This window comes from Phacochoerus africanus, chromosome 7, assembly GCF_016906955.1.
Source record: "Phacochoerus africanus isolate WHEZ1 chromosome 7, ROS_Pafr_v1, whole genome shotgun sequence".
In the NCBI taxonomy this organism is placed as follows: Eukaryota; Metazoa; Chordata; class Mammalia; order Artiodactyla; family Suidae; genus Phacochoerus; species Phacochoerus africanus.
The window spans coordinates 57,355,809-57,932,524 of NC_062550.1; the positions used below are offsets into that span (position 1 = coordinate 57,355,809).

At 39.2% G+C, this 576,716-nt stretch overlaps 2 protein-coding genes and 2 pseudogenes across 12 annotated transcripts; all 4 read right to left on the reverse strand.

Moving 5' to 3' along the window:
- Nucleotides 1-26,225: 26,225 nt before the first annotated feature.
- On the reverse strand, nt 26,226-98,691 carry AEBP2 (AE binding protein 2). 2 transcript variants are annotated; one of them, XM_047787452.1, is made up of 9 exons: nt 97,861-98,687; nt 75,682-75,889; nt 66,584-66,691; nt 45,658-45,844; nt 41,191-41,315; nt 33,420-33,487; nt 31,250-31,363; nt 28,372-28,398; nt 26,226-27,803 (listed from the first exon to the last, which is right to left on the reverse strand). In XM_047787452.1, the coding sequence occupies exons 1-9, from the start codon at nt 98,520-98,522 to the stop codon at nt 27,758-27,760; spliced, it is 1,545 nt and encodes a 514-aa protein (XP_047643408.1). In that variant the 5' UTR covers nt 98,523-98,687; the 3' UTR covers nt 26,226-27,757. The 2 variants fall into 2 exon arrangements, 1 of the variants encoding a protein (XP_047643408.1); XR_007135868.1 differs by lacking the exons at nt 26,226-27,803; nt 28,372-28,398; nt 41,191-41,315 and having other exon boundaries at nt 31,323-31,363; nt 97,861-98,691.
- Nucleotides 98,692-166,430: 67,739 nt separating this feature from the next.
- On the reverse strand, nt 166,431-420,416 carry PLEKHA5 (pleckstrin homology domain containing A5). 10 transcript variants are annotated; one of them, XM_047787462.1, is made up of 30 exons: nt 420,222-420,415; nt 419,993-420,072; nt 417,602-417,659; nt 263,440-263,523; nt 262,596-262,716; nt 259,306-259,410; nt 257,113-257,185; nt 248,559-248,659; nt 244,559-244,674; nt 239,783-240,250; nt 234,967-235,432; nt 231,144-231,227; nt 228,263-228,382; nt 227,402-227,455; nt 207,821-207,901; nt 203,270-203,332; nt 200,672-200,752; nt 200,389-200,538; nt 188,057-188,158; nt 186,225-186,336; nt 184,802-184,848; nt 183,841-184,029; nt 182,652-182,769; nt 180,492-180,610; nt 175,144-175,353; nt 173,846-173,980; nt 173,250-173,374; nt 171,305-171,453; nt 169,585-169,690; nt 166,431-167,313 (listed from the first exon to the last, which is right to left on the reverse strand). In XM_047787462.1, exons 1-29 carry the CDS (start codon nt 420,311-420,313, stop codon nt 169,596-169,598), a joined length of 3,798 nt encoding a protein of 1,265 aa, XP_047643418.1. In that variant the 5' UTR covers nt 420,314-420,415; the 3' UTR covers nt 166,431-167,313; nt 169,585-169,595. The 10 variants fall into 10 exon arrangements, with proteins under 10 accessions (XP_047643418.1, XP_047643409.1, XP_047643410.1 ...); XM_047787453.1 differs by lacking the exon at nt 207,821-207,901; XM_047787454.1 differs by lacking the exons at nt 169,585-169,690; nt 207,821-207,901 and having other exon boundaries at nt 420,222-420,416.
- Nucleotides 420,417-483,813: 63,397 nt separating this feature from the next.
- LOC125130409 (ubiquitin-conjugating enzyme E2 S-like) lies at nt 483,814-489,707 on the reverse strand (annotated as a pseudogene).
- A 623-nt stretch (nt 489,708-490,330) lies between these two features.
- On the reverse strand, nt 490,331-490,690 carry LOC125131781 (MORF4 family-associated protein 1-like; annotated as a pseudogene).
- Between the last annotated feature and the right edge of the window lie 86,026 nt (nt 490,691-576,716).

A 576,716-nucleotide genomic window follows, 5' to 3' on the forward strand; every position in this document is an offset into this window, starting at 1 on the left:
TCCAGTGAATGTGATCATATTTAGAACAAAACCCAAAGTACTTTCCGATGGCCTATGAGACCCTATGCTAGAAGTTCGCAAACAATGGTCAATGTGCAAAGTCTGGTCCACTACCAGAACTTCTTTCATTCTGTTCTGCTGTTTTAGTTTTTTGGCCTCACCCATGGCATGTGGAAGTTCCAAGGCCAGGGGTCAAACCAGCACTTCAGCTGTAAACAGAGCCACAGCAGTGACAATGCTGGATCCCTAACCTGATGAGCCACCAGGGAACTCCGCCTCCTGTTCCTGCCCCTAGGTCTGTGTAACAAATACGGCTGCTTTCCTGCTACCACAGCAGGGGCCATAAAGCCCCAAAGTAAAAATGACAAAGATCTTAAAGCCCCTCCCCAAATAAAAATTTACTGTTTTTATGAACAAAAAGTTTGCCTATTGCTGTCCTTCACAGGTGCCTTCCATCTCCCCTCACCTGCCAGGCTCCAGCCACACAGACTAGCTTTCTGTTCAGCAAGAGGCCAGACCTCCTCCCACCTCAGGCCTTTGCAGGGAAATATCTGCCCAGGATACCTCCTCCCACAGCCCCACCACCTCCCTACTCCACGTCAGTCAGGTCTCTCTGCTCAGAGTGACCACCTCAGAGGGCACTGCCTTGGCTGTGCTGACTGAAATCACACCCTCCCTTTCTCTAGTATCTCACTCTGCTTTGTCTTTCTTCATGGCCAACTTCATGTATCTGTTTATTGTCTCAGCCCCGACCTCCCCATTAGGACACGGGTGCCATAAGGACAGGGCATTTTGTTGTGTTCATTCCTGTATCCCCAGAACACTGCACACAGCAGACATTCAACAAGCACAGAATTAATGAATTTTCTCCATCCTCACTTGATCCTTCCTTCCTAATCATTTGACTCCTCCCTATCCTTTGAGCTCCTCCATTTTTAACGGAATGTGGCAGAGGACAAATAAAACTAGAAAATCATAAAAAAAAGGAATACTGGAGTTGCTGTAGTGGCTCAGTGATAACAAACCCAACATCCTTGAGGACTTGGGTTCGATCCCTGGCCTTGCTCAGTGGGTTAAGGATCCAGTGTTGCCATGAGCTGTGGTATAGGTCGCAGATGGGATTTGGATCTGGCGTTGCTGTGGCTTATGGTGTAGGCTGGAGGCTATGGCTCTGATTCAACCCTTAGCCTGGGAACTTCCATATGCTGCAGGTGTGGCCCTAAAAAAAGACAAAAGAAAGAGAAAGTAATACTATAATTTTTGTCTGAGAATGCTTAATGTAAGATGATATAAATTACACAACATATAGTCTGAAAATGCAATCCTGATCTTTGTGTATGCTTCACTCTCAAAGTAATGAAGCCAGGGCGATGGATGAATCAACAGCAGATTACTATTTATTTCTAATGATTTACACTTCTGGTTTCTGCTCTGGCATGTAAGGAGCTTGGAAGTCATTGTTGTGTCCTAACTAGTAAAAAGCTCAATTGTACATCAACAGCTCTTCTTAGATCCATCAGAGAATTGAGGTCACAGGGCAAATCACTGGCCCAAAAACTGGAGAGACAAGCAGATACAGAGAATCACAACTCAACGGAGCAGAAACCTCCATGGACCAGCAATGGGGTTAGAAAACCCAAACTGTAACTAGCAAAGTGCTGGAGGCTCAGTGTGGAAAGTGTGAGAGTTAAAAACTCAGTTTTTAAGACCCAGTTTTAAGGGCCCCCAATACACTTTTGTGAGTTTTACTTCCAGGAGTCCTACCAGATTCTCACACAGAAGATAGAGAAAAGCCCTCTTCTGCTTTTTGGCAGGAGGGAAAAGTAGTCATTTTGAAATATAGTTATTCCTCGGTATCTGCAAAGGATTGGTTCCTGGACCCCAAAAGATACCCAGATCCACGGGTATCTGTGGCGCAGTGGTTAACGAATCCGACTAGGAACCATGAGGTTGCGGGTTCGATCCCTGCCCTTGCTCAGTGGGTTAACGATCCGGCGTTGCCGTGAGCTGTGGTGTAGGTCGCAGACTCGGCTCGGATCCCGCATTGCTGTGGCTCTGGCGTAGGCCAGCAGCTGCAGCTCCAATTAGACCCCTAGCCTGGGAACCTCCATACACCACAGAAGCTGCCCAAGAAATGCCAAAAAGACAAAAAAATAATAATAATAAAATAAAATGACATATAGTATCTGCATGTAACTACACATACTCTCCTGTACACTTTAAATCATTTCTAGATTACTTCTACTACCCATACAATATAAAACTATATAAAGAGCTGCAAATAAAATGCAAATACTGTGTAAATAGCTGTCAGAGTGTGGCAAATTCAAGCTTTGCTTCTTGGAACTTTCTGGAATTTCCTTTTCCCCAATATTTTCGATCCATGGTTCGTTGAATCCAAAGATGCAGAACTGTGAATTCAGAGACCAACTGTACCCCCACAACATTTTGCAGCTCTCAAGAAGGCCTGCCCTCAAAAGAAACTATTTCACCAGAGCCTAACCCTACTGGAGCTTTAGCAATGCCTAACTGACGGAGAATCTTCCAGGTGGGAGAGGGCAATACTCAACTCCAGCCTCCTCCAGCTGCCCTGCACCGCCTCAGGAGGGGAAAAGACTGAGAAACACTCCTGAAAGTCACAGCCCAGGGGCACAGGCTCACCTAATCAGAACACTGGTTCTAGGTATTTTCCTATCTTCATCACACAATTTTGTCACGGTTTCACCATACAACTAATTGGCCATCAGGCAATTTTGCAGTAAAAGACAAATAACTTCTTGACAGTTTTGTTTCAATGCCACAAAAGATAAAATAACAGATTGACAGATTGGTTTAACAGTTTGGTTTCAACGGGTGAACAGTCTGATTTTGCATCTTTATTAATAAAAGTACTCCCATTTTTATATAAATCTTGGGCCTCAATGGTCTACAGTGACAAGTACATGTGGAGGTCTTAAAACAGTGGTTAACAAATGTATAACAACCTGATAGAAAACAGTGATAAGAAAACTTACCAGAAATGTGAAACAGGAGACTGTAAAGCTAGATTGCACACTATACTAGAAAGTAACTAATTGGTTTGCAAACACTCAGGAAAGCACTGTCTCCCTCCTGCCTGTCAAAATCAAACAACCTGTCAAGCTATGACTAATAATTCACAAGACTCTTTGAGAGCATTCATTATCAATTCTTTAGCTAATCTGCATGTAACAAAACACCTTGTTCTCTACCAGCATCTTTACCAAATTTCTCTAACATTTATCAGTATTGGAAGTTGGAGGCAGAGTTCCTGCTGTGGCACCACGGAATCAGCAGCATCTCTGGAGCACTGGGACACAGGTTTGATCCCTGGCCCAGCACAGCGGGTAAGGGCCCGGTGCTGCCACTGCTGCAGCTCAATGGGAACACCACATGCCGCAGGGCAGCCAAAAAAGAAAAAAGTTGGAGGCAAAAGAAGAATCATGCTCCTCCTATACCCCAGGAAAGAAATACTAGGTGCCTGACAAGTTTAAGTTTCCTGGAAATAGTGCAAGTTTTTTGCTATGTGATAGGGAAGAACATGACATGGACGGAATTTTGGTAATTGGCACAGAATCATTTCTTCCTCCAAGATGTACCCAAATAGAGCTATAAGCATGAATCTATGCACATTTTTAATATATTCAATTTTTTGTATTTATTTTTCACAATAAAATCTTTAAAAATTTGTTATTAATTTTTTATCTTCTTCTTTTTTTTTTGCTTTTTAGGGCCACACCCACGGCATATGGAGGCTCCCAGGCTAGAGGTTGAATCAGAGGCACAGCTGCTGGCCTATGCCACAGCCATAGCAATGCAGCATCCGAGCCATGTCTGCAACCTACACCACAGTTCATGGCAATGCCGGATCCTTAACCCACTGAGCAAGGCCAGGGATCTAACTCACCACCTCATGGTTCCTAGTCAGATTCATTTCCACTGCACCACAACGGGAACTCCTCGTTGTGTCCTTTTTAATTTTCCTCTTCTATTTTCATTATCTTATCTTTTATGGCATAACTGCCTTACGACCAATTCGTTATGTGGTAAAACTGCCTGTGATGAAGCTGCTTGCCGTAAAATACTGAATATGCATACAGGACTAAAGAACGCCTCCTCTCCCTCACACCTCTCCATCACATCACAAAAAGCTGCAGTTCTTTTTACTAGGTGGAGCCCATCCAGCTTTCAACAAACAAGTACATGGACACTGAAAGGCAAAAAGCAACTCTTAAAGAGACAGAGCAGGGAGTTCCCCTCGTGGCTCAGCGGAAATGAATCTGATTAGTAGCCACGAGGATGCAGGCTCAATCCCTGACCTTGCTCAGTGGGTTAAGGACTGGAATTACCCTGAACTATGGTCTCAGTCGCAGACGCAGCTTGGATCCCGCACTGCTGTGGCTGTGGTGCAGGCCAGCAGCTGTAGCTCCAAATCGACCCATAGGCTGGGAACGCCCACATGCCATGGGTGTGGCCCTAAAAAGACAAAATAAAGAGACAGAGCAAGCATCAGAACCAGACTCAGATACAGCAGGCATTCGGAACTATCAGGCTGGGAATTTTTACCAATTTAGATTAATATGCTAAGAGAATAAGTTATCAATGCACTAATGAAAAAAGTAGACAGCATTCAAGGAGATAATAATACAAGCAGAGATAGACATGAAAAGAATCAGAAAGAAATGCCAGAAATAAAAAACACAGTAACAGAAATGAAGTGAGGATGGGTGTGTTCAGGAAAGCACCTGTGAGGCTGGGGGATTTATCAATAAAAACTTCCCAAACTGAAAAACAAAGACAAAAAAAAAAAAAAAAAAAAAAAACAGAAACAGAAACAATATCCAAGAACTGTGGGACAACTACAAAATGTGTAACACTCATGTATTGGGAATATCAGAGGACGAGAGAGAAAGAGCCAGAAGAAATATTTGAAACAATAAATACTTAAGAATTTCCCAAAATTAACATCAGAGAGCAAACCACAGATAGAGGAAGCTCAGAGAACAAGCAGGATAAATGCCCCTAAAATCTATACCTAGGCATATTCAAACTAAAGAAAATCAAAGATAAAGAAACAAATCTTGGGAGCTCCAGCTGTGGTGAAACAAGATCAGTGGCCTGGCACAGTAGGTTAAATGTTGCCACAGTTGCAGCTTAGATTGAGACTGCAACTTGGATCTGATACTGGGCCCAGGAGCACCATGTGCCAAGGGGCAGCCAAAAATGGGGGGAAAAAAAAGAAAAAGAAAAAAAATCTTTAAAGAAGCCACAAAGATAAAACGGGCAATATATTGTGCTCTGAACTTCTTTACATCCCACTGTAAAAGAAAACCCATAATGGTACAATCGGAGCAACATCCAACACAGAGCTAAGGACGCTTACTCCAGCCCCCTTACCTCACCCAAAGCAAGTCTGAATTTATTCAATAGATAATATTATCATTTGATTAAGAACTATAAGAAAATATACTAACTTACCCAGTAATTAATTCTATTATTTTCAAATCTCGGAAAATTACTTTTCAGTAAAATGTAAACACCTTTGAAAATTATGATTTATTCCTTTTCTTGTCTTCTCCTTTCTAGACAGTAAGGCAGAACAGCAGCCTTTAGTCCTCTCATCACCACTCCACCAGGCCCAGATTCTCACTAACTACCAGGCACAGGGACCAACAAGCCTAACCATTAGTTCCCTTCCTGAAACCTTAAGTTTCCTATCCATCTTTCACTCACCTCACACAGGCTGTTTCACAATATGGCACATGGAGATTCCTCTGGCCTAAACTACTCAAATTTTCCCTCTATTCTCCAGCACTCAGTCCCCAGTAATTTTTTTTTTTTTTTTCAGCCACATCTGCAGCATATGGAAGTTCCTAGGCTGGGCGTCAAATCAGAGCTGTAGCTGCTAGCCAATACCACAGACACAGCAACGCCAAATCCAAGATCCCATCTTCGACCTACGCCACAGCTTGCGGCAACACCAGATCCTTAACCCACTGAGTGAGGCCAAGGATCCAACCAACATCCTCATGGATACTAGTCGGGTTCTTAACCTGCTGAGCCACAATGGGAATCTCCCAGGTAATCAAAAGGTAGCTCTTGAACTCTCTTCTGAGGGGAGACTGCCCTGATGTCCAGGCTGGCCAAAGGCTCCCTGTGCTTCCATGATCCTCCAGGCATACCTCCAATATGGACCCTGACACTGCAAAAAAAAATTAGGTTTATGTCACCATAATCTTTTCCCTATTCCCAAGTCTGGAAAGTACCAACAGAACACCTTAATTTTTCTTTTTTTTTCTTTTCTTTTTTTTGTTGTTTTAGGGCTGCACACATGGCATATTAAAGGTTCTCAGGCTAGGGGTTGAATCGGAGCTTTGGCTGTCCACCTACACCACAGCTACAGCAGCTCAGGATCTGAGCCACGTCTGTGACCTACACTGCAGCTCACAGTAACAGTGGATACTTAACCCACTGAGAAAGGTCAGGGATCGAACCCACATCCTCATGGATACTAGTCAGTTGCATTAACTGCTGAGCCATAACAGGAACTCCAGAACATCTTAATTTTTTTTTTTTTTTTTTGCCTCCCTGAACCAGGAATCAAACCTGAGCCACAGCAATGACAATGCTGAATCCTTACCTGCTAGGCCACCAGGGAATTCCTAAAGAACACCTTATTTGTTTTTATTCAAAGTACCACGTATAGGTTGGGCACTAAATATTTACACAATCGAACTAAACTTTTTGTCTTTTTTGCACATGCTATTTCCTCTGACAAGTTTCACCTCGTCCTTCTACGCCACATTTGAAAGTCACTTCCTCTGGGGTATTACTCACAAATTCCCCAAGAGATTTCTTCAAATACTATGTGATCCTGTAAACATCACTTAACCTCTGCACCTGTTTCCTCCCCCAGAAAAGGAATAATCCCAGCTTCACCAAGTTACTATGTGGATTAAATGAGTTAGTGTATATAAAACACTCAGAACAGACTCTGGCACTTAGTGTCTGAGAAATGTTCACTATTCCTATTATTTCAAGTGATAATGTTAATGCCCACTTATCCCACATTATTGCAGAAAAGATTTAAGGTGAATCATTTAAATTGGTGCTTGCTACACAGAATATGAAGGATAAGCAGTTGTCTTTCTGTTCCTAAATTTTTTAAATCACAAGCAACTCTCAAACCATTGACTATTCTTTACCATTTGGTATTTGATAAACCTATCCAAAATTATGTGTTTCTTCTAGGCCTTACGTCCTGCTGCTCACAGCTTGGTGAAAAAGGGCCCAGGGTCCTGCTCTTGCTCAAGCCCAGACTCAAAAGGGACTTTTTGAACTCTTCACTGGAGATGAAATGATAAATTCACCTTTATGAACATGTAACAACTTAGTCTAGACTTCAAAATGTGTAAACTGCATTCACAATCTTCTGCTCTCAATGATTCCCACCACACAGTCCTGTTTCATGACACCCTTACTTGGATGTCTAACAAGCAGCCCAAATATAAACCATTCAAAGCTTCATTCACCCCTCCCCAACCACCTTCTCCACACTGCGGTCTTTCTTACCACTGCTGGGATGGCAGTTCTACCCTGCTAGGTCACACCTAAAAATCCAGAGTCATTTTTTTTTTTTGTCTTTTTGCCATTTCTTGGGCCGCTCCCAAGGCATACGGAGGTTCCCAGGCTAGGGGTCGAATCAGAGCTGTAGCTGCCAGCCTACACCAGAGCCACAGCAACGTGGGATCCGAGCCGCGTCTGTGACCTACACCACAGCTCACGGCAACGCCGGATCATTAACCCACTGAGCAAGGGCAGGGATCGAACCTGCAACCTCATGGTTCCTAGTCAGATTAACCACTGCGCCACGACGAGAACTCCCAGAGTCATTCTTGACACTCGTAGCCCATACAAACTCTCACCAAATCTATCTGCAAATGAATACCCAAGTTCCAACTTTTTACCACCATCCATTCCAGTTCCAGGGGCTGCTAATTTTAACAGCCTTTTAACCACTTTCCTGCCTCTGCCTTTGCTCCTGTCAATTCTTCAAACAGCCATGAGAGTGATCCTTTAAAAACATAACTTGGATCGTAAATTCTCTCTGCTCAAAGCCCTCCAATAGTTTCCCATCTCCTCAAAGATAAAGTCATCAACTCCAGCTTCACAACACACCAAGTTTGATAAAACACAGGCTCCAAGAAGCTGGAGTTTTTTCTTTTTTGGCCATGCCTGTGGCAAGTGGAAGTTCCCAGTCCAGGAATGTTCCCAGTCCACAGCAATGAAAACATCTAACACTTAACTGCTAGCCAACCAGGGAACTCCTGGAATTATTCTTACAATATTTTATTCAAAGCAGCATCACCTGTACCTGGGATCATGCTGGGACAGTGTTAAAAACCTAATACATACTGGAATAATTGCTCTTGCCTCAAGGGTTTTTATACTTGCTGTTCTGTGCCAGAAATGCTCTTTCCTCAGACACCTGCATGACTTACCACTCAGCTTCTTCAGGGCTTTGCTCAAATGTCACCTTATCAATAAGGGCTTACCAACTAGCCAACTTAACCAGCATCACAAATTCTCTATCCAAATTTTTTTCTTCATAGAATTTACACCACACAACCCACTAAATATTATACTCATTTGCACACTGCCTTTCATCTCCCATCCACATACTTTTCAGTCCTATGAGATCAAGAATGTTTTATTTTGTTCAATGCTGAATTCCCAACATCTACAGTAATGTCTTGCAGATGCTCTTTTCCTAGTATGACAGCCAGCGTTCTTTGCTAGAAGTATTTGTTTTCACATCTCAGTATAAATACCTCAAGACCTCCATCTTAAGCCACACAACTACCTTAGAAACAGATACAAGTTATGAAATTGATTAAACGTTTAAAAGAAAACCAACTGCCTTAAATGTCTTTAATGCTGCCTAATTACATCCCAGAACCAGAGGTCTATTGTATTTATTTAGTATTTAGTAAATCTTTTTTTTAATTTTATGATTTTTATTTTTCCATTAGTTGGTTTACAGTGTTCTGTCAATTTCTACTGTACAGCAGAGTGACCCAGTCATACATATATACATACATTCTTTTTCTCATTATCCTCCATCATGTTCCATCACAAGTGAATGGATATAGTTCCCTGTGCTATACAGCAGGATCTCATTGCTTATCCACTTAAAAAAGTAATAGTTTGCATAGTATTTAGTAAATCTTAAATAATCACCTGAATTCAGAAGAATTTATATAATTTTTAGTGTCCTCAATGCCTACTTAATATACACACAGACAAAAATATAGGAAGAAAGGCTTAATCTTACTAGATAAGAAAAGTAAATATTCATTTATGGTATTTATTGACCCATTCAAAATTATTATGATGAAAGAAACCAGACAAAGAGTTCCTGTTGTGGCGCAGTGGTTAATGAATCCAACCAGGAACCATGAGGTTGCGGGTTCAATCCTTGGCCTTGCTCAGTGGGTTAAGGATCCAGCGTTGCCGTGAGCTGTGGTGTAGGTCACAGACGCAGCTCAGATCCTGCATTGCCGTGGCTCTGGCGTAGGCCGGTGGCTGCGGCTCTGATTCGATTCTTAGCCTGGGAACCTACACATGCCACCCGAAGCAGCCCTAGAAAAGGGGAAAAAAAAAAAAAAAAAGATGAAAGAAACCAGACACAAGAGTATGTGTAGATCCCATTTATATAAAATTTTAGAAAATGCTTAATCAATCTACATTAAGAAAGAATATATAGGAGTTCCCGTTGTGGCTCAGCGGTAACAAACCAGATGGGTAACCATGAGGATGTGGGTTTGATCCCTGGCCTCACTCAATGGGTTAAGGATAGGGCATTGCCATGAGTTGTGGTGTAGGTTGCAGACGTGGCTCAGATCTGGAGTTGCTGTGGCTGTGGCGTAGGCCGGCAGCTGTAGCTCCAATTCAACCCCTAGCCTGGAAACTTCCATATGCCACAGGTGCAGCACTAAAAAGGAAAAAAAATATGAGAGAGAGAGAATATAAATCAGATCAGTGGGCTGGGGCTAGTCCTGGAAGGAAGGACAATTGCAAACAAGCATGAGGAAACTTATGGGTGGTGATGGAAATGATCTGTATCTTGATTGGGTTGGTGATTTCACGGTTATGAGCACCTGTCAAAACTCATCTAGGAGTTCCCTCTGTGGTGCAGTGGGTTAATGATCAGGTTTGTCCCTATGGCATTGCCAGTTTGATTCCTGGCCCAGAGCAGTGGGTTAAGGATCCAGCACTGCCACAACTCTGGCAGAGGCTGCAGATGGGGCTTGGATTCGATCCCTGGCCTAGGAACTTCCGTATGCTGTGAGTGTTCCAGTAGTGGCTCAGCAGAAACGAATCTGACTAGGAACCATGAGGTTCCAGGCTCAATCCCTGGCCTCGCTTAGTGGGTTAAGATTCAGCGTTGCCATCAGCCGTGGTGTAGGTCACAAACACGGCTCAGATCCCGTGTTGCTGTGGCGTAGGCATAGACAGGCAACTGTAGCTCCAATTCAACCCCTAGCCTGGGAACCTCCATATGCCATCAGTGCAGCCCTTAAAAAAAAAAAAAAAGATTAAGATTATACTCTTCAAACCATGCACATTGAAAACAATGACTACATGTCGCCTCATTTTAACCTCACAACAATCATTTTAACCTCAAATCCTATCAGGTAAGTGATAATAATATGCAATTTTACAAATGAAAAAAATAATATGCTATTTTACAGAGAGTTTAGGTATAACTTCCCCCAAACCAAACCAAAGTCAGTTTTCAATTAACCAAGAATTAAATCCAGGCAATCCATACTCTTACCCTACTTTTCCACTTTAAATTGACTAAAATTTGGAGTTCCCATCGTGGCTCAGCGGTTAACAAATTCAACTAGGAATCATGAGGTTGCAGATTCCATCGCTGGCCTTGCTCAGTGGGTTAAAGATCTGGCGTTGCTGTGAGCTGTGGTGTAGGTTGCAGACGCAGCTCGGATTCCGAGTTGCTGTGGCTCTGGCGTAGTTGGCCGGGAGCTACAACTCCGATTGGACCCCTAGCCTGGGAACTTCCATATGCCACAGGAGGGGCCCTAGAAAAGGCAAAAAGACCAAAAAATAAATATATAAATTGACTAAAATTTAAAGATTAGTAGTATTTAAGTATTGGTGCAGTAGCAGGGAGAAAAGCATTCACATCAAGTTGATGGGAATTTATGCTGACACTACATTCTTAATTTAGCAATACCAAAACTTGTAATAGGTACAACTCATAAACTAAGTCACACAGTAGTCCCTTACAGGAAACTACAGTATAGAAATATCTCTCCAAGTATATTTGCTATATCTGACAAAACATCTGTAAGCAATTTCAGTGTCAACAAATAGCGATGGTTAAATGATTTGTGGTACATCACACCTGACCATGAAAAAAGAAAGATCTATAATGGATGTCTCGAGAAGCCAAACCCTAGAATTAGGCATATAATAATTTATATAGCACAAAAGAAAATCTTTTAAAGAATTCAACAAAATATCAATCTGGAGACTAGGAAAGTGTGGTCAGTTGAAAGTAATCCTATTACCCTATGTTCTGTACTATTAACTTCTCTTCTCAATTTTAATAACACAAAAACTAAAATATTTTTTAAATACTACTACTGATGTTCAAGACAATTTTTTTTTTTTCTAAATTTTATGGCTGCAGTAACACAATGTGGAAGTTCCCAGGCTAGGGGTTGAATCCAAACCACAACTGCGGCAATGCTGGATCCTTTAACCTACTGCACTAGGCCAGGGAGCAAACTCGAGCCTCTGCAGCAATTTGAGCTGCTGCAGTCAGGTTCTTAACCCACTGTGCCATGGCGGGAACTCCTTAAGACATATTTTGAATGAACTGTTGATTATTGTGAATTACATTTAAAAAGGAAATTGAGGCGTTCCCGTCGTGGCGCAGTGGTTAACGAATCCGACTAGGAACCATGAGGTTGCGGGTTCGATCCCTGCCCTTGCTCAGTGGGTTAACGATCCGGCGTTGCCCTGAGCTGTGGTGTAGGTTGCAGACGCGGCTCGGATCCCACGTTGCTGTGGCTCTGGCGTAGGCCAGTGGCTACAGCTCCTATTCGACCCCTAGCCTGGGAACCTCCATATGCCGCGGGAGCGGCCCAAAGAAATAGCAAAAAGACAAAAAATAAAATAAAAAGGAAATTGAGTATTTTGGGTGATTTAGGGGAAAACATATAGAGGAGAGCTACAAAGAAAAATAAGCCCTCTTAATTTCTACAAAGAATGATATTTATGACACTGCAATTAAAGACACACAAGGGGAATTCCCCAGTGGCCTATCAGATAAGGACTCAGCATTGTCACTGCTGTGGCTCGTGTTCAATCCTTGGCCCAGGAACTTCTGCAAGCTGTGGTTACGATCTAAATAAATAAATAAATAAGACAATGAAGATACACAAGTATTAAGAAGATAACCAATTAAGCTTTCTTAATTTATGAAATTCAAGACATACGCTGGGAGTGATGTCAACATCCCAGTGGCACGAGACACCCCCTTTCAATCTACAACCAGTAAAACAGCCATAACAATGGAGGTTCCCCTGCTTATTACACCAAGACACTGGAGCATTCTATTAATCTGTACATCTAAATACCGATGGATGACAACACAAAGAGGAAGGAGAACTAGGGAAACAGGAGAGGTGGTGCCTGTGATCTCAACACGCCAGGCTGCAGCCTCTGACCTCAAAACACAGTAGCAGCAGGGGAGGCAGTGCACACAACCCCAGCATCCCACCTATATAGCAATACCTATGGCTATATACAGTGAGCCTGGCAGCAGTAGCAGCAGGGCCTAGACCCCAAACTTCCAGCTATGGAGACACCTGTGACCCTGGTTCCCCATCACCTACAGCAGTGTCACCTAACAACCCCAGATGCAGCAGAGGCACCCATGACCCTGGCTTCCCCCCACACCCTTCCTGTGGTGGCAGAGCCAGGTAACCCTGGACATGGCAGAGGCACCTGCCATCCTGGTGCCCCAGGCAACAACACCAGCAACAGCAGTGATAAGTGAGAGCAGCAAGTTACCAGTGATCTGAAAGCACAAGCAGCAACAATGAGGGGTCCAGGTGACAACTCTAGCAGAGGCAGTGGAGGGTGAAAGTGTTGATTCTCAAATATAACCAGAGGCAGCTCAGGTTCAGGAAACCAAAAATTTGTGCTATAGCACCACCTATTGGAAAACAGAAGAAAGGCCTCCAACTACTCACCTGTTCAATTGTTAGAATCAAGTGAAAAAAAGCTTTACCTGAATTATTACTTCAAATGCACTGGAAGAGGAAAAATTCATGAAGCACCAGGAAATACCATGGTAACAGATATCACAAAAAGAAAATGACAATTCTCTAAATATTAAAGTCAGAGAATATTACAATCTAATTAATAGAGAATTCAAAATAGTTGCCATAAAGAAACACAATGAGCCACGAAAAATTCAGGAAAAAGTTATTTCAAAGAGCTTAGGAATAAAACCAATGAACAGAAAGACTACTTTATCAAACAGTTTGAAACTATAAAAAAGAACCAAATTCTATAACTAAAGAACTCAATAAATGAGATGAAGAACACACTAAAAACATCGGAAACAGTGCAGACAATATGGAAGAGAGAATTAGTGAGCCTGAAGACAGAAATCTAGAAATGATACTGGTATAAAAGGAGACTAGATCTAAAAAAAAGAAGAAATTCTAAAATAACTATCATACTCTATTAAAAAGAGCAATATAATAAAAGATATCCAGGAGGAGTTCCCGTCGCAGCGCAGTGATTGACTAGGAACCATGAGGTTGCGGATTCGATCCCTGGCCTTGCTCATGGGTTGAGGATCTGGTGTTGCCATAGCTGTGGTGTGGGTCGCAGACTCGGGTTGGATCCCGCGTTGCTGTGGCTCTGGCATAGGCCAGCGGCTACAGCTCCAATTCGACCTCTAGCCTGGGAACCTCCATATGCCAGGGGGGCGGCCCTAGAAAAGGCAAAAAGACAAAAAATTAAATTAAATTAAATTAAATTAAATTGAAAAAAAAAAAAGATATCCCAGAGAAGAGAGTTTATTTAAGGAAATAATAGCTGAGAACTTCACAAACCTGGAGAAGAAACCGGATATACAAGTTCACAAACCTAAGAGAATACCTAATTATCTCAACACAAAAAGACCTTCTCCCAGAAACATCATATTAAAACTGTCAAAAGTCAATGATGAAGAATGAATTTTAAAGACAAGGGGGAAAAAAAGACAGTACAGAGAAACCCCCCATTAAGGTATCAGTAGACATCTCAGTGGGAACTCTACAGGACAGGAGAAAGTGGAATGACATAGTTAAAATATTGAAAAATAAAAAATGTCAGCCAAGAATACTCTACCCAGCAAAGTTATACTTCAAATATAAAGAAGAAATAAAGGATATCCCAGAAAAAAAAAAAAAACTGAGGGAATTCATGATCACTAGGTGTACATTAAAATAAATGTTGGAAGGAGTCCATCCTTCTGAAATGAAAAAGTAAAAGTAAATAGAACTTTAAGATAATACACAGAATTACGAAAAAAAAATGTGTAACTCTATATTAGAATAGGTCATTAAACACTTAATTACATACAACATAAAAGTTAAAGAGGAAAAAGCAGTAAAAATAACGAAAGCTACCCCAATGTGGTAATGAATTTACAGATTCAAAAGGGATAATCTGGAACCACCAAAACATTGTTGAGAAGGAAAAGAACAGAGTCACATAGGTAAACGAAGATGCCATCAGCAGGAAAAGAACTACTCTATCCATGAGACATTTTATACAAACCTCATGGTAACCATAAAACGTAATTCTAGATCACAGACATGAAACACAACAAAAGGCGAAACTAAGTGAAACATCAAAGAAAACCACCAAACTAAAATGGCAAACACCCAAAAAAAGAAACAATGGAGATATAGAGCAACCAGAAAATAAAAGATAAAATGGCAGTACTAAGTCCTCACTTATCAATAATCACCCTAAATGTAAACAGACTGAATTAATCAATGAAAATGACAAAGGGTAGTTGGCCAGACTTAAAAAACAAGACCTAACTGTATGCTGCCTCCAGGAGACTCAGCTCTAAAAACAAACATAGGCTCAAAGTGAAAGTATGGAAGATGATACCTCAAGCAAATGATAGACAAAAGAAAGCAGGTGTAGCCATACTTACATCAGATAAAACAGCCTTCATGCCTAAAAGAGGTAATGAGTGGCAAAGATGCACATCATATAATGATAAAAAGAACAAATCAGAAGGTATGAGTTATATGTACACCTAACATAGGAGCACCAAAATACATAAAGCAATTATTAACAGACCTAAAAGGAGAAACTGATGGCAATACAATAATAACAGGGGACTTTAACATCAATGGATAGATCATCCAGAAAGGAAGTCAACAAGGGCTTAAGTGAAACATTACATCACTTTGACTTAATATATAAACATTCCAGGAGTTCCTCTCTTGGCTCAGCAGAAACAAATCTGACTAACACCCATGAGGACACAGGTTTGATCTCTGGCCTCACTCAGTGGGTTAAGGATCCAGTGTTGCTGTGAGCTGTGATGTAGGCTGCAGATGTGGCTTGGATATCGCATTGCTCTGGCTCCAGCATAGGCCAGCAGCTACATCACCATCGGACCCCTAGCCTAGGAACCTCCATATGCCATAGGCGTGGCCCTAAAAAGTCAAAAAGACCAAAAAGAAAAAAAAGAAAAGCTGGAAAATTCAGAAATATGTGGAGACTTAACAACAAGCTACTGAACAACTATTGAGTGAACAAATAAGAGATCTTTTTACACCTGAAAACAAATGAAAATACAACATACCAAATCTATGGGATGCAGCAAAAGCAGTACTAAGAGGGAAATTCATGGCAATACAGGCCTGCCTCAAGAAACAAGAAAAATCTCAAATAAATAACCTAACCCTGGGAGTTTCCTGGTGGCTCAATGGGATAAGGATTGGGTGTTGTCACTGCTGTGGCACAGGTCTAAGAACTTCTTCAAGCTGCAGGAGTGGCCAAACAAAAAAAAACAAAACAAAAAACCTAACCCTACAACTAAAGGAACTAGGAAAAGAACGAAGTTCAAAGTCAGCAGAAAGAAGAAAATAAAGATTAGAGCAGAAATAAGTGAAAGAGACTAACAATGATACAAAAGAGATCAATAAAACCAAGAGCTGGGTTTTTTTCTCTCTCTTTTTTCTTTTCACAGCTGCACCTGCAACATATGAAGTTCCCAGGCTAGGAGTTGAGTTGGAGCTGCAGCTGCAGGCCTATGCCACAGCCACAGCAACACCAGATCTAAGCCACATCTGTGACTTAACGCTGCAGCCTGCAGATATATCAGATCCTTAACCCACTGAGCAAGACCAGGACACATCCTCACAGATGTGTTGGGTTCTTAATCCACTGAGCCACAATGGGAACTCCAAGAGCTGTTTTTTTGAAGAGAAACAAAATTGACAAACCTTTAAATAGACCCGCAAAGAAAAAAAAGAGGGTTCTGATAAACTCATAAACAAAAAGGAGAAATCTTAACAGACATAATGGAAATACAAAGGATTATAAAATACTATGGAAACTATATGTCAAAAAATGGACAACCTGGAGGAAATGGATAAATTCTTAGAATCATACAACCTTCTAAGAACGAGTCATGAAGAAAAAGAAAATTTGAATAGACCAATCACTAGCAGAGAGACTGAAAAAGTAATCAAAAACCTCCCAAAAAACAAGTCTAGGGCCAGAAACTTCACCAGTGAATTCTACCAAACATTCAAAGAAAACCTAATATCTATCCTTCTCAAACTCTTCCAAAAAACTGAAGATGAGGGAATGATTCCAAACTCATTTTACAAGCCCAACACTACCTTGATACCAAATCTAGACAAGGAGAACACGAAAAAAAGAAAATTATAGGGAATATCACTGATGAGCATAGATGCAAAGTCCTCAAAAAATACTAGCAAACCGACCACCACAGTAATTAGAAAAATCATACATCACGATTGAGTAGGATTTATTCTAGGGATGCAGGTGGTTCAACATCTGCAAATCAATGATATACCAGAGTAGCCAAATCAAAGATAAAGATCATATGCTTGTCTCAACAGATGCAGAAAAAGTATTTGAAACGATTCAGTTCCCATTTACGGAAAAAATTCTCAATAAAATGGGTACAGAAAGAACACACTTCACCATTATAAAGACCATATATGAAAAACCCATGGCTAACAACATACTCAACAGTGAAACACTGAAAGCATTCCAAGATCAGAAACAAAACAAGGATGCCTACTTGCACTATTCTTACATTCAGCATAGTATTGGAAGTCTTAACCAGAGCTACTAAGCAGTAAAAACAAATAAAAGGCATCCAAAATGGAAAGAGGTAAAATTGCCACTATTTGTGGGTGACAGGATATATTCATAGAAATCCCTAAAGACTCCACCAATAAACTACTTTAAGAACCTGTTGTGTTTCCATACACTAACAATAAACTAGCAAAAAGAGAAATTAAGAAAAAAAATTCAATTTATTTGTTTAGGCTGCATCTGGGGCATGCATAAGTTCCCAGGCTAGGGATCAAACGTGGGCCATAGTAGTGACAACACTGGACCTTTAACCTGCCACACTACCAGGGCATTCCAACAATCCTATTTATAATCACAACAAAAACAATAAAATACCTAGGAATGTATTTAACCAAAGAGGTGAAAGAACTGTATACCAAAAACTCTAAGACACTCTGAATGAAACTGAAGACACAAATAAGTGGAAAGGTATTCTGTGCTCATGAATCAGAATTAACATTATTAAAATATCAGTCCATATTACTTAAAGCAATCTACAGATTTGGTGCAGTCCCTATCAAAACTATAAGGACATTTTTCACAGCAATGGAACAAAACCTCCTAAAACTAAGAACCACAAAAGACTCCAAACAGACAAAGTAATCATGAAGTAAAATAAAAATCTGGATGTATCACACTCCCTGATTTCAAATTAATACTGAAAAGCTATGGTAATCAAAACAGCATGGTATTGCAACAACAACAAAAAAAAACCTAACACAGAGACCAATGAAACAAAATTCAAAACCTAGAAATAAATCCACACATATGTGAACAATTAATGTACGACAAAGGAGCAAAGTACATACAACAGAGAAAGGATAGGCTTTCTCTTCAATAAATTGCACTGAGAAAACTGGACAGCCACATACAAAAAGAATGAAACTAGACAACCATCCTACATCATACACAAAGATCAATTTGAAATGAATTAGACTTAAATAAAGCCATAAAACTCCTAGAAGAAAAAATACAGTATTCTCTTTAATACAGGTTTTAGCAAAACTTTTCTGATACATCTCAAGCAAGGGAAACCTAGGCAAAAACAAATGGGATTACATCAAACTAAAGGTCTTTTGCACAACAAAGGAAATCATCAACGAAATGAAAAGATAATCTACCAAATAAGAGAAAATACTTGCAAATCATATATCCACTAATGGGTTACTATATAATATTCAAAACATATGAACTCATAGGAGTTCCCATCATGGCGCAGCACTAATGATGCTGACTAGTATCCAGCTCTGCATTAATGATGCTGACTAGTATCCATGAGAATTCGGGTTCCATACCTGGCCTCAATCAGTAGGTTAAGGATCGGGCATTGCCATGAGCTGTGGTGTAGGTCACAGACGTGGCTCAGATCCCGCATTTCTGTGGCTGTGGTGTAGGCCAGCAGCAGCTCCAATTTGACCCTTAGCCTGGGAACTTCTATATGCATATACGTAACTTCCATGTGCAGCCCTAAACACACACATGCACACACACACACACAAAAGAACTCCTAAAACTCAACAACAACCTGATTTAAAAATAGAGCAGCTGAGTAGACAGCTAGGCAAATCAAAACCACAATGATATCTCACATCCATTTAGAATGGCTACTATTAAAAAAGTAAGAAATATGACTTCCACAAACAACGAAAGTTCAGAAAGAGAAATTAGGGAAGCAATCCCATTTACCATTGCATCCAAAAGAATAAAATACCTAGGAGTAAACTGACCTAAAGAGACAAAAGACCTGTACTCTAAAAACTCTAAGACACTGATGAAAGAAATCAAAGATGACAAATAGATGGAAAGACACACCATGCTCTTGGATTGGAAGAGTCAATATTACCAAAATGACTACACTACCCAAGGCAATCTACAGATTCAATGCAATCCCTATCAAATTACAAAGGTCATTTGTCACAGAACTCAAACAAAATTACTTCAAAGTTTGTTTAGAAGCACAAAAGACCCAGAGAGCCAACGACATCCTGAAAAAGAAAAATGGAGTTGGCAGAATCAGGGTCCTTGACTTAAGACTATACTACAAAGCTACAGTCATCAAAACCATGTGGTACTGGCACAAAGACAGAAATATAGATCAGTGGAACAGGATGGAAAGCCCAGAATTCAACCCATGCACCTACAGCAACTAATCTATGACAAAGGAGGCAGGAATATACAATGGAGAAAACACAGCTTGTTCAGTAAGTGGTGCTGGGAAAACTGGACAGCCACATGAAAAAGAATGAAATTAGAACACTTCCTAACACCATACACAAAAATTAACTCAAAATGGATTAAAGACCTAGATATTAAGACTGGATACCACAAAAATTCCTAGAGGAAAACATTGGCCAAACACTCTCCAACATCAACGACAGCAACACCTCAGATCCACCTCTTAGAGTAATGATAAAAACAAAAATAAACAAATGGGACCTCATTAAACTTAAGTTTCTGCACAGCAAAGGAAACCCTAAACAAAATGAAAAGACAACCCACAGAATGGAAGAAAATCTTTGCAAATGAATCAACTGACAAGGGATTAACCTCCTAGTACACTGTTGGTGGGATTGTAAATTGGTGCAACCACTGTGGAAAACAGTATGGAGATGCCTCAGAAAACTAAAAATAGAACTACCATTTGATCCAGCAATCCCACTCCTGGGCATCTACCCAGAGAACACCACGACTCAAAATGATACATGTACTCCATTGTTCTTTGCAGCACTATTTGCAATAGCCAAGATATGGAATTAACCTAAATGTCCATCGACAAAGGAGTGGATCAAGAAGTGGTACATATAAACAAAGGGATATTACTCAGCCATTAAAAGGAAAGAAGTAACGGCATTTTTAGCAACATGGATGGACCTAGAAATTATCATGCCAAGCGAAGTCAGTCAGACAACGAGACACCATCAAATGCTTTCACTGACATGTGGAATCTGAAAAAACGACAGAATGAACTTCTTTGCAGAACAGACACTGACTCACAGACTTGAAAAACTTATGGTTTCCAAAGGAGACAGTTCAGGGGGTGGGGGATGCACTGGGGTTGTGGGATGGAAACCCTATAAAATTGGACTGTGATGATCATTGTACAACTATAAATGTGATAAACTCATTGAGTAATAAAAAAAATAATAAAAAAGAAATAGGACTTCCCACTGTGGGTAGGTGGGTTAAGAACCCAACTTGAGCAGCTCAGGTTGCAATGGACATGCAGGTTCCACTGCCAGTGGGCACAGTGAGTTAAAGGATCTGGCACTGTCACAGATGCAGCATAGGTCTCAGCTGTGGCTCAGATTCAATCACTGACCTAGGAACTTCCATATGCTGCAGGAATGGCCACAAAAAAAATTTTTAAAGGTAAGAAATAACAACTGCTGGAGATAGTGTGGAGAAAAGGAAACAGTTGTACACTACTGGGGGGAAGGTACAATGGCCCTGCCACTACAGAAAACAGTATGCAGACTTGCGATGTCTCAAAAAATTAAAAACAGAACTACTATATGACCCAGCTACTCCACCTGTACTTATTCAATGAAAACTCAGAAAGATATATGTACCCCCTATGCTCATAGCAGCATCACTTACAATATTCAAGACATGGAACCAATCGAAGTGCTCAGTGACAAATGAATGGATAAAGATGTGGTGTATGGGTACACACGCACGCACACACAAGGGAATACTACTCAGCCATGAAATAAAGGATAAAATCTTGCCATTTGAAAAAATATGGATGGGAGTTCCCGTCGTGGCGCAGTGGTTAACGAATCCGACTAGGAACCATGAGGCTGTGGGTTCCATCCCTGGCCTTGTTCAGTGGGTTAAGGATCCAGCATTGCCATGAGCTGTGGTGTAGATTGCAGACGTGGATCAGATCCCGCCTTGCTGTTGCTCTGGCATAGGCCGGCAGCTACAGCTCATATTAGACCTCTAGCCTGAGAACCTGCATATGCCACGGGAGCGGCTCAAGAAATGGCAAAAAGACCAAAAAAAAAAAAAAAGAAAGAAAGAAAGAAAAAGAAAAAATATGGATGGACCTTGAGGATATCATGCTAAGTGAAATAAGTCATAGAAAAACAAATACTGTATGATTTCACAGTGTGTAGAATGTAAAAATAAATGAACCAAACCTGAACAAAAACAGAAAAGGCAATGACAGTTACCAGAGAGGAAGAGGGGTAGGAGGGAGAGCAAAATCGGTAGAGGGTCAAGTGTGTGGTGATGGGTGGAAACTAAACTTCTGAGGGTGAGCACACTTGTAGTGTATACAGCAATCAAAATATTTTACAAACCAATGTTACAATTAAAAAAAGACACAAGTTGGGAATCTTCTGACTCACTTTTCTACAATGCTCAATGGTGTTTACACTAAAATACTTGCACTGGGCCCAGCTCTCAAGAGGAAATTCTCAAAATGCTCACATCTTACAATCTATTGTAAGATACAATACTCATACTCATACCCCAGCCACATACTCACCCCTAAAAAACTTCCCTCAAACATGTAACAACCCTATGTGAGACTTACTGAGCATCGAAGCATAAATGTTTCTGAAACGGTTTTAATAGAAACATATATATCCTTGGCAATTTCATAATAAATTTGTAAGAACTGTAAAACATAGGTTTTTTCCTTAGCACAATCTTTTAGATAAAGAGGCAAAAATGTCCTTTGAGTGACAAGGTTCTGAGATGAAAACTTTAACATAAGGATATCAAATACTTACTCCTTCAAAATAGTGTTAACTACGTAAAAATATTACTCACATCATAAATATAATTGAGGTCTTATTATTTTAAAAATGGACTGAACTGGGAATTATATCTAATCACTTGTGATGGAGCATGACGGAGGATAATGTGAGAAAAAGAATGTGTATATGTACGTGTGAGTGTGTAATGAGGTCACTTTGCTATACAGTAAAAAATTGACAGAACACTGTAAACCACTGTAACGGAAAAAATAAGTCATTAAAAAAATGGACTGAATCACTTTGCTGTACACCAGAAACTAACATATTATATAAATCAACTATACATCATTAAAAGTGCTCTACAAAAAACATGATTGATGACATTTTTAACAAAATTAATAATGATTACATTGCCACCGATCATGCAAAAATATAACATCAGTAATTCTTTCCATTGAGAATGTTTTGTCTTTTTAGGGCCACACCGGAGGCGTATGGATGTTCCCAGGCTAGGGGTGGAAACAGCCGGAGCCACCGGCCTACACCACAGCAATGCCATGTCCAAGCCTCACCTTCAATCTATACCACAGCTCCCACAACACCACATCCTTAACCCACTAAGGCCAGGGCTGGATACTGTGTCCTCATGACACGAATCAGATTCATTTCAACTGAGCCACGATGGGAACTCTCATTGAGAATGTTTAGACAAAGTACAGTTCCCATAGTTCCCACTGTGGTGCAACAGGATTGGGGCATCTCTTAAGTGCTGGGATGAAAGTTTGATCCCTGGCCCAGCACGTTAGGGAGCCACTGCTGCCACAGCTGTAGTACCAGTCACAATTGTGGCTTGCATCTGATCCCTGGCCTAGGTACTCCATATGCCACCGAGGTGGCCAAAAAAGGAAAAAAGCACAGTTCCCTTTACAGGTTCATATATGAAATAACATTATCACAGAGTGTGGTTTAAGCCAGGATATCTTTCTATAAGTATCTGCCTATATTACTCATTCAACAAACATTTCAGAGACTATTTCTGTACCAAACGTAATTCTAGGGATTGGCTATGGCAGAAACACCAAAAACTTTGTAATGGTATTACAATGTACACTTATTTCCTCTCTCACACTGTGAAAAGTAGTCTGGTATAGTAGAAAGAATACTGACCTAGAAAATAATAAGATTTCAATTACTGCTCTAATTACTTACAAATGCTTTTTAATTTTCAGAGTAATAGAAGCATGTGCTATATCATGCAAATCTGATTCAAATGAACTGGATGATGTAAACATTTAAATTTGTTCTTAATTTAAATTAAGAATACAGCATTTTGGAGTTCCCGTCGTGGCGCAGTGGTTAACGAATCCGACTAGGAACCATGAGGTTGCGGGTTCGGTCCCTGCCCTTGCTCAGTGGGTTAAGGATCCGGCGTTGCCATGAGCTGTGGTGTAGGTTGCAGACGCGGCTCGGATCCCGAGTTGCTGTGGCTCTGGCGTAGGCCGGTGGCTACAGCTCCGATTGGACCCCTAGCCTGGGAACCTCCATATGCCGTGGGAACGGCCCAAGAAATAGCAACAACAACAACAACAACAACAACCAAAAAAAGACAAAAAAAAATCATAAAAAAAAAAAGAATACAGCATTTTGTTACATTTTTAAGGCTAGTAATGTTTGAACAATTGGAAATGACAAAACACTAACCTTAAAAAAAAAAAATTCCCTGGTGGCTTAGTAGGTTAAGGATCCAGCATTGTCACTGCTGTGGCTCGGGTAGGTGCTGCAGCATAGTTTCAATCCCTGGCCCCAGGATTTCTGCATACTGCATGAATGTAGCCAAAAAAAAAAAAAAAAAAAAACCCAAAAAACCCAAAAATAGTAAGTAAAAAGCCCTACTCTGGAGTTTCCATGGCTCAATGGTTTAAGAACCTGACTAGTATCCTTGAAGATGGGGCTTCAATCCCTGGCCTCGTTCAGTGGACTAAGGATCTGGAGTTGCCGTAAGCTGTGCTGTAGGGAACCTCCATATGCTGCAGGTGTGACTCTAAAAAGCAGAAAATAAACAAAAACCTCTTTAGGCCTTTTTTTTTAGGCCTGCACCTGCGACATATGGAGGTTCCCAGGCTAGGGGTCAAATCGGAGCTACAGCTGCTGGCCTACACCACAGCCACAGCAATGCAGGATCTGATCCCAAGTCTGTGACCTACACCACAGCTCATGGCAACACCAGATCCTTAACCCACTGAGCAAGGCCAGGGATCAAACCCACAACCTCACGGTTCCTAGTCAGATTCGTTTCCACTGCGCCACGACGGGAACTCTGAAGAATACTTTTCAATGAAAGCCCCAATATGCCACATCTCACCAAAAAACCCTCAAAACATTCAAATGACATAAATTAACTCCCTTTTTCATGAAGACTATATTAGCATCTCCCTGTACGTATGTAACCCTATGCTTTGCTATACAGATAAATATATCGATTTTTCATTTTGAGAATCCACCTAAGAATTTCTCTTTGTCTTTTAGAGAACTTATGTAGAGGCACTAAAGAATTAAAAACAAAAAAAAAAAAAAGGTTGTGACCATATAGAAAGCCGCACTAATCATTTAAGTTTTTTGCCCTGCCCATGACATGCAGAAGTTCTGGGGCCAGGCATTCAACCCTCGCCACAGCAGTGACAACACTGGATCCTTACTCACTGAGCCACAAGGGAACTCCCCCATAAACTATTTTTAAAACTTCAACCATATTTTCCCATTTTTATATTTTACATAAATATCTAACACTTCTATTAATGAGAATATATTAAAAAGAATTCAAACGGCAAACAATAAAAGATTTCTTAATAACTGTGGCAAATTCTATCCTTTTAAGACTACTTGCATATTTAAAACATTTTATTAAGGTGTGAAAGGGAAAAAAGTTTCACAAAAGTTTACTGACATGATTATCAATGCTCTTTCAATGACAGTAATACAAATCTTAAAATATGCATGAAGAGACGATTACTGTCCATCTTAATTTCCTTTCATATGAAATTCAGAGGTAATGTGTGTCCACTTTAGGGAAGATTTATATATGAAAAAGTTTATTAGAAAAATAAACAACTTTAAATTTTACAATATTTTCCACTTCCAAGATTCTTCTAGATAGAGCAGATGTGCCTTATGGTTTAAACATGATCTGATTTACAAAATCTCTTTTAGTTCTATTTAGTAAAACAAAATACAAAAACACAAATGGTGAAATGTTAATAACTATCAAGAAATTCAATGTAAAGTTTTTTAAAAAAAACATTTGTTGCATGTACCTAATAATGGCAATATTTACTCTAACATATACTAAACAACTTCACTGAAACTTGTATGTGCTGGCTTATTACCAAAATAACACTGTCATGTTAAAAAAAGAGTTGTGCAGTCTAGGTTTATTTTTCCAAAAACGTTATCAACTAGGGATTGGCAAATTTTTCCTTAAAAGGTCAGATGGTAAGTATTTTAGGCAATAAATATTGCAGGCAATAAAGTGTCACTATTCAACTATCCATTACAAGGGAAAGCAGTCACAGGTAAATGAACTGGTATGCTCGTGGGCTGCAGTTTGCCTGCTGCTTAAAAACAATGGATTCTGAATTATTTCAGGTGCCATATTACAAGCATGTCATATGGTAGGATGAACAACAGGGGTAGGAAGAATATAGATGGATAGTGATCACCAGATGAAACATTACAAATTAAAATTTTCACACTTACTTCCCAATCATAATTGCATATGTGCGTATGTGTGTACATTAAGTAATAAAACTACTTCATCTTAATTCCACAGTATTTTTGGTGGCAAAAAGTATCAGAACAAAGTTAGCTAAGCAGCAAGAGCATCATGAATGACTGGGTACTCAGAGGCTAATCAATAACCATGAAATTTGGTTTTGATATCTAAGTATTTCTACAGAATGAGAAAACTAATTTATTTGCTGTGCTCCTGAAGAAAATATCAGATATAAATTTCAGATGTCGTTTTAAAATTGCATTGAATTGTTACAATTTGGAAGCTAAGTGTGATTTGCTTTGTTTTATTAGAAAAAATACTCAGGCAAGGTCTACAATCATCCGTCAATTAAGAATGACTTACAAGAACATGAGGCAATAAAATAAAAAATACAGGTACAAACTATATATCTGGAACACTTCTATTTGGCAGTTTTATAACAAATCAAATCTTAAAAGAACAAAGGAGATTGCAGATTACTTCGTAGATACAGAATAAAGCAACTGATGAAGTGCTTAAGCAAAAGAAAACAAAAAATAGTAAGAAAACACACTGCTTTTCTTTTCTTTTTAAAAATAAAATCACATTTGCTACAGATCATATGAATATACCCTTATTAAACAACCATTCCAGAATGTCTCATAGTAGCAGTGCTTTTATTTGCACTTCATTTAATTTTATATGACTCATTTCATGTACATAGCTCTTTACCCCATTGTTAACGAATAAAGTCTCCCATAATTTTTATTATTTTTTTAATTTTTTAAAGTAAATGAGAAATGATTTATGTGTCATGGAACCTTTCCCATTTTGGAACCAAAGGCTTATTAATTCTATATTTTTGTCTATTCTCTTTAAAAAATTTTAATGTAAAAACTGCTGGTTTTTATATCACTGTAGTAAAGTGAAAACTCCTCAATCAGGAGTATTTTCTGCAGTTTGACTGCATATAACCACATACTTTACAATATGTCCTTCCAACAGTAAGGAAATAATTGATTTCACGGTCACTGTCAGAAATGAGTGCCATAATTCTATTATGGGTATAGGTCCTCCCTCAAAGACTTTCTGGAAGGATGTTCAATGTGTTTTGTTCTTATAGATATTAACAGTAGTACATAGTCCCTTAAGTCTGCAAAAGACATTTATTGTTAAAGAAGGTGCTTTATTAACAATTCCTCTGGCAGCACTAGTGAATTACAATATCCTTCAATATTATTTCTACCCATAATATATACATTTAACTTCCATGCCTCTAGAAAAACATCTACAGAACATTTCATAATATAAAAATATATTACAAATCTGCTGAATTATTTACAGGCAATGTTCTATTATCTCTATGCAACATTTGTTTGATACAATACTAACAAGTTACACATATTTCCATTTCTGTAAGTTAAAAAAAATCCATATGGCTTCTTGCTCACCAAGCAAGAAAGTGATTTTATTTTGCTTTTCAAAACCAACTTTGGTGCATAAAGGATTCAGTTTGAAGATACTTTAAAAAAAAATACAATTTTTCTTTCCTTAAGAAAAATAACTCATAAACCAAATGCTTTCCTCAGGAAAAAAAAAAAAAATCAGAGGCTTATTTAGGTTAAAATTAAAATACGAGGACTACTCAAGTAATTTGAAATATAGGTTTTTCAAAAACCGTTAACAGATTAGTTATATAGGTAAATATTAACATACTGTACTCCATGAGAAAACCCTAGTCCTGAAAAGGGAGCCACCAGACATACTGCAACACTCTTTAACAGAAATTTTCAGCCCTAATTCGATAGACGAATTTTTAGTTGATTGCAAATGTCGTTCACTGTTTGCTTAAATACAAATTGAACACTTTTCTTATCAGAGTTCTGCAAAAGAACACAAATGGCAACCAATCACATCTATTTATCATAATTGAAAGGTAAATTATGTCTTGATAATTTTCATTGTCTAAATATTTCCTAATACGACTTCAAATCAATAGACACTGTCAAGACAAATATCCTTACAGTGCTTTTGGTATTTGTAAGGGCACATGTTGTAATTGTTTTTCTTTCCAATATAAACTACTGTAATCACTAAAGGGTTTTATATTTAAAAAAAAAAAAAAAAAAAGCAGCTTAAAGCAGCAAGCATGCAAAGCCTTTAAGAAGCTGTTCCACTAAGTTGCCAGAAGAGTGTTTGCTCAGTCTCCCACAGTACCATTCCATGAAAATGTGGATATACAGTAATATATTAATATATTCCACAGAAGAGCCTACTTCATTCACAGAATGTTTACACTAAGCATAAATATTATTCTAAATACTGGATTTAAGAGAAAAAAAAAGGAAAGGGGTTGATTCTAATGTGCAACTTTTACTAAACCCATTGTCAGTGACTAAGACTGCAGGTGTCCCCGCTTGTTTGCTTTTTATGTATTTATTTATTTTTTACCTCTTCAACCTCTTCTGCGGCATTGTTCTAGAAAAAGAGAAAAAGGAATATTCTTTTATTCAACTGAATGAAGAACACATTTAAGTGCTTCAAAAATACAAATGTTTAAGAAATAGGCAATCACTGATCATCATTAAAACCCATTTTTAAAGCATTCACATGAATATAAATTTAGTTACATAATATTTATCACTTTTTAATAAATTTTTATATAGATCATGTATTTATAAAAAAAAGAATCTCATGATTAAAACATATTTTAACCAACTAGTACTTTTAAACTAATGTTAAAATCTCAAATAATTCAGTTTTTTACTCTTATTTTGAAGTTAATACATTTATGGAAGGTTTGCCATGCTTTCATCCTGAGATGTGCAAAAGCCACAAGTTATTTCTCTTGAAAACAAGTTAGAAGAATTGCTTTTTCCCCTCTGAATTTCACAAGTTTTCCCAATCAAAATCCAGGCATTGTTAAAATGTTACACCATGGCAAATGGAGGGGGTTCCATGACTCTGTACCACTTTAGGGTAGACTCGATTCTAACTCCTGGAATAGTAGAAGCATGAAAGTTTAGACTCAAGATTAAATGTTAAGATGGGGTGCAGGGAGATTTACAGCTAAAGAAAATTAACTCCACAAAAGTACCTACTATGCCTTAAGAACATCTTCATTACCCAAGAAATCAGTAAGAATTACAGAATTACACTGAGAACAGGCAATGCAATTTCTTTCTTTCTTTTTTTTTTTTTTTTTTGTCTTTTGTTGTTGCTATTTCTTGGGCCGCTCCCTCGGCATATGGAGGTTCCCAGGCTAGGGGTTGAATCGGAGCCGTAGCCACCGGCCTACGCCAGAGCCACAGCAACGCGGGATCCGAGCCGCGTCTGCAACCTACACCACAGCTCACGGCAACGCCGGATCGTTAACCCACTCACTGAGCAAGGGCAGGGACCGAACCCGCAACCTCATGGTTCCTAGTCGGATTCGTTAACCACTGCGCCACGACGGGAACTCCAGGCAATGCAATTTCTATGTACTTCTGGACATCAGTTCTGAGGCTGAAATTTTTTTTTTTTTTTTGGGCGGGAGGTTGTTGCTTTCCATAATATTCAAATGCTTTCTATATAGCACAAGGATAGCAAAAATAAGCTGATTCTGTGAAAAAGGAAAACCTTTAGAGACTGGGAAGTAGAAATGCAGAGAAAAAACACAAGTTAATCTTATAATTAAGATTCATGCCCTTTTGTCAACTCACTGCCTAAGGGATGTTTACTACCAGTCCTAATAGCAGGGTGGCTCTCCCAAATCACCACTCTTTTGGAATGCTAATTTTAATTACTCCCTTCAAAGAATAAGCAGAAATAAGCAGAAACACTGGTACCCTAAATTAGGTACCAGTAAATCAATATTCAATTATTTTTCTTTATAAAGAGAAAACTACATCATAACCTTTCTCATTGGCAGGGGGAAGAACATGCCAGCAGCTTGATACAGGATCACAGTTCCAAGACCAGGGGTTGAACCCAGGCCTCAGGGTGAAAGCACCAAGTCCTAACCACTAGACCTTGAGGGAACTCCCAACTTTCTCATATTTTTGGCAATGGATGTTCCTCAGTCTTCTTTGAGGTCATTTCACTGTTCTCTCTGCTAATTCACTTCTTGATAACCTAGCTCATGCTACAAAAAAAAAACATGTTTTCATTATATTTAGTACCTTCGCCAAAAGATCTTTAAAAATTTGGGGTAGAGAAAACTGAAGTCTCAATGCTTCCACATGGCAAGGCTAATTATGTTAGAATTTCATTCTCAGATGTCTCAAATGACAGGCATTCCATCATGCTGAGTAACATTCCAAAAAGTTGAATCATGGAATGAACAGAACCTTCAAAGTATTAAAATCGTTTCAAAATCTGGCATAAGAAACAGTATCTTTATGATAGCTAAAATTCACGTTTGGGATTATCAATTATGTTATCTTATTCAATCCATTCCTATACAAAATATACATTAAACTAGAATTCTTTTTAAAATATACAAAGTTCACACATTAAGAATGCCTTTTAAGGATTTTCACTTTCTTTTTTGGCCACACCCATGGCACATGGAAGTTTCTAGGCTAGGGCTCGAACCTGAGCCACTGTAGTAATCAGTGCCACAGCAGTGATAATGCCAGATCCTTAATCTGCTGAGCCACAAGGGAACTCTTTCACATTTTAAAATCACCCTCCTATATGTCATTTGGACAGAGGGAGTCATATGCTAGTTGTGTAACCTTGGGCAAGCTGTTCAACATCTTCCCCAGATTCCACTCTGTAGAAAAGACACAGGAATACCTACTTCATAGGACTGCTGTGAGGATGAAGTACATGTAAAGCACCTAGCACAATGACTCAGCACACAGCCAGAAATGCTGGACTCTCCTACCCCCCCATACCTTCACATGCACGCACACTAAAACAAAGGTCAGATCAGAACATAGTTAGAAATGTGAACTAACAAGTAATAATTCAACCATTAATGGTATTGAGGGCACATGCAATATATTCCCAGGTCTATATGTCTGATATTACAAAAAGAATTACATACTTAAAATAAATGGCACTTACTTTCAAAATTACCATGTATATCACAATCTAAGCTACTTAAGGTAAAGCTGGGATTAACCTGGCATTTAAACTTTACCGAAATATTACCTTCCTAGAGTTGAGTCTACAATTTCTAAATTATTGTGGTCTAATTTCCACATACAAAGCTTCAAAGAGCAAATGCTTGCTACTAAAATTTAGTACTTAAAAATAAGTCCTAACTTTGCATTCAAAATTTAAGGAGATTAAAGATTACAATTCAAAGAGTAGAACATTAAATCAAGAATTAAATTACCTGTATATGTTTGGGTCCAAAAGCAAGGCAGTATCTTTGGGAAGCTTTGATAAATGAACTACTTTAGTTTTTAATTGATGTCGTTCACTTTCATTCACCCACACGTCAGGCAAACTATGAATTAAAAAAATTAGGCAAACTATGAATTAAAAAAATGAGTCATATACGAAATAACATTAATTTGAAATTTACCCTTCACTTTACCAAGGCTTTTCTGCTGGCCTGACTAGGTCACCTAGGTTAACAAGCTTCTCAGATGCCAAGGAATCTGAGTGATCTAAGCAGTGGGACACAGAGGCTCAGCCAAAAAAAAAAAACGGCAAGGTAAAATTTTAGGCATAAATCTGGAAATGAATTAAGAATTTCTGATGGATCAGCCACATCAAACTTAGAAATAAATGTAAGAACACAGTGCCTATATTTTAGCTCGCCAAGTGAAATTACACCTGAGCTTGACTTAATGGAAATCTGACACCTAGTTTCTTTTGAAGAAATAAGAAGTAAAAATCCCACCAAATTAAATTTGACTTTTAAGAAATGGAGTTCCCTGGTGGCTCAGTACGTTAAGGATCCAGAGATTTCACTGCTATGACATGTGATAGGAAACTCAAATAAAAGCATTTTGATATTTGAATTGATCGATTTCCAAAATACTAAGACTACAGACATTTGAATAAAGTATTTTTTTTAAGGAACTGTTCATAACCTTAATATAAAAAGAGTTCTTACAAATCAGTATGAAACAAGTGAACTCTATCATTAGGGAAAAAGGAACAGGGGAGACAAAAGACACAAATGATTAATTCACCAAAAATGTGAAGAGTTTAACAATTATCTTACTCATAATCAAGAAAAGCACAATGTAAGAATGCCAAGAACCAGTGTTGACAATAAGCCAGAGAAATAAGCTAATGTAGTAGGTAATTAGGAGCTGGGACAAACTTTCAGGAAGGCAATGCCCATCAAAACTCGTAACATTCTGCATAGTTTGTAAAAAAGTAATTTTACAGTAGAGAAAAACGGGTACCTTTAATGTTCAAAGGTCACTGCTTCTCAGCCTTTCAGCTAAGATCAAACATAATGTTCAGAGCTCATTTAATAACTTTTATGGAGTTCCTGCTGTGGCACAATAGGATCAGCAGCATCTCTGCAGTACTAGGACGCAGGTTTGATCCCTGGCCCAGCATAGTAGGTTAAGGATACAGCAATGCTGCAATTGTGCCACAGATCACAGATGCAACAGGTCACAGATGCAGCTCAGATCTGATCCCTAGCATTCCATATGCCAAAATAAATAAATAAATAAGAAAATAAATAAGAAAAGTATATAGGAGTGCCCATTGTGGCTCAGCAGGTTACAAACCCAACTAGTGTCCATGAGGATGTAGGTTTAATCCCTGGCCTTGCTCAATGGGCTAAGAACCCAGTGTTGCTGTGAGCTGTGGTGTAGGCCCCAGACATGGCTTGGATCCTACGTTGCTATGGTTGCAGTGTAGGCCGGCAGCTGTGGCTCTGATTCCCTAGCCTGGGAACCTCCATGTGCTGCGGGTGCAGCCGTGAGAACTAAAAAAAAGTCTGTTAACAACTTATATTAAAAATTATTTCTAATGTGGTACATATGCACAATGGAATATTACTCAGCCATTAAAAGGAAAGAAATACCAGCATTTTTAGCAACACGGATGGACCTAGAAATTATCATGCTAAGTGAAGTCAGCCATACAATGAGACACCAACATCAAATGCTTTCACTGACATGTGGAATCTAAAAAAAGGACAGACTGAACTTCTTTGCAGAACAGATGCTGACTCACAGACACTGAAAAACTTATGGTCTCTAGAGGAGACAGTTCAGGGGATGGGGGGATGTGCTTGCCCTGTGGGATGGGAATCCTGTGAAATTAGATTGCTATGATCATTATACAACTACAGATGTGATAAATTCATTTGAGTAATAAAAAAGAGAGAGAAAAAAAATTATTCAAAAGCTCAGTTTTAAAGCTATACCTTGAGCCAGATTATTTAATGCTGACAGCTTCAGAACGTTTTATTATTTCATTTCTGTCATTTTTATTTGAGTCTAATAATTTAAGTTATTTTTCAGTATAAGATTTTAATAAAAAAAAATAAGACATTAGCGTATTAATTATGTAGTATTCCAAACACTTACATGTCTTCAGGCATCCAATGAAGCAAAAGTTTTATCTTTCCAGAATCCTCTTTTCTCTTAGCTATTACCTAGTAACGATATAAAAGAAATCATAAAAATGGTTTGTAAAACATCATTTTAATATGATTTAAAAAACACTATGGTCCTGATCAAAAACTTTTAGGTGTACATGTAATGTACTAGATATTACCACCACAACATCTTGTTCTGCCCTGGTTTGTAGCAATTTCACTTTTCATCATATATTTTCACCAAAGAAAAGAGAAAAATGGAATTGAGGAAGTTTTGTACAGGCAAATATTAAAACCAAATAACTGTTGCTAAGAGACTGAAAATACTATTTAAAAATGAGATTGAAAATACTATTTATTTTACTCTCTACCATTTTAAGTCTATAGTTCAGCCAGATTGCCAACCAAGAATCCATATTGCCTGGAATACTCTTAAAGAGGAAATGAATAGTGAAGAAAAAATAATGCTGGAAAGGGAGTCTCCTTTTAACGACCAGATTAGGTATCTGATGTTTGCTTAGGATTTTTTTGGCTTGGGATTTTAAATGAAATGTTAGCCAATCAGTGTTTAGATCTGATTTTAAGGAATCTAAGTTAAACTCCCTAATAATCTTTGGAGTTTTTCTGAGAAAAGGAGAAGTAATGCAACATGAACTTATTAAAATACATTTTAAGCCTTTAAAAAAAAAATGTGGATCACCAGAACACAAAGACCCATGTAAGTATAGGAAAAACAATATGCTCGTCATTCATTACCAGATTCTGAAAACTCATGATTTTTTATTTTTATTTTTTCCATTATAGCTGGTTTATAGTGCTGTCTGAAAACTCATGTTTTTTTTTTTTTAAGAAAAGGGACCAAAATGGTAAAAAATAGCACGTCATACAAAAATAAAATACTTTCTAGCCCCACTGTTCATTTTTTTTTTTTTTTTGTCTTTTTAGCTATTTCTTGGGCCGCTCCCTCGGCATACGGAGGTTCCCAGGCTAGGGGTCGAATCGGAGCTGTAGCCACCGGCCTACGCCAGAGCCACAGCAACGCGGGATCCGAGCCGCGTCTGCAACCTACACCACAGCTCACGGCAACGCCGGATCGTTAACCCACTGAGCAAGGGCAGGGACCGAACCCGCAACCTCATGGTTCCTAGTCGGATTCGTTAACCACTGCGCCATGACGGGAACTCCCAAGCCCCACTGTTTAAAAATGAGGTCATACTACACATAGCACAGGGAACTATATTCAATCTCTTGGGATGGAACATGATGGAAAATAGTACAAAAAAAAGAATGTATATACATGTATGACTGGATCACTTTCCTGTACAGCAGAAATTGACACAACACTAATTAAAAAAAAAAAAACACAACACTATACCTGTTCTCAAATTCTACACTTGGTAATGGGATTAATTAAAAAGCTCAAAGACAGATCTAAAAATGATAAAACAAAATACCTCTACAAAGAAATAACATAAAAATAATGCAAAGCAACCAAACACAAGACAACTGACTGGTAACTAGGATTCTGCTGACCTCTTCTGGAGAAGGTGCAAAAGAAAATATTTTAATTAAAGAATTAAGACAAAACAGGCAAACTTCACAGCACAGTATTTCACATATCTATTTTTCTGCAATATTTCTCACTATAATATAATAATAAATATAATTTACTTCCTATACAAGTTAATTTGACAACTAGGAAACTTAGTACTGACTGCTAACAGAAGTGATTTTAACACAAACTGCTTACATCACAAACCTTTCTGGTCATGGAGCTCTGGAGAACCTCCTCACCCAGCTCTTCTACTTTCTACTGCTTCCAAGGAAGGCCTTTTCCCCTTATGGATGTTTCTTCCTTCCAATTCCTCCAGATTATACTACACCTCTGTGACTTTTCCTCAATCAAAGTAGCTCTGCTTCCCCAATGTCACTTGGGGATGCAAATCACCCAATCTTTGGTTCTTTAACTTTATGACAAACATAGATACCAATCATGTTCTTAAATATTCTCAGATTTTTTCTAAAGCTAGAAAACTTACTTTCATCTTCACAGACTATTTTAATTCTGAGTAATTAAAAATTTTTCTTCCAGACTCCTAACATCATCACATTTTAATTTTATTGTTACTGTTGTTGTCGTTGGCCGTACCCACGACATGAAGAAGTTCCTGGGCCAGGGATTGAACCCTTGCCACACCAGTGACCCAAGCGACAGCATTGACAGCTGGATCCTTAAGCCACTAAGGCACCAGGGAGCTCCCACATTTTTTTAATGATCTTACTCTTCCCATTGTTAATCTAAGAATTTCATCACAAGGAGCTGCTCTAATGAAAGCATGTGTAAGCAGATGCCTCACTGATTTTGTTTTTTCACTTTTGCTTTTTAAGGCCGGACCTGCAGCATATGGAAGTTCCCAGGCTAGGGGTTAAATCAGAGCTACAGCTGCCGGCCTACGCCACAGCCACAGCAATGCAGGATCCAAACCATGTCTGAGACCTACACCACAGCTCACAGCAACGCCAGATCATTAACCCACTGAGCGAGGCCAGGGATCAAACCTGCATCCTCATGGATCCTAGTCACGGTTCGTTAACTGCTGAGCCACAAAGGGAACTCCTGATGCTTCCTTTTTTAAACACAACCTTATTTATTGTCATCACCTCTACTGCCTAATACCTAGAGATACTTGTTCATTACTAGACCATTATTTCATCTGATTTATAGCCCTTTAAATTGTTAAATGTTGATGAGCCCCAAACCTCAGTCCTTCGATTTCTTCTATTTTCTATTTAATATTTACTTCCTATGTGATCGCATCCAGTATGCTATCTTTTAATATGCCAGAAAGGTCCATACTCTTATCTGTAACCATAGCCCTCCTCTGAGCTCAAACTCTTACATCAATCTGCCTACACAGAAGCCACAACATGTTCCACAGAAAGTGCTGAAATCACAGCTCCTGATACCCCCCAACCTACTCACAGCTTCTATTAAATGGCAACTCCATCCTTTTGGCTAGTTACTCAAGCCAAAGACACTAGAGCCATCCTTTCCTCTTGTTATCACATACCCACAATTCTCATCAATACTGCTTTCAAAAGATAGCCAGAATCTAAATCTCCTTAGTATCTCCACTACAACCATTCTGGTCTTTATTCACCTGAGATACACTGAAAAGCCTGATTCCCTCTCCCCCTCATCCTGATCTATTCTCAATACAGAAGCCAAAGTGAGCACATTAAAACCTGCATGAGAGGAAAGAGATTAGTCAGGGCAGAGGGTAGAGGCAGAGATGAAATACAAAGCTACACCAGAAAAGTTCTGAGTGACAGGAACATTCTTTATCTTGTGATAGTTTTATAGGTAAGCACAACTGTCAAAACTCACAGAATTGTATACTTGAAATGGACATAGGTTATTATACCTCAACACAAATTATTATTTTAAAAAATCATTACTAGAGCATAACTACTCAAACTCCTCCAATAGCTTCCTGATACACACAGTCTAAAAAGCTAAGGTTTCAGTCCAAGAAGATTCTTCCTGTTACTTCCGACAATTCCTATGCTTTCTGCTCACTCATTTCCTCCATCCACACTGGCCTCCTCACTGTTTTTCAAACATATTTGGTGTATTCCCACTTCAGGATTTTATGCTTTATTTTCCCTCTGGCTATGATGCTCATTCTCCCTTCATTTAGTTTTAAATTTTAACAAATTTCTCTTGTTTATCATGTTTCTTCCACTGTAGTATAGGCATGTTTTTTTGCTTTGTTTTGTTTCAGCCTCTTTTGTTCACTACTGTATCACTAGTATCTGGCACATGTAGAAGCTCAGTATTTAACGGAATGAACTGATTAGTCTTAATGCTACATTCTGGGTCTGGTGACCACATCTTACTGATCTTTAAAAAAAAAAGAACCAATTACAACAGAAAACAAACTTATGGTTACCAAGGGGGAGAAGGAGGGGAAGAGGAACAAACTGAAATTACGCAATTAACAGATAAAAACTACCATACAAAAAAAAGATAAGAAACAAGGATATACTGTACAGCACAGGTAATTATACTCAATATCTTATAATAACCTATGATGTAATATAATCACTTTGCTGTATACCTAAAACTAATACAACACTGTGAATCAAATATACTTCCATTTTTAAAAATACTCGTAGATAAAAAAATTAAATAATTTTGTATTTGACATGCTTTACTCAGTAAGATACTTAAAACAAATTATCATGAAATTTTTTTATTACTACAATCAATCCTCAGTGTATTTCAACTTATAGTGATTAAAATTTTCTATATCCTTGGAGTTCCAGTCGTGGCGCAATGGAAACAAGTCCAACCGAGAACCATGAGGTTGCAGGTTCAATCCCTGGCCTTGCTCAGTGGGTTACAGATCTGGCGTTGCTGTGGCTGTGGTGTAGGCCAGCAGCTGTAACTCCCATTTGACCCCTAGCCATTCTGGGAATCTCCATATCCCGTGGTGCAACCCCAAAAAGACAAAGAGAACAAAAAAAGAAAAAAAATTATATATCCTATAAACAATTATATAAATGTAAATTTGGATAACAAATGTTATATTTCAACTTAAAAAATACTCAATACTGATACCAACATTAGCCACAAGGGGGTCAGGTGTCAGAAGCAGAAAGGAGACCACACTAAAAATCCATACAAAATGAAAAGTAGGAGAACTATGACTCAGATAAAGGAACAAGAGAAAAACCCAGAAAAACAGCTTAGTTATCTGGAGATTTACCAAACTCCATGAAAAAGATTTTAGACTAATATAGTAAAGATAATAAATACACTTGGAAATAAACTGGAGGCAAAGATTGATAAAGTACAAGAAACACTGAGATTTAAGTATTAAGCAAGGAGAGATGCAAAATACAATAACTGAAATAAAAAATTCACTTGAAGCAAGCAACAGTAGAATACAGGAGGCACAAGAAGGAATAAGCGAGGTGGAGGACAGACAAGTGGAAATCACTGACATGGAACAGAAAAGAGGGAAAAAAAACTGAGAAGAAATGAAGACAGTGGAAGAGAACTCTGAGAAAACTTTAAATGCACCAACATCCATATTATAGGGGTGTCCAAAGGAGAAGAAACAGAGAAAGGGACAGAGAAAATATGTGAAGAGATAAGAACCAAAAACTTCCCTAACATGAGGAAGCAATCACTCACTCAAATCCAGGAGGCACAAGTACCACCTCACATGAGCCAGCACAGACATCATTAAAAAGTCTACAAACAATAGGAGTTCCTGATGTGGCTCAGCAGTTTACAAACCCGACTAGTATCCATGAGGATTCAGGTTGGATCCTGACCCGCTCAGTGGGTTAAGGATCTGGCATTGCCGTGAGCTGTGGAGTAGGCCAACAGCTGTAGCTCCAATTTGACCCCTAGCCTGGGAGCTTCCTTATGCCATGGGTGCAACCCTATACAAAAAAAAAAAAAAACACAGAAAAAGAAGAAGAAAATTTGGTTTAGGTGAGGCCAATAAATGCTGAAGAGGGTGTAGAGAAAGGGGAACCCTCTTACACTGTTTGTGGGAATGTAAACTAGGGCAACCACAGAGGTTCCTCAGAAAACTAAACATAGAACTACCATATATATGATCCAGCAATCCCACTCCTGGGGATATATCCGGACAAAACTTTCACCCTAAAGATGCACCTCAGAGTTCCCTTTGTGGTTCAGTGGCAACGAACTTGACTAGTACCCATGAGGACAGAGGTTCAATCCCTGGCCTTGCTCAGTGGTTTAAGGATCTGGCATTGCTGTGAGCTGTGGTGTAAGGCCAGCAGTTACAGCTCCGATTCAACCCCTAACCTGGGAACTTCCATATGCCACAGGTGCAACCCTAAAAAGATAAATATACACAGAGCCCTATGTTCACTGCAGCAATATTCACAATAGCGAAGACATGGAAACAACCCAAATGACCATCATCAGATGAATGGATTAAGAAGATGCGGTTCATACACAAAACAGAGTACTACACAACTATGAAAAAGAACAAAACCGTGTTCCTGTCGTGGCTGAGCAGTAACAAACCCATCTATTATCCATGAGGACGCAGGTTCAATCCCTGACCTATCTCAGTGTGTTAAGGATCTGGTATTACTATAAGCTGTGGTGTAGGTTGAAGATGTGGCTCTGATCCCGAGTTGCTGTGGCTGGGGTGAAGGCCAGCAGCTGCAGCTCCGACTGGACCCCTAGCCTGGGAAGTTCCATATGCCATAGATGCGGCCCCAAAAAGACAAAAAAAAGGTGTTTTTAATTTAAAAAAAGAACAAAATAATGACATTTGCAGCAACATGGTTGCAATGAGAGATTCTCATATGAAGCAAAGTCAGTCAGAGAGATAAAGACAAATACCATGTGATATCACTTATATGTGGAATCTAAAAAAGGACACAAATCAACTTGTTTGCAGAATAAAAAAAGACTCACGAACTCTGAAAAACTTATGTTTACCAAAGGGGACAGGTTGCAGGGAGAAAGATGGACTGGGGATTTGGGATTGCCATATGCACACTGAGGTATAGATGGAAGGACTGGCCAGTGGGGACCTGCTATATAAACAAAGAGAACTCTACCCAATGTTCTGTGATGATCTATGTGGAAAAAGAATCTGAAAGAAAATGTATGTATGCATATATATAAATGAATCATTCAACTGTACAGCAGAAAATACCACAATCTTATAAATGAACTATAGTTAATGAAATTTTTAAAAATGAAAAAAACTAAAATAATGCCATTTGCAGCAACATGAGTGCAAATACAGATTCTCATACTAAGTGAAGTTAGAAAGAGAAAGACAAATACCATATGATACCACTCACATGTAGAATCTAAAATAGGGCACAAATGAACCTATCTACAAAACAGAAACAGACACAAAGATATACAGAGAACAGATTGTGGTTGCCAAGGGAGAGTGGGGAGGGAGAGGGATGGACTGGGAGTTTGGGGTTGGTAGATGCAAACTATTACATTTAGAATGGATTGGGAGTTCCCGTCGTGGCTCAGTGGTTAAGGAATCCGACTAGGAACCATGAGGTTTTGGGTTCGACCCCTGGCCTTGCTCAGTGAGTTAAGGATCCAGAGTTGCCTTGAGCTGTGGTGTGGGTCACAGCTGTGGTGTAGGTCGCAGACGCAGTTCGGATCCCGCGCTGCTGTGGCTCTGGCATAGGCCAGGCGGCTACAGCTCCAAATGGACCTCTAGCCTGGGAACCTCCATATGCCACAAGAGCAGCCCAAGAAATGGCAAAAAAGACAAAAAAAAATAAAATTAAATTAAAAAAATAGAATGGATAATCAACAAGGCTCTACTGTACGGCACAGGGAACTATATCCAATCTCCTGCGATTAACCATGATGGAAAAGAACATAAAAAAGAATGCATATATATGTACGATGGAGTCACTTTACAATACAGTAGAAATTGGCACATTATAAATCAGCTATACTTTAATAAAAATTTTAATAATAAAATGACATAGATGATAAAGTAATAAAGAGGTCTAATGTTCTAATTTTACACATAATGAAACCAGAGGTAAGAAAAGATACCTAGTTTACTTCCAGTCAGTGTCTGATCTTCAGATGCCTAATAGTCCAAATGCCACCCCACTACTCCTAAATAGCTCAAATTAAAGGCTAAAAATTTCAACTTGATCATTAAAATGTTAAATTGTGGGAAATATTTGGGGAAAAAAAATCAAATACTTACAGTACTATGAAAAACAACACTGTGTCCCTTCCCTAAACTTTCTATATGAGCTGAGAGGTTAAAGCATATGGCTCGATGTCTTATCGCATCCAGTGTTTGTGCATCGAAGAAATCATGTGGCCGTGCTAAAAGTCAATACAAAAGAGGTAAATGTTTAGAAAAATATGACAGTCTGCCAAACAGCCATATTAATAGTTCATTTTCCATAAAAATGTGTGATAAGTAAAAAAGGCTTGCCTGTTGAACAAGTATCAATTTACTGTTTTTTTTCCAAATGTACACAATATTTCATTATTTATTTATGTATTCATTTATTTTTTATCTTTTTAGGGTCTCACCCATGGCATATGGATGTTCCCAGGCTAGGGGTCCAATCGGCCCTATGCCTATACCACAGCCACAGCAACATCAGATCCAAGCTGTGGCTGCAACCTACACCACAGCTCACAGCAACGCCAGATCCTTAACCCACTGAGTAAGGCCAGGGATTGAACCTGCATCTCATGGATGCTGGTCAGATTCATTTCTGCTGAGCTACGACGGGAACTCTGTTTTTTTTTCTTTTCTCTTCTTTTTCTTTTCATTTGGGCTGCCCCACAGGGTATGGAATTCCTGGGCCAGGAATCACAACCGAGCTGCAGTCAAGACCTAAGCCGCAGCTGCTGCAATGCCGGATCCTTAACCCACTGTGCCAGGCCAGGGACCAAACCCGCATCCCAGCACTCCAAAGACGCCACTGAGCCAATCTGTTGCACCACCGCAGGAGCTCCTCAATCTAGTGTTTAAATCCAAGATTTTTTTTGCTTTCTAAACATATCATCTGGCTGACAAGATTAGGATGTACAAAAGCAGAACTCCCAGCTAATGAGCAAATGTGGGTTAATTTCGCCCCTTGGTATGTGAGGTTCTAACCACTGACTGCATGATTCTACATTTCAGCTACTACCTTTTTCACATAATTTTACATTTTATTCCGGCATCTCTTTCTGAGTACCAGTCCTACATTTTCAACAATCTGATAAACATCTCCATTAGTGCACTATTGAGATCTCATTCACCTAGGCCAAACATACAAAATACACCTCAAGAATAATATACATTAATACGTAATCAAAAATTGTCCAGGGAGTTCCCATCATGGCTCAGTGGTTACTTAACAAACCAACTAGTATCCAATGTTCAATCCCTGGCCTTGCTCAGGGAATTAAGGATCTGGCATTGTCGTTGAGCTGTGGTGTACATCACAGATGCAGCTCAGATCCTGCACTGCTGTGGCTGTGACACAGGCTGGCAGCTACAGATTGGATTCAACCCCTAGCCTGGGAACCTCCATATGCCGTGGGTACAGACCTAAAAAAAAGACCCAAAATTTTTTTTTTCCAAATTTGACAAGTGGTAATATTATTTTTTTTTGACAAGCATGTTCTTGATTCTAAATAACCTTCTAACAACCTAAGAAAACCATAAATACACTTTTGAATGCCAATGAGTCTGCCAAAATTTTTCTAACTCCAAATTCCACCAACTGTCAGCCATGACTTTGGGCAACGTGCTTTACTTATTAGCCTGTTTCCTTATTTGTGAAATGGAAATACAACAGCTATAGGTTATGAGTGAGTAAAATAAATGCATATGAAAAATGCCTTAAGTCATAGTGTAGTTTACATTAATAAGGTTATGCCATTGTTTAAAATAAGAAATTCAGGGAATTCCTGTTGTGGCACAGCAGAAATGAATCCTACTAGTATCCAGGAGGATGAGAGTTCAATTCCTGGCCTCGATCCGTCCAGTGGGTCGGGAATCCCTCATTGCTGTGGCTCTGGTGTAGGCTGGGAGCTGTAGTTTCAATTCAATCCCTAGCCTGGAACTTCCATATGTCACAGGTGTGGTCCTAAAAAGCAAAAAAATAAATAAAAATAAAAAATAAGAAATTCACAAACCAAGAGTAAGCAACCTTTCATTGTGATCAGTAACAAAGTTATACACTGAAGATTTGATAAAAATATTTTAATTTCTATTTTCATCCCACTAGTAGTATTATAAATTGTATTGTTTTTATTCCTAATAAAGGAAAATAAATTTAGTATTTTATAATTATGGAGCTAATACATGTACTATTTTCAAGATCATCTGTAATTAAATTTTATTGACAATAAAAGAAACAGCTTGATTTGCTGGTACAGCATATTCTGAGTTACATGTATGCTGACTTATCATACTATTCTGACTACTATATGTAGTGGAGTGAATTTACCTCCACTATTCATGGAGCTCTCAGTACATCTATACAAATATACCAGTTAGCACACTCAACCTTGGTATTTTTTTTTCTCATTAGATCTTTCCTCAAAAGGAAATAAGCAAAACACCAGCTAGTAATAAATTAACAGAACCCACAAGACTAACAACGTAACAACAAGGGAGTATCAGTAAGGAAAAAAAAAAAAATGACATTTATGGGAGAGAAAAACTCATGAGAAACAAATCCCCTTACTATTTGATCTGTTGCTAATGAGGAAAAAAAGGTGTACTTTCTCCATACTCCCAAATATGCTTTCTCCTGAAAAGGATAAGCACTCAGAGAACGTAACAATAACTCACCCCTCTATATCATTCAAATCTACTACTCCTCACTCACAAAGAAGTCATCACTTGAATTAAATTCAGACTAATAAAAGAGACCCTCAAATTTCAGATTGTATGCATTCAGACCTTAACCTCATGTTATGTCCATATCAAGAATACTGAACTAGGGGGAGTTCCCAAAGTGGCTCAGCAGAAACAAATCTTAAGAATCCATGAGGACACAGATTCGATCCCTGGCCTTGCTCAGGTTAAGAATCATGATCTGTGGTGTAGGTCACAAATTCGGCTTGGATATGGCATTGCTGCGGCTGTGGTATAGGCCAGGAGCTACAGCTCTGATTTGAACGCTATCCTGGGAACCTCCATATGCCCCGGGTATGGCCCTAAAAAGACAAAAAAAAAGAAGAATACTTAACTAGGGAGTTTAGTTGTGGCTCAGTGGAAACAAACCCAACTAGTATCCATTAGGATGCACGTTCGATCCTCATGGGTCAGTGTGTTAAGGATCCAGCATTGACATAAGCTGCAGTGTAGGTCACAGATGTGGCTCAGATCCAGTGCTGCTGTGGCTGTGGTGTAGGCCAGGAGCTGTAGCTCTGATGTGACCCCTAGCCTAGAACTTCTATATGCCACGGATGTGGCCCTAAAAAAGACAAAAAAGGGGGAAAAAAGGATACTGAACTAGAACAGTCTCCAAAGTGGCGTGGGTCATGATCCATTAAGGTAGGGAAGAAAATAAAATCAAGTTCTGTTTTTCCTGTTTTCATATTGAGGTTTTTCAGTATTTCTTCTTGGTAATTAATAATATTCATTAGCAGGGCTAGGTGTATACACTATATTAATACACAAGTTAGGGTTGGATACTCAATCATTTAAGTTAATAAGCTATATAATCAAAACCCTTTGAAAACCATAAAAATAGAGACTCCTATTTTTCTGTGGCTCAAACGTATACAATAATCTAATAATGTTCTCTCCTAAATGCTGAGGATACAGCTCACAGTCTGGTAATTAAGCACATAACCACTGTATACATGCGTCACATCAGACTGTTAAGCACTGAGACACAAACTATACACAGTCTTGCTATTCACATATACCACTTTGGAGCAGATACGTTACTTCACTTTTACTTGAATTTTAACATGTTCAAATTTTATAAAAATTTGGGGGAGTTCCCTGGTGGTCTAGTGGTTAGGATTCAGTACTTTCACAGCTGCAGTTCAATTACCGGTCTGGGAACTGAGATCCCCCATCAAGCCACTACATGACTATGGCCAAAAATACATACATACATACATACATTCCCATTATTTTTTCTTTTACTAAGTAAAATCTTGATGGACACAACAACAGTCTCTTAATTCAAACTGTCTTAATTTAGAAAAGAATCGAAGTAGCCCTCAAAAAATCTAATTCTATACAGAGCTTGTATTCTAAAGTCACATATACTTACATTCCCTTAGCTACTACAGTTAAGACATATACCACTGAATTCTCACACTGATGGACCAAGATCCTACTGTTCATTACTAGTAACAAAAATAGATAAGCAGGGAGTTCCCGTTGTGGCTCAGGGGTAAAGAACCCAACTAGTAACCATAAGGATGAGAATTCGATCCCTAGCCTTGCTCAGTGGGTTAAGGGTCCAGCATTGCCATGAGCTGTGGTGTAGGTCGCAAACGCGGCTCAGATCTAGCGTTGCTATGGCCATCAACCCAGCCTAGGACCTTCCACAAGCCGAGGCTGCAGCCCTAAAATAAAAAAAATAAAATAAAAATAGATAAGCAGAGTTCAAGAATGGTAAAAACTGAATGAGCGAAAGCCCAAGATATAAACAACAGCCATCTAATACATAATGATTTTCAGTGAAACACTTACGTAATGAGCGTCGTCTTTTGTTCTTTAATTTCCTCCTTTTGTTCATTCCAGCTTTAGAAGGAGATTCTTCTTTGGCCTTTGGCTGGCTAGAAACTTTTGAGGAGTTCTGCTGACTGAAGTGTGTGGGTACATGGCGAGCTAGCCCTCCCTGAGAAGCAAAGCTGGCATTGCAGCCACCAACAACACACTAAATAAAAATAAAAAAGAATTGTCAGGGATTCTGTATAGGACACAAGTATAAATACAAATGAGTAAATATTTTGTATTATCAGAAATAAATACATAGTGTATTATCAGTAACACTACAGAACTAATTCCAGAAAGAATCTGAGGGACTGGAGCAACCTTTTCATTTTGTAAGTTGGACAAAATAACTCACATTAAGCAGTGGCAGACTAGAAATTTTCATGACTCCCCAACTTACTGCTTTTCCCACTATATGCGAGACAAAATAGTGGGCTCTTCTTTCCAGAAAAATATAAGAGGAGCAATAAGCTGTTTTTAGATCAAAAAATTATGTAATCAAACAATTACCTGGATTCCTGGATTTTTAAAGTCATTTTTATCTTAGGACATATGCTACTTTAAAACCTTCAGCAAGCTCCCTACTGTTGGCTATTGTAATAGATAGGAAAGAAATACAATAATACTGATTTTTAAACTATTGGGTCTAGTCTCAGAAAACTTATGTTCAGGTTTAATCTTATGGAACCCTCTATAAGTTCTATTAAATACAGTCTCTTCAGCCTTGTGTACTGGCAAGATTGAGAAAACAGAAGGTTTAACTTAACTATGAAAGTCAACTGTCAGATCTGCTATTTCAACAACGGGTGCAAAATGTTTGGATATCACTAAAATCACAATGCTCAAATGAGTCACAATACAAGTCTGCGTCTAGTTAGATCTTAGGAAAATAATATTTGCAGATCTTCCAACAAATGACTGTTACTAATTAAAACCAACACTATTTTCCAAAATGATCCCCAAACAGCAAAATCCAGCACTGGATTGCTAGTGGCTTTTCAATTAGTAACTTATCCAAGTTGCTTAGTTCCTGGCTTGACAACCTAACTCCAGGCATGCATATCTGTCATATCTGCCTGCCACCAAATAAATCAATCACATTATTCCCAGGTGGTTTAACTTAATCATATTTTTCTTGATTATACCACACAAAAAAGTCCATATGCTTCCAGTCTCTTTATTTCAATCTAGGTACCTCCACTATTTCAAACTTCTAAAAAAAAACACAATACAACCCTCTGTTAGTAGAGACCATGGCTTTATTCATAAAGTCTAAGTCTGCCCATGTGAAAGAGAGCTCATCCTCCTTCCTTCAAGGACATGCTCATACTTTCAGAGTATTACTAGACAGCTTATCCCAACTCATAAATGTTTCTAAAATCAATACTGCCTGAAAACATTTCACAGCAAGATCCTTATACAGTGCTATTAGTATTATTCTCCTTATTTCACTATTCAAAAGACATGTCATGGACTGTATTCAGCATTACTAACAAAAATCTTTACCCATTCTAAGGTGCACATTAAGTGAGAGGGAGAGGAATAACTCAAGATCTTAGTTCATAGACTTAACTATTCTATGTCCAATATTACACTAAATGCTAAAAGTGTAAGGATGAATAAGATACAGTTCTGGCCCTGAAAGAGCTTACATATGATCAGCAAGATATGCATGGAAAGGAACAACTTCAAAGCCCTATAGTCAGGGATAAGGCACAGAGTGCTATGGGAACCTTGAAAAGCAGCAATAAGTCCTAACCAGTGCTTATAATTCATTTAATTCTTACAACAACCCTATCAATAGTGTGGTCCTCAGCCTACATCAAGAATGTTCAGCTACAGATTCTGATCATGAGACGTTTAACATCTAAGTGCACAATTCAGTGGCATTTGGCATATTCACAATACTATATAACAACATAAGAGGTTATACGAGGAAGTTCCACATCCCTGCCCAGACTTGCTATTTTCTGTTTATTTTATTAAAGCCATCCTCATGAGTATGAAGTGCTATTTCACTGTAGTTTTTATTTATACTTCCTTAGCAACCATTTTAAATTTAAATTTAAAACCTGATAAACAATTTATCTGCTGAAAAACTTTTAAATATGTTTGGAATAATCTGAGTCTGTGAGTCTACTTCTCCAACTGCAAATTTTGTGAAATCTAAATAAAGATGACAATGAGGGAGGGGGGAGAGTTATGAATTTGCAATTACCATATATACACTACTATGTATAATATAGACAAACAACAAGGGCCTACTGTATAGCACAGGAAACTATATTCAATGTCTTGTAATAACCTATAATAGAAAAGGATCTGAAAAAGAATATATATATTATATATATTTATATATATATATACAAATACATATGTGACTCTCTTCGCTGTATACCTGAGGCTAACACAATATTATAAATTAACTATACATCAATTTTTTAAAGGTTAAAAAATAAAATAAATACAGATGATGCAGTTAGCACCTGAATTAAGAGTGAAAAGCAAAGTTACCTTAATGGGTTATTGTTTCACTGTATACATTTTAGCCATTAAGACATGTGTAGCTACTGAGCACTCAAAAAATACGGCTGGTTCAAACTGGAAAATGTTAAGTATAAAATACACACCAAATTTGGAAGATTTAGCATCAAAAAAAAAGCAAAACATCATTCTGTATATTGATTAGATGGTGAAATAACATAATGTGTTAAGTCAAATTATTATTTAAATTATTTCCACTTGCTTCAATTATTTTAACGTAGCACTGGAAAATTTTAAATGACAAATTTGGTTCACACACATTTCTATGATACAGTATACCACAGACTAAACCATGCAATACATATTTTTTCTTACTTCTCAGTTTTAGAAAATATCAGCCCTGTATTTCCTAATACCTATTCTAAATACTTTAAAGCATCTTTTGTGGGCCATGTGCCAGATAATTCAGGGAATACAAAATAAGTAAGACAGTCTTTGCCCCTGGATTCCCAGTTTGATACTGGTTATTCAAGTATGTTGAGAAACTCCAGTTCAAATTTTAGAACTGCTACTACAATTAAGGCAGCAATGCCAGTAACAGTTCGGATCCAAGTTCCCAGGTTTAAATACAGAGTTTGTGATATGAATCCATCCAGGATTATCCATAATTACAAAGGTCCCAGGAGGCTAACAGATTCATTACTGTCCTGTTCCTTCAAAACTGTAAAGAATATGCCCTGGCAATACACAAAACTGAGAAAGTAAATATTACAAGTTTATTTTAATCAGCAAGGATTCAATGCTCAGGAAGCAAAATCAATAATGAGAATTCGAACAGAAAATTGTTTTTATCTTTGATTTTATCAATCAAGAACAAAAAACAAATCTAAAAAAGAAAAAACAGAAAAAGTACAATGAGAATTTAGAATGAGTGAAAAGAGTACCTTTAATGAGAAGAAATACAATAGGATCAAACACATTTCACTACAACACAAATTCTACCACTCTAATAGAGAAAATAATTTCAAGCATCATCTAATAAACGGCCCACTCATTTAGTGTCTTTCAGAGAAAACAAGGTGAGAGACATATATCTGTTGCCTCAAATGGTACCTTCCCTTCTCTTAACATTTTGTGGTACTGAGTAATTTTCATGTTCAGGTATTCAATGTTTAACCCACACACACAACAATGACCACTGAACACATGGCGTTATGGTAGAAAAATAACAAACCTGTTGAAAAATTGTTTCAGCAATCAAGGAAAAAACTGGTTGTTGGACATGGAGCATTTTAAATGTTCTATCTCCCAAATCTACTGAAACATTCAATATGTCAGCCACCGTTACAGTCAAGTAGCTGTTCTAAAATTTGAAACATGGAATTACAGTTTTTACAAAGAGATTTGTCATAATGAAGCGATACTAAGACAGTCTTTGCTAATTGAAAGATTGTCTTAATCATAGTAATATTCCTGTAAGGTGCTATGAAAATCCACAAAGGGCTACTGAAACATGGAGCAAAAAACAAGTTTCACCGAAGACAAGGCAGTATTTATTAGCAATCTAAAGGAAACAAAAATTTCAGGAAACGTTGGATTCTTCGTTTTGACAAATGTACCACAATAATATGAGATGATAACATCAGGGGAAACAAACGGGGTGAAAGCACATGGGTACTCTCTGTACTATCTTTGCAACTCTTCTGTCAATCTAAAATTTTTCCAAAACAAAAAGCTTTTAAGAGTCTCGGGCAGAAAGCACAGCCTATACAAAACCACAATGAGGACAAGTGTGATCTACATGAGATCTACAAGCAGTCCAGTATGACTGGCTGGCACACAATTTCCTATGAAAGTATAGTAAGGAAATGAATGAGAATACAGAAGCAGGTAAATAAATATCAGATATGAAGACCTTATTTATGCATTATGCTAAGAAATATGAATTTTTTCCCTTTTAAGGACGCACCTGAGGTATATGGAAGTTCCCAGGCCAGGGGTGAATCTGAGCTGCAGCTGCCAGCCTATGCCACAGCAAACAACAAACATTGGATCAGAGCCACATCTGAGACCTATACTGCAGCTTGTGGCAATGCTGTATCCTTAACCCACTGAGTAAGGCCAAGGATCGAACCTGCATCTTCACAGACACTATGTTGAGTTCTTAACCTGGTGAGTCACAACAGGAATGCCAGAAATATGGATTTTAATTTGGAGAGGAGTTACCAAGGATTTCAAATAGCAATAACTAATTGAACCAGAGAAGATGAACTGGGAATAAAAAAGTAGAGTGAGAAGCAGTAATATAATATTCAAAATAACACTGAGAGGCAAGCAAATCAATAGGAACTGCTAATGCATTTAGAGGGAGTATAAGAGAAGTTAAGAGAAGAATCAAAAATAACACAAGGCTCTTAAAGTCAGGATAAGTGGATGGAGGATCTTACTATTTACTGAGTCTAAAATAGAACTATGTTTGGAATGGAAAACCAAAATTTTGTGCAAAGTAAATTCAAAATGCTCTATCAGACTTGCAAGCTGAATACTCTGTTCTGGAATCCAAGAGAGAAAGGACTAGAGATAAACAGAGTAATCAAATTATATATGGTATTTAAAAGCAAAGGACTAAATAAGAACAGCTAGGGTGAGAATTTGTGAGAAAAGAAAGTACTGTCCAACACTTAGGGAGTCAGGCAGAACATAGCCAGAGGCCAACAAAGCAGACTGCGAAGGAACAGCCAAGGAGTTTAAGGGGATGAAAAACAGGCAAGTGTGGTATCAAGGAAGCCCAGAGAAGAAAGTATTTACTTCTATTTACATTGTATGTATCTGTACCATACATAAGTAGAAATGTGCTGGCATACATTGGCAGATTGGCAAAGATAAAACAGAACAACAAGCTTCAGGAAGGTTGCTGAAAAACGACACTATGTTATACACTGATGGTTAGAATATAAATTGGCATGTTTTTCAAAAGGGGGAATTCTTTTTTTTCTTTTGGCCGCCACAGAGAATATAGAGTTCCCATGCCAGTTATCAGATTCCATTAGAACTGCAGTTGCAACCTAAGCCCTGTGGGCAACGCAGAATCTTTTAACCCACTGTGCTAGGCTGGGGATCAAACCAGGGTCCTGGTGCCTCAGAGATGTGCCAAACCCATGGCGCCTCAGCGGGAACTCCTGAAGGGGAATCCAACAATACTTTTCAAAAGAAAACCTAGACATACCTTGTGACCTCGCAAAATAGCTTCTAGGGACTTATATTAGCTCACAAAAATAGTTTATAAAAATGTGTTGACTGGAGTTCCCATGTGGCTCAGCAGAAATGAATCTGACTAGTACCCATGAGGATGCAGGTTCAATCCCTGGCCTCGCTCAGTAGGTTAAGGATCCTGCATTGCTGTGAACTGTGGTATAGGTTGCAGACATGGCTCAGATCTGGCGTTGTTGTGGCTGTGGTGTTGGCCAGCAGCTACAGCTCCAATTCATCCCCTAGCCTGGGAACCTCCATATGGCATGGGTGCAGCCCTAAAAGAAAAAAGAAAAAAAAATGTGTTCATTGATTATATTATGAAAAATATCTATCAAGGAATAGCAAATAAAATATGGTAAACTATCACATCAAATATTATATAATCACTAAAGTTAAGTTTGTTGACATGAAATGATATCTAATGCAGAACCAAAAGGGTAGGCTACATGTAGGTGCAAAATAATTCCATTTCTTTACTTTGTACATATGTATTAAGAATTCACATATATATATATATATATAATATACATATTTGAATATATATATTCAAACCGTCACTGCAGTCAGTGGCTCAGGTTGCTGCTGTGGCTTGGGTTTGATCCCTGCATGCAGCAGGTGTGGCCCTCCTCCCCACACATTCAAATATGTATTAGAGAATAGATAATGGTTTTCAACAGATGTTAGCTTATAGTTACACAGTCGTCTTCAGCTTTTCAAAAGCAAATTTTTTAATATGAAGCAAGCATTACTTTTATAACATACTCATCTCCATCTGACAGAGTGGAGGAAAAAGAGACTAACAGGAATTAAAAAGTTTCGATGGCTGTGAACTTCCAAGGTTTGTCATAGTCAGGCAACTCTTTCTTTCCCTGTTCTCTATCTCTTCTTTATTCAGGCTTCATTCTAAAGAACCACTAACTTTAAATGTTTTCGGTAAAGACAGTGTGCATGTTTTGAAACTCAACATCAAAATTATTTTTATCAATTATCCTACACACAAACTATCCAACTATATATATAGAGCAACTACACTAATATTAAGATGTGAATAAAACCAAACTCTTTGGTAAATGCTTGAAGCATATAGTAAGTATAATAGAAAAGACAAAAAGTATAATGCACACTCCTCAAAAGAATCAAATTCCAGAGTAATGGATAATAAGAGATAATAACAGTATTGCAAAGAAAACATACAGTATATACACTATACATTGCACAGGAGCCATTCTGCACTATGACTTAGTGAGCCACACTGGACCACAAGTACACAGCCCCTGGATTCATACTGCCTCTGAAGTCCTCAATCTGCCACTAACTGCTCATTATCTTAGAAAACATTTAATCTCTTTTATCTTCGTTTCCTCGTCTACAAAATGAAAGCAACAAGAGTAACTAAATCAAGAACTGTAAAGATTAAATTAGTTAAAATACAGAATGCAATAAAACATGTACATAATGTGGATGGCACAAAGTAGCATTATTTAAGCCTTTGCCAATCATGATTATTTCTGACCCCCTACTTCACTTTCATTCACTATACAACAAACACTAGAACAGTCAACACGATAAACTTGCAATCAACTGCTTTCACACTTAATTTCTAGACATTCCAAGCTCATTAGGCAGAAATATTTTAGTATTTTCAAATTTTGCCACCACAAAATATCAGTACGTATATGAAACTATATGCTATTCCCCAGTATACTCATTCTTTTTGCTTCTTTCTTTGAAAGGCATGTATTTCTGAATTAGTGGTGATAGTTGCATAACTGTTACTACATTAAAAATTACACATTCTAAGTTTTATGATACATAAATTATATTATACACACACACAGCTGAAATCATCTTCCCATCACTGTAAGACAAAAAACTTAGCTGCTTTTTTTTTTTCTTTTTGCCTTTTCTAGGGCCGCTCCCACGGCATATGGAGACTCCCAGGCTAGGGGTCCAACCAGAGCCATAGCCACCGGCCTACGCCAGAGCCACAGCAACGCAGGATCCGAGCCACAGCTCACGGCAACGCCGGATCCTTAACCCACTGAGCAAGGCCCAAACCCGAAACCTCATGGTTCCTAGTCGGATTTGTTAACCACTGCGCCACAATGGGAACTTCGACAAAACCTAGCTTTTATTTAATATCCTTCTCATCTTCAAATACTGAAGCCTGGCAAAGATTTTTTTTTAAACAGAATACAAAAAGCACTAAACCATTAGAAAAAAGTTGATTTCACTAAAACTAAAAACTACTCTTCAAAAGATCCCATTAGGAAAGGTGAAAGGATAACCAAAGACAAGAGTGGAAGAAGGTATTTGCACACACATATCTGACAAAGGACTTATTAGAATTTCGTATGTATTTTAGTTATAAGACAAATCATTCGATTAACAGTAGAAAAGGGCTTAAATAGGCGCTTCACCCAAAACAGGAAATTCAAGTGCCAAAAGCCCATGAAAATGTGATCAAGATATCATTACTCACCAGGGGAAAATTAAAGCCACAATGGGCTACCATTAATATACACCAGAATGGCTAAAAATATAAAGAATGCAAATACCAAAACACAGAGCAACTAAAACTCTCATTCACAGCTGGTGGGAATATAAAATTGTATGATCACTTTGGTAAAGTTTACAGTTTCTAAAGCTAATTATGCCCTATGCTACATAAAATTCAATAACTCCACTCCTAAGTATACAACCAAGAGAAACGAGTACATCTATGCAACTGGAAGACAGGTAGGAGTGTGTGTTTAAGACAGTTTGACTAATAACAGCCAAAGACTGGAAAGAACCAAAGTGCCCATCAGTATGAGAATGGATAAACTATGCTTTACTGTACACTGGATACTACACAGCAATTTTTTTTTAAATGACTGGTACATAAAACAAGAAGGGCAAGTATCATTCACTGCTATTTGGTTGAGTGAAAAAAGCAAAACACTGAAGTTCATACACCTAAGCCAGGATGATAGAAATCATAATCTGCCCCTGGGGAAGGAGCAAAGAATGCAAGGATAGACTGGAAAAGGACATAGAAATTCTGTTTTATCGGAGTTCCCGTTATGGCACAGGGGAAACAAATCGGCCTAGGAACCATGAGGTTGCAGGTTCGATCTCTGGCCGTGCTCAGTGGGTTAAAGATCCGGCATTGACGTGAGCTGTGGTGTATGTAGGTCACAGACTCGGCTCAGATCCTGAGTTGCTGTGGCTCTGGCATAGGCTGGCAGCTGTAGCTTCGATTGCACCCCTAGCCTGGGAACCTCCATATGCCACTGGTGTGGCCCTCAAAAAACCAAAAAAAAAAAAAAAAAGAAAGAAGTTTTGTTTTATTGAAAATATTCTTCAATGTAGTGGTGGTTACACAGGTGCATCCAAACACATGAAACAAAACTTTAAACTGTTGAACACTTACATGTACTTTAAATACTTTACATGTTACAACTAAAAAATTTATTTTCAAAGAGACTGGCCACAAGTATCATCACCTCATCGCCTCCTGTCTATACTATCAACTCCCACTCACCTACAGCTCCTTCCCAGCCCCATTAATTGGCCACTAAGCTATGTTTCCAGAGAACCTTTTGAAGGTCACAATTAGCACATACAACATTTCATTACTTAACTTTAGATCTGTATAAATCTAAAGAATATAAGCTCCCTGAAGGGCAGAGGTCTGCCTTTCACACTCACCTTCCCTCCCAAATGCCTAGCACATAGCCATGCACTGCAAATAGCAAGCAGCATTTCCTTGATTCTTTTTTTTTTTTGTCCTTTGTCCTTTTTCCTTGATTCAAATGATTCTTATTACTTAGGAATTCTATATGAATTCTCTATGACCTAAAGAACAATGCCTCACTAAATCATACCCCTTAACTTTTGTCTAAAAACATTTCTTTCCCAAACTCCAAAGGGAATATTCTACAGTTTCTAAAAAGAGTTGTAAGGGAGTTCTCATCGTGGTGCAGCAGAAACGAATCCAACTAGGAACCATGAAGTTTCGGGTTTGATCCCTGGCCTCACTCAGTGGGTTAAGGATCTGGCATTGCCGTGAGCTGTCGTGTAGGTCACAGACATGTCTCAGATCTGGCATTGATGTGGCTCTGGCATAGGCCAGCAGCTGTAGCTCCGATTGTACCCCTAGCCTGGGAACCTCCATATGCTGCGGGTGTGGCCCTGAAAAGCCAAAAGGCAAAAAAAAAGAGAGAGAGATGTAGGGGAGAAAAAAATCCATTTGCATGGGCTTTGAAATTAACCAGAACATCATAATCAACCAGCAACAGAACTGCTGCCTTAATCAAAACTTTATGGAAATGGCACACAATGAGAAAGTAAATTATTCATGGGCATTTCTATTGTGGCTCAATGAGTTAAGAATCTGACTAGTATCCATGAGGATGTGGGATTGATCCCTGGCCTTGTTCAAGGGGTTAAGAACTGGCATTGCTGTGAGCTGCAGTATAGGCTGCAGACGCAGCTCGAATCTGGCATTGCTGTGGCTGTGGCACAAGCCAGCAGCTGAAGCTCCTATTTGACCCCTAGCCCAGGAACTTCCCTATGCCACAGGTGCACCCATAAAAAGCAATTTACAAAAAAAAAGTAAATTACTCTTTTACTTTAACATCAATAATCTCTTATATTTATTAGCTGTATACTGTACAACTCTATGAGGTTAACTGTTTTTACCAGCTACATATTAGACAGAAAGTTTAAAAAGCTGTCCCAGGTTACATACTTCAGGGCCAGGAACTATAGATGACTCCAGGAAAGGCTAAGATGCTGAAGTTATAAGACCCATATGCCAACAGAAAGTTCAATGAAACTATTTTATTTTACATATTTTTTTAAGAAAATTATTCTTTTTCTTTTTTCCTTTTTTTATTGGAGTATAGCTGCTCTACAATGTTTTATTAGTTTCAGATATATACAGCAAAATGATTTTTTTTTTTTTTTAGGGCCACATTTGCAGCATATGGAAGTTCCCAGGCTAGCAGTCAAATCAGAGCTGCAGCTGCAAGTCTACACCAGAGCCACGGCAACTCAGGATCCAAGCCACATCTGCAACCTAAACCACAGCTCCGCAGCTCACAGTGATGCTGAATCATGAAACCACTGAGTGAGGCCAGAGATCGAATCCACATCCTCATGGACACCAGTCAGATTCTTAACACACTGAACCACAACAGAACTCCACAAAGTGATTGTTACACATATATATTTGTTCATTCTTTTTCACATTCTTTTCAAGAGATTTTTAAAAGAACAAAGAAAAAAAAAATCCAAATCCAAATTGTTAAGCATAGGAAAAGATACCAACCCTGGTAATAAAGAAAAGGCAAATTAAAACTACATTATGGAGTTCCTGTCATGGCTTAGTGGTTAACGACCCTAACTAGTATCCTGAGGATGCGGGTTTGATCCCTGGCCTCGCTCAGTAGGTTAAAGATCCAGCATTGTCGTGAGCTACCGTGTAGGTTGCAGCCATGGCTCGGATACCACATTGCTATGGCTGTGGTGTAGGCTGGCAGCTGTAGCTCCAATTTGACACCTAGACTGGGAACCCTCCATATGCTTGTAGGTGTGGCCCTAAAAAGACAAAATACAAAAAAAAAAAAAAAAGTTAGGATCCAATTTCTCATCTGTTATATTGGCAAAAAAACAAAAAGAGTCTGACAATACCCTCTTAGCAAAGCTGTTTAGAAGGCAAACTCTCTAACATTGCTGATGAGGGCACAACCTCTAGAGATAGTAGTTCGGCAATATTTATTAAAATCACCAATCCTTATATACCCTGTGAATGAACCACTTACATCATTTGGAGAATTTTTCCTACATATAAAATTACACATGAACAAAATCACATTATGTTCAAACATTATCACTGCAACACTATTTGCAACAGCAAAAAACATGTGTTGGAGTTCCCGTTGTGGCTCAGGGGTTAACGCATCCGACTAGGAACCATGAGATTGCGGGTTCAATCCCTGGCTTTGCTCAGTGGGTTAAGGATCCACTGTTGCCATGAGCTGTGGTGTAGGTTGCAGGCGCGGCTTGGATCCCGAGTTGCTGTGGCCCTGGTGTAGGCCAGCGGCTACAGCTCTGATTTGACCCCTAGCCTGGGAACCTCCATATGCCGCAGGAGCGGCCCAAGAAATGGCAAAAAAGACCAAAAAAAAAAAAAAAACCCATGTGTCTACATGAGTTTGGTCAAAATAAAATGCTAGAGACACAATGGAATACTATGAAACTGTTAAAAAACAAAAAGGAGATTATTCTCTGTGTGCAGATATGAAAAGATTCCCTAGTACAAAATATGTTACAAAAGCAAGGTACATGTACATGCAATAAAGATGTTAATGATGGGGGGAGCTTGGTATAGGACATAGCAGAAGTCTGTAATCTTTGTACTTTTTCTGTAACTCTATAAATGCTCTCTAACAGAAAGCTTATAAAGAAATAAGATATTGACAGTTTATAGTTTATTAGATTTTGCACAAGAAAGTAAGGAGAATACTACTACATATGTACCTGAATTCACTAAAAACTAATAACAATGGTTACATATTCAGGGGAGAGAAAATAAGGAACAAGAAAGGCAACAAGTTTTTCTTTTTTGGAGTTCCCGTAGTGATACAGTAGAAACAATCTGACTAGGAACCATGAGGTTGTGTTCCATCCTCGCTCAGTGAGTTAATAAGGATCCAGCATTGCCGTGAGCTGCGGTGTCAGTCAGATGCAGCTTGGATCTGGCATTGCTGTGGCTGTGGCGTAGGCTGGCAGCTATAGCTCCAATTAGACCCCTAGCCTGGGAACCTCCATATGCTGAGAGTGCGGCCCTAAAAAGAAAAAAAAAAAAAAGAAAGAAAGGGAACAAGATTTTTTACCATAAATTTTTTCTTTGTAATTTTTGACTTGTTAATGATTATCTTTTCAAAAAAGTAATTTTAGGAGTTCCCATCGTGGCACAGTGGTTAACGAATCCAACTAGGAACCATGAGATTGCGGGTTCGATCAATAGCCTTGCTCAGTGAGTTAAGGATCCGGCGTTGCCATGAGCTGTGGTGAAGATCGCAGACGCAGCTCAGATCTTGCGTTGCCGTGGCTCTGGGATAGGCTGGCGGCTGCAGCTCCGTATCAATCCCTAGGGAGCCTCCATATGCCGAAGGAGCGGCCCTAGAAAAGGAAAAAAAAAAAGTAATTTTATAAGAATTATCTCCTTCTCTAATGAAACCCAAAGGAAATTTAAAGCACCATATTTATATACCAGCAGATACTGTTTACGATTATTAAACTTCATTAAATACAAACTTTCAACTTCTATGTTATATGCTTTCCATAGTCACAAACCAAAATATTTTAAATTTTAATGAGGATAAAAGGAAAAAAAGGGAGTTCTTGCTGTGGCACAGTGGGTTAAGAATCCAAATGCAGGAGTTCCCATTGTGGCGCAGTGGTTAACGAATATGACTAGGAACCATGAGGTTGCGGGTTCGATCCCTGCCCTTGCTCAGTGGGTTGACGATCCGGCGTTGCCGTGAGCTGTGGTGTAGGTTGCAGACGCGGCTCGGATCCTGCGTTGCTGTGGCTCTGGCGTAGGCCGGTGGCTACAGCTCCGATTAGACCCCTAGCCTGGGAACCTCCATATGCCGCGGAAGCGGCCCAAAGAAATAGCAAAAAGACAAAAAAAAAAGAAAAAAAAAAAGATGGCAGAGTATAAGGACTGGAACTCACCCTCTCTCGTGGAAACAACAAATTTATAACCAACTGCTGAATATCCTTCAACAAAATAGACTGGAAACTATCAAAAAAGCTATCTTACTCCAAAACACAAAGAAGAGGCCACATCAAGACAGTAGGAATGATTACACTACATGAGCAACCCTATATCCACTGGGTGGAAGGCCCACAGACCAGAAAGTAACCATATCACAGAGACTCACCCATAGGAGTGAGAGTTCCCCATGTCAGGTTCCCACACCTGGGGATCTGGCACTGGGAGGAGCCCCCAGAGCATTTGTGTTGAGGGCTAGTAGGGCTTATGTGCAGGAGCTCCATGGGACTGGGGGAACAGACTATACTCTTGAAAAGCACACACAGGCTTTCATGTGCCCTGGGTCCCAAGGTAAAGCAGAAACTCCATAGGAATCTGGATTAGACTTGCCTACAGTTCTTGGAGGATCTCCTGGGGGAAGGACACTGCAGGCAAAGGCCTCAGGAATAATCATCAGCATGAACTTCCCTGGAAGTGGTCATTTTGGAAAAATCTGGTCCCACCCATCAGGGCTGAGAAGCTCCAGGTCAAACAAATCTAGTGAGCACACAACCTCATCATCAGCAAACAATCTGTCTGAAGACCCCCCCACACTGCCTCACATCACACTCAGAAAGACCCACACAACAGAGGGATAAGAATCAGCTCCACCTACCAGTGGGCAGGCACCAGTCCCTTCCATCAGGAAGCATGAAGCAAGCCCCTGTACTAACTTCAGCCACAAGGAGAGCAGACATCAGAAGCAAGAGAGGCTACATCCCTATAGTCTGCAAAAAGGAGACCACACTAAAAATCTATACAAAATGAAAAAGAACCCCCCCCCCCGAAAAAAAAAAAACAGCTTAGTGATCTGGAGATTACCAACCTCCATGTAAAAGACTTTAATGACAGTAAAGATGTAGTAAAGAGGATTCAAGATCCTGGAAAGAGACTGGAGGCAAAGACTGATAAATTGTAAGAAACATGAACAAAGAAATAGAAGAATTAAAGATTAAGCAAGCAAAGATGCAAAATACATAAGTGAAATAAAAAACTCACTAGAAGGAACCAATAGCAGAATACAGGAGGCAGAGGAAGAAATAAGCAAGGTGGAAGACTGGCAGAAATTACTGACATAGAACAGAAAAGAGAAAAAATATTGAAAAGAAATGAAGACAGTCTAAGAGAACTCTGGGACAACAGTAAACGCACCAACACCTGTATTATAGGGATGCCAGAAGGAGATGAGAGAAAGGGCCAGAGAAAATATCTGCAGAGATAAGAGCTAAAAACCTCTCTAACATGGGGAAGGAATTGCTCACTCAAATCCAGGAAGCACAAGTACCATACAAAATAAACTCAAGGAGGAACACTCCAAGACACATACATATTAATCAAACTGACCAACATTAAAGGCAAAGAGAAAATACTGAAAACAGCTAGGGAAGGAGTTCCCGTCATAGCTCAGTGGTTAGCAAACTCGACTAGCATCCATAAGGACATGAGTTCAATCCCTGGCCTCACTCAGTGGGTTAAGGATCCGGCATTGCCCTGAGCTGTGGTGTAGGTCACAGACGCAGCTCAGATCCTGAGGTGCTGTGGCTGTGGCGTAGGCTGGTGGCTACAGCTATGATTTGACCCCCAGCCTGGGAACCTCCACATGCTGCAGATGAGGTGGTAAAAAAAAGACAAAAAGAAAACAGCTAGGGGAAAGAAACAAACAACATACAAAGGAACCCCAATAAGGTTGTCAGCTGATTTTTCAGCAGAAACTCTGAAGGTCAGGAGGGAGCAGCACAATATACTTACAGCAATGACAGGAAAAAACCTCCAACCAAGATTACTCTACCTAGTAATGCTCTCATTCAGATTTGAGGAGAAATCAAAACCTTTTACAGACAAGCAAAAGCTAAGAGAATTCAGCAACACTAAATCAGCTTTACAACCAATACTAAAGGAACTTCTTCAGGTGGAAAAGAAAAGGCCACAACTAGAAACAGAAATATTACAAATGACAAGGCTCAACAGTAAAGGTATACATATAGTAAAGGTAGGAAATAATCCACATACAAATATGCTACCACAACCAGAAATCATGAGGAGGGTACAAATGCAGACACAGGAGATTTACCTGCAATTAAGAGACCATCAACTTAAAACAATCTTGCATATATATATATATATAGAGAGAGAGAGAGAGAGAGAGAGAGACTCATATCAAAATTTCATGGTTAACTACAAATCAAAAATCTACAACAGATACACACACAAAAAAAAGAAACAGCTATCCAAACACAACCCTAAAGATAGTCATCAAACCACAAGACAAGAGAACAAAAGAAGGGAAGATTAAAGACCAACAGAAACAAATCCAAAACAATTAATAAAATGGCAATAAGAACATACATAGCAATAATCACCATAAATGTAAATATATTAAATGCCCCAAAGAAAAGACAAGGACTGGCTGAATGGATACAAAAACCAAGACCCATATATATATATATATATATGCTGTGTTCCCGAGACCCACTTCAGTTCTAGGGACACATACATACTCAAAGTGAGGGCGTTCCCATTGTGGTGCAGCAGAAACGAATTGACTAGTATCCATGAAGACACAAGGTCTATCCCTGGCCTTAGTGCGTTAAGGATCTAACGTTGCCATGAGCTGCAGTGTACATCACAGATGCGGCTCAGATCCCACATTGCTGTGGCTGTTGCATAGGTCGGCAGATGCAGCTCCAATTTGATTGCTAGCTTGTGAACTTCCATATGCTGCAAGTGCAGCCCTAAAGAGCAAAAAAAAAAAAAAAACAACCAAATTGAAAGTGAGAGGATGGAAGAAAATATTCACTGCAAATGGGAATCAAAAGAAAGCTGGAGTAGCAATAATCAAATCAGACAAAACAGACCTTAAAATAAGGAATATTATAAGGACAAAGAACATTACACAATGATCAAAGGATCAATCCAAGAAGATATAACAATTGTAAATATATATGCACCCAACTTAGGATCACTTCAAAATATAAAGCAATTGCTAACAACCTTAAAAGGAGAAACTGAGAATAACGTGATAATAGCGGGGGACTTTAACACCTCACTTACAGCAATGGACAGATCATCCAGACAGAAAGTCAACACAGGCCTTAAGTGATGCATTAAACCAGACGGACTTAACAGATATTCATAGAACATTCCAACCAAAAGCAGCATTCTTCTCAAGTGCACAGAGAACATTCTCTGAGGCAGATCACATTCTGGGCCATAACAAATCGAGCCTCAGTAAATTTAAGAAAGTTGAAATCATCTAACAAGCCCCTTTTCCAACCACAAAGCTCTATGACTGGAAATTAACGACCAGAAAAAAAGTACAGAAGACACAAACATACGGAGACTAAACAACATGCTACCAAACCACCAATGGATCACTGAAGAAAGCAAAAAATACCTAGAAGCAAATGACAACAAAGACAAAACAATCCAAAACCTATGGGATGCAGCAAAAGCAGTTCTAAGAGGGAAGTTCATAGCAATACAAGCCTACCTCAGGAAACAAGAAAAAGCTCTAATAAGCAAGCAAACTTTACACCTAAAGCAACTAGAGAGACAAGAACAGACAAAACTCAAAGTTAGCAGAAGGAAAGAAATCATAAAGATCAAAGCAGAAACAAATGCAGAAACGAGGAAAATAGGAAAGATCAATGAAACTTAAGGATGGTTCTTAGAAAAGATGAAAAAAATTGATAAATCCTTAATCAGATTCACCAAGAAAGAAGCAGCCTCAAATCAATAAAATTAGAAATGAAAAAGGAGAAGTTACAACAGACATTACAGAAAGACAAGGGATCCTAAGAGACTAATATAAGCAAGTGTATCCCCAAAAACAATCTAGAAAAAATGGACAAATTCTTAGAAATTCTAAGACTAAACCAGGATGAAATAGAAAAGATAAATGGACCAATCACAAGTACTGAAATAGACTAAACTGAAATAGAAAAGATAAATGGACCAATCACAAGTACTGAAATAGACTAAGACTAAACCAGGATGAAATAGAAAAGATAAATGGACCAATCACAAGTACTGAAATAGAAATTGTGATTAAAAGAGCTTCCAACAAAAAAACAGCATAAGACCAGATGGCTTCACAGGCAAATTCTTTCAAACATTTAGAGGAGAGTTAACACCCACCCTTCTGAAACTATTCCAAAAAATTGCAGAGGAAGGAACATTCCTAACTCATTCTACGAGGCCACCCTAATACCAAACACCCTAATACCACCCTAATACCAAAACCACACAAAGATACCACCAAAAAAATCTGATGAAAACAGATGCAAAAATTCTCAACAAAATACTAGCAATGCATTAAAAGGAACGTACACCATGATCAAATGGGATTTATCCCAGGGCTGCAAGGATTTTTCATTATGTCTAATTGATCAGCATGATACACTAAACAAACTGAAGAATAAAAACCATATGATCCTCTCAGCAGAGGCAGAAAAAAGCTTTTGACAAAATCCAACATCCCTCCAGATAAAACCCTCCAGAAAGTGGTCACAGAGCAAACCTACCTGAACACGATAAAGGTAGTATATGACAAACCCACAGTTAAGGTCATTCTCAGTGGCAAAAAGCTGAAAGAATTCCTGCTAAGATCAGGAACAAGACAAGGATGTCTGCTCTCGCCACTTCTATTCAACACAGTTTTGGAAGTCCTAGCCATGGCAATCAGAGAAGAAAAAGAAATAAAAGGAATCCAAATTGGAAAGGAGGAAGTAAAACTATCACTGTTCGCAGATAACATGATACTATACCTAGAAAATCATAAAGACACTACCAGAAAACTGTTAGAGCTCATCAATGAATTTGGTAAAGCTGCAAGATTACAAAAGATTTTGCTTTTGTCTTTTTAGGCCACACCCATGGTATATGGAGGTTCCCAGGCTAGGGGTCGAATCAGAGGTGTACCGCTGGCCTAAGCCTCAGCCACAGAAACACCAGACCCAAGCCATGTCTGCAACCTACACCACAGTTCACAGCAACACTGGGTTCTTAACCCACTGAGTGAGGCCAAGGATCAAACCTGTGTCCTCATGGATGCTAGTCAGATTCATCTCCCTGAACCACAGTGGAACTCCAAAATACAAAATTAATACACAGAAATTGACTGCATTTCTATATATACAAACAATGAAAGATCAGAAAGAGAAATTAGGGAATCAATCCCATTTACCATAACATAAAAAGAATAAAATACCTAAGAATAAACCTACCTGTACTCTGAATAAGACCTGTACTCTGAAAAGTATAAGACACTGATGAAAGAAATCAAAGATGACACAAATAGATGGAAAGCCATGTCATGATCTTGGATTGGAAGAATCAATATTGCCAAAATGACTGTACTACCCAGGGCAATCTACAGATTCAATGCAATCCCTATCAAATTATCAATGGCATGTTTCAGAGAACTAGAGCAAAATACTTTAAAATTTGTTTGGAAGCACAAAAGACCCAGAATAGCCAAAGCAATCCTGAGAAAGAAAAATGGAGCTGGAGGAATCAGGCTCCCTGACTTCAGACTATACTACAAAGCTACAATCATCAAAATAGTATAGTACTGGCATAAAAACAAATATAGATCAATGGAACTTGATAGCTCAGAATTAAACCCACACACTTACAGTCCCTCATGACAAATGAGGCAAGTAAATACAATGGAGGGCACTCGCACTGTGGCGCAGCAGAAATAACTCCTACTAGTAACCATAAGGATGTAGGTTGGATCCCTGGCCTTGCTCATCATGCCAGGGATCTGCCATTGCCATAAGCTGTGGTATAGGTCACAGATAAGGCTCAGATCCCATGTTGCTGTGGCGTAGGCCAGCAGATGTAGCTCTGATTCTACCCCTAGCCTGGAAACTTTCAAATGCCACAGATGCAGCCCTAAAAAGCAAAAGAAAAAAAAGAAAGAAATTGCAATGGAGAAAAGAAGTCCCTTCAATAAGTGGTGCTAGGAAAACTGGACAGCCACATGGAAAAGAATGAAATTAGAACACTTCCTAACACCATACACAAAAATAAATTCAAAATGGATTAAAGACCTAGATATAAGACCAGATAGTGGAAAACATAGGCCAAACACTCTCCAACATAAACCAGCCATAGCTTCTCAGATCCATCACCCAGAGTAATGACAATAAAAATAAAAATAAACAAAGGGAACCTAATTAAACTTAAAAGTTTTTGCCCAGCAAAGGAAATCCTAAACAAAACAAAAAGACAACCCACAGAATGGGAGAAAATCTTTGCAAGTAAGTAACTGACAAGGGATGCGTCTTCAAAATATATAAACACCTCCTATAGCTCAATATCAAAAAACAAAAAAACAAACGATCCCATCAAAAAATGGGGAGAAGATCTGAACAGACAATTCTCCAGAGAAGATATACAGATGGCCAAAAAACACAGGAAAACATGTTCAACATCACTCATTATTAGAGAAATGCAAATCAAAACTACTATGAGGTACCACCTTACCTCAGCCAGAATGGCCATCATCAAAAAGTCTACAAACAATAAATTCTGGAGAGGGTGTCAAGAAAAGGGAACCCTCTTACACTGTTGTTGGGGATGTAAATTAGTGCAACTGCTATAGAGAACAGCATGGAGATACCTCAAAAAACTGAAAACAGAATTACTATATGATCCAGCAATCCCACTCCTGGCATCCATCTGGGAAAAAGCCAAGATTCAAAAAGATACATGTACCCCAGTGTTCACTGCAGCACGTATACCCAAGACATGGAAGGAACCTAAATGTTCATCAACAGAGGCGTAGATAAAGAAGATGTGGTACATATACACAATGGAATATTACTCAACATAAAAAGGAATGAAATAACGGCATATTTAGCAATATGGATGGACCTAGAAATTATCATGCTAAATGAAGTTAGTGAAATTGAGAGACAAACATCATATGCTATCATTTACATGTGAAATCTAAAAAAAAGATACAATGAACTTATTTGCAGAACAGAAACAGACTCACAGACTTTTAAAAACTTATGGTTACCAAACAAGACAGGTTGGTGGGGGTGGGGGTGCAGTGGGGGTTTGGGATGGAAATATTGTAAAATTAGGTTGTGATGACAATTGTACAACTATAATAAAATTCATAGAATTTTTTAAAAATGTTTCGAACGGTCAAAGTATGCCCATTAAGATACATATACTGGCTTCACCCAAGGCATGTGAAAGTTCCCTGGCCAGGGATGAAACCCACACCACAGCAGTGACCCAGACCACTGCAGTGACAACACCAGGTCCTTAACCCACTGTGCCACAAGGGAAACTCCAACAAACTTATCAACTTTACTGAAAAAACTCACATATACTTACCTTAAAAGGTTTGTCTCCACTGTGTGTCAGCATATGCCTCTGTAACCAGCTCTGACTGGTTGATGGAGTGTTATATACTTTACAACCTTTCCATAAGCAAACAAACACCTGTTAAAAGAAAAACCATAATTATTATCATCACTTATTTCAACAAGGACTTTCATCCCTTGTAAATTCAAATAAACATGGTGCAAGTCTTCAATTGACAAAAAGAGACATTTAATGTATTAGCCAATCAAAATGCTTAATATTGTTAAACCTTCTAAACTTCCAACACGAGAGGCATAGTTTTAACCCTTACTCCTTAAAGCTGCTGTCCATTTCATCAAGGGAAGCAATACACCAACCCAAAAGTGCCATTCAGAAGGACATACACAATATTAACAATACATCATTAGGAACTAGAACCATGGACCATTATTTACATTTTTCTTTTTACTGCATGAAGGAACAAGCATGCATTAATTATAGATATCCAGGGGAAAAAAAAGGTATAAAGAAAGAAGAACAATAAATCAAAATAGTCAACTGGTAGATACTGACAGTTTCATCTTCAAAGAATGAGTATTACAGACAACTAATCTGACAAAGGAAGCAAGAATATACACTGGAGAAAAGACAGCCTCTTCAATAAATGGTGCTGGGAAAACTGGATGGCTAAATGTAAAAGAATGAAATTGGAACACTTCCTAACACCATACACAAAAATAAACTCAAACTGGATTAAAGACCTAAATATAAGACCACATACTATAAAACCCCTAGAGAAAAACACAGGCCAAACACTCTCCAACATAAACATCCACCTCCTAGAGAAATAACAAAAACAAAAATAAACAAGGGATGAATATTGTAACGCTTCTGCTCTTGATTTTCTATTTTCAACTGCATGCTAATACTACCTACTTTTATATTACTCTACCTATTAAAAATGATTCTTCATCCAATTACCTTGATGATGAGGAAAAGTATAATACAAAATGTTAAAATTAATATAGTTGCAAAAGCAATGGGCATGAACTACTTTATCACCGTAATAGATCTACATTCTTGGGTTCAGGCAACTGAGTACGACTGGGTTTGGAAAAAAACAATCCAACAACTAACAACACAATCTTTACCAGCTTCCTACTAGTGAGATATCAACTTTTTAACCGATTATATTTTTATCAAACTGGAACATCAAAAAATGCTCCCCAACATCAGTAGAAGAAACATGAATCTACTGTAATCATTATCTTGACAGAACCACCTAAAGGCTCTGTTCTTTTCTAAGGTCAGAACAATTAAAAAGAGAGCTGCACTTTGAAGAGTGTAATGTACTATATACAGAAAAGAATGAAAATACACAGAGAACTGAGGAAACAATCATTAAACAGTTGAGAATAAAAAAGTCTAGAAAAACAATCTAAAATAACAGATCAATTTTACTCAAATCCACTTTACAAGACAGCACTAACTACTGCTGTCTAGCATGGCTTCTTAAAGAATGTTATTGTACATCCTGATTCCACAATGGATTTGCTGGTTTCTTTTAGTTAAACAGACGTAACACTTCATAATATTTCCTCCTTGGTATTTAAAATTCCTGCCCCCGGTACATGTTTATAAAATAACTTCTGAAGCTCTCAGAATTAAAAGCTACTTTTAATTAATTAATTTATTTTTTGGCCATGCCCATGGCACACAGAAGTTCCCAGGCCAGGGATCAAACACACACCACAGGTGTAACCAAAGCCACAGCACTGACAACACAGGATCCTTAACTCACTGCAACACAAGGAAACTCCAAAAGCTACTTTTTAAATCAATCTAGACGATGAAAAAAAGTCTTTAAAGCTACACCTATATGCTGTGAAGATTAATTCAACATTTGACAATCACATGTAGATAATCAGTGCTATGTATCAATTTCCACTTGCCTATAATTACTCTCAAGAGTCTTAAATTTTTCAATCCAAGAAATAAATAGATTGGTCTAAAATGCTCTCACAAGTCATACAAGAAACAGGTATGCCTTTAAACAAGTTATTTGGGAACAAAATTAATATTATTTATGGAAAATAATCTAACAGTGAAAAATTCTAAGTCTTAAGTAATAATCCCTGTGCTGAGTTACTCTCAAAGAAACAATCAGATAAATACTCAAATACTGTCCATATCGGTATCAACCACCTCATTTGAGAAAAACAACCTGACTTCTAATTCTTTTTCCTATAAATAAACATGAATACGGAGGCAATGGCAAACCTTGTAATTCCATCAGAGAATGGCTTCAACTGTTGAGTGGGTAAGGTCTATTCTAGATGGAATAATGTCTAGTAACACTATTAGGGCAGCAAAACCTTCAGGTTCCAAGAAAAAACATAACCTTCAACCAAGTGAACTGTACAGGAAATTAAATACAAAGAGATCATGGAATTTCTCGTCATGGCGCAGGGGAAACGAGTCTGAGTAGGAACCATGAGGTCGCGGTTTCAATCCCAGGCCTCACTCAGTGGGTTAAGGATCTGGCGTTGTGGTGAGCTGTGGTGTAGGTCACAGATGCAGCTCAAATCCTGCGTTGCTATTGGCTGTGGTGTAGGCCAGCAGCTGTAGCTCTGATTCGACCCCAGCCTGGGAACCTCCATAAGCTGCAGGTGGGGCCCTAAAAAGCAAAAAAAATAAAAAATATGAAGTGTAAAGAGATAAAAAGTTAACTAGGTTTAGTTATTTTTCAGGTGAAATATTTGAAAAATACTTCAGAGGGGAAGAGCATTAAACATGCACAATAGTCCTGAAACACAAAATGAGCACTAAAAATCCACATCAAGCATTCATTAAAAAAAAAAAAAAAAAACCTGTTTTAATCTAAATTTCCTTTCCCAAATATATTAGGAAGACCCTTTGATAAAAGAGGTAGTCCAAAACTGAAAAAGGGTCTTTCTTCAAACCTGAGACTTTTTAGATACACATTATATAAGAAACATTCTGGACTCTATTTTCAGAAACTTCCTCATTATAAAAATTAAGGCTGAAAACCAAGCACCATAGGAATTCAACCCAAGTTATGAAAGGAATTATTCAAGAATAACATCTGAAAAAAAAAAGGAGTTCCCGTTGTGGTACAGCGGAAACGAATCCGACTAGAAACCATGAGGTTTCGGGTTCAATCCCTAGCCTTGCTCAGTGGGTTAAGGATCTGGTGTTTCCGTGAGCTGTGGTGTAGGCTGCAGACGTGGCTCAGATCCCACACTGTTGTGGCTGTGGTGTAGGCCTGCAGCTGTAGCTCTGATTCAACCCCTAGACCCCTAGCCTGGGAACCTCCATATGCCACAGGTATGGCCCTAAAAAGCAAAAAAAAAAAAAAAAAAGACCAGTCACAGGTCCGATATACCATCTTAAAGTGAATCAGGATCTAGTTATGTTAAATAGAATACTGAGGCACAGAGGTTCAAAGTAGTCTTTCATGATAAATGAGATTAGTTACATTAGATTCTATTAGATGCAACAAATACAACAAAAGTATAACCAGCCCTTTCATACTTCGAAGCTACGTAATCTTGAAAGAATCACTTAACTAAATCCCTCTTTCCTTTTACATCAAATAGATGATATGAGCACACACCTGATATAACTCCAAAACACAATGAGAATAGAATATAAGATGCTATTTTTCTCTCAGAAGGGCTAGTTAACACAGGGAGTTCCCATCGTGGCTCAGTGATTAACAAACCCAACTAGTATCCATGAGGATGCGGGTTCAACCCTGGCCTCGCTCAGCGGGTTAAGGATTCCAAGTTGCCATGAGCTGTCGTGTAGGTAGCAGACACAGCTCAGATTCTGAGTCACTGTGGCTCTGGCGCAGGCCGTCGGCTACAGCTCCCATTGGACCCCTAGCCAGGGAACATCCATATGCAGCGAGTTATGGCCCTAAAAAGATAAAAAACCAAAAAAAAAAAAGACTAGTTAACACAAAAACTGGGTGTAATATTAGACACTGAAGGTCCCTTCTCAAAAATAACTGCCACAAAATTTTTCTGCCAGACTTTACAAGAAAAAAATAGCAACTTCAGATTTATAATGCCCTAACTTAAAAGATATAGAGGTCTAAAATTTCAGGTTCAGGCTTTCTGTTGAGAACGCCTCTAGAAAACGTCACTTACTGTCAGAATAGGTCAGCTTTACTTTCAGGGATCTCCTCCAAAAGGCCCAAAATGAAGATGGATGGCACAAACCTAGGAACCAAGGGTAATCTTACTCTGGTCCATTTTTCTGAACCAGTGTATTTATCTGAATGTATGCATGGCCTGTATCTATGAGGGTTTGTGTGACAGTACAAGATAAAGACAAATGCACTTACACCTATCTGGTCACTAACATCTCACACGTGACGTGCAGAAATGAATCCATCAAAAATTTTTTTCTCTGCTTTTTAGGGCCATACCTGTGGCATATGGTAGTTCCCAGGCTAGGAGTCCAATTGGAGCTGCAGCTGCCAGCCTATGCCACAGCAAATCTGAGCTGAATCTGTGACCTACATACACCCTAACTCACGGCAACGCCAGATCCTTAACCTACTGAGCCGGGCCAGGGACTGAACCCGAATCCTCGTGGATACTAGTCAGGTTCGTTACCACTTAGCCATGACAGGAACTCTGAATCCACCGAAATTTTAAATACATTGTAAAACCCACTACAAAAATAATACAGTGCAACCTGACAAAGTCTAAGCATGCATCAGGAAAATCCAATTATTAGTAAACTAAAATCAGTTAAATATACTCTAAATATAGAGCCAGTAAGCAATATAATTTACATGCTCAAAGGGGCTACAAAAAAAGCCTACTTTTACTACAGGATTTCTTCTGCAATAAAATGACACAAAGATTTTATGTTAAATAAAAGTTATACAGGAGTTCCCGTCGTGGTGCAGTGGTTAACGAATCCGACTAGGAACCATGAGGTTGCGGGTTCGGTCCCTGGCCTTGCTCAGTGGGTTAACGATCCGGCGTTGCCGTGAGCTGTGGTGTAGGTTGCAGACGCGGCTCGGATCCTGCGTTGCTGTGGCTCTGGCGTAGGCTGGCGGCCACAGCTCCGATTAGACCCCCAGCCTGGGAACCTCCATATGCCCCGGGAGCAGCCCAAGAAATAGCAAAAAGACAAAAAAAAAAAAAAGTTATACAATCTAAAATCAGGAAGGGGTTGAATGGATGATCTCATGGTTCCTTTTAAGCTCTTAAGGGAAAATTAGCTCAGTTTTTTCACAAAATGTGAACATACATTAGAGAAACAACATATTTTCTGTATCTAATATTTTGTTTCAAATCAGTCTGCTCTTTCAAGATCTAAAATGAAGGCTATAATTCTGTATCTTATACTGTTTAGCCACATTAAATGTATTAACATTTTCAGAGTTCCCATTGTGGCGCAGAGGAAACAAATCTGACTAGGAACCACAAGGTTTCGGGTTCGATCCCTGGCCTTGCTCAGTGGGTTAAGGATCCAGGGTTACCGTGAGGTGTGTGTAGGTCACAGATGCAGCTCAGATCTGGCATTGCTGTGGCTCTGGTGTAGGCCAGCAGCAACAGCTCCGATTCGACCCCTAGCCTGGGAATCTCCATATGCCATGGGTGCTGTCTTCAAAAGACAAAAAAAAAAAAAAAAAATTAACATTTTCAAGTTCCTCTGTTAAAAGATATGTAATAAACAGAGGACAAAATATTCAATAAAACGCTCAAAATACAAGAATAAAATATTTCTCATGGGGGATGGGATGGATGGACTGGGGGTCCAGGACTGGCATAGGCACACTGAGGTATATGGAACGATTGGCCAATGGGGACCTAGTATATAGCACAGAAAACTCCATTCAGTATTCTGTGATAATCTATGTGGGAAAAGAATGAGACAGGATGAGTATGTGTATACATACGACTGGGTCACTTCATTGTACAGCAGAAATTATCACAGCCTTTTAAATTTACTATACTTCAGTAAAACAAAATTTATTTCTCACTTATTGCAAGTGATATGACCAATTTCATGTTATGTTCAGGAGATATCAGACTGGCAATCAAAACTCAAAATGACCTCCTACAATTAATTCCACCTCCTAGCTGCATTCCAATTTAACAATTGCATTCCAATTAACAATCTATAAATAACATTTTATATAACATAAAGGTAATTCCTTCAAGTCCTCAAATAATAATATCCTATCATTCCCAACCCACCCTTAAGATCTCCCTCTGGCCCTCTCCCCTCCAACACACCAAAGAACATAAACAAAAGTAAACTTAATAGGAGTTCCGGTCATGGCCCAGCAGAAATGAAACCAAATAGAAACTATGAGGTTGCAGGTTCAATCCCTGGCCTCGCTCAGTGGGTTAAGTATCTGGCATTGCCGTGAGCTGTGGTGTGGGTTGCAGACGCAGCTTGGATCCTGTGTTGCTGTGACAGTGGTGCAGGCCAGCAGCTGTAGCTCCAATTTGACCCCTGGCCTGGGACTCTCCATATGCCAAGGGTGCAGCCCTAAAAAGCAAAAAGAAAAAAAAAAGTAAACTTAATAAAATGGCATGTATCAAATCATGTCTGCATCAAGAAACATAAACAGACTTCTTTCTGGCAACTGTTTTTAAAGTGAAAAATAGTTAAGACAGAAAAAAACATTAACATTAAAAAACATTAACACTGAAATCCTAGAAGATGATGCTCCTCGCTTAAGACTTGCGTGTACACTGAGAGAACACAGGGGTTGAAATGTGATTAGTAAATAGCTCAGTCTAGGTTTTGAAATATAGTCATCCATGGAATGTCCCTAAGAATACAGTTCTATTCTACTTAACCAAAAAAAAGGTTAAATTTTCTTGCTTGATTTTATTTTTTGAATAGAAGAAAGTACTCACATGATTCTTTTTTTGAAAGGTACATTCATAAAACTGTGTTTAAATGGTTAAACTTTTAATATAGAATTAAGTATCCATCCACTTTGATAGATGAAAAGGTCAGGAAAACCTAACCTCCATTTGACTTCAGCCTCCACCTATAATTAAAGTCTATATGACAATGACAACATAAATAGCTTTAAGTAGGGTAAAGCTGCCTAGTTCTGTACATGTGGGCATAGTGATTACAGGATACATTCAGTAACTCCATTTTTTCTACAAATCTGTAAAAGGCTGAAAACATTCTCATAAGGCTTTGTGCCAACTCGACTTGTAGATCAAGACTTAGAAATGTGAACTCTCCTATATCTACTAAGAGATCACCTACGTAGCTTGGGATCCTATATGCAGTTGCTAAGTAAAGTGACTAAAAAGCATCCTGCCATGGCTCAAAAGACAACCTCAGTAACATATACCAAATGATACCAAACACTGGCTCACAAAAGGTAACTCTGTAATGACTAAAAAACAACTCCAAAAGTTCCCATTGTGGCTCTGCAGTAACAAACCCAAGTACCTATGAGTATCCTTGCTGGTTCAATTCCTGGCCTCACTCAGTGGGGTGAGGATCCAGCGTTGCCATGAGCTGCAGTGTAGGTCGCAGACATGGCTCAGATCTGGGATTGCTGTGGCAGACAACTATAGCTCCAATTCAACCCCAAGCCTGGGAACTTCCATGTGCCAAGGTTGAGGCCCTAAGAGGAAAAAAAAAAAAAAGAATCAACTCGGTTAAGACAGTTCCACTAGAGGGAGTCCCGTTGTGGCTCAGGGGATTAAGAATCTAACTAGTACCCATAGGGTTGTGGGTTCGATCCCTGGCCTCTCTTAGCAGGTTAAAAGATCCAGTGTTGCCGTGAGCTGTGGGTAGGTCACAGGCACAGCTCGGATGTGGCATTGCTGTGGCTGTGGTGCAGGCTGGCAGCTGCAGCTCCAACTGGACCCCTAGCCTGCTGTAGGTACAGCCATAGAAAATCAAAAAAAAAAAGAAAAGATAGTTCCACTAGAAATGTGATACATGTGATACATAAAAACAGTTACCAAAGTAGTTTAACCATTGAGCTGGGTCATGCAGCGAAAATATCATACGATGAGCACAGTTCGTCAATACACCCTCTAGTGTCTACCCAAACCCCATATATATTAAACCTACCAAGACGAATGTTTACCTATCAAGTTTAAGTCATCGAAAGATTGCTGACACATTGCAAAATATTGTGACAACGGCAAATATTTCTTTAAAATTTCAAATGCAACACCACTGGTTAAAATGTTAGGAGTGCTTATTACAGCTGCATGTTAAAAAAAAAAAAATCAGTAATAGAGTGTCTAAATATCAATACAACCTTGGAAACAATTACCCATTCACTTAAGCCAAGAATATTTTAGCCATTTTAGTATCATTTTTATCTCAATGATAGCATACTGATGACAATGTGTGGCCTAACAAATTATCTATTCTAACAACGCGACATTAATTTCTGGAAAGAGTACTAAGTATGGTTTACCATTCAAGACAAACCTAGATAAAGTTGCAAAAATTTGTAATATTATCAATTTTATAATATTTTGGTCCATTACACTGACTCACCTAATTTGCTTTAACTCTTTATTCATTATTCAATAAAAATTCTATGAACTGACAAAACTATTCTCGAAAGAATACAGGTCAATACTAAGCTACCTCTGACAAGACTTGGGAAAGATTACCACAAATAATGAGTGCAGACTGCTGTTTAACAGGACTGTATACACTAATCCTGGTGCCAATAGTTTCTCCAGTTAATTTCAGCATCAAGGATAATTTAAGACCACTCTAACAACAGAAACCCTAAACAGTGCCAATTTCTAAAGGTCCTCAACTTAAAACACCAGAACCTTGGAATGTATCTTATTTATTTACAATATTCCCACTGTATTTTAGAAAGTCTAATTTCTTCAAAGTAATGTAACTCCAAGCAAATTAAAATTCAACACATGATATGTTCTATTTAATTTGATTCCATCAAATATGTGGGAAGTAAACAAAACAAAAAAAAATACATTGGAAAAAATAAAGCCTATGTAAAAACAATCCCAAATTACTTCGGAAAAAAAAAAAAAAAAACCCTAACAATTATAAATTAATAAAACTAATGAAAACAGGGAGTGAAAAAAAGAAATGACAAAACCAACCCCTCCTCGCTGACCATCTACATGAATGGAACGGATGTGATCTGCCAGATCTGGACTAGAGTTGAAGCAAGCCTGGCACTGGTCCCAACAACAATTATAGGCAATATTTTTGCTTGAAGAAGTAGTGCTTCCTTGTCCATTCATCATTGCTGGAGTTGAACGCCCACTGGAAATTGTGCTGTCTACATCCATTATAGTACTGCTTATGCTACAAAAGAAGAAAAAAGGCTGTGTTATTCCTAAAAATTCACTAACATGAATATGATCTTATAAATACTCAATTAAGATAACCACTTGACAATCTGCCCATAAAGCATACTAACCATATTTTCCATTAGAAAACAACACTGCTTTACAATTATTTAGTTTCAATTATTCTCTGAAGCTAAACTTCAAATAAATATTATCTGCAATAAAGTGCAAATCAAGACAAAACAAAAACAAAAACAAAAAAAGCTAGCACCTCAAAACCAGATATGGGAATAATTTAAGCAACTTTCCACAGCCATGAAGTTCCCAAGACTATACCCTACAGAAAACAAACCCGACACACACAGACAAACACACAGACACACAGACACACACACAGCTTATCACATTTCATCCACAATTCTGAAAAGCATAATAAAGTAATAAAGTGACCATGATTCAAAATCAAAAGGTTATCTTTAGAGTTCTGCAAATCACTTTTTGAACTGAAATCTTTTCTTCTATTCACTAATCTGAGAACACAACTATCACATCCTACCTCTTTCCATCTCAAAGAAGTTGGGAAATTTTGCTGTATTTTCCCTTCTTAATAAAAAGGCAAAAGAGGAGTTCCCGTCGTGGCGCAGTGGTTAACGAATATGACTAGGAACCATGAGGTTGCGGGTTCGGTCCCTGCCCTTGCTCAGTGGGTTAACGATCCGGCGTTGCCGTGAGCTGCGGTGTAGGTTGCAGACGTGGCTCGGATCCCGAGTTGCTGTGGCTGTGGTGTAGGCCGGTGGCTACGGCTCCGATTCGACCCCTAGCCTGGGAACCTCCATATGCCATAGGAGCGGCCCAAGAAATAGAAAAAAAGACAAAAAAAAAGGCAAAAGAGAGAAAACTGAGTTCAATAAAAAGTTTCCCTGGTTTTCCCAAAGTCCAAATAAAAAGTATTTTCCTGGCACTCAAAAAAACTTTTAAACCTTTATGTACCAAAAAGACTGAAAAAGCCAATCAATCCCCTTTACTTTTTATATACTAAACAAAGTATTAGTAATTCTTCTTGTTTACTAAAAAATGACATTAGTAACAAAAGTAATTTAGTAATTTTGAAAGCTCAAAATTTCACATCATGGTAAAATATAACATCCTTTGCCTTCATTTTATAAGCAATTCACTTTATTTTCTTTTTTCAGTATCTTCTCAATAGAGAAATTACACAGAAGCAGTTTCAATCACAGAAGGACCAATAGTAAGAACGCTTCAGATTAAAGCCACCGAAAGCCATATATCTGCCTGCAAATTAAGTACCAGTAAATTATAAAAATATTAATTTTTTTTTGTCTTTTTGCCTTTTCTAAGGCCACTCCCGCAGCATATGGAGGTTCCCAGGCTAAGGGTCCAATCGGAGCTGTAGCCACTGGCCTACGCCATAGCCACAGCAACACAGGATCCAAGCCCCATCTGCAACCTACACCACAGCTCACGGCAACACCAGATCCTTAACCCACTGAGCAACACCAGGGACTGAACCCACAACCTCATGGTTCCTGGTCAGGTTCGTTAACCACTGAGCCTCAATGGGAACTCAAAAAATATTAATTTTTAATGCCTCCCTATCTCCAAGTTTTTAATATAAAAAATCTCAAAGACACAAAAATGTCAATCTAAATCTGAACTCATATATTAGAGAAGAAACTAGTGGTTAAGAATGGTAAGTGGAAAGTAGCAAGTGGTAGGATGGGGTATGGGCTTAAGAGGTACGAACTACGTATAAAATAAATAAGCTAGGTTAAACAAGGATGTACTGTACAACACAGGGAATGCTACCAATATTTTATAACTAGTAAGTGGAATATAACCTTTAAAATTTGTGTATCTTTATGTTGTACACCTGAAACTTATATAATATGGTACCATCAACTATACCTCAATATAAATAATTAACACTATCTTGTTTGCTGTAATTTTTTCCCTAATGATCTGAAAGTTGCAAACACGATGCTTCAACCACAGCATTTCAGAACATGCCTTCTAAAACTAAGAACATTCACCTAAAACTATCACAACCTTATTTGTTCACATCTAATAAACTGAATTTTTGACTTATTAAAAAGGCTTAATGATGATTTGTGTCTAACATTAAATACACCCATTATAAAAAGATAACAGAAATTTTTCATAGGATGTTTCAGGTACAAAAAATGTCTCAGATTTCCTTTTAAAGGATATTCATATATTTAAGTCTATCTGGTTATCTACCAGTCAATATAGAGATTCTAAATTTGAACTCTAAAACTTCATTCTGAAACTCTATAATCTCTAAAACACTCTCAAATGAGAATCAACTCTTGACTATCCAAAAATTTATTCATATAGTTTGTTTCTGCAGGAATAAACTAAAGATCTGGTGATTTCCTATGTGGAAATACAAATTACTATTTGAGCCCTAGAAATTTCAAGTTCCATGAGGTCCTTAACTGCAAAATGATTACCTATTTTCCTTATCACTTGCTTCATATATTTTAAAACATTTTAACTGTAAAGTTCATACTTTCGTAAATCATACTAATTATCTCTAAAGGCAAATAATAGAGAATATTAACAGTTTTAAACAAACAATCACACTCAATTTATACACAATCTCAGAAAAGACAAATCTCAATGACCTAACTGGGGTACAATCTCCAAGATAAAGTTAAAAAAAAAAAAAGCCATAAAAGCACAGGGTAGTCATGTTCCAATGTGCATACCTAAGTGGAGGGAGACAGAATTAGATAAGCTATCCTGCACAGGCAAACCTCCTGAAGGATATACAAAACACTGCCAAGGCAGGGTGGGTAAGGGAAGTAAGAAAGAAACTTTCACTGTAAATCCTCTTTAGTATCATTTTAGCCACATATCTGCACAGCTTTTATTTAAAAAGCCAAAATTAGCTGAAAATGAAACCAAATCAATTTTCTCTAAATTGAACAAAGGAAAGCAAAGTCAATGAGAGACTTGCCTTGTGATAAATCCTATTAACGACATGAGGAGTTGCCTTGTGGTGCAGCAGAAACGAACCCAACTAGTCCATGAGGATGTGGGTTCAATCCCTGGCCTCGCTCAGTGGGTTAAGGATCCAGTGTTGCCATGAGCTGTGGCGTAGCTCGCAGACGCAGCTCGGATTTGGTGGTGTTGCGGCTGTGACTTAAGTCAGTAGCTGCAGCTCTGATGCTACCCATAGGCTGGGAACTTCCCTATGCTGTGGGTGTGGCCCTAAAAAAAAAAAAAAAAAACCTACTGATACAGAGTCTACCTACATAGTACTTAGCATATTTTGCCTATTAACTTTACCAGAGAAGGTGAAAGGTGAGCCTTTCAAGTCCAAACAGCCGTGAACACTAAGCAACAGTACAACACTGTCTACATGCACTGTCATTCACTTGAAAAGCAGTACTTCATGTAGATACAGATCTTCATAAAAGGAGAGCATAATGCAGGTGTTAAAGCACATGAACTTTGTCTACCATTAGCAATAAGCTGCAAATGCAATGGCAGAGGGGCTGAGGGGCAGGTCCCCTGCCCTGGAAGACTCAAGAGAGACACTCCACAATTGGGCAGTATCCACAGCGCCTCCAACAGCCCAGCAGGGCAAACTGCAGTCCTGCTTCATGATCCCCTCTGTGCTCCTCCAACTTCTAGAGAATGTTCAATCCTAAACCTCCAGGCTCTCTTTTGGCCCCAGATTCATGATAGAATCATATATTCTCTTCAGTCCCAGGACTGATAAAGCAACAGTCCTGAGCAGGAAAGGACACGCGACAAGTTACAAGTAACTTCCAACTTTGACAGGACCAATTTCATAGAAAGCAGTGTCCTTCCTATAATAGTAGGATAACAAGATGATCAGAACTAAAAGGTGACACCCACCTGTCTAGGTTCAAGTACATATTAAAATCTTTCATTCGGTGAATTTTCCTTCCTAGTGAACACTTGATTATTCTGTAAAAAGTGAACAAAAGCAGCCTGGTATTTGGAAGAAAACGTAAGCCAGAGAAGGCACTCACTCTATTCAGAATTTCCATAATTTAAAGCAGTGTTTTTCAAACTAAAGTGTATATGAACACCTGAGATCTTATTAATTACAGATTCTGATTCAGTGGGTTTGGGATAGGACCTAAAAATCTAGATTTTTAACAGGGGCCTACTTGTGATGATGTTGCTCCCATTTTAAGCAGCAAGACTCTAAGAGTTCTTTCAATATTATTACCCAACTCTGACTAGACTACCTGAGGAACTGTGTCATACTGTAAAATAAGCTAAAGTGACTGTGTGCACACGCACACACACACACCATGACAACAGAAAATCGGTTAAGTTTTAAAAAAAAACAAGCCACATACACACACATTTATTAGAGATTCCAATGCAATATTTAGGGAAGAATATAAGACATTCTTACCGTAACGTTCCTTTTTTCCTCTTTTCCATGGGCCTTTTTAAGAAGCTGGCAGATCAGACCTCAACATTCAGAGTCACTAACTACATGGATTTTATGAAAATGGTTTCCTTTGGGAACTCAAGGGCTAACTCACACATACAAGAACAGCCTCTTCTTTGAGAACTCAAATTACTTCCAAACAAAACATCTGTTCTGTGGATGTGACCACAGCCAACAGGACTGTCAACATTGAGAAGATCAGCTTGCTAAATGACAAGATATAGGAGCAGAGGAAACAACACATGGATGCCATGTTATCACCACCAAGGAGAAGACCAGTTTTAATCTAACAGAGTAAGAAAAGTTCACTGACAACGGATTCAGATTCTGCACTGCAAATAATCTTTAAAAAAACTATCACTTGTCAAGTTTTGGCATATTATCAAATAGCCACACAATTACCTTAAAACACCTACTAAATACTCCTTCCTTTTCCAACCAAATATTCACATATGGCCAGATTTTCTTCATATGGCTCAATCAAATGAATGCAGACACTGCATCAGACTGAATGCAGAAGCAGATGAGAAATCCGTTGTTAAGCCAGACATTAAATATAAAACAATGGAGTTCCTATTATGGCACAGCAGAAACGAATCTGACTAGTATCCATGAGGATGCGGGTTCGATCCCTGGCCTCACTCAGTGGGTCATGGATCAGGCACTGCCGTGAGCTGATATAGAGGCCACAGATGCAGCTTGGATCCCACATTGTTATGGCTGTGGTGTAAGCCTATAGCAGCAGCTCTGATTCAACCCCTAGCCTGGGAACTTTCATATGCCTTGGGTACGGCCCTAAAAAGCAAAAAGTTAAAAAAAAAAAAAACCTTTCTGTTGGGAGTTCCCATTGTGGTTCAGTGGTAATGAATTCAACTAGTATCCATAAGGACATGAGTTCAATCTCTGGCCTTGCTCAGTGGGTTAAGGATCCAGCGTTGCCATGAGCTGTGGTGTAGATCGCAGATGCGGCTTGGATCTCAAATTGCTGTGACTGGCATAGGCCAATAGCTACAGCTCCGATTCAACCCCCTAGCCTGGGAACTCCCACATACCATGGGTGCAGCCCTAATAAGACAAAAACAAAAACAAACAAACAAACCAAAAAAAAAACTTTCTGTTGCATATAATTAGTTTTATTCTTAAATTAATGTTTTTAGGATTCACAGTTTTGACTTTTGATCCTATAATGGTGATAAATATAGCCTACATAAACAAAAGGTCTCTGGTTTCTTCAAAATGATCCTTAGGAGCAAAATGTTTGAGAACTGCTGATCCAGACTGTATCTAAAGCAAGCCTTAAAGGTCTCTCTGAAATAGACTGGAAAAAGGATGTTTCTAACTTGAAATATTTTGTTGTTGTGGCCACACCCATGGCATTCAGAAGCTCCAGGGCCAGGAGTTCCCGTCGTGGCGCAGTGGTTAACGAATGCGACTAGGAACCATGAGGTTTCGGGTTCGATCCCTGCCCTTGCTCAGTGGGTTAACGATCCGGCGTTGCCGTGAGCTGTGGTGTAGGTTGCAGACGCGGCTTGAATCCCGAGTTGCTGTGGCTCTGGCGTAGGCTGGCAGCTACAGCTCCGATTGGACCCCTAGCCTGGGAACCTCCATATGCCGCAGGAGCGGCCCAAGAAATGGCAAAAAGACCAAAAAAAGAAGCTCCAGGGCCAGGGATCAAACCCTCATGGATACTAGTCAGGTTTGTTACTGCTGAGCCACAATAAGGAACTCCATCTGGTCACTTTTATACATGAAGTAAAGACTATTAAGACTATTTAGTGGAGTTCCTGTCGTGGCACAGTGGTTAATGAATCTGACTAGAAACCATGAGGTTGCGGGTTCGATCCCTGGCCTTGCTCAGCGGGTTAGGGATCCGGCATTGCCACGAGGAACATTTTACAGGATCAAGCAGTATAAATTTGGTTTAACTTTGTAATTAATAATAAATTTTGGATTGAAGTAAGTATACCTGTAGTTTCAAATTGTAGGTAAACATAACCACCACACACAGAGGATTCCTTATCTAATAATATAATAGGGTAAGCTATCATTTGGTTAAAAGGTGATATTCCTTTCATCTATAATAAAACTGCCACTTACTAACAGATTACTCAAAGTCCCACACCTCTAATCAAAATTATTAAAAGTTAAAATTCAAAACAATATAAAACATTTAAAACAATCCTATATTTTTGGAAAGTCTGAAGTTGTATGCTTGATATTACACAACATTAAGAATGAAACTCTTGGGAGTTCCTTGGTGCCCTAGTGTTTAAGGATCAGCATTGTCACTGCTGTGGCATGGGTTACTACTGTGACTCAGGTTTGATCCCTCGCCACCATGCTGTGGGCGTAGCAAAAAAAAAAAAAAAAAAAGTTAAAATATTTTAATTAAAAATTTTTTTAAAAAGAATGAAACCTTTTGCTTCAGTTATCCATACCATTCCTCACCTCCTTTTGTTAAGAGATTATAATTTGCACCCTATTCCTTACTCAAAGCATTGACAAAGAGATTAAAAGCTAAAACTGGGAGTTGCCGTCGTGGCGCAGTGGTTAGTGAATCCGACTAGGAACCATGAGGTTGCGGGTTTGGTCCCTGCCCTTGCTCAGTGGGTTAACGATCCAGCGTTGCCATGAGCTGTGGTGTAGGTTGCAGACGAGGCTCGGATCCCACGTTGCTGTGGCTGTGGTGTAGGCCGGTGTCTACAGCTCCGATTCAACCCCTAGCCTGGGAACCTCCATATGCCGCAAGAGCGGCCCAAGAAATAGCAGCAACAACAACAAAAAAAAAGACAAAAGACAATAAAAAAAAAAGCTAAAACTGAAAAAGTTAAAACAAACAGGTACTTCAAGGAACCTATGAACCACCTGTTACATTTTATGACTTTATCCTAAAGAAAAAGGGGATTCCGTAACTTACTATATTAAAATTTGTATAAAAAAAGGCACTGTTTTTAAATCTGACTTCCCATTCTTTACTGCAACTTTGTGAGTGTTTGCTATAGGCCCAACATTGTTCTATGGGCTTTTGTCAGACTGTATTTTTCAAAGATGGCCACACATACATCTTCCCACATCCTCTTCTTACAAAGTGCCATCAAAGGGGTGGGGTGGGAGGGGTCTATACTATCTCCACTTGATCTGAGTAGGCCTGAAACTCTTGCAGAAGTGACTGCCAGACTTCCACGGCTACGTCATTAAAGGCAATACAGCTTCAGCCTGGCTCCCTCTTGGGACACACAGCTTTGGAGACCTGAACCACTGCTCCGTAAAGAAATCTGGCTCCGCTGAGGCCACTATGTTAAAGAGATTCTTTGAAGAAAGTACACAGAGCCAGAAGCCCCAGCTGTTTGAGTCTTCTCAGCCCAGGCACCACACACATGACAGACTGGCTAGTGAGAGAGCTTTCTGGTGACTGCAATCCCCACCCCAGACTTTATGTTGCTCAAAAATGACACCAAGCAGAGCAGGGATGATCTAAATGCATCAAGCCCAACTCAAATCATAGATTTGCAAGCAAAATAATGTTTTAAACTACTAAATGCTGGAGTTGGCTGTCGTGCAGCCATAGCAACTGGAACAATGCTTGATGTGTGTTAACTCATGGAATGCTTACAACAACCAAAGTAATTACGAATTATTTACTAATACTCAAGTATTAGTATCCTCATCTTACAAATACTAAGAGGGAGTGAGCAGATAAAAGACTGAAACACAAAAATTATGTGACCTTGCCCAAAGTCACACATGTACAAAACACTAATGCCAAACAATTTTTCTGCCACATTTACACAAAGGAAAAGTGAGTAAATTATGGAATTAGGAAATACTCAAATGCTGTCTGAATTAAACATCAAGATAAACTAATCCTCAGTTTCAACTGCTGTGTCTTCAAAGAAGACAAGAAGTTGTTTCTTTGCTTCTGTACATCTATAGCACACTTAGACAAAAGATAGTATTTACACATACTTTGACTCATCTGGACAGACGGTTTTACTCACAAGATGAACTATTAAATCTGATTTCTACAAGTCAATTAGCCTCATTTTAAAAAATCCAAGGTCAGTCATAGAAAACACTATTGTCAGGTAGAACTTGTCCCAAATTTAGAACTTAGGCCAATGAAACAGATATGAGCCTAACAATGTCAACATAAAATCCAACTCCAAAATATTAATTCCAGGGATGAGGCTGTCACTTTATTTTCTATATTATTTTTTGGCCACACCTGTGGCATGCAGAAGTTCCCAGGCCAGGGCTCGTACCTGAGTCAAGGAGTGTCAACACCGAATCCTTAATTTTGAGGCTACCAGGGAACGCCACTTTACTTTTTATTTATCAAAGAACAGTTATGAAACTGATCTGATTAAGGAATTTAGACCACCACATTTGATTTCTATAAGGCGAACTGGTTTTGCCTCCCAAACTGCTATGGTATTAGAGGGTTTCAGACCTTTAAACTCAAACAATTCAGGGAAAAAAAAGTAAAGGTAAGTGCCTCACTTTTTATATGTGCTATATACACTCAAGTAAAATTCCCTAAGGTCTTTCCTACTTATCTAATGTGGAAGAAATTCTCCTTTCACTTATAAACTGGTGGATTTGTACTATGAATCACCTATAAACCTATTATTTACAGTAAACACCGAAACTGAGCTAGTGTACACAAGTAAATGCTCACATAGTCAAATCTTCAGTGACAAATTTAAGTAGCCTTTTTAAGGCAAGTAAAATATATGGCTTTGTCACAATGAGATAACCATAAAAATTAATTGGTGGCACACTAAAAATCATTAGCCAACACCAAGATATTATTACTATTATTACTGTAATTACAAGCTATTATCACTATAATTTTAAAAGCTAAAATGGATTTTTCTAATCAAGAAAAAGACTACTCTCTATACCCACAATTATTTTTCAGAATAAAAACAAAAGATTTTTCCCCAAGACCCAGCAGTATTCACTAAATTGGCCAAATGGGACTTTATGCAACAATGATGAAATACAGTTCATGGAAAACAAGTAGGTTACATTCTTATATCAACACTATGCATTTTGCACATTATTTTAAATTTGTTTCTCATCTCTAGTCTATTGCCATTTGAAATTACTCTACCCCCTTTTCCATCCAGCTTAAGAGATCAGCAAACAATTATCTTCAAAAAAGAGTATAATACTAAATACATTCTAGTTCAATAAAATTACACTGTAAGGAGTTCTCTTTTACCTTAAAAAATTTCCAGAAAAATGTTTATACACAAAAATGGTATGTAATAAAATCTGCTATGAAAAACAATACCCACTTTATTTAGAAGCAATCACATATCCATTATTTTAAAGTTAGTTAAATCAAAAATAATTTTATTAGTTGATTTCAGTATACACATATCTGACAAGCATGACTACAGTAGCATTCAACACCTCAAAAGACAAGTGTGAATGACTGCCAACAGGAATTGAAATCACTAAGAAGTCTACTGCTTGGAGTTCCCGTCATGGCACAGAGGAAACAAATCCAACTAGGAACCATGAGGTTGCAGGTTCCATCCCCGACCTTACTCAGTGGGTTAAGGATCCGGCGTTGCCGTGAGCTGTGGTATAGGTAGCAGACATGGCTAGGATCTGGTGTTGCTGTGGCTGTGGCATAGGCTGGCAGCTACAGCTCCATAGACCCCTAGCCTGGGAACATCCATATGACACTGGTGCGGTCCTAAAATGACAAAGACGGGGAGGGGGGGGGATTTTACTGTTGAGGTTCCCATTGTGGCACAGCAGAAACGAATCCCACTAGTATCCATGAGGATGCAGGTTCGAACCCCAGCCTTGCTCAGTGGGTTAAGCATCTGGCGTTGCCATGAGCTGTGGTGTGGGCCGCAGACATGGCTTAGATCCTGTGTTGTTGTTGCTGTTGCAGCTACAGCTCCAATTCAAACCCTAGACTGGGAACCTCTACATGCTGAGGGTGCGGCCATAAAAAGCAAAAAAAAAAAAAAAAACGAAAATTTTATAATTTAGAAATAACTAGTAAGTGTATTTACTAAGAAATAGTAGTAGTCTTCTAAAATTTGTGTTTTCCTCTTAAGTTGGTAACACTTCATCTTTCTAGAAACCCAAATTTAAGGAAAAAAAAAAAACAGGAATTAAAGTGTAAAATGTCCAGAACTCCTGGTGGCTTAGCAGTTAAGCATCTTGCACTGTCACTGCAGTGGCCTGGGTTCAATGCCCACCCTGATAACAGGTCGAAGATGTGGCTTGATCTGGCATGGCTGTGGCATGTGTTGGCAGCTATAGCTCAGACTCAACCCCTAGCCTGGGAACTTCCACATGCCTCAGCTGCAGCCCTAAAAAGCCAAAAAAAAAAAAAAAAAAAAGTCAGGAGACACACTCTATTCCTCTAAAAACTGAATAACTACAATACATAGAAAAAATTGACATATATTTCATAGTCTTATGAGGAATCTAAGTTACAAAGTCTAGCTATATATAATTACAAATAAGAATAAAGTCCAGAAGTTTAAATGAACTCAAGCACATAAGTTATTCTTTGCAAAAGAGACAGGTTGAAAATTAAAACAGCCACTAACATCTATTTTAATTAAACTTCCCTGGTCACCGTTGTTACTACAATCACATAGGCAGATTCAGTATAGTAGCTAAGACCACATCTAGAGCCAGGACTGCCTGCATTCTCCAGGAACTGTGTCACTTGGGACAAGATATAATCTGTATGCTTCCTCATCTCATTGGTTATGAGGATGCAATGAACTTCATCAAATTCTTTTAGTAAGTTCAAGAGTCCCAGATTCTTAAACAAACTAGACACTCAATAGTGGTTTTCTTTGAAAATAGTATATATATACATTTTTTTCTTGGGAAAAGAAAATGAAATTGGGGAATGAATACTACTTTTTTAAATTATTCAAACAATCACAACCTTTTTTCAACTATTGTCTCCACTTATGCTATTAAAAAGAACTTGGGGGAGTTCCCGTTGTGACTCAGCAAGTTAAGAACCCAACTAGTACCCATAAGAATGTGGGTTCGGGAGTTCCCGTCAGTGGTTAATGAATCCGACTAGGAACCACGAGGTTGCAGGTTCGATCCCTGGCCTTGCTCAGCGGGTTAAGGATCCCGCGTTGCTGTGAGCTGTGGTGTAGGTTACAGACGCAGCTCGGATCCCGCGTTGCTGTGGCCCTGCTGTAGGCCAGTGGCTACAGCTCCGATTTGACCCCTAGCCTGGGAACCTCCATATGCCAAGAGTGGCCCTAGAAAAGGCAAAAAGACAAAAAAAAAAAAAAAAGAATGTGGCTTCTTTGATCCCTGGCCTCACTTGGTGGGTTAAGGATCTGGCATGGCCAAGAGAGGCAATGTAAGTCACAGATGAAGCTCAGGGATAATCCAGCAGCTGCAGCTCAGATTCGACCCCTAGCCTGGGAACCTCCATATGCTGCAGGTAGAGCCTAAAAAAAGAAAAAGAAAAACTGAGGGGGAAGATAAAAAACAAGAATGATTCTCCTTGTTTCAGGCAGTCACACTAATGACAGTGACAAAGAAGAAACATGGATCAGATATATCCACATTCAGCTGAATTCAACCAATTACTGAGTTAAGGGAGTTAAGTACAGTTCTGGTAAGCACTGGAAGTATAAAGATAAATAGGACCTTATTTTATTCATTTATCTTATTTCTTTTTTTATTTTTAAAGATTTTTATTTTTTCTATTGTAGTTGATTTACAATGTTCTGTCAATTTCTGCTACACAGCACAAAGTGACCCAGTCATACATATATATACACACATATATACATTCTTTTTCTCACATTATCCTCCGTCATGTTCCATCACAAATTCTAGATATAGTTCCCCTGTGCTATACAGCAGGACCTCATTGCTTATCCACTCCAAATGCAACAGTTTGCATCTACTAACCCCAAACTCCCAACTCCTTCCCCCTCCCCCAATAGGACCTGATTTTAATCTTAAAAATGTTACAGCCCAGGAGTTCCTGTCGTGGCTCAGTGGAAATGAATCTGACTAGTATCCATGAGGACGCAGGTTCGATCCTTGACCTCACTCAGTGGGTTAAGGATCTGGCATTGCCGTGAGCTGTGGTGTAGGTCACAGATGTGGCTTGGATCTGGCGTTGCTGTGGTTGTGGTGTAGGCCAGCAGCTACAGCTGCAATTCAACCCCCTAGCCTGGGAACCTCCATATACTGCAGGTGCAGCCCTAAAAAGACAAAACAAACAAACAAAAATATTACAGCCCAGAGAAGACAAAGACAAATGGATATTTCAATACAACATCATAAATATGAATTAGAACCATTGTAATTTTTTTTTAACCCAGAAGAAAATCTACCTAAAGTATCTTTAAGATATTGGATACAGAAAACCATATCTGCAATATTCTGTGTGTGTGTGTAGGATATATGTAGAATAGGTTCCTATTCTCAGGGAGCACACATTCCAGCAAGAGAGATGCACAATAAATCATCACTTAAGTTGTGATAAGAGCAATGTAGAAATGAAGTGCTAGCAATATGTCTAACAAAGAATCAGGAATAGTGTGCCTGAGAAAATGTTCAAGGTAAGATCTGAACGTGACTAGGAGTTACAAAGACAGAAGTTAGGGAGAGGCAAATGAATCTGATTTGCAATATTCATATATATGGCATCATTCATTTTATATATATATATAAATACACATATATATACACACACATATATATACACACATATATATACACACACATATATATACACACACACATATATATATCTCCTGACTTCCATTTAAAGCACTTGCCAAATCTATAGCAGAACTATCACATTTGAGCTCCGAATTACTTTATATTGTTTAGTCCAAAACCCTCACTTTAAAGAAAATGAATCAACCTGAAGTTCAGAGAAATGAAACAATTTGCCAAATTTCCTGCAGGCAGTATCTAGTAAAGCCAGCACTACAAAACTGATTTACTTATTCTCACTGGAGTACTCTTTCCACATTTCTACACATGAGAAATAGGAGGATAAATGACACTATGAATTAATTACAGCCCTAGGCCCCTTACATATTCCTCCGCCCCACTTAATCATAACACTAAGATATTTCTATTTTAAAGGTAAAGAAACAACTTGTGAGAACTAAAACACCAAGTTTTTCTGCCTTAAAGCTTTGAGCTCTTTCACTACCCAATGTTCCTTGATTTGTTTTTGTGATAGATGTGTCCATAAAAATATGGTAAGCTGTTGTTCTATTAAATCAAGAAATAAACTCTTTACTCCAAAAGTCTAACAATATTTTCCTTGCAGATCACTCAGGAAATTAGTTTTTCTTTCCTTTGATTCAGTTTGCCAAGCATGACTTTCTCCCAAACTTCCACCATAGCTCAAGCCGCTTCATTTCACACCTGTATTATTCCTTCTACCTAATTGGTCTCCTAGCTCCTAAGAGTTCCTTCTCTACCTTTGCCACATGTGATTAATTTTCCTGTAACACACACGTTTCATCATCCATTCAAAATATATTTTAAAATACCTAAAATAAGTGTTAAGCACCATGCTAGGTACTGCAAGTAGAGCAATGATCAAAACAGACATGTTTCCAATATTATTCTCAGGAGTACATACTCTAGCAAGAGAGATGAACAGTGAATCTTCACTCAAGTTGTGATAAGGGCAATGTAGAACTTGACGTGCTAGCAATGTGTCTACAAAGAATCAGGGATAGTTTTCCTGAGAAAATGTTCGAGGTAAGACCTAAACGTGACTAGGCATTACAAAGACAGAGGTTGGGGAGAGACAAAAGAATCTTATTCACAAACCTACAGAAAGATAGGCACATTTGTGTTGGCATGAAAGGTCACATTTTAGCCACTAATTCTTATTTCCCAGTTCCAATGTGGACCCTCTAATCTAAGCAGGGAGTCTCATGAATATGCTAGGCTCTTTCCTTCCAATGTTTTATTTAGGCTTTCTAGAAATTTCTCTTCATCACTTTACTAACCCTAAAATCCAGTGCCCCTCTCCCATCAAAACTTCAGTCATCAACTACAATACTCTATTTTAATTTTAATGTAGTGTATCACAAAAAATTTACAGGAAAACTAGAAAATAGTGGAATCATCTTTTTAGTCTTCTTTTTAAAGACTGAATACCTGGGGCAGCATCATCGCATTGCTTTTTTTTTTTTTTTGGCTTTTTGCTATTTCTTTGGGCCACTCCCTCGGCATATGGAGGTTCCCAGGCCAGGGGTCGAATCGGAGCTGTAGCCACTGGCCTACGACAGAGCCCCAGCAACGCAGGATCCAAGCCGCGTCTGCAACCTACACCACAGCTCACGGCAACGCTGGATCATTAACCCGCTGAGCAAGGGCAGGGAACGAACCCGCAACCTCATGGTTCCTAGTCGGATTCGTTAACCACTGCACCACGACGGGAACTTCCGCATTGCTTTCTTATCACTAAAGAGGGTACGATGCTCAAAAACTGATTTTATAAATATCCAAACATCCACCTGATCCACTATTCATGTCCACTATTGTCCATTTAGTTCTAAGGTCAATATAGCTATTATTTTCACAAATGCAAACTATCAGTCACGAAGATGAAACATGTGGTAGATAACTGCAAATCCCAAGACCTTTTAGTAATAGATCAGTGGTATTACTTACATATTATAAACTATTAAAAATAAAAGATAAAATCAAGAGGATTTTTAGGTGAACTATATATATTTAAATGATTAAAAGGTAGATTTTGTAATGAAATATTTTGGTATAGCATATCCCTTTGCAAATGTCTACACTACACATTTACATATACTTGCCACACATTTTTAACAGCTGGTACAGATTAAATACCAATTTACCAAGCATTTAATATCACATAACACTAATAAATTGTGTGCCAAAAATAACGATCTTACATAATAAGAACTACGACTGTCCCCCTTTTGCAGATGAGAAACCTGAAGCAGTATTAAGAGGTTAAATAACCTAAATAACTATGGCATGGTTACCCAGCTTAAATGAAAGCCAGAACTCAAATCCAAATATTCTGACTCACACTGTACCCTTAGCCATTTCTCTCCCTATATTTTCTCCCCTTAACTTCAAATTTTCCACTTACCTTTGATAAAATATTAAGCATTTTTCTACAGTAAATGCTTCTAAATGCTTAAAAAAAAAAAAAAAAAACTCTAGTGACTATCCATTTCAGATTTTCCATACTCATACTAATTTTTCAAACATGCTTTTTACAGAAATGTACCATTTCACAGTTGTCCAATCATTTAAAGAACATTTATAAGACATCTCTGGATGCCCTCTAAATTGGTAGTTCTTAACTTAAGCCAAGCCCTTTTGAGACTGATAAAAGCCGCTGACATCTTCTCAAAGAAAGGCCCACATAAAACTTTGCATATGATCTCATTGGCCTGACTGGAGAACACCCCCAGAGAAAAACTGGCCTTAAACTCCCTGTAAAAATACCAAGATCCAGGAGTTCCCATGGTAGCTCAGCGGTTAATGAATCTGACTAGCATCCACGAGGACACAGGTTCCATCCCTGGCCTCACTCAGTGGGTTAAGGATCTGGTGTTGCCATGAACTGTGGTGTAGGTCGCAAACATGGCTTGGATCCTGCACTGCTGTGGTTGTGGTATATATAGGCCGGCAGCTACAGCTCCAATTCAACCCCTAGCCTGGGAACCTCCATATGCCACAGGCATGGCCCTAAAGAGCAAAAGGAAAAAAAAAAATACAATGATCCAACCAAAGGCACCAATTCTTAGCCCTCACTTTACAGTCTCCTTCATCTCCTTCATTTATATAAATTCTACTGTTGCTATTTCAACTTAATTCCCATAATTGAGTACTCACCATAACCAAGTTACTGTGTTAAGACACCACAAAAATCCAAAAGAGCTGAACTGTCTCTGCTCTCAAAACTACCATTCTACAACAAAAAGGATGAGCCAAGCATTCAAATAACATATTTTTCAGAACAGTTCAGAGGCCTCCTTTAGCAGAAACTCATGCAGACCCTGGAACACCTTCATGGTAAAACCTAGCCTTGTTTTGACATTGAGGAATTAAGGGTCAAAGACATTACTTAAAATGGTAATATAGGTAGCAATTGTAAGATCTGAATTGTGTCCTCCAACACTTGATTACAAGCTTTATACTTGTAATCAATACTGATTTGCAATATTCTATGTCCTTTACCTACAGAATAGAGCCATAAATGATAGAAATGAAAAATGCAAATATGAGAATTAAAAAGAAATTAAAACCAAATTTAGAAAGACCAGGAAAAAATTTGTTGTAGCATTCTGATGGGTTTTGAAAGGTTGTCAACAAAAATCTGAAGCAACTATTGTGCATCATGGTGTGATCGAAAAGAAAAACAGGAAAAACCAATCTGCTAAATGAAGATCAATGAAGAAAATGTGAGCAGGTACATTTAGGTCATAAAATCCTTGGTTCTCTGTCTCAGATGACTTGCTCTGGGAGAAACTAGATGCTATGTTCTAAGAACACAAGAACAGCCTTATGGAGATACTGACTTGGTGAGTAACTGAGGCCTCCTGCCAAAAGCTAAATTAAATGAGCCATCCTGGGAGTGGATCCAGCCCCAGTCAATCCTTCAGATGACTGCAGTGCTGGCCAACACTTACTACAACATAAGATTCTGAGCCAGAACCATCCAGAAAACACTCTCCATTCTTTTGTTTTCATTTTTGTTTTTTTGTCTTTTTGCCTTTTCTAGGGCCGCTTCTGCAGCATATGGAGGTTCCCAGGCTAGGGGTCTAATCTGAGCTGTAGCCTGGGCCACAGCCACAGCCACAGCAAAGCTGGATCCGAGCCTCATTTGCAACCCACACCACAGCTCATGGCAATGCTGGATCCTTAACCCGCTGAGCAAGGCCAGGGATCGAACCCACAACCTCATGGTTCCTAGTTGGATTCGTTAACCACTGAGCCAAGACAGGAATTCCACCCTCTCCATTCTTGACTTTCAGAAACCACAAGTCACAACAAATATCTGTTAAGTTGCTAAATTTTGGGAAAACTTTTAGATAGCAATGAATTAGCTAATACAATAGGCAAGGTGTGGGAGTGCTCGTTGTGATGCAGTGGAAAAGAATCCAACTGGGAACCATGAACTTGCAGGTTCAATCCCTGGCCTTGCTCAGTGGGTTAAGGATCCAGCATTGCCATGAGCTATGGTGTAGGTCGTATACAAGGCTCGGAACCCACGTTGCTGTCGCTATGGCATAAGCTGGCAGCTACAGCTCAGATTCAACCCCTAGCCTGGGAACCTCCATGTGCCTCACGTGTGGCCCCAGAAAGACAAAAAAGACAAAAAATAAATAAAAGTAAAATGACCCCTTAGTATCTCTCCATGTTAAGTTCAATCCTGAAAGCTGTAGTCTTATTGTTGTTTGTTTACTTTTTAGCACAGAGCCATACCTTCCTTAACTGAGAGTTACGATATATCATCAAAGACAACTGAGACCTGTTAGAAGAACTTCCCTAAATTTAGCCAATAAAAAGGTACCTTAAAAGAGGAATTCTGGGAGGCTATGAACAGCTTCAGAGCTGAAAGATGTGAACAGTGTAAAGCAGTTCCATCATAAAGTATGACATCACCTCTTAAAAAGTATTTTATTTCCGGAGTTCCGACTAGGAACCATGAGGTTGCAGGTTTGATCCCTGGCCTTGCTCAGCAGGTTAAGGATCCCGCGTTGCCATGAGCTGTGGTGTAGGTCACAGATGGGGCTCGGATCCAGCATTGCTGTGGCTGTGGTGTAGATCATCAGCTACAGCTCCAATTAGACCCCTAGCCTGGGAACCTCCATATGCCAGGAGAGCAGCCCGAGAAATGGCAAAAAGACAAAACAAAACAAAACAAAAAAAAGAAAAGTATTTTATTTCCTCAACTATGCAGAGTCTTAATAGATCTCGATGATAATCTCAACATGCAGCCTTCTAGTATTAGATTTAGAATTAGCCTATATACTAGGAAAAGATCTGCCTGATCATACTACTGCGAAAGTGGGCAACAAAACTGTTTTCCCAGAGTCAAAACAATCTTAATTATACCTCAAAGTCTGCAACCCATAGGCCGGAAATCCAAATTTTAATCCATAAAACAGTAAGGGCTTGTGGCCTTTGCTCATCATTAAGTTTCACACTAAATGCCCTTCCCTATCACACTATTCTTATACATGTACCCTTCACTTGACACCCTGCTTAATCCAGAAAGGCTGATAAAAATGGCTTTTTCAAAAGTAAGTGATAGCTTATATTGGGGGGGGGGGGTTTTAAAAATAGCCTCAAAATAGAGGCCATTATTATCAATTCACTTATAAAGATAAGGAACTCAAGAGAATTTTCATGTATATAATCTGATTCAACAACCAGAACTAATCTTTACACTTAAAAAATTTCAGAGGCTTTTTTTTTTAAGGGCCACACCCACACCATAGCCACAGGCACACCAGAACCAAGCTTCATCTTCGACCTACACCACAGCTCACAGCAACGCCGCATCCCCAACGCACTGAGTGGGGCCAAGGATCAAATCTGCGTCCTCATGGAAATTAGTTGGATTCATTTCCTCTGCACCACAACAGGAACTCCTCGAGGCATTTTAAATTCTAAAATTCTATTTAAAAATTAACTTAGGCTCTGAAATTAAAAGGTGGTAAATTTTTAAAAAGTACTTAAGCTTAAGTTCAAAGAAAAATAAAAACTAGTTCTCAGTGGCCTCGCACAGCTAAATATTTCCCCCCAAGAAGATTCCATTATCTTTATGATCGAAGTAAATTACATATCAACTTTAAGGTTTTCTATCTTTCCCAAAATAGACACCAATACATTATGCTGGTTTTGAATAACTTTTTCCTGGGAAAACAATGTTTTTTGGTACCAAGTGTGATTTAATCATTTTATAAATTAGTCACTTTTGCAACAGTTCAGATATGTGTTGCAAAGAGATGCCTTAGATCATAAGCTTTAATATCCAAGTCTTTATTATTCCTTTCTTAAAAATTAAGATATTTCAACTAGTTCTAAAGTACATTAGGTAAACTCAAAAGTACAATCTAATATCAAAGTTAAAGAAAAATTCAATAGGTATTCTAATAGAGTAAATTCTAGTAATAAAATCCTTACAACAGGAATGCCTCATGTTTTTAAAAAGCACTTTAAAACCACGACATCCTTCCGTCAGTTATAAAAATAAAGACTTTCTACAATGAAGTCAATCTATAAAATCCTCAGATTGGCGTAATCTGTAGGACAGTCTATAAGAATTATGAATCCTTTACATATTTAAAATAACTTAAAAAAAGCCTCAAAGGCAAAAAAAGAGCATTTTAAAATTAAGATTATCAAGACTACAACCAGTTTCACTAGTAATAAAAGTTTTTTTTTTCATACAAGTGATAAATCTACTATCCTATAATGGTAAAATAATTACAACATTTTGTAGTCTAACCTTTAAGCATAAAGAAATGTATGTTTGGTTATCACATTTTAACCTTATTTGGACTTGTGGTACCAATATCTTATTCCTCATTCTGAAATATGATGTAAGAATTACATATTCAAGTGAATATCTAATAAGAATGAAGCCGAAACTCCACTTCCTTAAGTCTTACTTTACCGATTATTCACTGTCTCCTAAAAGGACGTAGTAGACAAATATTAACTCAAAAAACAACAACCTGACACAGACTGCTTTTAGCTTGTTATTTAAAGTGAATTATTCTACCTCTAGAGAAGTGGAAATAGCAGGGGACTAGAGAACCTTTGTTCGGATCCAGCTTCACCACTTCCATTCGACTTAACTGTTCTGAGTAAGACATTCAATTTGCTTCTTCATCTGTTAAATGGAGGTCCAAATAATACTTATCTTCCACCAAAGTTGTGGAAATGAAGTGACTGAGACATTTAAATCCTGCGGTGCTAGGCAAGTTTATGTGTTTATGTGTGTACTAGGTAAATAGAACAGCTCTGTGGTAGATGTTGATTGTATAAACTAATGTTAACTATCAAATATCTACTGGTACTAGTGAAGGAGTATGTAGTAAGATGATAAATTACACATGCTTCATTGTGCAGTTCACATCAATTTTTAATTTTCCTGAAGACATCCTCCTTCCTGCCATGCCTAGATAGTTCAGTACAATTCTTCCAAGATTTGCACAGTCTATTTCACTCCATCTGAGATGTTTCCCTAACTAGATATTAAAGTAAATGTCAAACAGAATCTGATGCTATCTTTCATAACATTAAATTATAAGCCGATGTACTCATTTTTATCAGTCAACAGTCAGAATTCCTAAATCTTTAGAATACTTAAACTTTGAAATCTAAGTCAGTATTGTTAAAAATTCTAACGCTCATCGAAACATTAGCAGATGATCAAAATAACTGCTAATATACTTTAGTATAAAACGCATAACATGGCTTTCTGTTTTAAAAAGTATATTAAAAACCAACTGGTTAAAACATGAAGTTTTCCAGAGATCAAAAGTAATAATACAAACAATTGAAACCTACTGTAACAATAAGTTCTTTAATGTCTCGGGAAAATGAGGTCCATTTTTGTTAGTCTCCAAGTTATTTCTTAAGAAAAATGCTACTAATCCCTTCAGAGACCTTGCCAATACAGGACTTTAAATATAAACATCTAAAATCATGACTTAACACGCTGAAGCATTACTATAAAGATTTTAAAACGCAAACTAACACGCTGTACCTTAAGACTTCATTTCCTTACGATTCCAACTCTCTTTGATTTCGCAAAGTTATTTTTAAGGACACCAATTCATTACTCTTTTATACAATGATTTTTAGGTTTTTAAAACTTTTCCCCCAATTTGATCCCCAACCAAATAGGAGAAGTTATTAAAATCACTTTGGAGACTACGTTAATGGCCACCCATGAGGAATTCTGGAGGTTCCGATTAAATATAAAAGAATAATTTTTGCTTTTTTAAGTAAAGAAAAGTGATGGTTGGGGGTCTTCTCCCTGAACAAGGAAGTTCTGTTAAATCCAGGCGAGACCAGCCATGTTGGAAAACACTTGTCAATTATAGTTCTGACAAGTATCCGCGAACACGGTTGGACCAAGCTAACCTTGTGTACCGAGGTGTGTACATCAAGGCCCTCTTCGGCTCCGTCAGAGGATCCGGGCCTACTTTGGGGATTGTTTCCGAGTTAGAGCCGTCCTTCGGTCCGAACCGAGTGCAGAGCCGAGGGGAAAGAGGGCGGGGAAAGGAGAGTTGGGGGGGAAAGGGTTTGAGAGTTGGAAGCCGCTATCCGCAGCGAGAGGGGCGCGGCGGTCGGGAGGTTTCCGAGTTGAGCGCCGGGGGGAGGGGCCAGGAATTCGGGGAGCAAGGGAATCTCAGCAAAAAGTCCCCTCTGCCCACTCGGAGGGGCCTAGGGGCGCAATAGGAGGCAGGGAAGGGCGTACGCTTGGGTGCACTGACCTGTCCTCCGAGTCCATGCGGCTCAGGGGTTCCCCATCCGACGACATCTCCAAGCTGCCTCGCCGGCCCCCGGAGGTCGCACTGCTTCCGCCTCCCCCGGTCCCGTAGCCCTCGTCGCCGCCGCTGGAGACGACACTGCTGCTGCTGCTGCCGCCCCCGCCGCCGCCCTGGCTGCCCCGCGGTCCCTTGGGCTCCTCCAGGCCCTCCTTGCCGTCCCCATCCCCGCTGCTGCTGCTGGCGGCGCCGGGGCTCAGAGAGCGCGTCTCGTCGCTGCTACTCCCGCCGCTGCTGCCCACCAGGCTCTCGGCGCTACTCTCCTCTTCGCCCCCGCCGCTGCTGCTGCTCTCGTCCTCCTCCTCCTCGTCTTCCTCCTCGTCCTCGTCCTCCCCGGCCTGGCTGGCGCTCTCGGGGCTAGGCTCCGACATCGTCTCCGCCTCGCCGCCCCCCACTCCGCCGCCGCCTCCGCTGCCCCCGCCGCCGCCGTTCAGCAGCAGCGCCGCCACCGCCTCGGCCTCCGCCTCCTCTTCCTCCTCTTCTTCCTCCTCCTCCTCCTCGGGGGGTTCAGCCCGGCCCCGCGCCGCCGGGCCGGGGCTGCCGGGGGGCAGAGGGCTCAGGCGGGAGAGCTCCTCCAGGTCGGCCATGTCGGTGATAGCGGCGGCCATGGCGGCGCCTGCTCCTCCTCCTCCTCCTCCCGGCCGCCGCCGCCTCCCTCTCTCGACTCTCGATCCCTTGCCCCCTCCCAAACGCCCAAAACTCCGCCGACGCCGCTGCAGAGCAGGAGGAGGGCCCGCGAGCTGCGTCAGCCTGCACACGCGCTACGGAGCCCGCGCGGGGACAGGCGCGCGACTGCGCGCACTCACGCGGAGACGGCTGCGCGCCTGCGCGGCGGCACGCGGTGGCGCCTCCCCCGGTCGCGGGTTCCGTGCCCGAGCCCCCGCCTGACCCCCGCCCTGACCCCCCCCAGGGCTCAGAGTTTCCGCAGGGGCCTTCCCACGCCTTCCCCCGACTGAGCAGCTGCCGGGACACGCGGAACGAAAACCTGAGGGCTGCCCGGGGATTCTAACAGCCCTCCACGTCTCACACCAAAGTCATTCGTTAGGGGGTGTTTGGGGAGCGTCCCCCGGTGTCCAGGCGCTAAGCCAAGAATCGAACAAGTCCCTGGGCTTCTGAGAGCTTACAGTCTGCGAAGAGAGGCAATTAAAATGAGTAAAAATTCATAGTACGATAATACGATGCGGGGTACTAAATCCATACGCGCTGCATAGAGCCACAGGTTTTCATCTAACCTGCTTTTGAACACCCCGAAGAATGGTGAAATCAGTCTCAGAGCAAACATCTGTGTTCAAGATCTTAAAGCTTTTTAGGTCCAGAGCCCTCTAAAACAATGTTTACATCCTTGTGCGGTTTAAAGTGACATCCACGTCTTTCTTCAACTACTTATGATTTATAACTGTCACACTTTTTTAAAGTTAGCCAGTGAACCCCAAATACCACCCATATCCACTTTTTAAAATATAATCTGCTTCTACTTGGGTAATTTCCATCAGTTGTCTTCTGGAACTCATTTAAGTTCTACATTCCCTCCAGAATTTTGTCCTAATGTTATATTTTATATTTGAACTGTTTTACTGATCATCTTATATTTCCTTGTAATGAAAATGAATATAGAAATTTAAGAGGGTTTTTTTCCCCTGCTTTTTAGGGCCACACTCAAGGCATGTGGAAGTTCCCAGGCTAGGAGTCTAATGGGAGCTTACAGCTGCCAGCCTGTGCCACAGCAACAGCAATGTTGGATCCAAGCTGCGTCTTCGACCCACACCACAACTCATGGTAATGCCAGGTCCTTAACCCATTGAGCAAGGCCAGGGATTGAACCCTCATCCTCATGAATACTAGTCAGATTCGTTTCTGCTGAGCCGCGATGAGAACTCCCTAATAGTTGTTTTTAAATTTCTTGTGATCATAACACTCTAAGTCTTATTATTTCAACTATATTTTTTAACTGATCAAACAAAAAATATATTTCAAATATTTATACATAAACATTAAACACAAAAGTAAAGTTTTCTTGGCAATGCATCTTAGAGAAGTGAACATCTTTTTTAAATGAGATTATCAGTAGATGAGTATTACTAGAAACAGAAAGAGTTCCTTCAATTCTGTTCCCAGATTTCAATTCCCTGCATGTAAGCATTGAGAAAACTTGTTCACATGAATGAATAAGTACATGAGAATGAATGGAGTTTTGTTATAGCAAGGCAACTCAATTCTTTGAACTCTTTCCAAATTATATGCCAAAAAAAAAAAAAATCACATAAAGATCTACCAGAGGAAAAAATAGTTTTAATGATCCGTTGACAACTCTGACTAGGTTCTTTTTCAACTTTGTTGAAAGCAAGTAACTGAAAACCACCTGACTTGTAAAAGAATGTGTTACTCATTCTCCTTCACCAGTCAATTGTTCCTTTTTTTGGTGTCCTGAAGGTTTTTTCATCCCCGAGTACCCCACCTTAGTAAGATGTGGAAAGGGGAAGAATTATGCCTTTCTTTAGTAAAGCAGGGAAGGGACAATTGGATTAAGGGAAGCTGGAAAGAAGTCCACATTAAACTCTGACCTCAGGGCACATTTTCAGGCAAATCAGTTTTAGGTACAGGGGAAGTGAGACTCAGAGAACTGATTGCCTTAAGACGGTCTCCTCACTCATACACATCTTGGAAAGACTTCAATATGTCATGAGTACCCCAGTATTATGTCTACTGGCCTAGGCCTTTGGACTGCTGTTATATGTTCCATATGTTGCCTCGAGGGAAAGTAAAAATAAAATAATAAATAGCATGGGGCATTATGGTTTATGGATACCTTCACACACACATAATGCGAAATGCTAACCACAAACATATTAACCTCAAAGCCACTGTCTGAGATATACAGGAATATATTATCATCCTCCTGTATTGTCAGTTAAGAACTATCGGAGACTTTAACTGAAAAGTGTATTTGCCAAGCCCCATGTGAAGCCTTGGAGATTTTGGCTGAGTTTGCCTGAGTTTAATCAAGGAAAAACTTTATGAAGAATGTAGGATTTGACCAGTTGTCTAAGTAGGATATGCTACATTTAAGTCATATGAGCTGGACCTTGAAAAGTGAATAGAATTCTGTGTGAGGGGGAATTCTGGGACTGAGAGACAATAACACTGGAAAAGCATAAAAATTCATTTGTGACAGTGTTGAATAACTATGAGAAGGCAAAGCTAAAAAGCTGAAAAACAGTTTAAGATGAGATTACAGAAAATCTTATATATAAAAGGGTTGACTTTGAAAGATGACATATATTGGAGTTCCTGTCATGGCTCAGCGGAAATGAAATGTGACTAGTATCTATTAAGATGCAGGTTTGATCCCTGGCCTCACTCAGTGAGTTAGGGATCCGGTGTTGCTGTGAGCTGTGGTATAAGTCGCAGATGGCTCAGATCTGGGCTTTGCTTGTAGCATAAGCCAGCAGTTGCAACTCCAATTCAACTCTTAGCCTGGGAACTTCCGTATGCCATGGATGTGGCTGTAAAAGACAAAAAAAGAAGGATGACAGGTATTTTATATATGTAAATATATACATGTAGAAAAAAATTTTTTTTGTCTTTTTAGGGCCATACCCACGCGATATGGGGATTCCCAGGCTAGGAGTCAAATTGGAGCTCCTGTCATGGAGGGGAAGGGACGATTGGGTTAAGGGAAACTGGAAAGAAGCCCACATTAAACTCTGACCTCAGGGCACATTTTCAGGCAAATCAGTTTTAGGTACAAAGGAAGTGAGACTCAGAGAACTGATTGCCTTAAGACAGTCTCCTCACCTGTGCCTGCCTACACCATAGCCACAGCAACTCAGGATCTGAGCCACGTCTGCGACCTACACTACAGTTCACAGAAACTTCTGATCCTTAACCCTCTGGGCAAGGCCAGGGATCAAACCTGCATGCTCATGGATGTTAGTCAGATTCATTTCCCCTGAGCCACAACGGGAAATCCTAGAAAAATATTTTTAAATGTGTGATATAATCAAAGTTAAGTTGTCAGGGTATCTAATGTATAGGCAAAATGGAGAAAAGTGTGAAAAGAGTGAAATGTGAGTGGAGATTAGACACGGGAAATGGCAGGTATCAAAGCCACAAATGAATGCTCCATCTGCAGTATTTATACTTGAAAATGAAAATGAACTATCTTAGAACTGGTTTTTTGGAGAAAAGTGTGTTTCCCCTCACTGGAAAGGGTATTTTCTGTTTTTCTGTTTGGGGGATTTTTTGTTTTTGTTTTTGTTTTTTACTGAAGTTCTGGGGCTAGGGATCGAACCCATGCCACAGCTGCAACCCAAGTCACAGCAGTGACAATGCCAGATCCTTAATCTGCTGAGCCTCCAGGAAACCCCACGTTGTTTTTTTTTTAATTGTGAATTTTACGAAAATTTGAAAGAATTGGATAATAAACACCTGTACACCTGCCTAGATTCATCAATTACCAACATTTTTTTTTTACCACACCCTCGGCATATGGAAATTCCCAGGTCAGGAATTAAACCCACTCCACAGGGGTGACCATACCAGATCCTTAACCTCTAGGCTACCAAGAAACTCCAGTTACTAACTTTTTGCCATATTTGCATAGTCAGTGTCTCTGCCTCTGATTCTCTCTATGTCCCCTCCCTCTTCTCCCTCTCTCTTTCTCTCTCTCCCTCTGGGTTTAGCTGCAGATGTAATGACTCTGCATGCATCCCTTAGAACGAGGTCACTCTTGTACATGACCAATGCCACAACATCATCATTGCATTCAGTGAAGTGTGTGAATAGAGGCAGGACCTCTGGGTGATAGAATTTTTCAGCTGGCATCCGGTGAGGGTTGGATGAAACTGCAAGCAGCATTCATTACCAGTCTGCAGCTAGATAAATGCTGAACTTAGCCTCAGGAAACTTTTATAACAACTTGGCAGAGAAATTTTACATCTGCTAAACCTAATAATAAAAAATGAGGACTTAGGTTTTTTATCATTGGTTGATTTTTTTTATCTTATTATTCACGTAATTCACTTTTCTTTTTCTTTTTTGTCTTTTTTTTTTTGTCTTTTTGCCATTTCTTGGGCCGCTCCTGCGGCATATGGAGGTTCCCAGGCTAGGGGTCTAATCGGAGCTGTAGCTGCCTGCCTACACCACAGCCACAGCAACGCGAGATCCGAGCCGCGTCTGCGACCTACACCACAGTCCACAGCAACGCCGGATCATTAACCCACTGAGCAAAGGCAGGGAACGAACCCGCAACCTCATGGTTCCTAGTCAGATTCATTAACCACTGCACCACGACGGGGACTCCCCACTTTTATTTTTGAAAAGCATCAGTCCACTGCATAGATTGAGAACGACTGTTCTCTATTTCTTTGCTTCCATCTTGGGGAGTGTGTAAGTCTATGCATAAAAAGATTTTGGGTTTTTTTTGGGGGGGGTCGTGTTTTTTAGGGCAGCACCTGAGGTATATGGAAGTTCCCAGGCTAGGGGTCAAATCTGAGTTGCAGCTGCAGGCCTACACCACAGCCATAGCAACAAAGGATCCGAACCACTTCTGGGACCTACAGCACAGCTCATGGCAACACCAGATCCTTAACCCACTGAGGCCAGGGATCGAGCTCTTGTCCTCATGGATACTAGTTGGGTTCGTTATTGCTGAGCCGCAATGGGAACTCCTTGGGTAACTTTTTATGCCTTGGAGTTCCCACTGTGGCTCAGCAGTAATGAACCTGACTAGTACCCATGAGGACTCAGGCTCCATCCCTTGCCTCACTCAGTGGGTTAAGGATCCTGCGTTGCCGTGAGCTGTGGTGTAGGTCCCAGACACGTCTCAGATTCCCCGTTGCTGTGGCAGTGGAGTAGGCCGGTGGCTACACTTCTGATTCAGTCCCTAGCCTGGGAACTTCCATATACTGTAGATGTGGCCCTAAAAAAAAAAAAAAAAAAAAAAAAAAGTTAACCAATAACACATCACTGCATATGAGCTATTTGATTAGGAATAGTATTCAAACTCATCAACCACTATAGTAATGGGGTCAAATTAGCAAAATAACTTGGGAGTTCCTACTGTAGTACAGTGGGTTAAGAATCCAACTGCAGCAGCTCCAGTCCCTGCAGAAGCACAGGTTCAACCCCCGGTCCTGGTCCACACAGTGAGCTAAGTGATCCAGCATTGCTGTGGCTGTGGTACAGGTTGCAGCTGCAGCTCAGATTCAATCCCTCGCCCCAGAACTTCCATTTCCATATGCCTTGGATGTGGCAAAAAGAAAAAAATAAAACAAACCAAAAAACCCCAACAACAATAAACTGAATTTCAGTGGCGCTTCTATCTACCAAACCTACTAACGTAATCGGTTCACCTCCAATTTTCTGGGAGCTCCGTGAGGTGGGGGGATCTCTCCTCTGCTCACACCCTGCTTGCCCAGGGACCCCTTCCCTTCTCTGCTCCTCCAGCCACTGCAGGCTCCTACCAAGATCTGTGATACAAAGAAAACATCCTGAAGAAATGGAGATCATTGTGTTGACCTCTTTTAGGGGGACCCCAAGACAGGCTGCTTGGGCCCAATATCATAGATGTTTTTCAGTGAAACAGCTCTATGTTTTTACTCAAAACTCTGTCTCTCCTAGAGACCCAGACATGCTTTCATGGGCCTAGTTTGGCGACAGATTTGAGTAACAGCTACCCCAAGCTGTATTTATTACTCCCAATCTAATGACTAAGTCTTTCTTATAGGGCTTCTCCAGTTCTCTCCTTTGCAAACATAAGTCCTGTTCTAGGAAGCAGGCCTCTATGTCAGCAGGTTTCTTTCAGCCCTGCCCCACCAGTTTGCCAAACATGCCCAGACACGCTTGAACCCCAGCAACAGACCCAGCTTAAATTCAGGCTGAGATTCCTGCCACATCACATCTAAGATATTTTTGGAAAATTCTCTAAAATCACAGCCATAGCTGGCTTCACACCTTTTTATTTTTCCTTTCTAGGGCTGTACCCATGGCATATGGAAGTTCCTAAACTAGGGGTAGAATTGGAGCTGCAGCTGCTGGCCTATACCACAGCCACAGAAATGTCAGATCTGAGCCGCTGCAGCTTGTCGCAATGGTGGATCTTAATCCACTGAGCAAGGCCAGGGATCGAACCTGAATCCTCATGAGTACTAGTGGGGTTAAGTGCTTAGCCACAATGGGAACTCCATTCAGATCTTTATTTTATGTTATTTATTTATATTTGTCTTTTTAAGGCTGCACTAGAGGCGTATGGAAGTTCCCAAGCTAGGGGTGGAACTGGAGCTGCAGCCTCTGGCATATGCCACAGCCATAGCAACACCAGATCCTTAACCCCATGAGTGAGGCCAGGAATCGAACCTGCATCTTCATGGATGCTAGTCAGATTCATTTCTGCTAGGCCATGATGGGAACTCCAGCACCTTTATGTTAGATTCCTCATTCTGCAAGTTGACGCTGCCATGGTGAGCAAGATCAATAGCAGTGTAATGACTTTGTTCTCTGATTGACATAAAGTTTAAAGAAAGTACACGTGAAAAGAGAGAACATCTTACTGGAAAATGGAATGATAGAATCTGAAAGCTGAAAAAAACTAGACATCTGATGGAAACTTCCCGAACCTGTAGCTTGTCCTCCAAACAAACAAAGATCATAGTCGTTTTTTTTTTAACAGAAGTATCACATATATTTTAGCACGTTCTAGTTTCTGAAGCATCACAGTGTTCATCACCTCATCAAACTGGAGAGGCTGTATAACGTGGTGTTAAAAGCATGAACTCTGGGGCCAAAGTGCCTGAGTTCAAGCCCAGTTTCTTTCCTTTACTACCTATGACCTTGGGCAACTTACTCCTATTTTCTCATCTGTAAAAGGAGGTTGACAAGACCATCTCCCTCAGGGGTGTTGTGAAGATCAAGAGCTGAGTGTATGTGAGAGGCTCAGAAGAGTACCTGTTAGTCACTATCATTATCAATCACTATCATCATCATCTTCTTCATGATAATAGTTTAGATCCCCCCCACCCCTGCCCTGTTTCCATGGCATGTAGAAGTCCCGGGGCCAGGGATTGAACCCATACCATAGCAGTGACCTGAGCCACAGCAGTGACAATGCTTAACCTTCTGAGCCATGAGGAAACTCTGTGATTATAATTTTTGAGTTAAATTTCTGTTGGCAGTAGGATTTTTTTTTTTTTTTGTCTTTACGGCCACATTTGTGCCACATGGAAGTTCTTGGGCTAGGGGTCGAATCAGAGCTTCAGCTGCTGGCCACAGCCAAAGCCACAGCAATGCTAAATCTGAGCCACATCTTCAATCTACACCACAGCTCACAGCAATGCTGGATCCTTAACCCACTGAGTGAGACCAGGGATCAAACCCATATCCTCATGGATATTAGTCGAATTCTTAACCTGCTGAGCCACAACAGGAACTCCAGTAGGATCATTATAAGACACAACTGTGGCGTTTCCCACAGCCATGTCTGCGGCCCACAACAAATCTGAGCCATGTCTGCTGCCTACACCACAGCTCACAGCAACACCAGATCCTCAAGCCACTGAGGGAGGCCAGGGATCAAACCTGAGTCCTCATGGATACTAGTCAGATTTATTTCCACTGAGCCACAATGGGAACTCCTCTTTTACATGTTTTGATGAATTACCTGAAATTATTTTTCAAGTGAGTTTTGGGGGATTGTTTTTGTTTGGCCCATACCATGCAGAAGTTTCCAGGCAGGGATGGAACCACAGCAGTGATAAGGCCAGATCCTTAATCACTAGGCCATCAGGGAACTCCTCCAGTGAGTTTTGCTGGGTTGTTTTGTTTTTGTTTCAGCAGAACCTACTAATTCCCCCTCTCTCCCACCACATGAGTCTGCTAGGCACATGACCTCCCAGCATCACAGACACCTGGGTTTGGCTGTGTGACTAAATTCTGACCAATGACCTAAGAGCAGAAGGGTTCACACTCTCCTAAGGAAGCTGCTTACCCTCCCTTTGAAACTGAGCAGGCCCCTGTCAGGCTCCTGGGCACAAGCTTTTCTGTGTCCCCCATTTCTTGTTTTTAGGAAATAAACTTCAGCCTCCATGACCTTCCCAGTGTTTCAAAGGGCATGTTCAAATAGTTGCTAATGAGTGAAGGGAAGGGATGCAGAGACCAGGGAGGAGCAGTCAAGAAACAATAGCGCAGCCTTGGGGCAGGGTCTGGTTCCTCCTCAAGGAACATACATAACAATAGCTTTGAGTTGTCTGCAGAACTAAATCCCCAAACAGATGAATACCGGAGAGGAGGACCACCAGAACCAAGTCCTCGGGCCACTAAACACCAGCTTTTAAGATTGAAACTTGCATCTACCCTGATCCTTATCTATGGCCCTATTTTCTACTCCCAAACTATAAAACCACTTCCTGAGATGGGATTAACATGGTAGAATAGAAGGACTGGAGCTCAACTTCTCTCCTAAAAACAACAAAATTCATAACTAAAGGCTGAGCAATCTTCACCCAAATGGACTGGAAACCTTAAAAAAGATATCCTACTCCAGAAGAAAAAGAGGAGGCCACATCAAGAGCACTCTTTTCAATAGCCAAGACATGGAAACAACCTAAATGTCCATTGACAGAGGAGTGGATCAAGAAGATGTGGTACATATACACAATGGAATATTACTCAGCCATTAAAATGAATGAAATACTGGCATTTTTAGCAACATGGATGGACCTAGAAATTATCATGCACAGTGAAGTCAGCCATACAATGAGACACCAACATCAAATGCTTTCACTGACATGTGGAATCTGAAAAAAGGACAGACTGAACTTTGCAGAACAGATGCTAACTCACAGACATTGAAAAACTTATAGTCTTCGGAGGAGAGAGTTTGGGGGGTGGGGGGATATGCCTGGGTTGTGGGATGAAAATCCTGTGAAATTGGATTGTGATGATCATTATACAACTACAGAGGTGATAAATTCATTGAGTAATTTAAAAAAATAAAATAAAATAAAACCACTTCCTAATCTCTCCCAAGGGAGGGCACAGTCTTTAGGGCATTAGCTTGCTGTGGTCTCCTTTGCCTGGCAAAGCAATAAAGCTATTTTTTTCTTCTTTGTTCCAAACTCTGTCTCCACATTTTTATTCAGCACCAGTGGACAGACACCAAGTTTCAGAAACACCATCTCTCCCTCTTCCTGTGTCCTGTCCTTGGGCTGCGACACAGACATAATCATGCATCCTAGGACCACGCCTTAAAATGGCAGAGCCCAGGTCTCCAAATGACTTTATGTTGCAATGTCGCTCCCCACCATGGACCAACAATTCAGATTTCCTGTAAATGAGAAAGATAATCTCTTATCTTTTATCAGTCTCTTACAAACTGGCCAAATCATTGCCGATGCTTGACCTTTGTCCACCTGTGCCAAAGAGAAACTCGGAGACAAGAGTTTGGGGCAAAGGAGAAAAGCTATTGTTATGTATCTTCCTTGAGGAGAATCCAGGACCCTGCCCCAAGGCTGCATTATTGTTTCTTTCTTTCTTTCTTTTTTTTTTTTTTTTTTTTTTTTTTGCTTTTTAGGGCCGTTCCCATGCAGGTGGAAGTTCCCAGGCTAGGGGTCAAATCAGACCTATGGCTGCCGGCTGCCAGCCTACGCCACAGCCACAGCAACTCAGGATCTGAGCCGAGTCTGCAACCTACACCACAGCTTAGGGTAACACCAGATCCTTAACCCACTGAGTGAGGCCGGGTATCGAACCTGCATCCTCATGGGTCCTAGTCGGTTTTGTTAAAAACTGAGCCATGAGGGAATTACAGCGCTATTATTTCTTGACTGCTCCTCCCTGGTCTCTGCATCCCTTCCCCAGGATTTTTACTACCACAGAGACTTAGGCAGCCTTAAAAAAAGAAAAAGGAGCACATATGTATGTATGATTTTTTTCTTCTGCTGCTTCTTGGGCACGTGTCAGGTTAGGTGGAAACTACATTTTTCCAGCGTTTTTTTTTTTTTTGTCTTTTGTTGTTGTTGTTATTGTTGTTGTTGTTGTTATTTCTTGGGCCGCTCCCGCGGCATATGGAGGTTTCCAGGCTAGGGGTCGAATCGGAGCTGTAGTCACCGGCCTACGCCAGAGCCACAGCAACGCGGGATCCGAGCCGCGTCTGCAACCTACACCACAGCTCACGGCAACGCCGGATCGTTAACCCACTGAGCAAGGGCAGGGACCGAACCCGCAACCTCATGGTTCCTAGTCGGATTCGTTAACCACTGCGCCACGACGGGAACTCCCCAGCGTTTTTTGTTGTTGTTTTTTTTGCCGAGCCCAAAACATGTGAAGAAAGTTCCCAGGCCAGAGGCTGAAACTACACCAGGTGCTGTTTCAGTGACAATGTGGGATCCTTAACCACTGTGCCACAAGGAACTCTTTCCAGCATTCTTTATGCTTCTTAACCCCAGTTCATTAACTTAAGCATATCTGGTCAATCCAAATAGTGGATTCTTTAGTGTAGAAAATAGTAGCTACCAGGAGTTCCTGTCATGGCTCAGCAGTTAAAAAATCTGACTAGCATTCATGAGGACGAAGGTTCAATCCCTGGCCTTGCTTAGTGGGTTAAGGATCTGGAACTGCCGTGAGCTGTGGTGTAGATCGCAGACCGGCTAGGATCCTGCACTACTGTGGCTGTGGTGGCCAGCAGCTACAGTTCCTATTCAAACCCTAGCCTGGGAACCACCATATGCCTTGGTGCAGCCCTAAAAAAAAAAAAAAAAAAAAAAAAAAAAAGAAAGAAAGAAAGAAAAAGAAGCAGAAAAAGAAAATAGTAGCTACCAAAGAAATGTGAATGTAACCAGTTCTATAAGCTCGGTTGAAACTCTAGCTTTCTTTGTCCTTTTAGGTGCTCTGGTGACATGTCGAATGAAAGATAACTCAAGACAGACACAAAAACATTTCAGGGACAGGATTAGGTGCCCTCCAGTCATCATGATGGAATCAGAAAACCCAATGGCTCAACATAGAATAGTTTAGGCATCAAGCATCAGGAGGCAATATGAGGGTGTCAGATAACAAACTTGCTATTCAGGCAAACATGAGAAAAATCTCCTGTTACAGATAATCCTCATACTTTGAGTAACTTTAATTTCACTGTTTCTAACATTAACTAGCATGCTATTGAACAAATCACTAGCTTCACCCATACAAAACCCATATTTATAGTCAGTATGCCAATTAGCAAGGCTGCTTGAGGTATTCATAGTAGAAGAATGTGTTAGCAGCAACCTTTGGATTATGTCACTTTCTGATCTAATTGCTAGCACAAGACTACTTAGCTGAGCCTTTTTTTTTTTTTAAGTGGTTAGTTGACCCTTTATAGAATTAAAGCTTTACATTGTCAGCACATATATAGCATCACACTATCTATACTGAAATATAGGATTTTTTTTTTTTTTTTTTTAGGTCCGTACATGAAGCATATGGAAGTTCCTGTGCTGGAGTCAAATTAGAGCTACAGCTGCCAGCCTATACCACAGCCACAGCCACGCCAGATCCAAACTGTGTCTGCAACCTACACTACAGCTCACAGCAACACTGGATCCTTAACCTGCTGAGTGAGGCCAGGGATCAAACCCACATCCTCATGGATACTAGTCATGTTTGTTACAGCTGAGCCACACAAGGAACTCCCTGAAATACAGTATTTTTAAATGAATTACAGAAATTTTAACAGTGAGTATTAGTTCAGGAGTTCCCTGGTGGTTCAGCAGGTTAAGGACCTGGCATTCTCATTCTTGTGGCTTTTCACTGCTGTGGCTTGAGTTCGATACCCGGCCCAGGAACTTCCACATGCCATGGGCATGGCAAAAAAAAAAAAAAAAAAAAAAACAGTGAGTGTAGTTCTGTGACTAAATTCTCACCTGGAGAATATGAGCAGAGGTAATGTGTAAAACTTTCCACATAAATTTCTCTTGACTTTCTTTCTCATGTGCTTGATTGAACAGAGCTGTGTTATAGACCCAACTTTAACATGGGGCGATGGTGAAGCAACAATATGGAAGAAATATGGATCCTCGGTAACTTTGTGATGTAAAGCTTCATGCCTGTCTAGACTGGTCAGACTTTACATGGCCAGTAAGAAATAAGAAAGAAACTTACTTAAGTACTATATTTTAGGGTACCTTTTTTTTTTTTTTGGCAAGGCCTGCCACATGTGGAACTTCCCAGGCCAGGGATCAAACCTGTGCCACAGCAGCCATACAGGCCACAGCAGTGACAGCACCAGATCCTTAAGCTACTGGGACACCAGGGAACTCCTCCTTTTCTGCCTCTTCAGCTCTACCCTCTACACTGGCTCCTTTTCAATTCATGAACATGATCAGGTCTTTTCATCCTTGTAAGTATTGACTCTGTTTTCATCCAAACTTCCAAAAATAGGAACTACACTTGTTTATTCCACCCTCACCTCCCAGACACCCTCTACTGCACAATGGTATCTGACCCCACTATTTATATATATATATATTTTTTTTGTTTGTTTGTTTGTTTGTTTGTTTTCTTTTTACAGCTGTACCTGTGGCATATGAAAGTCTCCAGGCCAGGGGTCGAATTAGAGCTTCAGCTTCTGGCCTACACCACAGCCACAGCAACAATGGATCCAAGATACATCTGCCACCTACACTGCAGCTTATAGCCACCCCAGATCCTTAACCCACTGAGCGAGGCCAGGGATCAAACCCACATCTTCACAGAGACAACGTCAGGTTCTTAACCTGCTGAGCCACAATGGGAACTTCCCCAATTATATTTTTTAAAACTATTCTCAGTAAAATCATTAATCACTAAACCTAGAGGATAAGCTTCCATTCTGGTCTTACAAATTTCCTATCATACCACAATGTAAATAAGTCTCAGACCAAATTGTACCTCATGCACTCTGTGGCATTCTCCTCTTTTCCCTTCCTCTCTCTTTATTTCTACAATGCCACTATTATCTAGATTGCCAGTACCTTCCATGGTGTCTTCTTTTTTTTTTTTTGTCTTTTGTCTTTTTTGTTGTTGTTGTTGTTGTTGCTATTTCTTGGGCCGCTCCCTCGGCATATGGAGGTTGCCAGGCCAGGGGTCGAATCGGAGCTGTAGCCACTGGCCTGCGACAGAGCCCCAGCAACGCAGGATCCAAGCCGCATCTGCAACCTACACCACAGCTCACGGCAACGCCGGATCGTTAACCCACTGAGCAAGGGCAGGGACCGAACCCGCAACCTCATGGTTCCTAGTCGGATTCGTTAACCACTGCGCCACGACGGGAACTCCCATGGTGTCTTCTTGATCTCCAGTTCTTGAAGTGTTGGTTCCCAAGTCTACATCCTTGGCCTACTCTCTTGTTCTTCACAGTCTTCCTGGGAAGTAACATCCAGTCTCCTAATCCTGATCTTTGATGATGAATCTTCAGAGCCTCCTAGTTTCATCCTCCACACGACTAGGCAGCATTGATGCCTCCCTAAAATAAGAGAATCCCTGATGTATACAGCACCAGTATAAAAAAATTGTACGTGTCTGTCTCACAGTTGGTTACCCTACGCCTTGCCAATTGACTTCAGCCTTTTTGGCCCTTCAGCAACTATCGGGTTCTTTGAGTTAATAGCAATAGCATCCACTGCCTGGACTAGATGGAAGCTAAGCATGTCCCCCCTCTCCCCACTGGAATACTGATAATAGATAGTAGATTTCAAGGAAAACAAAACTTAGTCTAAATTCTTCCAAATGTGTAAATGTTTATTTGCAAGTAAGCAAAAAAAAAAAAAAAAGAGGTAATAAGTTACATTATGGCTCAGTGGGTTAAGAATCCAACTAATATCCATGAGGATGAGAGTTTGACCCCTGGCCTCACTCAGTGGGTTAAGGATCTGGCATTGCTGCAAGCTGCAGTGTAGGTTATAGATGCAGCTCGGATGTGGTGTTGCTGTGGCACAGGCCAGCAGCTGCAGCTCCGATTTAACCCCTAGCCTGGGAAATTTCAAATTCCATGGGTGTAGCCCTAAAAAGACAAAAAAAAAAAAAGGAAGAAGTCATAACCTGCTCATGGAAGGTTAAGGACATTCTCAGCCTACAGCATGTTTATGAGAGGCTCACCCTGAGGTGGCTGCAGCAATATCCAAAGAGTAGAATCAGGAGTTCCCATTGTGGTGCAGCAGAAACGTATCTGCCTAGTATCCATGAAGACGCAGGTTAAATCCCTGGCCTTGTGCAGTGGGTGGGAGATCTGGCGTTGCCATGAACTATAGTGTAGGTCGCAGACACAGCTGGGATTCCAAATTGCTGTGGTTGTGACCTAGGCCAGCAGCTGTAACTCTGATTTGACCCCTAGCCTGGGAAATTCCACATGCTTCCAGTATGGCCCTAAACAAACAAACAAACAAACAAACAACAAAGAGCAGAATCAGCCAACCTTCCATTCAGGTCAGTCAGTACTGCCTCCAAGAATTGGGTAGAAGTCACCAGGGAGAAGTGGACAACAGAGAATCATATAGAATTTAGACTGAGAAGGTAGCAGGTTCCTGGACTTTCTAGCAACTTATTCACCATCTATGGGATCTCCTGATTATCTGCTATGTGTCAGGTGCTGTTCTCAGCGCTGGATAGATAGCTGTGGTGGGTAAAGCCAAGAAAAACTCCTGCTTTCATGGAGCTTACTCTCTGGCCAGGTGTTCTTATACCTCATTCTCCAGAGATTGACAGGGCTGTGACATCTTTCTAGGCAGCCCTGTATCTGGGACACCAATTATTTCACCAGTGAAAATGTTATTTCTAACCTCCCTTAGGCTAATTAATGAACCTTCTGTTATAAATTTCAATAAAGATCCTTGACATGCGTAAGTAGCCACCTGGGGAGTATGGATTCCTGATTAGGGCACTTCAGATTAGAACTAACCACCTCTGGAGTGTGAATTCCTAATAGGGTACCTCTAATGATAACGAACCTCCCCTAGAGTGTAGATTAAAGTTAATTTACACACGAGTACATTACTCTGTTTAGAAGGAAGTATTTTAAAGTAAATGATTAAAGAGGCAGTATGACAACATGGCAGGAAGCATGTGCCCAAGTTTCACGTAGAGGTTTTAAAATACTGAAGCACATTGACTCCCTTGGCCTCCTTGATCCTCCTCGTGATCCAGCAATGACAGGGACAAGGAAGGTCATCAGGGGCCTCAGACCCTTCCTCCTCCTCCTGTAACACAGTCTGTATCCATTCTGAATGGCCAGTGCCCATACCATTCTGATCATTGAATATTTTTTGCTTTTTAGGGCCACACCTGCAACATACGGAGGTTCCCAGGCTAGGGGTCAAATCAGAGCTACAGTTGCCAGCCTGTGCCACAGGCACAGCAAGGTGGGATCCAAGCCACATCTGTGACCTACACCACAGGTCACAGCAACGCAGAATCCCTGACCCTCTGAGCAAGACCAAGGATCAAACCTGCATCCTCATGGATACTAGTCAGATTCATTTCTGCTGTGCCACGAAGGGAACGCCTTCTAATCACTGAATATTTTAAATAGTGTTCCTGCTCTCATCTTTAGCCATGAAGAAACTGACAAGATGCTCTAAATCTCATCCCCAAATACCTTGGAGAAGGAATTATAATCTTCCCAGTTTGGTCCTAGGATTCAGAATTGATGGGGATTGGCCGGGCCACAGGACCTTTACACTCTAGTTGGGTGGGATGATGGGGGGCTTGCAGACCTGGTGTAGATGTCAAAGACAGACATCTGGAGTGCTCCAGTCTCAGGGTTCTGCTGGGAGGTTAAGCCAAAAGGGCAAAAACCCAGAAGAGTTGAAGAGGTAAGTGGGAGCATGGTTAATGGAATATAATTGGGTAGGAAGGGAATTAAGAACAGGACTTTAAATCATTCATAGTATCATTCAATAAGATATTTCTATCAATAAGATTTTGAATTTTACCTGTATCAAAAAGAGTTATAAGTGTACAGTCAAAATGCTATAGGCTTTGGTCGATATATATACATACATGGTCCATGCACATATATACATATAAGTAGGTTCTGGTCCATGTATATACATACATACATGTAGTTCCACAGATGACCTGATAGTGTGAATAGCTGCTACTTTAAAACAATGATATTTTCCATATCTTACTGTGATCGAATAAGATATATTTTGGCCTGCCTCCTGGCCAGAGCTTCTAAAACCATTGTAATTTCCTAAGCAGTCTAGGAGCTAGGAGCATCTTTTGTTCTAATATTTGGTCTCTGACCTCAGTTCCTGACTCTGAGCTTCTAAACCACTTGGAATTTCCTGGATGACAGAAGCATTTTTTTGTTCTAATGAGGCCACTCTCGGTGGGCTCCTGGATAAATTCAAGATGCAGGCTGGTCACCAAATGACCAAGCCATGATTAGGAGCTTGGAACTTTCAGCCCCATTCCCTTCCCCTAGAGAAGTGAGCAGGGCTAGAGCTTTAATAAATAATCTATCATGTCTGTATGATGAAGCTCTCATAAAAATCCCTAAGCTATAGGGTTCAGAAACTTCTGGGTTGGAGTTCCTGCTGCGGCTCAGTGGGTTAAGGACCTGGTATTGCCATAAGATCTAACATAGGTCGCAGATGAGGCTTGGATCCGGCGAGGCTGTGGCTGTGATGTAGGCCTTCAGCTGCAGCACCGATTTGACCCCTAGCTTGGGAAATTCCATATGCTTCAGCCCTAAATGGAAAAGGAAAAAAAAAAAAAAAGCTTCCAGGTTAATGAATGTATGCATGTACAAATAGGATGATACACCCCGATAGCCTAGGAATAGAAGTTCCTGCATTTGGGAGCCTTCTGGACTTTGCTCTGCGTACCTCTATATCTAAATGTTAATTTGTATCTGTTATTATATCCTTTGTTATATAATGAACTGGTAAATACAAGCATCTTCCTGATTTCTATGAGCTATTCCAACAAATTATTAAACCTGAGGAATGGGTTGTGGAAGACCTGATTTTAGCCAGTGGATCAGAAGTACAGGTGACAACCTGGGACTTTTTTTCTTTTTTTGGCCACCATGCAGAAGTTTTGGGGCCAGATTTTGAACCTGTGCCACAGCACTGACAATGCCAGATCCTTAACCCACCAGCCCACCAGGGAGTTCCATGGGGCTTTTGATTGGAAGCTGAAATTGGGTGGTCTTGTGGTATCTGATGCTAACTCCACATAGATAGTGTCAGAATTGAATTAAATTGCAGGACACCCTACAGGTAGGTAGAGTTAGAAGTATTGTGAGTATGGAAATAAAGGAAAACACAATGTGATTTTCTTAGATACTTAGAATAACTAGATAAAGTACATCCTTGACATCAACTTCTGAAGAATATGGGGAAAAATGAGTCTGCAAGGACATCACAGTGTTTACTGGTGTATACATTCAACATATCTCAATAAAAGGAAAGTTGCATGGGGGTATTTAGAAGATCTAGCAAGTAGTTGAATAATCAGTTTATTCAAATGTATGGTAGAGTATGGTAAGTGAAAGAGTCTAGTGAAAGAGCATTGTTTTGAAAAGACAGCTAAGGAGACAGTAGGTCTCCCTATTTCTAACAGCAAAAATTTCAAAACTGGGAAATGGAAGTAAGGAGAAAATATTAAAAATCTATTATGTGCAAGTCTTATTCTTGCCAACTAATCTGAGACAATTAGAGCATGTGCAACTTTTAGGTTCTTTTTAATAGATACAAGCATCCAAAAACTGTTTTCTGAAGTTTCTGTTATGGCTCAACTAGTATCCATGAGGATGTGGGTTCCATTCCAGGCCTCATTCAGTGGGTTAAAGGATCCGGCGTTGCTGTGAGCTGCAGTGTAGGCCGCAGATGTGGCTCAGATCTGGCGTTGCTGTGGCTGTGACATAGGCCTGCAGCTGCAGCTCTGATTCAGCCCCTAGTCTGGGAACTTCCATATGCCACAGGTGTGGCCATTAAAAAAATAAATTCTTTTTTCTTCAAGTAAAAGCCTAGATTCCAAAGGAAGAATTGGGTCAAGAACACAGAATCCCCTGGTGTTCTTGGTAAGAGACCCCTGGAAGGATTTAGCTTAGGGTATCATTGCTAAAGGTAAAAGCTACAGGCCTCTCGGGACTTGTATGTCCAATTATACAAGGGGAGGGAATATTTTTAGAAAAATCGTGTATCTTGAATATCTTTCATTTTGCCAGAAAAAAAAAAATCTACTTTCCAACATTTATCTGCTGATCCATTGGCCATTGTTTTTACCAGTAAAACCCATTTCTCACATTTAGTTGGCAAATTATAGAGTCATGGTTGGTCAAGATATTCATAAAAAAAGCATTGGTAAAACTTCCTCTTGTAGTTCCCCAGTGGCTCAGCAGGAACTGGCATTGTCACTGCTTGCAGCTCAGCTTGCTGCTGTGGTGGAGGTTTGATCCCTGGCCTGGGAACTTCTGCATGCCACAGCAGCGATCTGAACCACAGCAGTGACCACGCCTGATCCTTAACCCAATGAGCCATGAGAGAACTTCCTACAGTTGATTTTTATTTTTAGTCTTTTTGTTTGTTTGTTTGTTTTAGGGCCACACCTGAGGCACATGGAGATTCCCAGGATGGGGGTCAAATCAGAGCTATAGCTGCTGGCCTACACCACAGCTTACTGCAATGCCAGATCCTTAACCCACTGAGTGAGGCTAGGGATCGAACCCTCAACCTCATGGTTCTTAGTCAGATTCGTTTCCGTTGCACCACGATGGGAACTCCTGTCTTTTTGTCTTTTTAGGGCATATGGAAGTTCCCAGGCTAGGGATTGAATTGGAGTTGTAGCTGCTGGCCTGTACCACAGCCATGACAACATGGGATCCAAGCTGCACCTGCAACCTACACCCAGCTCACGCCAACACCGGATTCTTAACCCACCCGGTGAGGCCAGGGATCGAACCTGCATCCTCATGGATACTAGTTGGGTTCATAACTTTTTGAGTCACAATGGGAAATCCAGTTGATTTTTAAAAACCAAACCCAAGGAGGATCTTGCTTTGCATTTGGCTGTTCCTGGCTTGTATGTTCTGGATTAGAATGCTGGTAGCATCTGGATTACAACTTAATTCAAATGATAGACGTGTAACATCACAACACATGTGCTAAAATATGTCAAAGAAAATTACAGACCTCACAGTAACTTTACTAGTTTTACCAACATTATCTCTTTTCCAAAAAGGAAGAAGGATTCTAAAGGACTCAGCTAGGCTAACATGTATTCTCTATAGAACCAACTTTTCTAAGCAATTTGAGAATTCTGAATTGAAAAGAACAGATGGAAGTTCCCATTGTGGCTCGGTGGAAACGACTCTGATTAGCATTCAAGAGGATGCAGGTTCAATCCCTGGCCTCCATCAGTGGGTTAAGGATCCAGCATTGCTGTGGCTGTGGTGTGGGCCAGTGGCTACAGCTCCAATTCAACTCCTAGCCTGGGAAACCCCATATGCCATGGGTATGGCCCTAAAAAGACAAAAAAGCAAAAAAAAAAACAAAAAAAAAAGAATGGAAAAGATGATTCCACCATCACACTTTGAGAAATGCTGGCTGGTGGAATAACATGCAAACTTTCAGGTATGGCTCTGAAGGATGTCTAGCATTGGGACTCAAACCACATTTTTTTTTTTTTTTGATTGCACTTGTGGCATGTGGAAGTTCCCAGGCTATGGATCGAACTCATGTCACAGCAGTCCCCAGAGCCACTTTTTTTTTTTTTAAACTACTTTTTACCCCACATAGGTACTCAGAGTTATTCAGTGTTCTCTGACAGGCCAGGACTAGTGTGAAGAGAGACGCCTAGTACAGAAAGCACCTGGGACAGAAGACTACCATGCCTATGCTTGCAACAAGCCTCCTTAAATTTTGCATCCTGGGTACTTCCCTTACCTCACCCTCGTCCTCACTCTGAGATCTCAGGAACTTCACCTGCACAAACAATTTCAGCACTCCTGAGAATGTGCTAAGTTTGAGATTCCCTAGTTCTCTTGAGGGGCAGTGCATTAAGGATCTGTTGTTGTCAATGCAGTGGCTCAGGTTGCTGCTGTGGCATGGGTTTGATCCCTGGCTGGAGGAGGGTCCACATGCTGTGGGTATGGCCAAAAAAAAAAACCTTTGGAGGAGTTCCCATTGTGGCTTATCAGTATCAAACCCGACTAGCATCCATGAGGATGCAGGTTCCATCCCTGGCCTTGCTCAGTGGGTTAAAGGATCTGGCATGCCATGCGCTGTGGTGTACGTCGCAGATGTGGCTCTGATCCAGAGTGCTGGGGCTGTGGTGCAGCCTGGCAGCTACAGCTCTGATTTGACCCCTAACCTGGGAACCTCCGTATGCTGCAGGCATGGCCCTAAAAGGCAAAACAAACAAACAAAAACTTTTGGAAATCAAAACACACTTTGTCGTTCATAGGTTACTTGAATTTCAGCACCTTCAGATTTAAGATTCCCAGGGGCTCTGAGAGTCCACAGAAAGCCTATGTGTGTCTTCAGAAAGGTGCTTTGTCAGGAGAAGACAGCCTTGAGGAGGGCACAGTGCAGATCCTGCTCCACCCAAACAGCAGGGATTTATGATCTGTGCCTTGTACATGTGTCGTGGGAAATGAGTACTGCACAGACCTTCTAAGTCCAAGGAAGCTGTTGGCTAGGAAACTTTGGGCTTCACCTGACATGGCCATGCCTATTTCCTCACTTCTAAAATGTGGGTAATCATCATTACTCTTTAGCATTATTGTGAGGAGCAAAAGAATCATATGTAAAGCACTTTCTGCCTGTAATATAATTGGTGTTCATCAAATGCTTGTTTCTCTAGAAGAGCTTAATAGAGAATTAATACATCTATTTCCCTTAGGAGATGGTCCAACTGTGGCAGAGGTCTCAGACCTGCCAGGCGTGGCCCTAAAAGGCAAAACAATAAGGGCCTGAGATGACAATAATGGTAAAAATAAGAATAAGGAGAAAAAACAAAGCTTCCCTGTGGCACAGCAGGTTAATGATCTGGCTTGTCTCTGTAGCATTGATGGGTCGATCCCCAGCCTGGTACACCAGGCTAAGGATCCCACATTGGTGCAGCTGTGGCATAGGTTGCAGATGGGGCTCGATTTGACGCCTGGGCCAGGAAAACTTCCATGTCAGTGAGTATGGCTGGAAAAAAATAGGAAGAAGGGGGGAGGGGGAGAAAGTGAGGGAGAGGAGAAAGAGAATTTATTGTTTTTACTCCTGGCAGGCATGGTTCTAATACATGGATTAACTCATTTATTCCTTCCAATCTTATGAGGTAGTCCTTTGTAAAATCCCTGTGTAGAGGTGCAAAACAGTCCTCTCCAGAATCTTGAGGCTCCTCTGGTTCAGTAAGAGCTAAGAACTAAAGACAGGAGAGGAAATTCTCTTTGCTCTTTCTTTTTAGTCCATGTGGGTATCTGGCCAGGCTGAGTGTCCTTACCTGGCCTGTAGTATAGCAGCCGGGATATACCACTGAGTGCCCAGGGGGACCATGCTGAGAAGATAAGCAGAGCATCTTCCATTCTTTCCCTTGAACAATTTCTTTTTTCATTTTCTTTTTTAGGACTGCACCTGTAGCATATGGACATTCCTGCGCTAGGGGTTGAATAGGAGCTACAGCTGCCAGCCTACACCATAGCCACAGCAACACTGTATCTAAACCTCATCTGCAATGTAGTCCAAGGATTAAAACTACATCCTCATGGAGACTATTTTGGGTTCTTAAACACCCTGAGCCACAAGGGGAACTCCAGCCCTTGACCAGTTTCTTTTCTTTTCTTTTCTTTTTTTTTGTCTTTTCTAGGGCCGCATCCGTGGCATATGGAGGTTCCCAGGCTAGGGGTTGAATTTGGAGCTGTAGCTGCCAAGCCTATGCCAGAGACACAGCAATGCGGGATCCAAGCTGTGTCTGTGAACTACACCACAGCTCACAGCAACGCCAGATCCTTAACCCACTGAGCAAGGCCAGGGATCAAACCTGCCACCTCATGGTTCCTAGTTGGATTCATTAACCACTGAGCCATGACGGGAACTACGACCAGTTTCTAATACTATAAATTATAAAATAAACTGTCCTGTTTCTTTCTTTCTCTCTCTCTCTCTCTTTCTTTCTCTCTTTCTTTCTTTCTGTCTTTCTCTCTCTCTCCCTCTTTCTCTCTCTCCTTACTTCCTTCCTTCCTTCTTTCTTTTGCTGCACCCACAGCATGTGGAAGTTCCTGGGCCAGGGATTGACCTGAGCTGCTGCAGTGATGATGCCGATGCTTAAACCACTGAACCACTGAACTCCTAGCTGTGCTGTTCTTATAACATTGGAGCTAATAATGAACACTAGGTCCTGCAATGATGTCCTTTGTGTTTTATGAAATATGAGAGGAGATTTGTCTGTTAAGTGTAATTAAATGGTTTTTGAGGATGCACTCCCAAAACGTAGTCCAAGGTCCCCCATGCTGATTTTCAATCATTTGCCGAAGGCTTTGCCAGTTCTTTAGTTTCTCAGTCAGTAACACGGGCTGGGAGCAACTCTGAGAGTTTTCAGTGAGCCTGGTCATTTCTGTCATCAACTTCTCCACCATTGATATGGAAGTTAACTTTTCATTAAGTAATCAAAATTAGTTTACCCAAAACAAATTATGCACTTCAGCGCTTGTAAAGTGTGTTATGCCTTCTCTTCACTCCCTCGTATGCAGCTATGTACCTTGTGAGCATACTACTGACAGATCTCATTAAGCTCACAGCAATGAAAGATCTTCAAAAACGTTGTGGTTCAACGGTAAGGAACTGGACTAGTACTCATGAGGATTCCAGTTCAACCCCTGGCCTTGCTCACTGGGTTAAAGAATCCAGCGTTGCCGTGAGCTGTGGTGTGTGTCGCAGATGAGCCTCAGATCCTGCGTTGCTGTAGCTGTGGCTCAGGCTGGCAGTTGTAGCTCTGATTTGACCCTTAGCCTGGGTACATTCATAGCCCTAAAAAGACAATAAAAGTAAAATTAAAAATGCTTCTAGTCCCAGTATCCTTGGCTATCACAATCCGTGTGGGCAGAAACAGTTTTGATCATTTCCAGTCGTCTGGCAAACAGGTCATATATGTCATAATTTGGTATTTTTATTTATTTAGCAAACATTGACTGAACACCTACTGTGTGTAAGGATTTGCAGCATCTCTGGCAGTGAATTCGGAAACCTTCCTGCAGTTGGAGAAGGGGGGGAGAAGACCTAGAAACAGGACAGAAGCAGTTCCTTGAGGCACGAGGAGGCAGTGCAGAGAGCAGGGCATTCTCACGGAGACAGAAAACATTTATAAAGGATCAGACACAATGCAGGTTCTGTCTCAAATATTTGAATCGATTCCATCAACACCATTTGGCGGGCAGGAAGTCCCGGCTCTCTGTGGATTTACTAACGCGAGACACAAACCTCTGACATAATGAAGTGGCAGGAGGTATGCGTCACTTCGCTTTCTCTTGGAGGGAGAGAACTGTGGCCAAAGTTTCTTTGGTTAATTCCAGGGCACATGTTTTCATGTGCGTGTACTTGCTGATATGCAAACGTCTGTTAGATCCAGTGGGCTTCAGCTCTGTAAGACAGAGAAAATTAATTCACTGGTATTTTCAAACAATAAGAAAAAGGAGGCCTTGCAGTGCAATTTGGACAAGGGGCCCTTTTTTAGAATGAGACAGAGTGTGATCTCTTAAAGGAGGACTTTTGCTTGTAGTGTTTTCCTGTCTTGGTCTGCTCCATCCTTGCACATTTCTGGCAAGGACACAAACAAGCTACAGGCTGAAATCAGTTCCCTTGAGCATATTCAGCTACCAATGAATCTAGGGGGGAAACTCTAGATTTTAGAAGGTTAAATCAGACAATAATTCAGAAAGTTTGCTTTCAGGCAGAGGCAATGTAATTATTGTTTAGAAGGAAATTTTCATGCAGTCCAAAGATAATTCGCTACAAAACCTAAATTAGGTTTTTGCTAAATTGACTTTCTGTGACTTGGAAGGAAAAAAAAAAAAAAGTTTCCTCAGCAAAACCCACAACATTATAATGAAAAAAGTCATCTACTCAGCCTGGCCTGATGGACTTGGTCAAATGGTATAGAAATTAAATCCATCTGAAGAATCCCATCTCCAAATGGGATTTTCATTTCCATAAGACTGCAGTTTAAAAATGTGTGTGAAGTAAGAAAGTAAGAGTAAAATCATTTCCCCCCACGGCTGGTGAACTTGGCAGCCCACGTGGAAAATGAGCCAGATCTTCCCCTGCTGAACAAATCCATTCAAAATGATTTCATAGTTTTCCTTCCTCATCCTTTGGAATGTGGAAGCCATTTTCCACTGGGTTTAAAAAAAAAATTCTGAGTTTAACCCTTTGAGATAAGATATTTATTCTCCTTTAAAAAAAAAGTCTCCAAAATTATGTAGAAGCTATCGAATTGTTATTGTTGTTGTTCTGTTTTGTTTTAGCACAAATGCTGTAGGCAGAAAGTTGATTCAAGCTTATTTAATTAGGAACCACGGGAAACAGTTGTGCCTGATATAATGCAGGAGCTCGAGTCGTGGCTCAGTGGTTAACAAATCCGACTAGGAACCACGAGGTTTCAGGTTTGATCCCTGGCCTTGCTCAGTGGATTAAGGATCCAGCGTTGCCATGAGCTGTGGTGAAGGTCGCAGATGTGGCTCGGATCCCACGTTGCTGTAGCTCTGGCGTAGGCTGGCAGCTACAGCTCCAATTTGACCCCTAGCCTGGGAACCTCCATAAGCCTCGGGAGCAGCCCAAGAAAAGGCAAAAAGACAAAAAAAAAGCAAACTTCTATTAATTGAACTAATATGATTTTGCAGTCACCTGCCAGGGAAATACCAATGTAGGTAGATTCAATGATAAAGAAAACTTTCTTTTTTTTGCTTTGGTATTGGAATATTAAATAAGCTAATTAAAAATCATTGTTTGATGACTGCTCACTTTGTCGTCGAGTTGGATTCTTTCCAGAGGGTCTTTTTTCCCTTGTCTAATTTATCCTCCATCCTGAGCCAAACCAACTAGAAAAATATCTATTTGCTTATATATGCATAAGATGTATCTTCCAGAAGAGAAACACACACAAAAAAAACTTTCTAATTTTTGCATATTATGTATGTGTGTGTATATATATATATATACACACACACATATATATATATATATACACACACACATATATATATATGCTCTTTTTTTAGGGCTGCACCTGCAGCATATGGAGGTTCACAATGCTAGATCCAAGCCAGGTCTGTGACCTACACCACAGCTCACAGCAGTGCCAGATCCTTAACCCACTGAGCAAGGCCAGGGATCGAACCAGCATCCTTATGGATCCTAGTTGGGTTTGTTAACCGCTGAGCCACGACGGGAACTCCATATATATATTTTTGTATTGGTCAAGTCAATTTGTAAACTGGGGCCCAAAGAATGGAGGCTGCCCCAGTGGTCCAGCACATGTCACAAATCTGAACCTCAGTCAGCCTGCATTTATGGGAAACACCTGTCAAGAAACAGAACATAGAGGAGTTCCTGTTGTAGCACATCGGAAATGAATCTGACTAGCATCCACGAGGATGTGGGTTCAATCCCTGGCCTCAATCAGTGGATCAGAGATCAGGTATTGCCATGAGCTGTGGTGTAGGTCACAGATGTGGCTCAGATCCAGAGTTGCTATGGCTGTGGTGTAGGCCAGCAGCTGCAGCTCTGATTCAGCCACTAGCCTGGAAACTTCGCAGCCCTAAAAAGCAAAAGGAAGGAAGGAAGAGACAGACATAGCCAACCACAATCCTCTAACTCAGCTTTCACTAGTTTACCTTTCCTTAGAAAATAGGACCTGCTGGCCTTTTAAGGAGATCCCCTAACTCCCAGGCAACCATGCCGTGTTTCCACATTGCCTCTTCTAATGCTCTTTAAACTCACTCTTTTTTTTTGTCTACAACAAAGTGATTCTCTCATATATATACATATATACACACACATACACACATATATATACATACACACATAAATATACATACACACATATACATACTATTTTTCATATTCTTTTCCATTACAGGTTATTATGTGCCTTACTTTTTTTTAAAACTCAGAATACACATTTGACAAAGGAGCAAAGTCAAGTCTGGAACAACTGGATATCCACATCCAAGAAAATGAATCTTTACATCCTTCACAAAAATTAGCTCACAATGGAACATAGACCTAAATGTAAAATGCAAAAGTATAAAACTCCTTAGACAATAACTTAGGAGAAAACCTAGATAATCTGAGTAAATACAACAACAGGAGCACAATCCATAAAATAAATAATGAGCTATTTTTCATTAGAAGTAACAACTTCTGCTCAGTGAAAGACATAGCCAAAAGAATGAAAAGACAAGCTACAAACTGGGAGAAAATATGGAAGGAAATATTTGCAAAAGACATATCTGATGGAGACTATTATTCAAAATATACAAAGAACTCTTAAATCTCAGTAATAAGTGGGTATAATAAAAATGTATTCGGGGAGTTCCATTGTGGCTCAGTGGCAATGAACCTGACTAGTATCCATGAGGACACAGGTTTGATCCTTGGCCTCACTCAGGATTAAGGATCTGGCTTTGCTGTGGCTGTGGTGCATCTTTGATTGAGCCGCTAGCCTGGAAACTTCCGTATGCTGTGGATTTGGTTCTAAAAAGACCAAAAAAAAAAAAAAAAATTCGTTGCCCCCAGTTCGTAACACAGAACTCCTTTAGGAGTTCTAGGCACATTCTGAGTAATAGGAGTATCTTTTTATTCATAACCAGCCCCTTTCCACCACCACAAGTTTATGCTAGGGAGGTGCCTGGTAGTGGGGTCCTTACTCAACCTAGATTTACTTAGATTTGATTAGAGGTTTGGAGCTTTCTGCTCCCCCCACCAAGCAGGGGGTGAAGTGGAAGAGAAGCTGGAGATGGAGCTTCATGAAAGCCACTGACAAAGAGATTGGGAGAGTTGGTGAACCCACAAAAGTGCTAGGAGGGTGATATGTCCAGAGTGGGTGGGGCAGCGCCATGACTCCTCCCACCCCCATAATTTGCCCTATGAATCTCTCCATTCGACCATTCCTGATTTTTGTCTTGTACAATAAAGTTTAATAATTAAAGTGTTTTCCTGAGTTTTGTGAGTCATTTTAGCAAACTACTTAGCATGAGGATGGTTTGTATGAGCCCCTGAACTCATAGTTGATCAGGTGAACATGCAGGTAGACTGGGCCCCTCGTCTGCGCTTGGCATCTAAAGTGGAGCAGTTTTATGATACTGAGCCTTATAATTTGTGGATCTGGTACTAACTCCAGGTAGATAAATGCCAGAATGGAACGGAATTGTTAGACACCTCGTTGGTGTCAGAGAATTGGAGAATTGATAGTGTTGGAAAAGATTCCATATATTTAGTATTTAGTAACAAGACGGCGTATATTTGGTACCTGGAGGGAAAAATCTCACAAATAGAAAATGAACAACTTGCTTAAAAATGTGCTGAAGACTTGAACAGATACCTCAGCAGAGAAAATAACAGATGACTAGTTAAGAGTATGAAAAGATATGTTGTTAGGGAATTACAAATTAAAACAACAAGATGTCATTACACACCTATTAGAATGGTGAAAATCCAAAACACCAATAATACCAAATGCTGCAGAGGATATGGAGCCACAGGAACTCTTATTCGTTGCTAGTGGGAATGCAAAATGGTACAGCCACTTTGGAAGACAAAACTGAACATACTCTCACCATACAACCCAGCATTTGTGTTTCTTGGTATCTACCCAAATGTGTTGAAAAGTTATGTCTACACAAAAACCTGCATACACATGTTTATAGCAGCTTTATTCATAATTGCCAAAACTTGGAAGTGACCAAGATCTTCTTCAACAGGTGAATGGATAAATAAACTGTGGTACACCCAGAGAATGGGATTATTTATTCAGCATGAAAAAGAATTGAGCTATTAAATCATGAATAGACATGGAAGACACTTAAATACATATTATTACATGAAAGAAGCCATTCTGAAGAGGCTACAGATTATTTGACTTCAATCACATGACATTCTGGAAAAGGCAAAACTATGGAGAGAGTAAAAGGATCAGTGGTTCTGAAGATTTAGTGGGGTGGGAGGAATGAATAGGCAGAGCACAGAGGGTTTTTAGAGCAGCAAAACTATTCTGTGTGTTACTATGATGGTAGTTAGATGTGATTATGAAATTGTCCAAACCCATAGCATATACAACACCAAAGAGTGAACCCTCATGTAAATTATGAACCTTGGGAGATAATGATGTATCAATATAGGTTCATTGATTGTAGCACATGCACCACTCTGGTGTCTGATAGTGGGGGAGGCTGTGCATGTGTGGGAGTACAGAGTATAAGGTAACTCTCTGTACTTTCTACAGTTTTGCTGTGAACCTAAGACTGTTCTAAAAAATAAAGTCTATTTTTAAAGAAAATTAACTAAAAAATATCTACATATCTTGGAGATATTTCTTTACCAGCAGTGAGAGTTGTTTCAGTCTCTTTGATTTTTCTATGGTATAGATGTGCCGTTATTAATATCATCAGTTTTTTTATCAGTGTACATTTAAATTTTCTCCTAATACTTTTTTATTACTACAAACCATACAGTTGCAATGCATTTCACACGTGTACATGTGTTTTTTAAAGGATAAATGTGCATTTGTAACATCTATAGATACCACCAAATTGCCTCTAAAGACTATATCAAATTATACTCTTAACAGCAAAATACGAGTGTGTCTGTTTCCCACAATTTCACAATGCATTATCAATAGTTTGGACCTCTGCCAATCTGACAGGCTCAAAAAAATGTCATCTCAGGTATTTTTTTTTAATATGGATGATGTCATGGAGTTCCTGTGGTAGCTCAGTGGAAACAAATCTGACTAGTATTCATGAGGATGCAAGTTTGATCTCTGGCCTTGCTCAGTGGATTAAGGATCCGGCATTGCCCTGAGCTGTGGTGTAGGTTGCAGACGCGGCTTGGATCTGGCGTTGCTGTGGCTATGCTGTAGGCAGCTCGTATTCGACCCCTAGCCTGGGAACTTCCATATGCAGCAGGTGCGGCCCTAAAAAGACAAATAAAGAAATTAAATGAAATAACATCGATGATGTCAATACTATGTTAGTTTCAGGCATACTCCATAGTGATTTGATATTCGTATACATTGTAAAAGGATCATGACAATTAGTAACATGTCCCCATACCGAATTATTACAATATTGTTGACTATATTCCTTATGCTGTATATTACATCCCTGTGACTTATTTATAACTGGAGGTTTGTACCTCTTAATCCTTTTCACCTGTTTTGCCCCAAACCCTCCCCCTCCCCATGTCTCCAGTAACCACCTATTAGTTCTCTGTATCTTTTCATTTTGTTTTGCTTTTTAGATTTCACGTATAAGTGGGATCATACAGTGTTTTTCTTCTCTGTCTGTCTTACTTCTCTTAGCATAATATCATCTAGATCCATCTTGGAGTTCCCGTTGTGGAGAAGCAGAAATGAATTTGACTAGAATCCATGAGGATGAGGGTTCAATCCCTGGCCTTGCTCAGTGGGTTGGGTATCCGGCGTTGCTGTGAACTATGGTGTAGGTAGCAGATTCGGCTCAGACCCCACATTGCTATGGCTGTGGCATAGGCCGGCAGCTTCAGCTCCAATTCTATCCCTCGCCTCAGAATTTCTATATGCCACAGGTGTGGCCTCCCAAAAAAGAACAGTGAGGTGCATGTATCTTTTCAAACTCTTTGCAGTGAATATTGAGGTGCATGTGTCTTTTCAAACTTTGCAATGAACACTGAGGTGCATGTATCTTTTCAAATCGTTTGCAATGAGCATTGAAGTGCATGTATCTTTTCAAACTATTTGCATGAACATTGAGGTACATGTATCTTTTCAAATGAATTCTATTTTTATTTTATTTTTTCAACAAATGAATTCTAAAATCTGCTTATCAACTTGTATAACGAATCTTTATGAGAAGTTTTGAGGAATTATACTAAATTCATTGGCTGATTTCATGGGACAGGGCTATACGTAAATGTAGGAATACAGTATATCTCTCCACTTGTTTCAGCCTTCCTTGACTTCTTTCAGTAATAGTTTGCATTTCTGTTAAGTTTATTCCTAGGTACTGTAGAGGTTACATTGCGATTGTGACTCTATTTCATTATTTTCAAATTTTGAATGGTTATTCCTACTGTATAGAACTTTTTTAAAAAAATGAGGTTAATCTTATGTTATATATGGTGACTCTCTTTCAGAATGATCAATTTATTTTTCATGAATTTCACAAAATTTTGAACAAGTCATGAAACCTAATACTATTAGGCAAGTAGGATTTCTACTTACTAAGCTCCCACTACTACTAACAATATCTAACACTTATTTAGCACAGTTGTATGTCAGCCACTAGTCTAAATATTTTACATACATTTGATTCCTTACAACAATTCTGTAAGGGAGTTTGTATTATCTTTATTTTACAAATGTATAGACTAAGTCACAGAGAAGTTAAGTAACTTGTCAAAGTCACATAGCAAGATAGTAGTGAATTATAAGCAATTTTGCTTCAGAGGTCTTCCTCTTAATCATGAGGCCATATTCACTATTAATTGCCAAAGACTGTATTTTACATGCATTATTTCATTTTTAATCCTTAAAACCTTTTCTGATTAAAAACTATTAAACCCATTTCACCTATAGGGAAACATAGACTAAGAGAAATCAAGTAACATTTCCAGGGTTCCGTGCCAGTCTTGGAGTTACTGGTATTCCAAAACCAACCAGTATTCTATTACTCCTTGTACCTTGTAATGTCTATAAAACTGCATTGCTATCAACACTGCGATAAGGGGAGTTCCCGTCGTGGCTCAGTGGTTAACAGATCCGACTAGGAACCATGAGGTTGCGGGTTGGATCTCTGGCCTTGCTCAGTGGATTAAGGATCCGGTGTTGCTGTGAGCTGTGGTATAGGTTGCAGACGTGGCTTGGATCCTGCGTTGCTGTGGCTCTGGCGTAGGCGGGCAGCTACAGCTCCAATTTGACCCCTAGCCTGGGAACCTCCATATGCCGTGGGAGCAGCCCTAGAAAAGGCAAAAAAAGACCAAAAAAAAAAACTGCAATGAGGTTCTACCTCACACCTGTCAGAATGGCCATAATTTATTTATTTATTTACTTATTTTTTGCTTTTGATGGCTGCACCTGCAGCACAGGGAAGTTCCCAGGCTAGGAGTCGATTTGGAGCTGCAGCTGCCGACCTATGCCACAAGCCACAGCAATGCAGGATCTGAGCCCCACCTGCAACCTACACTACAGCACATGGCAACACTGGATCCTTAACCCACTGAGCAAGGCCAGGGGTGGAACCTGCATCCTCATGGATACTAGTCAGGTTTGTACACTGCTGAGCCAAAACGAGAACTCCAGAATGGCCATCATTTAAAAGTTTACAGATAGCAAATGCTGGAGAGGGGCTAGAGAAAAGAGAACACTTCTACACTGTTTGTGGGGATATAAATTGGTGCAGCCACTTTGGAGAATAGTGCGAAGTTTTCTCAAAAAACTAAAAATAGAGTTACCATATGATCCAGCACCCCCACTCTCGGCACATACCCAGATAAAACTATAATTCAAAAAGAAACTTGCTGGGGGTTTGGGATGGAAATGCTGTAAAATTGGGTTGTGATGATCGTTGTACAACTATAAATGTAATAAAATTCACTGAGTAATTTTAAAAAAAGAGAGAGAGGGAAAAAAAAAGTTACTCTCAGAGTTCCCATCGTGTCTTGGTGGAAACAACTCTGACTGGTAACCATTAGGACGAAGGTTTGATCCCTGGCCTTGTTTAGTGGGTTAAGGATCCAGCATTGCTGTGAGCTGTGGTGTAGGTGAAAGATGCAGCTCAGATCTGACATTGCTGTGGCTATGGTGTGGGCTGGTGGCTACAGCTCCAACTCTACCCCTAGCCTGGGAACTTCCATATGCAGTGGGTGTGGCCCTAAAAAGGCAAAAAAAAAAAAAAAAAGATACCCTCACCCCTGTGTTCACAGCAGCGCTATTTATAATAGCCAAGACGTGGAAACAACTTAAATGTCCATCAACAGATGAAGGGATGGAAAAGATATGGTATACACACATACACACACAATAGAATATTACTCAGCCATAAAAAAGAATGAAATAATGCCATTTGCAGCAACATAGATGAACCTTGAGAGATTATTATCAAAGTGAAGTAAGTCAGAAAGAGAAAAAGACAAAGACAAATATCATATGATATCACTGATACGGAAAGCTAAAATATCACACAAATCAGATGTAAACTATTACATTTAGAATGGATAAGCAATGAGGTCCCACTGTGTAGCATAGAGAACTATATCCATTCTCTTGGGATAGACCATGATGGATGATAATGTAAAAAAGGAAATGTGGATATATGACTGGATCACTTTGCTGTGCAGCAGAAATTGGCACAACATTGTAAGTCAACTATACTTCAATAGAATAAATGTTAAAAACTATATTATGTATCCATTAATTTTGTTTTGGGGTTTTGTTTTAAGGGCCACACCTGAGGCATATTCAGGTGAGGCATATTCTGCACCTGAGGAAGTTCCCAGGCTAGGGGTCAAATCAGAGCTGCAGCTGCCAGCCTATGCCAAAGCCACAGCCACGCTGGGTCTGAGCCACGTCTGCGAACTACAACGCCATTCACGGCAATGCTGGATCCTTAACCCACTGAGTGAGGCTAGGGATGGAATTCACATCCTCATGGATACTACTTGGGTTCATTATCTGCTGAGCCACAATGAGAACCCCCTCCATTAATTTGATCTTTAGTCAAAGGTAAATAAATCTTGCAATCAGAGCTTCTGGTGAGGGTGGGTAATCAGAGATACCATATGGATACATCTCTTTTCAGTCAAAGCAAATAACTTGATATTTTAGTTAAACCATGAAGCCATTTTTCAGTGACATTTATTATTTTCCTTGGACTTTTAGAAAATGGCATGTGGCTTTTTTTCATTCCAACCTCTTAAAGGGCTCTCCTCTTATAAAAAGTGATTAGCAGCCCTTTCTCCTCACTATATTATAAACATTATTAATTTAAAATTTGTTATCCTTTGTTATAGAATAGGTGCTATCCCAAGAAGTGAGTTATAATGGTGAACAAAACAGCCATGGTTCCTACACTTACGGGAGCTTCCATTACAATGGAGAGACAGACATTAACATATAATCACCCAGAGTTTCCACTGTGGTGCAGTGGGTTAAGGATTTGACTGCAGTGGCTTGGGTTGCTGCAGAGGCATGGGTTTGACCTTGTGCAGTGGGTTAAGGATCCAGCAATGCCACAGCTATGGTGTGGGTCATAGCTGGGGCTCAGATTCAATCCCTGGCCCGGAAATCTCCATATGCCACGGATGTAGCCAAAAAAGGAAAGTTAAGTAGTAATCATCCAAATTTCTATGAACTGTGATAATTGCTCTGATGGGAAAGTACGTGGTCCTGAGAGCATGTAACAGGGCAGCGGGTCTAGTCTTGGGTGTGTTGAGGGGAGGGTGTTGGGGACAAATCCCCCAGGAAGTAATATCTGAGCCAAGATCTTCAGAAAGCGGTGATGGAGGAGGCCTATTTGTTGCAGAAACCGTGGCAGCGGAGAGAGACAAGCAGCACCCAGAAATGTGGAATAGCCAGGTTTATTCAGCACCAGTGCAGGATCAGAGGAGTCGCCTCCAGAGACTCAGCACCAGGTCTTTGTTCTGGGTAGCTTTTATACAATACAGACTTCAGGGTCTTGTTTTTCCCCAGACAAGCAGTCTGCCTGGCTCTCCCTCACTTCCTGAGAAGACGGTGTTCCTGCCTAAGAAGCTGAGTAAACAAGACTACCAAAACGAAACTGATAACCAATGCTTGGAGCAAGGCTAGCAGAGCTGCTAGCAAAGACATAAGGTATGTAGTTGCTACAAGATTACAAGAAGGGTGGTATGGGGCTAGCAAAGCTGCTGTCAGGCACGTAGCTGCCTCCTCAGCTCGGGGGCGGCCGTGGGGGGGTGGGGGGGAGTGTTGTTTCTTTAATTAGAACTCTTGCTTCACATTCAAGAGACTAAGAGGATTCCTGGTGCCTGGAGCCGCTGGTGGCAAAGGAGAACAGCTCACAATTAGGGGGAAGCAGGAGGAGGTGTGAGCTACAGGGTATAGCACTTTGAGGAGCCTTAAGGGTTTTGGTCTTTGGTCCAAAAACAATGGAAATGCTTTGAAGCAGTTAGAGCATTCTGTTATTTTTGTTGTTTATTTGCTTGCTTTTTAGGGCCACACTTGTGGCAAATGGAAGTTCCCAGGTTAGGGCTCAAATTGGAGCTGCAGCTGCCGGTCTACACCACAGCTCATGCAATGTCAGATCCCAGACTTGCTGAGCAAGGCCAGGAATCAAACCTGCTCCCTCATGGATACTAGTGGGGTTTGTTACCACTGAGCCACAATGGGAACTCCTTCAGCCATTTTTACTTACCCTTCTGATCCCCAATCCCTGCTGTCTTTTCCAACACCATGACTCTAACTCTCTCATGCTAACTAGATGTGCAACAATTCAGTTCAATTCTAACACTAGCTGGAGTCAGCGTCAGATCCCACAGCTTAAAGGGCTCAGTCCTCCAAGACTGCTCCTACCTCAGACACCAATTGCAAGTTGAGGCCACCTTAACTTGTCCCTGACTAGCTACATGTAAGGGTTTCCCACAACCATCACCTCAGATATGATCATTGACCAGAATGATTCACAGAGCTCAAGAAAGTGCTTTATTGTTACCATTGTGATGAAAGAACTCAGGAACAGTCAGTGGAAGAGATACACAGGGCAAAGCATGCAGGAAGGGGCTTGGAGCTTCTGTGATCTTTCTGGGCGGGTAGGCCCTCCTCCTAGCACCGTGATGTGTTCACCAACCAGGAGCTCTCCAAAGCCCATCATTTAGGGGATTTTATGGAGGTTTCATTACATAGGCACAATTGATTGATTACATCACCGGTCATTGGCGATTGGACTTGATGATTAGATTCAACCTCCAGCACCTCTCCCCTCTCCAAAGGTGGGGGGCGGGGAACGGCAGCCTGAAAGTTTCAACCCTCTAATCATATGGTTTGGTCTTTCTTCTCTTCACTTTTTTTTTTTTTTTTAAGGGCTAAACCCTGAGGCATACAGAGGTTCCCAGCTGGGGGTCGAATTGGAGCTGTAGCCATCGGGCTACGCCACAGCCACAGCAGTACAAGACCCGAGCCACGTCTGAAACCTACACCACAGCTCACGATAATCCAGGATCCTTAACCCACTGAGCAAGGCCAGGGATTGAACCTGTCCTCATGGATGCTAGTCAGATTCGTTTCCGCTGCACCACAACGGGAACTCCTGGTTTGGTCTTTTTGGTTATCAGCCTCTACCCTAACACTATCTAGGAGCCTTCAGCTAGTCATCTCAATAGCAGGCAAAAGACCCTTTTCTTTGGCTACTCTACAGCATGCCAAAATTCCCCAGCGGGGGACTTAACCTAGGCCACAGCTGTGACTGGAGCCACAGCAGTGAAAATGCTGGATCCTTAACCAGCTGAGCCATCAGGGAACTCCCACAAGACATTCTTATCACTCCAGAGATTTTAAGGGTTTTCAGAGCTCTAATGCCAAGATCCAGGGACAGAGGCTAAATCTTTATTTATTTTTATGATACTACAGGTTTTAAGTGGAAAGATGTGCTCAAGTTTCCATTTTTGAAAATATCATTGTGAAGGGTAGAAAATGGATTGTGGGGCAATCAATAAAGTGAGTGTTGATGGTAGTTTGATCCGGGGGATGGAGGAACAGCTAAAGAGAACAGCATGCACTTGAGGAGTATGAAGGTCTAACGGCAGGCCTGGGAGACAGATGTCGGAGGTAAGGCAGGAAGAGGCATGACAGTGATACCTCCTTGGGGTCTGTGTGTGCAGCTGGATGGAGAGTGATGCCAATCATGAGGTAAGAACTGCAGGAGAACTAGGTTTCCAGTGAAAGTGTGTGAATTCAGTTTTTGGCACGTTATAATAAAGTTTCTTTTGAGATATTTGAGTGGAGATGTCAAACAAGCAGCTGGAGCTAGTCATTTGAGACAATGATGTGCTTCCAGGTATTTCTGTCTCCAGATAGTCATCATCTAGGGATAGGATATAAAGTGAACAAAACTGGAGCCTGAAGCATGGGTTGATTATGTAGTTTGTGAACTTGACCAAATGTTCTTCCATTCATCATTTGGTTCCTAATAAGTACTGAATTCGCTTTAGAATTTTTTTTTTTTTTTCTTGCTTTTTAGTGCTGCACTTGTTGCATGTGGCAGTTCCTAGGCTAGGGGTCGAATCAGAGCTACAGCTGCTGCCCTACTCCACAGCAACAAAGAATCTGAGCCACATCTGTGACTTACACCACAGCTCACGGATAATTAACCCACTAAGCGGGGGCCACGGATCGAACCTGCATCCTTATGGATACTAGTCGGGTTCATTACCTCTGAGCCACAAAGGGAACTCCCAAGAATAGAAACTTTTAATATTTTCATGATTGTTTGGACCTCAGTCTGGGCTTCTCATAAGAGTAAGAGAAACTTACGGTGGTATACCTACTTCCCTTACTTCCTCTCAGTTACGCATTTTTTTAGCAAGAGGAAAGGAGAAAATGGAAAGAATTATTTCTCCTGTGTCAGTTTGTAGCAGAATACAACAGAACTCTAACCACCATCCTATCACCAAGCCTCACTGCCATCTGCTCTGGGAAATCCTTTCCTTGTCCCACTTCTCCATCCCATAGAAGATCTTCTTATATGGAGGCTATACTTTCACAGTAGCACCACCCATCATTCTATTAGAGCATCAAACATTTCTTTGTTTATAGGTGTATCTCCCTACAAGACCATGAGCCTCTTTTCTTTTCTCTCTCTTTTTTTTGCTTTTTAGGGCCTGTCTCTGCGGCATATAGAAGTTCCCAGGCTAGGGGTCAAATTGGAGCCTACAGCTGCTGGCCTGCAACACAGGATCTGAGTCATGTCTGCTACCCACACCACAGCTCACGGCAGCGCTGGATCCTCAACCTACTGAGGAGGACCAGGGATGGATGGAACCTGCAACGTCATGGTTCCCAGTCAGATTTGTTTTTGCTACGCCATGACAAGAATTCCAAGACCATGAGCTTCTTAAGGGCAGAAATGTTGGAGTTCCCATCATGGCTCAGCAGAAACTAATCTGACTAGTATCCATGAGGGTGCAGGTTAAATCCTTGTCCTTGCTCAGTGGGTTAAGGATCTGGCATTGCTATGCACTGTTGTGTAGGTTGCAGTTGTGACTGGGATCTGGTGTTGCTATGGCTGTGGCGTAGGCCAGTGGCTACAGCTCCGATTTGACCTCTAGTGGGAATCTCCATGTGCCGCAGGTGCAGCCCTAAAAAAACAACAACAAAAAACCAACAAAAAAAGAGGCAGATATGTTGTCATAATCCACATAATCCATCTTTGTATCTCTAGAATGTTGCTTAGCTCAAAGTAGAAAGTGCTAAATTCATTTTTTTAAATCAATAAGCTCTATTTTCACAGCAAAATGGAGAAGTACAGAGTTCCCATGTGCCTCTGTCCCCACAGATGTGCAGCTTCTCCCACTATTCAGCACCAGAGTGATATGTTTGATACAATTGATGAACCTGCATTGACACATCCTAATCAACCAGATTTCAGAGCCTACATTAGGGTTCACTCTTGGTGTTGTATATTCTGTGATTTGGACAAATGTATAATGACATGTATCCATCATTATATTATCACACAGAAGAGTTTCCAGCTCTAAAAATCCTCTGTGCTCTGCCTATTTTTCCTGCCTCCCTCTAACCCCTGGTAACCACTGATTTTTTTTTTTTTTGGTTACTGTCTCCATAATTTTGCCTTTCTAGAATGTCATATAGTTGGAATCAGACAGTATGTAGCCTGTTCAGAATGGCTTCTTTCACATAGTAATATGGTTTAAATCTCTTCCATATCTTGTCTCGTCTTTTTTTTTGGCCACACCTACGGCATGCAGAAGTTCCCAGGCCAGGGACTGAACGTGCACTACAGCAGCAGCACAAACTACTGCAGTGACAATGCGGGATCCTTAGCCTACTGTGCCACCAGGGAAATGTCCTTTTGTGGCCTGATAGCTCATTTTTTTTGTAGTGTTGAATACTAGTCCATTTTCTGCATGTACCACAGTTTATCCATTCAGTTACTGTAGGACATCTTGGCTGCTTCCAAGTATCAGCAGTTATGACTAGAGCTGCTCTAAACATGTGTGCATGTTTTTTGTGCAGACATTTTCAGTTCGCTTGGGTAAATACCAAAGAGGGTGACTGCTGGATTGTATGGTAAGAGTATGTTTTGTTTTCTAAGAAACTAACAGGCTATCTTCCAAAGTAGCTGTACCATTTTGCATTCCCATTAGCAACAAATGAGAGTTCCTGTGGCGCCACATCCTCACTAGCACCACTCCACAACTATGTGAATAGCTAAAATATCTTTAAAAAGATTTTGTATTTTCTACCTAAATGGATGGATTCTATCCCTTGGTAAGGTGATGTGAAGTACCACAGCTAAGGATTACTTAGGGGTCTTCCTTGTGGGAAAGCCCCGCATTCAAACTTCTAAAACTCTGTGAAAATTAGATTATAAATAACATGTAGATTTATTTGGCTCCAATTAGTTTATTAAAAAAAATTTTTTTTGGTCTTTTTAGGGCCGCACCTGCAGCATTTGGAAATTCCCAGGCTAGGGTCAAATCAGAGCTGCAGCTGCCGGCCACAGCCACAGCCACAGCAATGCTGGATCCGAGCCACATCTCTGACCTACATGGCAGCTTGTGGCAATGCTGGATCCTTAACCCACTGGTTGAGGCCAGGGATCCAACACACATCTTCAGGGAGGCTACATCAAGTTCTTAACCCACAGAAGCACAACAGGAATTCCTCCAGTTAATTTATTAAAAGTATTCTGTCTTTGGAGTTCGCATCATGGCTCGGTGGTTAACAAGTCTGACTAGGAACCATGAGGTTGCGGGTTTGATCCCTGGCCTCACTCAGTGGGTTAAGGATATGGCATTTCTGTAGCTGTGGTGTAGGCCGGCAGCTGTAGCTCCAATTAGACCCCTAGCCTGGGAACCTCCACATGCCGTGGTGTGGCCCTAGAAAATACCAAAAAAAAAAAAAAAAAAAAAAAAGGCAAAAATAAATAAATATATAAAAGTATTCCCTCTCTTTCTGTGTGTGTGTGTGTGTGTATGTGTATATACATATTTGCTTTTTTAGAGCCACATCTGTGACATATGGAAGTTCCTAGACTAGGGGTCGAACTGGAGCTACAGCTGCTGGCCTACATCACAGCAATGCAGGATCCGAGCCACGTCTGCAACTTATACCACAGCTCACAGCAACACCAGATCCTTAAGCCACTGAGCGAGGCCAGGGATAGAACCCACAACCCCATGGTTCCTAGTCGGATTTGTTTCCGCAGTGCCACGATGGGAACTCCTCCCTCAATATTCTTATAAGAAGCACTACATTGGCAGATTAATAAGAACAAGAAAGAAGTAGTTACTGAATGTACAAAAATGTTGATTAGGAGGGAACTCTAAAAGAAGTTAATTAAAATTTTAAAGGAACACTTCAAGAAGTTTATTAATCTTTTCTGATTAAAATAAATGACAATAATTTATTGCTCAATATCATCTGGGAAGAAATAGGATATTAAGTCGGTAATGTTTGCCTGTTTGTAAGATGAGCCCACCTCATAAGTTATGTCTGCAATGCTGTCCTCTTTCACTTGAAATGCCCTTTAATATCCTACTAAGAAACCTCCTACCTAATTATTTAAGAACACTTCAACTTCGTAAATTGCGAGCTGTTTGGACAGGTTGATTCGATTAAGAGTATACAAAAAAAAAAAAACCGTATAACTATTGTCGTAAAATTCTTTAAAATTATGCAAAAGCCACATGATCTTCCTGAGGTAAGACTGAAACGCAAACAGAGCTGTTTTCTTTCTACCGTGTGTTATTAAGTTTAATTGCTTCATTCTCGTGATTGCTTTTGAAAGAGAAGGAATCAATCAAGCTTTCACCAAAAGCGGATACCACTGCATTATGTATGAGGTTGGCAAGGGAAAAGAGACCTGTGACCTAGAAGGAAATCAGGATCTAAAGCACTTAAAAATGGGAGGCTCTTATGTGTCCAAGTCTCCTTCCTCAAGAGGTATGCTGCCCTTGAACATGAACTTCAACATTATTCACTTAATAAAAGTTTCTCAAGTTTAATTTTTAAGATTGGATAGGCCCTTGAATGTGAAGATGCTGCTACTGTTAAAGAAAATGTAAAGACACACTTTCCCCAGGAGTGCTGACAACGTTCTGTCTATACTGCTTATTTAAAATCCCTTGGGAATTTACAGCATCATTTTTGAGGTGACAAAACAGGATTAGGGGTGGCGATGATGGAAAAAAATGTGCCTGTGTTTGAATCTCCTGGTTCCCTAAGGCGGTAAGCCTTTGGTCTTCTTGGCACCACAGTTCAACAAGCTGAGTGATTTGGCCTAGATTCACCATTTAAATGCAATTATTTCACATCTGAATGTTTTTTAAGTGAGATGCTAGGGGTAGAAAAATAATCCTTGTTTCTCCAATTTCTGAATCTGTCTACACATTAAGTCTGTTTCCTTGTTAGAACAGAAAATTAACACTGAGAACCAATGAACATTGAGTGACCGATTAAGATATACTTCTGTGTGTGTGTATAAAACATTCACAGTTTTAGGAGTTCCCGTCGTGGCTCAGTGGTTAATGAATTTGACTAGGAACCATGAGGTTGCTGGTTTCATCCCTGGCCTTTCTCAGTGGGTTAAGGATCCGGCGCTGCCGTGAGCTGTGGTGTAGGTTTCAGATGTGGCTCAGATCCCACGTTGCTGTAGCTGTGGTGTAGGCCGGTGGCTATGGCTCCGATTTGACCCCTAGCCTGGGAACATCCATATGCTGAAGGAGCGGCCGAAGAAATGGCAAAAAAAAAAAAAAAAAAAAAAAAACAAAATAAATAATAAGTAAATAAATACACAGTTTTAAAAGCCATGTTGGTTATAACCCATGTCACCCTCCAGCATAGTTTCAGAGCAATTTCTCATATTGAAAGCCTTTATCATCCAACCTGCCAAACAAAGTTGAGCTTTAGTTATGTGTAATTTGTTTGTCATCCTTGTAGGCAAGATTCGGCAAGTAGGAGAAACAGCTAGCAAAGACAGGATATCTTAGTTGGGGTGAAATATCTGGAGGGAAAATAAGAATTTACTAGAGAAAGTGTCTTTTAATGGCCCTCTCTCTAGAGAAATCACATTGTCTTCTGGTCTGACAAGGATTAAATTCTCCCATCATTATAGTTCCATTGCACCTAGATATCATTAACAAATAATTTAAAAGCCCTGATTCTATAAAAAGACATTCTTAAGTTTCTAGTTTCTCTTTTATTAAGAATAATTTTAGGGGAGTTCCCGTCGTGGCTCAGTGGTTAACGAACCTGACTAGTAACCATGAGGTTGTGGGTTCGATCCCTGGCCTCGCTCAGTAGGTTAAGGATCTGAATTTGCTGTGGGCTGTGGTGTAGGTTGAAGACCTGGCTAGGATCCCATGTTGCTGTGGTTGTGGTGCAGACCAGCAGCTACAGCTCCAATTCGACCCCTAGCCTGGGAACCTCCACATGCCGCGTGTGCAGCCAATAAAAAAAAGAAGAAGAAGATACTTTAGACTACCAATGGTTGAACTTGGAACTGGACTTCTGAAACACACACCCCTTCTTTCATAGTGCTTGGTAGGATGGAGAGGAACTAATATTGAGAGCTTCCTTAGAGGCAGGTATAGGGCTGGGCAACTTTCCAATTTCCTGTATATACAGAAGAGGAAATTCTGGGAGAAGTTAGGATGTCTGAGGATAGACAGAACTTTGGATAAACTGTAAGCGGGGACCACAGCCTGGTTTATGCCATCATCCCCAGTACCTTGCTGAAGAAGTGACCCCTGGTAGGACAGGAGAAAGGGAAGAATTATTGTCATTCAGCTAGAGCAGGTGGGATAGAACAGCAATGAAGCCATGGATGTCCCCTTTGTTTGGGTAGTGCTAATAGAGTGTCCTTCTATGCTCCAACTGTGTCTTAAACAGCCTATAGCACATGCAGTACAGTACTGAAAAAACACAGTGAATCCTCAAAGGAGGTTTTAGGAATTAATTCACATTATCATCCTTTAAAACATATGGTATTTTTGGGGGGTGGGGGAGAGCACCTGTGACATGTGCAAGTTCCTGGGCCAGGGGTTGAACCTGTGACACAGCTGTAACCAGAGCCATAGCAGTGACAACACCAGATCCTTAACCCACTGAGCCATGAGGGAACTCCAAAAACATATATTTCATGTCAGTTGTCACCACTGCTGTAAAGAGATTTTGGTCATCCTTTGAGTCCATTTTTTTTTTTTTTTCAGACAGATAAAACACTGTTGCTGGGTTATAATGACATGAGCAAGTGCTGGGTTATAAGCTCTTGTTGTAACTCCAGCAAAAAATCTATTATTAATATCACATTAGTGGCTCAGAATTTGGTTAGTCTCTCAATGAAAAGGCACTAGGCATTAAAGACAAGCTGACACAAATAATGTTAGCTGTTGGGTGCCGGAATGTCTGTATCTGTGTAGTGGAGAATCTCTTACAGGGGGCGTCTTCTGATTAATTGCAGGGACCCTGCAAGCACAGGGTGAAAGGATTAATACCTCCACTGTGACTCCAGAGGCAAGAGAAAAAGGAACATATTGAGTGCAGAGAAATTTGAAGAGTGCTGCTGGAGAGCCAGCCAAGCAGACATCCTGCCTCTGGGACAAATGTCTTCCTCTTTTCCCTAAGTTAGTAGAACCATTTGAACTGGGAATCTGCCCTAGAGTTTCTTTCCTCTATCTAGAGGGCAGGTGGAGGAAGTGGTTCTCTTTTGCATAATTATTTATTGAAGTAAATATATAGCTCATTGGCTAAGTTCCCCACAAAACCCCAAATATTCAAGTTTGAGTCTTTTTTTTGGGGGGGGGGGTCTTTTTAGGGCTGCACTTGTGGCATATGGAGGTTCCCAGGCTAGAGGTCGAATCATAGCTGTTGCTGCTGGCCTATACCACAGCCACAATATTAGATCTGAGCCTCATCTGTGACCTCACGGCAACGCTGGAACCTCAACCCACTGAGCAAGGCCAGGGATCCAACCCGCAACCTCATGGTTCCTAGTCGGGATTTGTTTCCGCTGAGCCACGACGGGAACTCGCTCAAGTCTGGGTCTTATGTTTGTATTCTAGCACAACTGACCACAAACCGACTGGCTGAAAAACACACCTATTGATTAAGCCCATAGTTCTGTAGGTGAGAAGTCCCAGGGGACTTGTCTGGGCTCTCTGCTTCAGATCTCACAAGGTCAAAATAAAGGTACCAGCCAGGCTGGGCTCTCAGGAAGATTCTCTTTTGAGCTTGTTCAAGTCGTTGGTAGAATTCAGATCTTTGTGGTTGTAGGACAAAGGGCCCCATTTCCTTGCTGGCTGCTAATCAGGGGCTGCTCTCCATTTCCAGGGGCTATCGGCATTCCTGGTTATGTGGCTCTTTTGGTCTTCAAACCCAAAACAGTGTGGGATTGAATCCCTCACAATCTTAGATTTCTGACTTTTCCTTTTCCTGCTTTTTGGAGAAATATCCACATTTTAAAGCACTCATGAGGGCCATGACGGGAACTCCCAATGTCATCCTTTTAATCAGATAATTAATTAATATTTTTTTTAGGGTCACAGGTGCAGCATATGGAGGTTCCTAGGCTAAGGGTCAAATGCCACAGCCACAGCAATGCAGGATTCTAGCCATATCTGCAACCTACACCAAAGCTTGTGGCATTGCCAGATCCTTAACCCACTGAGTGGGGCCAGGAATTGAACCTGAATCCTCACAGACACCATGTTGAGCTCTTAACCTGCTGAGCCACAACAGGAAATCCCAAGGTCAGACTTTAAGAAAGTGAATGTTTTCCTGGTATTCTCTTTCCCTGTGAGATCCCACATTTTTGTAGCCTTCGAGGACAGAGAAATAATATTTGATTACAAATATAATTGTGAGATATTGCAGCTTTGGTTCTAGACCACCACAATAAAGTATTTCAATAAAGCAAGTAACACTTTTTTTTGGTTTCCCACTGCATATAAAAGTTATATTTATGCTGTATTATAGTCTATGAAGTGTACAAGAGTATTATGTCTAAAAAACAGTGTGCATACTTTAAAAATACTTTTTGTTGTCTTTTTTTTCGTCCTTTTTTTTGGTCTTTTTAGGGCCACACCCACGGCATGTGGGGGTTCCCAGGCTAGGGGTCAAATTGGAGCTATAGCCCGCTGGCCTATGCTACAGTAACACCAGATCCGAGCTGTGTCTGCAACCTACACCACAGTTCATGGTGATGCTGGATCCTTAACCCACTGAGCAAGGCCAGAGATGAAACCTGCCTCTTCATGGATGCTGGTCAGCTTCATTTGCACTGCACCACAACAGGGACTCCTAAAAATACTTTGTTAAAAAATGCTAACTATCTTCAGAGACTTGGGCTAGTCGCCTCACAGTAATATCAAAGATCACAAAACGAATCACCATAACAAATCTAATAACCATGAAAACGTTCGGAAAACTGTGAGAACTGCCAAAACGTGACACGGAGATATGAAGTGAGTAAATGCTGTTGGAAAAAATGGTGCCAACAGCCTTGCTCGACTTGAGGTTGCCCCAAACGTTCAACTTGTAAAAAAACACAGTATCTGCAAAGCACAATAAAGCAAAACTCATTAAAACAGGGTATGCCCATATTAAAACCAACAAACATTTATGACATATGTATTCATTCGGTGAAGATTTACTGTGTACAAAACCTTCTGCTAAGCAACAGGGAGACAGCAATGATAACATACATGCAGTTTTTGACAGCTTACTTGAGTGCTGTGATAGAGGAGAAGCTAAGGCTGTGAGTGACACATAAGAGGAGAGATTCATCCCAAGAGGGACATTCAGTCCAGCAAATCTTCTAGAAGAATGAGGTCTAAGAGTGAGGTCTGACTCAAGGGCAAGTAGGAATTTCTCCAGTCAGGGTGGAGCCTGCTTTATTGCTTGCATGCCCGAAGGGATACTGTCCCAAGAAGAGGGAGTGGGCATATCTTTGTCATTGATTGGGATCCCCACGCCCAGGGAAGCATGAGCAAGCAGTGAGATTTGAGGGGATAAGATAGTGAGAGGATTGCCAAGTGCACATACTCTGAAGACCTCTTTCTTTTAAAAAATTGTAGTGAAGTAACACTTACCATTTTAACCATTTTAAAGTGAGCAATTCAGTGGCACTAAGTACCTTCACAAATACCTAGTATAAAATGTCACCGCTATCTAGTTACAAAACCATTTCATCACCCCAAATGGAAACCCCAAACCCACTAAGTAGTCATTTCCCCTCTCTCCCCAGTCTCTGGCAACTATTTTTGTTGTTCATCTGTTTTTGTTTTTGTGTGTGTGTGTGTTTGTGTGTGTTTTCCTTTTAGGGCCACACCTGTGGCATATGGAGGTTCTCAGGCTAGGGGTCCAATCAGAGCTACAGCTGCCTGCCTAAGCCACAGCAACTCAGGATCCAAGCCACATCTGGGACCTACACCGCAGCTCATGGCAAAGCTGGATCCTTAACCCACTGTGGGAGGCCAGAGATTGAACCCATGTCCTCATGGTTACTAGTCAGATTCGTTTCCGTTGCACCACAATGGGAACTCCGGTGCTTCATCCCTTTTTATGGCAGAGTAATATTCTCTTAGATGGATATTCCATAATTTGTTTATCCATTCATCAACTGATGGACGTTTGGGTTAATTCCATCTTTTGGCTTTGTGAACAGTACTGCCATGAACATATTTGTACAGGTTTTGTTTGAATACCTGGTCTCAATTCTTTTGCGTGTGTACCTAGGAGTAGAATTGCTGAATCATGTTTAACTTGTCAAGGAGCCATCAAATTGTTTTCCATAGTGGTTGCACCATTTTACATTCCTACCCACAATGTGTGAGTGCTCCACTTTCTCCATATCATGCCAGCTCTATCTCCTTTTTAATCCTCTCCACCATTCATCAGTTATACAATCTTGGCAAGACCTTAGCTTCTTTGGATCTTAGTTTCCTTATCTGTAAAAATGATGAAAATAATGGTGCCTCCTTTACTGGGTTGTTGTGAGGATTAAATTTAGCTAATAAGTATATATTTATTTATTCATTTTGCTTTTTAGAGCTGCACCCGCAACATATGGAGATTCTCAGGCTAGGAGTCTAATTGGAGCTACAGCTGCTGGCCTATGCCACAGCCACAGCAATGTAGGATCCAAGCCTCATCTGCGACCTACACCACAGCTCACAGCAACGCCAGATCCTTAACCAACTGATAGGGGGCCAGGGATTGAACCTGAAACCTCCTGGTTCCTGAACAAATTTGTTCCCACTGTGCCACAACGGGAACTCCTAATAGGTATATATTTAGTTAAAATGTATAGGACGTGTTTGGCATGGGTTAGTTGAACCATATGAAATTGCTGATTGACTCTTATTGATGTACAGAAAATGTTATTTTATGTGACTCGGCTGAGTCGAAAGCAGGCATAATGATTTGTTTTAATTAGGTAAGGGCCAAATCAACACAGTGTCTTTTTTTTCCCCCTATGGCCATACCTGCGGCATATGGAAGTTCCTGGGCCAGGGATTGAATCCAAGCGACCTACACCTACACCACAGCTGCAGGGGACGCTGAATCCGTGCTTCCACAGCAACCCGAGCTGCTGCAGTCAGATTCTTAACACACTGTGTCACAGCAGAAACTCTAACATAGTTTACCTTTTGTCTAAGATTATTAGGACCCTCCTTAAGCAGTTTCAAATAGGGCAATGATCTGATGACATATAGAAAATAGACTGGAAGTAAGAGATAACCATGTATTTGGTTTGGAGGCTGGTGTAGTAATATAGGTGAGAAATAACAGTGGCAGTGAGAATGGTATTAAGCAAATGTAATTAAAGGAGCACTAGAAAATAAAATGGACAGAAAAAGGTATATTGATCAGATGTGAGCATATGCTGATCTTACTGATTTTACATCTTAAATATAAATATTATTCAAATACTGTTAGAATTCTCCGTCTATTCCCTAAAGTTATCATCATCTCTCAAGTAGACTACTAATAAGGATCTCCTATAGCTTTTCCATCTCAATTATTATTTTTATTCCTTATCTATTCCTTTTATTTTTTGGCAGCACCCACAGCATGCAGAAGTTCCCAGGCCAGGGATTGAATCCAAGCTATAGCAGTGACAACACCGGATCCTTAACTACTTGGCTACCAGGGAATTCCTTCTTGATTTTTTTTTTCCCATATATTCTCCATATTGCAAAGTGACACTAATAAAGTATTTAGACATACAGAAAGAAATAAGGATGATGTATTTTCATATCCAATTCACATGTTATGAAAATAAAAATTCACCTGGTAGTATCCTTCTTGCAACATTCCCTAATCATTGTCTCCTTTCCTCATTCAACCTGTATTTACATATTGCAGATAGAGGTACCTACCATCCTGATTTTGGTATTTATCATGTTCTCCCATGTCCGTATACTTTTACAACATTAAGATGTGTCCATGTGTGTATTTGTATATTTTCTTGAATATCTTCATGCCTCATAGAGATGAAATCCCATTGTACGTATCCTCCTACCACTGCTCCCCACCCTCACCCACTTAATCTCATGTTAGTGTGAATTGTTCATGCTGAAACATGTTGTCCCAGTCCTTTTATTTTCAGTGCTCTGGAATCTTTCCATTGTATGCATGTACAAGAATGACACAGTTATCTATTCCAAAGGCAAATCCAATCATGCCAATCTCCTGCTCAAAATACCTCAGGAGTTTTCTTGCTGCTTGAGGTTGAAGACTACAATGAGGTCTGGCTTGATTTTAGGCTCCTTCTACTGCCAAAGCCTCATCTTAAGCCCCTGGCTTCTTTCCCTTTTATTAATTAACTCCTACTCATTCTTCAGATCTCAGCTCAAATTTACTTCCATGAGCAAGTCTTCTCCACCACTGCCAACCCCCCCCCAGATTGCTTCTCTTACATGATTTCCTAACACAACAATCTTTCCAGAACAAATAACCATGTAATTTAAGCCTTCCTCCCCAAACTCAAAGTTTGCAGAGGCCAAATCTGTGTTTGCTCACAAGTGCACCTCCAAGGGCCATGGGGAGTGCCTGGCACTTAGTAGGCATTCAGTAAAACTCGGCAGAATGAATGAGAAGAGAAATCTGTAATGAAAGTCTTCCTTGCCTAGTAGATACATTTTTCTAATTAATTCTACTTAATTTAAAGGTGTTAAAAGAAACCCACAGATAAATCTACGATCCAGTAAGCTTTTACTCAGTGACTCCTGACTCAGGTAGCCTCCGATCTCGCAGATAAAAAGGAGCTTGGAAGAGCGCAAGAGTGAAGCAAAGCGAGATTTTATAGACCAAAGCGAGAAGGAACAAGGAAGTTTTACTAGGCGCTCGCTGACTGGGTAAAGCAAGAGCACCTTCCTTATATGGGGTAAAGGAGAACACCAGGCTGGGTCAGGTAACTTGTGCTGACTGGCTGACCAGTAATTTCTGGGAGAGCTGAGCACAGAAACTTGCTTAAGTTTTGGTTTGCTGATGTGGGGCTTAGCCTGAGCAGATCCATCTTGGGTCAACTTTAGATATTCCAGAATTTAATTCTGAACCCTGACAGGGTGGCTAGAATTGGATACGCCCTCTCTCTGTAAACAACTAGAAAACTGGACAAAATATATGAAATTTTTCAGACATTGGACAACAAGCAGTGCAGGACTGTGAACAAAGCTGAGAGGAGGAAAAGCAATAAGGTAAGCCCTACTTTGCCCTCAAGGCATTTTAGGAACCGTGGTACACACAGGGGGAGATCCCAAGCAGAGATAGGATGCAACACAAAAGAAGAAAAAAAAAAACAACTAAGGAACAGATGAGATGACAGCAAACAAATAGCAAGATGGTAGATTTTAACTCAACCATGTTGATAATTATATGCCAATTAAGAGGCAGAGATTCTTAGGTTGAGTAAAAATGCAAGGCCCAACTATGGTGCTAGGTATGAGAAATGTATTTTATTTATTTATTTTGGGGGACCATGGTGTGCAGCAGTTTGATGTAGGATCTCATTTCCCAGATAAGGGATTGAACCTGGGCTGCAGTGATGAAAGTGCCAAATCTTAACCACTAGACCACAAGGGAACTCCCAGAAATGCACGTTCCATATAAAGACATGTATAGGGTGAAAAAAGATATAATATGCAAGCACTAATCATTAAGATGGTGAAGTTCTGGAGTTCCCTTTGTGGCTGAGTGGTAAGGAACCCAACTAGTATCTACAAGGATATGGATTTGATCTCTGGCCTTGCTCAGTGGGTTAAGGATCCAGTGTTGCCATAAGCTGCTGTAGGCTGCAGACAGGGCTCAGATCCCACGTTGCTGTGGCTGTGGCATGGGCTGGCAGCTGAAGCTCTGATTTGACCCCTAGCCAGGGAACTTCCATATGCAGCAGGTGCAGCCCTAAACAGCCCCCCCCCAAAAAAAAAGTGAAGTTCCTATGTCAGTATCAGAAAAAACAGACATGTAAGCAGATAGGGTAGGGGCTCCTGAAAGAGAACATGGAATGACTTTTTTCTTTCTTTTTTTGTCTTTTGCAGCATATGGAAGTTCTAAGGCTAGGGATTGATTGGAGCTACAACTGCCAGCCTATGCCACAGCAACCCTGGATGTTTAACCCACTGAGTGATCGAACACATATCCTCACAGACACTACATTGGGTTCTTAAACCACTGAGCCACAATGGGACAAGTTTATCAGGCGAGAGAGATAACAACAGTAAAGATAACAAATCAGTTGTAAAGACTCCCTGTTCTGACTAGACTTGGAGTTCCCTGGTGGCCTAATGGTTAGGATTTGGCATTCTCAGTGCTGTAGCTCAAGTTTGATCCCTGGCCCAGGAACTTCTACATGCAAAGAAAAAAAAAAAAAAAAGACTACCCTAAAGCACTGTCTTGAGCTGAACAGCAGGATTTAAATCTCCCCTCAGACGCTCAACCACCAGATCAATTGGAACCTCAAGGATGATAATGCTTTTTTCCATGGCAATGTGGAAGTTCCCAGGCCAGGGAATAAACCTGCACCACTGCAGCAACTGAGCTGCTGCAGTGACAACGCCAGATCCTTAACCTGCTAAGCCACACTGGAACTCTGATACTGACTTTTTTTTTTATTGCTTTTTAGGACCACACCGGCAGCATATGGAAGTTCCCAGGCAAGGGGTCGAATTGGAGCTATAGCCACAGCAACGTGGAATCCGAGCCACATCTGCGACCTACCTCACATCTCATGGCAACACCGGATCCTTAACCCACTGAGTGAGGCCAGGGATCAAACCCTCATCCTCATGGATACTACTTGGATTCGTTTCTGTTGGGCCACATTGGGAACTCTGATACTGACTTTCTCTGACACTTTTTTCTTTCTTCCTTTCTTTTTTTTTTTTTTGCTATTTCTTGGGCCGCTCCTGCGGCATATGGAGGTTCCCAGGCTAGGGATAAAATCGGAGCTGTAGCCACCAGCCTAGCCAGAGCCACAGCAACGGGGGATCTGATCCGCGTCTGCAACCTACACCACAGCTCATGGCAACTCCGGATCCCTAATCCACTGAGCAAGGCCAGGGAATGAACCTGCAACCTCATGGTTCCTAGTCGGATTCATTAACCACTGCACCACTACGGGAACTCCTCTGACACTTTTTTGACTGCAATCAACTAAAGCTTAAACTGGACTGCTTAAGCCCCTCATGTATATGCTTGTACCCCTAACTTAAAACCATCTATTTTGCTGTTCAGGGAAACACTTCTTTAAGAAGGATCCCTGATGCTCTCCTTACTTGCTATAAGCAGTAATAAATTCTACATGCCCCTTCTCCCAATCTTTGGTTTGGTTGTGTGTTTCAACTGGACACCCACCTAGAGAGGAATCCAGTTTTCAGCTCACAGGCCTAAGGATGAGGAATTTCACCAGAGTTAAAGAGCAGTACATTTCATAATGACAAAAAGTCAATTCATTGAGAAGACATAGCAATCCTGAATAGAGAAATTTCTTTCCTTTTTTTTTTGTCTTTTCTAGGGCTACACCCATGGCATATGGAGATTCCCAGGCTAGGGGTCTAATTGGAGCTGTAGCCGTCGGCCTATGCCACAGCCATAACAATGCCAGATCCGAGCCTCTTCTGCGACCCACACCACAGCTCACGGCAACGCCAGATCCTGAACCCACTGAGCAAGGCCAGGGATCAAACCCGCAACCTCATGGTTCCTAGCTGGATTCGTTAACCATTGAGCCATGACGAGAATGCCACGAAATTTCAAAATATGCTAAATAATGTATGTTTATATACATTATAATGTATATATGAAATATAATATGTGTAAAATTCTTTTTTCAACTGATTTTTGATTGTGAAAGCAATTCAATGGGGAAAGTCAAGTTTTTTCAACTAAAGGTGAACCACTGGAGTTTTACACAGAAAAAATGAACATTGATCCTTATCTACAATGTAAACAAAATGGATTATATATATATAACTTTTAGAAAAAATATTAGAGAAAATATTGTATTGTAACCTTGGTATAGGCAAAACTTTCTTAGCTAGGATTCAATCTAATTACCAATTATAAAAGAAAAATTTGGTAAATTGTGCTTTATTAACATTGAATTCTTGTTCTTGTTGACATTGTTAAGAAAACTAAGAGTCAAGCTATAAAATCAAAGAAAATATTTGTAACACATCTATTTAATAAAGGACTTATATCCAGAATGTATATATCTAAAAACTCAATAATAAGAAAATAATAATAATTTGGCAAAAAATCAGAATAGCTTCTTCATAAAAAAAGACATATGAATGGCTAATAGCACATACAAAGATGCTTATCATTCATCAGGAAAAGCAATTTAAAAGCACAGTGAAGGAATTCCCACGATGGTGCATTGGGTTAAAAATCCAAGCGCAGGAGTTCTCATTGTGGTGCAGCAGAAACAATCCAACTAGGAACTATGGGGTTGCGGGTTCCCTCCCTGGCTTTGCTCGGATCTGGCGTTGCTGTGGCTGTGGTGTAGGCTGGCAGCTACAGCTCCAATTAGACCCCTAGCCTGGGAACCTCCATATGCTGTGGGCGTGGCCCTAAAAAGAAAAAGAAAAAAGAAGAATCCAAGTGCAGCAGCTCAGATGGCTGTGGGACAGGGTTCAATCTCTGGTCTGGCACAGTGGGTTAAAAGGGTCCAGTGTTGCTGCAGCTGCAGCACAGTTTGCAGCTGTGGCACCCAGGGAACTTCCAGATGTTGCAGGTGTGGCCATAAAAAAAAAGAAAAGTGAGATACCACTTTAAATAAAATGGTTAGATTTAGCTTTTTTTTTTTAGACACCCCCCCCCCCCAGGCTAGGGGTCTAATCGGAGATGTAACTGTCAGCCTCAGCCACAACCATAGCTACATGGGATCTGAGCCTCATCTTTGACCTACACCACAGCTCTCAGCAGCACTGGATCCTTAACCCACTGAGAGAGGCCAGGGATCGGACACACATCCTCATGGATGCTATTTGGGTTTGCTACCACTGAGCCACAACGGGAACTCTGGAATGGTTAAATTTAGAATGGCTGAAATTAATGACTGATAATACCAGGTGTTGACAAAAGTATGGAGTAACTGCAACTCTTACATGTTGCTGGTAGCAAAGTAAAGTGGTCCCACCAGGAAAACTACTTGACAGTTTCCTAGGAAGTTAGACTTACATCTAACCATAAGACCTATCAATTCCCCTTCTGTGTATTTAGTCCAAAAAATATGTCCAGGGGTTCCTGCTGTGGCACAGCAAAGTAAGGATCCAGTGTTGTCTCCACAGTGGCTTGGGTCACTGCTAAGGGGTGGGTTCAATCCCCAGCCTGGCGCAGTGAGTTAAGGATCTGGCATCACCACAGCCGTGGCATGAGTTGAAGCTTTGGCTCAGGTTAGCTCCCTGGCCTGGGAAGTGCCATATGCCATGAGTGTGGCCAAAGAAACAAAAGATATATCCACACATAGATTTTTTTTTTTTTTGGCTGTGCCTGTGGCTCACAGAAGTTTCTGGGCCAGGGATGGAACCCATACCACACCAGTGACAATAACAGCTAGGCCACCATGGAATTCTCACACAAAACCTTTTTAATATAAATGTACATGTAGCTGTATTCATAATAGTAAAAAACTAGAAACAACCCAAATATCCACCAACAGGTGAATACAAAATTTGGTATATCCAGCCAATGGAATATACCTCAGCATTAAGAAGGAATAAATCATTTACATATGTAACAACATGAATAAGTTTCAAAAACATCATTCTGGGCAAAGAAGCCAGACACAAAAGGGTACGCTACATGAGTCTAATTATACAAAGCTCTAGATAAAGCAAAACCAATCCATAGAGTCAGGAAGTATATCAGTGATTGTTGGGAGTGGAGGTTGCCAGGGGTGGGTTGGGGACATAATCTGCTAAGTACAAGGGAACATTTTGGGGGTTACCATTTTCTTTTTATACTTGCTTTTGAATCATTCTAGAAAGGCTTATGGCTAAGATTTGGAAGTCACTTGGGGGAAGTGGGCCTCATCGTATAGAAATGATCTATACATTGATTGTGAGAGAGGTAACATGAGGCATATGTATTTCTGTCTCCCCCATCACCTACCTAACTGGACATTTAAAATAGGTGTATTTCCCCCAATGTTTCATGCAGCATTATTTACAATACCCAAGACATAGAAACACCCTAAATGTCCACTGATAGATGAATGGATTAAGAAGATGTGGTACATATATACAATTGAATACCACTCAGCTATAAAAAATAATGAAATAATGCCATTTTGGGCAACACAGATAGACTAGAGATTTACCATACTAAGTCAGAAAGGGAAAGACAAATACTGTATGATATCATTTATATGTGGGATATAAAATATGGCACAAATGAACCTATCTACAAAACAGAAACAGACTTAAAAACAGCTGTCAGGGAGTTCCCGTCGTGGCGCAGTGGTTAACGAATCCGACTAGGAACCATGAGGTTGTGGGTTCGGTCCCTGGCCTTGCTCAGTGGGTTAACGATCCGGCGTTGCCGTGAGCTGTGGTGTAGGTTGCAGACGCAGCTCGGATCCCGCGTTGCTGTGGCTCTGGCGTAGGCCGGTGGCTACAGCTCCGATTAGACCCCTAGCCTGGGAACCTCCATATGCCGGGGGAGTGGCCCAAGAAATAACTTAAAAAAAAAAAAACAAAAAAAAAACATCTGTCAAGGGAGAGGGGGTGGGAGGGGGATGGATTGGGAGTTTGGGATGAGCAGAGGTAAGCTATTATACATAGAGTGGATAAACAACAAAGTCCTACTGTATAGCACAGGGAACTATATTCAATATCCTATAAAAAGCCAAAATGGAAAGTAATATGAAAAAACTACACTGGAAAGGAATCTCAAAAAGAATACATATAAATATATATGTGTACATATATGTATGAGTCATTTTGCTGTACAGCAGAAATTAACACATTGTAAACCAACTATACTTCAATAAAATAAATTTCAAAAATAAAAGTGAACGTATGTTATTTATTTATTTTCAGGCTGTACCTATGGCATATGGAAGTTACCAGGCTAAGGGTTGAATCATAGCTGCAGCTGCCTGTCTGTGCCACAGCCACAGCCACACTGGATCTGAGCTGCATCTGTGACTGTGCCTCAGCTTGTGGCAGTGCCAGAGCTGTAACCCACTGAGCAAGGCCAGGGGTCAAAGCACAACCTCATGGATACTAGTCGGGTTCTTAACTCGCAGAGCCACAACAGGAACTCCCAAATGGGTGTATTTTATTTTATGTAAATTATAGCTTACTAATAGTTCATCTAACAAATAAAATGATTTTTTAAACAATGCAGCATCCTTGGATACACTGCAGACTTAGTGGATCAGAAAGTTGGGATAGAGGAGCTCAAAAATTTACCCTGAAACAAAGAAAAATCCCCAAATGATTCTGGTTTTGTGGAGGTGGGGGGGTTGGTTTGTTTTTTGGTTTTTTAGGGCCGTAGGTGCAGCATATGGAAGTGCCCAGGCTAGGAGTGGAATTGGAGATACATCTGCTGGGATTCGACCACATCTGTGACCTACACCACAACTCATGGCAATGCCAGATCCTTACCCACTGAGCTAGGCCAGGGATCAAACCCACATTCTCGAGGGTATTTGTTGGATTTGTTTCTGCTGCGTCACAATAGGAACTCCCCCCTGCAAATGATTCTGTTGATCAGCTAGGTTTAAGAAATGCAGCTACTTTAGGAAACATGGATAGCCAGGCACATTCAAAATATCTGCTTACAAGCATTATATTCCTTGGGTTTCAACAGACACCTTATGAAGCTCAGTGAACACTATCCTTGAGAGGCTTTGTCCTTCATTATTCTCTTAACCTCAACCTGATCTAACTTCTAGTGGTATGTAGCTACCTTCTGCCCCAGTTTTCATTTTTATCCTATTAGTTTCCCAAGTTTTACTGTTTTTCTTTTCTTTTCTTTTAAGGGCAGCACCTGTGTTCCTATGCTAGGGGTAGAATCAGAGCTGCAGCTGTCGGCCTATGCCACAGCCACAGCAGAGTGGGATCTGAGCTGCATCTGCAATCAGCACAGCAGATGGCGGCAATGCCAGATCCTTAACGTACTGAGCAAAGCCAGGGCTCAGACCCAAATGCTCATGAGTACTAGCTGGGTTCGTAACCTGCTGAGCCACAATGGGGATCTTAATTTTTACCTTCTTTACTTCTTTTTTTTTTTTCTTTTGCCATTTCTTGGGCCGCTCCTGCAGCATATAGAGGTTCCCAGGCTAGGGGTTGAGTAGGAGCTGTAGCCGCCGGCCCACACCAGAGCCACAGCAACTCGGGATCCAAGCCGTGTCTGCGACCTACACCACAGCTCACGGCAATGCCAGATCCCTAATCCACTGAGCAAGGCCAGGGAATGAACTCGCAACCTCATGGTTCCTAGTTGGATTTGTTAACCACTGTGCCACAACGGGAACTCCTAGAGTTGATTTTTAAAATGTGGCTCGGCAAGTTGTCCATGACAATGTCTTAAATTACCTCTGCGTTGTTTGTTCCATCAGCAATTAAACTGAATCGGTTAAAACTCAGAGGAGAGCCTATGTTTTATGTTGCTGTTCCTGAGATTTCCTTGGCGATGATCCATTTACTGTATCAAATTCTAGCAGACCAATTCACAAACAACTTTTCCCTTGGCGTTCTGACCCATGACCTTTTTTTTTTGGCATGCTGATCCATCTTCCTTTAGAATCAGTTTCTTTATGATTTTGAGCTGAGCCTATTCCTGAAATAATTATCACCTGGCTTTACTTTACTGACTGCATTGGTCAGGCAGTTGGGGATGTGCTGGAGTTTGTCCCCTTGGGAATACAAGTGACCTGTAACAGACTGCAAAGAGCTGTCTTTTCCAAAATGGCTTACTTGTGGTTTTCTCTTTAGACTTGGCCTTGAATCGACCTTGAAAGTTTGATGGCTGAGATGTGGAGGTCACCTGGGGGCAGAAGGCCTCCTCAGGTTGATTTTAACTGACTGATTAGTTTATTTCCTGCTTCAGGTCCAATGAGAACTTAAACATGGGGATTTATTTTCTGTTCTTTATCCTAAAACTAAGATGCGATTGTTTGCCAAAACATGCAGAGAATGGAGAAATCTTTAAAGATCCAGAATTAACACTGACATATATATCAGGTTTTTCTGCAAATGTATAGCATATGCGTGCTTTGGTGACAACATGGGGTCCTATGAATCATATTCTTTGATAAACCACACTTTTCACTAAATAGACAGTGAGGAGCTTTTCACAGATTCGCCACATCACACCAAGTGGTTGCTTACAACAGATACCCTCTCATTTATTTGAAGAGTTCCCCAAAGATGGACATGTGGGTGGTAGGGTACTTTTTGCAGCTAGCCTCACTCAACACCCACTTCCACCCCCTTCTGAGTGCCCTCCTCCATCCTAAAAACCGGAAAGATAAACGCTTACTTTCCCAGATACCCCTACAGGTCCGGGGCCATGTCATCTGGGTCTGACCAATGAGACAGAAACAGAAGCAACTGTAACACCTCCTAAGCTTCTTGCTCCCCAGGAAGGTGCAGCCTCAGCGGCTATGGTCACTGCCGGGAGCAGAGCACGAAGGTAGCTGGCCTCCCTCACAGCATCCCCTAGTCTCCAGCCAGCTCTGGATGCCCCTCTGCTGGATCTCAAAGGCATGAGATAAACAGACCCCTCATTTAAGCCACTTGTTAGTACAAAACAAAGTACAAAATGCCTCTGGGTACTCACCAGGTTATTTAAGATAAACTCCCAAAAGGAGAATTGATGATTCCAGAGTACTCCTTCTTCAAGGCTTTCAAAAGATTTTGTCACACAACAATGTAAATCAACTGTATCAGTTGATACTCCCACTAACCCTGTATTATTACCAACCTGGGTCCCTGGATTCCTTAAGCAACAGGAATTGATAAGAGCCAGACGAGAATTTCACGCAAGGCTTTATGGGTGCTCGTGCTCAGCACCAATGAGCAAAAACAAGAAACAGGTGCCCTGGCTAGCTCTCTGAGATCGGGCTGGTTTCTTAAATGGGGTGAGTGTGGGGGCGGAATGGTGGGTGGAGCTGGAGGGGTGGCTTGGGTGGTCAGCCTGTGGCCTTGGTGGTGTTGTGTGCAGGGATCACGGGCAGTACCCTGCTTTTTGCTCCCCGAACCTCAGAAGTGGTTGTTGGTCTGTGGCCTTTTCTTTTTTTGGCTGCACCCAGGCCAGGGATGGAAACTGCACCACAGCAGTGACCCCAGCTGCTTCAGTGACAATGTTGAGGATCCTTAACCTGCTGTGCCACAAAGAACTCTGGTTTGTGGTCTTTTTGTATCTTATTGTTCATAATGGCTCAGACTGGGCATTCACACGGTTATTTTTAGTCCCCTACACTTCCTTTGTATTCTGTTGCTCGAGGAGACGTTTGTCCAGGTGTGAGTCCTGCAGTAAAGGGTCCCCAGTCCCAGCCTCTCTCAAGATGAGTATACTCCTTTCTCTACACCTTCTAACTCGGGACATTATAATATATATATTTTAAACAGCTTTATTGAGGTATCATTGCTATACAAAGAACAGCACATACTTGATGTGACGTGCAAAATTTGATGAGTGTGGACGTATGCAAAGATCACCACAAGGGAACAAACACCTAACACCTCCCAGAATGCCCCTGTGTCCCTTTGGTTAGAACGGTTAACATGAGATCTACCGTCTTAAAATTGTTTTCCAGTTTTTCTGAGATATGATTGACATATAGCGTTGTATACGTTTCCTTCCTAACAGATTTTGAAGTTCACAATATGGATTGTGGATTGCATTATCACTTTTCCCCCCGTTTTCAAACTGATGGGCAAGAAAAGATATCTCATTGTTTTGATGTGTAGATCTTTGATCACCGATGGTAATTCATACGGTTAGTGAATGCTTGTATTTCTTCTTCTGTATATTTCAAGTTAAACTAGGGAACTTCCTGGAAGCAGCTGCTTGCCTCATCTTTGCTGTGGGCAGTGTTGTGGGATATGGCTAGCAGCCAAATAGTTTGAAATTCCAGCAACTCCTTTACTTTCCCTTCACTTTCCAGTAGGATGTTATAGACATGAGCTCTGTTTCAGTCCTGCTCTTTGGCAGTTTCCAGATGTCTCCACAACCCTAGCACACTTGGGAAAGATCTCAGTGAGATATGTTGTCTCAAAAGAAAAAAAAAAAAGCTGGGGATCTTTGAGCATCTCCTACTTTAAGTACTTTAAGGCATATGCTGAACAAGTTTCTCAACAGCTTAAGTTGCTACTTCAAATATAAAAGGTTTGTTTGAGTCATTCATTTTCTTATGTCAGGTGGAAGCAGATAGCCTAACAGAGAATTGCAGCGTGTTACAGGTAGTAAATGGGACTATTATCCATGAGGATGTGGATTCAATCTCTGGCCTCGCTCAGTGGGTTAAGGATCCCGCGTTGCCATGAGCTGCAGTGTAGGTCACAGATGTGGTTTGGATCCAGTGTTGCTGTGGCTATGGTGTAGGTCAGCAGCTGCAGCTCTGATTCAACCCCTAGCCTGGGAACTTCCATATGCAGCAATGATATATATATCATTTGGGCAGATAATGTAATGGATTTTTTTCATGGGTGCTACCCATTTTGACATGGGATGACACACACATCCTCATTTACCCATTTTTATTTTTTGGCTGTGCCTTCAGGCTGAGCTGCTGCAGTGACAATGCTGGATCCTTAACCCACTGTGCCACAGAACTCCCCTATTTACCCATTTTTAATTGATGTTTTTGTAATCACCCAAGGCTAATGAGAATAAGGAAGTTTGAATTGGATATGAGGGTCAGGGTAAAAATCCAAATACATATGGGGACTGAGGCAAGGCCAAAACTGTGCATTGACATGGACACAGAAAAAGAGATGTTCTAGGGAGCCTCGGCCTTTCTACACTTTTGCATGTTTGGACGCTGCCTTTCTGAGTCATTTTCCACGAATGATTTGAAGTCGGTAGGGCCCAAGAGGGACCTAGAGGCTCTGGATGGCACTCACAGGCATGGGGTTTTCAGTTCAAGGAGGAGACTGGTGATGAGTTGCAAATAGAGACTATAAGTAGCATCGTCCTTGGGAAGATGGGCTGGTATCTTTGCTCCTTTGGATCTTAAAGTTTTCAGCTGAGCCCTCTTATGGGAGGATGACCTATATGATCATAAAAGGCGTTCTCAAACTTTTGGGTCTCAGGGTTCTCACCTACTTAACAACTACTGAGGACTCTAAATAGCTTGTTTTATGAGTTATATCTATGGGTATTGATCACAATAGAAATTAAAGTTGAGAAAATTTTAAAATATTTACTCCTTCATTGAAAATAACAGAAATAAACCTTCTACATGTTACCATAGATAACATAATTAAGAAAAATTTTTTGGTGTTTTTGCTATGGCACAATGGGCTCAGCAGCATCTTGGGAGTGCTGGGATGCAGGTTCAATTCCCGGCCCCGCACAGTGGTTTAAGGATCCAGTGTTGACTCAGCTGTGGCTTAGGTTGCAACCATGCTCAGATCTGATCCCTGGCCCAGGAACTCCACATGTCCTAGAGTGGCCAAAAAAGAAAAAAAAATTGTTTTTGGCTGCAGCGGCATGATGTGGGATCTTGGTTCCCAGGATTGAACCTGAGCTGCAGTGGTGAAAGTGCCCAATCCTAACCACTAGACCACCAGGGAACTCCCAATCACGTACTTTTTAATAAAAAAAATTGCTATTGCTTTCCATGGTTATGACTCTTCTATCTGGACTAACAGAAGACAGCTGAATTTTGACATCTGCTTCTGTACCAAATCTGTTGAAATATCACAGGCCAGAGCCTTTGGGAAAACACCACTATGCACCACTGAGAGAATGAAAGTGAAAAAAAGGCAAATACCGTTTTAGTGTTATTATGAAAATAGTTTTTTTTTTTTCAGTTTTTATTTACTTTAAGAGGCAGTGATAGTTTCAAAAATCTTTCTCTTCATCAGAAGTTTGTTCCCCTTGGAAAGCTTGGCATTTTTGAGCTGGAACATGGAGCTGTACTCCAGACATGATTTTCCCGTTGTGTACACTGCGAAGTTCTGAGGAAAACTGAATCCAACCCATACCTCTGTGAAAGCCACTCTCTTTGTCAAAGGGACCATGCACTTTTGTATATGGCCAAATTGTTCAAAATGTTCTCTCGGCACATTTGAGACCATGGCCCAGGGAATTTTCCTGACAAGTGCAACAGGGCCAACGATATTCCTACTATGCAGCACAACAGCACCCCTCACCGCTGAAGGTGTCATCTTTGGATTCGAAAATAGTATTGACTTCAAGGATCTCCTGAGAAGGTGGGTGAAACCCCCAGGAGTTCCCAGCCCTACCCAACACAACTCCCGTGACCTCTGAATCCCACTGGGTTCAGCCAGTGGGAGCCCCAATAAGAAATTGGAGTAGACAGGGCCATAGGAACACCTCTTGCCTGGCTTAGGGTTGCATACATTGAGACTTCTTTCAAGTGACTTTCTTTTATGGGTTCCACTTACGTCTACTCTTATCCCTTTGGGCCCAGGGGTAGAACATCTTTGAGCTGCTGCATTATCTTTCTTTATTCTTCTACAACCTGTGCACACCTTTGTCAATAAAAAACATAAAAATTTATCCTATTTTTTTTTTTTTACCACTACATATAAATGAAACAAAAATTCAACAAACACTGAGCCTTACCACTGCCAGTGGATCTCAAGGTGTGGTCCCTGGAGCATGGGCATTTAGTATTACCTGGAAACCTGTCAGAATTCACATTTTTGAAAAGAACAGATATATGCATATGTATAAATGATTTACTTTGCTGTACACCTGAAACACAACTTTCTAGGTCAACTATATGCCAATAAAGTTTATTTTTTTAAAAAAGACCCTATTAGGAAAAATATGAAATTTACATTTCAGTCTCAGTTCCACAATTCTGAACATTAGCAACAGGTAATAGTTCCTAATAGAGTCTTTTTTTTTTTTTTTTGCCATTTCTAGGGCCGCTCCCTCGGCATATGGAGGTTCCCAGGCTAGGGGTCTAATTGGAGTTGTAGCTGCTGGCCTACACCACAGCCACAGCAACGCCGGATCCTTAACCCACTGAACAAGGCCAGGGAACAAGCCCGAAACCTCATGGTTTCTAGTCGGATTCGTTAATCACTGAGCCACGACGGGAACTCCAATAGAGTCATTTTGAATTGAACTTTTAGTGAAAGAAGATCAGCATAAAGTTTACAAAGTTTTGTGATACCAATAAATAACTCTGTTAGCTTAAAAAACAAAACTCGAGTTCCCATTGTGGCTCAGCAGTTAACAAATCTGACTAGCATCCATGAGGATGCAGATTCGATCCCTTGCTTACTCAGTGGGATAAAGGATCCAGCATTGCGGTGAGCTGTGGAGTAGGTTGCAGATGTGGCTTGGATTCTGCGTTGCTGTGGCTGTGGTGTAGGCCAACAGCTACAGCTCTGATTTGACCGCTAGCCTAGGAACCTCCATATACCACGGGTGAGGCCCTAAAAAGCAATAAATAAATAAAACAAAACAATACAACAACAAAATTTTTGACCATGCTCCTGACTGACAGAATCAGAAATTTTGGGAAAAGGGCCCAGCAATTTGTGCTTTAATAGGCTTTTCAGGTGATGTCCAATGCAAACTAAACTGGGACCCAATTTGAAAACACTGCTCAAACAAGGTAATGGATAAATAGTGCCCTGGCAAATTTAGAAACTCTACAGCCTGGTGAGTAATAGCTAATGGTAGCAAGCATTTACACGATGCCAGGCACTGCTCTAGACACTTGACACACGTTAACTAGTTCAGTCTTTACAACAACCAGAGTAAAATAGCAACTACTAGTAGCCCTGTTTTTGACATGTGGAAAAATTAGGCTTAGAGGGGATAAGTACCTTGGCTTATGGACACATAGCTAGTACGTGGCAGAACTAGGTTCCACCCCATGCTACATAAAGCCAGAGTCTGCGCTCCCAACCACTGCACTGTAAGCCCTCAGAGCAATAAGGAGGGTTTGGAGGGACTCATGTTTCCTAGCAACAGTGATTGGTCGGCGCGTGCGCGCGGGGGGGGGGGGGGTCCTCTTCCGCCATCTTGCCAAGCTGGGACAACTTGATGGGGTTTGGAGGGGCTCATGTTTCCTAGCAACAGTGATGGGGAGGTCTCTTCCGCCATCTTGCCAAGCTGGGACGACTGCCTGCACTGTTCCCAGCACTGGAGGAACTGAGAGGATGAGCCTCTTCTAGAAAAGAGAATCAGTGAGTCCTCACTCAAGTGGACGGGACAAGCTTCTCTGAACCTGGTTAATAGAGGATGCAAGGGACTTTCCAACAAGTGGGTGAGGCACTGAGCTTGAGATGAATAGTTCTTGGCTTCTGCCCTATACTTAAATGTGTCAGTGCCAGGCTTGAATGATAGGAAATAGTTCTGCTGCAGTGTTCCCCCCTTTCACCTCATAAAGTTAAACTTAGAGAGTTAAATTTAAAAGTTTAAAGTTCCTGAGTTCCCGCTGTGGCACGGAGGGTCAATGATCCAGCTTGTTTCTGGGGCATTGTTGGTTCGACCCCCAGCCTGACCCAGTGGGTTGCCGTTGCTGTGATGTAGGTGGAAGATCGGGCTTGGATTCAATCCCTGGCCCTGGAACCTCCATGTGACTTGGGTGCGGCTGAAAAAAGAAAAATAAAAAAAACTTAAAAATAAAAATTTAGGAGTTCCCGTTGTGAATCAGCAGTTAATGAAACTGGGTAGCATCCATGAGGATGCAGGTTTGATCCCTGGCTTTGCTCAGTGGGTTAAAGGATCCAGTGTTGCAGTGAGCTGTCGTGTAGGTTGCAGATGTGGCTTGGATCCCAAGTTGCTGTGGCTGTGGTATAGGTCCAGAAGCTACAGCTCTGATTCAACCCCTAGTCTGGGAACCTTCATATGCCAAGGGTGCGACCCTTAAAAAAATAAAAATAAAGTTTTAAAGTTTCTGTGTTTACCATACAAATCATACCCTCTAAAGATTTATTTTCAACCTATAGATGAAGGATGTAATTCATTTTTCTGGAAGGACTCTGGGGAAACTCCAAATGACTTCAGCAGAAGAAAAAATAATTTGTTTCTGTGTTAAGTGAATCAGTTCATTTTTTATAGTTATACAGTTGCTCAACAGTGAGTTTCTCTGCCATGTGCTCAGTTTACATAAAACCTTTCTAAGGTTAACGTGCTAAGTATGCATTAATTAATAAGCTTACAAATATTTTAATGGCTAAATGATGTAGGGCTGCATTCTTAGAATCAGTGCAAAGAAACATTTCAAGGGTATGTGAGCAAGGATGATTTTATTGGATTTGGTATCTAGAATGTTACCTTCCATTATTTACTCCTGCCCTAAACAGATTAGCCCTAAGCCTCCTGAGATCAACGTGCTCCTCTCCCCCTTAACATGTAAACATCTTACTTCTCTGAATCTTACTCTTATACCTCAGGGTGTAAGTTTCTCCAAGGTGGTGAAAAAGTGAGTGATGGTCATGGTTGAGAAACAAGGTTTCACAGAAATGGATGAAATTAGAAATAATTAAAATAATTAAATGTTAACTTATAATTTGTTGACGTCAAGTGTGATGGAGGAAGTAAAATGGAAATCTAAGTTCCAGGAGAAAAAGAAATGATGTAAAATTTCCTATTATAAAAGTTTGTATCTTTAAAAATGGACGGTGGAAATATCAACACAGTATTTGCATTCTGGGGAGTTCCCTTCATGGCTCAGTGGTTAACGAGTCCGACTAGGAACCATGAGGTTGGGGGTTCGATCCCTGTCCTCACTCAGTGGGGCTGAGGATCCAGCATTGCCCTGAGCTGTGGTGCAGGTCACAGATGTGGCTCGGATCCCGTGTTGCTGTGGCTGTGGTGCAGGCTGGCGGCTACAGCTCCGATTAGACCCCTAGCCTGGGAACCTCCATACGCCGAGGATGCGGCCCTAGAAAACACAAAAAAATGAATAAATAAATAAAACGTAGAACCTTTGAAAAAAAACTTGCATTCTGTTGTATATATTTACAAAATCTGATGTAACAGTTTTATTTTAAAAAGTTATTGTTTATAACATGCTAAAGTTTGCATCCCTTTCGACCATTTCAACGTAGGAAAAACTGTAATTGTCAAATTTAAAAGGTACCAAGAGGCACATAATATTAAAAAATACTTCTGTGGGTATTGAAGCAAAGATGCTTATAGATCACTTGTCCACGGTTATCTGTTTCCTTTTGACTACTGCTGGGAGTAGGAGTATGGCTGCTGGGAGCTCCCTGGTGGCCTAGCAGTTAAGGATTTGGCATGGTCACTGTTGTGGCTCAGGTTGCTGCTGTGCTCTGGGTTCCATCCCTGGCTGGGGAACTTCTGCATGCCATGTGTGCAGTCAAAAAAAAGAAAAAAAACAAAAAAAAAACAACAAAAAGAGTATGGCTGTCAACTCTATAAATGGGGGGCAGGCGAGTGTGGGGTACATGGATGTGATGACCGAGAAACCTGGCAACTGGGCAGGTACTAAACTTTAAAGCTTGCTTCTATGGTGGAGAGGTGCCCCCATGGCAATCCTCCTGCTTGGCGTAATGGCCTTAGCAGCCTGTCCACCCTCACCTCCTGAGCTCTCTGCTCCCCTCTCTCCAATCAGACGGGGGAGTCAGGAAAGGTGAGCTTTAGGTGAGATAGAAAGTATTGATCTAGTTAACAGCCTCTTCTACTATATCCTGTAACCAGTACCTGTGCTGACTTATTATTCGTAAATATGATTTTCATCTGGCTTTCTGAAGTGTTTTGAGTTACAACTACTTTACACTGCTTTCTCCAAACTCCTCCACCTAGCCTCCCAGTATCCCAGAATGGGACATTTTTTCTTCTAGAAATAGTTCAAAAAATGTTGTGCTTAATAAAACCAAGGTAACACTACACACACCCAAACCAAACATAAAGACAAAAGCCCCAAACAAAATCCAAAGAATAACAGCAACTCTCTCCACAACACACCCATAAAAGATCAGTAACAATAACTGTGTCATGACTAAAGAGAAATAATAACCTCTTGCCTACTTGAGAAGACTTCTGTGTGACATCTTTAGGTAAAGGGAATAGGCGTAAACATGTTTGTATGGATACAGGGAGCTAAACATTCTCCCATTTTAACTTCTCTTTTTATTCACCTCCTACAGATAGACTGTATCTATTTGCATTTCATCTTGTGTGTTTCTGTTTGGAGCAGATGAATACTAATACATCTGCGTTTTAAATTAAATCTAAATCCTCTTTAATATAGCATGGGAGGAAAAAAAAGGGGTGACCAGTGCCAATTTAGCCTCAGCCATTTTGTATGGGAATCCCAAAGCATCACATTTCCTTGTACTCTGGGAACAATATATAGCCTGAACAAAAGGTTATAGAGGGAAGGAAATGTAATTGATTCTGAAGAGCGTGAACATCTGCAGAGAATGTGCTGTAAGAGAAAATGATCTCTGAGGGTCCTGCATATGATGATGAAACAGTTTCTAGTTACCCATGTCTGAGGAATAACTCTGTCCCACACACCCCTCTCCAAGTCCAATCCACTAAGCAGGGTGAGACTACAGATGCCTGAAGCTACTTTCTACTACATGGAAACCAACAGAAATAGGTATAGAAGACATGAGAAAACTAAATTTGTCTGGTGCTATTGAAAAGTCAAAAACCAAAAAAACACATACACACACACAAAACACCAACCTCCTTTTATTCTGGTGCACATTTTGTCATTAATGTAATGGGATTTTGGAGTTCCCTTTGTGGCACAGCAGAAATGAAGCTGACTAGGAACCATGAGGTTGCGGGTTCAATCCCTAGCCTTGCTCAGTGGGTTAAGGATCCGGTGTTGCCGTGAGCTGTGGCGTAGGTCGCAGATGCAGCTCGGATCCTGTGGTGCTGTGGCTGTGGTGTAGGTGGGCAGCTGTAGCTCTGACTGGATGCCTAGCCTGGGAACCTCCATATGCTACGGGTGCGGCCTGAAACGACAAAAAAAAAAAAAAATGTAATGGGATTTTGGCCAAGTCAATTTATCTCTCTGGGCCTCAAGTTTCTCAACTTTGACATGGACGAGCTGGGCTGGATGACAGAAAATGTTCTTTTATGATGCTGTCTACAATGATAAGATTAATAGACTTTTCTTTTTCTCTTTTTGTCTTTTTAGGGCTGCACCCACAGCATATGGAGGTTCCCAGGCTAGGGGTCGAATGGAGGCTGTAGCAGCTGGCCTATGCCACAGCCACGCCAGATTCAAACCTTGTCTGTGACCTACACCACAGCTAAAGGCAACACCGGATCCTTAACTCACCGAGCAAGGTCAGGGATGGATCCTGAGTCCTCATGGATGCTAATCAGATTCATTTCCACTGAGCCAAACGATGGGAATGCCAATAGACTCTTTTTTCATTTAGAAGTCTCTTAAGTCTCAGACTTTCCATTTTAGATGGAAAGAGCAAAAATTCTAACACAAGTGATTTAAGAACATCAACATTTATTTAACATGATAAAAAAGAAATGAGATATGAACATTTGCATTTAAACAATAGTAAGTAGCCTTTAATACTTACATTACATGTGCTCATTGTATAATATATACACAATGAACATAATTACATTTGTACACAAACTAAGTACTGGATTTGAAAACCTGCTTATTGCTGTACACATCTAGTCCAATGAGGCATAAGCCCAGTACTTCGAAATACCTACATTTTAAATTGTTCTTTAAGAAAAAGTAAGCGGTAACATTTGTGTTGAAGCTGACAAGAGTGTGGCAGTAACTACTGACATTGCAATCTGACTGAGAAATAATTATAGCAGAAAACGGACAAACTTCACTTAGCAGTAATAAAATGGCACATTTTAAATATATATAAAATTTTTACAAATCAAGGGTGAAACAAAGCATCGCAGTAGCCAAAATGGGAAGAAGAAGAAAAAGAAAGAAAAACAAGCTTCGTTGGAAATAATAACTAAATTTATGTACCGAAAAGCAAAAAGAAATATAAACCCACCTAGACTTTAGAAACATCAAAATCTGGAAATCAGCAACTAAGTAAGCTCTGGCTGTAGACCGCACACTAAAAAGCACCTTTACTTATGTGCTCTGAAATCATAGCAGCAAGCTGGTGTCAGAATAATTACCTTGAGAGTACATTACATAACCTTGAGTGTACATATGGGCCATTAAAGCTGTTTTGGAATAAACATTTTCCAGAAGTGATAAAATGATGCTCTGTGGTCAAAAGCATCAAAACTATGAATTTCATAGATTTAAAATATACTGTACAATATCTTCTCACATTGCCAAAGGTCCACGTCCATAGCTTTGAGTGGTTTCAACAGAAGTCAGTATAGCTGAAAAATACAGAGAAGGAAAATTACTTTGACACCTGCAAAGTTAATGAATGACTATTTCCTAAAGTAACTAAGGGGGACACTGTCTAACAATAATAACTGACAAGCATGGTCATGAAAATCCTAAAACATAATACAACTGAAGGACATTTTCTCTTCATTTCCATAAGCTTAATTCGCAAAGAAAGAAACATAATACAAGTAAATAGCAATTCGGATGAAAAAACTACCCAAACTTGTGGCTGAATCCAAAAGATCGGTAAAATAAGCAAAGATTTGCACGACTTGTAAATATGTAATACTCTGTTAAGCTGCCTGCAGAGCACTGTCATCTGTGACACTTTCCTGAGTCTTCCCAAAACTACTAGTTCAGAAAGATGACAAATATGCCATGAGAAGATGTATTAGAAAATAATAAAGTTGGAATGCCACTGGTTGGTTGTGGTGACTGCACGTCACAAGGCTAGAAAATATTGGGCAATAACTGTACCTCTTTCCAGTATGTGATGCCATTGGCTCTTGAAATGAAAGTAAACCAAAATCCAGTAATAACAACCTAAGGAACCTGGCAATGTCCTCGAGTCTTAACTGTGCACATCCTTATCCTGAATATAACGAACTATAACCTGTTTATTGAGACCAAAGATAATGAGAGTGGCTCTTAATGTACATTTCTCCACGAAGATGGAGAGGCCACCCATCAGCTCTCTGCTCAGGAGGAATTAAATGAGCACAATGTTTATTATTCCTATGGGATGTTATTCTGTCCCTAGGGGCAACTGCCACTTCTGAATTAATCAAGTTAAAAGTTTAAATATATGAGTGGCAGAGGCAAGACACAGGTTAAGACCGTAACAAATAGGGGGTTTATAACCCCAGCAAGGATGTCAATCCTGTGTGGATACCAAGTGACAACAAACAGAGCCGATTCTAGGCTCCAGATAGACATGATCTTAAATAAAAGCTACAGATATGAAGAGACAGACATAAATCCTCTAGCTGAAAAAAAGGACAGGGATTATAGCTGCTACAAAAAGGTACGAACGGAACTTTATTCTAGAAAATGAGCACTACCAGATAAAAAACTTAGGTCAGTATTTGTAACTGCTTTATTTTGAGAACCTCAAAATCAAAGAACGTCTTTGTGATCATGCTCATCATGTCTGTAGCTGTTTTCTCAGTATTTTCTGTTAATTGTTTAACAGAAATTGGTGGTCATCCTAAGGCACCAAATATTGGAAGACCTGGAAGATGCTGTGAGAAAAAAAAGTACAGAAAAAGGCATAAAATGCTCACTCTGTATCTCACAACTTTTCTGAAAAATTTTTTAAAAAGTATATAGGTACAGAATTGTACGTAAAATTTAGCAATTGTCAATAAAGTTTAAAAGTAAGACCTCGGGAAATTGTTCTGGGTTCTAAAAGTGTGGTCTAAGGAACACTGGTCAAGAAAGGCTCCTTCTTCCTGTCCCCAATTGTGGCATTTTTTTTTTTTTTTGGTCTTCTCAGGGCCAAAGATGTGGCATATGGAAATTCCCAGGCTAGGGGTTGAATCCGAGCTGTGGCTATGCTGGCAGCTGCAGCAATGCATTTGTGACCTATCCTGTAGCTCATGGCAACACCGGGTCCCTAACCCACTGAGTGGGGCCACAGATCAAAATTCTGTCCTAATGGTTACTATTCAGGTTTGTTACCGCTGAGCCACAAAATCGGGAACTCCCCCACTTGTGGCTTTTTATACAGCTACCTCCCTGACTGAAAAAATTTTTTAATTATTTAGAAGATTTTATATTCCATGTCTAGTATCAGTTATCCATAGCTGTATCATAAATTTTCTTTATCTTTAAAAATAATTAACAGGCTCCCAATGCCATAGACGTGTCACGCTGACTGTAAAAAACATTTCTGGATCAAAATGTAATGACTTATACAGAATTCTCAGATCCGACTCTGGAAAGAAACGTTACGTGGGAGCACAGCTGCAAAACACTGTGAAGCTTGTCTTGGCACAGGTCCTACCTCCAAGTTTTGTTGTTTTTATGGATGATGAAATAAGAGACAGAGAAAGTGTTGTCACGTAGCAAATCATTGAAGGGCCTGATGCTGGAAATTTGAGTTACTGCCCGTGGTTCAAATACTTGGCCTACTTGCTCTGCCAAGTAATGCACAGGCCAGAACTCATCGCTGGTTTTATTCACTAAACCAACAAATGAATAAAAGGTAAGCTAACAGCTCTAGCAGTAAAGCACAAGCATGAAAGGAAACGACGTACTTTTTCTGAGACTACACACACATGAAATGTGATCCTTCTGTGAGCTGGGGCTGCGTGGACGGAACAGGGGACGCTGGGGACTCGGGAGACGGGGACAGGCTTTTCACTAAAACACATGGAGAAAACACAAGAAGATAAAAATTCTTGAGACACGTTTGGAGAAGAAACCTCTATTGCAGTGATCCCAACAGGATTAAAAACAAGTTTCTGGAAGGAATTCTTTACCGTACGCTGGTTCTGTTTCTTGCTAATCTGGCAGCTGATTATTCACTGTGAAATGTTTCTTGAAGACTGTTGAAAAATTCTTCTTTGTTGTACACCTTAAACTTATATAATGCTATAGGCCACTTATATTTCAATGAAACTGGAAGTTTTTTTTTTTGCTTCTTGGTGAATTTTCAGGTGTCTATTACTGACTCAGCCTTGTTGGGTGTCACTTTTACAAGCCTTTCTAGTTCCATGCAGCTACAGATGGTTTGAATGTTGTGGTTTTAATACACCCACAGACCCCTTCAATCCAGACATGTCATAACAATAACCAAACCTGATCAGTGATAATTAAAGGAAGTGAGAATTCCTATGCACATCACCTTGTAAATGAAGAGGCACAGGAAAAGATAGTGCTTCACATTGGTTGCAAAGGAACATGGCTGATGGTGTAAATTTCCATGTTATATGTACATAAGAAACAGGAAATACTCTTCTTGAGAACAGTCCTGCATAACTAAATTTCATCATACTTACCTCCTGCAAGATGACTGAGGGGCAAGGGAGTGGGGGAGGAGAAAGGATTACTAGGAATTGTTTTTTGTTTATGGTCCATGAGAAGCAAAGCTGATAATTTACACTAGTGGTATGATTCCCAACCCCCATCCTTTTCCAAAAGTCATAAAGGAAAAAAAAAAAAAGAGAAAAAAGGTTTGTGAAGAATCCAAAAAATATAAGTGAATAACACAGAAAAATTTACTTTTTAATATGCCACAGATCATGATCTTTTACTATCAAAGAAAAACACAGGTAGCACCCTTGTGGCTCAGCAGGTTAAGGATTCAGTGCTGTCACTACAGCAGCTCAGTTCACTACTGTGATGCAGGTATGATTCCTGGCCTGGAAACTTGACATATGGTGGTGGGGGGCCAAAACAAAACAAACACACCCAGATGTGGATTACAGTAGAAGTTAAGTAAACAAATCCACTCTACTAGTTTAGATATTCCATCTTCCACAGTTCCCATAGGGGAAGGTCTGTGAATACTCTGAGAATCCAGCCTCAGAGAAACAAGAAAAATTTCCAAGTACTAAAAGATCTTCTTAGATAAAAATTTAATGTAGGTGTTAAGGTTCATATTAAAAAAATAAACAAGGAGTTCCCTGGTGGCCTGGTGGTTAAGGAACTGGTATTGTCACTGCTGTGGCTCGAGTTTGATCCCTGGCCCAGGAATTTCTGCATGTTGTGGGTGTGGTCCAAAAACAACAAGCAAGCAAACAAACTAATCAACCAAAACAAAAAGAAGGAACTGAGGTTCGAGCCAGCAGACGGTAGATCTAGGTGCTCAGGCAGGGGACCCTGTTCCCTAGGGCACTGCCGTGGGAAGGAAAGGTGACTACTCCGCAGTCAGCGTTCCTGAGTGGCTCCCTTGCTAGAATCTCCATATGGCGAATAAATTCAGAAGTTCAGAGGAAGCACCAGTGAGAATATTATGAAACGTTTAGTATCTACCTGCCATTGTCTGATTTCCTCTAGAAGCCTCAGGAGTTAGTTCAAACGAAATAACAGTTTCTTCCTGATCATGAATATCGTCTTTAATATTTTCTTCAGGGTGGCCTTCTGGTTTATGATTTGTGATCTGTGACTCATCTGGAGGGCTACTGCAAAGAGATTGATATTTTAAAAGTTGTTATTTTAGAATGCAATTAATTTTTCCCAACGTATTATTATGAACAATTTTAACTCTACAGAAAGTCACCATCTATATTTAATAACTGCTACCATTTTGCTTGCACTTTTTCTTTACCCACATTTTGCCAACCTTAGTGCATTCTAAACTCTCAGTCCCCTATTCCCCAAATTATCTTAAAGCAGACTGCAAACATAACATTCACTCTGTGAATACCATCAAATCCCGTCAGTGCTCAAGTGATCCTGGCTGCCTCATCATATCATCTTAGGGTTATCTGTTTAAATAAGGATGCAAGTAAGGTCCATACACTGTATTTGCCAAGTCTCTTAAAGTCTACTTTAAATTAAAATACACCACCCCACACACTTGTTTTATTCTTTGACAATTACTTGGGAAAGAACCTGGTTTCTCTGTCCAATACAGTTTACCATATTCTGGATTTTTTTTTTTTTTTCTTTTTTGGCCACCCTGTGGCACATGGAGTTCCCAGGCCATGGATCAGATACAATATGCAGTCGTGGATGCCTGGATGCTAAATCCTTAACCCACTGTGCTGGGCTGGGGTCGAACCTGTGTCTCAACGCTCTAGAGACATGTTGATCCTGTTGAGTCGTAGCTGGAACTCCATGTTCTGGATTTTGATGACTGTATATCTCATATTTTTCATAAACTGATCTGATTTTGAGGCTTGGGGGAGGAGGATTTTGGATTGGGGAAGGAGGGGTGGCAAGTAAACTTCGTTAGATGGGTGTCTTGCACTACTGCATTAATAGGTTGTCTCTTGGGATTTCCCATCATCTTTTGTTTTGTATTTTCCTGTCGTCTTTGTAGCGGGAACAAATCTAAGAACTATGAGGTTGAGGGTTCGATCCCTGGCCTTGCTCAGTGGGTTAAGGATCTGGTGTTGCCGTAAGCTGTGGTGTAGGTTGCAGACTCGGCTAGGATCTGGTGTTGCTGTGGCTGTGGCCGGCAGCTGTAGCTCCAATTAGACCCCTAGCCTGGGAACCTCCATATGCCATGGGGTGTGGCCCTAAAAAGCAAAAAAAAAAAAAAAAAAAGTTGTCTCTTCATGATGTCAAAAATGATCAGAGAGATTTGAGGGGTTATCAGCTTGACCCACTCAATATAAAGTTCTGGGTCAGATTTTTCTTAGCTAATAGCTTTCAATTCATAGCCATTATTTTAACAGTAAGCAAAGCACTGTCCTCATGGATACTAGTCAGGTTCTTAAACTGCTGAGCTACAATGGGAACTCCCTCTTATTCAATCTTTACAGCATACCTGTGAGATAGATACTCTTATTAGCCCCATTTTTCTAGTGAGGGACCAGTGTTCAGGAAGGTTATGTAACTTGTTCAAGATCCCACAGCTCCTGAGTAGTTACGGTGGGACTGGACTCCAAGGCTCCTGATTCTGACTCTGACATTTTCCATGTTAAAGCAAGTATACAACTCTGGGAGTTCCTGTCGTGGCGCAGTGGTTAACGAATCTGACTAGGAACCATGAGGTTGCGGGTTCGATCCCTGCCCTTGCTCAGTGGGTTAATGATCTGGCGTTGCTTCGAGCTGTGGTATAGGTCTCAGTCTCGGTTCGGATCCCGCGTTGCTGTGGCTCTGGCGTAGGCTGGTGGCTACAGCTCCGATTGGACCCCTAGCCTGGAAACCTCCATATGCTGCGGGAGTGGCCCAAGAAATGGCAAAAAGACAAAAAAAAAAGTATACAACTCTGTGAATGACCCCTTTGCTTGTTTTCCCTAATTATTACCTGTATGAAACATCCTCAGGCATTTTTTCTTTACTTTCTTCTTTATCCATCACGTCCTCAGAAGTGATTCCATTTGGCTCAGGTGTGAAAAGTGTTTTGGAAAAAACATTTTCAGTTTTTTTAAACTATAGAAGAAGAAAATTTTTCTTGTTGAAATCATTTTTACCATACTTAATGTATTACTGAATTAAAATGATTCCTAAATAAGTTTATTAAAAACCATATCCTACCAAATATTCACTGAAACATAAGTTTAGATTCAAGTATATTAAAATCAAGTATATTAAAAATACTAACATCCTTCACTACTTAAGATAACAACTACACTGCCATTAGCTAGAAGCTTTGGGATATAAGATTCTTGAATTGGGTTAACGGTAATTTATTCCAGTCTTGATTGATCAGGTTTTAAGTTTTCAATTAATCCATTTTTTTTTGATGTGGCCGAATACATCAAAGTATGCAAAACCTACGATTTCACTGAGATTTATAGCCTCTGTGACAGAATAACACAACTTTATTTTCAACCTTCCCACTTGATCTCATCTGCAAAAATCTACTCCTATGGAAAATCTGTCCTAAAATAGTCTCTCTACCTCTTCACTGAAATCTGTATTTTGAGATCCTGCTTCTTTCAGTAGAACAACTTCTGCAGCAGGAGTTTCAGGGTCTGGCTTTGCATCAGGTTCCCGAACAGCAGTGTCCTTAATGTTATCATCCTTCCTTCGAGTCTGTTCAACAGAGAGGCAGCATTTTTAGATTCATAGTATACAGTCATGCATAGTTTTTAGATAGCATGTTACTTTTTTTATTTTTTGCTTTTTTTAGGGCTGCACCTGCGGCATATGGAGGTTCCCAGGCTAGGGGTCTAATTGGAGCTACACCTGCCGGCTTACACCACAGCTCACAGCAATGCTGGACCCTTAACCCACTGAAGGAGGCCAGGGATTGAACCTGCAACCTCATGGTTCCTAGTCAAATTCGCCAACCACTGAGCCACAATGGGAACTCCTCCTTTTATTTTTTAAATTAAATAAAATTTAAAATTTTTATTCTTTTTGGCCACACTGTGGCATATGGAGTTCTCAGGCCAGGTTAATTAAAAAAACAAACAAACAAACAAACAGCTGGTTCTTCACTTACAAAGAGGTTTCCCTATGAAAAACAACAGAGGAATTGTACATAAATATGGATTATTTATTTTGTAACTTGTAGAATGTGCAGTTAAACTGTTATTCGGCTACATCACCGTTAGCAGTGCCTGCTCTCATTTCTACAATGACAGGGAAGCACAATCAGCTGGTCCATGTCTACTAACGGGGATGGACCAGACTGAAGCCAATGGAAAGGTTAGCCAGTCTGCTCTGACTTATGAATCAGGGTTATACACAAACAAATAATAAGAACAGAACGATCTCTCTTTACAAGACTGAATTTAAAATGTGGTGAGTGGTAGATCTTAGAAGCTCTCACTCCAATTTAGGTCATGCTGAATTAGGATTCAGAGAAATACACATTTTATTGGGAGGGGAATTGGGGACTATCTTGGTAACCTGCGTGGTGTTTTACATTTGTTGAGAGTGCTTTAGTCTTCTTAGTACCTCTGTGAAGTCGACAGGACAGGCTGCGTCTTTATTTGATTTACAGTAGAGGAGATGAAGTCCACAACTAATATAAGGGCATCCAACAAATAGCTTAGCTCTGGTTTTCTGATCCCAGGGCTGTTTCCATTTTACAAAGCTGTCTTTAGCATATTACTATATGAGCTAAATAATATAAAGTAACTATCCATGCTGCTGACATTTGAAAACCCATCAACCATGTACTTCTATGATTCTAAGAGTCAAGTGATACTAGATTTACCCACAAGAATGATTAAAAGCAACTGACATACCTGGGTAACCCTGAATAGACTATCCCTTAAATTGGAAGGACTTGGTAAGGGTGACTGGTCTAAAGCACCAATAACATTTAATCCTTTTTTCTTTTCCCTTAAGCATGCTTGTTGATGCCTCCTGATTCTTTCCATTTGCTCTTCCACAGTCATCCTAGGACGAGTGCTTTCAGCCAAACAGAGCTGTTCCACTGCACTTCTTGGTCTTTCCTTTAAATGGAAAGTAAACATGTGAATACATGAATATAGAATAACTTCTGAAAAGTATGTTGGAACGAAAAAATGTTCTGAGATGCATTTATTTTGTTTTCAAAATCAAAAGTGGAGGTTTGGGGTATAATTTAGATAACACCAGAAAGCAAATTATTTTATGCACGCACTAATACATAATCAACGATGGAAAGAGAGAGAGACAGGAGGAAAGAGGGCAGAGAGAGAAAAGGAACTTTAAGAGGGTATTTTCTAGTTTTTTTTTTTTAAGGCCGCATTTGTGGCATATGGAGGTTCCCAGGCTAGGGGTTGAATTGGAGAGCTGCCGGTCTATGCGACTGCCACAGCAATGCTGGATACGAGTTGCACCTGCAACTTATGCCTGCAGCTAGTGGCAACGGCGGGATCCTAAACCTACTAAGCGAGGCCAGGGATTGAACCCACATCCTCATGGATACTAGTCGGGTTCTTAATCCACTGAGCCACAAAGGGAACTTCAGGAGAGTATTTTCTTGTTTTAAAAAGTATATACAAGTTCCCATTGTGGTGCAGTGAGTTAAGAACCCTACTGTAGCTGCTCAGGTCACTGCGACGGCTCAGGTTTAATCCTTGACCTGGGAACTTCCATATGCTTCAAGTGTGGCTATAGAAAATACATACATACATACATACATACATAAAATAAAAATACACAAAGCAAAAAGAGAGAGAGAGAGAAAAAAAAAAAAGCTCCCACTGTGCTACGGTGGGTTAGTGATCCAGCTTATCTCTGTGGAGCCACCAGCTCGATCTCTAGCCCAGTGCAGTGGGTTAAGGATCCAGCACTACTACAACTGTGGCATAGTTCACAGCTCTGGCTTGGATTTGATCCCTGGCCTATGCTGTGGGTGTGGCCAAAAAAGGAAAAGAAAAAATACAGAAGGGTATGGCAACTCTGAAGTGACTCCACCCCACAGCCCTGAAACAGGAAATGGTATGAAACTCAAACTAGGAGTAAACAGGGGGCCCAACTTCTAAATACCAGCAATTTATTTTATTTTACTAAAAATGTACTATTTCAAGTCACAATTTTTTTACTGCAAAAAGACTGGTAAAGAAAACATCCTTAATTTATGAGCAACGATAAAACTATGGAGTATTTATTGTCTATATATCAGATGGTTATATTTGAAAATGTTACATATATATTGCTCATTCTTATGGTTTACTGAAGGGTTTAAAAAGATTAGTCACATTAAACAACTAATTTTTGCTTCTCCCTCTTTCTTTTTTTCCCTTCCTTCCTTTTTTTCATTCCTTTTCTTTTTTTAAAAATGCCACATCCAGGAGTTACCGTCGTGGCGCAGTGGTTAACGAATCTGACTAGGAACCATGAGGTTTAGGGTTCGATCCCTGGCCTTGCTCAGTGGGTGAAGGATCCAGCGTTGCCATGAGCTGTGGTGTAGGTTGCAGATGCGGCTCGGGTCCCGAGTTGCTGTGGCTCTGGTGTTGGCCAGTGGCTATAGCTCCGATTAGACCCCTAGCCTGGGAACCTCCATATGCCGTGGGAGTGGCCCAAAGAAATAGCAAAAAGACAAAAAATAAATAAATAAAAATAAATAAATAAATAAAAATGCCACATCCAGAGTTCCCGTTGTGGCGCAGTGGTTAATGAATCTGGCTAGGAACCATGAGGTTTCGGGTTTGATCCCTGGTTAAGGGTCTGGTGTTGCCATGAGCTGTGGTGTAGGTCGCAGATGCGGCTCAAATATCCACGTTACTGTGGCTGTGGTGTAGGCCGGCGGCTACAGCCCCAGTTAGATGAGAACCTCCATATGCTTCGGGAAGCAGCCCTAGAAAAGGCAAAAAAAAAAAAAAAGCCACATCCATGGCATATGGAAGTTCCCAGGCCAGCGTGTGATGTGGAGCTGCATCTGCCAGCCTATGCCACAGCCACAGCAATGCAGAATCCAAGCTGAGTCTGACACCTACGCTGCAGCTTGCAGCTTGAGGCAGTACTGGATTCTTAACCCACTGCACCAAAACAGGAACTCATTTTCTTACTAAAAGATATAAACAATATTGGTATAAGATCCAAAACTAAGTATGTCAGTAATGGTCATAAGAAGAGTTCCCACTTTGGCTCAGTGGGTTACAAACCCAACTAGTATCCCTGAGGATGCGGGTTCGATCCCTGGCCTCACTCAGTGGGTTCATTTCTCTCCACTGCTATCTAGAATGTGTCTGCAAGGGAGTAGCTACAGCTCTAGAACTGCTTTCTACTGCTCAGAACATCTTAAAGAGCTCAGGTAGGTACTGAAAGGAAAATAGAAAATGAAAAGCCCTGAAGTGCAGAAATGATGATTCTTATTTATTTATAAAACAAAACATTTATTTGCTTTTATGAAAAAAATTTTTTTAAAAAGGTAGGTTCTAGATACTGATTGGGAAGTTGGCTACTTTAGCACTCTTCCGTTTTTAGTAACAACAAACATACAAACACATATTCTTCCTGTTTTTTTTTGTGTGTGTGTGTGTGCAAAAATGTCTACTTTATTCTTTTTATTTTTATTTAAATTTTTAATTTTTTTTTAGGGCCTCATCCGAGGCATGTGGAAGTTCCCAGGCTAGGGGTCGAATTGGAGCTACAGCTGTCAGCCTGGGCTACAACCACAGCAACATCAGATCTAAGCCACATCTGCAACCTACACCACAGCTCACAGCAATGCTGGATCCTTTAACCCACTGAGTGGGGCCAGAGACTGAACCCCCGTCCTCATGGATACTAGCTGGATTCTTGATCCAAAGAGCCATAATAGGAACTCCTACTTTATTCTTTTTAAATGCCAGATATTACTAATTTGTAGATTGTTTCTCCAAAATAACTGGAAAAAAGTATCTGACTGAGGTTCTATTCAACCCTTTAAAAAATTATTATCAGGGTTGAGCAATTTTTATATATTTGAATTACTGTTACATAGTTTCCATTTGAAAAAAAAACCCCTAAAAATAACTAATTTATATTCATTCTTCATATATTATAGAATTTGTCTGTTGTATTTTCTTCTGGCATCTGCATTGCTTATAATGGACTTTCTTGTACCAGTATTACATGACTATAATCTTCTATACTTTCTCCCAGTATTTTGTTAAGCAGGAGTCTTTCTTCTAGTATTTAAGACAGTGATTAAAAAAAATAGTTACAGGAGTTCCCGTCGTGGCGCAGTGGTTCACGAATCTGACCAGGAACCATGAGGTTGCGGGTTTGATCCCTGGACTCACTCAGTGGGTTAAGGATCCAGCATTGCCGTGAGCTGTGGTATAGGTTGCAGATGTGGCTCGGATCCCGTGTTGCTTTGGCTCTGGTGTAGGCTGGCGGCTACACCTCTGATGAGACCCCTGGCCTGGGAACCTCCATATGCCGCGGGAGTGGCCCTAGAAAAGACAAAAAGACCAAAAAAAAAAAAAAAGTTACAGAGTAATATAAATCTACTAATACCTTTCTGTTTGATCTCAACATGCATTTAAAATTTTTTTCTGTTGACTTAGTATTACACTACAATTTTCAAAGAAAACACTCTTTCAGTCTAAAAAATGCCTAACTTGGAGTTCCCCTTGTGGCTCAGCAGTAATGAACACAACTAGTATCCATATGGTTGAGGGTTTGATCTCAGCCTCGCTCAGTGGGTTAAGGATCTAGTGTTGCTTTGAGCTGTGTTGTAGTTTGCAGACATAAATTGGATCTGGCATGGCTGTGGCTGTGGTGTAGGCTGGCAGCTGCAGCTCTGATTTGACTCCTAGCTTGGGAACTTCCATATGCCACAGGTATGGCCCTAAAAAGCAAAAATAAAATAAAATAAAAAACAAAAATAAAAAATGCCTAACTCTATGAATAATAGTATTATAGAACCATTACATTTTTTTACATATAAATTTGTTAGTTTTTTTGGGCATATAATTCGTATTGTACTTTAATTTTTGTTGTTGTTGTTGTTGTTATTTCTTGGGCCTCTCCTGCAGCATATGGAGGTTCCCAGGCTAGGGGTCTAATCGGAGCTGCAGCCACCGGCCTACTCCAGAGCCACAGCAACTCGGGATCCGAGCCGCGTCTGCAACCTACACCACAGCTCACGGCAACGCCGGATCGTTAATCCACTGAGCAAGGCCAGGGACCGAACCCGCAACCTCATGGTTCCTAGTCGGATTCGTTAACCACTGCACCACGACGGGAACTCCCTTTAATATTTTTAAAAAATAACATATATCATTGCTTTAGTACCTTTTAGTCTTTTCTTACAGTTTTACTTTATCTCATACAAAATAAATAGAGAATTTATAAAGATGAAAAGTAAAAGTTCTGTTGCAGCCCAAATTTCTAGAGAGTGCTTGGTGAAAGGGAGTAAGAACTCTGAGAATCTTCCCCAAAAGACCAAGATTAGACTGGTTAAAAGCCAGCTTGAATTAAATGGATCTCACATGAAAGTGGAAAATATAGGATTTATCTCCCAATCTCAATTTGCATTTCTTATTGTAACCAGATTGGCAAACTCCAAGTCTACCATAGCTGAAAGGCACTGCAGACTCAGGCTGGCCTGAAAATCCACCAGCATGGGTGACCACAGAACACATCCATTACTCTCCAAAGAAAATTCTTCGAGGTGTCAGATAGGTAACAGACTGCATCAACGGTGGAACGAAAGACCTCATGTGAAGTCTGATCAAAGAAAACCTAGGTCTGAGGTGCTAAATTTAAAAAATTAAGATTACTAAATTTTGGAGTTCCCGTTGTGGCTCAGTGGTAACGAACCCAACTATCCACGAGGACTTGATCCTCGGCCTTGCTCAGTGGGTTAAGGATCCAGTGTTGCCGTGAGCTGGGGTGTAGGTCACAGATATGGCTTAGATCCCGCACTGCTGTGGCTGTGGCATGGGCCAGCAGCTGCCGCTCTGATTTGACCCCTAGCTTGGGAACTTCCATATGCTATGGGTGTGGCCCTAAAAAGACCAGGAAAAAAAAAAAAAAAAGGTTACTAAATTTTTCTTACATTATGTAAAAAAAAAAGTTTTGAAAAAAAAACCACTAAAAAAATTAAAACATTTATAAGGTGGCAATAAATAGGTTTGAGAATCCTTCTAGAAGTTAATTTATAGTTAAATACCGTTCTTGAATCCATCATCTTCTTAGTTTTCCTTAAGGTTACATATGAGGCTATTGTCGAAGATTCGGGTGTTGGTGATTTTGTTCTTGGAGGGACTACTCCAACAGGAAAGTGGGAACCTAAAAATTAAAACAGCGTTAATTTCCCCAAAACATCTTCATATGACATTGCTTTCTTTTGACAAATTCAATTTCTGAGACTTTTAAGATCAGGAGGCAATGTTATTGTTCAAAAAGAGACATGGAGAATCCCCTTTGCGGCGCAGCAGAAACAAATCCGACTAGGAACCATGAGGTTTCAGGTTCAATCCCTGGCCTCGATAAGTGGGTTAAGGATCCGGCATTGCTGTGAGCTGTGGTGTAGGTCAGACATGGCTTGGATCCTGCGTTGCTATGGCTGTGGTGTAGGCCAGCAGCTGTAGCTCTGATTTGACCCCTAGCCTGGGAACCTCCATATGCAGTGGGTGTGGCCCTAAAAAAGCAAAAAAAAAAAAAAAAAAAGACATAGAAAATACAGTAGCCTTTCATTAATTATTTTACTTAATACATCATGCAATGATACCAGAAAAATTTAGGGTCAGATTCAGAAATAAAGTTCTACTGATCATAATAGATGACATTAAAAAAGTGAAATTTAGTCATCCTCAGTGGGTCATATATTCTTACAAAGACCCTGTAAAGAAAAGAAGGTAAGGAAGAACAGGTTGATTGACTAAGTCCATATAGTTCATGAGTAGCATGGCTTGAGCTTCTGCTTTGGCCCCCTTTCCTTTGCTGCTCTTCGTGAACATTTTCAGAGGTTGAATACAGTCTGAGATGTCCTGCATATTTATAATTATATGTACCAGTATGGCAAGGTCTGAGCCTACGTTTAACTCTCATCTGTGTATGAAACGGGAAAGCAAACAAAGACTTAGGATGAGAAGAAGATATGACTTGGATGAGAAGGAGAAAGTATAAATACTAAGTTTTGAAGATGGCAGTATTTTTTTGGGCCACTTCCACAGCATGCGTAAGTTCCCGAGCCAGGGGCTAAACCCAAGCCACAGCAGTAACAATGCTGGATCCTTAAGCCACTGAACCATCAGGAAACTCCAGAAGTTTTTTTTTCTTTTTCTTTTTAGGGCCGCACTCACGGCATATGGAGGTTCCCAGGCTAGGGATCTAACTGGAGCTACAGCTGCTGGCCTATGCCATAAGCCACTGCAACTCAGGATCCAAGCTACACATGCAATCTACACCACAGCTCATGGCAATGCTGGATCCTTAACTTACTGAGCGAGGCCAGGGATCGAACCTGCAACCTCATGGATGCTAGTTGGAGTCGTTTCCCCTGCGCCACAACAGGAACTCCTCCAGTAGTATTTTTATTTTTATTTTTTTTTTGTCTTTTTGCCATTTCTTGGGCCGCTCCCACGGCATATGGAGGTTCCCAGGCTAGGGGTCCAATCGGAGCTGTGGCTGCCAGCCTACACCAGAGCCACAGCAACACAGGATCCGAGCCACGTCTGCAACCTACACCACAGCTCATGGCAACGCTGGATCCTTAACCCACTGAGCAAGGCCAGGGATCAAACCCGCAACCTCATGGTTCCTAGTCAGATTCGTTAACCACTGTGCCACGACGGGAACTCCGTATTTTTTTTTTTTAAATAGAAAATAAAACATAACCTGGTGTTGGAGAACCTAGAAAATGTGCCAATTATGGAAAAAGTATGTGAATATTACCATTTAATATTATTGAGGAATTCCCTGGTGGCTCAGCAGGTTAAGGACCTGGTGGTGTTACCACAGTGGCTCAGTTTGACCCCTGAGGCTTTTTGTGTGCTGTGGGCATGGCCAAAAAATTTTTTTTGAAACTTTACTTTGTGACCATTTAGCAGATTATAAAAAAAACTGACTAGTGGGTTATGATCAGAAATTATTTTTCTGAAAAATCCCACATTCTGCCATCTTTGTCCTAGCAGAAAGAGATGACATATAATATATACGGTTTATGGGTCATGTTTTCCTCCCACTATATGAAAATTTCTGAATTCAGAAACTCATCAAATTCCAAAGGTTTCAGATAAAGGACTCTGAACTTGTATATATCAATATATAAACTGAATTTATTGCTAAAATGTCTAAAAAACACGGGAGATATATTTCAAATGCTAACCTTTGACGGAAGATTCCATTTCTGAAACAGGTTCTGATTTTTCTTCTCCATTAGACTCATCAACTTCTGCCACTGTTGTTAACTCTGGTTCACTCTTGTAGAGTCTATAATCTGGACCCTTGAAAGACAGATATGCAATTACGGAAAAAAAAAAGCCCAAAATCTGTCAAAATGTTGACTTCTAAAGACTCATAATCTAACAATTAAAAGCCTCAGCCAGCTATCTTGGGTATAACACAATTTATATATATAATCAGGGTAGAAAAAAAGGATTAAAAGATTTTTAAGCAGTCTATCTTTTGCTTTTAAAATTAAAAATATTCCGCTTAGGAGTTCCTGTCGTGGCGCAGCGGAAACGAATCCGACTAGGAACAATGAGGGTTCGGGTTTGATCCCTGGCCTCACTCAGTGGGTTAAGGATCCAGCGTTGCCATGAGCTGTTGTGTAGATTGCAGATGTGGCTCAGATCTGGCGTTGCTGTGGCTGTGGTGTAGGCCGCTGGCTACAGCTCCGCTTCAACCTCCATATGCCGTGAGTGTGGCCCTAAAAGGACAGAAAAGACAAAAACAAACAAACAAACAAAATATTCCTCTTAGGGACAAAGTCATCAGAACATTTAGTAAAACTAAGGTCTGAAAATAACTGCATGAATTCAATCAGCCCTACTCCTTTTTTACCTCATTCTCTCCTCCTCGCTTATTACATTTTACATTTATTTATTTAGTCCCAAACTTCTTTTCCCATGGGTAATGTCTCCCTTCAGCAATGTCCATATCCTCTGTTTTCCTAGACTGAAATGCCTACATCCCAACCTTTTTCTCATTCCCGGTAAGAATCTTTTTCTTTCCGGCTTCATTCTAATCTAAAGATATCATTTTGCCTCTAATATCCTGAAATGGTATATGTAAAATATGGCTCCTTAAACATATACAAAGTAACTACTTTATGAAAAAAAAATCCATGAAAAACAAGAAACAATGAAATATCATTAAAGTTGTGAAAATATTACAAAACGAGGAATGATAAAACTAAAACAGGAAAAACATAAATGATAATGTTATATCTAAGCAAAAAATAGTGCTGGCTAAAAGTGCTATAATCAAAAAAAAAGGTTGAGTGTAATATAAATTAAGTTTGAAAAATGAGGGCAGGTACAACTGATGATTCTGTGGCTACTGCAGCCACTTACACAGTGAGATCCATTTCTTGGATATCCTTGAACTTGGTGAATCTTCTTTTCTTCGGGCAGATGGACTGGGCCCCTGCTATAACAGAGCAAGGAGCTGCTATCACTGGGCAGAGGGGGGATTATGGGAGGCTGCTCTGTAAAGTCATAGGACCGAGGAAGTGGAGGACGAGGTGGGACTACTTCCTCTTCCTAAAGATTGTAGAACAGTCACCTTATTTAGATAAGCACATTGAATTAAGTATATCTAAATTCTTTGCAATGGTAAGTTAACTTAAATTCACTTTAATTAAAGGGACACTGCCAAGCCGAAAGCCTCAAATCAAAAGGTAAAACCGAAAAGGTTTATGATGGCCCATAGCTGAGTTTTAAATTTGGTTGCACTTAATTTTTTCTGTAACACACAGGTTAGCTTTACTCTGAAGCTCAACATCAAAACAAATATATGAAACTATACTGTATTTCATTTTAAAAATAGAAGGGAAGAATTCATTTTAAAAATCTTTTTTTGGGTAATTTTTAAGAGAAAAAATCTTTTTGATTGGCTTTTATACAAAATTCAAGACCACAGATGCTTTTCACTAGGTTGACAGTATCTCTTTGTATATGTAACTTCTTTATGGTATGCGATACACAGCCAACTTATCTATCAGTCATCCTACACATTTTACAAAGCATACAAAACAATATAAATATTCAAATTACTTAGGTTAGAAAAAGTATGACAATGCCAAAGTTCTAACACAGATCAGAAGTAGTGATTCAATTTTTTACATTAAGAAAAGGGAAGAAAGACCACATTTGTTAGAAGCACCAAATTACTGAAACAGCAAAATTTCAAGATTAAAACAGTAACTCAAATGTATTTAGAAAACATCTTTGTTATGAGTAGAGAAGATCCTAATTCATGTTTTAAACACTTAAAATAATTAATTTATAGTTATGCAAACAATCCAAAACTTACCTCATTTTTGTACTTAACTGTTGAGAAAGGCTTTGATCCTGCCATACCTGTTAAAAGAATTCGTAACATAATTACTTAAACTAAGCATATCTTCCTAAATTTACAGAAAAAAGGAATAATTTCATTTCACTTATTTTAAAGGAAGCCCTCAGTTTTGAATCCCTCATTTATTAATGCTCTCAGATTTTTTTTTTTTTTTTTTTGCTGCACCCCCAGCATGTGGAAGTTCCCAAATAGGGATAGGACTTGCACCACAGCAGCAACCCTAGCCACTACAGTGACAATGCTGGATCCTTAACCCGCTGTGCCACAAGAGAACTCCTATGTTCTCTGAATTTAAAACCATGTACAGGAGTTCCTATTGTGGTTCAGTGGAAACAAACCCAAATAATATCAGTGAGGATGAAAGTTTGATCCCTGGCCTCACTCAGTGGGTTAAGGATCTGGCATTGCTGTGAGCTGTGCTATAGGTCACAGGCATGACTTGGATCTGGCATTGCTATGGCTGTGGTGTAGGCTGGCATCTGCAGCTCCGATTCAATCCCTAGCCTGGGAACCTCAATATGCTGCAGATGTGGCCCTAAAATGACCAAAAAAAAAAAAAAAGTACATTAAAAAATACAAACCAAAATATCTAATTTAAGTAAGAGTATGGGGAAATGAGTTTTCTCAAGTACTGCTGGTGTAAGTAATACTGGTTTGATATAATCTGTTAGGAGAGTAATTTGCTTGTGGAATAATATGTGCATATTTTCCACTTCTAAGAATCCTTTAGTACTAGAAGGTATGTTTATTATATATGCAATATGAGTTCCCTGATGGCATAGCAGTTAAGGATTTGGTGTCATTGCTATGGTGCAGGTTTGATACTCAGCCTGAGAACTTCTGCACCCTGCAGGCATGGCCAAAAAACCCCAAAACTTATGTACGTAATAATGTTCATTATTACATGGCAAATGACAGAAAAACAAAACAAAATGAAAAAAAACAAAGAACCAACCAATCAACCAGAAACCTGGAAGCAACCTACCTGTTCATCAGAACTGCAATGAACAAATTATAGTTCATCCGTACAATGGATTCTTACACAGCTGTTATGATATTGTATTGTTAAGGAAGAAATAGTGTATTGATGAAAAACAGCATTTCCTGCTGTGGGATAAAACTCCCCAAACCAAAATACCGTGTGAGTTTATAATTAGAGACACAAAATGATTTATTTTTTTTTGTGGGCGTGGTTGGTAGAAATTTTGCTTTCTACTTTATATATAAACTTGGGGACTGATTCAATACTACAAAGTGCCTGTTTTCTAATGTCAAAAACCCATTAAAATAACAAGAGAAAACCCAATTCTATGTGTCATTCCACTTAGATATAATACTATGGTCAATTAGCGCAGAATAAAAGACGAAGCCATCGCACCTGTTTCCGCAGAGCCTCTCTGCTGTTTGTGTTTACTCAGTCCTTCCATGACATCCTGAATTCTCCACAGTTCTTTCTGAATTTGCGCACGCTGAATTCCTGCTGATTCAGTCTATCAGTTAAAATGGAGAGACCACATACAAGGGAAAAAAAATCATTATACAGTTACAAATTCCATTAATTACATATTTAAAAAATGACAACTGCTGTGGATTAAGTTTTGAGAATATTTAATATAATCTGTGTGACCTTCCCAATTTTGTAATGTTAGTGGCAAAGACAAAAGATAAAAAGCAGAGAGATAAAAAATTTAATATTTCAGACCTACATAGACATCTTTTCAATAAACAATGCCTTGCATTATTTACAATTCCAGGAAGGAATACTGATTAGTTGGGACTTAGAGTGGGAAACCTCCCCCCAAAACTAGAACCAACAAAACAACACAAAAACATTCACAAAAGAATAGAAACTCACAATCTCCAAATTAAACAAAATATTTTTAGGGGGAAAAATAGAAAGTATTTTAGCCTCAAGTTCTAGAACATAAAGACATGCCAAAAAAGAAGGAGAGAAAAAGAAAGGGCAGTTAACAAAATATATTTTGGAGAGTTTTGACTGATAGAGTTAAAAAAATGTATATGCAGGACAAATGTTCAGTTTTGGAATTTAGATGTATTACTGCCATGTTATTTCTATCCTAAAGTTATATCTACTTTTTTACCTCTGATGCCCCATTTTACATCCTTAGGCTCTAAATGAAGCTAATATTAGACCATAGCAGTAAGATTCTAATAAAACCTAGGACCCTTATTGATAAATAGGAAAACATCAAGTATCACTTTTAGGAATGTAACTTTAAAAGAAAAAAAAATAAAATAAAAGAAATAGGTAGTAAGTACAAAAATGTCCCATTACTACAGTCCTGAGATGTGAAAGGACTTACTGATAAGGACTTAAAGGGAGGGAATAGAAACCATTAAAGTCAGATAATTGTACATATAGAATACATATCACTTTTACAATAACTAAAAAATATATACATATTTCATCTATCTGAAAGGTGGACAATGAAAATCTCATTTCAGTTTTATTTTGCACTTCTCTGGCTACTGTGACATTGACCAACTGTTCAAACACTTGTTAGCAATCTGAGTTAAATTTTCTATTAATTAAAACTATTCATGTTCTTTGTCTATTTTTCTAATGCTCTGTTTCTCCAAATCAAAATAAAGTTTTTCTTTTGCAAATCTAGATAGTAACTTGATGAATTTTTAGAGGTCAAATTTACATAGGGTCACAAGCATAAAGGGACTTTCATTATTTTCTTAAACATATATATTATCTCCATTCCTCAGAGCAACACTTTAAGACAGGAATTATTACTTGTATTTTACAGATTAAAAAAATGAGCACCTGGAACTTGATCTCATATCTACCTATTCACAAAACTGGATTCTTTATGCCAAATGGTGAGGCATCTTTCTCTATTCTAAAAATGTTATCAGTCAAGATAATAGGCTAAATACAGATTGATAAAAGAGAGATATATTGTAGAATGGATAATTCAACACTTCAATGACAAGTGACATAGTTAAGCTAGGAGCACAGAACACTCTAGGGCTCACCATGTGCCAAGGAAAAAAAAGAACTTTTAAACAATGAGGGATGGGCATTTTTGTAAGATTACTAGCATTGAAAGTATTCAAACCCAGGTGTTAGAGAGCCAATTATGCAATAACTGTTAAGAGCATGTGTGAATCTAACAAGGTGGACTGTATAGTACCAATCAAAACCAGGTAAAACAATGCAAAAAAATTACACTTCTGTACCTGAACTTCACCAAGGCGATCTAGCTGTTCTTGCATCTGGTTCCTGGTAACAGTTACATCATATTCTAACTTATCATATTCTCTCCATGCTCGTTCCAGCTCCTAAAATCAAAGAGCTTTATTTACTTCAGTGGAGAAAATGTGCTGGTATGTTATCATTTGTGTAGTTTATAATGGGCAAAATAAAAAAATTTGTTAACTCATTTTCCTTTATTCTTTTTTTCTCAATTCAAAAAGAATCTACTGGAGTTCTGTTGTGGCTCAGCGGTTAAGGAACCTGACTAACCGTGAGGACGCGGGTTCAATCTCTGGTCTCACACAGTGGGTTAAGGATCCGTCGTTGCTGTGAGCTGTTGTGTAGATTGCAGACATGGCTCAGATCCTGTGTTGCTGTGGTTGAGGTGTAGGCTGGCAGCTGTAGCTCCAACAATGACCCCTAGCCTTGGAACCTCCATATGCCACAAGGGAGGCCCTAAAAAGACAAAAAGACAAAAGAAAAAGAATTTACTGAGCAACTAAATTATTTATTATTGTGCTGCTGCTGTACTCAAACTTACTAAAAACAAAAACAACCCAAAACAAATAACCACAAAATTCAGACATTTCTGAGAGTGGTATGAGATTAAACTGATAAACTAAGGGCAGGGCCTATATTTGATCACTATTTTGACACCAGTTTCTAGTGTGGTGTTGGCACACCAACAAATATTTAATGCTGTTGTAAAATGAATTAGTAACTAAGAAGTTTCCTTGGTCAGGGATTTGTTGACCCAAACTTCTCTGAGTGAAGCTCTCCTAGGAAATATCAGTTTAATAAAAGCAATAGTTTTGGGACAAGAAAGAGGGTACTGAAGGTAGAAGAGAGGTTATTTAAAATATTCTCCTGGCTTAAAGTCACTTTCAAAAATGTAGGCAATGAAAACTACTTTTACAAATTAAAATAAGTGTTGAAATTTGGCCATTTGGAATAATTTTTTTTTTTTTTTGCCACACCACTGCATGCAGAAGTTCCTGGGCCAGGAACTGCACCAGAGCGGTGACCTGAGCCACAGCAGTGACAATGTCAGATCCTTAACTTGCTAGGCTGCCAGGGAACTCCTGGAATAATTGATTTCTGAATTTAAGATGTCTCCCTATAAGCAGGTTTTACAATGGATTATATTTTTTTTAAAAAGCAGAGATAAACCACTAGAGTTTTGTTTTTGTTTTGCTTTTTAGGGCCACACCTGCGGCATATGGAAGTTCCCAGGCTAGGGGTCTAATTGGAACTGTAGCTGCCAGCCTACGCCAGAGCCACAGCAACGCGGGATCCAAGCCGTGTTTGTGGCCTACACCACAGCTCACGGCAACACCGGATCGTTAACCCACTGAGCGTGGGCAGGGATCGAACGGGCAACCTCACGGTTCCTAATAGGATTCGCTTCCACTGCGCCACAACAGGAACTTCTGGAGTTTTTTTTTAATCACTTCTTTATTAAAAATTTAAGAAGTCTGGGAGTTCCCGTTGTGGCGCAGTGGTTAACGAATCCGACTAGGAACCATGAGGTTTCGGGTTCGACCCCTGGCCTTGCTCAGTGGGTTAAGGATCCGGTGTTGCCATGAGCTGTGGTGTAGGCCGCAGACTTGGCTTGGATCCTGCGTTGCTGTGGCTCTGGCGTAGGCTGGCAGCTACAGCTCCGATAGACCCTTAGCCTGGGAACCTCCATATGCCAAGGGAGCGGTCCAAGAAATGGGAAAAAGACCAAAAAAAAAAAAAATTTAAGAAGTCTTTTAAGTATGTTTTATAATGAATTAAATTTTAAAAATGCAAAGGGATAAAGGGTTAAAGATTTTTATTTCATCTATATTGTGTAGCTATTAGCCTCCTTGCTTGGCTTCAGCAAACTGTTTTTACCTGAATAAATAAGGATAGTGATCTCCTTTAACAAAAACTGCTCCTGGGAGTTGCCGTCGTGGTGCAGTGGAAATGAATCTGACTAGGAGCCGTGAGGTTGCAGGTTCGATCCCTGCCCTAACTCAGTGGGTTAAGGAACCAGTGTTGCCATGAGCTGTGATGTAGGTCGCAGACACGGCTCGGATCCCATGTTGCTGTGGCTCTGGTGTGGGCCGGTGGCAACAGCTCCGATTAGACCCCTAGGTTGGGAACCTCTATATGTCACGGGTGGGGCCTAAAGGGACAATAGACACACACACACACACACACACAAATCCTTAACTACCCCCCCAAAACAACAACAACAAAAAAACACTGCTCTTGAAGTTCCCATTGGTTCAGTGGTAATGAACCCAACTAGTATCCACGAGGATGTGGGTTTGCTCAGTGGGTTAAGGATCCAGCCTTGCTGTGAGCTGTGATATAGCTCAGATCTCAATTCAAACCCTAGCCTAGGAACTTCGATATGCCAAAGGTGTGGCCATGGTGGAAAAAAAACCTAAATAAACAAACTCCCCAAACTGCTTCTAACCTTATCTTCTAATTTATGTACATCACAAAATGCAAATTTACATACTGGGTCTTTGAAAGCTTTAACGAGGGTAAAATGCGGTTAAAAGACCTAATTCCAATGGTAGCCCCGCAACGAAATGAGATGGGCTCTCATTTTCAACCTCTCTTGTAGAAAAGCTCAAGGTGAGACCAAAGGTGCTGTAGAGTCATCTAAGTACAAGAACATTTTAGGATGGTGGGAATTCTTATCTTTCTTACAGAAACATGTGAAAAATAGAGATTGAGAGGTAAAGATTACTAATATTCTAGGGGTAAGAAACACAATACACTTTTAATTTTCCTAACCTGGTAAGTTCTACCATTGCGAGTTGGCCTGAGTCCCATGATCCTGCTGGGCTTGTTTCTACCTTTGCCTCCGGGCTCCTCCATCACTATTACAGGTGGGTAGTAACACTAATCAATGCGGAACAGCAAGAAAAGAGGCAGCACAGGCACAACATCAGCCCTCCTAACACCTGGCTGAGTATTTCATTAAAGAATTTAGTGGCTTATACAAAATACAATGTTAAAATCTTTAAATAGGACATTACTATTCTTTGTCAAGAAGATAATATAAAGGTGCACTAAGGCAATTAAAAGGGGTAATGACTTGCAAATATACAATTATCTTAAAATTACAGGCACAAGTCAGGAAATATGCCTGTGCATTCAATAAAAACATGGACTTTCATGCCATACATTTAAAGAGAATGAAATAAATCCTGTAATTTGCAACCACATAGATGAACCTCAAAACATTAAAAGAAGCCAAATATTAGGTACTATATGATTATACTTTTATAAAGTTCCAAAATAGGCACAGCTAATATATAGCTTAAAAGTCAGGTAGTGCTGTTTTGGGAAGGAGGCAGTCACTGGGAAGGGAGTCTCTAGCATGCTAGTAAAATTCAATGCCTTAATATGGAAGTTAGCCATATCTGTACACTTAATCTGTGTACTTTTCTGAGAATATGTTATATTCTAACGAAGGTTAAAAAAAAATTTTGCGTGCATGTGCAGAACTGCTAGAGGGATGGCAGAAAACTTTTAAATGTTTTGACAGTCTAAAGAGGTGGAATAAATAAATTTTAACAGTGGTTATTTTCTTATAGTCTGTACTAAGACAAGACTCGGACACTGTATGGGAAAAAAAAAGCCACACTTCAAGTGGGTCTGCAACATTCAGATGCAATGAAATCCCAGACTACCAAAAAAGATGAATGACGATTTTAATATCTAACTACAGAGCCACAGCAGCCAGATATTGTGGTTTTTATTAAGAAGGGATTAGGACTGATGATTCATTTCCAAATTTTTAATGTAATAAGAACGTTTCTCGACCAGAATCAATGACAATTTATATATATAAAAAAATCTACCTATGGGAATAGTTACACAATATGATACATATAAATGTAAATATAATTATATTATGCCCAGAGCTAACAGAGAGACTGGTTTGCCTCTTGTCTTTTTTTTTTTTTTTTTAGGGCATCACCCGCAGCACATGGAGGTTCCCAGGCTAGGGGTCTAATTGGAGCTATAGCTGCCAGCCTATGCCAGAGCCACAGCAAAGCCAGATCTTAGCCCTGTCTGTGACCTATACCACAGCTCACGGCAACACCGGATCCTTAACCCATTGATTGAGCCCAGGGATTGAACCCTCAACCTCATGGTTCCTGGTCGGATTCATTTCCGCTGCACCATGATGGGAACTCCTGGTTTGCCTTTTAAATAGTGTTCCTGAGTACTTATCTAAGAAATGTTAATTTACTGTTCTACTTTTTATTTAAAAAATGGAGCACAGGCTTTGATAAGGAATTGGCAGTAGACTTTTCTGTTTGAAAATGTAGATGGGGCAATACTATAGATCTAGTGTGATCATGTATTAGCTTCTTAAGATCCAGTAACTCTTCAGGTTTTTTTTTTTTTTGGTCTTTTTTTTTCTGTTGTTTTTTTAGGGCCGCACTCGAGGAACATGTAGGTTCCCAGGCTAGGGGTCGAGTCGCAGCTATAGCTGCCAGCCTACGGCACAGCCACAGCAATGCCGGATCCAAGCCGTGTCTGTGGTGACTTACACCACAGCTCACAGCAACAATGGATCCTTAACCCACTGAGTAAGGGCAGGGATCGAACCTGCAACCTCATGGTTCCTGGTCTGATTCGTTTCTGCTGAGTCACGATGGGAACTCCTTCAATTTTAAATGTTACAGATTAATGTCCACTACTAGGCCTTGGAAAATTAGCATACTGCAATATTTAAACTTACCATTATATTTGGGGTATTAGGCACAAAAAAGTATTAATTTTGGCCACTACCACCCAACCATAGCAATTCTGTCAACTAGGTATTAGAAGCAGTTGATTTTTGAGATAAATCAAAATAATTTTTACCTTCATGATGTAGAAATTTCACAGCATAGATTTTAAGAATGTGCTTGGTAATTTGAATAATTTTTTGTTTGTTTTTTGTTTTTAGGGCTGCACCCTCGGCATATGGAAGTTCCCAGGCTAGGGGTCGAATTGGAGCTGTGTCCATAGCCACAGCAACAGATGATACGAGCCTGTGACCTACACTGCAGCTCATGGCAACACTGGATCCCCAACCAAATGAGTGAGGCCATGGATCGAACCCGCATCCTCATGGATTCTAGTCAGGTTCTTTTCAGCTACACCACAACGGGAATTCCTTGAATAATTTTTTACGAAAGCTTATGTCTTTTATGATTTTATACTTGCCTTAGAATATAATTTTTATTTGCACCTCAAATAAAAATCACTAATTACTAAGCACATGACATATCTCATTGTGCTATCTAATAATGCCTACTATATTGACTTTTTTTTAAACCTATAAAGATGTTACAAGAGACCAAATTCAAACTGTATAAAGTGAGGTTCAAATGTATATATAGCTGAATCACTTTTTTTGTACAAGAGAAACTAACAAAACATTTTATTTATTTATTTATTTATTTATTTATTTACTTACTTACTTATTTATTTATTTTTGCCATTACTTGGGCTGCTCCTGCAGCATATGGAGGTTCCCAGGATAGGGGTCGAATTGGAGCTGTAGCCACCGGCCCACGCCACAGCCACAGCAATATGGGATCCGAGCTGCGTCTGCGAACTACACCACAGCTCGTGGCAATGCCAGATCCTGTCTGAGTGAGGCCAGGGATTGAACCTGAAACCTCATGGTTCCTAGTCAGATTCGTTAACTACTGAGCCACGATGGGAACTCCTAACACAACATTTTAAATCAACCATTCTTCAATAAAATTTAAAAAAATGAAAAAAAAAGTGAGGTTCAATTAAATCAGGCATAGTTACAGAGCTATCTTTATTTTAAATTTCTAGTTTATCATAATTTAGTCATTCTACTTTTTGGACTACTTATAATCTTTAACTCAATGGCTATTTATAATTTTAACTCATATACATTTAGTGTCTCCTCTAACCTTCTCTTTGAAACAAAACAATATTCTATCTCAAAGAAAATGAGATGCAATATTTACTTTTTATTTACAAATTGAAGATTTAATAAATTTTTATAATTATAAAAATTAGAACATAGGATAAGATTTTTAAAAAACACATATTATAATGCTATCCTTTTGTTAGCATTTTTGTGGATTTTCTTTTAATCTTTTCTTCCCATATACAATGGAAATTTCCAAACATAAACAAATGTAGCCCACTAACACCCAAATTCAATAGTTATCAATCAATACATGGCCAATGTGATTTCATCTATAGCACCCATATTCTACCCCTGCGGGATTAGACTGAAAGCAAACACCGGCATTATATAATTTAATTTATAAATATTTCAACATGCATTTCTAAAAAAGTAATGAAATAGAAAAAATGGGCAAATTCATATTTATTTATTTATTTAAATCATTAACATGTAGTGTATTTGTTTAAAAAATATTTTTAACTATAACAACTTCCCTACACCCCCTCTATTCCCTTGCTACTCATTTGCTGAAGAGAATGGGTCTCCTGTTCTACAGAGTTTCTCCTATGCTAGATTTTGCTAATCGAATTCCTGTGGTATTACTTAGCATGCTCTTCTGTTTCCTCTATTTCCTACAAACTAGTTAGATATGGAGGCTGGCTGAGACTCAAGACTTGACTTTTGATTTTCCCAGCCTCACAGGTGTTGCTGCAGCACATCCTGGGGCGTATCACACCTGGCTGTCTCCGTTTCTGGGGATGTCGTACTGTAATCACGAAATAGCCAGAGTATTTAAAAACCATCTTAAAATCTTTCAAAGCATATTCCATGACAGTTCATGGATGTCGACTGAGCTGCTGTGAAACATTATGTTTTGCTGTGACACTCAGAACGAGACATTTACTGTGCAAACTTCTCCTCAAGATGGTTCATTTGTTCTTCTTGGCCCCTTTAAGTTCACCCATTCTAGTTTAAAATCTCCATTTACTCATGGCCCTCCTATGCAGATCTGGTTTAGAACACAAATAAGTTTTTAAAAAATTCAATCAAAGTATAGTTGATTTACAATGTTGTGCCAGTTTCCGCTGTATAGTAAAGTGACTCAGACATACATATATATACATTCTTTTTTATTTTTATTTTTTCTTTTTAGAGAAAAATAAAAAATCTGCAGCATATGGAAGTTCCCAGGCTGGAAGTCCAACCGGAGCTACAGCTGCCAGTCTACGCCACAGTCGTAGCAATGCCAGATCCAAGCCATGTCTGTGACCCAGACCACAGCTTACAGCAATGCTGGATCCTTAACACACTGAGCAAGGCCAGGGATTGAACCTGCATCCTCATGGATCCTAGTTGGGTTCGTTAACTGCTGAGCCATGACAGGAACTCCTACATTCTCTTTTTAAAATATTCTTTCCCATCGTGGTCTATCCCAGGAGACTGGGTACAGTTTCCTGTGCTATACAGTAGGACCTCAATGCTTACCCATTCTAGATGTAACAGTTTGCATCTACTAACCCCAAATTCCTAGTCCATCCCATTCCCATCCACCACCCTCTTGGCAACCATGTCTGTTCTCTACATCTGTGAGGCTGTAAAACTTAAGTAAATTTAATGGGAATCGATACATAATGTTTATTCACTGTGTAACCTTGAGCAACTCTCTGTGTTCCAGTTTTCCATTTTCAACATGGTAATAATAGTACCCTTGTCAAAAGATTATTATGTGGCTTAAGTACTTGTAAAAGCACTTGTAATGGAATCTGGCACCCAATAAATGGCTCCAGAAATATTCAATGATATTTACTATTATTTCATTTATTGGTCCTATATAAATGCATAAGTCATCTGCCAACATTATTCAGGATGACTGGGGGCCTTTATACTTGTTTTCTGATGTCTGAAATTCCAACTGTGGATTTCTGAGTAAGAGAATCGAGATTTGATTCCAAGCTTCAGAAAGTACAAATTCTGTGACCACATGGTTAGTGAAGTCGAGTAGAAAAGTACAGAAGCCCTGGAATTAAAAAAGTCCTTCAGTGGGTAATGAACCTGACTGGCATCCTTGAGGATGCGGGTTCGATCCCTGGCCCAGCTCAGTGGGTTAAGGATCTGGCATTGTCATGAGCTGTGGTGCAGGTTGGAGACACCCAGCTTGGATCTGCATTGCTGTGGTTGTGGTATAGGCCGGCAGCTGCAGCTCCGAATAGACCCCTAGTCTGGGAACTTCCATATGCCGCACCTGTGTCCCTCCCAAAAATGAAAAGAAAATGGAGATAACAATATATGTACACAACACAGAAATACAAACACATTTTGCCGCCATTCGTAGATGAGCCCCACATTCTCATCTAAGATATGTGAATAGAGTCTGCTTTACCTGGCTCCTTGAGTTGTTGAAAAGAATTAAAGAAGCACCTGTTGAGTGGATAAAGCATGAGAATAGTTCTTGTATAATTACATTAGACAAAGCCTAATGTAATTCCTCAAGAAAGGTGATTGTAGTCAATGTTTTTTTTTTTTTTTTTTAATGTCTTTTCTAGGGCCGCACCTGAGGCATAAGGAGGTTCCCAGGCTAGGAGTCTAATCAGAGCTGTAGCAGCTAGCCTACACCAGAGCCAGAGCAACGCCAGATCCTTAACCCACTGAGCAAGGCCAGGGATCAAACCCAAAACCTCATGGTTCCTAGTTGGACTGGCTAACCACTGAGCCACGACGGGAACTTCTGTAGTCGATGTTTATCCCCTTTACGCACCTGATTTCAAGGAACTGTGGTTCAGTCCCACTTGTGCCAGTGTTTGTGGTAAGTTACCTAAGGCGATTTGGAAATGTGGGTGAATTATGGGCCCTGGTGCAACTTTGACCAATGAATGATAGGTAACCCAGTCTCCCTGCCTCTCAGTGGGAAATTCTGAAATATTCTGCTCATTTTCCTCAGAGTTCCCAGGGGGATCAGACCCCTCTTGCCCGCAGGGGTCACCAACTTAGCAGTGCAACTTCTACTGGCTTTTTTCAAACTCCCCCTCTCATTATCCACACTCCCAGACTTCTGTTGCCTGGAATCATCTCCCAAATAAACTTTCTGAACCCAGGTCCTAATCCGAGGCTCTGCTTTCAGAAGAAAACCCAAACTAAGACAGTGACACACTTTGAGGTATAACTGACAGTTATAACAATCTTTCTCACTAATCAGGCTTAGATAAAAAGAAGTAAAGGTGAGGAGAGCACTCAAAGGCAGTCTGTGCTTAAAGCATGTGTGTGTACTGGGTGTGGCTTAGGAAGAGGACATGCAGCATCAAGAATTAAATCAAACATGGAGTTCCTGTCGTGGCTCAGTGGCAATGAACCTGAGGAGGATGCGGGTTTAATCCCTAGTCTCACATAATGGGTTAAGGATCCCGCATTGCTGTGAGCTGTGGTGTAGGTCACAGACGTGGCTCGGATCCTGGGTTGCTGTGGCTGTGGCTCTGGGCATAGGCCAGCGGCTATAGCTCTAATTCGACCTATAGCCTGGGAACTTCCATATGCCACAGGTTTGGCCTTTACAAAAAAAAAAAAAAAAAAAAAAAAGATCAAACACAAAGGGGACATTACTTTGCATGTTAACCTCATGTTAATCCTAGCTGTAATATCTTAGTAGCCAACCAGTTGAGAAGATGTTCTCAGAATCAAAGCTTTGATCTATGGAGGCCTTAATGTTATACACCACTTACATCTTTTATACCTCAGGACTTGGATTTGAATCAGTGCCCAAATCAGCTGTGAAAGAATCAGAGGAAACCTTTGGGATTCTGCTGGCACAAATGTGATTCAAATTTAAATCTAATCAACATCCATTGAGTGCCAACCATACGTCTAGTATACTGCTATAAATGCATCACTTATAGCCTTAAGCTACGAATGTGAATGTGTTTACATAAAGGCACAAGTAACACAGTTTGTATTCTATGCATTGACATGTCTTAGAAGAACACACTGAGGGTTTGTAATGACCACTGAATGATGCTGAGGGTAGAGGAAAAAAAAAAAAACAACAACCCAGGAAAGTGATTATATGGGATAACAACCATAAAATGAGATACTCAACACATGATTAATTTCTTTGAACACATTTTGATAAACTTCCATTAGGACTGGGGTTATCTTGGGATGCAGTAAATTCTGAGCCTACTGATAAAATTTAAGTTACTAAACCTATTTGTTAAGGAAAGAAATAACAGTTCAGTCGAACACGGTACACTATCCCTAGAACTTTCTGTGACAGACACCAAATCATGTAATAGTTTCCAACCTAATTCTGATTTGACTCAGGTTGTAACAGGGATACCAAGCTTAGCTTGGCACCAACAGCTTAACCCCTTTCCTTTTCCTATCTCATAATCCCCACTCTCTATTTCTTGCTTCTCTAAACATATTCCCCACATTCTCATCTCTGGGCTCTGGTTCAGAGTGTTTTGCCCTACATGGACTACCCTTCACTTCCCGGGTCTTCCAAATCCTACTCATCACTGACTAAATGATTAGTTCCTTGTAGACAACATTTTAGGTTCATATAGTTTCTTCCTCCTCCTCTTCTGCTTTTTTTTTCTCTTTCTCCTTTTTAGGGCCACACCTGTGGCATAATGGAAGTTCCTGGGCCAGGGTTCAAGTCAGAGCTGTAGGTGCTGGACTATGCCACAGCCATGGCAACACCAGATCTGAGCTGCATCTGCAACCTACACGGAAGATTGCGATCCTGGTCCTTAACCCACTAAGCGAGCTCAGGGATCGAACCTGCATCCTCACAAACACTGAGGCAGGTTCTTAACCTGCTGAGTCACAATGGGAACACCTATGATGATATTACAAAAAGCCATGTAGATCTAAGTCTTTAGGACTATGGTTAGAAGACCTGGATATGACCAATAGGCACTGCATTTATTAGTTTTGTAACACTGGGTATATCATTCAGTTCAATTATTTATCACATTTATTTATTTATTTATTTATTATTATTCCACTTGCAGCACATGGAAGCCCTTGGGCCAGGGATCAAATCTGAGCTGCAGCTGCCCACCCACACTGCAGCTGTGGCAATGCTGGACCCTTTTAACTCACTGTACCCGGCCAGGGATCAAACCCATGCCTCTGCAGCAACCCATGACATTGCAGTCAGATTCTTAAACCACTGTGCCACACTGAGAACTCCTCATCACATTTTCAATGCATCTACTAAATGCTAGAGCTACAAAGATAAATGAGATATGGTTCTGATTTCAAGGAGATTACAACTGAAAGAATATTATATTCTCAAAAAAATCTATAAACATCACAGTATAATTAAGAGAATTAAATGAGATAATAGAAATAATAGTATTTTTTAAAAGAATAGTTACATTAACTATAAAGTACTTAAGAATCACAAAAAAACCTTTAAAAGCATGGTGTATTCCTTTAAAAATAGCTGAGGTTTGTAATGTTAATTTAGTGAAGCTACATTGAGATTCTGGTAGCTTGCCAGCTTGGTAAACTATACTGTCTGTGGACCTTCATAAAAGGTAGCAGCCCCCTAAACACCTCACTGAAGGTACAGACAAAGTGTGTTAAAAGTTTCCATAACAGGTGTTTTTTTCCCCTTTGAAAGGGCAGTGTGGGCAGGTACTGTTACTATGTTTAGAAATGACTGCGTCATAGATTCTAAAGCAGACTGTTTAAACTCATAAAACACAATTTATAAAGTCAAAGTAGGACTTTTAGATTTGGTAATTCCAAGAGACTCCTTATAAAGTAAATCAACTATGGGTTAAAAAGTTCTACTAATTATATTTCCTAGCCAAAATTATCATCTGAACGTAGATCACACTGCAGCTATGAGATGGCAATAATGTTGACGGCTTCTTCAAAGTTCACAGGAGCCTTTTATTGAAAAGGTTGGTTAAATGAATCCAATTACTGCCTTCAAAAAACTATTCTAAATCCCTGAAATCCACAAAACATTTATTTTATTAATGTAACAAATTTTAACATTTTAAAGAACTTTTCATTTTCATAATATATAAACAGGTGTCTTACTCTTCCCTGTAAAATTATTTCACAACAAAAGGCCCACTAATTTAAAAAACGAAGATCACCCTTTATTTTTGTTATTAACTAATAATAACATATTAGGAGTTTCCTGGTGGCTCAGCAGGTTAAGGATATGATATTGCCACTGCTGTGGCGTGGGTTTGATCCCAAACCTGGGAACTTCTGCATGCTGCAGATGCAGCCAAAAATTTTTAAATTTTCATTATAATAAAGAAAAATCCTAAAGAAAGTCCAATTAAATAGAAACAAATTAAGTAGAAAAAAAAGAAGCACATAATGTGCTGTGACTCTTACCAGGAAAAAAAATTTACTTACAGCAGTGGCTCGAGAGAGTTCCCGACAGGTACTAAGCAGTCCGTTCTGTAAATCGTCCCTCTGTAACACCACGGTCTGAATGGCTGCTGGGTTATCTGCATTCATTTCTATCTCTTGGCTGGCTGACAGCAAAGCTTGCTCAAGCGTGTACTATTATAATAAAAATGATTACACTTAATGTTCTGCATCATCGAATTAATTCTTTTTTGCTTTAGTTATCAGTGTCCTGATAATAATCATATAAAGTAACATTGATTGTAGATAATAAACATAATTGTCCTACTTTCTCCTTGTGGAGCTGCTGAAGTTTCTCCTCCAGCGCATGGACCACTTTATCTTGTTCACATAATCGGCTCAGCTTGGCCTGGGTTTTAAGAGGAGATGTCTTTCGTTAGCAAAGTTTAATTTTTCCTGTTATTGGAGGTAGGCATAACAATAAAACACACTCAAAACAGCCGTGGAATAGCTAATTAGGTCAATCATTATCTCAGTAAATAAAAATTAAAGTACAGTTTTATAAAGATAGGATGCTTGAAAAATACATACAGAAGTTCCCATTATGGCTCAGTGGGCTAAGACCCTGAATAGTATCCATGAGGATATAGGTTTGATTATTGGCCTTGCTCATTGGGTTAAGGATCCGGCATTGTTGCAAGCTGCAGGCATAAGTCACAGATGCAGTTCAGATCCGGTGTCTCTGTGGTTGTGGCATAGGCTGGCAGCTGCAGCTCTGATTCAACCCCTAGCTTGGGAACTTCATATGCCACAGATGTGGCCGTAGGAAACAAACAAAAAATACGTAAATTAAAAACACATTTTTGACCATATTATTTAATCTACATAATTCAAAATATTCTTAGTAATAATCAGTCTCATATGACTTTAACAAATCTTTTTTTTTTTTTCACTTTTTAGGGCCACACCCACAGCATATGGAAGCTCCCAAGCTAGGGGTCTAATCGGAGCTGCAGCTGTTGGCCTACACCATAGCCATAGCCATAGCCACATCAGATCTGAGCCATGTCTGCAACCTATGCTATAGCTCATGGCAACACCAAATCCTTAATCCACTGAGCAAAGCCAGGGATCAAACCCACATCTTCATGAATACCAGTCGGGTTTGTTACTGCTGAGCCACAAGAGGAACTCCAACAAATCACTTTAATGTGATTAATACATTCTTTCTACAAACTGTGGGATAGGTTAAGTAATACACACAGTCCTTAATTTTTTTTTTTGTCTTTTTGCCTTTTCTAGGGCCACTCCCGTGGCATGTGGAGGTTCCCAGGTTAGGTGTTTAATTGGAGCTGTAGCTGCCAGCCTACACCACAGCCACAGCAACGCCGGATCCAAGCTGCATCTGCAACCTACACCACAGCTCACGGCAGCACCAGATCCTTAACCTACTGAGCAAGGCCAGAGATCGAACCTGCAACCTCATGGTTCCTAGTCGGATTCGTTAACCACTGAGCCACAATGGGAACTCCCGAAGTCCTTAATTAGAACACTAGATTCTGTCTTTATATTTTAAAAATTATGCACTTTTGTTCTTCAGAAAGAATGTGAACAATCACTTCTAATGGCAATAATACGAATAAAAATACTGCTCATGGAAAAAAATCGCTTTTAATGGCTTTAAAGTTTTAAACTTTGGGTAATACCCCAATTTTTTTTTTTTTGTCTTTTTGCTATTTCTTGGGCCACTCCTGCGGCATATGGAGGTTCCCAGGCTAGGGGTCGAATCGGAGATGTAGCTGCCAGCCTACGCCAGAGCCACAGCAACGCAAGATCTAAGCCGCGTCTGCGACCTACACCACAGCTCACGGCAACGCCAGATCGTTAACCCACTGAGCAAGGGCAGGGATCGAACCCGCAACCTCATGGTTTCTAGTCAGATTCGTTAACCACTGCGCCACGACGGGAACTCCCCAATTTTTTAATTATAGAAATTTGAGAGGGTATTTTAACAAAATTTCAATCCTGCAATAAACCAGTTCACTATATGTCTGAAAATAAAAACCCTGGACAAACTATAAATATGTCCCAAACGTTACTGCATAATGACAATCAAGCAAGAAATGTGAGGTTCTACTTTCTTTGCCATTTATCTATTAAAGTAACTACCTTATCTTTGTTAGACAACACAATTCAAGCTACACAAGATGGAGTACACTGAAATGAGAAGGTACGATTCAATGGAATTAAAACCAGGGGAAATGAGGAAAGAATGAGACATAAATGAGGAAGTCAGTGACCTAAAATAGGATTAACAACAGTAGCAAAAGAAGTGACAGAATTTCTAAGGCTGATACTTTCTCTAGAAGACAGACAATTTTACTTTGTCTCCAATCCTTCATAATTTTGTAGTCTTTACTGTCATTTTTTTTTTTTGTCTTTTTGCTATTTCTTTGGGCCGCTCCCGAGGCATATGGAGGTTCCCAGGCTAGGGGTCTAATCGGAGTTGTAGCCACTGGCCTACGCCAGAGCCACAACAATGCGGGATCCGAGCCGAGTCTGCAACCTACACCACAGCTCAGGGCAACGCTGGATCGTTAACCCACTGAGCAAGGGCAGGGACTGAACCCGCAACCTCATGGTTCCTAGTCGGATTCGTTAACCACTGCGCCACAACGGGAACTCCTTTACTGTCATTTAAGTGATTCAAAATATGTTCAACTGCTAACTACGGGGGTGGGAGTGAGCTGAGAATAAATAGGGAGTGAAGACTGAATTGAATCTAGGTGCAAAAGAAGAAGAAAATGTTATTTATTTGATGTTATTTTGGAGGGCAGAAAAGGGGAAATTTTTGTCATGCTTACATCCAGTGTTCTGGCAGAGAATATGACAGAGCACTGAAACTATATCGCATACAAATACTTACATCAATGTCTACTTCTTCAGGTCTGTATTTGTACAATGTGCCTCTACATTCATCCTGTGATAGCTATAAGGGAAAAATGTCATAGAGCAACTTTAAAAATAACAAAAAATTTCTAATCTAGCCTACAGTTAGGATTTTAGATTTATACAACAATAACAAAAATGGGATTTTAATGATTCATATACTTTTAAAAGTTTAATTCAAACACAGATCATTACAAAAATAGAATATTTAACAGTAATACAATATGCAGGATACATAAGAATGATGTTAACTGAAGCTTGTCAAACAAAATAATAAGCTGGTCAAACAAAATTATACAGCACCTTACATTTTCCATTTGCGAGACACACATTATTTTAATGAAAAATTGACAAATACAATCAGAGCAACTGTATTGAATCAAATTTCAAATCAGGCATATTTCAACAGTCAAAACCGTCCTTCACAGTATACACATAATCACACAACTGTGTATGTGTACACTCAAATGTCAACACATCTTCATACAATTCTATTAACAAAACCTATAACACATTGTATACATATACATAATATATAAACACACATACACAGTATAGACTTATCTTGTTCTTCTGTCTTAAGAACTAAAAAGATAATGGAGGAAAAGGATGGGTTTAATTGAAAAGAGGAAAAGCACTCAGAACTTCTTAAAACTGAAAGCCTATGTTATAGACGATGGAGAGTCAAATTATAAAAACTTTGTACGTGTTCACTGATACCATTTGTTTTATCATATTATAAGGGACTATTAATCAGTGTATTTAAACATTCTTTCTTCAGCTTCTTCCAAATATCTTTTGGTTAAGCAAATCCTCAATTGCGATTGTGCTTACCAAGATTTCGATAAGCCATCCCAGTCAGTTATATCACAGGTCATACCACAGTGCCCTTGCAGGCAGTATTTCACCATCACTCGTGGCTATCGACTTTATATTGAAGGATGGACAGTAACAAAAACATAGTAGGAAAATGTAACTGGGGCTCAATGCATGTTTATAAAATGGTCCACTTTTTCTCAAAGTGGGGAGAGGAGTAATGTATCCCAACTACGTCCTAGATGGGAAAATTAAATTTCAAATATACATATACAAGTGCATAAGAATATGTAAGTTACAACTATATATGCCCTCTCTGTAAAAAACTGCTTGAAATTGACATCTCAAGGAGGCACAATTTAAATAGTAGATAACTGTGAATAGATTTAGGGATGTGGAAATCAGGAGATTAAAAATGTAAACGTTCCAAACATACAATAAAATCCTGGATTTCCAAATTTCACTTCAAGACATTGCTTTCACGTACCTCATGCAAATGATTCTGTGACTACTTTAAGGGTATGCAGAGTGATTATTAAACCACAGAACTTTCATAGAAATGAACATCACATGAAAAATGAATTTAACAACAAAAGTCAGAACACTTGTGCGCTATTTTAAAATAAGGACCACTGAATATGTCCTGAGAAGTGCCAATTGTCATTCTAAATTAAAGCACCTGATCCAAGAAAAGAATTTATACCTGTATCTGAAAAAAAGCAATGAAAAATAAGTTAAAAAAGGAAAAGTTCTAAAATGATTAGATCCACCATAAGAATGTGAGACAATGTCAAAATTCATATTTCTTATTTATAAGAAACTAAAGATATAAAGCCTTTAGCTACTAAAGATCCACATATACTTTGCTTGATTAATATAAAGTTTAAGCCAAACAGCTTTACCAAACCATGGAAAGTATAATTTGAACATAACTAGTGGATAATGCTACATCTAGATAAAATATGAATTGTATCTTACGTCTCAGGGTCAAAAGAAAAAAAGAAAAGCACTTTAAAATGGAAACTTGTGGTTTCCCCTTGTGGTCTGCAGGTTATGAACCCGACTTGCAGGTACCTCAGCAACACTAGAAAAATAAGTGAAAGGGGCCTGTGGTAATTATACAAGTTTGAGAAATGCTAAAGCTTCAACATGAGATTATATAGATTTATTGACTGTATAAGAATATGTGCTACATTTTATTTAGCAAGTCAGAACTTTTTAATAGTAAGGTATCTTATACTTTTTAAAAACTGGCTTGACATCAGGTTGAAACAAAATCACTTTTGTCAAACTTCAACTGTCTATAAATTCTGTAAATCAATTATAATGGAAAAAATAAAAACCATAAAATTGAAAAAATTCAACTGTCCATATTATCTCTTTTAAGTATGTTAAATATATATATTTAAAGTATAATAATATGCATATAAAACGCAAAAAAATATTTTTATGGAAACACGTGATAAAATTTGACACCATATCCTAGGAAAACTAAAAAATGCTCATAGGGTTGGAGGTATTTGCTAATTAGTCTGTATCCTTTAAAGCAGCTATTTATCATGTGATTAATTTCATTGATACTAATTATGTTACCATTTTGGTACAAAATTACACTTGTGAAGGTGGCAGAATGATTAATAAACACAGAGGAATCTTTCAACTTAATGCTCACTTAGCATTTGCTTTGACTCAGTTTTAAGCCCTTTTTATTTGACAAATTTATGAAAATTACTGCCTAGGTAATTTCTCAGGTGTCCTCTTTCTTCTGAGAAAATGCAAACATGGAGGTTCTCCTGAGAGACCACTGGAACTGCTATGATTCAGAAAAACTGGTCATAAAACACTATACTGCCACTTTATTTTCAGCTAAATTTCAGGAACCTATTAACATAGCACTGCAGTGCAATGTCAGAAAAGCAAACCATCACAAGTGTGAAAATGATATTTTCTTTGAATAATAACATAATAAGGGAAATGTGGAGAAAAAATAAAAGTTTATTTCAATTTATAGAAATACATTTATTTATTTATTTACTGACTTATTAATTTTCTTTTTAAGGACTGCACCTGGTACATATGAAAGTTCCTAGACTAGGTGGAACTGCAGCTGCTGGCCTACTCTACAGCCACAGCCACACTGGATCCAAGCTATCTGAGACCTACACTGCAGCTCAGGGCAACGCCACATCCTTAACACACTGAGCAAGGCCAGAGATCAAACCTGAGTCCTCACGGATACTAGTCAGGTTCATTATGGCTGAGCCACAAAGGGAACTCCTAGCTGAGTGATTTCAATCAGCGATGACTTCTATATCATCAGCCTTGATTACTGATCTGTATTAAAAAAAGAAAAACCAAAAATAAAACCTGGCTTTCACTCTCACTGGAAATGAGCCAAATGTGAAGAATGAAAAGATAACCTATTAGAACAAAACGCCTCTCAATTCACGTCAATTAGCATTATATAAAATGAGAAACTGACAGCTTCAGACGCTGAAAAAGCAAAACAAATTCCAGAACAAATGCTAAGTTAAGGTTCTCAGTATGGCTTTCTGGAATGAATGGAAAGATTCCCTTTTCTTCTGAAAAGTAAAGCTGTTTAAAGATTTGATACTTTATCTCCTTCCTGCAAATTAAAAACTGCTCAATCACATAACATACTTTTAACTTTGAAAACTGTGCTCAGAAATGAGAGCCACCCTCCCACTAACTGCTTCAGTTTCCCAGTTACAAGGCCCATGATGCAGACCCCAGGGCGCCTGAAGCAATCTGAAGGCCTTTCTGGCCAGTGTGAACTCAAGGGATTTCTTTTTACCAGGTGCTTTGACATATTTAAATCAAAATATCAATTCATTTTTCATGTTAGTTAAGTTTCTTCTTCTGTATGGTTTTTCAAGTATTGTAACAGGTCAGAGGCCACAGTAAGTTGAGGGTGTTGAAGTGGAAGAAGCTGATGTTGCAAAACACATAGCTAAGAACATTTAGACCATGAAATACAAAAAAATTGAAGAGGAATGTATAAAATGACTTCGTTTGCAGATCTGCAGATTACCAAGGTCCTAAATTAAAGCCAGCCAACTCCAAGGCATGTATTTTGAGTTAGGGAAAAGAATGGAGGTAAGACATGGCTATTGTGATGACCACGTAAGAGGGAAAAGAATTCAGGGAGAAGACACTCCTGTATAGTAAGAAAGGGCTATCTTTAGGTTGTACCATACTGCAGTATAGCAGCAAAGATTTAAATAACTCCCAGACAAATATTATCTATTCCTAAAACATGGCTGGGGGTAGGGCGGGGGTGGCAGTGGTTGGGGAGGCTGCCCCTGAGAGGAAAAAAACATTTTTTTAAAATAAAGTTTTCCCTAAAAATCAGTTATAATGCTTTTAGAGTTAACCAAAATTAATGGCAAGTTAGTAACAATTTTGCAAATGTACTGCAGACCTCCAAGTACATATCAATCAAATACTCTGCACAAAAACTTCAGGAAAATGGCACACTTAATATTCAACAGCAAAATGTTCAGCAAAGCCATGCTAGGAACTGCAGCATCTTGAAAAGCAGGGATGAATTGCATTTTTCCAAAAGGACATGAACAAAAAATGGATTAAGAAAAAAGACTAATGTTATGAGTAACTCTGAGGATAAACCAAAACTGTCACTGAGGGATTTTGCAGATGATAAAGCAGTATCATTCACTGTCCAAGACCTTACTTGCTGGTACAGTTGGGGTCTTAGCGCCGAGTTCTCAATCATTGTGTGAACCATGGTGATAATAGGTTCATTTTCTTTCATCTATTTCAAATCAGGAGGAGCATACAGCAAACATCAGTTTACAGCACAGCTAGATTTGAAAGACGACACTGTAAATATAGCCTCTACTTTAATATCTTCCTAATAGTGCACTTGTTTACATTTTACCCCACGGTTGTACAGAATCAATATAAACCATTTCAAACAAGTATTAAATTGAACGCTGTAAAAATACCACCAAGGTTATGAAAAAGCTTACTAATTGCAATACAAGGTTTACTTTATAAACATAATCAAGATTGTCAATTAATGAATATTCCTATATATACTAGAATAGATGATAAAAGCATCAAGATTCAAAGGATGAACTAAAAGGTGACAAGCTATAAACTTAAAAGGAGAAAAATGGCATGATTTAATCGATTCCTAATTCAGTAAAAAAGCCTAAAATGGTATTTAGTTCTTGATAAGGTTATTCAGGAAAAAACTTAGGTCTCTACAAATATTACCATTTTCTAATATAATAATATATCCTGTCACTTGGAAATCACACATTTTATTAAAATTAATCTTGATAGATATTTATATATACTCTATTTTGGATTTTCTCACAATCTAACACTATGTAGAATGATTTCAAGGTCATGCAAACTAAAATTTATTTAGTAAAGAGTCAGTGAATCTCCCTGGCTCCATAGAAGGCTGAAACTGTGTTTCACATTTCCAGCTGTATTGTACTTAATTACTGCCTCTAAAAAATACCTGTGTTAGCAGGCTCTGGACTCAAGAGTTAAAGCATTCAAAAGACAATCACCATTACATAGAGAGTGTAAAAGGCCAACAACACCATCTGTACCATTTGTAAGCAGACAAGTCTGTTTGTAATTGCAATTTGCGACATTTAGTTTATCTAATGTTCATGCCCCCAGTAAGCCTAAGCATTTGTATCACGGTTAACAAATGCTACTTTACTGATTCAGCTAAATCTGCAACAAAAGTTTACAAATCTTAAGACTAAATGCATAAGTAAAAATTAAATCTTGAAAACTGTCTATAGAGACAGTTTCATTTTCGGTCTAGTTACCAATGTTTCACGTCAATAATATCTGTTTGGTTGTCAAATTAGAGCTCCTGTGACTGGTTTAATCTGCTTTAAAGACATTTTATTCAAGCTAAATAATTTATTTTTAAATCTACTCATTTACATATTAGTTAAATTCAAACTTCAATAAGGGACCAAGGCATTTATAGGTGAATTTCAGCCACACAGGAAGGAACTGTATTGACAGGCAGGACAAGATAAAATTTTACAGTGTTGGAAAGTAATAAATAGGCAACTATAGATATAAATTTTTCCTTAGCAGAAAGAAAGCTTTAATTACAGAAATTTAAGACCTCGCTATATTTTAAAGTTTATGTTTTAAAGGAATGCTAGTTATCTTAATCAAAGGTTGATCTTGGAATAAAGTGTAACTGCATTATTCTGTTTTGGCTTACTTATTAAGGGAACTCCAATAAATATGGTATTTTTCAATAGCATGCCAAGAAAATTAGAAGAATCCATGATTGAGAGATTAGGTGGGGAGGAGGTGGTTCAAAAGAAGGTTGGGAGAATGAATGTTAAGAAAAAATGCAGATCAGATAGTATCCAAATGTTAAAAGAAACTGCCCTGGAGCCTTGGAAATCTGGCACTACAAATAGGCCACTATCACATGGCTGACACGACTCCCACTTTTAAGTGGTGCTTCAATATTACTAGTGTTCAGACGCTAGGCCTGAGGAGTTTACTTTAAAAAACGTCTTTTAAAAAGGGAGAAGAGACAATATGGTTTCTGGAGAAGGGCAATCAAGTTGGATTTAACTAGTCAAATACTTGGAGAGGGTCAATATGCATGTTATAGAGGGAAGCCATGGCTGTGATTTAAAAATGCCTCAGTTTAATTTACCTGTCAAAGATCATTATATAGTAAGTCACCAAGAAGGGATCTTGCAAGAAGACACTGACTTAAAAACAGAAAAAACAAAAACAAAACAAAATACCAAGAGCAAAAATAACATTAAAAAAAAAGATTGAAGTATTGTTGATTTAAAATATATAATTTTCAGAAAGGTGTGCAACACGGTGATTCAGTATTTTTATAATTATAACCCATTTAAAGTTTTTGTTTTCTGTTTTTTTTTTTGTTTTTTGTTTTTGTCTTTTTAGAGCCATACCTGAGGCACATGGAAGTTCCCAGGCTAGGGACTGAATTGGAGATACAGCTGCCGGCCTACACCACAGCCTCAGCAATGCCAGATTTGAGCTGTGTCTATAACCTACATCACAGCTCACCACAATGCCAGATCATTAACCCACTGAGTGATGCCAGAGATTGAACCCTGGTCCTCATGGATACTAGTTGGATTCGTTACTGCTGAGCCATGACAGAAACTCCCTAAAGTTATCATAAAGTATTGGTTATATACCTTGTGCTATACAAGATATCTTTGTAGCTCATTTATTTTATACATAGTAATTTGTACCTCTTAGTCACCTACCTCTATATGATCCCTCTCCACTTCCGTCTTCCCACAGGTAAGCAGTAATTTGCTTTCTATGTCTGTGAGTTTGTTTCTGTTTTGTTATATTCATTCGTTTTATTTTTTAGATTTCACGTATAAATAACATAGAGTATTTGTCTTTGACAAAAAATAACATTTCAAGTATATAAACTGGATAGTGTCTCTGAGATCATTTCTGGAGTTGACTTTTTCATTATGAAAACTTTCAAATGTATACATCAAATCCTAAATATTAAAAGCAGAAACCATCTTTGGAAAGGGACAATTTAGTACATCAAAGAAATGAAAAATGTTAGCAGCAATTATTTTGAATTGTGGGACTGTGGATTATTATTTTTTCTTTTTCTATACTTGTTTACATTTTCCAAATTTTCTCCATTGAGTAGATACTGCTTTTCTTTTTCTTTTTATTTTTTTTGTCTTTAAAGGCCACTCCTGTGGCATATGGAGGTTCCCAGGCTAGGGGTCTAATTGGAGCTGTAGCTGCTGGCCTATGCCAGAGCCACAGCAACGCCAGATCCGAGCCTTGTCTGTGAACTACACCACAGCTCATGGCAACGCTGGATCCTTAACCCACTGAGCGAGGCCAGGGATCGAACCCGCAACCTCATGGTCCCTAGTCGGATTCGTTAACCACTGAGCCATGACGGGAACTCCTGATACTACTTTTCTAATTTAAAAAACATTACAGATGGGTCAGGGATAAAAATATTTAAACATGAAATAAACAACTTAATGGAACAAATACAGGCTCTAGAAAACACCCCTTGGTGACACAAAGAGGTTAAGAGAAAATCTTAGCACATATGTTCACAGCATGTTCAAGGCTGTTGGAGTCCCTTAATGCAGTGAGGTTCTGATCTAGGAAACTATTCTCAAAACCTTTATTCTGCCTTATAAATCTGTATCTATATCAGAAATTTACTGGAAGGAATGTTAACTAACTAAATAAGCTACCCCAATACATTCGTAAAAACCTATGACTACCTTATAATATCTTTTTTCTTTTTTATTACTGGCTACTTCAGAAATCAAAATTCAAGTTTATTTCTTTTTCTTTCTTTTCCTTTTTATAATCTCACCTGCAGCCTATGGAAGTTCCTGGGTGGGCTTGGGTTGAACTGGAGCTGCACCTATAGGCCTACAGCCATGACAACAACGGATCTGAGCCACATCTGTGACCTACACTGCAGCTTGCAGCAATGCTGGGTCCTTTACCCACTGCGGGAGGCCAGGGATTGAACCCCCATCCTCATCGACACTACTTGGATTCTTGACCCACTGAGCCACAGTGGAAACTCCTTATTTCAACCAGTGGTTCTTAACCCAAAATCACTTGAGGAGCTTGCCAAGAACAGATACCCTGATTCCCAGATAATTAAAACCTGCAACTTGAAAATCTTTGACAATGGACAATATAAAAAACATCAAGGTGACAAGCTGGTCTAAAGATTCCTTTGGTAGAAGTAACTACCATGTTCTTTCTGAACGTATTAAAGTAAGTCAAATGTAATTTGATAACAGAGACTATTCTTCAGCTCGCATAGTCCTTGGGATTTCACATTTCACTCCAGTTGGAGAGATGGGAAAAGTCTATCCATCGGAAGGTAGAAGCAGTAGGACTATTTCAGAATTCCTTGGGTGTCCCACCCATCTGACATCTGACCAAGGGCTGTTAGGATGACTGGGTGGTGGCCCTGTAAGAAAGGTCTGCACAGGGGCGTGGTCCTGCGTGTAGTGGTGGTCTCTTTGTGCGTGGCGTGCAACAGCTGAGGCCAGCTAAACACAACTCAGGATCCTGTACAGTGGGAGTTTGGTTCCCAGTCAACAATTTCCATGATCTGATTGAATTTTCCCTCTTTCCAGATTTACTGAACTGGAAATACTAGATTTGCTTTCCTTCCAAAGTGATCCCAGGAATAGGCCAGTCTTTTATTTCACTATATCTCCTCTGAAATATCTATATTTTAATACTTAGATACAGACCCATTTCTGTAACTTATACTGAAACAGGACATTCTATCTGGCTTTTGCTACATAAACTTTATAGTTTTTGAATTAAAGCAGTAAAATATGACCTAAAAATATACATAACACTCTATGAACACCTTGGAATTTCATGCTCAAGTTCTGGAGGGAGAAAAAAAAAAGATGGACCATCCAGCAATTCTCTTCTGGTCTGACTACTACAAGAACCCTGGAAAGCATTCAGGTACTGGTGCTAATAGCTGACATACTTTTGTTTTAAGGAATCAGAGCAAGAGAAAGACTGGTTAATATGTGGGGGATGTTTAATAACTTACTTGAAAATGAGTTAATGCTTTGCTTCCTGCTTTAATTCCTTCTTTGAAGTAAAAGGTAATAATATAGGTTTAGGTTCCAGTTAATTTCTAAACTATAAAGTTATTATAAAAGGTCCATTATTTTATAACAATAAAAATGAGAATGTATGATTCAGGAGGCATTACACTGTTTTCATAATTAACTCCAGCAACAATTAAGAAAACTTAAGGGGAAATATCTTGGAAGTACACTTCAGCGATGCCAATACATTTCTGTTTACAACAAAAACACTTACTTTTACTTGAAACTGCTAAGTCCAAATGTTTACAAAAACTACCTAGAAAATCTGATCCTTAACTCTGGCCTCTTTTGTTTTGAGGTAAGCTGGGCTAGTATGAATATAGAGCATCCTTTGTGTTGCTGTTGGAAATATCTTTTTTTTTTGTCTTTTGTCTTTTTAGGGCCATACCCACAACATATGGAGGTTCCCAGGCTAGGGGTCAAATTGGAACTGCAGCTGCTGGCCTACACCACGGCTCACGGCAACGCCGGATCCTTAATCCACTGAGCGAGGCCAGGGATGGTTCCTAGTTGGATCATTTCCACTGTGCCGTGACAGGAACTCCCAGAAATATCTTGATTTAAAAACTCATCACCAGGAGGCCTGCTACGGAGCACCAGGTTCAGCAATGTTTCTACAGCGCCAGGACATGGTTAGATCCTGGGCCAGCAAAGTGGGTTAGAGGATTTGGTATAGCAGTGTAGGCCTCGACTATGGCTTGGATCTGAACTCTATATGCAAGGAAAAAAAAAAAAAGAAAGAAAACATCACCAAAAAACTTACTCAAGGGAGTTCCCATTGTGGCTCAGTGGGTTAAGAATCTATGAGGATATGGGTTTGATCCCTGGCCTTGCTTAGTGGGTTAAAGGAACCAGAGTTGCTGTGAATTGTGGTGGGGGCTGCAGATGTGGCCTGGATCTCACATTGTTGTGGCTGTGGTGTAGGCCGGCAGCTACAGCTTTGATTTGACCCCTAGCCTGGGAACTTCCATATGCCGCAGGTGCAGCCATAAAAACAAAAGAATAAAAAAACTTAACACAATACTAAGCAACAATGTCATGGCTGGTAAGATCTTGAACAGAACTTCCCCACTGAGACCTGTGGGCTGGGAAAGGGTTCCAGGTGTGTGGGGTCGGGGACACCTCAGTCCTCAGAGGGCCCAACATGCTCCTGACAGCACTGCCTCCAGTTTCTGTCAAGGTGTGTACAAACATCACCACTTTTCTATGTGTGTTGTCCGTGAAAAAGGTTAGGAAGCAGTAGGATAGTGTTTAGGTTTCAAAAAAGCCCAGCCGTCTCCTCTTTCTTGGGTGTTCCTTGTCATAATGATTATCTATGATTATTAAAAAGTTACCTCTGTAGTTCTCAAACCTGACTGGGGGGAAAAAGAAATCACCTGTGGGGATTTTAAGACATGGAGGGATGGGTGGGCTCTGCAAGTCTGAGTGGGGGCTGGGGAGCAAAGGGCCTTGAGACTGTACTTTCTGAAGATCCACTAATAGTTCTGATAGGAAATCACGCTTGAGAAACCAGGGTCCTATCCTGGCACTAATTCAAGTAACTGAGGACCAACTCAGCATCATCAATAGGGAATTTTTTAAGGTCCTGAGGAGTTGGTACTAAATACTGGTCAGGATATCTGTGCAACTATCAAAAGATGAAAAACTTCAAACTAACGAACTAAACCTAAGTATACTGCGTGTAGATTAAAATATTCTCATCTTTGTATGAAATAAAGCATTAAGCAATTTAACCTCCTTAATAGATCTAGTGGACTCAGCAGAATCACAGAAGATCTGGGGGTATTAGCTAGGAATCCAATTTCCAACTATCAGTTGTTCCGTTATTCCAGCAATTTCTAATATCCCTTTCCAAATCTCTATCTCTACAGAAATAGACACTAGGAATGCAGAAGGAACACGAGATATTGTAACTCATTAGATAAATGCTCCTGCATAATTTTTAGGGGGAGGGGCAGGAAAGAGAAAGAGATTAGCAGTGAGCAGAGCAGGATAATCATTTGTATAATTCATCCTTGGGAAGATTAATTCTGCACTCCCCTTTTAGGTATAAGAAGCGGTTAAGCAGTGGCTTAATTGCTCTTTGAAAAGTTTATATAATAAATCATCTAGAATGGCACTGTCCAACAAAACTTTCTGCAATGACCAACGACAGAGATGTTGTCTATTTGAAATTGTGAACCATGTGACTGGGGAAATGAATTTTACTTTTATAAAAAGGCAACTAATTTAAATAGTTACATTGGGCTAGTGGCTACTATTTCAGTATGTCTAGAAGTTCTAGGCCAGTAAAATAAGTATAATTTCCCCCTAGATTTGGATTTCGTTCCCAGAAGGGAAAACACTTGCTCAAGCTCTGTCTAGTCACCGAGATTCCTTGGGTCTGAATTCTGTGCTAACAACAACAACAACTCCACTGTTTTTTTTCTTAAAAGCAAGCAGTCTGGATGATTTCTATCCATCCCACAGAGCTTTTGTCCTTCACTGATAACCAATGAGAAGACTCATTTCTGTGCTGTCATTTTCCATTTGAAGAGAAAATGGACTTTTCCTGAGTTCTTAAGGACCTCTTAGAAAAAGAATTTTTAAGTTGGGAATCTAGCTTAACAATAGCCCAAACCCCTGATAGCCTAATCACTGAAGAATCCATCTCTCAAGAATGTCCTCCTGTGTCTAGATCAATAAACTCTTAAGATGTGTGGCAAAAATAAAAGGCTAAGACATTTGACATGCCCAGGGGTGAAGCTGTGAGGAATGCAGGGGCCTTTATAAACAGGTCATTTGGATAATGACAATGTAAACGCCTTCCACTCTCAACTCCAGGCACATCTGAAAGTCCAAGAACCCGAGATTGAAGGGTATGACTCCCTATTGAAACCTTTCATTGTTTAACAGGAAGCAGGAAAATCTGAAGTGACTTTTTAAATAGCAGAATGTAAATAAGTCTCTTTGTAACTGATGGGGAAAAGTATGGAGGCCTGTTACTTTGGGAATTTTAAAGCAATCAGAACAAGTTTTCCAGGATATATATGTTATCTAATGGGAAACCCTTGGGAAAAATATTATTATTATATATTCAGAAAAATCAATGGTACTTTAAAATATATAGCTAGACTATATAATATTTCCTCTCTTTCTTCAAGGAAGAAAGATAGATTAAAAAAAAGAAACAAATTGGGACACTAACACAGAAGTCGGTCAAGTGTATCTGATAGTCCCTTAAAGGGAAAAAAAAAAAAAAGCATTTCTAAACTGACTGATGCTGTAAGTACTGGCTTCAGGAATAAGGTCCCTTTACTGAGAAACATTATGAAAATACCTCTAATCCAGCAGGACAAAAGAAGGGTAATCTCTATATTCACCACCTTATTTAACTTGCTGAATTTTTAAAGCCACCATTTTGAGATATACACCTGCGCATATATTTTGAAGGAAACTTTGAAGGGCTAGGCTAGTGCCTTTCCAAATAATTTACCTATATAACTTAACTTCAGCGAGTTTCATCTTTTCTCATCTATGAGCCTATAAAATTTTTTTTTAAAAATTAGAATCCATTTGGCTACAGGATAAATTTCATAGATTTGATTTTTTCTTCAGTGGCTTAAATCTACTTTCCTTGATTAATAACTGATCCTTGAACTTCAAGTAATGTATTATTACCTGATGCTACCATCTTTATTCCTGGCATCCCCAGGCAACCAGAAATAAAGAACTTGAAAATCCATTTTGTAAAAATGCTTTCTCATGGATATAATGTTGAAAATGGTTATTTTTTCCTCCTCTTTGCAAGTATTTTGTAGAATGATGCCGTTTTAAAGGGATAAAATACTCCCAAAGTGAGAATCTTACATCTCTGTTAGTAAAAAAAAAAAAAAAAAAAGGTATTTGTTTTGGCCATGGGTAAACCTATTGTAAAATATATTTGATCTTTAAATCAAATTTAAAATATCTTCTAGATATAGGATCCATATTTTATTAACAGCAATCGTATTCGTACTGAATTAAAACTGGCACCGAGTAGCAGAATTCCTGTCATTAATTCAAAGATTTATCAGCTTATGTTTTAACTACATAATCACATTCTTAGGTTGATCCCAGAAATGTTTTTGGCACTTATGCTCAACTTTATTTCCTTCCTGGGCTTTTAAAATCATTTAAGAATTCTACTTTGTAAGCTCTGACATCCTGCCTTACATTGAGCTCCATAAATCTCTGCTAAGTAAACTTTCTGAAAAAAAAAATTAAAATAAGATAGAATCAAACAAAAGCTACAATAATTGGGCTATAAATATTTGCTTTTATAAAATGCATTTTAGGAGGTGTGGGGAATTCTGTTTTCATTTTCCAATTTTGTTAAATAGGAAAATAACCAGTAGGTAACCCGGAGGTGATATTATACCTCAGCTTACAAAGATCGGCAACCTCAAAGAGATACATTCTAAGAATAACTCTACTGCTTTTGGAGGAAGTAAAAATAGATTTATGGGAGTTCCCATCGTGGCACAGCGGAAACGAATCTGGCACAGCGGAAACGAATCTGACTAGGAACCAGAAGGTTGCTGGTTTGATCCCTGGCCTCACCCAGCGGGTCAAGGGTCCAGCATTGCCGTGAGCTGTGGTGTAGGTCTCAGATGCGGCTCGGATCTGGCGCTGCTGTGGCTGTGGTGTAGGTTGGTGGCTACAGCTCTGATTAGACCCTTAGCCTGGGAACCTCCACGTGCCGTGGATGCGGCCCTAAAAAGACAAAAGACAAAAGACAAAAAAAAAAGATTTAAGAAAAAGAAAGAAATTTCATCAATATAAGGTATCCATTCTCGCTTTGTGATTGTGGACAAGTCATTCGACGTGACTGAATGGGGGGTGAAGGTAACTGGCCACATGCTGCAAAGCCAAGTGGGACACAGTATGTGACAGTGCTTGAAAACTGTAATGTGAAGCTTAAGCTATGAGGATGGACAGATGCTGGACAGGTGTAGAGAAAGTGTGTGGGGTGGGGGTGGATGGGTGCAGTGTTTCTGCAGCAGCTGAGAAATGAGTTGCTGGCTGGAGAAAAGGGTTTATGGGGAGGAGGTGTTTCATAGGTTGAGGGGGGTGGCAGCGGAATGAGGGTTTTGAATAACAAATCCCAAAGAGACTTGATTTTGTAGGGAACAGGGAGCTTAAAGTTTCCTGAGTTAGCAGAAGGACAACATGACAGGTACCTGAAGCAGTGCCAGGATTTGGTGACTAAATGGTAAGGAGGAGTTCTGTACGTAGAAGGTGTTTTGGCGGCCTCTAAGATCCTAACTAAGCACCGTGCAGATGTGATGTGTCAGCTAAAGTCTGTTCAGATAATTATATAGGGTGATTTTCCCGTTTTCAGTGAAAGTGTTTTTAAAGTACTTTTAAACTTTCAAGGTATTTTTAGCTTTCATATGCGCTTCAGGAGGCTGGATGACTTAATTCTGCCATTTTGATAAATGTGTGGACTCTCCACCTTTTGAGTGTTGGAACAGCAGGCAGGGTGCCAAGGACCATCATGTTCCGAGTTCTTCCAGGTAGCCTGCCATTTGTTTTCCTTCTCATCCACTGGGCTGGGAGAGGCTGTGTGAGCCACAGCTGGAGGAGCCTTTCCTCTTTCTCCTTGCAGACAAAACCACTTTACATCCTGGGTCTAAGCAATCAGCCAAAGGTCCTGATCCTTCTCAAAATCCAGTGAGCTCCTCCCCAAGAATGAGGTGCTCAATAAATGTCTGTGACATCAAAAGGGTTAAGGGTGACCAGTTTTCTGAACCATTTCGACTTCTTGTTCTTTGGTCAGGGAATTGAGGGATCAGATAACAACCCGAATTCTGGACATGCCAGGGATGTAATGAAGGCAGAATTTCCACATGGAGGTCTCCATAAGCAACTGGAGATAGCGGAAAATGCAGAGAGGTGTTGTAGGCGCCCTTTGTGCCCCTCGCTACATCCTCTTAGCCCATCTCCTGTTTTAGCTCTTGCTGTATGTCTGGGAGTCCACTGGGCGCTCACGTATGCATAACCTCAATAGCCGGGGAGTCAAGTCTCTCAACCCTTGGTCAGTGGATGATGGGAATGAGTACAAATGCCTCCCTCTTCTCTTGTTCAGCTGGGTAATTCTGCAATCTTCCTATTCATTTGTCAACAAGTATCCAGTCGCTTAGGGCAGTTGACAGTATATTCCTGCCTCCCTCTCTCCCTCCCCTCACTCCTTCTAGTACCTTGGAATCACTTTCCAAAGTAAACTTCCTGCAAACAGGCCTACATCAAGGAAGCCCAGAAACTAGAGATGAAGAGTAATGAAGAGACAACTAGTAAAATTATAACCAAGCAGAACACTAGGGAGCTTCTCTGGGATAGACCCCTTCCGTGTGCCCTCTGCTGTAGCTCCTCTCTGAAATACCTAAATAATAATTTATCTCTCCAGTTGTTTTTCAGATGCTAAAACCACTACAAAATGGAAGAAATAAACTACTTGATGATCATGAGCACATAGCCTTCCAGCCCTAGTGGCACCTCCAGCCCTACTGGCACCTGAGGACTAAAGTTACCATTTGTGACACTGCCCTTTTACTTCAACATCAACCAAAGAATTGTGCTGATTGTACACCCTGGGACGCCTCTCCCTCACCTGGCCTTTAAACATGCTTTGCTGAAACCCTTTGGGAGTTTGGGTTTTCTGACCACCTGTTCTCCTAGTTTGGTGCCTTACAATAAACACTGCACTTTCCTTCATCACAATCTGGCATCAGTAGATTGGCTTTACTGTGCACAGGCAAATGGACTCAAGTTTGGTTTGGTAACAAAATGATGAGTGGATGTCCTGCTGTAGAGCACTGGGAACCATATCTAGTTACTTATGATGGAGCATGATAATGTGAGAAAAAAGAATGTATACATGTATGCAAGACTGGGTCACCTTGATGTACAGTAGAAAAATGACAGAACACTGTAAAACCAGATATAATGGGAAAAATTAAAATCATTATAGAACCCCCCCCAAACAACGAGTGGATGAGTGCTCAGATGAGAGAATATACCAAGAAACAGGGAACTTCTCCAATTAGGGTTGAGATAAGTGAAAACCGTTAGCAAAAGGGACAGATTAATTTCTTGTAAGAAACAGGAGAACCATGATCAAATGTGTAAGCACCAGATAGAACAAGAGATCAGAGTATTGGCACACATATATTAAGTCTTTCCACATTCGAAATTTTCATCTACCTTCGGTCCATTTATTTACGTTCTGCCATTTTCATGCCATATCCTGTTTAAGAATTTTCTTGGTGTCATCTCCTTTTCTCTACCATTTCTATGATCAAATATGCAGGGGAAGGGAGGGACAGAAAGAAAAAAAAGGAGGAATGGGGTGCGTGGGAGAGAGAGATAGGATCGCTCTGAATAGCAAGGCAAAAGGAAATACAGAATTCTGTTATCATGTAACTAGTTTGGGTTAGTAAGTGTTAAATAACACACTTTCAATTTTCCAGTTTCTGTAGTTTGCTATTTTTCAAACACCTATTCTACGCCCCCTGGAAACCTTACCTCCTGTAGCTCTCAATCATCCCTAAAAATAGAAGCCCTAGGACCCCTTCAAATATTAGAGAAAATGGGATCTTGCTTAATAGCTCAATAGAATGAAGTTGCTGAATTGACAACAATGAAAGCCATCAAGAATCTTTTCAATCATCTTGTTAGCATTTCTTCCCTTATAGGGAAGCTGTCCTTCATGAACACAAAGAACAAAATGCAAGAAAGTACTCAAGATTTTTACCTTGAATGGCTTCAGTACCAATTACATACACTCAGTTAACTGTTCCTTGTTGCATTTCCCTTGGCATAGTATGTTTAAAAATGGTCAGAGTTCCTGTCTGCATAGAGTTTTTACATTGTGGTTTCTTGAAAGGATACAGAAAGCATGCTGATGAAGAATGTCCATGGTAACTAATAACAGAATACCAGACTTCTTTCAAAAGTCCCTAGTAGTTTTAGTGCACAGTTCATTAAAAAATTAATATTTATAAAAGAATTAATAATAAACCTGAATGCTACTACAAAACTTGCAAATTAGAAACTAACTTTTTCTTCAGGATGTTTTAGAGGTTAGTATAATCAAAAAAGACTCTTATCCTCTTCACAAGTATTTGGTAATTCTTTAAAAAAGGTGCTGATAAAAGACAAAAATTGAGCTATTGACTTGCAAACCTTAAAGATTTTCATGCAGCAAGAACATCACAGGAATGCTTGAGCTATATTTTCTTTTACTGTACTATGGCAAACTGGTTTGTCGTAAGAAGCTTCCATATTTTCCATGAAAATTTGGGGATAGAGTCCTTTAGCCATCTGGTGTTAAAGAATATACTATTTCAGGAGTTCCCGTGTGGCTCAGCAGGTTAAGTATCCAGCATTGTCACTGTAGCTGCTATGACCCGGGTTCAAATCCCTGGCCTAGGGACTTCCATGCATCGAGGGTGTGGCCAAAAAAAAAAAAAAAGAATATAGTATTTAATGTTATATTGAGAAATGACTAAAGTGTGAGTAGGTTCTAGCTGCGGGGGGAGACAGATTGGGCTGGGTAGGGGCAAACAGATTTCATTAAATTATCATAGCAGAGTCACATTCTTTTCACCAAGAACTTTTGAGTACAATGGGAACAGGCAACCTCCAACATAAAGTGCAGCTGGCTGAGGGATGTCCCTTCCTTTCCTTTTTTCATGAGATGTTTCTGATGCAATTAACTACAGTGACTCTTGAGGGGAGGGGGTAAAGGCAGAATGTCATAATTTTAAGGGCCATTTGCGAAAACACATTCAACTTTACAATATAATTTTATGTTTGAGAGATGAAAAATTACCTACTGCAACACCAGCACAAGGAAAGCTCACATCTGTAGAAGTCAAACTCCATTTATTGTAGCAGGTTTTCCCATAGGGGGAGGCTGGCTACTGGAGTGTATAATCATAACGGTGGGGGGAACAGGAGGGGAGAAGACAGAGAGGGCTGGGTTATATTCAAGTTTATCCACCAGGAGGCAGCTTACTGTTTACAAAAGGCCGGTAAAGCCTTTCTGGTGATCCTTCTGTCCACCCCTACCTACGCATCTGGATCTGCTATCATTGTGTACATGGAAAGCTGGTGGGAAGGTTTTAAGAAGGAGAAGGGAACATCACCTAAATTCCCTTCTAGTCACTCTTCAATCACTAACAGAAAAAGTCAGAAAGAAGCAAATGAGCAAGAAATAAATGAACGGGAGTTCCCTGGTGGCTCACTGGGTTAAAGATCTGGTGCTGTCACTGCTGTGGCGTGTGTTTGATCCCTGGCCCCAGAACTTCTTTTTGCTTTTCAGGGCTACACCTGCAGCATTTGGAAGTTCTCAGGCTAGGGATCGAGTCGGAGTTGCAGTTGCAAGCCTTCACCACAGCTCACAGCAACATTGGATCCTCAGCCCACTGAGAGGAGCCACGGGTTAAGGAACCTACATCCTCATGGACACCAGCTGGGCTCAGAACCCGCTGAGACACAATGGGAACTTCAAGGAACTTCTGCATGCCATGAGCATGGCCAAAAAAAAAAGTAAAGAAACAAACAGAGCTAAGAGCTAAAATGGGGTGAGGAAAATGGATGAAGGAATGAGAACACGTTCTAATTTCCCCATTTCTACTGGTCACCCCTTCATGACTGTCAAAAAAGCTCTAGGTCTTGCCCCACTTCTGCATCTGCACAGAGACCTTCCCTAGTTCCCTCTCCTCAGCTCCTTGTCTAGTTTTTACAATCTCAACTTCATTCCTTTGCTCAATCCAACCAGTCCTAGTCCAGGCTACAGGAGCCAAGGGCTAGACACTGGGACAAATCCTTTGAAGGGACAAGATTAAGAAAATGAAGTCCCTACTTCCCGTGTTAGGCCAGCTGAAGTAGAAACAAACCTACATTCTGAAGACCCCAGGTTGGCACTCTGAAGGCATTTTCTGAGGGAGACTTTTCCTTAATATAGCTAGAGTGTGTGACACTGTTAGTCTCATTTTTAGGCATATCATTGGGCTAAAGACAGCATTTCATGACCTGATTTGGGAATCTAACCACTGGGGCGCTATTAAAAACAATAACCAGTAGGGGTACAGGAACCAATAAACCACTATGCCCTCTCTGTATCTTACAGTTGAATAACAGGTGGTTGACTACAGTAAACTTCTATGGACGCCTTTTAATCCAGTTTCAGACAGATGACTTACATCTGGCTCTACAGAAACACGAGGAACTACTAATCATCAAATACATGTTTGGTAGGGTCATATAGTTCTACAACTCATGCTCAATCTTCCCTGTTCTGAGAAAAAAAGAAAAAACATAGAGATATTCTCTTTCCCCTCACCATCAAAGAATGGCAATGGGGCACTCCATTCTTCAGGAAGAGAAACTATTACAACTGCTAATAATATCAAATTTATGTCCAACTTCTTAGCAAGTACAGAGTTGTTCTAAGACTGTATCTATGGCTTTCCCCCCTCTCTCACATTCTGTTAGGTAGGGTGAAATTTTTCTTCCTCTTTCCTTCTTTCTTTCTCTATTTTGGGCCTCATCTGTAGCATGTGGAAGTTCTGGGGCCAGGGACTGAACCCACGCCACAGCAGTGACAATGCCAGGTTCCCAACCACTAGGCCACCAGGGAACTTCTAGGATGAAATTTCCATGTTTCACTTGATTTGGAACTGAAAGTTTCTCTAATAGTCGGTGATAACTAAGTGGAAAGAGAAGAAAATGAGTTACATTTTGAGTTTCTAAATAGAACCTGGATGAGGTGCATAAAGTATCCAGTTAGGATTCTTGTAGGTTCACAGGTTATACTTTGGGGATTTGTTATCTTAAAATTCACAAAAATGACATATAAACCTAGGCTCATCCTAATGAATGTAGACTTTGAATAATCTACTAACTGAGCTATCCAAGCGTAAACAAACTGTAATAGTGCACTTCAAAGTAAAACAAAAAGCAGAAGAAAATGCTGCCATATAAATAGTATAGCTTTTTTTTTTTTTTTTTGTCTTTTTGCCTTTCCTAGGGCCCCTCCTGAGGCATATGGAGGTTCCCAGGCTAGGGGTCCAATCAGAGCTGCAGTGGCTGGCCTAAGCCAGAGCCACAGCAACGCGGGATCTGAGCCACGTCTGTGACCTACACCGCAGCTCATGGCAACGCCTGTTCCTTAACCCACTGAGCAATGCCAGGGATCGAACCCTCAACCTCATGGTTCCTAGTAGGATTCAATAACCACTGAGCCACGATGGGAACTCCTAGCTTTTGTTATTTTTAAAAACACTTCAGTACATAATTTGTCTTCATGACGGTGATAGTTAGAAACCGAATTCTACTGCTCAAGCTATGGACACCAGCAGTCAAGAGTTTTGGATCGACTGTATAATATATAAATCTTCAGAATTTCAGATAAGGCATTTAAATTTTTTATTTTTTGTTTTTATTTTTTGTCTTTTGTTGTTTTAGGGCCACACCATCGGCATATGTAGGTTCCCAGGCTAGGGGTCTAATCAGAGCCGTTGCTTCTGGCCTACGCCAGAGTCACAGCAACGCTAGATCCGAGCTGCATCTGTGACCTGCACCACAGCTCACAGCAACATCGGATCCTTCACCCACCGAGCGAGGCCAGGGATCGAGCCCTCAACCTCACAGTTCCTATTTGGATACGTTTCCTGCGCCACGACGGGAGTTCCACATTTTTTTATTTGCTATATCAGAAATGAATTTGCCTCTGAAGCAACTGAGAGACTACCCTCTGGTTCTATTTTTCATGAACAGTGATAGGGATTAAGCTCACTTAAATCAGTTAAAAAATTTTTTTGATGACCGTGGAATCTGGCAAGGGGCATTTTATTGGAAGACTGGATTTTATTGCTGGCCTTAGGTTATTCTGATGATTTATTTGAGCAAGCAGAATAAGTGCTGAAAGAGTATCGATGAATACATGTTCTCTTAGTATGACATATAATCTGTAAAATGTGACCAGAGCCTCTGACTTTCAGGTTTTAAAATCTACTTTCAAATTTATAATCATATAAAATTGGTAAATCAGTTTATAAACCCAGGCAACCAATAATGCCTATAAAAATACACCTGGTCATCTAAAATAGGTTACCGGCAGTAATAAGATTAAAAGCTGGAAATGTCTGAGTGGAATCAAAAATTTTATTAAAATTCCAAATTACCAAGAATTCTTTCTATGTAACTTAATAACCTTACTGCTGATACAAAACATAGGATAGTTCAAAAGTAAATATTTCCTTTATATTAAACGCAATTATTTGAAATCTTAACTTTCTTTTGACTTATTTAAAGAGAGATTTTCTTAGGAAACCTTAAATATAAACACCTATTAGGGGATATCTGAGTATCTGGGCAAAGCCCTCACCATGTATTTATAATTGCCTAATTATTACCTAAAAATGGAAGTTCCCCGGCCAAGGATTGAATCCAAGCCACAGCTGGAGCAACGCTGGATCCTTTAACCCACTGTGCTGGGCTGAGGATTGAACTTGTACCTTAGCAGCAACCTGAGATGCTAGTTGGGATTTTTAACCCACTGTGCCACAGCAGGAACTCTGAGATTTTATTTTAATTAATTAATTAATTTGGGGGGGGCACCGTGCCCAAAGCACATGGAAGTTCCTGGGCCAGGGACTGAACCTGCACCACAGCAGTGATTTGAGCTGCTGCAGTGACAATGCCAGATCCTTAACCCACTGCACTACAAGGGAACTCCTAATTAATTAATTAAAAAACAACACACATTTATTCTCTTACACTTCAGGAGGCCAGAAGTCTGAAATCACGTCAATGGGGCAAAGCCAAAGTGTGGGCAAGGCCATGTTTGCTCCAGAGGCTCTAGAGGAGAACCCATTTCCTTAGCTTGTCATGGCCTAAAAAGGAGAGATTTTGGAAGTCACCTGTAGGACTGCTAGCATGGCACAACTGGAAAGGCTCAGCAGGGCGTGCCAAGAGAGCAAGGGATGAGACTGAAACCGCAAACCAGTCTGGGGCCACTAAGGCCGAGGGAAGAAGCAACTTGACCCGGCAAAGGGAGGTGAGGAGAAGACCAGCACCAGCAGATGGAGGTCTTTTTGACATATTCACCTGTCCTTCCCTAAGAGCCGCTCAAGTTCTTTGTGTCTACAATTCCAGTTTTGATCTGTTGAGGTGGGTAGTGAATTAATGAAAAATTAATAAATAAACCACTAGGTCTTTTCCATATATTCACCTGTCCTTTCCTAAGAGATGCTCAAATTCTTTGTGTCTGCAATTTCAGTTTTGATCCATTGAGGTGGGTAGTAAATTAATGGTAAATTAATAAATAAAGCACTAGGTTTACTTCCAGAGATTCGAGATACTTCAGATTCACATTTATATCACTGTTTTTAATCCTGATATTTATAATATCCTATTGTTTTTCAGAACTATCTCTAGCTTTACAGACAGGAAGCTTTTAAGAAAGTTATTTCCCATCTATTTTAGTAGCTTTCTGACAGTGTGGCAAACGTGTCTTTATTAGATTGGATGATGTACACTGTGGTTAAATTTATTTGCACCAACCTCTGGAGTGAAGATCAGAATTTGGATTCATGAAATGTTGATTTCTAAAGCATTCTGATGGGCAAAACCATGATGAAAGCACTTTGTGGGAAAATAAAGTTCCAAAAGTATATTTCTCTTAAAAATTAAAAGCAAAATGACTAAACATCTTTTAAAGGATTATCCTAATGCAAAAATCCCTCTTTAAATATAACTAATTTAAAGCAGTACACTATTATTTTGTTTCAAACAGAGCAAATATAATTAAGAGAATACTGTCTTATGCCGTTTTTCACAGTAACCTCTTTCATTTGATAAAACAGTCATGTTTGAACATCTAGCTAAATTTTTTAGCTTAATGTAATAATTACGAAATAATTATTAATGTAATAATCAATAATTATGAATTATTAAAGTAACAATTATGAATTATGAAAAAAAAGCATTTTCTTGAGAAGCATCTTTATGTTTAACAACATAATCACCTTAACCAACCCTATTCACTGCCACCACTGACGTAAAGCTAGGAACTGGAGGTCACTGTAAAACTCACTCTACACAGCTTAGTAAGAACCAAACACTGGGGGGAGATGGCAAACAATTAAAGAATATCTTCATCACGCATTTTACCCATAGTTAAAGTCCCCTTTGGGAATATGGAGCGCACTAAACCTCACCTCCTCCTGGCCCTCCAATAAGGCATTCATAGCTTGGTGTCTATTTCTTCAATTAGGTTACCTCCAAGCTGATATAGGCTAATAAGGACAAGTTTTCTTGGGATAGGAAGAAAGAAATCTAGAGAATTCAGGCTCTCAACTTCTGGAGACCCAGCACTTGTATCCCTCCTCCCCTCCACAACCGTCCCTTCTGTTTACTGTGATATTCCTGAATTCCCCTGATCAAGGATCTTTTGGTCTGTCACTTATAAAAGCCATGCTATCAACTCAAATTGAGTGGAATACCTGAGTAACCCGAAAAGTGCACTGCATTTAAAACAATAAAACATAAAGGCACGATAAGTTAGAAAATTCTTCAAATCCCACCTGATGATCCAAATATATGGTGTTCCTTTGAAGATGATGAGAAAGGATTTCATTCTAGTAGGCATCAATCAAGAAACAAAGGGACAGAGAAAGAGGGTGTGGAACTCATGAAAAGGTCAATTTTGAAATAGGAAAAACAGGTAGTTTTCCACAACCTATTTTATCACAGCAAACAACAACTTTCATTTACATGCGCTCCTGTAAATGGTACGGATGAGGTATTAAGTTATAAAATTACACTTAGTTTCATAAGAAAGTAAGTAGACATGCAGAGAAGCTGAAACATTAAGCAGGAAAAATCCTCCCAATGACTTTAGCAGACTCAATGTTAGATGCTTTCCATGTTAACTCTTTTCTGCAATGTGGTACTACTTCTTTGGATGTTTCTCATGTAAGCAGAGGCTATTAAACCCTTTGAGAAATGTTTACAAAAAAATTAATCTTTGACACTTAAAAAGCAGTTTTCACTGAAACTATAACCAACTCTCAGCTTATTACTTAACAGGGAAATGACAGGACTCTTCAATGTCTGTTTTACCAGGGGTGGAAGTTACAGTGTTTGCAGAATGACAATGCTATTTGTGAAGTCTACACAATTGTGTGAACTTCCCTCCTCCCAACCAAAAGGTGGTGGGCGAGTGGGTGAATGGAAGGCTAGGAAGAAATGCATCCTACCCACGGTTTCCTTTAATGATGTATAAACCAGTGCATTCTCAAAGGGTCAATAGGATGTCCTGATGTAGTCACCACAATGGTGGGATGGGCTCATGCTCAACAGGAATGAGGCAGATCAAGCCGATTAATGAGTGGCTCAGAGTGATGACAAGAGCAGACACACAGACACATCTCTTCATAGCTGACCTTTGGGCTGTGGGCCTCAAGCTTTAGCTGCATGAGCTGTGCTAACGTGTGCTCCCGGATACTACTCAGTTCTGCTTGCTGCCGTCTCAGCTTTATAAGCAGCAGCGTAAGCTCCTCTGGCTGAAGGAGTACAATTTAAGAATCCAAACAGTGGAAAACAGATTAATTGTTGTCTTAAGTGACAGATATTAAACCAAGATTTCTTGGCAAGTTTCCTCTTATGGTTGACATCATACATCGTGCCTAGGCACTATGATAATAGGTCCTACATAAATGCATAGATATCTAGAGAAATAGAAGGAACAGTGTTACTTGATAAGATACAGCAAAACGACAGTATTTTAAGGCATTTTCTCAGAACTCTTGAGAATGTTCAAATGCTAAGTGTACAAAAGCGCAAGGCACCACCCCCCACCAAAATATAAAGGTTTGTACCTTAGTAAGAGCTAGTCAAAGAGTATTTTTAAAATATATTTTAATGAGATGTTTAAGAAGGACACCTAAAACTTTTATAGCAATGGAATAAGACCTGCATGTTCAACACTCTATTTTAGAGACTAGAATGTAAATAAAAAGAATAAAAATTCATGTAAAACTTGGATATCATTAAGCCCAGTCAGTACCTGGGACCTGTTAATTGCTTCCCAATTATATTTTTAAATGCCACTGTTAGTGTTTTCACAGGATATTTTATATTAACCAAAAGACCAGTTTTTATTTTTAAGGAAAAAGAGAGTATTTATTATACACAGAAAGTTTCCATGGGCGCTAAGCCCTCCTTCCACACTCTGAGGAAAGCAGAGAATCTTTGGTTCCTGACTGGTTACTATGATCCCTGAGGGGAATAAACTTTCAAAGTCAGATCAAATTCGTTAACAGGCCCATTAGATATATTTTTCTTCATTAGAAATGCAGTAAAGTATGGTCAATGGCAGTCTTACAGGCCATAAAATACTATGTGGTGTTTTTCTGAGCTTTGTTATGATTAAAAACTGCAGACGGAACACAGGGGAATGCTCTTCATTTAAGGGCTGTGGGTGCTCTTGAAACCTCCAAGCCAGAGAATGTTCAGGGATTCATGTGTTCTGCCTACACCACAGCATTACACTAGCTCTCTTCTGGCTGTTTTTGCTGCTCTTTGTTTTCCATACCAAAACATTTTTTTAGGGACACAAATAACTTTCAAAATTGAGGTTATGGTTGATTTACAACACTGAGCTGCCTTCAGATATACAGCAAAGCGATTCAGATAGGTGTCGGGTTATTTTCCGTTTTAGGTTGTTATAAGATATTGAATACAGTTCCCTGTGATGATATGCAGCAAATCCTTGTTGCTGATCTGTTTTATGCATGGTGGTCTGTATCTGCTATAAATCATCTTTAACTGTTATTTGAAGTTATCGTAAAAGTTATTGCCTTTAGGTGGAAAAGATGTCAGAAGTAAATCAGTTACTATTGGATTCTCTAGATAAAACTGGATAACTACACAGAGACAACAGCCTTTTATATCAAGCAGTCAAAGAATGTGCGTGCATGACTCAAAGAAGAAATTTCACAACAAAAAAAGAGCTGCTTTTTCTTTGCTGGCAATCACATCTTGTGACCCCACGTCCAGGGGGCAGTTCATATCTTACGATCACCAGCCCCAGAGGTCTTGCCGGGGAGAAAGGAGGGTGGGATAAGGAGTTAGATATTCTAAAACCCAGAGCATAATTGGACAGAAACCCTGAAAGAAGAAATCTTCAAACTCCAGTTTATTATTTATGGAGTTAAAGAGATTTGCAATAGGATAAGAGATTCCAATAAGTTTGTTTGATATTTAAAATTTGAGGCAAAATAAAAAGAGGCACAATTGATTCCTCCATAAGGAGGTGGTAAATAAATTTTATCCTAAATATCCACTAGAGGGAGCAAGGTAGAAGAGAAAAATTTCATAATATGATACTTAGCACTATCTTATGATTAATGTCTGTCAGACCAACAATCTAATATTTAAAAATCCCAACGGTTAATTAAAAGTTTTTAGTTTTAGTCAAGTGATATCTGTAGCCTTTAATAAAGAAACAACAAGTAGGTTAAAGCCAGGAAATTGTCCTTATATCTAGGCATGTAAAAGATGAAATAAAAAAATGAAAAATACACATAAGATGAAGTTGTTTTGATTACTGCAGGAAGAGGATTTTAAATAATGAACAGCTATATAGGTCCTCAAATCACATCTTCACGGAAATGGTGATTAACTACCAATATTAAAGCATAGTTCCCGTGATAAAAGAATGCCATTACAATAAAATGAAATGAATGAAAAGTCATCTTTTCTCTTTAATTTGAAGAGTCCTGGTGTCTGGTAATATAACTCCTTCCCAATCTGGAATAACACTGACTATGAAATGATAATGGAAGTACTTGCTTGAACCTAGTATTTGTAACAGTCTTTCTCTGCATAAATATGTAAATCGGTTTCTTTTCTGTTCTAAAGTAGTTAATCTCCATAAAAATCCACAGGAGAAACTTCTTAGGCCTGTGGTTTGACTACATACATGCTTGCTGGATCTGCTGCCCTAATGAACTTCTCCAACTTCTGTTTTAAGGATGAGGAAATTAACATTCAAGAAAATCTCCCCAGTTATACAATAAACCTGGGAAATAGAATCTTCTATTTAAGGGGTCGGTCATTTAGGAGACGTTTCGGGATGGCACTGAAAAGGCTGCACGACTTCAAATTCTATTGCTGAGCGTGTCTCTTCCACACAAGCAGTGATGGCTTTTCTTTGGGAGGCACCTCTCTGAAAACTCAAACTTAAAAGCTATGTCAGATATGTGCTGCCGTGGGTAGCACATACATAAAACATGAAATGGTAAATAAAGATACAGTACTCACCGTTTTGCCTTGGAGGCTCTGGGGACTAACAGACTGTAAAGTCAGGCCAGCTGGCATTGACCTCCTGTCAGGCACATATACATGCTAGGAAGATAAAGGCACAACATAAATTCTGGGGCCAATGCCAGGGATGGGAATTTATAAAATACTATTTTAAACCCCTATGGCTTATGAAAGCAGACAGGTACTGAAACTTCTGGACTAAAATACAGATGCTGATGAACAGAGATTTTATATACTCTGGCTCAGTGGGTCTCAAACTTACTGGCCTCAGTATCCCTCTACATTCTTAAAAAGTAAATTTTAGTGGCCAGAGTGGCATTACTTTATAGTTTTGCAAATCTCTTTAATGCCTGGCTAGATTTTCCTATCTGCTTCTGTATTCAATCTGTTGTGATTCTCTCTTTTAGGGGAAGTACATGAAGAAAGTCTACCTTCAATATAAGAATTGGAAAAGGGAAGGGAACTTGAACAGTTTCCTTGGATATTTGCAGATGTTTATCTTTGATACTATACTAAAGCTGGAAAAGTGGTACTTTTTTTTTTTTTGGTCTTTTTTAGAGCCAAGCCCTTGGCATTTGGAAGTTCCCAGGCTACGGGTTAAATTGGAGCTGCAGCTGCTGGAGTACATCACAGCCACAGCAACTTGGGATCCGAGCTGAGTCTGCGACCTTTACCACAGGTCAAGACAATGCCAGACCCATAAGCCACTGAGCGAGTCCTCACGGATACTAGTCAGGTTTGTTACCACTGAGCCACAAGGGGAACTCTGAAAGTTGTACTTTCTTAAAGGTTAGTTGCAAAGTGGTATTTGAAACCATATCAATGAACTTTTCATACTCTGTCACACTGACATCCTTTGGTCTATTTGCACTTCAAATGACTCTTTTACCCACCTATGATTTTGTGACATCGAACACTGGTCATGTGGAAAATACTGGCTCAGTGAATTATGCAGATGTTCCAAATGGTGACACTGTCAGTATACAAGATCAGTAGCTCATATCTGTTAATACCATTGCTGATCTTTAAGCACCAGAAAGCTGTCAAGCTCACAGTGGCAGATACAAGACTTCCAAAATTCTAATTTTTGCTTGAAAGCTCAAATGTTGTCATCTGTGACAAATACTGTGGAGCTGATTTCCTTGAAGTGACAGGCTAACACTTCACTCTGAAGAAGTGTCTGTCAAATACCACGTCTCAACAACTAGTTTGTCATTCCTTCTTTCAAGTAAAAATGGTGTTTCTTGAAAAAAGGAGCTAGTTCAGCTTGCAACTCAAATAATTACACAAGTGTTTTTCCAGAGACAACCATTTTTAGTACTTTGCTATGTAATAGCAATGCTTTAAGCACATTGCCCATTGCATCACACAGAATGTTAAAATGTTATGTAATAAAAGGTCAAGGTTGAATAAAATTATCTTACTGTTTCATCAAAGGAATTAAGTGAAACTGCTGCTTTGATTTTACTGCAAGTCTATGGTGTGAAGCATTATAAGACTACTAGTGTAGTCTGAGAGGTTCCCTTGACTTGGGCTAAGGGGCTAGTACATTTACCCATCATTGTTTTTGCACTCTTAGAAGATGACAACACAATGAATAAAGCCTATTTTTTTTTTTTTTTTGGCCACGCCTGGGGCATGTATAAGCTCCCAGGCCAGGGACTGAACCTGTGCCACAGCAGTGACAACGCCAGATACTTTACCTGCTGTACCACAATGGAACTCCAGTCCTAATTATTACCATAAAATAGTTTGAGCTTCCTTACAGACTCCCTGAAAGGATCATGAGGACCCTCAGGTATTCCCCAGTTACCACCCTTCCAGGGTCCATGGACCCTGCTTGAGAACCACATCAAGAAAGACAATAGGATATGGAGTTCCTGTCGTGGCGCAGAGGTTAACGAATCCGATTAGGAACCATGAGGTTGCAGGTTCCATCCCTGGCCTTGTGGTATAGGTTGCAGACAAGGCTTGGATCCTGCATTGCTGTGGCTGTGGTGTGGACCAACGGCTGCAGCTCTGATTAGACCCCTAGCCTGGGAACCTCCATGTGCCTTGGGAGCGGCCCTAGAAAAGACAAAAAGAAAAAAAAAAAAAAAGAGGATAGTCTGAAAGAAAAACTTGGCAATGATGGGGTTCTCAGGGGGGAGGAGTAGATGCTTAGTTGACTGGGAACTGGATTGAGAGCACACATGCATTTCATATTTGCTGCTGAAACAGATGATAAATTTTGGCCCAGAATACAAAAAATTCTAATAACCACGAGAACACCGTTTAACCACCCACTAATAAGTTGTATTAGACCAGATGTCTCCTGAATATTGTTACTATTTTTATTAGCCTTTGGAAATACAAAGTGACAAAACATTGAACATCATTACAGTGGCATATAAAGTGAGCCTTTTTTGGGTGAGGCAAACTAAAGCTTCCTCCAAAAAGAAATTCCTGATTGACTTATTAATTTCTAACTAATGTTTATTTCTGGAAAAAGCGAGCAAATGCTTTATGTAATGATGTAACTGAAGGAGTCACCCATTACAACGATAAAACAAGGTGCTTCTCAAAATGGCATAAAGCAAGAGATTCTTTACAATTGTTAGAATTAAAAAGAAAGTGATAGGAAAATTCTTTTGTCACTTTAGGACAGACATTAGAGCTGGCTGCACACAGAATGACTGATCAAATTGATGGCTTCAGCATTATGAAAAGCTGATGGATGCAAAGCACTCCAAATTCACTTCAAAAAATCTACTGAAAGCGGGAGTTCCCGTCGTGGCGCAGTGGTTAACGAATCCGACTAGGAACCATGAGGTTGTGGGTTCGGTCCCTGCCCTTGCTCAGTGGGTTAACGATCTGGCGTTGCCGTGAGCTGTGGTGTAGGTTGCAGACGCGGCTCAGATCCCGCATTGCTGTGGCTCTGGTGTAGGCCGGCAGCTACAGCTCCGATTCAACCCCTAGCCTGGGAACCTCCATATACCGCAGGAGTGGCCCAAGAAATAGCAACAACAACAACAACAAAAAAAAAGACAAAAGACAAAAAATCTACTGAAAGCAAGGCTTAACCAGCTTAAGGTACAACTTAAAGCATGAGCTCCATTTATGTCTTAATTTTTAAAAAAGTATATGTACCAGTAAGCGTTCTTACTTTTAATATGAAATTGGGTGTCTAAGGAGGTTAGCACTTTTTATCAAGATGAGGTTAGCACTTTTTATCAAGAAGAGCCTGCAGGTATGCTAGAAAAGGGCGGGTGTGGCGTGGGCACACGTGTGAAGGGCCAAGCAAACACGTGTGTCTTAACCTACAGGGAAAGCTGATAAGATCAACTACCAAGCAGGGCAGAAGGCATAACCATCTGCCCCAAACAGCTGCTCCTGAGAGAGGAAGTGTTGCAGCATAATACAAGATTCTGACACTGAAGAATAATACTCTGCCTTAAATTTTATTTTTTATTTGATTTTTTTTTTAGGGCCACATATGGAAGTTCCAGGGCTAGGGGTTGAATCGGGGCTACAGCTGCCAGCCTACGCCACCACAGAAACGTGGGATCTGAGCCATATCAGCAACTTACACCACAGCTCATGGCAAGGTTGGATCCTTAACCCACTGAGCGAGGCCAGGGATCAAACCTGAATACTCATGGAAACTACGTTGGATTCTTAATCTGAGGAGCCACAACCGGAACTCCTGTGTTAACTTTTTAAAACAAAAATAGAGCTGGCCTTGCCCACCTCCTCCCCCTTTTCTGGTCTTCAACATTTACAAGAAAGAGCCATGGACTTGAAGTAAAACGCAGTATCCCTGGCGTGTTGGCTGTCTTACCTTGGGGTGATGGCCCCGGTGCCTGCGGTCTATGGTCACGTCCCCTCTCTGGATTGGTGAAGACACTTCTGACCTATAGGTTCGCTGGGGGGAGTAGCCCTGATAGGCAGCTATGGAGCCGTGGGAAGGCGACGTGGGGATGGAGTGCATTGTCTGGTCGGCAAGATTAACCATGGTTTTAGGGCTGGTCAGAGTGCTGTGACGAGGGAGGGTGCCCTGCTTGCTATAAAACTGGCGCTGCTGCCACTCGTAGAGCTGCCACATGGTGTCATCTCTCATGGATCTCCGCTTCTCTTCTGCTCCAGGTCCTGCGATCTTGTCATGAGTGGAAGGGGTCACGCTGCAGATGCTTTCAGGCCGGGCCTTGCTATTTCTTGGGAGTGTTCTATAGCCTTCAGGGTAGCGGGCCACAATCTGGGCTCTGTGGCTTGGCATATTTCTTGGCAATGTTTGGTAGGAAATGACTCTAAATTAAAAGAACAATTGGAATGTGAAAATGAGGAGAGAGTTGCTTTCCAGATTCTAAATTGAATGCATTTATTTTTTTCCTTCCAATAGGTAAAATATATACTTAGGACTTTCCTTTTTCTTTTTAGGGCCAAACCTGTGACATATGGAAGTTTCCAGGGTAGGGGTTGAATCAGAGCTACAGCTGCCAGCCTACACCACAGCCACAGCAACACGGAATTCGGGCCTTGTCTGTGACATACACCACAGTCTCATAGCAACGCCAGATCCCTGACCCACTGAGAGGCCAGGGATTGAACCTGCCTCCTCACAGATACTAATTGGATTCGCTTCCGCTATGCTACAAAGGCAACTCCGTCCCTCAGCTTTCTAATGTCTGGATTTAAAGCAGGTGCCACTCCCCTCTCCCCCTGGTCACACACACAAAGCACTTAGGAGGGACCAACCATTTGATGACTTTGGGGCTGGAGTGAAGGAGCAAGGTAACCAATTCTCTGATATAAACAGTATTAAGAGTTCCATTCTTTTTGCTGCTTCCTATCTGTATAGATTTCCCATTCCCCCCCGTGCTTGGTCTCCCTGCCTATCCTTACCTTCTCTGTTAACATGAAAGCCAGAAATGTGAAAAAGTCCAGAGTTGACAACCCCAAGGCCATGTGCTTAAGGAGGTATGTCAGACAGGGGAAGACCATTCCATCCAAGAAATTCTGCCCTAGAACTTAAGCAATGTACTCCAACGTACTTGGTTTATTTGGCTATTTACAAACTCAAGAAATATTATAGGAGTTCCCTTTGTGGCTCAGACTAAGATCCATGAGGATGCAGGTTCGATCCCAGGCCTTGCTCAGTGGGTTAAGGTCCTGGTGTTGCTGTGAGCTGTGGTGTAGGTCACAGACATGGCTCAGATCTCGTGTTGCTGTGGCTGTGGCAAAGGCTGGTGGCTGTGGTGTAGGCTGGCAGCTGTAGCTCTGATTCTATTCCTAGCCTAGGAACTTCCACATGCTGCAGGTGCAGCCCTAAAAGAAAAAAGAAAAAAAAAAAAGAAATATTATAGAGACCTTACTGTGCAAAAAGCTCTGTATTAGACACAGAACTGTATCACAGAAGCATATACTGAAACATAAGTAATTCTAACTTTATACCCTGTTTGGAAATATGTGAAAAGATCTTTTACAAACATATAAAGAAAGACATACATTTTCAATCTAAAACACATGCAACACTGCTTGTGGACTAATGTTTAAATTCCAGTTCAGAAAATCTGATCCCATAAAACTCCTCTATCAGTGTTCTGAAGCATTCATAATACGTGAGCTGTATCCTGTGGTAGAGATGATATTGAACTTGAACTTGATCATTAACGGCAAGCTATTTCCTACCGAGTTTGGCTAATTAGTGACAACAAAGTGTAACAGGCTTTTCTGCCATCTTTAGGACTACTTCGGGGGAATTTTAATGGAAAATTTGGCTATCATCAAGTAAGTTTCTTTTTACCCCACATACTTTCTACCATTTTGAGACTTGTTTTTTATAAAACTAGAGTTTCCTTCAGTGGTTTTCCCCAAAGAAATTCAAATGAAGCAAAGTGTGATTCACTCTTAAGCGAAAGCTTAAGAAACAAACTCTGTAAGTGCCTCCATCAGGTTTAGTGCTTCATTCAGCAGCGGCTGCCTGTCAAACACCATGAAAACCCTGGCCAGTGATTCTGCCACGCAGACAATGGCTTAGGCGCCGAGCGTCTGAACGGTGCCCGCCACTCACAAAGAAACTTTCAGGCTCTGAGCACAGATGCAGGGAGCTACCATGTGACTAAATATTAAACCTCTTTTCTTTCTATCAGAACCTTAGGAATAAAAGCCAGTCTTTTGCAAAGTTTCATAAAATGAATTATACCGTGATTATTAATTACCATTATGCTTTTTTCCACCAATAAAAATTATTTCACTATAAAACTTCACAACTATTTTTTAAAGCATGAAGTTCATATAATAATGCAGATCATCTACGTCAGTGGTCCAAACTGGATGCTAGCCGGTAAACTCAAAATTGGAGGAGCAACGGGGAGAAAACCTTCGCTCAAAATAACCACACTTCAGAAGTTGCAAAGTTTGCAGTCAAAATGAAAAAGTCACTGAGAGTCTTTATGTATGTTAATTATACCCACCAAAGGAACCAGAAGTGCTTGAAAACTAATACTTATGCTCAGCAATTAAAAAAAAAACAAACCTAACTTTCAGATATTGAACCCTTTGTAACTATACACTTTCAATCCTAAGAAAGTATGATTATATTTGAGTAACAGTGATTCCATTAAGAAGTGAGATTTAATTTGCTGGGCAGAGATGCAGCAAGAATTCTGGCTGGGATTTTTAATTATCATTTCCCTGAAGATGATAACCTACAAAAGTACTTCCAAATATCCTTTCATTTTCCTCCCAACCCCCCACTCCCTCTGCCCCCAAACTACCTCTGGCTTTTTTTCTGTCTAATCAAATTTTACTTTTGAAACAGCAACTGTTCCTCACAATTGCCTCTTGGGAAAATGAGAAAAGTGAGCACCGAGGGAGAAGAAAAAAATGGAAGTGACCAACACCTGGTTTTGCAGCCTTGGTTGAGCTGCTCTCTTAAGAGGAGAGACTTGGGCTGCCAACTGCACAGACCAGAGGGTACTCCTAGACCTCAGGGGTTGGGGAGCACTGCTGCAAAAGTTCATCTTCATCAAAACATTAATAACTCATTACTTTCTGGTTTCCTACTACTCAGAGGTAAGAGTTACAGTATGTCTTAGTTAACTTTACATACATTAGTACATTAAAGTACTTGATAAATCTTGCATCACCAGTTTCCACCTAACCATAGAAAACTTTTTCTCATCCATAGGCACCTGCTTCTCCTCTATTTCCTCTTAGCCTTTATTTTTGGCCTCCTCTGCAGCCTCCCACCCCTATCCTTCTTCTTCTTTTTTTTTAATGTAAATGTTTTTCCTTAGGAAGGAAAAACACTTCCATTTTCATCCTTACCTTTAAAAGCATGTCTGATATAACAATGACACCGTAAATCTTATTCAAGTCCAGCTCTCTGTTTGGAGATACACACTGCAGGCACTTCAAATCAAACCTGGCCAGACATTCATTACCTTCTCTCTTTCCAGATCTTTTCCATGCAATGAAAGGCATAGGACAACCTGGCCAAAAAGCTGGGCATCGTTCTTGTTTTCCTCCAGACACTCAAACTAGACTTGAGTGAGGGCACACCTAATCCCTCAACTAGTCTTGTCAATTACATTAGAAATACATGCCCTTCTTCTCCTCGTTTCACTTATTGCACCAGTTTTTGAACTTTCTCCAATTCATTCTCCAGATTCTGTGGCAGGAGTGATCCTGCTGAAACACCAATATGCATACATCTCCTGTGGTTTTTCTTTCCAGCCTTATTTCTCACTCATCATCACAGCACTTGTGCCAAAGCCAGACTCACATCTTTGGATTTTTTTCCCAGCTCTATCAGCTCTGGAGTTTTGCATATCTAAAACCAAGATAAGCATGCCATCCTTTGTATCTTGGCTTCCTCCAGAGAGGTTTTTTTGAACCCTTTGGTGGTGCTGGTTGTCCCTGAAACATGTTCTTACAGCAGCTTGTTCTTCCCACACTGTACCTGTCACCATATACTGCACAGGTGTTTAACTTTCTCCACTACTAGACTAAAACCTCTGTGAGAGGTCTGAACTCTTACCTTCTCATAATTTCACTTTCTTGTCCTATGATTACCATATAGAAATTATACAATAAATATATGAAAGAACAAGTGTGTGCATGAATGAATAAATGCTTAGATGAGTAAATACTTAGTTGTATGCATTATGAGTTTAAGAAAGCCAAGGGATAAGACTGAGAACTAGAGGGCATAGACCTTATAGTCTCCATGTTACTGGTCTCAGAGCTTTGCATTACATCAAACTTCAGAAGCTACTAGTGGAAGATAGAGCAGGGCAGTGGGGAGGGTAAAGACCCCTTCTCATTGTGAGTGTGTGTGTGTGAAGGGGAGAAGATAGGTCTAGCTCCCTTCCTCATCTCAAACAAACTTGTTCTGTGCCCACAGCCTAAGCCATCTTCCATGCTGGGCCAGGGAGGCTGACTCCTTGCCATGGTTAAGCTGGGTGACAGAATACTGAGAGTCAGTGAAAAGACATCTCATTAGCATGAGGAAATTAGTAACAGAGCTATAATTCCTAAAACACAATTTGAACTCGGTATTCTGAATTAGTATCTCAGAAACCAATCTCCAACCAGTATGAGGACAGGAAATAAACCTGGGTTCATACACAACACATAAACAGCAAGACACTTACCCCCTGGTCTCTTCTTCATGACCTCTCCCCTTCTGGATCTTAATCCACTGCTCCAGCTGTTGCATTGAATTCGTTCTCTGTATGACCCGATCAGCCTCTGTGTGTAAGGGCCCTGTACTTGGGTGACTTCCGCCCCTAAGATCTGCCAGGCTAACATTGACTGCTTTGTTCTCTGAGCTATTCATATTGACTGGCCTGTAGTGTCCAGTCTGACTAGGGCACGCTGATCCACTCTCATATTCAGATGGCAGAGAATTCAACTTCACACTATTAATTTTTGTTAAAGGTCTATCTTGGCCATCCTTCTGAAATCCATATTTTTCAGCTTCTAATGCCTTTTTTTCTTCAGTTTTGCTCATTTCCTTGTTTTTCTGGTTATTTTGGGTCTCTGGTTTAATTAGCACTCTATGGTTGGGAAAGTTATTGATTTCTTTACTTGGTGCATTTTCAGATGTAATCTTATCCACTCTGAAATCAGAGAAGAAAGCCAGAATAAATCAGATGAAATAATGCACATGTTATTTCTGGGGTTCAATCTGGGAAAAACTAAAATTACCTCTGACTTTACGAAATAAACTGAAAGGGTCTCAGAGGACAAGCCTGCCCAAGTCCCTAATGCTGTGGTATGAAAATGCAAGTACAACATCAGAATGGATAAATAGAAAGAGGAAAAATTAAATGTAAGATATATGGGGTATAATGCACGGGAAGATTAAAAAGTTATTAAAAAGTTATTTCCCATCTTTGCAAATCTGGAAAGAAAGCAAATAAGACTGCCCTTTGACAGTGAAACTGCAAAAAGCCACACTTAAAAGACCACAGTAGCTAGTCATCTGAAATAAATAACATGGTTTCCAGCCAGGAGGGTTAACTTATCACGAGACCAACAGGACCCTGGTTTGTGGAGATGGAAATTATATCCAGTGCTGAACCATCTGACTGACTAGCTCTCTATGTCTTCAAAAGGACCTGGGTTTCCGTTGAGAGCTCTTGGAGCCAGAATGCATGTGCTCAGCTAACAAAGAGCCTTAGCTCTGACTAGCTGTGTCTCGGGCAAGGTACAGAAATTTCCCAGGTTCAATCTCCTCTTCGGAAAATGCAGAGAACTGTAGCACCAATAACACAGGACTATTGTGAGAACCAGATGAGTAAATCAGTGCCTGCCGCAGACCTTATTACCATTATCACTCTATCTCACCAGGCAATTCTGGATTAGAATCGGGCATCCTGTGTCCATGTCCCCACAGCAGTGTGTGCCTGCGCCAAAGAGCGGTTTTACTGCTCAGCATGCCAGTTGCTATATCTGGGGCTTTCTGATGGGAATCAGCTTCCCTGAGACCAACTACTTCCAGGTTCTGACAAGACCAAGCTGAGTGTCTGAACCTGCATGAAACTGCCAAGATCACACCAGTTCTTGGGGACTGGCCAAGCTTGCACATTTCAATCCATAATAACACTCCTATTGGCTCCTAAGTGTGGTACTGCTGCCAGTTTCAGTGATGTGTAGAAAGCACATAACTCATATACATCATATACAGCTATACTGAGATAGCTAGTTAGGAATACAATCAATGAAGAAAAAATAAAAAATCAATGTGTCTATTTTTTTCTTGGAGTAAAGTTATGAACTACCCATATATTTGGGTTGGATATAACGCATAGCTTCCAGATTAGAAGCAATATAGACATCTGTAAAGTTTACTAAGGTATGCTATAGAGCTTCACTCCTTTGAAAGCCAAAAGTCAAAGAAGATCTACACTAAAAGCAGGTTTCTCCTTGCTAAATTCAGGGGTGGGGAGGATTTTTTAAAAATTGACTATCAGAAGTTCCTGCCGTGGTGCAGAGGAAATGAATCTGACCAGGAATCATGAGGTTGAGTGTTTGATCCCCGGCCTCCCTTAGTGGGTTGAGGATTCGGCGTTGCCGTGAGCTGTGGTGTAGGTCGCAGATGAGGCTCGGATCTGGCATTGCTGTGACTCTGGCGTAGGCCAGCAGCTGTAGCTCTGGTTTGACCCCTAGCCTGGGAACCTCCATATGCCATAGGTACAGCCCTAAAAAACAAAAAAAAAAAAAAAAAAAAAAAAAAAAAAGCAAAAAAAAAGAATATCAAATATATGAAAAGGCTTTTTAAAAATTACATACCTCTAGTCTACGTAAAGCTATCATTTTAAATTAGAACTGCAATGACTTTGTCCTCTATTCCCCCCCTGCAAAGATTTAAGAGATATAATAAAAAAAGACACATGCTGACTTTAAATGGAAACAAAACTGATTCTGAAATGTATGCTAACATAAATAATGTAAAACTTGTGATCTAATTTTAAAAAGTGACATTTAAGTTATTGCAGAAGATACATGCGAATACTGAAAATGAAAATAATGGGCCCAGAGATGGAAATTATTCAGAGAATGTACATTATGTTTAAATTTTTTTAGTGCCATCAATGGTCTGCACACTAGGGGACTATGACATTGGATGGTTCAAAGTAGGATAAAAGACATAATTTCTACAGAATAACAGTGACTGACACTAGGCTGGGCACATAGGTGGTTTCAATAATTCCTAGATAATCAGGCAAATTACAGCAACACAACTGGCTAAAAATATGGGCACATAATCAACTAATAGTTGCCAGAAGTCAAAACAAAATATTGAATATCACCTTTATCAACATAAATATGAGTAATTAGAGCTTTTAGAGTGGAAAATACAAGAAAAAAAATGGAAGTAAGTTGAAACTCTGGGATAAGGACAACATACAATACTGAAATTATATAGAAATCAATGTTTTAATTATTAGACTGATTTCTATATTCTAAACAATTCTGTGAAAATTTTACTCTATAAAGTTCATATTATTTTAAGATAGTCTTTTTTTTAATCTACAAATTTTCTCTAGCTATCGTATTAATTACCTGATTTTTATTTTTTATTTTATTTTTTTTGGTCTTTTGTCCTTTTAGGGCTGCACCCACGGCATATGGAGGTTCTCAGGCTAGGGGTCGTTATTGGAGCCACAGCTGCCAGCCTACACCAGAGCCACAGCAATGCCAGATTTGAGCTGCATCTGTGACCTACACCACAGCTCACAGCAACGCCAGATCCTTAACCCACTGAGAGATGCCAGGGATCATACCCTCAACCTTATGGTTCCTGGTTGGATTCATTTCTGCTGCGCCATGATGACGGGAACTCCAAGTACCTGATTTTCAAGAGTCTATTCGGATCATTTTTACACAAGGAATTCCAAGAGTAGATATTCTTCTTATTAGCTCTCGACTTTGAATATGCATATGGTTGAGGTAGTTATTCTTAAAAACGGGTGTCCCAGAGTTCAACTCTAGACCTTCTTTCCTTTGTTATCCCTACTTTTCCCTAGCTCTAATTGCTGATGATTAGTTAAGTTGGTCTGGAATAGATATTTTTAAAAATAAACACAAATTTACTTACACAGCATCAATTTGAGTCTTATAACCAACACATCAAAAGACTTTAACATGTACACATTAAAAAAGAGGAGGTTTACACTGTAACAATCCTATTATTTCCTGAGAAGACAGAAAAGAAGACCAAACTTGCAAGTTAGCATTTTCATTATATGATAAATGCTCGATTGTTGCTAAGAGGAAGAAAAATTTAATTGTATCATAGGCCTTTCTTCCAATTATAGGAATATATAAAAAATGTTTTTTTAAATAAAAATGTTTAAAAGCACATTATTCAGCTGCTATTTACGTGGTTTTAGAAACAGATTTCCTCTCACTAGTTTTTAATATAGATGAATATTAAAATGGTTCATATGTTAAAGCAGAGGGGAAAAAAAATCACAGCTAGATCAATTTTAAGAGTACATATTTATATTACCAAGGAATCTAAATACTGGAGTTTTAAAAGAAGGTAGAATTCATCAAGAAGTATATATATATTTAGAGGAGTTCCCATCGTGGCTCAGTGGTTAATGACTCTGACCAGGAACCATGAGGTTGTGGGTTCAATCCCTGGTCTCAATCAGTGGGTTAAGGATCCAGTGTTGCCGTGAGCTGTGGTGTAGGTCGCAGACTCATCTTGGATCCCACATTGCTATGGCTGTGGTGTAGGCCGGAGGCTACAGCTCTGATTAGACCCCTAGCCTGGGAACCTCCATATGCTGCAGGTGCGGCCCTAGAAAAGACAAAAAAAAAAAGAAGAAGTTATTTATATTTAGAAATAATCCAAATGTTTGCTGAACCACCTTCTGGAGACATTTACCATAAAACAATCAGAATTAACAATCAGAAATGAGAAAGAAATGAAAGTCATCAAAAAATTTTATTCCAAGTTACTAAACTTCAAAACCATACAACATAACATAAAAACACAATGAAATTAACTTAGTGAATATAAATTCTCCTCTAAGATTTAGATCCTTAAAAAACACCATTTTGTGTACTTTAAAGATAGCAATTAAAAATGTACTTACCGGAAATTAAAGGTAATTCTGTAAGAAGAGAGAACATTCAGTTGGAATGTTAGGATTCTGGATTCACCTTAGTATACGGATTGGTGAAAATGGATAAAGAGGGAAGGTGGTGTAAAAATGCAGGTGGTATCTCAAACTAAACGTGTATTTAATGTAACATATGGAGCATGAATTAATCCTTTCTTTCTGAGGAAGAAATGGTTTCCTATCATGACGACTAAAATGATATGTGCTAACTATGATAATGACATACTTGCCAGGCATGAGATAAGATGTTAAGCGGAAATCACCATTATTTTCCCTACCAGCATTTACCTTTTCACAGGTTCTGTCTGTACCAGGGCAGCATCTAACATGGCTTTCATCCACAATTCCATTTCCTTTCCTGTATCAGTGCAGAAATAATAGGTCCGCATGTTTGGATGGGCTGCCTGATTGAAAATGACACGATCGTTTTCAATGGAAATTTGGGATCTGCAAAAAGAAAAAGCGAGTTAAGTGGTTCACTATACAGATCATGACCATCAAATTTCAAAGAAAGCAGACTTGTCTGATATACAGATATAGAAGCAAAGTGACTTACGAAAATATGATCCAATATTGAAAAATATATTCACATTAGTTTTTTTTTTTTTCTCAACTTTACCCTTTTTCTTTTTTTTCTTTTAGGGAGTACAGAAGGGAAAGGAGTAAGGATGAAGCACTCAGATGTCCTGTTCCACGTACACACATCCCTAGCAATCTCCATTTACGAGTCACACCTTGCTATTCAAGAATGTTCCAGAACTTGGAGAATAGACTTGTGGTTGCCAAGGGGGAGGGGGAGTGAGTGGGATGGATTGGGAGCTTGGGGTTAACAGATGCAAACTATTGTCTTTGGAATGGATTAGCAATGAGATCCTGCTGTGTAGCACTGGGAACTGTGTCTAGTCACTTATGATGGAACATGATAAGGTGAGAAAATAGAATGTATACATGTATGAGTAACTGGGTCACCATGGTGTACAGTAGAAAAAAAATTGTATTGGGGAAATAACAAAAAACAAAACAAAACAAAACAAAACAAAAAACCTTAAAAAAATGAAAAAAAAAAAAAAAAGACTGTTCCAGAGCAACCGGCAACAAAAGTCACTGAAATGTACTTGTCACAGCATTTCCCTGTGTTAGCAATTCTTTTAGTCCTCAAAAGGTGCCGGTGTTAAAGCATTTTGACTAATCCTTACAGACACCTATATGCAAACATAGAAGATCTGTAAGTAACCCAACATAGAAGATCTGTAAGTAAAGGCAGTGTCCTTTAGCTTTTCTTCTCAAGTTTCAGAGTTAAAATGTAAATACTTTGGGTTTGAAGAAGCCCTATGTAACTGGTAAGTGGGTTTCTTTCTTTACTGTGGTTCAATCTGCCTCTACAAGGTAAAGAAGAAGCTGCGGATAGACAGATCCCTACTGGGTTTAAGCACTCAGCTTTGGCCGGCAGAGGGGAGACTGAGAGGGTGGGATACCAAACACATTCGTAATTTCCATTTAAAAATGCCTGCGACAGCTCCCTATTAGACAGTGAAACACAAGGAAAGATAAACAAAAGCTATTTCAGCACAGGATAAGGCAAAAGAAACACTAAAATAAGTGGTTAGTCTAACTGTAAAAAGATGAGGAAATCTGGAGCCACACACTCACACTTCACTCTGAGATCCTGACTCTGCTTTGTCTACAGTGTCAAATCAGTTTCCTCAAAAATCTTTTTTTTTTTTTTTTTTGCTATTTCTTTGGGCCGCTTCCGCGGCATATGGAGGTTCCCAGGCTAGGGGTCTAATCAGAGCTGTAGCCACCTGGCCTACGCCAGAGCCACAGCAACGCAGGATCCGAGCTGCGTCTGAAACCTACACCACAGCTCATGGCAACGCCAGATCGTTAACCCACTGAGCAAGGGCAGGGACCGAACCCGCAACCTCATGGTTCCTAGTCGGATTCGTTAACCACTGCGCCACGACGGGAACTCCAGTTTCCTCAAAATCTTTTTCAGAAAGAAAGATATAAATAAATTCAGTCAATACAGTGAGCAAAATTAACTAAAGAACCAACAAGTCTCACTTGACCATATAAGGGATATAAAACTATCGAGGGAAACCCTGCAAAAGAAAGCTCAGGAAGTTCCCTTGTGGCGCAGTGGGTTAAGGATCTGGCATTGCCCCAACTGTGGCGCAGGCTGCAACTGTGGCATGGGTTTGATCCCTGGCCCACTTCCACAAGCCGCTGGTGTGGCCAAAAGAAAAAAAAGAAAAAGAGCTCAAATGCTACTTGTTAAAATGATTAAAACCATCACAAAAAGCCAATGACAGGAGTTCCCGTCATGGAACGAAACGAGTCCTACTAGGAACCAAGAGGTTGTGGGTTCAATCCTTGGCCTCGCTTAGGGGGTTAAGGATCTGGTGTTGCCAGGAGCTGTGCTGTAGGTCGCAGACGCGGCTCGGATATGGTGTTGCTGTGGCTCTGGCGTAGGCCAGTGGCAACAGCTCCGAATGGACCCCTAGCCCGGGACCCTCCATATGCCGTGGGTGTGGCCCTAAAAAGACAAAAGACAAAAAAAAAAAAAAAAAAAAAAGCCAATGGCCTGTCTGTGCAGGGTTTTGGAGAAACAGATATAGATCACTGTCCATATCTATGATCAGCAGAAGGGACATTGGGTTGGTCCTAAGTAGATTCAGTTGTGACCGGAACTCAAACACTGACAATCCAAGTTTGTTATCTGTCCAATGGGAATATTCACTAGAGGATGGCAAAATTCTCTATCTGGTTTTAGGTTCCACAATTTCATTCAACAATCGTCTAAACTTTCTACTTACCATTGTAAAAGCAGTAGCATCAATACCAACAGACTTAGTAGTAAAAGTGGCTCATAAATTCAGAGAGAACAACACCGAGGAAGAAAGAATTTCAAACAAATTATTATCCTTGTTACAGATAAAATATAATCAAAATTAAACCAAATGATTATAGAGACAATATACTTAACATGCATGGTCACTTTTATTGCTATTTTAACATTCTATTTATTCATATTTTTTATAAAAGCTCTATATTTTTAATGAGTCTTAAAACCCTGCAAAACATCCTTTGAATAGTACAATTTCAATAAACATTTGCCAAGTTGATGAGCAAGCAAAAAAATTTAAACCCATGACCAAATAAGTGTTAGTATTAGAGTTCTGCATTGTACTTTAAAAGCTATTATTTTAAGTGATCAGTATTTGTTATAACATCTTAAAATATTTAATTCTGTTTTTGTTTCATACCATTACTAACATTTATTGAAATACTATTGCCCCTCGTAGCCACTGGTCTTTGCTCAGACATTACCTGCTCATCAGGACCATCCATCACCCTCCCACCATTCTGCCTCTCCTGCTCTTTTCTCCATAGCTAATAGCGTAACACATTAATGAGCAAAAGCTGTAAATCGCTTCCGTCCTGAGTATTTTTTAGAAGTGAATAGGAATTAAAAATTGAGTCAATTTCATAATGGTACAAACATTTTCATTGTTAAATAACAGCATTATGTTGCCCTTGTATCCCTTCTTTTCCTTCAAGAGAAACTTTTACATTAAACCCTTTAGAGTTTTTAATTTAAAAATGACTTAAAAAAACAGGTGGCTTCTGAAATTTATTATAGCCAAAATCATAAAACAAAGAATGCAGAATGGTTTTTGAAAACAACAAATTACCAACTCAGCAGTAAAGTAGCCTCTCACTTGAGAGTGTTCCACAAACCAAGCACATGGCAGGGATGGGTGGGTACTGGAATTAGGGGACGGGAGCCTCAGGTCTGTTTAGATTTAATGTCTCAGTTTCAATATTCTCTCAAAAGTACCTGATGCTCATGACGTACTTAGATGCAAGAACATCTCTGCAAATATTCTATAAGATCATGAATGTATATATATTGTTAAAAAATATACTACCCACAAATTTATTATGAACTTAGAAATTCAAACATACAATAGCAACCTTTAAGGAATAGTACACAGATCACCAGGACACGTACAGCTATTTTTATCAATTATTAGCCTTTTAACATATTCGCTTCATTTAGAACTATTTTAAGAAGAGACACAAAGACACTTGCCCCTAAATACCTGAGCACATGCTTCCTAATTAAAGGGACATTCTCCTCCCCAACCCCAAGAGCAGTAATATGTTTTAAATATAAACATGACTGTAACCGAAATATCATTTTATAATAATCCATGGTCAATATCCATTTTCTCATCAATGCAAGATTCAAATACAGAATAAAAAAGCATGACTATCTCCTTACCTTAAAAGCATATTTGCGATTAATGTGATCCTCGGAGGTAAGCATAGCTATCTGGAAACTAGGCAATAGTATGCTTCCCAGAATACCCTCTTCTTTCTCATCTAAGAGATAATTGAACATCCTGGTTAGAATTTTATTTCTTTTCTTTTTTGTCTTTTTAAGAGCTGCAATCGTGGCATGTGGAAGTTTCTAGGGTAGGGGTCGAATCAGAGCTATAGCTGGCCTACGCCACAGTCACAGCAACATGGAATCCGAGCCACATCTCTGACCTAACATCACAGCTCCTGGCAATGCTGGATCCTTAACCCACTGTGCAAGGCCAGGGATGGAACCCATGTCCTCATGGATACTAGTCGGGTTTGTTACTGCTGAGCCACGATGGGAACCCCCTAAATAGAATTTAAATGATCTCATAAAGCAAATAAATTTTCTCAAAACTTACTTTGACAAAATCAAAAGATTTTCATATATAAATGAACAATTCATGTATTCCACCTAGGTAGTTCTTCATAAGGTTTTAAGGGAAAATACTAAATAGCAGCGTATGAATAATTCTTTCCCTATCTGAAGCAGCAAGTCAGAAATGGGTCCCACGTGTCAGAAAAATGTCAATTCGACATAAAAACAGCATGCATTTGCTTGGCATATATATTGTATTCTATAAAGCCCTGTGATTCCCTGAAGTTACATTAGCATATGAGAAATGACACAGAAAATATAGAAAATGAATCCATTCACATTTCTGGTAGGATTTAAATGTGCAACCATTTTAAAGTCCGGACGAACGCACGGTTCACCACAGCCTTCAAAACCTTCCTTGACTGCCCTGTTTTAAAGAGCTTCCCATCCTGATCCATCCCAGAGCCCTCGCTTCTCTTTCTGGAACTTTACCACTGGCCCTCTCCCCCATACCTCTGATACACTATATGGTTGTTTGAGGTTTTTTTTTTTTTTTTTTTTTGGTCTTTTGTCTTTGTTGTTGTTGTTGTTGCTATTTCTTGGGCCGCTCCCGCGGCATATGGAGGTTCCCAGGCTAGGGGTCGAATCGGAGCTGTAGCCACCGGCCTACGCCAGAGCCACAGCAACTCAGGATCCGAGCCGCGTCTGCAACCGACACCACAGCTCAGGGCAACGCCGGATCGTTAACCCACTGAGCAAGGGCAGGGACCGAACCCGCAACCTCATGGTTCCTAGTCGGATTCGTTAGCCACTGCGCCACGACGGGAACTCCGAGTTTTTTTTTTTTTTTTTTTTTCTTTTTCTTTTTGGCTGTAGCCTGCAGTGGCTTAAAGTGGGACCTCAGCTCCTAAACCAGGGACTGAATCTGGACCATAGTTGGGAAAGGCGCCTAGTCCCAACCACTTGACCACCTGAAAACTCCCTATGGTTCAGTTTTTATTTTTAGCATCTTTCTGTTCCCACGAGAATGTAAACTCCATGAAGACATTTAGAATAACAGTAGTAGTAGATGCTCAAAAAAACTGAATAAATGAATATATGCATAAATACATATTTTAAACTGTGCTATAAAAATTACATGCTTTTACAACATATATCCTTGAATGGTTAGGCAAGCACATAAAATACACCTAGAAAAATGTCAAAATATTAATCTTGGCACAGTATAGATTCACATTATTAACTTGCTGCTTGGGGGCAGAGATGCTGATGAAACTTGAAATATATAGTATGTTGTTACAGACCCATAAGACAAGTTAATAAAGCTGTGCATTAGGCTGATGAACTCACCAATGAGGAAAACCATAAATGAGAAATGCTTATTATGCTTGCCATGCTTTTTCATTATTATAAACTTAACAAAGGGTTTTATTTATTTTCCCCTCATTTCCAGAATATATGGTGAAACTTCCAAAAGAAAAAAGTCACATTAAATAGTGGTTTTTTCTGGAGTTACCATTGTGGCTCAGCAGTTAATGAACCCTACTAGTATCCATGAGTACGTGGATTTGATCCATGGCCTTGCTCAGTGGGTTAAGGATCTGGTGTTGCCGTGAGCTGTGGTGTAGGTGGCAGACTCGGCTCAGATCCTGTGTTGCAGGCCAGCAGCTACAGCTCTGATTGGACCCCTAGCCTGGGAACCTCCATATGCCACAGGTGTAGCCCTAAAAAGAAAAAGAGACAAAAAAAATAGTGGTTATTTCTATAGCTTTTCTCATAATGATGAAACAAAATTTGGCGTTTACTATACTACTCATTTATCTTTTGTCTTTTTAGGGCCACAACCACAGCATATGGAGGTTCTCAGCCTAGGGGTTCAGTCAGAGCTGTAGCCGTCCTACGCCACAACCACAGCAACGCCAGATCCGAGCTGCATCTTCGACCTACACCACAGGTCACGGCAACGACGGATCCTTAACCCACTGAGTGAACCCAGGGATCGAACCTGCATCCTCATGGATAGTCAGATTCGATTCCACTGAGCCACAACAGGAACTCCACCATACTACTCACTTAGGTATAGTTCACTAATACAAGAAAGAATGAACAAAAGTGCAGATTTATTCTAAAAGGTAAAAAAAAAAATGAGGCAGAAAGCAGACATCAATTACAGATAATATAATCATTTAAAAGAAGGAGTTACACTCTAGTTTTAAATCTAATTTTATGTTTATATAAAGCCTATAATCAGAAACAGCTCACAAAGCCATCTTTATTAAAAACTTATTTTTAATCAAATAATACATTCATCTATGGAGTGTAATTGGAAAAATGGACTTAAAGTTATTTCAGAATATGCAGAAGCAATAGAGCATAGGGTGACTTCAGTACATTATCGTGGACTGTTTCCCAGCCAGATGCTAATTAGCTATCAGATCTTGGGCAAGTTACTGATGCTGGGATCTCAGTTTCATCAATTATAAAACTGAGGAAAACAGGACTTCCTGAAAAGGAACTTGTTGTGAGGGTTAAATGAGTTTACAGACATAATGAATGCAACAATGCATTTAGCCCACACTAAGAATTCAGCAAATACTGACAATATGACATAAAATTGAGGGTATATAAAATCTTCATCTGTCAAATGACCATCCTAAGAGTCCTCCACCAAATTATTTAAATGTTCCTGAACATGGCATTCTTCTTTTTCTTCTCAACCAAACTTGACCTAAGAAACTGTCTTACTTTTTATCACTCTGAGGTCCTGCCAAGCTGAAGGCAGGTACTGAGTCTGAGTGATGTTTGTAGAAAGAATTTCCCTGAAAAAGATGCATGCACCCATATTGCAGTTCATTGCAGCACTATTCACAATAGCCAAGACATGAAAACAACCTAAATGTCCAATGACAGATGAATGGATTAAGATGTGGTATATATACACAATGGAATACAACTCAGCCATAAAAAAGAACAAAATAATGCCATCTGCAGCAACATGGATGGAACTAGACACTCTCATACTGAGTGAAGTCAGAAAGAGAAAGACAAATACCATATGATATCACTTACATCTGGAATCTAATACATGGTTAATAGATGCAAACTACTGCATTTGGAGTGGACAGGCAATGAGATACTGCTGTATAGCACTGGGAACTATATCTGGTCACTTATGATGGAGCATGATGGAGGATAATGTGAGAAAAACAATATATATGTGTGTGACTGGGTCACTTTGCTGTATAGTAGAAATTGACAGAACACTGTAAACCAACTATAATGGAAAAAATAAAAATCGTTAAAAAAATTTTTTTTTAAATGGAAAAAAAAAAAAAAAGGAATGAATTGCCCACTGGAGATGGGTCAGCTGGGCCTTTCTAGTGCACGGCAGCCTAACTTCTTCCCCTGCCCCATCCTACTTCTTTCCCTTCCCCACCACAGGGCCTGGTCCCATGAAAACGCCTCAGGAAGCCTCTTGCACCCTGATCTCTATCACAGGGAACACAACCTGGGACAGGAACCATAAGAATCTCCACACTTCAGTGGGATCAGGTGACATTTCAGATCCCTCACTTCTTTCACCTTAAAGATGTTTGGGAACAAAACAAGAAATACATACAATTACAGCTGGGTAAATAACTTAGACCAGAACACTGTTACTCACCAGCATTCCTCACCTAGAAGACTTCAATATTTTGTTAACTGGTACCATGGCTTCTAGTTCAATGTCAGGGTCATTTTTCTAAAAGGTACACTTGATCTTGATACTATTTTCACATTCAAGATTAAATTCATTAGAAAGGCAAACTATGCCTTTCATGCTTTCGTCTACTTTTTGGCCTTTACTCTTACTAGGTCTTCAGACATAACTTTCATTCCTTAAGCCCTATGTGTAATTTTACCAAAAAGCCATGCTCACTCATGCTTTGCACATGCTAAGTCCTTGGTCTAGATCACCCTTCTTTCCTAATTCCCTTCCTTGGACAATCCTGGTCAATACTCATTCAATATAACTGAATACACATTTTTCCTCAGACTTCTTAAGCTAACCTGTGAGTTCCCTAAGGAGAGGGGTTTATATTGTTAATTTCCACATCCTACTTACTATCTAATAACACGTCTGGTACATCAAAAGAGCTCACTGCTAGCTCCACCTTAAATCCATCATCATTTTATACGGTAACTCCCAACTCTGCTTCCTTTCCTTCCCCTTTATAATCCATTCTCCAACAGCAGCTTGAGGGAGCTTTTCAAAATGTAAATCAAAACATATCACTCTTCCACTTGAAAGTAGACAGCTGCTTCCTTATGGCATTCTGGCAGAACCCAAACTCCAACAGAATCGTACACTGGTGCGATCTCTGTTTCTCCTACCCATCTCTTTTCCCTACTCCCATCCATCTCTTTCCATACTGGCACACTGGTTTCTTTATGCTCCATCAACATCCCAAACACTCTACCTTAAAGCCTCGGCCCTATTGCTCCCCCTGCCTGGAATACTCTGCCCACCCTGGCTTCAACTTGTCATTGAGATCTTGCTGTTTAAAACATCTGCTCAGAGTCCCAATCCAAAGAGGCCTTTGCCCCACACCCTTCTCTCGTATCAAGACGTTATAGTCCTAAAAGCACTTATCATGGTCTTGTTTATTTGAATTAAATAATATATAAAAGTTTATATATTATGTGATATATAAATTATATAATTAAATAATGTATAAAATTTGAGTATATTATTTATATACTGTCTCCCTGACATCTCTAGATGGTAAGCTTCATGGAAGCTTTCTTTCACTGCTGGGTACTTTTGGTTTTTTTTTGGTCTTTTTAGGTCTGCACTTGCAGCATATGGAGGGTCCCAGGCCAGGGGTCGAATTGGAGCTGTTGCTGCTGGCCTACGCCACAGTCACAGCAACACCAGATCTGAGCTGTGTCTGCGACCTACAGTACAGCCCATGGCAACACCAGATCCTTAACCCACTGAGCAAGGCCAGGGATCGAACCCTCATGGATACTAGTTGGTTTCATTAACCACTGAGCCACGACAGGAACTGCTGTTTTGATAGCACCTGAAATGAAGCAGGTCCTACTCAATAAATGTTGGTTGAGTGAATTATGTCCCATGGTAAGTTTCATTAATGGGTGGATTCGAATAGAGCAATTTCAGTGCTTTCTCACAGTGTTCATGATATGCCTGGTATACTGTAAAGAACAGTAGGATCCTGGGCTTCCGTCTGGTATTAGATGCCAGCTTACTATAATAAAAAGGCAAAGCTCTTATTTTCTCTCTACATTATTTCCCATATCTGTAAAACACAGACTGATCTGTCAAAAAATTCTGACAGTACACTCTAAATGTTAGTATATTAGAAGCTTTTTTGGGAAAGGTACAGAAGAATAAAGGGGCTGTTGTATTCAGTGTACAAGAAAAGAGGAGACCTAGGTGGGGAGAAAAACTGGTGGTTAGAAGGGACTAGATGTAAATCCCAGCTGTGAGATTTGCTAGGTGAGTCCTCAGGTCAGTAACTCTACCTTGCTGCCCTTATTTTCCTCTTGTGTGCATGAGCTTAATAAGATTTCCCACCTTATCAGGTGGCTGTGAGGAAGAAATGGACTAGAGAATGTATGTTATGTGCTTAGCATCAAGGCTCCCAAAATTGCAAGCTATTATGATCATTTCACTAAAATCTGATCATTTTTATTTGAAATCTGACATTTGCAGTTGATAAAATAGTAAAAATGTAATATCATATACTTCTTTCCAACCATCTGAAGAACAAGAGTTAAATGTTATTTCTGTCCTTCCTACATTTTCTTCTTTTTTACATTCCTCTTTTATGGGGAACTATACTAAAATTAATAAAACACTGAATGTAAAATGCATACGGTTAATAGTAACATGGAATCTCATACTCAACATGGCTTCTGAATTCACTTTTACTTTTTAAAAATTAGGTTGAAAGTTTTTTCTATTTCAATAAAAGTGACGAGTAGTACATTTCTAGGAGCAGTAACAACAGCAAATTACAAGGAATTCAGTGTTCTTTTTGTTGCAAATTAACATTAAGAAATTTTTATGTGAGAAGCAGTAAACATTTTCTTGTTCTTATTTAAAGTTCTAAGTAGTCTATAAAACATACTGAAAAGAGAGACAAGTACAAATTATAAGGTTAGGAGTAATGTTTGAGTTACCAATCCTGACCTTCTGAAAGACTGGGAAAATCTTTAAAGAAAATTGTAGAGTAAGCCTGGCATTTAACTAAAGACAATACCACAACTGCAGCCTCACCAACATCTCTATGACAAAATGACATTTTATAGGTTTGGTTAACTCTGACTCAGCAGTACTTCTCAACCACAATATGCAGTGGGGGAAACAAAAAAAAAAAAAAGAGAGAGAGATAAATACAATTCTAGAAATTTCAAAATCTGAAGGTCAATATGCAAATATTGCTTTGATAGATGACCACAAAATTCTGCCCCGTTTTTTTTTTTTTTTTGACAATCAACGAAGTAAATTTTAAAACTGCTAATAGGCTCAAAAATTCTATTATATTTTGTGATATATAAACTAGTAATTATGCATTGGCATCTAATTCTTTAGAGACTGCTTCCAATCAGACTTTAAAGTAGGGAGGAAGTGACTGTCCAGATTCATGATTTTATACTGTGGCTTAAGCAGATTTTTACAGACAACACAGCCTGTAGATCTCGTTTATCATTTCATATCTAACAGATATGTGTGGTATCTAACAGATCCACAAAGCACATCAATAGACCTCTCTGGACTCAGACTTAAAATTGTATTAATCAACAACTTACTAATTTGAGAGAGAGAGAGAGGGAGAGAGAAATGAAGACTGCTACTCCATACCTAAGTAACAGCCCTATTTCCTCTCCATCAATATTAAGAGGCTGGTTTTTATCTCTTCTACAACTTTCTCAGTGTTTCAAGGAGGTTGTCATTGTTAACAAAAAGGGGGGGAGGCATCATAAGAAAAACATTCTTTGTGGTTTTTCTTGCTTGCTAATATACCACAGTTGTCTCTGATCCTCTAAAAACCATTTACTGGGGGCAATGGGGTGTCTAATGGACTAATGGCTAAATCTGAAAAAACTGACAAGTAAAAAGAATCCCATTGAACGAATGGGTTTTTTTTTGTTTTGTTTTGTTTTTTAACTATTAGGCACTGAATGCAAGGATAACATTATAGAATGAATACTCACATGCTCTTTACACAAAACAAATCAGATTAACAATCAGATTGCAGAAAATGGACCAAAACCAAGACCAATCTGCTTGAAGTACTATATTGTCTTCTGTTATACTTTATTTTCTATTTATTTATTTTTAGTTGCACTCAGCCTGTGAACTTGCATCACAGCAGTGATAATGCTGGATCCTTAATCCATGCACCACCAGGGAACTCCATTCTGTCATATTTTAATTACTCAGTTATTACATGTCAATAAAGAAAAGTTTTTTTTTTTTTTTTGTATTTTCTAGGGCCGTACCCACGGCATATGGAGGTTCCTAGGCTAGGGGTCTAATCGGAGCTGTGGCCTCCAGCCTAAGCCAGAGCCACAACAACAGGATCCAAGCTGAGTCTGCAACCAATACCACAGCTCACGGTAATGCCAGATCCTTAACCCACTGAGCGAGGCCAGGGATCGAACCCACAACCTCATGGTTCCTAGTCGGATTTGTTACCACTGAGCCACGACAGGAACTCCTACTTCTTTTTTTTTTCTTTGTAAGAAAAGATTTTCTTGATACTATTTGTTGATAATAAAAGAGCAAAAAGATTTATAATTTTTTTCTTTGAAAGAGTATCTTGGGAGTTCCCATTGTGGCTCAGTGGAAACAAATCTGACTAGCATCCATGAGGACGCAGGTTTGATCCTTGGCCTTGCTCAGGGGTTAGGGATCCGGTGTTGCTGTGAGCTGTGGTGTAGGTTGCAGACATGGCTTGGATCCTGCATTTCTGTGGCTGTGGTGTGGGCTGCAGCTCCGATTTGACCCGTAGCCTGGGAACCTCCATATGCTGTGGAAGTGCCCCTACAAAGGAAAAAAAAAAAAAAAAGAGTATGTCATGCTTAACATATGTTCTATTGCAATTTTAAAATAATATACTCAAACAGTTTATGGTAAACTCACCTCTATAATAAAAGAGGCAAAGGTCAGAAAGCACGAACCAGCGTTTCTTCCAAAGCTTCATGCCAGTACTGTCCTGTGTTAAATCAGCATGTTAAAGGTTTGTTTGTTTTTTATTTCAGAACATTAAAACTCATTTCTGACGTATATTTTAAAAATAAGCTTTTAAAACAAGGTGTATTTGATGTATGCCACACTGATACCTAACCAAGACGATAATAAAAACTGTGAGGTGGTTTTCTAGGAACGTTTATCATATTAAGACATTCCCAAATATACTGGGTTTGAAGAATAATACTGTCATGTAAAAGGAATTCTGTTGAAGCAATCTGATTTGGTTTCATATTTGTAAGCAACTTGAAATCTACTCTTTTTGAACACACGTCTACTAGCATGGGAGTAATGTAACTGTGCAGTCGTGTGTGAATTCTGGTGAAGCCAGATTTAATAAATATGTTAATCTTCAACAACAAGAAAAGTATGTGATTTGAAATTATTCCAAAGGTAATGTGATTTAAAATGACTGTGAATAAAAGAACCTCAGCATACAAACACATTTCATAAACATATTTTTCTTCTTACATATACTGTTTGGGTTTTGCTTATCCTGCGGAAAAGAGTATCTACTTGTCAGCTTTTTCTAAGTAATTTAGGCAATAAAAATACCAAGCTCAAACAAAATTACAATTTTAATAAAAATTACCTTCCCACATGCAATAAAGCAAAACCACAGGAGAGCATGAAACCCACACACAGACATAAGCACACGCATGCACACAAAGGCAAAAGGAGGCCAGTTCATAGGTGCATCGATTAATATTTATTTCTAGTTACAACCATCATCTAATAATGGCTTTAGAACTGAAGAAACTACATGGGTAAAAATCTCTTGAAGTAAAAGATTTGTCCTTAAAATTCACAGCTACACTAGGGAAAAGTTCCCCTCCCCCCAAATTACATGGTATTTTCAATTCCCTAATTAATTATATCTTTAGTACAGATAATTAAAGTTTAGATTTTTAAGTGGCTCTACAAGCAAATTTTCCCTGTAAGTCCACACCTATTACAAATAAACACTCATGGTAGTGACACTAGTTAGTGATGCTTTGGTAATACAAAATTAATCAAGGGATCAAGAAATAAGAACAGCAATCATTTTAAACAAGGAATCCCATATCCTCAATAAAGCCCAATATCACATTGAGCTATTTTAACATAATTTGGACTGATTAGAGTCTAGTTAAAAAGATCTTTTAGCTTGGATAATTTTATTTATTTATTTATTTATTGGATAATTTTAAATGTCAGATGGTTAAAATATAGTAAACAATCTTTAAATAAAAATTAAAAGTTGGTATCCAAGTTATATATCCAATCCACTCAGTAAGAAATTGGCAAAACTAACTTGCTTGGATGGGAATTCTCTAGATTTTAAGTTGGTCTTCTTTCAAAACAATTTAGCTGCTACCCAACTTTCTGAGGGAAGAATGTCTAATGAGTGTTTCATCACAAATTCATTATGAATTTTAATGAATATAATTATTAGGTCATCTGAAAGTAATCAGCAATATATCTGACAGAATAAATTAGCACTATCAATGAACTAATATTTAATTTGCTCTGCATCATCTGTATACATGCAGAATCAGAGAGAGAGAACAAAGAAAGATAAAGGTCTCAAATGCCAAGCTATCTCAACTATCTGGAGGTCATTTCCCTGAAACCCAGCTGCAAACTCAAAAGGAAAAGGAAAACAATAGCCTCTAAACAATCCAAATAGATACCACCAAGTCCAATGTACAAGCATCCTTACTAATTCCAAAACTAATGACAAAGTTCCCCAAAAGCTTAGTTACCAAGTTTCCCAGACAATGGAACAAACATAACCCCCAACTTATCAGGGTATCTCAGTAACCCATGCTTAAGCAAATGGACAAAGAAAAGAAAAACAGAGAATAGACACTTTAAGAGAGTAGACTTGAAAGCACAGAAGCAGAAATCTGAAAAAATCAGAAAAAGCTCAAATTATGATCGGATTTTCCTATAAATTAAAGCAGAAGTACATTGTTACACACTTTACAGTTCCTTCTCCATTTTATATAATGGTCTTAAGTACCTTTAGTCAAAAAATTACCTTTTGATTCTGTCTGTCCTTTTTTCACATCAAATAGGAAAAAAAAAAGGAAAAAAAAGTACCTGTTTATAAAGCCAACCTCGTCTGACCACAGGTGCATTAGGATTCCTTTTAATTGAATTTGACCTCTTTCCAAAATTATGAACTTTTTTTGAAGACCGTGAAGTCTAAAGAGGAAACAAACAAACAGAAAATGTGGTATTAATACCTAAGCATTAAGCTTATTTTCATCTCTTTTTAGATTTCTCTAAAACTTCCGGGATTTGATCTTTTCAGATGAAATACTACAATTCTGCTTTTGTGCCTTCGTAGTTTCAAGTCGAAGAATTCTGCACAAAGACTCCTCCCCCCCCAGGATATTACAAAAGGATCACAAATTTGTATCCGTTAAAATCTGCATATACAAATTTTTAAAAAGGCACAGTGTGTGGTCTATTTTGTCCTACCTGCTACATAAATGAAAAGAACCTTAAGTAAAAATTATTAAGTAATTTTAAAGAATAAACCAAATGACAATTTTTAATTTATATTTGCATTTAATAGTGTTGTTTCAATTAAAGAGTTAACAGTGTCAAGCCAAAAGAGCAAATCTCACATATAAAATATTAACAAATATTTCACATCAAGTCAAAACAAGACATCTGTTTGATGTAATGAAGTGTTTTCTTCTTTACAGTCAATTCTGAACTTGAATGACACCATACAGGTGATATTTACCACATTCTTTTTTTTTTTTTTCTTTTGGTTATGCTTGTGGCAAGCAGAAGTTCCTGGACTAGGGATTGAACCCCCATCACAGCAGTGACAACAGCAGATCCTTAACCTGCTAGGTTACCAGAGAACTCCACCATATTCTTTTTTTTTTTTTTGTCTTTTTGCCATGTTTTTGGGCCACTCCTGCGACATATGGAGATTCCCAGGGTAGGGGTCCAGTTGGAGCTGCAGCTGCGGGCCTACGCCAGAGCCAAAGCAACGTGGGATCCAAGCGGCGTCTGTGACCTACACCACAGCTCACGGCAACGCTGGATCCTTAACCCACTGAGCAAGGCCTGGGATCGAACCCGAAACCTCATGGTTCCTAGTCGGATTCATTAACCACTGCACTACTATGGGAACTCCTCATTAGTATATAGCATAATTTTAAGGCCCAATATCAACCATAGTTTTTTTTTAACTTGGATAAATTTTAATTTACTTTTGAACAGATAATACTTAAATACAGTATAAATCTCAAAAAGGTACAAAAAGATATACAAGGATCAATCCACTTCTCAACCCTTGACTCCCTGTGAAGCACTGGATATCACTGTGTACACATGCCTGTCCATCTAAATAACTGAGTATCTTTCTTTTTTCTCAAATAACTGCATATAATACCTACTCTTCTATATTCTTTAATTGTTATATACAAATATAGGTATTATGCACGTAGCTGAATTTCTCATTTTCTATTTTGACTTCTGGGATTTATGTTCTATTTAGATAGCCCATCTCGTTCTGAGTTTTTTTTTTTTTTTTAAAGTCCATGTTTCTTGTACTGTTTTTATTAGCTTTGTTTTTAACATTTCAATACATGATCCATTTGAAAATTTGGGGTGTAAAGTGGGGGCATAGATCCAACTTTCTTTCCAGACAATGACTTAGTGGCCCTCAACTCACCTGTCATTTTTCTAGATTTTAATTAAAATATATTAACAAGCATTATAATGCTCAGTTATCCTAGTAGGGATTTTTTTTCAGATATATATATATTTTTTGGTCACACCCGCAGCATGTAGAAGTTTCCAGGCCAGGGACTGAACTTAAGCCAAAACAGTGATAACACCAGATCCTTTGCCAGCTATGCCACAAGGGAACTCCCCTACTACAGTATTATGTTATACAAGAAGTAGAAATAATTTATGTTATTTGAAAATTTACACTTGTAATATTCTACAAGATTTCCTTTTAAAAACATGCCTATTAAGATAGGCACTTAAAATAGGTAATTGTCCACTATTTCTTTACAAGAACCATTATTTACTATTTTGATTGCTTTACTATTATAAAATGCACAATTATTATTATTATTACTTTGCTTTTTAAGGGCTGCACCTGTGGCATATAGAGGTTCCCAGGTGAGGGGTCCAATCAGAGCTACTGCCACCAGCCTATGCCACAGCCACAGCAACAGAGGATCCGAGCCACGTCTGATCTCTTGCTATCTATTAATTTAGGAATTGAGCAGTAACTTTAAGGTAATTATTTATTCAGATTTAGCAGCAGGTTTTCTGTGTTTGAAGACATTTTTTTCCTTGGCCATGCACCTGGCATACAGAAGATTCTGGGCCAGGGATCAAACTCTGAGCCATAGCAGTGTCAATGCTGAGTCCTTAACTGCTAGGCCACCAGGGAACTCCCTGAAGACATTTTTATATTAAAATTTTATTATATTAAATATTCAGTTTAAAATATTAGCATACAGTTTAAAGTATAAGAAGCAATAACCACAAATTTTTATAGACACTTAAGCCTGGGAGCATAGATTAAGCAATTAATATTTCTGTTTCTGATATAAAGAAAAACTACCCCCTTCTATTTCCTTACAACTATGGCACTTTTCACATAGTGGATTCTAAGTATTTCAGTCATCAAGCACACTGGCACAAGAGTTCCCCTTTAGCAGTAAAAGATTTTAAATTTATTTTTAAATAGTCTATTATGATAGAATGAATATATATTCTTCTAGGCATACTCAATAGTCAGAAAATGGGATTTCTAGTCCATTATACTAATCTTCACCTTTAAAACTTGATTCAATAAACTGCCATCTTCTCACACATATATCCATTATATTTGTCAAATTATTCAAAATCTGAACTCTACAATATTTTTAAAATGTAGGTCATTAAATTATTAAAATATAATCTCATTACTTCATACTCCAAGCCACTGCAATTATGTAATTATCTTGAATGTAATTAGGTTCCTATAATAATAAAAATTATTATTCTATAATTCTAAGTCCATTAAGAGTAAGAGTAACAGGAGTTCCCGTCGTGGCGTAGTGGTTAACGAATCTGACTAGGAACCATGAGGCTGCAGGTTTGATCCCTGGCCTTGCTTAGTGGGTTAAGGATCTGGCGTTGCTGTGAGCTGTGATGTAGATTGCAGACGCGGCTCGGATGCTGCGTTGCTGTGACTCTGCCATAGGCCGGTGGCTACAGCTCCGATTAGACCCCTAGCATGGAAACCTCCATATGCCATGGGAGTGGCCCTAGAAAAGGCAAAAAGACAAAAAAAAATAAATAAAAAAGAGTAAGAGTAATAGATATGACCATTATACCAGTTATTAATAAGCAAAATAACTTACTCTGCCTACAGGGCTCATTGGATGCACTGCATAATCTGAAGTCATGTTATAGTTAGAAGCTTCATTTATCATACTTATAGGTCGTTCCTTCTTTTCTTCAGATGTCATGGTTGCAACGGTCCTGAAAACATATGTCAGAATGCTAACACGTGCTGTTTATGTAAACCACTTTACGATAAAGCTTCCCTAGAATTAAGAATGCTGGTGTCCAACTTTTTCAGCTGGATACTAGTTAGAGCTCAATAAGCTCTATCTAGAGTAGGAGCTTAATATTTACAACTACTTTAAATATAACAAAGCATAACACAGGTTAATATGTTTATCTTAATAAGTGTTATTACAGATATGCTACTTGGTCACCTAACTGGAAAATTAAAAATTTAATTACAAAGTTAATAAATATTGAATTTATGGAAAACAATAAACAATATCTATAGTTAACTTTTGTGAATAGATTTACAGTATAGAAAGTATTTTCACACATTTTATTTGATGCTTATAAAAATCCTGAGAAACGGCAATTACCACTATCTCTGATTTAAGGATGAGAAAACTATGCTCAAATTAGTTTAATAATTTGGCCAAGTTCACAGTTTCTCTGACCTTGCATCCTAGGGTCTTGAGTTTACTATCTGTGTTTGAGCTACTGTAAAAACAGCTTCTGAAATTACATTCATGCCTCTATACCACACGTAGTAAATAGATAGGCATTCATTCTGTTGTTTTACTTGACTGCAAATGTCCAGATAAGAAAACTAAGTTGTACTGTATTAAAAATGGATAAGAGCAATTTTAATGCTAACCTTATTTTGAATGGAGGTATTCCATGAAACGCTTTACTTACTGTTCATTCACTACAAAAATACAATTGTCCTGTGATGGCTGTCCTGTGACTGGATGTTTACAGGTCACTTTCCTTTCATTGTGGCTGAAAGAAAACAGAAAAGGAGAAAATGTACATACTATTACTATGAATTTCTAAAAATATTCTGGTAGCAAAATAGCCATTTCTTTATTGTAAACATCAAATTTAGTAAATAAAAAAGATGCAATTCAAACCCGCAGGTGTTGATACTCCTAAATAATCTTTTCTACCAAGTATGCTCTAGGAAAATGGAATCTGAAGGAGAAACAAAAATGTTAAATGAAATGTACGAATAACAACACAAAGAAAAAAACCTAATTAGGTTTGTGGAAAAAAACAACCTAGCTTTGATTAAAGAGCAACGATTTTTTGGAGACTAAGAACTTTGTCTAAGAAACGCTAGTCTTTCTAGGTCAAATGATTAAGATCTGGCCTCTTACTGCCTTCTAGAAATGGGAGGAGAAAAATCCTAAGGTACTTATCTAAGCCAAAAAACCCCACAAAAAACAGATGTCCAAAATAATATGCAATATACCTTGATAAATCAATTTGTAAATGAATTTTTTTTTCCCCTTGAGTATTGAGTAACATACCATAAAGCAATCTGTAAGGAAGATCTATCATTTGTATGCTTGACCTTAGAAAACTTACTTTCATATGGAGAAAATTTTCTCGATCTTGTACTGAATACTGTTTTGTTAATCTTAAAAAGATTATTACATGTGCCCTGTATTGTAGGACATTTATAACCACAGACCACAAACTTTCTGGCAACCTTTAGATACTTAAGTTTCTTTTCCAAACCCAAACTGTTGCTAGTTATTTTTGTTATACTCAAGTACCAGAAACCTTATCCAGTAAATAAAACTAAAACTGTACAAAAGAAAAGGTATAAATACAGTTTTTTTAAAAAATTATATATTGACTACTGCGACAGTAGAATGATTGATGGAATAGAATGTGTTTCTATTATTCCTTTAGTTAACCGGTGCTTATTACACCAAATGGTGTTTATAGGACTACTAACTTATCAGCTTTTGGTGGTGGTTTTGTCTTTATACAAAACACATTCAATAGGTGTAATATCAGGTGGGTTTAGATATTCATTTGTGGTGATATTTTCAGTACATAAAAAGCATGCATGTGACTTTTTTTTACCTGTTGATTTAAAGTACAATAGTAGAGACTTAAGGTCTCACAATAGGATATCAGTTTATGTGATAAACAATAAATTAACAACAGAATAATTAAGAAAGTATAGCATCCAGAGGTAAGTGTTAAATACTGAAGTACCCAACTGATGACTATCCTGCATGTGTCAAGGTATGTAAATCCTGATGTTTAAACAGAATAAAACACTGTGGGAAGAGAGGGTAAACCCGTGAAAGACATTAGACACCTTAATAATGAAAATGGAAAAAAAATGTTTTTTTAAAGCGTCTCTTTGGGAATGAGCATTAAAAAGCTATAGCTGGACAAGGAGATCCTGCTGAATAGCATTGAGAACTTTGTCTAGATACTCATGTTGCAACAGAACAAAGGGTGGGGGAAAAAATGTAATTGTAATGTATACATGTAAGGATAACCTGACCCCCTTGCTGTACAGTGGGAAAATTAAAAAAAAAAAAAAAAGCTATAGCTGGTAGAGTGGGAGACAACAGAAAAACACAAATTCTTTTATAAAAATCAATCATGCAAAAATAAAACTAGTAACCCTCAATTATACTGCATTATTTTTGTACACTACATCAACTTGCCTAGGAGGAAAGAGCAGACTCTCATCCTAATATTCTGGAAGTTCTAAATTATAACAACACAGACTGCAACGGTTACTGGGCTAAGAGATTACTCTGACCTCCTGAACAGTAGACCTGAGTACTCAGTAGTTAAGGACACAGGGCCATGGAGACAATAAATAATGATTAAAAAGGAAGCACTTTTTTTTGTTGTTGTTGTTATTGTTGTTGTTGTTGCTATTTCTTTTTTGTCTTTTTTTGTTGTTGTTGTTGTTGTTGTTATTGCTATTTCTTGGGCCGCTCCCGCAGCATATGGAGGTTCCCAGGCTAGGGGTCCAATCGGAGCTGTAGCCACCGGCCCACGCCAGAGCCACAGCAACGAGGGATCCGAGCCGCATCTGCAACCTACACCACAGCTCACGGCAACACCGGATCGTTAACCCACTGAGCAAGGGCAGGGACCGAACCCGCAACCTCATGGTTCCTAGTCGGATTCGTTAACCACTGCGCCACGACGGGAACTCCTGTTGTTGCTATTTCTTGGGCCGCTCCCGCGGCATATGGAGGTTCCCAGGCTAGGGGTTGAATCGGAGCTGTAGCCACCGGCCTACGCCAGAGCCACAGCAACGCGGGATCCGAGCCGCATCTGCAACCTACACCACAGCTCAAGGCAACGCCGGATCGTTAACCCACTGAGCAAGGGCAGGGACCGAACCCGCAACCTCATGGTTCCTAGTCGGATTCGTTAACCACTGGCCACGACGGGAACTCCGGAAGCACATTTTTTTTTTTTTCTCCAAACATAGACACCATTTCAATCAAACTGACATTTTTATTGTCCAACTACCATTAAGATCATGTCTTAAAGTAAAACTAACTAATAAAAACCTTGGCATCCCCTGTAATCTTAGTTAAAAGACCAGGGACTAAAGCCAATATGAAAAAATGAATATATTTATGCTTTTACAATTTCAAAATATCCAATGTGTTTTCTTTTATTTGATGTTGATATTAAATTGACGTAAGAATTAATTCATTTACAAGGACACTCTAAAAAGTATTTTGCTATGTTTTTCCATTTTCAACAGTTTTATTGACCAGTCTTTAAAAATTTTTTATTATAGTCAATTTACAATGTTCTATCAATTTCTTCTGTATAGCAAAGTGACCCAGGTATACATATATATACACGTTCTTTTTCACACATTATCCTCTATCATGTTCTATCACAAGTGATTGGATATAGTTCTCTGTGCTATACAGCAGGATTTCACAGCTCCCTCCACTTCAAGTGCAATAATTTGCATCTATTAACCCTTTAGTCCCAGTCCATCCCACTCCCTCCCCTTCTGCCTCCTTCTGGGCAACTGCAAGTCTGTCTGTTCTCCATGTCCATGAGTTTGTTTTTTTTTATGTAGATAGGTTCCTCTGTGCCATGTATTAGATTCCACAGTGATATCATACGGTATTTGTCTTTCTCTTTCTGACTTACTTCATTTAGTGTGAGAGTCTCTAGTTGCATCCATGTTGCTGAAAATGGCATTATTTTGATATTTTTTTTATGGCTGAATAGTATTCCACTGTGTATATGTGCCACATCTTAATCTATTCATTTGCTGATGGACATTCATGTTGTTTCCATGTCTTGGCTATTGTGAATTGCCCTGCAATGAATATAGCATTGCATGTATATTTTTCAATGAAAGTTTTGTCCAGATATATGCCCAAGAGTGGGATTTCTGGATCATATGTAGTTCTATACTTAGTTTTCTGAGGTACCTCCATACTGTTTTCCATAGAGGTTGAAACAATTTACATTCTGGGTGCCCTTTTGTCTACCTCCTCTCCAGCATTTGTTATTTGTAGACTTATTAATGATAGCCGCCCTGACTGGTGTGAGGTGATACTTTACTGCAGTTTTGGTTTCTCTAACAATTAGTGATGCTGAGTGTTTTTTCACGTGTCTGTTGGCCATCTGTATCTTTTCTTTGGAGAAATGTCTTCTCAGGACTTCTGCCCATTTTTCCACTGGATTGTCTGCTTATTTGCTGTTGAGTTGTATAAGCTATTTGTTTATTTTGGAGATTAAGTCCTTGTTAGTTGCATCATTTGCAACTATTTTCTCACATTCCATAGGTTGCCTTTATTTTTGTTTTTACGGTTTCCTTTGCTGTGCAAAAGCTTGTCAGTTTGATTAGGTCTCATTGGTTTATTTTTGCTTTTTATTTCTGTTGCTTTGGGAGACTGACCTGAGAAAATATTCATAAGGTTGATGTCAGAGAATGTTTTGCCTGTGTTCTCTTCCAGGAGTTCGATGGTGTCTTGTCTTATATTTAAGTCTTTAAGCCATTTTGGGTTTATTTTTGTGCATGGTGTGAGGGTGTGTTCTAGTTTCACTGACTAACATGCAGCTATCCACTTTTACCGGCACCACTTGCTGAAGAGATGGTTTTTTCCCCCATTTTATATTCTTGCCTCCTTTGTCAAAAATTAATTGACCATAGAGTTTATTTCTGGGTTCTCTATTCTGTTCCATTGGTCCGTATGTCTGTTTTTTTGTACCAGTACCACACTGTCTTGATTACTGTGGCTTTGTAATATTGCCTGAAGTCTGGGAGAGTTATGCCTCCTGCTTGCTTCCCCCTACCCCTTAGGATTGCTTTGGCAATTCTGGGTCTTTTTTGGTTCCATATAAATTTTCGGATTGTTTGTTCAAGTTCTGTAAAAAATGTAATGGGTACTTTGATAGGGATTGCATTAAATCTGTAGATTGCTTTGGGTAGTATGGCTATTTTAACAATAGCAATTCTTGGAGTTCCTATTGTGGCTCTGCGGAAATTGATCTGACTAGTATCCATGAGGATGTAGGTTCAATCTGAGGCCTCGCTCAGTGGGTTAAGGGTCTGGCGTTGCCATGAGCTGTGATGTAGGTCAGCTTGGAGCTGGCATTGCTGTGGCTGTAACATAGGCCAGCAGCAACAGCTCCGATTCGATCCCTAGCCTGGAAACCTCCATATGTGGTGGGTGTGGCCCTAAAAAAAAAAAAAAATCAAAAAGCACCAAAAAAACCAAAAAAATAAAACAATAATAATTCTTCCAATCCAGGAGTATGGAGTAACTTTCCATTTCTTTGACTCCTATTTAATTTCCTTGATTAAATAGTTCTAAGTAGTTAAGTGTTTCACCTCCATGGTCAGGTTTATTCCCAGGTATTCAATTTGTTGGTGTGTCGTTTTAAAATATATTGTATTTTTATATTCCTTTTCTAATATTTCTTGTTAGTATACAAAAATGCAACCGATTTCTGAATGTTAATCTTGTATCCTGCTACTTGCTGAGTTCATTGATCAATTTGAGTAGTTTTTGTGTGAGTCCTTAGGTTTTTCTATATATTATCATGCCAACTGCATGGAGTTGACAATTCTACCTCTTCTCTTCCAATTTGGATACCTTTTATTTCTTTTCTTTGCTTGATTGCTGTGGCTAGGACTTCCATGTTGAATATCAGTGGTGAGAGTGGGCATCTCTGTCTTTTTCCAGATTTTTGAGGGAAGGCTTTCAGCTTTTCTCTGTTGTTTTATATTTATATTTTCTGTTTATATTGGCTGTGGGTTTGTCATAAATGGCTTTGACTATGTTATGGTATGTTCCCTCTATACCCACTCTGGTAAGAGTTTTTATCATGAATGGATGGTAGATTTCGTCAAATGCTTTTTCTGCATCTATTCAGAGTATGATGTACTTTTGACTTCTCTTTTGTTAATGTAGTGGATGACATTCATTGACTTCCACATGTATAACCATCCTTATAAACCTTGGGATGAGTCCCACTTGGTCGTGGTATACAATCTTTCTTATGTACTGTTGGATTTGGTTAGCTAAATTTTTTTTTGAGAATTTTTGCATCTGCATTCATCAAAGATATTGGCCTATAATTTTCTTTTTTGGTAGTATCTTTGTCTGGTTTTGGTATTAGGGTGATGGTGGCTTCACAGAATGTCTATGGAAAAGCTTAAGAAGGATGGGTATATGTTCTTCGTATGCTTGGTAGAATTTGCCTGTGAAGCCATACGGTCCTGGACTTTTATTTGTAGGGAGTGTTTTTATTACATATACAATTTCATTTCTAGTGACTGTTCAATTAATCTATTTCTTCTTGATTTGGCTTTGGCGGCTGTATGTCACCAGAAAGCTGTCCATTTTTTCTGGGTTGTCCAATGTGTTGGCCTATAATTGTTCATATTACTCTCATTTATTTTTGTATTTCTGCAGTCTCTGTTGAGATTTCTCCTTTTTCATTTCTTATTTGAGTTCTTTCTCTCTTCTTCTTCTTGATGAGTTTGGTCAGAGGTTTGTCAATTTTGTTTAGCTGTTCAAAAAACCAGCTCTTGGTTTTATTGATTTTTTTCCTACTGTCTTTATTGAGTTCCTCTCTGATCTTTATGATTTTCTTCCTTCTGCTGACTTTAGGTTTTGTTTGTTCTTCTTTTTCTAATTCTTTTAGGTGGGCCGTTACGTTGTTGATTTGAGAGTTTTCTTCTTTTCCAAGGAAGGCCTATATGCTTTTGCACCGTCTTATAGATTTGGAATGGTTGTGTTTTCATTATCATTTGTCTTGAGGTATTTTAATTTCCCTTTTGAATTCCTCATTGACCCATTGGTTTTTTAGTAGCATGTTGTTTATTCTCCATGTAGCCAATTTTTTCTCATTTCTTTTCCTATCGTCGATTTCTAGTTTCATACCATTGTGGTCAGAGAAGATGCTTGAAATAATTTTTATACTCTTAAATTTATTGAGGTTCGTTTTGTGCCCCAGTATGTGGTTAATCCTTGAGAATGTTTCATGTGCACTTGAAAAGAATGCATATTTGGATTTTTTTGGATGTAATGTCCTGAAAATATCAATGAAGTCTAACTTTTCTACTGTGTCATTTAGGATCTCTGTTGCCTTACTGATTTTCTGTCTAGAGGATCTGTCTGTTGATGTGAGTGGTGTGTTGAAGTCTCCTACTATTACTGTATTCCCATCAATTTCTCCTTTTATGTCTGTTAGTGTTTGTTGTATGTATTTGGGTGCTCCTATATTAGGGGCATATATACTGACAATTTTAATATCCTCTTCTTGAATGGATCCTTTTAACATTAAATAGTGTCCTTCTTTGTCTTTATGGCCATTGCTTTAAAGGATATTTTGTCTGATATGAGTATTGCAACTCCTGCTTTCCTGTTTTTTTCATTCACATGGAATATCTTTTTCCACCCCCTCACTTTCAATTTACATGTGTCCTTTACCCTAAGGTGAGTCTCCTGCAGGCAGCATATTGTAGGTTCTTGTTTTTAATCCAGTCTGTCACTCTATGTCTTTTGATTGGAGCATTCAGTCCATTGACATTTGAAGTAATTACTGATAAATATGTATTTATTGCCATTTTAAACCTTGTTTTCCAGTTGATTCTATCCTTCTCCTTTGTTCCTTTCTTTTTTTGGTTGAATTATTTCCTTTTATTTTATGCTTGTGTCCTCTTCTTTTTTGGTTTTTGTAAATTCTTTGGTTTTGATTTGTGTTTGTCCTCTTTTTCAAGTATGTTAATCCCTTCCTATTCCTGCCTGTTTTAGCCTGAGAGTCATATAGGGTCAAACACATTCTAAAAAAAAAAAAAAAAAGAGTCTAGAGCTTCTTACTTTCCTTCTCCACATCTTATGATTTTAAGTTCCTTTTTTCTTTTTTTAAATCATCTTCATGTTTATCCTTCTGCTGTTCCTTGTGTTATTGTCACTTTTACAATAGGCTTCTTTTAGATCTGTATACTGCCTTGTGTAAGTGACTACTTTCTTTTTTTTTTTTTTTTTTTTCCTTTTTGTCTTTTTAGGGCTGCACCTGTGGCATATGGAGGTTCCCAGGCTAGGGGTCTAATTGGAGCTGTAGCTACTGGCCTACACCACAGTCATAGCAACGCCAGATCCAAGCCACGTCTGCAACCTACACCACAGCTTACAGCAGCTCAGAATCCTTGACCCTCTGAGCGAGGCCAGGGATTGAACCTGCAACCTCTTGGTTCCTAGTCGGATTGTTTCCACTGCACCATGCTTGAAACGCCTAAGTGATTACTTTCTGAGATTCCTCCATCCTATTTCTTCTTCTTTTTTATTTAGAGGAGAACTTTCAGTATTTCTTTTACAATGGGTTTGTACTCTGCTATATTCTTTTAGTTGCTATTTGCTGGAGAAATTCTTTATTTCTCCTATTTTAAATGATATTCTTGATGTGTAGAGTATTTTAGACTGCAAAATTTTCCCTTTATAACTCTGAATATACCTTGCCACTTTCTTCTGGCCTATAGTATTTCTGTGGAGAAATCAGCTGATAAACTTAGAGGAGTTCCCTTATCATTAATTCTTTGTTTTTCTCTTGCTGCCTTTAGAATCCTCTATCTTTAACTTCTGCCATTTTTATTACAATATGTCTTGGTGTGGGTCTGTTTGGGTTCAACTTGTTTGGGGCCCACTGTGCTTCCTGTATCTTGATAACTGTTTCCTTTAGATTTGGAAAGTTTTCACCCATAATTTCTTCAAATATATTTTCTATCCCCTTTTCTTTTTCTTCTTCTGGAATCTCTATTATGTGTAGTTTGACCCATTTTATTATCCCATATATCTCTTATAGTGCTCTCACTTTATTTTTTTCATTTGGCTGTCCTGATTGGGTGATTTCCCTTATTCTATCTTCCAAGTCACTAATTCGTTCCTCTGAATTATTCATTCTGCTCTTCAGTGCCTTTAACTCAGCTTGCACCTCTGCAAATTAATTTTCTAATTTTTCTTCACTTCTTATAGTTTATAATTCTTTCTAAAGAAATATGCATTACTGTTCATATCTACTCTTAATTCCTTCAGTATTTTCATTATCTCCTTTTTGAACTTGGTGTCTTTTAAACTGCAGAGGTCTGTTTCACTGTTCATGCCTTCAGGGGAATTCTCTGTTCTTTTAAATGGGAGTGGTTCCTGAGCTTCTTCATTTTGCTTATTATTTTTCTTATTCTGTGAATTTAGGGAAAACAACCACTACAGTCTTAGAGGGCTATTTTTATGCAGAGTACCCATGGGTATTTTGGCAGAGTTTATTATTGTTACTATTATTATTTTGGTATGAGGGTTGCTTTTGGTTTGGATGTCAAACATTTGGTTTGGATGTCAATTATTACTTTGGTATGAGGGCTGCATATACACTGTCTCTTTCCTCAGTGTGTGTAGGCTGTTATCCATGTGTTGGTGTATGGGCTGCAGTTGCTTCCAGGGAGATGAAGGCAATGGGCCAGGCTAGTAGACAGTGCCTGGTTGCTGAGCCCTTGACAGTGGCCTGGACCCATGGGGAGGTGGTGCAGCCTGCTCCTGATTTCAGGGCCCTGGAAGTGGCAGTGACCCTCAGACAGGTGTACATGGAACCCAGAGCATTTGGCAGTGGCAACAGCAGGGCGTGTGTATTCCCAGGGGAGTAAGAGCAACAATAGGTGAAGCTCAGTTACAGTTCGCTCCTCTGTGCCCACCTCTGAGGTGACTGGGACTGCAGGTGGTGTCTGTTCAAGGACCCCTAGTGGGTGGTGGGCCATGCCCACCTCTGGAGTCTAAGATGGCTGTGGTGGTTTGCCCCTGCTGCCCTCAGTCCACCCAAGAGGCACCCAGCTGCCCATAGCCTGCATAAGAGGTGCCCTGCTGCCGGAGAACCTGAGAGTGCACTGAGAAAGATATTCCTATGGTGGTCTGCCCTTCCTCCTCTGGCCCTCCCCAACTCTGGTGCCTTGCTCTTCCTGTGGGCCCAGGCCTCCTCCCATGCTCTGTCAGCTGTGGTGTTCTGTTCCCTTGCCCATGGTGCACCACTCCCTAGCCCCTCAGGCTGTCTCTACACAGCCAATCCTAGTCTTCTCCCCAGAACTGACCTCTGGAGCCTGAGTCTCAGAGCCCATCCCCCAGCCGATGTCTCAGGCTATGGTATCTGGGGGCAATGGTGCGGCCGGTTTGTTTGGCTCTCTCTCTCTGCTTTGCCCTCCTCAGTCCACTTTTCTCTGAGTGCCCTCCTGCTGCACTTTTCTCTGAGGCTTTCAGGTCCCTCCGTCTTGGCTGATCTCCCTGTCAGTTAGGTGGCTTCCCAGGGTTCAGGTCCCTTTCCTCTTTTACAGCTACTTCTCAGGAGTGCTGGACCCATCCTGATTGCTTTTTTCTCTCTCTTCTCTCTTTTTTTCCTTTTGTTCTACACAGTTATGTGGAGGGTTTCTTGCTCTTTATAGAGGCTTAGGGTCTTTTGCCAGCATTTCATAGATATTCTGTGCAGATCATTCTACACGAAGATGGTTTTTTTTTTTGATGTGTGTGGGAGAAGATAAGCACCATGTTTTACTCCTCTGCCATCTTGATTCCATGCCCATTTTCTCTTTTTTAATGAAAGAAATAATCTTTCCCACTACATATGCCTAATTATAACAAAAAGTAAACAAATAAATTCAAATAATTATTTATTTGTTCTTACTTATACTTCTAAAATTTGGCTCTTGGTTACCAATTTAAAAAAAAGCACATCATGCATATTCTAATAATGAAATTCTAAAATCTATACAATGGTATATTTTAAATTATAGTCATTCATGATACTGGGTTTCTATAAAATCCAAATCCAGAAAATTGAGATTTTATAGGTAATTATTTTACTTAAAAAATTGTCATCTACAAAACAACATACTTATCAAAAAAAAAATCAGAGTAATATCCTCTAATCATTTCATAAAAAATGAATTAAGATAAATTAAGAGTATGACAAACCAAAACATCAACCAAATCAAATTCCAGTCTTAATTGCTTAAATGTGCTAATTTTCCATTATCTAATGGTCAATCCTCACTGTTCTTACCCAAATGTATTTTTGTATTCTTAAAAGTTAATTTTTAAATTTCAAAATTATTCCTTATTATTACATTGGCATTTACACTTCATTTTTATACTAATGTTGCATTTTTAAGTACTGTAGTGGTACAGGATAAACATAATTTCAATATCACCTACTCACAGAAACTAAAAATATGAGTTAAAAACACAGAGACTGCCACTAAATGAAAGCAATGTAAATAAAAATCCAAATTAATCATAAAAGCCATCTTTGTTAATGCACAGAATTCTTTTAACACATTAATACATGGGTTCTTCAAATACACACAGCAAGTGGGTACTGTGGGAGGTGGCTGGCCATGGCACCAAGTCATGACCAGTGTCCTTGCTCAGGACAGAGAGGGTAGGGTAGATATGATTCCAGCCCTTCCTCAATTCTACCAGTCTGTCCTCTGCATTATTTACAAAGCATATTTTTTCATCCTACACTTGCCATCCTTTTTGTAGTTGAGCTTTTTTTTTCCCTTCTCCCTCCTTTGAAGGGCCTTAAAAATCCAGATTAAGAGTACCATTAGTTTTCCTATAATGTTCATGTACAAGTGTTGTTCCTATGCAATTCAGCTATTAGGGAAAAACCTTGAGCATCAAATAAATTCTGCATTTGTTGCATGATCTCATACATGGGAAATTCTAGGTGAGTGCAGAAGTCTGTACCCAACCATCCACATGTAATAATACAAGTTTCTGGAGTTCCCGTCATGGTGCAGTGGTTAATGAGCCGGACTAGGATTCATGAGGACACGGTTCGATCCCTGGCCTCGCTCAGTGGGTTAAGGATCCAGCGTTGCTGTAAGCTGTGGTGTAGGTCGAAGACGCAGCTTGGATCTGGTGTTTCTGTGGCTGTGGTGTAGAATAGTGGCTACAGCTCCGATTTGAACCCTAGCCTGGGAACCTCCATGTGCCGCAGGTGTAACCCTGAAAAGACAAAAACAACAATAACAATGACAACAAAAAAAAGTTTCCATTTAATTTCGCATCTCCCTATTTCCAACACTTCCCATTAACTCAAGCTGAAACCCTTCCAATGTCCATTTCCACCTGTAAACTGCAAGTCTTTTTCAAAGCAAAGTGTATTTGCAGTGTTTTTGCATTCTCTAAGCATTTAACATGTGTGAACTGTGCAACCACTTTCATTAGGTCCCTATCTTTATTTCCATCTGACACTAGTGAAGTTTTCCCAAAAAATTTTAATTGAAATACAGGTAATTCACAATGTTGTATTAGTTTCAAATGTACAGCAAAGGGATTCAGTTATACTTTTTTGTTCAGATTCTTTTCCACTACAGATTATTACAAGATATTGAATATAGTGCTGTACAGTAGGTCTTTTTGTCTTTATTTTACACAGAGTAGTGTGTGTATGTTAATTCCAGATTCCTAATTTACCCCCCAACCTCTAACTAATGAAGTTTTTGAGTCCTGTGCTCCTACACCCATTTTCCACAAAGGCCCCATACTTTTTCATTGTCCAATTTTGCATAGGGAGATGATTTTTAGGAACATACTTCTATGTTATAGCAAAAGCGACTGTACTACCAAATTATGAACTAACATACCTCTGTGCTACTAAAAATGCATTTGAAACTTTACTAGACAAGGTGTTACTTTAAAAATCCTTACCAGAGATTTTACGCTCTTTATGACGAAAAGGAAAAATTGGAACAATATGGTTTCAAATAAATTTGTGTTCCTAGAAAAATCCTTATAAAGAAGGGATAAAATTCAGGTCTTGATATAAAACATCCTTATAGTCACAGAACAAACTAAGTCCTGTCTTGTCTCTGAACTTACTGTGGCATAGGAGGAAGCCCAAACTTCTAAATATGATGCCAGGTGCTCACTTCCACCTAACTTTTACTTCCAGACTTCTGTCTGTGATGGTTTAATGTGTACATGTTGGCCAGTGGTTTTCAACTGGGAATGATTTTATTTCCCAGGGGACACCTGAAAATGTCTGGAAATATTCTGAAGCTCACACCTAGGGCTGGTAGAGGCCAGGACACTGCTAAATATCTTACGATGAATAGGAAAAGAAAGCCGTTCACATGAAAGAAGTATCCAGCCCCAAATATCAATAGTGCTGAGGTTGATAAACCCCACACTAGATCCTCATAGCCCTCTAACAATTAACTCTACCAATAAACCATGCTGATTATTTCTCTGTGTTCCAGTTTTCCTCTAGAAACAAGAGAAGCAGCAGTTGAGAGCACAGGTTCTGGAATCAGACTACTTAGCTTGAAATCTCCACTCCTCCTCTCACTACCTAGGTGATCTTAGGCAAGTTACACACCTTAATTCACTAATAGTAGCTATGTCACAGGTTGTTAGTTTATTTATTTTTTTTTTTTTCAGAACGTTTCTAGACACTGGGGATGAACTAAACATAAGCATCCTTGACTTCACTGAAGTTACTTTCTAGTGGAGATGTTTATGAAGATTAAAAGTATAGGAGCTCCTGTTGTGGCTCAGTGGTTAACGAATCCGACTATGAACCATGAGGTTGCGGGTTTGGTCCTTGGCCTCACTCAGTGGGTTGAGGATCCGGCATTGCCATGAGCTGTGGTGTAGGACGCAGACAGCTCGGATCCTGTGTTGCTGTGCCTGTGGTGTAGGCCGGCGGCTGTAGCTTCATTGGACCCCTAGCCTGGGAGCTTCCATGTGCCACAGATGCAGCCCTGGAAAAGACAAAAAAAAAAAAAAAGAGTAAAAGTATAAACATGGCCTAGAACAGAATTAGCCTGACAATTGTTTCCTTTTATTATGAATTACTTTGAGCACCTGTTGTTGTCACTAGACTACTGTTAGTCACCCGTTTAAATAGACAGTTCAAATGAGCACCTATCCAAAAAACTGTTTAGAACTCATCTATTTATTGTAAAAGAATAAAGTTGTGATCTCTCTTGGTTTTCATGCTTCTGGTCAAGATAACTGCCTCTAATGTGTCAGAAAGAAAGTAGAGGAGATAAGCAATTCTAATATAATAGACTCACAGCAAGATTATCAGTTGTTTTTTGATGCAGTATTTGAGAAGGTTTTTAAATAGTGACAAACAACACTTAAAAAAAGAGAAATGGACTCTGCTATTCTGGAGAGTTCAGGACTGAAGGAAATAGGTCATACCAACTAGCTCAATCTGAGGATCATGTGCTCTCAAAGGCCCAGATAAAAAGGACTGAATCAATGCCCTTTTTAGAAAAGATATCAAGAAATTGACAAATAGCAACACAAATTGCTTGTTCTTTGGCATTATGCCTTCTTCACTATTTATTACTGGACATTTAATCATTTAGTGTAACCAGAAGAACAAATGAAAGATCTGCTTATTTCCAGTCCCTATGGGATGGTTTCGTTCGATAATAATTTAGTTTTAAAAGATCTTAAGATGAATAAATCAGTGTGTATACAAAATGGTATAGTCCCATCAGATAATATAAAAAACAAATTACAAATGACATGTCTACTGGAGATGGGAAAGAAATTCACTATTCTCCCTTATTCTTTTTCAGATCTTATTGTGAACCAAATACTGCATCATGGAGGTAACCGTACCAGAAAGTCTGGGCAAAGGTGTGCCATTTTAAGCAGTTCTGAGCTTCCCGGCACTCTACATAAAGAGAAAGCTGATAAACTACACAGCTCCTAGAATCTATTTGTGGAAACAGAGTAAGTTAGTGGATTAGAATCAATGCTATATAAGAAGAGTAACTTAGACTGGAGGGCAGGACTCTGAAGACTGAGGATGCTGATGTTTGTGTCCCTTTCCAGGCTGCTGGAGCGAGACATTTTTTGGTGTAGTCTACACTACTAGCCTGCTTTCAGCAGAAGACTTATGAGGGAGGATGCCAAGCAATGACATCGCCAAGGAAACAACCCTCATACATCAAACAGAGGTATAAAATGCACATTTCAAACATAAACCTCAATAAAAGTATGGGTTTAGAAAAAGGAAAAAAGGTGTCTGTGATTATAGTGTTTATATTGTTTAGTATAAGGATAAAAGTCAGGAACACTGAAAGAACTATTTCATTCTTAATGGAGTGTCATTTAAAAAATGAAAGTATTGGAGTTCTTGTCACGGCTCAGTGGAAACGAATCTGACTAGCATCCCTGAGGATACAGGTTCGATCCCTGGCCTTGCTCAGTGGGTTAAAGATCCAGCATTGCTGGATCACAGATGCGGCTCAGATCCAGAGTTGCTATGGCTGTGCCACAGGCCAGTAGCTATAGCTCTGATTTGACCCCTAGCCTGGGAACCTCCATATGTCACGGGTGTGGCCCTAAAAAGACAAAAATTAAAATTAAAATTAAAAAAAGGTATTTAACACAATTAACTATGAACTGACAAATGAAATCTGGTTTTAAAACTGGTTCTCCAACAACAATCAGGCCAAGACTCTGCAACCTTTTGAGTGTGAAATGTAAATTTTATAAAAGATATTTACATGTAGATAGAATACCTGCACTCCCCAAATGGCAGCTGTGGTCTTAAGTATCACATGCATACCACAGAGTACAGAGGAAAAGAAAAATCTCTACTTACATATCCCGTTGCAAGAAGTTTCAAGACTTCCTGGCCATCCCTGTCTAGACTCTTGTCAGCCAGACACATGTGTCTAGGCATAATTCAACCAAGAGTAAGTGAACTCACATCATTCAGGATTCAGGATTTTGTCTGTGGCTCACAGAGAGTGAATAAAATGAGTATATGTTACTATAGCAAGGAAGAAGGGCAAGAGAAAGGCTATTAGCTAAGGACACATAGTATATTCAAAACTAGAGTTTCCTGCTCTGCCTGATCAAAGAGAAAAACACTTTACCAGCTTCTTCTTTGGGGACGTTTTGGGGAGGTAAAGAGGGTGATTTAACCTGAATTTTAAAAACTCTAATTGTCACACTCTGGAAAAAACCATTTTCCTCTTTACCTAATTAAATAATTTTAAACTTGTGGTATAACTGATACATAACATTTTATTAGTTTCAGGTATATAGGGTTACGATTCAGTATTTGTATATATTGTGAAACCATCACCACAATAAATCTAGTTAATAGTTAACATCAGTCACCACACATAGTTACAATTTTTTTTTCCTGGTGATAATTTTAAAGATTTTAAACAACTTTCAAATATGCAAAACAGTATTATTATCTATAGTCATCATGGTGTACATTACATCTACATGATTTATTTAACACTGGAAATTTGTACCTTTTAACTTCTGTCACCCATTTCACCTTCCCTACCCCTTGCCCCACCTCTGGCAACCATCAATCTGTTGTTATCTATAAGCTCACTCTCTCTCCTTTTTTTTTTTTTTTTTTTTTTTGCTTTTTAAGGCCACACCTGAGGCATATGGAAGTTCCCAGGATAGGAGTTGAATTGGAGCTACAGCTGCGAGCCTATGCCACAGCCACAGCCACACCAGATCCAAGCCACGTCTGCAACCTACACCACAGCTCATAGCAACGTTGGATCCTTAACCACTGAGCAAGGTCAGGGATCAAATCTGCATCCTCATGGATCCTAGTGGGATTCGTTACTGCTAAGCCATGACGGGAACTCCTCTCTCTCTCTCTCTTTTTTTTTTTTTAGAGATTCTGCACATGAGATCATGTAGTAATAGTATTTATTTTTCTCAGTCTGACTTATTTCACTTGGCATAATGATTCAAGGTCCATCCATGTTGTCACCAATGGCTACACACACACACACACACACAGAGTACATTTTCCTTATCCATTCATCCACTGATGGACACTTAGGTTGTTTCCACATCTTGGACATTATAAATGCTGCAATGAAGGTGGGGACGGAAGGCAGTGCAAATAGCTTTTCGAGTTAAGTGTTTTTGTTTCTTTTGGATAAATACCCAGAAGTGGGACTGCTGCATTACATGGTAGTTTTTAATTTTTTGAGGACCCCGTATACTGTTTTCCACAGTGGTAACTCACTGTGGCTTTGACTTGCATTTCCCCGATGCTTAGTCATGTTGAGCACATTTTCATGTGCCCGTTGACCACCTCTATGTCTTCTTCGGAAAAATGTCTATTCAGACCCACTCCCCCCACCTAGCAGCTGTGACATATGGAAGTTCCCAGGCCAGGGGTTGAATTGGAGCTGCAACTGCAGGCCTACACCACAGCCACAGCAACACCAGATCTAAGCCACACCTGCGACCTACACTACAGCTTTTGGCAATATCAGATCCTTAACTCACACAGTGAGGCCAGGAATTGAACCTGCAACCTCACAGAGACTATGTCAAGTCCTTAACACACTGAGCCACAATGGGAACTCCTGCCTTTAAAAAATTGTTTTCCAGTGAGTTGTATGAGTTCCTTACATATTTTTGATACTACCTCTTATCAGATATATGATTTGCAAATATTTTCTCCCATTAGGTAGGTTGTTATTTCATTTTGTTGATGGTTTCTTCTGTTGTGCAGAAGTTTTTTTAGTTTAATGTAGTCCCACTTGTCTATTTTAACTTTTGTGCCTTTGCCTTCATTGTTAGAAAAAAACTTTTTTTAATGTTTAAAAAATTTTGTTTAATGTTAACTATGTACTGGCTACTTCTTATATTGCAATTCTCTCCAATGGGAGTACTTGTTTTTGCGGTTTTTAAAAAATAATACCAGTGTTTCATGAGTAACTCCAATGACTGTTTTACTACAAAATCCATTCTGTTTTTTAAATTAAGAAATAAATATTGAAATTGCTATTAACATTGTTGGCAACAGCCAGTAAGTCTTCTACGTGATATATTAGACAAAGCAAATTTTATCAGGTAATGTCTTATATGTACATCCATGGCAAGAAGGTTGAAAATTTATTCACTATGCGCACACCCAAAACATGTATTTTAGAAAACTGTCCCACAGATGAGATTCAGCTGCAAACACACTTGTATGTTTTCTCAGAATCAAGAGAGAAAGAAGGATTTAATTTAGCCTATGAAAAATTGGATATCATCATGGTTTGGCAATTCTTCCTGCAACTTTGGTAACGAAGCCACTCTCATGACTTGGACTTTTACAAGGGCCCGGTCCACAAAAGCTGCCATATGCTCACAAGGCTGTAAGACTAGAATAAGCCAGAGAGAGGTGAGAACAATGGAAGCGATTTTATTTCTCAAATTTAGGTAGAAAACCATCCAGCAAACAGCTCAGATGAATACTTACACCTCTTTTCAATATCCTTCCTCTCCAACCAAAAAGTATTGTACATTCTCCGTTTGGCCTTGGTTTCACTACACTACCAGACAATTATACTTTTCAGCTTGTTTTAAAATCACAGAGCTTTTATCAATAAAAATCCTAACACTGTACTGCATCACTCTGAGACTCAGTCTCAAATTAGGTCTAAACATCAGGTTTGTAGCAATTGTTAAATATTATTTTATTTATTCATTATTAATCAGTTGGTTCTATGATGGTCCAGAGCAATTTTTAAAATATCGTTAAATGTAAAGTTGATTAATGTCTTACACAGATAACTATTTAAATTTATTTTCCTTTTAACAAAAAGAAGAAAATGTTATGTTGAAATCTGACTCCGACAATGACTGTTTCTGCAATTTATTTTTAAACTGAAAATATGCTGGCATGGAAAATTATGCCTACAATTAAAGGCAGTGTTTTATGAACAAAAGAAATCACTGGAAGTGCCACATGCCTTGTCTTGAGAGAAACCAAATTCTTGAGCCTTAGTTATGTGAAGAAATAACCACAGAGTTAGCAATCTAAAAGATTGTAATTTTTTTTCTTTGCAAAACATCTAAAGTATATATTTCTTTTCCCTACATTTAGTTCTAAATGCCATTTGCCTTTAACTTAGAACTAACTGCTTCCAGACATCCTGCTCAAACCTCAGTGATTCATTTATCCACATCTACAAATTCGCCTTAAAGTCTTAACCCCTTCTATTCTATTCTTTCTTCTCTCATCATTCAGATCATTTCAGATTTATTGGGGAAACAAAGGACGCATCAGGTGTGAACATTCACTGATCCTCACTCTCAACAACAAATATTAAAACCACTGCCTAAACAGGAGCCATCACTTGACCTCACACTGAGTGCTGTTCATACAGTCCCCTGTCCCACACTGCACTGGAAACTGTAATCAATCCTCACACAGACCCTCTGAGGTATGGATGACTATCTTCACTTTACACTAAATAAACTGTGGCTCACAGCATTTAACAGAGTCAGAAGTCACACGGAGACTGGCCCCCAAGGCTTGAAGCTGTGCCCTTTTCAGTCCCTGCACCCCCCACCTTTCCCACCTACCCCCACCTCTCAATACTGCCCCTTCCTTGACTCTTATCATAGCCACAGGGACCTTCCAGTTCTGCCCTACATCGTTTCCCAGGCTTCTGCTCAAGGGTACCACAACACAACACATCACAATACTATCCTTTCCTGGGAGGTCCTTCCCTCTCTCACAGACTGGCCATGCAGCCCACCCAACCTCCTCACCCCGCCACTCTGTCTCTGCCTACATCACTCCAAGACTATTTCTTTCCTCTTCTTTTTCTGAACACGCCCACGGCACGCGGAAGTACCTGGGCCTGGGATTGAACCCACACCACAGCAGTGACCTGAGCCTCAACAGTGACAATACCAGGTCCTTAACCCACTGAGCCACAGGGGAACTACTCCCAAGAGTATTTCTAGCTAAAGCACAGTAATGAAACCTTTTTTAATTCCATTTTAATTTTAAACCCAGTATTTCTTTTCTCTCTTCTTACTCTCTAAAGCTTTGCAATCATTTTCCTCTCTTAGCTGCTCAGACATTTTCACAACATAATTGTAAATGTAACCTCACATTTCCCTGATTATAATACGTACCAAAGAATTTGAGGACAAATAACAACAGTACTAAAGAACAGGTTTACAAAAGCACCCAACAGGGTTTTACAAAAGAACCGCCCAAACTTTGCTTTTCCCAGTGGGAAAATATGAGTATGATGTAACGTTGCAGTACAAGGATCAAAGCATTATATAGACTAGAAACAAAACAAACAAAAAAATTTAAAAATTCAAAATATGAGAATCATATACAAATTCATCTGTTTCTTGTATTTACAGATAATTTCTAAATCATATTCTGAAAAAATCTTTTTGAATAAAAACCAACACACTCATTTAGAATCTACAAAATACACTTTACAATAGATTTTAAATAATTTTGAAAGCAATGCAGGAATAGTTCAATTAACATTATGCTCGTTACAAACAAAATGTACCCAGCATGTTAATAATTGTTACCATCCTGAGTGTTATGGTACATGTATATTTTAGATCACTTAATAAATTACACTATAAACAAAAATGCTTAAAATAACTTAGATAATGCTTTTACTTGTAAGGCATCTGAGTTAGTCTTCAGAAGCTTTTAAATGGGAAGGTTAAATGACACTTTGTGATTATAACAGAAACATGGCTGTTAGAATGTACATGCTAATCCACTAGAGTAATTTTCTGTCAAGCACTCAAGAATCAAGTAACAATTCTGGTGGCTACCCAGAAATCACCCTATGCAAGCCGACAGCTAATGGCATTTCTGTCACTGCCTTAGTCCAGGCATTTTTGTCTCCAAGACTCTTTCTCCCTCCCCCCTTTTTTGGCTGCTCCGTGGTATACGGAGTTCTGGGCCAGAGATCAGATCTGAGCCGCAACTGCGACCTAAGCTGCAGCTGTGGCAACGCTGGATCCTTAACCCACTGTGCCTGGCTGGGGATCGAACATGCATCCCAGCACTCCCAAGACACTGCAATCCCGTTACACCACAGCAGGAACTCCTGTCTCCAAGACTCTTAACAGCATCCAAATCCATCTCATTTTAATCAGGATATCTCCCATTTACACCATCCTCACTGAGCCTTAACTTCTTGTAAAATGGGAGTCAAAACCAAAACAAGAAATCTTATCCCATAGGATAAGGATAAGAAAGGATCAAGCATCTGGTAGCACCAACATACCTTACTTAAAAAAGCCCTCTCTAAATAATAGCTAAACTTGAATGTGCCAGCAGAGTTAGATTTCCTGAAAAGAAGTAAAATTATGTTACGCCCTTGGTTTAAAAAGTTGCTGGCTCTCTGCCCTATCTTTAATGTGAAGTACAATGGTTTGCATAAAACTATAATTTAACGAATGAGGAACCTGATAATTTGATCTAAGGTTAAAGTTTACTGTTGAATGATTTATGTAAAAAGACTTGTAAAACCATACAACAGAATAAAAATGATCATAGGGTATATTTTAGTGGTTTCAAAGAATACTTACTTGAAAAATTAGAGTCACTTGTATAAAAAAATATTAATTACAAAAGTCTAATGGCGTTTCAAAATAAAACTAAGCAGAACTCCAACTCAGAAACATGTCAGTAGTCAGAAATATTCTTGGCATTTAAAAGCAATAATGTGGCATTAAATATATATATAACCTAGAATTTCATTAATTCAGACAACTCTACCACTCCCTAATGAACGCTAATTAGTAATGTTTTATTGTAACATGCATTATGTGGAAGTTTACTGTACCACTGGGAAGGAAGCAAACAACAAATTAGAAAATGCTGAATTTAAGCACCGTCTCTTTTGCTTTTGTGGTGGTTATACACTACTTTAAAATAAAAAGTTAATCTAATCCTAACCTACACTTAAATCACCACACAGCTGCAAAAAAGATCCAATTATTTTATTGGAGATGAAACATTCTTCCCAATGGAATCAAGCTGACAACTAAACAGTTCAATTCAAAGGAAAAAAAAATCAGTCATCATTAAATTTTACTACTCTTCATTGCATAATTTTTAGTCACTTTATTATTGCACGACCTTTATCGAAACAATCACTTTAAGAACAAGAAGGTAGGAGTTCTTTTGTGAAGCAGAGGGTTAAGGATCCGGTGTCACTGCTGCGGCATGGGTTTGATTCCTGACCTGGGAATTTTCACAGGCTGCAGGCACAGCCCAAACAAACAAACCGCACAAACACACAAAAAGGTAATTAAGTCAAATGATATTTCTACGCCAAAAAGAGAATGTGTTAAAAGAAATGGTACCCTCTTTCAAAATGGCTATATTTTTGTGTAATTTGCACTCATTCCATATGAGACAGCCTTAATAACCTTACACATAAGCAAACAGGAAGAGTAATAGAAGCAAGAATGAAATATGAAGGGGAGGCAGATAAGGGACTGATCTTGCTTGGAAAGGGGAAGAGCAAGGAAGGTGGCAGAGAAGTGGCTGCCATTTGAGCTGAGCCTCTATGGATCAACAGGAGTATTCGGATGTGGCCAGTTTGTGCTAGACTGAAGAGGGGGGACACAGAAAGGAGGCTGAAAAGGTCTAGGCTTTGAGTGACAGTATATTTGTATGTGAAAATCCTATTATAAGTTTTGAGGCAATGTATTTGCTCCACTCTTAGGTTCTCTGTCACTTCAATTTCAAAAGAATATACGTATTTTTTTAACTCTGAAAGAGTTCAAGTAATAATGCACTTGTGTGATGCACACAGCACTTTAAATAAGGTACAATTTAGTTAGCAAATCATTATCCCCAAGTACTGAGAAATTTCTCACTTACAGATGAGGCAGGAGTTTAGAAATCTGACCCAGAATAGCTGGGCAGGGCCCACTTTCCACAGCAAAGACCAGACACAGTCAGCAGAGTTGGCAACGAATGGCCACTGGAGGCCACCGTGATGGCCATATTTCACTCTGGAGATACTTCCTTCTAACGGAGTACAAGTCCACAGCATGCTATTAGTTGGTTAGATAACCAGCAGGTTTTCATTATCACAGTAAAGATGACATTCTTCTAACACAAAGATCAAGAGAGACTCCTTACTCATTTAATGTGCTTAACCAATCCATTTATTCATACTCAAATATTCATTAGGCATCTCTTAAGCACAAGGTTTTGTACTGTCCACCACTAGGAAATAAAAACATAGTGCAAGACTATATATAATAGGCTTAAAGAATACTACTCTACCCGAGCTTACTAAGCTAAATTTCAAACTTGAAGGATACCACAATTACACTTTTCCATCAGATTTCCGTATTGGTGGAGAATTCCTCAAAGAGTACCCTATTCATAAGCAGACAGACAAGCACTACTTCCAGTGCTAGACTTGAGTCAGTCTTTATTGTCAATTCAGGTTATGCCCCCAACCCCACCCCCGCTCTGCTCATCCCCTCTTCTTTTCTGTTTTGCCAGATTTAATTTCCTGTTCCTACAAAAAAGTTTAAGTAGCTTCTCTTTACTTGAATGTTAGTAGCATTTAGGCCAATGACCTCTGATGTCATAATGCCTCAAAAACCTCTTTGTTTAAAATGCATATTGAATATATTCCAATTCATCATTATGACAGTAACTTACTGATTAAATTTAAAATACAGGCTATCTTAAAATTATGTTAAAATATTTTAAGTAGATTCAAGGTAAATTTTAAAGGGAATAAAAATATTAATGAATTTTCTATATACTTAAAATTTCTAGCTTTGAGGAAAATTTTTGGGAAAATTGTGAATCTTGAATTAAGGCTGCCAAGTTCAATAAAATGAACTTGAAACCCTAGTTCTATATCTCTGTGCCTCTAAATATAGAAGTGTAATGTATTAAGAGTCCTAATGAGGCAGTTACTGATATCTTTGCACATTTACATATTAAAAAGCTGATTTAGGTTCAATACCTATCTTATTCAAATATATCTACAAAGAGTCTTACTCTTTGACTGCTTCAGAAAATTGATGTGAAAATATTTAATATATTTATTAAGAACTTCTGCATTGTCTTTTCCTCAACTAGACTTACAAAGTTTAAAAAAGTGCCAATTCTTTAAGAGAAAACTTTGAAAATTTCTCTAAAAGAACTTGAAATTACAAGGCTGCTACTGAAGCTGTATCAAAAGAGTTATGTCAGAAATGACAACATCTAAGACTTTAAAGACTTCAGTTTATCTATATTAGCAGTATGACATTAAAATAATATCACTCATCCACTCAAAATGGAGGAAAAAGTTACAAACAAAAGCATACCCAACCTAGCTTACTTCTTAAACTAATGATTTCAAAACAGCTAAATCAATTTACATAGTGCAATTAATATTGCTAATAAAAAGCAATCTTTAAAGGCATGTTGCCAGTCTTTACAATCAAAGGCAGTAGTAATTTAATGACTTTAAATGCCAAAATATTGCCTATAATAAATCTCCTGCCATCATATTGCTCCTAAATTTTAGGTTAATGAGAATTCCTACTTTGAATCACATTACTAAAATAACCCCAAATAATGAAAGAATTAGATAAATAGCAGCTTCGGCTCATTGTTAATTAACTTAGACTAGTATTAATATACTTTTTAATAAACGTATTACGTAACGATGCTATTAGTATCTCCAAAGGAACTTCTGAGAATTATTCATTTAGTTCTCTTTGAGGAAGAAAAAAAAAATTAAGCCTCTCCTCTGATTAAGTTAAAAAATAAATTAAAATCTTCAGGTTTTCAAGCAATTTGCAACTACTGTGCATTTATGGAGCTTCAAGTTAAGGAGAGACCAAGAGGAAGATTACATATTAAAATGCCCAAGTCATTTGAAAACCTAACGATGTACTTACATTTCTATAGCAATACAATACTTCAATTATAAAAATATTTATAGTACATAAATCCTTTGCACTAGCTACTGTGCCTGGGCTACAAAGATTACTTACCACAGGATCATTGAGAAAAAAAGGACTACTGTTTGTTTAGCCATTAGCTATTTATTATTAATACATAAAAGTAACAAGAATTACTCACCAGGCTCCATCAAAGTCACATTTGTAAAACAGACACTCAACCACAGGAAAAACGGACCCTGGAGTGAAAATCTGACTCCACTGCTTTGTCTTTGAGCTGCTCCCAAATGAGCGCTGTGGAGAACAAGCACCAAGGAAATACACTGGGGCTGCCGGGCTGGCTTGCCACTGCTGCCAGTCTGCCACCAGACTGACGTCACGCACCAACATGTCATTGCAGCCGCAACTGAGGCAGCTTCTCCAGAAGGGTTTGTTGTGATTATGCATGCCTTCCAGCCACGAAAGTAAAATATGATTTCAATTCCCTTAAAGCTGGCATAGAGCATAGGGTAAAATACCAGCATACATAGTTGCAGGCAGCTTTGTGAAGAATGCTCAGTGAGGAGTTTTAAGTCACCTTAGCTCTAAATAGATATTTCCTGTTAAAACTGTAAGCAAACCTATTTAAATGACTCCTTTAAAAACATTTTTGTTGTTTTCTTTTTCCCAAGTTGATACATACTTATTTCAAAAATTCAGCCAATGAAAGGTATAAAGAAAGCTGAAACTGCCCAACTTCCACCACGGAGAAAGGAGAACAGCTGCACAGATTTATTAGTCACCTATTTTTTTTGCCCCACCCCCACCCCTTTTCCAGGACCACACCCAAGGCACCGCATCCCAGGCTAGGGGTCTAATCAGAGTTACAGCTGCCAGCCACAGCCACAGCCACAGCCACAGCAACACCAGATTCGAGTCGTGTTTGCAGTCTATACCACAACTCATGGCAACGCCGGATCCCTAACCCACTGAGCGAGGCCAGGGATTGAACCCACAACCTCATGGTTCCTAGTCAGATTCATTTCTGCTGCGCCATGATGAAAACTCCTATTGGTCGCTTATTATGTCAAGCACATTACAGACACATCTGAGCCTCATAACCCAATGACGTAGGTTCAGTAATTATCTCCATGAAGACACTGAGACACAGAATAGTTAGGAAACTTGCCCATGGTCATAGTGCTAACGAGTGATTGAGCAGGACTCAAATTCCAGGTAGAATATTTCCACACCCGTGCACTTGATCACTGTTATACTATCTAGCAGTAAAAATAACAGCTGTTAATCTTTTGGTGAACATCCTTTTAGATCAGTCTATAAACACACACACACACACACACACACACACACACTTATTCAATAGAAGGAAATCAAACCACTTGTTTTGCAAGCCACTTTTTTCATTCAATAATATGCCACAGATAGCTTTCCATGTCAGTAACTGTATTTCTAATTTTTCCTTTGTTGATAGTTGCTCATCACAATTACCTAAGCCTGATTCCTAGTGGACACAATTTTGCTGGTTATAAACAGTACTTAATGTATATATCACTGTCTAGACATCTTTGTGCTTTTCTGAGTTTAGCTGTGTAGGATGATAATTCTTGGAAGTGGAATGGATAGGTTAAAACAGGCACATATTTTCAGTATTTGCATGCTTGTTCCTTCAAAAAAAGGTTAACAATGTACATTTATACCTCAGTGCGTTAGATTTCTCCTTTCCCACATACTGGGTATTGACAATTATTTTTTCTCCTTTTCAAATCTAATAGAAACACATAGAAAATACAGTTCTAACTGTGTTTGTGTATGTGTTTTAACTGCAAGTCAGGTCAAACCTTTATTCACATGCTTTTTCACATAGGAGGCAGTTCGGCTTAATGGCCACAAGCATGTAGGCTGCTTTGGGGTCAGAAAACTCCAAGTTCAAGCCCAGCACTTCTTGTCAATAGTTTTCTGACCACAGGCAAGTTGCTCAGCCTCTCCATGCTTCAATTTCTTTATACAGAAAATAAAGATAACAATTTAATCCTCAGGGAATTCTTGTGAGAATTAAATGAGAAAAACCACATAACCAACTGGAACAGTGCCTACCACGTGTTTAATTAAATGTTAACTCATATTTAATGACTGACCATATTTCTTCTACATTTCACGCCCTTCATCCAAAATGGTGATTCTTAACAAGAGTATGGACACATCATTTTACAAAACATATTGTAAATGTCTTGTTAGAATGCTAATGACATAAAAATGTTCAGATATCTCACAGTGAGTTGTCTTACAACTAAATCTAGCATGTAACATAACTAGCACTAAAACACTCCTTTCATATGAAACTGCTATAACAGAAATTAAAAATAGCGTTTCAAGTTGAGAAAACAAAATTGTTTCATCATGTAGCTTGAAATACAGACACGCAAGCTGACACAGTTTGCTATAACCAGAAGGGTTTGCATATGTTTTAGAAAAGTAGTCATTCATGATCTATCCCTATTTTTTTCAGTGAAGGTTTTGCTAGTCTCAATTAGTCTCAGTTTAAACTTTTCACACTAAAAAAGAAAACAAAACCCATTCTTGAAAACATCAAAAAGAAGTCAACAAAATAACTTTTGCCATAGTTCTAAAAGCAAAGGCCCTTTTAAATGCCACAAATCATAACAAACTTTAAGCAGAATACAGGAAGGTTAAAAGGTAGGAAGCTTATTATTCCTACCTCCAACCAATTTGACCTTATGTTATGTAATAAAGTCTTCAACTGTTTACACCATCAGGATAATTAGAACAAAACACCTCAAAAAATGCACTAAGACGGAAGTTTTATATTATTCTAGCAGATCTGGTTTAGGTGTAGTCACTGTTGTATACGCTATAAAATGATCCCATCTGCAGGCAGACATTTCTGTAATAAAATTGCATCAGAACATGTCTGCAGAATCATAGTGGCATGGTGGTTCTGTGGCTGCCAGAAGAAAAGCAACAATAACGAAGCAGCAGAGGTCTGTCAAGAGACTCTGAACGATTACCAGGAATACTGAGAATTAACAAGTCAACCAGCGTTTTGTTTATGAAGTTCCCAGCACCCTGTGCTACTTCTCTAGGACCTGGAAGATGCAGGCCCTCCCTCCACTCACAGAACTTCCACAGGGAAAACACTGAGCTTGGGCAAAGAACATAAAAGAGGGAATAAGACAAGGTCCTTCCTCTCAGGGCCAAAACAGTCTGGAACTGACAGTTTAATAGGGAAGACAGAGCTGTAAACAGATCATTATAACATAACCTGATTTGCAGAGCACAGAAGAGGAAGTGGCTAAATGCCTGGGGGAATCAGGAAAAGACTTAACAAAGTACAGTAAATGACAGCTGACCTCACTATTTCAAGAGGAGATTTCAGTTAGATGTAGCAGTAATCACAAATTTAAGATGCAATCTAAACTTTACACCTACAAAAAAGTGCCTAATTAACAGAGAAACTACTCACTTTAAAGAAAAAAAAATGCACACCAATAGGGCAATTCTCACAAGTGCCTTGTATGATTCTGTCCTGCTTTTCCCCAAAGTCAGGGATGGCTAGTTTAGCTTCTTTTTTTTTTCTTCTTTTTTTCTTTTTAGGGCCGCACCCACGGCATATGGAAGTTCCCAGGCTAGGGGTCCAATCAGAGCTGTAGCTGCTGGCGTACACGACAGCCACAGGAACGTCAGATCCGAGCAGAGCCTATGACCTATACCACAGCTGGCGGCAATGCCAGATCCTCAACCAATTGAATGAGGTCAGGAATCAAACCTGCGTCCTCATGGATGCTAGTCAGATTTGCTAACTGCTAAGCCACGACCGGAACTTGTAGTTTAGCATTTCTGATTCTGCTCAAACCACATTTTTAGAAAAAGAAGCTGAGGTAGATCGTGGATGAACTGAACGGCCCATTACTTTGTTGGGGCTCATAAACCTATCTTTACATCAGTAGAGAATCCTAAATCCCAATTAATCTTGATTCTCTTTTCATGTATCTCTACGCTACAGGGCAAGAACCATGCTTCATTAAAAAGCCACAGAAAAACGTCTAGTGGGGCCTCCATGGTAATGCACTTCAGTGCAGTCGTTAGAGCTGTTTGTGATAACAACGGAGGATTCAGTTGTGACAACTTATTTCTCAGTCTCATTGTTACTTTACTTCTCAGTGGCATTTAAAACTCTTGACCACCAGGAGCTCCTGTTGTGGCTATCCATGAGGATGTGGGTTCGTTCCTGGGCTTTGCTCAGTTGGTTAAGGATCTGGTATTGCCATGAGCTGTGGTGTATGTCACAGACGTGGCTCAGATCTGGCATTGCTATGGATGTGGTGTAGGCTGGCAGCTGTAGCTCCGATCCGATCCCTAGCCTGGGAACTTCCATATGCCACAGGTGCGGCCCCCAAAAGACAAAAACGAAACAAAACAAAAACAAAACTCTTGATCACTCAATTCTTAAAAATGCCACCACTGACTGAATTATGTGACCTTGTCCCCCAGCCTTCACTCTGCAAAACAGGCATGAATCTAAATGACTCAACCCAGTACCCAACTGTCTCCATAATTTGGTGCCAATGTACTCATCATTATTAATACCCAAAGCAGAAGCTCTTTTTTTTTTTGGTCTTTTTCGGGCCGCACCTGCGTCATATGGAGTTTATATATAAAAAAATCTACCCATGGGAATAGTTACACAATATGATACATATAAATGTAAACATAATTATATTATGCCCAGAGCTAACAGAGGGACTGGTTTGCCTCTTTGTCGTCTTTTTTTTTTTTTTTAAGGGCCGTGCCCACGGCGCACAGAGGTTCCCAGGCTAGGGGTCTAATCGGAGCTGTGGCTGCCAGCCTATGCCAGAGCCACAGCAACGCCAGATCTTAGCCGCATCTTCGACCTACACCACAGCCCACGGCAACGCCGGATCCTTAACCCACTGAGAGAGGCCAGGGATTGAACCCTCAACCTCATGGTTCCTAGTCGGATTTGTTTCCGCTGCACCACGACGGGAACACCCAGAAGCTCTTTTAATGGATGAGAAACAGATCTAACACTGTCTTTTCCATGCTGTGTCCAATAGTGCTGGATAACATGAAGCATTCAAATGCCCCATCACTAGATTCCTGATTTTTATCTCCTTGGTCATTTAATACAAATCTATCAGGTCAGAAAAATACTAGTACAAGAAAGCAACAAACACATACTTCCAAGGTGTGTTTTTTCCAACATTACCAGGCAACTGACTCAATTTTGACACCATCTACCTAGAGATAGTGTCAGAACCCACAGGGTGAAGGCTCAGTCCTGCAAGGCTGCCCCCCTTTAGATACGAACCAAAAGTCCAGGCTGTCCTCTGTTCTCTGACCCGCTGGTTACAAACTGTAGGTTCCCAAGACCCCCAATGTTGGAAAAAACACACCTCGGAAGTATTTGTTTGTGGCTGATTAGCTAGAGTGGTTCACAGAACTCACAGACACATTTACTTACATTTACCAACTTATTATAAAGAATATTATTAAGGAAATAGGTAAACAGCCAGAAGAAGAGGTACATGGGTATGCACTTTACAAAGGTAAAGTAAGAATACGGATAGCCTCCTTTTCTTTTCTCTCAGATTTCCAAATTTATTCATCTTGGCATACCAGCCACCATATCTTCATGACTTAAAGAGAAACATCAAGGTACCGCTAATTATAAAAGTAAATTATAGTCATCCCTCAGTATCTGTGGGCTTTTTGCCCCCCCATTTCAAAATCCACAGATGTTCAAGTCCCTTATATAAAATGACATAGTATTTGCATACGACCTACATGTACCAACTCCAGCATACTTTAAATTATCTCTAGATTACTTATAATACCTAAGACATTATAAAGGCTACATAAATAGGCAGATTCAAGTTTTGTTCTTTGGAACCTTCTGGAATTTGCCCAATATTTCTGACCCACATTTAGTTGAATCAGAGGATGCCGAACCCTTGAATACAAAGGACTGACTAATAACATGTCCTCATTATCTTCTTTTAAAAGGTGGTGATCAGGTAGAGTAAATCAACTCACAGCAATTGAACACTCACACCCAGCGGTAGCCTGAGACAGATTCCAGGTGTCCCATGCACTTACTGCACAAGTAACCACTACATCAACTGAAGTTCAGCATAGAAACAAACTCTACACCACCAAGGAAGACAACCACTGTGAGCGCTAGAATCATCCTCACTTGACAGAAGGAACCAATTATAATGAAAAAGTCCTACATGCCACTAGAATCTTCTTCCCCAGTGAGTAGTAGCTAGTAAATATACTTGCTTACTAACAGGACTCAGAACCTTTTAATTTGAAAATATCCACTTCTCGGGTCATGAGCAAACAAGCTGGCCCATAAAGAACAGTTTAACAAGATACTGACCTAGCCATTTTATATTCCCTTTAATTTATTTCTTCCAATACTTTCGAAATCCTTCACACTTGTTGCATGAGATTGGTAGCCATGACTTCCTCCTTATGAACTCTGTCATAATTTGTGTATCTTGCCAACTTACACTATTTCGGTCTAGCTCAGATGTTAACTCCTTGGAGAGATTCCTCCCAATCTCCCTCACAGAGGTAGATGCAGTGCTGCACATCAGGAAACATTAGCATGATCAACCACAGAAGGTGCTCATACACACCTACACCTCAAAGAACCTGCCAGGAGGAATCCAGGTAAACTCTTTCACAAAATAAATACAACGTATATATTCAAGGAAAGTGGGCTAACTCTACTAAGTTTACACATTTATAAAACCAAATACAAACCAAAGTGGGAGATACAATCTAAAAAGGCAAAAATGATGTGGGCATTAAAACTGATCATCCTTTTTCCATTTAGCTACTAAATGACATCTCACCTTCTGAGCTAGAGGTGAAATGTCTGGTTATATTTAGATCTCCTTTGAATATTCAAACGCTCAAACTATCTCTGGGTGCTTTTACTTGATAGAGAAAAAAATAGATTCTGAGTAGTCAGTGTTTTCATACACTCTGGAATCTTTAACGACATTTTAACTGTAGCCATTACAATTCCAGAAAAATTACAGGTCAAAATGTAGGTATGCAACAAATACAGTATAAAAATTCACTAATTTTGTGCTTTAATGTGTCATGGTAACTAAAATAAGATTTGGAAACACCTGTGTTTTATGAAAGAGATTCTTAATTTCTAACATAATAAAAGAAATTGACTTAAGAACACATTGATGAATAAATATGAAGTTGTATGAGCAAAAAAACAAATGTGAATTTAGATCTAATTTTTTTGCCCAGGTCCTAACTTCAACTTTCCATGAATACATATTTTTGAACATTAGTAAGTGACTTTTATATTCTATATATTGGTTGATCTTCATTCTGAAAGAAATTATAAAATCTAACTGGTTTTCTACAGAGCCTGATTTACCAACCAAAACATCTATTATTTAAGCACTAAATCAATTCTACACTATACCATCTGCCTGGAAGACACATGGTCTGTTTTTGATGCAGAAATAGAATCGAACATATGACAGTGTCACCAGTTTCATTAACATCAAAAAACAGGCCTCAAAGAAACTTATAAATGGTTGCTTTGTATGTTGGCTTGATTAACTCAATAAGAAACTCCTGCTTACTCTTTTGCAAGGAGGCAAGAAAACACACGTTTTTAGGTTTTTTAAAGTTTTAGTACTACAGAACAGGACAGAATACACTATGGAGGCTCATAACTGAGACAAAGATTTGGGACCAAAGAGACTTTTAATATCCACAACTGACTCAATGAAAGGTCCTCATAAGTGGTGCTTTTCTCATCATGATATTATACAACAAACAGTTTTGTGTTCTGTGGTATCGGTTCCAACCAAGACCATTTGCCTGCCAAGGCCAAGTTTTAGAGGTATGAATATTCTCCCTTAAAAAAAAAAAAAAAAGGTTTTAACTTGCCACACTTCTGCATGCACATTTGTGGCTCCAGAGGAATAATTTGTCTTTATACCTGATTTGTACCAATTCCTTGGCCTGTAGGTTTTCTCTACTTTTAAATGAAAATACCTTATTTTAGAAGTTTATTGGAACTGTTATACATGTTTCTGTTTAGTGCTAGAAAAAAAAAATCAAACAAACCTGGGCCGAGATTTAATTTCCTTGGCTACTATTAACAGATTTTTATAATTCATTCAAGAAATATTTATTGAGGATATTGCTTCTTCTATAGAAGAAGCATTTGTTTGGATCCTGTGGGAGAACTAAAAAAAGAATGAAAAAGAAATGAAATGGCCGAACCAGTTGTGGGTAAATAACTACATAACTAAAATATAAGAATATCAGGTGCTATGGTGTACATGGATTCTGGAATCAGATTGCCTAGGTCCAATCTTCGATCAGGCCTTCGGAAAACTACTGTACTGCTCTGCGCCTCAGTCCTTCATCTCTAAAATGGGTATAGCAATAACATGTTCCTTATAGCATTATTTGGTGCATCAGAGGAATGCAAACAGTATTGGAGATATAATTAGAGCTCATTAAGCAGTAACAATTACTGTTCTGAAAGACATGGATCAAAAAAGCAGAGATAAGCATAAACGACTTTGAGCATAGAGGATGGGTAGAATCTGGAGAGTAGAAAACAGGAAGGTTATGATGAGAAAATACTGTGAGATGATTAGTTAGGCTGGGTTCTGACTCAGTGGCTGAGAGGGGTGGGTGAGGAGCAGGGTGGAAGGTTGTGAAGTACAGAGGAAGGAGCTTGGGTGTTAACACAGCAGGCCATGGAGAGCTGCTGAGGAGAGAAGGTTAGGGTCCTAAGGAGATTTATCACGGGAGTTTTATAAATCACAGGGAGGCTGGTGATTTGGATTTTTCAAAGACGCCCTTGAGAAAGCATACTTTCCCATAGAGCAGGCTTGCTTACTCTAATAGGGGCCTTATACTAACAGCCTCATGAGCAAGAATAAAAAAGCACTAAGCTGGAGTCTGTGTGGGCTTCCGTTGTCTGGAGATGACAGCTGAATGAGTAAACAAGTGAATGTGGAAGAAAATGAGATTTGCTACTGATTTGAAAACAAGTTGACTCAGTTTGTATTACTGTTCAGATTTTAAGTGAAAGCTTGCCAATGAGCTCTCAATGCGGCCGACCTCTAGAAACTGGTCAGAGACTGGGCGCTGCTACCCACTGTCCAGTCTCCCTTTCTTGCTCAGCATCTCTCAGGGCAGCAATGCACCCAATAGAGAACTCTGTTTCCTGGCTTCCCCTGCCACTAGGTAAGGCCACCTTTTAATGAGATATATAACCAATGAGATGTAAATAAGTGTCACGTGGGACCCTGGGACGGATGCTTAAAGGGAACTGACGCAGCTAGGAAAGGAATGCTTTTGATTCTTTTGATTTTATTCCTCCTGGATGTAATGACAGCCATTTTGGTCCACGAAGTAAGCTTGCTAGGATGGTGAAGCAGGAAAATGGAAAGAATCTGGCACCCTGATTCCAACCCGAGAAGGCCTATCCTTTGAAAGGATAAATTACTCTGTTTAAACCACTCTTTAGCACGTCACCCTTATCAGAGCCAAACAGATTTTCCAAATAACAAAGTTATTAAATGTTAGTACAACTCACTTCGACTAAGCTAAAATAACTCCAATGTCCCTAAATTCAGGGATGTATGTAGCTCAGTCACCCTCACTAGACTACCATAATGTCAAAGGTATCCTGGTGTCCCGCCTGGTTCCTTGCCTGGTTCCAGGTCCCTGGCACGGTGCTTACTACAAAGCAGTCATTCAGGAGGGAGCCCTCCAGGGTGATGAAGCCTTGGGGATGGGGTCTGGGACCTGCTGGCAGCCACTGTCCTAGCGCTGTGGAGGCAGGGCTGAGAGAACAAGGCCAAACTCCTGTGAGAAGCAGCAAATACCCTGCAGAGTTGAGTTACTGCTTCTAAAACCCTACTGCCACACTCCAGAGTTGCACCCATGCCTTTGGCAGAGTTTGAGTATGTAAACTATTTATCTCTTTGCCTAAACGTTTGAGTTTGATTTCTGTAACAAGAGCCCTTAGGAAGACAATGTATTTAGGAAAAAGTAGATTGGTTTATTAGGTGCACGAAATAGATGAAAAAAAAAACTCTATTCTCAAATTATAAAATATTTGCCAGGTCAAAATGATACTAATAAATAAAGAGTTCAGAGAGAAAAAGGACAAATTCAAGAATGGTACTTCCACTTATATTTCACATCTTCAACAATCAATGTCTCAGTATAAAGTTACCTTCTGAAATGCGAAATCCAAATACTTTTTTATTACCAGTGAAAAAGGGCAGTAGTACTTAAGAGTTAAAAGCACTGAGAAATTTATACATTTACCCTGGGTCAGTGGTTCCTAAACTCAAATACTGGTTGCCTCAGAATCAGGGAAGAACTGGCTTAAAATATATGTTACCAAACCAAACCTCAGGAGATTCTGATTCAGCAGGTTTGGTTTGGGCATAATGTTCTAGGCCATGAAACCGCTTTCAGAGGAAAACAGGCTTGAGCGGCTGATATGTTACATGTGAACAAAACTAGTGAGTATTTCTCCTTGTTTCTTCCCTTAGGCATGATAATGTGAGAAAAAGAATGTACACATGTATGTGTGACTGGGTCACCTTGCCGTGCAGCAGAAAATTGACAGAACACTGTAAATTAGCTATAATGGAAAAAATAAAAATCATTATTAAAAAAACCCCATCTTTATAATTTATATGATGGACTTTAGAGACCTCAACTGTCAACGGGAAGAGTTTAAAGAAAATGTCTCAGCTCCTTTCTATCTATCAAATTCCTGAATTTTACAAGCAAGAATTAGGAAGCACAACACTTTTCTTTCACATTTTAACAATACACTTTCTATCTATTCTTTAGTCTGAGCCAGGGTGCTTTCAGTGACAAAATGATCAACTAAAAAGCGGCTCAAGCAATGAAGAATTTAGTTCTCACAGGGCAAGAAGAGGCAGGGCAGTCTCTGGGTTGACTAATTCAGGGGCTCAATAATGCCAGGGCCCTTGGGTGGGCTCCTCTTTGAGTCCTTTACTCTTTTTTTTTTTTTTTGTCTTTTTGCTATTTCTTTGGGCCGCTCCCGCGGCATGTGGAGGTTCCCAGGCTAGGGGTGGAATTGGAGCTGTAGCCACCAGCCTACGCCAGAGCCACAGCAACACGGGATCCGAGCCGCGTCTGCAACCTACACCACAGCTCACGGCAACACCGGATCGTTAACCCACTGAGCAAGGGCAGGGACCGAACCTGCAACCTCATGGTTCCTAGTCGGATTCGTTAACCACTGCGCCACGATGGGAACTCCCCTTTACTCTTCTCTCTCATGGTTCCACAGTTGCCACTGCAGCTCCAAATATCATGTTCTTATAGTAAAGAAGGGAACCAATTCCTGTCTTAGTTCCCCCCTTTTTTTTTTCTTTTAAAGAAAATGAAGAAAACTTTCAGTTTTTCAGCTTAAACCAATCACTGGTATAAGGAACAGTATTAACTCCCTAAGAATAATTATGATCTACACCCTGGGGCTCACCTTCCCAGACACACACGTGAGAGAAACAACCACTTGGAACAAAGTCCAGACTCTTTCCAACAGGAAGAAAGACGGAGGGATGTGTGGACAGTAGTTTATTAGACACCAATAAGGATCCATCACATTCTGTGTCAGATTAATATAAACCATGTTTAAAACAATGAAAATGCAACTCAGCAGGGAGAAATCAGTTCCATGCATTAAGTGACTGGACAACATTAGCCACAAGCAACAAAAGGAAGATTAAGCTGCCAAGAGAAAAAGAAATAAAAGATGTACCCAACTGGAAATTGGAAAGATAGAACCTACTTCTTTATACTGCAAAATTATTATCAATCAAATAAAAAAATATCTTGAAAATTACTAGTCAGGAATGTTTTCCTACTCTAAACAATGTGTGTGTGTGTGTGTGTGTGTGTGTGTGTGTGTGTATTACTCTCTGATTCTAGATGGGCTAAATATTTCAAAAGTGTGATTTATATATTAGATATAAAAGAATAAGAAAGGAATAGGTATATTAATTTAAATAATGGAGCAAATTCAGTCCCTAAACACTGTTCTTAAAATTTTTATTCAGATGCCTGAGGATCAACAGCATAACAAACTGGATACTCAAACACAAACTTTAGAAATGGATCACTTTTGAAGTTCCCTTTGTGGCTCAGCTGTTAACAAACCCGACTAGGATCCAGGAGGATGTGGGTTTGATGCCTGGCCTCACTCAGTGGGTTAAGGATCTAGTTGTTGCTGTGAGCTGTGGTGTAGGCAGCAGATGCAGCTTGCATCCCAAGCTGCTGTGGCTGTGGTGTAGGCCAGCAGCTATAGCTCCGATTCGATCCTTAGCCTGGGAACTTCCATATGCTGTGGGTGTGGCCCTTAAAAAAAAAAAAAAAAAGAAAGAAAAAAAAAAGAAAGAAAGAAAAAAAAAAGACATGAATCACTTTCACAGACTTCCATCAAAAATTTTCAAAAAACAATATATACTAGGTGTTATCTGGCCATATATACAACATCTTCATCGTTCAGAACTTCACCTGGAAGCCTCAGATTCAGTTCAGAATCCCAGCATAAACATGCAGTATTGGCAGGAATGTAAAATGGCTGCTGCCGTGGAAAACACCTTAGTGATTCCTCAAAAAATTAAACATAGAATTACCACACAACCTAGCAATTCAATGCCTAGGTATATATGCCAAAGAACTGAAAAGAGGTATTCAAGCAAATATTTGTACACAAATATTCCTAGCAGCACTACTCACAAAAGCCAAAAGGTGGAAATAACCTAAATGTCCATTTGATGGGTAAATGAGTAAAGAAAGCTTAGCATATACATACAGTGGAATATCATTCAGCCAAAAAAAGAATGAATTACTGACAGATGCTACAACATGGTTGAATCTCAAAACATAAAAGGTCACATATTGTGTAAGGTCACATATATTGTAAGACATACTCAGAGAAGGTAAATTCATAGAGACTGAGAGCTGATTAATGGTTGCCAGGGATAAGGGGCAAGGGAGAAACTGGGAGTGACTGCTTAATGAGCAGGGGTTTCCTTTTGGGGTGATTAAATTGTTTTGGAACTAGCTAGAGGCAATGGTTGCCTACTATTGTGAATATACTGAATGCCTCTGTACATCTTAAAATGGCTAATTTTATGCTATATGAGTTTTATTGCAATTTAAAAATAACTGATGTAGCTGTAATATAAAATACAAGAAGATCTCAGGGAAGATGGGCTTTGGTTACTTCCTGATCAGAAGTATCTCACCTTGCATTCTACAGTTCTACAGAGCAGATTACAATTCTTCCTCTGACTGGCTATATCCTGGGATCTTCATTACATCCAGCATTCGGAGATTTAAAATGTGAGTCTACATACTGCACTGCAGATTAATTCCCATGATGCAAATGGCACTGCCCACCCAGTTCACTCAGATAAAAGGAAAATTAAAGAATGTTCTGGTCTAAGTCACAAACGAAAGAAATCCTAATTGTTTATTACTATGGAGAGGCTTAGAGAAATTTCTTGGTAGTTTAAAACTCTGACATCACTTTATAAGGCTGTTTTTGCTTCATTAGAGAAAGATGAGATAAACAGATTGTTTGCTACTGTTTTTATTTATTCGTTATTTATTATTTTTTGGGACTGTGCCTACAACATACAGAAGTTCCTAGGCCAGGGATTGAAGCCATGCCAGCGCAGCAACCTGAGCCACAGCAGGGACAATATTGGGCCCTTAACCCACTAGGCTACAAGGGAACTCTCTGTTTTAAGGGCAAGGTTCTACAAGGATCAGAGTGATTCTTTCGAGAAGGCAGACCATCCATTACAAAAGAATGAACATGATTTGCCACTCTGTGTTAAAACTCATCCACACATTATGGAATTAAACTCTATCTTTGTCTAGAAATTTTCCTTGTTTGCAAATGTCGTAAATGTGGTAAGCAAGTTTTGCACTGGTCAGAAGTTTCTGTCCTGAGGAAAGTAATGATGGAACTTGAGGAATGGGGAGCTGGTTGGGCCATGCAGGCAGGCAGCAGGCCCCCTGCTCTCAGCTGGCATCATCTCTCCTCTCCTGGGGCCATGACATGTTTAGATATTGTAATCCTCACCCTTAGAGAAGCAGACTGGGATGAGCAGTACAGGCAATATGCAGGTGCTTCATATAGAGCAAATTAAGAGATGGCAAAAGCCTTCTTCACTGCTGTCTGCCCCTTACTGTCCTAAAACTGCTGTCCCACTGCAGCTCAAAGAGGTGATTCCAATTCTGACAGACTTACAAAATGCAAAGCATATACATATTCCACAAGTTAATAAAACAAATTTTACCTTCAAAATGTACTTCCATATTTAAAGCCATATACTTCTAAAGTATAATTATATTAATTTTATTTTATTAGAATACTGACTGATTATTGAAAATGCTTTAAGTGGAAACAGTCACTGAGGTATACTGTTTAAAATTCTACAGTTAGCTATATTTATTTAGGAGTATTTCATAGAATTCTAAAATAGAAGGCCATTTAAGTTGAAATACATTTTTTGGCAACAAATTCTTTTCTTTTCTTTTCTTTTTTTTTAAAAGAAATCCTTATGAAAACTATTTGGTTATAAAGAAGGTAATTTCCCTTGGGATGATGCTTTACCAAGAAAAGAGTATAAAGGTAGAAAACTGGCTTCCCTACCAATTAACAGCACCATACACTGACATTTCTGACAAATGAGAAAAGGAGTGAATGGGAGAATTCTGCTCAGAAAAGAAAAGCAGAGTTCAATTCAAGCAGAGCTCTTCACTGTAATCATTCCTCAACATTTTGAGATTCTGCCATATTTAAGTACTATGCATACTATATTATCGGTATGTGAGAAGTGATATGAGGTGAGGCCCTCTGAGGAGGTCCCAGGCCAGGGTTCAAACCCACTCCACAGTAGCAACAACACTGCATCCTTAACCACTAGGACACCAGGGGACTCTTCAGATTTCACTACCTAAATCTCTATCAAAGGGTGTGTTAATTAGCATAAGGGATGTTGGAAATATTTTTTCATGATAAAATGAGTGATATTCAAGTATGTGGATGGCTAAAAGGTCCTTGCATAAAAAAAGAAACAAGAATTTGGTTACCCCAGGAGTTAAACACCTTTAGAGCAGTGGCCCAGTAGAAAACTTCATTTGGATCTTTCTTCCTCCAGGTAAAGGATTCTGCTGCTTGAACCCATCAAGTTAGCTGATTCAATCCTCTGTCAGAATACCATTATATTTAGAGTAAATCTTTCTTATAAGATGTTTATTTGAATGCGTGAAAAGGACATAGGGAAGGGACTTTACTCTTCTTGGTTTTTTGTTTGTTTTTTTAGGGCTGCACCCATGGCATATGGAAGCTCTCAGGCTAGGGGTCAAATCAGAGCTGCAGCTGCCAGCCTACAGCAACGTCGCAGCAACGCAGGATCCAGCCACATCTGTGACCTACACTGCAGCTTGTGGCAATGCTGGATCTTTAACCCACTGAGTGAGGCCAGGGATCAAACCCGTATTTCACAGATACTAGTTGGGTTCTTAACCCACTGAGCCACAACAGGAACTCAGTAGAATTTACTCTTCTTATAAGAATACTGTAAATGACTGCTTTTGGATCTAACCTGATAATAGAATTCTTGGCAGAATTCAGCCTAGGACTTGCCTTCATGCACTAACAGCTGGGAGCCAGGCAGCGGGGAAGAAAACAGATGTGGGTCACATCTACCTCTATCTGTCAGAGACTATAGGAGGTTACCAAAAGTATTAAAGGCAAATGCCCAAACTGGCCTACCTCAGCTCACAACATACCTAAAAAATCATTTTATATACCACCAGTGACATATGCACCATGTTTTGAAAAATGCCAAATTAAACCTTATGTAAACCAAAAAAATTAACTGTTAAATCTAACAAAACAACTATGGCCACAGCTTGAAAGTCACAGATTTTCCTGATGAACTACTGGTGTTCAAAAGTACCAGTATGGAGTTCCCGTTGTGGGGTAGTGGGTTAAGAATTTGACTGCGGAGGCTTGGGTTTCTGTGGAGGTGCATGTTTGACCCTTACCCTGGTGCAATGGGGTCAAGGGATCTAGCATTGCCGCAGTTGTGGCTTGGATTTGATCCCTGGCCTGGGAACTTCCATATGCCAGGAGTGTGGCCATTAAAAAAAAAGTACCAGTATATCTACTATCTTACAATAAATACTATATAAACACGCTTAGAATACCCTATTTCATTTATTCCAAGAAGAGCTTTTTAAAAAACATTCTACTCAGAGTTCTCATCATGGCACAGCAGAAACGAATCCAATGAGGAACCATGAGGTTGTGGGTTTGATCCCTGGCCTCGCTCAGTGGGTTAAGGATCTGGTGTTTCCATGAGCTGTGGTGTAGGTCACAAATGTGGCTTGGATCTGGCGTTGCTATGGCTGTGGTGTAGGCCAGCAGCTGTAGCTCTGATTAGACCCCTGGCCCGGGAACCTCCATATGCCACGGGTGCGGCCCTAAAAAGACAACAAATAAACAAAGAAACATTCAACTCATGCAGCTCAATATCAAAAAAACAAACAACCAAATCAAAAAATGAGTAGAAGATCTAAATAGACATTTCTCCAGAGAAGACATATAGATGTTCAAAAAGCACATGATAAGATGCTTAACATTCTTAATTATTAAAGAAATGCAAATCAAAGCCGCTATGAGGTATCCCCTCACACTAGTCAGAATGGCCAACATCAAAAAGTCTACAAATAACAAATGCTGGAGACAGCGTGGAGAAAGGGGAATCCTCCTACATAGTTGGTGGGAATGTAGGTTGGTGCACCCACTCTAGAGAGCAGTGTGGAGGTTCCTTAAAAAACTAAACATAGAACTACCACATGATCTAGCAATCTCACTCTTGGGTATACACCTGTAGAAAACCATAATTCAAAAAGACATATGCACCCCAATGTTCACTGCAGTACTATTTACAATAGCCAAGACATGGAAACAACCTACATGTCCATCAACAGAGGACTGGATAAAAAAGACATTGTGTGTGTGTGTGTGTGTGTGTGTGTGTGTGTGTATAAAAAATATAATGGAATATTACTTGGTCATAAAAAAGAATGATGCCATTAACAGCAACATTGGTGGACCTAGACAGAGACTATCCTAAGTGAAATAAGTCAGACAGAGAAAGACATGAAATCACTAATAGGTGGCCTCTAACAAAAAAAAATGATACAAAACAACTATTCATGAAACAGATTTAAAAACCAAACTTATGGTTACCAAAGAGGAAACACTGGGGGGAGGGGGTAATGGATTGGGAAGTAGGGACTGGCATATACACCCTACTATATACCAGGTCTATGGGTAACAAAGACCTACCATATAGCGCAAGGAAATCTGTCAATACACTGTGATAGCCTATATGGCTAAAGAATCTGGAAAAGAATGGACATGTGTATGTGTATAACTGTATCACTTTGCTGTATGGCAGAAATGACCACAACATTCTAAATCAAGAAAAACAAAAAAATAAAACCATTTACAACCTGAAAGTGGGAGGCTTCTCACATCTCCTGGCATATATATATATATATTTTTTTAATATTTTTGCCATTTCTAGGGCCGCTTCTGTAGCATACGGAGGTTCCCAGGCTAGGGGTCTAATCAGAGCCACAGCATCCCTACACCATGGGATCCGAGCCATGTCTGCAACCTACACCACAGTTCACGGCAACACCGGATCCTTAACCCACTGAGCAAGGCCAGGGATTGAACTGAAAATTTCATGGTTCCTAGTGGGATTCGTTAATCACTGAGCCATGAGGGGAGCTCCTCTCCTGGCGTTTCTTGATTATTGTCTGCCAGGAGGCAATCGTGACACCATTTTCAATACCTGTGTATGCCTGATTGTCAGAAGCAGTATGTGTCCACAGTATGGAATAAAATTCCTGAAACAAGAGCAGAACCACACCTCCACCCCTAGGACCCAGTGGCTGTGGGCGAGGGTCTCCCAGAAACAGTTGGGGCAGGAATCAAAATTAGGCCAGGACTAACTACTACCATGGATTTGATGTGCACAATAATCAAAGGAAACATACGGGAAAATTTCACTCACATCTAGTGTGCTTTCTGTCCCAGTAAAGCAAAATAAATATCCAGTAACATCTTTTGGACTGTATGAGTTGATCTACTGAGCAAAAATTTAGGCCAAAGCAACCGGCAGCTACCTCCCCAAAGCATGGTGTACAATGAAGTGAAAGCCGCTGGCAAGGACAGCAGAGGCCTCCCTTCAGCATTATGCTTGACAACTGCACAGATTAACTCTATCTGCCTGGCTCTTGGGCATTCTGGCTTCTCATCCAAAATTAAAGAGTAGCTAAAAGAAAACCTGATTTGCTTGCATTTTAAAAAATATTTACATATACTCCAGGGTCCAACTCAAACATATATTTTCACTGGCACTGATTTTTTCACCTCCTTTCCTTATGTTTATATATTAGTAAAGTTTCCAGTGCCTGAACTGGCTCTTACTCATTCACTATCTCCATCAACAAATTATTGTGTGTGCTTATTTAGCAACAGGGAGTGTTGTGTGTAAAGGGTCCACATGTACAATTGCACTCTATAATTCCTAAAGCTGAGAATGAACAAATTGTTAAATCAGGCACTGCTTACATTTTCCAAAGACATTTCTATCAAGATTTTTCATAAAGTACAGAAATATTTGGTGTATACAGCAGATATATTGCAGACACAGTTATAAAATGAACACAAATATACCTAAACCCAATTCATCTGTAACTTGGGAAAAATCAAGAAATACATCTTTGGAGTTCTTGTCATGGCTCAGTGGTTAACAAGCCCGACTAGTATCCATGAGGACTCAGGTTCAATCCCTGGCCTTGCTCAGTAGGTTAAGGATCTGGTGTTGCAGTGAGCTGTGGTTAGGTTGCAGAGGGGGCTTGGAACAAAGGTCAGCAGCTACAGCTCCAATTCGACCCCTGGCCTGGGAACCTCTATATGGCACAGGGGCAGCCCTAAAAAGACAAAAGACAAAAAAAAAAAAAAAAGAAAGAAATACGTCTTTGCAGATATGTGTACCCTATAATTTCAAAGAGAGTTGAACAAATAAAAGAATATTTTATTAACTATAGTCCGGAGTTTATTCATATTTCCCTAGTTTTTACCTAGCATCATTTTTTTTTCTGTTTTGGGATCTCATTTAGGGTACCATGTTACATTTGCCATCATGTCCTTGGGCTCCTCTTGGTTGTGACAGTTTCAGAGTCCCCTGGTTTTTCACAACCTTAGAGAATAAAGTATTTATGTAGAGTGTCTTGTCTTTAGTCTTACAGATGCCACTCATTTTCAAAGTTACTTTCATCAGCACCTTTCTACCCCATTCCCCCTCAGTAAGGCTGTGTCATAAATCTCTAATAGATAGCTTCTTTTTGTCACAGTTTGCTTTCTATCCTGGAATCCCTTGACCTCCTAAATGATTTTTAGAATTTGTACACAGCTTGGTTTCATTTTTTGTGCTGTAAAGTTAAACAGGTTTTAAGAAGTAACCACAATCACAGAATCACATGGAATCACCACTCTAAAATCCCCTGGCCTTTACTCATTCAACTTTTTCCTCCTTTCCCCCAAACCCCTAATCTTTTCCTGACTCTATGGCTTTGCTTTTCCAGAATGTCTATGGAATCATACAGTTAACAGACTCTTAAGATGGGGTTCTTTTACCTAGCAATATGCATTTAGGACCCATCTATGTCTTTTTGTGGCTTGTCCATTTCTTTTTACTGTTGAGTAATATTCCAGTACCAGTTTGCTTATCCATTCAACTATTAAAGGATATCATCTTGAATGTTTCCAGTTTTGGCAACTATGAAAAAAGCTGCTATAAACGATCATGTACAGAAAACACTGTTATCAATTTTTTGGATTTCAGCCATTCAATTAGGTGTGTGGTGGTATTCCATTATTTAATTTGTGATTCCCCAGTGACAAATGTGTTGAGTATCTTTTCATATACTTACTGGACACCTGAATATTTTCTTTGCAAGGTGTCTGCTCAGATTTTCTTTTCTCATATTGTAATTGGGCTGTTGTTTTTTTATTGTTGACTAAATACATTTTTTAATGAATTAGTTTTTGTTCAGATTTATAAAACTTACTAGAGAACAGATTATAAACCAATCTCATCATTTCATCTAGGTCAGCAAAAATGGAACCAATAACAGCCAACCTGAGTCTTTGATTTTCTTTTTTTAAAAAGAAGTACATAAAATGAAATCAAGTCCAAATGTTTCAATCTCTTCTGGAGAAATGACTAAAGAAACTAAGGTACACTCACAAAAACAGTGTACTGTAGAGCTTTTAACACATTCCTTATAAACTGAGTACATTTTGGCTTTATAAAAGTTGTACTGTTTAAAATATGAGCCACATAAACAGCACAGCTTGTCTAGTACCAGAGCTTTGCCAAACATCAATGTTTCCATACCTCAGTCAAGCTTAATAATGCAGATTGGCAGTTAGTTAGCTGATCATTTTTCTCAAGTTGTACTGGGTATTCTATCTGGAGGTGTGGCTAATAACAATTTAGAGGAAATTAACTTCTCTATTTTCTTTGGAAATTATAAGTGCATTCAATGAGTCAATGTGACGGAAGCACTCAACAACTGTTTTTTGTTTTGTTTTGCTTTTTTAATCTATTGCAGAGTGTTTTTGACTTTCTCTTTGTGTGAATTTGTTTTTTTTAGGGAAAAGAACTCTTTGGCAATGTATTAACTGCTATGCTATAGTGTTTTGACACAACCAGAAAAGAAAAGTGCTTCTATTGTTTTCATTCCCATTTTTTAATGACTCTCCCTTCCATATCCACCAATACCAATTAGCCAAGATTTTATATCAGACAGCTTTGCTTGAGTGATACCAAGAATTCAGGCTATTCATTGGGTTGAAGATCATCTTTTCCTCAGAAAAATCCAAAAGGAAAAGAAATTCAACTAAGGCCTAAAACTAAAAACAATTTAACTGTATTTTTAAAATCCAAGGATATGGAAACTACTACATTAGCATGATTTTAAATAAGAGTAGGCAACTTATAAGCATTCACTCTATACTAAAGTCATCTTTATACCTAAATTATAATTGCTAATTCATAACAGGAAATAAAAAAAACAAGACACAGAGGTAATCCAGAGCAGGATATATCCAAATGAATAACAAATCTTTTATAGCTGTTTCTAAAAACAAAACAGGAGTTGTGGCATAATGGAAACAAACCTGACTAGCATCCATGAGGATGCAGGTTCGACCCCTGGCCTCGCTCAGTGGGTTAAGGATCCAGTGTTGCTGTGGTGTAGGCTGGCAGCTACAGTTCTGATTGGACCACTAGCCTGGGAACTTCCATATGCCACATCTGTGGCCCTAAAAAGCAAAAAAACCAAAACAAAAGCATGTGCACACACCAAACAAATAAAAATATCACACAGCCAGTGGGGATAAAAAACAAGTATAATGGACAGATTTGTTAAGAGGTTTGACTGCATTTCAAGTTTGGAAATATAATTAATTTCAAGGTATTTTATACTATATCTCACTACATTATATAGCAGTGTCTTTTAAAATGAATAATACCTATTGTTTTTTTAATACACAGATAATATAGAAGAAAATAAAATAGTGCCCAATGATATCAGTGCCCAGAATAACCCACTGACATACAAAAAAAAAAAAGTGATATATGTGTGTGTGTATATATATATATATATGATTTGATCATTCAAAAGCTCATTTAGGCAGAGCGAGAGGTGAAAGCCACCTAACCCTACCCTCTCAATCAGGCAATTTTCTTTATTTTATGCTTCAGATATACCAATCATTGAAAGCCTCTCCTCCCTTTCACTGGAGCAAAATCAATCACACCTTTATACTTTTTTTTTTTGGTCTTTTGCTTTCCAGGGCTGCACCTGCGGCATCTGGAGATTCCCAGGGTAGGAGTCTAATCGGAGCTACAGCTGCCAGACTACACTACAGCCACAGCAACACCAGATCCGAGCTGAGATCTACACCAGAGTCTTCGATCTACACCACAGCTCATGGCAATGCTGGATCCTTAACCCACAACCTCATGGTTCCTAGTCAGATTCGTTTCTACTGCACCACGACGGCAACACATTAAAAAAAAAAAAAAAACAAAGAAACAAAGAAAATACCTTTTTTTTTGTATTTTTTTTGCCATTTCTTGGGCCGCTCCTGTGGCACATGGGGGTTCCCAGGCTAGGGGTCTAATCGGAGCTGTAGCTGCCAGCCTACGCCAGAGCCACAGCAACACGGGATCCTAGCCATGTCTGCGACCTACACCACAGCTCATGGCAACACCGGATCCTTAACCCACCGAGCAAGGCCAGGGATCGAACCCACAACCTCATGGTTCCTAGTCGGATTCGTTAACCACTGAGCCACAACGGGAACTCCATACCTTATTTTACGGAGAAACATTTCTGTCCTATAGCATTTTTAGGATACCGCTGCTAAGATCATGAATTTATTTTTTTCTTTTCTTTTTAGGGCTGCACCTGTGGGATACGGAAGTTTCCAGGCTAGAGGCTGAATTAGAGCTGCAGCTGCTGGCCTACACCATAGCTTACGGTAACACCGGTTCCTTAATCCACTAAGGGAGGCCAGGGATTGAACCTGCACCCTTACAAATACTATGTTGGGTTCTTAACCCACTGAGGCGCAAAGGAAACTCCCATGAATTTTTAAATATAGAAGAACGTGTAATCTCTTATTCTGTTGGGTTTAAGGAAAGTCAGGCTCCTTTCCCAAATGAGAATAAGATATATTTATTCCTTATTTGGAAATGTTCGTGACAACTACGTTAAACAGTTGATATTAAACAAAACAAAACACAACACTGGTGTCCCCAACTTTTTAAATTACAAAGAAGGTCAAGAGCTGGGCTTTAGGCAAACATAACAGTTCAATCATGTGACACTGCAGGAGTAGACATTTCGAGCAAAAATTACTGGTAACCCCTGCTGCAAACTCTTTGTGGAGCACTGTCTCTTACACATCTAAATCTGTGTCACTCCACAAACCCATTCCTCGTGAATTCCTGTCCACAACCCTAGAGAGGCTACTTTTCTATTAGTCTTATGGCTCAGCAAGTCTCTGCAGGTGACCTTATTCTCTAATTTAGAGACAACTGAAATCACCTGACCTGTGTCCATTCATTAGGACACCTGGGCAGTGAGCTTCCAAAACAGCACCCAGTGAAGCTGACCCTGAACCACCCAGCTGATCTGAGCAAATTCCTGATTCACAAAGAGGTTTTTGCTTTGTTTTGGGGTTTCTTTTCTCTCTCTCTCTTTCAGGGCACCACCTGAACCATATGGAAGTTTCCAGGCTAGGAAGCTACAGCTGCTGGCCTATACCACGGCCACAGTAACGTGAGGTCTGTGACCTACACAATAGTTCGAAGGTCTCTGTCTGCGACCTATATAACAGTTCATGGCAACGCCACTGAGCAAGGCCAGGGATTGAACCTGCATCCTCATGGATACCAGTCGGGTTCATTTCCATTATACCACAATGGGAATCCCACAGAGATTTTACTGTTGTTTTAAATGCCACACTTTGGGAGGATTTGTTCTATAGCAACAGGTAAATCAATGCAATCCACTGGATTTTTTGTAAAGCTATCACTTTGCTCTACAGCAGAAATTGGCACTACATTGTAGATCAACCATATTTCTAAAAAAGGAAAAAAAGTAAAGCTTGCAAATATTATTTACGTTTTCTTAAATGTAAAGGCACTCTTCCCTCAGTTCTCCCATCTCTCTCCATCTGCCAACTTCTCTAGGAAATCCATGCCAATCATCCAACTAAAACTGCTTTCTCAAAGGTCAATCAATATTCTCATAATTGCTACATCAATAGTCTCTGTTTCCTTCTCATCCCTTTGATGTCTATGCATCTTTGGACAACTGGAAATCATTACCTCCTTGGCTTCTATGACACTGAATTCCCCTAAGTTCTGACCCAGCCTCTCTGTACCAATTTTCTGACATTCTTCATGTGTTTCTGTTTGTTATCATTGTCTACAGAACTATCTTCAGGACTCTTTTTCTTCATGTGGTATATTTTTACTCATATCCATTAAACACAGATATTTCTCCAAGACTCTGACTTCCAGCTCCAACTTTTTCCACAATAGGTATGGTGGCAACTCAGCAGCAACCAGCAGAACTAAAATTTATCAAGCACTAATATGCTAGGCTTTGTGCCAACCTCTTTACATACCATATATGTTATCCCATACTTGCTTAGCCTCTCAGTTCCTTGGTGGCCAAAGATACTCGCAATTCTGGCTTATCTACAACTTTTGGTCAAGCTTTCTTTCTTTTTCTAGGAGTAACCTATATTACAAATACCTTATTTGCTCATTTATCATAATTTCCCCAGGGTTTAGAATAGTGCTTGACATACAGTGGGTGCCTATGAAGCACAAGGTAAAATATTTGTTGCATAAATGATTGGAAAACTCACACATATCCCATCTCTCTCTCTCTCTTTTTTAAGGGCTGCTCCCACGGCATCTGGAGATTCCCAGGCTAGGAGTCTAATCGGAGCTACAGCTGCCAACCTACACCACAACCACAGCAATGTGGGATCTGAGCCTTGTCTGCAACCTACACCATAGGTCACAACAACACCGGATTGTTAATCCACTGAGGGAGGCCAGGGATTGAACCAGCAACCTCATGGTTCCTAGTCAGATTCGTTTCCGCTGCGCCATCAAGGGAACTCCTATCCCATCTCTTTTTGAGATAGGGTGGAGGCAATAAAAAATAGACTAGTGGTTTAGAGCTACAACTATTATAATTAGCAATTCAATGTGCTTGTCCCATTTCTAAAGCACATATATGACATTCCATATATAATATATCAGCATTTCAAAAGCTGTGCAAGACCTCCACCTAGAACACTGTAAACTACTACTGAGTAAAGTCTTAAAAGTCCTTAAGAAGTGGAGGACTATCCTAAGGTACATCATGAAAAGTCAGTACTGCGAAGATGTCAGTTCTCTCCAAACTGATCTACAGACTCAGTGCAGTCACAATCAAAACTCCAGCAAGACTTCTTGTGGAAATTAAAACTGAGTCAATAAGTTATACGGAAAGGCAAAAGACCAAAGTAGAATAACAATCTCTAAAAAGATGACTGGCCATATTGTTTTGGTAAGGATGTGGGCCAACTAGAACCTTCCCTTAATGCTCTTGGACATGTATGCTGAACAACTAATCTGAGATGCTGTTTGACACTATCTTCTAAAGTGTGATCCTGTGATCCAGCAATGCTCTTCCTGAGAATACATTCAAAGAAAGGTATAAATGTGGCCACTAAAAAGATATACAAGAATGCTGTTAATCCAAATGTCCCTCTGTAGGAGGACAGATGAAATAGGTATTGGCATATTTACACAATGGAACACTATACAGAATTGAAAATGGAGAAACTCCTGCAACCTGGATGAATCCTGAAGAATAATGAGTGAAAATACCACACTATACTATATTTTATTACACAATCTCTTATATTTAGCACTACAGTGTTAAGTGTTAGAAGTTAAAATAGAGGCACTTTGGGGGCAAAGGGAGTGGGTAGTTGGGTGGAGACAGGAAGTGGTCTTTGGGGTGCTAGTAATATGTTCTATTTCTTGAACAGTGGTACACAAGCATGTTTACTTTGTGATACTTGATCAGGTTATACACAAGACATATACCGTATACTTCAAACTTGACATACAATGGCTGATGGAAGCTATCTATATTCATGGAAGACCGCATAGAATCATGGTCTCTGCACGTGCACCCGCATGTTCATTGCAGCGCTATTCACAATAGCCAGGATATGGAAACAACCCAAATGTCCATCGACAGATGATTGGATTCGGAAGATGTGGTATATATACACAATGGAATACTACTCAGCCATAAAAAAGAATGACATAATGCCATTTGCAGCAACATGGATGGAGCTAGAGAATCTCATACTGAGTGAAATGAGCCAGAAAGACAAAGACAAATACCATATGATATCACTTATAACTGGAATCTAATATCCAGCACAAATGAACATCTCCTCAGAAAAGAAAATCATGGACTTGGAGAAAAGACTTGTGGCTGCTTGATGGGAGGGGGAAGGAGTGGGAGGGATCGGGAGCTTGGGCTTATCAGACACAACTTAGAATAGATTTACAAGGAGATCCTGCCGAATAGCATTGAGAACTTTGTCTAGATACTCATGTTGCAACAGAACAAAGGGTGGGGGAAAAAATGTAATTGTAGTGTATACATGTAAGGATAACCTGACCCCCTTGCTGTACAGTGGGAAAATAAAAAAATCACAAAAAAAAAAGAATCATGGTCTCTGATTATTTTTTAAACCAGCAATCACCATATTAAAGATGAAGGGGTTCTTAGAGTTCCTGCTGTGGCGCAGTGGGTTAAAAAGCCAACTGCAGTGGCTCAGGACAGTGTAGTGGGTTAAAGGATTCTGCATTGCCACAGCAGAGGTCACAGTTGCTGCTTGGATTTATGCAGATCCCTGGCCCAGAAACTTCCATATGCTGTGGGTATGGCCATAAACAAACAAACAAACAAACAAACATGAAGGGGTTCTCTCTAAAAGAAACCAAGCCTATTTTTCATTCTTACAAGCTTTCTATTACTGTATTTGTTGATCAAAATAAGTTTGAAAATTATAACATAGGGTTGAACTATGTGGCACTGGCATTTTTGTAAATAAGTTAAAACAGTCAGATATTGACAACTGCATTTATTTTAGACAATATTGTTGTAAGACTGTGTCAGTACTATGACTTTATTATTATCAAAATAATCCCATAAGTAGTCACATATCATAATAATATTGAGAAATGAAGTATGGAGGACACTTGCTAGAGGGCAGAGAAAAGGGAAGAGGGATTAAACACTTATAAGAACCCAAGGTTATGGATGGCACAGAGAAAGGTAAAAGTAGTAGGCAGACAACCAGCAGGAGACCTAGAAGGCAGCGGTCACATCTGCAGGCAAATATGACATCTCCTTCCTTCTTCCCTCCTTGTCCCAGCAGTGGTACCTGGGTCACAGCCATCTAGTCAGTGAATCCCTTAGGCCTTCTGGGCTCTGCCCTTTTAGCTTAGACCCTCTGAGAATCACCTACGTTAAGATATGGCCAACATCATTCCCTCAGCTTTTTCCAAAAGCAGCTATAACAAAAAGCTGTAAGAAGTTTGCCTATTTGGCTGCAAAAATTTTGTAGAGCAAAGTGTCTACTACACCATTAAGTGTTCCTAAATAAAAACACTCATGAGAAATTCTATTCAAGGAAAAAAACGTCCTGTGAATGAACCGCATATGCATTTTCTTATCTTCTTTCTAACGGCAATGGTAATGAACACTTCCATTTTATACTGGGAAAAAGGGCTAAAAGTGAAGTTCATTACAGAAACTCTCCTCATTGATTTTCTTTCTTTCTTTCTTTCTTTTTTTTTTTTTTTTTTTGCTTTTTTAGGGCTGCGCGTGTGGCATATGTAAGTTCCCAGGCCAGGGGTCAAATTAGAGCTGCAGCTGCCAGCCTAGCCCACAGCCACAGCAATGTGGGATCTGAGCCGTGCCTGTGACCTACACCTCAGATCATGGCAACTCCAGATCCTTAACCCAGTGAGTGAGGCCAGGGATCAATTCTGTATCCTCATGGACACTAGTTAGATTTGTTACCGCTGAGCCATGATAGGAACTCCTATTTACTGATTTTGATGTTAATTTAGAACATCTTTTTATTTTACTGAGATCATACCGCTTCACCTTGTGTTGTAAGTTTCCTATGAAAGAATATAAATCTAACTCATATCAAACTCAATATAATGCAACCTTTTCTAATACATCTTATTAATAAGCCAGGTACTAATTGTTAAATTATAATTTAACCTCTGGAGATACAAATTCTGTCAAAAAATCAAAACTCAGCACTTCTTTGAGCTACAATATGTGCTAGATGAACTCAGCTCTCCAGAAAAAATGGTTAGAATTTATTTCTTTATATTTGCTAAGTAATTTCAGATTTCTTTCAAATTTCTAAGTAGATTTTTTTAAAGGGGTCTCAGAGAATAGGACTGGGTCCTTCATTTGGCTTATTAGGACATTATTTAGGATATGAATAAATGGTTTCATATTAAAAAATGCTTTTAAGCATTTCAAATGAAATTTCAAATGTAACTTGAAGTGGTGTGGGGCAGACCCAAACTACTGACATGCAACCCACACATGCACACATGGGTAAGACCTCAGCTGTTAATATGTCAGAGGCCACCTTGCCTTGGCTGTCTCTGCATGCTAGACAGCACAAGACACCAGTAAGTAGTTACTGTCTGGATTCTGTTACAGCATCTGTGTCATTTGTAACTCATGACATAATTTTTATAATCCACGTTAAAAGTTTCGGCTAACCTAAACAAATATAAAATGACAGGGATTCTAAGTATTGCAAAAAAAGGTAAAGACTAGTTTTTAGTAAGCAAATAAATCCTGAAAGGGGGGGGGAAGAAGAGAAAAGGAAAGGGAAAGAAAAGAAAAAAAATGCTTGCTTTCAAATGAGAGCCAGCATCCACACATGCAGATTGATATGATTCAACAATTCCCTGGTTTCCAGCTTCATATTTAACACCACGTGGCAGGCAACTCCCTTCAAGCCCTCAGAAGATGAGGTGCCTGTCCCCCCCACCGCCCCCGTTCTATATCCTTGATCTGTTTTCTTCCCAACTTCCTTGGGACCTTGTTCTAACAACTGTTTCTTCTCTTTCCTGCATCTGCAATCGCCTCTGTACCGGCTCCTACCTTAACAGCTAAAAAGCAGATTCCCATTCTTTGACACATCTTGTCAATGAATTTTTCTTCTTTCTTGGCCCAAAGACTAGTTCACACTGATGGTGTGCACACCCCTCAACCCCCTTCAATTCTCCACTGTCACCTCACTTCCATCCCTTCCCTCAGTGAAGATCGCTGATGTCTCCCTAAAGGACAAAGTACCAGGCAACTTCTCAGTCATCAACTCCCAGGACTCATGTGCAGCACTTGACACAGTTAATGCTCCTGATTCTCCTGATTTCACTCCTCTGCTTCTCTCAGGCTGACCATCTTTTCTAGGTCTCTGCCCACCACCTAGACATACGATTTCCTTTAAGCTCCTATCTTCAATCCTCCTTCATTTACACCTTCCATCCTTAAGTGATTTAATTCACCCCTTATTTAATGACTGCAGTTATGGTTCAGTAACAATATTGCTGTCATTAAACATATACATTCTAATCCATATCTCTTGCCCTGATATTTTTCCTGCTCTGTGGAGCCCTATATCTAATTTGTGCTCTCTCAGCAGAAGGGACATCCTATCCATATTTCAAACTCACAATGTCCAAACCTCAGAGTTCCCTTGTGATTTAGTGGGTTAAGGATCTGGTGTTGTCACTGTAGTGTCCAGGGTTGCTGCTGATATGCAAGAATAGTCCTTCCCCTCCACTTGACTCTCCCCCATACCAGCTCATCGAACCCTAAGATACTGCCTCTTTACCATCCATTGCACCTATCTTCTCTCCCTTTCTGCTGCCATAGTTCAAAATCCTTATCCCACTTTCAAACATCAAGAACTCCATGCCCAACCTCCCCCTCCTCCACTGCTACAGATTTATCTTCTTAACACGCAGATTTGTCCTAGTCTGCTTTCCTATTTAAACCCTCAAAACCAGCCCACCGATGCTACTGTAACCTGCCCTCACCTGCCTGATCTCCCTCCCCCTCATACTTCACCCTTCAACACTCTAGCAGCACTGGGGTACCTGTTCCTTGAAGAGATCTATATAAGCCTTTGGTCTTACTGGTCACTCTGCTTTGCATGCTAGCCACCCTTGCTTTTCTCCCTGGCAAATTCTTACCCATCCTTCAAAACCCAGCACAGGCATCATCTGCTCTGGGAAGCCACCCACACTCTCAGATCCCCAGCAGGAGGGATCACGTCCTCCTCTGCATCACCTCCCTCTCTGCATGCTCCCCTCACTGTCCTCTGTGCTCGCCCCAGAGGGACCTGGCACCCACCTTTGGAGATTGAGGTCACCTGGGTCTAGAATGTATAAATGTTCCCATGTTTAATTATTTGACAGAAATGATATTTTTAGACCCGATTCCCTTCTACTGGTCAGATTAAAAGCTGTCTGGGGCTCATCAGAATCTAGCTCAGGGTCTGGAATAATATCAAAAACATAAGAGGTTTTTAGGTTAGAGATGAAGAATTTTGAAGTTACCTAGATCTGGGTTAAATCCTGGCTCTGCTACTTACAAGCTCTGTGAACTTCAAAGAACCACTCTCAGCATGTTTTCCTGTTTCTGAAATGGGGATAATAATATGTGCCCCATAGTGTTGTGAGGATTATATGAGATAATAGCACTCAAGTACTGAAGCATAAGAAATGTTTGGTGAATTTATGAACGTATTGGTCATACATTTTGAAAGTTGTAAGTATTTAAGATTAAAACTAAACCTGTGAGCACTGATTAATTTTTCAAAACCAACTTATCAGCACATTTACTAAAAAGTAATAGTTTAACAGATCTTTATATTTTTATTAAAATCAAACTTGAATTCTTGCTCTTTTAACTTCAGTTGATGGTTACCCCATATTCAAAATTTTTATATTCCTGTAATAGAAAGAAACATAAAATCATTAATTTCATCTATTTTCTCAAACTCAACATGACTGAGATTCAATTACTTCCTCTACCTTAGTGCTCTGTAACTCTGGTCCTTCAAAATGAAATTAAAAAAAAAAAGACTGAAAGACAGATTAAGCTAATTGACATTAGGAAATTAGTGGAAAAAACATATAAATTAGATAAGGAAATGTCATTTGAAGTGAAGACAGTCATTGTTCATTAGCATCAGGTTAAAACTGAACATACAAGAATCAAGAGCCAGCAAAGTATCAATGTTAAAGCAAGACCATGAATGATTTTTATTTTTTCCTTTTTACTTGTTCCTTTTAAAAACACTTTCTACAATAAGCATCTTCTTTCACAATAAAAATTATTTTAGGGAGTTCCTGTCATGGCTCATTGGAAACGAATCTGACTAGCATCCATGAGGACATAGGTTTGACCCCTGGCCTCACTCAGTGGGTTAAGGATCTGGCATTGCCATGAGCTGTAGTGTAGGTCGCAAATGTGGCTTGGACCTCGTGTTGCTGTGGCTATGGCTGTGGTGTAGGCCAGCGGCTACAGCTCTGATTTGACCCCTAGCCTGGGAACTTCCATATGCTGCAGGTACAGCTCTAAAAAGACAAAAAAAAAAAAATTATTTTAAAAATCTTTTTGAAATGCTCAAAATAAACTGTCAGTGAATAGGTAGAATTATAACACTGCATATTTCATATGATACCTATTACAGAGGAAAGTGTGTATACATGGGGGAATACACATGGGGAAAAGAACTAGAAGGCAGGATGTAAAAAATACTCTTGGTTTCTCTGGCTGGTGAAATTATCAGTAGTTTTTATGACCTTTATAGTTTTCTGTATTTTATAATTTCTTTACAATGATCTAGTATTACTTTCAAAAAAAAAAAAACAGCTTTAGGGGCTCATATATAGAATTCAATAATTTAAATCATACAATTCAATTGTTTTCAGATATTCACAAAATTGTGCAACTATCACCACAATCAATTTTAGAACATTTTCATCCCCTAAAAGAAATCCTGTACACATCAGTGGTCACCCATTACCTCCTCACCTCAGCTCCTGGGACACCACCTCCAATCTATTTTCTGTCTTTACAGATTTGTCTTTTCTGTGTAGTTCATAGAAATGCAATCCTGTAACAGGCAGTCCTTTGTGAATGATTTACGTAGCATCATGCTTCCAAGGTGCATTCATGCTGTACGCATGTATCAGGACTTCATTTCTTATTGTCATCAGGTAATTTTTCCACTGCATGGATAGTATGCATTTATTCAACCACTTATGAGTTGCTATTTGAGTTGTTTCCACTTTGGGGCTGGTGTGGATATAATGCTGCAATGAATGTTCATGTACATGTTTTTATACACACATGTTTTCAGGTCTCTTGGATGTATACCAAGGAGTGGCACCACTCGGTCATTTCAGAACTCTACGTTTAACCTGTTTTTCAAAGCAGCCGCATCATTTTATATTCCCACCAGCAAGGAGGAGAGCTGTAATTTTTTCACATCATTGCTAACATATGTTATTGCCCATCTTTTTTGATTATAGCTCTCTGAGTGGGTTTGAAGTGATAGCTCATTACAGATTTGATTTGCATTTCGGGGATGGCTAGTGATGTTTAGTATCTTTTCAGGTACTTACTCTTCCTTGGCGAAGTGTTTATTCAGATCTTTTGTCCATTTTTAAATTGGGTTAACTGTCTTTTTATCATTGAGTTCTACAAGTATTTTTTTTTTAATTCCACATACAAGCCTCTTATCAGATACATGATTTACAAAATGTTTTGTATTAATTTAGAAAGAGGAAAAAGAACTCCATCTTTTCCAAAAGTTCAATTAGCAAATGCTGTGGTTATGGGGGGTATAACATGGTTAATGACAATTATAAAACAAGTTAGTAGGTGAGCAGCATGTCATAATTTTCAACCTAATCCTCACATAGATGGTAATACTAGGCCTGTTTCTGAAAGTAAAAAATCAAAGGCCAGCAGGGGTAAAGCGACTTATTCTTCAAAATTTCTTCTAACTTCGTTATTTTTTTATCAGTCATCTTTCTTTCTTGTTTTAAATTAATGTTCTCTCCCTGTGCTGTGTTCAAATTTGTGAGCAAGTTTTTATACAGGAACTCCTCAAAGTCTCATTGCTAAGTAGGATTAATGACAGCCAAGTCTCTGGGTGCTGGTTCAGGCCTTTCTCAGCCGTGAGATTCTCCATATGGATGCTGATAATGTGACAGGTCTCATATAGAAGGAACTGTGTAGCCTGGCAGAGACTTGTGAAGGCTGACATGACATGACACAGAAGGAAGGCAAGTGTCCCAGTGAACCCAGTGCTGCGGTGGTCTGTCAGTTTCCTGTGACTACTGTAACAAATTACCACAACACTGGTGGCTTAAAACAATAGAAATTTATTCTCTCCAGGTCTGGAAGCCAGATCAGAGAATCAGCTCCTTGCCTATTCTAGATGCTGGTGGCAGCTGGCTATCCTTGCCTTGTGGCCCCACCATGCTGTCTTTGCCTTTGGGATCATGCTGCTTTCTCCTCCTGTGCCTGAAATCTCCCCTTATAAGAACACCAGGATCATCTCCCCATCTCAAGGTACAAAATTTTTGCCATATAAGGTGACCTTCCATGTCCCAGGCACTACAACATGTGTGATCAGTACACATCCAGGGACCAATACTGAGCTGGGGGAGGGGGGGTTACAAAACCTAAAAACAAAGTCCCAAAGTTGCAAAGGGGCAACTTCAACTATCTTCCTTTCCTTATACTCACCGTGTAGTTGTTTTAAACACAAAAATTGCTCCTACAGCTATGTTCTTTCTATTCCAGCTTTAACATGATCCCCAAATACTGCTGAAAGTCCCATCTTCGTTACCTGATCAAATAGCTTCAATTACTCTTGAGAACAATTTTATACAGAGGAAAACACTGTCAAAGATTCACATATGTTGTAACAACAACAACAACAAAAAAACAAAGGAGGAAAAAAGAGAAACAATATATTGTTGTCTCTCAAAATTATTGACAAACATGATATAAATTTAACGTTAAAAGAGGAATTAGATATTTAATCTTAAATCACTCCTCAGCTACCTAAAAATAATTGAAATGTGCACTACAGCCATAAATGGTACACATGTAGTATAAGGTTTAAAATGTACTGGCAATTGCTTTCCTCTTATACTAGGTAGGGAGTATATGGCTATTTTTATTCCTATTCTTTGTAGGCCTATGATATTTTTACATTATTTTATAATTTTTCAGTATTAAAAAGAAAAAGGGTATGACTTAGTCTTCCTTCATAAACCCTAGAAAGTATCTGATGTGCTAATAAGCTTCATGTTTATGTCCAGAAGTCCACTGGTAACTCTATCAATTGACACTGTTAAAATCTATAAAGAGGTCAACTCTTTAGTTATGCAAAAATTCTTGCTTCCTTTTTAACTCTTTAGCAAAGTGGAGAAAAAGGTAGTGAAAACGAGAACATTTGTGACCAACCAGGAAACAGACATGCTGATTTAAGTTTCCTAATCTTCACACCCCTGGCCCTACCATTTCCACTTTTTGACATAGGAAGATTTTTGCAGTATTTGCTAAGACTAAGTTATCCATCTCCCAGATGGATTTTGTTGGCTAGATGTTAAATGCTGCAATTCTCCCTTTCCTGCCATAAGCAACTTGGCCTCAAAAGAAAGATATGCTTCTGAAATACTAAAAAAGTCACTCTTAGGAGACAAATATCATACTTTCTCATTGACTTAAACTGTAATTTCAGAGATTTGGTCTTAAGGAAAAAGTACAGCTCCAAGAAAAATTTATGCTTGTATCCAAAGCATACTCTTCTTTCTGACAGGAAAAATTTTCTATCATAGTTCAGCTGAACTATATAAAAAAAAAACCCCCAAAGATGTGTGCTACATAGCAGACAAGCTATCTATCAGACATCAAGAACACTGGAGAAGACCCCTGATCCCCAATTCTGAACCTCTTCCACTGGAGGTCATCCAGGTTAAAGGAGGGCTTTGGGCAGGGGGAATTCCATCTGTATTAAAAAAAAGTCACAGATCCTCTGTTCTAGACTTGTGACTTTCCATCTTTACAAAGTAGATTTTAGACATATTTTTAAAAATGTCAAATACAAAAAAAACTCAGAATGTAAGCAGGATTTTATTAAGATATATATTTTTTCATTAAAGTTTCTCTAAATTACATATTCTACGTCTAGTCCTTTAGAGTGGAGTACATATGGCTACTAAACCACCAAAATGCCAATTCTAGGCTAAGCTTAAAAAGAAACATAATCTATGTCCATTCTCAGAAACTACATAAGACCGACATTCAATCTGCTGAGCATCTTGGGGTAAAGCAACCAAGCCCATTATCAGGCTCCTAAGTAGCTCAGAATAGGAGTCCTTGCCCCCAGATCCAGTAACATCTGTATCCTCCATTCTCAGAATGAATAAAGATTTGAGAGCATATATAGTCATTAGGTTAAAGAAAGAAAAACCACAGTTAAAATTAATTTCAAATTTAACAGAGGTGCCAGAATAAGAGCATTAAACTGTTAACAAAAATCAAACTATTGATTTTTCAAAGCAAAATCAAAACAAAGAGTCCTAATGTGAGTGGGTGGGCTGAGGGAGGTCTTTTACCTCCACACAAGTCTGATGTGTGTCACTGGAGAGGCAGAAGACTTGAGACTTGAGGAAACTAAGGGAACGGTGGCCATTCTGTAACCTCCCTGGCAGCATTCAGGATAATGGGGAAGAAATAACAAGTTGTGAGGGAAGAGAAAAGATTTACAAACTCAGTTCAGTGCCAGTGGGCTGAAGGGTTGCTTAAGAGGACTCATTCTGAGGTTATTACCGTACATTGTAATTCACAGTGTTTTAAGGCTCAGCCCCCAAATGTGTGGCAGACAGGGCAGGGAGAGCATGCTGACAGCTAGTCAATCAAAGGAAACAAAGACATTCTAGAAACTGTAGAGCCTGAGATGGTTTGTTCGTATTCTAACATTAAGGTTAACACAGGTGGGAGGAAGATATTTCTGTTTGGAAGTGATGAAAGGCTATTGTTACTGTTGCTGTTACTATTTTTAACTTTTATGCTGACCTATAGTTCTTACTTTTTATTGCTCAGGTTGATGACGCCTGAGGAAACGGAGGTTATACAAATCTGAAAATGTTTAGAGTGAGTTAGGCAAGACCAATCCCATGAACCCTATGCACACAGCATCTTTTGTAATAGGGGTGAGCAAAGATCTCGATGTGTGCATCCAGGATTAATGTGGAGGAATAGCAAGGTGAACCCAAGAAACAGAAATACTGATATAAGATTCCTGGACTAAATGTTTGAGCTACAAATGCAAGCAAGTACTTGATAAAAAGGTTTGCTAAGAAGAATCTAGATGAGTAAAGAACCATTAAGTCAGGAACTGCAATCGAGAGAGGTTGCAGTGGGGAATCTGGGCTTATCAACAAAACATCAAGGAAGTAAGAGACTGGACGGTAAACTTACGTGAATTAACTGAGGGCTTAGTGACCTGATCATTTATCATGACTGAATTAAAGAGTTAAGTTATATCAGGTTAGGTTAAGTCATGGGATTCTATATACACATAATTTCTTTTCTTTTTGCTTTTTAGGGCCGCACCTGCGGCATATGGAGGTTCCTAGGCTAGGGGTCAAATTGGAGCTACAGCTGCCAGCCTATACCACAGCTCACGGCAACGCCAGATCCTTAATCCACTGAGCGAGGCCAGGGATCAAACTGGCAACCTCATGGTTCCTAGTCAGATTCATTTCTGCTGCACCACGATGAGAACTCCTTAAAAATTAATTTTTAATTAAAGTATAGTTGATTTATAATGTGTCAATTTCTGCTCTATAGCAAAGTGACTCTTATACGCATACACACGTTCTTTTTTTCATTATAGTTTATCCCAAGATATGAATATGGTTCCCTGTGCTATACAGTAGGCCCTTGTTTATCTATTCTGTATGGAAGAAGACTTTACACCTACTAACTTCAAAACTCCCAATCCATTCCCACCCCCAAGCCCCACAACCACAAGTCTGTTCTCTGTCTGTGAGTCTGTTTCTGTTTTGTATATAGGTTCATTTGCACTATATTTTAGATTCCACACATAAGTGATATATGTTTGTCTTAATATGACTTACTTCACTTAATATGATTATCTCTAGGTCCATCCATGTTGCTGCAAATAGCATTATTTCATTCTTTTTTGTGGCTGAGTAGTATTCCGTTGTATATATGTACCACATCTTCTTTATTCATTATCTGTCAATGGACAGCTGTCCTGTCTATTACAAATAGTGCTACTATTAACACAGGGGTGCATTATCTTTTTGAATGATACTTTTCCCTGGATATATGCCCAGGAGTGGGATTGCTGGATCATATGCTAATTCTATTTTTAGTTTTTCTGAGGAATCTCCATACTGCTTTCCAAGTGGCTACACCAACTTATATTTCCACAAACAGTGTAGGAAGGTTCCCTTTTCTTCACTACCTTGCCAGCATTCGTAGGTTTATTAGTGATAGCCATTCTGACCAGTGAGAGGCAAGTACCCTGCAGCTTTGATTTGCATTTCTCTAATAATCAGTGATGTTGAGCACCTTTTCCACCTAACTACTGGCCATCTGTAGGTCTCTTTGGAGAAATGTCTATTTAGGTCTTCTACTCATTTTCTGATTGGGTTATTTTCTTTGTTGTTGAGTTGTCATATACATATACTTTTGACACACATATCTTAAATCATTTATACTCTGAGCTCACAGTAAAAGTTATATAGAGTCACTTAACTGATCGTGAATTTGCCAAAAAGCCAGTATTAGAAGAAATGCACTAGAGAGAAGCTAGTGCACAATGGCTATGGCCCTAAAGAGGCAGTATTTGAAGTGGTTTTTCCAATGCCAAACCACGTGCATTGTGTCCCTGACAGCTGAACAACCCTGCAACATAAGGGCTACATTGGGCCAGATTTCACCAAATTTTCTTCTTCTTCTTTTTTCTTATAAGGGCCACACCCGTGGCATAGGGAAGTTCCCAGGCTAGGGGCTGAATCAGAGCTGCAGCTGCCGGCCAAGACCACAGCCACAGTAATCCCAGATCCTGTCATGTCTGTGACCTACACCGCAGCTCGTGGCAACGCCTCATGGCAACGTGGCATCCTTAACCCACTGAGCAAGGCCACAGATCAAACCTGCAACCTCATGGATACCAGGTTCATTATGCTGAGTCACAATGGGAACTCCAAATTTCACCAAATTTTCAATGGATGGGTAAAGAATTCCAGAGTTCTTGGCTACAAGTGATTATATCATCTTATCAGCTCATATAGAGACTACATATGGAATCTAATAATTTTAATTTGTTTCTTTTAATTTTAGAAATTAAAATCTGATAATTTTAATTTCTTTCTTTAATCACAGTATAAGGATTCTGCTTATAAAAAACAAGTGTCACAAAAGTAAAGAAAAAAGGCACAAAATATAAGCTCTTAAATTGATACTGACTAAAAACATGAAAAAAAAATTAACTCAATAAACATTTATTGGGAGTTCTCTGGTGGACCAGTGGTTAGAATCTGGCACTTTCACCACTGCAGCCTGGTCTAGGAACTGAGATCCCACCTCGAGATCTCTTTTTTTTCAGTGAGTGACAATTGTATATGAAGTACTCTTGGGTTTTTTCACTAATTTAAAATTTATACTTCACTAAATGTGATATTATTTACTTATCATTGTTTATAAAGCAATACAAATAAATTGAGGTATTTCTTTAACTAAAATATTCATCATTTTGTTCACCAGGCCAAACACAGCTGGAACATAAGAGGTATTTGGCAATTATTCTATTTATGAAAAATATTTCCACGTATACATTCTGATTTTACTATTATAAAGAGATTCCAAGTATATTATTATTTATAAATCAGTATACTGTGAATCTGATATTTCAAACAGGTGATACATAATATTTTGAAAAAACTTTAATACAGAAAATACATAATTGTTTGGAGAGGAAATTAAGGAGACAAACATTCATTCTATACCAATGTTGCATCATGCTAGGTTCTTTTTACAAAATCCAATTCCTATAAATCTAAAACACAGAGACTAGAGAAATGCAGATACCTGCCTCTGGCTACAAGAGGCAAAAGCTAGATTAGAACTCAGCCCCACCAGATGACAAATACCAGTTATTTCTCATTATAAATCATATTTTTAAAATTAATTTGTTTCTTTAGGACTAATGTAGGAGCAACTTTAAGAGAATGAATGAGAACTTGTGAGAATTATCAAAATCTTTATTTGTTCATACTGTGTCCCCAATCCTTCACAGAGTATTCACTGCCCACACTTCTAGTGTGGGGCTTTTAAAAATGTAATTTTATACCAAATGATATCACTTATACATGGAATCTAAAATACAACACACATCAACTTACCTGTGACATAAAAAACAGACTCACAGAGAACAAACGGACTTGTGGTTGCCAAAGGGGAGGGGAGATGAAGGAGGGAGGGATCTGGAGTTTGGAATTAGCAGAGACAAATTATTATATACAGGACGGATAAACAACAAGGTCCTACTGCTTTTGTAATAAACCACAATGGAAAAGAATACGAAAAAGAATCTATATATGTACAACTGAGTCACTGTATTGTATGGGAGAAATTAACACAACATCGTAAATTACCCATACTTCAATAAAATTAAATTTTTTATATCACTATCACCAAATTTAACCGTAGCCTATATATCCTATTTTAGATGGTTCTTCTAAACATAAAATGAGGAAAAAAATTGAGGCAATTTTCTGGAAGATACTATGCAAGCCTACAATTCTTTCTTCAGTTTTCCAGATACTTCAATTTATGAAGTATGTATTCAGAACTATTAAAATGTCTGCTAAATGTTTAATACCATGTATTGGTTTTTCTTTTCAAAAGTAAACCATATCCCAGAGGAAAAAGTTCTGAATGAGATGTTAAAAGCTAAGAAGTTTTGCTATGAACAAGCCCTTGTGGCCCATTATTAACCAAACTTACTTGACCACAGGCTCCATTTTCAAGTGACACTACGTGGGATCTTTAAGCACTACAGAACTTCATAAAAGCTAGGGAAATAAATCCGCCTTAATCAGCAGATGTTAAGTTAAATAAGTGAGTACACGAACTTAATGATCTGGAAAAGAACAAAATATACAGGTATATGCTTAATCTTTAGAAACCTGGCAACGAAATCCTTGTCATCAGTAATGTTTCTTTTCACAGTCCCCTCTTTTTTATTATCCCTATAATTCTTAGTATTTTCCTTTCTTTTCTTTTTTTTTTGTCTTTTTGCCATTTCTTGGGCCACTCCACAGCATATGGAGGTTCCCAGGCTAGGGGTCTAATCGGAGCTGTAGCCGCCTGCCTACGCCAGAGCCACAGCAACGCAGGATCCGAGCCGCGTCTGCAACCTACACCACAGCTCACGGCAACACCGGATCGTTAACCCACTGAGCGAGGGCAGGGACCGAACCTGCAACCTCATGGTTCCTAGTCGGATTCGTTAACCACTGTGCCACAAGGGGAACTCCAGTATTTTTCTTTAATAGATCGTCTACTGATTATCCATTTATCTTCTATTGATTAGATGTAAATGGGACTGAATACATGAGAAAACAGTGTAAAAAACTATTTTTGTCAGAAAAATTTCATGAGTAAATATAAGGAAAAAGAGTCAAAACCTGCAATCTTCTAATCATTTAATAGACATAGAATATGCATTTCTGAAAAATTAGTTTCAAGGACCATCGAGGACTGACACATTTGACATATTTTAATTAAAAAATAAAACAGTTGATAGGATTCTGTAAAAGCAATACTTGCTTGTTTTTTCCCCACAGTAACTATCTCTGAATGACTTATAGCCCTCATGAATCTTTGCAACAGTCGCAAGAAATCATCTTATTACCTTAGAAACCTTAAATGAACCTCCTATTACCATGGTAAAATACCACATTAAAAATAAGTGGAAATAAACAGGGTGTGCATTTCACCCAAGGGCACACAAGTGAGTCAGTATTTAGTAGTGGCAATAGATTGCTTGAGTATTGCCACCTAGTCCCCATCTTTAACTGCAACCCTCCCTTTTCCATGCATATACAAGCTTAAGTATACACCCACCTCCTTCACATGTGCCAATCCTGGAAAATGGCATGGTGGGGGCAGTTCTCAAAATAAAGATATTTTAGGAAAGCATCCCATAATTGCCTGGCATTTGAAGACACTATGCTTTTAGTATTTTCTTCCTATCCCTCCTACGCCTTCATTGTTTTTCTAGAGCTCTTTAAGACACCTTCTATACCTCCGATTCTCTACCTGACATTTCTGTTCACTTAAAAATACGAAATTTTCCCCCAAGGAAATAAATATGATAATTTTATGCTTTTTCTTCAAATCTTCAGGAAAGACAATGATTTATCCTGAGCAGAGTACGCAATTTTAATTCCGGGAGAATCCCCTGAAGACTTGGTTGCCGAGTTTATCTATTGCACACATAGAATCAAAACCATGTTCATTATAAAATAATAACTTACAGATTTTAAATCTTGCTTGATTTTAGGAGAACATAATAGGAGGAAAAAAGTGAAAAAGAAAACTCCCCCCTTTAACTTCATTGTAAAACACAAATATGTTGGATAACAAAAACAATCAGAAAACATTTAAGATTATCTTCCTCTCCATCACCATAACATGAGCTCAAGGGAAGTAGGAAGAGCCCCCAAATGGCAAAACTATGATTGTATTCCAAATACTTCTGTAGCTAACTCAGTAACTAAAAACAGAACGAATGCCAAATATGAATACTGAACAATTGTCACATATTTTACAAAGTGTTGTCAATCCCATTTTATTTTAGAGTATTTGAAATGACTATACTACAAAACCTATTTGTTTTTGAACCACCTATGCAACGACATGTACATATTAGCACAACATAGCCTCTTATTTTCTTTAAAGAATTCTTGCTCTTGTGCTATTATTTTATTATACATAGTTTAAAAATTCTTGCTCTTGGGCTACTACCTTATTAGCTGTAGTTTTGAAATTCCTGCTCTTAGGCTAAATTATTGCTTTTAGGCTATTCCTTTATTAGACATAGTTTTAAAATGTGAAGGCAAAATTATAATTTCATTAAAATACAAGAACAAAAGTGTTGAACTGTCCACACAGACAAGTCCTGAACTCCCTCAGCACACAATTCTGCCAGCGTTATTCAGCACCAGTGAGCAAACGAAATTTGTGGAGAACACGGTGGAATATTATCACAGCAATTTATGAACTTGTCACTTCAGAAATACACTGGAAATATTTCAAAAGAGTGAGATTTGGACAACAGAAACAATTTTCTCCCAATCTCAGCTAACTTACTTGCTATAAAGCTTTGGCTTAGTACAAAACAGGCAGCAGATATAAGAAAAGACAGAGCCTTGCTAAGAATTACGAAACAGAATAAAACAGCTAATTAACTCACCAAATAGCCTTTTGCAAAAAACCTGCATTCTTCTCTTTGTCTCAGGCCTCTGGTTTCCAAAGACAAATTACATGCTCTCTGACAGAATGATGACAAAAGGGCACATCGTGATCTCTTTTCTGCTATTTCCACTAGAAGAAAACTGAACCACACTGCAGTCTCAAAGAATAAGTACTTCATATGAGCATGCTCAGTATCTAATTTAAATGACTTGGTATTTCATCTCGGCATGTGATGGCCTACTTCTACACGAACTCTGAGAGCTGCAAATTCAATCGAAGATCATTAACTGCAATAAGTTACACAGAACCACACCAAAGGATAAGTAATTTGTTTTTAACGTCATGATTTTTGTGGTTCTTTTAACTTGATGTGGCTGGAAATGATTATTTCTATACTTTTATTCAAGCAAGTCCTTAGATCTCAGTATTTCTTTAGTAATGCCCACATAAACAACCAAAATGCTAGAATGAACTGGAAATTTCAAGATATCCAAAATGTGATTCCCCCCAAAATATGTCTGACCACGGATAAATTAAACAAACTACAAGCCATTTATATTTTACTTTGTAACCTCTTATTCAGTTCTCTTGCCTCTTCAATAAAAAAAAATCATCTGCAAACTAGTAGTATTTTAGTTTCTCCTTTGGAAATATCAGTAAACTGAAATGTTCAGTATCTTTATTAAAAATGTCTGCTATCTTCAAACTAGCAAACAGGATTTTTCTCACCTATAGACTATATGTTATATAATAGAGTATATGCTTGCATAAAACAGTCCTCATCCAAATATTGAAAAGCTTTAAATAGGACTTTAAAAAGTGTTTTTTGCATTTTCAAGAGCAATTTTTATCAAAGTGCTACACGCTCTCACACACACAAATCAACCTGAATAGTTTGCATGCACATGTGAATGTCATCAAATAACTAATTTGCCTGGTTTGTTAAGTTACTGCAAAGACCACAGAGTTTGTGAGGATGGAAATATGGTCAAGAAGCTTATCCTCTGCTTACATTGATCATTTCAGTCTTCCAGAAATAGAAATTTACCACAGCAGAGACAGCACCACCAAAGCACCAGACAATTCTCAGACGTCCACTTCCCATTTTCACCTTGGGCAGATGAACAAAAACAGGAAGTATCCATACACTCAACACACACCCAGCCTGGGGGAGCAAACCGCTGACAAGAGTGGAGCTGACTGTCTTAAAATGGGCCCATGAGTTAATTTATGATTTTCCTTTCTTCCTCTTGGTTACTTCTATCACTTCCCCATTGTAAACTACCTCTCCACCCTCCACACAAATGACTCAGGATGTGCACAGTAGCCTTGTCTCCCTCCATCCCCACCCCAAATTAACACGTAAGGCCTGGGAAAGTAAGAAGGCAAATTCCATGGCAGCACCCGAGACAAGGTCCCTCATAGATGGTGGGACAAGATATTTAGAGGTTCAGAATGGTTGTAAAAAATAAGAGGTTCAAGTTTTTTTTTTTTTTTTTAAACCACAGAGAGCCATTTATGGAACCACATTTAATTCTAATACATTTCTAGAAAATAAAAGTGTTAGGTTCAAAGAAAACTACCAACACACACCAGTTTCTTCAGCATTCTGCCAAAGCAATTCATTCTTATTGGTCAAGGAAAATTCACTGGGTACAACTGCAAGGGCTGTGGGTGCTGTGTGCGACACAAACATTCTGTCTCTTAAGCAAAAAGCTCGGGAAACGAAGGAATACCAAATAAAAGCAAGAGTTATACAAGACATCAAGAAGTGCCAATAAGTTCTGTGCACTGCTATGTCTAGTAAGTTCTGTGTACTGTACGTGTCAAGGTAAAGATTCTGCAGAAAAAGTAAGTCACCTAATGTACTCAATGAAAGTTCTATGATCCCTGAATGAGAAAGGAAATGTCCTTCACTGAAAACAAGCAAACAAAAAAAAAAAGTACTTCTGATCTATAAATATTTGAGAACATATTCTATGTGAGACATGGTGCAAGCAACACAGTGGAAATAAGAAATGAGAAGGACCATCTCTGACTCTAAAAGAGCTCAGAGAGTGTGAGGCAAGAGAACAAATAACCAAGGTAAGGTTATCACAGCAGGAGAGAGGTGCCTAGGGAGTCAGGAGGGAAGAGAAAGCATTCGGGTGAAGGGGATTGAGAAAGGGCTTTGCAACAGGGTGAACTTTTTGAAATGCCTGGATGAGGACTGAGCCTCTGGACTAGAAAGGACAGGGAGGAAGGGGAAACTGCCAGGTCGGAGGCTAGGAGGGAGGGCAGCAGAGGACCTGGGAACTGGAGCACTGGCAGTTATGTATACCACAAGGTGCAGATGACAACACTGGGACAAGAGAAAAGAGAAAAAAGATGCTAACGGGTGTGGTACTTGGAAGCGGATGGCAAGAAGCATTTTGTTTTACACTCTGAAAAATGGAAGAGTTGAGGTCATGTGTTAAAAGGCAGAATGAATGGAGTTCCTGTTGGGGCACAGCAGAAATGAATTCATGAGGATGCAGGTTCGATCCCTGGCTTTGCTCAGAGGGACAAGAATCCAGTGTTGCTGTGAACTGTAGTGTAGGTTGCAGAAGCGGCTTGGATCCTGAGTTGCTGTGTCTGTGTTGTAAACCCAACTTTGGAAAGATAGGCAGACACATAAAAAGGAAAAAGAGGCACTCATTCCAGCACACTGCATAGTACTTCCCTTCTCAAACACACTTTTTCGGTTCTTCCGTATCATTTAACAGCTCTTCAATCTGCATATCCTCCCTCATGTACATTCAACCTCAGCATTCTGATTTCAATTTGAGGTCAATTTTGTAATCACATGTATCCTTTGATCTTGCTAGAGATCCCGTTTTTGCTTTTTTTCCCCCCTTCTAAATCTTTCTCTCTCATCAGTCTTTTTTCTTTTTTTCACAGTTGCACTTGCAGCATAAGAAGTTTCTGGGCCAGGGGTTGAATCGAAGCTGCACCTGCCCACCACAGCCATAGCTGCAGCAACACCAACACCAGATCTGAGTTGCATCTGCGACCTATACCACAGCTCAAGGCAACGCCGGATCCTTAACCCACCGAGTGAGGCCAGGGATCGAACCTGTATCCTCATGGATCCTAGTCGAGTTCATTAACCACAGAGCCATGATGGGAACTCCCAGTAGACCCTGTTTTTACTCTTATTTTACAGATATGGAGCCTGAAGCTTAAGAGGCTCAGCATCCAGTGTCACGCAGATAATCAGTACAGGAATCTGGATCCGGATTTTGGACCCCCGAACCCACGATTTAAATGAGATCTAAAGGGCAGTAAGCTTATGAAGGAAGCAGAATTACTGAACAAAGGATTTTCAATAGCTGAGGCAATGGGGAGGGGGGACGTTAACTGTAAAGGGAAGAACTGATACTAAGCAAGAAGTAAGGTCTACAAGGCCAGGAGGACTAAACCAGTTTCTATTTAGTTTTATTGAAGTTAAATTTACATTCATAAAACTTATACCTCATAAGTGCACAATTTAATGACTTTTAATAAATGTAAAGGTCATGCAACTGTTATGGCATGCAGTTTTAGAACATTTCCACAACTTCTAAAGATTCCCTTGTGCCCTGTTTGCACTCAGTCTCCACTTCTACCCCCAGCCCCAAGCCACAGGCTCTTGAAGATAAGAAATAAACGACAAGTTAGAAACAACCACTGTTGGAATTCCTGCTGTAGCTCGGCGGTGACGAACATGACTAGTATTCATGAGGATGCGGGTTCAATTCCTGGCCCCACTCAGTGGGTTAAGACCCGGTGTTGCTGTGAGCTGTGGTGTGTGTCACAGACGTGGCTGGGATCTCGAACTGCTGTGTTGCTGTGGCTGGTGTAGGCTGGCAGCTGCAGCTCCGATTCAACCCTAGCCTGGAAACTTCCTCCATATGCCATGAGTGCAGCCCTAAAAAAACCCAACCACTGTCTCCACTTCCTTCTCTGGGACAAACGCTCAGTACCACACAGTAATAATCAGTCATTAAGTACTGACTATACATCTCATCGGTAAAAGATTCCTGCTTATATTTTACTGCTTTCTAAACTCAGAGATTTTCAGCGGGTATTAATGGAGGAAAAAAAAGTAGAAGCATGGTGTTTTTTTTTTTTTTTAAAAATGCAATCTTAGTTAACATACGATTGGGCTTTTTTTTCAAATGTATAGCAAGAAAGTGAGCCCAGGTAATATACACTGGGAAAAAAAAAAGTGATAGGAAGTCTCTACAAAATCTGGGATAAAAGAATACCTTCTGCATAATAACTTCTTACTGTCTGACAAAAGAAGAATTGCAAATTTTAAAACATATTTTCATAAAATAAACTTAAGTATCCCAGTGACTTTTACTGCAGAGATAAACTCAGCATCTACTTAGCATGTCGCAAGATAATGAATAGACCTAATTATACATTATTTTGGCATTCAAGCTGTCTCCTGCTACAGACAATGCTTAAGACTCTAAGGAATCTCTTGTGCTTTACCAGAAAAACAAAAGCAAAAGCAAAATCTTGCTTCTAAATAAAGACATAAGAGAAATATATTTTTTAAAAGCGTATTGTGTAAATGAAAAGAAAAAAATAAGGGTGGGGCAGGATAATTTTCTTCTTTCTGCTAAGAGACAGAACAGTACTTATGAGTGCCTCTTTTCCCAAATCAAGACAGTCAATTTCTATCCATCCTGCCTATGAATTCTTAGTCAGCCTGTTAAAATAATTTCATAAGTATTACAGAAATTTGTAACTTTAAAACTTGTTCCCTTTGCTCATTCACTTTACAAATATTTATCAAATTTTAATTTTATAAATCTGACATATTACCTTCTATAAATTTAAGGTGTACAGTGTGTTACTTTGATACATTTATATATTGTAGAATGACCACCACTGGAGGAATATTTATCACATTACTTTATTATAGCATAACATTATCATCTATATTCATTATACTTGCAAATATTTATTTATTTATTTATTTATTTATTTATTGGTCTTTTTGCCATTTCTAGGGCCACTTCTGCAGCATATGGAGGTTCCCAGGCTAGGCATCAAATTGGAACTGTAGCCACCAGCCTACACCAGACCCACAGCAACGCGGGATCTGAGCAGAACCTGCGACCTACACCACAGCTCACGGCAACGCCAGATCCTTAACCCACTGAGCAAGGCCAGGGATCAAACTCACAACCTCATGGTTCCTAGTCGGATTCGTTAACCACTGAGCCATGATGGGAACTCCACTTGCAAATATTTATTGAGCATCAACTCTGTGTTAGACACTCGTCTACGTATTAGGGATCCCACAGTAACCAGGTCTGTGCTCTCGGGGAGCTTACATTTTCATGGGGGAAGAAACTCGATAAAGAATGTACCGTTGCCCATTGATATCCATGGGGGACTGGTTCCAGGAACTCCCATGGACACCAAAATCTGCAGTTGTTCAAGTTCCTTATATAAAATCATGCAGTACTTGCATAACCTATCCTGTATGTTTTAAACCATCTCCAGATTACTTATAATACTTAATGCAATGTAAATGCTATGTAAATAGTTGCTGGCACAAGACATACTCAAGTGTTGCAATTTGGAACTTTCTGTCATTTTTTTCTTTTTAAAAAAATTTTATGGCCGCACCCACAGCATATGGAAATTCCTGGGCCAGTTACTGAATCTGAGCCTACAACTGCGACCTACGCCACAGCTGCAGCAATGGTGGACCCTTTAAACCACTGCGCCAGGCCAGGGATCAAATCCACACCTCCACAGAGGCCCAAGCTGGTGCAGTCAGATTCTTAACCCACTGTGCCATGGCAGGAACTCCCCATTAATTTTTTTTTTCCGAATATTTTCAACCTCTGTTTGGTTGAATCTCAGGACCATGGATATGGAGGGCCAGCTATAACACTGTGGCAGAAGTCTATATCAAGAACTAAGTTAAGTCACTGAGTGAATGGATGGATGGCCAATAAAAGTCCTGAGGAGGTGACATGTAAGCACTGGTTTAAACAATGGCAGAAAAGGGGGAAAAGAAATCTAGATGGGGTAGATGGTGAAAAGGCTCTAAGGATGGCATATCTAAAGCAAGCAAGAAAGCCCGGGTGGCCAGAGTGTGATGATAGCTGAGGGCAAGAGTTAAGAGATGAGGTCTAAGAGGTGGCAGGTCCACTAGAATCAGATTTACGAACCAGAGAAGGGACTTTGGATTCTATTCGAAGTGCTGTGGAAGGCTGCTCAAAGGCTGTAATACAATGTGATTTACATTTGCTATTTTAAGAAGATGCCTTTGACAAATACCATATGATATCACTTATATATGGAACCTAAAATATGGCACAAATGAACCTATTGACAAAACAGAAACAGACACACAGATGTAGAGAAGAGACTCGTGCTTGCCAAGGGGGGTGGGGTGGGGGAGGGAGTGGGATGGACTGAGAATTTGGGGTTAGGAGATGCAAACTGTTACATTTATAATAAACATCAGGTCCTACTGTATAGCACAGGGAACTATAGCCAATCTCCTGGGATAGACTATGATGGAAAAGAATACACACACATACATATGCGTTTTTTGTTTTTGTTTTGTTTTGTTGTGTTTTGCTATTTTTAGGGCCGTTATGGCCTATGGAGGTTCCCAGGCTAAGGGTCGAATTGGAGCTGTAGCCACTGGCCTACACCACAGCCACAGCAACTTAGGATCTGAGCCGTGACCTAATCCATGAGCAAGATCAGGAATCTAACCCGAGTCCTCATGGATCCTAGTCAGGTTCGTTAACCACTGAGCCATGAAGGGAACTCCGAAAAGAATATTTAAAAAAAAAGTGTGTGAGTGTGTGTGTATCTGAGTCACTTTGCTGTACAGCAAGTATTAGCACAACACTGTCAATCAATTACATTTTAATTAAAAGAAAAAGAAGATGCCTTTGGCTACCGTGTGGAGAATGGATTATAAAGGGTCAAGAGGAGAAGCATGAATAGTTGAGAGGCCACAGGAAGTGTCTGGTGAGAGGTGAAGGTTGCACAGAAGGAGGTAAAGCAGAGAGAGAAAGTGAGCAGATATGGGAGGTTTTTGGGGAGGAAGAAGAGTCAACAGGGTCACTGATAGACCGGAGGTTGGGGGGTGGGTAGGTGAAGGAAAGAGAAATTAAGGAAGGTGCTAAGCTGTTTTTGTTTGTTTGTTTCTGATGGTTTCCACTAGATACTATGTGGAGAGGTCAGTGGGTGGAGAAGTGGGAGAAGATCTGGCTGAAGATGTGGGTTTAGGGGTGACTGGCACATGGTGTGCAAAGTGCCTTGGGAGTGAGTGAGGTGATGGAAAAGAGAACACAGGACAGATGCTGGGCTCTCATCGATCCACAGTGCCTACTCTGTGCCATACCCTACGCTAGGAAGGAGTTTAGAATATGGCTGAAAAAGCCAGATCCTTGCCCTCACAGAGCTTATACTCTCTCAGAGAAGACAAATACAACATAACAAATATGTAAACTGTATAGTATGACAGAAGGGGTAAGTGCTATGAAAAAAAGAAAAAGCAGAGGAATGAAGGGGTGGCTAGAGTGATGGAGGTAAAGGGAGGGTCAAGTGAGCCTCACTCAAAAGATGAGATGTGCACAAAGGGCCAGGCAGAGGGAAAGGGCAGCACCAAGCCTGGAATATAAGTAGGATATAGTCTTATAAGCAAGGTAAGGTATAAGTAAGGCAGCGATATAAGTAAGATCTTCTAAAATAAGTATCACCAGCATAAATAAAGAATGGTAGGGAGACCAAGATGGCTGGAGCAGAAGAAAAAGAGCCAGCAAGGAGGGCCGAGAAAAGCAGTATGCAACCCAGAAGTGAATGATGTTATTGAAGCCAAGGCAGAAAGAAAAGGGTGTCAAGGACCAACTATGAGGAATGCTGCCAAGAGGATAAGTAAGACCAGAACAAAGAAGTTCTCAATGCTGGCAGTGCAATGTGGAGCCGGTAGAAAAGAGAGCCATCTCTATGGAAGACAAGGAAAGCGGTCCACCTGGCAGGTGGTATATTCACTTCTAAAGGTACTAGGACAAGCTGGTTCTGAGGACTTAACAAAGTTCTTGGTCATCAAATAAGGATTTACAAATTTTAATAATGTCAACATCACCAATTCTGAAATCCAAAAAGCTCATTTTGCGTATTTTCTCACTCAATGATAAACCACTCAAAAACCACTACTCTAAGCTATTTCTTAAACAAACAAACAAACAAACAAAAAAGAGCTAAAAACTCAAAAGTCAGAGAAACAACTTCAGCAGCAACATGGTACCAACCTATTGAGAATCATTCCAGGTGTTGTGGATATATACTTGATCTTTCGTTTGTACAAGAACATTGTCAGGTAGGTTTCACTAACCACATCCTAATATGAGGAAAGATCAAAGACAGCCCACCTTTCAACTGCTAGGAAACAAGGGGAGGGGTTAGGAGGTCTATGTTTTCTCTCTGCCACCTAGTGCCTCTCATCTATTCAGAGATACCTAAAACGAAGAGGGCAGACAGGGTAGGTTTTCTTGCTTCATAAGACACTCTTGTTAGCTAGACAAGATAATTTTTTTTAAATTATTTATTATTATTTTTTTCCCACTGTACAGCAAGGGGGTCAGGTTATCCTTACATGTATACATTACAATTACATTTTTCCCCCACCCTTTCTTCTGTTGCAACATGAGTATCTAGACAAAGTTCTCAATGCTATTCAGCAGGATCTCCTTGTAAATCTATTCTAAATTGTGTCTGATAAGCCCAAGCTCCCGATCCCTCCCACTCCCTTCCCCTCCCATCAGGCAGCCACAAGTCTCTTCTCCAAGTCCATGATTTTCTTCTCTGAGGAGATGTTCATTTGTGCTGGATATTAGATTCCAGTTATAAGTGATATCATACGGTATTTGTCTTTGTCTTTCTGGCTCATTTCACTCAGTATTAGGTTCTCTAGCTCCATCCATGTTGCTGCAAATGGCATTATGTCATTCTTTTTTATGGCTGAGTAGTATTCCATTGTGTATATATACCACATCTTTCGAATCCAATCATCTGTCGATGGACATTTGGGTTGTTTCCATGTCTTGGCTATTGTGAATAGTGCTGCAATGAACATGCGGGTGCACGTAGACACGATAATTTTTAAGTTTTACTTTCATTTTATATTTTCTCCTTTCTCCCTCCTATCCATCTATCCATCCACTCCTTTCTTCTATCATTTATAAATACGTACCAGTCTACTTATATAGTGAAGGGAAGAGACATTCTATATGCAAAGTCCCATTGCATTTTAGAAAATTTTCTTTTGTAAATAAATAAATATCTTCCAAAATAAGCATCACTGCTTTTCTAAATAAATAAATATCTTCCAAAATAAGCATCACTGCTGTATAAAAGGTGTAATTAACCAATACATCAACAATGATGACAAATTGTGATCCTCATTTAAATAAATGACTAAAATGACACCTGGAATTAGGTTAGTTATCTTTTTTTTTTTGTCTTTTTGTGATTTCTTGGGCCGCTCCTGCGGCATATGGAGGTTCCCAGGCTAGGGGTCGAATCGGAGCTGTTGCTGCCAGCCTACGCCAGAGCCACAGCAACGCGGGATCCGAGCTGCGTCTGCAACCTACACCACAGCTCACGGCAACGCCGGATCGTTAACCCACTGAGCAAGGGCAGGGATCGAACCCGCAACCTCATGGTTCCTAGACGGATTCGGTAACCACTGTGCCATGATGGGAACTCCAGGTTAGTTATCTTAACGTTCTTTTGGAAAAAATTACTTCCTGACAGTTTGTGGTTCAAGTTTTTCACTAACACATTTAACAATATATACAATTTTATAGTCTAATGATTTATCAACTCTAAAAATCACCTTTCTATGGTAATTTAAAAAAATTTGCTTGAAACAGTAGATCCCTAAAAAAGTGTAAATCGGTACTAGCATCTAAAATGTAATCTGTTGATGAATGAGCAAAGGAGATTTTTCAAGGAGTTTAAGAAAGGGTTACAAGACCTCATGACACAGAAACAAAATCCTACTGGAGAAATTAGACTTGGTATATACCATTCCAGGTCATGGAAAGAACGTAACTATTGCTTTTCAAAAATCATGTGGGTTGACAGATCCACTTTGGTCCACTCAACTAGTGCAGGTAAGGAGAGCTCCAGATGCTCATTAGGTAAAACTCTAACAAACAGCAACAAGAGAGAAAACAAGATGCCAAAAGTGAAAGGGCAACTCTACAGGAACAGCTGCATAAACTAAAGGATCTGTATGTACTATGGAGCATGTGGTGCGGCTGTTAAAGTAGCAGGGCGGATCTGCGTGCCCCTCTGGCAGGTGTCTCTGGGGCAGGTACACCATCTCCAAAGCTGCTGAGAGAACAGTGAATGTCAGCAGCATGGGCAAAGGCTACTTTCAGGTTTTATGTGGTACTCTTTGGTGTTAGAGACAGTGTTTCCACAGCATCTATTAGTCACCCAATTAACATTAAAAAGGGGGAAAAGGAAGTGAAAGAAAGAAGAGGCAGGAAGAAGGGAAAACAGAAAGGAAAGAAGAAGAGCCAGGAATAAGGTGACAGGTATATGGACAAGCAGCATGGCATGCAGAGATCGGGAGTAGGTGCCCCCAGATTCAAATCCTAGTCCCGCTACTAAATGTGGGCAAGTTAAGCAAGTTAAGCCCTTTAAGGTTCAGTTTACTCATGCATTGAGTGAGGATAATACTGTCTCTAACCCTTTGGAGTTACTAAATGAGCTAAGTTTTGAAATGTGCCTGGCATAATAAGTGCCCAATAAATGGTAGTTATTAATCTCAGAAAATTCTAAAATAACAGTAGTTTTAATAATGACCATGAAGCCAGTCCAGCAGGAGAATATAAGCTGCCGGTACTATCAGAAATACATCTCATTTGGGATCTCCTAGTCCCACTGAGTGTCTAGCATCTCGTCCTCACTCATCTGACCTTGAGCCCTAAACTGTGTTTCCTACCCAGAAATTTCATTTTTCAATTTGTCTACAGTATATCCTAAGACCATTTAGGACCTGTATCTCTTCCAGTCATACTGCCCACCCTGAATGCCCCATTACTCAGAGGCATGTTCTTAAGACTATATTTTTCATGTTTAAAGAAAAAAGAAATCAAAAGCCTAATCAATAAACCAGAACAGATTTCAAAGTAAACAACATGCCTAAGATTTCAAATAATGACATTCCTAACTTACAATTCAATTTTAAATTGCTTTTTCACAATAACCTAATTCAGTCATAATGTTCACATTTGCTTTTCTAATGTTGCCCCCCCCCCCCGTGAGCCCCATGCAAAGCTCATGAATTATCGTAATAAAGTGTTGCCTAATGAAGCATTATTCTGGTGAATCTCACTATTCTACCCCTCTTCTAATTATTAAGACTTTTCTTCTAAAAAAAAAATCAAAACACTTAACATTGTACCTTCTTTTGTGTTTAGAAGTTCACTTACGTGCTACGGTCCCTGAACTGATGCATCTCATCAACACTACAAAACCTCATTGTATTTAAAAGTCTAAAATCTAGAGCAGGAGTTAACAAACTTATTCTGCAAAGGGCAGCAAATATTTTGGGCTTTGTGGACCAGTCTTGGTCACAACTGTCACCCCTGGCATTGTAGAGAGAAAGTAGTCACAGACAGTATGTAAAAGCAAATGAACATGGCTGCATTCCAATAAAACTTTATTTACAAAAACAGGCAGCAGGCTGGATTTGGTCCACAAGACACTGCTGCCAACTCCTAGTCTGGAGCAGCATTTAAGTGGAATGTGTATGACAGTCTTCTATCTATTCCATGTAAGTTCAGTGACACCTGTCTCTGACCAATCAGTTGATGGGTCATTTTACTTATTCACGATGATCAGTATTACTAATTTTACTAAATTATTTTCTATCCTTATTAATTTAATTTGGATTCTTCCCACTATTTAACTAGTTTTCATAATTCTGAACTTTAAATATAACTTGCTTAATGATTCAGTATTTCCTCATGAATCTCACTTTCTAAAATTTATCATTTTTATACCTCTGGATTCTCTCCAAATTTCCTGTGAAAAGCAGAAATGTCAGAACTTCCCTGCCAATTAAATGCCTTACAAAATTCAAAAATAAAACAAGCATTTACACATTTCCTTTTCCTTTCGTTAAAAATTCAAGGTCATGATTGATAAAGATATCCTTTTAAGGAACGGCAGCCAGCCTCTAGGATAGCCATGGATCCTCACCTGCTGGCATTCACATCTTTGTACCACCCCCTTTTGGCCCCTCTCTTGGTCCAGCATTGCTTGCTCTGGACAAAGCCAGATGCCATGTCATGAGGGCCATGAAGTCTGGCAGAGAAGTCCACGTGGAGAGAAACCAACTGACCAGCTCCAACCTGCCATCCATGTGGTCCTCCAGCCCTAGCTATGAAGCTTCCAGAGACTGAAGTCCCAGCCAACAGCAAACCACAACCTTATAAGACGCTCTGAGCCAGAACTGCCCTACAGAGCAGCTCTAGAAGTCCTGCCCTGCAGAAAAGATAAGAAATGAGGCAGTTCCCGTTGTGGCGCAGTGGTTAACGAATCCGACTAGGAACCATGAGGTTGCGGGTTCGGTCCCTGCCCTTGCTCAGTGGGTTAACGATCCGGTGTTGCCGTGAGCTGTGGTGTAGGTTGCAGACGCGGCTCGGATCCTGAGTTGCTGTGGCTCTGACATAGGCCTGTGGCTACAGCTCCAATTCGACCCCTAGCCTGGGAAGCTCCACATGCCGCAGGAGCGGCCCAAGAAATAGCAAAAAAAAAAAAAAAAGACAAAAAAAATTAAAAAAAAAAGAAATGAAAAGATGATGATAAGAAATGGTTGGAGGTGATTCAAAGCTACAGGGGATACCACTCATCTGATTAGGTTACAGTTTAGCTTGTTTATTATTTTTTATTAAAGTATAGTTGACTTACAATGTTGTGCCAATTTCTGCTGTACAGCAAAATGATTTAGTTATAATCTATATATCCATTCTTTTTTTTGATATTCTTTGCTGTCACAGTCTATCCCAGGAGACTGGGTATAGTTCTCCGTGCCGTAAGGAGCAGTTGAGCTCATTTTTTGTAACTATTTTGGTGGGTAGCAGCTGCAGTTGATAAACAATCATCTCCCCTCCTGCAATATGATGGGTTTAGGGGAGGACACTGGTATTATCAACAGTATTAGGCTGTATGGTCATCTTTTTTTTTTTTTTCTTTTTTGGTATGGTCATCTTGACTGCTGTGCTGTGTTTGTTCAACAACACTCAACAGAAACTTGATACTTGCTATGTGGAAGGCTGTGTGCCAGCCTATCAAGATAGTTTGATTTCTATACACTGGCACATGACCCACAACAGTGATATGCAAAAAACCATCCTTACTTCACCTCTGTTCTTGCCCATGTGAATCTCACTGTTGTCCAGGGCAGTATTTTTAAACCCTGGCCTGACCCATTAAAGGATAATAAAATGCAGTTAATGGGATGCTTTCCACTAGCACTTTTAAATAATGACACAGAAGAGAAGGTATAAGTAGTAAGGGGAAATTATCTCCTTTCAGTTTTTTTTCTTTTTTTAGGGCCACACCTCCGGCATATGCCGGTTCCTAGGCTAGGGGTTCAATTGGAGCTGTTCCCACCAACCTGTATCACAGCCACAGCCACACAGGATCCGAGCCACATCTGCAACCTACACCACAGCTCATGGCAACACTGGATCCTTAACCACTGAGCAAGGCCAAGGATCAAAACTGCGTCCTCACGGAGAGTGGCCAGGTTCATTAACTGCTGAGCCACGACAGGAACTCCTTTCAGTTTTATATAAAGAAATGTATATATTTGTATATGAACAGTGGGTCATGCAATAATGTGCATTTCTTGTGGATAATGGTCAAAAAAGTTTAACACCGGTGACATAATGCCAAACAAGTTAACGCCCTAGAAAACTAATGAGTCACCACGCTCCCCCAGTTCTCACCATCTCATTCTCTTCTGACTTCTCTTCTCTCTGCCTGTTAAATATCTGGACCTTGTTTTCACATTGATATTTTAAAATCCATGTGGAAGTCAGGTCTGGCCAGATGCTTTTTCCTCACATTAGTCCTTCCCATTCTGAGGGTTGAGAATAGGGCAGTCCCTTGTCCTTGGAGACACCCCCTTTGCAACATGCTTCGTGGCTGTCTCAAAAAAATAAGGCAAACAAGAGGAGGAAGATCACATACAGAACTTGAAATGACCCCGAGGTCACTGTGATTTCTGACTAAATGAATCATCTTCACTTCTAGAAGACACAGGAAATAATTAGATACGCTGGGCTGATTTTTAACTCTATAATGTCCTAGCAACAATTATATTTTCCATCATGTGGGCTTTCAGATCATTATTACCTATATGCAGTAGGTAAAAGCTTTGCTCTTATAATCAGGGCTACAGACATAGGACATATCTTGCGTGCAGAAGAATCTTCTGGCTCTCTCTTCTCTAGTGCCCGGTACAAGCTTTGCATTAAGCTGATGAATGAATAAATATCAAGAAAAAGGCATTTCAGTAAATAAAACAATTTTATCTGATCAATGGAAATTCAATTACTTATTTATAATGCCTAATGAGAAAGCAGTATTATCCACAAGGAAGTTTTGCCAGCTTTAAGCCAATACTTCATTCACTGAAAAATATAAATAACTAGTAGGAGTTTCTGTTGTGGCTCAGCAGTAATGAACTTGACTAGTATCCATGAGGACGCAGGTTCAATTCCTGGCTTCACTCAGTGAATTAAAAATCCAGCGTTGCCATGAGCTGTGGTGCAGGTCACAGACGCAGCTTGGATCCTGCATGGACTGTGGCTATGGCTATGGCTGTGGCCAGCACCTTGTAGCTCAGATTTGATTTCCAGCCTGGGAATTTCCATATGCCATGGGTGTAGTCCTAAAAAGACAAAAGGAAAAAGAAAGAAAGAAAAAAAAAAAGAAAAAGAAAATATAAATCACTAATAAATAGAGCGAAACATTTCCTAAAACTAATAGAAGGGTTTCAAAGTTACTCAGAAAATGAGATGGAATAAACGACAATGACAAAAAAAGCCCAGGGTGATGGTTCTATTGGGAATTGATGGTTTTCTTCTATCAAAAAGGCACAGTGAAGCTTCAGAAAAGCCATGGAAAAAATGATTCTAGGAGGAAGACTGAGCTGATTAGTAGTTTCTAAAAAAAATGCTAGGAGGGGAAATGGGAAATCAACATGTTGTAACCAGATCTCAAGATTTAATAAGAAAACGGATTGATGTCTTCGGAAAAGCACAGAAGAGCAAGTAATCAAATTCCTTGAGAATGAGATCAAGAAAAGAAGGGGGGGGGGGAATTAAGTCACAAAAAGCTCCACTGAAAGTTCTGACTCTTTCTAAAAGCTCTCTTGCTAAGCAACATTCCCGATTTTTCTTAATTGTTCTAAAAGCAGTTCTTTTTCATGTCAATAACATTTTAGTGCAGTTATGTCATCCTTGGCCTATCGCTGGTCCAGACAAGAGTCAAGAAGACGTACTATAGTCCATTTATTGGCCTAACCAGCACAAATATGTTGACATCTGCCAAATTTATTTCTCTCACCCACTCCTGAGTTCCAGACTCACAGACCCATACTGCCCACCTGAAATCTCCACGAGGCTCCCTCACAACCATCTCAAACTAACCCTCTCAAATTAACCCTTTACGTAAACCATCCCTAGATCTCCCACCTTCAATAGACACCTCCTCTCCAACTCCCCACCTTGCTCACCCTCCAAAAGAACAAACTATTTTTCTCATTTCTTTAATCTTTTTTTTTTTTTTTTAAGAGCCACACCCGCAGCATAGGGAGGTTCCCAGGCTAGGGGTCGAATCAGAGCTTGTGGCCACTGGCCTACTCCACAGCCACAGCAACGCCAGATCCGAGCCGCATCTGCGGTCTACACCATAGCTCACAGCAACACCAATGGAGTTAACCCACTGATGGAGGCCAGGGATCGAACGTGAGTCCTCATGGATACTAGTCAGATTCGCTTCGGCTGAGCCTTGCTCAGTGGGTTAAGGATCCAGTGTTGCCACGAGCTACAGTGTAGGTCTAAGATGCAGATCTATCTTTGCTGTGGCTGAGCTGTGCTGTAGGCCAGCAGCTGCAGCTCTGATTCGACCTCTAACCTGGGAACTTCCATATGCCACACATGCAGCCATAAAAATCTATCAACCAATCAATCAATCAAACATGGAACTTCTACCCAGCTGCACACATCACAGAACTAGAAATTATTAAATTATTTCTCCCGTGTAATCCAACAAATGCTGAGTCGTCTGCCCTCTAAATTCCCCCTCCAGTCTACTTTAATCTGCCTCTGCTGACACTCCCCTTAACTCATCCACCATTTCTGCTCCTTCGGACAAAACAATGGCTTCTTAGCTACTCTCCTTTTCTACTCTTAAGCCCACATCATTTAACTCTCCACCTGGCAGCTACAGTTAACATACAAAATGTCATGCCCCCTTTTAAAACCCTCAGCAGCACCCCCCACACCCCAGTCTACCCCTCCCCGCACCTAAATAAAATCCCAAGGCCTTAATTGAGCCTCAGGGTCCTGCACCTGCACCACAGGTCCCCTGGGCCTGTCTCGGGAACAGCCAGGAAGGCGCCCTGCCTCGCCCACTCCTCCAGGCAGTCTGGCTGCTTTCAGACTCTGTGGATCTCTGCAGCCTAGCTCCCCCTGCTCATCTGTCTACTCTCAGCTTAAATCTTTGAAAATATGCTTATATATTTACCTGTGTGTCTATTAGTTCAATGTCCATCTCTCCTCTACACTGGCAACTGCAAAAATTCTCTGACGATGCCTGTTTTGTTCATGACTGTGACCTCAGAAGCCAGAGGCCTTGGTATATAAGCCAATAAATATCTGCTGAGTGACTTTCTTTTAAATTTATCTCACTTACCACTAAGATTATACAATGCCTTCACACATAAATCCAAAATATAAATAAACAACTACAAGATAAAATAAGAAATGATTACATTAAGCTCATAACAAAAAATATAGTCAGTGAAGTAACTTCTAAAGGAAATAATCTCAGTGTCATCTTATCCTTTTGCCTTTGGGGATTATAAACTTATTAATTTATTAATGTCATAAGTCATATCTGCAAAATAAGACCTTAAAGATAAACAAGTATTGCAGGCTATTATACTTATTTCATGGGAATGTGTACTCTAGTTGGCTATTACCAGATGCGTCAATAAAGTTGCATAGCTAGAAAAATTATTTCTAATATGATTTGTTTCTAAAATGGAATTGAAACCATTATACGAAAATCAGATCAATACAATTCTAATATTTTAAATTGTTTGTATCTTCCCATATTTTTCTTTCTCATTCATTTATAATGCTGAAAGTAGCACTGTTGTATTTTCAAAATGAACTACCAACCTAGAAACAGATTGTTCTTATGAAAAAAATTGATTAAGATAGGATGGAAAAAAGAGAGGAAAATTACAGGGGTGGGTAGCAGAGAGGAGTGGCAACTTTACCTTTCCTTTCTAATTTTACTTAGAAAAACCTGACGTCTCATTACTAAAGTAAAATTCTGTTCTTGACACTTACTCTTAAGTCTGTTCACATCTGAGCTTAATAACCTAGCAGTGTTTAAACCTGCATAAGCGTGAGCTGGTCATACTTTCCTTACCACCCAATCACCTGTAGTTCCGCCATTCTTGAACATGACCTTGATGAGACTAGTGGTGTTCTGACAGGCTGTAGACCAAAAATGGTGCTCACTGCTCAAATTAAAATAAGTAAGCAATTTGACAGAGAATCTCTGAAAAATCAGCAGCCATCACTAAGTATCTTCTCGGCAGAAATATTTCTCGCCACTGAGTGGCACAAAAACAGAAACTGAAATAGAACCCAGCTTTAAAAAAATGAAAATGTTCCAGTCTCATGTTCATAAAAGTTTGTTCTCATATAAAACTCATTTCTATTATCGTTCTTTTCCTACTTCTCTAACTGCTCCATTTAAAAATATTGGCTTGGGAGCATTGAGAACTTATTGGAATTCTCCCCGAGAAATGAAGAATGAAAATTAATGTGAAGATGAGCTGGTCTAATTTTTCAACCCCCTGTTTCACTCTAAAATACTTCCAGGTAAGATTTACAAGTGTCTTCTTCACATGGGCCCCATTTCACTGATAGATGCTCACAAACATAGGGTTATAACATGTGGTAGCTACAAGGGGGACAAGATGCCCCCCCGCCCCGCCGCCCAATTTTCACCCCATGGTAGTCAAGCCCTACACGGTCCTTTTGTTTGACCTCTAAGGCAAGGTCACTGACGACACTGAGGCCTCCCTCTTGTTCTCTCAATTTTCACCCCATGGTAGTCAAGCCCTACACGGTCCTTTTGTTTGACCTCTAAGGCAAGGTCACTGACGACACTGAGGCCTCCCTCTTGTTCTCTCTTGAATCTCTCTCTCTGGGGGGAGCCCAGCACCCTGACCTGAAGAACTGCCTTCCACCAACCAGGATTGACTTGGAAGCAGATCTGAGCCTCAGACAAGCCTTCAGGCGACCACAAGCCTGACCAACACCTTGACTGCCTTCCCCTAAAGTCTGAGCCAGGACTACCAAGCTAAGGCACTTCAAGTATTCCTAACTCACAGAAACTCTGAAATATTTAGTGCTTGTTGTTTTAAGCTACTAAATTTTGAGAGAATTTGTTAGGCAGCAAGAGAACTAAGATACAAGACTTCTTTATTTTTCATCCATCCCATGTACAACCAATTTGAAACTCAGTAGGCCTAGAAATGTCAGATGCAATTAGGAAAACACTGTGCCACCCAAATATGGAGGCAAAAAGTCAGTCAGACACATGAAAAACATGCTTTTGGAATTCTAAGACCTCACATATGTAAACTGCTGCTACTGAAGTCCAGAATGCTACTACACAAGACAAGCGTCCTTCAGAGTACTGATACTGTCATACAGAAGATGCTCATTACATGACTGACAAATCAGTGAACGAATTAATGCAGCAGGAATGAAAGAAATGGATGGTATCAAGGTTGGTGAGATTTCATAGCACAGATCTTTGTAATCACTTGTTTGCAATGTTTCTTTCAACCACCAGAGGGCAGGAATGGCACACTGTTCTTTGACCTACCAGCACTTAATAACTAGCCTAAAGCATGTAGTAGGAATAAAATAAAAATTCTCCACAAAAGGAGGGAGAGAGAAAGGAGAGATGCTTGTTAATAAATGGGAAGAGATTAAATATGACTATAATGCCCCAAAAAAGCTTCTTGGAGTACGAGCTGCCTTAGAATATAGGACTCCAGGAGTTCCCGTTGTGGCTCAGTGGTTAATGAATCCAACTGGAAACCGTGGGGTTTCGAGTTCGATCCCTGACCTTGCTCAGTGGGTTGAGGAGCCAGCGTTGCTGTGAGCTGTGGTGTGGGTTGCAGACTCGGCTTGGATAGGATACCGCATTGCTGTGGCTGTGGTGTAGGTTGGTAGCTACAGCTCCGATTAGACCCCTAGCCTGGGAACCTCCATAAGCCGCAGGAGTGGCCCCAGAAAAAGGCAAAAAGAGAAAAAAAAAAAAAAGAATATAGGACTCCATGTACTAATACTAATTGGGGCTAATTCATAAATTACATAATTCAGTACTAATTCATAAATGGCATTTGAGATAGAGAATAAAGCAAAAAAGCACAGAGGCTGAGAACATCAGACCAATTTCAAGGAACATCTGATTAGAGCATAGGGAGTGTGGACTGGGACTCAATATCAATCTAACCTTTTCCTCTTACTCCTTTTTCTTCTACTTACTAATTTGAAATTAGCTGGTAGTCCTCTTTTATGAAATGTCTCTTTCTATAAAAAACGTAAATTTAGTATATTGAGTTTAGGCACATTCTCAGTTATCCACAGGTGATTATAATCCAATCTTCCTTTTCTGTGTAACCAAAACAAGTGTCAGTGGGTACCTCTGGGCGGATGCAGTGCCCAGAAAGAAAGAAAATAATTACCCTCTCTGTTGCCAGCCTCACTAACTCAAACCAGAGAGCAGATGTCACAAAGCCCTTGGAAGTCTATTATCATGGCAAGTGCTTTCTGACTGCCCTATTATTTTTAATGCTACCTTTTGGTCAAAAGACCAAAAAATAAATAAATAAATAAATAAATAAATAAATAAATAAATAAATAAATAGTTTTTATTGAACTAAATTTAAAAATATCCATTTTCTACTGAATTGGACGCTTACTCCCTGTGACAAAATTAGCAAAACCGTTTTCTTTTCTCTTCAAGTTATTTAACTTAGCTAGAGTCAGGGATGACTTCATATTTTATGGGGCCTTTGGCAAATTATGTTGCCTTTATGATTTAAGGTCAGATTCCTAGATCTGAGATTTATAGTTAGCAAGAATATTTATAAGCCTGTAGAGATAGATAATGAATAAAACAGAATCCCAACATTCCAAGAAAAGATATCCTTGCTGCAAGAAGCTGAAGGAAATAAATGGGTTAATTTTTGATTAGTCTAAAAGGCGTTAGTAAAACTATTCATCCTCGGGAGTTCCCGTCGTGGCTCAGTGGTTAACAAATCCAACTAGGAACCATGAGCTTGCGGGTTCGATTCCTGGCCTTGCTCAGTGGGTTAAGGATCCGGCGTTGCCGTGAGCTGTGGTGTAGGTCGCAGACTCGGCTCGGATCCCGTGTTGCTGTGGCTCTGGCGTAGGCCAGTGGCTACAGCTCCGATTAGACCCCTAGCCTGGGAACCTCCATGTGCCACAGGAGTGGCCCTAGAAAAAGGCAAAAAGGCAAAAAAAAAAAAAACCAAAACAAACAAACAAAACTATCCATCCTCTCAACTACAATTAAAAAACAAGATGTTTTGTGTATGTTTGTAACAGATCAAATTGTCCCAAGAACAACCATCAATTGGTTAATGATAACAATACTGGATCTAGATTTGTGGGCAAATCCTGTTGATAATAATTGAAGAAAGTTAAAGCAGAAGCATTTAATTCTGCTCAGTGGGCTTCTACTGATCTGTAAACCTCAGAATCATTTGCGGGGTTTAAAATACATACAAATAAATTGTATTCTTTGGAAGAATGACTCTTTGAGCCTCAAATGACAAAAAATTCAGTTAAAATAACTTAAGCAGGTATGGGCCAGCAGCTGTAGCTCCCATTTGTCCCCTAGCCTGGGGACAAATTTATGCCGCAGGTGTGGCCCCAAAAAGTCAAAAGACCAAAAAAAAAAAAATCAAAATAAGCAAAAGAAGGGAATTCATTGGCTCAGAAAACTGTAAAGTCCAGGAGTAGATCCGGGGACTCAACTCATAGGATAAAGGGGTGTGTGTCCGTCCGTCTCAGCTCCTTGCCTCACTCCACTCCCTCCCTCCTTCCTCCCCAGAGAAGGACCTTCCTCAGAGTCCCATCCTGTGTGGAAAGCTAGGTTTACATCTTTACAGCTTCAAATCCAACAAGAGATTCTCTTTCTCAGGAGCTTCAGGAAGGTCAAGTCTCAGGGGCACAGGTATATAGGTATATAGCACATGCACACTCCTGAGATCAGGGCTGCACCAAACACTCCCCCCTCAGACAGGACCAGGTCTGACAGCGAGGAGAGAGTTATTCTCCAAAGTGAACACAGGTTAGCTTCTCAGAAGATGAGAGGGTGATGGGCAGAGAACATAAAGATCTGCCATCAAGTCTGACCACAGCTTAAAAGAGGCCTCTGGATTCCCACTCCAAAGCCAAGAACCAGAGTAAAAGAGGCTTAGAGAAGAAGAGGCATTTCGTTTCTATAATGTCACCTGAAATCCAAACTTGCAAGATACTGCTCACGTCCAAGTAACTGGAATCCAATCACAGCCAGTGCCTTCCCGGTTCTCTGGTCCTTCCCCAGCTCCCTTCTCGGATGCCACCACTGTGCCTCGTCCTGAAGCACTGCTCTGGCTTCAGACTCTGAGGTTCCAGGAACCTCTCTGACTTTCTCAGGCATCCACTCCTCATTCTCCTCCCCTCTCTTTCTACCCTACTGCATCACTCGTCTAGATTTTCTATCACGTCTATTCAAATGACTCTCAAATATTCATCTCCAGACCCCTCCCCCCCAAAATCCTTAAAAATTCCACTCCTACATTTAAAAAAATATACACCTCAAAACCTAGGTGCTGTGCCCCAAATATCCAAAGCAAACATGTTCCCATTAACAAAACCAGCCCTTTCTCCATCTCCCTCTCAGTTACCTTTTCTTTGTTTTTCTTTTTAGGGCCGCAGGTGCGGCATATGGAAGTTCCCAGACTAGGAGTCAAATCTGAGCTGTAGCTGCTGGCCTACTCCACAGCCACAGCAGCGCCAGATCCGAGCTGCATCTGCGACCTACATTGCAGCTGGTGGCAATGTCAGATCCTTAACCCACTGAGCAAGGCCAGAGATTGAACCCAAATCCTTGTGGACACTGTGTCACAAAGGGAACTGCAAGTTCTCTATTGAGAAATACTCTGGTCATTTGTGCTTCAGGGCTCAGCTCAAGCATTACCTCTCCTGTGAAGCCCTCCCTCCCCTCTCCTGCCCAGGCTTGGGTATGTGCTTTCAGGGCGCCCTGCCCACTGTCACAGTATTTAATTCCATTTCAGCATAATGACTGGTTTACTTCCTGAGTTTCCACCCCAAACTATAAGCCAATAGCAAGGGCACAGCTGTGTCTTACATCTGTATGCAGTATATGCCAAGCAGGGTGGCTGGCACATAGAGGGCTCCCAATGAGTGTTTAATGAAAGAGAAAACTGAATTCTTATTAAAGACCTATAATTTTCCTGGTTTAAAATATTTACTACTTGCTAAAAAGGACTGTCAGAGAGAATCTTACTAGTCAAACAGTCTGTGTCTAGGTAAGGTCGAGGCAAAAGACTGCTACCAAAATTTATAAAACAAAAAAGTCAGGGAACAGAGTTAAGGTGAAAAGCTACTACTATCTTCTTTTCTTTCTCTTAGAAACCCCCATGTTAAAAAAAAATAATCACGGTACATATTAAAAACACTAGGAAACTCTTCTCTCCAAGGGACCAATAAACAACAGCCCATCAGTAGGCACCAGATGTGCTGGCTGTTGAGACCATAACAAATCTTTTCGTTCCGGGTACTAAGCAGCTCAGCTGCTATCCCTTGACTCACCAGCAGATGGCCTCTTCACACCGAAAGCTGCCTGAGAACTCCATCCTCTTAACTAACCCAAGGCCCTGTCTCCTTGGTGATATTCATCCTAACTTCCAAGTGCCTAATTCTTATGACCTGAATTTTGGTCTGAGCATTCATTATTTTATATTTCTATGGCACTGAATGCACTGCTTAATGTCTCTGAGCCCAAATTTCCTCATCTTTGAAATGGGAATAATAATACGTGTCTCTCAGGGATGCTGAGTAAGTGAAGGGGAAGCACCTGCAGCACAGCTGGTGCCCACAAAGGGCTGTGCTGATGGTGATCTAGGTGCCACTGGAGGTCACAAGGGACATGAAGGTCTGGGGCTCACTGGGTCAACACTCCTACCCCGCCCGCTATAGTCACTCCAGGGAGGCATGGCTCTTTAACCTACTCCAGGGAGGCATTTCTCACCCATACTCATCTTGTTACCTGTAAATTTTCAAAACAATTCATTCCATCCTCCAACTTGCTTCCCCCCCTTTTAATCGCCTTGAAGTTGATCTCTCTCCATTTTTTTTTTTTTTTGGTTCTTTTTAGGGCCGCATATATGGAGGTTCCCAGGAGAGGGGTTGAATCTGAGCTGTAGCAGCAGGCCTACGCCACAGCCACAGCAATGCGGGATCTGAGCTGTGTCTGTGACCTACACCACAGCTCATAGCAACACTGGATCCTTAACCGCCTGAGCGAGACCAGGGATTGAACCTGTCCTCATGGATACTAGTCGGGTTCGTTAACTGCTGAGCCATGACAGGAACTCCAGTTAGTCAGTTTTGATGATGTTTATTTTTCATTAATGTTTTTTAAACTTTAATAAGCAAGCTCTCTGCTTCATTGCTATTCAGAAACTTCACTTGCAAAAGAAGTCATAAATGTGTTTTGTTTATCTACAGTGAAAGGACAAGACCTTTCTTAGGGAGGCTTTTAAAAATAACACTCAATATTACTGTCTTTGGTTTTCTCCTTGGATTATTCACATCAGCACCCAGCAGCTTCAGTCTGTACTGTGTTTCGTATCATCACACATAACCTTAGAAACCTTATCCTAATCAACCTAGCCCTTGACAGCCAGCATTACAAATAAAAAGTTAAACATGCCAGGTCTGATATTTTATTTATAGGTATTAGATTGTGGTCCTTCTATCTTATTTACTTACTTACTTTTTGGTTTGGGAGTTTGTTCTAAGACAAAATGTTTCTGCTATTTTATTTCCTCTCCCTCACTCCTGAATGATTTTGCTGGAGATGCAAGGTGACACTGATCCAGTGTAAAGCAGGCATAAGAAATTTGATAAGGAGAAGAAGAGTCTGGCTAACACCACTTCATCTTGCTAAGGGCAGATGGAGCCCAAATTAGGTTAAAAGTAAATTTCAACTTCTATTATTAATTATAAGCAAAATTACAAATCACATACACATATACTTCTTAAAATTACCCTGCACCATAGAAATTGTCATTCATCTTAAAGTTTCCATATATAAAAATGCTGCAAGAAACTGAAGCTTTTCCTTTTTTGGGAAAAGGTCAACCTGTAAGAATACAACACAATCAAAACATTAAAAATGTCAAAACTATTTCTTTCGCTGGCAATAATAACAGAAAGTAAGTAACAGCTTGGATGGAGAAAAACAAATCTGCTTCAAAGCTCAAACTCCAGAAATGTAAAGAAAAAGTGCCCTCATCTGGCCAAACAAAAAACTTAACATTTTAGGTGCACATATTAACTCCTGTTCAAGTGTAATTTTCAGGGCTTTAATTGGTATATAAATAAATCTGAAGATTTAAAAAAATACATAGCAAGCCAACAGTATAAATTTTTTGCTGCCTTTTACAGATACAACTATTCACTGTTAAAAAAAAAACAACTATTTAAACCATAAAATATGAGGCAAATTATCTAGTACAGCATCTCTCCCCAAGCACATATAGTAGAAATACTTTGGAAGAAAATAAATTGTTGCCAGTCCTCTAATATATTTGCAAATCATTAATTATAAAATGGTATACATAACTTTATATTCTAATGATGACTGATTAATGTCTGCCATATGTCATTATCTGGGGAAAATATCTTTGTACAGCTTAAGAGTTTATAATTTTTCTTCTTGAATATTTCTAAAAACTAACATGCCATCTAAAGTCAAATGATGGTAAATTATTTATATTATCAGATTGACATCTCTGCCAAACAGATCCAGTAGAGCCTTGAATGAAAATACAATTTTCAGCAGTGCTGTGACACTAATGTTACAATTGAAATGCTAGCAATGAGTAATCCTATCATTAACGGTAATGAATGATGACGACAATACTACTAATAATACTCGAGATAAATGGGAGCTATTTGCTAGGCACTGTGGCAGTCTGAGAGGTAGGCAGGGCACCCCTCCCTCTCCAAGAAGTCTTGTCCTAATCCCCAAACCTGGGATTCTGTTCAACCTTGCTACCCTATGCAGTGAACGGGACTTGGTGGATGTGGTTAAAATGGGGAGATGAAAGAGAGAGACTGTTCTGGATGATCTGGGTGGCCCAATGTCATCACGAGGGCCCTTACAAATGGAGGAGGGAGGCAGACGTGTCAGAGGGGTTGTGACCATGGAAAAAGTCTGGGAGATAAGCAACACTGCTGGCTTCGAAGATGGAGAAAGGAGCCCGTGAACCAAGGAATATGAGAGGCCTCTCAAAGCTGGAAAGGCAAGGAAATGGACTCCATCCAAACTGCCAGAAAGGGACCCAGCTCGGCCCACACCTTGACATTAGCCCAGTGAGACCTGGATCAGACACCTGACCTACAAACCCAAAAGGTCATAAATCTGTGTGTTTGTTTTTTGTTTGTTTGTTTGTTTTTAGGGCTGCAACTGCAGCATATGGAAATTCCCTGGCTAGGGGTCAAATCAGGGCTGCAGCTGCAGGTCTATACCACAGACACAGCAATGGCAGATCCCAGCCCTATCTTCTATCTACGCCGCAGCTTACGGCAATGCTGGATCCTTAACCCACAAGAGCTGAGGCCAGAGATCGAACCCACATCTTCATGAATACCAGTCAGGTTCATTAGCGCTGAACAATGACAGGAATTACCTGTGTTGTTTTAAGGCACAAAGTTTGTGTAATATCTACAACAGAAAACTAATACACTGAGCTAAACTCAGTTACTTAATAGCTGGTACTATTATCACTATTTTTTGGCCTTGCCTGTGGCACCCAGAAGTTCCCAGGCCTGGGATGGAACCTGCACCACAGCAGTGACAACATGGGATCCGTAACCCACTGAGCCACCCCGAAACTCTAAGGTGGGTACCACTTTTTTTTTTTTTTTGTCTTTTTGCTATTTCTTTGGGCCGCTTCCACGGCATATGGAGGTTCCCAGGCTAGGGGTCCAATCGGAGCTGTAGCCACCGGTCTATGCCAGAGCCACAGCAACGCAGGATCCGAGCCACGTCTGCAACCTACACCACAGCTCACGGCAACCCCGGATCGTTAACCCACTGAGCAAGCGCAGGGACCGAACCCGCAACCTCATGGTTCCTAGTCGGATTCGTTAACCACTGCGCCACGACGGGAACTCCTAAGGTGGGTACTACTTTTAACCCTACTTTAGCAGAAGGGACTTGAGACTTAAAAACTGAGATCAATTAGCTTGCCTAGGGTCACACAGCTAAACTTTAGAGTTGGGTTTGCCTGTCTGATAGCAGCCTCACAATCACTGCCCTCAGTCTGTAAGCACAATACCAGGGACCTCTCAGCCCGGAATGTACGCTGCAAATTTCTCCCTCCTTCACTCCCAGGGACATCTTCCTCCCACATATTGTTGTTTGAAATGGTTTACTTCAACTCTCTCCCTCTTCAACCAACCCTTGAATCAGTCTATCTTCTGTCTTCTACTTTCCACAAGCACCGTGATCATATTGAAGCAGAACAAACCCCTTGGATCAAAGGAATAGTCCAACTCATTTCTTGTTACCAGCCTCAGTCATGTCATGTCCCACTTGAAAACTTTCAGCTTCCAGACTGTAGTCAAGTAAAACCCAAGTTCCTTTTTAAGAATCTGACTTTAGGTATCCTCTAGGGAATTCCAGAAGATCCCATCTTAGTCTTCCATCTTGCACAACTGCTTCACAATGCTATCAGATCCACCCCAGCACAGTCTTCAGGCCTTTGTGGTGCCCTGTCTCATTTCAATACCCTTTGTCGTGCCAGGGTATTATTCAGACTGTGCATCTCTTGAAAACCATACCCACCCCTACTAAGTAGCACACCGGCCACAAAGTCCTAAAGAATTTTGCTGGTACCACTAATGGGCCCCTGTCTTGCCCTGCCCCATCTGGCCACAGATACGAACATCCCAGCTGGGCTAAAGGAGGTAGTGCACCACTGTCGTCTCTTAGGTCAGACATTCTGGGTCCCAATCCCAGCCCTGTCACCTCCTAGCTTTGTGATCTAGGGCAATGTTCACATCTCTGGACTAAATTTCCCTACCTGAAAAATGAGGAAAATAATAGTAACCTCCTCATAGGGCTATTTCAGGACTGAATAGATTACTAGAGGTAGCTGGCAGAGCATCTGGTTTACAGATTCTTGATTTTTACTGTGGTTCCCTTCAAGAAGTGGCTTCCTCCTTCGATCTTAGTCCACTTGGCTGACACATGTGATGAGTGTAATCATTACCTTCCCTTTTCCCTGAAGGCTGGTCTTGTGACCTGTCCCACAGTGCCAAGCGACGCCACTGCTTTCACCGATGGATGTCAGCTCCCAACCCCGGTAATTCAACACAGAGATTACCATGAAGCGATATCTCCTTCTATTGTCTTTCCCCTTTTCCCTCCTGACAACCCCCTACCCACTCCTCAATCAGATCCTTAACCTATCTTCTAAAGCATGCTTTTATTCATCCACTTAAACACCATTTTAATAACTGACTGTAGACGAGTTAGTCCTTCTAGCACTGACTTCTCTAGCAAACAAACCCCCTGTCCAACGACTGCATCAATGAAAAAAGTCATCATGCTGTCATTGTTGTTACTGGTCTATGTCCTATTCACCTGTATACCTATATTCACCTGTACACCTATATCCTACACACAGGTATATGGCCTCATTCTTGACAGCAAGGACTATGTAGCAATCATCTTTGACTCCTTCTGACCCAAACACAAAACGGGCAATTTATCCTTGCTTATAATCATAATCATAAATGTCATTTCATTGTTCACAAGTTTTCAGTGACATTTCTTTACACTAGTGTTATCTTAAGACTAATTACTAGTCTCTTCCATACAATGTGTTTTAAAATATCAGAATAACCAACACAGCTACATTAATGGCTTTCAAGTATCACCTTTAAAGAAATCACTATAACTGAAGCCTTCAGAGCCTCAACCTCAGTTGTATGAGATCACTGTGCTGCATTCAAACAGATTTCAGATAACTTTAAAAGACAACACAATACTACTGTTCGACTTCATATACTCGAATGCTTCTCCTTTAACCTTAGCTCACTGATGAATTTAACTTACTCGATAATCTAGGACTGATTCAGGTCTACCTCATGCTTTTATGGGCCTGGAGCTCTCAGATGCTCTGCCATCTTCTATTTGGTTATGGTGAGTTCTGATCATCTCAGGTAAAAAGTGAAATTTTATCAGAGACGGAGGCGTTCTTTTTAATCTGATATTTTCAGGAATATTAAAGAACAAAATTGATTTCTTTTTCTTTTACAATCACTACAAGATAACTAGAAGATTTCTTTCAATCATCTGCCCTTCCATGTGAAATACATACAACCTTAGGACAGTGGTTTGGAACCCTGGCCATAATCACCTGTGGAGTTCTTGAAAAATCAATCCCAGGCTCCACACCATAGGGGTCTCTGATGACCCCAAGTTTGAGTGTTGCTGACGTTTGCTGAGGAGCCAGGAAATAAGAAGCACAGCCTGAAGAAACTTTCTTTCCTTCAAAAGAAAACACTATATTTCAAAGATCTACATAAATATAGATATATTAAAATATGTATATTGCATCCAATTAATCATTTAATCTAAAATCTCATATAACCAACATATTATAAATCATTGTAATACATGTGTCTTGACAAATATAATTACAATAATCACTGTCAAATTTCTTTCCCCAAATGATCAGTCTTCATAATGGCAATTTTCTAAAACAAATAAATGTTCAGGTGTAAAAAAATTTTTGCACATCAAAAGTAATAATACAACATACCTTCTAAATACTTTTTAAACCTTGATATCAGGCCAAACTGTTCCCTATCTGCCTGCTGCCAATTTAAAACTCACTTTGCTAGATTTGTCTACACAACAAATTCCTCTGCGTTTTATTATTTTTGTGGGTGAGGTGCCCCAGACTGAGCACACCTCGGCCGGGAGAACAACGCCCCTCCCAGGCTGATGGAGGAGCTTTCTGCTGGGCCTGCAAAAAACAGTGGGGGACGAAAACATCCTTGATTACTGTCAAATAACCTTGTCTTTCAGAGTAAAAATTTAAATCCCAATGGTGATTTAAAATCTATAGTCAGTTGTTAAGCCCTTTAGGACTCAAACAGCAGACACACATGATAAATCTCAGAGCTGACAGTCTGAGATTGGCTTACCACCGCTAGCACTTCCAAACTCTAAAAAAATCAGTGGTATACCACTCTCTGGTAAGAAGCATCAAACCAAGTATAATATTAATTATATGGATGAGGAGGGAGGCTCTGAAAGATTTTTGCGCAAATAAATGCCATACTATCATATACATTTATCAAGTTACCTTCTACCTCATTCTAACTTTTTTCACAAAAAAGTTACATTACTATTCTGTTACAAATAAGAACCTAAATCTCAACTACCCTGAAATTAACTTGCCTGTTAATTACTGCAAAAGCTCACTCCTTCCCCATACACTGGAAAAAAAAAAAAAAACAAAAACCAATACACTAAAAATCCATATTTAATAAACACTTCCTTCTTTTGCAATTCCAATTCAGGTTCCCCTCTAGTCTTCAGCAAGAATGCATAAATTTATAAAATTGTGATCCTAGTGATTTCAGTTGCGTCCTCTGTTTTGATAGAAACAATATTGTTATACAGAGATTTTGAACAATGCATGTGATCAAAAAAGAAACAAAGAAAGGAATGGAAAGTATCCAAGAATAGTTATAAAAGAGTTATTAGGGAACTAGTTATTCCCGATGTGGCACGGTGGAAACGAATCGACTAGTATCCATGAGGATGCATGTTCAATCCCTGGCCTAGCTCAGTGAGTTAAGGATCTAGAGTGCCCTGAGCTGTAGTGTAAGTCACAAACGTGGCTCAGATCCCATGTTGCTGTGGCTGTGGCGTAGCCCATCAGCTGTAGCTCCGATTCGACTCCTAGCCCGGGAACTTCCATATGCTGTGGGTGCAGCCCTAAAAAAACAAAACAAAAAAGTCACAAAAGAGTTACTTTAGCGTTAAAAATAATTGTACCCCCTAAACTGATTTCCCAGTGCCAAGAAAATAAATGCCTTGTTTTAAAATGTAATCATTACTCATAAGAAGAGTCACAACAGTTTCTGACAGAGGCAATGTGTGTCTGCAATTAAAACATAAAGATTTTTCCCTTCTTTCTCTTAACTACTTGGGTTCCTATTCCCAAGTAGAATAAACCAAGGAGGATAAGAAAGATATACATGGATTTCTGTGTTTCAACTAATTAGACTAAGTACCACCACTGACTATAAATAATTCTACTTCTTTTTTTCCCTTTGAAAGAAAGCAATTAACAGACATCACCACATGCTAACCCTTTCTCCTCCTCTGTAGAGATGAGGAAACTAACACCCAGTGAGGTAGGTGGAAAGTGAGAGGCAGAGAGAGGGAGGAAGCTGGAGTTCTAACACTTTCTGCTCAGGACAGATGTATGTCGACCAGAAAATCCCGTCACTATTTCCCCCCACACAGATGAGCAGACTCCATGTGTACATCATCCCAACTTGTTTCAATCATTAAATTAAGAATAAAATCAACTATCCCCTTGGAAAGTGTGGTCAAGTGCTCTACCGCGTGCCCCCTCCATGGAAGACCCGCGGTCACAATCTCTCTCTCCAGGCCTTGATTTCTTCGTTTTTCTGGAAATTGAGTATTGCTGGCCTGGCATTCAGTAATCCCTGAATATGTCTTCAACTAATGATGGGATCGTTTTGACATTTCAGCTCTCTCTGCAGCATTCACCTGGGGGATAATGAATTCTGAACAAAATGTAGGGTACGAGTGAAAATCAAACCCATTTCTGCATTACACTTTCATAAATGTTTTGCTGGTGGTGCTTCCTCCACATTGTTCATGTCACAGGCACACAAAGAAAATGGTGACACCTGAGCAGCCCACAGGAGTGAGGGACCGAGGAGAGAGCTAGAAGTGGTTGGGGGTGGCTCCAGCCCCGAGGGCTGGGGACCGGGCAGGGAGTGGTGCCCAGTGACTCCTGAAACCTGATGACTGCAAACCAGGAACTGCAGGAGCTGTGAGCCAGAGTAAGGAAATGAAGGTGATACCATCCAGGCTCAACTCCATAATGAATGATTTGCTCACTTTCAAAGCCAAGGCCCATATACCTCTAGAGTTAACTCACAAGGGTATGCAACTAGTTGCACAGAAACTGACCATCTCTGTTGTCTAAATCATACAGAATTAACAACGGCAGCAAATATTCCTACTGCCAGAAAAACCAGTCAAGCATTTTTGAGTAGGAAAACCATTTATTATGAATTATCCTTCAAATTACAAATGTACCTGGAAACTACAATAATGTTTATATAAGAAGTATTTAAACATTGTAGTTCAGGTCTGATTACTCTTTTTTTTTTTTTTTTTTGCAGGGGGGTCTCTTTGCCTTTTCTAGGGCCGCTCTTGCGGCATATGGAGGTTCCCAGGCTAGGGGTCTAATTGGAGCTGTAGCTGCCTGCCTATACCACAGCCACAGCAACGAGGGATCCAAGCTGCATCTGCAACCTACACCACAGCTCATGGCAACACCGGATCCTTAACCCACTGAGCAAGGCCAGGATCAAACCTACAACCTCATGGTTCCTAGCTGAATTCGTTAACTACTGAGCCACGACGGGAACTCCCGGGTTACTCTTAACTGTAAGGAACTGAGACATGGAGAGAACCACTGGGGCATCCTGGAGTTCAAAGAGGCTCCAGATCCACTCTTATTGTGCTTTACAATCATTATTATTGATTATTTAAGCAATATTTCCAAAAGATGAGTACAGAACTTCTTCCTGAGGGACAGCGTGGTGCTCTAAGTGTATGGCTGAATTGGAGTGGAAGCTGATGGACTTTGACACTGGGGTTTCAAAACAAAGCTCATCTACATGACACCTGCTTAACTGCCCTCACCCTTAGTTTCTTTTTCTATTCACCAGAGGCAAAGTCTACAGATAACAGGTAGTTTCTACCATGCATGTCTGGTACTCAAATGTATTTAAAAGACATTACTTTAACCACCGGTACTATTTCATATGATTTTTCTTGTTTTTTCTTAACATTAATTCATGAATAGATCTACACAAGTATCCTCGCAGTATCTGTATTCAATATTCCTATAGGCTACATAATATTCTATCTTGTTATGTCATGATTTAGTCAATGGGAGTCAACTGCTAGACATTTATATCATGGTCATTTTCTATTACGAAAGATTTAAAATTTTTACTTTAAAAATGAAAGCACCTAGACCCAGAGATGGAATTACAGAGCAAAAGAATATAATGATCTCTATGGCTTTTGGTATATGTATTTCTTAGAAACCTATTTTCCTGAACGAAGATTGGGGTGTAGGGTGTGAGGAGGGTAGAATCCTACTGGTTTTGAAACTGTTTTGGGTGACTCTCAATAACTTTAATTGAATCTTGGAAAGAAATATGCTTTTTTTTTTTTTTTTGCCTTTTGTCTTTTTTGTTGTTGTTGTTGTTGCTATTTCTTGGGCTGCTCCCACGGCATATGGAGGTTCCCAGGCTAGGGGTTGAATCGGAGCTATAGCCACTGGCCTACGCCAGAGCCACAGCAACGCCGGATCCGAGCTGCGTCTGCAACCTACACCACAGCTCACGGCAACGCCTGATAGTTAACCCACTGAGCAAGGGCAGGGACCGAACCCGCAACCTCATGGTTCCTAGTCGGATTCGTTAACCACTGCGCCACGACGGGAACTCCAGAAATATGCTTTTTAAGAGAAATTAAATTGAAAAGAAAAAAGCTTTTCAAAATTATTTCAAAATAAGAGAAGAATTCCTCACTTGTGGTTACTAAGCAAAATGATTTTAACAATGAACACAACTTACCGTAAAAAAAATTTTTTAACAAAAACATGTGTACAGTATGCACAAACACGCAATATGTATTTTCACAAAGTACAGAAAGATTTAAATTGAAAAGGTAAGTCCCCTCTGTGCTATCCTTGATACTCATCAAAACCCAATAAAGCCCAGAAGAAATTTTTAACATTTTCATTTGCGTCCTACCAGAATTAAATAGAAACTACACACACACACACACACACACACACACACACACACACACACGCACACACGTATATCTTTATTCGGATACAAAAACCCTAAAACTTGGGGTTTTTCCCTCTTAATAAATCTTGGACTTCAGCACATACGGATCCACTGCTGCATATATTCTATTATTTTCTGCTGTTCTATAATTTACATAACTAGTTCATTATTAAAAGATACTTGAGCAATTACCAGTTTTTGCCATTTTTTGTGCGTAAATGTTTAAAAACAAAACTTAAATAATTATCCTGCACATCATTATAAACTATATGAAAGTTCAACTTCATATTAAAACTATATTTGTAGGACAAAATTGCAGCCATAGAATTGATGGATCAGAGGTTATGAGCAATTTACATCTGACTATTCCCACAGGAAGTAAAAGAGAAAGACTATTTCCCTCTGCCTGCGCTAATATCACCACACTTAAATCTTGGCCAGTCTGATAGATGAATGAGATAGCTCATTCCAGCTGGCATTTTTTACTGACTATTTGTATTCTTTTTAGAATACAAATAGTGAGCACTAAAAGAATTATTAGATGGGAATTTCACTATCCCTATCTTTCATCCACATTTTCTACTAGTTTGCTCATTATTTTCTTACTGGGAATCAGGTATTTTTTTAAATCCTATCTATTCAAGGTCACTTATTACTCATCTTTTTCTCTTTACAAAAATAATTACGAAAACCGGCTATAGTTTCCTTGTTATTTGAATTGCTTGTTAAGAACTTTTACTTATTCCTGTCCAGCAGAGATAACTACATGCAGACTGGTCTTTACATGCATAAATCTACTGTACAGATGAATAAAAATACAACCAAGTGGCACTCTGGTGTGGAAGGAACTAACAAGAATACAGTATTATGCAGGTGAAAGACCAAGAGGCCAGGGTCCATTTAATTATCATGTCAGCTCTACTGCAATAAGCTTAATAACCCATGGGTGTCACTTCAGCCTCGAAGTATCAGCTCCTCAATAAAACAAAAAAATTGGGAAGAATGGTCCCTAAAGTGAAAAAGTTGAACAGAATGCTTCCAGGTATAAATTCCATAAGTCTAAGAGGTATCAGTATTTTTCTTCATAAGTTCATAGGACCTATGAAATACCTACAGAAGGACATAATGAAATAACTTGATCATTATGAAATAAAAAATAAGTAAAAAACAAATAATAAAAATACATCTATTTAAAAAATAAAACTAAATCATAATATAATAAGATTATCAACATTGTAAGTTTCTGGCTTCTTATTTCATTTTTTTTTACATCCTCAATATATTAGGAACTTGGGAAAACATGCGCCATATATGGAATATATTCAAAGATTAACTTACCAACTTCAAATGTGATTTTCTCTATTATACTCATTTTATAAGTAGTTTAGCAGGAATAAAAAATAAACCTATTTAAGAGTCCACTGCTATCAAAAGCTCTTTGTGGTTGGACTATTACCATGCTACTTACTGGCATTTACATTACTTTAATTTTTCAACTGTTGTTTTAAATGAGACATATCTCATTTAATTAGGCCCGTGTTCAAGTTTATGTTCCTACCCATGAAATCAATTGAGATTTATGGTTGTGTTTTCATGTGTCCACTCATAAAATTATTAAACACAAATAACCTTTCTCTTATTTGAAGAATTACTTCAGGGCTATGATCCCTATGCTTATTCGTTTTATGCTTTTAAAAACTGTGTTTAAAAAAAACTGCCTCAGAAACAAATTTTGTGTAGGCGGAAAATCATTACTATAGCAACGGTGGCTTCAGTTTATGAGGAATTAAAGGTGAAAAATTCACATTTCCAACACTTGAAACTTAACTATTTGATTTTTGAGGGCTGAGGGCTGAGGGTGTAGCTCCTGACCTTTGTCCACTACTATCACCAACTGAACCCCAATGAGACTTGGCCAAACCAAAGCCTTAAAAGATAAAAATACATGGTGCTTCCTTTGATGAGATGGTTAATTACTATAAATCAAACATGACACTTCAGGCCACCCCCAGGCTACTCTCCTCTGCCTTAGGTCCAGGGAGCCAAGGGGTTAGTTAGTGGGATAGTGACAGTTTCAAATGGTGAGTGATTAGTGCATCCCTGAGGTCTGGTTGCTAATAAAAAGCACTAGCACCAGGTCACTGCTTTGTCCTGGGGGAAAAAAGCACTGATCCCAGCTGGAACCAGCATCTCCATCTTCAATGGTGGCTCCAAGGATGGGGCAAGCCTATCTTTTCCTGAGGATCCTTCCCTTAATACTGTAATGGGAAAAGGTTGACAATTAGCAACACAAAGAAATTAAAACAGTATTTCCTCATAAACAGATGGCAATGTTTTGTGTGTATGAGTCTATGTACATAAGAAAGGAAAATCAGGAGCAATTTTCTTTTTAAAAATGTTTTCCCATTCTATTGCCCTGGTGCAAAACACACCCCCAGCACAAGGGGGACCACTAATTTAACCCAAGAGCGTTACAACCTAATGAATACGGTAGAGAACATAGTATTCATGTAAACACAAAGAGTATCTCTTGCGTTGTCTTCTAGAAGTTTTATGGCTTTAAATTTTAGATCTATGATGACTGATTTGGACTTTTATAATAAAGCACAAGATATGAATTGAAGTTTTCTCTCTCTCTCTTTTTGTATATGAATATCCAATTGTTCCAGCAATGCTTGTTTAAAAGAGTAACCTTTCTCCATTGCAATACTTTTGCACCATTGTCAAAAAAAAAAAAAAAAAAGATTATATTTTATGGGTCTACTTCTACACTATCTTATCCCACAGCTATATTACTGTTGTATTTAATCCTTTCCCCAAGGCCACAATGTCTTGATCACTGTTGCTTTATAGTGGGTCTTAAAAACAGGTAGTATGAGTCCTCCTACTTTGTTAACGATGTTAAAAAAACATTGTTCTAAATAATACGTAAATTCACATAAATTTCAGCATAGCTAATTGGGCTGTTTTAAGCTGGGTAAATCTATACTCATAAGCAGCTATCCTTACAGGGTGTTGTTGGAACTCATAATTAATATCAAGTGTCTCTTTACCCTCGTATTAAAAGAAATATTAAAATCTCCCAGGTGCAGTTAAAAGAGCAGAGTGTCGCCACATTTCCCAGACCTTTTACCAAAATATAGTGACAGAATTTAAACGCTCACTCCCTCAATAGATTTCTTCTTAATAATCCCATTCTTTGGGGGCATAACTGGACATGGCAGTTCTCAAGCTACAAAGGAAGCTATAAAGAAAGCTATTTTCTACTTTCTTCTAGTCTCCCCCCCACCCCCCCCCCCCGCCCCCGCCTGCCTTAAGTCAAGCCAGGCTGCTTGGGGTTTGTCTCTTGGAGTGGAGGAAAGAAAAGGTCTAGGAGAAATGTATCTCTGTTCTAGCTACTACTCCCTTTTACATCTCAAACTGCAGAAAAATTTTCACTTAAGATTTTATGAACTCTGTCCAATTGTCTTTTTGGCCAAATCCCCAGACATCAGAAATCAACAACGGTAACCAACTACAACTATAAATAAGAGTTTTAAAACTGCAGTTTTATAAAGCATGCAAGTTGTGGCACAGTCATCCTCTCAAGTAATTCAACCACCCTCCCAACCAGCCAGGTTGCTCACTTTTAACAGAAGAATATGACGAAAGCCAGCCAAGTTTCAAAAAATTATGTGGACTCCAAAAACAAAGGATGATAAATCACTTATAAAACCATGATAGGGAGATTTCATGTTTTGTGCAGAAATTTATTATCGCCTGCATTAACTGAGTTTAAATGCCCAAGAAGAAAACCCTAGATAATCAGAGTCATAGACGCCCCCCTTTTCCTTTACAGTTGTTGACAGGGGGAAAAAACCACTCTGTAAACACATAAATATGATAAATCAAAACTTAAAACATAAATGAAAAGAGTTCCCGTTGTGGCTCAGTGGGTTACAAACCCAACTAGTATCCATAGGATATGGTTTCCATCCTTGGCCTTGATCAGTGGGTTAAGGATCCAGCATTGCTGTGGCTGTGGTATAGGCAGGCAGCTGCAGCTCCAATTTGACCCCTAGCCTGGGAACTTCCACATGCTACAGGTGCGGCCCTAAAAGGCAAAATAAAGAACAAACAAACCACAAAAAAAAGCCATTAAATTATTCATTGAATGTCTTTAAGGCCAGGTTGAAAATGAACCTCTATAAATAATACACTATCCCACAGACCACAAGTCAGATGGATGATCCATACTCTACTCCAGAGGTTAAGAACAAAGCTTACCAAAGCAGTGTGCCTTTTCAGTTTTTGACCTGAGTTTCCTACAATTTAATTAAGCTAAAGCCAAGGACAAAGATAAAAATGCTGTCATTTATAAGCCTCCAAATTGTTACCTCACAAATATCCCTTGTACAATTAAACATTTTTACCTCACTCATTCTTACAACTTTCGACTTCTTTGCTTAGAAACAAAATACATGCAGAAACTCCAATACCCAAGTATAGGTACGGTACAAGGTTTACTCTTTAATTTAAGAGAGGAAAAAAGAAACATTAAGCCAAACACAAAATTATTTTTTTGATCATACAGCAAATATCATACACTTGTGTTTCACCAATAAATGAAAACAGTCAAGAGAGGGAGTTCATGACACTGGGATCAAGGTTTCTACCTGATCTTGTTTTATATTTTAATGGAGGGTTTATATGTAGGCTACTTCCTAGAGTGGTTCGCTCAGGCCTAGAGGTTGCCAGGCAGCTACAGAACAGACAGAACACACACAATCAACAATGCATAGTAAATACTGATAAAATATTAATTTCTTTTGCACATCGTTTTTTCCTCTACACATGGTACTTAATATTCATTACTTACTTCACACTGCTGGGTAAGGAATGAGAAGAGAATGAATGACAGACAGTTACCAAAAAAGAGTGGCCTCTGGTGGGGGATGCTGATAAGGGGGGAGGCCATGCATGTACAGGGGCAAGGGGGATATAGGAAATCTCCTTCCTCTTAATCTTGCCATGAACCTGAAATTGCTCTAAAAAATAAAGTGACTGGAGAAAGAGTTACACAAAGTCGAAGAACTGCAAGTTATCAGTAACAGCCCAGACAGGTGCCAAGTCCAAGCTTTGTCTAAGAGACTGTGACCCAGCTGAATCCTGACCTGGTTTTCACCCAGGCCCTTTCACAGAACCCACAGATGGTCCTGTGGGATGCAGAGACAGGTTTGGGAGACCTTCACTGTATCAACACATGCAAGGTCACAAAAAGACTCACTAACAGGTTCTTCAAATTGTATATACCCTGGATGTACACAGTTTTTAAAATTGAAAGACTTTTTAATATTCTATAATGCTTTACAATTTTTGAAGTTTCACACACATGATTTCATATAATCCCATAATAACCCCCTCCCCTCCATCTTGCCCCTCCTGCCTTTCCCCTCCCCACTGGTAACCACTGGCTTGTTCTCTCTACCTGTGAGCTGGCTTCTTTCCTTTGTTTTATTCACAAGTTTGCTGTACTTTACATTCCACATGTAACTGACATCATACAGTATTTGTCTTTCTCTAACTTATTTCATTTAGCATAATATCCTCCAATTCCTAGATGTATACATTTTGTTTCATATTTTAATGTTTATGAAATTAGGTTCATTTTAGATTCAGTGCTTGAATTTAATACAGTGGTTTGTTTGCTTTTTCCCTAGAAAAGTCAGTATTAAAGCATTGGTGAATATATCAAAGTGTCTCAGAAGTCAAGGTGAAACTCAAGTCGACCGCTGGTGGACAGAGGCAACCAACTCAGTGCTGCCATACAAATCACTATAAACTGGATGGTTAAAGGCCAGAAGATGCTGGACCCCCCCCCCAACTCCCCCCCCCCCTGGTGCTGGACAGGGAGAGGGGGCTCCAATTCCCTTCAACACAGTATCAGCAGAAACCAACTACCCAAGTGACACTAACTTCATTCATCTGTGGTGGCTTTAGTTTACAACCATCTCTATTTTTTTTTCCTTAAACTTGATAATCTTGAAATAGAACTTTACTTAACTCCAAAGATAAAACTGAAAATGGCCTAAGTTAACCACTGGGTCCAAAATAGCTGTACAACATCAGCAAAGGCACTAAACCCTTGTGGATAACACACTTTTTCTTTAAGGGTCAAAACATGGGAAAGACGACACATGCTTTCTAAGACTACTATCAGAATATAATAAACCAAGCAATTTGTTTTCTCTTTTGTAACTTATTCTGAAATAATAACTTGCATCTTATTACTTACGTATCATACTTAATGTGCCAAGAACTCAAAGTATATATTTTAATCCTGTATGGCAGCAGTTAATCTCACTTTACATAAAATGAAACAGAGACTTAAAGGGCGTTATATGGCTAGAATCAAGTTTGGCATTCAAAGTCCAGTCTGGCTGATTACAAAACGCAACTTTTTCCATTTCATTAAGTTGTCTCCAGAGTACTGATTTACTATTTCAGCATCATTCATTTACCTTTGTGTTTCTGAATATAACACATTCTTAAAAGAAATCTCAAAATTTGGTATTACGAACTACTGTTACACTCTTTCCCTCATAAGTGAAAGAGTGTTGGTGCTCTTTGTAATAAAGCATTATGAAAATCAGAATGTGTGCACATGTGTGTGTATGGGGGAAGAGGAATATTGGGAAGACACAGAATTTTAAGTAAATTTAACATTCAAACAAAGGCAAAGATATTGGTATCAAATTTTTATTTCTCCTCCCCAAAGAAATTGCTGGATAGTTATTTCTTTGTAAATCACAGCAATAAACTGCCTTCACTTCAGGGTCTTGTGATTTCCACAAATGTACTTGCCACAATTGATTTGTTTCATCTACAGCATAAATAAGGTATAACTCACTTTGGCTGTACAAACTCTGAAGATTATTTTGTATTAGAATAGCCTATTTACACATAAAACAGAATTTTTTTTTCCCACTGATGGAATCCAAATACATGCTTTCAATGAAAAATAAATCTCAAAAACCATTAAGTCAGCCAAGGAGAATACTTCAAAAGAAATGAAGCAAAATGGCAGCCAGGAAACGGGGTCCTTCTGTTCATCTGAAACAGCTAATATCCCGAAGCCAATCTGAAGGTTGTCTCCATTCAAAACATATGGCTTTAATGGACTGAACTCATGGTTCAAAAGTAATCAAAATCCCTTTCAGGAACTGGTTAGGAGCAGGGACAACAAAGAGTTTTCAACTAGTTTGAACTAGTTTGAAGTAGTAACCTCTCCATTAAGTAACTGTACTATACTTTTTTTCTTTAATTTTGTCTTTCTAGGACCACAACCACAGCATATGGAGGTTCCCAGACTAGGAGTCCAATTGGGGCTGCAGCTGCTGGCCTACCCTACAGCCACAGCAACGCCAGCTCCGAGCTGCATCTGCGACCTATACCATAGCTCATGGCAATGCCGGATCCTTAACCCACTAAGCAGGGCCAGGAATTGAACCCTCAACCTCATGGTTCCTAGTTGGATTCCTTTCCGCTGCGCCAGGACAGGAACTCCTATACCTTTTTAAATTTAATTTTTATTTTATATTGGAGTACAGCTGATTTACAACGTTGCGTTAGTTTCAGGTGTGTACTATACTTTTTAGACTACAATGGTAGCACAGCCTGCAGAGAAATATGGAATCATCAGTGACCAGAGAGAACCTGCGCTACCAAGGATGCCTTACAGAAGGATGACGATAATGACTAGGAAAATAACCAGCTATCCAATGACCCGTGAAAAGGGCCATCTCAGGGGTTGTATCATTTTCCCTGGCAGTATTTAGGTTCCCCAAATAGGGAAGCTGATTTAGAGTCAGGGTTTTTCTGAGGGTTTATAGTTTTTCTGTTTCCTTAAAACAGAAAAGAGGAGAGTCACAGAGTTAAGAAAATCAAAGGAACACATAGCAGACATGAGCTGAGAATGCTCGCCATCTCATGATTTTCCTGACACTTAGAAAACAGCCCTAAAAGACCATGTCTGTGCTGTTAAAACTGAAGCATGAGAAATTGCTTTTTCGGTTCCAAAACAGCCCAATGACAACAAATTATTATGATTTAATCTACTACATATGGCTCTGTCCTCTCATCCATCAAGCAATGCTGATTCTTTCTCTTGGGAATTTGAAGCCTGAGTGAAGACATTGTCAGACCTATGTTACCTTAATGAAAGTGCTTTCGGGAGGGTTCAGAAGCTCCCACTGCTCAGGGCCCTGATTCCTGCCCTTCCCAAAATCTAGCTGTGTAGCAATTCATCCAAGACTGCAAGCTCCCCAAGAATCCTTTCAGTAACCCATTTTAACAAATAACTTCGTTTGATGATAAGGTTAGTCTTACTTTCTGTCCTGGCAGCCCTAGGATCCTTAACAAAATACTGTTTGTTTGGGAAGCTAGATGGGTGGTTCCAGCTGACCCTTGAGTTACCAGTCCAAGGCCCAAATTCTGTTTTTCTTTCTGTTGCTCTTAAAACCTGAGCATGACTGACTGTTAATTATGCCAAGTACAGCAAGCAAGCAAAGTTTCCTTTCTTGTTTCAGAGCCCTTACAGTTGCTGCACATATACAGACTTGCTCAAAGCATGTTATGTAAACTGAAGGAGAAAATTATGTTGCTTAATATAAAGTTTGGTGAGGCCCAAGGACTTTGGTTATTTTTAATAGTAACTTTAATACACATGTGCTAAAGAAAGTGAAGTGATATAAAGTGCTCATTAAAAACACAGTCTCTAAAGTTATCATGATCTCAACTTCCACTAAAAAGAGTCTATTTTAGCTTCAATCAGCACTCGGCCTCACAGGTATACTCCCCCCACTTTACCCTTGACTCAGTGTGAGATAATGCAGAGAGCACAGGAAAAAGCAGCCAAATAGAGCCTCATGTAATTGATGATAAACCTATAACTGGGAACCTACAAGGAGCATGGAGGAGATGTGCTAAATCAAAAAGCATACCACACCCTCGGAACCAGTGAAAGGGGCTTCACCTTCTCCATGATACAGCCTTTAATGCGTACTGATGTTGCTTCCTGCTTGAGGCAATGTGGCCCTTTCGGCTTTAAATGGCCCAGAGAACCAGAAATTTTTTGCCTTACTCTATCCTAATCACTAATTATGAGGATGATTTAAAATACTTCATAATAGTTTCATCTGTGTCCATACAATCCTATATATTTTTTAAAAAGTTAATTCCACTAAGACTACTAATGAGCCACTTGCAAAAATAGATTCTATGTGCAAAATCATTTCCAGGTGGACTAGAAATGTAAATATAAGAATAAAAATATAAACACATAGAAGGAAATACAGCTACTTTTATAATCCAAGAATGACACCAAAAACAGAAATCAAAAAAGGAAAAGATGGGGAATTCCTGTTGTAGCTCTGCCAGTTAAGAATCCGACTAGTATCTATGAAAATGCTGGCTTGATTCCCAGCCTGAATCAGTAAGTTAAGGATCCAGTGTTGCCATGAGCTGCAGTATAGGTTGCAGATGTGGCTCGGATCCTGCGTTGCTGTGGCCGTGGTGTAGGCCTGCAGCTGCAGCTCCAATTAAACTTCTCTCCTGGGAACTTGCATATGCTGCAGGTACAGCCCTTAAAAAATAGGGGGGAGGAGAAAGACTGATAGATTTCATTGCAACAAAAAAAAAACTTTTCTGGCAATAAAAAATTAACAATTAAAACACAAATTAAAAACATTTAAAATAAAAAAAGACTAACATATCAAACAAAAATGGATAATGAAGGCAATTTGAAGACCAATATGGGAAAGTGTATCAGACCCCTAAAAATAGGCTTACCTTTAGATTCATCAAATTCTACTTCTGCTAATTTACTCTTTGAAAACAATTTACCAAGAATATTCACTTTAGGAGCTCCCGTTGTGGCTCAGTGGTTAACGAATCCAACTAGGAACCATGAGGTTTCGGGTTCAATCCCTGGCCTCACTCAGTGGGTTAGGGATCCGGCATCGCCATGACGAGCTGTGGCATAGGTCACAGATGCGGCTCGGATCCCACACTGCTGTGGCTCTGGCGTAGGCAGGCGGCTACAGCTCCAATTAGACCCCTAGCCTGGGAACCTCCATATACCATGGGTGTGGCCCTAGAAAAGACCAAAAAAAAAAAAAGAATATTCACTTCAGTTTTTTGGTTGGTTGGTTGGTTTTGCATTTTAGGGCCACACCCATGGCATATGGAGGTTGCCAGACTAGGGGTCCAATTGGAGCTGCAGCTGCCGGCCTGCACCACAGCCACAACAACACCAGATTCAAGCTTCATCTTTGACTTACCACACAGCTCACAGCAACGCCAGATCCTTAACCCACTGAATGAGGCCAGGGATCAAACCTGCATCCTTGTGGATCCTAATTGGGTTCGTTAACTGATGAGTCTCAAAGGGAACTCCACTTTAGTACTGTCAATACTAGCAACAAACAAACAAAACTACCAATATGAGCACGTTATCCAATCTGTTTAATGAAATAATCTATTGCCGTTAAAAAACAGAATGAGAGCTATATTCACTGGCATGAAAAGAGAATCACAATGTACTACCAGTATGTGGGAGAGAAATAAAAAAGAGGTTGCAATACAGTAAAAATATTGTGCATGGCAAAGACTACTTTCTCTTAAAGTCCGTTCTTCCTGGGCACACAGGAGACTACTTCTGCCCCCATTCTTCCTTCTGACACACTCAGTCTGAGTTGGCTGTGTCTTGTGCACATGTTCTCCACAAAAGAACATGAGCAGAGCTGTAATCCTGGAGCTACCCGCTGAGGGTGGCAGACGCAACAAATTCCTGAAAGATTATGAGGAATGGAAACAGCCCCATCCCCATCTCCTCCTGTAACATCTACCCTGGGCTACTGTGCAAGAGAAGAGACTGTTGTGTTTGTGCCATGACATTTTGGGCCTACATTCAGGGGCTTGGCCTACACTTTTTTTTTTTTTTTTTGCTTTTTAAGGCTGCATTCACGGCATGTGGAGGTTCTCAGGCTAGGGGTCTAACTGGAGCTGTAGCCGCCGGCCTACGCCAGAGCCACAGCAACGCAGGATCCAAGCCGTGTCTGCAACCTACACCACAGCTCACGGTAACACCAGATCCCAAACCCACTGAGCAAGGCCAAGGATCGAACCCACAACCGCATGGTTCCTAGTTGGATTCGTTTCTGCTGTGCCACAAAGGGAACTCCCGGCCTACCCTATCTAATAGGGTAGAATAAACAGTTTTCTTTCTTTCTTTTTTTTATTTTTGTCTTTTTGCCATTTCTTGGGCCACTCCCACGGCATATGGAATTCCCAGGCTAGGGGTTGAATCAGAGCTGAAGTCGCTGGCCTACGCCAGAGCCATAGCAACATGGGATCCGAGCCGCATCTGTGACCTACACCACAGCTCATGGCAATGCCAGATCCTTAACCCACTGAGTGAGGCCAGGGATTGAACCCGAAACCTCATGGTTCCTAGTCGGATTTGTTAACCACTGAGCCATGATGGGAACTCCTACAGTTTTATTTCTTAAGAAAGTCTGTATGTGCACATGACTATTTAAAAAAGTCTAGAGAGATATGCATCAAAGCTTATCTTTATGATATTTAACCCTACGGTTGCATGCAACTGTAGGTAGTTTTTTCTCATTGCTGTATAGCATTTCATTGTGTGAATACACCACAATTTACCCACTACTGATGAGCATTTGTGTAGGTTCCAGTTTTTGGCTGTTACTGTACATGTCCTGGTAAACACAGACTCATACTTCTGTTGGTGGGTATGTAAGAGAGGAACTAATGGGTCATGGGATACACATATGTTCAGCTTTAGTAGATACTAACAGACTATTTCAAAGTGATGGAACCAACATGCGCTCCACCAGCAGTAAAAGAGTTCTAGCTGTTCCCCATTCTTGTCAACACTTCTTTTTCATCATCTCCATTATGGTGGGTAAGTACCACATGCTTTTAGTTATTTGCAACATAAAATACTTCATTATCTAAAATTAAAGGAAGTTTAGCTAATTACAGGTATACCTCTAAAATGAAATAATGATTTCAAAACTATACGTAAATAATGTGTTCTCAATAATGTAAAATAATGTCTAGAGAACACTAAAAGAAAATGGGCCGCCACTCTGCAAAGTGACTTAGATGTAGATATCTGCAATTTGACATTCCTTGACTTAACGAAAACTATCCTCTTGGAGTTCAACGGGTTAAGGATCTGGCATTGTCACTACAGCGGCTTTGGCCGCTGCTGTGGTACAGGGTCGATCCCTGGCCTGGAAACTTCCACAGGCCCTGGGCGTGGCCAAAAAACAAAACAAAACAAAACAAAAAAAACCCAAAACTATTCTCCTGATGCCTGTAATTCACTCGAGAATATCACGTGAGCTCCTACATTAGAGTGCCCGGACTGGAGCCCTGTGACCTTGAACTCTAACCTCTCTAACCAGCCACTTTTCACCTTTCACCACCTAAAGGAAAGTTTAAGAGCTTGGGTTCTAGAAGTAAATTGCCTGAGTTCAAACCCTACAATTTCATAAATCTCTCTAGGCCTCATCCTCATCCAAAAGTAAAGAAAATAAAAGGTCTAACACCTCATGAGGCTGTATGAGAATCAAATGGATGTATATATGCACAGTGCCCAGGACTGTGTCTGACACATTTGCAAATATCAACATTGCAGCTGCTGCTAGCACTGCTGCCTCACAGAGAAAAATAAGTAAGAACCAATGAAATCTCCAGAAGGCAAGCTAGCACGTGGACCTATTCCAAGCTTTTTCTCTGAAACTGACAGCTGATCATCTGAGATCAAGTGGCCAGATAGTTTGGAATCTCAAGCAACCTTTCCCTTTACCTACTTCCAAGAAGACTTGAGGTCTTTTAAGGCAAGATTTCACCATGGAAATAAATGTCAAACAAGAGAGACAAAGATAGTGAAGTATGGGCACCACTTCATATCTGAAAATTCATTAAAATGACAGTTCCAATAGCCCCGATTCATTTTTCTACATCTATCCTGGCCTCTCAATCTCATCTCACTATAGGATAAGGTTTTCGAAACAGAAATGTGATGCTGGCAACTTCCTGCTTTGAGGAAGAACACAAAAGTCTGTAACGTGGCCTTTGCGGTCCTGCTCGGCAATGACCCCATGTCTACTTCCCCGCCTTAGCCTGCCCCAGACTTCCCTATCTACACTAACCCACAAAGCTTCTTCCTCCACAGGATTCTCGGCAAACCATTCCCTATTCCTTAGGCCTACAATGTCTTGCCTGGGTAATTCCTGTTTATCCCACGGATCTCAGTCCAGTCACCTCCCAGCAGATTAGGTCTTATGACACCACGAGCCCCTCCCTCACTAGGCTTATCTCACTTGTAATTTGACTTTGATGTGTGACAGCTGGTTTACTACTGCCTTCCCCCCCAAAATGAAGACTCTGTGAGGATATATGTGCTCACCACAGTCACCCGAAGAAGAGCACAGCACTGGGTACAAGAGAGAAGCTGACCATACATTTTTAGGTGGCTCAAATAAATAAAGTGAAAGGGAGAAATGGAAGACTATGGAATGAAAGTGCCTCAGGTCAAGCCTACAGGGAAAAGATAGGATTTCAAAACCTGAAAGCTGTCAGCATAGCTAAGAATTACCAAAAAAATTATCTCAGCATCAAGATCAAATCTGCCCATAGCCATGTTTCAAAGTGGGGGGTTGGGGTGGGGTGGGGGGGTGAGGAAGGGTGTTGGAAGACTTGCAGAGTCTCACGTAAGCGTGATGCCAACACCAGAATCAAGACTTCTTTCTTTCTGCGGTTTCCAAAATCGAATAAGTGACTGCATGTGTTGCCACTTTTAGCGTCTTCTATGTAAGGAAGCTACAGTCAGTTCATCCCTTTTGAAGGGCACATTCTTTCCAGCTCTTCTGGGATCCCAGAAGAACTGGAGATCAGATTACAGCTCCAAGGTTACCCTGGAGAGACTGCTTTCATCACTGGTCTATGTGCAAAGCATGGATTGCAAAAAAGGAATCCTAAACAGATAAAACAATTGGGTAAGCACTGAGACGGGACAGGTGGGGCCTGGGTGTGTGAACAGTATCACTCTGTTAATGAAAACAGAGAGTAGGTATTATCTGCATAGATGAATATATGCTAGCAACTTCTTTCATTTTTTATTTTTTGGTAGCAGAACTGTAACAGAAGTTTTAAAGCTGGCTTATTAAATAAATTTGCTAACTCAAGTTAAAGTATAAGACGGACCACTCATTAACATACAAGAGTCACAAGAAATGACAAATCACAGGTCAAACGGTCTATGTAATAAGGAAAAACTAATGTTGCCATGATCACTACTTCTTTCAAAAGGGAGAAAAGGAAAAAAGATGAACTACATAAGTTCAGTTTATCGTTACATATGACAGCTACTAACACAGAAACGTGATATTTAACTAGTAAACTGCAGAGACTGTCAGGATCTGGAACTTCTCCTGGGCAGCTGACTGTCTTTGTGGAGGTGCCAAGGGAGGCAGGTTCCTGGCTCACAGCCACTAGTCAGCTGAGACACAAAGGGACAAATTTGGGATGTGGCAGACCATTTAGGGGTGATAATCCGCAATGCGTGAAAGTTGAGTACGACACACAGATCTTACCTGGGAAAAGAGAGCCAGACACTCAAATGAAAAAGAGAGGCAAAAGCAGAGAGAGTGTTATCTTTTGCCATTTTGGTATAAAACATGAGGTACAGGACATTTAGTATCATGATGTATTTGTACAACTGTAGTATGTTTCAACAGGGTCAATATTAGCTGGAATAAGCTAGATAAAATTAAATCAAGTATTACATTTAGATTAAACTTTCTTCAACCCTGTTCTAACCTGGGGCTTCTTTTATATTTTACCATTAGGAAAGAACTATCACTATTTTTTTTTCAAGCCCACACACAATTTATAGGAGGAAAAAAAAGAGCATCAGCAAAGGCTGCATAGTGTGATGTTAAAAATAAGGACTTTGACCTTGGGCAGACCTCGCATCTGCCTTAGTTTCCTTCTGTAAAATGTGAAAAATAATAGTATCTACTTCATAGTTACAAAGATTAAGTGAATTAATATTTATAAAAGCACAAAGGCCTGGAACACAGTGTGCTTTATGTAAGTATCTGTGAAATAAGCACTCTTTTCATTCTTTGCTTCCTTTAGTTTAACTAGGTTATTAAGTAGATTTTGAAAATTCCATGTCATAAAACACATCAAAGATTTAAGTATCTATTTTAAGAGACCTAACTGCTCATACTTTCTACTCATACAGTAAATACCTGTTGCTTATACAACAAATTCTATGAAAAGTGCCCATCTTTTACTTTGATTCAACTTAAATAAAGGAATGGACACACAAAAAAAATAGCCATCACTTACTGAGTACTCACTCTGTACTATACATACTTAATGTCATCTAGCCCTTACAACAATCCTATAAATTAGGATCATAGATGAGGGAACTATGGCACAGAAAAGTTAGATGACTTACCAAGGACACAGCTAATTAGGGTAAACCTAGAAAAATACAGATTTTTTCTGATTCTGATATTTCTTAATCACAAAATACTTTGTTTCTAAAAATAGTTTTGTCATCTACTGAGTACAACGGTCTTTAAATACTTAAACACAGGCAGACCTAAAAAAAAAAAGAGAACTTAATAAAAAGTAGGTTTTTAAATAGTCAATGGGTATTTCAGAATATTTCATACACACATACCAATCTGCAATTACTTCCAAACTCAAACTGACCAACTGAAAAATCATTGTACTAACAAGTATCACAACAGTAGGAGAGGTAGGAGGAGCGACAAAAAAGCCAGCCCGCCCCTGGCATCCAGGGCATACAGCAACCTCCAGAATACTGGTGAACAACGCGTGGCCACTCTGGATTTACACTAGGTCATCCTGTTCACCACTTGGTCAGGATGAACTAAGAGTTTCTTAGTGGAACCCAATCTCCTCGTCTGTAACCTCGTCTACACACATACATCCCTGCAGGAAGGGAATCTCTCACCCCATGTTGTTTTTCTAAAGACCCTACAACAGTGCCTCCAGAGTTATCCCTTCAAGAAATCTTTGCTACTGAAGTGAAAAGTATTAAATCTTCTTCATGTCTATATATTTTACAAACTGAAAGCACAGGTAAATAATGGTACTTGGGACAAAACTAATTACTTTCCCTTTTGTGAATCCTCCTTAAAACTGCTCACAGTATGACTATGATGTAACCACACCCCCAGAAGTACTCTCTGTGTTTGAAAAGTGTGACCAAAACATTCAGAAGTTCTGAGAGAAGAAAAGACATTACAAGTCACTAAGTGTACAAAGTTCCCCAAAGTAGATCCTGAAGACAATCTGCCTGGTCTTGGTTACAGCACAAGCTGAACAGGTATGACAGGTTTCCAGTTTGAACTCTTTTCTATACTCTGTGCTTCAGACCTCATCTCATCTCTGAATGTCAAAGATTCTATCGCTGCCAGTGTAAAACTGATTAAGGACGTGAGTGAACTAAATACTCCCCCCTGACCTGTAAAAATGAGGTCTAGGGTGCTAACATAAAAGGTTCTCATCCAGAAATAAGATTCTTTTGATCTAAGATTTACTATATAATTGAAAGGAAACTAGGGTTGAACAACAAAGAAGTGAGGTACTCACATCCTAGGTTTCTAAATAAAACAACACGTGTGCTGAGCATCAGAAACGAACCAACAGGCATGTAAGTTTCCCTAACTTGTGTGATACAGCATATTCCTTACAAAAACACTTAAAGAACACTAAATAAGAAAACCAAATTTCACATACTTCTTAGAAGACCTGTAATCTATCCTTCTGTGGGAACATCATTATGAGAGAGAAATTTTCAGCAACTCCAAAACTGTAACCTTGAAGGTATTTTGCATATCTGAGTGGATGGGTATGTCTCCAAAACTGTGGTCTTCATGGAGGACAGGGCAAGGCTATCTGTGTTTGGGGTCATTGTTGGGGTTTTTCGTTTTGTTTTGTTTTTTGTTTTTTGTTTTTTCCTGGCAGAGAGGATGTTTTCTGAGGAGAAAAGTTGAGGAAAAAATGGGGGGAGGGCTGAAGTGGGGAGATGGAAGATTTGCTTAACTGGAATACCTTCAACTTAAAGCATCTGGAACAGCCACAAATAGAAATGGAAAAATGGATTTGAAGCTGGGGAGAGAAGACAGGGATAAAAATTTAGGAAACAGCGACTGCGGCTATGATGTTACACTAGGGAACAAGATCACCTGGGGAGACTGGCTCCATGAGGAAGACACAGGAAGTATCTGAGCAGTGAAGGCCACCAGCATTAAAGGCTGATGATGAGCCCTCTTGGCTGACCGAGAAGCTGCCCACAGAGAAGCATAAAGGGTTTCCAATGGGAAGAATGCAAGTCAGACAAGCAAGGAGATTTTAAAAAGTGGGAAATGGTATCGAGGAAGAAGGGTAACATAACAGCCACAAGGAAAAGGAACCAATGAATCTGGCTGTTAAAAAATTATTTGGAGAGAGGCGGGAAAGAAATATTGAGAATGTGAGAAAGTTAACGGATGCCTTTTTAAAAGGGGAGACTTCAGCCAGTTTTCTGATTTGTAGAAATGAAACAGAAGGTAAAAGCATTTAAGCAACATCTGAGACTTTGGGGTTGCAGTGGGATCAAGAGCAGAAGGGGAACCTGGAAGAAAAGAATAAAACAGAGAGAATGAAAATAAAGATGGGATGTATCTTGGTTTGGGTGGTGGAAGGAAAAAAAGTTCTTATTAGGCAGCCCACTTTTCTCTAGGAGAAGGGATGGGGGTTGCTAGATAACCTCTGCAGAGGTGATTAGGGACTATTTAAAGGGTCACTGAATATTACTGAGGACCCAAGTGACACTTGGAAATTAGAAATCTGTAATAATAACCCCAAATGGCAGAGCAATTTCATTTTTCCCAAAGAGCAGGAAAAAAAGTGATGGGTGAGCGGCTCACACTGAAAAACTCAGAATGGAAAACATGAACCGGAAGTCAACCACAGTTTTCCAGGGGACGATGGAACTCACAGACAGAAGACAAAACATCTTGAGGCATAACACCTCTATCCCAGGCAATATGGTAGGAAGACAAATACAAGTGGCTTCAAACTCTGGTTCCTAGTTAACTAGATATGATGTTGGTCAAGCTACTTACTTATACCTTAGTTTTCTCACCTGCTTAAAATGGGGTTGGGGTTGGGGTTATAATACCTACATTTACCAAATTATTCTGAGTATTAAAGGAGATAATATATGAAAAGACCCAGCACTGTTTCTGACACTTGACAGGCACTAAATAAATACAATGTTTTTTTTTTTTTTTTTTCCCTGCATAAAATAAGGACTTGAGAAAAGGCTAGAGCCCATCCGACTGTAAAATCTGCCTTAGACTTAGTTGTCTTGACCACACCTCACATCCTTGAATTTCATGAGTTAACTTCCATCACAAACATCACCACACCTAATAATGCAAACCACCTTATATTTATAAGATGCTTTGGAGTTTAAAAAGATTAACTTTCATTATCTCATTCACTAGTCCAGTTAACAACCACCTAGGGAGAAAGAAGAGTTAACTGCCACCAATTTATATATGAGGACAAATGATTTGTCCTAGGTCTATTTAATGTTCATTTTGTTATCTTTGTCCTGTAAAGGTGTCGAAGCGCCTTAAAAAGAAAGACAACCTATTCTTGTTTAGAAAATAGGTTTCCTTTGTTTTTATTTTTAACAAAGCTAACTTAACTATGATTTCATTTCGATCTTATTTTCCATTGTGCTTTAATTTGCAGGTCATTTCATGTCTTTAAAAGACACAAGTTAAATGCTACCCAAAAATAAGAAAAAAACATCCAAAACCAATAAAGTATCTAAAAGTACCTAGATCAGTGCTTAGCTTGGCAGGCACCCAGTAAATGTTTGCTGATATGCAAAACAGCTTCTGACGGAAGTCTACAAATTGCTTAATAATTTAATACATATGACAATCTTTCTTTGCATTCTATCTTTACAGGTATATTTTATTTCACTGGGGAGGGGCTGCAATTTAGATGAAGATAGACTCTAATTTGCTTTTTTCTCCTACATACAAATAGTACCCCCCCCACATGGAATCAGGGCGAATACAGTGATCTGGGGATGGAATTCAGAAAATCCATTAAGTTAGGTGAGAAAGAAATTGTCATTTATCTTCACGATCTCTAACTGTAATTTAGCATTTCCTTTAATTATTAATACAGACAAGAAGCCATACCTGTATTAGTGGCATCTCTGCTTTTTTTTTTTTTTGTCTTTTTGCCTTTTCTAGGGCCACTCCCACGGCATATGGAGGTTCCCAGGCTAGGGGTCGAATGGGAGCTGCAGACACTGGCCTACACCACAGCCGCAGCAACACAGGATCTGAGCCGCGTCTTCAACCTATACCACAGCTCATGGCAACGCTGGATCCTTAACCCATTGAATGAGGCCAGGGATTGAACCCACAACCTCATGGTTCCTAGTGGATTTGTTAACCACTGCGCCACTAACTCCTCTGCTTTTTATAACAATAGAATTCATCAGACATTGTATACCATATTACAGTCAATGAAGGTATTCTGAGACATCATTTACACTCATTGCCACTTCAGAATAACCATAGTTATCAGACTCACTTTTAGATTTTATTTAACGTGTTAAAAAAAAAAGTAGATATCACTATATCACAAAGTTGCCTGAAAATTGTCCTATCTCTATTTCAATGTAACTGGCCTGCTTTGCAATCACAAATTTGCAATGTATGTGTAACACAGATTACAAAAAGGTTAAGAACTTGCTTCAAAGAAGGGTTAAGACCCTGCGGACTTTCCCTCTTGGTGCTCTACTCCAACAAGAGATTTCCTCTTCTTATCTCCTCTTCCCCAGTCTGCCCTCCTCAGGCCCCTCTTCCATCCTGCCTGCATTCGAAAACCAGGAACATGGCAAAGAGTAAAACCTATGGCCAATTTTGTAGCCGTTTTCTTCTCTCCCATCAAATACAGTGATTATTATTTATATCCACAGCCTTTAAATCCATGTCTTCTCCTAAATCCTAAAGTGTCCTTTGTGGCTCTTTGTTCCTTAAACCTTAACAGCAGAATCAGTGATAAAACATCTAGGGTAGTCAGCGTGCCACTTCCAACTGGACGAGTCACAGCTTTTTAATACTCAAAGACACGTAACCTGTGTGGCTACCAAGCTGATAAAATGTAGGCTACCCAACAAAGAGGAAACAGGATAGGGAGAAGTAGGCCGTGGGCTGGGGAAGGGAAGGAGACTGCAGAAAGAGTTATTACTCATCTTCCTATCAACTGGAAGGAAAGAAGGGATGAATAAAGACAAGCACATAATCACACATTCACGCCCACAAAAACCACCACGTGGGCTATGAAACAGCTTTGGGGAAGACGAAAGAGAGAGACTATGTCCCCACTGGATGTGGGCCAGGAAGAAAAGAAGCACTGGCCCAACTGAGAGAAACAGTGAAAAAAGAGGTTAGTTCTTGGTAGTAGAGGAGTCAGCCAAGCACCTGGTTCAAGGCTAAGAAATGTCCAAATGGGGAGCCCAGGTTTGCTCACATTCACACAGCGCCTCTCCCCAGCTTCCATGTACCCAGAACAAAACTTCCACTGCAGGCCCAAGCAGCAAGCCCTGCAGCCATCTCTGGAAGCTTAAAGCCAGAGAATGAAGGCTCTACCACACCTGATAAGAAAGGAAGGGGAAGGCAAAAAAGAATCCTTACAATGTCACAGTAAAGGGATGCACCTGTCCCGGGACACACTGCAGACAAATTTAAGTTTTCCAGTACTATCAGCACATCATGAGTTGGCTGATTTAAGGACAGATTAACCTACACAGCATTGTTTCCGGGAGACAATGCACTCCAAGTTCTAAACAAATGATTTATGTGAAGTCTAAACATTACTCATGATCGAGAACTACCTTTATTAGTTATGCATCAAAGCATCAAACAAATATAGTAAGAAGAAATAAAAAAGTAAAAGTTTAAGAAATGATTAAAACATTGAGATGGTGATAAATCTTTTTAAAAAACCAACAAGAATTACTTTGCTATTTTATACACATTTTAGTTGATTATACTTTAAACTATTAAAAACAGATACATGGGGAGTATAAGAGTGTGGCTCAGTGAGTTAAGGACCCAGCGTTGTCACTGTAGAAGCTCAGGTTGCTGCTGTGGTGTGGGTTCAATTCCTGGAACTTCCACATGCTGCCGGGTGGGCCAAAAGAGAAAAAAGAAAACAAAACCAAAAATGGATACGTGTATCCTAAGTCAAGCTTAAATTTAGTATATAAATTCAATGCTTTAACATAAGTTTTTAACACAGGTTGGTTATTTTTCTATGCCACTCCTCTATAAAAACATTTTAAGTAAATGCCTTCTTTTTCAAACACAAAACATGTTCTCAATTACCCAGAAAATCAACATGATACAATGCTATTCTTTTAAAAGATGAAGCAAAAATTGTCTGGTTACAAGCCCTAGATACAAAAAAATAAAACTAGATATTTTTGCTTCTGATGTATGAGTAAAATAAGCTCTAGAAAAACATTTTGTTGTTTGAGCAATTAATGTTCAAACAGGAATATCTGCAACTCAAGTCGATATAATAGCATCCTACTGCTACTTGAAAATTCTGGGATGCAATGACCACGAAGATGATAAACACTCAAAAGAAAATGAAAAAGCCTTCTGCGTTTTTCCAAAATAATTGTGATTGCTGACCCTTCTGTGCCTACTAAATTGTAACTTGTCTAATTATACTGTCTAGTTTTCTCCCCCTATAATTTCAAGTATTATTTCATCACTACCTTGCTAATATAATACTTGGAACAATTTCTACCTAAATTTGTTTATAAGGCCCACATTCTTACAAGATAAAATGTTAAGTGCTTTGTTCTTTAAATTCACAAAGCAATCTGACAAGGAATATACCCTAAAACTGAATGGATGAACTGGAAAGTTATATAAAAAGAGGCTTCCTTATAATCTTGGTTCCTTTAAATCTTAAAACATTGCAAGAAGAAAAATAGTGTCTTCATGGAAATGACTTCAAGAGATGAATTATGTCCACCAATCTCATGTTCAAGAAAAATTGATTTTATCCATAAACTACCCATTTTCTCTGCCTACTTGCCTCAAGAGAAAACATTTTCCCAAAAAGGGTTCACTATAACACTCTTATATGGAAGAAAAATTAAAGTTAAATAGAAACCCATTTCTTATGAAAGAATAATGTATACTTTTTTTTTTTTTTTGGAGGTTCCCAGGCTAGGGGGTCTGTCTAATTGGAGTTACAGATGCTGGCCTACGCCACAGCCACAGCAACGTGGGATCCGAGCCGCGTCTGCGACCTACACCACAGCTTACGGCAACACTGGATCCTTAACCCACTGAGCGAGGCCAGGGATCAAACCTGCGTCCTCATGGATACTAGTCAGATCCGTTTCCACTGAGCCATGACAGGAATTCAGAATAATGTATAAATTAGTGGTCATCGTTTTAAAAACATCTACCAAGATGTTGGCAGGGGAAAAAAAAAATTAGAGCTTGCCTAGAACATAGTAGGAGCTCAGTAAGTATTTGCTAAATAAAGCAATTTAATGTAAAAAAAACTTGACGGGAATAAATTGAAAGCTGGAGTAGTAACCTGGTCCTCTCATTCAAATTACTTAAGTTATGCAATAAGGAAAAACATTCAACTAAGGCAAAGGTATAATAATCCCATTTTATATTAAAACAAACTTGTATTTCAACATAAATGCAAAGCAATAAAACTAACTGTGAACTTCCTACATTTTCCCAGAAATGATTGCATCATAGTATAATTGCTTTTCAGAGGTTAAATGATCTCTGATTTACATTTGATGACTAATGGGGGGGGGCACCTACTTAAATGAATATGTACAAATCCCTATTACAGAAACGAAAATAAAACTTCTTTTTGACCCTAGAAAAGTCTACTCACTCTACTTTAAAAATGGATATCTAATTGCTCTTTAGAGGTTAAAAGATCTCTGATTTACATTAGATGACTAATTTGGGGGGGGGCATTTACTTAAATGAATGTGTACAAGACCCTTTATGGAAACAAAAGTAAGACTACTTTTTAACCCTAGAAAAATCTACTCTATCATGTTTTAAAAATGGATACCTAATTTGAATAATCAAGATTGTATCTCCTTTGCCCTGAAGGAAAGAACATTCTCAGTTCTGTTTTGAAGCTGGCACGCATATACTCAATCTTGGTTAATTTCCAAAAGCACATATGTTATAGTAAATCCTCTTCTTTCAATGCCAAGAAGTTTTTGCTCTTAGAAATGGTTTCGTTGGCATATTCTCAACATATCAGTATCTCAATACCTGCTAATCCTAGAGAAGCAAGAGTGGCCAACACATTTTAAAAGTAAAGGTTCCATTTTGCATCTATTAAAAGTTGACTTTTATTTTCTGCAAGATCCTATCTGTTAAATCTGAGGGTTTAAAATGTAACCTTTGGTGTACATGAAATCACAGAGCAGGAAATGGGTTACTGACTGTGTGTTTTAACATGTAGCCAACTATTAAACCGTTTGTTCTTAATACAGTAAGAATTTTCCTACAAAGAGATTAACAATATTTCAATCTTTGGAAAGACAGAGAAACACATTTTAGCCAATTCAGATAGAATTTTCATGACATTCACTGAAGTGTTTTCCTAGTGAAAAACCAATGATTTACTCAAAATCAGCTATAAGAGAAAATCTGCTTTTCTCTTCCTTTAAAAAAAAATGAGGGTAAAATTGAGGAGTGAAAGAAAAAAAATTCCATGAAAATACCTAAGTTTTCTATCCTTTCTTCAGGGAATATTCTCAACACTTCCAATATAAAATACTAACATGTGTTTCTATAACAAATCCTTTGATCTCAATGCAAAAAAAAAAAAACCCTTTCTTTTATAAATATGAGCTATTATTAATACTATTATTACCATTCATTTTATTTTAGTATTTAGCCATAGATTGTTCAAGCAGCAAAAAAAAAAAAAAAATTCTTAGGACAATATTAAAATTATAAAGCCTTTGCACCCTTCCATCAATTTTAATTTTAAAATTCATACTCATTCCCCCAGCAATTCTATGACACTAAACTCATCTGGAAAAAAAAAAGCACTAAGGAATTATGTTCAAGGACACTTATCACAGAATTAAATTATTTAGACAAAAAGGATTAGAAAACCTAACACTGAAAATAGGAAATTAATAAACTAGATTATGATAGATCCATATAATACAATAATGTGTAGTCATTATAGAATAAGAAATTGTCTTATTCTACAAGGGACTGAAAGTATAGGAACTTTTTCAGCCCTCTTATACTCCTTTATATAAACTGCCTGAATTTACCATCAGCATGCACTGTTTTTCCAATAATTACTAGAAAGATTTAGAAAACTATTTAATAGAAAATATTGCAGACATATTAATGGAATCAAGTAATGAATGTATATACCATGATCCCAATCCTCTTATGTATATAAATATTTAAGAAGAAAACCAAAAATATGTCAACAGCTTGTATACACGGATGGCAAAGTATAGGTATTTTTTGGTATTAATTAGGAGCACATATTTCTTTTATACTCAAAAATAAAATCCTATTTCACATAATATTGTTATACCCCATTTGGCTTCCACGTAACAACTAAAGTTAAAAATTCTTTGGTTTAGGAAGTTCCCATGTGATGCAGCAAGTTAAAGGATCGGGCATTGCCACAGCTCTGGCACAGGTGGCAACTGTGGCACAGGTCCAACCCCTGGCCTGGGAACTTCCACATGCCACAGGTGAGGCCAAAAAAAATTCCCAGGTTAAAAGGAAATGAGTAATTTATGATTTAAGCCTACAAAATCACGTCATAAGGTAAATGATGATGATAGGAATGGGGAGGTGGTAATTATCAGTGTCCAATAGCACAGACTTGATCTTAAAAAAAGAACAACGCTGGGATTATGGTATATTTCTGTTATATAATAAATAAATTTAGAAGAAAGTACCACATTACAAAAAGTTGCTTATTTAATACATGCTAAAAAATAGATTTAACAAAGTGAAATAAGTCCATGGATGACAGATACATAACAATACGTTAGGGAGGAATAAATTACAAGTTTGGGATTAACATATACTCACTCCTATATAAAACAGACAATCAACTCCTATATAAAACAGACAATCAACAAAGACATGTTGTATAGCACAGGGAACTCTATTCAAGACTCTGTAATAACCTATATGAGAAAAGAATCGAAAAAGAGTGGCTATATGCATATGTATAACTGAATCACTTTGCAGTATATCTGAAACTAACACAACATTGTTAATCAACTACACTCCAATAAAATTATACAAAATTAAACAAATTTTAAAAACACAATGTTAACTAAAATGAGAAATATATGAGGAACTACCACTAAACAAATCACAGAAGCCAACTATGCCCTACTGTGAAAGATTATCTTAACTCCGCTATAAACAGATGATCAGCTGAAGGAGTCACATCAACCTGCTGGAATAAACTGGTAACTATTACTGCTTAATATTTTTATATAATTATATAAAAACTGCTATTTGTGAACACAGCTACACATACGGTGCACGAAAAATGTGTCAAGGCCTTTGACACATCCCTCAAGGTCTTGTCTAGATTTTCGATTAAGGAATACTTCAAATACTTTGGGTAGCAATTTCAACTGTCCAAATTAAAAGTTTTCATTTACTCATACCTGACTTTCTTTAAACTGAAACTTTTAACCTATGCTAATTTGCACAGCATTAGGGCTTTAAGAGAATACTAATATTTAATCAGTACAATGTCCAGAGAAGACATTTCAAACGTAAAGTTTAAAATGGAGGTTATTCATTACTGAGGATAATGCTAAATTGGAACTAAGGAAACTGCACAGTTTTAAATGAACTGTCAAACAGTGGAATACTATGCAGAGGTTAACATTATAATGGCTCTGCAGACGTGTAAGAAAACATTACAGCAACCACCTAGTAAATACAGTGGACAACTAAAGGATATTAAAATTATGGCTATAGCTAGATGAAAATGGTGATGATGAAATTGTGGGTATATTTACTTCAAAAAATTTTTAATATTATGGATAAATCATTATTTCCACTAAAAGACAACACAATTTTTCTAATCCTAAATGCCCAGTTTGCTTCTTTTGAGAGTCCGATTTTAAGTAAAGAAATAAGGAATAAAATTGAATGCACAGCTGTTTGCTTCTAGGAATACAAACGGGAGGAAATAAACAGAGGGAGGCTAATGTCTGTGAGACTGGGCTAACTACTTCAATCCCAGCTGTGTTTTAATTTGTATTACCAAACAGTAACAAACGCTTTTTATGACAGTCAGAGGCTGAGAATTTCCGTTTGTGCCCTGCAAAAGTTAAAGGCACACTAGGAGATACTTGTAAAGTTAAATTCAGTAATTTATTGTCTGGTCTCTATTCTAAGTTGTACACATATTCAGGAGTTAATTCTAGCTTAATGCCATTTAAAACCAGGATGACAAGAGAGATGCCTCATCACTTACAAGTGACTTAAAATACAAGATGAGCAAGTTAAAAACCATACCCAATTTGCTGTGATAAGATAATCACGGTAATATTAAAGCAAGTCAGCACAGACTGAGGTCACTTTATACTATGGATCACAACTGCAAACAGCCCTGTTCTCTACTCTTCGAAAACAATACTACAAGATATCTACCATAGCCATAGAAATCAGGGAGGTGGGGAGCTCCCATCATGGCTCAGCGGTTAATGAATCCCACTAGGAACCATGAGGTTGTGGGTTCGATCCCTGGCCTTGGTCAGTGGGTTAAGGATCCGGCATTGCCGTGAGCTGTGGTGTAGGTTGCAGACGTGGCTTGGATCCCGTGTTGCTGTGGCTCTGGTGTAGGCCAGCGGCTACAGCTCCAATTTGAACCCTAGCCTGGGAACCGCCATATGCCCCATATGCCGAGGGAAGGCCCAAGAAATGGCAAAAAGACCCAAAAAAAAAAAAAAAAAAGAAAGAAATCAGGGAGGCGGGATATATCCAGATGCAGATGAGAAAATACGACCGCAGGTAGAGGTCTTTATTCTAGCTCCCTTAAACGTACTCTCTCTGTTATTCTCTTAAGTGGAGAACTATAAAGTCAGTGGAAGCCCAGAACCTGTAGGAAATGCAAAAATTTACTAAAAAGCAGACATTCCTCAAGCTATCTTTTTTTAATGCCATCAAGCGTAAGATTGCTACCTTTACAGAAGACAGTTATAAGAAAACACACTAATTTTCAACCTAATTTTATGGAATTCATTTTTAAAGTTTCATTATAAACTTAACCCTAAGTTTATGACAATAGCCATATTAGTTGAAATGTATCGGAGTTGTTTTTTTTAAAGTTGGTCATAATAGATATGATATTGGTTACATAAAATGTTGAATAAATTCCATAGCTGGATATCACTCCAATCTTCCATTGTCTCTTTTTGATCTGGTGATCTAATAATCAGATAACCTGTTATACTGTAGACAGAAGTTTCACTGTAAAGCTCAATGGCTAAAAGATCTTTTTGGGTGGGGTACATACAGACCCACAATTGCCAACCCATCCCAAGTCTGAATTCCAGTTCTGTCGTTATCTAAGGTTTGGTCTTCTCAATTTTGAGAAGATCAAATGTCACATAAATGCTCAATAAATGGTGGGTAGGTCTGTGTGATGTATGCAGTAAATGACATAATGCAGATAAAACACAGCAGAGTACACAGAACATAAAACAGCAGATATTCCACAAAACAGGTAGATAAGAACTTGAAATAACAAGTAAAAATAGTTTCTAATTCAAATAATTGTTTTTGCAAAATTTTATAAAAACAAAAAACTCTCCCACTATTAGCATGCAATTTGTTATCCCTAGCATCTAGCACTGTACCTAGCAAATAGTAGGTATTAGAATTAACAGATAGCATTACTAAATAATGACTATCAAAATCTATTATGAGTTTCTGATAATTACTAGTTTGTAAGACCTTGCCTATTTTGTCTTTGCATCCCACTGCCTAGAGATTCTGTAACATATTCAGTTAATTTCATCTTTTCTCATGCGATTAAAAATTCATTTGATTTCTTAAAACTTTTGATTCATAGGAATTCCTTAGTGGCTGGGTGAGTTAAGGGTCCGACATTGTCACTGCTGGTGTGCAGGTTTGATCCCAGACCCAGGAACTTCTGAAAATGCTGAGGGCGTGGCCAGAAACAAACAGACAAACAAATCCTTTAGATTTGTAATTTAACTCCATGTAAAGGGTTTTGTGTTTGGACTACAACATAGGTATAGCTAAGGGTAAGGGCCAAGTCTGTCTGGCTAATTACTTCATTCCCATTAGATGCTCAGTGTTTAACAAAAATTAGGGGTTCAAGTATTTAAATAAATGAATAAACTGTTTTTCATGTTCTGTAAAAGAGGGAAACAAAACCATAATTCCTAACCAGAGTTCAGACCAAACAAAGAAGGCTATAACAAAAAAATTACTGGAACTCCCACTGTAGCTCAGTGGTAATGAACCCGACCAGGATCCACAAGGATGCAGGCTTGATTCCTGGCCTCACTCAGTGGGTTAAGGATCAGCATTACCATGAGCTGTGGTGTATGTCACAAACTTGGCTTGGATCCCTCGTTCCCCTGGCTGTGGCATAGGCTGGCAGCTGTAGCTCCAATTTGACCCCTAGCCTGGGAACCTCCGTATGCTGTACATATGGCCCTAAAAAAAAAAATAGTAAATAAATAAATAAGTAACTGATAGAAGCTCTGATTTAAGAAAAAGTCTTAGTATATGTCAATCATATCTCAAGAAAGTTAGGAAAAAGAAAAGAAAAAGTCTTAGAAGAATAAGCTCATCACATGAAGAAACTAACAGCAGTATCATTTGGATTCCAGACACATTTATTCTAAATGGCATACTGAATTTCTGGGTGCTTTCTCACCAAGACCAAACATGAGAATTCAGGGTCATATATAGTTTCACAAATAATAATACATGTTTTTTTACCTAAGAAACTCCATACAATTAACTTTCAAAAGTAAAAAGCCAATCTTCGACACGGCTCTATTAAAATCTCCAATTACTTCCTGTTCTGTTTCACAGAAGTTGTGATGACTGGCTTGGCTCTATTCCCTAGACAAAAAGCAAAGCAAGGAAATGCTCCAATCTAACCTTTCGATCCCTCTGACAATTAGAGAGCTCTCTCGCAGGGAGCTCCCTCCAGTAACAACTTTGAGATAATACCTGAACGGGAAACCTCAAAAAGCAAGATTCTAAAATGGAAAGTACTTTCTAGTATAAATAATTCTCTCAAAAAGCAAACAAAAATACTAATTATAAAAATAACCTTCTCTGTGTATCTGGTTTGCCTATATAGATTATTACAGAGAAGGGTTGTTCATTCCACATACACTTTTCAGGAATGTCTCTGAGGAAGAAGATCTTCAGCCACTGATGAGTTATTTTCAGAGAGCCATGTGAGTTGTTTGGGGGTGTATTAGGATATTTGGGTCAGTAAAGTGTTATCACGCTCAGTGCCACATAAGGTGGAAACCGTCACTATTTTTTCCCCACATGCTTGATTTATTATAAGGATTAGGGGAAAGTGGTCCTATCTCTGATAGAATCTTGTCGCCTAAGTGAAAGCCTTTGCAATCTTGAGGGCAGAGCAATAACAAATTTTAGATAAAAATTAATAATATTGTATGCCCATAACTATGATTTCCATCTTGAAATTGTTATCTTCTTTTGCAGAAGAAAACATATTCCACTTGATCCTAAGTAGGTCATGTTTAAAGTCCTGCTACTGGTGATCCCAAAGTATTAAAAATCTCCAGGTCCGCAAACAGCAGTAGATCAAGTAGATGTCTGACTAAAGACTACCAGAGTAGTACACAAATGGGACCTAAAGAAAAACCAAGGTTTAAGGGCTTAATAGGAAAGAATATTGCTTTCTTCCATTTCTGGCAAGGGTTCTCTTACTAGATGGAGTCAGGTTCATTATTCAGAAGCATCTAATAATAGCATTTGTATTTAATCTCAGGATCAAAACCAATTTAGAACAGTCTGGACTTCCTTCTTACCAGGTAAACAGTTGATAATATAAAAACACACCTCAGTTGTTTTACATAGAGCTTGTGAGATCTTTCCCATACGTGATGACGCTCTTTCAGTTAAGTACGGAGAGTTCCCATGTACATCTTTCTTTTCTTTTTTTTTTTTTTTGCCTTTTCTAGAGCCACTCCTGCGGCATATGAAGATTCTCAGGCTGGGGGTCTAATCGGAGCTGTAGCCGCCGGCCTACGCCAGGGCCACAGCAACACAGGATCCAAGCCGCGTCTGTGACCCACACCACAGCTCACAGCAATGCCAGATCCTTAACCCACTGAGCAAGGCCAGGGATCGAACCCGTAACCTCATGGTTCCTAGTCAGATTCATTAACCGCTGAGCCATGACGGGAACTCCTGTACATCTTTCAAATAAGCTGTTTAAAGATAAATTCTTCCCTCAACTTGCATACATGCACTCCAGCAGTATTCTTTTCTGCTTTTCTGACCCTTACTGCTTCTCACCCCTTTGCTTCATTTTCCTCTCTCTGTTTCTGCCATGTCTATAGGAACCCAGAGGCATAGCTCAGTACTAACATTCAAAGAAAGGGGTTTCCTGCTCTTCCCTGGCATTGTCTCAACACCAATAGATGATGCTGGGGCATATGAACCCCTCAAGATAAAGCCTAACATTTCTCTGTACTTGCAAAGTACAGACTTTAATACAGAAGGCACTTGGGTGTTGCCTGCTTTGCTGATTATTTTTGTCTTTTGAGGGCCGCACCTGCAGCATATTTAAGTTCTCAGGCGAGGGGTCAAATCGGAGCCGTAGCTGCTAGCCTACACCACAGCCACAGCAACATGAGATCCCAGATCCGTTTGCAACCTCACAGCAATGCCAGATCCTTAACCCACTTAACCCTCATGGGTACTAGTCAGGCTCGTTAACCACTGGGCCATGACAGGAACTCCTGACACTGTACTTTAAATCACTGAAAGTCAATATAAATACCAGACTATTAACTGAAGATTCTAGTTGTTAAGTCTAAAAAACACACCAAAAATTTTGCTTCCATCTATGAATAAAAACACAAAAAAGTGAAAAGCATTTAACCTACATAATCAACTACTCCCACTAAACAAAGATCAGTGATCTTCCTTACAATTACTTCTTCCAAAATTATGCAGGGATTTTATTGGGCTTTTCCTATAATGACTTCTTACTGAACCTGTAGTATATACTGAAACCTATGCTTCTTGTAAGTCAACTACTGAAGTGGAAATTTATTAATTACTATTAAGTATTTTGTGTATAATGTAAAAGACTGTATACTTTACCCTTTAAAAACCAAAAAAAAAAAAAAAGGCAAGAGAAGTATAAAAGAGGAAAGCACAAAATAAGGCAGAAATAACTTTAAACACACTAGTAATCACAATACAAGCTAAATTTTCAGATTTAAAACTTTTTGTCAAACTGGATAAATATCCATTATATGCTATTTAATGAAAGACACATACAACCTATATGGATAAGCAAAGGTTTCTTGAAAGTAAAAGAGTATGAAAACTTATACTAGGCAAGAACTAAATAAAAGAAAGCAGGTATGTATTAAAGTCAGACAAACAGGCAAGACAATAAGTACAAATGGAGCTAGAGGTCAACTCCCAATGATAAAATGTTGAATTCATTCTAATGACATATTCTACACTGAAAACACAACAACGCTATACTTAAAAGCATCTGACAACATTGTAGTCTTCCTGAGTTATGGCAGGACCACAGCTATGCTCTGAACTTTCCTACCTTCATGAATTTTCCTCCTAGACTTGCTTTTATTTTCTCAGTCAGTCCTGTGTTGCTTCAAAACTATCTACCACAGCCCAGCTCAAGCATCACTTCCGCTACAGAGCTTTTCTCAAATCCCTTAACTGGAAATATTCTCTTTGCTGACATTTGCTGGTATATAAAATATGCCTCCAGGAGTTCCCGTCATGGCGCGGCAGAAAAGAATTTGACTAGGAACCATGAGGTTGCAGGTTCAATCCCTGGCCTCACTCAGTGGGTTAAGGATCTGGCATTGCCGTGAGCTGTGGTGTAGATCACAGACACGACTTGGATCCAGCATTGCTGTGGCCGTGGAGTAGGTCGGCGGCTACAGCTCCGATTCAGTCCCTAGCCTGGGAACCTCCATATGCCATGGGTGTGTCCCTGAAAAGACCAAAAAAAAAAAAAAAAAAAAAAAGGAAAAGAAAACTGGACAAGAGATACAAAGAGATGTTTAACAAAGCAAAGATCATGAATGCAAAGTGAACCCAACAAAAGATGCTTAATTTCATTAACCTGACAAATTCAAAGTAAAAGCCATGATTAGGAAACTTTTGACAATCATCAGATTGGCAAAAATGTCAAAGTTGGACAATATCATGTGAAGTGATGGAGTTCCCTTAGTGGCTCAGTGGAAACGAATCTGACTAGTATCCATGAGGATGCAGGTTCTATTCCTGGCCTTGATCAGGGGGTGAAGGATCTGGCGTTGCCATGAGCCGTGGTGTAGGTCGAAAACACGGCTCAGATCCTGTGCTGCTATGGCTGTGACACAGGCTGGCAGCTCCAGCTCTGATTCTACCCCTAGTCTGGGAGTCTCCATATGCCATGGGTGTGGCCCTAAAAGACCAAAAAAAAAAAAAAAGATATGAAGCAACAAGAACATATATTGCCAAAGGGAGTATAATAGTACAACCACTTTGGAAAATAATTTAGATTTATTCAATGAAGTTGAAATGTACCTTACAAACACAATTATACTCCTAGTTAAATATTCAAGAGAAATCTGCAAATGTGCACAAGGAGATATACAATAACATTCATATAAAGCCATAAAATAGTCCACCAGTGGGAAAGGTTTAGATTGCAGTACAATCATACACTGAAACAATACATAGTTGTAAAAATAAACCACATTGATTTAGGATGGATCTTACTAATAATTATGTTTAACAAAAGAACCAAATCAAATACAGAATGACTTCACTTTTATAAAGTTTAAAGCAGCAGCTGGGGGAATTAAACCATTCTCAAACATATGTGGTAAAATTTGAAGAAAACCACTGGAATGTTATAAACATAAAATTCAGGATGGTGGCTGCCTATGGGGACATATAGTGGGGGGAATGACAGAAGAATGAAATCAAGGAGGAGCATGAGGAGCTTCAAGGGTCTGAGAGAGACATTCTCTCAGCTAAAGCTGAGTATCTAGTACAGTGATAACTGTCTTTTTTTAATTATTTTTATTTCTTTTTGGCTTTTTGCCATTTCTTGGGCCGCTCCCATGACACATGGAGGTTCCCAGGCTAGGGGTCTAATTGGAGCTGTAGCCACTGGCCTCCTACACCAGAGCCACAGAAACTCGGGATCCGAGCCACGTCTGCAACCTACACCACAGCTCATGGCAACGCCAGATCCTTAACCCACTGAGCAAGGCCAGGGATCGAACCTGCAACCGCGTCGTTCCTAGTTGGATTCGCTAACCACTGAGCCACGACGAGAACTCCTTATTTTTCTTTATGTCTGACAAATGTTATACTCATTTCACATGTATTAAATTTTCCATAATAAAATAAAACACATACTCAAAAACAGGTTTTAAAAAATCCTTAGCATCAGATACAATTAGTAGTAAAATAAATATTATTTGGCCCAGAGAGTTTAGACTGTTTGTTCCCAACTGCATAAAATAAACTCGCCTGTACTGCACAAGCAAACAGTTCAAATTAGGTAGATTACTTTAACCTGCCTTGCTTCCCTTTGATGAAACGAGCCTGACCAGAGGGTTAAAGGCAAGAAAAGTAATTACTATTAATTATTCTTCATGTTACAAAGTCCCTATTTACGAGGTTTTTTGGTCAAGTGCTTTTCCTAAAATTATTTCCAGGTGGTTCCAAGAATTTGTAAAATCTTCCACTGCTGTCCTTCCTATTTTGTTGCCTATTAGGCAACTTGTGGTTTAAAGATTATGAAATTTTGCTTTCTTTGGTTCACCACAGTTTGAACTTGCAAAGTGACTAAGAGCAAAAAGAAGAGATTAAATGTTTACATTTAAAACATCTACTTCTGTTAATACGTAGTAAAAAACTTTATGACCAAAAAACAGATTAAAATGTTCATCTAAAAATCTTAAATCTTGGATTTCATATTTAATAGGGTAAAAAAAAAAAGCTGATTAAATCATTGTCCTTTAGTGTTTGCATACATCACTACATTTTTAAATTATACTTGGAAAATATCATTTCTAATTTAAGAAGATAATTAAAATATTCTGAAAAACTAACAATGAAAATACTGAAGTAATAATAAATGATATACATCTGGTAAGTAAGCTCCTAAGAGTTCACAGTAGGTCCACTCAATCCCCTTTACCCAGGCAGGGCCCAGAAACTCCTAGACCGACCACTATCCTTGGCCAAATGAGTCATGGTCTCTGGACTGGTTGGTCCCAGGGTCACTTTTCTCTAAGATGACTAAGTTCACAACCATCTCCGCTCTCCTTCCCAATCCATCCTTGGCCCAGCATTAGCCCTACAAGGCTCTACTCTGCTTGTCCTTAAGCCCTCACTCACATCTATCCTGTAAACTATATTCCCTATGGAAGAGGTGCTCCATCACCAGCAACCACTTCCCAGAGCGTCACCCCAATAGCCTGGCTGTTATGGACTTTCCCCTGGGGATACCACCTGTCCTACTGCACCCTCTCAAACAGTTGTTTATTCCCTCTTCCTCAAGATCCTTCAACCACTTGAGCCATTCATTCCTTTAATCCCAGGATCCCATCATGCCCATAACCTGGCACATAAGCCGAAATCACCACATCAGTGACCCACTGCATCAACACAACCTCTAGGCTCCAGCACATGGATTCTCCCTCTGTGGACTCTCTGGTCTTGGGAGAATCTTTGTTCATCAGATCCCCTCTTGTTCCACTTCCTTCCTTCCTGGCCTGAAGTCCAAGAGTCTAACATTTCAACAAATTTACCACATCCTAAACACTCCCACTCATCTGCCTTCCACTGCACTTATCGAGAAAAACCCATTGAGGCTCTGACTATTCATTTTCTCTGAGCTCCCACTGCCCATGAGCCTCCCTAAAGACTCCATAAACAATGAGGGTCTACAATGTACCAGAGACAAAGCACATGACACACTGTGTCTTAATGAGTTGCTGACTTCTTTATCACAAAATTTTTATTACAAATATTCAACAGATATTTACTGAGCCACTTCTAAAAAGAAGAAGGCACTATTCTAAGCTCTAGGAATTTAGCAGTGACCAGTTCAGAGGCAGTCCCTGCTCTGGGAAAGCTTACATCCCAGTGAGGGGAGACAAAAGGCAAAAAGTACATGAACAAGAACTTGGGCCAGTGCTCAGTACCAGGAGGAAAATAAAACATGGTAAGTAATACGATAGCAAGTGCAAGGTCAACAGGTGTTGGTGTGTGTAGGACAGCAGAGGTCATCTACTTGAGAGCCTTCTTAAATACACTGAAACCTGCACTGTCTTCTCCATCCCCCACACCAGAAGCACCACAGCCCATCCTGAATCTCAAAATGATGTAGCCCCAGTGAGATACCAAACCAATGAAACACATGGTGAAAAGAAAAAAATAACCCTGCTCTATAGGAGTTAATAACTAAATAACTTGGAGTTCTCCCATGGCACAGTGGGTTAAGGATCTGGCATTGTAACTGCAGCGTGACTTGGGTCATTGCTGTGGCGTGGGTTCAATCCCTGGCCTGGAAACTTCCACATGCTGTGGGCACCACCAAAAAAAAAAAAAAAAAAGGAGAGAACTAACTGACCTAAAAAAGGAGAGAATCTTACACATATGTCCACTTAATTTTCTATGTAATTGAAGTACAAGATCAGCAGTGTGACCAGAATCAAATGTAATCCCATATTTGAGTCAGAGGAACCATAAACTTCAAATAAATTTGGGGGCACAGGTACTAATACAGATTACAAAAAGCTTCCAATTCTCCACCCCTCCCTATCTACACAACCTTTCAATGTGGTTTTCCAACTCTTCCCTCAAAAGATGGAGTCCATTTCTCCACTCCTTGAACCAGAGCTGGCCTTGAGATTTTCTTTGGCCAATGGAAAGCAGTGCATGAAGTGATGCTGCCCCAATTCTGTTCTACCATCTCACAAAAGATGATCCTAGACCAGCCAAGATCAGCAAAGCCTCCTGCTTGACCCACAGTTGATCTCAGACAGAAGTAAGCCTAGGTGTTCCCATCCCGGTTCAGGGGTAATGAATGAACCCAACTACTATCTATGACGACTTGGGTTCGATCCCTGGCCTCACTCAGTGGGTTAAGGATCTGGCATTGCCGTAAGCTGTGGTGTACACTGCAGATGCATCTCGGATCTGGCGTTGCTGTAGCTGTGGCATAGGCTGGCAGCAGCAGCTCTGATTAAACCTCTAGCCTGGGAACTTCCATATAACACAGGTGCGGCCCTAAAAAAAAAAAAAAATAGAGTGAGCCTAGCAGAAACTAGATGAATTGCTCAACCAACCCAGGGACGTGTGTTCAGTGATTATTTTATGCCTCTGAGTTTTGGGATGGTTTCTGATACAGCAAGATTAATCGTATCTACTCAACTTGAATGATGTATTACATTTCTCCTTTAATACTTTTGAGGAACTGAAACCAAAAATGGTGAAATATTTCAATCTCAGGGTCTTATACAATGAGGCTGTAATATTAGACCAGGTAGGAACTGATATATACAGAAAGGATTTAGGACCCCATCAAAGAATTTTATTTCTCCCACCAATAACACTGCTTGTTTTCAATCCGGAGTTCCTTTTGCAGCTCCACTGAGAAAGGAACAGCAGCTGGACTGAAAACCATTCATGAAAGAATAACAGGGAGCCTAAATTGACATTGTAAAAATTTGGATTGTTAGGTAAATGCTCCAAACGGGCCTGTGAAAAAAAAAAAAAAAAAAAAGTAGCTGATTCCCTGTCCTTTTATCATTCTTTTCTGAAATATAGAAACTTCTCAGTGTGAACCATATATCCTTCCAAATCCACAAAGGATTTCATTTCTTTCTTGCACACTGTCTTGTACCAACCACCTCTGAGAGTTTTAAGTAAGCTTTTCAAAGTAGATATAGTAAGTATGCATGCCTCCTCCCCTTCCCACTCTTCCGCGTAAGCATGAAAGGTTTAGTGACTTTGACTGGACTAGGGCTGTCCTGCTTTCTACCCGGTGGGGTTGTTCTGAGAACCAAGTGAGAGAGAAGGAGAGGCGAGTATTCAGAAGGAATGTGACCTCGCCTGGCCCACTGCCCACAGCTCTTTGTCCCAGCCTACTCAAGCCACTACTGGTCATGGGCTTGGCCTGGACCAGCCAGCAGCGCATGCCTAAGAAGGCATGTTTTTCAGCACCGTTGCAGAGCCTGAGTGTTAATATTTTTAAATATTTCACACCTATATATTTACACAGTTGCAATTTTCTTATTTCTTTTTAATAATGATAAGAGGTTCTTTTATTTAGCCTCCTCCCATCTAACACCTTCTACAGACAATAACTTATTCTACGTTTAAATTTTTTTAAATCATAAAATATATATTCTCTGCAATCAAGACTGCCTTTTCATTGTCACTCCTGGGTACAGTATATAATATACTGTCTTCCTTATAATTCAGTTCTACCCACCTACGTAAGAGATCCTACTGTTACAATGCCTTGAATTATTCACTACCCTGGAGAATATATTCATGCTAAGTCCTGCCTTTTATCTGCAGCCCTGGACAATAGCTACTTTTTCAAGAAAGTCTTCCCTTGTGCCACTGGGTATTTCACAAATAAGCTGGTTTCCAATTCCTAAATCACAGGGCTTTCTTAAATAGAAAATATTTTAAAAACCATATATATATATAATTAAATGCACATACACCATCAACAATAAAACTTATCGACTATCATGTGTAACTGTGTCTACCTTCAAGAGGTTTAAAATCTACATGAGTTTTTTTTTTTTTGTCTTTTTGCTATTTCTTTGGGCCGCTCCAGCGGCATATGGAGGTTCCCAGGCTAGGGGTCGAATCGGAGCTGTAGCCCCCGGCCTACGCCAGAGCCACAGCAACGCAGGATCCCAGCCGCGTCTGCAACCTACACCACAGCTCATGACAACGCGGGATCGTTAACCCACTGAGCAAGGGCAGGGACCAAACCCGCAACCTCAGGGTTCCTAGTCGGATTCGTTAACCACTGCGCCACGACGGGAACTCCTACATGAGATATTTTTGAACCACTATTGGTAGGCCAGGCATTTGCAGCTGCTTTCTAGCATAAATGACCCTGAAGAGCATTGTCTTATATATCCAATATTATGACCTAGAAAAATAAATACCAATTTCATATGTACACCATGTTTTAGTTTTTCAAAGTTTGTTTGCATAAATTACTCACATCATAAGCCTATAAATAGGTAAGACAAGAATTACTCCCTCTCCATTTTTCATATGAAGAAACCAGGTTTTAATAGGAATGAGCAACTTTCTCCAAGTTATATGGTTAACATAGGTTAAAGGAGCCAAGGTCTGACCCTTGGCTACTTTTCACTTTGCCAGAGTACTCAGTAGCCAGAGGCCTACAGATATGCACACTGTGGTCACAGAACAAAGGGCAGGCTCCTCTTGACCAATCTAAATGGCCAGTAAGGGCCGAAAGCATACTGTGCTTGGAATGCCTAATTTCCTAGGTAAATGCACACTAGACTCTCCACTGGGACAGGTTAGCAACCCTATTAACACTTATTTTTAAAACACAATAAAATAAGTGTGTGGGGGGGAGCTTTAACGAAGATGTAACAAAAGTACTGACAATAATACATGTACATAATCTTATAAATAAATAAACATACAACGAGAATGTATAATCAAAAACTTTTTACTTATTGGGGTGAGCAAATATCTTGAAGAACTCTACTAAGCTAACTGGCTCAAACATCAAAAATACAACTAAGTATATAATGACATAAATTATTAAGGAAAATAACACTGGAAAAATAGAGAAAATATGGATGAGACAATCTGCAGAAGAGACTCAGACAATAAACAGAGAGAAGGATGAAAGGCCAAAATCAGGAACACACATGCAAATTCAAACAAGATACCATTTTTGTCCATTAGATTACTCAAAACTTAAGCCTGATAACCCCAAGCTGGCAAAGATACAGGAGACAATAATTCTGTACATTGCATGATGTGAGAGTAAAATGGTGAAGATTTTTTAGAATTTGGCCTAACTGTAAACCACAGATAAATCTGAAAATGACTGTCAAAGGGCTCCGATAGTTGATCTCACACCAATTCCCAAAGGAATTCAGGGAGTGACTGCACTGTTATCATTTGGGGCTTTCTGATTCATTATGCAGTTTTGCACAGTGTGTCACTTTCTACCACTTTCCTATTTGTGTGTGTGTGACTCTATGCACTTAATGAAAAACAGTGCTTTTAATTAGTCTTATAATTATCCATTTTAATCATTTTAATATTTTTGGACCCCATTTATGGTATTTGGCAGGATTGTACTACATTTACCAAAAGCTAAAATACACACACAGCCTAACTTAGAAATTCCACATCTAACAACTCTTTTATAAAAATATTTGAGTATGTTCACTACAACACTTTCAGAAACAGAAAAAAAAAGGAAAAAACTAAAAGTTCAACAACAGGAGTAGAATGAAATAATTAAAGCATATTTTGCAGCTACTGAAAGAATGGTGTTGACTTCTAACCTCTAATATGAAAAGACCTGGAGTTCCCATTGTGGCTCAGAGGTAATGAATCCGACTAGTATCTACAAGGATCAGGGTTTAATCCCTGGCCTTGGTCAGTGGGTTAAGGATCTGGCATTGCTGTGGCTGTGGCATAGGCTGGCAGCTGTAGTTCTGATTCAACCCCTAGCCTGGGAGCTTCCATGGCCTCAGGTATGGCTCTAAAAAGACTTAAGATATTAAATAAAAAGGAAAAGTCAAAGAAAAGTACATACAGCTCAATGTCGTTTTGGTAAAAATAAATAAAAGCATGTAGGTATGTATGTATTAGATAAATGAAAAGAAAGGGGAGAAGAACAAACACCAAACTCTTGTTACACAGAACCTCGTTTGGGGAGCAGAACATTGGAGAAAGCATCAGCGATTCTACACTACTGTAGTAGGAGAAATAGTAACATTTCCCTAAAAGTCTCCCCTAGAATACATAGAGGTATAGTGCCTACTCTTAAATATTGCCACTGATGACACTGGTTAAACTGCATGAGTTAATCCAAAGGTCTCGTTCACAACTCAGTCAAGTGCTTAAAATCACATACTCACACAAACAAATACACATACATATGAGATTATCTACCCATCCATCTACCTATCCACTCACCTACACATATAATCTTGGGCACTGGCATAGCTACTTGGTTCCTCTGATCTCTGAACTCTGCTATAGCCTTTTACTCAGTTAACTGGAAAGAGCAGTCCTGGTGTAAAATATGAGTATTCTGCAAATTAATTTAGCATAATATCCCAATGATTGGTATCTTTTACTACCAGTTATATTACTCCAATGTGAAACCAGGATGAGCAAAAGCTTAAGGCTTAATTTATTCAGGTACCTCAAATTTTTAAAAATATTTGGGTTTACACTCAATGTCCTGAATTGCTTTTCATTTTAAGGTTTGTGGCTTTCTGATATGAATTCATAGATATTAAATTAAAGATGGTAAATACACCAATAAATCCACCTCCTCACCAAAGCCCTTGCAAATATCATTAACTTACCACAATCTGTTTTCCTGCTGATCCCAAAGTTGGCCTCCAAGTTCTTGAATACAGTGTTATAAACAGCTATTGCTAATCAATTAGAGTTGCAATGCAAGTTGAAGCTTATTTACCATCTCTGGTTGTCCATTACATCAACAGTCTGCAACGAACCACATCTCCTGGTATTCAGTCTTGTGCAATTTTCTCCCACTTTTTATTTTGGCTTTGGTCATGTGACTTGCTTTGGCCAAAAGGACATGAGCACACATAACGCAAGAAGAGGTTTTATAAGCACTTGTCCCCAGGGGCTTGTCTTCTTGGCAGGTTCCCTCCTAGAAGCCAGCTGCCATGTTATCAAGAAACTCTAGATGGACCACTAAGTGATCGGTGGCCATGAGAAAAGACCCTGGATATTCCAGCCACAGCCAAGTTCCATGGGCGACCTCAGTTGCAGCACAGGGAACAGAACAACCTAGCTGAGCCCAGTCATCCCAAAGAAAGGTGAGAAACTATAAATCTTTGTTATAAGCCACTAAGTGTTAAGATAGCTGGTTATATAGCGACAGCTAACTGAAAGACTAATCATCCCTGTTCCAAACAATCTGAATCACAGTAACAATCCACCAGATTCTTCACTGTTATCCTCACGTTTCATCTGTGCCATCAGAATATTTATGGTAGGTATGGATAACAAGGGCGCTATTATACACTACACTCTTACACACTCTCGTTTACTAAGGAAAGAACATAACTGTGTACAGATCTCCTAGAGGGCAATTTGGCAAAATATTAAATAAGGAACCTTTTAAAAAGCTCATATCCTATCCCAATAATTCCAAGTCTAGGAAATGGACATGCATATAAGAATGCTACATAAGGATTTTTCTCACAGCAAAAACCTGGAAACCATATAGCCATCTAAAAATAGAAGGATGATTAAACTATTACATATTCGTAAGACAGAACATCAGAATTATTAAAACAAAAACCCTTCCATTGAATAAATATATGACATGAGAACACAATATAACTTTAATGAAAACAGCATTCAACACAGTAGCAGCAATAAGACCCAAATCTTTAAAAATATTTACACATATATACTGAAATATTAATAGAAATTCTCTCTGCATGATGAGACTGGGTGATTTTTACTTTCTCCTTCTTTATACTCTTCAGTTTTTTCCAAATGTTCTATAATAAAAATGCATTACTTCTATAATCAGAAAGAAACACTTAACATTATAAAACAGGTTGGAAAAAAAGCACACATGCTAAACAAATTTGGAATCATTCTCTGACATTTCTTTACTGAATTTTTTAAAATGCCATAATTAGATTCATCTATATTCTGACAGAATAAACTTATCAAAATAAATGTAGTACAACAGGTGAATTTTCAGAGAAAAAAAACTGACACTAAATTTAACATGTTACTTTCCCTCTATCATTGATTTGTACTCTGAAAAATGGACAAGAAGTGATTCCCTATTTCTTTTCCAGACTATGCCATATTGTCTTATTTTACTAAGTTTTAAATTTTAGGTTGAACGGCTTTACAGTAAATATTTATAAAATGAGTATCATATGCACCTTCAACCAGGTTCTGCAAAAGCTGTTGGAATTAATTCAATATGAAGACGAAAACTATTTTTCATCTCAGAGGCAAATTCTCTCATTTGAAGACCATATCTATCCACAGAAATAATTATGTGTAAAGAATCTCAGTCACTTGGAAGGGACTGGGGATAAAAATCTGTAGAACAGCCATGGGAGGCGTGTAGCGAACAAGTTTTGGTGGCATTAACCAAGCACTGACACTGTTTGAGGACTGTTCTCTAAAGTAGCCAGTGATTTCAGAGGAACCAGAGGAAATCCCTGGGCTCCTGGAGCAGGGGGGAGTTTTGCTCACCATGAGGCTGCACTGACACTTTACAGATGCTCAGGTTCACGGCCTTCCTGGCCCTCAGCCCTGCACATGGTATATAAAGGAGCAGCAGACCTCTGATCACGCAGTCTTCCTTATCCTGACTTCTCACGTGAATCCAGCCTTTCTCTCTAATCACAGATTCTTGGAAGGCTGGCTGATAGTAATCTTGGCTTCAGCCAAAGACGGAAAATTCCTCAAGACTGGCAGGCTAGTCTTTGCTCCAGAGATGGGCATGTGATACAAAGTGGTCAAAAGCCTTGTCTAAGATTTTTTTATTTTGGAATAGAGAAGAAAATTTATCTTCTGGGTTAAAAAGCTTAAAAAGGTGTAATTTGGGGCTGTAGGCAACTTTTTTTTCTGGTTAAGTGGAGAAAAGCTTTCTAAAGTGAAAAACAGTGGGTGAGAAAGAGCCTTGAAGGATTCATTTGTGTCATTCCTGGAATTAATGTGGGAAAAACAGTTTGCTTTTACTTATAAGAGTCGTCTTTGGAACATTTGCAACAATATGAATCCTGACTGGATGACAAGTGAGAAGGAGAAAAATGCCCTGGGATGTTCAGATTTGGGTAATGACTTGCTTTTGTTACAATCTATATTAGGTCATTTCAAACATTTAACTGTCTATTATGATTGGGTGCTGGAAACATAAAGGTGATAATGACACAGTCTCTGCCTTCAAAATAGTCCAGAGGGATGCCCTTGGGTGCATTTGAAATTACTGGCCACTTCACAGAATAATTTCCAAATAGCTAGGAAGCTACTTCCAGGTGGCCCAGGAAAGCTCCGAGTGGCGGTGAACCGCCTATCACCTCACCTCATGAGGGCTACTTTCTGTTTCTCTCAAGCCCCTCTACTACCCACTGATCTCAGTGGTCTGCATCTGCTTTCCTCACATTATTTATGACAGTGGATAGACTTCAATAGTTCCCTTATTCTCCAAACCACAACATCCCAAACTGTGAACGTTTCTAAATGGAAAAGGCACATACAGTGACAAGGTATGGGTTCCCGCTGTCTTCTACCAGGCCTCACAGGTTTCTGCACCATCCTGACTTATCCTGGATCTGGTCCCCCCATCAGTCCTCTGAGCAGACCCTACCTGTCTCTTGGAGGAGCATCAAAGAAGCCAAATTTGAGAAACAGCTAATTTACTAATTTTGGGATAGATAGGTGTCACATGAAGAGAATATTTAAATTTCACAAAGAGCCACATTATAAGGGTTTTTTTGTTTTGTTTTGTGTTTCTTTGTTTTGTTTTGTTTGCCACAGCATGTGGAAATTCCCAGACCAGGGATTCAACTGGTGCCACAGCTGCGATCTGAGCCACAGCAGTGGAAATGCCGGATCCCTAACCTGATGAGCCACCAGGGAATTCCATAAGGTTTCTGAATAGCATGGAATTAAGTTAACTGTCATCATCAAAATTCATCAATTAACAACCATTTATTGAGGAACTACTATGAGAAAGGCTCAGGCTGAGGAACTAAAAGCACAGCAATGAACAAGACTGCTCTTGGAGTTCCCATCATGGCTCAGTGATTATCAAACCTGACTGGCATCCATGAGGACATGGGTTCTACCTTAGGCCTTCCTCAGTGGGTTAAGGATCTGGCACTGCCGTGAGCTGTGGGGTAGGTTGCAGACACGGCTCAGATCCCACATGGCTGTGGCTGTGGCACAGGCCGGTGGCTACAGCTCTGATTAGACCCCTAGCCTGGGAACCTCCATATGCTGCGGGAGTGGCCCTCAAAAGACAAAGAAAGATAGATAGATAGATAGATAGATAGATAGATAGATAGATAGATAAATAAATAGTACATTCTAGGAGTTCCTGTCATGGCTCGGTGGTTAATGAAACCAACTAGGAACCAGGAGGTTGCGGGTTTGTTCCCTGGCCTCGCTCAGTGTGTTAAGGATCCAGCATTGCCGTGAGCTGTGGTGTAGGTCGCAGACACAGCTCGGATCTGGCATTGCTGTGGCTGTGGCATAGGCTGGCGGCTACAGCTCCGATAAGACCCCTGGCCTGGGAACTCTACATGCTGTGGGTGTGGCCCTAAAAAGACAAAAAAAAAAAAAAATTGAAAAAGTACATTCTAAATATACTTTTTGTAAAATAAGGATCAAGGGGTTTATTTAATGTCTCCTCCCCCAACCCACCCCACACCCCTGGAAAAGCTGTTATTATTATTATTATTATTTATTTATTTATTTATTTTTTGTCTTTTGTCTTTTGTTGTTGTTGTTGTTGTTGTTGCTGTTGTTATTTCTTGGGCTGCTCCCACGGCATATGGAGGTTCCCAGGCTAGGGGTCTAATTGGAGCTGTAGCCACCGGCCTACGCCAGAGCCACAGCAACTCGGGATCTGAGCCGCGTCTGCGACCTACACCACAGCTCACGGCAACGCCGGATCGTTAACCCACTGAGCAAGGGCAGGGACCAAACCCGCAACCTCATGGTTCCTAGTTGGATTCGTTAACCACTGCGCCACGACGGGAACTCCCAAAGCTGTTATTATTAAATCAATGCTACTGATGATCACTGACAGTTCAAAACAAATATGGTAGCTGTACCATTAAAAATGTAATCATAATCCTGTTCAGTGTTAAAAAGAAATACAAGGCAAGAATCTAATGAGGGACAGAACTTAATGCTGGCAGGGCTCTATCAGGCCCTCAAAGTCTCATCTTCACACAATAGTCAGAGTGACCCTTTTAGAAGGTGAAGCCAGATCACGTGTCTCTTCTGCTCAGACCTGCAGTGGCTTCGTATCTCCCTACGTGACAGCAACCAACACATGCTGGCCCTTCCTGCTCCAATTCTACCTTCTTTTCCCCACACCCACTCCTCATCACTCCTCTCCTGACCCTCCAAACCTTGCTCTATTTTTTTTTCTTATAGCATTTCTATGCACTTACATTCTATAAACTTCACTTATTTATTATATTTTCTTTGTCTGACAGTCTCCCCCACCATCCCGCTCCCAGAAGGGTACAGTTTTGTGGTCTATTTTGTTTAATGATGTATTCTAATCACTACGGCACGTAATTATGAGTTCAAAATACATTAAAGAGAATTGAAAGGAAAAAAATGCATCAGTGAACAACCGATTAACAGGAAGACTTTTCCACTGGGACTGAAATAATAGTCAAAATCAGTTGGCCAAGCCTTGCTCTCTATCATATAGTAGAGAGTAAGTTCTGCTGCAGTTTTTCTCCTTTTTCTAATTTTCCACATCACACCAACCCCACCCCAAGTCTTTCTTTAGATACGGCAACACTTTCACTCAGGATGTGGTCCAATCTCAAGTCCAAGATGCTATTTATTCTTCATCTTTCAGATGACTTTGCACTGCTCTGAATTTTCAGAAGAAGACGTATTCCTTATGTTTCTGGGAAAGGCCTCTTTCATACTGGGCTGAAGCCTTTCAATACACTTGCTCAAGGCATGATGTATATACTTCACAGCGCTTATCACTCTACAATTATGCATTTGTGATTACGTTATTACTGTCTCTCCCACTAATTTAACTATAAGCTCCTTAAGAGTATGTGGCACACGTACTCAAGTATTTGCTGAATGAATAACTGATGGATGAATGTGACATCCTTGGTTCGGATCTACATACTCTATGGAGATAATGAGGGAGCATGCTGGGGAGAGGTGTAGGAGTTGTGTTTCTTGTTCATGAGGAACAGAAGATAATGTTGGGAGTCCTTTGGAAAGGCCAGATTTTAGCCACTGAAGTGGTATGTCCTCTCAAGATAAGCAGCTTAAAAACCAAACCATCATTAACACCTCCACCTAGAGCTCCCTTATTTTGGTCAAGGGTACCAATCATTCTTTTAGCCACTCAGACACAAAGGCTTCTAAGTAACTTTCCACCTCTCCTTCTCTGACAACCTCCCAGCTCAGCAAGGCTCCCAGGGCCTGTCAGCTCCTCTTTAATATCTTTGATCGATGGTCTCCTTCCTTTCTTTCCTGCTGCTATCAACTTAGTACAAGCAAGTAACTCCCAGATTGTAGCAACCAACCCAGAATGGGTCTCCTTGGTTCCAGGTTTGCCCCTAATCCATGCTGTCTATATTAAACTCTCTCTTAAAACCTTCACTTTGTGCCATTAATGCTATACCAAAAAACATCTGCAATGATTTGTCTAGAAACAAAAATCTCAGCCTGACATTCAAAGGCCAGACACAGTAAAGCTCCAAACAGCATTCCTAGTCTGACTTCCCATTATCCTAGCATTTTCTAAGTTAACATCACTTACCAGCAGGATAGTTATCACTATTCATCACATGCATTATGTATGTCCCCACCCACCATAGATTTATCTTACTAGTCATCTATATCAGCCCATCTGAATTCCCTCCATGCCCTTCAGGCCTAGCTCAACTCCTGCCTCTTCCTTCAAGCCTTTCCAGGACAGCCAAGACTAACTAAGACACCTCTTTCACCTCTGATTTCTTAAGACACCTGACAGATAACGAGCATCATTTTTTACATTAACTCCAATTTACACATACACATCTATACATGTAACTTTCCACCATGAACCCTAACTTTACACATATGTGTTACAGAAAAATGGAAAGGTTCCAGAAAAGAGCATGGGTCCACAAACACTGAGAAACAAACCCGTCTTCCATAGGACAGAAAGAAGACAGGGTTGTTCACATCCTACCAGTCTCTAAGGCTTCCACATATTTGACTCTTCCAACCAATTTTATCTTTTTCTACTCCCCATTTCTTCCTCCTTCCTAAACATATACCAGCTTTCAGAATAAGGAAAAACCAAAGAGGTCTACCCACATTAGGAGAAAAATTATTTGAAGCACTTGAGTTGTGGGGTCTCCTCTTTTTCTATCCTGATTAACTCCTCTAGAGCCTGGAGGCCCAGCACCATCAGCACAGACACCATTTACTCCGAGTATCAAGAGGCCAGGCAGTAAGCTTACGTGGGCACTACAAGAAGACACTGAGGAGGCCTGTTCCCAAGCAATGGTCCGTGGTCCTGGGGCTAAAAAAGACAAGACCCCAAGGTAAAATTCACTATAGCTGGGGAGTTCCTGGCACAGCAGGTTAGGGACCTGGCATCGTCACTGCAGTGGCTCAGGTAGGTGCTGTGGTGTGGGTTCGATCCCTGGCCCAGGAACTTCCACATGCCACGAACACGGCCAAAGAAATAAACAAAAACTAACAACAACACTATAGTTGGAAATCTTGGCACCCTCCCACCTTGAAACCTAAATACACTTTATCACTTTATCACTAGAATACTGTCATTTGTGGTAAACTTTCCTAACAAAACTCTCTGCGTTTCCTTTATGAAGATGCCATTTTAAAATTACATTTGTCTTATTTTGTTGTTGTTGTTGTTTTAACGTCTGTATTTCCTACTAGACCGTAGACTCCAGGAAGGCAGGGTCTTATATCCCCAAACACCTAAAACAGTGCCTAGCACTTACTAAGCACTCCCGAGTGGATGTAAAAGAATCACCGGATTCCAAGATTCTCTTAATATAATACTAGTCCTAAGAGTAAAACTATAATAAACTAGTAAAACTATAATACAGGTTTTTAGAGAGTTAAACAAGTTTTACTTGTAGGTTGGTCTTTGTCTCTTGTTTCCATGAAATGATACTTCTAGTTCCAAGTAACTACTTATGGAGGGATACATGATATAAGACCTGTCTATATGGCCCTGTATTTTTAGGTCTAGAGGGGTTTTAGCCCAGAGACTTTAATTTCAATGCTAGGGACTAAAAGAGAAGCTATATGACCTTTAACCTCTTTAAGCTTCAGTTTCATCATGAAAAAGAGGGGGAGGGTGGATAACAAAAGGCTACTGTGAAGATTAAATTCATTTAATGCTGTGTTGAAGCACCTCACACTAGAGTCCATGTGCCCCATACCTTCTCTCTCTTTTAATACACTGAATGTCTTTCTCTATATTACAAACTCCTTGAAGGCTGAAACCATAGTTCACAGTTGTATCTAATGATCAGCATAAAGTACTTTGTACATAAGGATTACTTATTCCAAAAACTCTGTTATGAACATGAAAAAGAAGAACAATGTCCATGAATTGTCCTGAAACATTATATTGCTTTATCCAATTATAAAATTATATAGCACTACTGTGCCAAACAATTTAAATACCAAACACATTGCAAAGTATTCTAATATTCTCATGGCAGTTATGTTCCCTATCTTCACTCATAGTTTGAATTGTTGTAATTTATGAAGAAACAGATTTTCATCTCACTTGCAACCTTAAATGGCTATTTCATACTAGAATTCCCCTCACTGCAGGTTAGTTTGAAATTCTAAGCACACATTACATACAACTATCACAGATACTAAAATGAAACCTCATTAGTCAAAAATCAAAAACTGCTTTATTTGCATATCTAAGGAAAAGTTCAATTTTCAGAACTTAAAATTTAAATCAAGAAAAAAGCAATATAAAAATATACCACACAAATTTACATACTATTTTATTACCCTGCAAAGATATTTTTGATTCCCAAACCTGCCACATAAGACAATGACCTTTGAATAATCAGAACAAAGTTTCTTACTATTCAGAGAGCATTGTTTTAAGATTTACTTAACACTTTAAATTAACCATCTTAAAGCTATGAAGCACAAAGGAATAGTCAATGACACATCCATTTTAAGCTACCATGACCTGTCATTACAGAGTCATTAAGTATATTTTCAGGGAGTAAGCAGAAAGCTTTATAACCTTCAAATGTGTAAGATTATCTCTTGTACTTTACAGGCTAAGTTATTTGAATATTTAAAGCTATACTTTAAGTTACAAAATCAGTGATAATTTTCATCATTCTTCCTAAAGATAAAAAGCATGATTTAAGTCTTAAAAAGAAATATGGAAACAATAATCAAATTCAAATTCTGTGTATATGTATTTACACATATACATACAAGTAATAAAATAATTTAGAGGCTGGTTAGCTTAAGGCAGCTTTTCTCATAAAAAAAATAAAGCTAAACATCTATCTTTATAATATAGAACTGATTTTCAAATATTAACATTTTCTGGCCACACTGATTTATTTATTCATTGTCTTTTTGTCTTTCCTAGGGCTGCACCCACAGCACATGGAGATTTCCAGGCTAGGAGTCTAATTGGAGCTGTAGCTGCCAGCCGATGCCAGAGACACAGCAACGTGGGATCTGAGCCATGTCTGAGACCTACACCACAGCTCATGACAATGCCAGATCCCTAGGCCAATGAGCAAGGCCAGGGATCAAACCCGCAACCTCAGGGTCCCTAGTTGGATTTGTTAACCACTGAACCAGGACGGGAACTCCTGGCCGAACTGATTTAAAGTAAAATATCTTCTCTATATAACATATTCTGTTTCCTAACTGTAAATGTTCATGAAAGAATGAATTTCAAAAACTGTATAAAGTAAACTGATTGTCCAATTCAACTCTATCCAACTGTCAACTCTGACCAGGTCTTTTCATTAACACTGGTTAGTCAGCACTGTTAACTGTGTGATCCAGCTCCCCCTCAAAGGTTTAAGTATACAAAACACAAAATGCGGGTGACAGAAAGAAAACACAAACCGCTATGGCTCTCCTTATCTCAGGTTATCTACAACAAAGCTTAAAGAGATTAAGTGGTTAAGCCGGATAGGAAAGCTAAGTAACTTTCCACATTTCCCACTTCATCTCTTCTTGGCACTGTGAGTTCATTATTTTGTAGAATACTGTAAATTCCCAGAATAGTACAAAAGTCGAAGAAATCTGAAAGCGGGCTGGAATTGAGAAGTCTCCTTTCCCAGCCAGCCTAATATAAAGATGTGAACACTGAGCTCCAACGTGTGAGAGGGTCAAAGCCACAGTCCTGCCTTAAGACTCCTCCCCACAACAGTGCTCTTCTTACTGCCCAGAGATGCAATCGGTGATGCCAAAATATTACCCAAAGATAAACTCTTCTTGAAAATCCGCCATTTGGAACCAACTCAAATAATCTGAGAGTTAAAGGTACCTCACTTGGGAACTAAAATAGAAACAGCTCTTTTGGCCTCCCTTCTTCTCTGGGAGCCTCCCAGGAACACAAGATTAGGAATAACAAGAGGGGTCGATGTTATCTTTTATTGGCCTCTCATCTTCCCTCTTCCCATGTGAACAAAAACCACCCTGCTCACTACATCACCGCTCTTTCTGATAACTTATTCAATAATCCTTTCTTAATTTCAAAAAGGACCAACAATGAGAAATATATCCACCAACAGTCATCACTTTCCTATTTCAGACCCCATCCTTTCTTCTCTGAACATTCTAAATATAGCTCATGTTCCTTCTGTTTCTCATCCTGCTGTCTCTGCAGACTCTAAGTTCCAAAGGCATGTTTCTGTTGTTTTATTATGTGGTGTGACAATGGAAAGAGTAATTCTCCTGACTATATCCATGATTATAATGAGATTCAGACATGGTAACATGTGAAAGCACTTTGTAAATTGTGAAGTTTAAGATAAAAGTAGTGCCCCTATTATTCTAGAATGATCATGCATCCCCAATTGCTCCTAACAACCTAAGTAAAAAGTTTCTAGGAAATTAAGAGCCTATATTAGAGCTTTAATTCATCTTCAAAGGAATCAGTCTTCTGATAGATCCCAGAAAGGAAAAGCAGTAGCACTTAACATTCAGCAAAGCATGTATTTGTCAATGGTTAGTTTATTTAAAAGATGTTTAATGAGTATATATTTCTATAACATGCTCAATTTTAGAACAAATCACTTTCATGCTATAAATTCTTTATTGCTATTTTTGACACAATGGCCATATATCAATAAAACACGATTAAAACCCAGTCACTTAAAAAACGTATCCTGAGTTAAAATAAAATTATTACAGCTTTAATATTGTCCTCATTTGCATGAGAAACAAACTTAGGCCAGACACTCAAATAAGATAATTTGTTTAAGTCAACATAAAAGAAGTTCTAATCAAAATGGCTAGTAAAACCAGAGAAAACTTGGTCTTCCTAGCAGCTTAGTTCTAAATTTTAAAACATACATATTCAGCCCGCACAGAATAACATTTTGTACTGTCAAACATTCATCTAAGAATGTACACATTCACAGAAATTAAAATGTTATCAAGAATTGGAGTGTTACTCCTATTCTGGAAGATCAACTAGACTTAATGTATAGTAGTTAAAATTATATTGGATAAAAATAAATGAACTCCATTAAACACACACACACACAACTGTTTTTCTTCAGAAATATCAATACTTTGTCCAAAAAAAGAAGCATCCCTTTTCATGGCAATACAAACTCACTTTAATTCAAGATGAAAATCACCATTAAAAAAACATACTTGATGACTCTGCACTTTACTCATATCTTTATTGTTTAGGGTATCTAATAATGCACAGCACAATCTCCAAATAAAAGATGTAAATCAAAAATACCCAGAAAAGGACCACATCATGAAACTATACTCCCCTGCTATATCTTAGTTTTGCTTTCTGTACTTCTATATTCAAAAGCAAGCATTTCTAATACCTATAAATATCCTTAACATCTTATATAAATATTATTCTAAAAAACATTAAAACTATATAGGTGGCTATAATTTCATGGAATTATAGCATCATATTTAAAATGGCACTTAGTAAAGTAAAATGTCTTACTGGGCCCAATGAAACAGAGATACCTTTAGCTAGGTACCTGTTATTAATAAATGACTGGCATCCCAACAAAACCTTGTATGTAAGCATCCTCTTTCAAGCCTCAGTTCCTTAAAATTAAACAAAAAAATCTGAAACAGCAAAAACAAGCTCTTAAGTAAACAGTTTCTAATTTAAAATGAAAATAAAACTACCTTTATTTCCCTTGAGGGATAAAAATTTTCCTACTTAATGCTAACCTCAAAGATTGTGTTTGTCTCCAAGTACTATCAAGCTAATTCTGAATAGAAACTAGTTCAATATTCTATAGAATTAATTTAAAGGTTAGGACTGGTTATTTGTCTCTTGTAAGCTCTTCTGAAAGCCTTTTATTTAAACACAAATGCCAGTAAAACATTTAGATATATATTTTTTAAACATATGTATTTAAGGAAACCAAGGCAAATTACAGTGCTCCAACAGATGTCGGTGAACTATTCAGTATTTGTTTTTACTTTCAGCCTGTCATTGTTCACCAAACTGTAATCTAGCTTTACATCACTTTTGCTACTTATTAATAGCTCTGGTCAAAACACACACAAACAGAATGCACTTAGAAAGAAAAAAAATAATAACACCCTAAAAACAAAATATTATAATGCTCTATCACTCAAGAATATATACAGAAGCACCAAAAATGCAACTGTGGCCATAAATGATCTAATCTAAATCAATGAATGTTCAGGCAAACAACAAGAAAACTAAGAGTGCCATCTTTCTCTCAAAATGCCAACATTCATAAAGCCTAAAGTCAATGCTACAGGATAAACTGTAAGGAAGATACCTACACATACAACTAAACGTTATTCATAACATTCGAATTACCAAGAGAAAAAAAATCATAAATAAAAAACTCACTTTATATAGTATCTTGCACCTTCAAAAGTATATGCTTCTTCCCAGCCAGTAGGCAAATCTAAAAAACATATATTTTACAATTAGTATTACTTCAACAGAAGAGCAAAGTAAGTTTCAAACCATTTTAATTATTCATTTTCATGATCAGCTATTTTCATTTGTTAAGTAGGTTTCCAACCAAAAAAAATTTTTAAAGTGTCAGACTGATAATAAAACTCACAGTGGATATAATACCATTTTGGGGAAAAATGGCAATTCAAATTTAAAGCCACCAGTAAAGTATCAACAATATCAGAGATTATCTGACATAATTACATACTTTGATCAGAGTGGAGAGGAACTATGCCCTGGCATCCAAAAAAAGCAAAGGGATGCTGTCTAATTCTGGATAAATACCCATGACGGTAGGCCAAAAAATCCCCCAAAACCAAAGGTAACCTGGTGCCAGGAAAGGCAGCATGAAAGGTAACACCCATTTCTTCCTAGCTATGTTGTGTTTCTTTTAAGACTATACCTTTCAGCTACATAAGGACATCCATCCAGGAAGTGCCACTGATAAGAAAGAACTTCTTAAGTACTTAATTAGGGGAAAAAAACCTGACATCACATACTTATACATGTATGTTTCCACAGAATTGACTTTAAGAGATGTTAAGTCTCAAGTAATGATCGGGAATAACAGGTGAATTATGGTAACATTTTGTGCTATGCATTGCTTACAAAGGACAAGTGACTTGGATTTAATCATAATACAGCTTTGGAATTAAAAAAAAAAAGAAAAGGCTGATGTGTATAGAAGAAGTCAAAGCCAAGTGAACCAAAGCAGAAAAAAAATCAAGACCATCTCTCAAAAAAAAAAAAACAAACCCGAAATAATATAAATTTTTCTGAGGTGTGAATGTTATCAAAATCTGTGGGGGTAAACAAGGTACAAATTTACATATTTATTAAACATAACCAAAATAAACATGAAATAATTCCAGGAGACGATTAGGCTATATAATCTAAATATCATATTGTCTTTTGCGACATATGTTACCCCCCATAAGGCAAAGAGGCCATCAAAGTTGAGGTAGGTTATACAAAACACTGAAATGTACATTGAAGTCAAAGACTGCACCGGGGAGTGAAATATGACAGTGTATTAGTCAGAAATGCCTTAAAAATGTAACCTCATCATGCTTGCTACACCAGCTTTCCCTTTCCTCCTCCACCTTTTTGCAAATTTGGAGATATTAGTCACTTCACTGAACCCCAGAACTGAACAGAGAAAGCAGGCTTGTTCAAGATCCTGGGAACTTGAAGAGACTCAAAGAATCTCAGAGTAGGAGAGGAAGTATCCTAGAGGGCAAGCTCTACAGGACTGCTGAAGCCGGCCTCACCTTCCACCCAAACTGTTCTCAAGCCTTTCCAACCACCAGAAAGAGAGGCAGGCCAGGAAGAGAACACATGTTACACGTTTCAAAGACAAACAAGTTTCAAGAATATACACAAAGAATGACAAAAGAAAGCCAGACCAGCCCTGAAGCTCCAATCAGCCCTTGGCCAGCTCAACTCACATGCAGCATTCAAACAAGCTACCAAAGGCACGGGTGAGATAGGGTTCCCCGCCAACCCTCTCCATTCAGGGCACCGATCCCCACACGCTGGACACCCTCTAGCACGCCCACCGTTTCCCGGCGGGGCGTGCGATCTCGGGGCCGCCGCCGGGGACTTTAAATCTGGCTGACCAGCAACTGCAGCTGCAAATGCCTCCTCCGACCCCGGCTACTCCTCCAGTGGTAGGAAGGAAAGCGCCCAGCTTTCCTGAGCCTCTAGATCCTCGGAGAGGATCGCAGCACCCCCCAAACTGCTCTCCTCCTCCAGCAGCCACCTACCCACAAGTCCCACCTCGGAGGAGGAAGCCGCACGGAAGGGGGAGGATGTGGATACGTTCTCCCGGCGGACCAGTAGAAGGGTCCCGGGCAGCAGGGAGGGGAGTGGGAAAGGACTTCTTAAAGGTGGAAAGGGATGAAGTGGGGTGCCGGGGGAAGGGGGAGGGATCTACAGAAGGATTCAAGGTGGCTGCTGGAATTAAAAGTCAGACCCAGGTTTCCCGGGAGGGGGGATTCGGCCACCCTAGGGGGGTTGGAGTGACCAGGTTGGGATGGGGGGCAAGTGGCTACCAAACGCGGAGGAGGGGAGGCGTCCAGAGACTCGAGGGAAGTAACGCGGAGGGGCCCCCGCGGCTCCTCTACCTGCGGCCGCCCTCGCCTGCCTCCGCCCCGCCTCGCCGCCTCCCCGGGACCGCGGCTCGGGGCAGGTTGCCGGCAGGAGGCTGGCGGCCCGGGCTCTGCCGCCTCCTCCCGGCTGAGCCCAACTCCACTCGGGCCCGGCCGGGCTCCGCGTTACCTGTGCTCTGCCGCCGGTGCCCAGTGACCACGGCCTCGCCGGTGACGGGGTGCAGCCAGGTGGTGCTCTTCGCTTCCTCGCTGCAGGGGTGAGAGAAGGGGCCGAGACGGGGCGTGAGTGGGGGCGCGGGAGGAGCCCAGGGGGCCGGAGCGGCACAGACCGGCTCGCTCTCCCCGTGTCGCCCGCCTCCCGCCTCCTCCAGGCCCCCGCGCCGTCCCCGGATCTTTACTTGATGAAGAAGACTCGGCCGCCCCGGGTGATCCCGTAAGTCCAGGAGCGGGGCAAGGAACAGATCCACTCCAGGTTCAGATCCGCCGCCATGTCTGATCCCCAGCCGCCGCCGCCGCCGCCTTCTGCTGCCGCCGCGGCTGCCGAGGGAGGAGGGAGCGAGCGAGCGAACGAGAGAAGGGAGCGCGGAGCGAGCGCGGCCCGAGCGCGCCTTCCCGGCCCGGCGCGCCCCCGCGCGCGCCCTACCGCCTCGGGCGGCGCCCGCCCCAACGCCCCGGCTGGGTCAGGCCCGCGCCGCCGCCCCTCCGCATCCTCCGCGGCCGCCGGCCGGCCGCCCCGCCGCGCGCTCGGGGGATGGGCGAGCGGCGCCGCGCCCCGCAACCAGACCCCTCCCTCCCGCACCCTCCTCCGCCCCCGCCGCCGGAGCGAAGGTTCAGAGATCGATTTTTTTTTTTTTTTTTAAAAAGGAAAAAAAAAAAACCACACAGAAAAAACGCGTTCTGCTCCTCGGGCTTTGCCTGAAGGCTTCACAGCCCTGAGCGTGATTCAAAGAGAGTGTAATCCACGCTCCCCTGAATGCTCTCTCTTTAAAACAACAGAAAAACAGCATCTGAGCTTTGTTTTATAAGAGCTATTGGATATCCAAGAGGTTAAAAAAAATTATATATATGTATATGTATATATATATATATATATATATATATACACACACACACACACACACATACATATAGCTTTAGAATAGAGAGCTGTTTTTGTTGAAGCACACGGAAGGTTTCTCCTGTATGTGTTCTGTGTACCAGATATCAAAGATTTGATTAGTTGCGGTGAAATCCATGAAATATGAGTGGATTCAGGCTTGACAAAACAAGTTTGCCTCTTCCTAGATCCCTTAAATCATATAATGTTTTGTAAAATACAAACTTGTCTTTTTTCTTCTTTTTTTTAAGATTCATTTATTCATTAATCTGGGTTTCTTTCTCCTATCTTGTAAATTACAATAATGGCTAACTTTACAGAGTCTTTGTAACTGTGTATGTTAAGTCCCCACAATAGCCTATAGATATAATCCCCATTTTACAGATGGGAAAAATAAAGTTTAAAGAAACAGAACTTGCTCAAGGTCACAGTACTAAGTGGCAAAGTCTGGATTCAAACTGGCTTTAATATTTCAAAAGTCTGTCTGTATGTAATTACATTCTATACCTGTTTTAAAAGTTTTGTCCCCTCCCCACCTTGGTTCTTTGAAAGAGAGAAGGGCAGATTTCACTGCAACTAAGCTCTCCCTTAACACCAGCTAAGAGCACCGGACTCCTCATTGTTTGGTGCTCAGCCACACTTGGAATTGCTTCTGTGTCTCTGCAGCAAGATGACTCATGCCAACAGGATACACAGCTCACTAATATTAGTACTACTTGTATTCTTACAGCACTTTTTTCTGACCAGTTTTTCGGGCCTCTGAAAATATCTTGCTCATCTTCCCAATTGCCCAAAGAGGCAAATAATCTTTTTCAACTGTTATGGAAATTAAGGCACAGAAAGGGTAAATGACCTTGGACAAAGCCAGATCCAGCACCTCAGGTGGGGCCTAGAGGAGAATGCAGTTTCATTGGACTTTTTCTCTCATACTCTAATTCCCCAAGGCCATTCTGTCTTTGGTGAAAAGAAGTCGGCAATTACTGCTATGATTTTCCTGTCCATCTGCATATACAGGGAAAAAAATAACACTTGAATGTTTTTCTCTTTTTCGTTCCCTTGCATTCTCTTCTTTTCATTTCATTACTTCTTGACATCTTATCTCCTGCCCAGTCTCTGGAAAAATGAGGTTTTTTAATCAATGAATAACTAGCAGGAAATGTTCCACATTACCATCAGTGGTCACAGGATGTAACACAGCAATAAAAGCAAGAGCTATTGACTTTATATTGGGCTATATTACAGATTTTAAAATCTAAAGTAAATCTTTATATTCTAATAACTTTAGAAATCTAATCCCTGTTAGTCCAATGATAAAGCATTGATTTTTTGACTACATACGTTGTGAAGTTATTAAGTTGACCATATGTTGTATGGGGATTCCTTTTAGCTATGAATCTTTGATTTGCAAGATTCATTAATACAAAGCATATTTTAAAAAGTGATAGAGGAGTTCCTGTTGTGGCATAGCGGAAACGAATCCAACTGGTATCCATGAGGATGTGGGTTCGATCCTTGGCCTCGCACAGTGGGTTAAGGATTCAGCGTTGCTGTGAGTTGTGGTATAGATCTCAGACGAGGCTCGGATCCATTTTGCTGTGGCTGTGGAGTAGGCCAGCAGCTGTGGCATGGATCTGACCCCTAGCCTGGGAACCTCCATATGCCATGGGTGCAGCCCTAAAAAAAAAGCAAAAAAAAAAGTGATAGAGATTCACTTAATAAAAATGTGTATCTTAAGAAATCACATTATCAGTGCTTAAAAAGTAACCTAAAATCTAAAATCCTAGGTACAACTGCATAAAATTTAGGAAAGGCAGTAAATAAAAAAAACAATGACAGATATACAAAATGCTTCTATTTGGGAAAATAGTCACCCTTGTGACTTCCAGGAGCTAATAAAAGGAGCTTCATACATGAAATGTAAGGCACTCTGGATAATTTTCACCATTAATGAGTAAAGCTGTATTTTTCTTTAAATTTTCCTAGAATGTCCTTTCTCTGTAAACTTATTGCCTCATCCAGGTCTGCTTTGCTTTCAAGTTGTATGTACATGCGTGTTTTCTTCACTGCCAAGAGGCTAGGAATCATATCCTCCCATCATTGAATCCTTCCCAACCTTGAGTCAGTCTTCAGATGGTTATTCAATTCCATGTTCTTCCCAGTACTTTGACCTCCCAAGAGAGTTATTTCCCAGTAACATATCCCATTTTTATCACTCCATACATCTTCAATAACTGACTCAGACTTAAACTCATACCTAACTTCTGCTTTTTATAATATTTTTTAATATTTCCATCCTATGAAACTATTCCATTTCACATATCATGATGCACCTTTTTGAGGAATATTAGCCTATGACTATTATAACTTCTCTGAAAAAAAATAGGTTTAAAAGTACTGACAGGAGTTCTCATTGTGTCTCAGTAGTAGCTAATCTGACTAGCATGCATAAGGATGAGGGTTTGATCCCTGGTCTTGCTCAGTGGGTTAAGGATCCCAAGTTGCCGTGAGCTGTGCTGTAGTTTACAGATGTGGCTTGGATCTGGCGTTGCTATGACTATGATATAGGCCAGTGGCTGCAGCTCCAATTGGATGCCTAGACTGGGAACTCCCATATGCTACGGGTATGGCCCTAAAAAGCAATAAATAAATAAATAAGTAAATAAATAAATAAAAACAAAAGTACTGAGCACTAAAAGTAAATATCAATCTATCCATATACAGAGGTCAATACTTGTACTAAAGAGCTTCTGGTTCAAATGTAACAGAAAAATACATACTGTGACCAGAAAAACTCAAAAGAAAGTTGCTTAAAATATATGAAAGAAAAGAGAGCAAAATGACATCTTAGAAGAACAGTAAATCAGATTTTTGCCCCTTTGATAAAAGCATGAGCTCTGGAAAGTAGAGAAAGAGGCTCCAGAAAGAGAAATTTCTTTTTTACTATCTAGAAACATCTCTCATTCATACACATTAGTGTTTATTAAAAGCTACCAACAAAGATTTGTGACTTTGATTAGGTTGTCTTTCCAACTATATTTGTGTTACCTTATATATTTTGTTACATTAAAAGCTCACAAAATAAAGAATATTATAAACAGCCCCTTTAATTAGTCAACTGTAGAGTTATATATCAGGAAATGTGAGGAAGGGCAAAATTGAGAGTCAAATTAGGTTAGTGAAAATCTTGGCAGAAAAAATGGAGATTGAGGACCTAAGACAGGGAAGAAAAATAATATTTGGAAATCAATTTATTGGGGATTCTTTTTATGTTAAGGAATAAATTGATAAGAGGGTTAATGAGATTATTTCATTCACTCATTCAATAATCATCTATAGGATCCCTACTATATATGCCATGCCAGCCATTCTGTTGGATGATAGGAATCAAAAGTCTTGGCCTGCTCAGGGCAGCTCAGAAAGGAAGACGGAGATGCAAATATTTAAGTATAGTGTGGAAGTAGCATCTCTAGCCTTTTCATAGAAATAAACCTAAACTGGATTTCCCGTCATGGTGCAGTGGTTAACGAATCCGACTAGGAACCTTGAGGTTGCAGGTTTGATCCCTGGCCTTGCTCAGTGGGTTAAGAATCCGGCATGGCTGTGAGCTGTGGTGTAGGTCACAGACACGGCTTGGATCCCATGTTGCTGTGGCTCTGGCGTAGGTCAGCAGCTACAGCTCCAATTGGACCCCTAGCCTGGGAACCTCCATATGTCACGGGAATGGCTCAAGAAATGGCAAAAAGACCAAAAGAAAAAAAGAAAGAAACCTATACAGTTGTTTTCTAAGGGTGTCTAATAAACCATTCAAGGCCTATCTTAAACTATAATCTTTTAACATTGCTGTTTTAGATAGCTCTTCAATTATAAACAGGAATAACTGAAAGAAATAAATAGCAGCACTAGCAACCCTGCTGCTGGCTGCTCCCTCTGCTACAGCTGGGGTTCTAGACTAAGTTGGCATCTGCCTAGAGGCTTGGAGACTAAGAGGGATGGAAATCAAAAATATCTTCAAAGGAGCTCCTGTCATGGCTCAGTGGAAACAAATCTGACTGGTAACCATGAGGACGCTGGCTGGATCCCTGGCCTTGCTCAGTGGGTTAGGGATCCTGAGTTGCCTTGGTCTGTGGTATAGGTCGAAAACAGGCTAAGACCTGTCATTGCTGTAGCTGTGACATAGGCTGGTGGCTACAGTTCCGATTTGACCCCTAGCCTAGAAACCTCCATATGCCACAAGTTTGGCCCTAAAAAGACACACACACACACACACACACACACACACACACACACACACACAAAATCTTCAGGCGTTCCCTTTGTGGTGCAGCAGAAAGGAACCTCACAGGTATCCATGAGGATGTGGGTTCAATCCCTGGCCTCACTCAGTGGGTTAAGGATCCAGCATTGCCATGAGCTGTGGTGTAGGTCACAGGCACAGCTTGGATCCTGCGTTGTGTAGGCCAGCGGCTGTAACTCTGATTAAACCCCTAGCCTGGGAACTTCCATATACTGCAGGTACGGCCCTAAAAAGCAATAAATAAATAAATAAATAAATAAATAAATAAATAAATAAATAAATAAATAAAACAGAGGAAAGTAAATTAAATATATAAATTGGATAATAAGTAAATAAATAAAGGTAATCTTAAAAAAAAAGAAAGAAACAAACAAAAATCTTCAAGGAACTTACCTCTGAACCTCTAGGCTCATTCAAATGAAATACCTCTTCCTTTACTCCAGTCAGTAAAGCTTCAATCTACTTCTCTCCTTTCTATGAAAGAGAAAGACTGAAATTCAAATGGTGGAGAATTAAAAGAAGTATGTTATAATGCAGGGACAGGGGTCTGGATAGCGAGCCAGGAGTCTGGCTGAATCATATGCCGTCTTTGCCATGAATTAGGTGTCTGACTTTGAACAAATCATTTAGCAGCCATCCCCCTTTCAGACCTCTGGAGTCTCATCTGTAAAGTAAGGGCACTGGTCTATTTAGGACATTACATATGATTCTTTTTTGCTCTAAAGCCCTCTGCTTTTATGGGCTGAACACTCCAATAGCTGAAATTGGGGCTGCTTTGTCACAGTGGACAGTCACAAGTAAGATGCCTGTTGTATAGAACTGGTTAGGATTTTCTGCTACTCAGATGGCTTGTTAATAGAAAAAAAAAATGGAAGAGCAATTTACAAAGTTCTTTCACATCCAGTATCATATTTAACCTGTGCATATGTACATAGATTATTAACACAAACAAGAAAATGGACTCCATGAAGATATTATATAATCTAGCCACTAAGTGGCAAACTTAAGGCTTGAACCTGGTCCTTTGGACATTAGATTTCAAATTAAATTCTGTCCACAAGGGATTCCTTTCCTGCCAATCTTCATTGACTAGGTCTTTTTCCTCACCAGCAATTACTCTCTACTGACTGCTGTCGGTGTCTGCTCTCAGCATGGCACTGCACCTTCTCTTCTGAGTCACCAGTGTCCCCCTAAAGGCTGCCAAGTCCAAGGGATACTTTCAGCGCCAAGCTGAATTCATATGTCACCACTTCTACTCCTTGAAACTTTCCACTTCTGTTTTCTCATAGTTCTCCTGATCTTTGCTCTAGACCATCTGCAGTACAGTCCCTGGGAAGCTTATTTCAGTATTGATTCCTGGGACTTCCTGGAAAGACCCATTCAACCAGAACGTCCAAGGATTAGACCAAAGAATCAGCAACTGACAACTACTTTGGTGATTTTTTTTTTTTTTTCGTTTTACAGCGACACCCATGGCATATGGTAGTTCCCAGCCTAGGGGTCAAATCGGAGCTGCAGCTGCCAGCCTACACTACAACCACAGCAACAGGGGATCCAAGACACATCTCTGACCTACACCACAGCTCACGGCAATGCTGGATCCTTAACCCTCTGAGTGAGGCCAGGGATTGAACCCATATCTTCATGGATACTATGTTGGGTTCTTAACCTGCTGAGCCACAATGGGAACAATTCCCAAATCTGTATTTCCAGCCTAGACCTCTCTCCTGAGTTCTAGGCCATATATCAAATTTCCTTCTAGACATGTTCCTTCTGGGTGGTCCTCAAATACTCAAAACTCGACATTTCCAAACAAGTCACTTTTCTTCCAAATACTGGCACCACCCTGTGTGTTCCCCTCTTAGTGAATGGTACCAGCATCTAAACATCCACATCAGAAAGTTGGGAATTATCGTCCCACAACCAGTTGGTTAATCATTTATATTCATGCCCATTAGATATATCACAAATTTATTGCTCTTCCTCATATGCTCCTAATATAAGCATTCATCACTGCTACCAGAATGATCTTTTTAAAAATGCAAATCTGATTATGTTCCTTTCTTGCATAAAATCCTCTCATGGCTCAAAAAACTTAGAACAAATCCAAAGCCTATTGCCTAGTATTTGAGACCCTTCTTGATCTTGAGCCCTGCCCCCCTACATGGTTGCCATATGGAATGGCCTACTGTTCTCTGAACAAGCTAGGCTCTTTCAAGTCTCTGCACATGCATCTCTCTCTCCCTAGAATGTCCTCTTCTCTGTTTACCTAACAGACTCCTACTTATATTTACATTCTTAGCTGAAAACTTAACTTCCACTAAGAAACCATCCCTGATTCCTTTGGACCAACCTAGCTATTCCTTCTGCCATACTCCCATATCTTCTCTGCTAAATTGTTTTCATGGTCTGTATCTCTTCCTTATCCCTAACTCCCTAAATGAAAACATTTTATTTACTTATCTTTATTACCTAGGACTCAATAAATGTTACTTACGTGAATGAATAATAGTACCGATATTTACATAGTGTCCTATATTTTATGAAGCATTCCTTGTTTGATACTTATTTCTGTTTTTATTACTGCAACGTGCTAGTGAGTCATTTTTCTTTCCTTTCTTAGATTTAACATTCTCCTTAGCTTTTTATAGAATATCCCATATAGAAGAGAAAAAAAATGGCGTGGGCCCAAGACCAGCATAGCAGTGTATGAAAATAACTGCTTTCTATAGAGCTGTCTACCTGGCTTATAGAATACTAAGATGTGTAGTTATATTGAATGAGATACTGAAGAACAGAAAGGATTCAGTATTATCTTTAATCTATTGAAGGGCTCTATGGACCTTTCTTTTGCATATAAATTCTAGAAAAAGTAATATTGATAAAAAAATAAAATGTAGTAGTTAGAAAAATCATATACTATAATAGCAGAATGAACCAGAGAAGAAAACAAACTTATAGTCACTGTTATGTGTATGGCTATAAGTGCGAAAGTTTATTAAATCTATGTCCTAAGCCTAAAGAATAAATGAAAGAATGAAGAATCATTTTCTCCCTCATTGTTAGTGTTTTACTCTCCTTATAGACAATTTTTCTTTATTATTTTGAGTCACCACTCACTTAAAGCAAGAAAATTTTCCCAACAATTAATAACTTGTTATAGAAAAGTATGTATATGCACATATATTTTATTATAGTTGCTTTTGAAACAATTTTCTGATTTCCAATTTATTGTTTATATTTTAGCTACATGTAGAATTACATAAATAGTAATCTAAAATTGAATATCTTTATCTAATTGTAATATATCAAGTAGTCCCAATAAAGGAAAATGTAATACAAATGCAAATTTTTATGTTGTCTTAGGCACTGCCTTGTATATAGTTAGTATTCACAAATTTTTAGTAATTGAATGAATTGTAACATAACAGTGTACAGTGCTATGGGAAAAAAAACCTGAAGACTTTTTTTAACAAAGCTCTTCTATGTTAGATACATTTTTCTTAAAACCAAGCAGCTGTCAATTTGGAAGTATCTCAACAGTTGACTATCTGATCTGAAGAACATTCATGTTTGACCTAAGAAAATCAAGAAAAAGTTAGAAATAATTACATAGGAAATGAATAGGTTTAAAAGGAAAAAGGCTAAAAAAATGTCATATCAGCTTAAATTTCTGTCTTTTTCCAAGGTTGTATATGGGTAACAGAGGGAAGGAGAAACTGTGCTATGAAACCCATTTTGGTGACAGCTGGAGTCCTGTCCCGCTAGAATTACCTAGGGGTATAAACCTAAGAAGCATTGGTTAGTGTCGTGTATTATTCTATTTTCAATTGCATCATTCTTAGTCCAACTTTATCATTTCTATAGAGAAGGTAGAAATATCTATTTATGTGTTTTACTAGAGTGTTTTAAGAAAGTTTTTTTGAGGGACAATCTTGATAGGGATTAAAAATTTTTTTTGAGTTTTTTCTTTTTCTTTTTTTTTGCTTTTTAAGGCTGCACCCAAGGTATATGGAGGTTCCCAGGCTAGCGTCTAATCAGAGCTACAGCTGCCAGCCTACACCACAGCCACAGCAACACGGGATCTGAGCCGTGTCTGCAACCTACACCTCAGCTCACGGCAACGCCAGACCCTTAACCCAATGAGCAAGGCCAGGGATTGAACCTGCAACCTCACGGTTACTAGTCGGATTCGTTTCCACTGTGCCACAACAGGAACTCCATGATTTAAATTTTTTATATTTAAAAATTTATATAATTTTCAAACATTCATCGTCAACAAAATGCAATTAATTCTAAGTTTGTCGGCAATATTTAACATGCTCAGAAGATTAGATGATATTCTAAATATTGATAAAAATCAAAGAATCACTTCTGTTAAATATCCAAAAATTTTTGTGCTAAATTTCTTTTTTTTTTTTTTTGGTGGCATGCAGAAGTTCCTGAGCCAGGGATTGAACCCGAGACACAGCAGCAACCCAAGCCACAGCAGTGACAACACTGGATCTTTAACCCACTGTGTCACCAGGGAGCTTCCTGGTGCTAAATATTTTGATGGCTGGAGAAATTCTTCTCTTTATACTCTTATTCTATGGTAACTAGCCTTATGGCATTTAATTGGAGACACTTTATCTGCAGTTTGTTTATCCATTTTAAGTAATGGACATTCTTCATGAATCTAATAATATATGTTCATCCTAGGCTGGGGATACTGGGGATACAAAGAAACGCAAATCCAGATTATGGCCCTCAAAGCATTATAGTCAAGTTGGGGTGGGAAGGAGTGGAAAAGAGATAAAAAAAATCTTATATTGGTAATAAATGATATGATAGATACTGCACAAGATGGAAGAAAATTTGTAAAAAGGGCATCCATCTCACAACTGTGAGGAGAGGGGGATAGGCAGGCCTTCCTGGAGAAAGTGTTACCGGAATTATGCTGCAAATTAATGCTGCCCCTACAAGAATTTCTTGAAATTGGTAAGTCAGAGCATAAGCTGACTCTGCCCTTCCTTCTCTTTCCTCCAGCTCTATTAGAGTGTTACATACAAGAGGTTCAGGGCCATGTGTGGCAGAAATTGCTAATTTAACCAACCTCTCTTCTCCCCTCTTAGACCCCTCTTAGACCCCAGTTTTACTGTCAGATACATGGATGCATGAACTACAGACAGACTTCCTAGGTGCCCTTTTACTTAGATATGAGCTCTTTGATTGGTTTTGGTGAGTGGGATGTAAACAGAGAAATGTATGGCAGATTATGAGAAACGTCCTAAAAGATAGTTGGCAGATACTTAGTTTTGCTTATTTTCTTTTCTTCAGTCTGCCACTTGGCATGTGGATGGGATGGCTGTACCTCCATCTGGGATGAAGACGACAAAGGCCACACCCTAGGGATGCAGAGCAGATACCTGGATGTAGCCTGGGTCCCTAAGGACTTCAGGCAGCAGTACCAACATAACAACTCTAAACTACTTCCTTCAGACCTAGAAGTGAAGGAGAAATTAAATTCTATCTTAATTAAGCTAATGCTGTTTGGGGGTGGGGGTGGAGGCAGTTTCTTGTGTGGCTCTCAGCTGATCCTAATCTCATCTGAGGTCTCATGTCTATTTTACTCACCAGCACTTAGCACGCATTGCCTAGTACATGTCAGGTAATCAATAATTTTTTTTTTTCTTTCTTTTCTTTTCTTTTCTTTTTTTTTTCCAGGGCTGCACCTGCAGCATATGGAAGTTCCTGGGCTAGGGGTCAAGTTGGAGCTGCAGCTTCAGGTCTACATCACAGCCACAGCAATGCCAGATCCAAGCTGTATCTGCTTGCGGCAGTGCAGGATCCTTAACCCACTGAGCAGGGCCAGGGATCCAACCTGCATCCTCATGGATACTAGTCAGGTTCTTAACCCACTGAGCCGCAACCGGAACACCCAATAACTTTTTGAATGAATGAATGAATGAATGTATGACTCTCCACACACGCCAAAATTACTTATGTAAAATTTCCCTTATGCCTCAATAACACCTAATTATTTTTTCAGACGAACCAGATATTCTCATTACTTACCTTGCTATTTCCTGAGAGTGAGACAGACCCTTACAGAAGCTGCTTTAATTCATTCTGGGAATTAGACAATTAATTTCTTTGATATCTTAATTTGAACTGTAACAGTCAAAAGTTAATTGACCTTTCAAATAGTCATACTATGTTACTCCCTGTGACTACATATTGATAGTCTATTTTCATATTATTGCAAACAAAAAGCACAATTGACAGAAAACTTGAACCAAAATAGGTTTCTTTGCCAACCGTGCACTGATGGACATATATTGTATTGTGTTTATATTCTGTCTACCCAGGTCTCAAGAAGAGGCTCAGAAAACCAACCATGCCAACATCATCAGCATTCTCCCAAACACACACTTTGTAGAAAAGCACTGCTTATTAGGGGCAAGACAAAGCTGTCAAGAAGATTTATATCATCTAGCTTGTACATATAATGAAGTCTAAACAGTAAATATTTTAGAGAAAAAAAAAAACCTTCCAAATGGTTCCAGTTCATTACCTGGGAGTGCATTCTATTAAACATTTTGAGATGCAGCAAAGAGCATTAGACTCAGAGATCTCAGCCTTGTGTAGCTTTGGTGCCTGTTGTTTTCACTTTCCATCTCTCTGAAAAATGGCGGAATATTTACCCACCACATTTCATTTATGTGGGCTGAAACAGATAACATCCTGAAGTAGCTCAAACTGCTCAGATACAAATGTTTTAAAATAAAGATGGAATTTTTTTTCTAGAGTAGAGAATAAAGGAAGGTAATTTAAATTAGTAGTAATTTCCATGCTCTTCTCATCTCTGGGCAGCTTGCAGTGATTTTTCCCTCTATAGGCCATCACTTATTTTCAAAAGGGCTACTCAAAAATAAAACTGGAGGAGCAGCTTTTGTTCCCCTCTGAAACAGGTACATATGGGAATTTCCCCTCTGAAATGATACTTAACTTGGGGATGGAGATGAGCTGCTTTAGAAACAGTAGTTGTTTTTAGAAATATTATAGGAAGGAAGGAAGAAAAAGAAAGAAGGAAAGGGAGCAGGAGGGAGGAAGGAAGGGAGGAAGAAAGAGAAAGGAAGGAAGAAAGAAAAAGATAGAAAAAGAAAGAAGGAAAGAGGAAGGAAAGAAGAAATGAGGAAATTAGGGAGGGAGGTAAGGAAGGGAGGAAGGAACAGTAAATAAGAAGGGAAGAAAGAAAGGAACTGTACTATACCATGATTCTGATTATTTATGAGTTAAAGCTTAGAAGCTCAAATTGATTCTTCAAAGTTTTTTCTTTTTTTGCTCAATATATTGGTTGCCAAGGGGGAGAAGGAGGGAGTGAGATGGGCTGGGATTTGGGGGATAGTAGATGCAAACTATGACATTTAGAATGGATAAGCAGTGAGGTCCTACTTTATAGTACATGGAACTATATCCAGTCTCTCAGGATAGATCATTGTGGAAGAAAATATAAGAAAAGGAATTTATAGATGTATGTATGACTAGGTCACTTTGCTGTATAGCAGCAACTGGCACAACATTGTAAATCAACTATACTTTAATTAAAAAAAAAAGTTGAATTCCTATTGTGGCTCAGTGGTTTAAGGATCTGATATAGTCTCCTGATGATGCGGGTTCAATCCCTGGTCTTGCTCAGTGGGTTAAGGATCTGGCGTTGGTGTTATGATGTAGATCACAGATGCAGCTCAGATCTGGTGTTGTGGTGGCTGTGGCATGTGGCCATAAATATACATATGATAATTCTTTCTTTAAGCTTTTTTTTTTTTTAATGGCCGCACCTGTGATATATGGAAATTCCCAGGGGCATATGGAAGTTCCCAGGCTACAGGTCAAATTGGAGCTACAGCTGCAGGCCTATGCCATAGCCACAGCAATGTGGGGATCTGAGCCACATCAACGACCTACACCACAGCTCACAGTATCGCCAGATCCTTAACCCACTGAGCAGGGGCAGAGATCATACCCACGTCCTCATGGATAACTAGTTGGGTTCTTAACCTGCTGGGCCATAACAGGAACTCCAATTCTTTCTTTTTGGACCAAAAGAATTTATTATCAGAAGGAACTTTCTCAGAGTTCCCACTGTGGTACAACGGGATCAGTAGTCTCTGTAGTATTGGGACATAGGTTTGATTCCCGGCCCCACACAGTGAGTTAAGGATCCAGTGTTGCTACAGCTGTAGTATAGGTCACAACTGCATCTCAGATCTGATCCTTGGCCCAGGAACTGTATATGCCACAGAGCGGTCAAAAAAAAAAAAAAAAAAAAAGAAAAGAAAAAAAGAAAAAAAGAAAAGAAAAAGAAAGAAAAGAAAAAATAATAAAATAATATTTGTTTTAAAAAAACACTTTCTCTTTTGGAATTGCTGCATGGCACAGAGGGTTAATGATCCAGCTTGTCTCTGTGGAGGTGCTGGTTCAGTCCCTGGCATGGGAACTTCCATATACCAGTGGGTAGGTCATTAAAAAAAAAAAAAAAAAAAAAAGATAAAAAAAGAGGGGAAAAAAAACCCCAAAAAACAACAACAACAAAAAACACTTTCTCTTTTTCCAGTCTGTTCATACTTAAAAGTTAATGGTTGCAGCACTGTAGGAGTAAATATAATCCAATGCAATGATGAAGCCAGTTCAGAAGAGAGAAGTTGGAGGAGACTACTCACTGATGGAGATGGGTTAGAGAAAAGGGCTGAGCAACTCACAGAACAAAGCGTCTTCATCTAGCTGTTAGCATGACTTTCAAAATTGTTTCAAGATATTTATGTACCTAAACAGTAGCCTCATGTGTAGTATTTAGCAAAAACTTATTGAATCAAAATTGCTGTGGCTTGAATGGGCCTCATTTTCTTTATCAAGTTTTAAAGACGAGGAAGTAGAGGTAGGACCAGCTACACAGTTTGCATAAATGAAAATGTTGGGTCCCTGGTTCAAAAATGATTAGGCATTTCAAGATGGCGACAGCAGAGCATTAAGCAAATCAGAAGCTGCCTCTGAGGGCAGAACCTTATGTGACTGCAAGGGCTGTATGTCCATGAAGCCAGTCCTGAGATGAGGTCAGTCAGGTTAAATTATTTGCCTGATGTGAAGAAACTGGTTCGAAGTGGAGCTAATCTCCTGATTCTTTGTTTAGTTTTTCTTTTTTTCTCTATATTTTATTATTTTTCCATATTCACCTCATGTTCAGGTAATAGTCTCCATTCATTCTTGAATTTAATAAATTTTTCTTGAGTGCAGATTATGTGGCAGGTCCTGTATTAAGAATCAAGGAAACAATTATAAAACAATCCCTTTTCGTAAGTACTATATAACACCAGGTGCAGAAAAAGAATTTAAGGAGAAAAATCTCCATTCCTACAGAGGTTGTGGAAAGGTGGAACTCTCATATATTATCACTGAGAGTTAAATAGGTATTAATTTCCTAGAGGATAACTTGGCCATATTTGAAAAATGTCTTAAAATGGGTATACCCTTTGGCCCAGAAATAATACTTCCTGGAATTTATCCTAAGGCAATTTTAAGAAATGCGAGCAAAGTTATATGTGCATAGTTGTTCATCGCAGTGATATTTTTTTCATAAATGTATAAGAATTTGGGTTTTATTAGACACATTTTGGTATACCTATGCTATTAACACATGGCAATTAAAATTGTGGTTTTAGAAGATAATTAACATGGGAAAATGTTTGTAATACATAATTAGCTGTCTGTTTATAACTAGAAAAGCAGGGAAAGACACACACCCAAATGTTAGTAGTGATTAAATTTTAACTTTGAATACTTAGTTTTTTCTTTAGAAACTCATTTCATTGTATTTTTTAAGAGTTCTTTACTGAGTATATTTTATTTTCATAATAAAAAAAGATTTTAAATTCTACCTGCACTAAACAATGAGAATCTATATTTTCTCAAATGCCCAGAGAAGGGCAGCAATTCTATATTTTACTATTGGGAAAAATTAGTAATTTAGTTTCATATATAAAACCTCGTGATAGACTAAACTAAATGTCTATCACAAACTTGGATGAATTGAAATATTTCCCTTATAGCTGAGAGAATTCTTACAGGTCAGATACTCTAAGCTCCTAACTAAAGTAGAAACTGACTCTAGTATATCCTTGACAAAGGATCTAAACTTACTGAATTTAGAGAGATTTATTTCATTCCTGAAAAATCTAGATTTTAGTTAGATTCTAACAAAGGAAAGTCAATTTGGAATCAGAATACCACTATTCTGTAACTACACTATGGGTATTCAGGTATAATTGTGTATGGTAATGGAAGGAGTGAGTGTGTTATTGGATATATGCTCCTTGAAAAATTCATTTAAATTAAAATTGTATCAAAAGAGTAAAATAACTAAAAATAAATTTAACTAAGGGGGTGAAAGACCTGTACATTAAAAATTATAAGACACTGAGGAAAGAAATTGAAGAAAACACAAATAAATGAAAAACTATCCCATGGATTGGGAGAATTAGTATATAATGTCCATGCTACCCAAAGCAATCTATTATCAAATTTCAATGGCATTTCTCACAGAACTATAATAAATACTTTTAAAATTTTATGGAACCACAGAAGACCCCAAACATCTGAAGCAATCTTGAGAAAGACAAAGTTGGAGGTATTACACGCCTGATTTCAAACTATATTACAAAGCTATAGCAACCACAACAGTATAGTATTGGCATAAAAACAGACTTATAGATCAATAGAGCAGAATAGAAAGCCCAGTAATTATGGTCATTTAATTTGTGACAAAGGAGCCAAGAATATATAACGGGGAAAGGACAGTTTCTTCAGTGGATGGTGATGGGAAAACTAGACAGTCAAATGCAAAACAATGAAACAAGACCACTATCTTACACTATACACAAGAATTAACTAGAAGTGAATTAAAGACTTAGAACATAGGACCTGAAGCCATAAAACTCTGAGAAGAAAACATAGATGGAAAGCTCGTTGACATAAGTCTTGGCATTGAATTTTTAATCTGACTCCAAAAGCAAAGGCAACAAAAGCACAATAAATAAGCAGGACTACACCAAAATGAAAAGCTTCTGCACAGCAAAGGAAACCATGAACAAAATGAAAATGCAACCTACTGAATGAGAGAAAACATTTCAAATTATATATCTGATAAGGAGTTAATATCCAAATTATATAAACAGCCCATACAACTCAATACCAAAAACCATACAACCCAATTAAAACATGGGCAGATTATCTAAATAAACATTTTTCCAAAAAAGACATAAATATTGCCAAAAGGCACAAGAAAAAATGTTCAACATCACTAATCACCAAGGAAATGTAAATCAAAACCTCAATGAGATCTTGCCTCACGCCTGTCAGATTAGCTATCACCAAAAAGACAAGAAATAACAAATGTTGGAGAGGATGTGGAGAAAAGAGAATGCTCATGCTCTGTTGGTGGGAAAGTAAATTAGTGCAGATACTATGGAAAACAAGAAGGAAGTTCCTCCAAAAATTAAAAATAGAACTCATATGATCTAGCAATCCCATTTCTGGGAATTTTCCCTTAGAAAATGAAAACACTAATTTGAAAAGGTATATGCACCCCTTTGTCATTGTGGTACTGTTTACAATAGCCAAGATATGTAAGCAACCTAAATATCTATAAATAGGCAAACGGATAAAGAAGATGTGTGTATATACATAGACATATACATACACACACACACACACACACACACATACACATACATAATGGAATATAACTCAGCCATTAAAAGAAGGAAATCTTGTCGTTTGTGACAACACGGATGAACCTAGAGGATATTATGCTAAGTGAAATAAGTTAGATAAAGAAAAACGCTATGTTTTCACTTATATGTGGAATCATAAAAACAAACAAACAAAAAATGAACAAAAACCCTCCAAACCAAACCAAACCAAACTTAGAAAACAGATTGGTGGTTATCAGATGGGAACCAGGTTGGAGGGTGGGCAAAAAGGAGTCAATTGCACGGTGATGGATGGGAACAGGAATTATTGTGGTGGTTACTTCCTAGTGTATACAAATATTGAATTATTATGTTGTACACCTGAAACTAATATAATGTTATATACCATTTTTTGTTTATTTAATGATTTTTATTCTGATATACCATTTTTACCTCTATTAAAAAAAGAACTAACCCAAGGAGAAATTTTTCAGGTATAAACAAGGCTTATAAAATGAGGGAATATGGTAAGCAGAAAATGATTCTATAGAGATGAACTCTATCCAAACATACCAAAAACTCCAGAAACTTTGTTTATTTCAGAACTCATTATTAATGGAAAGATTTGTAGGACTGAGAGGTGTTGGTAAGATTTTTAACAATTAGCCTATATAGAAATGTTAACTAATGCTACTTGCGAAACATTGAAGATATAAATATTCAAAGAAATAATTAGCTTTGCCTTCATCCTTGGGAAGATAAGGATAAAAAAACAGTCATCAAAAGGGAAAAGGAGGACACTTGGACCACATGGTAGCATGCCAGATTGAGACAGTGACACTGGGGATAGATTTTGCATCGATCAATGGTTGAAGGAGAGAGGAGGAACAAATATGTTTTTACTTCCTTGGTTATTTTCTAGATGAAATGCTACTTGATTATATCAATCACCTCCTACCACATCCCAATAATGTTTTTGTTTGTTTGTTTGTTTGTTTTTTGCTATCTCTTTGGGCCGCTCCCGCGGCATATGGAGGTTCCCAGGCTAGGGGTCCAATCGGAGCGGTAGCCACTGGCCTACGCCAGAGCCACAGCAATGCAGGATCCCAGCCGCGTCTGCAACCTACACCACAGCTCACGGCAAAGCCAGATCGTTAACCCACTGAGCAAGGGCAGGGACCGAACCCGCAACCTCATGGTTCCTAGTCGGATTCGTTAACCACTGCGCCACGATGGGAACTCCTGTTTGTTTGTTTTTTGTCTTCTGTCCTTTTAGGGCCCCACTGCGGCATATGGAGGTTCCCAGGCTAGGGGTCTAATCAGAGCTGTTGCCAGATCTAAGCCACATCTGTATCTGCGACCCCCACCACAGCTCACGGAAACGCTGGATCCTTAACCCACTGAGCGAGGCCAGGGATCGAACCCGCAACTTCATGGTTCCTAGTCAGATTCGTTTCTGCTGCACCACGACGGGAACGTCCCAAGAATGTTCTTTAGCCATAAACATTGTGAAGAAATTTCTTTTTCCTGTAAAATTATTGTGATTAACTAGAATCCCTGTTAAATTTTACATACTGATAGTATAAACTCCTATACAGCATAAGAAAATCTCAACTTTATTAACTTAGCAATTAAGAAAAATATTTAGTCACATAAAATATAAAAACACCAGCTCCTCAGAAAAAATACTGTATGATCCAGTAATTCCACTTCTAGCATATAAACAAAAGAATTGAAAACAGGATCTCAAGCAATAACTTTTACATCAATGTTCTTAGCAGCATTATTCACAATAGACAAAAGGTGGAAATAATCCAAATATCCATCAATGGATGAATGGATGAACAAAGTGTGGTATATACATACAATGGGATATATAGTCAGTCTAAAAAAGGAATGAAATTCTGATTCATTTTACAACAGAAGTGCACCTTGATAACGTAATGCTAAGTAAAATAAGCCAGACAAAAGAACATAAGTCATTTGGTTCCTTTTATATAAGGCACCTAAAATAGATTAAAGTTATAGGGATAGAAAGCATAATAGGGTTTACCAGGGGCTAGAGGAAGAAGAGAATGAAGAATTATTGTTTAGTGGGTACGGGGTTTCTATTTGAGATGAAAAAAAGTAATGAAAATAGATGGCGATGTTGGCTTCACAACATGGCAAAGGTACTTAATGTCATTGAGTTGTTCACTTAAAAATGGATAAAAGAGTAAATTTTATGTTATGTATATTTTGCCACAATAAAAATGTGTTAAAAATAAAAATTAAAACAGCATTTAACAGCATTTGAAACTAATTTCAAAAAATGCCACAGTTTCGTACCAGAAATGGCTCTGGTTTTTGAATGAGCATTATACTTAATCTTTGAAATGTATAATTTTAGCTTCATATGTTTTTCAAACTTCGAGATAGTAGTTCTTCAAATTTCTCAGCAATCAGAGCCAGACTATTGAACATTGTACAGGGGAAAAACTTTCCATGATGTTAACCAAACAAAACTAAACAGAGTCCTTAACAAGCTAACATTCATTTAAAAAAATCTCCATGGTATAGTTTGCTGCCTTTTTCAAATGTAAATGATTACAAACCTTTCAGCATCTCCCTGACCCAGTGTTCCTTGGGACATGGTTTGGTGAATACTGCTAACCAGTCATCACATGGTGCAATTTGTCGATTGGCACCCACAATTGATTTGTTCATTTACGTCTTTTCATTTTTTCGATATTTTGTTCGTCATTCGTGGGTCCATTCAACACTTATTTATTGAGTACCAACATCGTGCCAATCAGTAATCTAAGGGCCATTTAGCATAACTGGCGAACTTGCTACAGCTAGATATGAATAATCCCTTTGGTTTAGTATTGACAATTATCCCTGAGTCTATCCAATGAAAGACTTACCTAGTTTCCCGTGGCTCCATCTCACTTTATTGTGTCAAAGAGATGAGAGAAGAGGAGTTTCTCCATGGAGACTGGTCATGGTTTAGGATGTGGAAACAGGATCTTTGCCTACTATCCAAGGACCTTTTCTCCTTTGCCTTCAAACCGTCATGAGTTTGCTTTCTCCTCCAGTCCCACAGGTTCATACCATCTGACCATCTCCATTTTCACAACTCTACTTTTCATGTGCATGGATCTGGGGTTTCTAGGCCAGAAACACCAGATAAGGTATTCTTTAGAACTCCTCTCCCTGTGCAATCTTATTTTCCCAGTGAGGGGATCTCCTTGGCCTCCAAGTGCCAGCGGCTTGTTTATTTATTCATCGAAAACATGAAGTATTTTCTTGCCTGTATTTTGCCAGGCACAATGGATAAAAAAATGAGTAAAATTTATTTCTTGACTAGAAAAACGAGACTCATAGAAATGTAACAAAAATGCAATGAGCTAAGTGGTTATACTATCCTCTTTTGCTGAGTTATGGCAATTCCAAATATTTATTGAATGTTCATTATGGACCTAGTATTGATTTAGGTGCTTACCATGTATGAGCTTGCTATATATCCATAATAAACAAATGAGGTGGTTACTTACCCTCATTTTGCAAAGGAATAGGCCCACAATTACACAGTTAATACATGGCAGATCTGGGATTAGAACACTGGCAGTTTGACTTCAGAGATGGTACTGTTAACTACTATTCTATGGTGTTTCCCTAGTATTTGCATAAGATAGTAGAGAAGAAGCCTCTCCTGGGAAAATCACAATGGAAGTATAGTGAGCTGGGTCTTTATGGATGATTCACATTTCACTGAACACTGTGTAGATGTGTGCATTTGTGGAGAGGGGCAGGAGAGCAGTGGGGAAGGGACTACTGAACATGCAGATGTGTAAGTTGTGCACAAGGTGCCCAGCTAAGAAAATGAGGGGCTGGAATCTATACCCCCTCTGTTCACTGAACTGTGCACCCCAGGGTGGACCTGCACCCACCTGGGGTAAGGCCACAAGGTGCATGAAGGTACTGTACGTACATTGTTCTTTTTATTTCTCTTTTTAAGGCCACACCCATGGTATATGGAAGTTCCTAGGTTAGGGGTTGAATCAGAATTGTAGCTGCCAGCCTACGCCACAGCCACAGCAATGCAGGATCTATAACACCCTGAGCGGGGGCAGGGATCAAACCTGTGTCCTTATAGATACTAGTCAGGTTTGTTGCATCTGAGCCACAATGGAAACTCCTACATTGCTCTTTTTAATCTGTTATCTAGGGGTAGTTTAGGAGGACAGAAAAACCATAGATTAAAATTTTAAAAAATGTTTAAAATGCTTTTTTTTGTGTTTGTCCTCCAATTCTTGTCTTATAACTCTAGCTCTTCAGATACTGTCATCAATACTGCCTTCTTACCATCCCTGGGCCTGCCTGCTCTTCCAAATTATCCCTATTCAAAATTTAATTCCTCATGGAATTACCATCGTGGCTCAGTGGTAATGAACCCAACTCATATCCATGAGGATAAAGGTTTCATCCCTGGCCTCACTCAGTGGGTTAATGATCTGACATTGATGTGAGCTGTGGTGTAGATCACAGACATGGCTTGTATCCTGCGTTGCCATGACTGTGGTGTAGACCTGCAGCTGCAGCTCCAGTACAACCCCTAACCTGGGAACTTACATATACTGCAGGGGCAGCACTAAAAAACAAAAAACACAACAAAACAAAAAAATTTATTCTTCCTCCTCCCTAACCATAAGAACATGTCTACATTTTAAAATACATTTAAGAAGTGGTTGGTTTCTTTATAGTTTATATTAAATTATGAATGACTAATCATCTTTCTTAAAACTCGAAAAAGAGATTCCTTATTAATGGAAAGAACATGTAATTAGCAGAGTTGCAAGTAAGGGGCCGATGTTCTTGCATAGAAGGAAAAATTTGATAATTTATGGGTAAAATTCAAAGAGCTACCATCTGTGTTCTCTTTAGGTTCAAGGGTCTTACAGTAGTATTTACTCTTGGCCTCTCCATACAACTAGAAACATACTACCACATGCATGTTTTAAATCATCTCTTATCCTTCCTTTACTCCCAAGGGTAAGATCTGTTTCTTTGTTCTTTTGGAAGTTGGGCTGTTACTCAGTTGACAACTATCATTAGCTTACATTCTCATGGATCCTCTTCCCAGATCCATCCTAGAAAGTCATCTTCAGCCCAAACCCCAGTTCCAGTTTGGGTAAATTCAAACAGACCAAGATGTTTTTCTTGAACAATCAGCTTGATCTATCCCCAGTACATGAACTAATAATATTTAATATAAAATCCACATTATGTAGAGTTGTTGTTCACAGCAAGCCCAGAAATGTTCTGTTGGCTTCTCTCTCTTTAGGTCTTTTTTTAAAAAATGCAAATACTCCAAGTGTGAATAACACTTTTGACTAATGTACACTGAGGTGTTGAGTTTTTTTTTTTTTTTTGATGGCTCTTTTTTTCTTCAGGAGGAACTTAGGGAGGGAGGTTAGAGAATGGAGGAGGGTAGATATGCAAAGTAAAAGAGAGAAGGAAAGAGGCAAAAAAAGGGAAGAGAAAGAATAAGCATAATTGAAACCAATAATATCTAAAGTCTTCATAATTTAGCCATTTTTAGGACAACATTTTAGAGTAATATCTTGAGGAAATGCATCACATCAGTTTATTGATACTTTTTTTTTTTTGCCTTTTCTAGGGCCGCACCCACGGCATATGGAGGTTCTCAGGCTAGGGGTTGAATTGGAGCTTTAGCCACCATCTACACCACAGCCACAGCAACACGGGATCCGAGCTGCGTCTTTGACCTACACCAACATCGGATCCTTAACCCACTGAACAAGGCCAGGGATCGAACCCGAAACCTCATGGTTCCTAGTCGGATTTGTTAACCACTGCACCATAATGGGAACTCCTATTGATACTTCTAAGGAACCCAAGAAGATCTACTGCAAATAGGTTCCAAACAGAAATTTTTTTTTTCTTTCTTTTTTGGCTGCCCCATGGCATATGGATTTCCTGGGCCAGGTATCAGATCCGAGCCACAGTTTCAACCCAAGCCAAAGCTGCAGCAATGCTGGACCCTCCACCCACTGGGCAGGGTGGGGGATGGTACCTGAGTCCCAGTGCTCCCAAGATACTGCCAATTCCATCGCGCCATAGCAGGAACTCCATCCAAATACAGAATTTTTTATAAGTATTGATTCTGATATTTCATGGTATATATTACAGAGAGGCAGGATTTCCTACTCTTGATAAATAAGAAACAAGTTTCCTGGATTCCCGCTGTGACTCAGTAGGTTAAGAACCTGACTAGTATCCTTGAGAATGTGGGTCTATTCCTGGCCTCACTCAGTGGGTTAAGATTCCAGCGTTGCCACTAGCTGTGGCATAGGTCACAGATGCAGCTTGGCTCTGGCATTGCTGTGTCTGTGGTGTAGGCTGCAGCTGCAGCTCCAATTTGACCCCTAGCCCGAGAACTTTCATATGCTACAGGTGTGGCCCTAAAAAGAAAATAAAGAAAAGAAACAAGTTTCCTATTCACATATCTTGTGGATCACGTGAATTCTTTAAAGTTTGTGAAAGAATAAAAACTTTCCTTCAAAGTGTAGGGACATTATACATGCCTTAGGACATACTGATATAAGGAATAGATTTCCTCTAAGCTATCTAAAGAAAAGAAGAGTGTTATATAAAGAGGCAAGGTAGCCCACAGAACTCAAGGGCAAGAAACACAGTCAGATCTGGCAAGGTACTGTTGAGTTCGTAGTGGACTGAAAGTTGGTAGTAACCAAGGCAACATTTGGTATACTTTGTTCTTTCCTGTAATCTCATACCCTCCCATTGCACATTCACCAGTATTTAATTTTCCTTATCGCTATGTTTCTACTTTCTCTTTACAGAGCAGCTTTCCTCACTTTACATGGCACATGTGTCAGGTTGTCAGCTTTAGCAAATAAAAATGCAGGATGCCTTTACTTTACCTGGCAACCGTAACATCATGCTTAGCCAATCCATTGCCCCCATTGTATTGGGTGTGACCCGACCCATACCCAGAGCTAATTTACAGGTTTCCAGGTCCTCATTTAAAATTCAGGAGGGAGAATCTAATTAGTTCAGCTTGGGCCAGTGACCAGCTCTAGTGGGTAAGGCAGTCACAGGGTCCATCTCTGTGGGTGGGAAGCATTGTCAGAAAAGGAGTAAATGCTGATGAGTCAGCCCCAAAATGTTACCTGCTAAATATAAATTTAGGTTACAAGTAAATACTGTTATTTATACAGATGTTGTTCTTACAAATTTCTTGAGTTTATAGATCAAAAAATTTTTTTTCTTTTTAGGGTCGCACCCGTGGCATATGGAAGTTCCCAGGGTAGGGGTCGAATCAGAGCTACAGCTGCCAGCCTACACCACAGCCATGGCAATGTGGGATCCAGACCACATATGTGACCTACACCACAGCTCATGGCAACACTGGATCCCCGACCCACTGAGTGAGGCCAGGGATCGAACCTACATCCTCATGTATACTAGTTGGATTTGGTTCTACTGCGCCACAAAGGGAACTCCCATCTAGACCAAGTTTAACTGGCCTTCATATTGCCTGATATCTGGTTTCTGGTACTTCTTACATATTGGTAAATTGAGTTAAATGAGAAAAAATTTTAAAAAGTATTCTACTTTTATACTAATTTGAATATCCAAAAATACGGAGAGAGAACAGAGTAACTATCCAGAAGTGATGTTCTAAGTTACTAATGTGTTGCCTTTAGAGGATAGTGTAAGGGATCCAATGGAGAATGATGTTGACTAGTGTGGACAAGAGTCACTGAAAAGCACAGTGACTTAAAAACAGCTTAAATAGGAGTTCCCGTCGTGGTTCAGCAAAAACGAATCTAACCAGCATCCACAAGGACACAGGTTCGATCCCTTGCCTTGCTCAGTGGGTTAAAGGTCCGATGTTGCCCTGAGCTGTGGTGTAAGCTGCAGATGAAGCTCAGATCTGGCGTTGCTGTGGCTGTGGCATAGGCCAGCAGCTGCAGCTTCAATTCAACCCCTAGCCTGGGAACCTCCATATGCCGCAGGTGCAGACCTAAAGAGCAAAGAAATAAAAAATTAAAAAAAATAAAAGGAAAGGAAAGCTTAAATATTTCTCTTCACTATGTTTTATCAAATAGGTATCTCTTTGAAGTGCACAAATTACCCCAGGAAAGCTAATGTATCAGCCAATCACTAAGAGGGGGATTATTATTATTATTATTTGGCTGCCCCCCAGCATATAGAGTTCTTGGGCCAGGGATCAGATCCAAGCTGCAGCTGCAGCTGCAGCAACACTGTATCCTTAACCCACTGTGGCAGGACAGGGATCGAACCTGAGTCCCAGTGCTCCAGAGACTCTGCCTATCCCATTGTGCTATAGCAGGAACTCCAAGAGGAGGATTATTTCATTAAACTTTTAGTTTAAATGCTTTTCTCCTAATAAACAATTTTTAAAAACCTCTTATCATGGATCACTGATCTTTATTTTGTTGCCTCTTTTTTTTTTTTTTTGGCCATTCATAACGCTCTTTGCATGATGATTTAATCTTTGTTTTTCAGGTTGCTTTAGCCACAGTGGTAGCTAGTGACTATTAATTTATTACCTATCACTCATATTAGGCTAACTAAACATGGGGCAACATAATTTATGTTATCAACACCTATAACACTGATGGTTAAATGTACCATCAATCCACTTAGGGTCATAGGAGGCAGAATATATGGATTGAACCTGGATTGAACCTGGATTATATGATGTGGACTCAAAGACACATAGCCTAGATTGAAAACCTAGCTTTCCCTACCATTAATTGTGATGCTTTAGGCGAGTTGGAGAACCTCTCTCACTCTTACTCTCTTTAGAGCAGGGATAACAAGCCACTTGCCAGGGTTGTTAATCAAATGAAATAATATATGTGAAACTGTTTGGAAACTATAAAATACTTCACAAACATAAGATTCTTCTTCTTCTTCTTCTTCTTTTTTTTTGTCTTTTTTAGGGCTGCACCCATGGCATATGGAGGTTCCCAGGCTAGGGGTCAAATGAGAGCTATAGCCACCAGCCTATGCCGTAGTCAATGGCAACGCCAGATCCGAGCCACCTCTGGGACCTACACCACAGCTCACAGCAATGCCAGATCCTTAACCCACTGAGTGAGGCCAGAGATTGAACCTGTGTCCTTGTGGATGCTAGTCAGATTCCTTTCCATTGAACCATGATGGGAACTCCACGAACATAAGATTCTTCTTATTGTTGGTATCTGATAAAACGTGCTTATAAATCACATGAATAATCTAAGACAAATGTTATTGCTCTATGAATGGTTACTATGAGCTAGAGGCACAAGCTATAAAGATAGAATTATTCAAAGAAAAATCCTCCTGAAATAATATTACTTTATGTAGCATCTTTAAGGTCAAAACTATTTGTACTGCTTATTAATATTTTTTAATGTATCATTTAAGAGAAACGGAAAGCACACTAGGTTTGGGGGAAACATGAGCCATAATCCAAACCAATATGGGTAACAAAGCACTCATGGTTACCACACCATCGAAAGGTAAAATCTTCAGGGCTCTCCTGCTTGATTCCCTTGCTGTGCCACCGTCTCATCCCTTGTCCGCATTAGGTAGGAATCCCCAGAGAGAAGGAAGACTCTGACGGTCAGTGTATCCCCTGCCTCACATAGAAACTTTGCCATCAGAATCTATTCTGTTCTTATTTCATTTTCCTTTGACATCCTAAGCCCCACCACGTAGTAAAAGGAGAAGTAGCTCCTCCTCACACAAAAGCAGGAGACTTGTGGGAAAGCAAAGTTCTCTCTGCTGCAGAAAGTTCCTTCTTGTAATGCGTTCGAAACATATTGATCTCATTCATCTATGGCGATTCTCAGGCTTTAACTGGGAGCCTTGTCTACATAGTTCCCCAATAAATTGTATACATAGTTCCCCAATACATGACCCTAGAAAGGATAACCTGATTGATTGTAGCTTGCCTAATTATATTCTCAAGAAGAAAGATAAACATCTTTTTTGTTAATTAATCTATTTAACTATATGAAAATGACATGACAAAGAAGTTGGCCCTGAGACTGTCTATGGATGCAATTCCCTAATATGAAGTAGTTGTGGAACAGACTATTAAATCAAACTTTTAAATACTACCAAATCGAACACTTGCAATTTCCCCTTATTTGAGAACACTTGCAAACAACCTTTTTTTTTTTTTTTTGTCTTTTTGCCTTTTCTAGGGCTGCTCCCATGGCATATGGAGGTTCCCAGGCTAGGAGTCAAATCGGAGCTGTAGCCGCTGGCCTATGCCACAGCCACAGCAACGCCAGATCTGAGCCTTGTCTGTGACCTACACCACAGCTTACGGCAATGCCAGATCCTTAACCCACTGAACAAGGCCAGGGATCGAACACGCAACGTCATGGTTTCTAGTCAGATTCATTAACCACTGAGCCATGACGGGAACTCCTCTATTTTCAATACTGATAAAGCAATGGTCCTATCCTCCTTTGTATTAATGATTTTATTATCTTTCATCATTTGCATTTTTCATGTCTAACCAAACTGATCTGAATTTTAAGTTTATGTTGTTAACTTGGAAATGATTAACATTTACAAAGGAAAAACAAACAGGCTATTTCCAGGCAAGTTTTATGTTTACAAGCTGTAGAAAGATTGCTTATTTTAACTAGTGAGATTGGCCTGGAGTGGTGAACTTTTAAAACAAGATGGACTATGGCCAATTTGACCTAGAGACACAGAAAATACATTATGAAAGCAAAACGAGCAGGATAGAGTTGTATTGAGGGGCAGTTTTTAATATGGAATTTAAGCACTGGTTATTATTCTATTTCTTTTGTTAGAGTCATAGATTCTGTAGTTGGAAACTTTCAGCCAGTTAATATATCAGGTTTGCTCATATACTTACTGCAGAGTCTGTAATTGCTTGTCATATCATGATGTTTTATTTGTTTCATGCTGCTATTCACCCTTTCCATCCAGGCTTATCAAATTCTGCCCCACTGTTCACACTGTCAGTTTTGTGTCCTTATGCCTGAAAAAATTATCTCTACTTTGTTGCTTTCCTTTGTGACTTGTCTCTTACTTAGGTCCCAAGTTTCTGCCTAACTGGTTGGAGGAATACTTCTGGGCTTGCCACTGCAATTTGTTTAATCAGGTCTAGGTCATGGGAACAGAACAATGATTCTGAGAATGGTTTGCCCTCAGCTGAGGTCTGGCCACCCCAGAGAATAGCATTAACATTATGGGAGCCACAGCATCCTGTCTCAAAGCAGAGGACATGTAGCCCTGAGAAATCATTCTGGGAAAATAATCTGGAAATTAATCTGCAAATGGGAGACACTTTTACACTGGACACTTTTATCCAGTGGATAGGTTGGAACCAAATATCTGCCACGCCTGAGTGACAATTGCAATGGTCATATACCTTAGCTCAACTGTCTTGCCTTAGTTAAGATGAATGTAAGATATTTTTTGCTTCTACGTCATAATCAATCACGTTCATGTATCAGTCAAAGCTTTCTTTTTGGATGTCACCAAAACTTTTTCTTTAAAGTTTTACTAAACTGAGGAGTTCCAGTCGTGGCTCAGCAGAAATGAATTCGACTGATATCCATGAGGAGGAAGGTTTGATCCCTGGCCTCATTCAGTGGGTTAAGGATCCAGTGTTGCCGTGAGCTGTGGTGTAGGTTCCAGGCATAGATTGGATCCCACGTTGCTGCGGCTGTGGTATGGGCTGACAACTGTAGCTCCGATCCAACCCCTAGCCTGGGAACTTCCGCATGCCAGGGATGCGGTCCTAAAAAGACAAAAAAAAAAAAAAAAATTACTAAACTGAGTTTTGGATTACGATCATTAATTTATTTATCAAAACAGTATTTTTCTGGTAGAGAAGTTGATACAACCTTAAAAAAAAAAGTCATACATTACAATAAAGGGAACATTTTAACATTCCCCAAAGATGAGTCTGGGTATTGAAAATGAAGACAAAACATTGGAATAATGCTGTAGTAACATAATCGCTCTATCTTCATGTTTGCTCACATACACAATTGACTTAGTAGTTGCATAAATGTCTTTTGCTTCCCATGCTTCAACATACCACAGGGGTTATTTAAAATTACATCTAAGAACCACTTTTGTCCCATTTGAAGCAGAAAAAGATGTCCCATAGATGGTAATTAAAGTTTCTTTTTTTTTTTCTCTCACAAACTTCTTAAAGTATGACCTGCAAATCCCAGAAGGACTCGAGGGACAATACAGGTTAATGACTAAAAATAGACACTGTGAAGCATGCTAATATAACAAAACTGTTGAGGTATGATTCTTTGGATATTACTATTCTTAATTTTTTTTTTTTGTCTTTCTGCCTTTTCTAGGGCCGCTTCTGCGGCATATGGAGGTTCCCAGGATAGGGGTTGAATAGGAGCTGTAGCTCCTGGCCTACCCCAGAGCCACAGCAACATGGGATCTGAGCCGTGTCTGCAACACCACAGCTCACGGCAACACCGGATCCATAACCCACTGAGCAAGGCCAGGAATCGAACCTGCAACCTCATGGTTCCTAGTCGGATTCGTTAACCACTGTGCCACGAATGGGAACTCCTACCATTTTAAATATGCTGGCTTATATTCAGCTCAAAATACTATTAAGATAAACCCTGCCATATGCACAGGATTTCTAATGACTGACTTATGCTGCAAATCCAGCTAAAACACAGTATTTGGAAAATCTAGTCTTTATTGGGCAATATAGTCAAGGGTGGGGGCTGATGTGGCAAGAAGTGAAGTTCTCATAACATTCTCATGAAAGTTCAGTGGCCAGAGGAAAAAAAAATAAGTCTTTTGTGTCCTTATCATGTTTGTGCAACATTAAAAAAAATTACTGCTCTATAAATTGTGCAATAGAAAGTAGTCATACTTGGCGCTTTATAAGATTGCAATACACGGGACATAGATGTCATTTAATTATGTATGGATCTACCTGTTCATACGTGTCTTTGCTGTCCCTGAGTATTCATCAGAAGTTCAGGGATAATTACAATTAAGACTTTAAATACATAGTAATGTACATATGTAGCATTTGTGTAATTACTTCTTTTTGGTAAAAATAGAACAATAAGGTTTGTTTTAAAGACATGAGGACAAAATAAAGCATTTCCCAAGATTATGCTTCCAAGTGCTAATTTTTAGCTGACAAAAAGATACTACTTTGCTAGTAAATTTCAATTATTTTCCCCACTAATGCTGAAATTTAAAGTATATTAGGAGATCAAATTTCCCATTCTTCCTTCAGCTCTTCCTGAGGCATTTTAAGTTCCTACTATTGGGCTATTTATAGTACCTCAAGAAAGTATGAAAATTGAATACTACCCCTGCATTGCAGAAACAACTAGAATTCAAGATGAGGGTAGAGAAATTGCTAGGAGCCTTACTTCTCTCTTTCTAACTAAACCTACCACACCCATCACAAGAGGACAAAAGTTCAATGGGTGAATAAGCACAAGCTTCCCTTAAAGCAGTGGCTCACAGATTTATTTCCAAGTGACACTTTTGCCAACAAAATGCCACATATTCCATTCCCTTCTTCCTCATAAAAAGTGCTTTTCTGAAGTTTACCTCTTAAGTGGTTCATAAGCCAGTCCCTTCCTAACTTAATGCCTCCTAAAGCTAACAACACATTAGGACTCCAAGAATGGAAATATGTAGGTTCTTAGGAATTGTTCAGTAAGTTTCACTGTGATAGGATATTGAATGTAAGAAAAGGGAGAAATACAAGTCTCTAGAGCTCTTCTGCATACAAAAGAGAAAAATCATATAGAAATAGCTATGCTTAAGAACAAAGAAGTTCATGAGGGAGTTCCCATTGTGGTGTAGAGGAACCAAATCCAACTAGTATTCATGAGAATGCTGCAGGTGTGATCCCTGGCCTTGCACAGTGGGTCAGAATCTTTGGATCCTACATTGCTGTGCCTGTTGTGTAGGCCAGCAGCTGTACCTCTGATTCTACCCCTAGCCTGGGAATTTCCATATGCCTTGGGAATGGTCCTAAAAAGCCAAAAAAAAAAAAAAAGAAAGATACTATTGTGGTGGTAATCTACTATTAGGTGAAGATCCTAATAGTTTTAAATTGCTGAGGCTGGAAGAGGGAGTAAATGTTTTAAACCACCAAGCATTCTTACCCTCAAGTCTTTCACAAATGAAGAAAGGTGGATTTGTTTTAGAGTATCATTCTCCTTTTTTCAGAAGGACTCATATTTCATGAGTTAGGTATTTGTAAATTAAATAAATAATGTTTCTTTTAGTTGAGTGCTTGTAAATGAAGTACCCAACATTACCTTTGGGGAAGCTCATTGATAAAGACATCCAAAAATAGATCCCTTAGTCTGCTGATTCCTTTGGGGTGGGAGTGGAGGGACAGACTGCGGAGGTTGCTAGCAGGGGGAGGTGGGAGGGCAACACGTGTCTCAGAAGGGATTTTGATTGTGTGACCTGGCTCTCCTTCCTCTAGCTGAGTCTGAGACAGGGATGTGGGACTTGGGAAAGAAATGAAATCAGAAAGGGAACTTTGGCCAGAGGAGATGAAGTGGATTCTGCAAACACATAGGTAAACTGGGCCCCAGAGAGGAGCCCAGTGGGAGCTTCCCTTGAAAAGGCATGTCAATAAACTCTAGGTTCCAGAATGAACATCTCATCTCATGCAAGTTCAGATTTTTTTCTTTTCCTTTTTTCTTTTTCTGTCTTTTTGCCATTTCTTGGGCTGCTCCCATGGCAATACAGAGGTTCCCAGGCTAGGGGTGGAATCGGAGCTGTAGCCACCGGTCTATGCCAGAGCCACAGCAACTTGTGATCTGGGCCGCATCTTTGACCTACACCACAGCTCATGGCAACGCCGGATCCTTAAACCACTGAGCAAGGCCAGGGATCCAACCCGCAACCTCATGGTTCCTAGTCGGATTCATTAACCACTGAGCCATGATGGGAACTCCAGATTTTTTTCTTTGTTGTCATCTCTGAGAGCTTCTTTAAGACTTAGTAAAATATCCTAAAATGTGTTAACTGTGTTTCCTAAATTCAATCAATTTCTACGCTTTGGGAGGAAGCTGTGTCTACACTTTAGGGAAGTTAAGGAGCCTGGAGAGCCTCAGCCAGGGGGGAACATTGGAGAAATCTGAAGCAGCAGCCCAGAGGGAGTTGACACAAAAGACTCAGGATGGATTTGTGCAACTGTGAGAACTTCCTGCACATCTTCATAAAGTCTGGGGGAGGTACTGGACTCACTGCATTCCCCTGAAGGGAGGCTCTGATCCTTCTTATTTAGATGTTAAAGAGAAGAGTGACGTTGGAAGGCTGTAGAAGCTGTGTTAAATAATCCATGCCATAGGAATACAAGAAATGAAATCCTGTGTTGCACTGACAAGCTAGTACCTGGAAGTAAAGTAACAAGATCACACCAGCCAGTTTCAGAATAACCGGGAAGGTAAAGAGAGGAAGGTTTAAATAAAAAAGTCTATTACTTCTCCACTAAATATGACACTTTCATTATTGTTTAAGGACATATACAGAAAAAAATACATAGGCATGAAAGAAGAGTTTTAAATACACGTTAACAAAAATTATAAAAGGCTTACTGCTCACTCATCATGGTGAGAAATGCAAAAAAGTTAGAAAACACATTCCTGCCTTTGAGAAGTTTACTGTTATGATGTCTAATTTGCATACAAATAGAAAGACATATCTGAGAGACCAAATAAAACATGTGCAAAAATCCATACCTTTCTTCAAAGATAAGCATGTGAAAGTAATAAGAATTCAGTAGAAACTGTACTTGGAATTTTGAATTCTGGTCTTTTCCTGGGCAAGTAATGCGAAGTGTGATACTCTCTCAGGATGCCGGGCAGTGGCAGCCACTGGAGCTCCCAGTTAGCCATGCAATCAGGAGGGTGAACGACCATACACTTACAACCATTCTGCACCCAGACAACTATTCTGTTTCTTCACCTCCCCTATAGTAGTCAATAAATTAAATGAGCTTTTCAACACTTAATCATAAAACAGCTTTTGTGTTAGATGATTTTGCCCAACTGTAGGCTAATGTGAGCATTCTGAGCACATTTAAGGTAAGCTATGATACTTAAGGTAGGTCAAATATATTAAGTGCATTTTTGACTTACAATATTTTCGACTTATGATGGGTTTATAGGGACAAAATGCATATATACTTGGAATATGTCAGGTTAGAGTTCAAGGCACTGTACAAATATTCAACTTTCCATTGTCTGAATTTTCTTGAAGATAACACTAAATATTTTTGGTTTTATATATGAATCATATAAAACAAGTATTAAGGAAAAATCATTCAGAGTTCTTGTTGTGGCTCAGTGGGTTAAAGACCTGACATTGTCTCTGTGAGGATGCGGGTTCAATCCCTGGCCTCACTCAGCTGGTTAAAGATCCAGAGTTGCTACAGGCTGTGGCATAGGTCGCAGATGCAGGGTGAATCTGGTGTTGCCATGGCTGTGGTGTAGGCCAGCAGCTGCAGTTCCAATTCAACCCCTGGCCCGGGGAACTTCCATATGCCACAGGTGCAGCTGTAAAAAGAAAAAAAAAAAAAAAGCTGAGAAACAAAGCCAGAACTCCTGACTCTTCATTCTTACTGGGCCAATAAGATATACTTCCATTATTCTTATCTGAAAAGTTCAAAATATCTGAAATATTCATTCTAAGATCTTAATTGGGAGAAACCTTCCAGAAAGAATCTACCTTTAGCATTATGCATTTACCATGGCTAGGGTTAAAAATCTGTTTTTGCATGCCACCATTTTTTTTCTTTTTGAGATTGGTATGTAAGACATTGCAAGGTCACCTGGTCTCAGTTGAAGGGTCTTTCTCATACACTATATTCAACACCACTTAATTTCCATTTTTTTTCTTTGAGCCCATTAGGATGAAGACACTTGTCTGCCAAGAAGTTTTTCACTCATATGTAATTACCATGTCTAGAGTCAACTTGAGATCATGCAGCAGGGGATGACTCAGAACCACGCACAAGCCACATGAGGTTAAGGTTGGACACTGCGTAGTTCCCTCTCTCTTTAGTCCCAATGCTGGATGGATCTTTGGAGCAGCAGATTTCTAAAACTGGCAGCAAATCACTAACATTAGAGTCATCTTAATGCTCAGCCCACAGAGAGTACTCACCTGTCAAATTTAGTATCAGGCCGGGCTGAGAAACAAGGTAAAAACACCAAAACCTGTCACATTCTTTAATGTCTCAAAGGCCTGTACAGTGAGGCTCTTTCTCCTTAGTTAGATGTTCTCCTGGCCTACATAAGGAAAGTTATGTCTATGTAGTAAATTGTAGCAGTCCTCATCCTATGATTGCATTTACCCTGGCTAAAAACCACCTGTCTGGCACATTTGTTTATAAGACTTGGTAGGTCCTCTATACCCTTACAAGGCTCATTGGTCCCTGCCTTTTGCTCTGTAGTCCAAGTAGTCCAAGAGGTGTTTGCTGGAAGCTGCACTTAAACGGAAACCTCCCCTGCATCCCCCATGACCTCCATCCTCCACCCCACTCCCAGCTTACCGGCAGTACTTGTCTCTTATAAAAATAGTTGGTTATCTCCGGAAAAAGCTGTCATGAATTGTAGTTACCATTCTGCACGACCCAAAACTTGAAGGCTTACTCTCAAGCTATAGCAGATAAAGCCATCTGTCCATCTATTAAACCAGCTTGGCTAATATAAACCTCTACGAACCACTGAGGTCGAAATGTCCTGCCCATACACTAAAGTCTAAAGCCCTTTGCTGCCTGTATTGACTGCATCAAAAGGCATTCCTGTAAATATATTTTTCTATCCCTTGATTCTACTTTTGCTATATTTCTCAATGTTAGTAACCAATCTATCCAATTCGAGGGTGTGTGTGAAGGTCCACTTAATATTGCCTTTCTTCCCCTTCTGGATTCTGAACAAAATGAGAAATAAAGTAAAAGAATAAGACAGATGGTATGTCCAAACAGCACCATTATTACCAAGAAAGCTTTTATTCAAGAACCAAATGGACTTCATACTGATGCTGGGCCCCTACATGAAGTGTTTTAATTTGCCACATTTAATGGAGGTGAAGAGAAGGCAGTAGTACTAGCTCTTCTCAGAAATATCAAATTAGCCCTCTCATGCTGCACTATCTTATAATTCAGAAAAACCTCATTTTGTCCAGTAATCTGGAATTCAACAGGAATACAACAGTGTTCCTTGTCTACAAAAAGAAATAAACCAAGGAAATGTGTCCTTTACCTTTCTCATGAAGTTTAGGGTGTAACAGCCACCTCCTGTTAATTACAGAAGATTTATTTCATTTTTCCAGAAACACAGGTTAGGTCTGTTCTAAGTCAGCAGCCAATCAGCTTAGCTTCTCCTGGTAAACAAGGACCTGTTCTGCTCTAGACTTGCTTACATTTCCAGAGGCTGTTGAGCAGCTTTTCAGCCTGGAAGATCTAGTTTTTATTATTGCTCTTTTTGTAGTAGTAGTAGTAGTAGTAGTAGTAGTAGTAGTAGTAGTAGGTGGTGGTGGTGGTGGTGGTGGTGGTGGTGGGATGTGTATGTGTGTGTGCGTGTGTGTTCCGGTAAGGTGAATAGAAAAGTATTTTATGGGAAACATTCTTTAAAAAAATAGTGAGAACAGGGCATATGGAATGTGCCTTTGGCTAGCAAACATGTGAGGTAAAACTAAATGCACTGGCTGAAGGTTTACTGGGGAGACATGGAAAGAATAAGAATACTGAAAGAAAATAATACTCTGGAATAGAACAACAGAAATAGACAAACAAATGTTTAACACCAAAAATTTGAAATTTGCTAAGAAAATGTGACCTAATCTTTTCTAAACAGAGAGAAAAGGAACTAAGAAAGAGTAGAAATTTAGAAGTATGGTATCATAATTTAAGAAAAAAGTCTGTAAACAATAGGGCAATAAAAGCAGTGTTCATCCTACGTGAGTGCTGAATTAGATTTTTTTCATGATAAATGGCCTAAGGGATCTTGTACAACTGTGAGATTTAAAAAGACAGCTTTTTTTTTTTTTTTGACTTGCAAAAAAAAATGATAAAGCATTTAAAGCTTATTGTTTTTCTAAATTTTTTTTGGTCTGTTGTCTTTTTAGGGCTGCACCAGTGGCATATGGAGGTTCCCAGGCTAGGGGCCCAACTGGAGCTGAAGCTGCAGGACCATATCACAGCTCACTGCAATGCTGGATCCCCTACCCACTGAGTAAGGCCAGGGATAGAATCCACACCCTCAGAGATACTAGTCGGGTTCTTTAACCACTGAGCCATGATGGAAACTCCTATTATTATTATTTTTTATTTTCAGTGAATGAAGACTTTTCTATTCAGACGGAAGCCTTTATATCTTAAGTGAAATCACATTCATTTGTAATAAATAATTATGCTTAATAATAGAAAGACATATGGACTGAATGCATATGGTCTTCTAAAAAGCTATTCTTTAAAGCTGATTTTTAGAATTAAAATAAGATGATAAAGGAAAAATGAAGAAGAAATAAATTTTCCAAGTTGAAACTCATAGAAAATTTTCATCTCCACTGAGAACACTTTTACAAAAAACTACTTTTAGAAAACTATTGGCAATTTGAAATAACTACTGGCAGTTTGAATTTGTGGAAATTCATTTATCATGCATTTAAAATTTTTGACTTTTCTAAACTCATGTTCACTACAAAGTCTGAATTATCTGTGAGAAATAAATAATATGTAACTCAAATTCATAGAAAATCAAAATTAACAATTTTAGTCTTCTTCCTTATGGTATCTTTTAAAAAATGAATAAATAGGAAAAGCTCGATTATAACACCTTATTTCTCATTCTATAGGATTGCAATAAAATTTAAAGAGATAATACAGCATTGATCTGAATTTTTTTTCAAGGTGATGATCTTCTACTAAAAAATGTGATTAAATAAATTGGTGAAACTCTAGATTGAATAAAATCAATAGATCTTTAAAATATTATAGAGATTTTTTTTATGCTAATAAATATTAAATGAATCTCCAAGAGGTAAACCCATTCCTCAACAGGTTTTACCTGATTTAGTCTCAAGGCTAGCATCAGGCATGCATGATGTTATATTATTTTTATTTAGAAATCTGGGAACAAGAAGAAAGGGACCCAGACAACATGCAAGCTAAATAATCAATGTCAAGGGTGGTAGTCCTTGGTGCCACTTATGAAAATCCAGTTCTTTTCTCCTTCCTGACAAATCAAATACTAAACATTCTAGTTAATGAGTTTTGTTTTGTTTCGTCTTTAGGGTCACACTGCCGCATATGGAAGTTCCCAGGCTAGAGGTCAAATTGGAGCTACAGCTGCCAGCCTACACCATAGCCACAGCAACACATGATCTGAGCCATGTCTGCAACCTACACCACAGCTCAAGGCAACACCGTGACACCGGATCTCCAACCCACTGGGTGAGGCCAGGTATCGAACATCCATCCTCATGGATAATAGTCGGATTCGTTTTCACTGAGCCATGACAGGAACTCCCTAGTTCACGAGTTTTGTGGTAGTTATGTCAGTCACTTCCAGGCTGGAACATTTACATCCCAGAGCAGACTCCTTAGAGTTCTCTTTCCCTTGACTACATGCAACTATATGCCAATAAAACGGTCAACCAGAGGAAATGGACAAATTCTTAGAAAAGTACAATCTTCTAAAATTAAACCAAGATGAAATGGAAAAGATGAACAGGTCAGTCACAAGTACTGAAATTGAAACTGTGATTAAAAACTTCCAACAAATAGGAGTTCTCGTCGTGGCACAGTGGAAACGAATCCAACTAGGAACCATGAGGTTATGGGTTGAATCTCTGGCCTCGCTCAGTGGGTTAAGGATCTGGCTTTGCCATGAGCTGTGGTGTAGGTTGCAGATGCTGCTTGGATCCCACATTGCTGTGACTGTGGTGTAGGCAGGCAGCTATAGCTCTGATTGGATCCCTAGCCTGGGAACCTCCATATGCTGCGGCTGTGGCTCTAAAAAGCAAAACAAACAAACAAACAAAAAAACCCCCAACCCCCCCCCCAAAAAAAAACCCAAAAAAACAAACAACAAACAAACAAACAAAACTTCCAACAAGCAAAAGTCCGGGACCAGATGGCTTCACAGGTGAATTCTATCAAACATTTAGAGACGAGCTAACACCTACCCTTCTGAAACTATTCCAAAAAATTGCAGAGGAAGGAACAATCTCAAACTCATTCTACGAGGCCACCATCACCCTGAGACCAAAACCAGACAAAGACACCACAAAAAAAGAAAATTACAGGCCAATTTCACTGATGAACATCGATGCAAAAATCTTCAACAAAATCTAGCAAACCACATTCAACAATACATTAAAAGGATTGTACATCATGATCAAGTGGGATTTATCCCAGGGATGCAAGGGTTCTTCAATATCCGAAAGTCAATCAGTGTGATACACCACATTAACAAACTGAAGAATAAAAACCACATGATCCTCTCAACAGATGCAGAAAAAGCCTCTGACAAAATCCAACACCCATTTCTGATAAAAACCCTTCAGAAAGTGGGCATAGAGGGAACCTACCTCTACATAATAAAGGCCATATATGTCAAAACCACAGTGAACATCATTCTCAATGGTGAAAAGCTGAAAGAATTCCCGCTGAGATCAAGACAAGGATGTCGGCTCTCGCCACTACTCTCCAACATAGTTTTGGAAGTCCTAGCCATGGCAATCAGAGAAGTAAAAGAAATAAAAGGAATCCAAACTGGAAAGGAAGAAGTAAAACTGTCACTATTTGCTGATGACATGATACTATACCTAGAGAATCCTAAAGACTCTACCAGAAAACTCATCCATGAATTTTGCAAAGTTGCAGAATACAAAATTAATACATAGCAATAGACTGCATTTCTATATGCCAACAACAAAAAAGACCAGAAAGAGATATTAGGGAAACAATCCCATTTATCATTGCATCAAAAAGAATAAAATACTTAGGAATAAACCTACCTAAAGAGACAGAAGACCTTTACTCTGAAAACTATAAGATGCTGACGAAAGAAATCAAAGACGACACAAACAGGTAGAAAGACATACATACCATGCTCTTGGATTGGAAGAGTCAATATTATCAAAATGAATATACTACCCAAGGCAATCTACAGATTCAATGCAATTCTTATCAAAGTACCAAGGACATTTTTCAGAGAACTAGAATAAAATACCTTAAAGTTTGTTTGGAAGCACAAAAGACCCAGAATAGCCAAAACCATCCTGAGAAAGAAAAATGGAGCCAGAGGTATCAGGCACCCTGCCTTCAGACTCTCCCAGCTGACTCTTAATGGACATACAACAAATGCAAGAAATTCAGTCTTGCTGAGATTTGGGGTTGTTTGTTACTGTAGCATAACCTAACTTATACTGACAGGCCAAGTGATCAAGAGTAACTTGTATTTTTAAAACCAGAAAATATTATTTTCACTGTTTAGTAGAAAGAAAACTAGGTCAGAGCTTAGTGAATGGCTAGACAGGTCAAAGCAGAGATGGCAGGGATGCAGAGAATTTCTAGATCCACCAAGTTGGCACAGATGACTAGGGGAGGTGCCAGCTATAGAGTGAACCACCCAGAAAGTCCTGAAACTGTCTTAGTCAGGGAGACTTGAGGCTGCCAAGGTCACAATGTGACCTGATGTTTGGGGGAAGGCCCCAAACCTGGGATTGGTCATAAAGAACAAAAGGAGAGCTTGTTTACTAGAACAATGCTTGACCATTGTCCAAGATGATTAGATGATTAATCTGCTATTATTAAATACCTTCTGACAAGGAATAGCTTTAATTTCAGAGCTTGAAGTGGGGATGAATCTCCAGATGAAAAATAAATGACTCAAAATTAGAAGAATGGCAGAAAGAAGCCAGGTGAGTTATTACAAATTAAAGATTTTGTGGATGGCTTTAGGAAATGAAAGAAAAGGATTTTTGAAGCAGATATTAGGAAGATGAGTTTCTATTGATTTTCTACCTAACTCTCTAAGACAGAATATTTGGTTATGAGATGGTCATGGTTGTTTCTTAAACTTTAGGGTATCTGGTAGAATATTCTAACTAGAGGGCCCTCCATGGACTTCTAATTGCACTTGCAGTACTTTTTATGAACTTGGGAAGACTTGACAAACTGAGGCCATATATTGCATGTGTATTAGTTTATTAGGGCTGCCATAACAGAGTACTACAAACTAGGTGGCTTAAAAAAAACAGAAACTTGTTATCTTAGTTTTGGAGGGTAGAAATTTGAGATCAAGGTGTTAGCAGGGTTGATTCTTTCTGAGATCTGTGAGGAAGAACCTGTCCCATGCCTCTCCCTTACCTTCTGGTGGTTTTATGGAAATCTTTGACATTCCCTGCCTTATAGAGAAACATCATGGTATTCTCTTTGCCTGTGTGTGCATTCTCCAAATTTTCTTTTCTTTTCTTTTCTTTTAAATAAGAACACCAGTCACATTGGATTAGAAGCCCACCCTACTCCAGTATGACCTCATTTTAACCTGACTGATAACATCTGCAATGACCCTATTTCCAAGTTAGGTCACATATTGAGGTAAGGGGGTTAGGATTTCAACATATGAATTGTGGGAGGACATAATTCAACTTTTAACAGCACATACCTAAGAAGAAGATTGTTTCTCCCATCAAACATACCCTGTTTTCTCCCCTTTGTATAACCTCTTACAGAAGCATTTATGTGTCTCCCCGCCACCCCCCGCCAGACACTGAGCTTCTTGAGTTCAGAGACTACACTACTTTAATCTGTTCATCTCCTGGCATAGGACTTGTCACAAACAGAGTAGTTCGATCTTCCTTGAACTTATGACTGCTATAGCATTCTAATTTTACTCCCTGCTTCCTCCACTTATAGTTTAGCCATTCTGATTCACTTTGCACAAAGCTGCTGCCCTTTACCAAATGGCTTACCTGGCCAATCTCCATTCAACCCTCAATTCTCAGTTCAAACACGATCATCTCCAGTGCCTCTATGACATTCCTGGACAAAGTTAGGTAGCTAATTTCTCTTTATTCCTATATAACATTGTGCATACCCATGGCAAGCATTTGGCACCCAACAAACGTTTTAATGTGTATTTGAATTAACTAAATTAATGATTTATAAAGCAAGTTCTGTAAAGTAATTTCTATTCCAAAAATTTTAGGGAATATTTTCCTATTTTTGTTTGCACTGCTGAAATAAGTGGGTCATACTTTAGAAATATTCTTATATGTACCTCACTTTAGAAAACCACTTTTTAAATTGAGATATAATTGGCATAACCTATATCACTTCTCTTTTTTTCTTTTTAATTTTATGTTCACACCCACAGCATATGGAAGTTCCCAGGCCAGGACTGACTCATCCAAGTCACAGCCACAACCTATGCTATAGCTGTGGCAAGGCCAGATTCTTTTAACCCACTGCATCAGGAGAAGGATCAAACCTGTGCCTCTTCAGGCACCCAAGCCACTGCAGTTGGATTTTTAACCTACTGTGCCATGGTGGGAACTCCTAAACTACATCACTTTTAAATCTGAAGAACTATCTATAAACATCAAAGAATGTAATTCAAAAACAACACAGTATTAATATATGATTTATAATTTTTATTAAAGCAAAAAAAAAAACCCTCTATAGGGCCCTCAAAATTTTTTTTGAATAAAGATTTGTGTTCATATAATAGCTAAAAGAATGGTGTACCATTGTTAAGGTAAGTACCCAGAAATACCATGAGCACCACTTGAAAAATCAGAAAACATCTTGAAAGAAAGCCTGAGAGTTCGGTGATAATGAATTTGACTAGTACCCACGAGGTGGCCGGTACAATCCTTGGCCTCATTCAGTGGGTTAAGGATCCGGCATTGCCATGAGCTGCGGTGTAGGTCGCAGATGCGGCTCGAATCTGGTGTTGCTGTGGCTGTGGTGTAGGACAGCAGCTACAGCTCAGCTCCGATTCAACCCCTAGCCTGGAAACTTGCATATGTTGCAGGTGCAGCCCTAAAAAGAAAAGAAAAGAAAGCCTCAACTCCGTAACATTCTGGGCCTCAATGATTAGACATCAACTGATCATCACATGAAAGGAAGGATGTGACAAACAGGTTAACAAAATGGTCTAAGATAGTGGAGCAATGGGGTAATTCAAGGATGTGCTGAAAGCAACTTGAAAGACTCACACATCATCATGAGGGACAAGGAGGAAACTATGTTGCTATCAGAGTTAATCTAGATTGCATGAAAAAATAGATAATCTCATCTATAAAATGCTGACAGCAAAATCCAAAGACTGCCAAGCCTTCCACCCCTGATCTGCCACCCAGTCTCTCATCATCACTTCTCATGCATCCTTCTCCAGAAAGTCCTATCCCTTTGCTGTCCACATCTTCAGTTTTCTTTCACGTTCCTTCAGTCACTTCAGTCTGGTTTCCATCACTGCAAGGAAAGTGAAGATAATTTTCTCTTTTGGAAATGTTTCCTTATTGTTTTACTCTTTGGCTGTTTTATGAATGCCCCTTCTCTTTTTTATTATAAAAAACATGTGACATGAAAGCTACCCTTCTGACATATTTTAAGTGTACAGTACAGGATTGTCAACTGTATGCATATTGTTATACTGGTGATCTCAGGAACTTTTTCATCTTTCATGATTAAAACTATATCCATTGAATCCCCCCTCTCCTAAGCCCTGACAACCACCATTCCACTTTCTGAAGCTATTTTTCTGGGTTACCACTGACCTCTTAAGTACAAAAGCCTACCATTCTTTTCTGTCTTTATCTTACTGGATCTTCTTCTGCATTTCACACTAATGAAGAAGACTTCCTTCTTGAAAGTTTTAGTCCTTCAAAGTTCCTTGTATTCCTTTACCATTCTCTATTTCCATAATCCTGTCTTTCTACCCACCCTGTAAATGTTGGTATCACAAAACCTGGGGTCTCACTCTCATTCTCCCACCCCCTCCCTAAGTGGTTATATCAGAACTGATTTCTGCAGAGTTCCCATCGTGGCTCAGTGGTTAACGAATCCAACTAGGAACCATGAGGTTGCAGGTTCGATCCCTGGCCTTGCTCGGTGGGTTGAGGATCTGGCATTGCCGTGAGCTGTGAGCTATGGTGTAGGTCGCAGACACGGCTCAGATTGCTGTGGCTCTAGTGTAGGCTGGTGGCTACAGGTCTGATTGGACCCCTAGCCTGGGAACCTCCATATGCCATGAGAATGGCCCAAGAAATGGCAAAAAGACAAAAACAACAACAACAAAAAAAACAAACAAAACTGATTTCTGCTATTTTATCTGCTCCAAGCCTTGGAGATGTGTATCCTGGAAGCCATTTTTTTTTTTTTTTTTGGGGGGGGCCACACCTACGGCATGAGGAAATTCTGGTGCCAGGGATTGAATCTGTGTCTCAGCAGTGACAACACTGGATTCTCAACCTGCTGAGCCACCACAGAACTCCCTGAGGGCCAGCTTTACCTGAAGATCCCATGGGAAACCTCAAACTCAACTTGCTGAAAACAAAACTCTATATTCTTACCTATTATGTTCCTCAGCTGGTAGCACCTAAGTGTCTCACTGTAACCCACACCAAATGTGTGGAAATTGTCTAAAACTAATCCTTTTTTTTCTTGCTCCCTGCACATCTGCTCATTTACCAATTCTACTGATTTTAATTTCCAAACTTTCTTACACATGTCCATACCTCTCTCTGTCTGCCATCACAGACTTAGTTCAGGCCTTTATCCTCTCTGATGTGAATTCGGAAAAGCCTTTTCATCCCTCTCCTTCTTTCTAGTTCTTTTTTTTAAAATTTTTTAAAGATGAGCTTGAAAAATATTGTTATATTTTCTTAAAATGTTTTTTCTTTGACATTCAATACAGCTTCTTTTTCACACTATGTGGTGATTTTAAAGCATAGTGAATACAGATCAGTTACAATTCACAAAACAAATGGGAAATGAAGAGAGGCTAGGTATAATATTGACCACTGGTTAGTTTTTATTGCTCTGTCCTAATATTAAACATTTACTTTAGTTTATATTAAAATTGAGTTTAAATTTAAAAAACCATAAGTTAACTATAATTTTAATCGTAAGTATCTTGATATTAAATTTACTTCTCTGCTTTGTGGATGGGAGAGAAAGACTTATGCAGTTTTCTTGGTAGTAAAAGAAAGGCTTATAAATACTATGACCACTGTTAGTGGTCTTTGCCCTAGTTTTTGTTTTGTTGAACAGTCTTCACAGCAAAAGCCAGTTATTTAACTAAAACACACGTCCAAATACATTGTCTTCTGCTTCATGCCTAGTGGGGACTTATACCCCCACCTGGGGATCCCTGAGGACTGGACAACCAGAGAGTCCAAGGGCGACTCCTGGGCTCAAAGAATGGCTGTTGGCAGTTTCTGTAGTTCAGAAAGCTGTGCAGCTGTACCGTGTGTACTAGCTACACACAGTATACCGTCTCCTATTTTGTGACTTTACTCACACTCTTCCCCTTCACCCAACCTGGCTAACTTCTACCATCCTTCAAAGTTATCTCAGAGTCTGTTCCTTGTGGAAGTCTTCCTGTTACCTCCCCTTAAATACCTTGTCTCTATGACTCCTAAAGAGATGAAGTATTTCTCTTTGCATTTTCCACATTAATAGTTTACACACCAAGACGTGAACTCCTTGTAGATGGTGACTATGTTACAAAGCCCTGTTGCACAGAATCTCATACATACGAGCACAGGGAAGGTTACTGTGAAGAGGGTGCTGGATGGCTGGGAGGCTCTGGGACCTAGACAAGTAATTCTTTTTTTTTTTGTCTTTTTTGTCTTTTTTGCCTTTTCTAGGGCCCCTCCCGCGGCATATGGAGGTTCCCAGGCTAAAGGTCTAATCGGAGCTGTAGCTGCCAGCCTACGCCAGAGCCACAGCAATGCGGGATCCAAGCTGTGTCTGCGACCTACACCACAGCTCACAGCAACGCCAGATCCTTAACCCACTGAGCAAGGCCAGGGGTCGAACCCGCAACCTCATGGTTCCTAGTCTGATTCGTTAACCACTGCGCCACGACGGGAACTCCCAAGTAATTCTTTTTTTTTTTTTTTCACTCCTAGATTTCGCATTACGACTATTACAAAGGGGAAATAAGGTCAAAATGTATACAAAGAGAAGGAAGAATGACATTAAGGACAGCTTGAGGTATATGGCTGTGAAAGCTTGGAGGGCAAATTCACATCTTTGCTTTGAGAGACTGAGAGCTGGAGCAAATTGGTCTTTGAAATATGTATAAGCTTCTGGTGTCTTTAGCATCTGCTGATAGGGCCAGTGCTTTCTTCCCATCCAATTATATCCTGATTTACTGTCTCATGGGAGCATTATGAGTGAATGTCTACATCCTCTCAGGGATGGTCATATTTCTAAGGATACTGCATTAAAAATCTTTGGTAAAAGGTAAAGACCTCAATATTCAGTAAGTGTAGTAGATATTCGTTTATTGATTTATTTCCTAGCTTATTTTGTAAATGATTTGAGACTGACTACAAGAATATATATATAAAAGAATAATAATGTTGTGATGATCATAGGGGTGTATGTGTATTTTTGAATTAGTGTTTTTGAATTTTTTTGGATTCCCAGAAGTCAAATAGGTGTATCATATAGTAGTTATAGTCTTAATTTCTTGAGGAATCTCCATACTGTTTTCTATAGTGGTTGCACCATTTACATCCCCACCAATAGGGTATGAGTGCTCCCTTTTCCTGCATACTTGCCAAGATATGGAAACAATCTAAGTGCCTTTCAATGGGCAAATGGATAAAGAAGATGTGGTATAGGAATACAATGGAATGATACTCATTCATAAAAAGATGAAATCTTGCCATTTACAGCAACATGGATGGAACTTGAGGGTATTAGGCTAAGTGAAATAAGTTAAAGAAAGACAAATGCCTGATGGAGCATGATAAAGTGAGAAAAAGGATGTGTGTGTGTATGTGTGACTTGGTCACCTTGCTGTACAGTAGAAAATTGACAGAACACTGAAAACCAGTTATAATGGAAAAAAATAAAAATCATTAACTAAAAAAATTTTTAAAAAAGAAAGACAAATGCCATATGATTTCACTCATATGTGGAGTCTAAAAAATAAACAATCAAAATAAATGAACAAGCCAAACCAAACAAGAACAAACACATAGATAAAGAGAACAAAGTAGTGGTTACCAGATGGAAAGGGATGTGGGAAGGGAAGCCAAAATGGGTAAAGAGATCAACTGCATGGTGATAAATGGAAACTACATTTTTTGGTGGTGAGCACTCTGTGGTGTATACAGAAGTAGAAATATAATGTTGAACACAAAACCTATATAATGTCACAAACTAAGGTTATTGTAATAAAAAATAAATAGAAATAGAAGGGCTAAGGAAAATAATAAAAGCATAAGGGCCAACATAATTTCTTTACTCATTCATTCAATTATTTATGATTTTATTCATTCATCAAATATTTTGTGGGTACCTACTATTACTAGCCAGAATTTGGTTCAAGTTTGGCTCTGAGTTTCTTGGGAAGCCAAGTCAACAAGGGAGGTACCAATTACATAATTCTTACTATAAGATAGAAAGAAATACATAGTTTCCTGTAGGAGAGTGAAACTTTCTCTGGTATTAAATTCTAAAAACAAACAAACAAACAAACAAAACCATATGAAGTAGACAATTAATCAGAAGACAATGTCTTTGACAACTTATAATAGTGAATTAATACATTCTGATATGTGAGTGGGCTCTTTGAGCAGGTTCTAAGCAGACAGGAGACTGGTACCTATGTAATATACAAATATACTAACTAATACATGTCATGGTAGTTTAGAGGAAAGACAGCAGGCTTGAAATAAGGAGATCTAGGATCTGTCCAAGGCTCACCAGTAATTGAATAAGTTACTTATGCCTCTTTGTGTCAAACCATAAATCGATCATCACTATAATACTACCCCATCCCTTACAGTGTTACTTTGAGAATTTAACACAGGTATACATGCACAGCTTTGTAAACTCTAAATTGCAATACAAATGTTATTTCTTTAGAATCACCAGCTTGCTGATGTTAAGAACTATATCTTTATTTGTGAGCACTAATCTCCCATCTCCTCACCACAGCAGCAGGACAGCAACATGTGCTTATCAGCAAAGTAGAAAAAACGGAGTTCCTGCTGTGGCACAACAGGATTGGTGGCCTCGTGGGAGCACTGGGATATATATAGGTCTGTCCCCGGGTTGGAACAGTGGGTTAAGGATCTGGTGTGGCTGCAGCTGCAGCTTGGGTTGCAACTTTGCCTTGGATCTGATCCCTGGCCTGGGAACTCCATATGCCTTGGGATAGCCAAAAAAATTAAAAAAAAAATTAAAAATAAATAAATAAAGTAGAAAAAAAGATGGGGGAGGCAGAACAAAACCCTGTTGTAATGCCCTTGGAAATTATTTAACTATTCAAATTTTGTTAAATTATTAAAATATCAGGTTTCTGAGTATCAAAATAACTTATCTAAAAAGTAAAAAAGAATTGCAACTTGCTTTACAATGAGTTTGGAAGATCTCTCCAGTGGGGTTAGAGAGCAGTGCCATCCGACAAGGGATTTCATCCAGCCTGAGGTTTGCTTTCCTCTCCTGCAAAAATGGAAATAAGAAAATGCAATGTGCAGTTTAAGTAGTAAGCTGACATACAGGGTTTTTAAATAGTGGGGTTTTTTTCCTGCATAGAAATTAAAAATTGTGTATTGTAGAAAGTTTAGACTATATACAAAATAAAAAAAATTAAAATCTCTCAGAATTAGGATATTAGAGGTAATTATTTCTAACATTTTGATGATTATCTTCCAGTGGGTTTTTTTTTGTCAGTGTTAAGAATGAATACATGCATGAATTTGGCATCATAAGATTTAAAATTTTGTAACTGAGTCTCAGAATGACTAAAGATTTTTTTTATAAAATGATGTTTAATGGCTCCCAAACAATTCCACTAAACCAATAATAATATTAGTTGCTAAGATCTACTGAGGACTTGCTGGATACTAGAGCTAGATATACTTTATTTTAATTTAATTTTTATTTTTTTGTCTTTTTTTTGCCATTTTTTGGGCCGCTCCCGCGGCATATGGAGGTTCCCAGGCTAGGGGTCTAATCAGAGCTGTAGCTGCCAGCCTACGCCAGAGCCACAGCAACACGGGATGCAAGCCGTGTCTGCGACCTATATCACAGCTCATGGCAACACCGGATCCTTAACCCACTGAGCAAGGGCAGGGATCGAACCCGCAACCTCATGGTTCCTAGTCAGATTCATTAACCACTGTGCCACTAAGGGAACTCCCCAGATATATTTTATTTATTTATTTTTTATAATTTTTTTTATTTTCCCACTGTACATCAAGGGGGTCAGGTTATCCTTACATGTATACATTACATTTACATTTTTTCCCCACCCTTTGTTCTGTTGCAAGCAGATATACTTTAAATACTTATTTATTCCTCACAAAAACACTGCAAGATTATTTTAACATGAAGAAGCTGAGCCTTAGAAAATTCAAATAACTTTCTTACTGTCCACAGTTTGTGACTTGAACCCAGATTTGTATCACTCCAAATACTAAGATCTTAGTCACTATTGACTACTGGCTCCTATGTGGACCTAACACCAAGTAACCAACTGGTTTGAGCAAGTAACCAATTATGTATTATTTTGTATTTGTATATTTATTTAACCAATTTTGTACTGGACATTTAGGTGGTTGCTAACTTGATGATATGAAAAAAATACTGTGATTAGCATATTTATAGGGAAATCTATATACATAGGGAGAGTGTTGCTTTAAGTAAAATTGCTAGAAGTAAAATTGCTCAAAGGAACAGCACAATTTTAAAATGACTTTTTTATACTTATTGTCAAATTACCCTGTAGAAGTACTGAAACAATTTAAAGTACCTAGTTTCCTAAAATCTCTTCAGCACTAGGTATTGTCTTTTCTTCAGTTTTTGGCATAAAATGTGCCCAGGAAAGTAATAACTCTATAGTTTTGAGGCAGTAGAAGATAGTCCTTTTTGAAAATCTGGCAAGCTAGATCCCTGTCCTAGTCAGAGAGCTTTGTGTCTGAGCAATTAAATCAATAGATAGGTAATTTGGTGAGGACTGGAGCCCAAAATAAGAACAGACTTTGACAATTTATATTAGCTAGAGGTCTTCACCTTGATTTATTTAAGAACTTAAATGGAAACAAAAAAGAGGACTTACTTTGTCATAGCCTAAGGGGAATATTAGCTGCATCTTCTTTGTGATATATTACATAACATATATCTACACGAACTTGATAGGAAAGGAGTAATTTTTCAATGTCATTTTTAGTTCTTGGAGATGTGGATCACAGTATTTTTTGTGTGATCTTAAAACTTCTTTTTCCAAAGTTCTTTAGATATTCAAGGCCAAAGCGCACAGAAGAACCAATGTTGGACAAAAATCAGAGCTAAAGGACAGTGAAGTACAGGAAGATGCTGGACTGGGCATCCCATGACAGATTTTTGCCCCAGTTCCTTAATCAGTGGGCAAGATTCATAGCTTTTCCAGGCTGTGTTGTCCACTTATAAAATGATTTTCAACTGAGTCAGTGGTTTTTATACTGCCACAGGCATTCTAAGAATATTTGATTCGAATTGCACTTGTAAAAGGTATTTTTTGACTATTAAAAATTTGGTACAAACTAAGGATGCTAAATTCCAAACTTTAACATATTTGAGACCACCCACACACTGTCATATCCATTTTTCTTTTTGTGTGTTATCCCTGGAAGAAAGCTTCCTGTGCTTATTATAATTGACTGCCTTTAAAAATACATCATTGAAAAAAAAAAAAATACATCATTGACCAAGAAGAGTATAGTTTTTCTAGGAAATTCTGCAAATTCAGACCAGGCCCCTTTAAAGGCAACTATAGATGTGAATACAGAGACTGCCATATAAGAAATGACAAGTCAGAAACAAACACATCTGCCTGGCCTCCTTCCCCTCATTACATAACCATTAGTGGAACAGTCCAGAGTGACTACTTTCTGTATCTCTAAATGAGAATGCAACTGGTAGTATGTTTAAATGCTTATTTAAAATGCTTGTAATCTGATCTTTGTGGTGTTTTGGATGCTTTGGTATTTGTTTGATTGTTTTGGGTGCTTTGGTATTTGTTTGATTGTTTGTTTTTGTTTATTTTAGATGAGGTGGAATAATTCTACTGCAAGTAGAAATGGATTGATGGTTAAAAGCAGGACATGTAAAAAGCAAATGCAAAGTGGGAAATGATAATAACAACCAGGCTCACGTTTTAGGACAGACATGCAATATTGGTTAGGCTCAGAATAAAATGAATCACTATAAAGTACTGAATGCATTTTCCAATTTTATCGACTATACTAACAGCAATACGCATTTAAAATGGAAGCTATATGCAGAAAATTCTCTTCAAAGTAACTGTGATTCAAGTTTGTATTTGTTTGGCAATTCAGGGTCTCAATGCATTATATCTACGGATTAAAGTATCTGTAAAGAAATAAAAACTTAAAAGCACTATTTTTTGTTTTTGTCATTATTTATCATTGGAACTTGTCTTTGTGGTAATAAGAAGGCCCAAATCTTCAATGTGATAAACATAGTGAACTTTCGCAAGATACTTTTATGTCCTATCAAATTACACCACCATTGTGAAATGAAGTTTTGTGAATGTAAACACAGGGATTTCAGGAGTTCCTGTTGTGGCTCAGCAGTAATGAACCCAAATACTATTCATGAGGATGCAGGATCCCTGGCTCCACTCAGGGGGTTAAGGATCCAGAGTTGCTTTTAGCTGTGGTGTAGGTCACAGGCATGGCTTGGATCCTGCATTGCTGTGGCTGTGGTATAGGCTGGTGCTAATGCTCCGATTCGACCCCTAGCCTGCGAACTTCCATATACGGTGTGTGTGGTCCTAAAAAGACAACAACAACAACATCAATAATAATAAGGATTTCAGAGCCTTTCATCAATATTATGCAGCTCTTCCCATCAAAAAGAGGAGTCTATTTTCTGACCCCTTGAATCTGAGCTTGCCTCTTGACTAATGGAATACTGCTAAGGTTATACTATGCAGAGGTAGACCTCTAAAGCCTTGGAACATTTGCCTCTTCCTCTAAGAATGCTCTGGCCGCCATGTAAAGTCTAGCTGCTGAAAGATAAGAAATCACACAGAAAGCATGCTTTAGCTAAGAGCCGGACCCAAGGCCCAAGACAAATGAGTGAGACCACCTTGGACCTCTGGCCCCAGGTGAGTCACCTGATCAATACAAACACAGTAGTGAACCAAGCAAGACTAGCACAATCACAGGCCAGTTAATTCACTGAGTTGCAAAAAAATAGTAAATTGTCTTTTTGAGCCACTGATCTTTGGTTTGTTACAGAGCAACAAATAATTGATACAACTTAGTAACAAATATGGGAGCAGATCTGTAACATTATCTGATAACATATTCTAGAGAGGATTTCAGAATGTATCTATTAAAATTAATATATTGGTAAGGAAGCTGAAATTACACAAATCCTTTACAATTCAACTGATGATACTGCAAATGCTGTGGATTTTTCATTTTTGCTTCATTTATGTTCTGGTATGCATTTAGGAAGAAGTTTTTTTTTTGTTTTTTTGGTTTTCCTTTTGTCTTTTTAGGGCCTCACCTCACAGCATATGGAGGTTCCCAGGTGAGGGGTCAAATCGGAGCTGTAGCTGCCAGTCTATGCCAGAGCCACAGCCATGATGAATCTGAGCCATGTCTGTGACCTACATCACAGCTCACAGCAGCATCAGATCCTTAACCCACTGAGCAAGGCCAGGGATGGAACCTGCATCCTCACGGATCATAGTCATGTTTGTTAGCCATGACGGGAACTCCAGGAAGAAGATTTAATGCTGTTTCAAATGCATGATTCATAGGAACCAGAAAGAAAAGGCAAGAGTTAATATTTTTCAAAGATTATTAATGTAGGAATGTCTTCAATGACTGTGTAAGATCAGTGGGGCCAGGGCGGGGGGGGGGAACGCCAAAGAATTGGTGGCTCATAGAAAATTTGTTGCCAAAATGTACTAAATTACTCATCATATGTTGTATAAGACAAATACTAGCTATTAAGAGGATTTTAGCATCTTTGCGTGAAATGTTAGGTAATCCTACACAAATCTCAATTTTATCAACCCTTAAATTTTCAGCTGCAGGTTTTTCAGGATTATTTGTATTCATATGGGTAGTAAGTCACTGAACATGGACATGCTCATGTTTGTTCAGCAATTCAAGATCCCAGTGAATTACAGCTACAGATTAAAGTGTCAGTAAAGAATAAAATGAAGTTTAGATTTGATTTGCATAATAACATAATGTGGTTATTTTGAGAATTTAAAGAAATATTTTACAAAATTATCCAGTACTTGGGTTTTTTATTTTATTTTTTTTCAATTTTAAATGTTTATTTATTTTTGTGTATTTTAAAATTTCCCCAATACATTATTTTTTTTTTTCTACTGTACAGCATGGTGATCCAGTTACACATACATGTATACATTATTTTTTCTCACATTACCATCCTCCATCATAAGTGACTAGACAGTTCTCTGTGCTACACAGCAGGATCTCATTGCTAATCCATTTCAAAGGCAATACTCTGCATCTATTAACCCCAAACTCCCAATCCATCCTGCTCCCTCCCCCACCCACTTGGGTTTTTTTTTTTTTAAAAACAGCATCATTTAGGAGTTCCCTTTTTGTGGCTCAGTGGTTAACAAACCAGACTAGGATCCATGAGGATGCGGGTTAAATCCCTGGCCTTGCTCAGCGGGTTAAGGATCCAGCATTGCTGTGAGCTGTGGTGTAGGCTGCAGAAATTGCTTGAATCTCGTGTTGCTGTGGCTGCGGTGCAGGCCAGCAGCTGTAGCTCTGATTCAACCCCTAGCCCAGGAACCTCCATATGCTGTGGGTGCGGCCCTAAAATAGCAAAAAAAAAAAAAAAAAGCATCATTTAACAATGTCATAATTTTACAATATGTTTGAAAATTATTTTCCCACCAATGATAGTCTGAAGAATCCATTCATTGATTCCGTCCACATCAAATATTTACTAATTATGAAATGTTTGTAGATATTATTACTTATTAAATATCAAAACCTTGCTTTTCTTTCAAATGCCTTGATTGGTTTCCCTGAATGTGCAGCTGTTTCTAAAAGGCCCACCATCAATTCCTTCAGCTCTTTGTATACATTTGTCATCCTTCCTTTGAGAGGTAGAGTCCATTCCTCCCTCCACTTGACCCTGGGCACGTCTTAGTGACTTGCTTGATCAGTAGAATATATTGGAAAGGATGTTCTGAAATTCTAAAGCTAGGTCACAAGAAGACTTGCAGCTTCTGCCGAGGCCCCTTGGAACTCTCTCTTGGATCCCTGAGCTACCATGAAGGAAATCTGACTCCCCTGCTGGACTGATAACATGGAGATGCCCTGAGTCTGTAGGGAGAGGGAAGGGACCAGCTGAGCCAACTGACCAGCTGTGCCCACCAAAGAATCAGATGTGGGAGGGAAATAATTTTGATCACTCCAGACGAGGTCATTTGTAGGCTAAGTACCATGGAAGCATGACCTCAGTTAAAGTCACATGGAGCAAAGCAATAAATTGCTCCATGTGACTTTAGGAATTGCTATGATTTTCTAAGCTACTGCATTTAAGGATGGTTTGTTACATTGCAATAGATAATTAGAACACTGAAGAATAATCTGAGATTAAAAGATAAGTTATTAGGAAGTCATTAACACTTCTAACTATTTATCTTCAGCAACAGAAATGGAGAATGCAAAACACAGAAATAAATTGAGCATCTTGCCTGATTTAAGACCATGTGTCTGATTTAAGACTACAACTAACAACAAAAACCTTGTTTTTTAATATCTTGGCATTTGCAAAGCTGCTTTACTGTTTTCATTGGTTGTTTTTTTAATAAACATATTATAAATTTGAGTTAAGAATAAAATTTTGCTAGTATAATACCACTTTTATCTCTTGGGGTGTATTAATATTCTTTTTGAAATATTCCATCTGGGAAATAGTTTCTGAACTTTATAAAATGGAGTTTTGAAAGTCACTGGACAAATATTCTTAGTATCTCTTTCTAGTTCTAGTATTTATAAAATGTGTAACAGTGGGCATGGTGGATTTGGAGTGGATTTTGATTTGAGCCACAATCTTGGTCAGAGGTATTGAAAAAATTCTCCTTGGTGTTTGGATAGGAGATTTTTCTTAAAAAAGAAGGCAGAATCTCTTAAAAATAGCACCTGCTCTAATAGTGGTGAAATCACTTCCATTTTCTTTTCTTTTCTTTTTTTTGTCTTTTGTCTTTTTAGGGCTGCACCCATGACATAGGCATATGGAGGTTCCCAGGCTAGGGGTCTAATCAGAGCTACCTACAGCTGCTGGTCTACACCACAGCCACAGCAACATCACATCCGAGCCGCATATTCGACCTACACCACAGCTCATGGTAACACCGGATCCTTAACCCACTGAGTGAGGCCAGGGATTGAACCTGTTATCTCATGGTTCCTAGTTGGATTCATTTCTGCTGCACCACGACGGGAACTCCCCATTTTCTGTGCTTAAATATGTGTCATAAATCTCAGTATACCGGTCAAAATATATAAGATATGTACCTTTACTTTTCAGTTTAATTTCTATTTGAACACCCATTCCTCTAGCATGGTAGAAGTCTAACTGTGGTTAATGTGGTATCTCTATACCTCCACTCACCTTTTCCTTGGGTTACGTTTAAGACCTGGAGGGCTTATGTAGGTCCAAGCCCTCAGAGCTGAGGAGGACATTCAGTCACACATGCATCTGAGACTCCAGTGGCCCGTCCTGTTCTCGCCCTCATCATGCAGGTGTTCTTCTGTCTGAATAAGGCCTTCAGGTCCAGCAGGGTTCTCAGCTATAGTCACACCTTTCTAGCTCTTGAGAGTCATTCTGCTGCTCCCATGCCATGCTGGCATTTGTAAAGCTCTGTGGAGCCTGCAAAGACCCTCTCTTGCCAATACTTAGGGGCTATTCATAAAATAGGGCTCAAGTCTCCTTTGCTCAAAAACCCAAAAATGTATCTGGGAGTTTTGCTGTCTTACAGAAGCGTGGTTCTAGGAAAAGAGTGCTGGGTCCTGACTATCCCACCTCTTGTGCCTAGGAGTCTGGTGATAGTCAGGGGCTTATTGAGGGGAAAGCCTTGCTCTTACTCTTTATGTTTTCTCCTAAAATTTTCCTGTGCTGTGAGTCCTTACTAGTCTACTGAGGTTCCCCATCTTTCTAGGCTTATGATGTCCTTAGTATGTCAATAATTTTTTTCATGACATCTGTAGGCCTAAACAAACACATAAACAACAAGCAAACAGATAAAAAAGGACAGCAGGAAAACACAAAAAGTCAAGGAACAGATAACAAAGGGTGAGCTCATAGAAAGGTCGATGGAAAACTGCTAGCCCTGTGGGTCCACAGCCAAAAGTCTGGAGCCGCTGTTGGTAAATCGGGACTCTAGAGGAAAAAAAAAAAAAATCCACATATATTCAGTGATGGTGGTCGGGGAGGATGAGAAGAGCCTAAGAAATAAAAGTTTTATTTAAGAAGATCAGGAGAGAACAGCCTTCTCAGGTGTCTGAGCAAAGAGCCCTCAAAGAGAAAAAAGAAGAAAAAAAAAAAAAAGATCTCATTGGATTCTGGGGCTGGAAAGTTATACAGACAGAATAATAAATAACCAAAAAAGCTCTTTGAGAAGGATTACCTATCTTGCAATAATTTGCAACTCTTTTATTGTCATTACCTGTAGTAAAGTAGTTATTAATGTCCTCAACAAGAATGATAGCTGCATCAGTTGCTAAGAATGAGGGAAATCAGAAAATAAATGATGTGAGGAGATTCCTGTTTCCAAGTTTATAAATACAAGAGGAAACCTTCACATGCTCTGGTGATCACCACAAAGGCAGTTGGTTACTATACTGTCACATTTCCAGACAAACTGGGTCTAAGAGTTTTATTTGAAACTGCCACAATTATAAAAGCCAATGAGTATAGAAAGGACTTGCCATCCCATATAACTCAATTCTGACCTTAATTACATGGGGCGTATTATAGCGTAAATACGAATTAAATATTCATCTCTTTAAGGCACTTTACTAGTAATAAAAGCCTGGTAGTCTGCTGGTCTAATGCTGTAATGAATTGTAATGACTTTGGGGTGGTTGAAAACCATAGACCACGGTTCTCAGTGCATAAAATCCTGACATATTTGAACAGGGGTAGATGTGCATTAGTCCATTAATGCTGGATGATAAATAATCACAAAAGCCAGTGGCATAAAATAGCTTGCATTTATTTCTTGTTTACCCATTTGGTGTCAGCTGGAGTTCAGCTGCTCCAAGCTTTAGCTGAAGGTTGGGCTTAGGTCTCTTACATGAGTATGCATTCTGAGACTGAGGTCAAGGGGTAATGGCTATCTAGTGGAAAATTTTCTGATGACAGTGAGAAGGAGTACAAGAGGGCAAGCCCAATCACACAGGCACAGTTCAAGCTTTTGCTCATCTTATCGGTCAAAGCAAGTCAAAGGGGCAAATACAACATCAATGGGATATGGAGACATATGCCTCAGACAGAAAGAGTAAGAATGAATGCTTCCTTAGTAACAATTTAATCTACCATGGGCTGCTTTTTACATAACTTCTATTATTTCTCAAATTTTAAATTAAGTTCAGATTCAATTTTAAGTAACAACCACCCCCGCCACCACCATACAGAATTTTTTTTCGTACCCATAAATGAAATCCACAGGAAAGCAGTCTCAAGTGACATGACATCTTCATAATCTCCAGAAGCCCAGTGCCTTCTCTCTAGCTCTATTACTATTTCTAGGCCACCTCCTGATCCCAGATGTTGATCAAGCTTCAGCCATCAAGTCCACATTCCAGACAGCAAGATGGAGAACAGGATGAAGAAGTCTTATCTCCTTCTGTCTTCCCAGAGCTTGCACACAATTCTTTTGCTTACATCTTATCGGCCAGAAATCACTCACATAACTATACTAGCAAGGGAAGATAAAAATTTACACTTTATTCTTGAAAGTCTTCAGGTGGCCATGTTTCCTGTGAAAAATAATAGGATTTATGATGTTAATATACTATCAGGGAAGAACAGCTGTTGGTGTAAACAATTGGTCATGCTTGCCACAAAATTTCAAAGAAACTGTATTCTCGCACTACCAAGCTTTTAAATAAGATATTTAATTTCTTCTTCTAAATTCTTATAAAAATATGGTTTTTAACAGAAGACATGATAAATACCTCAAATTAACTTCTGAATTATTTTTAGTTATAACTGGAGCTGCTGAAAAGAAAAAGGTAGAAGGAATGAAGTTTCTAACAAGTATGTGTGTTTTCAATGGAATTTATTATCAGTGGTGTCTCTACTGTCTTTCAGGTTCATCTTGAAAATGAATTCCAAGAGAACTATACTATATCTTTTCACTGTAATATGTTAATTCCAGTACATGAGTTCTTGAGAGATTTTCAAGAAGAGAACATTTCCTGTTATGAATAAATGGTCAAGATTTGAATTAGCCCACAGACATTGACAGATCACTACTTTTTTTTTTTTTGTCTTTTTAGGGCTGCACCTGTGGCATATGATGTTCCCATGCTAGGGGTCAAATCGGAGCTGTAGCCGCTGGCCTATACCACAGCAACACAGGACCCGAGCCTTGTCTGCAACCAACATTACAGCTCACGGCAACACCGGATCCTCAACCCACTGAGCAAGGCTAGGGATTGAACCTGTGTCCTCATGGATACTAGTCAGATTCACTTCCACTGAGCCACGATGGGAACTCCTGGATCACTGCTTTTTGTCATGATTGTTAGCCTGTAATCAAGGTTGTCCAAGATCTGTTCCCAATATACTTTTCTAGGCCTATCGTACACAACTCCCTTTTTTTTTCTTTTTTTTTTTTGGCTTTTGAGGGCGACACTCACAGCATGTGGAAGTTCCCAGACTAGGGGTCAAATTGGCACTATAACTGCTAGCCTACACCACAGCCATAGCAACATGGGATCCTAGCCGAGTCTGAGACCTACACCACAGCTCACGGCAAAGGCAGATCCTTAACCCACTGAGCAAGGCCAGGAATTAAACCCATGTCCTCATGAGTGCTAGTCGGGTTTGTTAACTGCTGAGCCATAAAGGGAACTCCCTCTTACACAATTCTTTTCATGTATCTTTTATAAATTTATGACATGCTGCAAAATGTCAAGTATTATTTGACTTTCTCAAACAAACTAGATCAATTGTGCCACCCAAATATATCCTATACCTTTTTTGGTCTATGCTTGAGCCATTTCAATAGAGTGACTTCCACCATATGCACCGTAAACCTACTCCTTCATTTAAGACTTAAAACAAAAATGTACTTCCTTACAAAAGCCTCTCTAGATTCCCGTAATCAGAAGTCTAAATCCAATATAACTGTATATTATATTCAGTATTTATTGAACACCTACTATGTATCACTGTGCTAAGTTTCATTCATAGCATTTACAGTGTAGTGAGGAACATTAATCAAATAATATTTTCTTATGTACCTACTGTTACAACCTAGCTCACATTTTACTTCTGCTGTTCATCTTCCTTACCTCTACAAGCACTGCAAAAAAAAAAAAGAAAAAAGAAAAAAGAAAACCCTGTATATGCCGTTTTGATACCTAGAACTATGCCTTGCTTTGTTAGTTAACTATTCAGCAAAAATGTTTGCTGAGTGAATATTCTTTGTTTGTTTCATTTACTTCTTTCCCCCTATCTCCAGGGGAGGCAATTAAAAGAAGGTATCTTACCATTACGTTAACTGTTGTAGAAAAAATCATTTAAATTTGAAGCACACATTTAATATATATATATATATATATATATATATATATATATATATATATATACATATATATATGTGGGCTGAAAAAATGCACAACCTAAAAGTTGAGAATTATGCTTCATTTGGTGGACTTGCTGAGGACTTAAGCCCAGGAGGCAGCCTCTCAGCTCTGAGGGACTGCTCTGAAGAGGTAAGGGAGGAGCCAGGATATATAGTAGTTTTGCCAAAAAACAAAAACAAACAAAACAAAACAAAACCCAGGTAACTGAACGCCAAAAGATTTATGCTATCTAAAGAAAAAACAAACATTTCAAGTTAATGAATTTAGTGCTTTTCCATGTATAGGAAGATGCAAGAGTCTAGGCTCATTGAAATCATTCCTTTGATATGCACCTAAAGTATCTAGGGCCGGTATTCTATTTTTCTCCATCCCCTCAGGGTGCACATTCTGGGGGCAGCTGCAGTAGATGATGGCTTGATGGCCACAACATCCTTTGTTTACTGATATGGCAGGGACATTTTTTCATCTACATTTGTGTATCTTCATTACTGAAGGGGTAAGGATGGAAAAGAACCTACAAGATGAAAATTCAGTCTCTGCCTTATTAGAAATACACAGTGTCCCAATGTAAGATTATGTGAATTTCAGGAGACTAAGTATCAGGTATCCAGTGTCCAGACTTGCAAACACTACACAGATGAGAGAAAATCTCCGTCTAATCTTTATCTGGTTTTCTGTGATCAAAAGAAAGAAAGAGCTAACTATAAATGTTTCTTTAGGCATTTCTGAGAATACGTGCATCCTGCATCCTACAACCACTGTATAATATGACGTTTTCTGGCTCAGCAGCCATTTCCTTGTTGCTATTGATTCAGGCTTCAATCTGTGGAGTGGATCATAATTAGGAATCTGGTCATTCTTTCCCCAGCTCAGATTCAATTAGCCATATGCTACAGGCAGCAAACACAGTGGATGTCAAACTTCAGCAATTATCAAGGGGAAAGAAGGTCGTGGGGTCAAAACTGTGGATTTAAAAAAAGCTCTTGAAGTAGAGGCAAACTCCTAATTATAGAACATTAATCAGAATTTTGTCTAGTCATTCATCAGTCATCTTCATGGACCAGCTCTGGAAATAGCAACCTCTTATCCATGTGGGACAGAAGTGTGGAGCTCTGAAAGCAAAGGTATCAGAAAACGAAATGAGTAAATATGCAATTCTGTTTACATTCACCATCTCAACAATGAAGAAAAATCAACAGGCGTACAGAATATGGCAACTGTACTTTTAAATGAAGGCTCTTTAGAAGGTAGGGGTGTTGTGTGTGTGTGTGTGTGTGTGTGTGTTTTAAACTTATAGAGGCTGATTTCAAACAAGTGATTTACTCATTTTGGAACTCTCTATTCTTAATTAGGGCTGTGCTGGGTCAGCCCTGCGGTGGGAAGGCCTTGGCATGGAAGCTCATCATTAAATTCATTTTAGTCAAAAAAGGTGAAATTAAATTTAAGCATTCATTTGACATTGAAAGCTGTGTTAGTTCTGAAATTTTCTTCTCTGTTACATACTGATTTGTTAGAGAAAGGGGGTTGGAAGCCCTAGGAGTAGATAACATTAAAACAACAACAACAACAACAACAACAACAGTCAAAAGAAAACCAGTATTGAAGCATGAGGTTCTTGAGAAAAAACTCACATAATTAGGAAGGCTCAGTGAAGAAATCTACCACTTTAAAAAAAAACCTATTAATTTTTGACTAACCTACCCATTCATGCTCTTCTCCAAAGAAGAAGGAACAGGGTTACAATACAGCCACACTCCATTAAAAATAACATTTATTCAACAGCAGGATTGCCTCCTGGGCTAACTCTCTCTTAGAAAAGGCCTATTATAAATCCCAGTAATTTTCCCATGAGTTCTACAAAGAGTGTTTCTTCGTGGTGGGGTTGAGTATTTTATCCGCTGTAATTTAAATGTCTCAAAGGATGTCACTTCAAATCATTTCCCTTGGGAGGTTGCTCTAGTATGAAAAATATCTTCATTAAGAGATTTCTCTAGTTTTTAACCCAGAATTTTTCTATTTTGTTTTATCTGGCATCAGAAATACATCCTTTTCTCTCCAGCCTTGACCAATGAACTTTATTCAAGAAGCCAGTATGCTCTAGAATGAGAAGGTGGTTGCCTTTTCTTCATAAAATAATGACTTTATCTTGACTGTACCAAGCACATGAAAATTCCTGTTTGATTCTGTCCACTTTAGTTATGTGTCTTTGTCTGTAGATAAGGTTTGGAGAATTTGGTCAAGAAAAAGCTGAGCTTTGGCTAGGGGAGGATGAAAGCCAGTGGAAAGATTTTTTTTTTTTTTTTTTTTTTGCTGTTTTAGGGCCATAACTGCAGCATATGGAAGTTCCCAGGCCAGGAACTTTCAGGCTAGGGGTTGAACTGGAGCTGTAGACTCTGGCCTACATCACAGCCACAGCAATGCCAATTCTGAGCTGTGTCTGTGACCTACACTGCAGCTCACAGCAACTCCAGATCCTTAATCCACTGAGTGAGGCCAGGGACTGAACCCATGTCCTCAGGGATCCTAGTTGGGTTTGCTACCCCTGTACCACGACAGAAACTCCTGCAAAGCGGAGAAAACTTTTAGATGCAATTTTTTATTCTCATACAAATATAATTTTTTTTTTTTTTTAACATTGAGGGGTTAAACTTTAATCTGGTGAAATGGAAAATGAGGAAACCAAAGAAGCTGTAAGAACATGGGTGGGAAAGCTTCAGAATTGCTTTCCTTTGAGGTAAACAAACTGGGAAACCATCTTGCTAAGAAGTTAGGGTACAGATTTCCAACTCCTGTAAGAACTTCTACCTAAACTCTTTAGCTTTAAGCATGGTTACTGTAATTTAAATAACTTAATTGGAATGACAAGGGAGGTGAGGGTTGCTATAGCCAATATATTAAAAGACTGTCAAGAAAGGCCCAGGAGCTTGGTGGGAAGAGAAAATTTACTCAGCTGCACAGGGGTGAGGATCTTTGTCACTGGCTCCCTTGTGGTTTTCAGTGTGTGTGCACATTGGCTGTTCTCCTATGTGAAGTAAAGCTCTCCAACAAAGCTCCTAGAAGGTCCATAGATGGGGTAGCACAAGAAAATATGTATATTTTCCTCTCTTATTAAAATATTTATATTATGTTTATATAATTATTATAATTATTAAATATATATATTACATATATATATATATATTTTTTTTTTACTAAGAGTTTAATGAAAGCTCCATGTGGTTTGAAGTGGTTGCTGTCCTTTCTGACAATCTTATAATTCACCTTTCATAAACAGAAAACTCAATTCCTTCATTTAAATCAGTGACATAGCTTCAGTAAGGATTGTTGTGTTGGGCTGTGATATAGGATTATTCAAGGGACAATACAAAGGCCAGGGCTGAATCTAACAGGCCACTGGCTGCATGTAGCAGTGTCACTGGACACCACCACTGCTGCATGTTGAAGGTTTCCTTAAGCTTTTAAATTTTGAAATTTAAAACACATATAAGGAAGTCCTGCTATACGCAACAAAGTGGATGGAATGTGAAGGCATTATGCTAAGAGAAATAAGTCAGATAAAGATAGATATTATATGATATCACCAATATGTGGGATCTTAAAAAAAAAAGGACTGAACCTGCAGATACAGAGGACAGATTGGTGGTGCTAGAAGTGGGGGGTAGTGGTGAAATGAGTGAAGGTGGTTAAAAGGTACAAACTTCTAGTTGTAAGATAAATAAGTCCTAGAGATGAAATGTAGAGTATAGTAATAGAACTGAGCAGAACCCTGAGGGCACCCTCCCCTTATTCCACTGCCCTGTCAAGAACAAGGGTCCCTCCATGTCTCCTATCTCTTATTTGGAAAAGCTGGAGACAGAGTTCTTATTGTGGCTCAGTGGTGACAAACCTGACTGGTATCCATGTGGACATGGGTTTGATCCCTGGCTGTGCTCAGTGGGTTAAGGATCCAGCATTGCCATGAGCTGCAGTGTAGGTTTCAGACCTGGCTCAGATCTGGCATAGGCCAGCGGCTACAGCTCCAATCTGACCCCTAGCCTGGGAACTTGGGAGTTTTCATATGCCGCAGGTTTGGGAAAGGAAGGAAGGAAGGAAGGAAGGAAGGAGGGAGGGAGGGAGGGTGGGAAGGAAGGAAGGAAGGAAGGAAAGGAGGAAAGGAAAGGAAGGAGGAAGAAGGACGGGAAAGAAAGGAAGGAACGAAGGAAGGACGAGGAAAGGAAAAGAAGGAAAGGAAGAAGGAAGAAAGGAAAAGAAAGAAAGGGAAGGAAACAAGGAAGAAGAAGGAAAGAAGAAAGAAGAAAGGAAGAAAGAAAGAAGGAAGGAAGGAAGAAAGAAAGAAAGAAAGAAAAGGAAAAGAAAGAAGGAAGGAAGGAAGAAAGAAAGGAAGGAAGGAAGGAAGGAAGAAAGGAAGAAAGAAGGAAGAAAGAAAGAAGAAAGAAGGAAGGAAGGAAGGAAGGAAAGGAGGAAAGGAAGGAAGGAAAGGAAGGAAGGAAGGAAGGAAGAAAGGAAGGAAGAAAGGAAGGAAGAAAGGAAGAAAGGAAGGAAGGAAGGAAGGAAGGAAGAAAGGAAGAAAGAAAGAAAAGAAAAGAAAGAAAAGCGAAGTGTCCCAGCCCTAATCTCTCAGGCGTCCCTGAGTCACAAAAGAGACTCAAGTAGCTAATGATTAGGACAATAGAGTCACAGACTTGGTGTCTGATGCACATTCCTGAGTTGTTTTACAGACGCTGTAACCACCATAGATGGAAAAAGCTAACTGCATGATGACCAGACTGTGGCCATGACATAAACTGCTTCATCTTGAGCAATATTGAATCTATGGCTAGCAAAATTCCAAGAACTGGCTTTAAGAGAATGGGATTAACACTTGTGCTCATAATAATTTCTCTCTCGGTGGGCACCAAAATATTTGTAGCTTGTTCTGCCCAACGGCAGTACAGGGCAACTACAATTATCAACAAAGAGATGCTACAGCCCCATGCTGACATCTTGCACTCTAAGAATATGGTGCCCTGGGTCACCATTAGGAAGATAAAGAAGACCAGTCTTCACTCATATTCCCACATAAATGCAGTGATGTTCTGATAAGTAGGGATTTGTAAGCAGCTTTTGGCAGGAAAGAAGTCTTTGCAGGAGGCACCCCTTTTGTCATGACTAACCTTAAACCAGGCACCCCCAGGCTCTACTGATCTCCAGCCCAAGCACACCTTTCAAATCTTTCAATCACATGATACCTTGCCTAACTTTGTTCTTTCCCAAGATCAAAGAGGTAGAAATGAAAAATAATTAGATGATCAGATCTCTTCCCCAGCTTCCCCTTCAGTAATATGGTGACCAAATTGTGTGACCAAACTGTGTGAACAAGATAATATCTAGAGGAAGATGACAAGAAGTCAATGAGCCTGTGCAGTGGGGGGATGGTGATGACTCTGACTCCCATCTCAATGATTAATTGAGATTACTTACCTCCTTCCCTTTAAAAGTTTCATGGCTGAGTAGGATCTATGGAGGTGGTTTTGGGGGGACACTAAATCCACCATTGCCAGTATTCTGATTAAAGCCAACTTTCCTTTCAACTAACATTTGTGAGTACTCATTTTATAATCAGGACTCAATTCAGTAACAGTAACTATACTCAACGATATGTATTATATATTTGAAAGTTAAGAGAGTAGATCTTAAAAGTTCTCATCACAAGAAAAAAACTTGTAACTGTCTGGGGTGATGGATGTTAACTTACTGTGGTGATCATCTTGCAGTATATACATGTATCAAATCATTATGGTGTACACCAAAAAGGAATATACTATTACATGTCAATTATACTTCAGTTTAAAAAACCCCCAAACCTCTCTATTATTACTAAATTAATTTTCAAAAGATACAACTTGAAAAAGCAAAGCATATATAAAAATGTATGAGACAAAAATGTGTGCCCTAATGATTTATCACAAAGCAAACTACCACTCAGATTTAGAAACAGAATCTTGCTAACACTTCCAAAGTCCCTTTCATGTCCACGTCATCTCCTCCTAGCAATTATGGTATTCAATTCCTACTTGCTTTACAGTTGCAATGTATCCCCAAACTCTATATAATTCTATCTGTTCTGAATTTTATAGTAAGTGGAATCCTACAGTATAAATGTTTTCATGATTGGCTTTTTTTTTTTTTTTTTTTGCTCAACATATTTGTGAAATTTACCCAGGATATTATTATAGCTGTAGTTTGTTTATTTCCACTCTTTTAAAATCTTCAACTGTATATACCTAAAAAGTATTTATCCATTTTATTCTCTCTCTCTCTTTTTTTTTTTTTTTGTCTTTTTAGGGCCACACCCACAGCAAATGGAGGTTCCCAGGCTAGGGGATGAATTGGAGCTGAAGCCACTAGCCTATACCACAACCACAGCAACACAGAATCCGAACTGTGTCTATAACCTACACTACAGCTCACAGCAATGCCAGATCCTTAACCCACTGAGCAAGGCCAGGGATCAAACCTGAATCCTCAGATTCGTTTCCACTGAGCTATGACAGGAACTCCTCCATTTTATTCTTAATGTTCATTTGGGTGATTTAAGTTTGAAGGAGGTATAGATAATATTGTTAGGAACACTTTGGTGTATACATACACACATTTTGGTTCTCTCTCTTTCTAGGTGGAAATACTAGGGCCTAGGATGTGCTTGTCCTCAACTCTGTGATAGTGCCAATTTCTTTTCTATGGGAGTTGTACTAATATACTTGACAAGCAGCAGTGGATGAGAGTTCCTGCTGCTCTATACTTGCCTCAATGATTGGTATTGTCAGTCTTTTAAGTTTTAGCCATTTTTATGGGTTTGTAGTTAAAAGAAAATTCTCTCTACTCACAATACTTCCGACACCAAATCTGTGGGTTTTTCAAACCAAGAAATTCTCTAATTCTCTGTGGACACTACTCACTGGATATTATACAATTTAATTCAATTCAGACCCTACGGTCTGGAGTTGGCAAAGCCCCTACAGCATAAGGGCTCAGTCCCACAATGATGCCCCTACTTTGGATGCTAATTGCAGGTAGGGGGTCCCAGGTTACCCCCACTTTTGCCATAGTTGGCTAAAAATGGGTGTTCCTACAACCTCCCTGCTCAGGTTTGATAATTTGTTATAATGGCTCACAGAATCTCGGCAAATACTTGCCTATAACCAATTTATCACAAAGGATGATATAAAGGATACAATGAACAGCCAGATGAAGAGTTATATTGGGCAAGGTGTGGGAAGGGGGTGCAGACATTCCATGTCCTCTCTGGGAGTGCCACCTTCCCAACTCCTCCATTTGTTCACCAACCTGGGAGCTCTCTGAACCCTGCTATTTAGAGTTTTTATGGAGGTTTATTACACAGTCATAGCTGATTAAATTACTGGTCATTGGTGATTAACTCAAACTCTATAGTCTTTTTCCCCCCTCCCTGGAGGTCAGTGGAGGTGGGACTGAAATTTCTAACTTTCGAATCCTGCCTTGATCTTTCTGGGCACTAGCTCCCATCATGAAGCCATCTAGGGACTCCAGTGACCAGTCATCTCATTGGCATAAAAAAAGATACTCCTATCAGTCTGAAGATCCCAAGGGTCTTCGAAACTCTTGTGTCAGGAACCAGGACTTAGCCAATTATAACAAAAAATGCTCCTGTTATTCCTATCATTCAGGAGATCGCAAGGGTTTTAGGAGCTCTGTGCCAGGAACTAGGGACGGAGACAAAATATACATTTCTTATTATGCCACAGTTGTGTTATCTTATTTAATATTAGGTTATATTTTCCCCTGAGTTTACATTAACTCATGAGTTGAGTTCCGTTCATATATTCACATATTAATTGGCTACTGGATACCATCTTTCATGAAGTGACCCATTTTCTCTTGCCTATCCTTTCTGGTTGTCAGACTTTATTATTGATTTGCAGGATTGTTTAGGGGATACAAAATATTGTCTTTCACTCTGTGGCTTACTTTGTACTTTCTTATTGGTGTCTTGACGAACTTTTAATGAAGTAAAATTTATAAATTTTTCCTTTACGATTATGCTTTTGGTGTCCTGTTTAAAAAGCCTTTTCCTACTGTAGGTGGTGAAGATCTTCTCCTATCTTCTAGAAGCTTTAGAGTTCCATTTTTCACCTTTAAACTTCCATTCCACCTGCAGCTGGTTTTTCTGAATGGTATGTGACAGGGTTCGAGGTTCATTTCTCCTTGCCTCCACCCTGGCAAACCACTATTGAGATAGTCAATATTCTCAACAACATTTATTGTAAAGTTATGCATTCCCTACTGTTCAGAAGTGTCATTTTAGGAGTTCCCATTGTGGCACAGTGGTTAACGAATCTGACTAGGAACTATGAGGTTTTGGGTTCGATCCCTGGCCTTGCTCAGTGGGTTAAGAATCCAGCGTTGCTGTGACTGTGGTGTAAGTCGTAGACTTGGCTCAGATCCTGCATTGCTCTGTGTCTCTGGCACAGCTCTGATTAGACCCCTAGCCTGGGAACCTTCATATACTGTGGGAGCAGCCCTAGAAAAGGCAAAAAGAGAAAAAAAAATTGTCATTTTAGTCATTTATAAACCTATATATTCATGGGTCCATTTTTGGAGTTTTGATTTTATCCCATTATTTTATTTCCTTTCATTAATATCATATTGTCTCAATCACTTCCACATCAGGGAAATTATCAATGTCTTATAGAGTAAGTTCTCTCACCATAAACTTCTTCAAGAGTACCCTCACTATTCTAAGTCCACTGACTTTTCATATATTTCCATTTTGGAGCCAGGCTAGTCTACTGCACTGTAATATATTTTCTAGAATCAGCTTTTCAAATTCCATAAAAACAACAATAAAACATGTACATATGCATAAACATCAATGCTCATTTAATAAGATAAACATATACTCAAACCAAATAAAAAAAACCGATTGTGATTTTACGCTGATTTTGCTGAATCTATAGAATAGTTTGAAGAAAACTGACATCTTTATATTATTGAGTCTTCAAATTTATTAACGTGGTTCATCACTCCATTTAATTTGGTCTTGTTTAATGTCTCACAGGAATGTTTCATAGTTCTCTGGGTTTTTTCCTTTTCTGTTTTTACTTAGAAAAACAAATCCAAGTCCCAGTGCCTTCAGGCTCGCCCCTACCCCAGCCATAACTTAAATAACTTAGAGACAGAGTTGGGGTCAGGTGGGGAGGGCAGGTGGGAGAGGGAGGAGGGCCCACTACCATCTTTCTCTTGGCTGCCAACTTCTTTTCAGGCTTGCCTTTGTGCTCCTTGGTCATGGGACCCTCAGCCCCTCTCGGGCCCACAAGGGCTTTGGGGTCAGCAGTGGAGGCTGAAGCCCTCTTGCCACTGGGCCCATCTCTGCCCCAAGGGATCTCTGAGCAGGTACTACTCAGCCTAGCTCTCCAAGAGCAGGTGGCTGCCTCCTCACTGACAGCAGACTTGGGGTTAGGGTGAATCAGAAGGCACTTGATGGTAACGCACATTGGATGCCCACCTCAGCTGTCCACTCCCTCTTGAGCATGCTGACACTTGCCACTGGCACCCACATTTGGGTAGAAGATCTTGGTCAGGAGGTAGGTCTTGGGTGGGAAGGCAAGAAAGTCCTTCCCCAGCAGGAGTTTCATGTGGAATAGGTCTCTGGTGTATGGGATCCTCTGAAGGCCCTCAGTGAGGTCGGTGAGGTCCTCCTTGCTGGGAATGACCTTGACGCCATCAGGTGGGTCAAATGGTGGCACTGTCCCCTCCTTGAACACCAGGAGGATGATATGGGGGGCAGGTTCTCCACACTGGAGTTCAAGAATGCAGCTGGCCAGGGGAGGGTCCTCCCACCTCTCTGGCTGCCAGCTGGTTACTGGGGGCCCAACTGCCATTGTTACTGCCCTGGTGCCCCTGCTCCACTTTCAGTTTCCTCTGGGCAGTCAGGCACCATGCCTGCAGGTCCCCCCACCATGGGTGCTCATTTTTTTTGTTTTGATTTGTTTTGTGTTTTTTTTTTCCTCTTTCAAAATAAATTCATTTATCATTCTTTCATTACACACAGAGGCTTTGGCCATCTGAACAAAAAAAAAATTTTTTTTTTTTTTTTGTCTTTGTGCGATTTCTTGGGCCACTCCTGCAGCATATGGAGGGGTCAAATCAGAGCTGTAGCCACTGGCCTACGCCAGAGCCACAGCAACATGGGATCCGAGCAGTGTCTGCAACCTACACCACAGCTCACAGCAACACCAGATCCTTAACCCACTGAGCAAGGCCAGGGATTGAACCAGCAACCTCATGGTTCCTAGTTGGATTCGTTAACCACTGAGCCACAACAGGAACTCCACAAAAAAAAGTATTTTCAAGAAAAGGCTTTTTAGGTCTTTGTTTTTCAAGACAAATAAACACTTATCACATGTTTGATTTTGCTATCAAATCCCAGTCGGGTCTACTGCCCTGATAAACTAGAAAGGACTTGGTGGCCCCGATGACGCCTTTTCCTTTCTCCAGCCTCTAAGGCTCTTTGTAGATTATCTCTGTGATGCGATGCTCTGAAACCCCTATAATGTGTGAGGGTATAAAACAGTGAAGGGTACTCCATCATTCCCTATTCAAGATTCTTTGTCATTCAGGATCACCTGTCAGATTAGACAATATACAGAAGATAATATGCCACAAAACACAGCTCTCCTCCTTTATCTCACAGAGAAATTAAAGTTCCAAAATAGATACAGAACCATCTCTCATCACCAATTGTCCTCTAGTTCTTCCCAAAGCGATCTCATTCCTACATCCCAGATGAGCTACATCTAAGTTGTACCTTCTCCTGGACCTCTAAAGTGGGGAGATTCTGACCCCAAGCCTTCAAGCCTTCCAAAGTTTCAGAAAATAATCAGGTCACAGGGGTAACAGAAAAATACACTGCCACACCCAACATTTAAAAAACACAACAAAGAAAAATGTGACCATGGAAACAGCTGTTGATTAAGCGCCCATTAGAGTATTTCTGGAACAAAGGTTATTTTTCAAGAACCAATGTATTTGACGATCTAAACCTCTATGGAGGTCACCAACCACTGACCCTAAGACAGACTGTGACATGAGGGTAAAAAAACCTAAAAAGCCAAAACAGAGAAAATGACATACCGTTTCAGTTTCCTCGAGGTGTCAGGCCATTCTTACCAGCTGACCAGAGTCCATTAGCTGTGAACCTCCAACCCTCCTTCAAGACGATTCACTTTTCTCTAATCCTCCAGACCAGCAGCACTGACATCTCTGCCATTTTCTCCATCTTCTTGACCTTCCTGCCCAACTACCAACTGTCTCTCGTCAGCATTCCGGTGGGAACGCGATTCAAAGCGTTCTCCTCCAAGGCCTCCACCTACGTTTTCATCTGGATGAGCATACGGTCCATCTCCCACAACTTGCTCCTGGTCCTCAGATACGTGATACGTCTGTCCGTGCTCTTGGGTGAGCGCTGCATGTCGTCGCATCTCGTCAATGATCAGAGTAGGAACAGCCCGCAATCCTCCAGCACATCACCTCCTCCGGAGCTTCCACTTCGTCCAAGTCCAAGGGCCGCATTTTCCCTGTCACTGCTTTACACCCACCTCCCCCCCGACAGTTGCTGCTTCAATGGAAGCCACCCACACTCCCGGCCGACAGTATTCCTGAGTCCCTTTAAAATGGTCCCTTCACGCCTCCCGCTTCGCAATTGCCCTGGAAAGAAACAGTTCGTCCACAAGCAGAGGAACTGCGAACTAGGTGGACACGCAGCCGTCAACTTGCGCAGTTTTGCGGCACTTTCACGACATGGCGTGTTCTGTTTATCTTTGGTTATATTTGATATCTGGTAATTGGATGTTTTCAGCTTTCTTAGAAATGGTATTATTTATAAATTTTATTTTCTGACTGTTGCTGATATGAAGAAATGCATTTGAGTGTATCTCAAGCTTGATAACAGGAGACTAGCCTTCATGACCTGGGGTAGGAAATGTTTTTGTGTGTTTTATGTAGCAACTTTGTTGGACTCTCCTGTTAATGCAGAATATCCGTTAATTCCTTTGGGATTCCTTCCCCCCCCTTCGCTTTACTGAGATATAATTGACATATATATCTGTGTAAATTTAAGGTGTACAATGTGATGACATCATATATATATATATATATATATATATATATATCTTGAAATGACCAGCGCCATAAGGTTAGTTAACATATCTATTACCTCACACAGTTATAATTTTTCTGTTGTGTAGAGAACTTTTAAGATCTACTCTCTGCGCTACTCTCAAATACACAATACAGTATTATTAATTGAAGAGACCATGCTGTATATTATAATCCCAGGATTTACTCATAACTGAAGTGGTTACAGTTTGACCACATTTCTTCATCCCACACCCTGAACCCCTGGCAATTTGTTCAGTTTTTATGAGTTTGAGTTTTTTAGATTCTATATATGTGTGATGGTACATTATTTATCTTTCTCTGTCTGATTTATTTTACCTAGCAGAATGCCCTTAGTTCATATATATTGTTGCAAGCAGCAGGGTTTTCTTCATTTTTATGACATATATATATATGTATACACACACACACACACACACACACACACATAGACACACACACACACATACATATATGTATCACATTTTAAAATTCATTCATCCTTTGTTGGACACTTAGGTTGTTTCCATGTCTTGGCTATTGCAAATAATGCTGCAATGAAACTGGGAGTGCTGGTATCTCTTAGAGACAGTGATTTATTTTCCCTCAGATATATACTCAGAAGTAGGGAAAAAAAAAAGGAGTTCCTGTTGTTGCTCTGTGGGTTAAGAACCTGACTAGTATCCACAAGGATGCAGTTTCACTCCCTGGTCTTGCTCAGTGGGTTAAAGGATTGCTACAAACCATGGCTGTAGGTCACAGATGCCACTGTGGTCTGGTGTTGCTGTGGCTGTGGGTAGGCTGGTGGCTATGGCTCTGATTCAGCCCCTAGCCTGGGAACCTCTATATGCCACGGGTGTGGCCATAAAAAGACAAAAGAAAAAAAAAAAAGAAAACAGAGAAAGAAGAAGATGTAGAATTTGCTAGATCATATAGTAGTTCTGATTTTATTTTTCTGTAGGAACTCTACTCTTTTCCTATACCAATTTACATGCCTTTTTTGGAATTTTTATTAACATATACTCACATATCATCTGTGAGTGATGAAAGTGTTATTTCCTATTTCTTTTTCAATATTTTCCTCCTTTTTCTTTCTTTCTCTCTGTCCCTCTCCACCTCCCCCTCACCTTCCCCCCCCCCCATAGTAGCTATGTTCCCTTTCTGCACTGGCTGGAACCTTCAGTTCAGTGTTTAATGGGAGTGGTGACAGCAAACATACTTGTCTTGTTCCAGGTCTCAGGAGGAAAGCTTTTACCGTTTCACCACTAAACTGCTCCTGTGTATTTCTTGTTGACATAATTTTTGAAATAAAGAAATTCCCTTCTCTTCCTAGTTTGCTAAGAATCTTTACTATGAATAGTGAATTTTATCAAAATATTTTTGTCTCTTTATTAAGATGGTCATGTGATTTTCCTCTTATTCCATTAATGTAATAAATTATATTGGTTGATTTTTGACTGTTCAATCAATCTTGGTTTTTTTTTTGTTTTTTTTTTTAGAGCCACACTCATAGCATATGGAGGTTCCCAGGCTAGGGGTTGAATCAGAGCTGTAGCCAGTGGCCTACACCAGAGACACAACAATGCAGGATCCAAGCCATGTCCGCAACCTACACCACAGTTCATGGCAATGCCAGATCCTTAACCCACTGAGAGAGGACAGGGACTGAACCTGCAACCTCATGGTTCCTGGTCAGATTCGTTTCTGCTGAGCCACAATGGAAACTCCTGTTCAATCAATTTTGTATTCCTGGAATAAACCCAAATTTTTACATTTTGCCAAATTAGATTTGTTAATATTTTATTTGGATTTTTCAATCTGCATTCTGGGTGACATTGGCAAAGAATTTTTCTTTCTCATGATATTTTTGTCATGTTTTTATTTTTTTTACAGAATAAAATACATATATTTAAACACAATTACATTCATACAGATTATTATATCATGGATCTTAAGAAACAGATTAAGTGACTCCCTCTGGAGAAGTGGAATGGAAAATATGCTGAGACAAATAGGAAATCTATTCTATACTTTATCCCATTTTGTATGGCTTTCATCTTTACTATTTAGTATTATCTATTATATTCAATTTTTCTTTAAAAATTAGCATTATATTAAAATTGCGTATATTATGCAACTAAAATTTATAAAGAAGAAAGCTTTATATACCATTAAATATTTTGCATAGCATAATAAAAAGAATAACTTAACTGGTAAGAATAACAAAAATAATATACCCTTTGAAAATAAGTAAAATATAAAATGCATAAATTGGTTAAAAAACAGTGTAGCTATATAAATATGTCCTCACAATTTGTTACATCTTATTGATTCTTCAATATAGGCATTACACCATTCTAGGTGATGTGATAAACAAGACATTATAGACCTTACATTGTACCATGGAGAGAAATGGTTATTAACTATACAATTGTAGAACTGTATTATTTAATTGTACAGTTGCATTATTTAATTATAATTATCATAAATTCTTTGAAGGAGAGGAAATCAGAATCAGATGTAAGAAGACTTCAGCATTCCAAGAATGATATCAAATGACCCCCTTCATGGTGGATTATGCACTTATTTACTATGAGATATATTTCTTCTCCAGAGATTCCTTGTTTGTGTATCAATTGCAGCTTTTTGGTTTGCAGTTATTCTGAAGTTTTCATGTAAGAGTCTATATGTATATGAGATTGTTTTAAGTTGTTGGTCTCTTAATTGCAATTTCATCTCCAGTGTCCTGCATTTGTACCCACCTCTTCTCATGATTTCTGATTTTGGTGGTATAATTGTGCATGGATGATTTCATATCTTTACTGTATATGTAGCTTTACTGGTGAGCCTTGTCATTTGTGGAATTTTTGTTTCCTGTTGCTGTCTTTTCTTTTCTGCCTAGAGAAGTTCCTTTAGTATTTGTTGTAAGGCTGGTTTAGTGTTGCTGAATTCTCTCAACTTTTGCTTATCCGTGAAGGTTTTCATTTCTCCTTCAAATCTAAATGAGAGCCTTGCTGGATAGATTAATCTTGGTTGGAGATTTTTTCCTTTCATCACGTTAAGTATATCATGCCACTCCCTCTGGCCTGCAGAGTTTCTGCTGAAAAATCTGCTGATAACCTTATTGGGGTTCCCTTGTGTGTTACTTGTTTCTTTTCCCTAGCTGCTTTCAAGATTTTCTCTTTGTCTTTAATTTTGGTTAGTTTGATTAATATGTTTCTTGGTGTATTCCCCCTTGGGTTTATTTTATATGGTACTCGTTGTGCTTCCTGGATTTGAGTGAGTGGTTCCTTTCCCATGTGAGGGAAGTTTTCGGCTATTATCTCTTGGAATTATTTTTTCTTCCCCTTCTCTCTCTCTTCTCCTTCTGGTACCCCATAATACGGATGTTGGTGCATTTAATGTTGTCCCAGAGTTCTCTGAGACTCTCTTCATTTGTTTTCAATCTTTTTTCTCTTTTCTGTTCTGCATCCGTAATATCCACTAATCTGTCCTCCACCTCACTTATTCATTCTTCTGCCTCCTGTATTCTGCTGTTAGCTGCTTCTAGTGAATTTTTTTTATTTCAGTTATTGTATTTTGCATGTCTTCTTGTTTAAGTTTTATATCTTGTATCTCTTTGGTCAGTGTTTCCTGTAAGTTATCAATCTTTGCCTCCAGTTTATTTCCAATGTCTTGCATCATCTTCAGCATCAACAATCTAAAGTCTTTTTCCTGGAGGCTGAGAATCTCCTCCTCACTTAGCTATTTTTCTGGGGTTTTTCCTTTCTCCCTCATCTGAGTTATACTTCTCTGCCTTTTCATTTTTATAGGTTTTTGGTGTGGTGACCTTTTTACAGATAATAGGGTTGTAGCCTCTCTTACTTCTGGTGTCTGCCCCCCTTGTGGCTGAAGTCTGTATGGGGGCTTGCTGTAGGCTTCCTGATGGGAGGGGCTGATGCTTGCCCACTGGTAGGTGGAGCTGATTCCAATCCCTCTGGTGGGTGGGGCTTAGTCTCTGGATGGGATTCGAGGCAGCTGTGTGCCTGAGGGGTCTTTAGGTAGCCTGTTTACTGAGGGGCGGGGCTGTGACCCACCTGGATTGTTGTTTGCCCTGGTTCTTCTCAGCGCTGACTGACAGGTGGGGCCAGATTTTCCCAAAATGGCACCTCCAGAGAAAGGCACGCTGCTGAATATTCCTGAGAGCTTTGCCTTCAATGTCCTTCCCTCACAACAAGCCACATTTATCCCTGTTTTCCCAGGATGTCCTCCAAGAACTGCAGTCAGGTTTGACCCAGATTCCTATGGAGACCTCGCTCTGCCCTGGGACCCAGTGCACATGAAAGTCCGTGTGTGCCTTTTAAGAATGGGGTCTCTGTTTCCCCCAATCCTGTGGAGCTCCTGCACACACACCCCACTGGCCTTCAATGCCAGATGCTCCAGGGGCTCTTTCTCCCAGTGCCGGATCCCTGCATGTGAAGGTTTGATGTGGGGTTCAGAACTCTCACTCCTGTAGGTGAGTCTCTGTGAAGCAGTTAGTTTTCAGTCTGTGGAGCTTCCCACCCGGGAGGTATGGGGTTGTTTATATCACGAAATCACCCCTCCTACCTCTTGATGTGGCCTCCTCTTTTTCTTCTGGAGTAGGGTATCTTTTTTAAGGTTTCCAGTCCATTTGGGTGGAGATTGCTCAGTCTTTAGTTGTGAGTTTTGTTGTTTTTAGGAGAGAAGTTGAGTTCCAGTCCTTCTATTCCGCCATCTTAATCCTCTGTGTTTTTTTTTTTTTTTTTAATGTGTATTTCTGGAGAAGGAATCTTCTTTTTCCTTTTTTTTTTTTTTTTGGCTGTGTCCATGCCTTGTGCAAGTTCCCAAGCTAAGGATCAAACTCACGCCACAGCAGCAATCGGAGACAAAGCCCAATCCTTAACCCGCTGTGCCACAAGAGAACTCCTACACTATTGTTTCTGCTCCTCCTTTGTTTCTGGGTTCCCTCCTTTTCCTGATTAGCAACTGTTTGAATCTGCCCTTTGGTATTTGGGATGGCCTTAAGAGGCTGAGTGAAGCCTGTTTCCTGCAAACAAAAAGATTTGTACCTGGGAGGGCCCCATAGGGACCTGCACAGTTTCAGTCGTGGTTACTTCTTTATGTATCTAGTTATTGAAGATCTTTTCTAGTAGGTTCCAGTCATCTTCACTGATGGTTGTTCTGCAGATAGTTGTGATTTTGGTGTGCTCATGAGAAGAGGTGAGCTCAGAGTCTTTCTTTTGGTTGCTCTTAATGCATTTGTTTATCACCCAAAGGTCCTGGCTTTATATCTGTCATGTTTTGACATCAAGTTTATTAAGCTCCTGCAAAAATGATGGGAAATAATCCCTCATTTACTGTTGTCTAGAAAAGTCTGTTTAAATGTTTGGTAGAATTCACCAGCAAAGCCATCTGGGCCTGTTGTTAATCTCTGTGGGAAAGAATGAAATTAACAGTCCAGTTTCTTTAGTAGCTCTAAGACAATTTAGGCTTTCTTTTCTTGTGTTTGTTTTGGTAATTTGTGTTTTTGTCCATGTCATATGAATTTTTAAGTTTATTGGCATGAACTTTATGCCAAGTTTATTATTTTTCATAATATCTTCTTATGATCATTTTAATGTCTGTATGATCTATAGCAGGAGTCAGCAAACAAAAGCTCTCAGGCCAGCCAAATCTGACCCTGGCCTGTTTTTGTTTGGGCCAGAGAGCTAAAAATTATTTTTACATTTTTAAAGGGCTGTTAAAAACAAAACAAAACACCCACTCCTGGGCATCTATCCAGAGAAAGCCATGACTTGAAAAGACATGTACTCCAATGTTCTTTGCAGCACTATTTTCAATAGCCAAGACATGGAAACAACCTAAATGTCCATCGACAGAGGAGTGGATAAAGAAGATGTGGTACATATACACAGTGGAATATTACTCAGCCATTAAAGGAGCGAAATACTGGCATTTTTGGCAACATAGATGGACCTAGAAATTATCATGCTAAGTGAAGTCAGTCAGACACTGAGACACCAACATCAAATGCTTTCACTGACATGTGGAATCTGAAAAAAGGACACAATGAACTTCTTTTCAGAACAGATACTGACTCACAGACTTTGAAAAACTTATGGTTTCCAAAGGAGACAGTTTGGGGGGTGGGGGATGCATTGGGGTTGTAAGATGGAAATCCTATAAAATTGGATTGTGATGATCATTGTACAAGTATAAATGTAATAAATTTATTGAGTAATAAAAAATATAATAATAAAAAAAACAGGGGGTCCCCTTCATAGCTCAGCAGTTGACACACCTGGCTAGGATCCATGAAGATGCTGGTTTGATCCCTGGCCTCACAGAGTGGGTTAAGGATCCAGCATTGCCACGAGCTGTGGTGTAGGTCGCAGACATGGCTTGGATCCCTCATTGCTGTGGCTGTGGTATAGGCTGGAGGCTGTAGCTCTGATTCGACCACTAGCCTGGAAACTTCCATATGCCAAAGGTGCAGCCCTAAAATGCAAAATAACAACAAGAACAACAAACACACACAAGAATATGAGACAGAGACCTTAATTACTTATCTATAAAAATTATTATCTTCATATTTCCTTCATTTTAAAAGTTTTACTCTACATATTTTGTGATTGATGTTATTAGATGCATATAAATTTAGAGTTATTATACCTACCTAGTGAATTAAAACTTTTATCATTTTTAGTTGTGATGGAGGAGAAGTACATTATAAGCAGTGGGAATACTAAAAAAAAAATAAGTAAATAAGAGAAAATGTGATACATATTTTGAGTAAAGAAATAATACATTTAATTATATTGTGAGATCCATTTAGGAATATAGGAAAAAAAAAAGGAGACTGTAAAAATAGAAGGGACCACCAATCAACTGGATTAATTGATAACTACAGAGTACTTTATCCTATAACAGCTGAATACACATTCTTCTCAAACTTATATGTAATATCCACCAAGTTAGAGGACATTCTGGACCATAAAACACATCTTAACAAATTTTAAAGAATAGAAATCATAAAATGTCTGCTTTCAGGCTATAATGAAATTAAACCAGGAATCAGTAACAAAAATAATTGGAAAATCCCAAAATATGTGAAAACTAAGGAACATAGTTCTAAATAACACATGGGTCAAAGAAGAAATTTCAAGATTAATTAGACAATATTTTGTACTAAGTGAAAAAACAAGTTCAAAATTTGTGTAATGCAGTGAAAGCAGTTTTTTTTGGGGAAATTTATAGCATTAAATGCATATGTTAGGAAAGAAGAAAGACCTAAAAATCAATCATTAAAGCTTCGATGTTAGAAAACTAGAAAAAGATGAACAAAGTATCTCAAATTAAGCAGCGGAAGAGAAATAATAAGATTTAGAGCAAAAACGAATGAAATTGAAAACAGCAAATCTATAGAGAAAAATCAATGAAACCAAAAGCTAATTCTTTGAAGAAACCAATAAAATCGATAAGCCTTTAGCCAGACTAACTAGGAAAAAAGAAAGAGAGGATGCCAGGGAGCAGCCAGGATGGCAGAGTAGGAAAACCCTGAACTGATCTCTTCTGTGGGCACACAAAAATTACAGTTATTTTCAGAGAAACTATCAGTGAAAACTACCTGAAGATTAGCAGAAAATATTTTGTACAACTAAAGATATAAAAAAGGAATCACAATGAGAAGAGTAGGAGGAGCAGAGACAGGTGAAGTTAAAGTTCCCCCTGGCTAGCTGACCCCAAAACAGGAGATGTTCACAGTTGCAGTCTCCTCAAGGAGTGCGGAGTCTGAGCCCCACATTGGGCTCTTCATCCCAGAGGTCCTGCATTTGGAAAACAAGCACACAGAACATCTGACATTGAAAGCCTGCATGGCTTTCATATGGGAAAGCAGGATGGTTGTAGAAAATCTCACGCTACAAAACCTAGTACAGAGGCTGTAATTTGAAAGAAGACTGAATCTGACCCAGACTGCTCTTGGAGAGACTCTCAGAGTGGGTCCCTCGCTAGGATTATAGATGCTGGTGGCAGCTACTTGGGAGAGCTCATTCTTCCACAAGGATGCTGACAGGCACCATTTTGGAGTCTTCCCTTAGCCATGAGTATAAAGGGCTTACCTCCCAAACAGCCATTTGACACCAGTCTTAGGACTCAACAGAGCAAGCAATAAGCTGCTAGGACACAGCGCCATTTACCACAGGTTGGCACCAGCGGTGGGGTCTCCTCAACCAGATGCTTCAGAATCTGGCTCTGCTCACTATTGGGCCAACATCAGCCCATGGATCCCTAGGCCCTGGCCCAACCCATCAGTAGGCAATACCTGCACCCCTGGGACCTGCAGTTAGCATCCCTGAGACCCAGTACCACCCACCAGCAGTCTAGTACCAGCCCTGGGACACTCCAGCAACCACCTATTCCAAGAACCCAGAGTCCCATGGCCAGCTGTGTCCAGGATTTGGCCCCATGCACCAGTGGGCTGACACCACCCCAAACCCCATAGCCAGCCACTCTGGGATCTGGCCCAACTGATCAGTGAACCAGCACCAGCCCCAGGACCCTAGGGCCTGGCAGCTAGCTGGGTTGAGGACCAGTCCCACGTATCAATGTGCCTACAGTAATTGGCCCTGCCACAAAAAAAGGGCCCACTCTGCCCATATAAGTGATACCTCTAGATCATATAGCTCTTGAGACCAGAGGGTAACATGTTGCTGGGCCCCATGGAGCATCTCCTATTTAAGGTCACTCCTCCAAGATTGGGAAAGGTAAACAACCTTCCTGATATATGCAAATAAAAATAAAGAATTAGGTAAAGAGAAGGGACAAAGGAATGTATTACAAAGTCACAAGATAAAACCCCAGAAGAAAAACTAAGCAAGTGGAGATAAATAATCTACTCAATAAAAAGTTTAAGGGAATAATTATAAAGATGCTCAATGAACTCAGGAGAAGAATAGCTAAATACAGGGAGAAGTTTAATAAAGGGTTGGAAAATAAAAAGAAGAGATAAACTGAAATTTAAATATGCTAGAAGGAATCACCAGTAGATTAGATGGTACAGAGAATGGATTGCGACTGGGACACACAGTAATTGAAATTACCCAAGTTGGACTGATAAAAGAATTTTTTTAAAATGAGGACAGTTTTAGAGATCTCTGAGAAGACATCAAGTGTACTCGTATTCCCATTGTAGGGCTCCCAGAAGGAAAAGAGAGAAAGGGATAGAGAAGTGTATTTGAAGACTTAATAGGTAAAAACTTTCTTGGAATTCCCATTGTGGCTTAGTGGGTTAAGAACTCAACGTAATCTCTGTGAGGATGTGGGTTTGATCCCTGATCCTTGGGTTAAGGATCTGGCATTGCCACAAGCTGCAGTGTAGGCTGCAGATGCAGCTTGGATCTGGTGTTGCCTTGGCTGTGACATAGGCCTGCAGCCTGCTCCAATTCAACCCCTAATCTGGGAACTTCCAAATGCCACAAGCACAGCCTTAAACAAAACAAAACAAAACCAATGACAACAACAACAACCATCTCTTTCTTTATCTGGGAAAGGAAACAGATATCTAGGTCCAGGAAGCACAGAAAGCCCCAAACAAAATCTACCCAAAGAGGTCTACATCAAGATGTATAATAATTAAAATACCAAAAATTAAAGATAAGACAGATTCTTAAACTGTTGATCGAGAAGAGAATTCTCATAAGACTGACAACTGACTTTTCAGCAGAAACTTTGTAGTTCGGTGAAAGAAAAAAACCTACAACTAACAAACTATATCCAACAAGGTTATCATTCAGATTTGAAGAAGAGATAGAGTTTTACAGACAAGCAAAAGCTAAAAGAGCTCAAAACCACAAAACCAGCTTTACAGTAAATGTTAAAGGGGCTTTTCTAAATGGAAGACAAAAAACACAACTAGAAATATGAAAATTATGAAAGCAAAAATCTCATTGGTAAAGGCAAATATACAGAAAGGTAAGAGATCAACCACTTATAAAGTTAGAGGAAGGTTAAAAGACGAGAGTAGTAAAATCATCCACATTTATAATAAAAATGTAAAATATTATGTCAAAATTGGAGTTCCCATTGTGGTGTAGTGGAAACGAATCCAACTAGGAACGATGAGGTTGTGGGTTCAGTCCCTGGCCTTGCTCAGTGGGTTAAGAATCCAGCATTGCCGTGAGCTGTAGTGTAGTTCGCAGATGCAACTCGGATCTGGTGTTGCTGTGGCTGTGGTGTAGGCCAGCAGCAACAGCTCTGATTAGACCCCTAGCCTGGGAACCTCCATATGCCATGGCTGCAGCCCTATAAAGACAAAAGACAAAAAAAAAAATTATGTCAAAATCATTAAACATGAGGGAGGGAGTAAAAATGCAGGTGTCTTAGAATGTGTTCACATATCAGAAATAATCCTTAAAATAATCATATATATATATATGTTGCTATTTATAAACCTCATGGTAACTACAAACAAACCCCAAACTATAATAGATAAATATACAAAAATAGAAAAGAACCTAAACATTACATTAAATATTTTCATCAAATCACAAGAGAAGAGAACTAAAAGAAAGAAACAAAAAGAACTATAATAACAATCTCCCCAAAATTCACAAAATAGCAATAAGTACATACTTGTCATAATTGATTTAAATGTAAATGGATGAAATGCATTTACAAATCAAAAGACATAGAGTGGCTGAATAGATACAAAAACAAGACCCATATATATGCTGCCTATAAAAGTTTTACTTTAGATCTAAAGACACACACTGACTGAAAACAAGGGTATTCCATGCAAAGAAACAAAAAGAAGCTGGCATAGCAATATTTATATCAGAAAAAAATAGGCTTTAAAACAAAGACTGTAGCAAGAGACAAAGAAGGATGTTATCTAATAAAAAAGGAATTGATCCAACAAAAAGAAATAACACTTTTAAGCCTATATGCACCCAACATAGAAGCACCTAAATACACAAAGCAAATATTGATGAACACAAAGGAAATAATTGATAGTAGCACAGTAATAGCAGGGGACTGTAATATCCCAGTTACATCAGTGGACAGATCATCTAGGCAGAAAAATCAACAAGGGAACACCAGCCTTAAACAACACAGTATTGGATGGAATATATAGAAATATGTAAATTTTCCCTCAAAGCAGCTGAATACATGTTCTTTCAAATTCACATGGAATCTTCAGGATAGATCACATGCTAGGCCATAAAACAAGTTACAATACATTTAAGAAGATGTAAATCATATCAAGCATCTTTTATGAATACAATCAGTATGAAACTGGAAATCAAATATAAGAAAAAACTGCCAATACCACAAACACATGGAGGTTAAACAACGTGTTGCTAAACAATGAATGTGTTACTGAAGAAATCAAAAAGGAAATCAGAAAATACTTGGAGATAAGTAAAAATGGAAATACAATGATCCGAAATCTATGGGACACAGAAAAAGTATTTCTAGAGGGAAGTTTACAGAGATTCAACCTAACTCAGGAAATAAGAAAAATCTCAAATAAACAACCTAACCTTATACTTAAAGGAACTAGAAAAAAACAAAACTCAACTTGAGTAGAAGAAAAAAATCATCAAGATTAGTAGTTCCCTGGTGGCCTAGTGGGTTAAGGATCTGGCATGTCACTGCTGTGACTTGGGTCAACCCTGCGGCACAGGTGTGGTCCCTTGCCCAGGAACTTCTGCATACTGTAGGCTCAGCCAAGAAAATCATACATATCAAAGCAGAAATAAATGATACAGAAACTAAAAGTCAATAGAAAAGATCAATGAAACTAAGAACTGGTTCTTAGAAAAAAAAATTTAAAAATTGATAAAGCTTTAGCCAGACTCATCTCATCAAGAAAAAAAGAGAAGGGGCCCAAATCAATAAAATGAGAAATTAAAAAGGAAAAGTTACAAATAACACAAGAGATACAAAGGATCACAAGGGATTGCTATGAACAATTATATGCAAATAAAAAGGACAAACGGAACAACAGGTAAATTCCTGGAAATCAACACTCTCCCAAGACTGAATCAGAAGGATATAGAAAATATGAACAAGCCAATTACCAGTAATGAAATTGAGTCATTGATGAAAAAACCTCTCAACACATAAAAGTCTAGGACCAGAGAGCTTCATAGGTGAATCCTATCAAATATTTAAAGAAGAATGAACACTGTCCTTCTCAAACTATTCCACAAAACTGAAGAGGAACAAACAATTTTTACCTCATTATATAAGGCCAGAATCATCCTGATACCAAAACCAGACAGACACCACATACCTGAAAATTACAGCCAAATCACTGATACACAAATGCAAGAATCCTCATCAAAATATTAGCAAACCAAATTTAACAATGTATTAAAATGATCATACTCCATGATCAAGTGAGATTTATCCTGGGGATGGTTCAATATATGCAGATCAATCAATGCAATACACTAAATTAATAAATTGTATTATAAATATCATATGATCATCTCAATACATTAAAAAAAAGCTTTTGACAAATTTCAAGATCCATTTATAATAAAAGGTCTCAACAAAGCAGGTAGCAAGGGAACATACCTCAACATAAAAAAGGTCATATATGACAAACCTACAGTCAGCATCATACTTATTTCCTCTAAGATTAGGAACAATGTAAGGATGCCCATTATTACCCCTCTTTTATTCAACACAGTACTGGAAGTCCTAGCCATAATAATCAGATTTTTTTTAAAAAGTCATCCAAATTGGAAAGGAAAAAGTAAAACTGCCACTGTTGACAGATGACATGAAAGAAAGAAAGAAAGAAAAAATCAAAAAATAAGAAATCAACACAGCAAAAAAGGGGCAGAAGAGACCTCACCGGAGTTGCCGTTGTGGCGCAGTGGTTAACAAATCAGTCTAGGAACCATGACGTTGCGGGTTCGGTCCCTGCCCTTGCTCAGTGGGTTGACAATCTTGCGTTGCCGTGAGCTGTGGTGTAGGTTGCAGACGCGGCTCGGATCCTGCATTGCTGTGGCTATGGCGTGGGCCGGTGGCTGCAGCTCTGATTGGACCCCTAGCCTGGGAACCTCCATATGCCGCGGGAGCGGCCCAAGAAATGGCAAAAAGACAAAAAAAAAAAAGAGACCTCACCAAAGAAGGTATATGGATGGTGAATGACATGTCATATGTCATTATGGAATTGCAAATTAAAACAATGAGATACCACTACATAACTATTAGAACAGCTAAAATCCAAAACACTGATAATACCAATTGCTAACAAAGATGTGGAACAACAGGAAATCTCATTGCTGGTAGAAATGAAAAATGGTATAGATACTTTGGAACAGTTTTGTAGTATATTATAAACTAAACATATTCTTATCACATGATAGAGCAATTGTATTCTTTGGTATTACCCAAAGGAGTCAGAAGTCTATGTCCACAAAAAACCTGCACATGAATGTTTTATAACAGCTTTATTCATAATTGCCAAAAATTGGAAGCAACCAAGATATCCTTCAGTAGGTGAATGGATAAAACAACACAAAACAAAACAAAAACACATCTGGTACATCCTGACAATGGAGTATTATATGGCACTAAAAATCAAGTAGCTATCAAGCCATGAAAAGACATGGAGGAAACTTAAATGTATATTACTAAGAGAAAGAAGCCTATCTTAAAGGGCTACGTGGTGTACAGTTCCAAGTATATGAAATCCTGGAAAAGGCAAAACTAAGATGGTAAGATCACTGATTAACAACTAGTGGTTTCCAGGGTAGGGGAAGTGGGTAGGGATGAATAGGCTGGTTAGAGAGAATATTTAGGGCAGTGAAAATACTCTATATGATACATAATGAAGGATACCTGTCATTATACATTTGTGCAAACCCATAGAATATACACCACAAAGAGTGAACCTTTAATGTAGACTATGGATTTGGGGTGCTTATGATGTGTCAATGTAATTTCATCATTTGTAACAAATGTAACACTCTAGTGGGGGATGTTGATAATGGGGGGATGCTATGCATGTGTTGGGGGAGAAGATAATGGGAAATCTCAATTTTGCTGTTAAGCTATAACTGCTCTTAAAGTCTTAAAAAGAAAAGAGTAGGAGGAGGAGGAATTGGAGGAAGGTGATCAAAAGGTATAAACCTCTAATTATGAGATTAATAAGTACAAGAAAAGTAATGTATGACATGGCAACTATGACTAATACTGCTGTATGATATATAGGAGGGTTGTTAAGAGAGTAACTCCTAAGAGTTCCTATTATAAGGTGTATTTTTTTCTTTTTATTCTATCTATTTGAGCAGATGGATGTTAACTAAACCTATTGTGACAATCATTTCATAATATATGTAAATCAAACCATCATGCTGTCCACTTTAAACTTATACAGTGAAACCCAGACACCTATCTATGGTCAATTAATGTTCAACAAAGGAGGCAAGAATATAAAATGGGAAAAACACAATCTTTTCAGCAAGTGGTGCTGGGAAAACTGGATAGCTGCATGTAAAGCTATGAAACTGGAACACACCCTCACACTATGCATGAAAATAAACTCAAAATGTCTTAAAAACTTAAACATAAGACAAGATGCCATCAAAATCCTAGAAGAGAACATAAGCAAAACATTCTCTGACATTAACCTTAAAAATGTTTTCTCGGGTCAGTCTCTCAAGGCAACAGAAATAAAAGCAAAAATAAACCAATGAGATGTAATCAATCTGACAAGCTTTTGCACAGCAACGGAAACCATAAAAAAACCAAAAAGACAGCTTACAGAATGGGAGAAAATAGTTTCAAACATTGCAACTGACAAGGGCTTACTCTCTGAAATATACAAACAACTTACACAACTCAACAGCAAAAAAGCCAACAACCCAATGGAAAAATCGGCAAAAGACCTGAATAGCAATTTCTCCAAAGAAGATACACAGATGGCCAAAAAGCACATTAAAAAATGCTCAACATCACTGATTATTAGAGAAATGCAAATTAAAACTACTATGATGTACCATCTCACTCCAGTCAGAATGGCCGTCATTAATAAGTCAATAAATAACAAATACTGGAGAGGGTGTGAAGAAAAGGGAACCCTCCTACACTGTTGATGGGAATGTAAATTGGTACAACCACTATGGAAAACAGTATGGAGGTACCTCAGAAAATTAAATATAGAACTACAATCCCACTCTTGGGCATATATCCAGACAAAACCTTGCTTGAAAAAGACACATGCACCCATATGTTCATTGCAGCATTGTTCACAATAGCCAAGACATGGAAACAACCTAAATGTCCATCAACAGATGAATGGATTAAGAAGATGTGGTGTATATACACAATGGAATACTACTATGCCATAAAAAACAAAATAATGCCATTTGCAGCAACATGGATGGAACTAGAGACTCTCATATTAAGTTAAGTAAGTCAGAAAGAGAAAGACAAATACCATATGATATCATTTATATCTGGAATCTAATATATGGCACAAATGAACCTTTCCACAGAAAAGAAGCTCATGGTCTTGGAGAAGAGACTTGTGGTTGCCAATGGGGAGAGGGAAGGGGAGGAAGTGGGATGGGAATCTGGGATTAATAGATGTAAACTATTGCCTTTGGAATGGATAAACAATGAAATCCTGCTGTATAGCACTGGGAACTCTATCTAGTCACTTATGATGGAGCATGATGGAGGATATTGTGAAAAAAAGAATGTATATATATGTATGTGTGACTGGGTCACTTTGCTGTACAGCAGAAAAATTGACAGAACACTGTAAACCAGCTATAATGGAAAAAATAAAAATCATTTGAAAAATAAAAAATATAATAACCCCCTAAATAAACTTATACAGTGAGATGTATCAATTATTTTTTAATAAAAGTGGAAAAAATAATGGAGACTTTATTTTGGTTTGCTTTAAGTGTCAGAGGAATGAGTTTGTATCTAAGCCATTCCAACTTTTTGAATGTCATTTTTCTTACCTAAATTCAAGCATTCATAATCATAACAAAATAAGGAAGAATTTGATTTCAAGCTTTAGGCAATTTTTCATACCTTTACTCAAAATAATTGATCTTAGCCACTTTATCTTTTTGCCTTTTCTAGGGCTGCACCCGCAGCATATGGAGGTTCCCAGGCTAGGTGTCTAATCAGAGCTGTAGTTGCCAAGCCTATGCCACAGCCACAGCAACGCAGGATCCGAGCCGTGTCTGTGACCTACACCACTGCTCACGGCAACGCCAGATCCTTAACCCACTGAGCAAGGCCAGGGATCCAACCCGCAACCTCATGGTTCCTAGTCGGATTCGTTAACCACTGAGCCACGATGGGAACTCCATTAGCCATTTAATCTTAAACATTGAGTTTTAATAATTATTCTACTATCTCATTTCATTTTTCTCAAGAAGCAAGGGAAGTAGATTTTTATAAACAAAAATAGCAAATGATTGCTTATTATCCTTATGTGAAAATATTCATGCTAGATGTCCCTTTATTTTCCTCTGAATGATGACTTTTTGACTTGAAAATAATTGAAGGAAAAACAAAGTGAAAGTCTTATTTCAGAACTGGCTTAGTGCCAGAGCCTTGCATGTGCTAAGTTTTACCTTGCAGAGTGACTGCAGTGTGATTCTGGTGTGAGATGCTAGGTTAAGATTCATGACTCATTCAGCTATGGCAGAGCTGCAGAGGTACTTACTCGACAACACCAGGTTTGAAGCCAATGAACTGAGGGTATGATGGGAGGAGCAGCAAGGGAGGGCCCCAAACCTTTATACAGATGCTCATCTGAGGGATGAAAGCTGCTCTGAATTTTCAGCTAGTCTTGACACTTGCCTCACCTAACAGCCACCAAATTCACAGCAACAATATTTGCAATGATTTATTGCAGACTGAACTGTTCATTTTCATTTCCCTGAACAGGACCCCACCTTCCCATCCTTCCATCCATTGATACTAAGGGTTAAGAAAAAGGCAGGTCCCAGCCGGGTTGGGGCACTGGTATTCTTATCTGACAGGAGAGATATATATCACATGACAGGTTCTATGCCTTGCTCAACAACTTATGTGTAGTGAGGCCATAGATAAATTACTTTATCTGTCTCTGCTTTCTTTTCTGTATCGGTAATCTGAAGATAATAGAATTACACCTCCTCCTCACACACTTTAGTGACACACTCATGGAGATAAATTGAGGCTGAATTGTAACATGTCTGCAAAGGCCCAAGAGCTCTGGGAATAAATGCTATGTATAAATAAAAATGTATGATGAATATTTGAATATTAATAAAACCTTTTATATTTTACCCCCATGGCACACTAGAAAGTCTTAACTGTTGAATATCAAACATTTCTTTTTCCCTCCAAAATAACACTTATATAAATTCTTTAAGTTAGTCCCTAGAAAATAATCACAAAGAAGATAAAATTTGTCTCTGTGCTCCCAGGTCCCCCCTTTCCTTTTCAGAATGATGAATCCATGCCACTATTCCAAATGGATTCAGGGCTTTCATGGGACTTTTTTTACTTTTTTTTTTTTTCTTTTTTGCTATTTCTTGGGCCGCTCCCGCGGCATATGGAGGTTCCCAGGCTAGGGGTCTAATCGGAGCTGCGTCCACCAGCCTACGCCAGAGCCACAGCAACGCGGGATGCAAGCCTCGTCTGCAACCTACACCACAGCTCAGGGCAACGCTGGATCGTTAACCCACTGAGCAAGGGCAGAGACCGAACCCGCAACCTCATGGTTCCTAGTCGGATTCGTTAACCACTGCGCCACGACGGGAACTCCTCATGGGACTTTTTAACTCCATTAAAATATGCTCTCAGCTGAAGATTTCATAAATGTATCCACTGAGGAAGAAATGATTGACAAGTCTAATGTGTTATCATTCAGCAAATTTTTTTGTTTTTTTAATATTTTGATTTTATTTTATTTTTCATTTTTTTATTTCCCCAATACATTATTTTTTTCTACTGTACAGCATGGTGACCCAGTTACACATACATGTATACATTCTTTTTTCTCACATTGCCATGCTCTATCATAAGTGACTAGGCATATAGTTCCCAGTGCTTTTTTAAAAAACATTTTAAATCATACACAGTCTTTAGACAAATGGTTTAATCTAAAATGGGATTTTCAGGTTTCCATCTGAGTATCGTGTAAGGGTTTGTTTTTTATCCTTCTGATGGCAGTAGGGGTGAGCAAAGAAGGGAAATAAGTTAGAGCTTCTGAAATTTTACTACATAGGTCCAGGTGTTAAATAATAACTCCAGTATTAAACACTTCATATATCACCGACCATACTTAATATGCTATCAAATGCAACCCTCATTGAAGTAGAATAGTATTTGTTTTTTGGGTTTATTTATTTATTTATTTTTGTCTTTTTGTATTTTGGGGGCTGCACCCATAGCATCTGGAGGTTCCCAGGCTAGGGGTCTTATCAGATCTATAGCCGCCGGCCTACGCCACAGCAATGGGATCCGATCCGAGTCTGCGACCTACACCACTGCTCACAGCAACGCCAGATCCTTAACCCACCAAGTGAGGCCAGGGATTGAATCCGCAACCTCATGGTTCCTAGTCGGATTCGTTTCTGCTGCGCCATGACGGGAACTCCTCATTTTTTTTTTTTTTTTTTAAAGCAAATGAGAGTACTGAAGCTTGAAGAGACTAATAACTGTTTGAGGTCACACACCCAAAAAAGAGCTGAGCTGAGCTCAAATTTGAAACAAAGTCTGTTTGTCTCCAAAGTGCTTTTCTTGCCATGTCCAATAATGAAACAAATCATAATTTGTAGAAATGGCCCCTACAATTGACTTTGGACTCACTTCCTTTTGTTTCTTTCATGCTGGTCAAGCACACATATTTTAGTGCTGACAGAGCTTCACAACCTTGAGTTCATAATTCTTGCCACTGAAATAGACATGCGTATATTCATCACACTCTCCAGAAATAATTATGTGGTAGTGAAATATCATCAATAGATTTTTGGTATCTTCCAAATGCTTTTCAGTATTACATCAAGTTTAATGATGAATGTGTTTTTATTTAAAATCAGAAAAAAATTAGTGCTGGAGTAATATACATATGACTCGATCCAAAGGCCCTTTCTTTATCAGCAATTTCCTTGACATAAGTGTAGCATTTTCCTTGAATCTCTCTCTATTCTTACATTGTACTGATTTTTTTTAGGTTCTCTTGCTCCTTCTCCAATCAGTTCTGTTATTTTTTTCCCCGGTCTTCATTTTCTTTCACAGAGCTCTTATATAAGTATTCTGTTATGTTTTTCTTTCCTTTTACTTCTCAAGCATTTGCAGTCTTCATGTAGGCTTTTTTCCTTCCAGTATGAACCTTGATTCAGGCAATTCAGTCTTGAATTTTCATCCGTTCTCCGCACCCCCTTCTTTTCCACATACTTATGCTCCTCTCCCTCCCTCTCTATTTCTCTCTCTCTCTCTCTCTCACACACACACACACACACACACACACACACACACACGCATGCACACACGCACACGTGTGCATGTACCCTAGTCAGTGCAAGCTCTGTGTTGCTCACACTGTGGTAAGTCACTATGTCACAGAATTCACAATTTTTGAGTTTTTTCCCTATAATATTAAAAAAGTAGAGTGATAGAGACAGATATAAAAATAAATTCCTAATAAAATTAGTGATAAATACTGACATTTATCAGTAGAATTAATAACTAGTATTAACCAAGTGGAGCCATTACCAAATTTTATCTGTGAGTCTGCAATTTTGTTTTCTTATGTGATCTTGTCTCATCCATGGGCTTCTCTCTACTCATTCACAGTTCTTTGCTTGCTGTCATTTCATGACTCAGCTGCCTGTCACCAAAGTATTAATTGGGGCCACTGATGACACGTCCTCTTGTCATATCCACTCACTGCATTGCCATTACTCTGATCATTTGGTCTTTTATCCTGAACTCTCCCTAACCTAAGAAATTTTAGAATGTTCCAGACCTCATAATATGTCAAGTTAAAAACCCCTATTTTTATCTATCAATATCCTTCTCACTAACTCTGACCTTAAGTGTAGAAACAGTCTCTCGCAACTGTCACATTTCCTCTTAAAATTTGGCTCCTATTTCCCCAGGACATATTGAAAGTATTTAAAAGCAAAAATAATTTAAAAGTATGTTTTTTTAAAAATAAGTTGTGTTCTATTTCTCATGTAGCAGAGAAACACCCTGTAGAATTTTCCTCTCATATGCAGTTCTACTGAAATCAGAAATAGTTTGCAAATTATTTTTTGAAGATTTACTTTTATCTCTGGGGTATTCTCTCAATTTCTCTAATTATGATCAATAGAAACTGACTACTGTAAACTTAAAAGGGAATTTATTTAAGACTATGATGGCATGGTGGGGATGGGTATGGTACTTTTGTATGTAAAGGGTAAGAGGCAAGGAGGCTGTGAGATCAGGCTTGGAAGCAGAAAGGAGCAAAGGGAGCTTGAGAGGACCAGGAAGCAGTAAGGACAGAAACCACCCCATTGCAAAAAGACATAGTAGAAAATTGACAGAATAGTGGAAACCAGCTATAGAGGAAAAAATAAAAATCATTATAAATGAAAAAAAAAAAAAAAGGACACCAGGTTAGACTACTTCTTCTGTTTTGCTGCCACTGAAATGAAATCACTTTTACATGTTTTCTTCATTCTTGCATCACACCCTGAGAGATTTATAGTCTCAGGGTAGAGAACCTGGTTGGCTGAGGTTGTCACATATCAGACCTTGGGGTCTACCACAAAAAGAACCTGGGTCCCTTGGCTTTCAAAGACATGCATTTGCTTTTCCAATAAACTACATATAATGGGGAAGAGCCAGTTTCTCGAAAGAAAATCAGGGGAAGGTGAATGGATTGGGCAGCCGAAAAGGAGCAATGTCTAGGAAGGAACTTATACTTTGGATTGAGTTCCTTACCAGTTGAAATGTCACAAGGAAGTTGAGTCTAAATACAACTTTATAAATCCATTGGGTAATATTGATTACATACTTATTTGTCATTGGAAATAATCCTGGATAATGTATATATAAATATGTCTGCCTAATAAGAATTTACAATAGTCTACACAACCAAGGGCACAAGAGATGGCCTCTGTTCTTTTTTTTTTTTTAAATATTAACGCAGCTGCTGCTGTTTTTTACATTACATAGCTACATAGCTGCTGTTGAAGTGTTATAAAAAAGGAAGAGAGGGAGTTCTCGTCGTGGTGCAGTGGTTAATAAATCCGACTAGGAACCATGAGGTTGCGGGTTCAATCCCTGCCCTTGCTCAGTGGGTTAATGATCTGGCGTTGCCGTGAGCTGTGGTGAGGTCGCAGACACGGCTCAGATCCTGCGTTGCTGTGGCTCTGGCGTAGGCTGGCAGCTACAGTTCCGATTAGACCCCTAGTCTGGGAACCTCCATATGCCATGGGAGTGGCCCAAGAAATGGCAAAAAGACCAAAAAAAAAAAAGGAAGAGAGAAGAAAAGGAATAAATTTGAGTGGTGGATAAAGACAAGGAAGGCTACATGGGGAAGAGATATGAGTGTGTCAACATTTTTCATAAGTCCTTTACATAAGTCTAGTTATTTGCGGAAACTTGGAGTTGATTACCAAGCCCTTTAGGGAACTTGCTTTTCTTTTTTCTGTTCAACTACATTCCTTCACTCTAACAGGTAGAGTTTTCTGCATATGAGCATTTGAGCCACATATTTTTACAATCTACTGTTCTCTTTAGCAATTTCTGTCCCTGTTTTATGCATGTTGCTCATGGGCTTCAAAAATAATGAAATTTCATTTTTTCAGGAGGGAGCATCAAAATTAAGAGAATTGTGAAACCATTCAGCATCCTTTATTCTTCTTGTAATCAGCAAGGAAAGCGCTGAAGGCAAGATAAAGTGTATATATTTATGACATCCTTTTCGGTTTCCTTTTTTTTCTTTTGGTAGATGACAAGGAAAATTGGACTGTTTCTTGTCTAAATTGACAAGCTGATTATTGTCAAGCAGATGTCTTCATTAAGTCTGTGTAGGAAGAGCAAAGAGGATCAAAGGGAAAAAGTGTTGAGCTTTCTTTCTGGTACTCTGCAAAGAGGTCATATATCTTACAGGATGATCTATAAAAATGGTTTATAGCATTTTGTGTGAAATGGTAATTTTAGTAATAAAAGCACCTGTGGCGAACATTTGCTGGGACCTGACACCTTATTTTGTAGTCTTGGAATGCGTAGTGTTATAACCCACTTTAGGAAACAATAACAAGGTAGACCCTAATTATCAGGTATTTAGGTCATGAAGAAAGGTACAGAGAAAATAGATGAGGTTAATTAAAGGTGGGGAAGACTGACAATGTGTTGGATTAACATCCCCACCTATGGCAAATCTTGATATCAAAGTTACCTATCAATTGAATCATTTTTGCCAGCAGTATCTATTTAATTTCAACCCTGTCCATTCTAACTTAAGGAAATAATGACACAAATGTAAGTCCCTTTTTTCTACTTAGTAGTCTTCATTTCCTTTCTTTTCTTTTTTTGGCTGTACCTGCAGCATGCAGAAGTTCCTGGACCAGGGACTGAACCTGCACCACAGCAGTAACCTGAGCCATAGCAGTGACAATGCTGAGTCCTTAACCACTAGGCCACCAGGGAACTCCCCCTTTCCTTTTTCTCCACTCCCAGTTGAAAGATCAAAATAGTCTTCCCTTCATCATTTCTTAGATTTTCTTCTTTTATGTTCCCAAAAGCTTGTCAAGTACCCCTTCTTAGGATTCATTCTTCTTTGGTCCTTTTCAGATTATCTCACATTGTTCACATTGGTCATATTATATATATATATATATATTTTTTTTATATATATAAAAAAAAAATATATATATATATATATTTTTTTTTTTTTGTAAGCAGCAAAGAATCTTAACCACTCCTGAGGCAGCTTTCTTCCTGTAAGCAACTGGGTTACCTCAGCAGGGTAGGGTGAGAAAAATGGTGTCACAGCAAGATGCTTACATTGTGCTAGTTAAGTGCAGGGAAAGCTCAGTAGTATACACTTAGAAACTGGAGACTAAACAACAGTGGCAGCTATTCTGGACAAATTCCTGCTCTATTAATTCAGTTATGCATTGTGATAACTACTATGCATCCTTCATGGTAAACTGCAAGTCATCAAATTATGCTTCTCAATCATCATGATAATGGAGAGGGACATTATAAGAGCAGCAGCTATCAAATGCTATGTACGAGTAACCAAAAAATCAGGGTGAAGAAACAGTGCTGCTAGGAAGAGCCATTTTTTTTCTTTCCTCTTTTTCTCTATCTTTTAAAATTACTGGTTCCTTTCCAAACAACTAGGAAAATGTCTACCATTCATTTTAGCACTATATCTGATCCTTTTCCCCCTCCTTAGCTGGTACAAATCTTGAGGAATGAAGTAGAGAAAATAGCATAACGCTTTGGATGTAGGATCGAGAAGTACTGTTCCATTTGAAATTAAATGGACTGATAGGGTAGGGATGGGGGAAGGAAAGAATAGAAAGTGACAAGTCACTTTAAAATGAAGCCCATAAAGGGAATTTCCATTGTGGCTCAGTGGTAATGAACCTCACTAGTATCCACGAGGATGTAGGTTCAATCCCTGGCCCTGCTCAGTGGGTTAAGGATCTGATGTTGCTGTGAGCTGCAATGTAGGTTGCAGATGCTGCTGGGATCTGATGTTGCTGTGGCTGTGGTGTAGTCTGGCAGCTGCAGCTCTAATTCGACCTCTAGCTTGGGAAGTTCCATATGCTGTGGGTATGGCCCTAAAAAGACCAAAAAAAAAAAAAATCCCATAAAATATGGAACAAAATAAATTTAATATAAAAGGTCTCACTTAAATTACTTCTAATAAGGTCAGGAAACTATAGATGTTACCAATATATAGATGTCACCAATATATAGATGTCAAACAAAAGATTAAAGATAATGCAGTTACAATATTGATGCATCCAAGCAATAAGACTTTTTGGAATCCCTACCTACTAGGTACTGTTCCAGCTGTTGAGGAAAATAGCAGTGAACAAAGTTCTTACTCTCATGGAGCTTATATTGTAGTGGAATGAGAACGTAGAGACAATAACTAAACAAGTGTATATACATATTGGATGGTCAGGAGTACTACAGAGAAAAACAAATCAGGGAAAGGGGAGAGAAATGGGGGTAGCAGTGAGGAGCTAGTTATTTTATGTGGGTTTATCCAAGAATCCCAAATGAGAAGACAGCATTTGAACAGAGACTTGTCAGAAGTAAGGGACTCATCATTGTGGATATTTGGACAAAAAGTTTCCAGGCAGTGAGTACAAAAATTTCTGAAGAAGGAGTGTGCTTAGTGTGTTTGAGGAAAAGCAAGGAGATAATGTGGCTAGACCTGAGAAATAAGTAGGAGAGTGATGGGAGATGAAGTCAGACAGACAGGTGGGGACTGGCAGTTTGTACTATGTAAGTTCTCCCACAGGGCTTAAAACTTTGAAAGCTATCTGGCTGTTATTTTGAGAATACACTGTTGGGACTGGGATTAGGGTAGACATAGGGAGACCAGTTATGGGGTGTCTTAGTTTGAGGCTGCTGTAACAAAACACCTTAGACTGAGTGGCTTATACATCACAGGAGGAGGAGCGTTCTTACCAGAACCTGACAGTGCTGGCACTCTGACCTTAGATTTCCAGCCTTGTCCTGGCTGCAGACTACCAACTGTCTCACTGTATCTTCAAATGGCAGAAAGTTTGGGATGGGGTGGCATTGATTATTTTTGCCAAAATCAATTATATTTGTCATATAAAAGCTTTTTCTCTTCCTCATTCATTCATTCCTTTACTTTTTCATTCCTTCATTCATATGTTTTCTATATTAGCATGAATTCAAGATTCTTATTTCCTATGTCAGACAAAGACAAATATCATATGAGATCACTAATATGTGGAATCTAATAAAAATGATACAAAAGAACTTATTCACAAAACAGAAAAAGACTCAGATTTCAAAACTAAACTTACAGTTACCAAAGGAGAAACATTGATGGAAGGGATAAATTAGGAGGTTGGGATTAACATATATACACTACTGTATATAAAATAGATGAGTGACAAGGACCTATTGTATAGCACAGGGAAATGTACTTAATACTCTGTAGTAACCTATATGGGAAAAGCATCTGAAAAGAAATGGATATATGTATATGTATTACTGATTTATTTTGCTGTACACTTGAAATTAACACAACTTTTTAAGTCAACTATACTCCAATACAGTTTTTTTTAAAAAGGATATCTCAGAGTCAGGGGTTTCCAAATTAGATATATATAATATTTGGGACATACTTATGCTAAGAAATTATTTGTGATTTATCTGAAATTCACATTTAACTCTGCATTCTATATTTTTATTCACTAAATATGGCATCTCTACTCATACTCTGCATAGTATAGAGGCAGTTTGAAATAAACTATGGACAATATAACATTAAAAAATTCTTATTTCCTTTAATGGGTTTTAATCTGTTAGCATAATTAATTTCCTAAAGTATAATTATTCTAATATGTTAATATAATGATTTTTAGATTTGGTCAGGGAAGAACTTCTTCAAAATGGTTCCTGTGTTTTATTGCCATCCCCAATATTTTTGAGCCAATTTCTTACCTTTCTGGTGCAAGATTTTCATGGTTCTTATACTTTTTCTGCCCCAGAAATCAGCCATTTCTCTAAGAAGACTTACACTATATCTAGAAGTAAAAAATTGGTCATTAATTGTTGCTGCTATTGGAAAGTGATTATTTCTAGGTTTTCTCAACTGAAAATGCTTAGAAATATGAAGGTGCGCACACACACACACACACACACACACACACACACACACACACACATGTTCATGGGTACATGTATATCCTTTATCTATTTCTTGACTTCTCTCCCTCTTTTATAATATATGTATACTAAAAATCATCCTTATTACTTACAATTCTTTCTCTGTAGAATAAATATATAGTATTAAATTGTGTTCAAAAGTTAGTTGAACCAAGATAATGTTATACATCAATTAAATTTCAATTTTAAAAAATTTACTTGAATAGCCCTTCCTGTTCTCCCCCCCCCCCCCATTCCCCACCTCAAGTGTGGTTATTCTTTTGGAATATAATAAGGTTCACTTGCTTACTTTGTTCCCTTTTAGGAAGAAAATATATTCATTATTATTTTATGAGTATTAACGTGGTTCAAAGTGATAAAACTGATATCCTTAAAGATGTATCACTCCCACCCAATTTTTCTGTATTGTTTCTGTCTCAGAATTACTTTTTTTTTTTCTTTTTGCTATTTCTTGGGCCGCTCCCACGGCATATGGAGGTTCCCAGGCTAGGGGTCCAATCGGAGCTGCAGCCACCAGCCTACACCAGAGCCACAGCAACGCGGGATCCGAGCCGCATCTGCAACCTACACCACAGCTCAGGGCAACGCCAGATCGTTAACCCACTGAGCAAGGGCAGGGACCGAACCTGCAACCTCATGGTTCCTAGTCGGATTCGTTAACCACTGCGCCACGACGGGAACTCCCAGAATTACTTTTTTAAAAATTTAAATCTGACAGTGCTCCTTCTTCCTTAAAACCCTTTAATCACTTACTGTCTAATATCTGGGAAGGATCTGCATGATCTGGCTTCTAGCTTCATCCTGTGATAATCTTTGCTCACTGTTCTCCAGGCAGACGGGCTGTCTTTTAGTCCTCTGAGTGATTATGCTCCTTGTTTTCTTAAGACCTCACATACAGTGCCCTGTATCTGCAACTCTTTTTTTCTGTGTCTTAAACTTGCTTATTATTCTTAAAACTCCAGGCCAAGTCAAATGCCATTTCCTCAGGGAAATCTTCTTTCTCCCCCACTCCTATCCCACTCCCCCCCAAATATTTAATAGTTTATTTTTTATTATGTTTTATTTTTTGTCTTTTTAGGGCCACAACTACAGCATATGGAAGTTCCCAGGCTAGGGGTGGAAACGGAGCTGCAGCTGCTAGCCTACACCACAGCCACAACAATGCAAGATCTGAGCCACATCTGCGACCTACACTACAGTTCATGGCAACACCAGATCCTTAACCCACAGAGTGAGGCCAGGGATTAAACCTGCTTCTTCATGGATACTAGTTGGGTTTGTTACCACTGAGCCACAATGGGAACTCCTAATTGTTTGATTATTTGAATCACAGCTCTCTGGCCCACCATGGCACAAGTTCCGAGGACAAGAAATATTTGTTGAATTAATTAAAAAAAGTTTAAGTTAGTATATGATATCAAAATAAAATGCCACCTTATATGTAGCTACTTTAGGTGATTCGTAGTTACTTGAGTTTTGTCCACAAATTCTTGTCTTTTTGTCCAACTAAAGTTAATGTAAAACATAAATCTGGCCATGGAAAGTAGTTTTATTGGCAAATACTTCCCCATTCCCTTTAAATGACAAAATTATAGGAACAAAATCATTTTAAGGAAAGGAGAGTGGATAAGTGAAATAATTGCTTTATTTCTTGTTGCTAAGTGTAGGAAGCAGATGGAGTGAAGTGGGAGATAAAGAGAACCATTATTCAACAAAACAAAAAGACAGCTATTTCAGTGTATGACTGAAAGCCCTTTTCATTATTTTTGCCATGTTTTCCAATATGATTGCAAATATGCTTACAGACCTTGATGTACAGCAAATGCTTTTAATTGCCAATGGTCAAGAAGTATAATTTTATCTATAATAATTCCAGGCGACTATTATTTTAAAAAATTTTTAACGTTATATTTTTAATAGGCTTTGTTTTAGAACAGTTTTAGGTTAATAGCAAAATTGAGTAGAAGATACACAGATTTCCATATATATCCTTCCTCCAAATGCATAGCCTTTCCAGTTACCAACATCCTCAACCAGAGTAGATTATTGAACCTACTTTTGACACATCATTATCATTGGAAGTCCATTTTTTATATTAGGATTCATTTTTGCTGTTGAACATTCTATAAGTTTGGACAATTTCATAATGACATGTAGGCATGATTTTGGTATCATATAGAGTAGTTTCATTGCTCTAGAAATCCTCTGTGTTCTACCAACGTATCCCTTCTTCTGCCCAAATCCCAGACATCTACTGTTTCCATAGTTTTGCTTTTTTCAGAATGTTGTATAGTTGGAATCATACAGTATGTAGTCTTTTTCATTTGACTTCTCTCAATTAGTAATATGTTTTTAAGTTTTCTACACGTCTTTTCATGGCCTGATAATTATTTTTTTTTTTAAGTGTTGAATAATATTCCATTATCTGGATGAACCATGGTTTATTTACCTATTCACCTACCAAGGGCATCTTTTTTGCTTCCAGGTTTTGGCAATTATGATTTGTGCAGTTATTTGTGTATGTAATATTTCAGCTCCTTTGGGGAAAAAAACCCAGGAGTGTGACTGTTAGATTTTATGGGGAAAAGTATGTTTAGTTTTGTAAGAAACCACCACCAGACTGTCTTCCACAGTTGCTGTACCATTTTAAGTTCCCATCAGCAATGACGAGAGTCCCTGTTGGTTCATATCCCTGCTAGTATTTGGTGTTGTCAATGTTTTGAAGTTTTCTTCTTCTTCTTTTTTTTTTTTTTGGCTTTTTGCCTTTTCTAGGGCCACTCCCGCGGCATATGGAGGTTCCCAGGGTAGGGGTCTAATTGGAGCCAGATCCTTAACCCATTGAGCAAGGACAGGGATCAAACCCGAAGTCTCATGGTTCCCAGTCGGATTCATCAACCACCCATTCTGTAGCTTGTCTTCTCATTTTATTGACAGTGTCCTTCATAGAGCAGAAGTTTTTAATTTTGATGAAGCCCAGCTTATCAATTACTTCTTTCAAGTGTTGTGCTTTTGGTGTCGTATCTAAAAAAAATCATTGTTGAACTCGAGGTTACCCAAGTTTTTTCCTATATTATTTTCTTGGAATATTATAGTTTTGTGTTCTAATTTAGATCTGTGAGCCATTTTGAGTTAATTCTTGTGAAAGGTGAACAATCAAGTCTAGATTCACTTATTTGCATGTGGATTCAAGTTGTTCCATTACCATCTGTTGAAAGGAATAACTTTGTTCCATTGTACTGACTTTTTTGCTTTGTCAAAGATCACCTTTTTGTCTTTTTTTTTTTTTTTAATGGCCGCATCCGTGGCATATAGAAGTTCCAAGGCTAGGGGTCGAATTGGAGCTGCAGCTGCTGGCCTATGCACAGCAATACCAGATCTGAGTCGCATCTGTGATCTATACCACAGCTCACAGCAACGCCAGATCCTTAACCCATGAGCCAGGCTGGGGATCAAACCCACATCCTCATGGATACTAGTTGGGTTTGTTACCATAGAGCCACAATGGGAACTCCTGTCAAAGGCTGTTTGATAATATTTATGTAGTTCTATTTCTAGGCCCTCTATTCTGTTCTGTTTATCCATTTGTCTATTCTTTCACATATACTATAGCATCTTGATTACTTTAGCTTTATGTAAGTCTTGAAATTGAGTATTATCAGACTTTCTTCTTCTTCAATATTGCATTGGCTACTTTGGGCCTTTTGTCTCAGAATGGGTTTGTTCAGATCCAAAAAATAACTTGCCAGGGTATTGCTTGGAATTGCATTAAACCTATAAATCAAATGGAAAGAACTGACATCTTGGCTATGTTGTCTTCCTATCCATGAACATGGAATGCCTATTTCTTTTTTTCTTTTTTTTGTCTTTTTGTCCTTTTAGGGCCACACCCGTGGCATATGGAGGTTCCCAGGCTGGGGGTCTAATCGGAGCTGTAGCTGCTGGCCTACGCCAGAGCCACAGCAACGCCAGATCCAAGCCGCATCTGAAACCTATACCACAGCTCCCAGCAATGCTGGATCCTTAACCCACTGAGCGAGGCCAGGGATGAAACCTGCAACCTCATGGTTCCTAGTTGGATTCGTTTCCGCTGCGCCATGATAGGAACTCCATAATGCCTATTTCTTTAGTTTTTTTTTTTGTTGTTCCTTAAAATTTTATATCTTTCCTCATATAGATCCTGTACATATTTTTTTATTTTATAACTAAATAGTTCTTTTTGGGTATGCTAAGGTAAATTACCATGATTTTAATTTCAATTTTCACTTATTCATTGCTGACACAAAGGAAAGTGATTGACTTTTGCATATTAATCTTGCATCCTGCAACATTGCTATAATCACTTACTAGTTCTAGGAGTTTTATTGTTGATTCTTGTGAATTTTCTACATATATGATCATTCATTTGGGAAGAAATTTAGTTTTATTTTCTTTTTCCCAGCCTGTATAAGTTTATTTCTTTTTCTTGAACTGTTACAGTTACTAAAAACATCCAATAAAATCTTCAAAAGTAGTGGTGAGATGGGACATCCTTGCCTTGTACCTGACTTTCCTGGGAAAGCTTTGATTTTGCACCACTGAGCATGGTGGTAGTTACAGGGTTTTTTGCAGCTGTTCTTGAGAAAGTTTCCTCCATTCCTAGTTGGTGTTTTAAAAATCATTAATGGGTGTTGAATTTGGTCAAATATATTTTCTACATCTAGTTATAAGTTCATGTGGATTTTTCTATTTTAGCCTGTTGATGTGATGGATTATAGTAATTGATTTTTGAAAGCTGAACTTGCCCTGCATACCTGGGATAAATTGCACTTGGTTGTTGTACCTAATTTTTTATGCAGTATTGGATTTGATTTTCTAATTCTTCTGAGAATTTTTGCATATATGTTTATGAGAGATATGGGTTTATAGTTCACTCTTCTTGAAATAGCTTTGTCTAGTTTTGATATTAGGGTAGTTCTGGTATCATAAAATTAACTAGGAAGTATTTTCTCTGCTTATATCTTCTGGAAGACACTGTAGAGAATTGGCATGATTTCTTCCAAAAATGTTTGGTAGAATTCATGAGTGAACCCATCTGGACCTGGTGTTTTCTGTTTAGACAGTAATTTTTTATTTAATTTTTGGATAAAAAAATAGACATAGGCCTATTCAAATTGTCATTTAAAGTGATTACTGATCTAGTTGGATAACAACATTTTGTTACTGTTTTCTATTTCTTGTCTTTTTTCTTTGTTCCTATATTTCTTCCACACTTTTTCTGCCTTTTGTGTTTTAATTGAGCATTTCCTATGCTTCCATTTTCCCTCCCCTCTTAGCATATCAATTATGCTAAAATTAAACTTTTTTGAAGTTGAATTTTAAATATTAAAAATTTTTAAACTTTAAAAAACTAAAACGTTTGTTTAGTGGTTTGTTTTCCTAGAGTTTGTAATACACATTTACAACTAATCCAAGACCATTTTCCATTAAACCTATAATGCCTAATGGGTAGTTCAAGGAGTTCATAATAACAAAATATTCCTAGTTCTGCTCAACCATCCTTTATAATCTTTTCACTTATACCTAAGCATACATAGGTACATAAGCATATTTAATTGAATACAATGTTGCTATCATTATTTTGAACTGGTAGATCAATTAAGAATAAGAAAAATAAAAGTTCTTATTTTACTTTTACTCCTAGATCATTTTCCAGGATACAGAATTCTAGGTTGGTGAGTTTTTTCTCTCAACATATTACATGCTTTAGTGTATTCTTTTCTTTCTTAAATCATTTTTGCAATGTTGGGTGTAATATTTATCTCGCTTTCCTATAGGTATGTTATAGGTAAAGTTTTTTTTTTCCTCTGGCTTTTTTCAATGTTTTTTCTTTATCTTTTATCTTATGAAATTTGAATATGGTATGCCTAGGTATAGGGTTTCTTGTTTTTTGCTTTCATCCTGCTTCATTTTTTCTGAGCTTCTTGGATCTGAGGTTTGGTGTTGGACATCAGTTTGGGGAAATTCTCTGTCATTATAGCTTCAAATTACTTCTCTCTTTCTTATCCTAGAATTTCCACTACACATACATTATACCTTTTGTAGTTGTCCCACAGTTCTTGGACATTTTATTTCAGTCTTTCCTTTTTGCTTTCCAATTTTGGAAATTTATATAGTTATATCCTCAAGATAAGAGACTCTTTAATCATATTCAGTCTACTAAATCATTCTTCATTTCTGTTACAATGTTTTTGATCTCTGGAATTTCTTTTTGATACTTTCTTTGAATTTCCATCATTCTGTTGACATAACCCATGTGTTCTTATATGTTGTTTACTTTTATGTTGTCTACCTTTTAATCTTAATTAAAATTCTGATAATTCCAGTATCCTTGCCATATCTAATTGATTCTAATATTGTTCAGGCTCTTCAAAATATGTTTTTAGCTTTTCAGTATGTCTTGAATGTTTTTGTTGAAAGTTGGATATGATGTACTTGGTAAAGTATACTTCAGTAAACAGGTCTTTAATAATGTAATGGTAAAGTGTGGGAAGTGGGGAAGCCTTCTGTAGTCCTATAATTAGGTCTCAATCTTTGGTAAGCCTGTGCTTCTAGGGTGTGAAATTCACCAGTACTTTTCAGTACCCACTCCCCTTAGGTGGGACAGGATGGCTAGAGGGGGCTTAAGTTGGGTATTTCCCTTCCCTCAGTTCAGCTGGACTCTGATAATATCCCAATAGATTAGGCTCCAGTAAAACAGTTTCCCTTGAGGGTAGACCTTGTAAGAATAACAGACTATCCTGATATATTTAGAAAGGTTCCCTTTTTCTTTTCCCTGCTGGAAGCCTGAGAAAACTTTTATCCAGTCTTTACTGTGAGGACCTGATAGAGCTCCTGGAAGTAAAACTCACAAAAGTGTGTCAACCCCCATTGAATGGGTCCCTCATAGTTTTTAGCTCTCGGACTTGCTAAAACTTGTTCAGATTTTCCTAGGGGTTCCTATGGAGGTTTGTGCTTGTGGATTTTGGCTCCAGTAAGTTGTGATTCTCTGTATCCATCTTTTGCCTTTCCAATTTTAGGGACAGTAGTTTTCCCTATGACCTCACTTCTCTGATGGAAATGAGAAGAGTTGTTTATTTTTTAGTTTGTTTAGCTTTTTACTTGTGATTAGGATGGAGTGATAACTTCTAAGCTCCTTATGTGCAGGAAAGCAGAGTCTAACTATCCTGTTTTAAAAGGCCAAAGAGGTTGGATGCTGAATAAACTTTGCTATGAAGCTGATGGAGCTTGCATTTTAAGACCCTTCCTTGCATGGCTTCTTCCAAGACCTTAGGAAGGCCATAGCCAAGTGTTCACACAGTCATATGATTTTGTAAAAGCTGCAGACTTTTAACTACAATTGGTTAAGACTCTGTCTCCATTCTATTTTCTTTCCCTCACACTTCCTCTGGTGTCAGGCATTTTGGGGATGCAGAAATTAACAGTCACTTCCATGTATAATTAGCCATCTCTTTGGAATAATTGCTTCCAAGGAAACTTCTGTGCCTATCTGTCATTGTGACATAAAAGTGCAAGAGTGGGTTCATGCTGTGATATGGATGTGTCCTCTAGAACCAGCCACTGAAGTATTCAGGCAGTGAAAGAGAAAAAAAGCTTAAAAAACAGGAAGCTAGAAGCTAGCCTGCAGAAAATTCTTCTAAGCATCAGAAGCACAGAGTTGTAAGCAGAGCATCCCTTTCCCATTATCACCTAATCAGAATGGCTGTTCTCTCCAGGTAGTAACATACTTAATAATGCAAAATGTACAATGATAAATGCACCATATTATTTTTGGATGAGAATCATAGAAAATAAAATCTATCCAATAATTCTTGTTTTTATAGGTCTCAAATTTAGGAATATTAACAAACAGTGAATAAATCTCTTGACAGACTGTGCATTTCCTTCCAATATGTCAAATCACTTCTTATAGTATCTCGGTGGGTTAGGAACCCTACTAGTATCCATGAGGATGCAGGTTCAACCCCTGAACTTGCTCAGTGGGTTAAGGATCCAGCATTGCTGTGAGCTGTTGTGTAGTTTGCAGATGTGGCTTGGATCTCCTGTTGCTGTGGCTCTTGTGCAGGCCAGCAGCTGCAGCTCTGATTCAGTCCCTAGCGGGGGAACTTCCATTTGCTGCAGATGCAGTCCTAACAAGAAAAAAAGCCAAAAGCTATCTAATGCCTAGGAATAATCTACTGAATGAAAAGAAACCAAAAAATGACTGAGTTAGAATTTTTAAAAAAAAGGGGCTTATTATGGGGTTATATGAAATCATGTGTGTGAAACTCTTGAAAATTGTAAAGCACTATAGAATTGAAAGACTCTTCCATTCAATTAAAACAAATAACCTAACAAAACAATTTTCTCCTTAAATTCTCCCAGATAAAAATATGGAAAAAGATAGTGCAAATTATCAAATTTGCATATAAATTATCTATATGTAATTATATATTACTTAATATACAAATACACACACACATATATATAAAAACTGAATCTGGTATGATTTTCCTTCAATTTGAAAAACTTTTTTTTTTGGTCTTTTTTTGTTGTTGTTGTTGCTATTTCTTGGGCTGCTCCGGTGGCATATGGAGGTTCCCAGGGTAGGGGTTGAATCGGAGCTGTAGCTGCTGGCCTATGCCAGAGCCACAGCAACGCGGGATCCGAGCTGCGTCTGCAACCTACACCACAGCTCAAGGCAATGCCGGATCGTTAACCCACTGAGCAAGGGCAGGGACCGAACCTGCAACCTCATGGTTCCTAGTCGGATTCATTAACCACTGAGCCACGATGGGAACTCCTGAAAAACTTTTTTATAACAATTTGTTATAGCTCAGATTTGCTCATGCTGACTTTGTTTTTTAGTTTTCATTTATCTGAAATGTCTATATTTGCCTTTGTTCCTGAGAACACTTATGCTAGATGCAGAATTATGTCTTGACAGATTTTTTTAATTTTTAAAAATTCTTTTATTTTTTGGATCAAGCTGAAAGAATTTATTAGAAGATAATATAAGCACCCAGTTACATTAAAAAGATTAATATTCATTTGTTTATTCCCTTAATTCTTTCTTCAAAACCTAGAAAATGAAATAGAAAGAGTAATGCAAAAGGAGATTCCATAACCCTCCCCACTTCAGGTTTTTAAGTTACAGCTTTTTTTTTTTAATGATTTTTATTTTTTTCCATTATAGCTGGTTTACAGTGTTCTTGACAGATTTTTTTTTAAACCTCTTTGATGTTTTCTTTTCACCTCCATAGTTTTTGATAGGAAATAAACATTAATCAAACAGTGTTCTGCTATGTAAAGTTTCTATTTTTTTATCTATCTGCTTTCAAGTTTTTTTCTCTTTAGTTTTCAGCCTTCTAACTATGATATGCCTAAGCATGTTTCTGCTCATATTTATTCTTCTTGAGATTTACTGGACTTAAATCTGAAAATTAATTTACTTAATTGCTTAAATAAATCTGAAAATTAATTTCATTCATTAAATATGGAAAGTCTTTTGTTATTTTAAAAAAGTCACTGAGTTGAAGTTTGAGAAATGATGAGAGCTAGAAGCTAACCATCTATGTAAATAAGACAAGACAAACAAACAAACAAAAATCCCAAAGGAAATAAAAGGAATAGAAGACAAAAGAACTGAAAGCAGGGTGTATAGTTATGTAGAAGTTTTCTTGGAAATTATTTGAGAAGGTCTCTCCCCTGGCCAATTTTGACATGAGAAGCTAAAGCCTTTACTTCTTGTTTTTGTCCAGCCTAAGATTTTGGTTTCCCTTGTACTGTGCTCACATATCTAGTGAGCAGAAATGACATTGTTCTTCCATATTTCCCACAGAGGCTTTGCCATTGGATCTCTTTCTAGCTCCTACTCACCTTTCATTTTGGGGCTTGTTTATTTCTGCTTAGGTGGAGCTGGAAGTTGCAATTTCTAATTGGCAGCTCAAGTGCTGAAACTCTTTGATGTTTCACCATGGCAGAAAAATTAAACTAATCTGTGGATTATAAAACATGTGCTATCAGAATACATGGGAGAAAGGATAAAGAAAACCCCAAATTTGAGGACAGGTTATAAAGTGCTAAAGTAGATAAGTTAATAGTATGGTTGGGAACTCTAAAACCACATAAAAAGCTATTAATCAAAATATCTGAAGCTTTGTTATTCATTCTTGTATATCTTTTTTGCTGTCCCTTCTATCTTAAAAGATAAGATTCTTTAGAATTTTTGACAGCAGTACGGTTAACAGAGTAAAATGTAAAACAAGTATATCAAAAACCTGAGAATTCTGAGCTGCATTAAGAAATAAAGGGTCAGCGTTTTAGCAAAACATCCCAGAGTCTCTCCAGGACAAATTACCTCCTCTGGAGAGCTGTAATAATATGACTCAATCTGCTGAGTGTCACATGATACTTGTTTTGAAAATATTTTGCATTTCTTAGTTGAAGGGCACGCTCTAACACTTTAGATTACAATAACATGGGCTTACATTTCAGCTACTTTAATTCACATCAATCTCACAATCTGGCAGAAACATTTTTCACCCAGTCTGCATTTATTTTGGTCACGCTGAAAATTCTATTTTTAGAAAAAGGTGTTTAAGATGGAACCACAAACACAAATTTTAAAAGATAAATCTTCAAATTTATGAATGTTTTCCAGATTTCAGAGATAGGAAATGACATGTTAGTTAATTTCTATGGATGGTCCCATCTTGCCTACACTGGAAAAGGAAAAGAGGAAAGAAAAGAAAAAGAAATGTATTCTAGAAAACTCAGAGAAAACTTTTCCCCTCTATTTTCTTTCAGGGGTAGAGAAAGTGTAAGGATGGAGAATTATTTGTCATATCCTGCTCAGATTATACTTCATGTTTTGATTTAAATTTTGCTCATGTGCTTCGAGGCCTCTTCATAAAGAAAGAAAAAACCTGACTACCCAGAAATGCTTATTAAATCCAATAGCACACCTGCTGCAGATTAAATGCCAGTCGCTCTTTGACTTTGTTCCTTCCACATCCCAATATCTGTCTTCACTGAGGTGTATCCTTTTCACTGCAGGAAATCTAGAGAAACATGGGAATTAGGCAAGTAGACCGGTTAAAAGCAAACAGACCTAAACAATTAAACATTTTTTGAGGAAAAAACCCAAAAAACCTGAGTGTGCAAAGCTTATGGTATTTACTGCCATGAAACATGTTTCTGATTCTTTTGATAACCATATGCATCAGTGCTTCAGCCACACTGGATTTTTCAGTGGAATTGTTTACAAAGAATAAATCTTACCTTGCTATCTTAGAATAAGAAATAAGTAAGCTGTCTTCTGCTAAAGGGAAGGACTTCTAGATAGGTAACCCACCACTGTATGCTATTTACTGTAGGTTTATTTTTATCATCTTGACAGCCTTGCTCAGAGGCATTTTTGGAGAGGGGAAGGACCACTTGAGGACCTTGACCTGGGGCAGAGCTGAAACCAGTGAGGGAATCAACAGTTGAGGTAGAAGTAGCTGGTAGAAAAGAGCTCTATCTGGAAGGCAGTGACATTCTTTTTTTTTTTTTTTCTTTTTGGCCTTTTTGTCTTTTTAGGGCCACACCCATGGCATATGGAGGTTCCCAGGCTAGGGGTCGAATCAGAGCTGTAGCTGCTGGCCTATACCACAGCCACAGCAATGCTAGATCCGAGCTGTGTCTGCGGCCTACACCACAGCTCACGGCAATGCTGAATCCTTAACCCACTGAGCAAGGCCAGGGATCAAATCAATGTCCTCGTAGATGATAGTCGGGTTTGTTAACCACTGAGCCACGACAGGAACTCCTGGAAGGCAGTGACATTCTAAGAGGCCAATCCAGTGTGTGATGAGTGTCTACCGAACTTAGGGACTGGTGAAGCCAGACAGAAGTCAGAGGTAGGTTTTAGGAACAGGCTTCAGCTACGTGTAGAAAATGAGGGAAGAAGGAAACCCTGAAACAACAGCTGGCACATGGCCCTGGCCCACACAGCTATAGTGGCAGAGCTTGTGGCTTAGTGGCATGAGACACACTAGGCACAGGACACTAAACACAGCAAACAGGCAGGTACACTGTAGACTCTGTTGCCAGGTGTATCTGAGCCTTACTATGTACACTCTGCTCTGGTTAAATTATTCTTGGAACTCAAGTTGCTGGCGTCAGGGTGTGCAGCTGAGAAATTTGGTGAAGTCTCTGACAAGAGCCACTTATGTAGTCTCCTTAAATCCACTTCTGTCTCATTCCAATCTATTTTTCACCAAGAAGTTGGAGAAGTTCTTAAAAAATATGTCTAATAACTACACCCTCTATTTAAATTCCACTAAAGGTGTTCCTTTGGGCTTTTGGCTAAAACTAGACCCCAACATGACCTACAAATCTGTCTATTCAGCCACTCTCCTTGTTGATTACAGCTATCCAACCACTGGGGCCTTTGCCAGCTGACCAGTGCCCACACATCTGCTTTGCACGGTCTATTCTGCCTGAATTCCTCTTCTCCATTTATTTGCAGAAGCAGCAGTTTGTCACTCCCTCATGGAATTCAAGAGTCATTTCCTCGTATAGACTAGGTGAGGTCCCCTGTTCTAGACTCTCTTGCAGCTTTTCTTTCATCTTCAAAGCAGTTCACAACCGTGATCAAATAATTAAGTGTGATGTTAGTTGTTTAATGTTTGTCTCCCTGGCTGGCTGAAAGCTCTATTAGCCTAAGACCACATGTGCTGCATTCCACTGTACTTACTTGGCATAAGACCTTTTGCAAAGTAGATGCCTAGTAAGTAGTTACTGAATGATTGAATTGTGAAATAAGTGTTGAGCACTTCATCACCATGTCTTAAATCATAACAGAGTCAATAGTCTGTTTTGCCTGCTTATTAAGCCAACCTACTATAGGGATCAGTCTTAGTAAACCATTGTAACATATATTACACCAAGTAGTATAGCATTAACAACAGCAATAAGATAAACCATATATCTATGGCTTATTTTGTTTACTACTAAATCCATTTTTTTCAAATTCCTTCTTTTTTTCTTTATGACTACATCTGTGGCATATGGAAGTTCCCAGGCTAGGGGTCAAATTGGAGCTACAGCTGCCAGCCTACACCAGAGCTCACAGCAACATCATATCCAAAGACATCTATGACCTGTCCTGCAGCTCGCAGCAACACAGGATCCTTAACCCAGTGAATGAGGCCAGGGATAGAACCTGAGTCCTCGCAGAGACTGGTTGGGTTCTTAAGCCACAGTGAGAACTCCTCAAATTCCTTTTTTTAGGGTTGAAAAAAATATTACTTGAGAGAGAAAGAGAGAGAAGAAAAGAGACAACAAAATACCGCATCAGTCTTCTGGAATTGATAAGTCAAATGAATGCTCTGTACTGGTGTCTTTTTCCATGTTCGTCAGTAAGCCAGTAAATTTAATGTCCTTTTCCAAAGTTACATCAGTCTACTGACTGTAATACCCTCAGTAACTTAGAAGTTTTGGAATGGGGTCCTTATCGCATCTCCCTGTGGTATATATGGGAATTGGAGTGAAGCAACTGATTTATATCAGCCCACCAAAGAAAAGGTCAGGTGTGTACAATTCCAGTCTGCTCTTCCCAACCACTGTCAAAATCTGCTCCATGTGTAGTAGGGGTTATAAACGGCTGTTCATTAAGTTTATAGAATGTCTCTAGAATCTGTCGCCTCTTCCTATATTTGTACATCTTTTCACCCTCCTACTTTCACCACTTTGGCTTGGACCCTTTGTCGTCCCTCATATGGTCTATTTTAACAGTCTAACTATTGACTTTTTGACCTTTTTTGTCTCCTTTCTCTAATGTTCCTCCTGCCCTGCAACCAGAATTAGCTTTCTGAAATGTAAACATGGTCATTTAACTCCCCTAATTAAAGATCTTTTATGACTTTCATTTGCTTATAGGAGCAATTTAAAAATTAAAAATAATAGCTGGGTTCTACTTTCAAATTAGAAACATAAAAAGACATATAAAGGATATAAAATGAGGTGAGGTAGACTGGAGGGGGCCAGAGCTTTGGTCTTTGGTGCTTCCATTAGGGTACATATTTGGAATCTGTAGGCCCATGGGATGATCTGGTGGATTTAAGGCCAGTCTCTTCAGAAAAGCATTTGTAAGTCTTCACAATCTGACCACACTTTTACCGTCTATCATAGCCTTGCTAGTCCACCCGCATACTTTCTAACCCCTGGATGTGTCACCATTTCCAACACTCCATGCTTTTCCCTTCAGTTTTACCTTGGCATCTTCTCTTAGTGCTGACCGGAAAGGTCATTCTCTGATGGTGAAATTTAGGACCCAGTTTGAATGTCATCACTTCTGTGAGGCTTTTCAGATACCCCCAATCAGAGCTGGGCTCTTTCCATCCCCCAATGCTGGCTGTGTACTTAGCCCCACCATAGCACTTAGCACATTTTATGGTCTGTCTCCTTATTTGAGGTCAGAAAATATTTTATTCGTCTTGGTGAAACTAGTGCTTTCCTAATGCTGGCTTATAGTTCAGTGTTTGCTGAATGCAACATGATACTATTTGCTTCCCTCAGGAAGTAAAATTCCTAGAGGGGCGGGGAATTCAACATAATTTTTTCCTCACCATTACTTTCCTCCCTGTATTTTGCTGTGGACTGACTGTGTGTCCCCCCCCCCCCGCCCCACACCCCCTATTTATATGTTGGAGTCCTAATCTCCAGTGTGATGATATTGAGAGGTGGGGCCTTTGGGAGGTAATTAGGTCTCTTCGCTCTCTGTCAACTAACTCAATAAACCTAAACCAGCTTAGTCTTATACAACTTTAGGTTATTTTAGAAAATAACAGTAACCACCACACTTAATGCTTCTTGTAAGGGATTAGTGCCCTTATAAAGGAGACATGAGAGTGATGATATCTCTCTCTGCCATGTGAGGATACAGTGAGAGCGTGGCTGTTTACAAGCTAAGAAGTGGGCTCTTCCAACCAAATCTGCTGACACCTTGATCTTGGCCTTCCCAGCCTTCAGAACCTTGAGAAATAAATGGTGTTTAAACCTTCTAGTCTGTGGTATTTGTTACAGAAATCCAAGCTAAGACACATACCTATATGTTTAAGATGCTGCCTTTCTTTTCTCCCTGATTTGAATAGACATTTCAATAAGACATGACTATCCCTCTCTCAGACTTTAAACCAGACTTTGGATTACTAAGAAGAGTCTGGGGGATCATGGGGTCACTCCTGAAGCGCTAAGAGAGGAGGAAATGCAACAGAGGTGTCAAACCTTAAAATAAAAGGTCTTGGAAAGAAAACTTGAAAGAGACCCAGAATTGTTTTTCCTTGTGTGGTATATAGTAAGTATGAATTTCTCAAAATCCAAAACTCATATGTGCAAGAAAGGAAAATTTTTAGATTTTTTTTTCAAAATTCCAATTTAATATCTCTTTAAAGACTCTATTCTTCCTGATGGCAATAACCATAAGTTTAGTCAATTCCTGACAAGCTCAGTCACTTTAAGTTTTAATGCAGGCAATTCCCTGACTGCACTTACGTAGCCTCTTGACTCCAGGGAAGGAGGAAGTACCTGGACCTTTGTTAGCAGTTGTCCATGCTGTCATTTACCGAGGCCATCGTTTATGGTTTCCAGATGTAGTCACTGCTCTACAGTAGCTTCTATCAAGATGTTCATGTCCCTAGGAATTCCCAGCTGTATGATCCAAGCTTTCTTATGTGCACTGTTCCCTTGTCATGACTACTTACTTCATTCAGAGCTCTTTGTTCTCTGTCAACTAACTCTGTAAACCTAAACCAGCTTAGTCTTATACAACTTTAGGTTATTTTAGTAAATAACAATAACCACCACAAAAGTGTCTTATTCTCCATAAATTGTGCCACAAATACAGACCTTATTTAAAAAAAATTTTTTCACTGGCAAGCAGGCTCAAAAACATTTATACAAACTGTTCTCAGGATTGATGAAGTCCTAGCTCTCTCTTCTTTTGAAGTGCTCCAACTACCTCTTTACATGAAATGTTTACTTGAAGCAGATGCAACAATATCCAGAGGTAGAGTCCTGTGCCCTTGGAGTCGAGTCAGGCGATCAGAAATCCTCTGACTCAGTGAATAGACGCAGGTCTGTTTGTGGGTCAAGCCTCAGGCATTATCCTTAAAGGAAGAGGTTACAGGCCTGGGTGGACTTTCATAGTCTGTTCCTTAAACAACATATCTCAAATTCCACTCATTTCCACAATGAGACCTTGTTTCATTATGCTCATTATTCCTTATGCTAATGAGAAAAGCTAGTATTGATGGAGCTATGGATAACAGAATGCATATATTAATATCAGCTGTCTCTGGAGTGTGGGCTCCCTGATTTGCATGACAGCTGTGGCCATTCCTGGGATTTCAATTCCTGATTTGGGTAAACTTTGCTCAGGCTGCTATAACAAAAATACCATTTACTGGGTATAAATATAAGCAACAAATACTTATTTCTCATAGTTCCAGAGGCTGGGAAGTCTAAGATCAAGGCACCAGCCCATTCAGTATCTGGTTAGAGTCCTCTTCCTCGTTTGTAGATAGTTGTCTTCTTGTTATATCCTCCCATGATGGAGCACAGAGAAAGGGCAGGTCGCTTTCTCTTCTTAGAAGGACGCTAATTCTGTCATGGAGCCTCTATCTTCATGATCTCATCATTCCCCCAGAGGCCCTGCCTTCAAATATCATTACATTAGGGCTTCAACACATGATTTTTTTTTTGTCTTTTTGCCTTTTCTAGGGCCGCTTCCCGTGGCATGTGGAGGTTCCCAGGCTAGAGGTCTCATTGGAGCTGTAGACGCCAGCCTGAGCCAGAGCCACAGCAACGCGGGATCCGAGCCACATCTGCGACCTACACCACAGCTCACTGAGCCACAACGGGAACTCCCTCAACACGTGAATTCTGAGGAGACAAACATTCAGTCTATAACTGGAAAAGAAACCCCTTGAATTATAACTTAAACTAACAAATATGTAATATTACACTAGTTATGCCGAAGAATTTTAAATCTGTCCTCTTTATATTCTGGTTCTGCCATAATAATTATCCTTTTGTGAAATGGTGGACTTAGGTTAAATTGCCTGTATTTGAGTGGGAGTGGAGTGGGATGGAGTGAGGATACATGGATTAGTACTTCAAAATACTATTCTACTCTGTAAATGTACTTTTCTCTCTTGAGAGGAAATGCAGATGCCTGTTTGCTCATAAACCATCAGGAGGAAGTAGATAACCCTTTTAGATAAAATGTTAACATTTTAATTTTTTGTGACAATAAAGCCCACTGACATGTTGGGTAAGAGAAAATTTAAACTGACCTGATCTAAATTTAGAAAGTAAATCTTGGAGCTTTTCTTAAGGTAATCTAGTTTATCCTTATTTTAATTAATCAGTATACCACTGAAGGTTGCCTTTGCTAATTAATATAAAAAGGCAGCGATTATAAGGAAACTTGAAACATGTTAATCTCTAAGTATGGAAACCATGCATACAAGAAAAAATAATTTTAAGAAACTTAATGGTAAATATTGGAGTTCTCTGGTGACCTAGAGGTTAAGGATCTGGCATTATCACTGCTGTGGTGCAGGTTTGATCTCTGGCCCTGGAACTTCCACATGCTGTGGGTGAGGCCAAAAAAACCAGTAAGTACTTGGCACATAGTGGGGCCTCATTAAAAATTTGTTTCTGAGTGATGAAGATAGAATAAATAAAGTATGATACTGAAAAAGCTCATGTGTATTGCATTAAAACACAGGCAAAGGCATGGCAACCTCATGCATAGTAGAAACTTCCAAATGATTGAGAGAATTTGTTTCTATAGACATGATCATAGAGAAAACAACCCTGCCAAAATCTCGTGGGAGAATTAGGATGAGGAATTAGGATGACTCCCTCCTGTCTGTTCCTTTGAATTTGAAGCCCAGAGTCTCAGGGTCTGAGGCATTCTGATTGGGACAGAGAAGGGTTATGGGGAAAGGCTTTTGTTCCTATTTGAGTATCAGAAGCTAGAGTAGGGCATAAATTACCTGTCAGAAGAAATTTAGAAACATTTACTAAATTTTGACTCCTATATTGGAGTATATTGTTTTCATAAAGTGACTTTTATTTTTTATCAAACTCTGCGGGAGTAATTTAAAAGGTCAAATAATTGTATAAGACTTGTAACAAAACAAAAGTCTCCTCTCTTAACTCTCTATCCTTCAAAGGGGCAACCAATTTTAGTCACACTTATAATGCCATTTTCTATTCTTTCAGTTTTGGACATTAACCATTACCTTCCTAATATGGAGGATGAGAATTTAGCTGGCTTACCTCTCTGCTCCTCTCCCATTGTGCCTTTGGAAGGGAGGAAACAATTTTCCCTCTACCCTTCTGAGTTCTTGGCTGAAGCTCCTGTCCTAGTAGATAAGATTGACAAGAGAAAAACAAATGAAAGTTTATTAACACGTATACCTCGTGTATCCATGGGAGAAGCCCAGGGAAAAATGAGTACCTACCCCAGGTGCTTACAATTCAGACTTAAATGCCCTCTTAATAGGGAAAGGGGAGGGGGGATGGACAACTCTTAGGGAAGAGTAAATGATTTTAGGAACGATGAATGGGCCCTTAGAAGAGTGGATAGGCGGTATGATAGTTTGTGACAAAGTCTGTCTGGTTAAGGTGTCCATTTCTTGTCTCCTGTGATAAAAATTAATCTTCCCTGAAGTTCCCGTTGTGGCGCAGTGGTTAATGAATCCGATGAGGAATGATGAGGTTGCGGGTTTGATTCCTGGGCTTGCTCAGTGGGTTAAGGATCTGGTGTTGCCATGAGCTGTGGTGTAGGTCGCAGACACGGCTTGGATCCTGCGGCTGCTGTGGCTGTGGTGTAGGCTGGTGGCTACAGCTCCGATTAGACCCCTAGCCTGGGAACCTCCATATGCCACAGGAGCGGCCCTAGAAAAGACAAAAAGACAAAAAAAAAAAAAGAATTAATCTTCCCTGGTTATGAAACTCTGGAGAAGGGATTTATGGGGATTTATGACAATTAAGTTCCTAATGGAAGAAATTTAGGAACAAGTAAAAAGAGCTCAGAGAGGCCCTCTCCCTGCATTTGCTGTTTTTTTCAAGTGCCAATAGCTCAAAATAAGCAATGTACTAAATTGGCATATTTTTGGGATGGCAGGTACTGAATTCCTATAGTCATATTTTGGGGTGGCATATTCTGCTACCCTTTATCTTGCTATGTATATTCCTAATCTAATGCTATCAGACTTTTTTGTTAAATCATTATTCAGTGTTTATTCTCATAGGATCACATAACTATGTATCACAAAGTGTGATTACATTTTCTTCCCGGTTCAACTTTTATTCCCCTTGGAATATTTGCCTCAGTGTTGCTTGGTGGGTTTTCTATGCATCAAGCCCCTATTTGATCTTCAGAGCCTTCCACAGAAGTGTAAATCTCTCAGTGTATTTAAACACATCAGGCATTTCCTTGGTTTTACTTTTTATGGTCCCTACAGCTTATGTTGTAATTAAGAGCATATGGGTCCTGGGTTTGGACTGCTTGGGATGAGGTTTATATTCGTGTAAGGTTGTTGGGATGATTTGAACATTAGTAAATGGAAAAATTTTAGAACAATAACAGATATGTTGTAAATGTTAATTTGTAACATCCCTCCTATAGCCTCCCTTCTGTTCAGAACTATCTGTGTTTGTGTGTCTTGCAGCTTATGTCTCCTCTTTCTTGGTTCACTTCTCATTTGGGGGAGTACTTCCACTGTAACTTGTTTCTCAAACTTTAGCTTGCACTCAAAGGGCTTGATAAGACTTAGATTGTTCTCTGAGTTTCTGCTTCAGTAGGTCTGGGGTGAGGTCCCAGAATTTACATTTCAAAACAAATGTCTAATTGATACTGATGTTGCTTTGGCAATCACTGCTTTAGTAGCTTTCTGGGAAAGAAAATTTAAGAGAGAAAACTTCTGAGACTTTGCTTATCTCAAAATGTCTTTATTCTGTCATCCCAAGTGACTGATAATTCAAATTAGTTAGAACTCTTAAGTTGTAAATCATTTTCTTACAGAATTTTGATGGTATCATAGCTTCTAGGGGTTTTGAGCAGCCAATGTAATTTTCATTCCTGATCACTTTGTATGCAATCTGCTTTTTTTCTCTAGAAGCTTTTAGGACATTTTTATTCCCAATAATCAGAAGATTTTCTACAATATGCTTGGTGTGTGTCTGTGTGTTTTAATCTGGCCAGTGCTTACTGGGCACCTAGGCTCCTTCTACCTGAAAACTCACCTCCTTCAGTTCTAGGAAGTTTTCTTGGTATTTTCTTTTTAATAATTTCCTCTTATCCATTTTCTCTGTTCTTCTGTTCTGGAACTTTAGTTTTATTTTTTACATTTTTTATTATGATTGATTTACAATGTTCTGTCAATTTCTGTTGTACAGCATAGTGACCCAGTCATACATATATATACATTCTTTTTCTCACATTATCCTCTATCATGTTCCATCACAAGTGATTAGATATATAGTTTCCTGTGCTATACAGCAGGATCTCATTGCTCATCCACTCCAAATACAAGAGTTTTCATCTACTAACCCCAGATTCCCAATCCATCCCTCTCCCTCCCCCTGCCCCCTTGGCAAACACGAGTCTGTCCTCCATGTCCATGATATTTTCTGTTTTGTAGATAGATCATTTGTGCCATATTTTAGACTCCACATGTAAGTGATATCATATGGTGTCTTTCTCTTTCTGACTTCTGTCATTTCAAATGTTCAACTCTCGTTGATTTTCTTTTTCTCAACTTTTTATATTTTTTATTGATTGGTGGTTTTATTTCCTTTTAGACAGCTTCAACTTCCAACACTCTTATTGACATTTTTATTTGTACCATATTTTAATTCTAAGAGGGCTTGATCTCTAAGGATTACTTTCTAAAAAGTATCCTGTTTTGATTTAAGGGATGTAATAGTTTCTCCTCTCTACCTGGGAATACTTCCTGGGAATACGAGAGTTTGGCTTATGACATTTTCTTTCGCTTCTTGTGTTGTAGGTCATCCACTTTTTCTGTTTCCTGTTTTGGCCTCTACTTTCTCATTAAAAGCCTTCATCATGCCCAATGATCCTTGACGGTGTTTTTATGTTTAACTGTAAGGCGTTTAAAAGCTGACTCAAAGTTCTGTGTGCACTGGAGAGGCTTGTAAAGGACTGGCTTTGGATTATTAGGATGAAACCTGGGTCTTTCAGTGGGGAATCTCCAGCCATCTGTCTCTGTGGGGATTTTTCTCTTGGGTTGGTCAGATTTTCTTATCTCTTGGTTGAGGTTTATAGTTGAAGCTATTGCAGTCTGGGAACAAATGGGGGAAAAGGCATTGGAGACCTCACCATTCAGACTGCAGATTTTTCTCACGCCATCCTGGTTCTCATGGCACACATCCCTTGCCCCAACTCTGCCTATTGTCCTCAAGTCCATGTTCCTTTTGATTCAGTTTCTCTGAAGAGAAAACTCTCAGTCTTCTGCTGGGGGTGGTGACAGGTCGTTGCAGGGAGCTGGGGCATTGATTTAGAGATTTAATTGATTTTTAAGTTAGACTTCCTGCTCCACTTGAACACCTCCCATCTCCTTTAAGATACGTCCTATTTCTTCAGTTGCTTTCTTCTGAGGTTTTGTGAGAGAATTTAATTTCTTGATTTTCTGTTTTCCCTTGATTTATTACTCAGCTTGCTTATATCCAGTTCAAAATTCTCTGTTGTCATTCTTTTTTTTTTTTTTTTTTTTTGTGCTGTGGATGTTCCCAGGCTAGGGGTCGAATTGGAACTGTAGCTGCTGGCCTAAACTACAGCTACAGCAATGCCAGATCTGAGCTGTGTCTGCAACCTACATCATAGCTCATGGCAATTCCAGATCCTTAACCCATTGAGGAGGCTAGGGATCGAACCTGTGTCCTCATGGATACTAGTCAGATTCATTTCTGCTGAGCCACGATAGGAACTCCTCTGTTGTTGTTTCTTACGTATTCCTCTTATTATATATTTATACATATTGCTTGGGTAGAAATAGAAGCAAAGAAGTGTGTTCAAGTTACCAGATTTCACCTGAAGTTTGGTAAACACATTTTTTCAAAATAAATCAAGAAATATTATATGTATCCTCACACCTGAAATCTGATCAATGAAACACCTTTTGCAACTATAATGGTTTTTAGAGTAACTGATGATGTAATTTATAATAAAAAATGTGAATGGTGAAAATAGGCTCTAGGAGGCAGAAGAAACTTGGACTTGCAATGGAGTAAGAAAAGAAACTAAAAGAAAAATGTATCCTTGGAGGTTACAAGCCATCTAATTTTTTTCCTATACATAGTTCAAGCTAATAACCTTGATTTCAGCCTTATAATGTCCTTTTTTATGTCTCCATGTTCAATTTTCCCCGAAACTTTATTTATTTCTCTGTTCTCATTACTCTGAGCTTATTCTAGTCCAGACCTTAACATCTCTCATACATACTCTATATACACTAATAGTCTGTGTGATGGTTAATTTTTTTATGTCATCTTGGCTGGGACACAGGGTACTCAAATGTTTGGTCAAACATTACTCTGGATGTTTCTGGAAGTGTGTTTTAGATCAGATTAACATTTCAATGGGTGAACTTTTGAGTAAAACAGATTACCCTCCATGATATTGGTGAGCCTTATCCAATCAGTTGAAGGCTTGCCTAGAACAAAAAGACTGACCTCCCCTGAACAAGATAATATTCTCAGCACACTGCCTTCACTGAAACACTGAGTGGCTCTTTCTGATGCTACAGCACGTGGCCTTCAGCTAGAACTGTGGCGTCAGCTCTCCTGGGTTTCCAGCCTGCCAGCCCACCCTGCAGATTTCAGACTTGCCATCCTCCACAATCCTGTGAGCCAATTCGTTCAAAGAAACCTCTTTCTATGTATGCATACACATCCCATTGGTTCTGTTTCTTTGAACAGCCTCCTTCCTTACTTTTTTTTACCCTCACCCTCATCCTGTCTCCAAATTGCAACATGTAATTGTCTTCTAAAAGTGAAATAGAATACTTTTACTTACCTGTTGAAAAGGTCTTCAGTGTCTTCTCTATAGCTTTCCGAGGTTCCAAGCTACCTTTCCTGTTTACCCCCAGCCACTCAATGGTGAAAGCTGCCTGAAGACACTGTAGTCTTTCTTCCTCTGTCCTTCTGCATGCATGGTTTCTTTTGGTAATATCCTTTTCCCTGTTTTCCATTTGGAAAATTTAACATTTTTTAAGTCCCTGCCCATATGCCACTCATATGAAGTATTACTAATGCTTTCCCTGTCTTTCCCTTCCTAGACCCACAAAACCCCTCCCACAGTATATATGGAAAGTAATGCAACCCATATTGATCATATTACATTGAGATTATTTGTTTTGGTTTCTCTTTCTCATTAGACTCCAAGACTCTTCAAGGGAGCCTAGTACATAGGAGGTATACCACAAACATATATTTAATATTTCTGGGACTGTACCTGCAATTCCTTCAGTATTTCTTATTGTAGCTATTAAAAGAAGGAAGAAAAAATTTGAATTCACTGCAGTTGGACCTAAATTTTAGTTCTGCACATCACAGCTAACACAGAAAGAAGGCACAACTATTCCCCTTCCCTGCCTCCATTAGATCCCATCATGTTGTTCTTTGACTTCTGGTTTAATGGCCTAATTGTTTCAGTGTTTTCAGTTCTTTTTTTTTTTTTTAAATTTTGCTTTTTTTTCAGGGCTGAACATATGGGATATGGAGGTTCCCAGGCTAGGGATTGAGGCAGGCAGCTGCCAGCCTATACCACAGCCACAGCAACGAGGGATCCACTGGGTGAAGCCAGGGATTGAACCCACATCCTCATGGATCCTAGTCACGTTCGTTTCTGCTGAGCCACAATGGGAACTCCTGTTTTCAGTTTCTATTGTATGGATGCCTCAACTTTTCTTGGAAAGTGATAGTCTATGAATAATAAATAGCCTAAGCAGACATATTACTTATTTTCCCAAAAGACTTCTTAAAAAACACTAGTTTTTTCTTTTGTGAAGCTTTAAATATTGTTAAAAAAATAAAGACATTTTAAATGAAGAGGATATAAATAAATTACTACCTCCTTCTGTCTTTCTCAGATCCTAACTCTCCCCATAACAGAGACACAATCTAAAATAGATTCCAGAAGTTAGAATAAATAATATGAAGCAGGCTCTTTCTTGAAGTTATCCTTCACTTAGCCCCAGCTTTCCATATCAAAAACCAAATTGATCTCCAGCTTCTGAGCTCTGAAGAAATTAATGCCTTTTTTGCCCATAGTCCTGGGCAGTGGATTTCTCCCTGCTGTTGTGATCCCTATTCTGGTGGCTGTGTGGGGATGGAAACTTCCAGAGCTCAGCCTCCGCCCCTTTATCAGACTCCCATTTTCAGCAGTCTGGAGTTTCCTTCCAGCTCCCAGGAAATTTACCTTTTAGAAAATTCTTCCTGACCTCACAAAGTTTCTTGCCTCTTTGTTGACTTCCCTCTTTGTGATTTTCTTTTTTTCTGTCAGTTGACTTTTTTTTTTTTTTTGCAGATTCAAGTTAAAGTTTCAGCCTTTTGTTCAATTCTTAGGGCAACAGCTGTGCAAACGAGGCCTTTTCTTTATCTGTTGCTAGTGGCAGAGCCTGGAAAAGAGGAGGAGAAGCTGTCAACTACTTTATTAAGGCAGATTCTCCTTTGTTTATTTTAGAAAACCACTCTCTCTTAAGGCTTGATTTTTTTTTTTTTTAAGTTCTTCTTGGGTTATTGGATTCAGTGAGCTTTCACATTCTTCTTTAATCCCACCATCTTCTTTCTAATCTCTTGAAAAAGTTGGTTTTGAGTAATAGGTCACAAGAGGAATCAGAAACAAATACCTATGGCCAGGCACCTCCACAGAATAATTCTTTTATGTGGGGATTCTGAGATCTTTTTCTTTGCTAATAGGTATGCAGGATAATGCTTTTCTCTTAAGACCAGGCAGAAGGGAAGCAATACAAAGCATCTAACACACAGCAAAAGTGCAACAACCAAAAAGATTTCTTTTTATAGTTTCCAGAAAAACAAGGTCGAAACTTCTGAAAGAATATCAGAGCCTGCTATTTTACATCTGCTGTAGTCAGTTTCTTTCCCTAATGTAGGTTGTACAATATCTCTAATCAGGGTCACCCCAGAAATAATGAAAAGTGGCCTCGTGGCTGGGAAAATAATAATTAGAGGAGACTTGACATGTAGTCTGTTTTTGATTAGTTATTAATCTAAAATGAGACATATGGTGAAAGTTTTGGCTCAAGTTTTGTTTGCTTCCCCACCATGTCTCTGACATTCCCCAGTCCCATGCTGCTGGTATCATTTTAGGAGTAGCTTCTCTTGGTATTGGTTTTTCCGGTGAGTTGAAATTTAAGTCTTTAGAGAAAGAAAACCAATTAACTTAATGCAATACCCTGTAAATAGTAATTGTGTTGAATATAAGTGAAGCTGGTAAATAGTTCCATGCCCTTTTTATTATTAAGTACTCAAAAAAAAAAAAAAAGTTTTGGTTCAGACTCTGGAAATCTTTCTTTCTCCTACTTAGAGGAAGAGTCAATAGGTGGAGAAACAAAAGCCCTGCAGGTGTTTCCATGCAGAGCCAAGCCAAGTCTAGATCAACATACTGAAATCAGACAAAAGCATGGAGGTGGCTGGGTTGAGGTAGAGGGTATCCTGGAAAGTCAGGTGTAAGGATACAGCTATTTTCTGGCCAGTTATTGAACTCCTCTCTATTCCATTCTTCTAAAAAAGAAGAGGGAGAAGGAAATGTTTAAACATAAGATGAAAAGTTCATTCATATTATAAAAATTTGTTTTGCTCAGAATCAGAACAGTGTCACCAGGTAGAATAAACTTATCCTTTCTCAGAATCAGAACAGTGTCACCAGGTAGAATAAACTTATCCTTATTACCCTTGAGTGGGTATTTACTTCATTCCTGGTGCAGTGCAGGGCACACTGAATGTGTTGTCTGATTTAATGTTAACATTCCATTTTAATTTTAATTTTTTTTCCAATTTAGTATTTTGATTTTCATTAATACATTCCACATATTTAAATTAAAAAACAAAACACTGAGAAATCAGCAAATTACCTTGAATGTAGCTCTGTGCTGCCATTATTACCTTCACCTCCTCTTTCCCAGACTCCAAAGTCAGGCACATGGTAAACTCTATACACAAAACACAAGGTTCGGAATAAGAGGTCTCATCAGTGTTATTGATAATCTGGAGTTCTGAGGAGATCATTTCCACAAAGTAAAGGAGATATGGCAACATTGCATTTATCTGAAGATAACCACATGGAAGATGATCTCATATCCCATGTGTACACTGAAAATATAGTGAGGACATGTTGTTAGGAGTGGAGCCTGCTTAAACTACTGGATCTTATCAGCATGAGGCATATAGCTGTAGAGCACTCCTCTCATACATACATTTTGTAGCCGAGGGCTCCAGCTCATGGGTCTTTCCTTTATCATCAAGGCGCCTGTATGCAACAGCCAAAGCCCAGGCCCCAGCAGCGCAGTACAGTATTGTGGATCTTGGCCTTCTGATCATGACCATGTTTTAGTGGGAAAGAGACCCGTGGTTGTACTTTGATACAGCAGCAATGTTGACAGTTCTGCAATAGTGATCAAATTTATCCCATAGAGTTTGTAAACTGAACCAGACCTTAAGAACGCTGGTGGAGAAGAGACGAGGGCATCAGGGAAGCTGGCCACTTCATATGGTTGACTCTAGTCACAAGGGTCATAGACTAAACTACAGCAATTTTCAAAACTGAGCACTTGGTCCAGGCTCTTCACTCCAAGACCTGGGAGCTCAGGTCAGCCATGAGCGAGGCCATTGCTGGGTCAGCTCCACCCGGCTAACCCCTCCCTAGCTGGCTCCGCCCCGACCGGCCCAGAAGGCACGCAGGCGCAGAAGGCCCAGTCCCCAGAGGCGCTGGCTCCCCCTTTGCGCTACGCCGTTTGAGGTGCGCCAGCTGGAAGTGAGTTTAACCGCAGCTCCCGCGGCTTCCTGAACTTCAAATTTAACATTTTGAAAGGGAGGTGGTGATCTCAGTGAGGTAAGAAAACTTGTCCAGTGGTTGAAGCTAATTAAGGGTGCTCACATCCCTTTGACATATTCTGTAGGTTGTTCTCAGGAATTTCGTATTCACTTATTTGAGAATCCATTGTTTAAAAGAGCAGTTCCGCTTGTGGCTCAGCTGAAACCAATCTGACTAGTGTCCTTGAGGATGCGGTTCCATCCCTGGCCTGGCTTAGTGGGTCTGGGATCTTGCATTGCTGTGAACTATGGTGTAGGTCCTAGACCCTGCTGGATCCCGCTTTGCTGTGGCTGTGGCGTAGACCAGCAGCTAGCCTGGTAACTTCCATATGCCACGGGTGCATCCCTAAAAGATAAATGAATAAATAAATAAAGCAGGCATTGTAAACATATGGGCTATGTGAACCTCTGTTACAGGTCAACCATCTTCTCAACCATCCTCTCAATTTAATAATCCGCAGTGTCCTGCTCTGTTAAACAGGTGATGGAAAGTTAATAGCAGAACGGTTTGTACAGTTGTGTCACAGAGACCTACGAAATTATTGCATATACACACTACATTGACTTTTGACTTTGTAAACTTATGATTTTGTAAACTTATTTTTTGTCTTTTTGTCTTTGAGGGCCACACCCATGGCATATGGAAGTTTCCAGGCTAGGGGTCCAATGGGAGCTGTAGCCGCTGGCCTGCGCCACAGCAACGCAGGATCTGAGCCGCATCTGTGACCTACACCACAGCTGATGGCAATGCCAGATCCTTAACCCGCTGAGCGAGGCTGGAACCCACGTCCTCATGGATGCTAGCCGGATTCTTTAACCAATGAACCACTACGGGAACTCCCTGTAAACTTATTTTTTAAACAACATAAAGGAACTTTGAACTGTCCTTTATCCAGTTGCATTTCATATTACAAACCAGACCCAGAATTTTTAAGAAAAGACCCAGAACGTCTGAGAAAGGAACTGGAATATGTCTAACTCAGATTATGTCCACCATTTCCACAAGATTTCTTCTTGTGGAGTTTATTATTAGCCCATCAAAATGAGAATATGGGAAATTGGTTTCTTTTAAAAAGTAAAAGCATGTATAATAATCACCTTGATAGGAACTGTTTTTGTTAATCTTTGTAAAGGATTTTCAAAAGCAGTTAAGTACTTACTTATCAGCAAATTCAGTCTAATGACAAGTAAATTTCTGTTTTGTAATGATAGGTAAGGTTTTAAGCTTGAGTGGAAAGGGGAAAAAAATGAATTTCCTACAACTTTGCCACTGCCCTTCTATGTTGGTACCACTTTACAAAAAAAGATGGCCTTTTCCACTGATGTTTTGCATCAGAAAGAAACACCAGATCTTTTGGAACTGAGATTGTTTTTAACATCTAGAACGTTGTTGAATTACTGAGAGTGCAAGGGCTGGAGCAGAGAGTTCTTAATTGATAATGTACCCAGTGGGGAGCTTATACATGTAAGTAGAAATTTTCAGGAGCCTCTGGGAGAAAGGGTGGTTTGAGAGAGGAAAGAATGCTTTTAAACTCTGAGCACTTATTTGAAAAATGATGCCATATATTGGGTTGTGTGTCTCATGCTGTTTTTGGACCTGTTTTTAAAAAGGGAACAATGGACAAGAAAGATTTGGAATAATTCTGCAACATATTAAAGTCACACATAAAATACAGAGGAGGTACAGGGAATTAAAACCAGAGAGGCTCATTTTTTTGCTGGGATAGGTAACTTCTCCTAAATGTATCTGAAAATCATTAAGAACTCAACTGAGACAGTGCATTCAATGATCCAGTGAATCAAAGAGGCTGCAGAGATTATTCTTAACCAATTCTTTGTTTAGATTAAATTGAACAAACAGCCTTCCTAGGCAGTTTTGATATTGGACTTTTTTTTTTTTTTTTTTTAGAAGAACATAGAAACTTAAATAATTAAAGGAAATACCTTTGGAATTTGGTGAGCTATGCCACTAGATATACATGTAATTGTTTGCTTAGCAAAGTATATCACCTGGATGCTACTTTTGGGAAGGACCTTTGATGGGTGCATTACAGTGTTTTGACATAAAGTCTTTTGAGCACCCCTGGTTAAACTTCCATATCTTCTTATGCCCACATTTCCAATACAGGAGTATCTTACTGACCTAAAGATCTTACTGACCTAAAGTCATATGGTAGAACATTATGCCATTTAAGCTACTTTTTTTTTTGTCTTTTTGCCATTTCTTGGGCTGCTCCCGAGGCATATGGAGGTTCCCAGGCTAGAGGTCGAATTGGAGAGCCACAGCAACATGGGGTCCGAGTTGCATTTGCAACCTACACCACAGCTCATGGCAACGCCGGATCGTTAACCCACTGAGCAAGGGCAGGGATCGAACCCGCAACCTCATGGTTCCTAGTTGGATTCATTAACCACTGCGCCATGACGGGAACTCCTAAGCAACTTTTTAAGAACCCTTCTAATATGACAGACAAATACATATGTTAACATAATATTCAGTCAGAAGTTAAGTGCATTTTCTTTTTCTTTTTCTTTCTTTCTTTTTTTTTTTTTGGTTCCAATGCTAAGTGAATGGAAAGTTTTTAATTCATTTTAGGAATTGAAACAATTCTTTTCCTGTGAGACATAGAAAAAGAGAAGAATTGAGCTTTTGATGCTTCAGGCATTTATAGATTAATGAGAATATGAATATTTGCCACTCTAAGGGAGCTCTGCATGTAATATCTCTTGTATTTGAAGATGATGCTTATAGGTTGACCATGATGCCGAACACATACACAGAATTTCTTGTTTGTAGGGGCTATTTTTATTCATTAGGGTACTGGCTAAGTGGCTATAACTTGAAGACAACAGAATAAAACATTGAAGACTATATAGAAGCTTATTTCTCTCTTTCGTAATAGTCCAGAGGTAGGTGAGCTGACCAGGGAAAGCAGACAGCTCTGTTCCACAAAGTCATGCAGGTACCCAGGTTCCTCCCATCTTAAGTTACATCCTTCCTTAGGGTGATTCATCACTACCACATCTAAGCTCCAGCTAACAACAGGCCAAAGAGGAAGTACAGGCATGCAGATTCCTTTTAGGATTATGACTATGTCAAACTTTACTAAGCCCTGTGATTCTGGAAAACAGCAATGGTTAAAGAAATTCCTCCTACTCATTGTATTCTGGGAAACAGCTTACTGCAAAGAACCATCTTTACCCATGATTTAGATAAGACTCAAGAATGCTCTTTTTGTTTATGTATGACAAGGCCAGACACAGACCCTTCATCCCATTCTTTGCTTCCTAGATGATTAGCTAAACTGTTTTTCCCCTATTGATCATTGGGAACAAAATGTTTATTAACCAAGCTTTGGTTAAGATCATCTCCTTCCCTTGAGCCCTCAACCTGAGCTGGGGTACAGCCCCTCCTAATGGTCTCCCAGAAAATGGGCTGGACTCAGGGTGAAACATTCTTTGATCTATTTTCTGACTTTGCCACTCTTTCATCCCATTCCCTTATACCAGGTTCTTTCTAGCCTTATTTCCTGCTCTCAAAGGAAGAAACCTATTTTGCTTGACATGTGCAGATCATGTGGCCAGAGGTGTCCTCCCTGTTGCACTGATTCTCTTCCCTCCCATTGCAGTCATTCTTTCCCGACGCTTTGCAGTAATCCTTGCAAATAAAGTCCAGATTTGTTTTTAATTTGACAGAAATTCTGTTGGTTGGAATTTAGCTGCAAAGGAGGCTGGAAAAGTGCCTAGCTGAACAGCTAAACCCAGCTAAACTCATGGGTTCTGTTATTAAAAGAAAGAAGGGGTGATAGATATTAGAGGACAATTGCCAACATCTGCCACAGTCTTCATAAAGTAAGCCACCATTTGTAGTTCTGTATCCTCTTCTCTCTGATTTTTTGGTATTTTTGTTCAAAATAAATTACCCAGAATCTAGCTGTCACATGCCACCTTGGTCTTTCTGTCAGAGTTTCCCTAAACTACTCTGCCATATTTCTGAAAATGTGTCAATGTGGTCTTTTTTTCCATACGAAATGCTTGGGGCCTCCCAAATTCACCTTAAGACTTCAGCTTTGAGCTTAGGGCTTCTAAACATCAGTGTTTAAAACTTAATCCACCTTTAGAAAATGTATTTTTGTGGAAAGAGATGGGTTTTAACAGGACCATTGTATACGGTTGGTAGGTTGAACAACCTGCTAGGCAGCTCTAGTCTTCACAGAGGGATAGATATGATATCTAGTCCTGGCTCTGCTAAGTTACTCGCTAAGAAACGTTAAGCCTGATATATAATCTTATGAGGATTTGTTTTCCTTATCAAAAAAACAAAATACTTAAGACCTGCCTTGTAGAGTTACTTCAAGAATAAGAGATGAAATTCATAAAGTGTCTAGTATAGTACCTGGCTCTTGGCATATGCTCGATTAATGGTGGATTCCATTTTAATTCTTTGATAAAACTTTTCTTTGGAATTCTGGAATTCTCCCATCCCATCTCCTCTTCCAGAGGCTTCATCAGTCTGTGTTGCTGCCCCTCGTCTAGTTCCACACCCACGTCTCATCTTTCCAGGCAGTGTGCTATGCTGTCTTCAGCATAGCTGTTTTTGTTTTCTCTGCTGTTAAAATTGCCTAATCTGGGCTTAATTCCTTTAAGGATCAGTTTTCTGACTTTAAGTATAAAATTTTCTTTAAAGAGGTAATTCTGGGTCTACAATTGACAGGGTGAACTGGATCTTTGGTTGTTTCAAACTGCAACAGGCTGAGCTACTGGACAATGAAATAGACCTGTGATATTTTTCTCAGGTATCCTCCTGTATTTATTTTCTGGACACAGTAGGTGTAGTAGAATTGCATTGCTCCCACTTGTTGATAAAAATCCCATAAAGACATTAGGATAGACAGAATATGTTGCATATCTTGTTGACCTGCATTTCAGTGGAAAATGCATCAAATAGTGATCGAGACTAGTTTCAGAGTCTAACCCCTGACAGGGAGAAAGATGGAGTCACTCCTTTCATGGTGCTGAGATAGTGTTTGTGGATGAATGTACACAGATTCTTATTTCAGGTATATGTGGTTTTAAACTTAGATCTTAAAGTCACCTGGTGTGCTTCCTTAGGTGTTCTTCAATATAAATCATTAGGAGCTTTAAAGTCCTGGCAGTGGATTGTTTTTCTAAGAATATCCCTTAATCTTTGAATTCTTACCAAATTCAGGCTTAATCATTATGCAGGCAAATATTCCATACCATCTGTTGGTGTTTACAAGGGAATGAAAGTAGGCACACATATAAATTTGAAGTAAAAAAATTCACCTTGAAAAAATTGTTATACATAGAGGGTCTTTGAAGCTTCCAGGTAAGACAAAAAACCAATTTCATATAGGGAGGCTCAGTAATTTTTGTTGTATTACATGGAATTAAAACAAGACTTCATGGATTACCAGTATCTCAGCTTGGTGCTAAAGAATAAAGTTTTCATTATGATGAAGCATTTTTACTTTTCTTTAAGTCTTACTGCAGGATTTGAGGAATGCTGATGTAAGTGGGGGAATGTGTTAAGTTTCTGAGAAGGTTGCTAGAAAATAACTGAACAGCTATAAGAAAATATTTAATGTAAACATCTAAAATTATTGTTCTGCCATACCTTCCTTTGGGGACCTAAAGGCTGACTGGTGATAGTGATAGGACTGAATATAGCTAGGAATAAATTGGAGTCAGCCATAACACCGCCCTCCCTGAGTCAATATCATGGTGAGATTTGACTTTACTATTTTTATAGTGTATTTCATCTCTCTCTCTCTAGCACCCCTGCCACTAGGTCCAGGTTGCCATCATCTCTTTCCTGCACTATTGCAAAGGCTTCCTAACTTATCCATCCACTTCTTTTGCATTTTTCCAAACTATCACATGATAGCCAGAGTAATTTCCTAGAAACAGCAATTAAATTATACCACTCTCCTCCTTAAAACTTCTCAATGGTTTCCCATTGAAGTTAGAGTAAAACCCAAGCTTCTCCCCATGTTTTACAAGAGTCTGCATTTTCTGGCTTCTGAAAATCTTTCAGCCTGATCAGTGCTTCTTATTGAGCATGGCCAGACCCATGGCCTTCTTCAGTGTGCTTTCTCACTCAGCCTCTGTTCTCTGCCTTCTCCCATTCCTCCCTGGGTATTTTCCTCATCTTTCTGGTTGCAGTTTAAAGATGAACTTCTTCAGGAAACCCTTCCTGATTACTCATCTTTCTCCATCACAGCACCTGTCTTCCTCTTAGCCTTTGTCACAATTTGTAATTACATACTGATTTGTTTATTGTGCCTCTCCCCAACCAGGGTGTACAAAGAGCATAAAGACCATGTCTATCTTATACACCACTCATTACTCACCTTTATAATATGCCAGGAGTATAGTAGGTGCTCAGAAAATAACTGGTTGAGTGAGTTGAACAATGATTATAAGAACAAACATCTTTTAGGCCCTTACTTTGTGTTAGATGCTTGTCCTACCATCATCCTAACATTTCATTCTTAAAGAAACATGTAAGATAGACTCTAGAATCCCTGGTTTGTGGATGAAGCACCCAAGTTTTAGAGAGTTTAAATAACTTTTCCAAAGCTTCACAGCTAATAGGTGATGAAGCTGGAACTCAGTCTTAAAGCTCATGCTGTTAACCACCATGCTCTATTGATGTTTATCCATTTATCGTGCAAACATTTAGTGAGGATATAAAGTGAATGAATGGAGTTCCTGTTGCGGCCCAGTGTGTTACGAATCTGACTAGTATCCATGAGGATGCGGGTTCAATCCCTGGCCTCACTCTGTCGGTTAAGGATCCAGCGTTGCCATGAGCTGTGGTCTAGTTCGCAGACACACAGCTTGGATCTGGTGTTGCTGTGGCTGTGGTGTAGGTCAGCAGCTGCAGCTCTGATTCGACCCCTAGCCTGGGAACTTCCATATGCCATAGATGCAGCCCTAAAAAAAGCAAAACAAACAAACAAAGAAATAATAAAGTGAATAAAACTAGTAGGAAATAAGGAGCAATAGTAGGAGTAGTGCTTTGTTTCAAGTTTGTAAACAGCATGGCACTTGAAACATATTTATGGATGAAATTACCAGGTGATGTTTGTAAGGGACACTGGAATTCAGCACAGGACTGCAGTGTACTATCCAAAGGCATTATAGGGTAGAGATAACGAGAGCACACAGTGACTGATGGGAGCAGGCCCTACCACAGAGAAAGTGATGGATGAGACTTGGAGAGGAGACAATGCTGTCTTAACAAATGACAAGGCTGCTTCTAGTGCCATAGGAGCAGAGCTGAAATCAGATTTTTAATCTATTTTAAGAGAGCAAATGGTAACACTTACCTTATAAAAGTTTGTAGCCTCAATGGAGAAAGTGTCCTTTCAAACCAATTGAAAATATTCTGTAGATCCATGTTGTTATGGTGATGCAATGGAGCAGCTGTAGAATAAGACTTGTAAAGGAAAAGCAGAATCTAAGTCTTAATGTTTACAGCCTGTCTTATCAGGCTACTTTATATTTCTTTGAAAATGTGGAGGGGTTCTTGGGGAGTTAGAAAATGTGAAACCTTTGAGAGGTTGCTTTAGCCTTTGGATATCCATTGGGAAAATATTCTAATCACAGTCAAATTAAAGCATGAAGATCCTTTCTAAGTTTATCAATATTAAAGCAACTTTAAGGGTGGGGTGATAAATTAGGAGGTTAGGATTAACATATACACACTACTATATACAAAACAGATAACCAACAGGGTCCTACTATATTGCACAGGGAACTATACTCAGTATTTTATAGTAACCTATATGGGAAAACAATCTGAAAAAGAATATGTATGTGAATATGTAACTGAATCACTATGTAGTACACCTGAAACTAACATGATATTGTAAATCAGCTGTTCTTCAACTAAAAAAAAAAAAAGAGGCTGCAGCAACTTTAAAGTGGTTTTCTTTAAAAAACAATGGCAAACTAATTAAACAGGAGGAAGTTTTGCTTGAGCAAAAGGTCAAGATACTTAAAATTATACTTTTCTGTGTATCTCAAAAAATCTCAGAAAAAATTATTATTGTTTTCATCAATCATTTGATTTTTGCTTTTAAATTCCAGTTATTACACTTAAGCTGAGAAATGCTTTGTACAAAAGCACATTTCGATTAAATTTATTTTAATACTTCCAGTTAGGTGTTTATTTGTAGACAGAATATAGGGCATTTCAGACACTGATTGGACTGATTAATAGTGCTCATCAGGAAGAACCAAGGGATCATAATTAAACGCCAAACCTACATGGTCTGTTGGTTTTATGTTGTATAAATTATGCATGAGTTTGGCATTTATATTTCATGGAAAAATTACAGTGCTGTTTCCTCATGCACTTTCTACATAAAGAATATTATATGTGTGTGAATGTGAATATGAATTTGCAGTCTCTGCTGTATTACCTTTTTTTTGCTTATTAAAAGCAAAAATTTCAAACAAAGTTTCAATAGATTCAGTTTGAGGATACAAGAGGTTCTACTTCTGCTTCTTCCATACTATTTCCTCTTACCAAATAGTCAACTGTTGAAGATAAGAATCAATCTAGACACATTGCCTTTTGAGTCAATTATTCCTAGACCTGTGTATTTCTCAGAACACAAGGAAATACCCCAAAGTCAGATGAAAATAGTTTTTCTTGATAAAAAGTATTGAAGATAAAACCAATTATCATCACTATTATTTCATGAAGAACTAGTTAAGGACATACTTATAAAATTCAAAATCAAACACATTTATTAGCATCTCTCTACATTGTCCTATTTTTCCTGCCTTGCCTCCAGTCACTGAAATTTATTATTCATAGCATGGCACCAACCCATCGATCAGCTTTTAGAAACTATTGCTTCCCGGGTCATTAACCTTTTCTTCCTTTAGGGGTAGTGTTTGCACATTGTTGGCAGTTGGTAACACAGTGGGCATGGTACTGTATGCCTAGCCTCTCAGGATAGGGGTTCTAGGCTAGCTATTAAGAAAAACCTAAGGCTTAGCTGTTACATACCCCTCCTGCTTGCTGACCAGGCCACAGTGGCCTTCTTTCAGCTCTAAAAATATACAAATATCCTGCTTCAGTCTCATGTTTCCATTCCTCTGTCTAGAATGATCTCTCAAGCATTCTTTGTTGTTGTTGTTCTTCCTTTCTTTCTTCTCTTCCGCTCTTTCTTTCTTTCTAATTTGATCTCTCCAGCGTTCTTCACCTGGTTAATATCTCCTTATCTTTTTTCAGACTCAGTTTAATGTTTATCAGGGAAACTATCCCAGATCATGCATTTCAGTAAAGTTTCCTTGCTAGGCACTTGTCTAATGAACTTAATACAGTTAATGGGCTATGAGATCTCAGAGAGCCATGCTGGGGTAAGCTTATCTTTGTATTCTCAGCACCCATTGTATGTTTGTCACATACTTGATGTTCCATAAACACTTGGTGAATGATTAATAATTATAGAAAATGATAACAATTGCTATTAACATTAACTGAGTGCAGACTTTTTTTTTCCTTACTAAAACAGCCCATATTTTTATTTTTATTTTTTTCTCATTATTTTTTTATTGCTCAATGAATTTATTACATTTATAGTTGTACGATGATCATCACAATCCAATTTTGTAGGATTTCCATCCCACAACCCCAGCACATCCCCCCACGCCCCGAACTATCTTGTTTGGAAACCATTAAGTTTTTCAGGGTCTGTGAGTCAGTATCTGTTCTGAGTGCAGACTATGTTTCTGGTACTTTATATGTAATAGTTGTCCCTAATCTTCATAATAAATTTGGGATGTAGTTCTTTCTATGCTTATCATGTGAAAGAAGAAACTGAGGTTCACAAATTGTTTTTTTTTTTTTTTTTGTCTGTGGTTGTCCAGCTGTTAAATGACAAAGCCCAGAGTTTAACCCAAATATGTCTTGTTTCAGTGCTCATGTTCTTGGCTCTACAATGCCAAGGCATCCTTTTACTGAAGAACAAGGAATTATTAATACACAAAATAACTTCTTTTAATTTTTAACTAATTATCATACAAAATCATTTATTGTTTGTTTTGATTATCTGTTATTGCATTAAAAAGCCTACCCAAGCTCATAGTGTTTTAAAACACTGGTCATTTATTTGTTTATATTTTTGCAGTTTGAACAGGATGTGATGTGACAGTTCATTTCTATTCCATATGATAATCAGTTATGGTGGCTTTACTGTGGCTGAAAGATTCAGTTCCAAGAAGCCTTACTTGGAATGCTGGCAAATCATTGCTTGCTAGGAACTCAGTTGAAGCTGTTAGCCAAGGTCTCGATGGTCCTCCATGTGACCTCTCCAAATGGCATGGTCACTGGGTTCTACGAGGGAGTGTCCCTGGGGGAAGCACTTCTTGTATAATGCTCTGTGTTCATCATGTCCATTAGTGTACCATTGGCCAAAACCAGTCAAACAGCCAATCCCAAAGTCAAACCTCAAGAGGTCTATGCAAAGAGGCTAGCTTACTGGGGGCCACCAAAGAAATAATCTGCTAAATTGCTGTTCAATGCAGAATTCTAGGAACAAAGCTCTTGGTCTCATCTTGTTTATATTCTTTTTTTTTTTTTTAAACTGTGGCGTGATGACTGACACATAGGTAGTGATTTTTCTAATTATTGCTCTTCTGAGAAAAAGTATAGTCATCTCTGTTTGTCAGGATAAGCTAGGTTTCTAGTAGGACTAATAAACAATCCTCAAATTTCATTAACTCAATGCAACAAAACCTTGTTTCTTGCTCTTACTGCATTCCCAATGAAAGTCAGAAGGGAGGCTCTGCTCATTATAGCTCCTCAGTGACATTGGCTGATGGAGGGTTGATCTTGACATGTGCCTTCTCAGTGCCCTGAGCAGAGGGAAGAGAATATGGTGAATCATACACTGGCCTTTAAAGCTTCATCTGGAAATGGTTTATAGCACTTTCATTCACATTTTATTGGCCAAAGCATGTCATATGGCCACACATAATTTCAAAGATGGTAAGGAAATACAATTCTACATGTGCCCAAAAGGGAGATGGCTAGAAATATTTGGTGAACAACACTGTTATGTGTTTAATTATGTGTCCCCCAAATTCACTTGTTGACGTCTTTACCCTTAGTAGCTCAGAAAATGACCTTATATGGAAATAGGGTCATTACAAAGATAATTAGTTAAGATGAGGTCGTAGAGTGGACCTCTAACCGAAAGGGACCAGTTTTCTTATGAAAATAGGGAATTTGGATACAAATAATGCAGAGAGGGAAAGCACCATATGAAGATGAAGACAGAGACTGAGGTGATTGGGCAGAAGCCAAAAAACACCGAAGATTGCTGGTAAACTAGCAAGAGCTGAGAGAGAGGCATGGAACAGATTGTCTTTTACAGCCCTCAGAAAGAACCAACCCTGTGGACACCTTGATCTAAGACTCATTGCCATCAGATCTGTGACACAGTACTTTTGTGTCTAAGTCGCACAGTTTCAGATACTTAGGGCAGCCTTATCAAACAAATTCAAGCACTGAGGACTCCTGCAATGTCTAACATCTCTCCCATTTTCCCTTTAAAAAAATAACTTCCCTTCTGAATTTACCTTTCTGTTCTCCTTCTGCACATATTGTGCACTTGGGTGTTAGTATTAAAGATCAACCCATTTTTCAAATTAGGACTTTGAAGTTATTTGCAATTCCTTTATCTTTTTTTTTACTTCTAATTAGAGTCAGTTTCTGAAAATATTTCTCCACAGTGTTTCTTGAACATTCTTATTTTTTTCTCTTTTAGCCTAAGTCTGTTGCCTCTTTCATAGTGAAGTGATAGGTTTCTACCTCTTTTCTTTTTTTTCTACCTCTTTTCTTTTTCTCAAGTCATGCCCTACTTTTATTCACTTTACATTGAATTTTCAGAATAGTCTACTTTGAACACCAGTCTCTATATATCATTTCTCTATTTGGTCAAACGTGTCCTATTATTTCCTAGTCTGGTTTTTACATCTCTGGACTTATTACCTGTCACCCTCTCTTCCTCCATAACTGTCTTCTCAATTTTCACTATGATTAGGTGTCACCTGTCTATCTCAGCAGAATGTACCTGATGGTTACCTATTACCCTACTCATCTTGGTATTTTTATCTCAGCGCTTTCCTCTGCCATTTCCATGTGGAATGTTCTCCCCAATAATTCATGTCTTTCCTTAATGGTTTTCTCAGAAATCACCTCCCCAGGGAAACTTAATGGATAATACCATCAATGCTACTCTTAACCTTCTCAGCAGTTAGAGTGTACAATATTATTATTACTTTGATCTAGGCATTATACTAAATGGTCTATATGAATTATTTAATGTAATTCTCTTGCCAGTACAGTAGATAGTATCATTCATATTTTTTAGATAAAGTTTCAGGGAGGTTGAAACTCAATGAATCTTTTATAACAAGTGAAAGTGGTCATGATCTTAAAAAAAATCACTTCAAGTATAATTTTTATAAAATAAAATGCACCAGTTTTAACAGTACATTTTGATGAGCTTTGGCATATGTGTGTATACTCCCTGTAATCATCATTTCAAACAAGATAGAGAATATTTTCATAACCTCAGATGCTTTTTTCATTTGGTTTGCAACCACTTTTCCATCTCTAGGCTCATGATCTAATTTCTATCACTGTTGGTTAGTTTTGCTTTTTCTAGAACTGTATATAAATGGAACTATGCAGTATCTTCACTTTGGTTTTTGGCTTCTTTTGCTCAGCATTATGGTCTTTTTAAAAATTAAAAAATTTTTTATTACCTAATGAATTTATTACATTTATCGCTGTACAATGATCATCACAATCCAGTTTTTTGTTTGTTTGTTTCTTTCTTTTTTTTTTTTTGGTCTTTTTGCCTTTTCTAGGGCTGCTCCTGCGGCATATGGAGGTTCCCAGGCTAGGGGTCTAATCAGAGCTGTAGCTGCCGGCCTACGCCAGAGCCACAGCAATGTGGGATCTGAGCCACATCTGCAACCTACACCACAGCTCACGGCAATGCCAGATCCTTAACCCACTGAGCGAGGCCAGGGATCGAACCCGCAACCTCATGGTTCCTAGTTGGATTCGTTAACCACTGCGCCACGACGGGAACTCCACACACAATCCAGTTTTATAGGATTTCCATCCCACAACCCCAGCGCGTCCCCCCACCCCCTGAACTGTCTCGTTTGGAAGCCATAAGTTTTTCAAAGTCTGTGAGTCAGTATCTGTTCTGAAAAGAAGTTCATTGTGTCCTTTTTTCAGATTCCACATGTCAGTGAAAGCATTTGATGTTGGTGTCTGACTGACTTCACTTAGCATGATAATTTCTAGGTCCATCTATGTTGTTAAAAATGTCAGTATTTCGTTCCTTTTAACGGCTGAGTAGTATTCCATTGTGTGTATGTACCACTTCTTCTTGATCCACTCCTCTGTTGATGGACATTTAGGTTGTTTCCATGCCTTGACTATTGAAAATAGTGCTGCAGTGAACATTAGAGTACATGTGTCTTTTCGAGTCATGGTTTTCTCTGGACAGAAGCCCAGGAGTGGGATTGCTGGATCAAATGGGAGTTCTCTTTTTAGTTTTCTGAGGAATCCCCATACTGTTTTCCACAGTGGTTGCACCAATTTAAAATCCTACTGACAGTGTACTAGGGTTCCTTTTTCTCCACCCCCTCTCCAGCACTTATTGTTTGTAGACTTTTGGATGATGGCCATTCTGGCTGGTATAAGGTGGTACCTCATCGTGGTTTTGATTGGCATTTCTCTAATACTGAGTGATGTTGAAGATCTTTTCATGTATGTTTTGGCCATCTATATGTCTTCTTTGGAGAATTGTCTATTTAGATCTTCTGTCCATTTTTTGATGGGGTTGTTTGTATTTTTTTTTGTATGGAGCTGCAGAAGGTGTTTATAAATGTTGGAGATTAATCCCTTGTCAGTCGATTCATTTGCAAATATTTTCTCCCATTCTGTGGGTTGTCTTTTCATTTTGTTTAGGGTTTCCTTTGCTGTGCAGAAACTTTAAATTTAATTAGTTCCCATTTGTTTATTTTTGTTTTTGTTGTCATTCCTCTAAGAGGTGGATCTGAGAAGATGTTCAGCATTATGGTCTTAAGAGTCATTCATGTTGTATGTGCATTAATAGTTCTCTCCTTTTAATTCTGAGTAACATTCCATTATATGACATGACACAATTTTGTTACCCATTCATCTTTGGTTTCCATTTTTGACTATTTTGAACATAGCTGCTATGAAAATTTTTGTTGAAGTTTTTGTGTTTACATATATTTTTCTCTTGGGGAAACATGTAGGGGTAGAAATGCTCAGTCATATGATAAGTATACATTTAACATGATAAGCTACCAAACTACTTTCCAAAGTGGTTATACCATTTCACATTCCCACCAACAATATATCAAAGTTGTAGTTGTTTCACGTCCTTGTCAACATTTGGTATATTGCCAGTGTTTTAATTTTAGCCATCATGTAGTGGGTATATAGTGGTGTCACATTATAATTTTATTTTATTTTATTTTATTTTATTTGCTTTTTAGGACCACACCTGCAGCATAAGGAAGTTCCCAGGCTAGGGGTCAAATCAGAGCTGTAGCCGCCACAGCCACAGCCATAGCCACAAGGGGTCTGAGCTACATCTACAACCTATACCACAGCTCACAGCAACACTGGATCCTTAACCTACTGAGTGAGGCCAGGGATCAAACCCACATGCTCATGGATTCTAGTTGGGTTCATTACCACTGAGCCACAATGGAAACTCCACATTATAGTTCTATTTTTCATTTTCCTGTTGTCTAATGATGTAAGGGATCTTTTTTATATGCTTCTTGACCATTTATTTATCTTGTTTTGATAACTTTATTCTATTTATTTTGATGTCTTTATTCTGTTTAAATATTTGGCCCATTCAAAAAACTAGGTTGTTTGACTTCATATTGAGCTAGAAGAGTTCTTTATGTATTCTGGGTATAAGTGCTTTGTAAGATATATAGGGTATGAATGTTTTCTCCCAACCTATGGCTTGCCTTTTCATTTTCTTAATGATATTTTCCAAAGATCAAAAATCTTAATTTTGTTGGAGTTCCCGTCGTGGCGCAGTGTTTAACGAATCCGACTAGGAACCATGAGGTTGCGGGTTCGGTCCCTGCCCTTGCTCAGTGGGTTAACGATCCGGCATTGCCGTGAGCTGTGGTGTAGGTCACAGACACGGCTCGGATCCCGCGTTGCTGTGGCTCTGGCGTAGGCTGGTGGCTACAGCTCCGATTCAACCCCTAGTCTGGGAACCTCCATATGCCGCGGGAGCGGCCCAAGAAATAACAACAACAACAACAACAACAAAAAAAGACAAAAGACAAAAAAAAAATCTTAGTTTTGTTGATGTCTAGTAGGTAGACATTATTTTTCTCTCATAGGTAGCATTTATTGTGTTCTTCCTAAGAAAGATTTGCCTTTCCCAGTGTCATGAAGAGATCTGGTAGGTTGTGTCTTTTAAGATGTTTGTTAATCTCATCTAAGTTTTCTAATTTCTTGGCATAAGTTTTCTGAAAATACATTATACACTGTATACATTGTATACTATAGTTTCACTCTACTTGTAGGTTATTGGATTTATCTGTCACAGTTTCATGGATGCTGGCAGAACACACAAGACTCTTGGGTCAGAGAAGAAAGAGAGTTTATTATTCGCAGCAATAGCAGTAATTAGAGTATTGACATTTCTTTACCAGTTCCCCAAGATCTAGTTCCTGTAGGGTAACATAAAGAAGGGCAGATGATTCTTGCACATGCAGTGGGTTGTATTTCAGGAATCAAGCACTGAGTTTAGGAAATCCAAATTTTTTTTTTTTCTGTGTGTGGTATTCATATTTGCCCTTTGTTCCAGAGTTGCTATATGTTCAAAGGCTGTTAACCATAACCCTAGCTCTAGCCCTTTATGAGAGATTTCATTAATTAGCCTAAAGGGTTCCAATTTAATATATTTAGTAAGTAATCACATAGCCCTTATTATTTGCTAGTACAATCTTAGTACTTTATAAACATCAACTCACTTAATTCTCATAATGACCCTACAAGATAGGCATAATTAGCTTCCCTATTTTACAGATGAAGGAAAAGAGGCACAGAGAGTTTAAATAACTTGTGCAAGGGTATGAGGCTAGGAAGTGGCATTGCCAGATTCGAACCCAGGTGGTCTGACTTCAGAACTCTAACATTATCCTGTGCTGCCTTTGTTACAGTTTTTTATTGGTGAAGTAAGTGGTATATATTTGTTGACTAGAAATAATACACAGATACCTCTATAAGTGTTGCATAACAATATCATATCATAATATTATGTGTTAATGAGAATCAGGGAGCCCATCAGCCTAAAACTCTTTGAGAAAGCACTCAGACCATTCGGCCTAGCATTCTACCACTTAATCCCATTGTCTACTCCAAGTAGAAAACCAGCTGATTTTTATTTTTGTCTGCCATGCTTGCAAGATACATGTTTGCGTGCCTAAAGGATGTCCCTCCCACCCCCGACTCCAAGAATATGGCATTTTTAGTGCCTACTTACTAATAAATATTTGTATGTGTCACAATATTTGGTCTGAAATTTGCTTTCATTATATTATCCTACCTGTTAATAAGTCTGTAGATAAAGTTCTCATCTACTGTGAATTCCCAGAGCTTATAGATAGCTGCCTAAAAGAACCAAAGAATTCTCAGTCTTAATAGGCTTAGATCAGTTAGCACTGCCAGGTTTGTCTGTCTCCAAAGACTTATGCTTTGTGCACATTATAACTAGGTCATAGTACTTCATTCTCTATTTCCTTTAGAAAACGACAACTCATTCTTTTTTGAAACGGTGATAGAAAACACATGGCAAAAAAGTTCAAACTGTACAAACGGGTAATAGTGAAAAGAAACCGTCCTAACCACACCTATCATTCAGTCCTCTTTGCAAAGGAAACCACTGTCCTTATGTATTCTTCTAGAAGTATTTTATGTGCACGTTAGCATATATTCTTGATCTAGTTTTTAAAGTTGTTCTTTATATGTCATTCCATATCCCCAAATATAGTTCATGTTCATTAATGGAAGACTGCTTATTAAAATTTTTTCTCAAACTGCTCAATGTAGTTTCTCAAAAAAAACCTCTCTCAATAAATGCATCTCACTGTATTTTATTTGTATAAAATGAAAAAATCAAGAGGAGAGAGTTAAGGGTAATATTCTAGTGTTCAAATATCTGAAAACTCAGGCTCTTAAATGAAATCATAGATACACACACACACACACACACACACACATGCACGCATGCACGCTAAAATGTTTACCTTTTGGAAGTTCCTGTTGTGGCTCAGCAATAACGAGCCCGACTACTACCGATGAGGATGGGGGTTTGATCCCTCGCTTTGCTCAGTGGGTTTAAGGATCCAGCTTTGCTGTGACCTTTGGTGTAGGTCGCAGACACAGCTCAGACCCCATGTTTCTGTGGCTGTGGCATAGGCTGGCAGCTCCAATTGGACCCCTAGCCCGGGAACTTCCATATGCCGCAGGTGCGGCCCTAAAAAGCAAAATAAATAAATAAATAAAATGGTTAACTTTGAATAAGAAGAACATTGATTTACACAGTACGACTATTACACAGTGTGACTATTGACCAAATTTCAGTGGTTTTGGTTCCAAATGAGGCCATGTTTAATTATATATTTATTTCTTTAGCTAGTTGAGTCTGACCGGCACAACCGCTGAAACGCCCCAGTCGTTCCTGGGACTCACGTATGCTCCTAACATTCCTCCTGTGCTGTTCCATTTAAGGCTCCCTGTTGAGAGCTGCTGGCTACAAGTTGCTTTCCAGTGGCCTCTGCAGAAAGGCTGCTTCTCTACCCAGCATACTTTTTTACAGTGCTCCCAAAGCTGCAGTGTCTCCAAACTGCTGAACACAACTGGATTCCCCTCCATTTTTATGGCCATAGTGGAGCCATGCTGTGTTACTTGCAGAAATGATAGATGCCCTTTCCCCAGCTTTGCCTTGGACATTGTTAACCTGGTACCAATCTAATGAAATTCCTTGTGCAAACAGCCATTTCAACCTTTCTCTGCAGCCCTTTTCTTTATGTTAGTTCAGACCAAGTCTTAGGGCAGGCTGTGAAAAAGACGAGATACTATCTTTTGTCTTTGTTCCTCTCTGGACCCAGGAATCCACATATAAAATCATTCTTTTCTGTCCCCATTTTCTATCTGGTTTCCACAAATGGATGCTGAAGCTGGGTGGTGTAGGGATAGGTGTTGCCAATCAAACAAATCCAATCTTAACTATGTAGCATTTATTCTGGTTATTTCCTGGAGATAAAGAACGTGGTTTACCAAAATGTCTGTGGCTTACACCCTATTTGATGACATTTATAACTCTGTATTTTGGGGTAACTCTGTAACATTGGCATTTTCTTAACTTTTTCAACTGAAGGATCTTTGAGCACTGGATTGTAAATAACCATGTTTTCATAGTTCACATGTGAAGTATTATGCTAAAATCAGTGGTGACATACTCTGAATACTGATTTGATAGAAATGCTTCACTGATTTTCCTAGAGCTGAGCCAAATTCATTAACAGCCTGGATTCATTAGGAAGGCACCATTAATTCAAGGAAAATAAAAAAAAAGATTAAATTATTTTATTGTATTTTATAAAGCATCACATGTTAACCAGAATTTATGTATGTTTGGTTTTGACTGCTTCCATTTAATTTAAGAATCTTTATGGAGAACACATTTATTAGTTTACTTACCAATTTTTTTTTTTTTTTTGGTGCTTATCTCTGTGTTGAGGTTTTTGGGACTGTGTGAATGAGTTATAGGATGGTTTTTTTTCTTTCTTTCTTTTTTTTGTTTCTTTTTTTATGGCTGCACCTTTGGCATATGGAAGTTCCCAGGCTAGGGTCCAGCTGGAGCTACAGCTGCTGGCCTACACCACAGCCACAGCAATGTGGGATCTGAGTCATGTCTGCGACCTACACCACAGCTCACAGCAATGCCAGATCCTTAACCCACTGAGCGAGGTCAGGGATCCAACCTGTATCCTCATGGATACTAGTTGGATTCGTTTCTGCTACGCCACAATGGTAACTCCAGTATGGGTTTTTAAAATCATCACCCTGGAGTTCCTGTTGTGGCTCAGTAGGTTAGAAACCTGACATAGTGTCCATGAGAATGTGGTTTGAACTCTGGCCTTGTTCAGTGGGTTAAGGATCCAGTGTTGCCGTAGCTGTGGTATAGGCCGGCAGCTGCACCTCTGATTTGGTTCCTAGCCCAGGAACTTCTATATGCTGCTAGTGCAGCTGTAAACAGGCAAAACAAACAAACAAACAAACAAACAAACAAACCAAAATCATCATCTTTTCATAGATAAAGTACCTACCCTCCTCCCCTTCTGGGGGTTCTGGCTTATTCCACACTAGGATAATAGAAAATGGTAAAAATGGAAAAGGAGACAGAAATTCTTTAAAACAGTGCATCAGAGCTATGCAATCAGACAAAGATAGCTTGTCTGGATTAGGTCAGAGAGGTGGTTTCCCTTTGTTCCTTCTTTCTGCACACAGTACCGGGCTGAGGGGATGGAGGAATAGAATTCAAGGAGAGGGGCAGGTGGGTAAAGAATCACAGGAGGAAGAGAGAAAGAGAAAGGAGAGAAGAAAGAACAACTTCTTGATATTCTTCAGAGCAGGACTCAGAAGGGACTGGCGTTGATTCCAGGTTACTGTAAAGAGCTCTTTTTACCATCTCTAGCAACTGGGTTTATTCTTGCTCTTGCCTTAATAAAGTTGATTTTGGGATAATGTGCTTATCAGCTGAGACAGTGCTAAGGGGTCTTGGGGCTTTTGAGCCATCAAACTCCATCAGAAACCCCAAACCACCTAAGCAGTCTAAGTGAAAATATTGTGCTGCCCATGCAAATGCTGCTTCTACCAGTCTCACATGTCCTCCCTGCCCCCACAGTCAGTTTTCTAAACCCCTTCCTTGTAGAAATTCTGCAGCCTACTGCTTCCTGCCCTTCCAGCATTTAATGGCACAGCTAAAGGATTACACCTTGTGAATAAAACACGGTCCCTTCCTTTTGGGAACAATTTAAGAGAAAGAAATGACATTACACAAACAGCTAAAATAAAATCAGAAAATAACCCTTATTAACTTCTCTTATATGCTAGGAACAGTGTGGAAAAAAAAAAGTAGAGATTCGAAAGATGTGAGCTTGACTGATTTGAGGTATGGATCAAGGGGAAGGAAGAATTAAAACAAATTAAAGTTTTCTGTTAAAATGATTTGTGGCTCAGTGAGTTAAGACTCTGACAAGTATCCTCAAGGCTGCGGGTTCAATCCCTGGTCTTGTCCAGAGAGTTAAGTATCTGGTGTTGACACAAGCTATGGCATAGGTCCCAGATATGGCTCGGATCCAATGTTGCTGTGGCTGCAGCTGGCAGGTGCAGCTCTGATTTGACCTTTTAGACTGGGAACTTTCATATGTCACAGGTATGGCCCTAAAAATAAAAAAAATCTGATATTTAGTTATGTTAATAGAAGTAGGTCATGTGGAGTTGGTGTCTGGGGTGGGATAAGAGGATCTCTGTTAGGGAAATGTTGAGTTGAAGGAATGGAGGGACAGATTGCTAGAGATACAGGGAGGCATCTAAATGTTTGTGTCTGGAGAGCAAAAGGATGTTTGGAGTTAGAGGCGTAGATTTGGTGTCACTGGTTATGGTGAAATATAGGATAGTGGATGGTGTTACCTCAGAGAAGGAGCTCACTGCTAAAGCATATATTTAGCAGGTTAGAGGAGGAGGAAAAAACACAAATGAGACATAGAAGAACAAGTAAAGTTCTACCAAAACCAAATGAAGAAATCGAGAAACAAGAGGGAAGGAATCAAGTATGTGAAATGAGGCTGAGAAGTTAAAAGCTATGAGTGTTGAAGAAAGTCTTTTAGACTTGCAAGGAGGTTACTGGCATTAGAAGAGTGGATGGGAAAATGGTACCAGATTGAGGTGAAATAAGAGTGATCAGTAGAGAGGAAACAGAAACAGTGAGTACAGATTTCAAAAGGATTTTTGCAAGGACAAATACCTTGCATGAATGTATATATTAAAACTTTATATTATTTATATTTCAGAGCTCACCAATGGTGAAAAAGAAGAGCAGTTAAAAAGGTTTTTAAGTCTTGTGAAACAATAATTTGTCTCTCAGAAGACAAGAGTCAGAATTCTTTTTGTGGAGAGAGAAAGGTTAAATCATCTCCATGAGGTCAAGTAGTGGTCAGTATATGCAGAGCATTTTTAAAAAAATGAGGCAATGGTGTCTTGACCCTTTATGTGTCTTATCTGAATTGCTCTGAGATCTCAAAGGTATGTGTTATACCTTTAGGGGAAAGTAATTTTATATTATTTTATAACAGGGATAAAGAGGTAGTTTTGATTTCCAGTTCCTTAATCCCAAATCAACTAACTACACTATTCATTTTCCAGTACTATATTTTAGAGAGTAGGTTACCAAGGCCTTAACACTTATTAAGAAATAGATCTTAGTATAAATGAGGTCTTTTCCAGATATCTTAGATTTCTGGAAACAATTAGAAGACTAATGGAAAAGAAACTTAATTAGAAAAGGAAAAATGTTCTAAACGTTTAGCTGCTCTTCTGGGTCTTCAGGTTGAATTGCAAATGTAACTTGATGAGAAGAATCTAATTTGTCATAATTAGTTAGAGGATACTTAACATAGCTCTAGGAAAAATATAAACTAATTTAAAACAGGGACACATATCAGCCTTATGCATAGGGCATTTTGATTTTAGTGAACTAGTTTTGGTGTCTTGTTGTAACATCCTTCTCTTGAGTTCTAATATTACAATTAAGAGCATGGCAGAAATTGCAGCGTGCAGGACTGTTTTTTTAGACTGACGTCACATGGAGAAAAGAATCTAGCTGGAAACAATCAGAATTATTTAAAAATAATTTTAAAGCAAAAATAGTCTCACTTTTGAACTGTATAGCATGTAAGAAAGCTAAAGTACTCATCTTGATTTTTCTTTTCTAAGGAATAATTCAAAGTACTGAATAGATATAAAAAGTGTCATTCCCCATGAATACACAGTATACAATCTACAGGGTTTTGAATATACTAAATAAGGAAATATTTGCACTGCTCTATTACACATAGATGACAGATATCTTAAAATATCAATCAGTTATTTTTCTTGTAAGGAAAGCATTGGCTTTCTCCTTCAGTATGCTGCACTGGGGCAGGAAGTTGTCAGGAGGGGCATCAGATACCTGGGTTTGGATTTTGGCCACCCTTTTTACTGCCATGTGACCTGGTAGGATTCTTTTTTTGACCATCAGTTTCTACATATAAAAGAGAGGAAATAAGCATCTCACAGGATTCTTGTGAAAAGCAAATGAGACAACAGATGTGTGGCTTCAGACTCAAAGCTCACCGTTTTGGTGATCTTCCATTCATTTATTTCCTTTTAAAGTAAATAACTGAAAAGAGAAATGCTATATAACTTCACTTAGCAGAAGCTTTAATTAACAGCCTCCTTTGTACTGGCACTGGAAACTTGTTCATGGATTTCTCTTCCTCCTGTGCGTCATTGCTACAGAGTCCATACTTTCTTTTTCACAGAAAAAAAGAGACTTCCCTAGCTATTAGCTTGAGCCATATGCCATTGCTAATATTCAACACCTTTGACTTATTAAAAAAAATGACAATTTCATATGATCCAGTTTACTAATCCTGTTCAAACTGTTAAGTCCAACTCAGATTCCAACATCCAATTTGAGATTGGAGACGGAAAGCCTCCGGGACACAGCATCTTTTCCTGCCACATTTTTTATACCATTAAATTTAAACACTTCTGTGTACTATTTTGTATTGTTGGCAGTTCTTTCATATGAATGTGTCTTACTTTCACAATTATTTTGTCTATTCCTTGAAGGTGTTCGTTGTCCATTCTCCATTCCAGTACCTGGAATTATGCATTCTACATAATATTTGCTGAGTAAATTTTTTAAATGATGCTAATAGTAATAAATAATTCATAGTCATTGACCTGACTGCTCTGAGGATAAAAAATTTGGGCTGTGCTTTCTTTTAACATTTAACCTTTTCATCAACAAAGAAGGAAATTTCTTTGGTCTTGAGGAATCTTCTAGTGATAATATATATAATGATAAGGTTGTCCTTGAGTCACAAAAATGGCTGCTACTGATCAGTAGTTCAGCATGAGTTTTAGGCTGTTGTGCCACTAAAGGTCCTGGAATTTCCATTAATTGTTACGGTCTCCCTTTAGATTCCACTTGGTAATAGAGTTAGGAGAAGTAAGATGTTAGCCAAGGTGATACAGAGCTGAGTTAAATTAACTAGCCCAGGTGGGAACTGATCTCTTGTTCTTGGTATGATTTATATTGTATTTGAAGCAGGAGATAAACATGAGCACCAAATAAAACTTATTTTAGGAACAAAAATGCTATTTTTCTTGGGAATTCTATTCTCATCTCTTCAGCAAGACATAGGGGAAATCAGGGTTGTCGTATGTCTCATAGGGCTGGAACTGGCAGAAAGAGTCTCCCTTATGGAGAGTTAGGTTTGATAAAACTGAGGAAGCAGGTACAAATCAAGAGCTTCACAGTTAAAGGAAAGGTCTAAGTGAGTCATCAACATGAGGAGCAGGACTTAAGTCAGGGCGTTGTTGATGTATGAGGGGTTCAGTGAATTGCACCCCTTTCTACTCTGGGTTCAGTTTTACTAGTAAATACGAACTTGAAATATGACTGTGCCCACGGTCTAAGTAGCCTCTTGCTTTCTCCCAGTGAATCAAGACTGGTGTGGCCAAGGGCAGGCTGAGAGCTGGGCACCTTTCTGCAGGGCAACTCCTGCAGTTCCTGCAGCCTGGGAACAGGCTGATTATAAGAGAGCAAAAGGCGAGGAGGATAGGCCTCCTCCCTACTTGGAACAACTTCTTTCCCAATTGGAGCCACTAGTTAGGTCACTTTTTTCCTTTGCGGGGAAGCCAGTGAGAAGTAGAGACTAGAGAGAAGGGAAGTTTCTCCTTACAATTCAGTCATTATAACAGCTCCTACATTCAAGCCTGACAAAAGTTTACAGCTAGGGGACGAAACTGCCTTCCCCTTCTCCCACCCCAATAAGAATGAACTTGAAGGATTGAGGGGAGAGGTTAAATGTCAGATTTGCAGGCAGTCTGGATAAATGCCAGAGAGAGGTCCTCAGCTAAAGCCAGCACTTAAGGGCTTCCTGAGGAATGAATGTGGATAGCTGGCCTCATACTAAGGGTCTGAGACAAAGCAGATGCCAGAAGTCTATTGAATTTTCACTTTGTTGTTTCAGCATCTCTTTATGGTTAATGTCTGTAGTCTTCTGCTTCTGACTGTGATGGAGTTATTGGTACAAGGCTAGCCTCATGCCATAAACAGCCATGACACTGGACAAGATATATGTGGCAGTGCTTATTAGACTTTGGGCAACACGTAATGCAAGACTTGATCCCTGAAAGAAGGGACACTCATAAGATGAGCCCCATACTTGACCTGGATGTCTGTCTGCCTGGAAAACATTTCCCAGTCATAGCACAGGATGCCGGAGTTCACATGGTTATGTTTTGCTGAAGAGGCATGGGTTAGAGTTCAAGATAGCAGAAGTGGGTAGAATATGTGAGTACTGGAGAGAAAAAAGTGAGCCTCAAAGTCTTTATGGAGGTTCCCCACCAGTCTGGATGAGGATTGGGCTGTATATGTGCGGGGCAAGACTATTTAAGGCTTACTAGAGAGTTGAGACCTGCAGCTAAAGGGAGGAGAGTGAAACAGGTACTGGAGGGCAAGCAGTGCTGGGGCCATTGTAGTTCCAGCTCAGCCACAATGGAGAAATCTAGTTAACATCTCACTAATACTCGTTAAAATCCAGTTCAGATAACAGGAAGACCTCTGAGGGCCAAATCTTAGGGTAAAACCTATATTTCACTTGGCATAGCAAAGCCAAAGACCCATCCCTGAGAAGATCCACAGGGGAGACAGAGTTTGGAAGTTGAATTGTCAACTTAGAGGGGCTTGGAAAACACCTTGTACTTTCCGCAGATCCCTCTTAATGAAGCATAAAACCAAGGGCACAAAGTTTTCATGTAAGTTTCAAGGTAATTGTTAGTTAATTGAGCTGCCTACAAAAACAAGTGAAAAACGCTTCAAAGGAAGATATCAGAATTCAGTGTCTTTACAGTGAGTTATCCACAATATCCAGTGCAAAAAAGTTAAAAACTTTAAAAAAACAAAAAACGTGGTCCATGTTAAGCAAAAAGTTTAATAAAAGGCAACTCCTAGATGGTCCATGTGTTGAACTTAATGGACAGAGACTTCCAGTTGACTATTAGGAATATGTTCAAAGAAGGAAGGGAAAATATTATTAAGAGCACACAGGATATTTTAAGCAGATAATTTTAAACTTTAAAGAAAACCAAATGGAAATTATAGAACCAAAAACTAAATTTTTAATGAAAAATTCACTGGATGGTCTCAATAGCATACTGGAGACGGCAGAAGAAAGTCTATAGTCTTCAAAATGAAAATTCATCCAGATCAGCCTTGGCCTGAATTTCCTCAGTGATTTATACCGAAAAATATGTAATCATTTTGGAGGTAATTTACTTGTTATTAATTGTACCCAGTCAGTCATTAGTCAAATATTTAAAATATTTTTCACATGGGCACTTTTCTCTATTTCTACTTTCCTAGTTGAAGATGTCATTCCCTAGTGCCTATAGACTAACATTCTGGTCTCTAATCCTTTTAGTCCATTTTTTTAAATCCATCTAGTCTTACTGCTTTAATTGTTTATTCATTCAACAAGTATTTATATATCACCTAATCTATTTCTAATACATATATCTATTCTGATATCTTTGATCGTTCCAATTTTCTTTCAGTAGGAAGCTACATTCTTTTGTCTGGATTTCAGAGTCCTCTATATTCATTTTCTTTGCCCTCCATTAATTATTCCAGTCATGTTTGTATTTGTCATAAATACCATAGTAGACTTTTGGCCAACCACTAATGGATCTCTCTTATCCATGGGGATCCTCTGCCTTATGAAGCAGGCTCTACCCCTGCTGTAGGAACTGCACATTCCAGATAATCACTTTTCCTGCCGCCCTTGCAATGCATCATATGTCATAGCACATGATCTGGGTTCTCTCCTTTGGACATACTTCTCCCAGACTTTGAATCATAAGATGGAGATACAGAGTGATCAGGCCTTCACAGAATTCACTGTGATATGTGGTGCCAGTGGCAACATCTCCCTCCCAGTTTCCAGAGGTATCAGCAACAGTATCTGGGGTCAACAATATAAACTGAGGTGTCTGTGCCCATCAGTGACTGCACTGGAAACTTCTAGGCCAGTCTTGTATTACAATTTTGGTCACTGACTCTGGCTGCTCAGCCTCTAGTTCTTTGTTTCTCCTGTAGATTTTGCGAGCTATCTGAATCCTTAAATTAGCCAGGGTTGTTTTTCACTGCATATGGCTGAGAATTTTGACTGAACACATATGCAAATACCCTACCTTAGACCAGTGAGTCTTCCTATCCCAAGAGCATGCCAAGCTCATCCTGGTCTGCCTGCTTGGCTGGGGTCATTCTAATCACTAGGAATTCTTCCATTATCCCATGTCTCTGTTTAAATCTTGCATACCTCCAAGCTCAGCTGCTTCAAAGAGATTCTTTTTCCTCACTTTTCTAGGCTTGAATCATCATTCTCTCCTATATTCTTTACATCTTAACACTAGATTATATGCAGTTTTTGCTCTTCACCAATTTTAAATATATACTTAAATACATATTTTCTTTTAAAATTTTTTATAATTAATTTGCAGTGTTCTGCCAGTTTCTACTGTAATTTTCATTGTTTACTGAAGAGACTACAATGCATGCCATGCCCCATATCCCTCAACTTGCTTAGTTTTGCGCTGTGTTCAGAACACTGGTTATTCACTCTGTCCTAAAAGGAGGATAAATTTTATGAAAGACTTTGCTCTTATTTACTATTTAGTAAGTACCATAATATCCAGGATAATGTTAAAACATTTGTGTAGGAAGATGGCACTATTGACTGGTTAAAACCATCTGACATAAACTCATTCAGTTTCTTCCCTTCCCATCTCAATATTTCCTTAAGGCTAATCTTCATTCTCCTTGCTCTTGCCTCAGAGGAAGAAGTGCCACTCTTTATACCTTGACCCTCTTCCAACTCTTTTGAAATCTTATTGTATTAATCTTTTTCCTAAACCCTATTCTTTCTGTCTTGGGACTGCTTCTTTGTACTAAAACAACAAAAACCCTCACAATCTAGTTCTGTCTTCTTTTACCTTCAGAGTTCCTGAATTCTCTCTGCCTTTTCATGAACAGATTTAGTAACATAATGATCTTGTTGAACACGTCACTTTTTTCCATCCTATCACTTCTTTGCACTTTGTGAAACAGACTTTTTCCTTACCACTTTGTTGAAGCTGCTTCCTTGATGGTTACCCAAAATCCTGCCCTCTCAGTCAAAATCCTGCCTATCTCAGCCACTTAAAACTGCACAGGTTAGCCTCTCATGTGTGCTTTCCAGATGACTGCTGTGTTAGTGGGCAGGGTGGGGATGCTGCCCATGATAGCTTTACTCTGAGATCTAGGCTGATGAAGCAGCCTGGCATCTGGAATGTTGCAGGTTGCCTTGGCAAAGGAAAAGAGAATTCCACAGGGTTTTGTACTCGCAAATTACATTTTCTGACCTGGAAATAAGACATGTCACTTTCATGCAAACTCATTGGCTGGAATTAGTCACATGGCCCCATCTAACTAAAGGGGGTCAGTTGAGGAAGTACAAACCCACATGTACTCAGAAGGAAGAAGACTGGAAATACATTCAGTGAACTACCAGTTCTCCTCATCAAATCAACTAGATTTCTCTCCCTCTACATTCTCCTTCGCTCCTCTCTGCAGCATTTGATATTATTGACCTATCCTTTCTTACAACTACAGCTCCTCCTCAAGTTATGAAGGGATTACCTCCCTGTAAATCATTGTAAGTTGAAAATATCCTGAGTTGAAAATGCATTTTAGGAGTTCCGGTCGTGGCCTAGTGGTTAATGAATCCGACTAGGAACCATGAGGTTGCGGGTTTGATCCCTGGCCTTGCTCAGTGGGTTAAGGATCTGGTGCTGCCGTGAGGTGTAGATTGCAGATGTGGCTCGGATCCTGCATTGCTGTGGCTCTGGCGTAGACCTGCAGCTACAGCTCCTATTCGACCCCTAGCCTGGGAACCTCTGTATGATGTGGGTACAGCCCTAGAAAATACAAAAAAAAAAAAAAAGAAAATGCATTTTAATACATTGAATCTCTTGGACATCATGGCTTAGCCTAGCCCACCTTAAATGTGCTCAGCACTTACATTAGACTTCAGTTGGGCAAACTCATCTAAGACAAAGCCTGTTTTCTAATAAAGTGTTGGCCATTCCATGTAATTTATTGGATATTGTATTGAAAGTGAAAAACAGAATGATTGGTTACAGAAGTGTTATAAGTGTATAGTTGTTTACCCTTCTGATCCTCTGGCTGACGGGGAGCTGCCACTACCCAGTGTCATGAGAGAGTGTCATACTGCATGTTGCTATCCTGGGAAAAGATCCAAATCAAAAATTCAAAGTATGGTTTCTACTGAATGCAAATTGCTCTTGCACCATCGTAAAGTAGAAAAAAATCCTAAGTCGGTGTCTGTAATAGCCTCCTGTATGAATCCATGAATGTTTTGCCAATACTTCAAACTCAGTTTATACAAACACAAATTCATCCTCATCATGTACCTTCCTGACTCCTCTTGGCTGATTCCATCCCTTTTATTTCTGTTCTTTATTTCTGTTTATGATACTGCCGTTTCCCCATCACTGGATTTTGAATCTCATATATTTTTAATTTCCCTTCCTTCAGTAATTTCTTCACTGGATTTTGAATCTCATATATTTTTAATTTCCCTTCCTTCAGTAATTTCTTCCATCTGATCCATTGCCAAATCCTGATGGTTTCCATTTTCCTAGTGTCTTCTGAATGTATTTCCATTCTCACGGAGATCTTAGAGAAAGCTATCAAGAAAGCTTTATGTTGGCTGCTTTCATCCCAGTCCCCTCTCCACAAATTGTCCCATGCCACTACCTGTAGAGTTTCTCAAAGTTCTAATCAGCACACGTTTTGCTGTGGGTTTTTTTTGTCTGTTGGTGTTTGTTTTTTGCTTTTTAAGGCTACACCTGAGACATCTGGAGGTTCCCAGGCCAGGGGGTTGAACTGGAGCTACAGCTGCCAGCCCAGGCCACGGCCACAGCAACGCAGGATCCAGGCTGTGTCTGTGACCTACACCAGAGCTCACAGCAATGTCAGATCCTTAACCCACTGAACGAGGCCAGGGTTGAACCCGCAACCTCATGGTTCCTAGTCAGACTTGTTTCTGCTGCGCCATGACGGGAACTCCTTGTTGCTGTGTTTTAAAAAAAATTCTAATAACTCTCTCTTCAGAGGAAAGTTTCAATTATTTATTAAGTGTTTGAGGCCCTCTGTTATCTAGTTTTGACCTATTTTCTAGACTTTTCTCTCAATTTTTCCTGTAAGCCCCAGAACAATTTTACCTTTTCCATTAAGTCACTTTTGATCACACTAGCTGAACATGAACTCTTTGTCCTTTGTGAGACTATGAAGCTTTGAAAATTTCATGGTTTATCATATACCTTATGTCTATTAATTACTTCTTGCATATATTGAGGTTTCTTTTTGTTATGTTTCAGCCTCAATATTTGACTTTCTTTGTTGGGCAGGACCTCTCCTGAAATTTAATGGCAGATTATAAACTGCCTTATGCACCTTAGTTTTCTTCCTATCCACTACGTATCTGGCATGTTATTTTGCATGGAGCAGGTAGGGGATAGTTATTGCTGAATGAAAGACTCGCTAATTTTCCCCCATTCTGTAAGCAATGGTGGTGACTTTCTTTGAGCTGCCTGCATTTTTTCTCTTAATATTCTCTTGAGCTCACTGGCATGCTTTTTACATGGCTGGCTGGGCTTAGAAGTTTAATCTGCATCTATGGAATGGTAGTTTTGTATAAGCAAAGTTAATTGGCTCATGCAGAGATTGAATCACAACCTTGGCTCCATTAGCACCTTGTTCTAATCAGTTGAGCTAGGCCAACACTATAAAATATCCATGAAAGACGTAAATATAGATAAGTTTTAACCAGGCTTATGCTTTTCCTTGTGTAATGGCAGAGGTGAGAATTAGTTGCCTGTTGTGCTTGGACAACTGGTTTAAGTGAGTAGTGGAATTAATAAATGCAGTTTTGAATGAATGAATGAATGAATGAATTTAATTGGGTTAGAATAGGCTAATTAAAAGCAATGGAACAGTTTGAGCATTTGAAATACACACAGAATTTCATGTGATGTTTTGTACTTTGTCCATTTCACAAAATGCCAGACAACTACTTAATGGGACTTTAAAAATTTTGAAGAAACTGCCTAAATGCTAAAAAGTAGTCCAGCACAGAAAGAAACTTCTCCAAAGCCCTAACTTGCAAGCTTTCATTGGAGCAATCTTGAAAGCAGCTATAGCTTAGTCCTGTTGGTTTGGGGCTAATCTCGAGCCACAACTGTGAGGAGAAGCATTGATGGGGGAGTGGGTGTCTTTGTGACAGTATTAACATGGTGGTGCTTTTAAAGTTAATGGGCTCATGCTCTGGGCTAAGAAAGGTACCTGGTGGGGAGGGCCCTGGCTGACTTGTCTATAATCTATTGCTTTGTCTGTTCATGGCAGACAGTCCAGGATAGTCAAAGGGCCAGACCACAACTTACCTCCAAAATCAGAGGATAGGAGCCCTCATTAGGGACCTGACATCTGATCTGAGTTAAATAAATTTAAAAGATCCTACTATTATTTTATTTTATTTTTTTATTTTGTCTTTTTGCTATTCTTTGGGCCGCTCCCACGGCATATGGAGGTTCCCAGGCTAGGGGTCGAATCGGAGCTGTAGCCACCGGCCTACGCCAGAGCCACAGCAACGCGGGATCTGAGCTGCGTCTGCAACCTACATCACAGCTCACGGCAATGCCGGATCGTTAACCCACTGAGCAGGGGCAGGGACCGAACCTGCAACCTCATGGTTCCTAGTCGGATTCGTTAACCACTGCGCCACGACGGGAACTCCATATGTCAAATTTAATATTACCAGTTGCACCCTAAATGTGTAACAAGGTGCCATATGAGTAAACAAACTAAGGTATCCATAATAAATATTTTAAAATTTCAACTTATATCAGTTAATGAGATGTCTGAAAACAGCAATATAAATATAGTTGAAATACATAGGAGGCAAGTAAATAATAGTAGGATCTTTGGAGTTCCCGTTGTGGCGCAGTGGTTAACGAATCCGACTAGGAACCATGAGGTTGCGGGTTCGGTTCCTGCCCTTGCTCAGTGGGTTAACGATCCGGCGTTGCCGTGAGCTGTGGTGTAGGTTGCAGATGCGGCTCGGACCCCGCGTTGCTGTGGCTCTGGCGTAGGCCGGTGGCTACAGCTCCGATTTGACCCCTAGCCTGGGAACCTCCATATGCCGTGGGAGAGGCCCAAAGAAATAGAAAAAAGACCAAAAAATAAATAAATAAATAAATAAATTAAAAAAAAATAAATTTGACATAGCGTTTGTTTTACTTTAGGATAATAATTGCCAATTTTCCCCTCATGTACATGCAATATTGAGAATTGATGTATTTGAGGTAATTTTGTTCTGAATGTGGAACTCTGAGGGCATCATCACCATCTCTGAAGTATGAACTTGTGTATTTGAGGGCCCCTTTAACAAGTCTGAGAGGTTTGAGTTAGGAAAATGTTCATTAAGCCCAGGCCTTGGGGGAAAGGGTCAGTATAGACTATTGAGAGAAAACATTGAATAGAGGTCATGCAATCTCAGTGACATCAAAATAATTGGCAGAAAGTAGTCTTAAAAAGAGGTTTTGGTGAAAATTTGAAATAGTGGGAAGATGAATGTTTTTTCTTGTTTCCTATAATGAGCAGTTTAACTAAGAAGAATTTGATAACCACACTACTTCCAATATAATTTCTTTTTTATTAGTTTATTTTTCCTGGTTATAAAAGTACTCAGTGTTCATTGTAGAAGAATGAGACGTTCCTAACCTAATTTCAAATAAAATGCTGAAATAAGCTTAAGAGAAAAATGAAATCAGACA

What these genes read in the sequence shown, in the direction of transcription:
- PLEKHA5 (XM_047787462.1), bottom strand. Translation starts at nt 420,313, where the DNA reads ATGGCGGCGGATCTGAACCTGGAGTGGATCTGTTCCTTGCCCCGCTCC. An exon ending in GCACCGGCGGCAGAGCACAG is followed by an intron (nt 417,660 to 419,992) that starts GTAACGCGGAGC and finishes TATGTTTTTTAG; the next exon opens with ATTTGCCTACTGGCTGGGAA. An exon ending in GGTGCAAGATACTATATAAA is followed by an intron (nt 263,524 to 417,601) that starts GTGAGTTTTTTA and finishes GTTTTCTTTCAG; the next exon opens with CCACAATGAAAGGAAAGTGA.
- AEBP2 (XM_047787452.1), bottom strand. Translation starts at nt 98,522, where the DNA reads ATGGCCGCCGCTATCACCGACATGGCCGACCTGGAGGAGCTCTCCCGC. An exon ending in TAGATGGTCAGCGAGGAGGG is followed by an intron (nt 66,692 to 75,681) that starts GTTGGTTTTGTC and finishes TTCTTTTAACAG; the next exon opens with GTGTTTGTTTGCTTATGGAA. An exon ending in GTGGAGACAAACCTTTTAAG is followed by an intron (nt 45,845 to 66,583) that starts GTAAGTATATGT and finishes ATTTTTATTTAG; the next exon opens with TGTGTTGTTGGTGGCTGCAA.